The sequence below is a fragment of the Ranitomeya imitator genome, chromosome 4 (genome assembly GCF_032444005.1).
Source record: "Ranitomeya imitator isolate aRanImi1 chromosome 4, aRanImi1.pri, whole genome shotgun sequence".
Taxonomy (NCBI): domain Eukaryota; kingdom Metazoa; phylum Chordata; class Amphibia; order Anura; family Dendrobatidae; genus Ranitomeya; species Ranitomeya imitator.
In genome coordinates, this window is record NC_091285.1 from 225,290,434 (window position 1) to 225,788,273 (window position 497,840).

Sequence of the window (497,840 nt, forward strand, 5' to 3'; positions counted from 1 at the left end):
GACTCAATGTGCCTAAACCAAATTTAACGTCAATGTATTTGGCTGGATGCACGCTACAATAAATGTGCACTAAAATATATGGATGCAACAAACTATTGAGCTCTGCAATACAATGGACATTGTAATGTACAGGTACAACAATGGCAGATTTACAATGTTCACTCAGCAAAATAAATTACTGTTTGTTTCTGGAAACACCCATGTAGTCAAAATCATCACTACATCTGTAGAAAATTTCCAAAGGGTTGTAATTTCTAAAATGAGGTCAATTGAGGAGGTAATCTACTCTTCTGGCCCTTAGGGGCTCTGCAAAGTATTCTACAATAATGTGTTCTTCATGAGTCAAGTAGCCCTCCATCCTTCACGTTTTTTCATGTGGCTCAGCAGTACTGTACTGCCACGTATGAGTTATTGCTATGTTCAGCGGCAATTGTGTGACAAATTTTGGTGCCTTTTAAACTATTTTACTGTGTGAAAATGTAAAATCTGGGGCAAAAGCAACATTTTTGCGGTAAAAATGCAATTATATTTTCTTCACTGCCCAATAGTATAAAATTATGTGCACAACTGATTTTTCAATATGATCCTAGCACACTTATATGAATTTATTGAAAGGAGCACTGTCAATGTGACGTAACGTCCTCAAAACATTCCATTCCAGCAAAATCTGAACTCCAATATGGCAATACTTTCCTTCTGAGCTTTGTTGTCATGTGGCTTCCACAACAGAGCAGAGCCAGAAGACCACAGAGTCTGGTTAGTTCTACTCCACCGCAGAGAAGAAGCACTTCTCCAGTATATTAAACATGTTTGTTTCTTTCAGCAATACAGGGGTTAATCAGCCTTGCTGCAAATTCCTGTATTCAGCTGTGCTTGGTTAACCACTCCTCTTCCCTGTAAAAGCTGGGCTCGATTACCAAGTCCATGTCTAAGTTACCTTTAGCTACATAGATCTGAAGTGCGAGAAGCTGCTGTGGTGAAGGAGAACTGTTGCTTGGTTTGTATGCTTGGAAATTCCTTATCCTTTCCCGTTTCACTTTCTTCCCTCTCCATACACACTCTGGTGAATACCTCTGTTATATGTGAGTGTATATTTTGTGTGTGGAGTTTTTTTTTTACCCTTGTCTCTGTCCTTCTGTATGTCAGGTTGATGTATTGCGGTACACAGTAGCAACTCTCTTCCCTGGGTATGGGAAGGGGACAGACGTAGGTCTGTTGTAGGAGATAACGCAAGGGCGGAGGCCCCGGCATCTTCGCCATCTGAAATATCTCAGGGGACAGGGCGAGCTAGGGCACACCCCTAGTGTTAGTGTCATGAAAGGTACCCGCTAGTCCCAGGTCACTCGCAAGTTGGATCGTGACATTAACTCAGACATTGATCAATTTTTCTGATCCATGATGGATCCTATCTCTGCTGTGACAGGGCAGTTGCAGCAGCTCAGTTTGGAGGTGGCAGCTTTGAGAACGGTGGTTTCACAACACTCTGTTACATCTGGTGTGGTGATCTCCCCCTCCATTCAAATCATTGTGGAGCGCAAGGTCGCGTTGCTGGACAGGTTCTCTGAGGGGCGTGCCAAGTTTGTTGTATTCCCTGAGGCCTGTAAATTGTATTTCCAGTTGCGTCCGATATCCTCAAGTACAGAGGAGCAATGGGTGGGGATTGTAATCTCGCTCCATCAGGAGGAACCACAAACATTGTCATTTTCTCTCCCGTATGACTCACAGTCACTCCAGACAGTAGAGGAATTTTTTCAGGCTCTGGGCCTTGTGTATAATGACCCCAATCACGTCTCCCTGGCGTAGTCTTCTCTATGCCAACTTCAGCAAGGAGTTCAAGAAAAGCACATCCAGCCCATGAATGGCAGCGCTTCCCAGGACTCACATTCAAAGATGATATTTCATATTTTTTTATTTCATAACTTAAAATAGAAGAGATACAACGCGTTTCGGATACAGTATATATCCTTCTTCAGGTATCATAAAAACACCGTACAAATCCTACTAGTATAAAATTCAATTACACTTATATATAGTATCACACCTTTTATCCCAGTCTCAGAAACTTGATTTGGGGTGTGGACCAAGTTCAGGAAAACACCCACTGATTGATACAGCCTTGTTAACATTGATGCAAGAAAGAGAGAGAAAAAAAAATAATAAAAAAAAAAAAAAAAAAAAAATATATATATATATATATATATATTTTTTTTTTTTTCCCTTTGATATATTTTTTTATTTATTTTTATTATTTTTTTTTCTCTCTCTTTCTTGCATCAATGTTAACAAGGCTGTATCAATCAGTGGGTGTTTTCCTGAACTTGGTCCACACCCCAAATCAAGTTTCTGAGACTGGGATAAAAGGTGTGATACTATATATAAGTGTAATTGAATTTTATACTAGTAGGATTTGTACGGTGTTTTTATGATACCTGAAGAAGGATATATACTGTATCCGAAACGCGTTGTATCTCTTCTATTTTAAGTTATGAAATAAAAAAATATGAAATATCATCTTTGAATGTGAGTCCTGGGAAGCGCTGCCATTCATGGGCTGGATGTGCTTTTCTTGAACTACTCATCCTGTGTGAGTCTTACTCTGGCTCTATCACTTGGATCCACCCGAGGCAAGCTGCAAGCCCTGTATATTGAAAAGTATCTCAGAGGGAATTTGGAGGATACACGATCTAAAGCTATTTTAGTCTTTTATCAGGTGAGTGCATAAAATTGTGCACCCTTTAAAGACTATAATATTGTGTTTACGCACTTAGGGCGCCGCGATTTGTCTGTTCTTCTCTCCCAAACAGGGTTTTTTTGTAACTTCAGCAAGGAGACCACCTGGCATAGGAATATAGCTCAAAGTTCCAGCAGTGGGCTACAGACAATAGGTGGAATAACCCGGCCCTCCGTAGTCAGTTCTGTGAAGGCCTCTCAGTGAGAGTAAGAGATGCTTTATCTCTCTATAAGACTCCTGACTTCCTTGAGGCAGCCATGTCTCTGGTGATCTGGGTTGATCACCGCCTTCGCCGGAGACATAGAGAGTCACCTCTGGGGGGCGGGAGGTCAAGGGTTGAGAGTGGTCAGTACTGAGCCAGCTGTGGAACCCATGTAGGTGGGTGTGGCATCTCAACCTAGCAAAATGTCTGTAATCCGACGTAAGAGGTGTGTGTGTTTCTGCTGTGGCAAAAAGGATTATTTTGTGAGCACATGTCCTTCCCGACATCTATTTAAATAACCACCGGAAAAATAGAGGGCCCGGGTTGCGGGGAAGTTGGCAACCTGGGTATACTTATTATCTCGGTAAGACTCACTGTTTTCTACCAGCTACCTTACACGTTTGTGAAAATAAGGTGGACACTTCCATCTTCCTGGACAGTGGGGCGGTGTTTATCCCCTTTACCCCAAGGGTGGTTTGCACGTTAATGACCAGGCCAATTTTTACAATTCTGACCACTGTCCCTTTATGAGGTTATAAATCTGGAACGCTTCAATAGATCCTGGTGATTCTGACAATGTTTTCTCATGGCATATTGTACTTCATGATAGTGGTAAAATTTCTTTGATATTACCTGCGTTTATTTGTGCAAAAAAAAACGGAAATTTGGCGAAAATTTTGAAAATTTCACAATTTTCCAAATTTGAATTTTTATGCAATTAAATCACAGAGATATGTCACAAAATCCTTAATAAGTAACATTTCCCACATGTCTACTTTACATCAGCACAATTTTGGAACCAAATTTTTTTTTTTGTTAGGGAGTTATAAGAGTTAAAATTTGACCAGCAATTTCTAATTTTTACAACACCATTTTTTTTCGGGACCATATCTCATTTGAAGTCATTTTGAGGGGTCGATATGATAGAAAATAACCAAGTGTAACACCATTCTAAAAACTGAACCCCTCAAGGTGCTCAAAACCACATTCAAGAAGTTTATTAACCCTTCATGTGTTTCACAGGAATTTGTGGAATGTTTAAATAAAAATGAACATTTAATATATGTGGGGGTAAACCACTGTTTGGGCGCATGACAGAGCTCGGAAGCGAAGGAGCGCCATTTGACTTTTCAATGCAAAATTGACTGGAATTGAGATGGGATGCCATGTTGCGTTTGGAGAGCCCCTGATATGCCTAAACATTGAAACCCCCCACAAGTGACACCATTTTGGAAAGTAGACCCCCCAAGGAACTTATGTAGATGTGTGGTGAGCACTTTGACCCACTAAGTGCTTCACAGAAGTTTATAATGCAGAGCCGTTAAAAATAAAAAATCATATTTTTTCACAAAAATGATTTTTTTGCCCCCAATGTTTTATTTTCCCAAGGGTAAGAGAAGAAATTGGACCCCAAAAGTTGTTGTACAATTTGTCCTGAGTACGCTGATACCCTATATGTGGGGGTAAACCACTGTTTGGGCGCATGGCCGTGCTCGGAAGGGAAGGAGCGCCATTTGACTTTTCAATGCAAAACTGACTGGAATTGAGATGGGACGCTGTTATGATCTGGTGATTAGGCAGCGACATGCGTCTAGCTCTGAGCAGGTGGCAACTATACTGACCACAGTCCCTAAGCTCAACACAACACTAGAAGTAGCCGTGGAATGCTCCTAACTCGGCCTAGGCATCTCGTCACAGCCTAAGAGCTAACTACCCCTAAAGATAGAAGCAGGAAAACTATCTTGCCTCAGAGAAAATCCCTAAAGGATAGATTAGCCCCCCACAAACAATGACTGTGAGAGGAGATGGAAATGACATACGTAGTATGAAACAAGATTTAGCACAGGAGGCCACTTCTAGCTAAAGTAGAAATAGTACAGAACAGAACGCTGTGCGGTCAGTGAAAAAGTCCACCGCAGAGAAATGCAAAAATCTCCACACCTGACTAAAGGTGTGGAGGGCAAACTCTGCTGCCCAGAGCTTCCAGCTTAACTGAATAGATCCATACTGAAAAGCTGGACAAATGAACAAAAACAAAGAAAGTGCTGAACAACAAAGTCCACAACAAGAGAACCGCAAAAGGACAAGCAAGGACTTAGCTTTCATGAACTGTTCAGAGTGTCAGGAAAGTCCTAAGAGCAATGACTCCAGGCAGGAACAATTGACAACTGGCATTGAATGAGGGATAAGGCCAGACTAATATAGCCGAGCCAGAAAGACGATCAGTGAAAACAGCTGCTGAAGCTAAATCCAAGAAGCAGCCATACCACTCAAAACCACAGGAAGGAGCCAAAGAGCAGAACTCACAAAAATGCTACTTACAACCACCGGAGGAAGCCCAAGAGCGGAATTCACAACAGTACCCCACCATTAAGGAGGGGTCACCGAACCCTCACCAGTGCCCCCAGGCCGATCAGGATGAGCCAAATGAAAAGCACGAACCAAATCGGCGGCATGAACATCGGAGGCAACAACCCAAGAATTATCCTCCTGGCCATAACACTTCCGCTTGACAAGATACTGAAGCTTCCGCCTCTAAAAACGAGAATCCAAAATTTTCTCAACCACATATTCCAACTCCCCCCCAACCAACACCAGGGCAGGAGGATCAACAGATGGAACAACGGGCACCACATATCTCCGCAACAAAGATCTATGGAAAACAGTGTGGATGGCAAAAGAGGCTGGAAGGGCCAAACGAAAAGACACAGGATTGATAATCTCAGAAATCTTATAAGGACCAATAAACCGAGGCTTGAACTTAGGGGAAGAAACCTTCATAGGAACATGACGAGAGGACAACCAAACCAAATCCCCCACACGAAGCCGAGGACCAACACACCGACGGCGGTTAGCAAAACGCTGAGCCTTTTCCTGGGACAACGTCAAATTGTCTACCACATGAGCCCAAATCCGCTGTAACCTGTCCATCACAGAATCAACACCAGGACTATCAGAAGGCTCAACCTGCCCTGAAGAAAAACGAGGATGGAAACCAAAATTACAAAAGAAAGGCGAAACCAAAGTAGCCGAACTGGCCCGATTATTAAGGGCAAACTCGGCCAACGGCAAGAAAGTCACCCAATCATCCTGATCAGCAGACACAAAGCATCTCAAATAGGTTTCCAAGGTCTGATTAGTTCGCTCAGTTTGGCCATTGGTCTGAGGATGGAACGCCGAAGAAAAAGACAAATCAATACCCATCCTAGCACAAAAGGCCCGCCAAAACCTGGAAACAAACTGGGAACCTCTGTCAGACACAATATTCTCCGGAATGCCATGCAAACGAACCACATGCTGAAAAAACAATTGAACCAAATCAGAGGAGGAAGGCAATTTAGGCAAAGGTACCAAATGGACCATTTTAGAGAACCGGTCACAAACCACCCAGATAACAGACATCCTCTGGGACACAGGAAGATCTGAAATAAAATCCATGGAAATATGCGTCCAAGGCCTCTGCGGGACGGGCAAAGGCAAAAGCAACCCACTAGCGCGGGAACAGCAAGGCTTGGCTCGGGCGCAAGTCCCACAGGACTGCACAAAAGCACGGACATCACGAGACAAGGAAGGCCACCAAAAGGACCTAGCAACCAAATCTCTGGTACCAAAAATCCCAGGATGACCAGCCAACACTGAACAATGGACCTCAGAAATCACCTTAATCGTCCATCTATCAGCATCAAACAGCTTCCCCACAGGACAGCGGTCAGGCCTATCAGCCTGAAATTCCTGAAGCACCCACCGCAAATCAGGGGAGATGGCAGAAAGAATCACCCCTTCCTTAAGAATGCCAACCGGCTCAAGGACTCCAGGAGAATCCGGCAAAAAACTCCTAGAGAGGGCATCCGCTTTAACATTCTTAGATCCTCGAAGATATGAGACCACAAAATCAAAATGGGAGAAAAACAGGGACCACCGAGCCTGTCTAGGGTTCAGCCGCTTGGCCGACTCAAGGTAAATCAAATTCTTATGATCGGTCAAGACCACAATGCGGTGCTTGGCTCCCTCAAGCCAATGTCGCCACTCCTCAAATGCCCACTTCATAGCCAACAACTCCCGATTGCCAACATCATAATTGCATTCCGCAGGCGAAAACTTTCGGGAAAAGAAGGCACATGGCTTCATCAAGGAACCATCAGAATTCCTCTGTGACAAAACAGCCCCTGCCCCAATCTCAGAATCGTCAACCTCAACCTGAAAAGGAAGAGAATCATCCGGTTGACGCAACACAGGGGCAGAAGTAAATCGGTGTTTAAGCTCCTGAAAGGCCTCAACAGCCTCAGAGGACCAATTAGTCACATCAGCGCCTTTCTTCGTCAAATCGGTCAGGGGTTTAACCACACTAGAGAAGTTGGCAACGAAACGGCGATAAAAATTAGCAAAGCCCAAAAATTTCTGAAGGCTCTTCACAGATGTGGGTTGAATCCAGTCATGAATGGCTTGGACCTTAACAGGATCCATTTCTATAGACGAAGGAGAAAAAATAAACCCCAAAAAAGAGACCTTCTGAACTCCAAATAGGCACTTAGACCCCTTCACAAATAGAGCATTATCACGAAGGACTGCAGTCCCTAAGCTCAACACAACACTAGAAGTAGCCGTGGAATGCTCCTAACTCGGCCTAGGCATCTCGTCACAGCCTAAGAGCTAACTACCCCTAAAGATAGAAGCAGGAAAACTATCTTGCCTCAGAGAAAATACCCAAAGGATAGATTAGCCCCCCACAAATAATGACTGTGAGAGGAGAAGGAAATGACATACGTAGTATGAAACAAGATTTAGCACAGGAGGCCACTTCTAGCTAAATAGAAATAGTACAGAACAGAACGCTGTGCGGTCAGTAAAAAAAAACTAGAAAAAGTCCACCGCAGAGAAATGCAAAAATCTCCACACCTGACTAAAGGTGTGGAGGGCAAACTCTGCTGCCCAGAGCTTCCAGCTTAACTGAATAGATCCATACTGAAAAGCTGGACAAATGAACAAAACAAAGAAAGTGCTGAACAACAAAGTCCACAACAAGAGAACCGCAAAATGATGCTTTGATGAACTGGTCAGAGTGTCAGGAAAATCCTAAGAGCAATGATTCCAGGCAGGAACAATTGACAACTGGCATTGAATGAGGGGTAAGGCCAGACTAATACAGCCGAGCCAGAAAGACGATCTGTGAAAACAGCTGCTGAAGCTAAATCCAAGAAGCAGCCATACCACTCAAAACCACAGGAGGGAGCCAAAGAGCAGAACTCACAAAAATGCTACTTACAACCACCGGAGGGAGCCCAAGAGCGGAATTCACAACAGGACGCCATGTTGCATTTAGAGAGCCACTGATGTGCCTAAACATTGAAACCCCCCACAAGTGATACCATTTTGGAAAGTAGACCCCCTAAGGAACTCATATAGATGTGTTGTGAGAGCGTTGAACTCTCAAGTGTTTCACTACAGTTTATAACGCAGAGCTGTGAAAATAAAAATTATTTTTTCCCCACAAAAATTATTTTTTAGCCCCCAGTTTTGTAATTTCCCAAGGGTAACAGGAGAAATTGGACCCAAAAGTTGTTGTCCAATTTGTCCTGAGTAAGTGGATACCCCATATGTGGGGGGGAACCACCATTTGGGCGCATGGGAGGGCTCAGAAGGGAAGGAGCGCCATTTGGAATACACACTTAGATGGAATGGTCTGCAGGCGTCACCTTGCATTTGCAGAGCCCCTAATGTACCTAAACAGTAGAAACCCCCCACAAGTGACCCCGTATTGGAAACTAGACCCCACAAGGAACTTATCTAGATGTGTTGTGAGAATTTTGAACCCCCAAGTGTTTCACTACAGTTTATAACGCAGAGCCGTAAAAATAAAGAATCTTTTTTTTCCACAAAAATTATTTTGTAGCCCCCAGTTTTGTATAGTTTTTCCCAAGTGTAACAGGAGAAATTGGACCCAAAAGTTGTTGTCCAATGTGTCCTGAGTACACTGATACCCTATATGTTGGGGTAAACTCCTGTTTGGGCGCACGGGAGAGCTCGGAAGGGAAGGAGCAGTTTTTTACTTTTTCAACGCAGAATTGGCTGGAATTGAGATCAGACGCCATGTCAAGTTTGTAGAGCCCCTGATGTGCCTAAACAGTGGAAACCCCCCAATTATAACTGAAACCCTAATCCAAACACACCCCTAACCCTAATCCCAATGGTAACCCTAACCACACCCCTAACCCTGACACACCCCTAATGTAATCCAAACCTTAACCCTAACTTTAGCCCCAACCCTAACTCTAACTTTAGCACCAACCCTAACTGTAGCCTTAACCCTAGCCCCAACCCTAACCCTAACCATAGCCCTAACCCTAGCTCTAACCATAACCCTAGCCCTAACCCTTGCAGTAACCCTAACCCTAGCTCTAACCCTAATGGGAAAACGGAAATAAATACATTTTTTTATTTTTTCATTTTTCCCCTAACTAAGGGGGTGATGAAGGGGGGTTTGATTTACTTTTATGGTGGGGTTTTTAGCGAATATTTATGATTGGCAGCCGTCACACACTGAACACGCTTTTTTTTGCAAAAAATATTTTTTGCGTTACCACTAGGGTTGAGCGACTTTTCTTTTTATAGGATCGGGTCGGGTTTCACGAAACCCGACTTTTTCAAAAGTCGGGTCGAGTGAAATCGGCCGATCCTATAGAAAAGTCGGGGTCGGGGTCAGCCGAAACACGAAACCCAATGCAGTGCATTGGGTTTCTAATGGTTCCCAGGGTCTGAAGGAGAGGAAACTCTCCTTCAGGCCCTGGGATCCATATTTAAGTGTAAAATAAAGAATCAAAATAAAAAATATTGATATACTTACCCTCGGACGCGCCCTGGTTCTCACCGGCAGCCTTCCTTCCTAAGAATGAGCGCCTGAAGGACCTTCGATGATGTTGCGGCTTGTGATTGGTCGCGTGAGCGATCACATGGGCGTCACGCGACCAATCACAAGCCGCGACGTCATCTACGGTCCTTCAGGCGCTGATTCTTAGGAAGGAAGGCTGCGGGTTAGAACCAGGGCGCATCCGAGGGTGAGTATATACCTATTAGGAATATACTCACCCTCGGACGCGCCCTCGGATGCTTCCTTCCTAAGAATTTGCACCTGAAGGACCTTAGATGACGTCGCGGCTTGTGATTGGTCACGTGACGCCCATGTGACCGCTCACGCGACCAATCGCAAGCCGCGACGTCATCGAAGGCCCTTCAGGTGCTCATTCTTAGGTAGGAAGGCTGCAAGGCTGTCGGTGAGAACCAGCGCATGTCCGAGGGTGAGTATATCAATATTTTTTTTTTTTTATTCTTTATTTTACACTTAAATATGAATTCCGATACCGATTCCCGATATCTTAAACATATCGGAACTCGGTATCGGAATTCCGATTCCAGATCTGAAGATCGCCGACCTCATGGCCGACCCCACACAGGGGTCGGGTCGGGTTTCATGAAACCCGACTTTGCCAAAAGTCGGCGACTTCTGAATCTGGCCGACCTGTTTCGCTCAACCCTAGTTACCACATTTCGGGAGCTATAATTTTTCCATAGCGGTGCAGCGCTTTATGGGGTTCATTAACTACTATTGCCAGTTCATTCCGCATTTCTCAACTTTAATAGCTCCCTTGGTAGCCCTCACAAAAAGGGAGCAAATCCCAAATTGTGGTCGGAGGATGTCTCCAAGGCCTTCCTCTCAATTAAATCTCATTTTGCTAGCGCTCCCATTCTACATTGCCCTAATGTTGATAAGCCGTTTATAATGGAGGTGGATGCCTCATCCGTTGGTGCTGGAGCAGTCCTATTCCAAAAGGATGCTCAAGGTCAGAAGTATCCTTGCTACTTCTTTTCCAATACTTTCACACCAGCGGAGAGGAATTATTCCATCGGGGACAGGGAGTTGCTAGCCATGAAATTGGCTTTCTCTGAGTGGAGACATCTTCTGGAGGGGGCTCACTTTTCCTTCCAAGTTTTTACTGACCACAAAAATTTGGTATACTTACAGACAGCCCAGCGACTAAATTCTCACCAGGCCAGATGGTCCTTGTTCTTCTCCCAGTTCAATTTCACTCTCCATTTTCTCTCCAGGGAGAAGAACATTCGTGCCGACGCTCTCTCTCACTCTGTTGTGTCATCTGTGGAGGAGGAAGAGGAGCCTCGGCTTATTGTCCCCACTGAGAGCCTGAGAACTGTGGCCCAGGTCTCGCTAGAATCTGTGCTCCCGGACAAGACTTTTGTGCCATCACATTTGCGACCAGAGGTTCTCTCTTAAGCTCATTCGTCTAGGGTAGGTGGACATTTTGGGACCAAGAGGACGTCTGAACTGCTGGCAAGAACATACTGGTGGCCGCATATGGCTCGTGATGTCGGGGACTATATTCGGGCATGTGTTTCCATGTTTCCTGTGCTAAGAATAAGTCTCCTCAACAGCAGCCAGCAGGATTACTTTATCCCCTACCGGTGGCAGACAGGCCCTGGGAGATGGTCGGGATTGACTTTGTGGTGGGCTTACCCAAGTCTCGTGGCTGCACCATCATCAATCACCAACCATCTCTCTAAAATGGTGCACTTGGTGCCTCTTCCACGTCTACCTTCTGCACGGGCTTTGGCAGCATTGTTTGTAAAGCATGTTTTCCAAAAATTAGTAAAAACAGCAAAAAGAGGCAGATATGCTTACCTGCCTAGGCCTCAAACAAATGCACTATCAGGATGCAGTGGACCCATGTGGTTAAGATAGAAAAAACACAGGTGCAGCATAACCGATGAGGCAGCCACTCTCGACCTGCCAAACTAATGGAGGGGGTGGCTGCTTGGCACATTGCTGCACATAAAAGACTTCTATGCGGCGCTGTTCACACAATGGAGATGCACAGCATCCAGGCAAGCCTAGTAGTGATACCCTTCTATTAGATCAGGTGGGCTTGCCCAGCGCTAAACAAATGCACCCCATGTGAACAGACACCACAGTTTACAAGACAAAAATGGGCTCAACCTCCAAACTAATGGAGGGGGTGGCTGCTTTTTACTAATTTTTCGAGGATCTCTGAATCCTCTTTTTGTGCTCTTGCTATTTAGAATTAGGACTCAAAAGCATATTTTCCGCCTACACGGTATGCCAGACAAGATTGTCAGTGACCGGGGTCTCCAGTTTGGGTCACAGTTATGGAGAGAGCTTTGTCGACTTCTCATTATCGAGTTGAATCTCTCTTCTGCATATCATTCCGAGATGAATGGGTTGGTAGAGAGGGCAAACCAGACCTTGGTCACATATCTGCGACATTTTGTTTCAGCCAGGCTTGCTACCGCGGGTGGAGTTTGTGCTAAACAATGCCGTAGCCGACTGCTCTAGTCAGACCCCACTTCTCCTTAATTATGGTCAACATCTGCGGGTTCCTGTGCCCATAGACTAAGTGTGAACAGGTGCTGAACCCAGAGTAGAAAACTCATATACAGTCAAATAAATAAGGCTGCACACTGCGGCGCTAAAACATGCAAACATGAAACATGAAGATTGAACTGCATTACTGCACTAGAAATATGAAAAAATGAAAGCCTTTAACGCATAAATTGGCCAATTCATGTGTACCTGGTAGCCACATTAGGGCATCTCTCATATACCCGGTCCTAAACTTTTTTTTCCTCGCTGAGAATAAACGTCTTCATCTGAATGGGTACCAGATGCCCTAATGTGGCTACCAGGTACACATGAATTGGCCAATTTATGCGCTAAACGCTCTCATTTTTTCATATTTCTAGTGCAGTAATGTAGTTCAATTTTCATGTTTGCATGTTTTAGTGTCGCAGTGTGCTGCCTTATTTGACTGTATATGAGTTGGTGACTCTAGGTTCAGCAACTGTTCACACTTAGTCTATGTTTGGATGTGACGGTCAGTTTTTTAAATTTGTATACATTAGCCTTCTGACTGAGCACTCCACCTCTTAGCCACAGGTGTTTTAATCACAGCAGGTCCATTACCCCTCCACAGAGAGAGAGAAATTTAGTCTAAGAAGAGGTTTCACAGGTACCCATTCAGATGAAGACATTTATTCTCAGCGAGGAAAGGAAAGTTTAGGACCTGGTATACGAGAGATGCCCTAATGTGGCTACCAGGTGCACATGAATTGGCCAATTTTTTTTGTGCTAAACGCTCTCATTTTTTCATATTTCTAGTGCAGTAATGCAGTTCAATTTTCATGTTTGCATGTTTTAGCGCCGCAGTGTGCTGCCTTATTAATTTGACCGTACTCAGGATGCCATCCGGGCTTCCAAGGAGAGAATGAGGTTCTCCGCCAATGCACACCGGGGCCCCGCTCTGACCTTTGCTCCTGGAGATTTAGTGTGGCTCTCCACCCGTAACATCAGGCTTCGAGTTAAGTCCACTAAGTTTGCACCTCGCTACTTGGGTCCCTTCAAGGTCCTCGAACAGGTTAACCTGTAGTCTACTGTCTGGCACTTCCTCCACACCTAGGTATCACTGACACCTTTCATGTGTCCCTCTTAAAGCCCGTACACATGTCCTGATTTTCTGAGTCATCTGCCGGAACATCGGGTTCATCTACGGACGATTACGAGGTGAGCGCTATCTTAGGGTGCAAGGTGGTATGTGGCAAAAAGTTTTATTTGGTGGACTGGAAGGGTTATGGTCCAGAGGACTGGTCATGGAAGCTTGCTGAACACATTTGAGCTCTGCAGCTCATTGCTGCCTTCGAGCGTAGTGAGGCCCAAGGAGGGGGGCCCTAGGAAGGGGGTGCTGTTAGGTGTCGAAGCCATTTTTGGCTTGGCCGGGTATTAGATTTTTTTATGTTTTCAGTTTTTGTGAAAAATCACTTAATTCTCCTACTTCTACATCTAGAGGGATAAAACTTTGTTGGAAAGCATCCCAAAAGAGTTCCCAAAGAGGGGGTATAGTTTGTGCTTGATTTGTGGAAAAAAAATGGCCGGGTATTAGATTTTTTTACTTTTTCAGGTTTTGAGAAAAATCACTTAATTCTCCTACATCTAGAGGGTTAAAACTATGTTGGAAAGCATAACAAAAAAGTTGCCAAAGAGGGGGTATAGTGTGTGTTTGATTTGTGGAAAAACATTTTTTAACTGTAAATCAGCCATTTTTGGCTTGGCCGGGTATTAGATTTTTTGATGTTTTTGGGTTTTGTGAAAAATCATTTAATTTTACTTAATTTTCCTACTTCTACATCTAGAGGGTTAAATCTATGTTGGAAAGCATCCAAAAGAGTTCCCAAAGAGGGGGTATAGTTTGTGTTTGATTTGGGGAAAATAAATATTTCGCTGAAAATCAGCCATTTTTGGCTTGGCCGGGTATTAGATTTTTTGACATTTTCGGGTTTTGGGAAAAATCACTTAATTCTCCAACTTCTACATCTAGAGGGTTAAAACTATATTGGAAAGCATCCCAAAAGAGTTCCCAAAGAGGGGGTATAGTGTGTGTTTGATTTGTGGAAAAAAAAAATTTTGGCTGCAAATCATCCATCTTTGGCTTGGCCGGGTATTAGATTTTTTTATGTTTTCAGTTTTTGTGAAAAATCACTTAATTCTCCTACTTCTACATCTAGAGGGTTAAAACTATGTTGGAAAGCATCCCAAAAGAGTTGCCAAAGAGGAAGTATAGTGTGTGTTTGATTTGTGGAAAAACATTTTTGGCTGAAAATCAGCCATTTTTGGCTTGGCCGGGTATTAGATTTTTTGATGTTTTCAGGTTTTGTGAAAAAGCACTTAATTCTCCTACTTCTACATCTAGAGGGTTAAAACTATGTTGGAAAGCATAACAAAAGAGTTGCCAAAGAGGGGGTATAGTGTGTGTTTGATTTGTGGAAAAACGTTTTTTAACTGTAAATCAGCCATTTTTGGCTTGGCCGGGTATTAGATTTTTTGACGTTTTCGGGTTTTCTGAAAAATTACTTAATTTTACTTAATTTTCCTACGTCTACATCTAGAGGGTTATATCTATGTTGGAAAGCATCCCAAAAGAGTTCCCAAAAAGGGGGTATAGTTTGTGTTTGATTTGGGTAAAAAAAAATTTTGGCTGAAAATCAGCCATTTTTGGCTTAGCCGGGTATTAGATTTTTTTACATTTTCGGGTTTTGTGAAAAATCACTTAATTCTCCAACTTCTACATCTAGAGGGTTAAAACTTTGTTGGGAAGCATCCCAAAAGAGTTCCCAAAGAGGCGGTATAGTGTGTGTTTGATTTGTGGGAAAAAATTTTTGGCTGAAAATCAGCCATTTTTGGCTTGGCGGGTATTAGATTTTTTTTACCTTTTCGGGTTTTGTGAAAAATCACTTAATTCTCCTACCTTCACATCTAGAGGTTTAAAACTATATTGGAAAGCATCCCAAAAGCATTTCCAAAGAGGGGGTATAGTGTGTGTTTGATTTGTGGAAAAAAAAATTTTGGCTGAAAATCAGCTATTTTTGGCTTGGCCGGGTAGATTTTTTGACGTTTTCAGTTTTTGTGAAAAATCACTTCTACATCTAGATGGTTAGAACTTTGTTGGAAAGCATCCCAAAAGAGTTGCCAAAGAGGCGGTATAGTGTGTGTTTGATTTGTGGAAAAAAAAATTTTGGCTGAAAGTCAGCCATTTTTGGCTTGGCCGGTTATTAGATTTTTTGACGTTTTCAGGTTTTGTGAAAAATCACTTAATTCTCCTACTTCTACATCTAGAGGGTGTAAACCTATGGGAAACAAAAAACGCTGTGCACATGTCACTTTTTTCTGCGGATTCTGCAGCGGTTTTACAACTGCTCCTATAGAAAACCGCAGTTGTAAAACCGCAGTTAAATCCGCAGAAAAACCGTGGTAAATCCACAATAAATCTGCAGCAAAAACGCAGCGTTTGTGCCCTGCAGATTTATCAAATCCGCTGCGGAAAAATCCGCAGTTTACCATTATACATGTGAACATAGCCTAAAACTATTTTAATTTGGGAATGATTAAAAATCACAGTGCTAATAGCACCTCCATACAATGATCGTATAGTGGAAGTTATTAGCATATACAGTACAGGTAATTCCACAAACAACCCCAGATACCCACTGGTGATGTCTTTCAACAAACTTTGCATAAATCAAAGCACAGTTGAATAAAGAAAACTTTGAAGCATATCTAAACACAGAAATCTACTTTTTCTTCCACTTAGGATTCACTTCCACTGGACCTTAACAGATCAACTCCAACTTGTTCAACAAAAGACAAACTGTCAGCACAATGAGGTGCCAGGTTAAAAAGCATATCACACTCCATTGAGAGTAGGCACAGTGAGAAACAGAGGAGCATACTGATTTTTCAGACAAGTCTTTAAAAAGTATTTCAACTTTACACTAGATCTGGGCTAACATTAATACTGATTGTCATTTTTCATATTATCTTTCATGCTAATGCTGCTTTTGTCTGTTTGTTAAAAAAAGGAATAAATAGTGGGATTCCCTTTCTTTGTGCTTTGATGTGCTGCGTATTGTAGACATAGCAGCTGGTGTCTTCCCATGAGTTTGGAATCCATTGCAAAAATAGAGATAGAGCTTTCATATGGGAAAACTGGGGAGAATGCAGGATACAAGTTATAAAATGGTCAAAAATAGTTTTATTCCTCCAATACACACCGTACAGATTATTCTGAAAAGGCATTATAAAGTACAGTTCCCCTCTAAGCCATTGTAGGGATATATTTTGAAAGAGGAACAGAAGACACACACCTACCTAGTTCTTCATAGAAAAAATCTTGAAATTCTGTACCAGAGATCTGAAACTGAGGTCAAGGCAATGATTAAAAAATACACAAGTTATCAAAAAATGAAAGTCATGAATAGACCTGGTCAAAATGCTAAGGTTAAAACTCATTCATAAAGAAAAAATTAAACTGGTGTAAAACACAGCATGAAACTGCTATGATTGGCATCCTACTGGTGTCAGGGATAGAGTTATTAACAGGTTGCTTGAAATTGATTAACAGCTTTGCGTATTACATCAGCATAAAGCCCAAAGTGGAAAAATACTGAACTGGAGCTTGGAAAATGTATGACAAATTTTGATTATACGTAACAATTATGATACCTCAATGTTTTGTTCCCATGGAAAAGGTAGAAGAAGACATGTATACAGTAATAAAATTCATTAGTGTGCCATACTACTTCAACTGCTCAATGTTTGATTTTTTTTCATCTCTAATAATTCATATGACATACAAACAGAGGAATTTACAATAAAGTTAAATTCCATCCAAAATTTTGTATGAGACTCAAAATAGCACTGCATTTGTATATTTCAACCATTTCAACATGCAAGTGCTACTCACTTAATTAGAATTATCATCATAAAGTTAATTTATTTCAGATCTTCAATACAAAAAGTGAAAATCATATATTATATAGATTAGATTAGATTACAGAGTGTTCTATTTAATGTGTTTATTTCTGTTAATGATGATTATGGCTTACAGCCAATGACATCCCCAAAGTCATTATCTCAGCAAATTAGAATATTTTATAACACTAGCTTGAAAAAATGATTTTAAAATCTGAAATGTTGGCCTACTGAAACGTATGTTCAGTAAGTGCACTCAATACTTGGTCGGGGCTCCTTTGGCATCAATTACTGCATCAATGCGGCATAGCATGGAGGCGATCAGCCTGTGGCACTGCAGAGATGTTATGGAAGCCCAGGTTGATTTGATAGCAGCCTTCAGCTTGTCTGCATTGTTGGGTCTGGTGTCTCTCATCTTCCTCTTTACAATACCCCATAGATTATCTATGGGGTTAAAGTCAGGCGAATCTGCTAGCCAATCAAGCAAGGTGATACTTTTGTTTTTTAACCAAGTATTGGTATTTTGGCAGTGTGGACAGGTGCCAAGTCCTGCTGGAAAATGAAATTTCCATCTCCAAAAAGCATGTTGGCAGAGGGAAGCATGAAGTGCTCTAAAATTCCAGGTTTCCTGGTAGATGGCTGCGCTGACTTTGGTATTGAAAAAACACAGTGGACATACACCAGCAGATGACATGGCTCCCGAAACCACCACTGATTGTGGAAACGTCACATTGGACCTTGGAAATCAAGGTCCCAGAGTCTGGATGAAGAATGGAAAGGCAGACAATTCAAGCTGCTTGAGGTCTAGTGTGAAGGTTCTACAATCAGTGATGGTTTGAAGAGCTATGTAATCTGCTGTTATAGGTACACTGTGTTTTATGACTCATCATCACTCCGAATCATCCATTTCCAATCTTCTACTATCCTTTTTCATACTGTTTTGCAAACTGGATCGAATGCATTTTATGATGATTTTGAAGTAAAAACTTCTCCCCCTTTTAATCAGGCCACCATTCCAGATTGTGTAAAATGTGTTGCACGGTGCTTGCATGGACATCTGTGATCTCACTATTAGAAAGTATACAAGCCACCAACACTGCCATATTTGTCGCACTGGAACTGATAGCCCCTGTCGGCTCCAATATTTTGCCCGGACATCCACAACTTGGCTTTTGAATTAATCAAATACACTTCAATTTGTATTCTTCCAATTGTCATGACACTCATGTTATGTAATTTGGCAATTTTCTTGACATATAGTCATAAATAATTTATTATATTTATAGACATAAATAAAGTATATATATATATATATATATATATATATATATATATATATATATATTTGTATATTCTACTTAAGTGTAGGATGGAATGTTTCTCCCCTTTTACTTCCTGGGACAACACGGCCCCCAACCCCAGCTCCCAGGCATCCGTCTTGACCACGAATTCCTTACTGACATCAGATGCAATTAAGTCCGGCTGCATACGCAGGGCAAGCTTCAACTCCTGGAAAGCCAACTCTTCTTCAGAAACATTGGCCTTCAACGTCATTGTGCCCCTAAGAATATCAGTCAGTCCTTGGCACTTGGGGACAGGAGAATTTGACAGTACCCTTGAATTAGGTCCATGGTGGTGATATACCTGGCTGATCATAGCCTCTTAAAGAGCTCATCAACCTGGGGCATCAGTTATGCGTTGAACTTGGACACCTCATTTAGCTTTCTCTAGTCATTACAGAAACCTCACTTTACATTCGGATTTGGCACAAGGATAATGGGGCTGTACCAGCCAATCTTTGACTCATCGATGGCAACTCAGAAAACAGGTCTCACTTATGCTGAAGGAGTTCTCGGCACCGTTGCCTCTGGGCTGGTGACAGTGCCTCTGCCACTGTGACATCCTTGATCCTGGCTTTAGGATTTGGCCATAGGCACATTGCTTCCACTGATTCCATGGCTTGAGTAGGTTAATGTGGTACACCTGGTATTGCTTTCTTCACAATGGTTGGTGGATCTTGTAGTTGATATCACCCAACTTTTTGAACACCTCGTATAGCCCTTGCCACTTGGCCAGGAACTTACTTTCCACTGTGGGGATCAAAACCAACACCCGTTCTCCAGGGCTTAACTGTCTCAGTCTTGTCAGCCGATTGTAGACCCTTGCCTGGCCTTTTGTGCTTGAAGGAGGCACTCTCTCACAATCGGCATCACCCTCGTGATCATGTCCTGCATTTGAGCCACATGTTCAATGACACTTTGGTCGTAAGGTGTTACCTTGGCTTCCCAGGTTACCTTTGCAATGCCAAAAAGTCCCCCATGGCACCGTCCATATAGCAGTTTGAATGGTAAGTACCCCGTAGAGGCCTGTGGGACTCCTCTAAAGGAGAACAGTAGGTATGGCAGCAGGCAATCCCAGTCTCAGCCATCCTTCTCCATGACCTTCTTCAGCATAGATTTTAAGGTCTTGTGTAACCACTCTGCCAGGCCGTCCATCTGTGAATGGCACACCAAAGTCCAGATTGGGGTAATCTGGAGAGCTTTACACAACTTCCTCATCAGTTTTGACACAATATATGTGCCTTGGTCCATTAGAATCTCTTTTGGCAGGCCCATCCGGCAGAAAATATAGACTAGCTTTCGTGCTATACTCCTGACACAGGAGTTTGTCAATGGAACCACCTCCGGGTACTGTGTGGCATAGTCCAATACTACCAGGATGTATTGGTGGCCCCAGGCAGACTTAACTAAGGGCCCAATCAGGTCCATGGCAATCCGGTCAAATGAGGCTTCTATTATGGGCAATAGCACTAGGGAACTGTGGAAGTGGGATAAGGGAGCACTAAGCTGAGAGATAGGGCAGCATCGGCTGAAACTAACAATGTCCCAGAGACACCAAGGTCAGTAGAACCTCCAAAGAATCCGCTCTTGAGTTTTCTATACTCTTAGATGCCCACCAAAGACATGAAAATTGGCCAGATCTAATACCCTGCGCATATTTAAACCCAACACCAGCAACTGCTCTATCACTTACCGTCCTGGTTTTGTGACCCAATAAAGCAGCTCTTCATTTAAAGAAAAATATGGAAACCTAGTGACTGCCCCCGACTCTTGAGCTACCCCATTTAAAACAGTCAGATTATCAAAATCCAATTTCAATGTAAGATCTCGCACTTGAGCAGTCCCAAAATTCCCCCCCAGATACCCCCAACTCAGGAATGTCATCCTTGTTGGTTACTATTTCATCCTCATCACCAGCAAGTACACACAGGGGGAACTCATCCACCTCTGATTGCAATGGGGATTCTTCATGGGTGGACAGGCTCCTGTCTGAGTTAGTGGGCACCCTCGCCTTTTACCACAATTCCAACAACAGGCTAAAGTCCAGCCTAATTGTCACTGGGTGTAGCAAGTCTTTGTCTACCTCAACCTCATAGAACTCAGTGCCACGGTTCATTTTTATCATCACTCTGGCAATGGGGTAATCTTTGGAGTCTGCGTGGATATGTCGGATAGCCACATGTTTCCCTGGGATAAACTGATGGAGAGTGTAGCTCTTACCAGGGTCACCAACCTTCCTGAGTCCAACAGACCTGACACCAGCCAGCACCCCATTTATTTTCACTGGACAGGCCTGCAGACCCTCATCATGCTAATAGTACACACTGCACATAAAATAGGCATAGTATGAACATCGTCTCCCAAGGCTACACCTGTTTGGAGGACATAGGACCCCGGGTGCCTATGTGTTCCGGACCATGACATCTCCAGAAGATCAAGTGTTTACTTGCGACCCCTCAGCAACCCCTTGGGACCATGGACTCTCCTTAATGTTGGGTCTACTACCCCTCTTTTGATACTTTGGCTCCTTTTGGGTATCCCAGTATGGGGATGCAACATCACCCAGCTTCCTCAGGGTACTCTCTTCCACCAGTTACCTTTCTATTAGGCCAACCAGGTTGTCTGCATATCGAGGAAGCGCTCTGGGCAACCCAGGTATGCACCGGCCTAGCAAGGGAATAGCTAAACCTTCCATTACTACCCGCTCGAGCATCTGGGCTGGAGTGGAAGTCTCCAGCTGTGACCACTTCTGTACAAGATGCAATAAATCAAACATTTGTGAGCAAGGCGGGTTATCACCATAATACGCCCAGCGGTGAACCCTTTGTGCTCTGACCAACATAGTCACTCCAAGCATTTCAGTTTTTAATTTGGCATACTCTTGTGTATCCTGTAACGCCAAATCATAATAAGGCTTTGTGGAGCTTGCCAGTTAGATAGGGGCCAGCACCTCTACTCACTGCTCTGGTGGAAGTTTCCCACGCTCTGCTCCCCCCTCACAAATAGTCAAAAAAGCTTCCACATCACCTGAGGTAATTTTTTGCATTTTTCATCTTACTGCCTTCTGGACGTATGTGTCATGACCTGGACTTGGGGGAGGGTCTTCTTTCCACAAACCGCCTCTGCAAGCAACTCAATCTAATGCTGCTGTTGTTGCATCCGTTGTATTAGCAGCTTACTCATCTCTTGTTGAGCCAGCTGTTGCTACTGTAACTTTTGCTGCTGTAACTTCTGCTGGTGCTGGTTGTGCTGTTGCTGCTGCGCTTGTACCAGATGTTTAATCAGGTCCTCCATTTTGTCTGTTGCTGTTTGCTGGTTTGTGGCCACAATCACCCAGGTCATGCAGTTTATCTTGTAGCAGTGACACAGGTTCACTGGGAATGCTGCCCACATTATTAAAACCACCTGTGGTAGATGATCTCACTCTGCTGTGAATGGAGGTAGACACAGCAACACTGTCTCTTTAAGATCATCACTGGTTTATTATACAGTATATTCGGAATAAACAATAATGAAGTAAAATTAAGCACGGCCATTTGGGCAAAAAGGATTAATTTGGAAGTGCATTGAACAGCAAGGTGGATTGCTGCTGAGGGGAAAAAAATATTATTTAACTCTTCAGCTTAGTGAATGTGAACGAGCTGAGTGTGACCTGAGCGTAAGTGTGAATGGCGATAAGTGTGACTTGTGATTCAGTGACTTTGGATTCAGGGAGTTTCCAAGGGAGGAATTACTGAATAACTGTCTGTGTTTTATTGATACTTTGCATTTATTTTTTATTTAACGTTTCTGTCTGGTGCAATCTCCATTAGGAAATGTGCTCCACTCTTGTTAATGCCATCCAGTGCACATCTTGCCACATGTATGCAATCCTTGATCAGCCGGTTGAGAGTGCATATTGCTGTGCGAGATGTGAGCACGTTGTGCATTTGGAAAACCAGATTCTGAATCTAAATGTGCAGCTGGCAACACTGAGATCCATTGACAATATGGAAAGGAGTCTTCTGCTCACTGAGCAGATGCTCAATGGGATAGATGAGGCGGGGGATGGTAGGATGGAGCTGCAGGACAGTGAAGCAGCAAGCTGGGTGACAGTTAGAAGGCCGAGTAGAGGGAAGAGTTCCAGGGAGGCTAGTCCTGATCTGGCACACCCCAAAAAGTTTGCTAAGTTGGCAGATGAGGGGGGTGCAATACAAGGAATAGCACTGCTGCAGCAAGGCATGTCCTCTGAAAGCCAGAAGAGTGACTGCTCCAGTAAGGAGGGAAATAGGAGAGCAGGGCAGGCCAGACAGGTGCTGGTAGTGGGGGATTCAATTATTAGGGGAACAGATAGGGCAATCTGTCACAAAGACAGGGATCGTCGAACGGTGTGCTGCCTACCTGGCACTCAAGTCCGACACATTGCTGATCGGGTGGACAGATTGCTGGGAGGGGCTGGTGAGGACCCAGCGGTCATGGTGCACATTGGCACAAATGACAAAGTTAGAGGTAGGTGGAAGGTCCTTAAAAACGATTTCAGGGAATTAGGCTGCAAGCTGAAAGCAAGGACCTCCAACGTGGTATTTTCCGAAATACTGCCTGTACCACGTGCCACGCCAGAGAGGCAATGGGAGATTAGGGAGGTTAATAAGTGGCTCAAGAATTGGTGTAGGAAGGAGGGGTTTGGGTTCCTGCAGAACTGGGCCAACTTCTCAGTTGGCTACAGGTTCTACGCTAGGGACAGGCTGCACCTCAATTGGGAGGGGACAGCTGTGCTGGGGGAGAAAATGGCTAGAAGATTGGAGGAGTGTTTAAACTAGGGAATGGGGGAGGGTATTCAAATTATAGGAGGGGAAGATAGTGCAGATAGAGACCTGGGCACAAATAAGGAAGTTGGGGGTGGCGGTGGCATGGGGGGTGGGGTTAGAACAGTTAATAATTTAAGAAAGAATAGAGGTACAGAGAGATGCATAAAGTGCATGTATACTAATGCCAGAAGCCTCGCCAACAAAATGGACGAATTAGAACTAATGTTGTTGAAGCATAATTATGACATGGTGGGAATATCTGAAAAGTGGCTGGATGAGAGCCATGACTGGGCTGTTAACTTGCAGGGCTATAGCCTGTTCAGAAATGACCGAACGGATAAGCGAGGGGGAGGTGTGTGTCTATATGTAAAATCGTCCTTAAAACCCATCCTGCGTGATAATATAGGTGAATTTAATGAAAATGTAGAGTCCCTGTGGGTGGAGATAAGGGGAGGGGGAAAAAATAATAAATTACTGATAGGGGTTTGTTATAAGTCTCCAAAAATAATGGAAGCAACGGAGAATATCCTCGTAAAGCAAATAGATGAAGCTGCGACTCAAGGAGAAGTCATTATTATGGGGGACTTCAACTACCCTGAAATAGATTGGGGAACGGAAATCTGCAGTTCCAGCAAAGGTAATCGGTTTTTGACATCTATGAGAGACAATTACCTTTCACAACTGGTTCAGGACCCAACAAGAAGGGGGGCACTGCTAGACCTAATATTAACCAACAGGCCAGACCGCATATTAATATAAGGGTTGGGGGTCACTTGGGGAATAGTGATCACAAAATAATAAGTTTTCATGTATCCTTTAATAAGATGTGTAGTAGAGGGGTTATAAGGACATTATACTTCAGGAGCGCAAATTTCCAACGGATGAGAGATGATCTTAGTGCAATTAACTTGGACGATATCCTGAGACATAAAAATTCACAAAGAAAATGGGAGACGTTTATTAGCATCCTGGATAGGTCCTGTGCACAGTATATACCGTATGGGAATAAACATACTAGAAATAGGAGGAAATCAATATGGCTAAATAGAGCTGTAAGGGGCGCAATAAGGGACAAAAAGAAAGCATTTAGAGAATTAAAGGCAGTAGGTAGTGAAGAGGCATTAAATAAATACAGAAAATTAAATAAATTCTGTAAAAAGAAAATCAAGGCCGCTAAGATTGAGACAGAGAGACTCACTGCCAGAGAGAGTAAAAATAATCCCAAAATATTCTTTAACTACGTAACTAGTAAGAAACTAAAAAATGATAGTGTTGGCCCCCTTAAAAATAGTCTGGGTGAAATGGTGGATGAGGATGAGGAAAAAGCCAATATGCTAAATGACTTTTTTCATCAGTATTTACACAAGAAAATTCCATGGCAGACAATATGATCAGTGATAACAAAAATTCCACATTAAGTGTCACCTGCTTAACCCAGCAGGAAGTACGGCGGCGTCTAAAAATCACTAAAATTGACAAATCTCCGGGCCCGGATGGGATCCACCCCCAAGTACTGCAGGAATTAAGTACAGTCATTGATAGACCATTATTTTTAATCTTTAACCCCTTTACCCCCAAGGGTGGTTTGCACGTTAATGACCGGGCCAATTTTTACAATTCTGACCACTGTCCCTTTATGAGGTTATAACTCTGGAACGCTTCAACGGATCCCAGTGAATCTGACATTGTTTTCTCGTGACATATTTTACTTCATGACAATGGTAAAAATTCTTTGATAGTACCTGCGTTAATTTGTGAAAAAAACGGAAATTTGGCGAAAATTATGAAAATTTCGCAATTTTCCAAATTTGAATTTTTATGCAATTAAATCACAGAGATATGTCACACAAAATACTTAAAAAGTAACATTTCCCACATGTCTACTTTACATCAGCACAATTTTGGAACCAAAAATTTTTTTTTGTTACGGAGTTATAAGGGTGAAAATTTGACCAGCAATTTCTCATTTCTACAACACCATTTTTTTTTAGGGACCACATCTCATTTGAAGTCATTTTGAGGGGTCTATGTGATAGAAAATACCCAAGTGTGACACCATTCTAAAAACTACACCCCTCAAGGTGCTCAAAACCACATTCAAGAAGTTTATTAACCCTTCTGGTGCTTCACAGGAATTTTTTGAATGTTTAAATAAAAATGAACATTTAACTTTTTTCACAAAAAATTTAATTCAGCTCCAATTTGTTTTATTTTACCAAGGGTAACAGGAGAAAATGGACCCCAAACATTGTTGCACAATTTGTCCTGAGTACGCCAATACCCCACATGTGGAGGTAAACCACTGTTGGGCGCATGGCACAGCTCGGAAGCGAAGGAGCGCCATTTGACTTTTCAATGCAAAATTGACTGGAATTGAGATGGGACGCCATGTTTCGTTTGGAGAGCCCCTGATGTGCCTAAACATTGAAACCCCCCACAAGTAACACCATTTTGGAAAGTAGACCCCCTAAGGAACTTATCTAGAGGTGTGGTGAGCACTTTGACCCACCAAGTGCTTCACAGAAGTTTATAATGTAGAACCGTAAAAATAAAAAATCATATTTTTTCACAATAATTATCTTTTCGCCCCCAATTTTTTATTTTTCCAAGGGTAAGAGAAGAAATTGGACCCCAAAAGTTGTTGTACAATTTGTCCTGACTACGCTGATACCCCATATGTGGGGGTAAACCACTGCTTGGGCGGATGGGAGAGCTCGGAAAGGAAGGAGCGCCGTTTGACTTTTCAATGCAAAATTGACAGGAATTGAGATGAGACACCATGTTGCGTTTGCAGAGCCCCTAATGTACCTAAATAGTAGAAACCCCTCACAAGTGACACCATTTTGGAAAGTAGACGCCCTTAGGAACTTATCTAGATGTGTGGTGAGCGCTTTGACCCACCAAGGGCTTCACAGAAGTTTATAATGGAGAGCCGTAAAAATAAAACAAAAATTTTTTCCCACAAAAATTATTTTTTAGCCCCCAGTTTTGTATTTTCCCGAGGGTAACAGGAGAAATTGGACCCCAAAAGTTGTTGTCCAATTTGTCCTGAGTACGCTGATACCCCATATGTTGGGGGGAACCACCGTTTGGGCGCATGGGAGGGCTTGGAAGGGAAGGAGTGCCATTTGGAATGCAGACTTAGATGGAATGGTCTGCAGGCGTCACATTGCGTTTGCAGAACCCCTAATGTACCTAAACAGTAGAAACCCCCCACAAGTGACCCCATATTGGAAACTAGACCCCCCAGAGAACTTATCTAGATGTGTTGTGAGAACTTTGAACCCCCAAGTGTTTCACTACAGTTTATAACGCAGAGCCGTAAAAATAAAAAATCTTTTTTTTTTCCACAAAAATTATTTTTTAGCCGCCAGTTTTGTATTTTCCCAAGGGTAACAGGAGAAATTGGACCCCAACAGTTGTTGTTCTATTTGTCCTGAGTACGCTGATACCCCATATGTTGGGGTAAACCCCTGTTTGGGCACACGGGAGAGCTCGGAAGGGAAAAAGCACTGTTTTACTTTATCAACGCAGAATTGGCTGGAATTGAGATCGGACACCATGTCGCGTTTGGAGAGCCCCTGATGTGCCTAAACAGTGGAAACCCCCAAATTATAACTGAAACCCTAATCCAAACACACCCCTAACCCTAATTCCAACTGTAATCCTAACCACACCTCTAACCCTGACACACCCCTAACCCTAATCCCAACCCTATTCCCAACTGTAAATGTAATCTAAACCCTAACTGTAACTTTAGCCCCAACCCAAACTGTAGCCCTAGCCCTAACCCTAGCCCTAACCCTAACCCTAGCCCTAACCCTAGCCCTAACCCTAGCCCTAACCCTAACCCTAGCCCTAACCCTAATGGGAAAATGGAAATAAATACATTTTTTTTATTTTTTCCCTAACTAAGGGGGTGATGAACGGGGGTTTGATTTACTTTTATAGCGGGTTTTTTAGCGGATTTTTATGATTGGCAGCCGTCACACACTGAAAGACACTTTTTATTGCAAAAAATATTTTTTGCATTACCACATTTTGAGAGCTATAATTTTTCCATATTTTGGTCCACAGAGTCATGTGAGGTCTTGTTTTTTGCGGGACGAGTTGACGTTTTTATTGGTAACATTTTCGGGCACGTGACATTTTTTGATCGCTTTTTATTCCGATTTTTGTGAGGCAGAATGACCAAAAACCAGCTATTCATGAATTTCTTTTGGGGGAGGCGTTTATACTGTTCCGCGTTTGGTAAAATTGATAAAGCAGTTTTATTCTTCGGGTCAGTACGATTACAGCGACACCTCATTTATATCATTTTTTTTATGTTTTGGCGCTTTTATACGATAAAAACTATTTTATAGAAAAATTAATTATTTTTGCATCGCTTTATTCTCAGGACTATAACTTTTTTATTTTTTTGCTGATGATGCTGTATGGTGGCTCGTTTTTGCGGGACAAGATGATGCTTTCAGCGGTACCATGGTTATTTATATGTGTCTTTTTGATCGCGTGTTATTCCCATTTTTGTTCGGCGGTATGATAATAAAGCGTTGTTTTTTGCCTCGTTTTTTTTTTCTTACGGTGTTTACTGAAGGGGTTAACTAGTGGGCCAGTTTTATAGGTTGGGCTGTTATGGACGCGGCGATACTAAATATATGTACTTTTATTGTTTTTTTTTATTTATTTAGATAAAGAAATGTATTTATGGGAATAATATATTTTTTTTTCATTATTTAGGAATATTTTTTTTTTATTTTTTTTTACACATTTGGAAATTTTTTTTTTAACTTTTTTACTTTGTCCCAGGGGGGGACATCACAGATCGGTGATCTGACAGTTTGCACAGCACTCTGTCAGATCACCGATCTTACTTGCAGCACTGCAGGCTTCACAGTGCCTGCTCTGAGCAGGCTCTGTGAAGCCACCTCCCTCCCTGCAGGACCCGGATCCGTGGCCATCTTGGATCCAGGTCTGGAGCAGGGAGGGAGGTAAGACCCTCGCAGCAACGCGATCACATCGCGTTGCTGCGGGGGTCTCAGGGAAGCCCGCAGGGAGCCCCCTCCCTGCGCGATGCTTCCCTGCACCGCCGGCACATCGCGATCATCTTTGATCGCAGTGTGCCAGGGGTTAATGTGCCGGGGGCGGTCCGTGACCGCTCCTGGCACATAGTGCCGGATGTCAGCTGCGATAGGCAGCTGGCACCCGGCCGCGATCGGCTGCGCTCCCCCCGTGAGCGCCGCAGATCGCGCTGGACGTACTATCCCGTCCGTGGTCATAGGGGCCCACCCCACCTCGACGGGATAGTACGTCCGATGTCAGAAAGGGGTTAAAGACTCCATAATAACAGGGTCTGTACCACAGGACTGGCATATAGCAAATGTGGTGCCAATATTCAAAAAGGGGACAAAAACTGAACTCGGTAATAATAGGCCAGTAAGCTTAACCTCTACTGTGGGTAAAATCCTGGAGGGCATTCTAAGGGATGCTATACTGGAGTATCTGAAGTGGAATAACCTCATGACCCAGTATCAGCACGGGTTTACTAGGGACCGTTCATGTCAGACTAATCTCATGAATTTCTATGAGGAGGTAAGTTCCGGACTGGACCAAGGGAACCCAGTGGATGTAGTGTATATGGACTTTTCAAAAGCTTTTGATACGGTGCCACATAAAAGGTTGATACATAAAATAAGAATAATGGGGATAGGGGAAAATATGTGTAAGTGGGTTAAGAGCTGGCTCAGGGATAGGAAACAAAGGGTGGTTATTAATGGAGCACACTTGGACTTGGTCGCCGTTGGGTTAAATTCCTTTAATGTGCCTGCTGAATGTTTGCTAAATTCATTTGTTGTATTGCATTAAATACTTACTGCTGCACATCCATGCTGGGGTCACAGGAGATATTATCTTGTGCAAGGAGATGTTAGAGCATATGGTTGTAGCCAGGCTCAGTGCCATTGATCATGTAACCTCCCCTGGGGTGTTGGCCAATTGCTAATTTATCCCCAATCAGGTCCCACAATTCCTCTCACCTGATCCTTTACTCAGTCCTATAAATTTAGTATTTCAATTACATCAACATGCTAAATAATTCAAAAATACAGTAAGACAACCCAATGGTTTTGGTAGTTCCGAGATAAATATTTATTTAGCCAGTCAATGTGTACATACAAAGTGGGCATAAGTGTAAATAGCATGATTACAGGTTAGCAATTTCAAAGGAGCATAATTCTTTAAATCTTTGGCTCAGTTCACTTGCGAGTCTCATGGAAATTGCATTAACTATAAGGGAAAATAGGTCAAAAAGTTTCATTAGTTCATGCAGTCAGAGTCGCAGCTCACAGGAGTTCAGCTAAGGTGGGGGAGGGGGTGTGGAAACATCTGACTGGGTCCCTAACCAGGTGATCATGTTTAAACTACAGTGGTGCATGTTAATAGATGAACCTCAACAGATGATGGAGTTACTGTAAATAAACCTCTACACAATGACCAACACCGATATTACCACCATACAGTGACCGTAAACATAACATTCCAAATTGTTATGCTAATTGGATTTAATTGTCGGGAAGATTTCATTTTTTATCTTTCAAATAAATTTAAGGTTGGTATTGTGTCTTACTAGTTTTCCAAGAGAGCCCAATTAAAGGAAAACTACTTCAAAAGGATGTTCCACATTATTAACCCTATCATGCTTATTGGGGGCCTTTTAGGCCCCCATGCTTACTTTTTTGCTATTATTTGCAAAATTACTTAAAGGGAAGGTGCCATCAAAAATTTTTTTTTTTCAGAAATTGTAAAAATGTAAAGAATTGATGATTACATTCTCTTAAAAAATATTATCATTTGTTTATAATTTAGTAAAATATGAAAAATAATTTGAAAAGTTTTGGAATTTCCACTTTTCAACACTAGGGGGAGCAGCTGCTGAAATTTCAGAAAAACCTAGTGTAGAAATAGCTCACATTACAGCGCTGCAGTAATTATGGGCGGAGTCTGCTGAGTGTGTGATGTCTCCTCCCCTTCTGGGTGTTTGCTAAGGGATTAGAGAGGATGATATTCAGGAACCCAGTGAGCAACCATTTTGTTGGTGACTGCAGAGTATGGCTGCCGTCACACTATCAGTATTTGGTCAGTATTTTACCTCAGTATTTGTAAGCCAAAACCAGGAGTGGAACAATTAGAGGAAAAGTATAATAGAAACATATGCACCACTTCTGCATTTATCACCCACTCCTGGTTTTGGCTTACAAATACTGAGGTAAAATACTGACCAAATACTGATAGTGTGACGGCAGCCTTAGGCTACTTTCACACTAGCGTTGTTGGCTGAACGTTGCAATGAGTCATTCAGGAGAAAAAACGCATCCTGCAAAGTTGTCTGCAGGATGCGTTTTTTCCCCATATACTAACATTACCGACGCATTGCGACGTATTGCCACACGTCGTAACTGTCGTGCGACAGTTGCGTCATGTTTTGGTGGACCGCCGCCACAAAAAAAGTTACATGTAACGTTTGTGCGTCGAGTCCGCCATTTTCAACCGCGCATGCACGGCAGAAACTCCGCCCCATCCTCCCCAGACCTTACAATGGGGCAGCGGAAGCATCGTAAGACTGCTTCCGCTGCCCACGTCGGACATTTCTTTCACAGCATGCGTCAGAACGACGCACTGCGACGGGCCTGTACCGATGCTAGTGTGAAAGCAGCCTTATACTGACAAGTCTACGGTCACCGAGGATGGCAGGCAGCAAGGATTCTAGGAGATATGAGGTGGAGGGAGCAGGGTGACAGCAGCACAGAGTATTTCAGGAGAGCAGTGTGCTGGTCTATGGGGGCCCCCTGTTCGGTGTGCGGAGCAGCCAAGGATTGTACATAGAGCGCTGTCTTTTATACTCATGGATGGACCATCTGCTTGTCTGCTCCACAGAAATCCAGGAAACATTTCTGCGGATTGATGGCCTGTTCTGATCCAGACTTTGCATGCAGACCCCATTCCCCTCCTCAGATCCTGTCTTCCCCATCCTGTCCTGGCAATATGTGAAAGCGAGGCGACAGGCGCAGTCTGGGGTGACGCTGGGAAGGAAATGTAGCCATATAGTAACAATAAAAATGAGACCCCTCTCTTCAGCTACCTCACCAGCCTTCCCCTGACTGTACCTAACTGGAGGTCATGCTGCCCCCTCTATTACCCCAGACCCGCGTGCAGGTGCTCAGCCAGAACCACCATAGAATGGGTCCGCTTTCTGAAGATAATACTGCCATAGTGTTCTCACATAATACCGCCATATAGATCACACACAATACTATCAAATAGATCACACAATACTGTCATACAGTTCTCACATAATACCACCATATAGATCACACACAATACCGCCAGTGTTCTCACATACCGCCATATAGATCACACATAATACCGCCAGTGTTCTCACATACCGCCATATAGATCACACATAATACCGCCAGTGTTCTCACATACCACCATATAGATCACACATAATACCGCCAGTGTTCTCACATACCGCCATATAGATCACACATAATACTGCCATAGTGTTCTCACATAATACCACCATATAGATCACACATAATACCGCCAGTGTTCTCACATACCACCATGTAGATCACACATAATACTGCCATAGTGTTCTCACATAATACCGCCATATAGATCACACATAATACTGCCATAGTGTTCTCACATAATACCGCCATATAGATCACACATAATACTGCCATAGTGTTCACATAATACCGCCATATAGATCACACAATACTGCCATAGTGTTCTCACATACCGCCATATAGATCACACATAATACTGCCATATAGATCACACATAATGCTGCCAGTGTTCTCACATAATACCGCCATATAGATCACACACAATACCACCATATAATTCTCACAATACTGATCAACCATAATACCACCATACAGATCACATTATACCGTCATACAGATCTCACATAATGCCATAATACAGCATGACGCCCGCAGCTCCTGTTATCGCACGCATTGAGTTGTGTGTGCAATGGGGAAAGATATGCAGGGGGAGAGGAGTGCATAGAAGTGGATTAGATACACGGTTCACCAGACAGTATCACACAGGAGAGGATTAGATACACGGCTCAGCAGTCAGTATTTCACAGGATTAGGCTATGTGCACACGTCAGGATTTTTTCCTGACATAATCCTGAGAATTCTGCCAGAAATCCGCGTGCTTTTTTCGCGCGGATTTCTCGCGGAATTTGCGCGTTTTTTGCGTGGATTTTTTGCGGATTTTTTGCTTTTTTTTATTTTCCAGAATGTCCTTTTTGATAGGAAATCCGCAAAAAATCCGCAAAAAGATAGAGCATGTCCGGATTTTTTGCGGTATGCGTTTTTTTTGCGGAAAAAAACGCTAACATCTGCACAAAAAATGCGGAATGCATTCTAAATGATAGGATGCATAATGTTAGCGTTTTTTTAGCGGATTTATAGCGTTTTTATGGCGAAATTCCGCAAAAAAAAAAACGCTAAAAATCCGGACGTGTGCACATAGCCTTAGATACACAGGTCAGCATAGGATAGGATTAGATACACGGTTCACCAGACAGTATCACACAGGGGAGGATTAGATACACAGCTCAGACAGTATCACACAGGAGAGGATTAGATACACGGCTCAGCAGACAGTATTCCACAGGATTAGATACACAGGTCAGCACAGGATAGGATTAGATACACGGCTCAGCAGTCAGTATTCCACAGGATTAGATACACAGGTCAGCACAGGACAGGATTAGATACACGGCTCAGCAGACACTATCACACAGGAGAGGATTAGTTACACGGCTCAGCAGACAGTATGACACAGGAGAGGATTAGATACACGGCTCACCAGACAGTATCACACAGGAGAGGATTAGATACACGGCTCAGCAGTCAGTATTCCACAGGATTAGATACACAGGTCAGCACAGGATAGGATTAGATACATGGCTCAGCAGACACTATCACACAGGAGAGGATTAAATACACGGCTTAGCAGTCAGTATCACACAGGAGAGGATTAGATACACTGCTCACCAGACAGTATCACACAGGATAGGATTAGATACACGGCTCACCAGACACTATCACACAGGAGAGGATTAGATACACGACTCAGCACAGTATAGTAATAGATACATGGTCTGATGTCCTGTGAGGAGCTGCAGTGAGGTCGGAGCAGCACAGAGATTCTCCCCCATCCCCCTCTGTTACCTCTCTGCAGCTCCTGATAAGAGAACATCAGACCCCAGCACTTCAGACTCTAGCGATTCTAGAGATTCAGCCACACACCAGGCAGCAGAGGACAGGGAACGGCCGCTGACAGTGTGAGGGGAGACAGATGGAGCTGCCCCTCCAACAGCACAGCTCTCAGTCACAGTGGAGCTCACAGGTACACTCCACTGTAGGCTGAAGCAAGATGGCGCCGATCTCCTGCCTCTGCTGTGATGTGGAGACAGCCCAGGGGGCGTGGCCACATCAGAGCAGAGAGAAGCTTATAATGCATTGCTAGCTATGGGGTCGCCTCCCGACTACAGATGTTTATGTCCAGGGCTGCAGTATGTGAAGACTGTAAGTGTCGTGCAGCTACACTTAAAGTCCTGCAAATCAAAATGGCGGCGCCCAGTGGCAGAAAAAAAATGAATTAAAAAAAAAACAATAAATACTATGCACTTGAAAATAACTTATAAAAATAAGGAATTAAAGAGGTTTTTTATTTTTTTACAATATTAAAACGCGACACCTTCCCTTTAAGTTAGAATTTTGAAACTCCAGGTAATCCTCAAGTATATCGTTGTTGGTAATATCCAGTTGTTTTTTTATAGGCATTTCGGTGTTACAATGCTTTTTTGGTGAAAACCACATCTGTTCGGATTGGGGGCCTTTTAGGCCCCATGTATTTTTTATATCATGTTCTCAGTAGTGTTTGTGTCTCAAGTTACTTTATTTGTACTCAGTAATGCTGGTGGAGAGGCCAGGGTGTGGATAATAACATGTGAGGATGTCATGTGATTTTTGGAAGGAGAGATAAGGCCATGACCTCATCTCAGGTCCTTCTGAACACAGTAATGAGCTGTGTAGAGAGTAATGAGGACAGTATACATTGTGAGCTAATTGTGAAGTACCTGAGATAAGATAAGATGTTGAGAGGAAGTCTGATTCAGTTTCAGGTTCTCTGATTCTAAGAAGCCTGCAAAGGGTAAAGCTATTGAGCTACAAACATCCAGAGAATTGTACAACACCTAAAAGATGGTATAAAAGGTAAGAGGTGCTGAGGGTGAGAGGAGGGAGGTGACACTTTACATTTTTTCTTTTAGTTTGCTAACATCTGGTCAGCAATGGCATAGTCTTCCTCCAAGCATCTCAGTGACCAAGAGATTGAAGCAATTGTGTTTCAAAGTGATGATGATGAAAGTGAACTATCTTTGTCTGATGAAGAATATCTGTCACCAGAGAATCAAACATCCTCAAGTGATTCTTCTTCTGATGATGAAAAAGTGAATACAGTGGATCCTCAAGAAGTGTTAAGTAGAACATCCAAAACGAATGTTTTTGGGACAGTAATCCTACATTAGTCGGATGTACTGCAATCCATAATATTGTGAGACAGGCTCAAGGAGCTGTGGGAAGTCCCAGTTACTTTTCCCCTAAAGACGTTTTCTGTACTTTTTTTTCTGACAATATTGCAGAAGAGGTCCTTTTATGTTCAAACCTAGAAGGAAGACGTATCGCTTCTGCAAAAAATAAGTCCTGGAAAAATATCTCAAAAGAGGAACTTTACGCATACATTGGACTTTTACTGCTGGCAAGGAGTCAAAAATCATATGATGTTCCAATACGAGAATTATTTCTGGACCCACTTTCTGATCCACACTATAAGGCGACAATGTCAGTAAACAGATATGAGGAAATTAGGAGACACATTCGATTTGATGGTAAGCGAACACGTGCATTGAGGTTTGAAACAGACAAATTAGCCCCTATCAGTTATATCTGGAACGTATTTATCAAAAACTGCACCAAACTTTACAATCCTAATACTAATGTTACAGTAGATGAGCAACTTGTATCGTTCTGAGGATGCTGCAAGTTCATACAATACACGCCCAGCAAGCCAGCCAAATATGGAATCAAAAACTTCTGGATGTGTGATTCTACAAATTATTATGGCATAAATGGCGTAATCTACTGTGGCAAAGAGGTTGGTGCACCAGTACAGAAGGATCTGAGGTCAGAAATTGTCAAAACTTTTGCTGTTCCAATATTCAATTGAGGTAGAAACATTACCATGGACAATTTTTTCACCAATGTTGAACTAGGCAATTTTTTGCTTCAAAAAGCTATTACACTTGTTGGTACTATTAAGCCAAACCGACGAGAAATTCCAGAAGCACTGAAACACAATCATCAGCAAGCACTTTATGAGAGTGTCTTTGGATTCAATAACAAAGCGACTTTGGTATCTTACAAAGCGATGAAGGAGAAATCAGTGATTTTACTCAGTACCATGCATCACAATTGCAGTATTGACAGCAATGACAGAAAATTAAAACTAGAAATCATCCTGCATTACAATAAAACAAAAGGAGGTGTAGACAAAATGGATGAGATGGTGGGAGAATATTCATGCAAGAGGCAAACAAAACGATGGCCTGTAGTACTTTTTTCATATATGATTTGATGTAGCAGCCCTAAATTAATTAATCATTTATACAGAAACTCATGCAGAATTCCATGCACAGAGGAAGAACAGGATGTTAGGGTTGGCGGAACGCACCGAATATATATTTATTAGAAGAAGTTGGTGCGTTCCCAACCCGGGATCCACCGTGCAGGAAAGCACCTGCAGCTAGATATGGCGGTACAATATAGTAGTACAAACAGACTCTGTTACTTCACAGAGTCTGTTAGCAAAGATAACGCTGTGCCCTGTTTGGTTCACAGAGGCACACAGCTACTTAGTAGAGCAGATGGTGGTCCTGCAGTCAAATGCAAACATGAAACTCCTCGCCGGAGGTGCCAGCATTCTAGGGGCTTATTTCAGCCAGGTCCATTACTGCATACAAACATGACCACACTGGCGCTGAGCTCATACATAAATTGATACTAGCGCATGGCCGTGCACCTCTGCACCTCTTATAGCTGCAGCACATACAGGACCTTCCTAGAAGGACCAATGAGAGGCTGCCACAGACGTTGAACACCTTCAGGACCTTCCTAGAGGACCAATAGGATTTGCTGCAGTACCTGAGCATGTGACCCTTGATCTCCAATGAGAGATCTTACACTGGGCATGCTCAGAAGGGGAAAATAAGGACTTAGTCCCAAAGACATCTGCTTGCTGCTTACCAGTACTGGCTACAATGGCAGAAGCTGGAAGGACAGCAGTAACCCTTCGCCAGTGTCAGACTGAGCATGACACTGGGACCGATGCCTCCGCTGAGCAGGCTCCACTGTGGCAGGAGAAGAATGGGAGACCGCAGCGGAGAAGGCTCAAGATTCCCCCTGTGCAGAGGCAGGAACTCGACCCCTAACATTACCCCTCCTCCTAGGCCCCCCTCCTTGGACCTCGCCACGCTCGAAGGCAGCAATGAGCTGCGGAGCCCAAATATTCTCAGCAGGCTCCCAGGACCTGTCCTCAGGACCATAACCCTTCCAGTCCACCAAATAAAATTTTTTGCCACATACCACCTTGCACCCCAAAATAGCATTCACCTCATAATCGTCCATAGACGAACCAGATGACTCGGAAAACCGGGACATGTATATGGGCTTCAAGAGGGACACATGAAAGGTGTTGGTGATACCTAATGAGAGGGTGCCACAGACGTTGAACACCTTCAGGACCTTCCTAGAGGACCAATAGGATTTGCTGCAGTACCTGAGCATGTGACCCTTGATCTCCAATGAGAGATCTTACCCTGGGCATGCTCAGAAGGGGAAAATAAGGACTTAGTCCCAAAGTCGTCTGCTCGCTGCTGACTAGTACTGGCTACAATGGCAGAAGCTGGAAGGACAGCAGTAACCCTTCGTACAGTGTCAGACTGAGCATGATGCTGGAACCGATGCCTCCGCTCAGCAGGCTCCACTGCGGCAGGAGAAGAATGGGAGATCGCAGCGGAGATGGCTCGAGATTCCCTCTGTGCAGAGGAAGGAACTCGACCCCTAACACAGGAGACGCCCATTTTAGAGGGACCTTTGTCATGAACTTGTAATGCCTCACATGATACAGTGAAGCAACATGAAAGGCTTGCTAAAGCAAACTAAAGAAGCAATGAAATAGTGTGGCGTACAGCTTCAGATGATTCAAGGGCCAGGAGAAAGAATAAGAAAGCGCTGTTTCATATGTCCAAGAAACATAGAAAGGAAAACTGAGAGATTTTGTTCAATTTGTAAGGAAAATGTCTGCAGAGAACATTCATCCGAAAAAATAACTTGTCAAAATTGTTTGGAAGAATAATATAATAGAAAAGAAACATAATAGAAATGTTGCTGCAGCTAGTTTGGTATAGATTTCTTTCCTTTTTTTTGTGCGTTTTTTCATATGTTTGTGTGAAATTTTGAAAAAAAATTTGGGGGGGTGTTTTCGGTGAAAAAATATAAACAAAATTTTGTTTACTAATCATATTTTATTTAGCAGTTTTAAAATAAACTTGTAAAAGTTATATAAGTGGGTTTTTCCATATGATTTGCATGGGGGCCTAAAAGGCCCCCAATATGTTAATATGAAGATTTCTGATGTCACACATACTAGGGTTAAGCAGGTCACAGGTTTCAAGCAATATGGGAAAGAAAAAGGATGTTACCGCTCTCGAAAGGCGTCAAGTAGTGCAAAGCCTTGAACAAGATATGAAAACATTAGATATTTCTTGAAAAATTGTGTGTACTGTGAAGAGATTTGTGGCTAATACAGAGCATATATGGTTCGTGCAGATATAGGCATGGTAAGGAAGGTTTCTGTCAGACAAAATCATCAGAATAAGAGAGCAGCTAATAAAATACCATTACAAAGCAACAAATAGGTATTTGAAGATGCTGTTGCCTCTGGAGTTCCACAAACTTCAAGGTGTAGGATCCTCCAGACACTTGCAATTGTGTATATTCGGCCATTAACCAACAGGCCAGACTGCACATCAAATATAAGGGTTGGGGGTCACTTGGGGAATAGCGATCACAAAATAATAAGTTTTCACGTATCCTTTAATAAGATGTATAGTAGAGGGGTTACAAGGACACTAAACTTCAGGAGGGTAAATTTCCAACGGATGAGAGAGGATCTTGGTGCAATTAAATGGGACGATATCCTGAGATATAACAATACACAAAGAAAATGGGAGACATTTATTAGCATCCTGGATAGGACCTGTGCACAGTATATACCATATGGGAATAAACATACTAGAAATAGGAGGAAACCAATACGGCTAAATAGAGCTGTAAGGGGCGCAATAAGTGACCAAAACAAAGCATTTAGAGAATTAAAGGAAGTAGTTAGTGATGAGGCATTAAATAAATACGGAAAATTAAATAAATTCTGTAAAAAGCAAATCAAGGCAGCAAAGATTAACCAGAGAGACTCATTGCCAGAGAGAGTAAAAATAATCCCAAAATAGTCTTTAACTACGTAACTAGTAAGAAACTATAAAATGATAGTGTTGGCCCCCTTAAAAATAGTCATGAAAATACAGAAAAATCTTTAAATTAGAAGGTGAGTCCAAACTTTTGATCTGTACTGTACTTGAAGGCTCATTTTAAAACAGTCTTGTTTATTGATGACTGCCATGCAAGCCTAGATGGTCCAGATTAGAGTTGAGCGACTTTTACTTTTTTCGGATCGGATTTTGTCAAAAGTCGGGTCGGGTGAAATCGGCGATTATTGCGAAAAGTCGGGGGCCGGCTGAAACACGAAACCCAATGCAAATCAATGGGGAATCAAAGTCGGCAGTGAGTGGAGGCCAGGAAAACACCTACAGTGCCCATTTTAATGCCAAAAACATCAATTCTTATTACTTAAGCTTGTCAATCTTAATTTACTTTATAATAATAGTTAGGCATTGAAAACTGGGGGTTATTTGGCTAAAGTTGTGGGGGGGTAGGGCTGGCTCAAGATTTTTGTGGGCCCAGGAAACGCGGAATACATCATGGCGGTGGAGCTGGGAGAGGTAAGTATTTCAACTTTGTGAGTGCTGTGATCCTGAGCAACCAGGGGGGGCCCTCTCGTTGGCACTGGCACAGGGCCCCTCATAGTACGGCAGTGTGTTTGACGGCGGGTGGCGCCTCCCACTGCATATGGTAGAACTAGCGGTGGTGGTGGACATGGTGGATTGAGAGAGGGTTGCTGATGGTATTCTTGATGTTGGCCTACATACAGTGTTTCCTACCAATAACCTTGTGATTCCCTGACTGCTTTGGCCTTGCGACGATACCTCCATATTTGCTGCTGGTGGTGTCCTAACCGGTCACCTTACAGTGAGGGGAGCAATGTAGCGTTGCTGACTACCTTCATTCTGAGCAGGTGCACCAACGGTACAGGACGTTTGGTAGTTAGTCCAGGCTTGCAAGTGCATGCTGGTTAAATGTCTAAGCATGCACGTTGTATTTAAATTTTGAAGATTCTTCCCTCTGCTAAAGGTCTTTGAGGATTTCTTACAGATAACTTCTGACTGATCATTCGGATCTTGGTTAAAAAATTGCCACACTACACTCTTCCTACTATGGAATACCTTTTCAGGCATTGCACGCTGTGCTACTTTTACTGGATGGCCACGCTGTCCTAAAACTGTTTTTGTTTTTGACAAACGTTTTTGGCTTGATACGGGCCTGCCAGATGACAGCTGTTGCAATGTAGATGGCTGCTGCGGATCATCCTCCTCCGCTTCTGAGCTACTGGCAGTGGCACCCTCTTCCCCCAATGGCTGCCAATCTGGGTCAACAACTGGGTCATCTATCACCTCCTCTTCAATGTCATGTGCACCTTCCTCTGTGTCACCGTTTAAGGTGCTATAGCATTCGGGACGGGGCACCATAGTCTCATCAGGGTCAGATTCTGGCTCAGTACACTGCGAGGGCAATGTAGTGATCTGAGTCAATGGAACAACATAATAATCTAGCTGTGGCTTTGCATCAGTGCAATCCATATCCGATTCATCTTGTAATGGGCAGTTAACAATTTCCCTTTCTAACCCAGGCACGGTATGTGTAAAGAGCTCTATGGAGTAACCTGTGGTGTCGCCTGACACATCCTTCACTTTTGGTTTGGGTGAAGGACACAAGCAAACGTCTTGTTCCTGACCGGGAGCATCCACTGACGACTCGCTGCTTTTATATTTGGAACTTTCTGAAGAGGAGGCGAAAGAGCTAGAGGCTGAGTCAGCAAGGAAAGCCAAAACTTTTTCCTGCTGCTCCGGCATTAAAAGCTGTTTTCCTACTCCCAGATAAGGGAGCCTTTGAGGCCTTGTGTAGCCAGATGATGATGCTAGCTTAACACCTCCAGCCTTAGGTGCTATTGTGCTTATGCCACTAACACCAGATGCACCACCACCACCACCATCAGTACCAAAGACTGAACCAAAATTTAGGCCCAGTGTATATAACAACGCAATCAAAGTGGCAGAAAGTGGCTGGCTGACATACCACAAACTAACAGGACTGTAGTATATCCACTTTGTGAGAATTTGAATCTCACTTTTTTGGGGGGAGACTGAACCAAAACTCAGGCCCAGTGCATAAAACTACAGAATGTAAGTGGCAAAACGTGGCTGGAAGATATATGAAAAAATACAAGGACTGTAGTACAATTTCAATCTCCTTACAATGATCTCAGGAAAAGTATGGCAGCAATAAAAAGGACTGCTGCACACAAAAGTGTGGACAAATAAACAAGATAACTGTGCAGAAAGAAGCAACAGGATTTTTGCTTTTAAAAAAGCAGTTGGTTTGCACAGCAGCGTGCAAACAGCCAAGCAGCTATCAGGGGGCCATATAAGGCAGCCTAATAATCTACAGAGCTGATGCACAAAAATATAGCCTACACTGTCCCTGCAAAGAAATGGTGGTGTTGGACAGTGGAAATCGCTACAGCACAAGCGGTTTGGGGGTTAATCTTTCCTCCCTAACTATATCCCTTCTTCTGATGAAGCTGCAGCAACCTCTCTGTATGCTAAGATCGGCAGAAGTAAGATGGCGGCCGGCGTGCACATCCCTTTATAGCCCCTGTGACGCCGCAGAAAGCAAGCCAATCACTGTCATGCCCTTCTCTAATATGGTGGGGACCGAGACCTATGTCATCACGCTGCCCACATGCTGCATCCTCCTTCATTGGCTGAAAAATGGCACTGAAAGCATCATACGAAACGCGACTTTTGCGCGCAGATTGCCGACCTCATGGCCGATCCCACACTAGAATCAGGTCGAGTTTCATGAAACCCGACTTTTCCGAAAGTCGGCGATTTTTGAATTTGTCCAATCCGTTTCGCTCAACCCTAGTCCAGATGACTATAGTAGTGGATGATTGGTGGATGGCCACCATGTGCCAACAAGGCTGCAACGTCAGCAAGGAGATGTTGGTGTCATGTTTTTGGCTGTAATCATGAGGAAAGAGCTGATAGACATTTTTAGGTGTGAACATGATTCCGACAAAGTATATAAAAGTTTCTGACAGACCAATTTCTTCTATGGCACAAAAAGATGAACTGTGCCATCCATAGAAGTTTAGGACTATTATAAAGCTACTTAATATCACAGGCATGCAGTTTTGAAAAAAATCTGTAATACGTTTGCATATTCTAAATAAAGTTTGAGTTCACGAGTTATGCTTATAGTTTGCAAATATAACTTAATGTCAAATTGATCAGCAATTCACAGCTAATAGCCACAATATACTAACAAATAATTAGAATAACATAAGCAACACTGTGTAAAGCTACAGTGTCCTGAAGAGCCACACCGATCAAGTGAAAGGTCTTTACTACAGTCCTGCAGGTTGTCACATTATTCCTGATTCTAAAAATAGTAATTCTAATGTTTTAAAAAAAATTGGTAGCTATTGATGTATAGTGTCTTATTTCTCATAATCATCACATTATTTTTCAATTAAATAAAGGAATTTTAATTGACAAGAAAAGTGCCTGAAGGTCTGCCTCAGTTGTTATAAATCTGTTCCCAGCTAATATTAGAGAAAATGAAATAACACATTCAGTATATCACACAATTTGCGCACCACCTTTAAAAAAATACATGAACAATATAACTATTATGATAGAAACCCTTTCTATAACCACAAGAACCTGTGATATGCAACTGGAAATACAATTTCTAACATACTGATGCAAAATAAATAGCAGATACTATATGCTTGTTTTTGTTATCTGAATCTCGCTGTAATTGGAATCCAGGTGTTTGAGTACAGATCAAAGGAACACATCCATAACTTTTCGGTTTGATATTCTTTTTGCTATTCAAATTCTACTATCACAGGCTCAGCTTGAAATGGCTCATGTGCGGAAAATATAATAAATAAGAAAGTGTGCTGAGTTCATAGAATGATTGGTATATGATTGAAAGAAAGGTTTGAACTATATATATTACTAGAAACACCTAAATGTATCAACCAAATCAGACCATGAAGCATACATTAATAAATAACCAAGAAAACAACTTCACACTGGGCCAATAAAATTAACTATGAACTTTATTAGAAACAATAAAAACATATATTAAATAGTAGGCATATAACCACACGCACAGGTAAACATTGTGGGTAACCCAGGAAGAAACCCCAAATGAATGGTGTGTACATACATAACTAGAAGATATGCTAAAGTTACTCTAAACACAATAGTACTGTGTGACCATGTACAACCAAGCTCCAATAAAACAAATCAATAAATATCATAATAATAATACAAGTGTATATCAAAGTGAATAAACATATAATTACCAATGGAGCACTCCTGGGGACCCACCACACCCAACGCGCGTTTGACAAAGAAATGCTTCGTCCAGGGGTGGTTAGGTACTGGCCAATAATGGTATATATACAAATAAGGGCCAATAGGATGAAGGGACCTTAGATTATACTAATCGGACCCTCCTATGTACCGATAACCGGATTGGACACAATCAAAACCCGGCGTCACATTCACTCACACGCAGTCATCACTGGTAACCTGGAAGTCAAACAATCACCACCAGGGCATAACGCACTGCGCATAACAATCAAAGCCCACGTGGGACCAGAGTTGCCATACCAACAACTAATGTCTCGTACGGCAAAGTAAGTACTGGTCACCGCGGCAACCATCAGAAGCATCGGATGAGAACAGCAACCGTAAATCATATAGATAAAGCGCAAACATGCGCAATAGATTTAACCCACGTGGGACCAATGTTGCCGTGACAACGACAACACGCCGAAGTGCATGTATCGTCATATCCGGCAACACAATTACTGGTTACTATGACGGCCGCAGGGAAGATACGGTAAGTATAACAGAAGTGTATCCAGGTCCCAGGTCCGGCCAGACAGAACACAGAGAGGCGCTGTAAAGAAACCCACATAAGGGTAAAAGGCGCAACGCGATGTCGACGAAGCCGTTCTTGCAACGGCGATACGCGTTTGGCTTCCTCCCCACGCTCGCCCTGCCTTTGCGCCTTTTACCCTTATGTGGGTTTCTTTACAGCGCCTCTCTGTGTTCTGTCTAGCCGGACCTGGGACCTGGATACACTCTACTTATAGGTGGTAGCTATATTTCGGCACATGGGCATTGCTGTGGATGCTCATTTACTATTCTTATATTGTCCTATTTTTCTACCACCACATTATCTGGACCCAGTTGTCTAGGCGCCTCTTTTCTTATATGCCACATTGATCTATATGGGTTCTCTCCCTGTCTCTCAGTTGGCAGTATTTTTGCTTATTTGGTAGTGGTGCTAATTATACCCTTTATGTCATCAGGGCTTAGTCATACACATGTTGTGCCTCACGGGACACTGATGAGGTTGCTGTGTCATTTATGGCTATTTAGCAGTGTGATTATTGGCGCCTTTACCTGCTTGTATTGTATTGCTTTGGCGGGTGTAGGTGGGGATGTCGGTATAATACCATTTTAATTGTTTTTATTTGATGTGTCAATAAAAGTTTACCTTGTTATTTATCTGTATTGTGTGGTGTGCAATCCTATGAAGTGGTTCTCTTTTTTTCTTTTTTCTTTTCATTACTGAGGAGACGGCAGCGACGAATGTGAGGCACAAGCCAAAACAAGAATCAAAATGAGGGAAAAAGAATAGAGGTGCGCAGTGGACCCGAAAAACTTATAAAATATAAAAAATAATAAATAAAACTAAGGCCTGTGAAGAAATATGACATTAATACATATAAATTAGTGACACAATACGCAAAAAATAGAATATATATATATCAATACTTTTAGCACAATGTGCCAAAAGTAATTGTGAAGGCAATATAGCCCCATATATTGACCATATTATTAATACATACACATTGAACAAAGTATAAAAAATCAATAAACACACAGTCACCAATAAATATCTCTATAACATTAGCCAAAACCATTCATAATAGTAAAAATCCATTGGTATCCCCAGAATGATTCTTGAAATAAATAGGAATCCCTCTTAGGTCCAAAAGCCTGTATCCAATAAGGCCCAAAAGGACCAAAAGGTGAAAAACCTTAAAAAATTATAAAAGAAAAATTAAAAACAAGCCAGATAAAAACCAAGAACAAAAAACAGCAAACAAGAAAAACCAATTAGAGCAAGTATGACCCACTATAAGTGAAACCACCAAACATGCATATGTTGGAGAACTCAGTAGCACTGCAGATGTTTCGGGAGGCCACACATTTACCGCAGCTAGTACAGCCCCATTTGGGACCTTTGGACCCAAAGATAAATTTGGGACCAGGTCCTTTGTGGTAACTATGGACTAATTGATCCCTCAAATTATATGATCTCCTGAAGGTAATTGTGGGGATTTTACTAATACATTTAGTGATGGTATTATCCGTCATAAGCACCGACCAGTGCTTCATGATGGCCCTCTTGATCTCGTCACTCCTGGAATTGAAATCCTGATCCATTCCTTTATCCATTTTTTGCTTCTGCAGAAGAGTATTTCTATCACTTCGGTATGCTCTTTGGTAGGAGCGACAGATTCTTTTCTTCTCGTAGCCACGGTCTCTAAATCGTTTACAAAGATCTTAAGCCTGTTTCTCAAAAAGCTCCTCATTTGAGCATATCCTCTTTGCACGTAGAAACTGTCCCGTAGGGATATTTTTAATCAGATGATGTGGATGCTGTGAAGAAGCATGTAACAGAGAGTTAATGGACGTGCTCTTACGGAACAGATCTGTCTGTATGACACCATCTCCATCAACAATAATGGAGATATCCAGAAAGTAAATTTTTATACTACTATATTTATATGTCAGATTAATGTTCCTAGCGTTTGAATTAAAGGGAACCTGTCACCCCGTTTTTTCAGTACGAGATAAAAATACTGTTAAATAGGGCCTGACCTGTGCGTTACTATAGTTTATTTTATGTACCCTGATTCCCCACCTATGCTGCCGAAATAACTTACCAAAGTCGCCGTTTTTGCCTGTCAATCAGGCTGGTCAGGTCATATGGGCGTGGCGACATCACTGTTTCTTCCCCAAGATCTTGCATATCTTTCCGTTGGTGGCGTAGTGGTTTGCGCATGCCCATCTTCTGAAACCACTGGGCAGGAGAAGAAAAAACGCGTGATCGGCGCTATTTCCCTGGTGATCGGTGGGGGCGATCCCGCTCCCATAAACCTAAAAACAAATTTGCGATACCCTGTATTTGGAGAAAACATGAATCCTGAAACACAACAAAAAGTATGTGTGAGAACAAAATTAAGTGCCTTAATAAGAAAAGAACACAACTCTTGATCCAATCCACTATTTGTAAGATAGAAAGTGGTGGCTTCTAAGCTGTCCTGGTGCCGAATCGAGGTATATAATGACTCGACATCACAGGTCACCAAAACCATGTTATCTTCCAACCGGATGCCGTCTAATTTTCTTAGAGCATCAGTAGTATCCTTAAGGAATGACGGCAAAGCTTCGACCAGTGGTTTCAAATAAAAGTCAATAAGTTTGGAAATCAGATCAGATAAACTGCTCACCCTTGAAACTATAGGCCTACCTGGGGGTGTGGCCGGATCTTTATGAATCTTTGGTAACAGGAAAATGCTTGCCACCATAGGATCATCATTCCACAGACCATCCCTCTGTTTTGATGCCAAGACCCCCTTCAATATGGCCTCCTGCAGAAGGTCAAAGAGTTCGCTCCTAAATTTGGATAAAGGATTGAATGTCAATTTCTTATAACATAGGGGATTTCTGAGATGTCTCATCATCTCTTTTTCATAGGCTGTTATAGACCACACCACCACATTACCACCCTTATCAGATGGCTTAATAATTACCTCTTTAAGATTTCTCAATTCTTTAAAGGCATGTCTCTCATCATGTTTAAGATTATCCCTCTTAATAGTTTCCGGGATATCTTCAATTTCATTCATCACAAGTTGAACAAACAGATCTATGGCTGGAACAGTACTAATCTGGGGGAAGTTTTTGGATCTAGGAAGAAGATACTTTGGATACTGCCCAAAGCCCCCACCCTCATTGGCTAGATCTTCTAAAATCTGGAGTACTTCTGCTTCTGTTTCTGTAGAAGATACATCAGTATGTGATTGTTGATAAAATATTCTCTTGAAATACAGTTTACGTGCAAATAATTGTAAATCTTTCAAAATAGAAAATCGATCAGGGGCAGAGGCTGGTGAAAAGGTCAAGCCTTTGCTCAGTAATGATAATTGAGCACCTGATAACACTACATCTGAAAGATTAATTACCTTCATGAAGTTCTTTTGTGATTCATCATCTCCATCAGAATTAACATTAAGTCGCCATCTTGTGTTATACCTCCGGAAACGGTCATCCTTTCTCCGGTTTCCCACCGTGTTTACCTGTGCTTGTGGTTATATGCCTACTTTTTAATATATGTTTTTATTGTTTCTAATAAAGTTCATGGTCAATTTTATTGGTCCAGTGTGAAGTTGTTTTCTTGGTTATTTCAATATATATTACTAATTAAAATAAAAAGCATCTAAATGAGTAATACTGATGGATTCAGAGTTAGGACTGGTGGAACGCAACAAGTATAAGGTGAAATAATATTGGTGCATTCGCAGTCCGGGGTCCACCGTGAAGGTGAAAACCTGCTGCTTGTAAATGGCAGCGCTATATGGCGGTGGAAGTGAACCCTGTAAAGCCACAGGTCCTCAATACCGCACTAATTAGTGCAAGCAAGGAGTCAGTGAACTCAATCCCAAGACTCAGGGTTGAAGTACGTACAGACTACTTGCGCACAACACCGCAACTGGGTGTGTTAGGTAACTGTTAGATATAGTTAGAGCACCGAAGCGCGAACTGTGCCGTACTGGCAGACACCACTAAGCACCCGGACGTGGGTTAGGAAGCGCACTACTGGCGCGTGGCACCGCACTGGCGGTCACAGCAATAGACGCTGATTCTTGTGTAAACCGTTGAGAGGTTAGCCGGGCGCTAAATGGGTGCTTATATACAGTACTAGATGGTGGCCCGATTCTAACGCATCGGGTATTCTAGAATATGCATGTCCACGTAGTATATTGCACAACCCACATAGTATATTGCCCAGCCACGTAGTATATTGCACAGCCACGTAGTATGTTGCCCAACCACGGCAGCCATGACAGGCAGCTGGCGAGACCAATCAGCGAATGAATAACCGTGACAGAAAGAAGGACAGACAGACAGGCAGAAAGACGGAAGTGACCCTTAGACAATTATATAGTAGATAGTCGGCAAGCGACAAGCATTGGCTTGTATTCAGATGTAAGGCTCCAATCCCCACTCTGCATGTTTGGCGCCTGTTACACAGCCAAAGAGCATTGCCTGCTAGTCACTATAACACAGTAGCCATCTTGGGAGTGGCATTGCTGTGATTGGCTGGCCGCACTACCTCATCACAGGTTATAATAGGACAGGCGCTGACATGCTAGGCTCACTGACAATATTGCACAGCTCAGGGACAGTTCTGATTGGAGGGAGAGAGCAGTTATCCAGGCCTGTGTGTACACAGTATAAGTAATCAGGGTCCTTTAGTGTTGATACTGGGGCTGATAATGAACCATCAAACTAACAGTCCTTCTAAGGGCTAATCCTGTGCTTTGCTGTTTGTATCAGATACATTTTTGCATTTAGCCAAGGGATAGTTGCAGGAGAAGGAACAGTGGAACTTTTACAACCGTGGCACAGAAGGAACTTTTACTCAAAGTCGACAAAGGTTTGTCACAGTAAAGTAAATCATTGCGTTTCCACTAATGTTTTTATATTACTTTGGCTAGGATAGTGGCATTGTACACTGTGGGTGCCAGGCCTTTCAGCTCCACTTGCCTGTGTTGCCTCACACAGGTGGACCTCTGCAGAGCCTTCAGCTCTGCACACTTGCAAAATCAAACTGACACACCCAACCCTCTACTTCAGGGTTTTTTATCAGGAACCTGTGGCCATAGGCCACATGGAAAACCTGGCTGGGAAGAAAATGGACTGCCCCACTAGCATCTTGTAGTCCATTTAAAAAATAAAAGCCTAGAGAAAGTTACTTAAATCTGCCTTGGACAAATAGCTTGCCCAAGTCCAGCACTTACTTTTATTCTGCATTGCAATCATAGCTATACCTGTGACTGCAATGCACTCTCACGGCCTCAATACGCCTCTGTGCGCATCCTGGGTGGACACATAGCGACCCCTGCATGTGACACCAGCCACTGCCTCACACTGGTCATTTAAAAAGTGGACATATCATTTTGCTAATGCCATTTGCTCAGTGTCACAGTGCAGAGAGGTCTCTCCTGCACTAGTGCTGCTGCTGAAAGTGAACTTGTCCTGTGTGAAATTGATCTTCCAGCATCGAAGTAGATTGTGCAAATTCTGTGTGGCAGTATCTGAAAGCCTCATTTGCTACTCCAAACCATTTGTGCTAAAACTGTGTTTCAGTGGCAAATCAGAAACCCAGATTTCCACTTAAAAATTGTTACACCTAATATAGTGTTGCAGCTATGAGGACCAATTATCTACTCCAAATAGTTTGTGCTAAAACTGGGTGTCAGTGGCAAATCAGAAAGCCAGATTTCCACTTAAAAATCGCTAAGCCTAATATAGTGTTCCAGCCACAAGGCGCAATTAGCTACTTCAAATCATTTGTGCTAAAGCTGTGTTTCAGTGGCAAATCAGAAGGCCAGATTTCCACTTAAAAATCATTAGGCCTAATATAATGGTGCAGCCTCTATGCGCAATTAGCTACTCCAAATTGTTTGTGCTAAAACTATGAATCAGTGGCAAATCAGAAGACCAAATTTCCACTTAAAAATTCTTAGGCCTAATGTAGTGTTGCAACCACAAGGCACAGCGTTACACCTTGCAAATGAGGCTCAGAAAGTGCCTGGACTTGAGTGGATGGAAAGCGTTACATCAAGTGGACTCTCCTCCTCTTCCTCCATCTTAACATCACACACAGTACAATCCTCAGAGGTGGCACCCAATTACCATTGTTTCAAAAATTTCCAAGAGCACAACTGACTGTGGGGAACATCATATGGGCCATTCTGAAGAGCTGTTCACACATTCTATTCCATGGGCATCAGAGGTCTGCACCGAAGAATCAGAGATTCCAGAGGAGGAGAGCATCTGCACTGATGCCCCAAATTGTTTCATGCTGAATCTGGGGCCAGACAAAGTAGGGTCACACGCCCCCGGAAGAAGAGAAGAGAACCGGCGCCCGTCGGGTGGGAGGGAAGCACACCGGACGCAGTGTACTTTTGTGGTAAGCTCTCCCATACTTTCACCTACCGACTGGTACTTCTCTGGTTAACCATTCGGTCCATGATTATTGTATTTACCGTATTATACTGTCATTCCGATATTCCAAGTTGCAGCTTTTGCACATTGCCTGATGCAATGTTTTATCGTGGTACATTCGTTACACATCTGGCCATACCATAGGCATTTACTGCTAGCTTTTGGCTTGTTACTAGTGTTGAGCGATACCGTCCGATACTTGAAAGTATCGGTATCGGATAGTATCGGCCGATACCCGAAAAATATCGGATATCGCCGATACCGATATCCGATACCAATACAAGTCAATGGGACACCAAGTATCGGAAGGTATCCTGATGGTTCCCAGGGTCTGAAGGAGAGGATACTCTCCTTCAGGCCCTGGGATCCATATTAATGTGTAAAATAAAGAATTAAAATAAAAAATATTGATATATTCACCTCTCCGGCGGCCCCTGGACATCACGCTTGTAACCGGCAGGCTTCTTTGCTTAAAATGAGCGCGTTTAGGACCTGCGAATGACGTCGCGGCTTCTGATTGGTCGCGTGCCGCTCATGTGACCGCCACGCGACCAATCAGAAGCCGCGACGTCATTCGCAGGTCCTAAATTCCTAGAATTAGGAGTTTAGTGAATGAGAATGACGTCGCGGCTTCTGATTGGTCGCGTGGCGGTCACATGAGCGGCACGCGACCAATCAGAAGCCGCGACGTCATTCGCAGGTCCTAAACGCGCTCATTTTAAACAAAGAAGCCTGCCGGTTACCAGCGTGATGTCCAGGGGCCGCCGGAGAGGTGAATATATCAATATTTTTTATTTTAATTCTTTATTTTACACATCCCTATGGATCCGATACCGATACTCGATACCACAAAAGTATCGGATCTCGGTATCGGAATTCCGATACCGCAAGTATCGGCCGATACCCGATACTTGCGGTATCGGAATGCTCAACACTACTTGTTACCTGTTATATTGGATTGTCATTTCTTGAACCTGCAACTGCAGCTTTGGTACATTTTTCGGTAGTATACTATCATGGCCTGCCGGTGTCACATTATATATTGACACTGTGTATATATATATATGGTTACTATAGTTTGGTCCCTTTTTGTTAGGTTGGGGAGACTGAGCTTCCGCTTACTTGCATATCTGTTTATTTATCACTTGCAGCCAGATTTATTTTCTCTGTATCTTATTATTAGCATATATATTCATTCTGCTTTATACTGTAAGGAAATTTAACATCTTATTTGTTGCGTCTGTGATGCTGTTGGTCCTTCCCTATGGAGTTCTTTTTAGCCCTGTCACTGATCTGGTATTTTAACTATTTTTGTAATAAAGATATAACTTTTTAAATTTAACCTTTTGCCTTATCACTTATTGTCCATGGGCTATTATACCATCATGGACTTTGTTGTTTTGAAAGTAGGGTCAGGGCAGAATCCATACCCTTGTTACCAGACATTAACCACCAAAGTGAAGGGGATCCAGATGAGACTCAGATACCAGAGGCGCACACGGACAGTGCTGTGGCATCAGGGCAGGAAGAGGAGGGTGACTCCCAGGGTAAGGAGTGTGAGAACAGAAATTATGACAATGAGGTAGTAGATCCTGATTGATGTGAACCCAGAGGTATGCAGCATAGTAGCCCAGCAGAGGAGATGGAGGAGGAGGAAGATGAGGAGGTTACGTTGTAGCTTCCAACACAGACATGAAGTGACTCAACCATGACAAGCACGGCATCCTCAGCAGCAATTCTACCTGTGGCCAACACCGGTCGAGAGTGTGCAAAGGTTGCCTAGTATGAGCATTTTTTGAGTCCACAAAGGATGACTCATCACACATTATCTGTCAAATTTGCAAACAAAAACCTCAGTAGAGGCAAAAATTGCAATAATTTGACAACTACTTGAATGAAACAGGACATGTGCGATCAATATTCCTTAGCGTGGGAATCTCACTGCACAAAAATGTGGACTAGCGAGACTTGCCAACCACCAGATGTCCTTTCAACCCCATCTACTGCTTCTTCCTGCTCCATCACCTTTTTAAGTATTCACACACCTGTCTCCAGCCGCAGGAACTTCAATTATTTGTTGGCCACCAGCTGTAGACATGAACTGCTGCTTTTGTGTCACCTAGCACAACACATCTTTCTTAATCCACCATAACATCTCCACCTGCATGTCACACACAGTCCAGCAGTTCGTTCTGTTCTCCGTACTCCGCCCTCTCTCAGCACAGCAGCCAGTTGTCAGTCCCGCAATTGTGGTCATGTAAAAGAATGTTTCTGCCTTTACATGAGAAAGCTAAGAGCTTGAACTCCACCATCTCCAATCTGTTGGCCACAAAAATGCTGACTTTCTGCTTGGTGGATACAGATAATTTCCAGAAGTTGATGTCTGTCGCAGTCCTCCAGTACCAGTTGCATATTCGCCATTACTTCTCAAAGGAAGCTGTGCCTGTGCTACACCAGCATCTGTTCCCTGAAAAAAATCTATGTCTGCCAGGGTGCATTTCACCACTGATATCTGCATGAGCAAACAAGGACAGAGGCATTACATTTCGCTGACTAGGCATTGGGTGATTCTGGTGGCTGGCGAGACAGGCGGTCAAGTGGATGCTCCACAAATTTTTGAATCCCCAAGGCTTGCTGGACAAACCTCTGTATCTAACAGTTCCTCCACTCCTTCTTCCTCCACCACCTCCTCTTGGGCATCCACCGGTACCCTCATCCTCAGCCTTAATCAGACACGCGTTCCAATGATTCAGATAGAATCTCCCCCCACCTCCATACTCCATACTCTGCAGCCATGGCTCACCGCAAACAGGCAGTGTTTAATTTAATATGGCTTGGAGATTGCAGTCACACAGCTTAATAGCTGTGGACAGGTATCCGGGCTGAGTTAGAGTAATGGCTGTCTCCACAAAACCTGGTGCCAAAGAAGGCCGTGTACAATAATGGTGCAAATATGGTGGTAGCCCAGTGCCATGGCAACTTCACACACGTGCATTACAAGGCTCACATCCTCAACTTGGTAGTACAGCAATTTCTTCACCACAATCCCAGCCAGGATGCGCTGCTGCAGAAAGCACGGTCGCTGTGTGCTGACTTTTACTGATTGCACCCCACAGGTCATTGACTTGCATCGCTGAAGAGGTTTTTTGGCCTACCGTTAACCATTTGATTAGAGATGTTCTGACACAGTAGATTTCCACTCTGCACATGTTGCAGTGGCTGTGGCAGCAGCATCGAGCCATGGTGCTGTATGTTTTTGCATAGCCCGGGCCATCGCAGTCCGGATGTGGTGCAAAAAACGTGGGCACAGATGAAGGACTTCTGCATCTTTCTGTACAGTTTTGAAATGGCAACTAAGATGGTTAGCCCTGATGATGCTCTCATCAGCATCACTATTTCGGTCATCTACATGCTGTTGCATACTTTGAATCGTCTGCGTGAGGAGGTGATGATCCCAGTGGAAAAATTGGAAGCATAGGAGGATGAGGAAGAGATAACAATATCCTAAATTTCTGAACTGTCATCGCACAGGCGAGTGCCATGAGAGGGTGGTGTACAGTGATTAAGGGGAACTCATGGTACCAGACAAGCTGTTAATGAAGATGCAGGAGCCGAGGAACAAATTAAGGAGGATGAGGTGATAGACACGCAATATTCAGGAGATGAAAAGGATAATGCTCCCTGTTGTTCGTGGTTGGCTGGAGGGGACAGAGAAAGCAACCTTGAGTGTTACCTCGCCACTAACACAGCATGGACTTGTACCTCATGGAAGCGTCCGACACATGAGCGCATTTTTGCTGCTCTTCAACACGATGCCTGTATTCTCATCAAGGTGTCATTGCCAAAATATTAGAAGCAGCAGGGTAACATAGTAACATAGTAACATAGTTAGTAAGGCCGAAAAAAGACATTTGTCCATCCAGTTCAGCCTATATTCCATCATAATAAATCCCCAGATCTACGTCCTTCTACAGAACCTAATAATTGAATGATACAATATTGTTCTGCTCCAGGAAGACATCCAGGCCTCTCTTGAAACCCTCGACTGAGTTCGCCATCACCACCTCCTCAGGCAAGCAATTCCAGATTCTCACTGCCCTAACAGTAAAGAATCCTCTTCTATGTTGGTGGAAAAACCTTCTCTCCTCCAGACGCAAAGAATGCCCCCTTGTGCCCGTCACCTTCCTTGGTATAAACAGATCCTCAGCGAGATATTTGTATTGTCCCCTTATATACTTATACATGGTTATTAGATCGCCCCTCAGTCGTCTTTTTTCTAGACTAAATAATCCTAATTTCGCTAATCTATCTGGGTATTGTAGTTCTCCCATCCCCTTTATTAATTTTGTTGCCCTCCTTTGTACTCTCTCTAGTTCCATTATATCCTTCCTGAGCACCGGTGCCCAAAACTGCACACAGTACTCCATGTGCGGTCTAACTAGGGATTTGTACAGAGGCAGTATAATGCTCTCATCATGTGTATCCAGACCTCTTTTAATGCACCCCATGATCCTGTTTGCCTTGGCAGCTGCTGCCTGGCACTGGCTGCTCCAGGTAAGTTTATAATTAACTAGGATCCCCAAGTCCTTCTCCCTGTCAGATTTACCCAGTGGTTTCCCGTTCAGTGTGTAATGGTGATATTGATTCCTTCTTCCCATGTGTATAACCTTACATTTATCATTGTTAAACCTCATCTGCCACCTTTCAGCCCAAGTTTCCAACTTATGCAGATCCATCTGTAGCAGAATACTATCTTCTCTTGTATTAACTGCTTTACATAGTTTTGTATCATCTGCAAATATCGATATTTTACTGTGTAAACCTTCTACCAGATCATTAATGAATATGTTGAAGATAACAGGTCCCAATACCGACCCCTGCGGTACCCCACTGGTCACAGCGACCCAGTTAGAGACTATACCATTTATAACCACCCTCTGCTTTCTATCACTAAGCCAGTTACTAACCCATTTACACACATTTTCCAGCAGACCAAGCATTCTCATTTTGTGTACAAACCTCTTGTGCGGCATGGTATCAAATGCTTTGGAAAAATCGAGATATACCACGTCCAATGACTCACCGTGGTCCAGCCTATAGCTTACCTCTTCATAAAAACTGATTAGATTGGTTTGACAGGAGCGATTTCTCATAAACCCATGCTGATATGGAGTTAAACAGTTATTCTCACTGAGATAATCCAGAATAACATCCCTCAGAAACCCTTCAAATATTTTACCAACAATAGAGGTTAGACTTACTGGCCTATAATTTCCAGGTTCACTTTTAGAGCCCTTTTTGAATATTGGCACCACATTTGCTATGCACCAGTCCTGTGGAACAGATCCTGTCGCTATAGAGTCCCTAAAAATAAGAAATAATGGTTTATCTATTACATTACTTAGTTCTCTTAGTACTCGTGGGTGTATGCCATCCGGACCCGGAGATTTATCTATTTTAATCTTATTTAGCCGGTTTCGCACCTCTTCTTGGGTTAGATTGGTGACCCTCAATATAGGGTTTTCATTGTTTCTTGGGATTTCACCTAGCATTTCATTTTCCACCGTGAATACCGTGGAGAAGAAGGTGTTTAATATGTTAGCTTTTTCCTCGTCATCTATAACCATTCTTTCCTCACTATTTTTTAAGGGGCCTACATTTTCAGTTTTTATTTTTTTACTATTGATATAGTTGAAGAACAGTTTGGGATTAGTTTTACTCTCCTTAGCAATGTGCTTCTCTGTTTCCTTTTTGGCAGCTTTAATTAGTTTTTTAGATAAAGTATTTTTCTCCCTATAGTTTTTTAGAGCTTCAATGGTGCCATCCTGCTTTAGTAGTGCAAATGCTTTCTTTTTACTGTTAATTGCCTGTCTTACTTCTTTTTTTAGCCACATTGGGTTTTTCCTATTTCTAGTCCTTTTATTCCCACAAGGTATAAACCGCTTACAGTGCCTATTTAGGATGTTCTTAAAAATGTTCCATTTATTATCTGTATTCTTATTTCTGAGGATATTGTCCCAGTCTACCAGATTAAGGGCATCTGTAAGCTGGTCAAACTTTGCCTTCCTAAAGTTCAGTATTTTTGTGACTCCATGACAAGTCCCCCTAGTGAAAGACAGGTGAAACTCTACAATATTGTGGTCGTTATTTCCTAGATGCCCGACCACCTGCAGATTTGTTATTCTGTCAGGTCTATTAGATAGTATTAGGTCTAAAAGTGCTGCTCCTCTAGTTGGATTCTGTACCAATTGTGAAAGATAATTTTTCTTGGTTATTAGCAGAAACCTGTTGCCTTTATGGGTTTCACAGGTTTCTGTTTCCCAGTTAATATCCGGGTAGTTAAAGTGCCCCATAACCAGGACCTCATTATGGGTTGCAGCTTCATCTATCTGCTTTAGAAGTAGACTTTCCATGGTTTCTGTTATATTTGGGGGTTTGTAACAGACCCCAATGAGAATTTTGTTACCATTTTTCCCTCCATGAATTTCGACCCATATGGACTCGACATCCTCATTCCCTTCGCTAATATCCTCCCTTAAAGTGGACTTTAGACAAGACTTTACATAGAGACAAACCCCTCCTCCTCTCCGATTTTTACGATCCTTTCTAAACAGACTGTAACCCTGTAAGTTAACTGCCCAGTCATAGCTTTCATCTAACCATGTCTCGGTTATTCCCACTATGTCAAAGTTACCTGTAGATATCTCTGCTTCTAGTTCTTCCATCTTGTTTGTCAGGCTTCTGGCGTTTGCGAGCATGCAGTTTAGAGGATTTTGTTTTGTTCCAATTTCCTCGCTGTGGATTGTTTTGGAAATGTTCTTACCTCCCTTCTGAGTATGTTTTCCTGGGTCTCCTTTGTTCGAGTCTAATGTTTTTCTTCCCGTCCCCTCTTCTTCTAGTTTAACGCCCTCCTGATGAGTGTAGCGAGTGTTCTGGCGAATGTGTGTTTCCCAGGTTTGTTGAGGTGTAGTCCGTCTCTGGCGAGGAGTCCATCGTACAAGTAATTCACACCGTGGTCCAGGAATCCGAATCCTTGTTGTCTGCACCATCGTCTTAGCCAATTGTTCGCATCAAGGATCCTGTTCCATCTCCTGGTGCCATGCCCGTCTACTGGAAGGATAGAAGAAAAAACTACCTGTGCATCCAGTTCCTTTACTTTCTTCCCCAACTCTTCAAAGTCCTTGCAGATTGTCGGTAGGTCCTTCCTTGCCGTGTCATTGGTGCCAACATGTATCAGAAGAAATGGGTGGACGTCCTTGGAGCTGAAGAGCTTTGGTATCCTATCGGTCATATCCTTGATCATCGCACCTGGAAGGCAGCATACTTCTCTTGCGGTTATGTCCGGTCTGCAGATGGCTGCTTCTGTGCCTCTCAGTAGTGAGTCTCCCACCACCACCACTCTTCGTTGCTTCTTGGCTGTACTTTTTGCTGTCTTGGCTGTACTTTTTGCTGTCACTTGTTACTGTGTGCCCTTTTCTTTTTTGCTTGCTGGTATTGCTTCATCCTTAGGTGTGCCATCTTCATCCTTTACAAAGATTTGATATCGGTTCTTCAGTTGTGTGGTTGGTGATTTCTCCATGGTCTTCTTGCTTCCTTTGGTCACATGCTTCCACTCATCTGCTTTTGGAGGTTCTCTGACACTTTTTTTCACCTTCTGTGACCAGTAGAGATGCTTCTGTTCTGTCTAGGAAGTCTTCATTCTCTTTGATGAATTTCAAAGTTGCTATTCTTTCTTCCAGACCCCGCACCTTTTCTTCTAAAAGGGCCACTAGTCTATACTTCTGACAGGTGAAATTCGATTCCTCTTCTGGTCGATCTGTGAACATGTAGCACATGCTGCAGCTCACCATGTAGGTTGTCACATCTGCCATGTTGCTCCTAGATCCTGCTGACTTGCTGTGTGTTTTCCTTCTTGTGTAATCTACTCAGCCAAGCTTTCTTGCAATAATGTCCTACAGGCAAAAATTTGCACGCCGTAAGGCGCGCGGTTTGGTGATGCTTTCCAAGCAGCTGGTCCCGGCTGTACCCAACGATCTTCTAGCTGAGGGAGACTCTTCGCTTTTCCCAGAAGGCACCTGGAATATGCAAATTATCCTCCTCAAGCTTGAATCCCTGGTTTGGTGATGCTTTCCAAGCAGCTGGTCCCGGCTGTACCCAACGATCTTCTAGCTGAGGGAGACTCTTCGCTTTTCCCTGAAGGCACCTGGAATATGCAAATTATCCTCCTCAAGCTTGAATCCCTGGTTTGGTGATGCTTTCCAAGCAGCTGTCCCGGCTGTACCCAACGATCTTCTAGCTGAGGGAGACTCCTCGCTTTTCCCAGAAGGCACCTGGAATATGCAAATTATCCTCCTCAAGCTTGAATCCCTGGTTTGGTGATGCTTTCCAAGCAGCTGGTCCCGGCTGTACCCAACGATCTTCTAGCTCAGGGAGACTCTTCACTTTTCCCAGAAGGCACCTGGAATATGCAAATTATCCTCCTCAAGCTTGAATCCTTGGTTTGGTGATGCTTTCCAAGCAGCTGGTCCCGGCTGTACCCAACGATCTTCTAGCTGAGGGAGACTCTTCGCTTTTCCCAGAAGGCACCTGGAATATGCAAATTATCCTCCTCAAGCTTGAATCCCTGGTTTGGTGATGCTTTCCAAGCAGCTGGTCCCGGCTGTACCCAACGATCTTCTAGCTGAGGGAGACTCTTCGCTTTTCCCTGAAGGCACCTGGAATATGCAAATTATCCTCCTCAAGCTTGAATCCCTGGTTTGGTGATGCTTTCCAAGCAGCTGTCCCGGCTGTACCCAACGATCTTCTAGCTGAGGGAGACTCCTCGCTTTTCCCAGAAGGCACCTGGAATATGCAAATTATCCTCCTCAAGCTTGAATCCCTGGTTTGGTGATGCTTTCCAAGCAGCTGGTCCCGGCTGTACCCAACGATCTTCTAGCTCAGGGAGACTCTTCGCTTTTCCCAGAAGGCACCTGGAATATGCAAATTATCCTCCTCAAGCTTGAATCCTTGGTTTGGTGATGCTTTCCAAGCAGCTGGTCCCGGCTGTACCCAACGATCTTCTAGCTGAGGGAGACTCTTAGCTTTTCCCAGAAGGCACCTGGTATATGCAAATTATCCTCCTCAAGCTTGAATCCCTGGTTTGGTGATGGTTTCCAAGCAGCTGGTCCCGGCTGTACCCAATGATCTTCTAGCTGAGGGAGACTCTTAGCTTTTCCCAGAAGGCACCTGGAATATGCAAATTATCCTCCTCAAGCTTGAATCCCTGGTTTGGTGATGCTTTCCAAGCAGCTGGTCCCGGCTGTACCCAACGATCTTCTAGCTGAGGGAGACTCTTCGCTTTTCCCAGAAGGCACCTGGAATATGCAAATTACCCTCCTCAAGCTTGAATCCCTGGTTTGGTGATGCTTTCCAAGCAGCTGGTCCCGGCTGTACCGAACGATCTTCTAGCTGAGGGAGACTCTTAGCTTTTCCCAGAAGGCACCTGGAATATGCAAATTATCCTCCTCAAGCTTGAATCCCTGGTTAGGGTAAGTGACATAAACAATTTCTGTGAGTCATTTAACACATTTTTAAGACCAGCTTGTGCATCAGTAAAGCAGAGCACAAGTCTGACATGTTGTGAATGGCTACAGAGGAAGGTGGTTTAAAGCCATTTACATATTGGTCTTCAAACATGGAAGAGTGGCCTGAGTTGGCCTGTCATGCCTTGGAGGTTTTGTCACGCCCGGCAGCCAGTGTTCTCTCAGAACCAGTCTTCAGCGCTGCTGGTGGTGTCCTGACTGATAAGCGCATATGGCTGTCACCTCAAAGTATAGATCACCTAACTTCCATTAAAATGAACAAGTCATGGATCTCCAATGACTTTTGCAGCCCAGCAGCAGATTGGAAAGACTAGGAGATAGTGTTTTAGTGTCATGTATTGATCTCGCGTTATTGTAGTCTGTGCCATCTTTGTGGTGTCTTCTGTGCCTGCTGTTGCTACTAATGTTGATGTTACAAAAAATGTTTGAAATGTGGAGACTCCAAGTTAGGTCTCAATCTGGTGGATTGCCTGTGGTGGAAGGTTTTTCAGAGGACTATTACAATATTTTTACTCTGTGGAAATTGATGCCACTTTGGTGGCGTGTTACTATTCTTTTTTGAAATGTGTAAACTCTAAGTTGGGTCTCCATCTGGTGGGTTGCCTGTGGCGGAAAGTATGTCAGAGGCCTATTATAATAACTATAGTCTGTGGAAATTGATGCCACTTTAGTGGGGTGTGACAATTACTGTTTGAAATATGGAGACTCCAATTTGGGTCTCCTTCTGATGGGCTGCCTGTAGAAGCTGTGTCAGAGGTCTATTATACTCTTTGTACTCTGTGGAAACTGATGCCACTTTTGTGTTGTGTTACAATATTTTTTTAACCCCTTCACCCCCTGAGCTTTTTCTGCTTTTTCATTTTCGTTTTTTGCTCCCCTCCTTCCCAGAGCCATAACTTTTTTATTTTTCCGTCAATATGGCCATGTGAGGGCTTATTTTTTGCGGGACGAGATGTACTTTTGAACGATACCATTGGTTTTACCATGCCATGTAACAGAAAACGGGAAAAAAATTCCAAGTGTGATGAAATTGCAAAAAAAGTGCAATCTCACACTTGTTTTTTGTTTGGCTTTTTTGATAGGTTCACCAAATGCTAAAACTAACCAGCCATTATGATTCTCCAGGTCATTGCGAGTTCATAGACACCTAACATGTTTAGGTTATTTTTTATCTAAGTGGTGTAAAAAAATTCCAAAGTTTGCTTAAAAAATAATAATAAAAAAATTGCGCGATTTTCCGATGCCCGTAGCGTCTCTAATTTTCGTTATCTGGGATCAGGTGAGGGCTTATTTTTTGTGCGCCGAGCTGGCGTTTTTAATGATACCATTTTGGTGCAGATACGTTCTTTTGATCGCCCGTTATTGCATTTTAATGCAATGTCGCAGCGACCAAAAAAACGTAATTTTGGCATTTTGATTTTTTTTCTCGCTACGTCATTTAGCGGTCAGGTAAATCCTTTCTTTTTATTGATAGATCAGGCGATTCTGAACGCGGCGATACCAAATATGTGTATGTTTGATTTTTTTTTAATTGTTTTATTTTGATTGGGGCGAAAGGGGGGTGATTTGAACTTTTATATATTTTTTATTTTTTTTATATTTTTAAATCACTTTTTTTTTTAAATTTTGGCATGCTTCAATAGCCTCTATAGGAGGCTAGAAGCATGCACAACTCGATTGCCTCTGCTACATAGAGGTGATGCACAGATCACCTCTATGTAGCAGAAATGCAGGGTTGCTTTGAATGCCGACCACAGGGTGGCGCTCAAATCAATTGGCCATCAACAACCATAGAGGTCTCAAGGAGACCTCTGGTTGTTATGGCAATGCACTGCTGACCCCCGATCATGTGACGGGGGTCAGCAGTGCGAGTACCTCCGCTAGTTAAATGCCGCTTTCAGCGCTTGACGGCGGCATTTAACTAGTTAATGGGCGCGGGCGGATCGCGATTCCTCTCGCGCTCATTGCGCGCACATGTCAGCTGTACAAAACAGCTGACATGTCGCGGCTTTGAGGTGGGCTCACCGCCGGAGCCCACCTCAAAGCAGGGGATCTGCCAGCTGACGTACTATTCCGTCAGCTGGCAGAAAGGGGTTAAATGTGGAGACTCCAAGTCCTGTCTCCATCTGGTGGGTTGCCCGTATAAGTAAGTCTCCCAGACTGGCAGGCCTCAAATACTTTCAATCAACTGCCTGTGTTGCTTTCCTTAAATTTTTCATTACCAATATTACTGTATGAAACTGATGCTTGTGCCATTTGATTGTGGCTGGAATAAAAAAAATTGAAGGTGTTGCATCAGGTATGAGGTTTCCCAGCAAAGAGGCTTACATGGCTCCCTTAACCACCAGGTCCACACTGAAACTTCAATTCAAAGCTATAAATGCTGGTCCATACCAATATACATCATGCATGGCCCATGGCTGACTGCATGTGTGCCATTTTAAAAGATTCTGCTGTGGGTCAATTGATCAGTCAACTACCTGCGTTACAATTCTTAAATTTTTTTCCTATAGTAGTTTATGAAACTGATGTTTGTGCCATCTGAGTGTGGCTGCAATCAAAAAAAATGGAGGTGTGCATGTGGTATGCGGTCTCCAAGCTAAGAAAGCTTACACCACTCCTTTAACCACCAGGTCCTCATTGAAACTTCAATTCCAAGCTGTAAATGCTGGCCCAGGCCCTGGTACCTCATGCATAGCCCATGGCTGACTGCTGCTGTCCCATTTGCAAATTTCTAGTTTGGATCAATTGAGGCCACTTTTCCTGGTGTCTGCCCTTAATTTTAGCTATTTAGGGAGCTGTTTAAGGTGTTATGCATACATTTGGTTTGGTATCCCATTGAATCTAGTGGCGTTCGGGTGCGTTTGTCAAACCTTTCATCGAACACGTTCGGAGAACGTTTAATCATTATTACGGATCTGCAAGACACACAGAACACTAAGCAAGGCACCAAGCTAGAGCTCAAGCAGATTAACACTGTTGTCCAGCAAGGACTGGGAGGCAGGTGCTGGTTAATAAAGAGTGAAACAAACACCTGACCCAAGACAAACCCAGCACCAGAGGAAAAAGATCAGCAGCCAGAACTCAACAAGAAAATGGCGGATAGTAACAAACTAAACAGATTCTAACAGTACCTTCCCTTTAACGAGGATCCCCGGATCCTCTAGGCTTGGCCTTATTCGGAAATCTCCTGTGCAAAGACTTAATTAACCTTGAGGCTGAGACGTCCACAGCTTTCTCCCAGGAATTGTCCCCAGGACCGAAATCCTTCCAGGACACAAGATACTGTAACCCTCCTCTATGCCACCTGGAATCAAGAATGCGTGAAATCTCAAACTCGCAGTCCTCATCAATTGGAAGAGCATAGCCACCTTATCTGGCGTGTCAACCTTCTTCAGCAAAGATATATGAAAACCTGGATTAATTTTCCAGGACGAAGGAATGTCTATTCTCACAGCTGCCGAATTGACAATGTGAACCCCTTTGAAAGGTCCTACAAACTTTGGCCCCAACTTTTAGAAGGGATCTTCAAATGCAGATTCCTAGAGGGCAACCAAACCATGTCCCCAACAACAAACCTTGCCTCCCTTCTACTCTTGTCAAAAAATTTCTTAGACCTCCTATTAACCTGTTTAAGATTATGGCGCAACCCTTTCCAAATTTCCAGAAAAACTCTCCTCCTCAAACACCGTCGTCCAAATCCTAGAAAAAGGACCGAAAGATGGATTCTTCCCAGTACAACAAAAGAAAGGAGAACACCCAGCCAAAAAAGACGTATGATTATTGAGAGCAAACTAAGCTAATGGTAGATATTCCGACCACATCTCCTGATTGTCTGCTATAAAACATTTCAAAAACTGCTCATCGTCCTGGTTCTTCCTCTCAGTCTGTCCATTGGACTGTGGATGATAGCCCTGGCAAATGTCTTAGTGCAGGGTAATTTATTGAATGGGACCAGATGACACATCTTACTAAACCGCTCCACAATGACCCAGATAGCAGAAAAACCCTCAGACACCGGCAGGTCGGTGATAAAATCCATTTAAAGATGCATCCATGGAGAGCCTCTAATGGGCAAAGCAACCCTGCCGCCGGAGCATGAGAAGCCTTAGTCCTAGCGCACACGGTACACTGATGCACCCACTTGACAATTTCTCTTAGCCATCCCGGCCACCAGAAACTCTGACTGATCAACTTTCTTGTTTCGGCAATCCCTGGATAACATTCCTTAAATAAAGCTCTCCTCAGGGCTTTAGGCACAAATAAGTTCCCATACGGAGTGTTAGTTGGTGCCACATCCTGGGCTTTAAGAATGCTATTTTGCAACTCAGAACCTAATGCTGCCACGACCACCCCTCTTTGCAGAATAGATTCTTCCTTTCAGTATTAACCGCTGGAGAGAAACTTTGAGACAAAGCATCAGCTTTAACATTTTTTGTCCCAGGGATATATGTCACAGAGAAATGGAACCAGGCAAAAAACAATGCCCACCTAGCTTGACGGGCATTCAAACGTTTAGCAGCATCCAGGTAGATCAAGTTCCTATGATCATTAAAGACTTGTGCAGGATGTCTAGCGCCCTCCAATAAATGTTGCCAATGCTCAAGCGCAAGATTAATAGCCAACAATTCTTGGTTCCCAACATCGTAAATGAGCTCCGCTTCTGAAAATTTTTTAGAAAAGAAAACAAAGGGATCCACCCCATCCTCCCCCTCCTGGGACAGAATAGCTCCCACTCCAGCTGATGAGGCATCCACCTCTACCAGAAAGGGCTTAGTCTCATCTGTCTGGATCAAAACAGGAGCAGAGCTAAACCTCTCCTTGAGCCTTAACAGCCTCAAGGGACCATTGGACAGTATTGGAACCCTTCTTAGTAAAATCAGTAAGGGGTTTTGCGATAACAGAAAAATTATTTATGAATTTTCTATAATAATTAGCAAACCTCAAAAATCTCTGAATCAACTTCAAGCATTCAGGTCTAGGCCACTTCAATACTGCATGAATCTTCACCAGGTCCATCTCAAAACCATCACTGGAAAGAAAGTAGCTAAAAAAACTAATTTTCTGTACCGGAAACTCGCATTTCTCCAGTTTAGCAAAGAGTGTGTTTTCTCTCAGAATCTGCAGAACCTCACGGACTCTCTGCCAATGCGACTGCAGATCGAGCGAATAGATCAAAACATCATGCAAATAAGCAATCACACTCCTACCGATCAACGGCCTCAGGATGTCGTTAATGAAATTTTGAAAAAACGCCGCAGCATTTGTAAGGCCAAAAGGCATAACTAGACACTTAAAATGTCCTTCCGGGGTATTTAAGGCTGTCGTCCATTCATCGCCTTCTTTAACCCGCAGCAAATTATATGCCCCACGGAGATCGATCTTAGAGAACCACTTGGCTCCAACTAGTTGGTTAAACAAATCCGGAATTAGCGGCAAGGGGTAAGGATTGCACACAGTGATCTTATTAATCTCCTGAAAATCCACACACGGCCTAAGGCCCCCATCCTTCTTTTTGACAAAAAAGAATCCTACAGCCACAGGGGAGTTAGAGGGTGTTATATGACCTGCAGCAAGATTAGTCTGCAGGTATTCCTTTAAGGCCTCCCTCTCGCGAATTGTCAGATTAAATAAACGACTCTTAGGCAGAGTAGCACCTGGGACAAACTCAATAGCGCAATCGTAATCTCTATGAGGTGGGAGAGCTTGTGACTCCACTTCTGAAAAGACTTTCCAGAATTCCTGAATAGATTCAGGTAGCTCTTTTTTCACAACAGCAGCAATGTGTACATCACAACATTTCCCACAACACTCCTGACTAGGGTTGAGCGAAACGGATCGGTCATTTTCATAAGTCGCCGACTTTTGGCAAAGTCGGGTTTCATGAAACCCGATCCGATCCCTGTGTGGGGTCGGCCACGCGGTTGGTGACCTTTGCGCCAAAGTCGCATTTCTATGACGAGTTCAGCGCCATTTCTCAGCCAATGAAGGTGGACGCAGAGTGTGGGCAGCGTGATGACATAGGTCTCAGTCCCCACCATCTTAGAGAAGGGCATTACAGTGATTGGCTTGCTTTCTGCGGCGTCACAGGGGCCAAAAAGGGGCGTGCACGCCGACCGCTTTCTTACTGCTGCTGATCTGAGTATAGGGAGAGGTTGCTGCCGCTTCGTCAGAAGCAGGGATAGCGTTAGGCTGGGTACATTAACCCCCAAACCGCTTGTGCTGTAGCGATTTCCACTGTCCAACACTATCTTTTGTTTGCAGGGACAGTGGAGGCTAGATTTTTGTTCCTCAGCTCTGTAGCTCATTGGGCTGCCCTAGAAGGCTCCCTGATAGCTGCATTGCTGTTTGTACGCTGCTGTGCAAACCAACTGCTTTTTTCAAAGCACAAATCCTGTTGTTCCTTCCTTTCTGCACAGCTATCTTGTTTTTTGTCCACACTTTTGTGTGCAGCAGTCCTTTTTATTGCTGCCTGCCATACTTTTCTGAGATTACTGTAGGGAGATAGTAATTGTAGTACAGTCCCTTTTTTTTTGTTATATCTCTTCAAGCCACTTTCTGCCACAGAAAATATACTCTAATACAGTGGCCCAGATTTATTCACTAGTCTCCCTGAAAAAAAAAGGGGGCAGATTAAGATTGGCAAATCTGCATCAGTGCCAGTCCTGTCTGTGGCATCGGTCTTTCATTTTCTGCCACAGAAAATATACTGTATTACAGTGGGCCTGATTTCTTCACAATTCTCCCAGAAAAAATAAAACAAGTGGGAGATTAAGATTGGCAAATCTGCATCACTGCCAGTCCTGTCTGTGGCATCTGTCTTTCATTTTCTGCCACAGAAAATATACTGTATTACACTGGGCCTGATTTCTTCACAATTCTCCCAGAAAAAATAAAACAAGTGGGAGATTAAGATTGGCAAATCTGCATCACTGCCAGTCTTGTCTGTGGCATCTGTCTTTCATTTTCTTCCACAGAAAACCTACTGTATAACAGTGGGCCTGATTTATTCACAATTCTCCCAGAAAAAAATAAAACAAGTGGGAGATTAAGATTGGCAAATCTGCATCACTGCCCGTCCTGTCTGTGGCATCTGTCTTTCATTTTCTGCCACAGAAAATATACTGTATAACAGTGGGCCTGATTTCTTCACAATTCTCCCAGAAAAAATAAAACAAGTGGGAGATTAAGATTGGCAAATCTGCATCACTGCCAGTCCTGTCTGTGGCATCTGTCTTTAATTTTCTGCCACTGAAAACCTACTGTATAACAGTGGGCCAGATTTATTCACAATTCTCCCAGAAAAAAATAAAACAAGTGGGAGATTAAGATTGGCAAATCTGCATCACTGCCAGTCTTGTCTGTGGCATCTGTCTTTCATTTTCTGCCACAGAAAATATACTGTATAACAGTGGGCCTGATTTCTTCACAATTCTCCCAGAAAAAATAAAACAAGTGGGAGATTAAGATTGGCAAATCTGCATCACTGCCAGTCCTGTCTGTGGCATCTGTCTTTCATTTTCTGCCACTGAACACCTACTGTATAACAGTGGGCCTGATTTATTCACAATTCTCCCAGAAAAAATAAAACAAGTGGGAGATTAAGATTGGCAAATCTGCATCACTGCCAGTCCTTTCTGTGGCATCTGTCTTTCATTTTCTGCCACTGAAAACCTACTGTATAACAGTGGGCCTGATTTCTTCACAATTCTCCCAGAAAAAATAAAACAAGTGAGAGATTAAGATTGGCAAATCTGCATCACTGCCAGTCCTGTCTGTGGCATCTGTCTTTCATTTTCTACCACAGAAAATATACTGTATTACAGTGGGCCTGATTTCTTCAATATTCTCCCAGAAAAAATAAAAAGGGGGAGATTTTTATTGGTAGTGTGTGCATCTGCGTCAGTCCTGTTAGTGGCATATCTGTCTGCCACTTAAGCTGTGTACTGTTATACAGTGGGCCTGATTTTCCCTGCAATCTCACCCACCTATAAAGGGAGATATAAATTCACCACAAATTTGAGTACACCTTGTAACTGGTTTTACAGTAACAAATACCGTTTGTTTGGTTACGTTTTTCAAACAATGAGGAAGTCTGGTGGAAGAGGTCGTGGCCGTGGGCGGTCATTGCCAGCTGGTAACGATGGTAGTGGTGGTGGAGCATCAGGTAGTCGTGGGAAAAGCAATATAGCACCTAAGTCTCGAGTTGTTGAGCCAGCATGATCGTCTGGCTACACAAGGCCATGAACGCTCCCTTTTCTGGGAGTAGGAAAACCGCTTTTAAAGCCAGAGCAGCAGGAACAAGTTTTGGCTTTCCTTGCTGACTCTGCCCCTAGCTCTTTTGCTTCCTCTTCGGAAACTGCTAAATGTAAAAGCAGCGCGTCGTCAGTGGATGTTCACGGTCAGGGACAAGTCGCTTCCTTTACTTCTTCACCAAGAGCAACAGAGAAGGATGCGTCAGGCGACACAACGGGTTACTCCATGGAGCTCTTTACACATACCGTTCCTGGGTTAGAAAGGGAAATTGTTAAGAGGCCATGCCCATTACTACGGTTGAGTGAAACGGGTCGGCCATTTTCAGAAGTCGCCGACTTTTGGAAAAGTCGGGTTTCATGAAACCCGACCCGACCCCTGTGTGGGGTCGGCCATGAGGTCGGCGATCTTCTGAATCTGGTATCGGAATTCCGATACCGAGTTCCGATATGTTTGCAAACTCGGCTTTGGGAAAATGGCCGCCGCGATCTCTAATGCGCACGCGTGGCATCCCGCGGCCATTTTCCTGAAGCCCCGTGCAGCAGAGCACTCGATCTGCGCACGCGCGGCCCCAGGAAGATGGCCGCCCCCACCGACGAAAGGGATGACAGCACAGATCGCGCGCTGCTTGTTCACGTGCCCACAGTGGATTAGTCACCTCAACATGCGGACACCACTACGCCACCAACGTAAAGCTGAGGAAGAACCAGCGCTGTGAACACGCCCTCCCGACCTGACCAGCCTGATTGACAGGCGAAAACGGCGACTTTGGTAAGTTATTTCTCAGCATAGGTGGGGAATCGGGGTACACTACATACACTATAGTAACACACAGCGCAGGCCCTATTTAACAGTATTTATATCTCAATCTCAAAAAACGGGGTGGCAGGTTCCCTTTAAATATGGATCCCAGGGCCTGAAGGAGAGTTTCCTCTCCTTCAGACCCTGGGAACCATAGTATCCTATTGCACTGTATTGGGTTTCGTGTTTCGGCCGACCCCGACCCCGACTTTTCTATAGGATCGGCCGATTTCACTCGACCCGACTTTTGAGAAAGTCGGGTTTCGTGAAATCTGACCCGATCCTATAAAAGTAAAAGTCGCTCAACCCTACCCATTACAAGATGAATCGGACATGGAGTGCACAGATGCACAGCCACAGCCAGATTACTATGCTGTTCCTTTGACTCAGATCAGAACATTGCCCTCGCAGTGTACTGATCCAGAATCTGACCCTGATGAGACTATGGAGCCCCATCATGAACGCTATAGCACCGGCTTACATGGTGACACAGAGGAAGTTGCACACGACATAGAAGAGGAGGTCATAAATGACCCAGTTGTTGAACCCGATTGGCAGCCATTGGGGGAACAGGGTGCAGGCGGCAGTAGATCTGAAGCGGAGGAGGAGGAGGAGCTGCAGCAGGCATCAACATCGCAACAGGTTCCATCTGGCAGGCCCGTATCTGGCCAAAACATGTGGCAAAACCTAAACCAGTTGTAGGACAGCGTGGCCATCTGGTTAAAGAAACTTAGTGTGCAATGCCTGAAAAGGTATCCGAGAGTAGGAAGAGTGCAGTCTGGCATTTTTTTAAACAAGATCCAAATGATCAGCGCAAAGTCATCTGTAAAAAATGTTCAAGGACCTTCAGCAGAGGTGAGAATGTTAAAAGTCTAAATACAAGTTGCATGCGTAGACATTTAAACACCATGCACTTGCAAGCCTGGACTAACTACCAAACGTCCCTTAACGTTGTTGCACCCTCTCACAATGAAGCTAGTCAGCAACGCTACATTTCTTCCTTCACTGTAAGCCTACCATTTACCGCACCACCTGCACTAAATGTGGAGGTTTCATCGCAAGGCCAAAGCAGTCAGGGAATCACCAGGTTCGTGGTAGGAAACACTGTATGTAGGGCACCAGCAAGAATACCATCTCCAACCCTCTCTCAGTCTGCCATGTCCACCGCTAGTTCCACCATCTGCAGCTCTCCAGTCCAGCTCACCCTACATGAGACTCTCGTTAGGAAAAGGAAGTACTCATCCTTCGCATCCACGTACACAGGGTTTGAACGCCCACATAGCTAGACTAATCTCGTTAGAGATGATGCCCTACCGGTTAGTTGAAAGTGAGGCTTTCAAAGCCCTGATGGACTACGCTGTACCATGCTACGAGCTACCCAGTCGACACTTCTTTTCGAGAAAAGCCATCCCAGTCCTCCACCAGCATGTAAAAGACCGCATCGGCCATGCACTCAGGCAATCTGTGAGCACAAAGGTGGACCTGACAACAGATGCATGGACCAGTAGGCATGGCTAGGGCTGTTACGTCTCCATCACGGCACACTGGGTTAATGTGGTGGATGCAGGGTCCACAGGGGACAGCAATATTGGGACAGTTCTGCCTAGCCCACGGTCTAGGAAACAGTTGGCTGTAGGCATTCGCCCCCCCTCCTCCTCCTCCTTGTCCTCCAGCAGAAGCGAGAGCTCGTCCACAGACCGCAGTCGCACGACCACTCCATCTGCAGCTGCCACTGTTGCCAAAGGTGTCCCATTATGGAACAGCTAGTGGCAAGCGTCAGCAGGCTGTATTGGCAATGAAGTGTTTGGGCGACAACAGACACACAGCGGAAGTTCTGTCCGAGTTCTTGCAGAAAGAAACTCATTCATGGCTGGGCACTGTACATCTTGAGGCAGGCAAGGTAGTGAGTGATAACGGAAGGAATTTTATGGCTGCAATAGCCCTTTCACAACTGAAACACATTCCTTGCCTGGCTCACACCTTAAACCTGGTGGTGCAGTGCTTCCTGAAAAGTTATCTGGGGTTACCCGACCTGCTCCTCAAAGTGCGCAGACTTTGCTCGCATATCCGCCATTCGCCCGTACACTCCAGCCGTATGCAGAATCATCAGCGGTCTTTGAACTTTCCCCAGCATCGTCTAATCATCGACGTTGCAACAAGGTGGAACTCCACACTACACATGCTTTAGAGACTGTGCGAACAGAAGCATGCTGTTATGTATTTGTGGGAGGATACACATACACGGGCAGGCAGTTGAATGGCAGACATGGAGTTGTCAGGTGTGCAGTGGTCGAAGCTACAAGACCTGTGTCAAGTCCTTCAGTGTTTTGAGGAATGCACATGGCTGGTTAGTGCAGACAATGCCATAATAAGCAAGAGCATCCCCCTAATGCGTCTGCTGATGCAAAGTTTGACACACATAAAGGAGCAGGCGTCTGCATCCGATGAAGAGGGAAGCCTTGATGACAGTCAGCCATTGTCTGTTCAGGGCAGTCTACAGGATGAGGTGGCGGGCGAAGAGGAGGAGGACGAGGAGGATGATGGGGATGAGTATTGTTTGGATGAGGAAGCTTCTCAGGGGGCAATAGAAACTGGTGGCGTAGCAAGGCCGGGTTCACGGTTTTTGAGGGAGACAAGTGACGTTGATTTGCCAGAAACTTCCCCTCAACCCAGCACAAGCGCAAATTTGACAACTGGAACAATGGCCCACATGGCAGATTATGCCTTGCGTATCCTCAAAAGGGACCCACGCATTATAAAAATGATGACCGATGACGATTACTGGTTGGCCTGCCTCCTTGATCCTTGCTATAAAGGCAAATTGCAAAATATCATGCCACATGAGAACCTCGAAAAAATATTGGCAACCAAACAAGCAACTCTTGTTGACCGTTTGGTTCAGGCATTCCCAGCACAGCGCCGGTGATGGTTCTCACACGAGCTGCAGGGGGCAAAAGGGCAGAGGTGTTAGAGGTGCACAAATCAGAAGTGGCGTTGGACAGAGGGGTTTTCTGACCAGGTTGTGGAGTGATTTTGCAATGACCGCAGACAGGACAGGTACTGCAGCATCAATTCAAAGTGACAGGAGACAACATTTGTCCAGTATGGTTACTAACTATTTTTCATCCCTTATCGATGTTCTCCCTCAACCGTCATTCCCATTTGATTACTGGGCATCCAAAATAGACACCTGGCCTGAATTGGCAGAATAGGCATTGCAGGAGCTTGATTGGCCCAGCAGCTAGTGTGCTATCAGAAAGAGTATTCAGTGCTGCTGGTTCAATATTGACCGAAAAAAGGACTCGTCTGGCTACACAAAATGTTGATGATCTAACCTTCATTAAAATGAACCACTCATGGATTTCGAATTATTTTGCCCCACCTTTCCCGGCTGACACCTAGCTTTCCTATAAAAAGGTCTTGCTTGTGGACTGGTCTTACTGACTGTTCCAATCTCTTAATTTGCAGCTGCTGTTTGTCCAGCATACGACATGTTTACACCTCCCTAAATGGGCTAACTCCCCCCACGGGGCCGTGGTCTCGCCACTTGGCGAAAGCACCCGTGAGAGTGCCGTTTGTCTGAAGAGGTGGGTGTGCCCACTTTTGGTCGACGGCACTGCTACTGGTTCCCTCATAGTACAATGAAGTGTCTCTGGCGGTGGTGGCACGCACCCAACGTCAGACACACCGTTGTAACATGAGGGGCCCTGGGCCTGTACCGCCGGCCACAAGAGAGTGTCCCCCCCAGCTCAAACAGTGCTCTGCCACTTGCAAAATTATCTCTCACAGCTCCACCAATGTTTAGTCTATGCGCTGAAATCTTTCAATACCTGGAACTGACAATACCAATTTGTTGACATGTATGATGCTAGTTAAAATAGTCAGGAGCCGTGTCCTATATTTACACCAGTAAATACTTTGCGCCAAATTACTATGTCTGAAAGTCAGCAGAGGAGCCCACCCCTGTACCTAAGTATGCCACCCTTTTTTTTTTTGTTTTGTTGTTTTGCGAGACATTAACATCTATTTATTTTTTGGGAGTACTAACTGTGTCAGACACTCCTTCCATTTGTTCTCCGCTGACCACACCAATCCTGCCTGTGTACCCCTACCACATAATCGAAGCTGCATTGAGCCTAATTTATTTATTTTAGGCCTACTAAGTCTGTCTGTGGTCCTTCCTTCAAATTGTCCTCCGCTGACCACACCAATGCTGCCTGTGTACCCCTACCACATAATTGAAGCTGCATTGAGCCTAATTTATTTATTTTAGGCCTACTAAGTCTGTCTGCGGTCCCTTCTTCAAATTGTCCTCCGCTGACCACACCAATGCTGCCTGTGTACCCATGTAACCTTTTTTAAACCTGCAGCGAGGCCTACTAGCAGTGTCTGTCTGCTCAATACATCTGTCCTCCTCTTAAAAAAAAAAATGAGCTGCAATTGTCTGGTTTTCAGCCTGTCGGAATTTTAAAACTGCATTGTGGCCACAGGTTTCGTTGGGGTCTACAAAATGTGTCTGCAGCTCCAAAGTGTTCTCCAGGTTGCCTCTCCCTAGCTTCTATCTTCAAGCTCTTGTTAAGTAGTTGTTGAAACAACACTGCATTAGGCCTACAAGTTGGGTCTGGGTTGTAGAGACTGTGTCTGCCGCTCCAAGGTGTTCTCCAGGTTGCCTCTCCCTAGCTTCTATCTTTATGCTCTTGTTAAGTAATTGTTGAAACAACACTGCATTAGGCCTACAAGTTGGGTCTGGTTTGTAGAGACGGTGTCTGCCTCTCCAAGGTGTTCTCCAGGTTGCCTCTCCCTAGCTTCTATCTTCAAGCTCTCGTTAAGTAGTTGTTGAAACAATACTGCATTAGGCCTACAAGTTTGGTCTGGGTTCTACAAACGGTGTCTTCCGCTCCAAGGTGTTCTCCAGGTTGCCTCTCCCTAGCTTCTATCTTCATCCTCTTGTTAAGTAGTTGTCCAAACAACACTGCATTAGGCCTACAAGTTGGGTCTGTGTTGTAGAAATGGTGTCTGCCGCTCCAAGGTGTTCTCCAGGTTGCCACTCCCTAGCTTCTATCTTCAAGCTCTCATTAAGTAGTTGTTGAAACAACACTGCATTAGGCCTACAAGTTGGGTCTGGGTTGTAGAGACGGTGTCTGCCGCTCCAAGGTGTTCTCCAGGTTGCCTCTCCCGAGCTTCTATCTTCATGCTCTTGTTAAGTAGTTGTTGAAACAACACTGCATTAAACCTACAAGTTGGGTCTGGGTTGTAGAGACGGTGTCTGCCGATCCAAGGTGTTCTCCAGGTTGTCCCTCCCTAGCTTCTATCTTCAAGCTCTCGTTAAGTAGTTGTTGAAACAACACTGCATTAGGCCTACAAGTTGGGTCTGGGTTCTACAAAAGGTGTCTTCCACTCCAAGGTGTTCTCCAGGTTGCCTCTCCCTAGCTTCTATCTTCATGCTCTTGTTAAGTAGTTGTTGAAACAACACTGCATTAGGCCTACAAGTTGGGTCTGGGTTGTAGAGACGATGTCTGCCGCTCCAAGGTGTTCTCCAGGTTGCCTCTCCCTAGCTTCTATCTTCAATCTCTCGTTAAGTAGTTGTTGAAACAACACTGCATTAGGCCTACAAGTTGGGTCTGGGTTCTGCAAGCGGTGTCTTCCACTCCAAGGTGTTCTCCAGGTTGCCACTCCCTAGCTTCTATCTTCATGCTCTCGTTAAGTAGTTGTTGAAACAACACTGCATTAGGCCTACAAGTTGGGTCTGGGTTGTAGAGACGGTGTCTGCCGCTCCAAGGTGTTCTCCAGGTTGCCTCTCCCTAGCTTCTATCTTCATGCTCTTGTTAAGTAGTTGTTGAAACAACACTGCATTAAACCTACAAGTTGGGTCTGGGTTGTAGAGACGGTGTCTGCCGCTCCAAGGTGTTCTCCATGTTGTCTCTCCCTAGCTTCTATCTTCAAGCTCTCGTTAAGTAGTTGTTGAAACAACACTGCATTAGGCCTACAAGTTGGGTCTGGGTTCTACAAATGGTGTCTTCCACTCCAAGGTGTTCTCCATGTTGCCACTCCCTAGCTTCTATTTTAATGCTCTTGTTAAGTAGTTGTTGAAACAACACTGCATTAAACCTACAAGTTGGGTCTGGGTTGTAGAGACGGTGTCTGCCGATCCAAGGTGTTCTCCAGGTTGTCTCTCCCTAGCTTCTATCTTCAAGCTCTCGTTAAGTAGTTGTTGAAACAACACTGCATTAGGCCTAAGTTGGGTCTGGGTTGTAGAGACGGTGTCTGCCGCTCCAAGGTGTTCTCCAGGTTGCCTCTCCTTAGCTACTATCTTCATGCTCTTGTTAAGTAGCTGTTGAAACAACACTGCATTAGGCCTACAAGTTGGGTCTGGGTTGTAGAGACGATGTCTGCCGCTCCAAGGTGTTCTCCAGGTTGCCTCTCTCTAGCTTCTAACTTCAAGCTCTCGTTAAGTAGTTGTTGAAACAACACTGCATTAGGCCTCCAAGTTGGGTCTGGGTTGTAGAGACGGTGTCTGCCGCTCCAAGGTGTTCTCCAGGTTGCCTCTCCCTAGCTTCTATCTTCATGCTCTTGTTAAGTAGTTGTTGAAACAACACTGCATTAGGCCTACAAGTTGGGTCTGTGTTGTAGAGATGGTATCTGCCGCTCCAAGGTGTTCTCCAGGTTGCCACTCCCTAGCTTCTATCTTCAAGCTCTCGTTAAGTAGTTGTTGAAACAACACTGCATTAGGCCTACAAGTTGGGTCTGGGTTGTAGAGACGGTGTCTGCCGCTCCAAGGTGTTCTCCAGGTTGCCTCTCCTTAGCTACTATCTTCATGCTCTTGTTAAGTAGTTGTTGAAACAACACTGCATTAGGCCTACAAGTTGGGTCTGGGTTGTAGAGACGATGTCTGCCGCTCCAAGGTGTTCTCCAGGTTGCCTCTCTCTAGCTTCTATCTTCAAGCTCTCGTTAAGTAGTTGTTGAAACAACACTGCATTAGGCCTCCAAATTGGGTCTGGGTTGTAGAGACGATGTCTGCCGCTCCAAGGTGTTCTCCAGGTTGTCTCTCCCTAGCTTCTAGCTTCAAGCTCTCGTTAAGTAGTTGTTGAAACAACACTGCATCAGGCCTACAAGTTGCGTCTGGGTTCTACAAACGGTGTCTTCCACTCCAAGGTGTTCTCCAGGTCGCCTCTCCCTAGCTTCTATCTTCATGCTCTTGTTAAGTAGTTGTTGACACAACACTGCATTAGGCTTACAAGTTGGGTCTGTGTTGTAGAGACGGTGTCTGCCGCTCCAAGGTGTTCTCCAGGTTGCCTCTCCCTAGCTTCTATCTTCAAGCTCTCGTTAAGTAGTTGTTGAAACAACACTGCATCAGGCCTACAAGTTGCGTCTGGGTTCTACAAACGGTGTCTTCCACTCCAAGGTTTTCTCCAGGTTGCCTCTCCCTAGCTTCTATCTTCATTCTCTTGTTAAGTAGTTGTTGAATCAACACTGCATTAGGCCTACAAGTTGGGTCTGGTTTGTAGAGACGGTGTCTGCCGCTCCAAGGTGTTCTCCTGGTTGCCTGTCCCTAGCTTCTATCTTCATGCTCTTGTTAAGTCGTTGTTGAAACAACACTGCATTAGGCCTACAAATTCGGTCTGGGTTGTAGAGACGGTGTCTGCCGCTCCAAGGTTTTCTCCAGGTTGCCTCTCCCTAGCTTCTATCTTCAAGCTCTCGTTAAGTAGTTGTTGAAACAACACTGCATTATTCCTATAAGTTGGGTCTGGGTTCTACAAACAGTGTCTTCCGCTCCAAGGTGTTCTCCTGGTTGCCTTTCCCTAGCTTCTATCTTTAGGCTCTCGTTAAATTGGTTTTAATATAACACTGCATTTGGCCAACTTGTTTTGTTGGCCCTGCTAACGGTGTCTGCCGCTCTTTGCTGTTCTCCTCCACTGAACAAAGCTGTGCCGCCTTTTTACTACTGTTACCAATTATGAACTGCATTTAGCCCACTTACTAATTTGGGCCTACTCATTGTGTCAGCCTTTCATTACAGTTGTACTCCACTGAACAAAGCAATGCCCCCTGGTTATTCCTGTTACCAATTTTGAACTGCATTTAGCCCACTTTATTATTTGGGCCGATATCTGTGTTTCCTCCTCATCCTGCCAATTGCCCAGCCAGTGATAGATGAGTCTGCTGGTACATTGACCCAGAACGCTACATTCCCCGTGCACGCTACACAGCCAGAATGTGACCCTGCTGAAAGTTAGGTTCCCCTTCCCGCATACTTTACCACCTTACACAGGGACAAAGAGTAAGGTGCAGATGAAAGTGCAGGTTCCTTCATCAGGTGGGGGGGAATACTCGTTGGCGTCATCACTGTCACAGGGCCCCTCATAGTACGCAAAAGTGTCGCTGCCGGTGGGAGGCGCCCCGTCGTGCAAACACACCGCCGTACTTTGAGGGGCCCTGTGCCAGTGCCAATGCCAACGAGTGGGCCCCCCTGCTTGCTCAGGATCACAGCACTTGCAAAGTTGAAATACTTACCTCTCCCTGCTCCACTGCCGTGATGTGGTCCACATTTCCTGGGCCCACTAAATACTTGAACCAGCCCTACCCCCCAAAACTTTAGCCAAATGACCCCCAATTTCCAATGCCTAACTATTATTATAAGGTAAATTAAGATTGGCAAGCTTCAGTAACAAGAATGGATGTTTTTGCCATTAAAATGGGCACTGTAGGTGTTTTCCTGGTCCCCACTCACTGCCGATTATGCTTCCCCATTGACTTGCATTGGGTTTCGTGTTTCGGTTGATCCCCGACTTTTCGAGAAAATCGGCCGATTTCACTCGACTCGACATTTGAGATAGTCGGGTTTCGCAAAACCTGACTCGACCCAAAAAAAGGAAAAGTCGCTCAACCCTACTCCTGACCCCAGGATCTTATTATACTTGACGGCCAGTCCAGTACAGGATTGTGCATTTTTAACCAGGGTAACCCCAGGACACCTGGATAAGGCAATTTATCAAGTATAAACAAATCTAAAGATTCCTGGTGTACCATATTCACAGTGAGTGGAAACTCGGTGACCTTTCGAGAAATGCACCCATGCTCTAGAGGAGTGTTATCAATCGCCACTACAAGAAAAGGGCATGATAAAAGTACAGAATCAATCTTATACTTGTCTAGAAATTGTTGATCAATCAAATTAAGTACAGAACCACAGTCCAAAATCACTTGAAAATCAATCGAAAGACCTCGACAGGTAGAACTACCAGAAAAAAACTCCTGCTTACCGTAAAAATGCAATGCGAACGGGAGGGTTATTCTGAGTGACCATGTTTTTCTTTCTTCCTTGTCTATGCATCCTTCACATTACTTAATAGAATGGTCAGCCTTACCACAATAAAGACATAGCCCCTCTGAGAATCTTCTCTGCCTTACCTGGGAACGAGAGGACATCGCCCCAAGTTGCTTCAGCTCCCCACAGTCAATGGGGTTCTCCAGCAAAATTGAGACCTTCTCCTCATTCTGTCTACTTTTTAATATTCTATCCACCCGGATAGCTAATTGCATAGCAGCCTCAAGCGTAGCAGGTGCAGGATATGCAATGAGCAAATCTTTAACCCTGTCATTCAATCCTGCTAAAAACTGACTTTTGAGTGCTGGATGATTCCAGCTGACCTCTGCAGACCATCGTCCGAACTGGGTACAATATCTCTCAGCGTTGCCAGAACCCTGTTTCCGCTGCCTGAGTTCTGCCTCGGCTGTAGTGACCCAATCAGGATCATCATATAATACCCCCATAGCAAAAAAATGCTTCTACAGACATCAAACAAGGGTCATCCGGACGCAATGAAAATGCCCAAACTTGGGGCTCACCTCGCAATAACAAAATAATAATCACCACACGCTGTAATTCAGCCCCTGAAGACCTGGGTCTAAGCTGAAGATAAAGTAAACATGCATTTTTAAATGAAAAAAATTCCTGCTGTTTACCAGAAAAACATTCAGGCAAACCCACCTTAGGTTCTTCAGAGCGGATTCCAGGGCAATTACTCATGTGCTGCTGTAAGCTGGCAACTTCCAACATTAACCCTTGCAGACGCTGAGCAAGATCTTGAACGCTGTTCATGTTGCAGGAATCCGAGAGGGTTTTTTTTTTTTTTTAATGCTTCTTTCTAGCTGGACAAACTGTTATGGATCTGCAACACAGGACTAAGGTAGAAGGGGGAAAACTGATCCTGCACTATGACTAGGCTTAAACGCTACGATGGAGTGGGTGACCCATTCCTTGCGAATAGACCCACCGACGATCCTAGGTTAATCTCAAGTGAAGACCTATAGATAAGGGGAAGGGGTACCCTAAAAGAACCAAGGACTGGGTACAAAAGTGAGTCACCTCCCAGTAGAAAACATGGAGAAGGCTGCAGAAACCAACAGAAAACAGAAACCAATGCTATCAGAACCAGAGGTTCCAGTACTGCACAATTAACACACACAGAACACTAAGCAAAGCTCCAAGCTAGAGCTCAAGCACATTAGCACTGTTGTCCAGCAAGGAATGGGAGGCAGGTGCTGGTTAATAAAGAGTAAAACAAACACCTGACCCAAGACAAACCCAGCACCAGAGGGAAAAGATCAGCAGCCAGAACTCAACAAGAAAATAGCGGATGGTAACAAGCTAAACAGATTCTAACAATCATTCAGCAAATTGAACCGAACTGAACCCTGACTAGATGTCTGTAAAAGCTATTAATTTAACATAGCAGCATCAATTACTGTTATTTCATCAACCCTGCTGGGGAATATAGTGGAGCATTTTGGAGGAGACCAGGAAGTTACTGTACAAACTTTCCTGTCCTGGCTGTTAAGTCCTGTATGCAGTGTGAGAACTCCCTATGTGACGACCACCTGACACAAAAAGGCATTGGATCATATACTAATAGAACGTTGTGGCTCTTTTGGTTTCCAAAAATGTTCCTTCAACTAGAAGGAGGAGCCTCAGAAAAGCATTTTTCCCATTACTAATGAGTGTCTCTCTACCCTGGTAAAGCATATGCACTAAGTCCAAGGGATGCCACAAATTAGAAGGAGGTACTCCAATACCCCTTTGAAGAGATGTAGGGGAGGGCCTCAGAAAACATTTTTGTTGTTATTAAGGAGTGGGTATCCTAGACTGGTAACGTGCATGCACTAAAATTCTAAATGTAGGCATCACAAACTCTTTTAAAAATTTTATAGCAAGGGTAGCATGAGCACTCTATTGATATGGTGGTGGAGGAGGAGGGGGAGAAGGAAGACACAAAATAGACAAAATCCTGAATAGTATTCCCATGTTTGGGTGGAAAAAACATTTAGAATTGAGAGTCCTCAGTGGTTTATACCTTTTAGTGGCTAACGGAAAAGATGGTTACAAATTGCAAGCTTTCAAAACTATTGAGGTCCCTTCATCAGGCAGGGTCTATGCCTGATGAAGGGACCTCAGTAGTCTCGAAAGCTTGCAATTTATTACTATCTTTTCAGTTAGCCATTAAAAGGTATCAACCACTGAGGACTCTCAATTCTAAATATTTTTCTGTCTACTGGCTAACATGGTACCAAGATATATATCTTTCCTATATCATGTTTGGGTGGGAAGAAGTGCATGGGAATAGACCAGAAAAAAAACACTGGATTTGAGTTTGTGTTCCGCTGCTGTCATCAGGTGGTGTTGAGAAGTCTGAGCCAATCCAGCCCTGTCTGTATTCTTTTTATATATATTCACACCCATTGAGAGAGATAAATATATAGCGTTATAATCTGTCCTGTTACTTTTCTTTTCCACTTTAATACATCTTTTTTTTTATTTCACCATATACATTTAAAGGAAAAATAAATTTCCTTTTTTTCACTAAGTCATTTGTGGTAATTCTATTGCCTTTTTGGGGGGTATTAATAATTATATTAATCATACCTACCCTATTCTTTCACCTTCATTCGCTTTTTTCTAATCCAGTAAAATAATTTGATTATTTTCTATAACACTTGTACATGAAATTACCATGCATTATTTAGCTTTACATTTGCTCACTTTATCTTTTTATCCCCATTCTTGTTTTTTTATGCTACACAGCAATTAGTGCACGCTTATTATTCATTTCATCACCACTTAAACTTTTTTCTTCACTTAGCTCACACTCTTACCTAACTTCCCCTTCTGATATTTACACGCTTCATCTTTTCTTTTCATTATTTTCTTCCCTACACTTCAGCACTTTCCACAGCAAATTCTTTCCACCTCTGATGGTTGTGCGCATTCGCTGGACATGAGCTTGCTCCTGACATGGTGGTCTCAATGCGGGCGCATGCACTACCGACTGATTGCACATGCACTACCGACTGATTGGTGGAGTAAATCGCCGGCCTCCTGCATAACCGCGCTTCTATGTCTTCTTTTTTATTTGAAGCGCAGCTCAGCGATCACATGTGCCATTACACCTAGGGGTGTTACTCCATTTGACACGATCCTTCTCTCATTGGTTCTTATGAATATTTAAATCCTAACACCCTCTGCCCAAGACTCACCCCCCCTAGATGCTGGGCGAAACAAACGCGTCGGGGCAGAGGGACGAGACAGCTCCACCTTATCACACGCTATCTTTATTAAGGTAAAAACTTTGTGCCTTGTCTGGGCTGCTGGACTCTAATGATGATTATGCCCTCTGGCAACTAGTACTATATTATGAGTCACTGACAGACCTCCCTTTAGCTCAAAACCTTCATGCTTATTACGCTACATGAAGTCCACACTAAGCCCTAATGTATTGTCATTTGCATAGGCTGTATTGCATGTTGTTTTATTTTAATATGCTGATAGAGCAAAGCGATATTTCCCATGCACTTTAAATGCTTTTAAGCCTATTAAACAAACCACACTTGCTCTGATTCCAATCTGCTGTTCTATTTAAACCATTGTTTTGACACTCTTATATTTGATGAATTGTATTAATGAATTGCCTTTGTTTGTTTATTTTGTTGAAGTTATCTAAACTATAAATTTGTAGCAATATATGATTATATGCTTCTCATTATACTTTATTATTGGCACTAGGCAATATAATATTCTATGCCACACTGACATCTAATATACATATTATCTTTTTCATGTAATTCATTCATACAGCAGTTTTCAGACTTTTAATGTATGTTATATTATTTTTTAAGCCTTTTACTACTCAAGATGTGAAGTTTCTATCTTAACTAGCAATTAATATTGATTGAGTTCTCGTCCCTCTACTTTTTCATTCTTGTATCTTTGTTAATTTTAACTTTCCTTTAATTTTATCATGTTATTAGTAAAATAATTTTATTTTAAATCCACTTTTGTTTTAATAGAGCCACTCCCTTCCCCTATGGCTAAATCCACGCCTAGGGTATTTAATTATTTCATTTTGCTAAGAGTCAGCCTGTCATCATTTTCTATTGACAGCGTATGTACCTATCAGTTATAATACTCCCGGCAGCACTAAAAATGCTAGTGGCAGGGAAGGCCAGGATCTCCAAGGTGTAGAGAGGCACTTCATGCCAATTATCTAGCTTGGATATCCAATAGAGGTAAGGCACACAGGAATAATGGAGGAAGCTGGTACAGTCGTCTATGTACTCCTTGAGAGTTGGGTGCTTAAATCATGCTGGTGTTGGTTAGGATGTTAGTGGTCAGCATATACCAAACGTTTTCCCTCCTTGTCAGAGGACCCTGCGCCTCAGGGCCTGGGCGATGGGAAGGTCTGAGATGGTGTTCCACTGCCACTGCTGCATCTGGTGTGTGTCTTCCTCATCTCCATCTCTAGTCCTTGGTTGTCAAAAGAACTGTGAATTCTGCTGCCAGCGTTGTCAGATGGGAATTTTTTAAATAATTCTTCAACTAGGGCCTTCTGGTACTCCAACATTTTATTAGACTTCTCTGTTATAGGAAGGAGAAATGTAAAGTTCTTCTTGTTGCATGGGTCTAGAAGGGTGGCCAACGTGTAATTAATGTTGGCTAAAATGTATTCAACGCAAGGGTCACGAGAAAGGCACATAAACTCAGCCATATGTGCCAGACTGTCGACAGTCAAGACATCTCTATCATCACCAACAGGACGACTGTCCATATTCTCCTCCTTGTCCTCATCCTCATCCACCCTCTCCTCCTTGTCTTCAGACTATCCACTCTGAACAGATGGGATGAAGTTGGTGTGGTTAATACGGTCTGTAGTGCAGACAACCAGCTCCTGTTCCTCTTCCTCCTTTTCCTCAATATCACCAAATCCACGTTGAGAAAATAAGATAAAGCTGGGCTGTGTATGCTCACCCAGTATAGTTTCTTGCTCCATCTCAACTTGCTCCACCTGCAAAGCTTTGTCTTTCATTGTGAGCAGCGAGCATTTCAGTAGACAGAGAAGTTGGATAGTTACACTGATTATAGCATCATCGCCGCTCACTATTATGGTCAAGTCCTAAAACATTTAGAGAACTCTTATGTAGAGAGGCTGACCAGAAATACCCATGGGCATGTTGTAGCTGGTATTCCAACTACTGCCCTCTGCTGCTCAAAAAGACTTGCCAACATATGTAACAATGATTTCCAAAGCGTGGTGACATCACACACCAGTGGGTGAGCTGGAAGTTGCAAACGCTGCTGCAGCACTGCCGGGGTGATGGCAGCTGTAGAGCTGACTTGCGGAAATAAGTACACGCACAGCATACTTTCACAAGTAGTTCAGGAAGATCTGGGTAGGTTTTGACAAACTGCTGAATCACTAAGTTCAGCACATGGGCCATGCATGGTACGTGTTCGAGGTTACCATTGTCACACATGACCATGCTTGGTTGTAGGTTTTTGGGAGAAAGCCACAGATCAGTCTGGTCTGTTAGACCTTTCAACAACTCTGTGACAGTGTGCGGCTTGTCACCTAAGCAAATTAGCTTCAGCAGAGCCTGCTGCTGATTGGCAGAGGCAGTGCTGCAGTGCTTCCAGCTTGCAACTGATGTTGACATTTCGGAGATGGAGGATGAGGAGGAAGAGCAGGAACTGCTGTAGAAGGTGAAGGACACCTTGATTGAACCAGGGCCCGCAACCCTCCATCTCGGCAGCACGTGTTCTGTCCCAGGGTCTGACTGGGTCCCAGCTTCGTCATTGCTCATCCAGTGTGCCGTCAGGGAAATTTAGCATCTCTAGCTACAAGCACTTATCTACGTGTCTTTGGTTAAGTGGACCTTCCCAGTAACAACATTGGTGAGTGCACGGTTGACATTATGGTACACGTGCTTGCGTAAGGCAGGGAAAGCACACAGGGAGAAAAACTGGTGGTTGGGGACCAAGTACCGAAGGACGACCGCTGTCATGAATTTGCGGAAAGTTTCCATCTCCACAAGCCTAAAAGGCAACATTTCTAGGTTTGGTGGTTGTGTATTTACTAGTGATGATCAAATATATTCGGTTATATATTCGGATTCGGTAAAATCGGCAAAAGTAATTTATAATATCTGTGTATTCGTGCAGAACAACGAATCCAATGCAAGTCAAAGGGAAAGCTGAATATTTTTCTGGTGGACCCAACAAACAGGTCTGGGGGCATTAAAAAAATGCTGAAATAGATGGGAAAGAGCTAAAACTAAAAGGGAACAGCTTAGAGAAGATAACTGCATGCCTTTCTGACTCACATATGGTATCTGGGAATAAAGTTGTCAAAATATTGCGCCGGTTTTACAGAATTTAAAAACGACCTACCAAACTAAACATTTTTTTAAAGGGAAAAATGCTAAGAAACATTATTTCTTTCATAAGTACATATATATAATACAAAAAAAAAAATAAAAAAAAAAAAAATATATATATATATATATATATGTATATATATATATATATATATATATATATACCTCACCTTTAACATAGGGTCACATGGAGAGTTTTGGCATTATTTTTTACTTTAACATTTGCGAGGGCTTTCCCTCCTACATTTGTGAGGACCTTCCCTCATGCAAAATAGGTAGCAAGACAGTGGAATATATATTCCCCATCCCTTTACATTGCCATTTCAAACATGCCCATTTGAATTTTGGGCTTTGCCCGCCACCACCACCATATCCACCGCCACCTCATTAAGCAGCCCTCGCTGACAATTAGCAGAGTGCCAGCAGGTGCCGTGAAACCTGAGTCTGGTAAGCGCCCTGAGGTGGCCCTGTATTATACATTTGGGAGAGCTCTCACTCCTACACTTGGGAAGACCCTCCCTCATGACTAATAGTTAGCCAGATAGTGAAATACATATTCCTCATACCTTTACAATGCCATTTCAAACATGCCCATTTGAATTTTGGGCATCGCTTACCACCACCACCATATTCAACCGCCATGTCATTATGCGGCCACCAGGTGCTATCAAACCAGCATTTTGTAAGGTCCACAGTCATAGCATGTGAAGCCGCTGTAAGGTAAATATAATATATGAATTGGGTGGGCTGTATAATCAATGTCAGTAAATTGGATTATACCAAACACCAAAAGCATTATGATTAAATTTGAAATACAGAGTATGCAAGCAAGGGCCTATATTGTGGTCAGTCTGTCAGGCCTGAAACCGATGCCAAGAACATGTACAAGCCTCATTTTACTTGAAAGCCGCCTCCTCAAGCGTCTCCCTCCTGGACAGCAGAGGGGAAATGATGTAACACAGAGAAGGGCCAGTAGTTTCACCGTCAGAAGCGTATTTTGTACCCAGGCATGTCGCCCACATACTGGGGTGCTGCATATTTGAGCAGTGTATGGTGTATGCTAACAGAGGTATTATGTCAAATTTACCTTTAGAAAGGGATATGTGGGTAAGATTTATGAACTAGCAATATATATATAAAGCATGTTTCATTACTCATATTATTATTCTGTGTAAGGCTGAAACCTGAAGAATTGTGGGGACTGGAGCATATTTATGTTCAAAAATGTCCAAGTGTAGACCCAAAAAACAAGATTAGGCTACCAGATACATGATTAAAGAGACCGCGAGAAGGGCAACATTATAAAAAAAAGTATAATAAGCGAATATAAAGAGATTCAGAGTAGAAATTTGACCATTGCACAATGTACAAAGGTTTCCAAAAATTACCCCAAGGGGGCTGCAGCAAACACGCTGAAAGAGACTGTGATGGGACATCACAATACACTTAGCAGTTATTACAAGAGGTAGATACAGTGGGGCAAAAAAGTATTTAGTCAGTCAGCAATAGTGCAAGTTCCACCACTTAAAAAGATGAGAGGCGTCTGTAATTTACATCATAGGTAGACCTCAACTATGGGAGACAAACTGAGAAAAAAAAATCCAGAAAATCACATTGTCTGTTTTTTTAACATTTTATTTGCATATTATGGTGGAAAATAAGTATTTGGTCAGAAACAAAATTTCATCTCAATACTTTGCCAACAAAGGATATATTACAATGACAGAGGTCAAACGTTTTCTGTAAGTCTTCACAAGGTTGCCACACACTGTTGTTGGTATGTTGGCCCATTCCTCCATGCAGATCTCCTCTAGAGCAGTGATGTTTTTGGCTTTTCACTTGGCAACACGGACTTTCAACTCCCTCCAAAGGTTTTCTATAGGGTTGAGATCTGGAGACTGGCTAGGCCACTCCAGGACCTTGAAATGCTTCTTACGAAGCCACTCCTTCGTTGCCCTGGCGGTGTGCTTTGGATCATTGTCATGTTGAAAGACCCAGCCACGTTTCATCTTCAATGCCCTTGCTGATGGAAGGAGGTTTGCACTCAAAATCTCACGATACATGGCCCCATTCATTCTTTCATGTACCCGGATCAGTCATCCTGGCCCCTTTGCAGAGAAACAGCCCCAAAGCATGATGTTTCCACCACCATGGTTTACAGTAGGTATTGTGTTTGATGGATGCAACTCAGTATTCTTTTTCCTCCAAACACGACAAGTTGTGTTTCTACCAAACAGTTCCAGTTTGGTTTCATCAGACCATAGAACATTCTCCCAAAACTCCTCTGGATCATCCAAATGCTCTCTAGCAAACTTCAGACGGGCCCGGACATGTACTGGCTTAAGCAGTGGGACACGTCTGGCACTGCAGGATCTGAGTCCATGGTGGCGTAGTGTGTTACTTATGGTAGGCCTTGTTACATTGGTCCCAGCTCTCTGCAGTTCATTCACTAGGTCCCCCCGCATGGTTCTGGGATTTTTGCTCACCGTTCTTGTGATCATTCTGACCCCACAGGGTGGGATTTTGCGTGGAGCCCCAGATCGAGGGAGATTATCAGTGGTCTTGTATGTCTTCCATTTTCTAATTATTGCTCCCACTGTTGATTTCTTCACTCCAAGCTGGTTGGCTATTGCAGATTCAGTCTTCCCAGCCTGGTGAAGGGCTACAATTTTGTTTCTGGTGTCCTTTGACAGCTCTTTGGTCTTCACCATAGTGGAGTTTGGAGTCAGACTGTTTGAGGATGTGCACAGGTGTCTTTTTATACTGATAACAAGTTTAAACAGGTGCCATTACTACAGGTAATGAGTGGAGGAAAGAGGAGACTCTTAAAGAAGAAGTTACAGGTCTGTGAGAGCCAGAAATCTTGATTGTTTGTTTCTGACCAAATACTTATTTTCCACCATAATATGCAAAAAAATTGTTAAAAAAACAGACAATGTGATTTTCTGGATTTTTATTTCTCAGTTTGTCTCCCATAGTTGAGGTCTACCTATGATGTAAATTACAGACGCCTCTCATCTTTTTAAGTGGTGGAACTTGCACTATTGCTGACTGACTAAATACTTTTTTGCCCCACTGTATATAGAGTACAAGCTTCACCATTGCATAATGTGCAAAGGTTTAAAAAAATTAGCCAAGGGGTCTCTCTCAGACCAGCTGAAAGACGCCATGATGGAGACATCACAATACACTTAGCTGTTATTACAAGAGGTAGATATATAGCGTACAAGTTTCACCATTGCACAATGTGCAAAGGTTTAAAAAAAAAAAAGCAAATGGTTCTCTCTCAGACCAGCTTAAGGTCGCTGTGCTGGAGACATCACAATACACTTAGCAGTTATTACAAAAGGTAGACATATAGAGTACAAGTTTTATCATTGCACAATGAGCAAAGGTTTCAGGAACTAATCCAAGAGGTCTCTCTCAGACTAGCTGAAAGACACACTGCGATGGGAACATCGCAATACACTTAGCAGTTATTACTTGTCCACGTGTCTGTGGTTAGGTGGACATTCCCTGTGACTGCGTTGGCCAGAGCATGTCTGATATTGTGTAACACGTGCTTATGTAACTTGTTGATGCCACTCCGGGAAAAATAGTATCAAATGGAATTATAGTACTATGTGGCTGCCACTGCCAAGAGATCGCAGAAAGACTCAGTTCCCACAAGTCAAAATGACAAAATTTCCATGGCTAGCAATCTGGCAATGTTGGTGTTTAGCATTTGGGCCTGTAGGTGGGGTGCTGGATATTTCTACTTTCTAGTAAATGTCTGGGGCAGGGACAACTGAAAGTTGTGCTGTGACAACAAAGTGGACATGGTTGCTGACTGTTGTGTTTGTGCAACTGCTGGTTGTGGGCATGAGGCATCAGCAACTGATTCATGGTCAGCAGATTGGGAAGGCTGTAACACTGGGGAAGGGGCAGTGGTTTGACCCTCAGACACAGATTATGTACCAAGTCATTCCGCCCACCTACTGGGGTGCTTGGTTGCCATGTGTTTTTGCATGCTGGTGGTGCTTAGGTTGGAAGTGTTCTTGCCTCTTTTTAGCTTCGTTTGGAAGATGCTGCAAATTACAGATGTTTTATCTGAAGGACTTTCAGGAAAAAACTGCCATACAGGGGAGCAACGCACCCTTTCACTGTTATCTAGCTGAGTGGGGGGGGGGGGGCTGTGTGGATCAGGTGACTGAGTTCTACCTCTGCGAGAACCACTGCCTCTTCTTGCCTGTTTTCTTGCTACAAATCCATCCCTCTCTGCACTGATGTGCTTGCTAGGTGTGCCACCGTGCCTGGTTGTATCAGTGGCCTCATGATCAACCACGTCGGCTTCCAATCCCTCAATCTGTTACTCTTTCTGAGCTGTGATTTGAGGCTGATCTGATGCAACTGTGCCTTATGATTATCCTCCACCTCTTCAGACATCAATTGACCTTCCCCAACGTGCTTTTACCCTTGCTGTGGGTGCTCAACTGTTTGGGCATCACTGCACTCCATCTCCTCATGACCTTACATAGTAACATAGTTATTAAGGTTGAAGGAAGACTTTAAGTCCATCTAGTTCAACACGTAGCCTATCCTAACATGCCCTAACATATTGATCCAGAGGAAGGCAAAAAAAAAACCATGTGGCAAATAGTGAGCTCCACTTTGGGGAAAAAAATTCCTTTCCGACTCCACATACAGCAATCAGACTAGTTCACTGGATCAACACCCTATCAAGGAATCTAGTATATATACCCTGCAACATTATACTTTTCAAGAAAATTATGCAATCCCCTCTTAAATTTAAGTAATGAATCACTCATTACAACATCATACGGCAGAGAGTTCCATAGTCTCACTGCTCTTACAGTAAAGAACCCGCGTCTGTTATGCTTAAACCTTCTTTCCTCCATATGTAGAGGATGCCCCCTTGTCCCTTTCTCAGGTCTATGATTAAAAAGATCATCAGAAAGGTCTTTGTACTGTCCCTTCATATATTTATACATTAAAATAAGATCACCCCAAGTGCATGACCTTACATTTATCCCCATTAAAGCTCATTTGCCATTTATCAGCCCAAGCTTCTAGCTTACATAAATCATCCTGTAATATAAAATTGTCATCCTCTGTATTGATTACCCTGCAGAGTTTAGTGTCATCTGCAAATATTGAAATTCTGCTCTGAATGCCCCCTACAAGGTCATTAATAAATATGTTAAAAAGAAGAGGGCCCAATACTGACCCCTGTGGTATCCCACTGCTAACCGCGACCCAGTCCAAGTATGCTCCATTAATAACCACCCTTTGTTTCCTATCCCTGAGCCAGCTCTTAACCCACTTACACATATTTTCCCCTATCCCCATTATTCTCATTTTATGTATCAACCTTTTGTGTGGCACCATATCAAAAGCTTTTGAAAAGTCCATATACACTACGTCCACTGGGTTCCCTTGGTCCAGTCCGGAACTTACCTCTTCATAGAAGCTGATCAAATTAGTCTGACATGAACGGTCCCTAGTAAACCCATGCTGATATTGGGTCATGAGGTTGTTCCTCTTCAGATACTCCAGTATAGCATCCCTTAGAATTCCCTCCAGGATTTTACCCACAGTAGAGGTTAAGCTTACTGGCCTATAATTACCGAGTTCAGTTTCTGTCCCCTTTTTGAATATTGGCACCACATTTGCTATACGCCAGTCCTGTGGTACAGACCCTGTTATTATGGAGTCTTTAAAGATTAAAAATAATGGACCTTCTTTAATGGTGCACGTTGAGAAGCCTGACAAATTACAAGGGAACATAAACAGTTCCTCAGAGTGGCCAGCTTTGGGGTCATATGTCTCCTGGGACGCTTGATAGTTGGAGAAAGAAGGGTCAGGTTGAGGATTCAGAGGCCCAGCCTCTTGGCTACTGAGACTGCACCGTGTGGAAGATTTAGTGGTGCTGCTTGTCATTACACTGGAGCCTTTGTATGCCATCCAACCCACAACATCTTCACATTTGTTTGGTTTCGTTAGTGATGTAGCACGCTGACCAAATTTTGTCAGGAACCTTGATCTAGATACAGTCATCTTCGTATCTGTCACACAGTCTTGGTGGGCATCACCACATCCACAACCCTTAATGTCACCCTTTCCCATCTTGAATGCACTATGCTTATGAAAGCAAAATATACTGGCTTTATTTTTCATAAGTACCATTACAAAGATCTTATGTACAAATTCACTGTATCTAGCAATGTGTGGCTCTTTATTTTGGAGATTGCTTTGCTGACACACTCCAAATGCGGAGTAATGAAGCTTATTGCCCTTGCTAAATTGTCACATATGATTATCGCTGCCCAGATTGCACCAGTCGCACAACTACTACATACAGAAATTCAATTTTTTAAAACAATAATAAATTATGATTTTTTTAAATCTTGTTGCTGACACACTCCCCATGCAGAGTAATGAAGATTATTGCCCCTGCTAAATTGTCATGTACGATTAGCTCTACTCAGACTGCGCCAGTCGCACAACTGCTATACAAATATTAGGCATTTTAAATGGTAAATAGCAGAGAGCTGCAGAATGTACTTCCAATGATGAAAACACCCAGTCGCCTTCCTGCCTTTCACCCACCCTCCCTCCTATTAATTAAAAGCTTCTCCATCTGTCTGGCCAATCTTCAAAGCATGCATACATCGCACAAGATGCATACCTGGTAGCATTGTCCATGGAGCACATATTAAATGGGGATAAACAGTACAGCTTAAAGCAGAAAGCAATGGAAAACTAGTAAGAAAAACACCAAACTATGCTTTTAAGTTAAACTATGATATTGTGTTTAACCCCTTAGTGACAGAGCCAATTTGGTGCTTAATGACTGAGCCAATTTTTACAATTTTGACCACTGTCAATTTATGAGGTTATAACTCTGGAACGCTTTAACGGATCCCACTGATTCTGAGATTGTTTTTTCGTGACATATTGTACTTTATGTTAGTGGTAACATTTCTTCAATATTACTTGTGATTATTTATGAAAAAAGTAGAAATATGGCAAAAAAAATTAAAATTTTGCAATTTTCAAACTTTGTATTTTTATGCCCTTAAATCAGAGAGATATGTCACGAAAAATAGTTAATAAATAACATTTCCCACATGTCTACTTTACATCAGCACAATTTTGGAAACAACATTTTTTTTTTGTTAGTGAGTTATAAGGGTAAAAAGTTAACCAGCAATTTCTCATTTTTACAACACCATTTTTTTTAGGGACCACATCACATTTGAAGTCATTTTGAGGGGTCTATATGATAGAAAATAACCAACTGTGACACCATTCTAAAAACTACACCCCTCAAGGTTCTCAAAACCACATTCAAGAAGTTTATTAACCCTTTACGTGCTTCACAGGAACTGAAACAATGTGGAAGGAAAAAATGAACATTTAACTTTTTTTTGCAAACATTAATTCAGAACCATTTTTTTTTATTTTCACAAGTGTAAAAACAGAAATTAAACCATAAATTTTGTTGTGCAATTTCTCCTGAATATGATGATACCACATATGTGGGGTTAAACCACTGTTTGGGCGCACCACAGAGCTTGGGAAGTGAAAGAGCGCCGTTTGACTTTTTCAATGCAGAATTGGCTGGAATTGAGATCGGATGCCATGTTACGTTTAGAGAGCCCCTGATGTGCCTAAACAGTGGAAACCCCCCACAAGTGACACCATTTTGGAAACTAGACCCGACCCCTTAAGGAACTTATCTAGATGTGTGGTGAGCACTTGGAACCCCCAAGTGCTTCACAGAAGTTTATAACGTAGAGCTGTGAAAATAAAAAATCGCATTTGTTTACACAAAAATGATCTTTTCGCCCACAAATTCTTATTTTCAAAAGCGTAACAGGAAAAATTAGACCACAAAATTTGTTGTGCAATTTCTCCTGAGTACGTTGATACCCCATATGTGGGGGTAAACAACTGTTTGGGCGCACCGCAGAGCTTGGAAGAGAAGGAGTGTCGTTTTACTTTTTCAATGTAGAATTGGCTGGAATTGAGATCGGACGCTATGTCGTGTTTGGAGAGCCCCTGATGTGCCTAAACAGTGGAAAACTCACACAAGTGACACCATTTTGGAAACTAGACCCCTTAAGGAACTTATTTAGATGTGTGGTGAGCACTTTAAACCCCCAGTTGCTTCACAGAAGTTTATAACGTAGAGCTGTGAAAATAAAAAAATCACATTTTTTCTACAAAAATGATCTTTTTGCCCCCACATTTTTATTTTCACAAGGGTAACAGGAGAAATTAGACAACAAAAGTTTTGTTTATACAACAAAGAGTTTGGAAGAGAAGAAGTGCCATTTTACTTTTTCAATGTAGAATTGGCTGGAATTGAGATCGGACACCATGTTGTTCTTTTCTCAAAAATGATTTTTTAGCCCGCAATTTTTTATTTTCCCAAGAGTAACAGGAGAAATTTGCCCCCAAAAGTTGTTGTCCAGTTTCTGTTGAGTACGCTGATACCCCATATGTGGGGGTAAACCACTGTTTGGGCACATGCCGGGGCTCGGAAGTGAAGTAGTGACGTTTTGAAATGCAGACTTTGATGGAATGGTCTGCGGGCGTCATGTGGCGTTTGCAGAGCCCCTGATGTGGATAAACAGTAGAAAACCTCCACAAGTGATCCCATTTTGGAAACTAGACCCCACAAGGAACTTATCTAGATGTGTGGTGAGAACTTTGAATGTCCAAGTGCTTCACAGAAGTTTATAATGCAGAGTCGTGAAAATAAAAAATATTTTTTTTCCACAAAAAAGATTTTGCAGCCCCCAAGTTTTTATTTTTACAAGGGTAACAGGAGAAATTGGACCGCAAAAGTTGTTGTCCAATTTATTCCAAGTACGCTAATGCCCCATATGTGGGGATAAACCACTGTTTGGGCGCACGGCAGAGCTCAGAAGGGAGGGAGCACCATTTGACTTTTTGAGCGCAAAATTGGCTGTCGTGTTTGGAGACCCCCTGATGTACTTAAACAGTGGAAACCCCCCAATTCTAACTCAAACCCTAACCCCAACACACCCTTAACCCTAATCCCAACCCGATCCATAATCCTAATCACAAACCTAATGATAATCAAAACCCTAACCCCATAACAACCCTAATGTCAACCCTAGCCATAACTCTAATCAAAACCCTAAATCCAACACACCCATAATCCTAATCTCAACCCTAGCCTCCAACCTAACCCTAATCCCAATACATCCCTAATCCCAACCCTAACCTTAACCCTAATGCCAAACCTAACCCTAATCCCAAGCGTAACCCTAATGCCAACCCTTACCCTAATACCAACCCTAATCCAAACCCTCACCCTAATCCCAACTCTAACCCTAACTTTAGCCGCAACCCTAGCCCTAACTTTAGCCCCAACCCTAGCCCTAACCCTAAATTTAGCCCAAACCCTAACCCTAGCCCTAACTTTAGCCCCAACCCTAGCCCTAACCCTAAATTTAGCCCCAACCCTAACCCTAACTTTAGTCCTAACCCTAGCCCTAAGGCTACTTTCACACTTGCGTCATGTGGCATCCATCGCAATCCGTCATTTTGGACAAAAAACGGATCCTGCAAATGTGCCCGTGGGATGCGTTTTTTGCCCATGGACTTGTATTGCCAACGGATCGCAACGGATGGCCACACGTCGCGTCCATCGTGCACTGGATCAGTTGTGTTTTGGCAGACCGTCGGCACAAAAAATTTCAATGTAACTTTTTTTGTACGTCGCGTCCGCCATTTCCGACCACGCATGTGTGGCCATAAATCCACCCCCTTTTCCCCAAGACATAGACTGGGCAGCGGATGCATTGAAAAACTGCATCCGCTGCCCACGTTGTGCACAATTTTCACAACGTGTGTCGGTACGTCGGGCCGACGCATTGCGATGGCCCCATACCGACGCAAGTGTGAAAGAAGCCTAACCCTAAATTTAGCCCCAACCCTAACCCTATATTTAGCCCCAACCCTAACCCTAACCCTAGATTTAGCCCCAACCCTAACCCTAAATTTAGCCCCAACCCTAACCCTAAATTTAGCCCCAACCCTAACACTAACCTTAAATTTAGCCCCAAGCCTAACCCTAACCCTAAATTTAGCCCCAACTACTCCATCTGCTGGCAGTTAATTACTGGCGATCGCAAAACAGGGGTCGGTAAAAACCGACCCTGATCATGTTCTTTGGGGTCTCGGCTACCTCCGGCAGCCGAGACCCCAAAGATTTTCCGGGTGCCGGCCGGCGGGCGCACTGTGCATGCTTTTTGGCCGGAACAAGATGGTGGCGCCCATCAGGAGCCACGAGGAGCACCAGGGAGACAGGTGAGTATCGGGGGCTATTGGGGAACCCATTTCTCTGTCCTCTGATGTGCAATCACATCGAAGGACAGAGAAATTAAATGGGAAATTGCATTTTTTTTTTTTTGCGATCGCCGGTAAATGGTTAATTACCGGCGACCGCAACCCGGGGGTCGGAAAAAAAACCCCAATCATGTTCTCTGGGGTCTCGGCTACCCCTGGCAACCGAGACCCCGAGAAAATCCGACTCGTGGGGGGCGCTATTCACTTTTTCCAATTTTTTTAATTTTTTAATTAAAGGCCCTGTGGTTTAAGTACCCTTAACTGCCGCCATTAAAAGGCATATTGGCGGTCATTAAGGGGTTAACTATGCACTTATCTGCAGCCCTGCAGCCCCCTTCTGCTCAGCTTCCCTCTCTTAAAGTGTGTGAAATTTGTTGTTCTCCAACCAGCATGGTCCAAATATGAAGAGTGATATCTGGGTGAGCAAACAGGTCTACTAACCGTAACTCAACATCTTCATAGGCATATCTGTATGTGAATATGACCGGCACGTGAAAACAGTATTGCTTGTCACTTGTCACCCCTCAGTGTGTCTGGGATGCAGTTACTGACAGCTCAGCCACCCAATCTGGTTCAGGGGTGTGCTGACCTGTCAGTGTGTTGATTGACAGCCCGACTATACAATCTGAGACTGGGAGAAGTCAGCTGTCTCCAAGTGTTCATTATCCCTGGTGATTGCTATGCTACTTAACTGAGCTGTTTCTCCCAGACCTGTGCCAGTCGTACATACAGCTAGTGAGGTTTCGGCTTCCTGCACCTTGAGTTCTGTATGCTTGATCTTTTGTTGCCTGACCTTGGACTTTGTTCTGACCATTCGTCTACTTAACCTCATCTGCACTAATCCATTATCCTCCTGGTATTCTGACCACGAAATGTTCCTTGACCATGCATTTGCCTCTTCATTCTGCTTACATTGTATCCTCCTGGCTTCTGACCTTGGACCCACCACAATTCTGACTCACGGCTTGGCAGTGAGAAGTGACTAGCATCACATTACTAATATACTGTAGAGATCCAAGATATTTTTACTGTCTTAATGTTATATTTAGCTCATTCAGTATGTTTTTTATGTGTTACATAGCACATAGCAAACATTAATTCATGCATTTTTTATGTAATAGATAAATTCATATCCAGAAATCTTCTGCATATACTCAACCATTTAATAAAGGATTAAAGAGGAGAAAACATATACAGTCGGGTAAATGTCTGGTAATAGTTGCCTGGCAACACCATCACTACCAATTTCTCTTCACAGCGTAGTATGCATCCATGACTGGAATGTTATTTATCTTCATTATAACTAAGTAATTTATGTTGTCAACTCTCCCATGACTATTGGGGGTCTCTTAGCTATACGCTTCTAGTTTAAATAGAGATTTCTCTTCAATATTAGTAATCCTTCACATTAGAATCATGGAAAAAAGAGTGAATATATCCCAAAGAGAATTTACTAGAAATAAATAGCAGACAATGTTTTATACATTTTAAACATGTTGCATTTAATAAAACTAATATTAATAACAATCAAATAATTATTACTAAAGAATGAATGAATATTTAAGGCAAGTCTGGGCTTGGGATGACAATCTGTGAATACAGAAATCCCAGATGCATTCTAGATACCAGGGTGGTGACACGAGTTGTGACCAACCTTGCAAGGAAAAATCAACTCCAAAATACATGAGTAAATAGGCGAATAAGGAGTATCTGGGCTTACCAAGGATAGATGGATAACCAAAAGCCAAATGGCAGGACCCAATGCACGTTTCACATGTTCCAGACACCGCTTTCTCAAGGTGATGCGGTGAGCGTGTGCAGCAAGAACCTTATTGTAACCATTGTCATGGGTCACATGTTGGATCACATGGTGCGTGTGGACCAATTGAATTGGTGTATGCGCATGCTCACTGCACCAGACAGGTCCCGGCATCTTCAGTGCAAGACGTCAAGTGTCATTGTACATGTGTGGGGAGGGGGAAAGTCCCTGAGCATGTGCGGGAGGCATGAAGATGTCCGGCTGAGTGCAGGACGTGACGGGCAGCAATGCGCATGCGCGCAGCCACAGGGGAGGGGAAGCAGAACATAAACACTTAAGGGAAAACAAATCCAATATGTAGAAAGTATATGAGCCCAGCATACACCTGATGTCACATAAAGGAAGCCAGCACAACATCTATACAGTATATATAATTGCCTAAGGGGTACTTCCGTCTGTTTGTCTGTAACTTATATATTGGGGCGGGAGTTAAACTCCACTTCACTTTTTACTATTGATGCTGTCTATGCAGCATCAATAGTAAAAGCAAATAATGTTAAAAATAATAATTAAAAGAAAAACATTACATTCTCTCCTTCCGGCGCCTTTCCCGCTCCTTGCGACGCTCCGGTCTCAAGAATGCATTACAGCAATGAGTCGAGATCACGTAGCGGTCTCGCGAGATGATGACGTAGCGGACTTGTGAGACCGCTACATGATCACGGGTTATTGCCGAAAGGCATTACTTGGAAAGGAGTGACGCGAGGAGCATCGCTAAAGGCCTGCGCTGGATTCGGGGACCGCCTGAAGGTGAGTATATTACTACTTTTTATTTTAATTGTTTTTTTTTAACAGGGATATAGTGCCCACACTGCTATATACTACGTGGGCTGTGCAATATATTACGTGGGCTGTGTAATATACTACGTGGGCTGTGTTATATAGTACGTCGCTGTGCTATATACTACGTGGCCTGTGCTATATACTATGTGGGGTGTGTTATATACTACGTGGCCTGTGTTATATACTACATGGACTGTGTTATATACTACGTGGCCTGTGTTACATATTATATGGGCTGTGTTATATACCACGTCGCTGTGCTATATACTACGTGGCCTGTGTTATATACTACGTCGCTGTGCTATATACTATGTGGGGTGTGTTATATACTACATGGGCTGTGTTATATACTACGTGGCCTGTGTTACATACTATATGGGCTGCGTTATATACTACGTCACTGTGCTATATACTACGTGGCCTGTGTTATATACTACGTGGCCTGTGCTATATACCACGTGGGCTGTGTTATATACTGCATGGCTGTGTTATAAACTACGTGGGCTGTGTTATATACTACGTGGGCTGTGCTATATACTGCATGGGCTGTGTTATATACTACGTGGGCTGTGCTATATACTACATAAATATTCTAGAATACCCGATGCGTTACAATCAGGCCACCATCTAGTAGCTCATAAGCAGTTACATTTCACCGAGCTCATTTTACAAGATGTTGTGGAGGCAGATCGCCTGGTGTCGTCATGGCAAAAAGGGCAGGAAGGTCGCTGTAGACAGCAAGGGTCAGATGTGGCTCTAGACAATATAAATAACAGAAAGTGAAAAGAAATGAAAAGAAATATATAACAAGAAAATATAAAATGCAGCAGCTGGACTAGGGGGGCTAGAGAAGGGGCAAAGGCATTATGAACCAAATATAAAGATCACTCCAATAAAATTATTTAGGAATTTAAAGGAAAGAGGCAAAGCTAAGGGAGTCATTAAGACCCTTATGATAATTGCTACCTCTGATCCCCATGTGAATGATATCGATACCCCTAACCATTAGCAATTTGGCAACACAATTATAGTAGGTCCTAAAATGGTGGGGGATTGTTTTAAGAATAGATCAGAAGGGTTGGCCACTATCTTGGCTGCACAAATGCCCTGCACATGCTCCCGCACTTGCACCTTAAATTCTCTAGAAGTGAAGCCAACATATATCTTGGAGCAGCCACATGTCACATAGTAAATTACGTTAATACTACTGCAAGATATACGCTGTCTGATCTGAAACTGTCTTGAGCCACCTGAAGAGTGGAAACTAGAGCAGCGTAGGACATTTGCGCTGGCAAGACAGTGGCCGCATGGGATGAAACTTGTGATGGGGCCTCTTGTGCCAAACGGATTTGTACTGACAGGAATATAATGACTTTAAGCCAAAAGATCCTAAAGGTTTTTGGACTTCCTGGAGGTCATGGAGGGAAAGTTGTCCAAAACAGGCCCCAGAAAGGGTTCGGCACCTAGAACGGCCCAATATCTGGCAAGGATTTTACCTCATGCTATCCCACTTGTGATTGTAGATAGAGATGAACCTGATTTTTCCATTCCTATGAACATTGGTGTCATTCTTAGATGAATAGAGTAAGCTATTACTGGTGTTTCCCTTGCTCTATCATACCCTCACCTTATACACGTGCAGCTGTACCCACGGGTCTCAAATCTTGTCTTAAGATCCGAGGCCTGGGCCTCAAACCTGTCATCAAAGGAGCAAATCAGCCTTATTCTTAGGAACTGTCCGACCAGGATGGCCCTAATGGTGGCTTGGTTGTGTGCTTAATTGGCATGTATGAGAGTATTAACAGACGTTGGTTTCCTCTAGATATTTGTCTGTATGCGCTGGTCACCAATAATTTCCAGTGAAATGTCAAGGAAATCAATTTTATTGTAATCAAAGTTGTAAGTCAATCTGATATTCAATGAGTTTACGTTAAAGGGACTCTGTCACCTGAATTTGGAGGGAACAATCTTCAGCCATAGGGGTGGGGTTTTCGGGTGTTTGATTCACCCTTTCCTTACCCACTGGCTGCATGCTGGCTGCAAAATTGGATTGAAATTCATTCTCTGTCATCCATAGTACACGCCTGCGCAAGGCAAGATTGCCTTGTGCAGGCATGTACTACGGAGGACAGAGAATGAACTTCAATCCAATATTGCAGCCAGCATGCAGCATTGTTCCCTCCAAATTCAGGTAACAGAGTCCCTTTAAGATATGCCATATACTTCTCGAGCTGATGCACCATCCCATCCCACAGCAGCAGAATGTCATCAATATATCTGAGCTAGCACAGCACAAGGGAAATGGCCAGCATGCTCCCACAGCCAAAAAGGAATCTCTCCCATGCTCCAAGGAAGAGATTGGTGTATGAGGGTGCACAGGCAGCATCCATGGCCATGTCGCGCTTCTGCAAGTAAAAGATGCCCTTAAAGACAAAGAAGTTGTGGGTAAGGACAAAGTGCATCAGCTTGAGGATAAGCTCACACAAAGGGCCATCCAGGGTGGAGGTCCCCATGAATAGGGTATTCTTATCCACAAGGATGCAATCAACCTGCGCCAGGGCGTCCATCGTGTCGCGGACATACGATAGTATTGTCTTAACGAGGAGTTTGAGGTAGTAAGTAATCGATAAATCTGCAAATAGGATCACAGATGCGCACTATTGCCAAGATAATCGGGCATCCTGGGGGGTTGAGGGCATCCTTGAGATGACAATCTGCAGTCACTCTATGTAACTTCAGTCTTCTGAATCCTCCTGACTTCAGACTTCTAAATCTTGTGCGTGCACTTGACAATGTTTGGATATCAGAATTATTCGATATTACCAGCAAGATCAGATGGTCACACGACCACATGTATGCGATATGTATACTTCCAGCCATGTTCCGACTAGACATGGTCATCCTCTCTTACTGCACTTCTATTGAGCGAAGCGTAGCACGTCTAGTAAACATGTGACCACAAGTGTGCAAATCGCATACTTGCAGTCACTTCACTCTCTCACTGCAACAATAAAGATACACTTTCATATTTAATAGTTATGGTTGATTTATTTTTCTGTGTGGATTGGATGGGCTGTTACTAACATGTGGTGAGCATTTCATGTAAATTGCACCTTTAGAAATATATAAACTTAGAAAATTGGTGACATATTCAATACTTATTTTACCCACTGAATTACAGTGGAGAAAATAAATATTTGACACATTACCGATTTTGCAAGTTTTCCCACTGACAAAAAATTTAACACTTTGCAATTCATATTGTATACACACTAACTGCATTCAGTTCAGACTCCACACATAAGACCTCAGGAGTGGACATGGAAGTCAGACACATGTACCATCCTCAAAAACTTTGAGGACTGCACCAAGAGGGTGGACAGTGATGACGCCATAATTAGTATCACCATCCCGCTTCTCAAAATTCTGAAAACCTCTCTGCTCACAATTAAAGAGGATGCATTGCAGGTGGAGCACGAGGACACAGAGCAAGGAACCATACAGGATGATTACACTCAGCCCAGCCTCATGCCTTCTCAATGTGGATTGGTAGGCAATGAGGAGGAGGAGGAAGAACAGGAGCTACTTTCATGTGCTATAGATGGTACTACAAGTGCAGCTGTCACACCGTCTGTTGAGCAGGGATGGCCTGAGGACAGGGAGGAGGAGGATGTCGAAGAGGACGACAGCATGGTTAATCATCCTGTTGATGAGGACACAGAAGTCTTGCCTGTTAAAATACATCCCACATATTGAAACTGTCTGTTATCTCAGTCACATGTCTCATCTATCTGTGGTCTTCAAATCTTGGCTTTTCAGCCATAAATCCCAATTTTTGGTCTGCTACCCTTGATGCATACAGTACTTTGTGTTTTTTTAAATTTTAAAAAATGCATCCCTCATATTGAAACAGTGTTATCTCAGTCACATGTCTGGTCCATATGTGGTCTTCAAATCTTGGCTTTTCAGCCATACATTCCAGTTTTTGATCGATACCCTTGGTGTATACAGTGTCTTGTGGTTTGAAAGTTTTTAAAAATACAGGACAGATATTTAAACGGTCTGTAATCTCCATCTGGCGGCTGTTTTATGCGTGGTCTAAAAAACTTTTTTTTCATGCATACATTTTAATTTTTGGTCTGTCTAATATCCTAGGTCTATACACTATCTTGGTTAAAACTAAAAAAAATTTAGAGTGTGGTAGTTCTGTGACATGCCTCATCTATCTGTGATCTATAAAGTGTGCTTTTGAGGCTTCCATTCTCCATTTTTTAATGTGTGTTACCCTAGCTCTAAACAGTAAAAACTCTTTTGTGATGAATTTCTTTAAAAAAAAATTTAGTGTATGGACATTTCAAGTCTAGGAGACCCGCTCCTTTATATTGGGCCTACTTTTTAATGAGGCCTTCCTCCACAGCTTATCATCCACTGACACTAGATCACCAGGGTTAACGTGTAATGTGCTGCTACAGCCAGTCAATTTTTTTGCAAGGGTGTCTATGATCCCCATAAAAAATTGTTTAAAAAATGTACCACCCATGGGGAAATGTTTGTCAGCCCATACACTTAGTATATGGGCATTACGAGTCAAGGAGACCTGCTCCTTGGTAATGGGACAGTTTTTTTTTTTAGAAGGCCCTCCTCCATGTTTCTTCTAAGGGGTGATTGGGTGCATGCAAATTTGGGTTGAGGCGGCCCTTGCGTTCAATGTATAAGGAAACTGTATGGCAGGACCAACTGAAGACTGTGAACTGAATCTTCCTGTGGCCTTCCAGTATCTGGGTTCAAAGGCTTATTGGCGTGCACATTACTTGATAGAAGGGCAGGTCTTGCATTCAATGCAACATTTTTTCAGGAGGCCCTCCTGTACCTCTTGTGAAAGGTGGCATTGGGGTGCATTGTAATTCTTGGCAGCCCAGCCACTCACTTCATAGGCAATAACAGCATTGGAGACCTACTGTTTAATAATGGCCCCTTAAGAATATTAATGCCGTGAGGTGCCCCTATAAAAATAGGCTTTGTGACTTTAAGAGTCCCTCCTTCGTAACTGAAACAAGATGTGTCTCCTTATGTGTCACACACCAGCTAGGTTGCTAAATGTTACAATGACATTTCCCAGTGAATGCATTTTTAGTGGTTGAAAGCAATGCTAAAGTTGGAAAACAAATCAAAAATGCTGCATGTGAACATAGCCCAAATGGTGGAGGAACATTTTGGTTTGGGGTTAATTATTTTGCCTTATATGCAAGTCATTACCCTGGAAAGGATGTACCTTTACATATTTCTCAGCAAAATCCATTTTGGTTTCGTTTTTGTGTGTTTTTTGGTGCACCTGTAAAAATGGCGTGAAACTCTGACAACATTGCTTACAGCCAGCTGGGACCTAGGAGGCAGTAATGCTTCCAGGGGCAATCCCCATGATGTTCCTGTGTCATTTGAGCAGTGTTTCCATCATTTTCAGATGTTTTTAGACCATTAAAGGACCCCCAGTGGAATAGCTGTAAAAATGCTCAGGTTTCCCATAGACTTACATTTGGCTCGTTGCTCGGGTTGAGTATCCGTGTATTCCAATTTGCTCAACCAGAGCAACAAGCACCCGAGTATTTTAGTGCTCACCCATCACTAGTTATTGCACTTGGGGTTATTTATTTTGGAAAAGCAAAGGCTAAGGGGGTGATCCTATTTTAATGTATAAATATATGAGGGGACAGTACAAAGACCTAATGACCTTTTTAGTCATAGACCTGTGACGGGTACAAGGGGGCATCCTCTACGTCTGGAGGAAAGTAGGTTTAGGCATAATAACAGATGCGGATTCTTTACTGTAACAGCAGTGAGACTATGGAACTCTCTGCCATATGATGTTGTAATGAGTGAATCATTACTAAAATTTAAGAGGGAACTGCAAACCTTTCTTGAAAAGTATAAAGTTACAGGTTATATACAGTAGTTTCCTTGATATTGCATTGATCCAGGGAACTAATTGATTGCCGTATGTGGAGTCAGGAAGGAATTTTTTTCCCCAATGTGAAGCTTACTGTTTGCCACATGTTTTTTTTTTTTGCCTTCCTCTGGATCAACATATTAGGGCATGTTAGATTGGGCTATGAGTTGAACTAGATGGACTTAAAATATTCCTTCAACCTTAATAACTATTTTAATATGTTACTAAGTACAGCAATGCAGCTGGTCTTCAAGTGAATAGAAGCTGATGCGTAGTTCCAAGCAGAAGTTGCTGTTAGGGCTGGTGGAACTCACTGAATAAATATAAAGATAGTAATAAGGTGCGTTCGCAGCCCGGGATCCACCGTGCAGAGATGGAACCTACCGCTAGATAATGGTGGCACTATATGGCGGTACTATGCCTGAATGAACATGGGTTCCGTCACCCGATATGAACAGATGCAAACTCTGTTGCTTCACAGTGTTGCAGAGAACAAATGAACCGCTGTGCCCGGTTAGCAGTCACAGGGTGCAACAGATGGACACTAGTGGGATCCCTGAAATTCATCCCCACTACTCTGGTGATTGATGCCCTGAGTCAGATGCTGAGATCAAGCGGGAATTCCCACCCTACACTGACCAGTAGTGTGAATGTAGCTGAGAAGCCATTATTAGGCGCTGACTGCTCGCTCCACTCACCTTAATACACAGACAACAATCAAAGGGATGGAGATCATTTAGGAGCATTCACCAGTAACAATTTCTCAGCACACACATACATAGCCAGGTCTATACTAGCGCATGGCCGAGCGGCCATGCAAAACTTTTACAGTCGCAGCCTTCCGGGACCTTCCTGGGGGTCCAATCAAGGCCCAATGCACAGTATGAGCTTGAGACAGAAGCTGGCACCGATGTCTCTGCTGAGCAGACTCCACTGTGGCTGGGGAAGAATGGGAGACCGCAGAGGACATGGTTTGAGATTCCCCCTGTGCAGAGGTGGGCACTCAACACCTATCAGTTGCTACATATTGAACAGCAGAGATAATCAGTGCAGTTCTGTTCAATATTAACATCCAAACACTGCTGGAACCACTAGTAGATGATCAGTGATGGTGCAACCTGTCAGAACCACAACGATCTGCCATGATTGATTGATGAGCTACCATAAAGGCTCTCATACACATAAGAGAAAGGTGGGCTGGCAGTATAAAAAAGTATCTCAGACCATATAGTTAGTTTTTTTTTGGCTGATGATGCAGCCAGTGCTTTTCATCGACCCTAAAAAATCCAACATGCTTCATCATTGTTTGAATAATAGCAATCGTTTGACAGTTCAGCATTGGTAAAAATAAACAATTGTTCCTTAAGTCGAGAACATTAATAATCAATCATTAAAAAACTAATTTGGTCATTTCAGACAACATTCATTTTTATAATTATGGAGTCCTTAAAGATGGTTTATCAATCTCATTTACCAAGAGTAACCATTGAAGAACTTTTTTTTGGGACTGAGTAGAAGAAAGTAGGATGTCTGTGACTACAAACACAGATGCAATTATGGTACAATGACATTATCTGACTCATCAAAGTGGTTTGGGAGAAAGTAAGGACTGAATCTGCTGTTTCTTACCTGTTTCGTGGTGGGGTTTATCACATTGAAGCAGCTGATTCAGTATAATAAAGCACTTTATGCTGCTGCTCTAATTTGCGTATTTATCGTGAAATCCACACTAACAGCTGCCATGGAAAATTAATACTTCAACAAATGGTAGGTAAATGTCATATGACCATTTTGACACCATGTGGAGTCTAAGCTTCTGAATTAGTCAAAGTAATTAACACAGAGCTATAATCAAATGATCAGGTTGAATTTGATGATGGGACTAAACTATTTCACTGTAATAATATCAGAGGATAATGGTTTGGATGGTGCTTATATTTTTATATATTTTATCCAGTATAAGTGCTTTTGGTTATTTGTGGATATAATATGCAGCACAAGAAAAGCTTGCACCAGCATATTAAATCCTAACATACTGTATGTTCCCTTACCTACTATTTCAACTTTTTTGTAGTATTTGAATTTTGATTTTTTTTGCAACTCATTGTTAGGGTTGGCGGAAAGCACCGAACACATATATATATATATATATATATATACATACATCAGACAGTTGGTGCGTTCGCAACCAGGGGTCCACCGTGCAGGAGAGAAACCTGCTGCTAGTAATGGGCGGTACTATATGGCGATATAAGCAAACTCTGTTACTTCACAGATTCACTACGAAAAGAGAACGTCGTGCCCTGTTAACCTCAAAGGAGATCACAGCTACCTAATAGAGCCAACAGTGGTCATGCAGTCAGAATACCACACAAGCAACTCTTCTCCGGTGGAGCCAGAATTCTAATAGCTATATAGCTATACGCCAGCCCTGAAGCCACATACACAAAACTCCTCACCGGAGGTGCCGGTATTCTAGGGACTTATTTCAGCCAAACCCTGACCACATACAACCATGACCACACTGGCGCTGAGCCCATAACATAGGTTTGATACTAGCGCATGGCCATGTGGCCATGCAAACCTTTTATAGTTTTAGCACTCAAGGACCTTCCTAGTGGTTCAACAGGAACCGCTTCAGGACCTGCGCATGTGACCCCTGACCTCCAATGGGAGGTCGTCCCATGGGCATGCCCAGTATGGGAAAAGCAGGACTTAGTCCCAGAAAGATCTGCTCACTGCTGATCAGCGCTGGCTACAAAGGCAGAGCCTGGAAGAACAGTAGTAACCAGTCACCCAGTATCAGCCTGAGTCAGACGCTGGGACTAATGTCTCTGCTGAGCCAGCTCCACTGCAGCTAGAGAGGAGTGGGAGACTGCAGCGGAGATGGGTCAAGATTCCCCCTGTGCAGAGGTGGGAACTCGACACCTAACACCCATGCACTTATTTTTTACAGCAATATTTTGTATCTATAAATGTGCTTGCTTTCATGGCACTAATTACGGTAATAACAGTTTAACCCCTAGAGGTATATTTAAGTCATACACATGCCTGTTAATGAATCAGGTGAGTCTCAAAATGTTGGGCGTCACCATATGTGCCTCACCACAAATTTTACTCCAGTCAATGACTGGAGTAAGTTTTGTGGTGTAAGTTACAACACTACTCATAATTAAATTTATTGAATGGGAATCAGCGCCACAACCCTTTCCCACCCAAGCTCGATCAACGTTGGTGGAGCTTTGCAAAAATGGCAAAATGGCCTTGCGTTGTGCAAAAATTTTGCAACTGTTCAAAGCTTTTTACTCTACTTTTCTGTAGTAAAAGCTTTGCTCAATCAAGAACTATACAGTATGTGACCATGGTCCACTTAATAAGTGATAGCATATGTATGAAAGAGTGCAAACTTTTTTCATTGATTTATTATTGATGATTTTTTTTTATTATTTACTGATGGTTAACATTCATCTTGTTTTTTGGCAATTATGAGGGGCAGGAGCAATAAAGATGTTTCAAATAATTATATTTAAAAAGTACACTCATCAATATTTTACCACAGTGTTATAAAATAATTTTAAGTTATGCTAAAAGTTCTAATAATATGGAATTTTAAGTTTTTTTATATATTGTCAGATATTTATGTTTCACTACTTCCATGCTCTTCACCTTCTTTTTTACTTCTCCCACACTTTCTCCTTCATCATCCTCAGCAGCAGCATCTTTTTCATCAACTTCTTCTACACCTTATTCATCTTCTTCTTCTTCACCTTCTTCCTATTATTCTTTTTTTTACATTCTTCATATTCTTCTTATTCAACTATTATTTTTTTTCATATTCTACTTCTTCATCTTCTTCATATTCTTCTTCTTCATCATATTCTTATTTGTGATAGGCATTCCTGTAGTTGTCATCTATAAAAGTTTGAAGATTACACCTTTACACCTTCCGTTCTGCCTGTCACAAAAGATTTACAACAGGATTTGTCCGCGTTCAGTTTGGCCTGCAGCAGTAGGTTTTTTCCAGGGGCACCGCGAGGAGGAACGGACTCACCCCCATACACTGCTTAGTCTTCTTCTGCTTATAATTTAGATAATATATTTTGCTCTGATTTTTAGTCTTATGCTTAATGTACTTCTGCTTTTTGTTCTGCAGCTTCTTGTTCTTCTGCTTCTTGTCTTCTGTCTCTTGTTCTTCTGTATCTTGGTGGTTGTCTTCTTGATCTTTGTCCTTTTAGTCATCTTCTTCAGGGTAATCTTCTGGGTCTTCTTCGGGGTGGTCTTCAGGGATGTTGTCTCCGGGGTCGTCTTCTTCGGGGTGGTCTTCAGGGTCGTTGTCTTTAGGGTCGTCGTCAGGGAGATCCAGAGTGATTACCAAAAACCATTTCAAAAAGCTTGAACTTGGAAATATAGCAGAAGGTACAAGAAGGCTGAGGAACTGCCAAGAACCAGCTGACGGTAATGAAACCCGGATGGGTAGCAGAAGGTACAAGAGCCAATGGAACTACAGTGGACCAGCTGATGGCACTGGAACCCGGTTACTAAGCAGGAGGTACGCGTGCCGGAAAGCACTACCAATGACCACCAGACGTTGGTGGAACTCGGATACCGAGAAGGAGGCACCTAAGCCAAAGGTTCGGCCTGGAACCAGCTGACGGTACTAGAACCCAGAGGGACCTATTCAAGATTGATTTTTAAAGAACCAGGTAATGGTGCTGGAACTCAGATAGTCAGCAGAAGGTCCACATGAACAAAAAATTGCAAGGCCGTGGGCCGGCCGGAGTTACCAAAAACCCACAGTCCTATATTGGGAGCTTGTCCTATTGGCACTATGGAATAAGCCTTGATTGTCAGATCCCACAGCTCACATAGGAAGCACCAAAACTGCAGGCACCATAGAGTCAGCTAACCCGACCGTAACCCAACAGGACAATGTATTGGAGGCAAAGTGACCTTGACACTACCTGGAAACAGCTGGCGTGCTGGAACCAGGCTGGGCAGGAGGGAGTACCCGTGCAAAAGGCACTGCCGAGCAGCAGCTGGCGGTGTTGGAGCCCAGGGTCAATGCTAGAAACAGAGTGGCGGTAGAGGCCTAATTGGAGCAAGTTTAAAATCTGTTGTAGTGTGAATATGGAGGTAGCAGGAGAAATTACCGCACACACAGCTAGGGATCAGCTGACGTTACTGAACCCCAAAACACTGGAGCATGTGTTGACTATGCAGACGGCACTTCTGAGCAGCAACTGGCAGTGTTGGAGCCCAGGGTCAATGCTAGAAACAGAGTGTAGCCAGAGGCCTAATAGTAGCAAGTTTAATATCTGTTGTAGTGTGAGTGTGGACGGATCCAGAAAAATTGCCAAATACACAGCAGGGTATCAGCTGACGTTACTGAACCCCAATCACACGGCAGCAAGTGTTGTGTTGACTGTGGAGACGGCTTTTCTGAGTAGCAACTGGCAGTGTTGGAGCCCAGGGTCAATGCGAGAAACAGAGTGTAGCCAGAGGCCTAATAGGAGCAAGTTTAATATTGCATTGGATTATTTTTGGTCCTGACAGCGCCTCGTACTCCTGCACACCACGTGACACCCTACGTCACTCGAGGTCCTGCTAGCCGGACGCGGCAGCACATTCCTTGATTATGGAGCTCGGTCAATCTGTGCTGCATCTGTAAGGAGGCTAAGGGAACGTTTGCTACCGGCCGGGACAATGTTCTTGAAGAATTGTTGTTTTTTGGAGCTGCTGAAAAGTGAGTTTTGACACAACAACTACTGAGCGCATTAAAGGAGGATATGAAGCAACTTGTGGCGATCTTAAAGATACGGTAATAATTGACTCATAGTTGCCATTTGGAGTAATTGCATGAACTATTTATATCTAGTTTACCTAGTCTGTTTACAATCCTGCTCCCTAGAGGATTTATACATGTTCATATATTAGTTTTTTTTGTTTGTTTGTTTGTTTTTTTCCCTTACATTTTTTCCTCATTTTAGGGTATACATAAGGGCAAAATTGTTTTCTTTTTCTTTTTGTTTCATTTATGACAACGTTGTGGTGTTGTCCTGTTTTGCAGCCGTATACTCCCAATCACCTGCCCTGACATTTGCGCCTTCCTATACTTTATATATTTTTCAATTTTAATATCTGTCGTAGTGTGAGTGTTGATGGAGCCAGAAAAATTGCCAGATATATACAGCAGGGGATCAGCTGATGTTAGTGAGCCCCAATAACACGGCAGCAAGTGTTGACTGTGCAGACGGCACTTCTGAGCAGCAACTGGAGGTGTTGGAGCCCAGGGATTACAGTTCAGGTGGTAGAAACATGAACACAACAGGAGAACTGGATACTGTTGCCAACCAATTATTTAATCTGGAAGAGGACCAGCAAATTCCTGCGAGATCCAGGCCCTGTTCATTTTCAGAAAAGTAAGCCGGTCAACGTTATCGGAGGATAGTCGCATGCGACGGTCTGTTAGTACACCACCTGCGGCACTAAAGACGCTTTCCGATAATACACTAGCAGCAGGGCAAGCCAGCACTTCCAATGCATACTGGCTAAGCTCTGGCTATGCATCCAGCTTAGAGACCCAAAACTTGAAGGGGGAAGAGCAGTGTGGGAGAACACTGAGAGGGCAAGACATGTTGTCACCATCTGACAGAAACGTTGCATCCTGCTGAATGGAGCCATCTGTGATGGTGTAGACATTTGTGGCGGGGACACAAAACTTTGCTACATTTGGGCCTTACTGGTCTGGTCTTGCCTTGTGCTGAGGTGCTGCTTCTGCTCCCTCTTTGTGCAGAGCTTCCTCCACTGCCTTGATGCACTGAGCTGCTTTGTAAAGCACTAGCAGCACTGCTCTCATTTGGAATGGAGAACATGATGGAATGCACCAGTGTGTCTTGGTACTCCCGCATTTTACACTCCCGGTTCAACTGTGTTATGAGGCTTTGTAAGTTGTCCCGGTAGCGAGGATCTAGGAGGGTGTACACCAAATAATCAGCCGTGTTGAGAATGTGGACAATGCGGAGGTTGTTTCTCAGGCACTACAGCATGAAATCAACCATGTGCTGCAGAGTGCCAATTGGCCAAGAAACGCTGTCCCCTGCTTGAGGCATGATTTCTGCCTGCTCTGCATCACTCCACTCTCGCTCTACATACTGACTACTGGAGCATTATGTACCTCCCTCTTCTGGACAGATGTCTTCCTCCTCCATTGACTCCTTCTCATCCTCCTCACAAAGTGTCCCCTGCCTAGGCCTTTGTGAGGAACGATGTTGCGCAGACTGTCCAGAAGCAGATGGCATGTGTGACTCCTCATCCTCCACCTCTTCCACAACCTCCTCCCTTAGTGCTTGCAGTGTTTTTTCAAGCAGGCAGATAAGGGAGATAGTCATGCTGACTAATGCATCATCTGCACTCTCCATCCACGTGGAATCATCGAAGGCATGCAAAACGTGGCAGATGTCCTTCATAGAGGCCCACTCGGTGGTGGTGAAGTGTGAACGGCGCGCAGTGCGACTTGTTTGCGCCTGATGCAGCTGGTACTCCATTACTGCTGCCTGCTGCTCATACAACCGCTCCAACATATGTAAGGTTGAATTCCACCTGGTGGGTAGGTCACATATGATGCGATGTTCCAGAAGGCGGAATCGGCGCTGCAGAGCTGCAATGCGCGATCTTGCCATGCTGGAACGCCGCAAGTGAGCGCACTCTAGGCAGACCTTGTGTGCATCAATATCCGGATAGTCCCTCAAAAAACTCTGCATGACCAAGTTGAGCACATGTGCCAGACATGGGATGTGAGTGAGGTTGCCTAGGCCCAGAGCTTCCACCAGACTTCGGCCATTGTCACACACTACCATACCTGGCTGGAGATTCGCTGGCACAAACCACACGTCGCTCTCCTGCTTCATGGTATTCCAGAGCTCCTGCGCTGTGTGGCTTTGATTCCCCAAAGAAATTAATTAAAATACGGCCTGTTGACGTTTGGCCACGGCTGTGCTCATATCGGTCGTAACAGGTAAGCGTTCACGGGTCAAGGTGGAGTTAGACCTTGATGGCTCCAGCAGCGCTGATTCAGAGGACCTGGAGTATGAGGAGGAGTCAATGTGTACAGACTGGATTCAGCGCCACTCAAGATCTGTACCCGGCTCCACATCATTTACCCAAAGGGCAGTGAGGGAAAGGTATCGTCCCTGTCCATGCTTACTGGTCCACGCATCGGTGGTCAGGTGGACCTTGCTACTGACAGCATTTAGTAACGCATGTTTAATGTTTCCCTCCCCATGCCTTTGCAGGGCAGGGACGGATTGCCTGCTGAAACAAAAACGTCTGGGCACGTTGTATTGTGGGACTGCCGATGCCATGAAGTTACAGAAGGTGTCAGTCTCCACCAGCCTGAAAGAGAACATTTCAAGGGACAGTTTTTTTGCAATGCCAGCATTCAGAGCCTGTGCTCGGGGGTGGTTTGCTGAGTATGGGTCAAGGACCTCATCATCTACACTACCCTCTTCCAACGACTGCTTCTCCTGGGTAGTCTCGGCAGCACAGTATGCACCAGAAAGTGGCACCTGAGTCTCATTATCAGATGCCTACTGAGGTGTGCTGACCGTAGGCACTGGCCCACCCGCCTCTTCAGATTCAGAGAGACAAAGCAGTTGCGCATCACTGCATACTGCCTCTTCTTCAATTTCTCGAATGCTGCTTGGCTGGCCCCCTCTTTCCAAGCCAAGAGATTCAGAGAACAGAAGTAGAGATGGCTCCTGTCTAGGGCTCTCTGACTGCCTGGGCAATTTGGCAGGTGGTGAAGAGACAGATGGGTGCTCTTCAGTGCTCTGGACCTGAGAGGATGTGGCACTAATTGAAGTCGATGCGTTAGCTGCCATCCATCCGACAACGGTTTTAATTTGTTCGTTCCGCAGCAATGGGGTACGGCGAGCTGCTGCACAGCTGCGCATAAAGGACTGTTCCCTGGTAAAACTGGGGGATGCTGAGTCACTGGTCCCTACAGCAGGCACAGAATCCCCACGTCCTCTCCCTGCTGAAACTCCACACCCACGACCACGTGCCTTACTCCCTGCTTTCTTCATCTTGGTATACTGATAAAGATAGCCAGAAAAGTAATAAGGGCTTAGTGTGCTTATTCCTGAACAGCTGCTAACAGGTATAAGAAACACTAATTTTATGAAGTGTGGACTAGACTTTAATATGAGCTAATGTGGCCTACACAACTGTAAAGTGGAGTGTTTGGTGAACTTTATTAACTTTTTATTTTTTCACAAAAAGACACTGGATGTGCCCAAATTTGTTAAACCAATAGTATCACAAACTTTTTGTAGCTATTACAATGCAGGAAGGTAACCTACAATGCAATAGATGAGGCTCCAAAAAATAAGCTAACTCTAATCTGGCTAGGTCTGCAGGGCACAAGGCTGCAGAAAGGCTCCTCTATCTACTCCTATATAGAGTGTGCACGCAATCTAGTTGGATACGGATGGAAACACACTAGGAGAAATCAGGAAAAATGTGCAGCTGCACTAATGCAAAAAAGGACAATTGAACAGTATGAGGCAGTGACGCACGCTGAGCGGACTACAATCAGATGTGGCTGCAGAACAGACTACAGCGTGAGATGCACTCACACACAGAGACCTTGCAGACAGCCGTGAACAGCGCTGCAAGGCTGCAGAAAAGCTCCTGTATCTTCTCCTATATATTGTGTGCACATAATCTAACTGGATATGGATGGAAACACACTAGGAGAAATCAGGAAAAATGTGCAGCTGCACTAATGCAAAAAAGGACAATTGAACAGTATGTGGCAGAAACGCACGCTGAGCAGACTACAGCATGAGCTGCACTCACACACAGACACCTTGCAGACAGCTGTGAACAGCGCTGCAAGGCAAAAAAAAAGCTTCACACACAGCAGTTGCTAAAGTAGCCTGGGTAAAGCACAATGAAGCAAATCGCTATCTCAAACTGGCCCTCAGTCAAAACAGCAGCGTACTGTCCCTAGCTGAATTCACAGCAGAGTGAACCCAAAATGGTGGTGGCGGCTTTCATAGTGCATCATGACATCATTTCAGCAGCCAATCACAGCCATGCCATTACTTACATACCTAACATGCATAACAGGATGTGCCCACACTTCTTAGGATTCCTCATTGGCTGAATTAAATCAAACTGGCTCAATGCCCTATGGGAACTTCTGATTCTGGTATTTGATATTGCAAAAGTATCGGAACTCAGTATCGGAACTCCGATACCGCAAATATCGGCCGATACCCGATACTTGCAGTATTGGAATGCTCAACACTAGTTAACATGGTTCAATCCCTTAAATTAAATGTTTTCTATTAATCATTGCCATCATCTAAGGCCAAATCCACTTACTTATTTTCTTATATGCAAAAGGACTGATTTTCATCAGTGTGATAGATCACGTTATCATCCTTTTCTAGTCTATGTCTGACTACTTTTACAATCCATGTGTCATCTGTTTTTCACGTATGAGAAAAAATTTCTGATGCAAGTTTTCTAAGCTTCTCAGATGCATACTGTAGATGACATCTGTAAGCTTTCTTTTTTTTTGCAGAGCCATAACTCTGTGGGTGATATTGGTTTATGAATCAGACCAAACTCAGATGCCTCATGTGTGAAGAAAAATAGACAAAAATTGGTCTGTTATCTCTGAAAAATAAAACATGTACTGAATGTAATAGAACATTTATGTGAAATTCAGGCACGTAAAAGGGAAGATTGATATAAGCAGAAACATTTCTTCATGCACAAACCAGAAATCCCCCTTTTAAAACAATCCAAAGAGAAAAGATGCTGAACCCTGGCGCACTTCACACTTTTTCACACAGGCTTTTATTGATGTCTTAATAATAGTAGCTTTTGGGATAAAACTTGCACTCTTTCAGATGACGAGAAGAGGCAGCATGACAGCAAGGTGAGTATCTTATCTGCACGGTTATTGTGCCTGTCCCAGTTGTCATCAAAGATTTATTGTACTATATAGAGCACCTCTTCTTTTTTCTTATTTCTTACTTAGTACTCTTTGGAAAAAGACACAGCATCTGTTTTAGCCTTTAGGGTTGCCTTTTTATTGATAGTGGAATACTTCAATAGGAAAATCCTGTCCTGACATGGTCTGTATCTGAGAAACATCATCTACCTCCTTTGCATTTAACCACTCCAGGGTGGCCACTCTAAATTTACATCCACATGTGCTGGCTTTGTTCAGCACTAGTGTTGAGCGATACCGTCTGATATTTGAAAGTATCGGTATCGAATGGTATCGGCCGATATCCGAAAAATATCGGATATCGCCGATACCGATATCCGATACCAATACAAGTCAATGGGACACAAATATCGGAAGGTACCTCTATGGTTCCCAGGGTCTGAAGGAGAGGAAACTCTCCTTCAGGCCCTGGGATCCATATTCATGTGTAAAATAAAGAATAAAAAAAAAAAATATTGATATACTTACCCTCGGACGCGCCCTGGTTGTCACCGCTGCAACCGCCATGCTTCCCTTTCTAAGAATGAGCGCGTTAAGGACCTTCAATGACGTCGCGGCTTGTGATTGGTCGCTGAGCGGTCAGCGACCAATCACAAGCCGCAACGTCATCGAAGGGCCTTAACGCGCTCATTCTTAGAAAGGGAAGCATGGCGGTTGCAGCGGTGACAACCAGGGTGCGTCCGAGGGTAAGTATATCAATATTTTTTATTTTTATTCTTTATTTTACACATGAATCTTAATCCCGATACCGATTCCCGATATCACAAAAATATCGGAACTCGGTATCGGAATTCCCGATACTTGCAGTATCAGAATGCTCAACACTATTCAGCACTGATATTCATACTTCTGTGAGTTTTCCACAGAAGCGCCAACACCTGCATTGTGCTTTTATTAACTCTATTCTTTGTGACATCTTTGATAACTGGCTTTAAAAATCTTGGCGTTCACAGAAATCTTGAACCATTAACAAACCTATCTGGGTCCTTTATTTACTCTCTTCCCTTGTTAGGCCAGGGTCACACTTGCGAGTTCAATGTGAGAAACTCACGCATCAAGTCCTGGCACTGCCGCCAGCACTCGGGACTGGACTATGCGGCTGCATGAATTTCTGTACAGCTGAACGTTCCGGTCCCGAGTGCCGGCGGCAGTGCGGGGTATTGATGCGAGAGACTCGTGTGAGTTTCTCGCATTGAACTGGCAAGTGTGACCCCGACCTTAGAGTGCGTTCACATTAGTGTAATAAAAAAAACATTAGATTTTCATCCAAAAACAGAGAATTTTCATCTGTATTGTAATCTGTATGACATCCATGTGGCATCTGTTTTTATACATCAGAGGGTAGTAAAGTTTATAAGAACAAATACCGTTTCCTATGTAAAAGAATTGCAATGTATAAGTTAAAATTAGGTGCTATACAGTTGATCCGTATTGGATCCAATTTTTTTTTTGCACCCACAGACTTCAATAAGCAAGTTTCATCTTAAATACGGAAGAGACTAGACTAGGGCATGCTATGATTTTTTTCATTTTCAGGTCGATATTTAATCCTTGAAAAATAACGGTCATCTCAACAGCAAAATTAAATTGTATTGGTCCTATTGCTATCTCTGTGATGTCAGTTTTTTTTTTTTCACAGACAGAACTTGGTCTGAAAATGCAGTCAAATAATTTGCAATGTATACATAAAAAACATATGCTATACTGTGGCTCCATAAGACATCTGACTTTTTCTTTGCACCCATAGACTTGAATGGGCGAGTCTTCTGACTTTCTTCAGACACATGGAAGAAACTGGCGCATTATTTTCACACGAGGATTCAATCGGAGAAAATAATAGCTCATCTGCACTGCCCCATTGAATAATACTGATCTGTGTGGACAGAACTTGGATCAAAAATATGCTCGTGTGAACCTACCCTTAGGGCTCATGCATATGATTATATAAATCGGACAAATGAGGTCCGATTTTTAATCAGGCAGCACACTAACCCATGTTATTGAATAGTGATGTTCAAAGGAACTTTTTTTTTCTCAGTCCAGTTGTCCATGACAAACAGATAACATCATGCACTACTTTTTTCCGTGTCTCAGATGGGACTCACCTATTCAAGTCTATGGGTGCGTGAAAAAAATTGGATCCCACATGGAACATCTGAGTGTTATCTGATTTTTATGGATATATTTCTATAATAAAACTAGAAAACTGAGCTCACCAGAGTAGTAGGCGAAGGGGACACATATCTGTAGAAAAGAGGGAGGACCCTTAAATCATGGAGTTTTTATTATATTGATTGTATTAGGCTGGGTGTTTCCTCTTTTAGAAACAGGTGTCCGTTTGTGAGCCTTGTTTCTTAGTACTGTTGGGAAGGAGGAGTTTAGGAAAAATTTAATATAATATCAGAAAAATCTAACTTACTATTAGTGATGAGCAAACGTGCTGGGATAAAGTCTTATCCGTGCATGCTCGGGTGCTAACCGAATGTCTTTGGCGTGCTTGAATAATACTGTATGTTCGAGTCCCCGCAGCAGGATGTCTCACAGCCTATCGACAGCAGCAACACATGCAAGGATGGCCTAACAAAACGACAATCACTCCATGTGGTGCAACTGTCGAACAACCGCGAGACATCTAGCTGAGACGATTGAACATATTTTTCAAGCACGCCGAAGACAGCTCACGAGCATGCTCGGATAACATCTTATACGAGCACATTCGCATATCAATACTTACTGTGTCGTACTTACTCTTTCTCCTAGCAGAAGAGATGGCAGAAGCAAGTCTACAGTTTCAGGAAGTATAATATTGGGTTTATCACCTCACAAAACTGAGTAATTTTCACTTCTCACATCATATGCTAGTGTGGTATCATCTACGTCACATGCAGAGGAAAGTTTTACCTTAGACATTGTGTGCTCCTTCATTATCTACTTTGTGTCCCAGCCTCACTCACTGCCCCTGTATCCTCACTCCAGGCATGCCTAACATCTTATTTTGTGATGGTATTATATCCTACATGTGGTGTCTGCAACTTCTCATAGTCCTGATGTGATGGTGACTGTAGGGAGTGTGTGTGACAGGAGGAGCAGAACAAGGACAGTCATTCTACTCTGCTCAAGATGGCGTAGCAGGAATGTTGCATGTCTTACAGACACTGGTGGAAGAGAAGCAGCCTGAGGGCAGGGACATGTCATATAGACAGGGCCGGACTGGCCATTTGGCAATTCTGGCAAATGCCAGAAGGGCCTGTCTGGTTGTGGGCTGCCTTGTCTGCCACATGGTTAACAGAATCAGTGTTCTCAAGGCAGCCATACTGTTAAGAATTGTGATGGCGCACAAAATCGCTGACTCCATCAATTACAATAGCAGGCCACGGGTAACATTAGTATATTGGTCTTGTAGTAAATCTTACTTAACCTCCATCCATGGAAATATTAGTAGTATATTCCATCTGGTGCTTGGGGACGGGGACAGCATGGGCCTGTATGATTTCAAATGCCAGGGCTGAATTTCAGTCCCAGTCCGTACCTGCATATAGATGATGGACCAGTATGGAGAATATACTGTCCTCTCTATTCATCATGTCTAGCTTCCTGCATGCAGGTTATTAGTCTCCCTTCATGTATATATAGCCTAAATGCTGTATACTGATAATGTTGTATATACTGATCTATGATCTTTCTGTTATTAGTGCTGAATACAGATGCCACTGTGTGTAGGTTATTCCCCTCCATGTAAATATCCTACATGCTGTATACTGATAATGTTGTTTAGTGATCTTTCTGGTATCAGACCACCATAATATCAGTGTGGCGTGCAGGTCATTAGTTAGCTGTCTCTGTATGTGGAGACCAGGAATCTGTATGATATTATATGAAGTTTAATCTATGATTATTATCCTGACTGCTAAAGCCTTTAGAAGCTAGTAATGTCAGAAATCCCATAGTGTCTGGTGACATATATAAATGTATACTGTACATATATAACACTGCCTACCGTCCCCTGTTTGCCAGAACAATCCCACAAACAACTACAAATGGGATGATGATTTTTAATATAACCATATTTACAACGCTGACATTTTGGCTGTTCCAATGTTCTGTATTTATTAACCATTTATAAGTTAGTTTGAATACTTATTTGTGCATTGGAGAGCCATAGCTCAAATTTATTGCTGAGAGTTGCCAGTTTGCTGTATTACTTTCTCCACCTGCCCTATATGTAGTGCAACAATGCTACTCGGCAGCGATCTGAGGTATCACAGGAACCATTTCTATTTAAAGTACGACTGATTTATTTCAGTTCTCATAAACCACATCACAGGAAAACTTAAATACAGCCCTTGTCCTGCATAAAATAAAACATAAAGTAACAAGTCCATACAATAGTGCTGGTTAGCCTGCCTGGCTTAGAGTCTAGTTTCTTAGTCCTTTAGCAAATGCACTCAATCCAGGAGATCTGCAACTTCCACACACAGATCCTATGAGACAAACAACTCTCAATTTACAAAGTGACAAAGTGAACCACACCCAGGTGAGGAGATATGCCCAGTATAGATGAGCAAACTTGTTAAAAAACATTGGCCAATCTCAAATTCTGCATGAGCGTTGAGCATTCGGATTCGTGCTCGAATTCCCCAGCATTTTCGTCAAAATCTGCAATAGTAGGCCAGGTTCAGTAAATGGTCGAGTTTCCAGTTAGGACTTTGGCTAGGATAGTGAAGCTGTATGAGGAGCGAGGGCAGGTACGGACTGGGACTGAAATTCAGCCCTGGCATTTGAAATCACACAGGCCCATGGTGTCCCCGCCCCTGAGCACCGTATGCGCATATATTACTAATATTACCCTGGATGGAGGTAAGGAAGATTTACTACAAGACCAATATTTCTAATGATACCTGTGGCCTGCTAGGGTAAGTGACGAAGTCAGCGACCTTGTGCTTCGTCACAACTCTTAGCAGTATGGATGTCTTGAGAACATAGATTCTGCTAACAACATAGCAGACAAGGAGGCCCACAACCAGACAGGCCCTTCTGGCATTTGCCAGAATTGCCAGATGGTCAATCCAGCCCTGAGCGAGGAAGACATGTTTGTTGAGGGGAGGGGTTGGTGAGATGTCAGAGTGGTGGGGGACTGTATTTCTTTTTAATTTAGGGATTACGGACGCCAATCAGGGCACAGAAACCATTCACCATGTCCAGTCACAAGGGCATCTGTCATTTGCTGCTGAAGTCACATGTTGCTCTTCATATAAAAAGCAGACATGTTGCTTTTGCACCATTTTGTCAATTTAACAGGACAGAGAGGTTGCTCCTGCTGCTGCAAGTAGTCAGATAGTTCAGATAGGATCCTGTGTGAAATGAACATTTCAGCATCTAAATTGTTTGTGCTAATAGAGTGGGCAAGAGACAGGTCACATTTGAGAATCTGAATAATTTGTGTTAATAGTGTGGGCCAGATACCAGTCCACATTTCAGAATCTAAATTGTTTGTGCTAATAGTGTGGGCCAGACACCAGGCCATATTTCTGAATTTCAGGCCTCATAAACCACAGGAAAACTTAAATACAGTTCTTGTCCAACATAAAGCAAAGCATAAAGTAAAAAAGTCCTTACAATGGTGCTAGTAAGTCCACCTAGCTTGGAGTCTAGCTTCTTAGTCCTATAGCAAAGTCCTATAGCAAAGGCATTCAATCCAGCAGATCTGCACACCTCCATACACACGGCTCATGTAAGACAAACAGCTCTCGATTTACAAAGTGAACCACTCAGGGGAGGAGGTATGATAGCAGCCCTCTCACCCAACTCATCAACAATCAATCCATCATGGCCAATTAACCTCTCTCAGCCTTAAGCATTACTAAGCATAAAGGTACTGTCACACTGAACGATATCGCTAGCGATCCGTGACGTTGCAGCGTCCTGGCTAGCGATATCGTTCAGTTTGACACACAGCAGCGATCAGAATCCTGCTGTGATGTCGTTGGTCGCTGCAGAAAGTCCAGCACTTTATTTCGTCGCTGGACTTCCTGCTGACATCGCTGAATCGGCGTGTGTGACGCCGATTCAGCGATGTCTTCGCTGGTAACCAGGGTAAACATCGGGTTACTAAGTCACCGCTGTGCTTTCCGGCCGCTGTGCTTACACAGGGCAGAGAAGCAGAGCGCCGAGGGGCAGACAGCGGAAGGTAAGTATGTAGTGTATGTTTTTTTTTACTTTTACGCTGGTAACCAGGGTAAACATCGGGTTACTAAGCGCGGCCCTGCGCTTAGTAACCCGATGTTTACCCTGGTTACCGGCATAGTTGGTTGCTGGAGAGCTGTCTGTGTGACAGCTCTCCAGCGACCAAACAGCGACGCTGCAGCGATCCGGATCGTTGTCGGTATCGCTGCAGCGTCGCTTAGTGTGACGGTACCTTTACTCCTAGTTTATCTCTCAACCATTAGGTGTCCGATAGCCACCTTACAGTAGATATCTTTTGATTAGGTACCAGGGTCTCCTATGTCTCCATTTATCAGAGTTAGCTAATACAAGATCTGTGCAGGCTACATATTACTATGTAGTTAGCAGCCGAGAGCATTACCACTAGACTGGATCCTGACTCTGACAACGTCCTGCAACAGCCCCTATCACTGACTAAGATGGCCTATGTGATCAATAGAGTCATAGTTGTTATTTAAGCTCCATAGGTGCAAATTGTGTTTGGCTGAAAAAGCGATTAAATATTTCCCTGCACATCATTAGATGATCCCATGTATGACAGGTCCGGTCATTGCTGGTTGCTCACAGTAGCTCTGTCTTCCCCCCCATTTGTGTTATTATGGCTTGACCCTGGTGTTTTGGTTGCTGGAACCTTTTAGCCCCTATTCTATTGATAATATGATTTTTCACTTAATTATCTTAAGTTTATTGATGTTATATATTTCATATAATATAATGGTACAATTTCTGGTAGCTAGCATCAATTTAATATCCTTTACTAAGTATTTTGATTTGTTGGTACATGTCTGTGGCATTTTTTCCAGTGTGAAGGGATTCTGGTAAAATTTATTTTATGCTCCCCCTTCCTTTTATGGCATAGTTTCATGGCCATAATTCAAGGTGTCAAGTTCCCACTGCTGCACAGGGCGAATCTCGCAACATGTCCTCTGCGGTCTCCCATTCTTCCCCAGCCACAGTGGAGTCTGCTCAGCAGAGACGTCAGTCCCAGCATCTGGCTCAAGCTGATACTGTGCATTTAGTTACAGCTGCCGTCCCAGGTTTAGCCTTTGTAACAAGCATTGATCAGCAGCGAGCAGACATTCGTGTCAATCCCCCTGCTTAATGCAGGATTCACTAAACCATCTCAGACAGATGTCTGTCCAGCCTCTGTTTGAAGACTTCCATTGAAGGAGAACTCAACACCTCTCATGTTAGCCTGTCCCACTCATTGATCACCATCACTGTAAAAAAGTTTTTTATAATATCTAATCTGTATCTTTCCCTCTCAGTTTCATTCCATTGCTTCTCGTGTTTTCATGTTCAAATGGGAATAATGATAATCCCTCTGCACTGTGACATCCCTTCACATATTTGTAGACAGCTATTAAGTCTCCTCTTAACCTTCTTTTTTGCAAGCTGTTCCTCGTATGACATAGTTAGCAGTCTGCTCACCATCCTGGTAGATAGTTTCTGAATTTTCTCCAGTTTTTCAATCTCTTTTTTAAATTGTAGTGCCCAGAACTGGACACAGTATTTCAAATGAGATATGACCAAGGACAAGTAGAGGGCGATAATTGCTTCACATCATCTAGACTTCTTTTTTGCAAGCTAAACATTCCCAGATCCTTTAACTGTTCAGATGAGGTCTGACCAAAGAGGAGTAGAGGGGGATAATTACTTCACGTGATCTAGACTCTATGCTTCTTTTAATAAATCCTAGGATGGTGTTTGCCTTTTTTGCTGCAGCTTCCCACCATTGATTCATGTGCAGTCTGTGATCTATTATTATACCTAAGTCTTTTTCACACTTGCTGTTGCTTAGGTCTAGTCTCCCCACTCTATAGATGTAATTTTTGTTTTTCTTGACCAGATGTAGAATCTTGCTTTCATCTCTGTTAAATACCATTCTATTATTTGCTTCCCATTGTTCGAGGTTATCTAGATCCTTCTGAATACTTTCTCTGTCTTCTCTAGTGTTAAGGTACTGTCACACTAGACGATATCGCTAGCGATCCGTGACGTTGCAGCGTCCTCGCTAGCGATATCGTCCAGTGTGACAGGCAGCAGCGATCAGGCCCCTGCTGGGAGATCGCTGGTCGGGGAAGAAAGTCCAGAACTTTATTTCGTCGCTGGACTCCCCGCAGACATCGCTGAATCGGCGTGTGTGACACCGATTCAGCGATGTCTTCACTGGTAACCAGGGTAAACATCGGGTAACTAAGCGCAGGGCCGCGCTTAGTAACCCGATGTTTACCCTGGTTACCAGCGTAAAAAAACAAACAGTACATACTTACATTCAGCTGTCTGTCCCTTGCCGTCTGGTTCCTGCACTGACTGCTGGCCGTAAAGTGAAAGCAGAGCACAGCCACAGCGGTGAGTCACCGCTGTGTGACTCACCGCTGTGCTGTGCTTTCACTTTCACTTTACGGCCAGCAGTCAGTGCAGGAACCAGACGGCAAGGGACAGACAGCTGAATGTAAGTATGTACTGTTTGTTTTTTTATGCTGGTAACCAGGGTAAACATCGGGTTACTAAGCGCGGCCCTGCGCTTAGTTACCCGATGTTTACCCTGGTTACCGGGGACCTCGGGATCGTTGGTCGCTGGAGAGCTGTCTGTGTGACAGCTCTCCAGCGACCAAATAGCGACGCTGCAGCGATCCGGATCGTTGTCGGTATCGCTGCAGCGTCGCTAAGTGTGACGGTACCTTAAACTATAACTCCTAGCTTTGCATTGTCTCCACATTTGATTAGTTTACCTTCAGTTCCCTTATCTATATCATTTATAAAAATGTTGAACAACAGGGGGCCAGGACAGAGCCTTGTGGTACCCCCACTTGATACACTTTTCCAATTGGATGTGAAACCATTTATTACCACTCTTTTCGTACGATCACTGAGCCAGTTATGAATCCACCTTACCGTAGCCTTGTCAATCCCATATTTGGTCATTTTTTCAATAAGGATAGTATGAGGTACTTTGTCTAATGATTTGCTGATGAATTGGTGAATCTTCTACCATGGCAGGCCCTGTCCATTTTCACAATTTTCCTGCAGAACCTACAAATGGTGTGTAGCATACTCAGCTTTCTATTGCCCAAAACAACTTAATTTTGAGCTGTATTCTGGTGCTGTGGTACCGGTAATAGCCATACCATAGCCAAGAGAAATTGTGACAGATTTTGCAGTCTGTCTTTTTTTTAATTAATTATTAATGCAGCTAAGGCTACGTTCATATTTGCGCCCTTGGGCGCAGCATCGTTGACGCATACCGACGCATGCATCATGCGTCCCTATCTTTAACATCGGGGGGCGCATGGACATGCGCCGGTATGCGTTGTACTGCATTTTACGACGCATGCGTCATATAGACGCACAGACAGGGCACAGAGGACGCTACTTGTAGCGTTTTCCCTGCGCCGAAATTCCTGCTCTGTGCTTTCTTATGACAATGCATGCGTCGCAAAACGCAGCGTTGTGCACATTCTTTGTTGGTTGCGTTGCGTCGCGTCGCCGATTCTGCGCCTAACAATGCAAATGTGAGCGTAGCCTTATTATGTGGTAGCTTCTCTAAAGGGATAAACCTGAAACAAGACCTTCACTAAAATAATATATTAAAATAAATAAAAATTAGTCTTATTTTGTTTTTCCTTTTAATTTTCCTAATCAAGTGTGGCACCCCAGGAGTCCAGTTGCTACAGTGGGATTGCCTTCCTCAAGGGGGAGTGATGCCATGCCTGGAAGCAAAGAGGGGTCCCCTTACCAGCTGATGTCCACATACAACAGCTTTCCTGACTCCAGACCATAATGGGGAGCTTTAACCTGGTTTTCGGGGGGAACTTGCCTCTAAGTTCTGGTCTGACGGCGGGGTTAGTAAGTCAGAGAGTGAGAGTCTGGAAGTAGATAAGTGAGGGGAACCTGAGGGATTGGAGCTGCGATTCAGTTCATCCCAGGACTGAGCACCAAAGACCGGACACCGGAGTCCGTGGTTGTGTGGAAACTGCAGGCCCAGCAACTAAAACTGGAGGGCGGGAGATTGCATGTCTCCTGGCCCCTGCTGACACATGGAGGCACAGCAGCACAGGAGAGCCCTGAATCACCACGAGGGAGTGACACCTAGAACCGGGTCAAGCTGCCTGCCATGCGGGAAGTGTTCCATTTAGTGGACAGACAGAGAGAGGGACTTGAGGATAACTAAAAGCACCAAGCATCCAGAAAACAGCGCAGTAGGAAGGCCTCCATCCCCAACTGGCTAGGGGTTCTCTGTATTGCTCCCAGGCTGCCCAGATCCCCATCACCAGCTGTGACTTGTGCCCCGGACTGCACCTTCAACCTGGGATTAAAGGTAATGTAAACTGCAACCCTTGTGTCCTTTAGTTATTCCTGCACCATCAGTCCAGGACCCTCAGTCCTGCACCCCAACATCTACAAGTCCCTTACAAAACTGCACAGGTAATTCTGGGGCCCCGCTCCACCTGTGGGGAGCAGAACCATCCCAGCTGCATCACCATCAGCCCCAGCGGTCTTCTTAGGCAGCGTCTGCCATTTATGGCTGAACACCACAGGTGACGTCACGTACAATCCCTTATGAACTTCTCCTTTCTTATTTTTATTGTGCACCCAGGGCCACGGATCGGGTCACTGCTGTTGTGACTGCCCCTTTAAGAGCCATCCGATCCGGTTTCGAGTACCCCACGGCACAAGGCAGCGGGTGCTGCACAAGCATACATTCTGGGGCAGGTTCTTGGTGACAAGAAGGAGTTCATTTACTTAGCTGTTTCACTTACCAAACTGAATGGTTGATCAATTATTGTTTAGCTCCTCAAAGCGGTGGACCCTGGGGAGCGATGGCTCATGTTTTTGAGTGAATGGTTGTAAACAACTGTGGCTGGCTGGAGGTTTTAGAGGCTAGTGGTGGAGACTAACTCTGCATGTGTCTATGCACATGGGCATATCATCTCTAAAGGGCAGACCCTGGGGAGTGAAAGCTAATGTTTTTGCAGGAGTGTTGTACATTATTATATCTGGTTGGAGGTTTAAGAGGTAAGTTGTGGAGGATAACGTTGCACGTATGTGTGCATATGGACATATCTCCCCTAAGGGGCAGACCCAGAGGAGTGTTGGCTGAGGTATTTGTGGGTGCCATTGTACACCACTGTAGCTGTTCAAAGATTTTAGAGGGTAATTGTGGAGGCCAACGCTACACGTATCTGTGTATATGGACATATCTCCTCTAAGGGGCCGATCCTGGGGAGAGATTGCTGTTGTTTTTACTGGAGCCATTGTACACCACTGTAGTTGGTTGGAGGTTTTAGAGGGTAGTGGTAAAACCTAACACTGCACTTATTTGTGCACATGGGCATATCCTTGGAGATGTACATCGAATTTTGCAATTTTGGTAGTTTAGTAAAGGAGCCACAGTTGCCAAAGACCCGACCTATACAATAATTCGTACTAAAAATATATATATACACTGCTCAAAAAAAATAAAGGGAACACTTAAGAAACAGAATATAACTCCAAGTAAATCAAACGTCTGTGAAATCAAACCATCCACTTAGGAACAACAATGTTTGACAATCTATTTCACATACTGTTGTGCAAATGTAATAGACAACAGATGGAAATCATTGGCAATTATCAAGACACACTCAATAAAGGAGTGGTTTTGCAGGTGGGGACCACAGACCACATCTCAGTACCAATGCTTTCTGTCTGATGTTTTGGTCACTTTTGAATGTTGGTTGTGCTTTCACACTCGTGGCAGGATGAGACGGACTCTACAATCCACACAAGTGGCTCAGTTAGTGCAGCTCATCCAGGATGGCACATCAATAAGAGCTGTGGCAAGAAAGTTTGCTGTGTCTGTCAGCGTAGTGTACAGAGGCTGGAGGCACTACCAGGAGACAGGCCAGTACACCAGGAGTTGTGGAGGGGGCCGTAGGAGGGCAACAACCCAGCAGAAGGACCACTACCTTAGCCTTTGTGCAATGAGGAACAGGAGGATCACTGCCAGAGCCCTGCAAAATAACCTCCAGCAGGCCACAAATGTGCATGTGTGTGTACAAACGGTTAGAAACCGACTGCATGAAAATGGTCTGAGTGCCTAACGTCCACGGATGGGGGTTGTGCTCACAGCCCAATACCGTGCAGGATACTTGACATTTGCCACAGGACAACACCAGGATTGGCACATTTGCCACTGCGCTCTGTGCTCTTCACTGATGAAAGCAGGTTCACACTGAGCACATGTGACAGATGTGACAGAGTCTGGAGATGCTGTGGGGAGTGATCTGCTGCCTGCAACATCATTCAGCATGACCGGTTTGGCTGTGGATCAGTAATTGTGTGAGGTGGCATTTCTTTGGAGGGCCACACAGCACTCCATGTGCTCGCCAGAGGTAGCCTGACTGCCATTAGGTACGAGTCGAAATCCTCAGACCCCTTGTGAGACCATATGCTGGTGTGGTTGGTCCTGGGTTCTTCTTAATGCAGGACAATGCCAGACCTCATGTGGCTGGAGTGTGTCAGCAGTTCTTGCTTTTCTTTTCAATGTTCTTTTTATTGATTTTCATAAAAGAACAAATATACAAACAAACGTAAAATACAAGAAACAGTTAACAGAACGACAGTAGTGAACCTTCGAGTAAGAGCTCTTAGAACAAGCGTAGAGCTTTGAGGCTACTCAAAGTATATAAAAGTAGACTAGTGTAACATATGAATGACAAGCAGTAACCAATTGAAGGGCATAGAAGCCTGGTTTTATACTAAGCCATAGGTAATATATCCTGCAATCAATCATTATTTGAGATCAGTCTAAGGCCGGCGTCACACTTGCGAGTTTTACGGACGTAAGAGCGCAGAAACTACGTCCGTAAAACTCGCAAAACATACGGCACAATTATTCTCTATGCCCCTGCTCCTATCTGCCGTATTTTACTGATCCGTATTATACGGCTTTCTACGGCCGTAGAAAATCGCAGCATGCTGCGTTTGTCACCGTACTGCGCAAGAAATACGCCAATGAAAGTCTATGGAAGCCTGAAAAATATGGATCACACACGGACCAGCAGTGTGACTTTCAAGAAATACGCAGCGGTGTTAGCGAGAAAAGCCGGTAATTCATTGCGGTGTACAGTAAAATCACACTGACAGCTTCCAGTAGAATAGGTAGAATAAATGTGTACACATAGAATAGGTATATATATATATGTCAGTGAGACACATATATATATATATACTAGCTATTGAACCCGTTCTGCGCCCTGGTGCCGAGCATTTATATTGGTATATGGTCTCCATCCTGGTATGTGCTGCTCTATCCTGCGTCCCCATCCTGTCATGTGCTGCTCCCATCCTGCGTCCCCATCCTGTCATGTGCTGCTCCATCCTGCGCCCCCATTCTGTCATGTGCTGCTCCATCCTGCATCCCCATCCTGTCATGTGCTGCTCCCATCCTGCGCCCCCATTCTGTCATGTGCTGCTCCCATCCTGCGCCCCCATTCTGTCATGTGCTGCTCCCATCCTGCGCCCCCGTTCTGTCATGTGCTGCTCCCATCCTGCGCCTCCATTCTGTCATTTGCTGCTCCCATCCTGTCATGTGCTGCTCCCATCCTGCGCCCCCGTTCTGTCATGTGCTGCTCCCATCCTGCGCCCCCGTTCTGTCATGTGCTGCTCCCATCCTGCGCCCCCGTTCTGTCATGTGCTGCTCCCATTCTGCGCCCCCGCTCTGTCATGTGCTGCTCCCATCCTGCGCCCCCATTCTGTCATGTGCTGCTCCCATCCTGCGCCTCCATTCTGTCATTTGCTGCTCCCATCCTGTCATGTGCTGCTCCCATCCTGCGCCCCCGTTCTGTCATGTGCTGCTGCCATCCTGCACCCCCGTTCTGTCATGTGCTGCTCCCATCCTGCGCCCCCGTTCTGTCATGTGCTGCTCCCATCCTGCGGCCCCGTTCTGTCATGTGCTGCTCCCATTCTGCGCCCCCGTTCTGTCATTTGCTGCTCCCATCCTGTCATGTGCTGCTCCCATCCTGCGCCCCCGTTCTGTCATGTGCTGCTGCCATCCTGCACCCCCGTTCTGTCATGTGCTGCTCCCATCCTGCGCCCCCGTTCTGTCATGTGCTGCTCCCATCCTGCGCCCCCGTTCTTTAATTTGCTGCTCCCATCCATATGCCCCATACGCTGCTCCATAAGATGCTCCATAGTATATGCCCCGTATCAGGTGGCGTAAGTAACAAATAGCTGTGGCATGAAGTGCCACAGCCTCATGCCACAGCAATTTGTTACTTGCGCCACCTGATTCCTTTCCGCTGCCATTTTCTTGGTCCTCCTGCTGGCGGAATCGGCGCCTGCGCAGTCCGTGCTTTCCGGCGCCATTTTCTTGAAGACACACCTGCAGTGTGTCTTCAAGAAAATGGCGCCGGCAGTGTGTCTTCAAGAAAATGGCGCCGGAAAGCGCGGACTGCGCAGGTGCCGATTCCGGCAGCAGGACCAAGAAAATGGCGGCGGAAAGGAATCAGGTGGCGTAAATAACAAATTGCTGTGGCATGAAGTGTCACAGCTTCATGCCACAGCAATTTGTTACTTACGCCATTCCTTTCCGCCCATTTTCTTCGTCCTCCTGCTGCCGGAATCGGCGCCTGCGCAGTCTGCGCTTTCCGGCGCCATTTTCTTGAAGACACACTTGCAGTGGAGCCGGAGTGTGTCTTCAAGAAAATGGCGCCGGAAAGCGCGGACTGCGCAGGCGCCGATTCCGGCAGCAGGAATCGGTGCCTGCGCAGTCCGCGCTTTTCAGCGCCATTTTCTTGAAGACACACTCCGGCTCCTCTGCCTGTGACTGGTCAGAGGGCGGCGCCGGCACGCATTAAGCGCGTCATCGCGCCCTCTGAACTGTCACAGCAGAGGAGCCGGGAGACGGAGCCGCACGCAGCGCTGGAACGGGGAAAGGTGAATATACTTACCCTCCTGGCGGTCCCTGACTCTCCGGTGGAGATCGCGGTATGCGTTCAGTGCTTATGCATACCGCGATCTCCTGGGAGCGTTACTCTGTGGGTGCCAGACTGCGCCGGCGCTTGAGGCGGCGCAGTCTAGGAAGCTTCGGACAGAGTGACGCTCCCAGCGTTATATTATAGATATTAATATTTCTTCCAGCGCTAGACAGCTTTAAAGCCGGTAATTCAATTACCGGCTTTTGCTCTCTCCTTCCTAAACCCGACATGATTTGAGACATGGTTTACATACAGTAAACCATGTCTTCTCCCCCTTTTTTTTGCAAATTCCACACCACTAATGTTAGTAGTGTGTATATGCAAAATTTGGCCGTTCTATCTACTAAATTAAAGGGTTAAATGGCGGAAAAAATTGGCGTGGGCTCCCGCGCAATTTTCTCCGCCAGAGTAGTAAAGCCAGTGACTGAGGGCAGATATTAATAGCCTGGAGAGGGTCCACGGTTATTGCCCCCCCCCGGCTAAAAACACCTGCCCCCAGCCACCCCAGAAAAGGCACATCTGGAAGAATCGCCTATTCTGGCATTTGGCCACTCTCTTCCCATTCCCGTGTAGCGGTGGGATATGGGGTGATGAAGGGTTAATGCCACCTTGCTATTGTAAGGTGACATTAAGCCAAATTAATAATGGAGAGGCGTCAATTATGACACCTATCCATTATTAATCCAATACTAGGAAAGGGTTAAAAAAACACAAACACATTTTTAAAAATTATTTTAATGAAATAAAAACAAAGGTTTTTGTAATATTTTATTGAATGCCCAATCCAATCACTGAAGACCCTCGTTCTGTAACAAAAAAAACAAAAAAAAAACAATATCCTTACCTTCCGCAGATCTGTAAAGTCCAACGATGTAAATCCATCTGAAGGGGTTAAAATATTTTGCAGCCACGAGCTGTGCTAATGCATTGATGCTCGTGGCTGCAAAACCCCGGGGAATGAAGGTAAAGTAGGTCAATGACCTATATTTACCTTCATTTGCGGTGAGGCGCCCTCTGCTGGTTGTTCCTAGATCGTGGGAACTTTCCTAGAAAGCTCCCAGGCTCGAGTTCATAAGAGGCGCCCTCTGCTGGTTGTCCTCATATGAACTCGAGCCTGGGAGCTTTCTAGGAAAGTTCCCACGATCTAGGAACAACCAGCAGAGGGCGCCTCACCGCAAATGAAGGTAAATATAGGTCATTGACCTACTTTACCTTCATTCCCTGGGGTTTTGCAGCCACGAACAACATTGCATTAGCAAAGCTCGTGGCTGCAAAATATTTTAACCCCTTCAGATGGATTTACATCGTTGGACTTTACAGATCTGCGGAAGGTAAGGATATTGTTGGTTTATTATGTTTTTTTTGTTACAGAACGAGGGTCTTCAGTGATTGGAATGGGCCTTCAATAAAATATTACAACAACCTTTGTTTTTATTTCATTAAAATAATTTTTAATAATGTGTTTGTGTTTTTTTAACCCTTTCCTAGTATTGGATTAATAATGGATAGGTGTCATAATTGACGCCTCTCCATTATTAATTTGGCTTAATGTCACCTTACAATAGCAAGGTGGCATTAACCCTTCATCACCCCATATCCCACCGCTACACGGGAATGGGAAGAGAGTGGCCAAGTGCCAGAATAGGCGCATCTTCCAGATGTGCCTTTTCTGGGGTGGCTGGGGGCAGGTGTTTTTAGCCAGGGGGGGGGCAATAACCGTGGACCCTCTCCAGGCTATTAATATCTGCCCTCAGTCACTGGCTTTACTACTCTGGCGGAGAAAATTGCGCGGGAGCCCACGCCAATTTTTTCCGCCATTTAACCCTTTAATTTAGTAGATAGAACGGCCAAATTTTGCATATGCACACTACTAACATTAGTAGTGTGGAATATGCAAAAAAAATGGAGAGAAGACATGGTTTACTGTATGTAAACCATGTCTCATATCATGTCGGGTTTAGGAAGGAGAGAGCAAAAGCCGGTAATTGAATTACCGACTTTAAACCTATCTAGCACTGTTTGAAGTTAAAATACAGTGGGGCAAAAAAGTATTTAGTCAGTCAGCAATAGTGCAAGTTCCACCACTTAAAAAGATGAGAGGCGTCTGTAATTTACATCATAGGTAGACCTCAACTATGGGAGACAAACTGGGAAAAAAAAATGCAGAAAATCACATTGTCTGTTTTTTTAACAATTTATTTGCATATTATGGTGGAAAATAAGTATTTGGTCAGAAACAAACAATCAAGATTTCTGGCTCTCACAGACCTGTAACTTCTTCTTTAAGAGTCTCCTCTTTCCTCCACTCATTACCTGTAGTAATGGCACCTGTTTAAACTTGTTATCAGTATAAAAAGACATCTGTGCACATCCTCAAACAGTCTGACTCCAAACTCCACTATGGTGAAGACCAAAGAGCTGTCAAAGGACACCAGAAACAAAATTGTAGCCCTGCACCAGGCTGGGAAGACTGAATCTGCAATACCCAACCAGCTTTGAGTGAAGAAATCAACAGTGGGAGCAATAATTAGAAAATGGAAGACATACAAGACCACTGATAATCTCCCTCGATCTGGGGCTCCACGCAAAATCCCACCCCGTGGGGTCAGAATGATCACAAGAACGGTGAGCAAAAATCCCAGAACCATGCAGGGGGACCTAGTGAATGAACTGCAGAGAGCTGGGACCAATGTAACAAGGCCTACCATAAGTAACACACTACGCCACCATGGACTCAGATCCTGCAGTGCCAGACGTGTCCCACTGCTTAATCCAGTACATGTCCGGGCCCGTCTGAAGTTTGCTAGAGAGCATTTGGATGATCCAGAGGAGTTTTGGGAGAATGTCCTATGGTCTGATGAAACCAAACTGGAACTGTTTGGTAGAAACACAACTTGTCGTGTTTGGAGGAAAAAGAATACTAAGTTGCATCCATCAAACACCATACCTACTGTAAAGCATGGTGGTGGAAACATCATGCTTTGGGGCTGTTTCTCTGCAAAGGGGCCAGGACGACTGATCCGGGTACATGAAAGAATGAATGGGGCCATGTATCGTGAGATTTTGAGTGCAAACCTCCTTCCATCAGCAAGGGCATTGAAGATGAAACGTGGCTGGGTCTTTCAACATGACAATGATCCAAAGCACACCGCCAGGGCAACGAAGGAGTGGCTTCGTAAGAAGCATTTCAAGGTCCTGGAGTGGCCTAGCCAGTCTCCAGATCTCAACCCTATAGAAAACCTTTGGAGGGAGTTGAAAGTCTGTGTTGCCAAGCGAAAAGCCAAAAACATCACTGCTCTAGAGGAGATCTGCATGGAGGAATGGGCCAACATACCAACAACAGTGTGTGGCAACCTTGTGAAGACTTACAGAAAACGTTTGACCTCTGTCATTGCCAACAAAGGATATATTACAAAGTATTGAGATTAAATTTTGTTTCTGACCAAATACTTATTTTCCACCATAATATGCAAATAAATTGTTAAAAAAACAGACAATGTGATTTTCTGGATTTTTTTTTCTCAGTTTGTCTCCCATAGTTGAGATCTACCTATGATGTAAATTACAGACGCCTCTCATCTTTTTAAGTGGTGGAACTTGCACTATTGCTGACTGACTAAATACTTTTTTGCCCCACTGTATATATACATATGTGTCTAATGACATATATACAGTTAGGGCCAGAAATATTTGGACAGTGAAACAAGTTTTGTTATTTTAGCTGTTTACAAAAACATGTTCAGAAATACAATTATATATATAATATGTGCTGAAAGTGCACACTCCCAGCTGCAATATGATAGTTTCCACATCCAAATCGGAGAAAGGGTTTAGGAATCATAGCTCTGTAATGCATAGCGTCCTCTTTTTCAAGGGACCAAAAGTAATTGGACAATGGACTCTAAGGGCTGCAATTAACTCTGAAGGCATCTCCCTCGTTAACCTGTAATCAATGAAGTAGTTAAAAGGTCAGGGGTGGATTCCAGGTGTGTGGTTTTGCATTTGGAAGCTGTTGCTGTGAGCAGACAACATGCGGTCAAAGGAACTCTCAATTGAGGTGAAGCAGAACATCCTGAGGCTGAAAAAAAAGAAAAAATCCATCAGAGAGATAGCAGACATGCTTGGAGTAGCAAAATCAACAGTTGGGTACATTCTGAGAAAAAAGGAATTGACTGGTGAGCTTGGGAACTCAAAAAGGCCTGGGCGTCCACGGATGACAACAGTGGTGGATGATCGCCGCATACTTAATTTGGTGAAGAAGAACCCGTTCACAACATCAACTGAAGTCCAGAACACTCTCAGTGAAGTAGGTGTATCTGTCTCTAAGTCAACAGTAAAGAGAAGACTCCATGACAGTAAATACAAAGGGTTCACATCTAGATGCAAACCATTCATCAATACCAAAAATAGACAGGCCAGAGTTAAATTTGCAGAAAAACACCTCAAGAAGCCAGCTCAGTTCTGGAAAAGTATTCTATGGACAGATGAGACAAAGATCAACCTGTACCAGAATGATGGGAAGAAAAAAGTTTGGAGAAGAAAGGGAACGGCACATGATCCAAGGCACACCACATCCTCTGTAAAACATGGTGGAGGCAACGTGATGGCATGGGCATGCATGGCTTTCAATGGCACTGGGTCACTTGTGTTTATTGATGACATAAGAGCAGACAAGAGTAGCCGGATGAATTCTGAAGTGTACCGGGATATACTTTCAGCCCAGATTCAGCCAAACGCTGCAAAGTTGATTGGACGGCGCTTCATAGTACAGATGGACAATGACCCCAAGCATACATCCAAAGCTACCCGGGAGTTCATGAGTGCCAAAAAGTGGAACATTCTGCAATGGCCAAGTCAATCTCCAGATCTAAACCCAATTGAGCATGCATTTCACTTGCTCAAATCCAGACTTAAGACGGAAAGACCCACAAACAAGCAAGACCTGAAGGCTGCGGCTGTAAAGGCCTGGCAAAGCATTAAGAAGGAGGAAACCCAGCGTTTGGTGATGTCCATGGGTTCCAGACTTAAGGCAGTGATTGCCTCCAAAGGATTTGCAACAAAATTTTGAAAATAAAAATATTTTGTTTGGGTTATGTTTATTTGTCCAATTACTTTTGACCTCCTAAAATGTGGAGTGTTTGTAAAGAAATGTGTACAATTCCTACATTTTCTATCAGATATTTTTGTTCAACCCTTCAAATTAAACGTTACAATCTGCACTTGAATTCTGTTGTAGAGGTTTCATTTCAAATCCAATGTGGTGGCATGCAGAGCCCAACTCGCGAAAATTGTGTCAATGTCCAAATATTTCTGGCCCTAACTGTATATATATATATATATATATATAGACAGTATATAGATATATATATATATTTTTAACACATGGATCCCTTGTATTGCCGTATGTCGGATTTGCAAGCCTGCGAGAAAACCACGCAGTACGGATGCCATACGGATTACATACGGAGGATGCCATGCACAAAATACGCTGACACACCCTGCCTATGGAGGAGCTACGGACCACTATTTTGGGGACTTTTCAGCATATTACGGCCGTAATATACAGACCGTATTGTTTTACGCTGTGTGTGATGCCGGCCTAAGATTCCTGGTCGTCAGAGAAAAAAAAAACACAATTTAAAGTGATAGAGTTTAGAGAAGGAAAGAGGATAGAAAATGAGAGGTCAGGATTCAGGGATGTAGATAGGAAGTATGCACCTTGTTCTGCAGCTGATTTTTGTTTAAGGTAAATCTTCAAGTATCAAATGTTTGTTAGACCTATAGAGAACCCAAGGGTTCCATATTTCTTTGAACGGTGGGGTCGTATGGTTCACGGAGGCTGCTAATTCAGCCATTCTGTAAAGTTGGTCAATTTTAGATAATAGTTGTGAGTGTGTGGGGATTTTTGTTGATTTCCAAAGTGTCAGCACCAGTAGCTTAGCAGCCGCTATGATATTGTAGGCTAAGGTAGAGGAGCGGCGAGGTGATGCCACTGTACCTAATTTTGTATTGTGTTTAGCGGCTTGTGGTATTTGTAGAATGGCTAAAAGAAAGGTGATATGTCTTCAACCTGTCTACAGTCTTGTTAAGCTGAAATATATCTTAACACACTCTTTTGCTATTGGCAATACCCAGATGACACCATTGTAGCTAGGCTTGGTCGGTGGGTAATAGAGTATGGTGGTTTCAGACAAATTAGTTATCAAGAGTCTGGGTACATGTTAGGCTGCCGTCACACTAGCAGTATTTGGTCAGTATTTTACATCAGTATTTGTAAGCCAAAACCAGGAGTGGAACAGAGGAAAAGTATAATAGAAACATGTCACTAGGGTTGAGCGAAACGGGTCGTTCATTTTCAAAAGTCGCCGACTTTTGGCAAAGTCGGGTTTCATGAAACCCGATCCGACCCCTGTGCGGGGTCGGCCATGCGGTACGCGACTTTCGCGCCAAAGTCGCGTTTCAATGACGCGAAAAGCACCATTTCTCAGCCAATGAAGGTAAACGCAGAGTGTGGGCAGCGTGATGACATAGGTCCTGGTCCCCACCATCTTAGAGAAGGGCATTGCAGTGATTGGCTTGCTGTCTGCGTCGTCACAGGGGCTATAAAGGGGAGTTCCCGCCGACCGCCATGTTACTGCTGCTGATCTGAGCTTAGGGAGAGGTTGCTGCCGCTTCGTCAGAAGCAGGGATAGCGTTAGGCAGGGTCCCTTAACCACCAAACCGCTTGTGCTGTAGCGATTTCCACTGCCCAACACCACCTTCGGTGTGCAGGGACAGTGGAAGCTACATTTTTTTTTTTCCCCCTCAGCGCTGTAGCTCATTGGGCTGCCCTAGAAGGCTCCCTGATAGCTGCATTGCTGTGTGTACGCCGCTGTGCAAACCAACTGCTTTTTTCAAAGCACAAATCCTCTTGTTCCTTCCTTTCTGCACAGCTATCTTTTTTGTTTGTCCACACTTTTTATTTAATTTGTGCATCAGTCCACTCCTTATTGCTGCCTGCCATACCTGGCTGAGATTACTGCAGGGAGATAGTAATTGAAGGACACTCCCTGTTTTTTTGGGTTTTTTTTGTGGGAGATTAAGATTGACATTTCTGCTAGAGTGCCATCCCTGTCTGTGTCATCTCTCACTCAGTGGGCCATAGAAAGCCTATTTATTTTTTTGCTTGATTTGGGTTATAAAATCTACCTGAAAAAATCACTACATCAATCAGTGGGAGAAAAATATTGGCCTCAGGGCTTGTGTGCCACTCTTGACTCCTGTGTGTGCCATCTCTCACTCAGTGGGCCATAGAAAGCCTATTTATTTTTTTCCTTGATTTGGGTTCTAAAATCTACCTGAAAAAATCACTACATCAATCAGTGGGAGAAAAATATTGGCCTGAGGGCTTGTGTGCCACTCCTGACTCCTGTGTGCATCATCACTCACTCAGTGGGCCATAGAAAGCCCTTTTTTTTTTTTTTTTGCTTTATTTGGGTTCTAAATTCTACCTGAAAAAATCAATAAATCAATCAGTGGGAGATTAATATTGGCCTTTGGGCTTGTGTGCCAGTCCTAAGCGTGCCATCTCTCTCTCTCAGATAGTGGGCCATAGAAAGCCTATTTTTTTTTTTTTTATTGGGTTTATAAATTTTCCCTGGAACCAAAAAAAAAAAAGTGGGAGATTAATATTGGCCTCTGGGCTTGTGTGCCAGTCCTGAGCGTGCCATCTCTCTCACAAATAGTGGGCCATAGATAGCCTATTTATTTTTTTGCTTGATTTGGGTTCTAAAATGTACCTGAAAAAATCACTACATCAATCAGTGGGAGAAAAATATTGGCCTCAGGGCTTGTGTGCCACTCCTGACTCCTGTGTGCGTCATCACTCACTCAGTGGGCCATAGAAAGCCCTTTTTTTTTTTTTTTTGCTTTATTTGGGTTCTAAATTCTACCTGAAAAAATCAATAAATCAATCAGTGGGAGATTAATATTGGCCTTTGGGCTTGTGTGCCAGTCCTAAGCGTGCCATCTCTCTCTCTCAGATAGTGGGCCATAGAAAGCCTATTTATTTTATTTTTTTTTATTGGGTTTATAAATTTTCCCTGGAAAAAAAAAAAAAAGTGGGAGATTAATATTGGCCTCTGGGCTTGTGTGCTAGTCCTGAGCGTGCCATCTCTCTCACAAATAGTGGGCCATAGAAAGCCTATTTATTTTTTTTTTTTTGGTTTTATAAATTCTCCCTTAAAAAAAAAAAGGGAGATTAATATTGGCCTTTGGGCTTGTGTGCCAGTCCTAAGCGTGCCATCTCTCTCTGTCTCTCAGATAGTGGGCCATAGAAAGCCTATTTATTATTTTTTTTATTGGGTTTATAAATTTTCCCTGGAACAAAAAAAAAAAAGTGGGAGATAAATATTGGCCTCTGGGCTTGTGTGCCACTCCTGACTCCTGTGTGCGTCATCTCTCACTCAGTGGGCCATAGAAAGCCTTTTTTTGTTTTATTTGTTTTCTAAATTCTCCCTGAAAAAATCATTTTATTTTATTTGGTTTCTAAATTCTTCCTGAAAAAATCATTTTATTCTATTATTTTTTTTTCCTAAAGTCTCCCTGAAAAAAAAACAAAAAAAAACAAATCAGTGGGAGATTAATATTGCCCTTTCTGCTTGTGTGCCAGTCTTGACTCCTGGGTGTGCCATCTCTCTCTCTCTCTCCAATTGTGGGCCATAGAAAGCCTATTATTTTTTTAGCTTGATTTGGGTTCCTAAATCTACCTGAAAAAATCACTACATCAATCAGTGGGAGATAAATATTGGCCTCTGGGCATGTGTGCCACTCCTGACTCCTGTGTGCGTCATCTCTCACTCAGTGGGCCATAGAAAGCCTTTTTTTTGTTTTATTTGTTTTCTAAATTCTCCCTGAAAAAATCATTTTATTTTATTTGGTTTCTAAATTCTTCCTGAAAAAATCATTTTATTCTATTATTTTTTTTCCTAAAGTCTCCCTGAAAAAAAACAAAAAAAAAAACAAATCAGTGGGAGATTAATATTGCCCTTTCTGCTTGTGTGCCAGTCTTGACTCCTGGGTGTGCCATCTCTCTCTCTCTCCAATTGTGGGCCATAGAAAGCCTATTATTTTTTTAGCTTGATTTGGGTTCCAAAATCTACCTGAAAAAATCACTACATCAATCAGTGGGAGATAAATATTGGCCTCTGGGCATGTGTGCCACTCCTGACTCCTGTGTGCGTCATCTCTCACTCAGTGGGCCATAGAAAGCCTTTTTTTGTTTTATTTGTTTTCTAAATTCTCCCTGAAAAAATCATTTTATTTTATTTGGTTTCTAAATTCTTCCTGAAAAAATCATTTAATTCTATAATTTTTTTTTCCTAAAGTCTCCCTGAAAAAAAAAACAAAAAAAAACAAATCAGTGGGAGATTAATATTGCCCTTTCTGCTTGTGTGCCAGTCTTGACTCCTGGGTGTGCCATCTCTCTCTCTCTCTCCAATTGTGGGCCATAGAAAGCCTATTATTTTTTTAGCTTGATTTGGGTTCCAAAATCTACCTGAAAAAATCACTACATCAATCAGTGGGAGATAAATATTGGCCTCTGGGCTTGTGTGCCACTCCTGACTCCTGTGTGCGTCATCTCTCACTCAGTGGGCCATAGAAAGCCTTTTTTTGTTTTATTTGTTTTCTAAATTCTCCCTGAAAAAATCATTTTATTTTATTTGGTTTCTAAATTCTTCCTGAAAAAATCATTTTATTCTATTATTTTTTTTTCCTAAAGTCTCCCTGAAAAAAAAAAAAAAAAACAAATCAGTGGGAGATTAATATTGCCCTTTCTGCTTGTGTGCCAGTCTTGACTCCTGGGTGTGCCATCTCTCTCTCTCTCTCCAATTGTGGGCCATAGAAAGCCTATTATTTTTTTAGCTTGATTTGGGTTCCAAAATCTACCTGAAAAAATCACTACATCAATCAGTGGGAGATAAATATTGGCCTCTGGGCATGTGTGCTACTCCTGACTCCTGTGTGCATCATCTCTCACTCAGTGGGCCATAGAAAGCCTTTTTTTGTTTTATTTGTTTTCTAAATTCTCCCTGAAAAAAATCATTTTATTTTATTTGGTTTCTAAATTCTTCCTGAAAAAATCATTTTATTCTATTTTTTTTTTCCTAAAGTCTCCCTGAAAAAAAACAAAACAAAAACAAATCAGTGGGAGATTAATATTGCCCTTTCTGCTTGTGTGCCAGTCTTGACTCCTGGGTGTGCCATCTCTCTCTCTCTCTCCAATTGTGGGCCATAGAAAGCCTATTATTTTTTTAGCTTGATTTGGGTTCCAAAATCTACCTGAAAAAATCACTACATCAATCAGTGGGAGATGAATATTGGCCTCTGGGCTTGTGTGCCACTCCTGACTCCTGTGTGCGTCATCTCTCACTCAGTGGGCCATAGAAAGCCTTTTTTTGTTTTATTTGTTTTCTAAATTCTCCCTGAAAAAATCAATTTGTTTTATTTGGTTTCTAAATTCTTCCTGAAAAAATCATTTTATTCTATTATTTTTTTTTCCCTAAAGTCTCCCTGAAAAAAAAAAAAAAAACAAATCAGTGGGAGATTAATATTGCCCTTTCTGCTTGTGTGCCAGTCTTGACTCCTGGGTGTGCCATCTCTCTCTCTCTCTCTCCAATTGTGGGCCATAGAAAGCCTATTTTTTTTTTAGCTTGATTTGGGTTCCAAAATCTACCTGAAAAAATCACTACATCAATCAGTGGGAGATAAATATTGGCCTCTGTGCTTGTGTGCCACTCATGACTCCTGTGTGTGTCATCTCTCACTCAGTGGGCCATAGAAAGCCTTTTTTTGTTTTATTTGTTTTCTAAATTCTCCCTGAAAAAATCATTTTATTTTATTTGGTTTCTAAATTCTTCCTGAAAAAATCATTTTATTCTATTTTTTTTTTTCCTAAAGTCTCCCTGAAAAAAAAAAAAAAACAAATCAGTGGGAGATTAATATTGCCCTTTCTGCTTGTGTGCCAGTCTTGACTCCTGGGTGTGCCATCTCTCTCTCTCTCTCCAATTGTGGACCATAGAAAGCCTATTATTTTTTTAGCTTGATTTGGGTTCCAAAATCTACCTGAAAAAATCACTACATCAATCAGTGGGACATAAATATTGGCCTCTGGGCTTGTGTGCCACTCCTGACTCCTGTGTGCGTCATCTCTCACTCAGTGGGCCATAGAAAGCCTTTTTTTGTTTTATTTGTTTTCTAAATTCTCCCTGAAAAAATAATTTTATTTTATTTGGTTTCTAAATTCTTCCTGAAAAAATCATTTTATTCTATTATTTTTTTTTCCCTAAAGTCTCCCTGAAAAAAAAAAAAAAAAACAAATCAGTGGGAGATTAATATTGCCCTTTCTGCTTGTGTGCCAGTCTTGACTCCTGGGTGTGCCATCTCTCTCTCTCTCTCCAATTGTGGGCCATAGAAAGCCTATTTTTTTTAGCTTGATTTGGGTTCCAAAATCTACCTGAAAAAATCACTGCATCAATCAGTGGGAGATAAATATTGGCCTCTGTGCTTGTGTGCCACTCCTGACTCCTGTGTGCGTCATCTCTCACTCAGTGGGCCATAGAAAGCCTTTTTTTGTTTTATTTGTTTTCTAAATTCTCCCTGAAAAAATCATTTTATATTATTTGGTTTCTAAATTCTTCCTGAAAAAATCATTTTATTCTATAATTTTTTTTCCTAAAGTCTCCCTGAAAAAAAAAACAAAAACAAATCAGTGGGAGATTAATATTGCCCTTTCTGCTTGTGTGCCAGTCTTGACTCCTGGGTGTGCCATCTCTCTCTCTCTCTCTCCAATTGTGGGCCATAGAAAGCCTATTATTTTTTTAGCTTGATTTGGGTTCCAAAATCTACCTGAAAAAATCACTACATCAATCAGTGGGAGATAAATATTGGCCTCTGGGCTTGTGTGCCACTCCTGACTCCTGTGTGCGTCATCTCTCACTCAGTGGGCCATAGAAAGCCTTTTTTTGTTTTATTTGTTTTCTAAATTCTCCCTGAAAAAATCATTTTATTTTATTTGGTTTCTAAATTCTTCCTGAAAAAATCATTTTATTCTATTATTTTTTTTTCCTAAAGTCTCCCTGAAAAAAAAAAAAACAACAAATCAGTGGGAGATTAATATTGCCCTTTCTGCTTGTGTGCCAGTCTTGACTCCTGGGTGTGCCATCTCTCTCTCTCTCTCCAATTGTGGGCCATAGAAAGCCTATTATTTTTTTAGCTTGATTTGGGTTCCAAAATCTACCTGAAAAAATCACTACATCAATCAGTGGGAGATAAATATTGGCCTCTGGGCTTGTGTGCCACTCCTGACTCCTGTGTGCGTCATCTCTCACTCAGTGGGCCATAGAAAGCCTTTTTTTGTTTTATTTGTTTTCTAAATTCTCCCTGAAAAAATCATTTTATTTTATTTGGTTTCTAAATTCTTCCTGAAAAAATCATTTTATTCTATTATTTTTTTTTCCTAAAGTCTCCCTGAAAAAAAAAAAAAAAACAAATCAGTGGGAGATTAATATTGCCCTTTCTGCTTGTGTGCCAGTCTTGACTCCTGGGTGTGCCATCTCTCTCTCTCTCTCCAATTGTGGGCCATAGAAAGCCTATTATTTTTTTAGCTTGATTTGGGTTCCAAAATCTACCTGAAAAAATCACTACATCAATCAGTGGGAGATAAATATTGGCCTCTGGGCTTGTGTGCCACTCCTGACTCCTGTGTGCGTCATCTCTCACTCAGTGGGCCATAGAAAGCCTTTTTTTGTTTTATTTGTTTTCTAAATTCTCCCTGAAAAAATCATTTTATTTTATTTGGTTTCTAAATTCTTCCTGAAAAAATCATTTTATTCTATAATTTTTTTTCCTAAAGTCTCCCTGAAAAAAAAAAAAAAAAACAAATCAGTGGGAGATTAATATTGCCCTTTCTGCTTGTGTGCCAGTCTTGACTCCTGGGTGTGCCATCTCTCTCTCTCTCCAATTGTGGGCCATAGAAAGCCTATTATTTTTTTAGCTTGATTTGGGTTCCAAAATCTACCTGAAAAAATCACTACATCAATCAGTGGGAGATAAATATTGGCCTCTGGGCTTGTGTGCCACTCCTGACTCCTGTGTGCGTCATCTCTCACTCAGTGGGCCATAGAAAGCCTTTTTTTGTTTTATTTGTTTTCTAAATTCTCCCTGAAAAAATCATTTTATTTTATTTGGTTTCTAAATTCTTCCTGAAAAAATCATTTTATTCTATAATTTTTTTTTCCTAAAGTCTCCCTGAAAAAAAAAAAAAAATCAAATCAGTGGGAGATTAATATTTACATTTGTGCTTCAGTGACAGTCCTGCGTGTGTGGCATCTCTCTCATTTGTTGCCACCAACAACAGAGTGTGTAACATTGTGCCTGATTTTCGTTGTGGTCTCACTCACCTGTAAAGGGGTAGCTAAATCATACTGAAGTTATAGCTCACCGTGTAATTTGTGTGACAGCAACAAATACCGTTAGTTTGTTTACGTTTTTAAAACAATGAGGAAGTCTGGTGGAAGAGGTCGTGGCCGGGGGCGTTCATTGTCAGCTGGTAATGAGGGTAGTGGTAGTGGTGGAGCATCAGCTGGTTGTGGGAAAAAAAATATTGCACCTAAGTCTGGAGCTGTGGAGCCAGGTTCGTCGTCTGGCTACACAAGGCCTCGAACGCTCCCTTTTCTGGGAGTAGGAAAACCGCTTTTAAAGCCGGAGCAGCAAGAGCAAGTTTTGGCTTATCTTGCTGACTCAGCCTCTAGCTCTTTTGTCTCCTCTCGTGAAACTGGTAAATGTCAAAGCAGCGCGTCGTTAGTGGATGTTCACGGTCAGGGACAAGTCGCTTCCTTGTCCTCTTCAGCAAAAACAACAACAGAGAAGAATGCAGCAGGCGACACAACGGGTTACTCCATGGAGCTCTTTACACATACCGTCCCTGGCTTAGAAAGTGAAGCAGTTAACAGTCCATGCCCATTACAAGTTGAATCTGACATGGAGTGCACTGATGCACAGCCACAGCCAGACTACTATGCTGGTCCTTTGACTCAGACCACAACATTGCCCTCGCAGGGTAATGATCAAGAATCAGACCCTGATGATACTATGTTGCCCCATCACGAACGCTATACCACCGACCGACACGGTGACACAGACGAAGTTGCACACGAGCTACAAGAAGAGGTAATAGATGACCCAGTTCTTGACCCCGATTGGCAGCCATTGGGGGAACAGGGTGCAGGCGGCAGCAGTTCTGAAGCGGAAGAGGAGGGGCCGCAGCAGGCATCAACATCGCAACAGGTTCCATCTGCCGGGCCCGTATCTTGCCCAAAACGCGTGGCAAAGCCAAAACCTGTTGGAGGACAGCGTGGCCATCCGGTTAAAGCTCAGTCTGCAATGCCTGAAAAGGTATCCGATGCTAGAAAGAGTGCAGTCTGGCATTTTTTTAAACAACATCCAATTGATCAGCGCAAAGTCATCTGTCAAAAATGTTCAACTACCTTAAGCAGAGGACAGAATCTGAAAAGTCTCAATACAAGTTGCATGCATAGACATTTAACCACCATGCATTTGCAAGCCTGGACTAACTACCAAACGTCCCTTAAGGTTGTAGCACCCTCGGCCAATGAAGCTAGTCATCAACGCAACATCCCTTCCGGCAGTGTAGGGCCACCATTTTCCGCACCACCTGCAGTATCTGTGCAGGTTTCTTTGCCAGTCCAAAGCAGTCAGGGTCAGGGAATCACCAGTTTCGTAGTAGGAAACACTGCATCTAGGGCACCGGCGGCAACAATACCATCTCCCACCGTCTCTCAGTCTGCCATGTCCACCGGCACCCCCGCTAGTTCCACGATCTCCAGCTCTCCAGTCCAGCTCACCCTACATGAGACTATGGTTCGAAAAAGGAAGTACTTAGCCTCGCATCCGCGTACACAGGGTTTGAACGCCCACATAGCTAGACTAATCTCGTTAGAGATGATGCCCTACCGGTTGGTTGAAAGTGAAGCTTTCAAAGCCCTGATGGACTACGCTGTACCACGCTACGAGCTACCCAGTCGACACTTTTTTTCCAGAAAAGCCATCCCAGCCCTCCACCAGCATGTTAAAGAGCGCATCGTCCATGCACTCAGGCAATCTGTGAGCACAAAGGTGCACCTGACAACAGATGCATGGACCAGTAGGCATGGCCAGGGACGTTACGTGTCCATCACGGCACACTGGGTAAATGTGGTGGATGCAGGGTCCACAGGGGACAGCAAGTTTGGGACAGTTCTGCCTAGCCCACGGTCTAGGAAACAGTTGGCTGTAGCCGTTCGCACCCCCTCCTTCTCGTCCTCCTGCAGAAGCGAGACCTCGTCCACAGACCGCAGTCGCACAACCACTCCATCCGCAGCTGCCACTGTTGCACACCAGGTCTCCCATTATGGGGCAGCTACTGGCAAACGTCAGCAGGCTGTATTGCCTATGAAGTGTTTGGGCGACAACAGACACACCGCTGAAGTTCTGTCCGAGTTCTTGCAGAAAGAAACGCAGTCGTGGCTGGGCACTGTAGATCTTGAGGCAGGCAAGGTAGTGAGTGATAACGGAAGGAATTTCATGGCTGCAATCTCCCTTTCCCAACTGAAACACATTCCTTGCCTGGCTCACACCTTAAACCTGGTGGTGCAGTGCTTCCTGAAAAGTTATCCGGGGAAATCCGACCTGCTCCTCAAAGTGCGTGGACTTTGCTCACATATCCGCCGTTCGCCCGTACACTCCAGCCGTATGCAGACCTATCAGCGTTCTTTGAACCTTCCCCAGCATCGCCTAATCATAGACGTTGCAACAAGGTGGAACTCAACACTGCACATGCTTCAGAGACTGTGTGAACAGAGGCGGGCTGTTATGTTTTTGTGGGAGGATACACATACACGGGCAGGCAGTAGGATGGCAGACATGGAGTTGTCAGGTGTGCAGTGGTCGAAGATTCAAGACATGTGTCAAGTCCTTCAGTGTTTTGAGGAATGCACACGGCTGGTTAGTGCAGACAACGCCATAATAAGCATGAGCATCCCCCTAATGCGTCTGCTGATGCAAAGTTTGACGCACATAAAGGATCAGGCGTCTGCAGCTGAGGAAGAGGAAAGCCTTGATGACAGTCAGCCATTGTCTGGCCAGGGCAGTGTACAGGACGAGGTAGCGGGCAAACAGGAGGAGGAGGACGAGGAGGATGATGGGGATGATTATATTTTTAATGAGGAAGCTTTTCCTGGGCCAGTGGAAATTGTTGGCGCGGCAAGGCCGGGTTCTGGTTTTTGGAGGGACACAAGTGACGTGGATTTGCCTGAAACTGCCCCTCAACCAAGCACAACCACAGATTTGAGAACTGGAACTTTGGGCCACATGGCGGATTATGCCTTACGTATCCTCAAAAGGGACACACGCATAACAAAAATGATGAACGATGACGATTACTGGTTGGCCTGCCTCCTTGATCCTCGCTATAAAGGCAAATTGCAAAATATAATGCCACATGAGAACTTGGAACTAATATTAGCAACCAAACAATCAACTCTTATTGACCGTTTGCTTCTGGCATTCCCTGCACACAGTGCCCGTGATCGTTCTAACACGAGCTGCAGGGGCCAGCAGACCAGAGGTGTTAGAGGGGCAGAAATCAGAAGTGGCGTTGGCCAGAGGGGTTTTCTGACCAGGTTGTGGAGTGATTTTGCTATGACCGCAGACAGGACAGGTACTGCAGCATCAATTCAAAGTGACAGGAGACAACATTTGTCCAGTATGGTTACTAACTATTTTTCATCCCTTATCGACGTTCTCCCTCAACCGTCATTCCCATTTGATTACTGGGCATCAAAATTAGACACCTGGCCAGAATTGGCAGAATATGCATTGCAGGAGCTTGCTTGCCCGGCAGCTAGTGTCCTATCAGAAAGAGTATTCAGTGCTGCAGGTTCAATACTAACAGAAAAAAGGACTCGTCTGGCTACCCAAAATGTAGATGATCTAACCTTCATTAAAATGAACCACAACTGGATTTCGAAATCTTTTGCCCCACCTTGCCCGGCTGACACCTAGCTTTCCTATGTAAAGGTCTTGTCTGTGGACTATTCTGAACGACTTTTCCAATCTCGTAATTTGCAGCACCTGATTGTCCAGCATCCGACATGTTAACACCTCCCTAAATGGCCAAAGTCCCCACACGGGGCCGTGGTATCGCCTCTTGGCGCCAGCACCCGTGAGAGTACTGTTTGTCTGAAGAGGTGGGTGTGCCCGCTTTTGGTCGACGGCACTGCCACTAGGTCCCTCATAGTACAATAAAGTGTCTGGCGGTGGTGGTGCGCACCCAACGTCAGACACACCGTTGTAATATGAGGGGCCCTGGGCCTGTACCGCCGGCCACAAGACAGTCCCCCCCCAGGTCAAACAGTGCTCTACCACTTGCAAAATTTTCTCTCACAGCTCCACCAATGTATACTCTATGCGCTGACATCCTTCAATGCCTGGCACTGTCAATACCATTGTATTGACATTTTTCTTATGTTAGGCCTTCGAAGCCTGTCTGCGGTCACTCCTTCCACTAGGCCTCCACTGACCTGTCTACTGCTGCCCGTGTTCCCCTGGAACCAATTGTAAATTGCCTACATCCCAATTTTTGTTATGTTAGGCCTTCGAAGCCTGTCTGCGGCCCGTTCTTTCCACTACTACTACACTGACCAGGCCACTGCTGCCCGTGTTCCCCTGGAACCAATTTTAAATTGCCTACAGCCAGCCCAATTTATTATGTTAGGGCTTCGAAGCCTGTCTGCGGTCCCTCCTTCCACTTGGCCTCCACTGACCTGTCTACTGCCGCCCGTGTTCCCCTGGAACCAATTTTAAATTGCCTACAGCCAGCCCAATTTATTATGTTAGGGCTTCGAAGCCTGTCTGCGGTCCCTCCTTCCACTAGGCCTCCACTGACCTGTCTACTGCTGCCCGTGTTCCCCTGGAACCAATTTTAAATTGCCTACAGCCAGCCCAATTTATTATGTTAGGGCTTCGAAGCCTGTCTGCGGTCCCTCCTTCCACTAGGCCTCCACTGACCTGTCTACTGCCGCCCGTGTTCCCCTGGAACCAATTTTAAATTGCCTACAGCCAGCCCAATTTACTATGTTAGGGCTTCGAAGCCTGTCTGCGGTCCCTCCTTCCACTAGGCCTCCACTGACCTGTATACTGCTGCCCGTGTTCCCCTGGAACCAATTTTAAATTGCCTACAGCCAGCCCAATTTATTATGTTAGGGCTTCGAAGCCTGTCTGCGGTCCCTCCTTCCACTAGGCCTCCACTGACCTGTCTACTGCCGCCCGTGTTCCCCTGGAACCAATTTTAAATTGCCTACAGCCCAATTTTTGTTATGTTAGGCCTTCGAAGCCTGTCTGCGGCCCGTTCTTTCCACTACTACTACTACACTGACCTGGCTACTGCCGCCCGTGTTCCCCTGGAACCAATTTTTAATTGCCTACAGCCAGCCCAATTTATTATGTTAGGGCTTCGAAGCCTGTCTGCGGTCCCTCCTTCCACTAGGCCTCCACTGACCTGTCTACTGCTGCCCGTGTTCCCCTGGAACCAATTTTAAATTGCCTACAGCCAGCCCAATTTATTATGTTAGGGCTTCGAAGCCTGTCTGCGGTCCCTCCTTCCACTAGGCCTCCACTGACCTGTCTACTGCCGCCCGTGTTCCCCTGGAACCAATTTTAAATTGCCTACAGCCAGCCCAATTTATTATGTTAGGGCTTCGAAGCCTGTCTGCGGTCCCTCCTTCCACTAGGCCTCCACTGACCTGTCTACTGCTGCCCGTGTTCCCCTGGAACCAATTTTAAATTGCCTACAGCCAGCCCAATTTATTATGTTAGGGCTTCGAAGCCTGTCTGCGGTCCCTCCTTCCACTAGGCCTCCACTGACCTGTCTACTGCCGCCCGTGTTCCCCTGGAACCAATTTTAAATTGCCTACAGCCCAATTTTTGTTATGTTAGGCCTTCGAAGCCTGACTGCGGCCCGTTCTTTCCACTACTACTACACTGACCTGGCTACTGCCGCCCGTGTTCCCCTGGAACCAATTTTAAATTGCCTACAGCCAGCCCAATTTATTATGTTAGGGCTTCGAAGCCTGTCTGCGGTCCCTCCTTCCACTAGGCCTCCACTGACCTGTCTACTGCTGCCCGTGTTCCCCTGGAACCAATTTTAAATTGCCTACAGCCAGCCCAATTTATTATGTTAGGACTTCGAAGCCTGTCTGCGGTCCCTCCTTCCACTAGGCCTCCACTGACCTGTCTACTGCCGCCCGTGTTCCCCTGGAACCAATTTTAAATTGCCTACAGCCAGCCCAATTTATTATGTTAGGGCTTCGAAGCCTGTCTGCGGTCCCTCCTTCCACTAGGCCTCCACTGACCTGTCTACTGCTGCCCGTGTTCCCCTGGAACCAATTTTAAATTGCCTACAGCCAGCCCAATTTATTATGTTAGGGCTTCGAAGCCTGTCTGCGGTTCCTCCTTCCACTAGGCCTCCACTGACCTGTCTACTGCTGCCCGTGTTCCCCTGGAACCAATTTTAAATTGCCTACAGCCAGCCCAATTTATTATGTTAGGGCTTCGAAGCCTGTCTGCGGTCCCTCCTTCCACTAGGCCTCCACTGACCTGTCTACTGCTGCCCGTGTACCCCTTGAACCAACATCAGAAAATATAAAAATAAGTATTTTGCTTATAAAAAAGAAAATACTGGAGCGACATCAAATGCAGACATTTTAACATTAAAAACAAACACATACAACAAAAATCTGGTACAGTACTAAAAATGGCCACCAGCTACAATAACTTTCTCCTGCAAGTAGTTAACTGAAAGTTTTTTTCAATTTAAAACACAGATATGACATCCACCGAGTGTTGTCCTGTTGCGTCTTCTTTATATTATTGCCAAGAAGATGCAAAACAATGAAAATAATAAAATCATTATTTACCAAAAAAATAGAGTAAGTCAAAACCACATTGCAAATAAACATTCATTACAAATAAAGAAGCAGGGCGCGTCCGAGGGTGAGTATATACCTAATAAGAATATAATCACCCTCAGACGCGCCCTGCTTCTTTCCGACAGCCTTCCTTCCTAAGAATCAGCCCTTCCGTGGTGTAGAGAGAGGGTTTGTTACACTCCAAGGTGTTCCCCAGGTTGCCTTTCCTGAGCTTCGAGCTTCATGCTCTCGTTTAGTAGTTGTCGGAAAGTAGGCTGCATTAGGCCTACAAATTGGGTATGGGGTGGAGAGAAATGGTGTGTTACACTCCAAGGTGTTCCCCAGGTTTCCTTGCCATTGCTTCGGTCTTCCGACTCTCGTTTAGTAGTTGTAGAAAACTACACTGCATTAGGCCTACAAAATGGGTATCGGGTGGAGAGAGATGGTGTGTTACACTCCAAGGTGTTCCCCAGGTTGCCTTTCCTGAGCTTCGATCTTCCGGCTCTCGTTTAGTAGTTGTTGGAAACTACACTGCATTAGGCCTACAAATTGGGTATGGGGTGTAGAGAGATGGTGTGTTCCACTCCAAGGTGTTCTCCAGGTTGCCTTTCCTGAGCTTCGATCTTCCGGCTCTCGTTTAGTAGTTCTTGGAAACTCCACTGCATTAGGCCTACAAATTGGGTATGGGGTGTAGAGAGATGGTGTGTTCAACTCCAAGGTGTTCTCCAGGTTGCCTTTCCTGAGCTTCGATCTTCCGGCTCTCGTTTAGTAGTTGTTGGAAACTACACTGCATTAGGCCTACAAATTGGGTATGGGGTGTAGAGAGATGGTGTGTTCCACTCCAAGATGTTCTCCAGGTTGCCTTTCCTGAGCTTCGATCTTCCGGCTCTCGTTTAGTAGTTGTTGGAAACTACACTGCATTAGGCCTACAAATTGGGTATGGGGTGTAGAGAGATGGTGTGTTCCACTCCAAGGTGTTCCCCAGGTTTCCTCGCCAATGCTTCGATCTTCATGCTCTCGTTTAGTAGTTGTTGGAAACTACACTGCATTAGGCCTACAAATTGGGTATGGGGTGTAGAGAGATGGTGTGTTCCACTCCAAGGTGTTCTCCAGGTTGCCTTTCCTGAGCTTCGATCTTCCGGCTCTCGTTTAGTAGTTGTTGGAAACTACACTGCATTAGGCCTACAAATTGGGTATGGGGTGTAGAGAGATGGTGTGTTCCACTCCAAGGTGTTCTCCAGGTTGCCTTTCCTGAGCTTCGATCTTCCGGCTCTCGTTTAGTAGTTGTTGGAAACTACACTGCATTAGGCCTACAAATTGGGTATGGGGTGTAGAGAGATGGTGTGTTCCACTCCAAGGTGTTCTCCAGGTTGCCTTTCCTGAGCTTCGATCTTCCGGCTCTCGTTTAGTAGTTCTTGGAAACTACACTGCATTAGGCCTACAAATTGGGTATGGGGTGTAGAGAGATGGTGTGTTCCACTCCAAGGTGTTCCCCAGGTTTCCTCGCCAATGCTTCGATCTTCATGCTCTCGTTTAGTAGTTGTTGGAAACTACACTGCATTAGGCCTACAAATTGGGTATGGGGTGTAGAGAGATGGTGTGTTGCACTCCAAGGTGTTCTCCAGGTTGCCTTTCCTGAGCTTCGATCTTCCGGCTCTCGTTTAGTAATTGTTGGAAACTACACTGCATTAGGCCTACAAATTGGGTATGGGGTATAGAGAGATGGTGTGTTCCACTCCAAGGTGTTCTCCAGGTTGCCTTTCCTGAGCTTCGATCTTCCGGCTCTCGTTTAGTAGTTGTTGGAAACTACACTGCATTAGGCCTACAAATTGGGTATGGGGTGTAGAGAGATGGTGTGTTCCACTCCAAGGTGTTCTCCAGGTTGCCTTTCCTGAGCTTCGATCTTCCGGCTCTCGTTTAGTAGTTCTTGGAAACTACACTGCATTAGGCCTACAAATTGGGTATGGGGTGTAGAGAGATGGTGTGTTCCACTCCAAGGTGTTCTCCAGGTTGCCTTTCCTGAACTTCTATCTTCAGGCTCTCATTAAATTGTGGTTAAACGGAACAACTGCATTTGGCGTACTAGTTGGTTTGGGGCCTACTATCGGTGTCTGCCACTCCTTGCTGTTCTCCTGGTTTCCTGTCCTGAAATTCCATTTTCAGGCGCTCGTTAAGTAGTTGTTAATGTTAGACTGCATTTGGCCTACTAGTTGGGTTGGGGCCTACTATCGGTGTCTGCCACTCCTTGCTGTTCTCCTCCACTGAACAAAGCTGTGCCGCCTGTTTACTACGGTTGCCAATTTTGAACTGCATTTCGACTGCTTACTGATTTGGGCCTACTCTCTGTGTCAGCCTCTCATTCCAGTTGTCCTCCACTGCAATGCCCCCTGGTTATTCCTGTGTTACCAATTTTGAACTGCATTTAGCCAACTTTATTCTTTGGGCCTATATCTGTGTTTCCTCCTCATCCTGCACATTGCCCAGCCAGTGATAGATGAGTCTGCTGGTACATTGACCCATAACGCAACGTTCCCCGTGCACGCTACACAACAACATTGTGACCCTGCTGAAAGTCAGGTTGCTCTTCCCGCATACCATACCACCTTACACGGGGACAAAGAGGAAGGTGCAGATGAAAGTGCAGGTTCCTTCATCAGGTGGGGGGAGGAATACTAGTTGGCGACGTCACTGGCACAGGGCCTCTCATAGTACGCAAAAGTGTTGCTGCCGGTGGGAGGCGCCCCCGCCGTGCAAACACACCGCTGTACTTTGAGGGGCCCTGTGCCAGTGCCAATGCCAACGAGTGGGCCCCCCCTGCTTGCTCAGGTTCACAGCACTTGCAAAGTTGAAATACTTACCTCTCCCTGCTCCACTGCCGTGACGTGGTCCAGATTTCCTGGGCCCACTAATTACTTGAACCAGCCCTACCCACCACAACTTTAGCCAAATGACCCCCAATTTCAAATGCCTTCCAATTATTATAAGGTAAATTACGCTTGACAAGCTTCATTAAGAAGAATGGATGGTTTTGACATTAAAATGGGCACTCTAGGTGTTTTCCTGGCCCCCACTCACTGCCGACTATGCTGCCCCATTGACTTGCATTGGGTTTCGTGTTTCGGTCGATCCCGACTTTACGTCATAATCGGCCGATTTCACTCGACCCGACTTTTGAGATAGCCAGGTTTCGCGAAACCCGGCTCGACTCTAAAAAGGTCAAGGTCGCTCAACTCTAGAAAAGAGTATAAGGGCTAATTCATTTATAAATGTATTAGACAGGGAAAAGTGGCTAATTATTATAGTTAGTGGGGCACAGTGGTGGATTATCTATTTACGTTTGTAAAGATGGGGTGCATAATAGCTAATTATATATTTATGGTGGGCGCATGTCTGTACTCAGCGGCGCAGTGTGGAAGCATTTCTTTTTAGGATATATGTGACCTTTTATATTTTCAGTGGTGTGGTGATCAGTAGAGTTGAGTGACTTTTACTTTTTTAGGATCGAGTCGGGTTTCGCGAAACCCGACTTTGTCAAAAGTCGGGTCGGGTGAAATCGGCCGATTATTGTGAAAAGTCGGGGATCGGCCGAAACACGAAACCCAATGCAAGTCCATGGGGAATCACAGTCGGCAGTGAGTGGAGGACAGGAAAACATCTACAGTGCCCATTTTAATGCCAAAAACATCAATTCTTGTTACTTAAGCTTGTCAATCTTAATTTACCTTATAATAATAGTGAGTCATTGAAAATTGTGGGTCATTTGGCTAAAGTTGTGCGGGGGTAGGGCTGGTTCAAGTTTTTCGTGGGCCCAGGAAACGCGGAATACGTCACGGCGGTGCAGCAGGGAGAGGTAAGTATTTAAACTTTGCAAGTGCTGTGATCCTGAGCAAGCAGGGGGGGGCCCACTCGTTTGCATTGGCACTGGCACAGGGCCCCTCAAAATACGGCGGTGTGTTTGATGGCGGGGCACCTCCCACCGGCAGAGACACTTTTGTGTACTATGAGGGGCCCTGTGCCAGTGACGTCGCCAACGAATATGCCCCCCCACCTGATGAAGGAACCTGCACTTTCATTTGCACCTTCCTCTTTGTCCCCGTGTAAGGTGGTATAGTATGCGGGAAGGGGAACCTGACTTTCAGCAGGGTCAGATTCTGGCTGTGTAGAGTGCAAGGGGAATGTAGTGGTCTGGGTCAATGTACCAGCAGACTCATCTAGCAGTGGCTGGGCAATGGACAGGATGAGAAGGAAACACAGTTAGTAGGCCCAAATAATAAAGTAGGCTAAATGCAGTTCAAAAGTGGTAACAGGACTAAACAGGCGGCATTGCTTTGTTCAGTGGAGGACAACTGTAATGAGTGGCAGACACAGTTAGTAGGCCCATGTAATAAAGTGGGCCAAATGCAGTTCAAAATTGGTAAGAGGAGTAAACTGGCGGCACTGCTTTGTTCAGTGGAGGAGAACAACAAGCAGCGGCAGACACCGTTAGTAGGCCCAACCAAACAAGTAGGCCAAATGCAGTTTAATATCCGAAACAGGATGAAAATTGAGGCTCATCTTTGTTCAGTGGAGGAGAAATGCAAAGAGCGGCAGACACCGATAGTAGGCCCAACCAAACAAGTAGGCCAAATGCAGTTTAATATCCGAAACAGGATGAAAATTGAGGCTCAGCTTTGTTCACTGGAGGAGAAAAGCAAGGAGTGGCAGACACCGTTAGTAGGCCCAACCAAAGAAGTAGGCCAAATGCAGTTTAATATTTGAAACATGATGAAAATTGAGGATCAGCTTTGTTTAGAGGAGGAGAAAAGCAAGGAGCGGCAGACACCATTAGTAGGCCCAACCAAACAAGTAGGCCAAATGCAGTTTAATATCCGAAACAGGATGAAAATTGAGGCTCAGCTTTGTTCAGTGGAGGAGAACAACAAGCAGCGGCAGACACCGTTAGTAGGCCCAACCAAACAAGTAGGCCAAATGCAGTTTAATATCTGAAACAGGATGAAAATTGAGGCTCAGCTTTGTTCAGTGGAGGAGAAAAGCGAGGAGCGGCAGACACCATTAGCAGGCCCAACCAAACAAGTAGGCCAAATGCAGTTTAATATTTGAAACAGGAGTAAACTGGCGGCTCAGCTTTGTTCAGTGGAGGACAACTGTAATGGGAGGCAGACACAGTTAGTAGGCCTAAATAAGTAAGTAGGCTAAATGCAGTTCAAAATTGGTAACTGGAGTACCCAGGCGGCATAGCTTTGTTCAATGGAGGACAGCTGTAATGAGTGGCGCAGACAGACTTAGTAGGCCTAAAATAAAATAGTAGGCTAAATGCAGTTCAAAATTGGTAACAGGAGTACACAGGCGGCATAGCTTTGTTCAGCTGAGGACAACTGTAATGAGAGGCTGACACAGTTACTAGGCCCAAATAAGTAAGTAGGCTAAATGCAGTTCAAAATTGGTAACAGGAGTACACAGGCGGCATTGCTTTGTTCAGTGGAGGACAACTGTAATAAGTGGCTCAGACCGACTTAGTAGGCCTAAAATAAAATAGTAGGCTAAATGCAGTTCAAAATTGGTAACAGGAGTACACAGGCAGCATAGCTTTTTTCAGCGGAGGAGGACAACTGTTATGAGAGGCTCACACAGTTACTAGGCCCAAATAAATAAATAGGCTAAAAGCAGTTCAAAATTGGTAACAGGAGTACACAGGCGGCATTGCTTTGTTCAGTGGAGGACAACTGTAATAAGTGGCTCAGACCGACTTAGTAGGCCTAAAATAAAAGAGTAGGCTAAATGCAGTTCACAATTGGTAACAGGAGTACACAGGCGGCATTGCTTTGTTCAGTGGAGGACAACTGTAATAAGTGGCTCAGACCGACTTAGTAGGCCTAAAATAAAAGAGTAGGCTAAATGCAGTTCACAGTTGGTAACAGGAGTACACAGGCGGCATTGCTTTGTTCAGTGGAGGACAACTGTAATAAGTATATAGAAAAGGAAGAGCAGCATCCATACCAGGTGATGATTGTCCAAAAGTAGTCTTTATTCTGCCATGGTAAAAAACTGTAATAAATGGCTGACACAGTTAGTAAGCCAAAATAATAAAGTGGGCTAAATGTCAGCCAAAAAAATGTTCATAAATAAACAGGTGGCATAGCTAGGTACAGGGGTGGGCTCCTCTGCTGAGTAGCAGACAGTGGTAGTTGGCGCAAAGTATTAACTGGTCTAAATGGAGGCCAGGGCCCCTGTATATTTTTACTATCATCTATCATTTCATCAAATTTGCAGTGCCATTGAAGGATTTAACAGCACAGACTACACAGTAGTGGAGCAGGGAAAGGTAAGTTTTGCAAGTGGTAGAGCACTGTTCGAGCTGGGGGGAACACTCTCTCGTGGGTGGCGGTACTGGCACAGGGCCCCTCATATTACAACGGTGTGTCTGATGTTGGTTGTGCACCACCACCATCAGAGACACTTCATTGTACTATGAAGGACCCTGTGCCAGTGCCATCAGCCAAGAGTGGGCACACCCACCTGTCCAGGCAAACGGCACTCGCACGAGTGCTTGCGCCAAGTGGTGACCACGGCCCCGTGGGTAGAGTCAGCCCATTTAGGGAGGTATAAAAATGGCCTATCGTGGACATTCAGCAGCTGCAAATGGAGGAATTGGAGCAGTCAGTAAGAGGAGGCCAAAACAAGACATTTTTCAGGCAAGCTACGTGTCAGCAGGAGAAGGAGGGGCAAAATAATTAGAAATCCATGATTGGTTAATTTTAATGAAGGTTAGATCATCAACTTTTCGGGTAGCCAGACGTGTCCATTTGTTGTCCTTTTTTCTGTCAGTATTGAACAAGCAGCACTGAAGACTCTTTCTGATAGCACACTAGCAGCTGGGCAACCGAGCTCCTGTAATGCATACTCTGCCAATTCAGGCCAGGTGTCTATTTTAGATGCCCAGTAATCAAAGGGGAATGACCTGTGAGGGAGAACATCGATAAGGGAGGAAAAATAGTTGGTAACCATACTGGACAAATGCTGTCTCCTGTCACTTTGAATCAATGCAGCAGTACTTGTCATGTCTGCGGTCATTGCGAAATCACTCCACAACCTGGTCATAAAATCCCTCTGTCCAACGCCACTTCAGATTTGTGCACCTCTAACCTCTGCCATGTTGCCCAATACGGCTCATGTGAGAACCATCACCACCTCTGTGTGCTGCAAATGCCTGAACCAAACAGTCTACACGAGTTGCTTGTTCGGTAGCCAATATTTGCTCCAGGTTTACATGTGGCATGATATTATGTAATTTTCCTTTGTATCGTGGATCCAGGAGGCAGGCCAACCAGTAATCGTCATCGGTCATCATTTTGATAATGCGGTGGTCCCTTTTTAGGATACGCAAGGCATACTCTGCCATGTGGGCCAATGTTCCAGGTGTCAATTCACTGATTGTGCTGGGTTGAGGAGCACTTTCTTGCAAATCAACTTCGCTTTTGGCCCGCAAAAACCCTGTACCTGACCTTGCAATGCCGCCAGTTTCTATTGCCCCCTGAGAAGCATCCTCCTCCCATAAATATTCATCCCTATCATCCTCTTCCTCCTCTTCGTCCGCCATCTCGTCCAGGAGAGTTCCCTGACCAGACAATGGCTGTCTGTCATCAAGGCTTCCCTCCTCCTCTTCTGCAGATGCCTGCTCCTTGATGTGCGTCAAATTTTGCATCAGCAGATTCATTAGTGGGATGCTCATGCTTATGATGGCATTGTCTGCATTGACCATCTGTGTGCATTCCTAAAAACACTGAAGGACTTGACAGAGGTCTTGGAGCTTCGACCACTGCACACCAGACAACGCCATGTCTGCCATCCAACTGCCTGCCCGTGTATGTGTATCCTCCCACAAATAAATGACAGCACACCTCTGTTCGCACAGCCTCTGAAGCATGTGCAGTGTGGAGTTCCACATTGTTGCAATGAATTATTAGGCGGCGCTGGGGAAGATTCAGCGATCGCTGATGGTTCTGCATACGGCTGGAGTGTACGGCAACCGGCGGATGTGCGAGCAAAGTCTTTGCACCTTCAGGAGCAGGGCTGGTAACTCCGGATAATTTTTCAGGAAGCACTGCACCACCAGGTTCAAGGTATGAGCCAGGCAAGGAATGTGTTTCAGTTCTGAAAGGGCTATGGCAGCCATAAAATTCCTTCCATTATCACTGACTACCTTGCCTGCCTCAAGATGTACACTGCCCAGCCATGACTGAGTTTGTTGCTGCAAGTACTCGGCCAGTACTTCCGCGGTGTATCTGTTGTCGCCCAAACACTTCATTTGTAGCACAGCCTGCTGATGCTTACCACTAGCTGTTCCATAATGGGACACCTCGTGTGCAACACTGGCAGCTGCGGATGGAGTGGTCGTGCGACTGCACTCTGTGGACAAGCTTTCACTTCTGGAGGAGGAGGAGGAGGAGAAGGAGGAGGGGTGGCGAACGCCTACAGCCATCTGTTTCCTAGACCGTGGGCTAGGCAGAACTGTCCCACTATGGCTGTCTCTGTGGACCCTTCATCCACCACATTAACCCAGTGTGCCGTGATGGACACGTAACGTCCCTGGCCATGCCTACTGGTCCATGCATCTGTTGTGAGGTGCACCTTTCTACTGACTGATTGCCTCAGTGCATGGACAATGCGGTCTTTGACATGCTGGTGGAGGGCTGGGATGGCTTTTCTCGCAAAGAAGTGTCAACTGGGTAGGTCATAGTGTGGTACTGCGTAGACCATCAGGGCTTTGAAAGTTTTGCTTTCAACCAAATGGTAGGGCATCATCTCTAAAGAGATTAGTCTAGCAATGTGGGCATTCAAGCCCTGTGTACGCGGATGACAGGATGAGTACTTTCTTTTCCTAGTGAGATTCTCTTGTAGGGTGAGCTGGACTGGAGAGCTGCATATGGTGGAACTAGCACTGGGGGTGGTGGACATGGCAGACTGAGAAAGGGTTGGTGATGGTATTCTTGATGTTGGCCTACCTAGAGTGTTCCCTACCAAGAACCTTGTGATTCTCTGACTACTTTGGCCTTGCGACGATACCTCCACATTTGCTGCTGGTGGTGTCCTAACCAGTGGGCTTACTGTGAGGGAAGCAATGTAGCGTTGCTGACTACCTTCATTCTGAGCAGGTGCACCAATGGTACTGGACATTCGGTAGTTAGTCCAGGCTTGCAAGTGCATGCTGGTTAAATGTCTACGCATGCACTTTGTATTTAAACTTTGGAGATTCTTCCCTCTGCTAAAGGTCTTTGAGCACTTCTTACAGGTAACTTTGCACTGATCATTCAGATCTTGGTTAAAAAATGCCCACACTGCACTCTTCCTACTATGGATTACCTTTTCAGGCATTGCACGCTGTGCTACTTTCCCCGGATGACCACGGTGTCCTAAAACTGTTTTTGGATTTGACAAACATTTTTGGCCAGATACGGGCCTGCCAGATGAAAGCTGTTGCGATGTAGATGGCTGCTGCGGATCATCCTCCTCCGCTTCTGAGCTACTGGCAGTGGCACCCTCTTCCCCCAATGGCTGCCAATCTGGGTCAACAACTGGGTATATCACCTCCTCTTCAATGTCATGTGCACCTTCCTCTGTGTCACCGTGTAAGGTGCTGTAGCGTTCGTGACGGGGCACCATAGTCTCATCAGGGTCAAATTCTGGCTCAGTACACTGCGAGGGCAATGTAGTGATCTGAGTCAATGGAACAGTGTAATAATCTAGCTGTGGCTGTGCATCAGTGCACTCCATGTCTGATTCATCTTGTAATGGGCTGTTAACAATTTCCCTTTCTAGCCCAGGCACGGTATGTGTAAAGAGCTCCATGGAGTAAACTGTAGTGTCGCCTGCCGCATCCTTCACTTTTGGTTTGGGTGAAGGACACAAGGAAGCGACTTTTTCCTGACCGGGAGCATCCACTGACGACTCGCTGCTTTTATATTTCGAACTTTCTGAAGAGGAGGCGAAAGAGCTAGAGGCTGAGTCAGCAAGGAAAGCCAAAACTTTTTCCTGCTGCTCCGGCTTTAAAAGCTGTTTTCCTACTCCCAGATAAGGGAGCCTTTGAGGCCTTGTGTAGCCAGATGATGATGCTGGCTCAACAACTCGAGCCTTTGGTGCTCTTTTGCTTCTCCCACTACCACCAGATGCTCCACCACCACCATCAGTACCAGCTGGCAATGACTGCCCACGGCCTCTTCCACCAGACTTCCTCATTTTTGGGAAAATCTAACCAAAATGATAACCGTTATATGGTACTGTAAAACAAGGTAGAAGGTGTATATAAACTTGTTGACAATTTAAATCTCCTGTTTTTGGGGGGAGACTGAACCAAAACTCAGGCCCGGTGTATAACACTACACAATGTAAGTGGCAGAATGTGGCTGGCTGATATACGACAAACTAACAGAACTAACGTAGATCCACTTAGTGACAATTTAAATCTCCCTTTTTTGGGGGGGAGACTGCACCAAAACTCAGGCCCAGTGTATAACACTACACAATGTAAGTGGCAGAACGTGGCTGGAAGATATACGACAAACTAACAGAACTGACGTAGATCCACTTTGTGACAATTTAAATCTCCCTTTTTTGGGGGGGAGAATCCACCAAAACTCAGGCCCAGTGTATAACACTACACAATGTAAGTGGCAGAACGTGGCTGGAAGATATATGAAAAAATACAAGGACTGTAGTACAATTTCAATCTCCCTACAATGATCTCAGGACAAGTATGGCAGCAATAAAAAGGACTGCTGCACACAAAAGTGTGGACAAATAAACAAGATAACTGTGCAGAAAGGAGCAACAGGATTTTTGCTTTTAAAAAAGCAGTTGGTTTGCACAGCGGCGTACAAACAGCAATGCAGCTATCAGGGAGCCTTATAAGGCAGCCTAATAAGCTACAGAGCTGATGCACAAAAATATAAACTCCACTGTCCCTGTGAAGAAAAGGTGGTGTTGGACAGTGGAAATCTCTACAGCACAAGCAGTTTCGGGGCTTAATCTTCCCTCTCTAACTATATCCCTTCTTCTGATGCAGCTGCAGCAACCTCTCCCTATGCTACGATCGGCAGAAGTAAGATGGCGGTCGGTGTGCACGCCCCTTTATAGCCCTGTGATGCCGCAGAAAGCAAGCCAATCACTGTCATGCCCTTCTCTAAGATGGTGGGGACCGAGACTTATGTCATCACGCTGCCCACACTCCTCCTTCATTGGCTAAAGAATGGTGCTCAAATGTCAAACGAAACGCGACTTTGGCGTGAAGATCGCTGACCTCATGGCCGATCCCACACTAGGATCGGGTCAGGTTTTACGAAACCCGACTTTGCCGAAAGTTGGCAATTTTTTAATTTGTCCGATCCGTTTCGCTCAACCCTAATTACAGCGATAACCAATTTATATTTTTTTATGTTTTAGTGCTTTTACACAATAAAAAATATTTTAGAGAAAAAAAATAATGATTTTTGCATTGCATATTCTGAGAGCTAGAGCGTTTTATTTTTCTGCTGATGGAGCTGTATGATGGCTTGTTTTTTGTGGGACAAGATGACATTTTAAGTGGTACCATTTTTATTTACATTCGCCTTTATTATTGCGTTTTATTGCACTTTTTGTTCGGCAGTATGATGATAAAGCATTGTTTTTTGCCTCGTTTTTTAATTATTTTTTACTGTCTATACTGAAGGTGTTAACTAATGGGACAGTTTTATAGAGCAGGTCATAACGGACACGGCGATACCAAATATGTGCACATTTGTTGTTTATTTTTTATTTATACAAATAAATGTATTTATTGGAAAAGTATTTGATTCTTTTTTTCTTTATTTGAGGATTTTGTAAAAAATATTTTAACACTTTTTAATTTTTTTTACATTGTCCTATCCTGCACTGCAGTGTATCACATCAGCATCTGACAGGCAATCAAGGAGGCATATCAGCTCTTAGGCCGGCGTCACACTTGCGAGTTTTACGGACGTAAGAGCGCAGAATCTACGTCCGTAAAACTCGCAAAAAATACGGCACAATTATTCTCTATGCCCCTGCTCCTATTTGCCGTATTTTACTGATCAGTATTATACGGCTTTCTACGGCCGTACAAAATCGCAGCATGCTGCGTTTGTCACCGTACTGCGCAAGAAATACGCCAATGAAAGTCTATGGAAGCGTGAAAAATACGGATTACACACGGACAAGCAGTGTGACTTGCGAGAAATACGCAGCGCTGTTAGAGAGAAAAGCCGGCAATTCAGTGCGGTGTACAGTAAAATCACACTGACAGCTTACAGTCCAATAGGTAGAATAAATGTGTACACATAGAATAGGTATATATATATATATATATGTCAGTGAGACACATATATGTATATATATTAATATTTATTCCAGCGCTATACAGCTTGAAAGCCGGTAATTCCAATACCGGCTTTTTCTTTCTCCTTCCTAAAACCCGACATGATTTGAGACATGGTTTACATACAGTAAACCATGTCTTCTCTCCATTTTTTTTGCAGATTCCACACTACTAATGTCAGTAGTGTGTATCTGCAAAATTTGGCCGTTCTAGCTCTTAAAATAAAGGGTTAAATGGCGGAAAAAATTGGCGTGGGCTCCCGCGCAATTTTCTCCGCCAGAGTAGTAAAGCCAGTGACTGAGGGCAGATATTAATAGCCTGGAGAGGGTCCACGGTTATTGGCCCCCCCCTGGCTAAAAATATCTGCCCCCAGCCACCCCAGAAAAGGCACATCTGGAAGATGCGCCTATTCTGGCACTTGGCCACTCTCTTCCCATTCCCGTGTAGCGGTGGGTTATGGGGTAATGAAGGGTTAATGCCACCTTGCTATTGTAAGGTGACATTAAGCCTAATTAATAATGGAGAGGCGTCAATTATGACACCTATCCATAATTAATCCAATTGAATGAAAGGGTTAAATAAAACACAAACACATTATTTAAAATTATTTTAATGAAATAAAAACAATGGTTGTTGCAGTATTTTATTCAACGCCCAATCCAGTCCTCCAATCCAGAAGACCCTCGTTCTGTGAGTAAAAAAACATAATAAACCAACAATATACTTACCCTCCGCAGATCTGTAACGTCCAACGATGTAAATCCTTCTGAAGGGGTTAAAACATTTTGCAGCAAGGAGCTGTGCTAATGCAGGCTGCTCCTCGCTGCAAAACCCCAGGGAATGAGGCTAAAAATAGATCAAGGATCTATATTTAGCTTTATTTGCGGTGAGGCGCCCTCTGCTGGCTGTTCATAGATCGTGGGAAATTACCTAGAAAGCCAGGGAGCTTTCTAGGTAATTTCCCACGATCTATGAACAGCCAGCAGAGGGCGCCTCACCGCAAATAAAGCTAAATATAGATCCTTGATCTATTTTTAGCCTCATTCCCTGGGGTTTTGCAGCGAGGAGCAGCCTGCATTAGCACAGCTCCTTGCTGCAAAATGTTTTAACCCCTTCAGAAGGATTTACATCGTTGGACGTTACAGATCTGCGGAGGGTAAGTATATTGTTGGTTTATTATGTTTTTTTACTCACAGAACGAGGGTCTTCTGGATTGGAGGACTGGATTGGGCGTTGAATAAAATACTGCAACAACCATTGTTTTTATTTCATTAAAATAATTTTAAATAATGTGTTTGTGTTTTATTTAACCCTTTCATTCAATTGGATTAATAATGGATAGGTGTCATAATTGACGCCTCTCCATTATTAATTAGGCTTAATGTCACCTTACAATAGCAAGGTGGCATTAACCCTTCATTACCCCATAACCCACCGCTACACGGGAATGGGAAGAGAGTGGCCAAGTGCCAGAATAGGCGCATCTTCCAGATGTGCCTTTTCTGGGGTGGCTGGGGGCAGATATTTTTAGCCAGGGGGGGGCCAATAACCGTGGACCCTCTCCAGGCTATTAATATCTGCCCTCAGTCACTGGCTTTACTACTCTGGCGGAGAAAATTGCGCGGGAGCCCACGCCAATTTTTTCCGCCATTTAACCCTTTATTTTAAGAGCTAGAACGGCCAAATTTTGCAGATACACACTACTGACATTAGTAGTGTGGAATCTGCAAAAAAAATGGAGAGAAGACATGGTTTACTGTATGTAAACCATGTCTCAAATCATGTCGGGTTTTAGGAAGGAGAAAGAAAAAGCCGGTATTGGAATTACCGGCTTTCAAGCTGTATAGCGCTGGAATAAATATTAATATATATACATATATGTGTCTCACTGACATATATATATATATATACCTATTCTATGTGTACACATTTATTCTACCTATTCTACTGTAAGCTGTCAGTGTGATTTTACTGTACACCGCACTGAATTACCGGCTTTTCTCTCTAATATATGTGTCTACTGACACACACATATATATATATATATATATATATATATATAGACAGTATATATATATTTTCTTTTCTTTTTGGGACACATGGATCACTTCTATAGCGGTATGTTGGTTTTGCTAGCCTGCGAGAAAACCACGCAGTACGGATGCCATACGGATTACATACGGAGGATGCCATGCGCAAAAAACGCTGACACACCCTGCCTACGGAGGAGCTACGGACCACTTTTTTCGGGACTTTTCAGCGTATTACGGCCGTAATATACGGACCGTATTGTTTTACGCTGTGTGTGACGCCGGCCTTACTCTCAGCAGGCGCTCACAAGCCACCTTCCCTGCAGGACCCGGAAGGATCCTACAGCCATCTTGGGGCCAGGGGTCACCATGGAGACCATCAGGAAAAAGCGATCGCATCACGTTGTCCTGATGGAAGCGCACAAGGAACTCATTCCCTGCGCAATGCTCATTTATGCCACTGTCACAACTGACAGCGGCATCAAATGAGTTAAATGCCGCTAGCACACAGAGCTGACACCCGCACACGATCGCCATGGCCCTGAGCATGAGGCCTTGTGATCGTGCTGTCGTATATGGACTGCTCTTTGCGGGAATGCAGCTCCCACAGAGCAGTACATGAACGTTACATGTCGGAAAGGGGTTAAAAATAATACAATTTGATTTTCTAGTTTTTACTTTTAGATTCTGTCTCTCACTGTTGAAGTTTACCTACAATAAAAATTACAGACCTCTCCATTCTTTGTAGGTGGGAAAACTTGCAAAATCAGCCAGGTATCAAATACTTATTTTCCCCACTGTACTGTATGCCTTCTGGTATTTGTTGCCTTTTTTGCACCAAATTCTTCAAAACGGTGCACACGGTTTATGATTTTTGTACAAAGTCAAAAATAGTTATTTATGTCCTTAACCTCTTTTGTGATTTTTTAGATAAAAAGACACACTATTAGCAACATATGTTAATGTGGCCCTAAAATTTCTAATGTAAATAAAATCACTTCAAGAGGGGACTTGAACACAATTGTGCAAAATAAACGGCTACTTTTCGAAAAGTCGTAAATGCTGAATCAGGCAACGATATCTATAAAATTCAAACTCTGCCCACAATTGTAAAGAAAATCAAAAAATGAACAGACAAACACATATTTAATAGCCTTAAAAAAATCACAACTTAAAATAATGAGGCTCAAATGAAAAAACATGTGCAAAACCCCAAAAACCAGCCAAAAAATATGCAAAAGTAATGTTGAATCGGCCTCTACACTGTGTGCAGAATTATTAGGCAAGTTGTATTTTGATCACATGATACTTTTTATACATGTTGTCCTACTCCAAGCTGTTCAGGCTTGAGAGCTAACTACCAATTAAGTAAATCAGGTGATGTACATCTCTGTAATGAGGAGGGGTGTTGTCTAATAGAGAAAAAAAAAAGAATGTAGTCAGCTTACGGATCTTCAGAGGAATCCCCAGACCTGCCAATGCCCAGCGCGGATCGGGGTCTAATAACATCAAAACCCTATATAAGGTGTGTTTAATTATTAGGCAACTTCCTTTCCTTTGGCAAAATGGGTCAGAAGAGATATTTGACGGGCTCTGAAAAATACAAAATTGTGATATGTCTTGCAGAGGGATGCAGCAGTCTTGAAATTACCAAACTTTTGAAGCGTGATCACCGAACAATCAAGTGTTTCATGGCAAACAGCCAACAAGGTTGCAAGAAGCGTGTTGTGTGAAAAAGGCGCAAAATAACTGCCCATGAATTGAGGAAAATCAAGCCTGAAGCTGCCAAGATGCCATTTGCCACCAGTTTTGCCTTATTTCAGAGCTGCAACATTACTGGAGTAACAAAAAGCACAAGGTGTGCGATACTCAGGGACACGGCCAAGGTAAAGAAGGCTGAAAAACGACCACCTTTGAACAAGAAACATAAGATAAAACATCAAGACTGGGCCAAGAAACATCTTAAGACTGACTTTACAAACGTTTTATGGACTGATGAAATGAGAGTGACTCTTGATGGGCCAGATTGATGGACCAGAGACTGGATCAGTAAAGGGCAGAGAGCTCCACTCCGACTCAGGCACCAGCAAGGTGGAGGTGGGATACTGGTATGGGCTGGTATCATCAAAGATGAACTTGTGGGACCTTTTCGGGTTGAGGATGGAGTTAAACTCAACTCCCAAACCTACTGCCAGTTTCTGGAAGACAATTTCTTCAAGAAGTGGTACAGGAAAAAGTCGGTATCGTTCAACAAAAGCATGATTTTCATGCAGGACAATGCTCCATCACATGCCTCCAACTATTCCACAGCGTGGCTGGCCAGTAAAGGGCTCAAAGAAGAAAAAATAATGACATGGCCCCCGTGTTCACCTGATCTGAACCCCATAGAAAACCTGTGGTCCTTCATAAAATGTGAGATCTACAGGGAGGGAAAACAGTACACCTCTCGGAACAGTGTCTGGGAGGCTGTTGTGGCTGCTGCACACGATGTTGATCGTAAACAGATCAAGCAACTGACAGAATCTATGGATGGAAGGCTGTTGAATGTCATCATAAAGAAAGGTGGCTATATTGGTCACCAATTTTGGGGGGTTTTATTTTTGCATGTCAGAAATGTTTATTTCTAAATTTTGTGCAGTTATATTGGTTTACCTGGTGAAAATAAACGAGAGATGGGAATATATTTGTTTTTTATTAAGTTGCCTAATAATTCTGCACAGTAATAGTTACCTGCACAAACAGATATCCTCCTATGTTAGCCAAATCTAAAAAAAAAACCACTCCAACTTCCAAAAATATTAAGCTTTGATATTTATGTGTCTTTTGGGTTGATTGAGAGCATAGTTGTTGATCAATAATAAAAATAATCCTCTAAAATACAACTTGCCTAATAATTCTGCACACAGTGTATATCTTTTTCTAGAAATGGTAAAAAAAAAGAAAGACTTAATGTAAAGAAAAAAAGGAAAAAAAAACTCAGTGAAGTAATTATAATTTTCTTGATACATTACTGAAAATAGCACATTCTTGTATCTACATACTTAGAGGTGTCTTTATTAATATCAGTAACTCTATAAAGTGTCTTCAATTTTTATATTTTGCTTGGAAGTTCAATTCTCTCTTGAATATAAGTGGTAGATCTTCGTTCTGAATTATATACATGGCATAATATAAATTGTCTGACATTATATGGCTTGTCATAACAGTCATTGACAAGCCTATTTAAGGTAGCTGTTAATGGACTTACTATTAAGGTGCCGTGCCACCATTTAATGAAGCCTTAGTGCAGTTAGATGCTCTGGGTTTAGCAATTCATGGCAGCCAGAAGAACTAGAGGGAGGATGGCTTCTTTTCCTTTCAACTTTATCATCTTGATCTGTAATGCTGTGTGCACAATGTGCTGTTTTGTTCTTTTTTGGTGCGCTTTTTACTCACAGAGTTGGTGCAAAAACGCTATGGAATCCTTATGCCAGCAAAGTCATTGAGAATCCTGAAGTGCTGATCACATAAACAGAAATTTTTGCTATCCGTATTTGTGCTGCTTTTAAATCCGAAGCATGTCAATTCTTTGTGTGTTCTTGCAAAGTTCTCATGCAGCAGAGGTGCCGATAATGAGATCACCGGAGCTCATCAGAAGATGAGCTTCAGTGAACTTTCTCACCAAACACACTGCTGGAGTGATTACGCACTCCTGTGTTGGTGTGTTACTGGATATGGGGTAGAATAGTCACAACAGCTGGGTACCGTATATACTCGAGCATAAGCCGACCCCCCTAATTTTGCCACAAAAAAACTGGGAAAACTTATTGACTCGAGTATAAGCCTAGGGTGGAAATGCAGCATTTACCGGTGAATTTCAAAAATAAAAATAGATCATTCTTGCCCCATAGCTGTGCCATATAGTGCTCTGCACCGTTCATTATTGCCCCATAGCTGTGCCATATAGTGCTCTGCACCGTTCATATTTCCCCATAGCTGTGCCATATAGTGCTCTGCACCGTTCATATTGCCCCATAGCTGTGCCATATAGTGCTCTGCACCGTTCATATTTCCCCATAGCTGTGCCATATAGTGCTCTGCACCGTTCATATTGCCCCATAGCTCTGCCATATAGTGCTCTGCACCGTTCATATTGCCCCATAGCTGTGCCATATAGTGCTCTGCACCGTTCATATTTCCCCATAGCTGTGCCATATAGTGCTCTGCACCGTTCATATTTCCCCATAGCTGTGCCATATAGTGCTCTGCACCGTTCATATTGCCCCATAGCTGTGCCATATAGTGCTCTGCACCGTTCATATTGCCCCATAGCTCTGCCATATAGTGCTCTGCACCGTTCATATTTCCCCATAGCTGTGCCCCATATAGTGCTCTGCACCGTTCATATTTCCCCATAGATGCTCCACATATATCTGTGCCATTGCTGCTGCTGCAATAAAAAAAAAAAGCCATACTCACCTCTCTTACTTGCAGCTCCCAGCGTCCGGTCCCGGCGTCTATCCGCTCTGACTGATCAGGCAGAGGGTGCCGCGCACACTATATGCGTCATCGCGCCCTCTGACCTGCACAGTCAGTGCGCAGAGGCCGGGAAGATGGAGCGGCGCCGGGAAGATGGAGCGGCGCCCGGCGGCTGGAACGGGGACAGGTAAATATGCGATACTTACCTGCTCCCAGCGTCCGGCTCCTTCCCCCGTACAGCTGGTCTTCGGTGCCGCAGCTTCTTCCTCTATCAGCAGTCACCGGCACCGCTGATTAGAGAAATGAATAGGCGGCTCCACCCCTATGGGAGGTGGAGCCGCTTATTCATTTCTCTAATGAGCAGTCCCACGTAACCGCTGAAGAGGGGAAGAGCTGCAGCAACTGAAGACCGTGGGACGGCAGGGGGAGCGTCAGGATCGCTGGAAGCAGGTAAGTATGCCTCAGCGCCCTCACCCGCCGACCCTGCCACCCACCTTGACTCGAGTATAAGCCGTGAGGGGCACTTTCAGCCCAAAAATTTGGGCTGAAAATCTCGGCTTATACTCGAGTATATACGGTATTTGTTTTTTATAATATTACTATTGAGTTATTAATGGGGGCATCCTATAGGCACATCTCCATTACTAACCTCTGGCCCTAATGTCATCTGACAGTAGAAAGGTGACATCAAAACCCTCAACTATCACCCCACTTTCTGCCGCACTAGGGCAAGTGGTAAGAGTGACATTATGTGCCAGAAATGGTGCTTCTTATGCATGCGCCATTTCTGGGGCTGCTGAGAGCTGATGTTTTTAGTATGGGACAGGGCCAATATCCATGGCCCCCTCCCAGGCTATCAATATCTGCCCACAGCTGACTGCCTAGTCTTTGCTGGTCATTAAATATAGGGGGACCCTAAATAATATTTTTTGGGGTTCCCAATTTTAATATCCAGGAAAGGCTAAATATACAGCTGTGAGCTGATATTTACAGCCTGGGACGCTCCATGTGTATTATCATCTTCACAAGCTATAAACGTATGCCCCCAGCTGTCCGCTTTCCCTCTGTTGGATATGAAAATTACACAGGAGCCATTTTTTTTTTCGGAAAAAGAATCATTTATTAATTAAATCCATGTACAGTAAGAAACACAAGCGCCACACTAATTATATATGTGCCTGACATATTTATATCTGCCTATTCTATGTGTACATATCTATTCTATCTATTCTATCTATTCCATTCTGTTGGGTCGTGCTGAGATTTTACTGTATTCGGCAGATGAATTGCCGGCTTCTCAAATACATTGGTGTTTAAAAATTGGAAAGCAAGTCCGAGTGACTTGCAATTTTTTTCTTGCACCCACTGACTTGAATTGGCAAGCCTAGTCCAAGATACAAAGACTATCGCAGCATGCTACAATTTTTTTCTCAGTCCGAATTCAGCTGAGAAAAAAAATTGCAGATAAGCAGAGACTTATAGATTAACATTAGTCACAGTGCAATCCAATTGTTTTATTGGATTGCTCTCGTCCATTTTTCTCGCAGGTGAGTATAAGCTCTAATAACCCCATGTGCATCACCACCGCCAGGTATCGTGGTGCACGCCAAGTTCTGCCAGTTGCTGTTTGGTTACAGCCTAAGTAGGTTCATTCTGTAAATGATCCTACATAGACTGGAGACTATGTGGGACATCGCTTTAACCCTGGAATTAGTGTTGGACTTGGAGTGAGTATATTGGGTTAATTTAAATGATTAAAGAATGTGTCTGTTTTATTTCAAATAAAGTGTTTTATTCTCGGTGTGTATGTTTATTTATCTTTTTTACTTACAGGTTTAGTAATGATGGTGTCTGGCTGACACCACTTCATTACTAAACCTAGGGCTTCGTGTCAACCCATTACCCAGACTTGACTGCACTAGAGCATGGGGAAGAGCCTATGCTAATTGCTAGAATTGGCAATCAAATATGAAGTGTCATTTCTGGGGCAGCTTATGGCTGGTATTTTCAGCCTGGGATGGGGCAAATATGCATAAAAATGAAGGTGTTGAAGAAGGAAATTACATCACAAAACTTTTTTCCTTTTTTTCAAATATCTTTATTTAGCTCAAAAAAATATTCATTGCTGTACAAAAACACATGCAAATACGCTCGTTATTTCCATTGCATTTTTTGCTGCCAACAAATTCCTAGAGATGCAGAAATGTTTCAGAAAATTTTGCTATCAAATACTCAACGTGCGCACATACCCAAAATATCGCAGAGTTACAGATTGGTTCTTGTACAGTGGTACAGCATATAGCCTATACATAAGTGTGGCTGATGCTAAAGTACCTCACATATATTTATACGTGTTTTTTTTGCTCTTTATATTTTTCAGGGTGCAGTTGGGCCCAGATGGCTCTGTAGACTATGGCCTCTGTTCACACAGGATGCATTTAGCAAGCACTGGATAATAGGCTGTGAGCCAGATGCTCTGCATCTTCCGTGTGTGAACAATGCCACATACAGATTATATCTTTTGTGCACTGGTGTACCAAATGGCCAATCCCTGATTGTAGTCTGGCTGTCTCATCAGTGTTATTACACCTGTGTAGCCGCCATCTTTATTTGGGTCCACTGCACACCGATAGTGCATTTGTTTTGAGGCCTGGACAGGTAAGCATCTCTGCCTTTTTTCTGGTGATTTTCATAGATTTTTGGAGGATTTTCAAGTCCTCTTTTTGTAGTTTTGATGTTAGAGCAGGACTTGCAAAATGTGAGGACCCATGATGTGGGCTGCGAACTGCAGTATTTTGGCCAGAATATCAACTAATACCTTACATATATTGCTATGTGTTTTTTGTACTTTATATTTTTCAGGGATCAGTTGGGCCCAGATGGCTCTGTAACCTGTGGCCTCTGCTCACACAGGATGCATTTTAGTTAGCATTGGGCAGCCCGCCTGATCTAAGAGTGTGGGCATCATTAATAGGCTGTGAGCCAGATGCTTTGTGTCTCTTGTGTGTAAACATTGCCGCATACAGACTGTATCTTTTGGTGCACTGGTGTACCAAGCGGCCAATCCCTGATTGTAGGCTGGCTGTCTGATTGGTATTATTACACCTGTGTAGCTGCCATCTTTATTTGGGTCCACTGCACCTTGATAGTGCATTTGTTTTGAGGCCTAGGCAGGTAAGCATCTCTGCCTTTTTCCTGGTGTGTTTTTACTGATGATAAAGTGATCCGGGGTCTTGAGCTTTTGCCATGTTTTTGTATGCTTAAAGTATACAACAATGTAAAAAATGTACATGTTTGTACTGCAAAATTGCTAAAGCTTTTCAGTGCAAGTTTTGACAACAGTTGAAGCACATTTCAAACAACAGATTGCGAAAAATGCAATGCAAATCCATTGTAATTTGTGGTAAACACGTGTAGTTTTTAACATGGATTTTTTTATGCTCTTGAGCACACAATATGCAACATCTCCATAGAAATTTGATAAAATTCACCCAGTACTAACCTAGTCTTAAAAAGGGACAGAATGTATAATCACACATCACAGACTCTCCTGTCCCTGCAAAATTTCAGCTCCCCATCTACCTCTTCTTTCCTCTTTCTCTTTGCCTCATGGTAAAATACATTTTAAAACGATGTATGTCATAGCTTTAAAATAAGAAGAGAATCTCAGGTTTATCAAAAATCTAGGTGAGGCCTGGGCAACCTGTGCTGAATTTGTGCTTAGCGAATGAAAAAAAAATCACATTCTGGAGAATTTTGTAACATTTTTGTAGAATTTAGGGTAAATACTAGTGTTGAGCATTCCGATACCGCAAGTATCGGCTATCGGCCGATACTTGCGGTATCGGAATTCCGATACCGAGATCCGATATTTTTGTGGTATCGGGTATCGGTAACGGATCCATAGTGAGGTGTAAAATAAAGAATTAAAATAAAAAATATTGATATATTCACCTCTCCGGCGGCCCCGGGACATCACGCGGGTAACCGGCAGGCTTCTTTGTTTAAAATGAGCGCGTTTAGGACCTGAGGAATGACGTCGCGGCTTCTGATTGGTCGCGTGCCGCCCATGTGACCGCGACACGACCAATCAGAAGCCACGACGTCATTCTCAGGCACTAAACTCCTCATGCTAGGAATTTAGGGCCTGAGGAATGACGTCGCGGCTTCTGATTGGTCGCGTGCCGCCCATGTGACCGCGACACGACCAATCAGAAGCCGCGATGTCATTCTCAGGCACTAAACTCCTCATTCTAGGAATTTAGGGCCTGAGGAATGACGTCGCAGCTTCTGATTGGTCGCGTGCCGTCCATGTGACCGCGACACGACCAATCAGAAGCCGCGACGTCATTCTCAGGCACTAAACTCCTCATTCTAGGAATTTAGGGCCTGAGGAATGACGTCGCGGCTTCTGATTGGTCGCGTGCCGCCCATGTGACCGCGACACGACCAATCAGAAGCCGCGACGTCATTCTCAGGCACTAAACTCCTCATTCTAGGAATTTAGGGCCTGAGGAATGACGTCGTGGCTTCTGATTGGTCGCGTGCCGCCCATGTGACCGCGACACGACCAATCAGAAGCCGCGACGTCATTCTCAGGCACTAAACTCCTCATTCTAGGAATTTAGGGCCTGAGGAATGACGTCGCGGCTTCTGATTGGTCGCGTCGCGGTCACATGGGCGGCACGCGACCAATCAGAAGCCGCGACGTCATTCCTCAGGTCCTAAACGCGCTCATTTTAAACAAAGAAGCCTGCCGGTTACCCGCGTGATGTCCAGGGGCCGCCGGAGAGGTGAATATATCAATATTTTTTATTTTAATTCTTTATTTTACACATTAATATGGATCCCAGGGCCTGAAGGAGAGTTTTCTCTCCTTCAGACCCTGGGAACCATCAGAATACCTTCCGATACTTGGTGTCCCATTGACTTGTATTGGTATGGAATATCGGTATCGGCGATATCCGATACTTTTCGGGTATCGGCCGATACTATCCGATACCGATACTTTCAAGTATCGGACGGTATCGCTCAACACTAGTAAATACTATTATGCCCCAAAATTACAGAAGTATTCTTGGAGTGATACCTTTATTAGCTAACCAGAATAAATATATTTGCAAGCTTTCAGCTTCTAATGGCTGGTTAAAAAAACTTCCTGAAGAAGGAGCCTCTGCGCTCTGAAAGCATGCAAATACTGTATGTTTTCTGGTTAGCCAATAAAGGTATCACTCCGACATCTGTCATTTGTGGCATAAAAGTATTTACAACGATTTTCCCGGCTCAGATGGTAGAATAATATAATTTTTTATTGCACATCATGTAGAATTTAATAACACTCAAATTAATTTTCCCAACGCTAATTAAAATAATAACAACAATATGTTAATGTTAATATTGTGGAGAACTCATTTCAACCTATTGTTTTGACTCTTGACAACAGTCAATATGACTCTCAACAGTCAACTCTCATGGGTTCCCTTGGGAAAATAAATTGCTTTCCTATGATCTAGGCTAAGATAAAATCATTTAAAATCAGGTCAAAAAGAAAAAGCTGCAGTAACACAAGCAACTCTCACATTAACTCTTGATATATAAGACTGTTTGGAGGCTACAGTCATGATACATGTCTTGTTTTAAAGCTGTGATTCATAGCCAGAAATATGGCCTGTAGTAGCCTTTTATAGTGCTGATGTGTCTTTCTGCAAGAACTTATGAAATACGTCTTTGGAAGGGAAATAGTTAAAGGTGTACTTAACCAACACATAACAGCAATTGGACCGCTTGCAAATATGCTAAACTATTAGTAAACTCAAATCAAGACACAATTTTCTTACTATACTAGCTTTGTAACACTTTGTGATTAAAATATAGGACACTTTTTGTACTATTTTCATCCATTATAGTCCTAATAATAATTTTAAAAAGATAATAAAATATTTACTGCATTTGATTCCTTGTTTTATAATAAATCATTAAGGTTTCCATTTGGAAAAAGACATTGTAATTGTCAGTCACAAACACAACTGAGCATGAAAGTTCATTGCAAATATTAAGGTAGTGATCCTTGGCAAATAAATCTTGCTATATGGCTATTGTACATGAGATAACATTGTATCTGGTTGTGCACTGGAATGTAAAATAAGCTGAACAAGTGCAATTTTATACAATAAGATAAAATGAAGCAGCGCTATGCAGCGCTATGCAAACAGCAATTTAACTACATGTATGATAAAGTGAAAATGATTTACAGTATATTATTAATCTAAGAATACAAATAGTTCAATAGTTTTTGTGCAATACAAAATTGTTCAAAATTGTTCAAAATTGTTCAAAGCTTTTTCCAAGCAAGAGCACTACCTAGAACCAGCAGTAGCGTAAAACTCGCAGCTACTTGAATTTTTCTGTTTGTTAAGTGAATACTCTGCATCAACCATATCTGACTATTCCTGTTATAACTCTAAGATATTTGCCCCAGCCCAGGTGCAATTGTAGTTGGACAAAAGTGCCTGTGGCACCAATCCTTGCAGTTCATCCTTTTAAGCCACAGGCAACTTCCATTCTGTAGCCTATGAGAGGATGAATCTAATGCGAAGACAATAACATTACATTTTGCATGTCCGCCACTCAGTATTTGAAGGCAATATAAAGTAAACATGAGTAGTGATGGGTGAACCCCTTGATGTTCGGGATCGGCGAGTTCGCCCGAGTTTTTCTGTAAAGTTCGAGTTCGGGGCCGGAGATGACGCTAACTTGCATCCGAACCCCGAGCAGTGGGGGCTGTAAAAGAAAGCATAAAATTAATAATAAACATTATAATTATACTTACCTGTCCAGCGATGTGTCCTCCCATCCCGCTGTCTCGCGGCCGCATGTGCTTCACTGCACAGCACGGTCACTGCACAAACACTGCCGGAAAAGCCGAAGACTGCCGAGTGCAGTTAATACTGCTGTAAGGTAATGAGCGGCCCCGGGAGCAGATGCGGCTGGGAGACAGCAGGACGAGAGGACGCGTTGCTGGACAGGAAAGTATAATATTTATAATCTTTATTATTAATTTTATGCTTTCTTTTACAGGCCCTGGACCCGAACTGGACCCGAACCATAACACAGGTTTTCCACGGAAACCCATGTTCGGGACCTTGTGACCTTCACAGATCGGGTTTGCCCATCCCTAAACAAGAGTTCTTTTGAAATCCTGGGGAAATCTTTCTCAGGGTATTAACTATAATTCTTCATGGTAGAGGGGAAGTAACGGTTTACAGGCACATAGAGCTATAACACATTTCTGAGCTGAGGAAGACCACAGGGTTTTTTTTTCAAGCTTCTTTTCATCACACAAAATCACTTCTCTTCATGCAATGCTTCATCAGCATGTATGAATGTCTCTTTACAGATCACTTCTCCACAGATAACTTCTCTTCATACTCAGTGTCATAACCTAAGCAGAACTGTACTTTGCTTATACAGTGTGGTGGGGGAAGGGGAATTAGTGCGATCTGTAGCTCTCTCACTTCTATCTTGAAGTAATAAAGATTCTCCTGGTTGTCAAAAATTGAGCTTGATTTAAGTTGGTATACATGCAGCACATAAACGCATGTTCACTTTGGCCATAAAGCATACAAAACCCACAAGAAGCAAAATAAACATAAACCTTACTGTAACTAAATAAGTAAAAAGCAAAAATGCATTTAAATAACATAGCCTTTGACACAGTGGACCATTCCCTATTATTACAGACCTCTCATCCCTTGGCATCGCAGACTTGGCCCTATCCTGGATCTCATCATACCTAACAGACCGGACATTCAGCGTCTCCCACTCATACACCACCTCCTCACCTCGCCCACTATTTGTCGGAGTCCCACAAGGTTCAGTCCTCGGGCCCCTGCTCTTCTCCATTTACACCTTTGGCCTGGGACAGCTCATAGAATCTCATGGCTTTCAGTATGACCTCTATGCCGACGACACACAGATCTACATCTCTGGACCAGATATCACCTCCCTTCTAACCAGAATTCCTCAATGTCTGTCCACTATTTCATCCTTCTTCTCCACTAGATTTCTGAAACTTAACATGGACAAAACAGAATTCATCATCTTTCCCCCATCTCACGAGACCCCCCCAACGAACCTATCCATTACATTAAATGGCTGCCCACTCTCCCCAGTCCCACAAGCTCGCTGCCTCGGGGTAATCCTTGACGCTGATTTCTCCTTCAAACCACATATCCAAGCCCTTTCCACTTCCTGCCGACTTCAACTCAAAAATATTTCACGAATCCGTTCATTCCTCAACCATGAATCTGCAAAAACCCTAGTCCATGCCCTCATCATCTCTCGCCTTGACTACTGCAACCTCCTGCTCTGTGGCCTCCCCTCTAACACTCTCGCACCCCTCCAATCTATTCTAAACTCTGCTGCCCGACTAATCCACCTGCCCCCCCGCTATTCCCCGGCCTCTCCCCTCTGTCAATCCCTTCACTGGCTCCCCATTGCCCAGAGACTCCACTACAAAACCTTAACCATGACGTACAAAGCCATCCACAACCTGTCTCCTCCATACATCTGTGACCTCATCTCCCGGCACTTACCTACACGCAACCTCCGATCCTCACAAGATCTCCTACTCTACTCCCCTCTTATCTCCTCTTCCCACAATCGTATACAAGATTTCTCTCGCGCATCAACCCTACTCTGGAACCCTCTACCACAACACATCAGACTCTCGCCTACCATCGAAACCTTCAAAAAGAACCTGAAGACCCACCTCTTCCGACAAGCCTACAACCTGCAGTAACCACCGATCGACCAAACCGCTGCATGACCAGCTCTATCCTCACCTACTGTATTCTCACCCACCCCTTGTAGATTGTGAGCCTTCGCGGGCAGGGTCCTCACTCCTCCTGTACCAGTTATGACTTGTATTGTTTAAGATTATTGTACTTGTTTTTATTATGTATACCCCTCCTTACATGTAAAGCGCCATGGAATAAATGGCACTATAACAATAAATAATAATAATAGGATTCTTAGTAATACTGTTGTTGATCAAAAATAGCATAAAAGCCATCCCACTGTCGACAAGGTGACCCTGATTGGGGCAGACCTATGCTGTCTAATATAATATTAAAAACCTTGCCATGTGTCAGAGTTGACCTCAATGTGTGAATAATGGCAGACAAAAGGACCAGTTCACGACCTGTGGACACCAGTCTAGGGAAGCCTTTAAATGCTATTTCCAGCTCAGCAGAGAGAAAATGCATGTTCATTTTTGCCATAAAGCATACAAAACCTACAAGAAACAAAATGAAGAAAAAAAACACTAAAATTTAGCTTGATTTAAGTTGGTATACATGCAGCACATAATCTCTGCTTGTAGGTTTTGTCTGCTTCTATGATTGCAGCAATCACTTCTGAGGAAGAACTGGTCTATACAACTTGTCTGATTTCAGTCTGACAGGAGACTCTAGCACAACCCTTAAGGTACCTTCACACTGAGTGATATTGCAACGAGAACGACAACGATCTGTGACGTTGTAGCGTCCTGGATAGCGATATCGTTGTGTTTGACACGCAGCAGCGATCCGGATCCCACTGTGACATCGCTAGTCGTTGGTGAAAGTTCAGAACTTTATTTGGTCGTTAGATCAGCCTGAATCGTTGTGTTTGACATGAAAAGCAAAGACGCCAGCAACGAGGAAAGGGGCCGTCGCAGCGTATTGTTGTGGCCAGGTAGGCGTTATACATTACAAAAGGAGACGCCTTTAAATTTAGCAATGTCGCTCGTAGATAGATACGCAATTATGTTACATTTCGGAGACCCCATTATATTACATTCTATTAGAAAAGGAGACGCCATCTGTCATAATAGCCTGGGAGGTGGTGTGAACATTATTATAGTAATGTAATTATCACCATAATGCATTCCAAAGACAAAAGGTGACGCCTACATTACATTATTACATTAAAAAAGGCACCCCTTTACATTGCATTACAAAAGGTGACGCCAACTGTCACGACAGCCTAGGAGGTAGGTGTGAACTTTACATAAGGGCGTATTTACAATTCATCACTATTACAAAAGAAGACCCCTTTAAATCTCATTATTACATTACAAAAGGTGACGCCATAACGTTATAGATTTCAAATGGCTTTGTTGTTACGTCTCACTGAGAACGCTGATTGGTCACATCAGGGTCATCTGTACCTGCGTTCCGAAATATAAACCGCGACTTTACAACTTTTCAATCACTTGTGCGTACTCTGCCATCCACGAGCATCTCGTGTGCGTCTTGGTTCTAAATCCATCGTGTTCCTTCTCCATCTCATGGGCGTCTTGGTTGTAACTTTTGAGCGACCTGTTTGTAGATCTTCAACTCTGCAGCGTTCTCAATTAGTACATCTACGGTGAGTATATCCTTGTGCTGTATTCATTTGCCATGCAGCAATACTAATTTATGTGTATAGAAATAGATGTATACTACATCTCAGCAGTGATTTTTTTAGAGCTTTCAAGTTTATAACCAAATACCCTTTAGCGCTGTAGTATTTCCCTTTTAGTGGTAATTCTAACGATTTTGTAGTATGGTGTGTTTCACCAACATGAAATTGGCCATTGACAAAAAAGCAACCAATAGAATTTACAAATTTTTCAATGCTCAAAATGGATGAAAATAATAGGGTAAAGCACATGGCCCCCATCCCATCCCCAAATGGTGGCTATGGGGAAACACACAAACGGCCCCCATCCCATCCCCTAAATGGTGGAAATAGTCCCACGGACCATCCCATACAATAAATGACTGATAACAATAGGAACGGCATACGGCCCATCAAACGTTTTATTTTTGCTGTTTCTTAACTTTTATTTTTTTATTTTTTACAGATGTCTACAAATGAGCAGGACTGTGTTCGGGCACTCATAGAGATGTACCGCTCCCTGCCCTGTTTGTGGAAGATAAAATCTAAGGATTATAGCTCTCCGCACAGTTTTCAAAAAAGAGGTCAACAAAGTGGAAAATTCTAAGAAATCTGGGGCCGGAACTGACGAAGTCTATGTGCCCAGGTTGTGGTATTACGACCTGATGGCATTCACTAGAGACCAAGAAATCCCTCGCCCTTGCCAGACTGTGACAAGCCTTTGTGAGCCATCGCCCGAAGATATCCTGCCTGAGTCTCCTGACGAGCAAGTAAGTACCCCCAAGCTTCCCTTCTTGTAGCATGCCGTGTGTCTTGTATGTTTATGAGACTGCATGGTTTCCAGTAATACTGAGTCACGTTTTTCATGTTTAATCCCCCTGATGATAACAGCTGCCACTTCCTGTGTCCGTAATTAACATATTGTGTCTTCTGCACATTCGTACAGTATTGCCGGCCAATGTAGTTCAGCACAGCTCTTTAACCCCTTTGTTTTTTAACCCAGGTAACTGTTCCTCATAGGTTCCAATGGACGGGCATAGAGGTGTTTGGGGAGGTGTGGGCTCTCTAGGGCTGTGTGGCAGAGTCGTTGTATGATATTTATTTTAAATTTTTCTTTTTCATGTAATCGCAGGTGCCTCTGCAACAGCGGGAAACAACGGAAGCTAACAATGTCCAGTCCCCTCAGTCCTCCAGTAGCCCGTCTGTCGAGGAGCAGACATGTCCACTGCGCCCATCTAGAAAAAGAAAATCAACAGCAGCCACACCTGTGGATCTCCTGGCAGTGGCCAACAGCATCTTGTCCAAGCATGTCACAACCAAACTCTCCCCATTCGCATCCTTGGTTGAGGAACGTTTAAACAGACTGGATGATACCCAAAGATCTCACACGGAGAGAATAATGTTTGACGTTATGAACGCGGCAGCCGCAGGAAAACTATGTGACACATCTACGTTGAGCATTGACGTCCGTCAGCCCAGTGCCCATTTTTATTGGGGACACCAACAGGAGCCCATGCACAGCACTCCTCTCCGCAGACCTGGGCCACATAATTCTCTGTTCCGGACACCACCTGCACCCCCTTCTTTTGGTGACTTATCACAAGGACCTCCTATGGCCACGCACCACTACAGTGAGATGGACACGTACTACCAAAATTTGTAGTGTTGTTGTAGTTGAAATAAATGAGACTTGTGTTTTAGATGCTCCACAAGTAATCCCCTATGCCTTCTCCCCTGAAGGCATCCTCCTGGCACCCGGTCATTAATCCCCTATGACTCATCAACATTAAAAATGTATTGTAATAAATAATAATAACATTTTTTAATACAAATTATTAAATTTTTGGTTTATAAAATTTGTGTATGTACTACGTGTCTCTTTGGCTTGGCAATAAATGACGCCGCTGGGCAATATACTACGTTGCTGGGCAATATGCGACGGGGACATGCAAATGCTAGAATACCCAATGCATTCCCGTCACACATAACTATATCGTTAACGATATCGTTGCTTTTTGTGACGTAGCAACGATATCGTTAACTAAATTGTTGTGTGACAGTGTCCAGCGATCAGGCCCATGCTGGGAGATCGTTGGTCGCTGGGGAAAGTACAGCACTTTTTTTTGTCGCTGAATCTCCCGCTGACATCGCTGATTCGGCATGTGTAACGCCGATTCAGCGATGTCGTCAGAGGTAACAAGGGAAACATTGGGTTACTAAGTGCAGGGCCACTCTTAGTAACGTGATGTTTACCATGGTTACCGTTGTCAATGTTAAAATGTTAAAAAAACAAACAGTACATACATTCCCGCTGTATGGTCACGTCCCTCACCTTCGGCTTCCCGCACTGACTGGTGAGCGCCGGCCGGCAGTAAAGCACAGCGTTGACATCACCGTTGTACTTTACAGCCGGCGCTCAGTCAGTGCTGGAAGCTGAAGGCGAGGGACATGACCATACAGCGTGAATGTAAGTATGTAGTGTTATTTTTTTTTACATTTACAATGGTAACCAGGGTAAACATCGGGTTAATAATAGCGGCCCTGCACTTAGTAACCCGATGTTTACCCTGGTTACCCGTGGACTTCTGGATCGTTGCTCGCTGGAGAGCTGTCTGTGTGACAGCTCTCCAGCGACCAAACAGCGATCGACATCATTGTCGGTATCGCTGCAGCGTCGCTGAGTGTGAAGGTACCTTTAGAATATGGTGACCATCTACTAATTATATATATATATACTAGATTGTGGCCCGATTCTAACGCATCGGGTATTCTAGAATATGCATGTCCCCGTAGTCTATGGACAATGATGATTCCAGAATTCGCGGCAGACTGTGCCCGTCGCTGATTGGTCGAGGCAACCTTTATGACATCATCGTCGCCATGGCAACCATTATGACATCATCGTCGCTGTGCCCGTTGCTGATTGGTCGAGGCCTGGCGGCCTCGACCAATCAGACGCGGGATGTCTACGTCCTTTATGACATCATCGTCGCTGTGCCCGTTGCTGATTGGTCGAGGCCTGGTGGCCTCGACCAATCAGAGACGCGGGATTTCTACGTCGATGCTGTGCCGGTCTCTGATTGGTCGAGGCCTGGCGGCCTCGACCAATCAGAGAGCCGGGATTTCCAGGACAGACAGACAGACAGACAGACAGACGGAAAAACCCTTAAACAATTATATATATATATATACATATACATATACACACACATCAGGAAATCGCTAGTGCATAGGATGCTGCAGACTCACAGGTTTCATATGTTTGATACAGAAGTAGAGTATGTTCATAGATAGATATGTTTATTGGTATGTATGTAAAATAATAAGAAATAACAAATAGATATATCGTTATGTTCACATTTATTACAGAAAAAGGAATATCATGGGTCATCCAAAAATTGTTATACATGAGCACTTTTACACAAGAGCACTTGAACCCCCAAAAAATGTCATCCATAATACATGGTAAAAGTTATGCCAACAGTTACGTTACAGCTGTTGATACTGCCGTGGGACAGCCCCTGGCCCATTGAAAAAGTCACAGTACTTGTCCCTGCTATTCGTTGCATCATCACAGTTCCTTCCAGAACCCAGACTTTCCAAACCACAAACCCTGTGCGCGTCTAGACGCCATTCGTCCTGGGTTACATCTCCGTTACCCTGGTCCACAGAGTCTACATACTGTGGAGGGCTGTATGCAGTGGCATCACGGCGACGTAGAAAGTTGTGGAGGACACAACAAGCAAGCACCACACAGTCAATAGACGTTAGTTTCATGTTTAGTGCTGTGTGGAAAACCCGAAATTGGTTTGCCATTATTCCGAATGCATTCTCCACAACGCGGCGAGCTCTGGAAAGTCTGTAATTAAAGATTCGTCGTTCCGGTGTCAGAGTCTTCTGGGAGAAGGGCTTCAAAAGGTTGGGATGCAGTGGGAAAGTCTCATCTCCGACAAACACAAAGTTCATGTTTTCTGTTGTGTCGCTGTTGGGCGGCAAGGCAAGTTTATTATTTTTCAAGCGTTCCCCAAAATCTGTGTGCTCCAAAACTCCTCCATCGGATACTCTCCCGTTAATCCCAACAGACACACTTATGAAATCATAGTTAGCATTTACGAGGGCCATGAGAATAATGCTAAAATATCCCTTATAGTTATAATAAAAGGAGCCAGAGTGTGGTGGTTGGGTGATGCGTACATGTTTGCCATCCAAGGCCCCACCGCAATTAGGGAACTGCCATTGCTCCTCAAATCCCCTTGAAATCTCTTTCCAGTCATCCGGAGTCTGTGGGAAAGGCATGTAACTGCGGTGTAAAACTGAGACAATAGCTTTACATGTCTCAGGGATGATGACGCTGAGTAGGGATCGGGAAATTGCTGCGCAGTAATGCAAGTCTTGCATAGACCTGCCAGTCGCCAGGAAACGCAGCGTGACAGCCAGTCTCTCATCCACAGGGACAGCTGCTCTCATCTGTGTATTTTGCCGCCTGATATAAGGTTCTACAGCTGCAAGTAGGACATTAAATGAATCCTCCGACATTCTCAGGTAGTTACGAAAATCATGCGGGTTGTTATCCTGAAGTTCCCTTATAAGGCCCATATGGGACAATTGATTCCTCTTCTGCAGCCACTGTTTGGTCCACATGCGGCGCTGACGCTTTGCACGATTCTTTCGCGCTTGAGCCTCAAGCTGGTTGTGAGCTTCTAACAACAACGCAGCCGCTACAAGCACAGGAACATCTGATGTAGACATGTCAACCTGAAAAGGAGAAAAAAAAAAAAATTAGTACATATGATTAGCAAAATTGACACAAGACATCCAATACTGTAACATAGCGTTCACACATGTTTATTTTTTCCTACGATTTTATGGCTACATTCACATTTTCTATACATAAGGTACATTATGTTGACACAACAGCCATACTGATATAATACCCAAAAATTACTGTACAAGCCACAGAAAAACAAACCAGGACGAAGAACGCTGCGACTTGATAATGGGAACGCCAAAAAGAGAGTTCTGGAGCCAGAGTCACAACCGCGACGCTGTACAGAAACGGAGACGCTATAGCGATGCGGATCGCGCTGCAGCAAGGCAGAGTCAAGGACGTCTTCTGGACATGGTTAGTCGTTGCCGGGCGTCTCAGTTTCTCAAAATGGCAGCGAGACAGAGGTCTGCTCCTCTGGGGCAGACCGAGATTCGTTTCTTTGTGGGACATATGGATGCCCTTGATTATGAGGGTCGGGAGACTCGCCCTGCACACCCCAATCTCCATAAAAGCGAGGTTCTTCGCAAGATTGGGCGTATGATGGAGCGGCGATTTGGCCTACGCCGCAGTGTGCTCCAGCTCCGGAAGAAGTGGGCGGATCTACGTTATAAGCAGCCACTTCTTCTGGCACAGTTGCTGGCGGAGACAAGGCAAGGCAAGTACCAGTATGGGGTATTTGGGTGACGCACGGTACTGGGAGGGGGACATTGGGATAATCGTGCTCGTGGTTGCCAACTTGTCCTGGACATGCCACTTTGTTCTCATGTCCGTATTGTCTGAGAGCAAATGCGGTGTCCATGATAAAGTGCTCACGTCATGGGTTCCAGAATCTCCCCCCCAATATTTAATTTTTATGGATGTCCGCTATTGTTATGTACATTGTCCAGAAATCTTTACGAGGAGGTCGGCAACCCTGCTAGGAGGGGGGAATCAGGAGACGCACGCTGCCGTGCGGCGCTTCCGATATTTTATATATGTACCAACATTTGGCGAGGCAATATTTAATTACACTCCTTGCCGCCAATGGCCTAGGTTTGTTTTTTTTGGTCTGTAGCCCTGTAGTTTTGGTGTCTAAACCTTGCGTTTCTTTTTTTTGGGTGTAGAGAGACGCCATCGGGCATCGGCGGCAGCAACCAATGCGGCGACGAGCGGCAGCCCACAGCCCGGTCCATCCCGTAAGTTAACCATCATATATTGCAATTTTATAACAGCATACGGGACATTAGAGGGGAGCTGAAATATTGTATACATTACAAATGCAGGCCAATTTTCACGGGCACCTAACTTTTGCTGACAATGGCGCCATTTTTTTTTTTTTAAGTATAGAGATCTGTAGTTTTGGTGTCTAAACCTTGCGTTTCTTTTTTTTGGGTGTAGAGAGATGCCATCGCCATCGTACATCGGCGGCAGCAACAAGTGCGGCGACCAGCGGCAGCCCACAGCCCGGTCCATCCCGTAAGTTAACCATCATATATTGCAATTTTATAACAGCATACGGGACATTAGAGGGGAGCTGAAATATTGTATACATTACAGATGCTGTTACACCACCGATGCAGACAACCCCACCCTTCCGCCACCCATCTTCCTCCCCCGGGTCGGCGTCTTTCTCCCCTGCGTCGAGCAGTCGTAAGTGACCAAAACTGCGCGCGCTTCCCCACACCGAATTCATTTGTTAACCAGATATGTATTTGCTTCCTTTTAGCAGCGTTAACTGTGGCCCACGCGAGGGGATGGGTGGTCAGCGGCTCGAGTGAAGAGCAACAGGCGTCCCTTGTCCGTAAGTATACAGACAGAGGGAGGGGTTATCGGTGGGATGTCACATTTGACAACTACAAAAGCAACCCAAAAAATAGCACATAGAAAGCTCTCCAGCGACCAACGATGCCGAAGTTCCCCGGATAACCTGGGTAAACATCGGGTTACTAAGCGCAGGTCCGCGCTTAGTAACCCGATATTTACCCTGGTTACCATTGCAAAAAACGTTACATGTTAAAGTCCGCCATTTTCGGCAGCGCATGCGCGGTCTGGAACTCCCCGCACCTCACAATGGGGCAGCGGATGCGCAGGTAAAATGCATTCGCTGTCCCCGTTTTGCGGCGCACACAACGCTAGCATTGGTAACCTCGACCCAACGCACTGCGGCAGGCCAAGCCAGATGCTAGTGTGAAAGAAGCCTTAAGGTACCGTCCGTTCTCCAACTTTTCCTATCTTCTATCCACAGAACCAGACACCGTGAGAGAGTTGCTGGCCAAGCTACAACGGATGGAGAGAACTGTTGCTCTCCTCATGCAGCAAATACAGCAGCATAGCCGCACGCTGCGACACCTGTTGAGGCGCGGGAGGGTTGAAAATGTTTAAAAATTTTTTTTTGGTTTTTCTTATTTTGTTATAGTCTGTTATAGTTTGTAAACCCCACCCCCCATCCAAAAAAAAAAAAAAAAACAGTTTTCAAAAAACAATACAAAAAAATACAATAACCTATTGTTATTACCGTTAATATGTGTGGTGTTTTTATTTACTAGCGTAGCAGACCAGGGCCATCCAAGCCAAGGCAGACACAAAAGAGTTGGTTTACCTTTCCATATAGTGTGTGGCAAAAATGGCAGACAGCACAAAAGAGTTTGCAAACCGCATCGTAAAGTGCCTCCATCTTGTGCGTCCGCTTGCCAGATGCACAAGATGGCTGCCGGAGATGGTGTATACCTAATTATACCATGTATGTAGATAAGCATTGCTGCTTAGCCATAACTATACATACATACATACATACATACATACAACTATACATACCGTTGATAAGAAGAAAAGAAACAATGAAGACGCCGGCAGTATAGAGTACGGCGTTCCGGACAGAACGTTCACGGGTGAAGAGGATCGTAGCTGGCGAAGGATCGTTCCGGACAGGACGCTGGAAAGGCTGTAGAACGTGGACGCTGCTCTGAAACAATATGAATCAATCGCTGTAGCGTCGTGGTTTATATTCCGTGACGCCGGGACGTCATATCCTGGGTGTCTCCCAACTGGGAAACACACCTATCTGGCTGGGTTTGTTATCTATCACATCGTTCAAGCACTACTGTTTGACATGGAGCAACAACCAGCGAGAACGATATGTGAGTCGCTGTTACGTTATGGTATCGCTCCTGCATCGTTCGAAAGTTGGTGTGTTTGACATCTCTACAGCGACCTAAACAGCGACGCTCTAGCGATCGCGTTTTGGTCGGATCGTTGTCTATATCGCTGCAGCGTCGTTTAGTGTGAAGGTACCTTTACTCTTGGATGTCCAGCAAGCAATAACAACTTTCCCAGTATCCCCTGGGGCTGAGCTAATAGTCTGCTATAACCTAAATTATAGCAGACATATAGCAAAGTTCAGTGGGTATCATTATCATTACCATGGATTCCTAAATCAATGCCGGATTTATTTCCAGATGCAACCTGCTCCGTTTACCAGTAACAGGAAAAGGGTTCTCTTTATCAGTAATCTCCTGACTGATAAAGCTCTTGCATTGACCTCACCTTATGTGGAGAAGAATGCCAACCTCCTAAATTACTTAGTTTCTTTCATCACTGCTATGGACCAAGTGTTTGTTGACCCAAATCGTTGCGCTACAGCTGAAACCAAATTGCATAACCTATGTCAAGGGCGGTGCTCTGTAGCTGAATATATCTCCGAATTCTGCCGCTGGGTGGCAGACACCACATTGAATTTAGCTGCCCAGAGGAGTCAATTTCTTGAGCTTGCAAGGGTTGAGACCCCTGATAATTTGGAGGACTTTATTCAATTGTGCATTTGAATCGATCAAAGACTCACTGAACAAAGAAAGGAAAGGCTTTGAGTGTTTGGAAACACCCCTAACTACTCCTTTACTCAATCAGCATTAAAAAAACAACAGGAAATGTAAAGTTTTCCTTGAAAATATGCAAATTAATTTAATCTCTAAACCTCTATCTGCTGTAGAGAAGTAGAGGAGGCATACAGAGAATCTATGCCTCTATTTTGAGGGCACTAGACATTTTTCCATCAACTGTCATAATAAAAGGACCACAGCCTTCACAAATGCCAAGACTGAAAATGATTTAGACCTTTTTGAATGGCCAGATCTGATTATGCAGACCATGCCATCTGTAATGCAAGATAAAGGCAAAAAAGCAATCACCATCATCTCATATTGTTGTACCCATACAGGACATAATTGTTAGTCAGAAAATACAATGCTCAGCCATATTAGATTCTGGAGCAGGAGGAAATTTCATTGACTTCCAATTCACACTTGATATTAACTTTGCAAATAGGACTAAATGTATGCCAATCGACATCTGTTCCATGTGTTCTTGCTAAAGCCATTCAGTGAGAAACCATTTCCTGGAAGAAGTCAGGCACCTCCTCCACCAGAAAAAGTCCATGGTTAATATGAGTACATCGTGGATGAAATTCTGGACTCTAGAAAATTTAGATGGAGACCACAATATTTGGTCCAATGAAGGGGTTATGGACCAGAAGATAATTCATGGGAGCCAGAGGGCAACATCCATGCACCTAGGCTTACAAGAGATTTTCTTCTGAGAAATCTAGCAAAGCCAGCACCCGAGGTGTCCAGTGGCCATCCTGGAAGGAGAAGAGTACTGTCAGGATTCAAACCCAGCAGCTCCAGTGCACCAGACGGCAGCTTTTCCAGTTCCATGCTAATCCAAATACTTGTACCTATATTGTTGCCAATGGCATACACCCTGAGTTCTTGTTGGTCACCACACTGAGCTCCTGATTGACTTATCTTGATTGCACACCCTATTTAAACCTGGCCTTGCTCTCCTTCCTTGCATGATTATTGAGCTACCAGCCCCTAGTGAAGCTTCCTTCCACCTGTTACTTCTTCAAATGACAATGCTGCTCCTGATATCGACCTCTAGCTTCCCAAACTACGATTCCTGCTTATTCCTTCAAATAACATTGCCGCTCCTGGTAATGACCTCTGTCTTTCCTGACTACGATTCCTGCTTATTTCTTCAAACTACATTGCTGTCCCTGTGTACCGACTCCTTGGTTATCCCAGACAATGCTACCTGCTGATGCTGCCCCTAGTGGTTGAAATATCACTACTCCAAATCAGGTCAGTCCATAATAGAAGCACTATTATTAAAGGGGTCATCCCTTTTAAATTGATAAGTCTGCAGTCACTCTGTGTAACTGCCCACTTATAAATCTCCACAGGGTACGCACTGCGAAGGGCAGCAACCCCATTATAAATATACGCAGTAGTCGGTGGGCATGCACGCTGATGCTCCAACCTAATAGGGATAAAAGTCTGACCCTCACCTACAATAGGTTATTGTCATCTATCCTGTGGATAGGTGATAACTTATTTTCACCAGACTACAACTTTATTCATTGTCTAAGTGAAGGAAAATGGTCCCATTTGGTATAAATTTTTAATGCAGCCACAGTTGACTACAGAAAACATATAGCATGAAAAGAACAGAGAAAAGGACAGCCATTGCTATGCCTGCAAAGTTTCTGCTTTAGTGACTGAATCAGGCAGCATGTATGTCTATATCTCAGCATAGCTGCTCCTCAGCACCATTGTTGCTCTGGTTAATAGCAGTCAAGCGATAGCATTTAGTTCATAGTGATTTACTCTTTTCTGAACATGGATGTCCATGATAATGTCTCAGTGCAGAGTTAAATCTCGTATATAGAGTCTGTATCTGAGAATGTTCTTAAAAGTTATAGTGGAAATCTTTGCCCATAAAAAGTAAATCACAGTGTGAACTTGCAAACCTCCGACTGAGATCTGCCAGATTAACACGGCTTTGTACAATAGTGTACATTCAAGCTTCTTTAAACAAGTGTTAAAATTTATAATAAATTCACATACCATACTTTAATACTTTATATTTTCTTACATTGTTAATCCATAGGGAGATACGGGAAAGTACATCTAACTTCTTGTCACACATGTTTCCCTATAAAGGCCTGTAGCTTTGAAGTCACCCGGTCTTCCCCAGTTTACTGAGCAGATTATCATACCCTGTAAGATGGGGGACAAGTATCTTGGTTATCAGAGATCTCAGTGTAGTTGGATTCCATCTTCAGATTCAATGAGTAAGCAAGTTGATCATACAGATTACCGTATATTGAAATGAAGGGACCCTCACTCATAAATGGATTTTCTGAACAATTATAAACTTTCCAGTAGGCTTGAGCGAAACGGATCAGACAAATTCAAAAGTCGCCGACTTTTGGCAAAGTCGGGTTTCATAAAACCCGACCCGATCCTAGTGTGGGATCGGCCATGCGGTCGGCGATCTTCGCGCCAAAGTCGCGTTTCGTATGACGCGTTTGGTGCCATTTTTTCAGCCAATGAAAGAGCGTGGGCAGAGTGATGACATAGGTCTTAGGGGCGTGGACGCCTATCGCCATCTTGTCGCTTGTGCGCTGTAGCGATTTGCAATGTATAACACCAGCTTTTCTGTTCAGGGACGGTGGAGAGAGAGAGAGAGAAAGAGAAAAAAAAAGTTAGATTTCCCATTGACTTTCCATTGGGTTTCGTGTTTCGGTCGATCCCCGACTTTTCGCCATAATCGGCTGATTTCACTCGACTCGACTTTTGAGATAGTCGGGTTTCGCGAAACCCGACTTGACCCTAAAAAAGTAAAAGTCGCTCAACCCTACTTTCCAGTATTGAAATTTGCAACAAATTTACTCAGCGCAAATTGGATTTTTGGAGAAAATCTGGCATGGCTGGCGAACTACCGACTCAACTATAATGGCAAGCTGTGGATGTAGAAGGACTAATTAGCTGGTACTTTGATGACAGTGTGAATTTAATCAAATATAAGTTCTTCTGTGATCCACAACAAAAAAGCAAGATAAGTTGATGTTTTTTAGCATGACTTTGCAAAACTTTTGATTTTTTTTACCTGACCAACAGTTTGTGAAACATGAGACTATGTGCAAAAATTGAGGATATCCATTTTTGTAATATTTGTTTATTATTATACATCTTTTTTACATAAAATGTGTGGTGTTCATCAATATCCATTCTAAGGATTTACAAATAAATGGAAAAATTGCATAAAACACAATTTTGCAGGCATATTTATTGATTATTTATATTGGTAAAACTATCAGACCATTATTTGTACGTTTCCGGGAAAATTTCAGTTCAATTACATCAAGAAAGGGCTCTACGAGGTCAATACACCATATTTGGGAGGTGCACTACCGTTCAAAAGGTTAGGGTCACTTAGAAATTTCCTTATTTTTGAAAGAAAAGCACAGTTTTTTTTCCAAAGAAGCTAAAATTAAATGATTCAAAAATACACTTTATACATTGTTAATGTGGTAAATGACTATTCTAACTGCAAACATCTGGTTTGTAATGCAATATCTTCATGGGTGTATAGAGGCCCACTTCCAACAACCATCACTCCAGTGTTCTTATGGTACTTTGTGTTTGCTAACTGTGCAAGAAGGCTAATGGATGGTTAGAATACCCTGGAAAACCCTTGTGCAAGTATGTTAGCACAGCTGAAAACAGTTTGGCTGATTAGAGAACCTGTAAACCTGACCTTCCTTTGAGCTAGTTGAGAATCTGGAGCATTACATTTGTTGGTTCCATTAAACTCTCAAAATGGCCAGAAACTCATGTGGAACTCAACAGTCTATTCTGATTCTTAGAAATGAAGGCTATTCCATGTGAGAAATTGCCAAGAAACTGAAGATTTTCTTCAACAGTGTGTACTACTCCTTTCAGAGGAGAGCACAAACAGGCTCTAACCAGAGTAGAAAGAGAAGTGGGAGGCCCCGCTGCACAACTGAGCAACAAGACAAGTACATTAGAATCTGTAGTTTGAGAAATTGACCCTTCACAGGTCCTCAACTGGCAGTTTCATTAAATAGTACACGCAAAATGCCAGTGTCAACATCTACAGTGAAGATGTGACTCTGGAATGCTGGCCTTCAGGGCAGAGTGGCAAAGAAAAAGCCTTATCTGAAACTGGCTAATAAAAGGAAAAGATTAATATGGGCAAAAGAACACAGACATTGGACAGAGAAAGATTGGAATAAAGCGTTATGGACAGACAAATCCAAGTTTGAGGTGTGTGGATCACACAGAAGAACATTTGTGAGATGCAGAACAACTGAAAAGATGCTGGAAGAGTGCCTGACGCCATCTGTCAAGCATGGTGGAGGTAATGATGGTCTGGATTTGCTTTGATGCTGGTAAAGTGGAAGATTTATACAAGGTAAAAGGGATTTTGAATAAGGAAGGCTATCACTCCATTTTGCAATGCCATGCCATACCCTGTGGACAGCACTTGATTGGAGCCAATTTCATCCTATAACAGGACAATGGCCCAAAGCACACATCCAAATTATGCAATAACTATTTAGGGAAGAAGCAGGCAGCTGGTGTTCTATCTGTAATGAAGTGGCCAGCGCAATCACCAGATCTCAACCCCATTGAGCTGTTGTGGGAGCAGTTTGACCGTATGGAACGCAAAAGTCCCCATCAAGCCAAATCAACTTGTGGGAGGGGCTTCTGGAAGCATGGGGTGAAATTTCTCCAGATTACCTCAGTAAATTAACTGCTAGAATGCCAAAGGTCTGCAATGCTGTAATTGCTGAAAAGGGAGCATTCTTTGACGAAAGCAAAGCTTGAAGGAGAAAATTATTATTTGAAAAAAAAATCTTTTTTTCGAACCTTGTCAATGTCTGGACTAGATTTTCAATTCATTTGGCAACTCATTTGAGTAATAAAAGTATGAGTTTTCATGGAAAACAAAATTGTCTGGGTTACCCTAAACTTTTGAATGGTAGGCATGGTAGGCATTCAGATACACATGCAGGCAATCCCAGAGTAATGTGTTTTGCAGGTTTAGAAAGAGTTAACATACCCATGCAAGGAGGAGATCTCCATAGATGCTTACTGCAAAGAAAAGCTAGATGGATCATGTGTTCACGGGTATAGGTCCTAATTGGTTTTAATGACAAGTTTGATATGAGTGTATTCCTTTTTTAGGCCGGGGTCACTCTTGTGAGTTCAATACGAAAAACTCGCGCAAGTCTCTCACATCAACTCCCGGCCCTGATACCGGCACTCTGACCGGAGTGTGTGGCTGCATGTATTTCTATGTAGCCACACGCTCCGGTCCCGAATGCCGGCGGCAGTCCCGGGACTTGATACGAGAGACTCGTGCGAGTTTCTCACATTGGACTTCCAAGTGTGACCCCGGCCATACTGGGGCACATGCAAGATTTTTAAATTTGGGTATGTTTTGCATTGTGCTGTGTTGTTTGTTCATCCAGACAGGTGAAGAGGGTGGTACTATGTGGTTACTTCGGAACCAAACAGGTGGGTTGATCAGCTACTTAACCCCTTCAAGACCCAGCCTATTTTGACCTTAAAGACCTTGCCGTTTTTTGCAATTCTGACCAGTGTCCCTTTATGAGGTAATAACTCAGGAACGCTTCAACGGATCCTAGCGGTTCTGAGATTGTTTTTTCGTGACATATTGGGCTTCATGTTAGTGGTAAATTTAGGTCAATAAATTCTGCATTTATTTGTGATAAACACGGAAATTTGGCGAAAATTTTGAAAATTTCGCAATTTTCACATTTTGAATTTTTATTCTGTTAAACCAGAGAGATATGTGACACAAAATAGTTAATAAATAACATTTCCCACATGTTTACTTTACATCAGCACAATTTTGGAAACAAAATTTTTTTTTGTTAGGAAGTTATAAGGGTTAAAATTTGACCAGCGATTTGTCATTTTTACAACGAAATTTACAAAACCATTTTTTTTAGGGACCACCTCACATTTGAAGTCAGTTTGAGGGGTCTATATGGCTGAAAATACCCAAAAGTGACACCATTCTAAAAACTGCACCCCTCAAGGTACTCAAAACCACATTCAAGAAGTTTATTAACCCTTCAGGTGCTTCACAGCAGCAGAAGCAACATGGAAGGAAAAAATGAACATTTAACTTTTTAGTCACAAAAATTATCTTTTAGCAACAATTTTTTTATTTTCCCAATGGTAAAAGGAGAAACTGAACCACGAAAGTTGTTGTCCAATTTGTCCTGAGTACGCTGATACCTCATATGTGGGGGTAAACCACTGTTTGGGCGCACGGCAGGGCTTGGAAGGGAAGGAGCGCCATTTGACTTTTTGAATCAAAAATTGGCTCCACTCTTTAGCGGACACCATGTCACGTTTGGAGAGCCCCCGTGTGCCTAAAAATTGGAGCTCCCCCACAAATGACCCCATTTTGGAAACTAGACGCCCCAAGGAACTTATCTAGATGCATAGTGAGCACTTTGAACCCCCAGGTGCTTCACAAATTGATCCGTAAAAATGAAAAAGTACTTTTTTTTCACAAAAAAATTCTTTTAGCCTCAATTTTTTCATTTTCACATGGGCAACAGGATAAAATGGATCCTAAAATGTGTTGGGCAATTTCTCCTGAGTACACCAATACCTCACATGTGGGGGTAAACCACTGTTTGGGCACATGGTAAGGCTCGGAAGGGAAGGAGCGCCATTTGACTTTTTGAATGAAAAATTATTTCCATCGTTAGCGGACACCATGTCGCGTTTGGATAGCTCCTGTGTGCCTAAACATTGGCGCTCCCCCACAAGTGACCCCATTTTGGAAACTAGACCCCCCAAGGAACTTATTTAGATGCCTAGTGAGCACTTTAAACCCTCAGGTGCTTCACAAATTGATCTGTAAAAATGAAAAAGTACTTTTTTTTCACAAAAAAATTATTTTCGCCTCAATTTTTTCATTTTCACATGGGCAGTAGGATAAAATGGATCATAAAATTTGTTGGGCAATTTCTCCCGAGTACGCCGATACCTCATATGTGGGGGTAAACCACTGTTTGGGCACACGGCAGGGCTCGGAAGGGAAGGCGCGCCATTTGACTTTTTGAATGGAAAATTAGCTCCAATTGTTAGCGGACACCATGTCGCGTTTGGAGAGCCCCCTGTGTGCCTAAACATTGGAGCTCCCCCACAAGTGACCCCATTTTGGAAACTAGACCCCCCAAGGAACTTATCTAGATGCATATTGAGCACTTTAAACCCCCAGGTGCTTCACAGAAGTTTATAACGCAGAGCCATGAAAATAAAAAATAATTTTTCTTTCCTCAAAAATGATTTTTTAGCCTGGAATTTCCTATTTTGCCAAGGATAATGGGAGAAATTGGACCCCAAATATTGTTGTCCAGTTTGTCCTGAGTACGCTGATACCCCATATGTGGGGGTAAACCACTGTTTGGGCGCACGGCAGGGCTCGGAAGGGATGGCACGCCATTTGGCTTTTTAAATGGAAAATTAGCTCCAATCATTAGCGGACACCATGTCACGTTTGGAGAGCCCCTGTGTGCTTAAACATTGGAGATCCCCCAGAAATGACACCATTTTGGAAACTAGACCCCCAAAGGAACTAATCTAGATGTGTGGTGAGGACTTTGAACCCCCAAGTGCTTCACAGAAGTTTATAACGCAGCGCCATGAAAATAAAAAAAAAAATTATTTTCTCAAAAATGATCTTTTAGCCTGCAATTTTTTATTTTCCCAAGGGGTAACAGGAGAAATTTGACCCCAAAAGTTGTTGTCCAGTTTCTCCTGAGTACGCTGATACCCCATATGTGGGGGTAAATCACTGTTTGGGCACATGCCGGGGCTCGGAAGTGAAGTAGTGACGTTTTGAAATGCAGACTTTGATGGAATGCTCTGTGGGCGTCACGTTGCGTTTGCAGAGCCCCTGATGTGGCTTAACAGTAGAAACCCCCCACAAGTGACCCCATTTTGGAAACTAGACCCCCAAAGGAACTTATCTAGATGTGTGGTGAGCACTTTGAACCCCCAAGTGCTTCATAGCAGTTTATAATGCAGAGCCGTGAAAATAATAAATACGTTTTCTTTCCTCAAAAATAATTATTTAGCCCAGAATTTTTTAATTTTCCCAAGGGTAACAGGAGAAATTTGACCCCAAAAGTTGTTGTCCAGTTTCTCCTGAGTACGGTGATACCCCATATGTGGGGGTAAACTACTGTTTGGGCACATGCCGGGGCTTGGAATTGAAGTAGTGACGTTTTGAAATGCAGACTTTGATGGAATGCTCTGCGGGCGTCACGTTGCGTTTGCAGAGCCCCTGATGTGCCTAAACAGTAGAAACCCCCCACAAGTGACCCCATTTTGGAAACTAGACCCTGAAAGGAACTTATCTAGATGTGTGGTGAGCACTTTGAACCCCCAAGTGCTTCATAGAAGTTTATAATGCAGAGCCGTGAAAATAATAAATACGTTTTCTTTCCTCAAAAATAATTATTTAGCCCAGAATTTTTTATTTTCCCAAGGGTTACAGGAGAAATTGGACCCCAAAAGTTGTTGTCCAGTTTCTCCTGAGTACGCTGATACCCCATATGTGGGGGTAAACCACTGTTTGGGCACACGTCGGGGCTCAGAAGGGAAGTAGTGACTTTTGAAATGCAGACTTTGATGGAATGGTCTGCGGGTGTCACGTTGCGTTTGCAGAGCCCCTGGTGTGCCTAAACAGTAGAGACCCCCCACAAGTGACCCCATTTTAGAAACTAGACCCCCCAAGGAACTTATCTAGATATGTGGTGAGCACTTTGAACCCCCAAGTGCTTCACAGACGTTTACAACGCAGAGCCGTGAAAATAAAAAATCATTTTTCTTTCCTCAAAAATTATGTTTTAGCAAGCATTTTTTTAGATTCACAAGGGTAACAGGAGAAATTGGACCCCAGTAATTGTTGCGCAGTTTGTCCTGAGTATGCTGGTACCCCATATGTGGGGGTAAACCACTGTTTGGGCACACGTCAGGGCTCGGAAGTGAGGGAGCACCATTTGACTTTTTGAATACGAGATTGGCTGGAATCAATGGTGGCGCCATGTTGCGTTTGGAGACCCCTGATGTGCCTAAACAGTGGTAACCCCTCAATTCTAACTCCAACACTAACCCCAACACACCCCTAGCTCTAATCCCAACTGTAGCCATAATCCTAATCACAACCCTAACCCCAACACACCCCTAACCACAACACTAACCCCAACACACCCCTAACCCTAACCACAACCCTAATTCCAACCCTAACCCTAAGGCCATGTGCCCACGTTGCGGATTCGTGTGAGATATTTCCGCACCATTTTTGAAAAATCTGCGGGTAAAAGGCACTGTGTTTTACCTGCGGATTTTCCGCGGATTTCCAGTGTTTTTTGTGCGGATTTCACCTGCGGATTCCTATTGAGGAACAGGTGTAAAACGCTGCGGAATCCGCACAAAGAATTGACATGCTGCGGAAAATACAACGCAGCGTTCCCGCGCGGTATTTTCCGCACCATGGGCACAGCGGATTTGGTTTTTCATATGTTTACATGGTACTGTAAACCTGATTGAACACTGCTGCGGATCCGCAGCCAAATCCGCACCGTGTGCACATAGCCTAATTCTAAAGGTATGTGCACACGCTGCGGATCCGCAGCAGTTTCCCATGAGTGTACAGTTCAATGTAAACCTATGGGAAACAAAAATCGCTGTACACATGCTGCGGAAAAACTGCACGGAAACGCAGCGGTTTACATTCCGCAGCATGTCACTTCTTTGTGCGGATTCCGCAGCGGTTTTACAACTGCTCCAATAGAAAATCGCAATTGTAAAACCGCAGTGAAATGCGCAGAAAAAAATGCGGTAAATCCGCCATAAATCCGCAGCGGTTTAGCACTGCGGATTTATCAAATCCGCAGCGGAAAAATCCGCAGAGGACCAGAATACGTGTGCACATTCCTAACCCTAACCCTAGCCCTAACCCTACCCCTAACCCTAACCCTACCCCTAACCCTACCCCTACCCCTAACCCTACCCCTAACCCTAACCCTAACCCTAACCCTACCCCTAACCCTAACCCTAACCCTAACCCTACCCCTAACCCTAACCCTACCCCTAACCCTAACCCTATTCTAACATTAGTGGAAAAAAAAAAATTTCTTTATTTTTTTATTGTCCCTACCTATGGGGGTGACAAAGGGGGGGGGTCATTTATTATTTTTTTTATTTTGATCACTGAGATAGATTATATCTCAGTGATCAAAATGCACTTTGGAACGAATCTGCCGGCCGGCAGATTCGGCGGGCGCACTGCGCATGCGCCCGCCATTTTGGAAGATGGCGGCGCCCGGGAGAAGATGGACGGGACCACGGCTGGATCGGTAAGTATGATGGGGTGGGGGGGACCACGGGGGGGGGGATCGGAGCACGAGGGGGGGAATCGGAGCGCGGGAGGGGTGGAACGGAGCGCGGGGGGGCTGGAATGGAGCACGGGGGGGCTGGAATGGAGCACGGGGGGGTGGAACGGAGCACGGAGGGGGGTGGATCGGAGTGCAGGGGGGGTGATTGGAGCATGGGGGGGTGATTGGAGCACGGGGGGAGCGGACACGAGCACGGGGGGGAGCGGAGCACTGGACGGAGGGGAGCCGGAGCAGTGTACCGGCCAGATCGGGGGGGTGGGGGGGCGATCGGAGGGGTGGGGTGGGGGCACACTAGTATTTCCAGCCATGGCCGATGATATTTCAGCATCGGCCATGGCTGGATTGTAATATTTCACCCGTTATAATGGGTGAAATATTACAAATCGCTCTGATTGGCAGTTTCACTTTCAACAGCCAATCAGAGCGATCGTAGCCACGAGGGGGTGAAGCCACCCCCCCTGGGCTAAACTACCACTCCCCCTGTCCCTGCAGATCGGGTGAAATGGGAGTTAACCCTTTCACCCGATCTGCAGGGACGCGATCTTTCCATGACGCCGCATAGGCGTCATGGGTCGGAATGGCACCGACTTTCATGACGCCTACGTGGCGTCATGGGTCGGGAAGGGGTTAAAGAGGATCACTTCCCTCTTACCTTGGACCCGTGGAAGCGCTTGAAGCACGAAAAAGCCATACTCCTATTGTTGCCTCCACCTCTTCTCCCTGGCGCTATGTGGTAATCCACTTTTGAATAAAGAATCACGACCGGTGAGGCGAGTGCTGCCTTCTTTTTCTACTTGACATATTTATTGATTCGCATATGACCTATAATCTGATTGACCAAATAAAGGTTGTCTACATTGAATTTTTTACGGAACATTACGAAAAAGATGCAATTTCACCATCCGGCAACGGAAAATACCCTTATCACACATAAGTATAATAGACTAGGATCAAATTAATAGGGTAGTAAAATAAAGTCAGTAACATGTTTTGGAACATGCACAAAAATGCTTCCCTGTGTTCACACTTCTGTACTAAGAGATACATGAATGTCGATACAGATTTTGCATTAATCTTGTGCAGGCTGCATCCAAAATACATTTCAATATAAATTAGAATTAATACTTTATATTGTCAAAGTTCTACTTGTTTTAAACACTGACCAGTCAGTTGTAAGAAATCTGTGACATGGAAGCAGGTGAAGTGATTTTTACAGAATTGTCATTTTTCAAAGGAGCAGAATTGTCTGGGAATATTTTAGACAAAAAAAAATGAAGAAAATGCGATCTTATAGTAAACTGAATTAGGAACAAAATCATTTTGTTTAGAAATCTGTTATCTTTTAGTGGCAGTATCAGAGCTCTGTATCTTCTCATTTATTTCAGGGCTGGTCTTCTCCTCTTTCCAGATACTGTATGCAAGCAATGTAGCACTGATCCGCCTTTCAAATGGTGCTGCAAGCTTAGGGTTAAGATATTATTCCAGGTAACAAAAGCCAATGAGAGTACACCAAGATGATGTTTGTGACATCATCTCACAGAGTAGCTAGAACAGCTGAGGTGGCTTTCAGCTTCAGCACCATTGCTATTATGATGGATGTTTACATCTCTTCATTGAGAGCCAATTATCTCGCTTTTGTGTGAGGCCCAAAGATCACTCATGCTGCCCGTCTGGATACACCAGTCTTGGATCTAGCTGAACGAATAGCTTTTCTCTGTGCATGGTAAGAGAGGCTTTTCTTTTTGTCTTCTCTTAGATATTCTAGCTGATGTGTGTGTCGTGCAGAGGAAAATGCTGGCACAACCCTGTGCCTTAGTATTGGAAGACTTAACTACAGCATTTTCAAGCATTCTGCTGTTGATAGGTTTTATATGCAGGCAACAATATTGCTTACTTCATTTACTAATATTTCTAATAATCTCTATTTTGTAATGCTATTTATTGATTAAAAAAAAAACCCAGATCATTAATTTTGTAGAGTGATATAGTGTATTACGTGAGCCTTGGATGAGCTATGTTTCCCGCAGCGGAGATAATTTGACATTTACAGGGTAATAAGTTATTCGAGTTCTTAGACAAGTTGCGGTAGCCTTGTTCACCTTTCGAGGAATTTAAAGTAGATGAACAAAAGCAACAATGCAGAAACGCTTGCTGTAACGTGAGGGCAAAGAGCTGCATTTTAAAGGCTTGTCTATAGACGCTCTTGTATTATACATACGAATGTTATTTAATAATGCAGAATGCATATTGTTCCACTGATGCTTGGATCATGTGCAGCTTTGTTATAATATGTTTCTGGTGGCAATTTCCTGCCAGTGCTTCTTGCAGAGAGAGAGAAAAAAATAAGCAATTTCTAAAGGTTTCTGAGTTGATGTGGATTTAAGAGATTAACAGTGACATTGACACTGACAAATCAGATACAATACGAGATTTAATTGAGTGAGTACAGTCCATGCTGGTTGAAGAATTCGATAATCACTGGAACTGGAACAGAACTTGAGTCTAATGAATGAAACCTTTCTGACACCTCATAAAGGTGACTATATCATTAACAACACAGTAGAGACATAATTATTCCATATTTTGCATGATTTCTGTGTTTTGGAAGCAATTGTAATAATGAGAATGGCATCACTCTGTAAACAAAGTATTCACCTGTTAGCTGCAACAATGACATTGATGACGTATATAAAAAGCCAGCAGTGCTATCATCAACCATTGTAAATATTAGATTTTTCTGATTTTCTTCCAGCTATTCAATATCCTGGAATAATAACTCTTATTTATGTAAATGCCAATTGTAACTTGACAGTCTTATTATGTGTCAGGTATGCTGATGGCATTTTAACAATGCTTATTCTAGGAAGTGCTTTGCCGAATTGAAACTTGCTTTAACTACTCTGTGTGAACTGATTGCTTGACTTCCAAAGGCAATTCAATTATATTTTCTCAATAAATAGGAACAAGATAAATGGTGTACTTTCTATATTAAAACTATGCCATTCGTTTCTCTTTAGCGGAACCCTTAGAATGCACATTGCCGAACAGAATCAGTGCGACCAATATGATTTTTTAAAAAAATGTGCGCCACAATATCGTATGACATCTATATTTTTTCAATATTTTCCATTTTGGTATAGTTTACAGCTGAAATTCAATAGTCTTAAGTTTATGATTGATTCCAAATTTGGCACAGCACCACTTACAACCAAACCTGGCGTATCTTACACAGGAAGATTTATTGAGCTTCCCAAATTCTGAGTTAAAACTTAATTACATGCATCCAAACTAATGGACTATGGGATAATATCATGCATCACCCTTTCCAATGGTAATTACAGTCTATCCTGCTGACATATCTCTCTTTGCTGTGTCTATCCACTGTAATATACGGGATCTTGTGACCTGTGTGCTTGATAATAGAACATAACATATACCCCAAAGCTGTTTGCAACTTACAACCTGTTGAATGAACTTTATACTAATAATTGAGAATTCCAAAATTGTCTGTGTCCATGTAAATTTGCTAAAACTTTATATCAATAATGATGAAGAGATTGATTCAGCTCACCAACAGGCTTACCAAAGAAATGATGATGGCCAGGATGATGGAAGTGCATGGGGTACTTGAGTCCTGAAAATGTACTGATTGAAAATTGAGTTTGAAATATAAACTTCATATAAGAAATATTACCTAATGTTATGTCTGTCTGTGTATGTGTATCTGTACCTATACTGTACATTTTCATAAGAACCTAAAAGTCCCTTTTTAATTTGCTGGACATCTTGTGCCCCTGGGATGAGATTCGGGTTCTTTCTGGGACTCTAAAACTAAGTATTACACCGTATGCCTGTGACAGGATGTGTTAAATTGCCCTACACTTACCAATATCTACTATATGCAAAGAATTGGGATACGTTAAAATACTGCACAAATCTCAAAACTGTTCTTTGATGCAGAATTTAATATCAGTATTAAATCTCTTTGATGTCAAAACTCTATGGTAAGTGGTCAACTGTGATCTTAATATATATTTTCCCCTAGAATTATCATTAGTTTTGTAAAAAATATCATTTACAGTTGCTAAACATTTTTACTTTACGTATGCTATTAAAATGTATGCTATATTTTTGGTTTGTATTGTATATACTTAGTAAGAGTCATCAATAATTTACATAAACTTGCACTTGGTTGGTGGTGTGAAGGAAGTATTTTCAGTGCAAAGTGCTTTGTGGTAGAAATTGGATATTTTATAATATTGCTCAAAAAATTGTGTACAAGTCCTATGGGGATTTTTTGGAAAGAAACCCACACTTTGTATTTACCTATTCTCAGTGGGGGCGATGCCCAGAATGTTCCCCCAGAATCACGCACCTTCGATGCCACTGTCAGAGATTTAACGTTGCATTTAATGGCTTACCAGCTGTGATTAAATCCTCCAGTAGCTCTGATATCTGTTATTATAGGGGGAAAAAAAGACGGCTGCGTAACACAAGTGACACCTTCCAGGTATGGTGCAGGCTCAGCTTCTGAGCCTGATCCATATACCTGAGCACCATGCATGTAGGGTAGATGTATGGAAGGGGTTCAAATATGAAATAATATAATGTGTATAACTTAATATAACATTACATTTCTGTCATATTAGCCATTTTATTCAAAACTATTCAATTCAAAATGCATTAAAGGTCATATGAAAAGAAAAATCAGGTAATTTATTTGATGCTAGAGTACAACATGTGCATTATGTATTCACTAATAGTATAAAATTAGTAGTTGTGCATGTTTCTAAATTCTATAGAAAACATCCAGAAAGAAAGATTTAGCAAAATAACACAAAGTTCAATTAAGTTTACAGATTCTGGCTTAAACATACATATCTATATACTCCATTAGAGTATTTCATGTAATTTCCAAACAGAATATAACTGTGACCAAAACATAAATAAAATAAAATGATGTATAGACAAGCTTCGTATATACAGTGCAATATAAAACTCTAGGTCCTGGAAGAATTTGTGCAAAGTTATCGACCGTGTTTAAAGTGAAAAGCCGAAGTTTACCCATTAAAGTTACATCCTCAGTGCCCCCCCCCCAAGTTTCAACTACCCATAACACTTTACGTTTCACAAAAATTATCATTCTGTCCTCTCCTTGCAGGAAGTTACTATCATTAAACAATCATTCAATATTTTAGTTAACCCAGGGAGACATTTACCTTTCTGTATTTTTTCTTTATAAATTTGGAGCAAGAAAGAAAGAATCGAGAAATAGTTTAAAAACAGCCCTGCACTATCTCTAGGTCGGCAGGGCTCATTGGTAGCCTAGGTAGAGCACTGCATTCTATCTAGTTGCTTTCTTTAGGGGTTAGAAAGCATAGCACAGGCACACAGGCTGTCCACAAGAAGCCTTACGAAGCATGCTCTAGTGGCAAAATGTAGGTTACAAGTGCGTAGGGCAAGACTAACATTTTTCGGTTCTTAGACCATGGACTGTTAGCACTCCCTAAGTCCTTTCCACTACTGCATTAATGAACACTTTTTTAGCCAAGCAGATTTCTAATATTTTAAGGAAATACTGGCGTAGTTTGCCCTCTAACCCTTTAGTTATTTTTGGCATTTGCTAAAATTTTACACAAATCTAGCTTGACACTATCCCTAACCTTAATCCTATTTCTAACACTAACCATAGTTTTAACTTTAGACCTATCACTAACCCTAGTCCTGGCTCTATCGCTAGTTCAAACCCTATTCCTAATCCTAATCCATGACCAGGTTAGAAAAACAAGTATGTAAAAATATAAAGTTTATTAGCATGTTAATGTTTTTTCACATGGTACAATTTTGTATTTGGGACAGCTCCCCATCATGTCTCTCTTTCCTCTTACAATATTACAAGTGAGAAGAGTGGTGAGGAATTGTGGGAGAGCATAGTTTAGCCTGACATCTCAAGCACTGCCTATGCATAGCGTAGCAGTCATGATGATTTTTAATAGGCAGCAAATGAGATGACATAGCTCACTTTCACATACTGAGAACTTTCTCTTCTCAGTCATTGCCTATGCAGAACACAGCATTCGATGACAAACTCATCCTGACATCTGCACTGTGCATAGAAACACTGACTGAGATGCCATGCTTTATGCAAAAAAGACTGGATCTCCCTGCCTTGATTGTTGCTTGGACAAAAAATTGCTAATATACTTGTTAATCTAAAAAAAAGTGATTTAGGCTACTTTCACACTAGCGTCGGTATGCGGCCGTCGCGCTGCGTCTGCCCGACGTACCGACGTATACTGTGCAAGCGCTGCACAATGGGGGCAGCGGATTCATTTTTCCAGTGCATCCGCTGCCCCATTGTGAGTTGTGGGGAGGTGGGGGCGGAGTTCTGGCCACGCATGCATGGTCAGAAATGGCGGACACAACGCAGCAAAAAACCTTACATGTAACATTTTTTGCTGCCGACGGTCCGCCACAACATGACGTAACCGTCGCACGACGGTTGCGACGTGTGGCAATGCGTCGCAATGCATTGCTAATGTTAGTCAATGGAGAAAAAACGCATCCTGCAAGCAATTTTGCAGGATGCTTTTTTTCTCCAAAACGATGCATTTCGACGTGCAGTGCACGACGCTAGTGTGAAAGTAGCCTTAATCATCAACAATTGGTTGAAAATATGCAAAATATTATTCACTTTCTATTGGTTTTATAATCAATTTACATAACCAATTAACTTGCTTACAGGATTTAGAACAGCTTGTATTAAATGTTGCCATTCCAAGTTGCGTGCATATGCAGGAATAATGCATAGCAAGCAGTACCTTGGTGCACTAAAAGCTTTAACAACAGCCTTTTGATTTAATATGTAAAGTGATGCCAACTATATTGTAATGGAATATAGAGCACTTGGTCTAGTGTTCCCAAGAGCTGGAGCAAGTATTATTGAACAACCAATTATGTATTAAATATATTTAGAAGGTGTAATCTTAATAATGGCCTTTAAATGCAGTTGTTACTGCTTCCCCCTTTAACAGTATATATTTCTCTCTGACAATATATATCACACTTTCTTGAGATTTTAATATCTAAAATAAAATGAGGGTCAATTTTGCTGACCTAAAGCTTAAACCCCTTATACACCCACTGAACCATTACAAAACAGAACATTGGCCAACTGCATAATAAAGTAATGGATGAGAATCTCCAAGGCATAATGCAAGCAGCTTGTTGAATCCATGCAACAAAGGATACATGCTGTCCTAAGGGCAAAGAAGGTCGTAACCAGCACTAGATCATATATTTTGCAAAGCGGCTACTGAAAATGTTTGATAAATGGTATCTTTTTGACTAAATATAAAGCTAATGAATTTGTCACATCTAGTAATAGAAGCTATTTATACACTATAATTTCGTGTATAACCCCAATACAAGTCAAGTAGTTCTCTCATATACATAACCTGTATCCATATGCTCCATAAGGGTTAATAAATATTATATTAATTTGGGGGCTTTGCTGTTTGGTGAGCCTACAGGATTTAGTAAACGTATGTCTATCACAATTCCACTGACATCACTGGCGTAATTCAAGGTTTCACGATAGCATCTACATTCTGAAGAGGAAAAAACAGAAACAAATGGGTTAACCTGCGCTGCCGTCAAAAGATGATGAGAAGACAGGATTCCAAGTTATGCAGTTTATTTGTCAACGTATTTCAAAGTTTGAAACTTCTTCATCAGGACAAACCAGGATTGTTTCAAACTTCGAAACTTCTTGACGATCATTTCAAACTTCGAAACGCCTTGAAAAACCACATTACTTGGATTCCTGTCTTCTCGTCATCTTTCGACAACAGCACATGTTAACCCATTTGTTTCCATTCTTCTTTGATTTCTCCTTGTGGGTCTACAGCAGCCGTAAGCCTCTTCAATGGTTATGCACACACAACCCTATCAAGTATGCCCGATTGTGCAATTTTATTCATAAGATTTTACCAGATAAGACCCTATTGTGCTTTTTTGTCATTCTCTAGTTGTATAAATTACATTCTGAAGAGAACCGCTGTCAGCCCATGGTAACGTTATCTCTGCTGTAATTTATTTCTAACCCCTTGGACATGCAAACTTTTTAATTTGCTCCTTAGTTTTTTCCTCCTCGCTTTCCATGAATCTATACTTATATTTACTTTTTGTTGACATAGCCAAATGTGGGCTTGTTATTTTGTGAGAAGAGTTGTAGTTTTAAATGACACTATTAATGTTACCGTGAAAACTACTGAAAAAGGAGGCCATTAATGATAGCCTGTTTTCTATATGCCAAGCTGTAACTTTTAGAGGTGCAACTTGATTCGCAAAAAAAATCATTCTTTCCCAAATTGCATGAACCTTTATATACTCTGGTGTGTCTTCAGGCCCCAGAGTATAATAAATGTAAGATGCAGAAAATAAAGAAAAATGCTTATACTCCCCTTACCGCTCACCTCTCCAGCCTCTCCGCCCTTCACTGTTGACCATCTGGTCCGCATCTTATCACTGCCTATGAGTGCTGAAACCCTGCACTGCTTAATGCTAGTCTGGGACTTCCAGCTCTGATTAGACCTGGGATGTTTTCGATGTGCGCCACTGTGCCCGCATGTACAGAAATATTCCAGGCCTCATTAGAGCAAGAAGTTTCATCACTCCGGAGCAGTGATGAAAAGATGCAAAGAAGATTACATGGGGTAAATACAGAGTGGAGGGATCAGAGAGATGAAACATAAGGTGAGTATTCATTTTTTTACTTTCTTAACCTTTTGATGGCCTTTCATGCATTGGAAAAATGTCACCCAGCCAGCTGCCATTTTGCTGATTTTGCGCAGAGGCAAATGACAAAAAATCTCCATTTTGTTGAATTTTTGAAACAATTGAATAGAATAAAATTGTACTTGAATATATGTGCTTGTCTCTAGACCCCTATGACTGAAAGCTGAGGCTGGAAGAAGAATTAAAGTAAATTCCTGCCTGACTTCTGAGTTTTCAGTGCAGCGGCCACACGGCTTCAGCATGCTAATAACCTGCAGATTAACACCATATCTGCAGGTTAATAAAGATTTTTCCTATAACAGGTTCCCATTCAACTATTATGATTGGAGCTAAACCTGACTGAAGTAGTGACTGTCATCTGGTGTCATGCAACCAGCACTCTTTCTGCACGGAGCGGGCACAGCTTTTAAGCCTTTCTCTATATATGGATGCCTTGCTTTGGCTGTTCACATATTAGTTGAGTCGCAAAGGGTTAAATGCAAGCACAGGTTCATAAAAATGTAAATCTACAGTTAAAAGAGATAATTAACCAAATTTATGATTAAAAAGGTGTGATAAATACTACAGGCTGTGATGCAGATCTATGGAAAATATTGGCAAGCTGCATTTTAGCTTCTTTGATTTACTACAGTTCTGTACCTACATTGAGGTGAATGGTCAGACTAGTTGCTAGGGGTGCAATGCTTAGCAATGGCAATATTGTAATTGGGGATGCAAGGCAACACAGGAAGTCTTTTCTCAGATTTCCTAGTCATTAGGTCTTCAGTGACAGAGAAGTATTGACTTTCACTGATTAAAGAACAAAAAATAAAAACTTGGTAACTCTGCACCTGTCTAATTTCTATGTCTCGCATATCTACTGTTGCCTTTATGAAGTATGTCTGTGGGAAAATAAGTGATGAGTCACATTAGACTCATTTATGGAGTTTATTCATTTTTATCAGACAAACTGTAGCCAAAGTGTATCATTTTACACCAATCAAAAGATATACTGCATAAAACATGCTCCTGCTGCCGCGCTAACCATATTTTTGCAAATATCAAGTTTGGTGAAGAACCTGCATACTATTAATACAAAGTATGATTTAAATCAGAGGTCCCCAACTCCAGTCCTCAAGGCCCACCAACAGGTCATGTTTTCAGGATTTCCTTTGCATTGCACAGGTGATGCAATTATTACATGGGCAAGACTAAGGAAATCCTGAAAACATGACATGTTGGTGGGCCTTGAGGACTGGAGTTGGGGACCCCTGATTTAAATGATTCTTACATTCAACTGTAAAAGAAACCTGAAAACCCAGCTCTTCAAAGAAGAGCCTGTAATGACTACACGGCCACCTCAACACCATTGGAGCTACTGCAACCCTCGACCTCCTGTCTCCTCCCCCATAATCCTGTAGAATGTAAGCCCGCAAGGGCAGGGTCCTCTTCCCTCTGTATCAGTCCGTCATTGATAGTTTGCTTACTGTAAGCGATATTTGTATTTTGATGTAACTCCTTCTCATGTACAGCACCATGGAATTAATGGTGCTATACAAATAAATAAGAAGAAGAAGAACTGTTTGATTGATAATTTATTAGAATAAAATGTATACAAAAATATTGCTTTGATATATGTGTTAATATGCAGTGAAACTGGTATAAAGCATTCAAATTAACAGCACGTGACACAGCCAAAATTATTAAACATTGTATGCATACAAATAAGTCGTGTTCAGTACAAATCTAAGCACACTAAATATTTGCATTGTTATTTTCAAGATACAGAAGACATTATCTATAGATATCTATGTCACAATACTGCCACCTGCCAGCTCCTTGTGATAAAATGCATGAAAACAAAAAATCATGCTTCAGTTAACATGCACTGTACTTTGATTTCAATCATACGATGATAAATATGTTTTCTGTTCAACAGCTAAAAATACTGTAATAACACTAAACAGGTATAATCTGAGAATCATAATAATAAAAATAATAATAATAGTAATAAAATAATAATAATAATAATAATATCCTCTCATTATCCCTATTCTTATTAAGCAATTGCAGCTTACCTTGCAGATGGTTAAAACACAAATTCTTTAAATCAATCGACGCCCCGCTGAATTCATAATAAAATATTTAGTGCTTGAGGCACCAGGAGATAATGTGAGTTGCTCAAGGTTACAAGGAGAAGACCTAGCAATAAATCTATGCTCCTCAGTTTGAGACTTCCTTTCTTAGTGTTTCAATGGAACAAATCAAATTACATTCTGCATTAAATAGCCAAGACAGCATTTTGAAGATGCTCATAAAACCATATAACTGTGTATTTTCTTTCTTGGATTTTTTGCGTACTATTTCAAGTCTTTGCAAAGTATAATCTGGCCAAATAGCTTAATTATATGTGTATATATTTTTTAATACAGTATCATTGGATTATATCAATCCAAAATGAAAAACTGAGAAAGTGTGGAGACTTCAAATCTTGAAATTCTACGGCAATTGTCATCACTGGAGATGAGCAAAATGAGTTAAAATTAATTTCATTTATCTAGAATTTAAAGAAAGAAAAATTGAATTCCCACGAATCACATTTTTTTGCAATGTGTGAATCTAGCAAAAAGGCAGCCAGGACATATTCTTTGGTCGGAATCAAAAAGTATGAAAAGCAATTTTGGTGTTAATAAAATTGCTTTTCTTACTTTTTGATTCAGTTATGTGCATTTTGTAGGCATTGATCCTTTTTCTCTTTTTTCATGGTTCATTGTCCTCTCATGCATTATACATCACTCTACAGTTTGCTTCATCTATATTTGTACCTTGTGGTGCACCGTACCCTTTATTTGTATTCTTTGGTCTGGTCTAGTCCTCAGTGTCATCTTTAGTACATCCTCCTCCAGCGCTGAAATATGCCTGTTTATATCATGCTGAAGATACCATGTACCAAACATGCCAGCAATGCCACAGAAGGCTGGACTGAAGAAGGTGACTTAACAGGAGCAGGGCTGTATGGCAAGTGTGGCTTGGGTGAGTATAACTTTTTTCACTTTTATTTTGTACTCCAGTAGATTATACTGTATTGGATTTCTGGAGCATTATAATGAACATAATAATCCACATTCGATTATTATCAAATGAATCGATGTGAATCAAGCTTCCTTAGTATCTCAATTCAATCTTCTGAATTAGAATTTTGACAGATACGTACATCCTTACTTATGACTAGAGATGAGTGGATCAATCAAGTTAGAGTCAAATGTCATGAAATTCCTGGCTTTATGCAAATGTGAACAATTGCAATTCAATTTGAAAAGATAAGCAAAAAAATGCCCAGTGCCATTTCACAGACTGCTAAAGACTTAGAGAATTGGCTAATGGCACTAGACAATGACAGGCGGGCTTCCTCATAGTATTGGAAATATTTGCTAATATCTCTGCAACAGAGAGGCAAAACAAAAAATCAAAACATTTATTTTATTCCGCTCTGTTCCCACCATTACATCAAGGGTGCAGTTCAGCATGAAAAACTTGGTGACATAATAATTGCTCTTTAATAATAGCCTTTAATGTATTCTTGCCAAACTGCTAACAAGGAGGGCAGTATTAAACCCCTCAGTGCTAATTTTGCAACTAAGCAAATTCCTTAATCCAATCTTGTATGACAGAAAATGTGCTTCTTACATTGTGAGATGGGCAAGACTTTTTTTAATCTTCAAAAGATGGATTTCCATGATTCCATCATTTTAACCCCTTAATGACCGCCAATACGTCTTTTAACTGACCTGACATATAAGAGAATAGCCTCCCCATACAGATGACAATCCAGCAGCTGTCGGCTGTACACTATAGCTGACAACTTGCTGTATCAGCCACGATCAGTATTTGCACCTTCTAAATCTGTTTAACCCCTTAGATGCTGCTGTCAATAGTGACTATATCATTATAAAGGGTTAACAGAGTGTGGGGGCTTCTTCTTTATCCCAATTGGTGCCCTCAGATCATGATTTTGTTGTCCTGATGTTTGCGATGGCAATTCATGACCAAATAGCGGCCTTAGAGTCTGACGGCTGTTGTAATCTGTTTAGAAGTTAGCAACATTTAGGTGGTAAAAATACACATTTTCATTTCTGTCATGCCACTTTGCATTAATTCCTGTAAAGCACCTGAAGAGTTAATAAACTACCTGACAGCAGTTTTCAATATGTTTAGGGGTGCTGTTTTTAAAATGGTATCACGTTTGGGGTTTTCCCAATATATGGGACCCCTAAAGTCACTTCAAACATGGATAAGTCCCTAAAAAAATAAATGTGGTAAATTTCTTTGAAAAAATGAAAAATTGCTGCTACATTTTTAAACCTCCTAAAATGCTAACAAAATAAAATAACATTTTACAAATGGTGCTGATGTAAAGCCGACATGAGGGAAATGTTATTTATTAATGGTTTGCTGTTGTATGACTATCTGGATTAAAGGGATAATCATTCAAATTTAGAAAATTGCTAATTTTTTAACATTTTTCTCAAATTTTTTATATTTTTTATAAATAAACACAAAAAACATTGAACTAAATTTACCATTATCATAAAGTATAATGTGTCACGAAAAAACAATCTCAAAATCACTGGGATTTGTTGAAGCGTTGCAGAGTTATTACCACATAAAGTGACACTGGTCAGATTTCAAAAATTTGGCTCGGTCACTAAGGGGTTAAACACAACTGTTTACCTCACAAAGTGTGCATGTTGCAAAAAAATATATATATATATTTTTAAGACTTCGTTGTTACACATTTACACATAAAACTGTGGGTTACGCCTGGTTACCATCTGTTTTCCTCTAGCCTGATAGGTTGTAGTAGTGACATGTCTTTATTAAGGTTGTGTTTTCATTATGGAGCTCAAAACATGTTTAGTACACATCTTGGAAACCTCAGAGTATTATTCATGTACTTTCCAGGTAACCATAGGATTTTCAGCAGTGCAATTCATGGTGAATTTATACGCCACAAATTTAAATTTTGGGAAAAATTCAACATAGCTGGAGAATTCGAGCTTCAAACAAACCTCCCATCTTTAGTTATCACCACAGTAAGATAGTTTATAATTATTTTTTGTTGACCATGATTTTTTTTACACTTGATTAGAAAAGTATTTATTCCTCTGGCAAAAAATGCTAATTAAAATTGACAGATTATTATGATAGTTTAATATTATTTGTTATAAGCTTTATTTTGATAGCATTATTTTGATAATTATAATTTTTATCAACTTTTGCGTGAAAACTAAAACTCCACATCTGGCTCTGTTCAAATAAACAAAATGGCATCCTTTCTTACAGGGGTTGTACAGTCTTAAACTACAAGTCTCCAGACCCCATACATGACTGCAGACTTGTGAATATTCACATCATACATACTGCACACTATGAGATTTCTCTAATGCTAGTGCAGGGAGGGTGGACATGTGACTGAATTATGCAATATTCATACTCCTGGCCACATTCCAACTAGATAGCCGCAGCCTCTCTCAATGCAAGTGTATTTAGCAAGGCCAGAAACAGTCTACTTGACTGTGACTATTGGTCACATGACCCCCTACTCCCAACGCTGGCACCAGAGTATCCCCATATTATGCAGTTCATGCGACGTGAGGATGCACAAGTCTGCAGTTACAAAGAGTGACTGCAGACTTTTAGTTTAAGATCAGACAAACCTTTTAATATGGTGGTGTGAAGTTTTTGACAGATTTGTTTCTGATGGGGTCTGACATAATCTATTGACTGATGGTTGGGTTCCACAATCCACCAGACCTCAAGAATCATGGATCTCCCTTTTTTGGAAGGTAAAGCATGGTGCTGAAGAATATTTGATTCTCCTATCAAAAAGGAATGAAACCTTCACGGGTTAGAAACCAGCATAATTGTTAACAGAGGAAATTGTTTACTTGACATGGAACTAAAATAATCCAAGCATGCCTTACTTAAAAGCAGTTTTACTTATTATATTTTAAAAGAGTACAAAATGCAGCAAGTGTTTGTTTCAATTTTCTTGTCAATTAAACTACTACTTAACATAGAACAGGTTAATTGCCTGGCAACTAAGTTTAACATTTCAGCTCAGGATTTGTAGTACTGAAGACATTACTGAAGACATTGGTAGGTGATATGGTTGCCTTTGCTAATGGACTTAGTATGACTACTACTTCTAGTCTGACCCTGTCGTATGCATTATTCGGAAGGTGGGAAAGTCTGCAGTTGATCAGATATGGTCGGATATCTATCTATTTATTTAGCTCTGGATTTTTATCATGCTGAATGCTGACAGTCTAGTTATTTCTGGAGTTAAAATGTAATAATTTTTTGCAGAAAACCCATTACACATTATTAAAAAAGCTTTGCATTAACAGGGCTGCCACTAGAAATTTCGGGGCCTCATACTGGCAAAATTTTCGGGGCCCCCTTGAAACTCCGCCCTGGCTCCACCCCAGCCCCGCCTCCAGGCTCCACCCCACGAACTGTCCACAGTCCCACCGCTCTCTCTTGGAAAATCTCCACTTCTCACCTATCACACATTGACAGTTCCCATCACCAGATCACACATATAGCCGGCAGCTTTTGTTTTGGCCAAAAGATTTTTTAAGCCGCCACCATAACACGGTAGACACTTTTGGCCGGGCGCTACTCTACTGTAACCTACTAAATATTTGTTAAAATATGCAATACAATTTAGGTATATTTTTATTTATTTTTCAATTTTTAAAATGACCTATAATACTACATACAAGGAACAAATACCACCGCACTATGACCAGATGACATATTACCACCACAGTGATCGAATAATATCAAATACAAGGAACAAATACCACAACACCATGACCAGACCGCATATAACCACAAATGACTGAATACTACAATACTGATCAGTAATAAAAAAAACCCACAATACTATCACCATCAGTGCCATTATACACAGGAGATCTGTAATTAGTAAGCAGTGTCTGTGTACAGATAATACAGTGATCACCGGTGACATTATACACAGGAGCTCTGTATATAATGTATAGGTAATACAGTGATCACTGGTGACATTGTACACAGGACCTCTGTATATAGTATACAGTGTATAGTGTCAGTGTATAGGTAACACTGACTCACCAGTGATGTCTCTAGGTGAAGTCCTTCATCTTTCATCCAGCACAGACCGCCATCACTTCATCCAGCCAGGACTCGTCTCTGCAGGAAATAAAACAGTTATCTCGAGTTCCGCTTGTAGAACACATTACTTAATTTTCCCAACTTCTACATTACACCACATGAAGAAGGCAACATAGTATCACTCTACACAGTAACAGGACCTCCCCCCCATTTAAAACAGTATACTCAAAAAATAAAATAAATACATCACTGCAATAATAATATCCCTTAATTAGCCCCTATGGTAATATTCGCCATCCTAGCCCCCGTGTGTCTCATTCCAGGCTCCAGCCATATGTTCTCCCATCCTGCCCTCATGGGTATCCATTCTGCCCCATATGATCTCCCCATCCTGCCCCATCTGTCTCCATCGTATCCATCCTGCCCCATCTGTCTCCAATCTTGCCCCATCTGTCTGTCTCCATTCTGCCCCATCTGTTTCCAATCCTGCCCCATCTGTGTCCAATCCTGCCCCATCTGTGTCCAGCACTCTGCCCAGTCTGTGTGCAATCCTGCCCCATCTGTGTCCAGCACTCTGCCCCATCTGTTTCCAATCCTGCCCCATCTCTGTCCAGCACTCTGCCCCATCTCTGTCCAGTACTCTGCCCCATCTCTGTCCAGCACTCTGCCCCATCAGTGTCCAGCACTCTGCCCCATCAGTGTCCAGCACTCTGCCCCATCAGTGTCCAGCACTCTGCCCCATCAGTGTACAGCACTCTGCCCCATCAGTGTCCAGCACTCTGCCCCATCTCTGTCCAGCACTCTGCCCCATCTCTGTCCAGCACTCTGCCCCATCTCTGTTCAGCACTCTGCCCCATCTCTGTTCAGCACTCTGCCCCATCTCTGTTCAGCACTCTGCCCCATCTCTGTTCAGCACTCTGCCCCATCTCTGTCCAGCACTCTGCCCCATCTCTGTCCAGCACTCTGCCCCATCTCTGTCCAGCACTCTGCCCCATCTCTGTCCAGCACTCTGCCCCATCTCTGTTCAGCACTCTGCCCCATCTCTGTCCAGCACTCTGCCCCATCTCTGTCCAGCACTCTGCCCAGCACTCTGCCCCCCCATGTCCAGCTTTACTGCCCCCCGGCCCCCACCCTGTGTCCAGCTTCACTGCCCCCCGGCCCCCACCCTGTGTCCAGCTTTACTGCCCTGGGCCCCCACCCTGTGTCCAGCTTTACTGCCCCCCGGCCCCCACCCTGTGTCCAGCTTTACTGCCCCCCGACCCCCACCCTGTGTCCAGCTTTACTGCCCCCCGGCCCCCACCCTGTGTCCAGCTTTACTGCCCCCCGGCCCCCACCCTGTGTCCAGCTTTACTGCCCCCCGGCCCCCACCCTGTGTCCAGCTTTACTGCCCCCCGGCCCCCACCCTGTGTCCAGCTTTACTGCCCCCCGACCCCCACCGTGTCCAGCTTTACTGCCCCCCGGCCCCCACCCTGTGTCCAGCTTTACTGCCCCCCGGCCCCACCCTGTGTCCAGCTTTACTGCCCTGGGCCCCCCCCCCCCCCGCATCGCCGCTCTCAAAAAAACAAAAAAGTTCTACTTACCTGCCGCGCTCCTCTCTCCACGCAGCTGCACCGTGCACTCACCGGCGACTGACAATGACGTCAGACGCCGGCGACTTGCACGCTGCGGCTGGCGGCTGTTAACTATTGACGTGCGGGCGCGAGCCCGCACGTCAATAGCGTACAGCTGTAGCGCCGGCCGCCGCTAAGGGCCCGGTTCAGCCTGCGGCTGCCGGTAGGGGCCCGGTGAGCAGGTAACCGGGCCCCATACGCCAGTCACGGCTGTAGTGCCCTGATGGCGGCCCTGTGCATTAATATTGTAGAACAGTGTTCAAAGCTCCTCTTATTTTTGTATGACTTAAGACAGTAACTGCTTCAAGCTCCACTTTACTCTTCTCAGTGTGCTTATATTACATGCAGATTGTTTTGGCATATGACAGGGCATTTTCATCTACACAGGACTGACTTTAGCAGTTTATATTCTTGGACTAGTTTCTGTTAACCCTTCTCAGTATATGCGAATAGCCTCTATTTACTTTTAGGATTGCTACTTCCAATAGGGGCACTAGAGTTCATGACTTCTTTCTCTATGAAGAGGCTACTTGTACAGTATATGTAAACTCCCAAAGGAGCATTGTATGGCCTATAAGTCATGGAGTAATCTCCAAAAGGCAAAACTTTACCACTTAGATCCCTGTCAAAGGCTTCTCAACCAGATTAATCTGTAATCCTGGTTTGCAATGAAAAAGATCAGACGCCCAAAACGCATGTCTGCAAATGGAAAATCAATTTAAAGGGTCTATGTTGACTTTTAAAATTGTTACTTCAGAAAGGAGGCTGTTACAATTTCTGGAATTTCTCTTTCTGAGGGCTGTGTATTGACACTTCTAGAGGAGCTTTGTATCTTAATATATACTTAACTTGTAATGTCTTCACATCCTGTTCTGTCCAGATGTGTCCGGATCCCAGAATTCAAAGTGTCGGAAGTTCATCGACCGCCATATTGGGACACTCAAGTGACTGGTTTCTCAATATGGAAACTGCTGGTGGTACCAGACTCTTGCACGGTACCACCAGGGGAACACTGTCGTATCACACAAACACACACACACTGCACATGCTGTACGCACCACACACACAAACACACACTGTATATGCTGTACGCACCACACAAACACACACATCCTGTATACACTGTACACACCACACACACACACTGTATATGCCATACGCAGCCTCTTGCGGGGTACCACCAGCGGAGCACCATCGCGAACACATTGCCTCCGGGATCAGCCGAATGATTCACTGACCGCCGCCATCTTTGTACAGGAGGAGCGCATGCGCAGTTTTAATGTGACCGCCGCTATCTGCACAAAGATCACGGCGGTCTGATTTACTGAACCTGCATGAATTCCACGCAGGCGCAGTGAATCATTTGGCTGATCCCTGCGGCAGATGTGCAACGTGTCTACAGGCAGAAGAAGCCAGTCACATTAAAGGGGTTTTCCCACAAATGACAGTTCATTTTAAATATTATCTTTGTCTGACCATGTACGAGAGCACATGGGGTACACAGGTCAAAGAAGAGATGACATGAGAGGAGAAGACAGCAGATGGGGGAGAAAGTGTACAGGGGTGAGAGAGACAGAGCACAGGGGGAGACAGCTCAAATGGGACAGCAAATGAGGGGAGAACACAGCATAGGAAGGAGAGAGACAGCAGACAAGGGGGATAGCACATGGGGTAGACAGGTCAAAGAAGAGAGCACAGACAGGAGAAGTAAGCACATGGGGAAAGAGAGAGTGGATAGGTAGGTGATCTCATGTGGGGGAGAGATTCAAACGCTGCAAAGCCTGCCCCAATTGTGACATTATCGCCCTCCTGATGCGATGGCATTAGGCCCCCATGTAGTAACTTATAAATCTCTATACGCTGACCTGGTCCACTTCACAAGGAGAAACTATATCCCATAGACAGGCATATAGATGATACATACAATCATTAAATGATTGCTACAGTACTCTGAGACCCCCCCATATCCTGAGAAACAAAGTACCATCGCTTCATTGCTGTGTTCTCTTCCTTGTTATTCCTCTTTTGTGGTTTTGTGCAGCTCGATTCAAGTGTACTATGCTGTCTGCTGTTCCCTGTACAAGTGAGTGGGAGGGGGCACTGCAATGCTGACACCCTGAAGACCCTTTATTTTTAGGATCAGTGAGGAACCTAGCTGTTGAACCCCCAATGATCATTAAGAAATGGCACATCTAATGTATATGCCATCGCCTACTGAAAGTGGTTTTACACTTTTAATTATTTATCTTGGTAGATAGTTGATTTAAAATTGCATTTTGTAAGTAAATAAAAACCATATAATATAATATCCATGTAATATTGGAAATTGCACCTTAGAAACAGCAGCACAGTTATACTTATATAACAAATTGTAACATAGTTACATACAGTAACATGAAAAAAGCATGTCCACTGACTAAGCTTTGTCATATCCAGCTATTTGATTCAGGAGACAACAAAATAAAACCACTTGAGTCATTGAGTAATATGAAGTGATTCATCCAGAATCTGCAGGTATAGCATGACTCATTTAATTACAGAGCAAAACTAACCAAGCTAGTTTAGGTATTAAACACCGTTAATAATAGGGGCTTCTGTATGTATAACATGGTCTATAAATCAGAAATTAGATTTTTTTAAACTTTTTTGGCTGGAGATTAGAGATGATTGAATCTTTTGAAATTCAAATTGAACAGGTTTGTCAACCTTTTGAAAAGAAAATTGATCAGCAGCTAATCGATATATCGTACATCTCAATGCTGGAAAGTGTCCAATTGCCCTATAAAGATGCTAGTTACCCTCAGAAGTCTCCTAGGATGGTATTCATAGAAGCTTTTTAACACAAACACAGCTTTAGTGGTGTCAAAGTGACCTCACCTTAAAAATCGATACTAACCAGGAGTAAACAACAGCTTATTTAATAAGAGAGCAAGCAAACTGACAGACTTTTCAAGTTTTTAAAATTTAAGAACAAACAAAACAAGAATGATCCCTCTTAGTCATTTGTGATTAAGCAAATCATTCTTTGTAGAACACTGACTCAAACTGACAGTGTCACTGTCAGAGGTAACGTCATCCTCCTCTAAATGAGATGAGTGATATGCTATATATTGGATATTGTCCTCCACTTCCTATGCACCAATAAAATTGCCAGAGGCAAAAGTGGCCAATTGTGGCATGTATTTTGAATTATTGCAACCCGAATGGCTGGTGCCAGTGATGGTGGTGTTTTTGCTGGCGCTAGTGTCTTCCACATTATTTGCCATGGTATGGTTTTGTTTTACTCTGTCTTGCTTACTATAATTGTCACTTTTTTATCATACATTTTCTACAGTACTTAAACTTTTGACAATCTTTCCAATCACAATTGAAAAAAACCTTATAAAAAAGAATGCAGCAAAAAATGGACAAAAATAGACATGCACAGTTATGAAAAGCAAAATCTGTATTCGTAGTATCTTGCATTTGTTGTCATTTGCTTTATTCTGTTTGGAGGAAATAGTCAGTTTTTGTTTTTTTTATAGTGTATTATTGGAGGTGATAAAAGCTTCAATGTTTCACTGAGCAGGAAGGAACTATATCCCACCTGCCCATTACATTTTCTAGGTTTTTAGCCTGGGAGAGACATGTTTGACAAATATTAGATCTAAGATCCCATCAAAAAAAGATATGCCTTGTCGTGGCTGGTTGGTTCTCATGAACTAGTCAATGTATGCACTAAATATCTTTATGCTGCTGTTTTCATGTGTTTGTATGCTCAATTATATGTCTACATTTTTTAAAGATATTTTTTCAACTAAATTCAAATGACTTGATTAGAAGTGCTGGGCAGGTACACATCCAAAACGCTAGCACCTCCAGTGGGTGTTATATTGGTGTGGTGTGTACAAACGTATTTGACTATTAAGGCAGATGTGCAAAAATGATTGCTTAAGACTGGCACACTTTGTGTGGTAGACAGTCGTTGTTAAATGTCTGTATTCTTGGGAATTTTCCTTTGCAATTTTAAAATACGATTATTCCTCCTTTCGAAAAAGGATTGCACATACTCAGCACAGTCGCTTGTGACAAGCAAGCACACTATCTCTGACGGACACTGTCGGTTCCCTCATGGCAGTATGGAATTCTATCGCATTACAGAAAACACTTAAACTATGCTAACATTTCCGGTATATATCACAGATGAAGATGGATTTTTCCTTCATCCCTTTATCTTTAGAAAGCCATAAGAGGTCAGCTACAAGGAAATTGAAGTGATATTTTGTCTTTCTATTTTTATAAAAATCTGTCCACCCATGAGGCAAACACTTTTAGAGTTGCCTCTGCTGGAAGCTTTAGTATTAGCAGGATTCTTGCCTTTGGCACTACTTTTCCTGTCTTCCTTACTGAGATCTTGATTGTTTAATCCTATTTTAGCACTAGCTTTAAAAAGAAAATAATTTTTTTTATTAAAATGAGTTACTTAACTGGAAACTTAATCAAAATGTTTCTAGCGACATACAACACAGCTGCTACTATGCATTATTATTATGCATTGCTTATATAGGGCTATCTTATTCTGCAGTGCTTTATGCACATCATCATCGCTGTCCCCAATTAGGCTCACAATCTAGATTCCCTATCAGTATGTCTTTGGAGTGCGGAATGAATTCAGAGCACCTGGCGGAAACCCACGCAAACACGGGGAGAGCATACAAACTCCTTGCAGATGTTGTCCTTGGTGGGATTTGAACCCAGGACCCCAGTGCTGCAAATCTACAGTGCTAACCACTGAGCCATCATTAGCAGAATATACTGCTGTAATAGTGTCATGAGCTGTCTAATGCCTCATTCACATGTCCATGTTTGCTGTATATGTGGCATCCGTTTTTTCATGTATGATGAACCTATCCATTATAACCTATGGTGATCTTCACATGTCCATGTGTTCACAAGGACTATGCGTCCATGTGAATAACATGGAGACATGTCAATTTTTTTTTCAGCAGCACAGATAGCAAAGGTCAATACAAGTCTTTGTGACAGTGATAAACATGTACAGCACAGGGATGGCATCTGTGTGCTGTCCATGTACTGTACATGTCTCATATTGCAAAGTGTGGGAAAAGCTTAATATGTTTATTCTTTTTTTATCCATGTTGGAAAAACATGGATGATGCACTGATGACTCCCGTATGGCACAATGATAACTTCCTGATGGGCCACTGATCCAAAACACTGATGATACCGCCATTGTTTGTTCCGGTACCGGTTTTATATGGATGTGGGAAGAGTGCCTTAGCCTGTCTCATATGTCTGCTCAGAAACAGATGAAATAAGGAGATAAATATGGAAACTGAGTGCAGATATGTATTATTTTGTATTTTCATCCAAATTTACCGGTATCACTTAAAAAGGACCTTTCACCACATTTTTCACAATGAAGTGGACACACGATGTCATTGGAATAATCTTTTTTTAAATGTTACCTATTTATTGTAGACATTTCAGCAATCAAAGTATTTGGCACCTAACGCGTTTAATTTTTTTTTTAGCCAAAATAGGTATCTTTAGTTTTCAAAGGGGGTGTTTACTTTTCCCTGTATGATGCTGACCAATCATAAGCAGGCAGCAATACTCAAAGGAAAGAAGAACACATCCTCACTCAAGCTTAGAGAATGTTTCCTGCACCAACCTCCTGCAAGAGTCAGAATGGAGAGAGGGGCAGTACAGTTATTACATCTTGTGTTCAGAACAAGAAAGATTTGGTCAAAGGTCTTTAATTGTCCCATAGTGATAGCTTAATCTCTTAATAACATAGTCTATTTGGTGCTCTTAGTATGCAGCACTTTTTTTTCCCATTTATGCATTGACACATTTTGAAAGCTTTTTTAAGGAGTTATTTGAAAGCCTATTTATTTAGGTGGGAGTTGAATAAACAGATCAAATTTTTTTTCTTACATTTCATTTCTTACAATTCTACCTTGGTAGTATTCTGATTCTTTGTTGAGTTGAAACATAAGTCTTGCTAACACTTACAACATCTCTTTAACATCTTAAGGTACCTTCACACATAACGATTTCGTTAACAATATCGTTGCAACGTCACGCTTTTTGTGACGTCACCGCTGTGCTCTGCTTTACGGCCGGCGCTGACACAGTCAGTGCGGGAAGCTGATGTCGGGGGACGTGACAGACATCAGAATGTGAGTATGTCCTTTTTTTTTTTTACTTTTACAATGGTAACCAGGGTAAATATCGGGTTACTAAGTGCGGTCCTGCACTTAGTAACCCGATGTTTACCCTGGTTACCCAGGGACTTTGGCATAGTTGAAGACAGTTTCAACGATGCCGAAGTCGTTCCCCTGATCGTTGGTCACTGGAGAGAGCTGTCTGTGTGACAGCTCCCCAGCAACCACACAACGACTTACCAACGATCACGGCCAGGTCGTATCACTGGTAGTGTTGAGCATTCCGATACTGCAAGTATCGGGTATCGGCCGATACTTGCGGTATCGGAATTCCGATACCGAGATCCGATATTTTTGTGATATCGGGTATCGGTATCGAAAGTGTAAAATAAAGAATTAAAATAAAAAATATTGTTATATTCACCTCTCCGGCGGCCCCTGGACATCAGCGCGAGGAACCGGCATCCGGCACGGCTTCTTTGTTCAAAATGAGCGCCTTTAGGACCTGCGGAATGACGTCGCGGCTTCTGATTGGTCGCGTGCCGCCCATGTGACCGCCACGCGACCAATCAGAAGCCGCGACGTCATTCCTCAGATAAATTCCTAGAATGATCACCTTAAGGACCTGAGGAATGACGTCGCGGCTTCTGATTGGTCGCTTGGCGGTCACATGGGCGGCACGCGACCAATCAGAAGCCGTGACGTCATTCCGCAGGTCCTAAAGGCGCTCATTTTGAACAAAGAAGCCGTGCCGGACGCCGGTTCCTCGCGCTGATGTCCAGGGGCCGCCGGAGAGGTGAATATAACAATATTTTTTATTTTAATTCTTTATTTTACACTTTAATATGGATCCCAGGGCCTGAAGGAGAGTTTCCTCTCCTTCAGACCCTGGGAACCATGAGGATACCTTCTGATACTTGGTGTCCCATTGACTTGTATTGGTATCGGATATCGGTATCGGCGATATCCGATACTTTTCGGGTATCGGCCGATACTATCCGATACCGATACTTTCAAGTATCGGACGGTATCGCTCAACACTAATCACTGGTCGTGATCGTTGGTAAGTCGTTTAGTGTAACGGGACCTTTAATCCTTTCCTTGCTATTTCTATTTCCAGCTCCCTATGCTTTATGTGCAAATGTAAATAAGTACTATAAGATTAGACACTCGGGGTCTGTGTGCATGGACCAAACGGCGGTCATTTGAATACACAAGAAGACCAAGCTAATTGATTAAATAAGATGATGAACCGCGACAACTATAATTTTTTGTGCTGCACAAAATATTTCACTTGATGAATGTGGGCTGATCAGCAGCCTGTTTACACATCAAGATTATCATGAAACTCGTTTTTTTAACAAAGGTCATTCATGGTTCTGTTGCAAAGCAAATGCCACTTAAGATGGGATCAATGGGCGCCCTTGTCAAACAGCTAAGGTGTGGTTAATAACTTTTCAATTTCTTCTTTATTTGCCATAGGCTACTGTTTTTTTTTTACTATTAATTTTTCACTTGGTTTTGTTTTTTCCTGAAATCTATTGTTATTGACAATTTTTTTAAAGACACTTTGCTTGAAAATTGTTTCCATTTGTTTTGTTAATTTTCATAATTATTAGTTTCTTCAAATTTGGACATGTTTCATTATTCTGCTGATACTGCCAACTAAAATAAATACATGAGGCATGCCTTATGGAGTCTTTTATGGCTTTATACTTTGAGAAAACAATGTAATTAATATAATGACTGGGGCTTAAGGGAACAGATTTTTGCGATATTTCCAAAAACAACCAGCTCAATCTGCTTAGACTGTTGAACATAAAAATGTAACCAGAACACATGATATTATAAATAGTTGTGGTTCATTATGACATGTTAACATAGATTTAAATGTGATTAGGTCAATGTCATCATTGAAAATAAAAGTAAGAAAATATTTTAAGAGAAGAAACTTGATGTTAAGAAGATAAGTGAGAGAATGTGCTGTACGTAGACTGAATGTTCCGAAAAGCATGCAGGACAAACTAAATCAACTTTGTAAAAATAATCAAGACTTTTAAAATCTTAACTTCAGATATTCTCAATCAAGTCAAATGTAATAGTCTCTCCTATCTATTTTTACAAAATTTAGTTGCCAATCTCATAGAACTGGAAACAGATAATCACAATGTCCCATATACTTTCTGTATGAGCTCATCAATGTTTTTAAAAGGAACCTATTAGGTCGTTTTTGTGTACCCTATTAATAGTATTGTGAAATAGGTCTAGGATAGCCCTCCCAGGATATATAACTTTTATTTTTGTTCATTGTCCCATTGTGTTGCTGTAAGACCCAGAAAATTTATAGTTGCATTGGCTAGTCAAACATATGTTAAAGGGAACCTGTCACCTGAATTTGGCGGGACCAGTTTTTGGTCATATGGGCGGGGTTTTCGGGTGTTTGACTCACCCTTTCCTTACCCGCTGGCTGCATGCTGGCTGCAATATTGGATTGAAGTTCATTCTCTGTCCTCCGTAGTACACGCCTGCGCAAGGCAAGGAAAGGGTGAATCAAACACCCGAAATCTCCGCCCATATGACCAAAAACTGGTCCCGCCAAATTCAGGTGACAGGTTCCCTTTAATGCCAAATGAATATTCATCTCTTCCTCCACCCAAAATCCTGCTCAACGCTCTGCGCTGATGTCAGTGATTCAGTTAGACTGCCATGTACCTGAGGATCACATTGCAATCCTCAGACTGGCTGACTGCTCTCCTGAAATGAGAAGGCCAGCTGCATAGAAACACATTATGTCATGCTCAGGTCAGGAGAGCAGATGGCTAGTCCGAGGATTACTATGCGAGCCTTGGGCAAGTAATTTGGCAGTCTGACTGATGATGCCAGCACAGAGGGGTGGGCGGGATTATGGGTGGTGGAAGTGGTGAATATTTATTTTGTATGTACATGCTTGCCAGCTAGCCAAGCATGCATAGGCTGTTCTGTTCTACCTGAGCAAGAGAGGAGATCCTATCTCTAACAGGGGTATTAGTAAAAGTTACATATCCTGAAAGGGATGCCCAAGCCATATTTCAGGATACTATTAGTAGGGTACACAAAAATGGCCTGACAGATTCTCTTTAAAATCTGTGCTTCATCTAAAGTATATATTTGCAAAAAGGCAATTTTATAAAAGGGTTTTTTGGAATGTGACTGAGATCCACAGGGAAGAGGCAGGCAGGGTATTTGACATTGTCACATCCAGCAGGGGTTTGCAGTCAGGCAGTCTGATTTGGCAGTCTGGGGTGTCTCCCAGGTGGCTGCATTTTGTCACCCCCCAAGTGACAGTTCATAGAAGAAGTAGCATGCGGGCTGTCACCTGTCAATTGTACTCACATCTTTCAGGAAGCCTGTATCACTGCCCCTCCAGGACAGAGTGACGTCAGCAGTGTCATCAGATCATCTGATGATGCTGCTGATATTACCCTCCCATGCTGCATAGGTACATTGGTATGGTAAGCACTCTAATGGAGGTGAAGAAACTGATGATTTTTTGTAATGTGAAATTTTGTGAGGGGAGAGGTAAATGTGTGGGTAGACAGTATGAGCAAAGGGAAATGTGTTGGAAACAGTATGAGGAGCCTCAATGGAGGAGGATGTGTGAGGAAATAGCATAGGGAGTGGGGGAATATAGGAGGAGACAGTATGGAATTGGGATAGTGTGAAGAGATAGTACTAGGAGTTGGGGAAATGGAAAAGAAGACATTAATGAGGAGTGGGGAGAATATGTAAGGAGACAGCATTGGGAGCAGGAGGGAATGTGTGAAGAGACTGGATGAGGGATTCCCTGAATGAGGGATTTTAATAATAAAATGTTATAATGCACTGTTACATACTACTTTTAGTAAGAAATATGTCCTCCTTTAGCAGATAAGAGATTTTCAATGCGTTTTGGCATTGATTCTACCAAGTTTTTGCATAAATTCTTCCGTTCTTCATCATGGAACCACACTTGTATGGCACTGTTTATCATGCGTTCTTTGCTTGTACATTCCATTTTGCCAAGACGTCTCTTCACAATGCTCCACAAATTTTCTATAGGATTTAAGTCTGGTATATTGCCAGGCCAGTCCAGCACTTTTACTTTATTTTCTTCCAGGAATTTCTAAACACACTTGGAATTGTGGCATGGAGCCAAATCTTGCTGGAATGTCCCTTCAAATTTACACATGAATGGCACAATAAAACATTTTAAAACGTCTATGTATTTGGATGAATTCATCATAGCATCAACAGGAAATAAGCTCCCTGTACCATCAGCTGTGAAAAAGCCCCAAAATATCTGTTTTTGAGGGTGTTTTTTACAGTTTGCTGAATATGATCAGCTTGCAATGGTTCATTTTTGCTTCTTTTAACAACACTTGCTCTGTACCCTTGAACAAAAAGGTGGGTTTCATCACTGAAAATTACCTTTTTCCACTGGCTAGTTGACCAAGATTTATTATATATTAAAACTGGTTTGAATAACTGATTAGTAACCAACTTACGATTTTACTTAAAAAATGCTTTGTCCCAATTAATTTGCACAGCACTGTATTCATGTACTGATGATGGCTCTGGTGATGTATCTCCACTCTGTTCAGGTGACTTATAGTAAATACCTACCATACTGTCCTTTCTATTCTTTGTGTTAGCAGCATTAAAGGGGTTATCCAGGCTCATGATGAAAGTCTGCATGATGTCAGGATTTTCCAGTGCCAAAGGTGAGAGCAGGAGGTCATATAACCACAAGTTTTTGATTTACATACATGCAGTCACGTGCATAGATCACCAGAACCACCATCAGTACATGAATACATCACCAAACTTAATAAAGCAGTCAATTGTAAAGCGTTGCCTTGCTCAATTCACTCGTATTGAGCAAGGTCATGTATGTCTAGTTACAGTGTGGTGGAAATATGTAAGTCGCATACTTGTGGTCACATGACCACCTCCCCTTGCTGCCAGCATGGTAGAATCCTGACAGCATGCAGTGCACAAGCTGTGAGGATTCAGAAGTCTTCAGTCACATAGAGTAACCTGTCTCATCACATGCCTGGACAAACTCTTTAATTATAAAATAAAGCACATACGAGACTAAGTATGTAAATTGCACATGAGCGGTCACACGATGACTAAACAAACAGCTTAAGCTGTGTATCACAGAGGGCACAAACCAAAATTTTTATTCCGGGTTCAGGAATACCTAGATCCTCCTCTGGAGAACCAGTATCAGATGTAGTCTACAACTAAAGTAGTAATAATTTGGGAAAAAAGCAAATTTTTTTTCTATTCTGAAACAAGTCCTTTCATTGACTGTTGGTCACCCTTTTGACGAACCGTAAAAGGCCATCAAAAGGTTAAAAAGTAAAAAAACTTATGCACACTTTACTGTTCATCTCTCCAGCCCCTCTAATCCTCATTTTCATCTGTCTGGTACTCCTCGCATCTTGTTATCACTGCTGTGAGCTCTGAATCCTCGATCCTCTCCTGGTACTTCTGGCTCTGATAAGGCCAAATTCTACCTGATCTGCTTATCTTTATTGGTAAGCATGAGTCACCAGCAACTCATTTAAAGGGAATCTGTCAGCAGGTTTTTGCTATGTAATCTGAGGGTTTCATAATGTAGGAGAAGAGCCCCTGATTCAAGAAATGTGTTACTTACTTTCATTACCGTCATCAACTGTTACACAGGCTAAGATAGTCTCTACTAAATATAGCGCTATACCATGTGATATGATAGCTGTAAGACCTTATGGTGAATCCCAGGCCATCGTTCGTGAGGTTATCTTAGCCCTCTGTAGCTGATGTAATCTTCTGCAATGTGTAAAATGGTGGCAATATTCATTTGGTGACAGGCACATATCAATTCACAAATTTTTCAATTTGGATGGAATTTGTGAATTTAAAGGGGTTGTCCATTACTCAGATAGCCCTTTCTCAGTCTGACTGTTTGCCCCCATTAAAATAAAAACACTTTTACTCATCTCCCGTGCCAGTGACTTTCCAGAGGTGTCATCACTCGCTCTCCTGGTGCCGACGTGACATTGTTACCTCATGTGAACCCTATTCCCAATTAGCGCTGGCTTCATTGTTCACGACTTCGGACAAATTGAAGATCAAGAGGTAATCAGAGAACAGCAGATGTCTTGGCTTCCTGTTGTTGTTCGATTCATCCAAAAGAGGAGAGAGTGAAGCTGGCACTGTTGGGCACAGGGCTTATGTCACTTAACAGCATCACTTTAGCACCCGGAGAGTGATTGCTGACCCTGCTGGAAAGTTGCTGGAATGGAAGGTTGAGTATGTGTTTTTATTTTAACGGGGCAAACACTCAGATTGAGAAGAAGTCGGCCAAGTAGTAGACAACCCCTTCAATATAATTCAACACAAATTTGGTTTGCATGATATATAAATGTACAGGGCAACTAGCAGATAGTAGGCATTACAATCTATGGCTAGAGTTCCATTAGCTGTACTTGTGTCCTCATTTACTTATAGTAAGAGTGTTCATTTTAAATATAAGAAAGGAAAATCTCTAAATGTTTCAGGTCTGTACAGTACACTCCTTGAGAAGGGCATTTGGCTAATTATTCCTTTCCATCTCTGTATGCATGACATGATCCCCCAGACACAAAAACCACAAGTTCACATTTTCTTGACAGTGGCTTTGATAATCGCTGATAACATTCACTAGCTTGCTGAAGACAGTTCCCTGAGGATTAGACATAGTCAGTCAACAGACTGTGTTTGTCTAGTTTGACTTTGCTGATCCTAACAAGAATTAATTCTGTTTCACCCACGTGAATGCATAATAAGCCTCGCTCTACCTAGAGATATATAATCATTTTGAGGATCAGTCATTCAAAGAATTGTGTTTTAGTGGGCCCTGCTGTTGCTTTTGTTTCATTGTATATTTATGAAGTGTGACTATTTTAGCAGATAGGATGAGGAAAATGTATTAATGCTTAATGAATCAGAAGTTTTTTAAGGATATATTAACCACAACAGATTTGTTGTAAAAACCTCTGCTACACTTCTGTTCTTCTAAAGGGGGATTGCAGAAACAGCTCCATTCAAATATATAGAACACATGGGATTATAAAGGTTACACATTAACTCTAACCAATAACTTAATTAAATAATTAAAATAATAGCCATAAACCAAGTATTGGGAAAACTGGCCTCAATTTTTTATTAAGGGTTTTTATCAACAATTAGTAAATAAACCATGATAATGAATAATAGATAATCATTAATAAATTGAGGTGAGTGCGCACTAAAGTGTTCGGATGTTTGTAATTCCTAATGCTCAAATGCTCGTTTTGAACAATGAATATGATGGGAGTCAATAGGAAATCCAAGTATTTTTCTGGCTTACTCTAGAAAGAGGTCTGGGGGGCAGTAAAAATGTTGAAATTGATAGAAAAAGTGCTAAATTGAAGGAGAACAGGATGGGGAAGACCCCTGGAAACATCTCAGACTCCCAGATCGCTGCTGAGGACAATGGTGTCACACTAGGAAACTTGGTGATCATGAGCAGTGCATGATCACCAAGTCTCTCTGTGTCAGTGCAGCGCTGACAGCCTATATGGCATGCAGATGCTGCTTTCTTTTCATGCCATAGAAGTGATCAGCCTGTAAACAATGATTGTCCCATAGTTGGACAAAGTAAACATTTTAGAAAAAAAGTTTAAAAAACATTTCAATAATTTTAAAAATATTTTAAAAACAGTAAAAAATAATAATAGAAAAATCAATATGTATTCTATCTATCAATAAATATTTTAATTTAAAAAAAGCTAAACAATAAAAGTACACATATTTGGTATTGCAGCATCCGCAACGACCCTATCTATAAAACTTTACCACTAGCTAACCCCTTTAGTGAACACCATAAAAAAAGGCAAAACACAATGCTTTATCGTCATACTGCCGAACAAAAAGTTGAATAACATGCGATACCAAAGACAAATATACTACTGCTGAAAACGTCATCTTGTCCCGCAAAAAAACAAGCCCCCATACAGCTCCATCAGCGGAAAAATAAAAGTTATAGCTCTTAGAATAAAGGGAGGCAAAAATTTTTATTTTTTATATAAATAGTTTTTATTGTATAAAAGCGCCAAAACATAAAAAGATATAAATGAGGTATTGCTGTAATCATACTAACCCGAAGAATAAAACTGCCTTATTAATTTTACCACACACTGCATGGTAAAGATGCCCCCCCCAAAGAAATTCCTGAATTGCTGTTTTTTTGTTCATTCTGCCTCCCTCCCTAGCCAAAGATTTTACATTTTTACACAAGAAGTGGGTAAAAATGGATAGAAATGTGTCTCACAATTTCTACTGAACATCGCAATACCCCACATGTGGCTGAACAGTGCTAGTTAACCATGTGGAAAGTCTCGGGAGGAACGGAACGCTATTTGCCTATTCAAGTGAATGGGTCTGTGAACATTTCTGTGTGTTTCCACGGACCATGTGTCTGTGGGCAAAACACAGTGACATGTCTATGTTATAATGTCCGCACAGGCCATAAAACGTCCCGCACACGTGCATACACATAACAGACATGGATGTCATCCATGTGACACGCATCGGCACCTGGGAAGAAGCGTTACAGTAAGTGCTGTTCCCCGGTGCCGGGTGCTGAACACGGCTTTCCTCATTCTTCGCTGCTCTGCTGGCGATCTGCGTGAGCAGATGAGAATGATAGTTACATAGTTACATAGTTATTAAGGTTGAAGGAAGACTATATGTCCATCTAGTTCAACCCATAGCCTAACCTAACATGCCCTAACATGTTGATCCAGAGGAAGGCAAAAAAAACCCATGTGGCAAAGAGTAAGCTCCACATTGGGGAAAAAAAATTCCTTCCCGACTCCACATACGGCAATCAGACTAGTTCCCTGGATCAACGCCCTATCAAGGAATCTAGTGTATATACCCTGTAACATTATACTTTTCCAGAAAGGTATCCAGTCCCCTCTTAAATTTAAGTAATGAATCACTCATTACAACATCATACGGCAGAGAGTTCCATAGTCTCACTGCTCTTACAGTAAAGAATCCGCGTCTGTTATTATGCTTAAACCTTTTTTCCTCCAAACGCAGAGGATGCCCCCTTGTCCCTGTTTCAGGTCTATGATTAAAAAGATCATCAGAAAGGTCTTTGTACTGTCCCCTCATATATTTATACATTAAAATAAGATCACCCCTTAGTCTTCGTTTTTCCAAACTAAATAGCCCCAAGTGTAATAACCTATCTTGGTATTGCAGACCCCCCAGTCCTCTAATAACCTTGGTCGCTCTTCTCTGCACCCGCTCCAGTTCAGCTATGTCTTTCTTAAACACCGGAGACCAGAACTGTGCACAGTATTCTAAGTGTGGTCGAACTAGTGACTTGTATAAAGGTAAAATTATATTCTCCTCATGAGCATCTATGCCTCTTTTAATGCATCCCATTATTTTATTTGCCTTTGTAGCAGCTGCCTGACACTGGCCCCTGAATATGAGTTTGTCATCCACCCATACACCCAGGTCTTTTTCATTGACGGTTTTGACCAGAGTTTTAGAATTAAGCACATAATTATACATCTTATTACTTCTACCCAAGTGCATGACCTTACATTTATCCCCATTAAAGCTCATTTGCCATTTATCAGCCCAAGCTTCTAGTTTACATAAATCATCCTGTAATATAGAATTGTCCTCCTCTGTATTGATTACCCTGCAGAGTTTAGTGTCATCTGCAAATATTGAAATTCTACTCTGAATGCCCCCTACAAGGTCATTAATAAATATGTTAAAAAGAAGAGGGCCCAATACTGACCCCTGTGGTACCCCACTGCTAACCGCTACCCAGTCCGAGTGTGCTCCATTAATAACCACCCTTTGTTTCCTATCCCTGAGCCAGCTCTCAACCCACTTGCACATATTTTCCCCTATCCCCATTATTCTCATTTTATGTATCAACCTTTTGTGTGGCACCGTATCAAAAGCTTTTGAAAAGTCCATATACACTACATCCACTGGGTTCCCTTGGTCCAATCCGGAACTTACCTCTTCATAGAAACTGATCAAATTAGTCTGACATGAACGGTCCCTAGTAAACCCGTGCTGATACTGGGTCATGAGGTTATTCCTCCTCAGACACTCCAGTATAGCGTCCCTTAGAATGCCCTCCAGGATTTTACCCACAGTAGAGGTTAAGCTTACTGGCCTATAATTTCCGAGTTCAGTTTTTGTTCCCTTTTTGAATATTGGCACCACATTTGCTATACGCCAGTCCTGTGGCACAGACCAATGATGAGAGTTACATTTTAGTAATAAAAGAGACAACAGGCGGAGGCTGATGGGTCTATTATTCCCAACAGCCTACCCCTGCTGCTGCTAATAACAAAAACAGAAGGAGCGACCACCAATAAAAAACCAATAATATACCATACCTGTCCGTCGTTGTGTCCCACAGAGTAATCCATATCTGGGGGATATACAGTTTTCAAACTGGACAGTGCACAGATGAAAACTGGTGAATGAGCTGCTTGGGAACTGAGCTTCAGTGACCAGGGGTGACATCATAGAGGTGGTCCCTAAAAAAAAATGGTGTTGTAAATCACTCTTTAACTTTTAACCCTTATAACTTCCTAACAAAACACAAATTTGGTTCCAAAATTGTGCTGCTGCAAAGTAGACATGTGGGAAATTTTATTTATTTACTATTTTCTGTGCCATATTTCTCTGTTTTAATCCCTTCACGACATGCCCTGTACTAGTACGGCGCATGTCGTGTCTCCCCCTATGATGTGGGCTCCGGCGCTGAGCCCACATCAAAGTCGCGACATGTCAGCTGTTATCAACAGCTGACATGTGTGCCCAATAGCGGCAGGTAGAATCGCGATCCACCTGCCGCTATTAACCAGTTAAATGCCGCTGTCAAATGCTGACAGCGGCATTTAACTACCGCTTTCAGCCGCGCGGCCGGAAATGAGTGCATCGCTGACCCCGTCACATGATCGGGGGTCAGCGATGCATCAGGAGAGTAACCATAGAGGTCCTTAAGACCTCTATGGTTACTGATGCCGGCTAGTTGTGAGCTCTACCCTGTAGTCGGCACTCATAGCAAGCCTGCAATTCAGCTACATAGCAGTGATCTTATGATCGCTGCTTTGTATCAGAGCCGGTCCAGTTGTGCCAGCTTCTAGCCTCACATGGAGGCTATTGAAGCATGGCAAAAGTTAAAAAAATGTTTAAAAAATTATGAAAAAAATATAAAAGTTTAACCCCTCTGTGACCTTAGACGTACTATCCCGTCGAGGTGCCCTGGGCTTATCTGACCCTGGACGGGATAGTACGTCATAGCCGATCGGCCGCACTCACGGGGGGAGCGCGGCCGATCGCGGCCGGGTGTCAGTTGCTTATCGCAGCTGACATCCGGCACTATGTGCCAGGAGCGGTCACGGACCGCCCCCGGCACATTAACCCCTGGCACACCGCGATCAAACATGATCGCGATGTGCCGGCGGTGCAGGGAAGCACCGCGCAGGGAGGGGGCTCCCTGCGGGCTTCCCTGAGCCCCCCGCAGCAACGCGATGTGATCGCGTTGCTGCGAGGGTCTCACCTCCCTCCCTGCTCCCTCCAGCCCCGGATCCAAGATGGCCGCGGATCCGGGTCCTGCAGGGAGGGAGGTGGCTTCACAGAGCCTGCTCAGAGCAGGCACTGTGAAGGCTGCAGCGCTGCATGTCAGATCAGTGATCTGACAGAGTGCTGTGCAAACTGTCAGATCACTGATCTGTGATGTCCCCCCTGGGACAAAGTAAAAAAGTAAAAAAAAATTTTTCCAAATGTGTAAAAAAAAATAAAAAAAAATATTCCAAAATAATGAAAAAAAAAAAAAATATTATTCCCATAAATACATTTCTTCATCTAAATAAAAAAAAAAAAACCAATAAAAGTACACATATTTAGTATCGCCGCGTCCATAACGACCCGACCTATAAAACTGTCCCACTAGTTAACCCTTTCAGTAAACACCGTAAGAAAAAAAGAAAAAAAACGAGGCAAAAAACAACGCTTTATTATCATACCGCCGAACAAAAAGTGGAATAACACGCGATCAAAAGGACAGATATAAATAACCATCGTACCGCTGAAAGCGTCATATTGTCCCGCAAAAAACGAGCCACCATACAGCATCATCAGCAAAAAAATAAAAAAGTTATAGTCCTGAGAATAAAGCGATGCAAAAATAATTATTTTTTCTGTAAAATAGTTTTTATCGTATAAAAGCGCCAAACCATAAAAAAAGATATAAATGAGGTATCGCTGTAATCGTACTGACCCGAAGAATAAAACTGATTTATCAATTTTACCAAACGCGGAACGGTATAAACGCCTCCCCCAATAGAAATTCATGAATAGCTGGTTTTTGGTCATTCTTCCTCACAAAAATCGGAATAAAAAGCGATCAAAAAATGTCACGTGCCCAAAAATGTTTTCAGTAAAAACGTCAACTCGTCCCGCAAAAAACAAGACCTCACATGACTCTGTGGACCAAAATATGGAAAAATTATAGCTCTCAAAATGTGGTATTGCAAAAAATATTTTTTGCAATAAAAAGCGTCTTTCAGTGTGTGACGGCTGCCAATCATAAAAATCCGCTAAAAAACTCGCTATAAAAGTAAATCAAACCCCCCTTCATCACCCCCTTAGTTAGGGAAAAATAAAAAAAAATGTATTTATTTCCATTTTCCCATTAGGGCTAGGGTTAGGGCTAGGGTTAGGGCTAGGGTTAGGGCTAGGGTTAGGGTTAGGGTTAGGGCTAGGGTTAGGGTTAGGGCTAGGGTTAGGGCTAGGGTTAGGGCTAGGGTTAGAGCTAGGGCTAGGGTTAGGGCTAGGATTAGGGCTAGGGTTAGGGTTAGGGCTAGGGTTAGTGTTGGGGCTACAGTTAGGGTTGGGGCTAAAGTTAGGGTTAGGGTTTAGATTACATTTACAGTTGGGAATAGGGTTGGGATTAGGGTTAGGGGTGTGTCAGGGTTAGAGGTGTGGTTAGGGTTACCGTTGGAATTAGGGTTAGGGGTGTGTTTAGATTAGGGTTTCAGTTATAATTGGGGGGTTTCCACTGTTTCGGCACATCAGGGGCTCTCCAAACACGACATGGCGTCCGATCTCAATTCCAGCCAATTCTGCGTTGAAAAAGTAAAACAGTGCTCCTTCCCTTCCGAGCTCTCCCGTGTGCCCAAACAGGGGTTTACCCTCACATATGGGGTATCAGCGTACTCAGGACAAATTGGACAACAACTTTTGTGGACCAATTTCTCCTGTTACCCTTGGGAAAATACAAAACTGGGGGCTAAAAATAATTTTTGTGGGAAAACAAAAAGATTTTTTATTTTCACGGCTCTGCGTTATAAACTGTAGTGAAACACTTGGGGGTTCAAAGTTCTCACAACACATCTAGATAAGTTCATTGAGGGGTCTAGTTTCCAATATGGGGTCACTTGTGGGGGGTTTCTACTGTTTAGGTACATTAGGGGCTCTGCAAACGCAATGTGACGCCTGCAGACCAATCCATCTAAGTCTGCATTCCAAATGATGCTCCTTCCCTTCCGAGCCCTCTCATGCGCCCAAACGGTGGTTCCCCCCACATATCAGGTATCAGCGTACTCAGGACAAATTGGACAACAACAATTAGGGTCCAATTTCTCCTGCTAACCTTGGAAAAATACAAAACTGGGGGGCTAAAATATAATTTTTGTGGAAAAAAAAATATTTTTTATTTGCACGGCTCTGCGTTATAAACTGTAGTGAAATACTTGGGGGTTCAAAGCTCTCACAACACATCAAGATGAGATCCTTAGGGGGTCTATTTTCCAAAATGGTGTCACTTGTGGGGGGTTTCTACTGTTTAGGTACATTAGGGGCTCTGCAAACGCAATGTGACGCCTGCAGACCATTCCATCTAAGTCTGCATTCCAAATGGCGCTCCTTCCCTTCCGAGCCCTCCCATGCGCCCAAACGGTGGTTCCCCCTCACATATGGGGTATCAGCGTACTCAGGACAAATTGGACAACAACTTTTGGGGTCCAATTTCTCCTGTTACCCTAGGGAAAATACAAAACTGGGGGCTAAAAAATAATTTTTGTGGGAAAAAAATTTTGTTTTATTTTTATGGCTCTGCATTATAAACTTCTGTGAAGCCCTTGGTGGGTCAAAGTGCTCACCACACATCCAGATAAGTTCCTTAGGGGGTCTACTTTCCAAAATGGTGTCACTTGTGGGGGGTTTCAATGTTTAGGCACATCAGTGGCTCTCCAAACGCAACATGGCGTCCCATCTCAATTCCTGTCAATTTTGCATTGAAAAGTCAAACGGCGCTCCTTCCCTTCCGAGCTCTCCCATGCGCCCAAACAGTGGTTTACTGCCACATATGGGGTATCAGCGTACTCAGGACAAATTGGACAACAACTTTTGGGGTCCATTTTCTCCTGTTACCCTTGGTAAAATAAAACAAATTGGAGCTGAAGTAAATTTTTTGTGTAAAAAAGTTAAATGTTCATTTTTATTTAAACATTCAAAAAATTCCTATTAAACACCTGAAGGGTTAATAAACTTCTTGAATGTGGTTTTGAGCACCTTGAGGGGTGCAGTTTTTAGAATGGTGTCACACTTGGGCATTTTCTATCATATAGACCCCTCAAAATGACTTCAAATGAGACGTGGTCCCTAAAAAAAAATGGTGTTGTAAAAATGAGAAATTGCTGGTCAACTTTTAACCCTTATAACTCCCTAACAAAAAAAAAATTTGGTTCCAAAATTATGCTGATGTAAAGGAGACATGTGGGAAATGTTACTTATTAAGTATTTTGTGTGACATATCTCTGTGATTTAATTGCATAAAAATTCAAAGTTTGAAAATTGCGAAATTTTCAAAATTTTCGCCAAATTTCCGTTTTTTTCACAAATAAACGCAGGTACTATCAAATAAATTTTACCACTATCATGAAGTACAATATGTCACGAGAAAACAATGTCAGAATCACCAGGATCCGTTGAAGCGTTTCGGAGTTATAACCTCATAAATGGACAGTGGTCAGAATTGTAAAAATTGGCCTGGTCATTGGTGTGCAAACCACCCTTGGGGGTAAAGGGGTTAAATCACCCCCCTTTCGCTCCATTCAAAATAAAACAATAAAAAAAAAATACACATATTTGGTATCGCCGCTGTTAGGAGTCGAGTTTGCTCTGCTGCACAGGGGGAATCTCGATCCGTGTCTGCTGCGGTTTCCCATTCTGCTTCGGCCGCAGTGGGCTCTGCTCAGCGGAGGCGTCGCTCCCAGCGTCTTGCTGGGACTGATTCTGTGCAAAGGGTTACTGCTGCCTTTTCTGGCTCTCCTGTTGTACCCTGCACTGATATGCGGCGAGCGGGCTTCTCTGGGACTAAGTCCTTATTTGCACACACTGAGCATGCCCAGGGCAAGATCTCCCGTTGGAGATCGAGGGTCACATGCTCAGGTACTGCAGCACATCCCATTGGTCCTCTTGGCAGGTCCTGAAAGGGCAAAACTTCTGTAGCTGCTTCCTGTGCTGCAACTATATAAACTGCGCATGAACGCGCGGCCATGCGCTAGTATTGTCTTGATATAATGTGTGTGTGTAGATGGATGTATGTCGATGGATGAAAGCTCCTAAGTATCCCTCCCTAGTGTTGTTGACTGCTCGCGGATGATGGTAGCTATCTAGCGCCCGACTAGCCATCTGCACGTAACACACATCACAGCGTCCAGTTGCGCCGTGCGCTTCCTCTGCGCTTTCCTTACCCAAGCCTGGGTGGTTAGTGGCGTCCGTCAGAGCGGCACCGCATGCACTCTCGTGCCTTTATACACTATTTAAATAGTTTCCTTACCCCAGTTGCGGTGTTGTGCCAGCAAGTGGTCTAATCGGACTTCAATCCTGAGTTGGGGTTGTGTTCGGTGACTTCTTGCTCGCACTCTATGTGCGGTACCGCGGTCCTGTGACGCAACAGGATCGCTTCTTTCACGCAGGGTAAAGTTAACCCGTGCGTGTATACTTATAGTACCGCCATATAGTCCGTCTTACTAGCAGCAGGGTTTTTACCTGCACGGTGGACCTCGGACTGCGAACGCACCTTGTTTCATATCATCTATACTTGGTGCGTTCCGCCAGTCCTTAACATAATACTAGCGCCAAGGTCTGGCTAGTAATGACGGACGATCAGCATCTACAGCGGTACATCCAGCAGCTGGAGGGAAGGTTGGCGGCTCTAGAGCGTTCAACCTCAGCTGTGGACGTTACTGCTGTCGCTGTTCAGGCTGCAAGTGTGGCTGCAGCTACCTTGTCCACTGCCGCCCCTGTACCGACGCTATCTCGCCTTCCGCTACCAGAGAAATTTTCTGGTGACAGTAAGTTCTGTAGGGGTTTCGTGAGTCAGTGCTCAATACATCTCGAGCTTCTGGCCTCTTGTTTTCCTACAGAGCGGGCTAAGGTTGCTTTTATCATATCCTTATTGTCGGACAGGGCGTTGCAGTGGGCTACGCCGCTGTGGGAGCGTGGCGATCATGTGGTGCAGAGTGCTCCGTTATTCCTGAGCACTCTGAAAAAGGTTTTCTTAGGACCTCGTGTCACCCATGATACGGCGCTCCAACTGTTGGCATTGACTCAGGGCTCGTCCTTGGTCAGCCTTTTTGCCGTCCACTTCCGCACTCTAGCATCTGAGCTGGAGTGGTCGGATAAAGCCCTTATCCCTATATTTTGGAGGGGGCTGGCTGACCACGTTAAGGACGCCCTGGCCACTAGGGAGATTCCCGCCACACTGGAAGAATTAATAACAGTATCTACTCGTATTGACCTCCGTTTTCACGAGCGGAGGTTAGAGCGAGCCCAGTGTAGGCAGAGGTTTCGGCTGGCTCCCACCTTCGCCAAACCTCTGGAATCTCCAGTCCAGGCTCCTGAGTCCCATGAACCTAAGGTAGTGTCACGAGCGGGATCTAAGTCCCGGACTGCTCATGCACTCCAGGTTTGCCATGTATGCCAACAGTCAGGACATCTTGCCACCAGATGTCATCAGCGGTCAAGGAAACGTCAGCGTCTAGTGGTAGTAGGTGGAGGTGCACTAGACACTGCGACGTTTGCCTCCAAATTGTCCTTTAAGGGGACAATTACTTTTGGCTCATCCTCCCACTCGGTAGAGCTCTGCGTGGATTCTGGGGCGGAGGGCAATTTTATGTCTTCTGCCTTCGCCCAACGTCACGCAATACCCCTGGTAATGCTACCTCAACCAGTAACGGTATGAGTGGTGAATGGGTCGACACTCCCCGCACAGATAACACATCAGACCATTCCTTTTACTCTGTCCATGTCTCCATCCCATCAGGAGATTATATCTCTGCTCATCATTCCTGAGGGGATTGATGAGGTCCAGTTGGGGATTCCTTGGTTACGGTACCACTCTCCTCACATCGAGTGGTCCTCAGGCAGAATTCTGGGATGGGGTGAATCATGTGGGGGTAGGTGTCATGGAGAGTGCGTTCAGGTTGCTACTACTGAGGTACCCGCAGATCTATCCTCTCTCCCCAAGCAATATTGGTCTTTCGCAGATGTGTTCTCCAAAAAGGCGGCGGAGACCCTTCCGCCCCATCGCCCCTATGACTGTCCTATCGATCTCTTGCCTGGTGCGGAGCCTCCCCGGGGTCGAGTTTATCCATTATCTCTCCCGGAGATGGAGGCCATGTCTCAGTACATTCAAGAGAATCTGGCAAGAGGGTTTATCAGGAAGTCAGTGTCACCTGCTGGGGCAGGGTTCTTCTTCGTGCAGAAGAAGAATGGGGAACTACGTCCATGCATAGACTACAGGGGTCTTAACGCTATCACCGTTAAGAACAAGTATCCTTTGCCCTTGATATCCGAGCTCTTCGATAGGCTTCAGGGAGCTAGAGTGTTTACTAAATTAGATCTGCGGGGTGCTTATAACCTGATTCGCATCCGTGAGGGGGACGAATGGAAAACGGCATTTAACACCAGAGATGGGCACTATGAGTATCTGGTGATGCCCTTCGGGCTCTGTAATGCCCCAGCCGTTTTCCAAGACTTTGTCAACGACATCTTCCGGGATATGCTTTCCACCTCAGTTGTAGTCTATCTGGATGATATTCTCATCTTTTCTCCAGATATAGACTCCCACCGGAGAGATGTTGGCAGAGTCTTCGACCTCCTACGGGCAAACTCTCTTTATGCTAAGTTGGAGAAGTGTATGTTTGAGCAGGAGTCTTTACCGTTCCTGGGCTATATCATCTCCGCCCAGGGATTGGCTATGGATCCTGCCAAACTACAGGCTGTGATGGACTAGCAAGAGCCCCATTCTCTTAAAGCGGTGCAGCGCTTTATGGGGTTCATTAACTATTACCGCCAGTTCATTCCCCACTTCTCAACTCTGGTAGCTCCCTTGGTAGCCCTCACCAAGAAGGGAGCGAATCCCAAATTGTGGTCAGAAGAGGTCTCCAAGGCCTTCACTTCTATTAAGTCCCACTTTGCTAGCGCTCCCATCTTACATCGTACCGATGTGGATAAGCCATTCCTAATGGAGGTGGATGCCTCATCCGTTGGTGCTGGAGCCGTCCTCTATCAAAAGGATGCTCAAGGTCGGAAGCATCCATGCTTCTTCTTCTCTAAGACCTTCTCGCCAGCGGAGAGAAACTACTCCATCGGGGATAGGGAGTTGCTAGCAATGAAGTTGGCCTTTTCAGAGTGGAGACACCTTCTGGAAGGTGCGCGGTTTCCCTTCCAAGTTTACACGGACCACAAAAATTTGGTCTACTTGCAAACAGCCCAGCGGCTAAATTCTCGCCAAGCCAGATGGTCCTTGTTCTTTTTCCGGTTCCACTTTTCTCTTCATTTTCTCGCCGGGGAGAAGAATATTCGTGCCGACGCTCTCTCTCGCTCCCTTATGTCAACTGAAGAGGAGGAAGAGGAGCCTCGGCTTATTGTCCCTTCTGAGAGCCTGAGAACCGTAGCGCCGGTTTCGCTGGAGTCTGTGCCACCGGGCAAGACTTTTGTGCCCATTAATTTGCGACCGGAGGTTCTCTCTTGGGCTCATTCGTCCAGGGTGGGTGGACACTTTGGGACAAAGAGGACATCTGAGCTACTGGCGAGGACGTACTGGTGGCCGCATATGGTCCGGGATGTCAGGGATTATATTCTGGCATGTGTCTCCTGCGCCAAAAATAAATCTCCGCGTCAAAGGCCAGCTGGGTTGCTCTATCCCTTGCCAGTGGCAGATAGGCCCTGGGAGATGGTCGGGATGGACTTTGTCGTGGGTTTACCCAAATCTCACGGCTGTACCATCATTTGGGTCATCACCGATCATTTCTCAAAAATGGTGCATTTGGTGCCGCTACCACGGTTACCTTCTGCACGGGCCTTGGCAGCGTTGTTCATTAAGCACATCTTCCGCCTACATGGTATGCCTGACAAAATTGTCAGTGACCGGGGTCCCCAGTTTGCGTCTCGGTTCTGGAGAGAGCTGTGTCATCTTCTCAGTATTGAGTTGAATCTCTCTTCCGCTTATCATCCCGAGACGAATGGGTTGGTAGAGAGGGCCAACCAGACCTTGGTCACATACCTGCAACATTTTGTTTCAGCCAGGCAGGATGTCTGGGCATCCTTGCTATCATGGGCAGAGTTTGCGCTGAACAACGCCGTAGCCGACTCCACTGGACAAACCCCATTCCTCCTCAACTATGGTCAGCATCCATGGGTACCTGTGCCTATGCCCGTGTCTTCCGCAGACTCCAGGGTGGCAGACTGGGCTGTGGAGGCACGGGATATTTGGGACCGCACTCAGGATGCCATTCGGGCCTCTAAGGAGAGAATGAGGTCCTCCACCGATGCTCATCGGCGCCCTGCTCCGACCTTTGCTCCTGGCGACTTAGTGTGGCTCTCCGCCCGTAACATCAGGCTGCGTGTTGAGTCCACTAAGTTTGCTCCTCGCTACTTGGGTCCCTTCAAGGTCCTCGAACAGGTTAATCCTGTGGTCTACCGTCTGGCCCTTCCTCCACGCCTTGGTATCACCGACACCTTTCATGTGTCCCTTCTTAAGCCCGTATACATGTCCCGGTTTTCTGAGTCATCTGCCGAGACATCGGGTTCGTCTACGGACGATTTTGAGGTGAACGCTATCTTGGGGTGCAAGGTGGTATGTGGCAAAAAATTTTTTTGGGTGGACTGGAAGGGTTACGGTCCTGAGGATAGGTACTGGGAGCCTGCTGAGCACATTCGGGCTCCGCAGCTTATTGCTGGCTTCGAGCGTAGCGAGGCCCAAGGAGGGGGGGGCCCTAGGAGGGGGGGGTAATGTTAGGAGTCGAGTTTCCTCTGCTGCACAGGGGGAATCTCGATCCGTGTCTGCTGTGGTCTCCCATTCTGCTTCGGCCGCAGTGGGCTCTGCTCAGCGGAGGCGTCGCTCCCAGCGTCTTGCTGGGACTGATTCTGTGCAAAGGGTTACTGCTGCCTTTTCTGGCTCTCCTGTTGTACCCTGCACTGATCTGCGGCGAGCGGGCTTCTCTGGGACTAAGTCCTTATTTGCACACACTGAGCATGCCCAGGGCAAGATCTCCCGTTGGAGATCGAGGGTCACATGCTCAGGTACTGCAGCACATCCCATTGGTCCTCTTGGCAGGTCCTGAAAGGGCAAAACTTCTGTAGCTGCTTCCTGTGCTGCAACTATATAAACTGCGCATGACCGCATGGCCATGCGCTAGTATTGTCTTGATATAATGTGTGTGTGTAGATGGATGTACAGTTAGGTCCATATATATTTGGACAGAGACAACATTTTTCTAATTTTGGTTATAGACATTACCACAATGAATTTTAAACAAAACAATTCAGATGCAATTGAAGTTCAGACTTTCAGCTTTCATTTGATGGTATCCACATTAAAATTGAATGAAGGGTTTAGGAGTTTCAGCTCCTTAACATGTGCCACCCTGTTTTTAAAGGGACCAAAAGTAATTGGACATGTGACTCCAAGGCTATTTCATGGACAGGTGTGGGCAATCCCTTTGTTATGTCATTCTCAATTAAGCAGATAAAAGGCCTGGAGTTGATTTGAGGTGTGGTGCTGCATTTGGAAGGTTTTGCTGTGAAGTAAACATGCGGTAAAGGAGCTCTCCATGCAGGTGAAACAAGCCATCCTTAAGCTGTGAAAACAGAAAAAAAACCATCCGAGAAATTGCTACAATATTAGGAGTGGCAAAATCTACAGTTTGGTACATCCCGAGAAAGAAAGAAAGCACTGGTGAACTCATCAATGCAAAAAGACCTGGGAGCCCACGGAAGACAACAGTGGTGGATGATCGCAGAATAATCTCCATGGTGAAGAGAAACCCCTTCACAACAGCCGACCAAGGGAACAACACTCTCCAGGAGGTCGGCATATCAATATCCAAATCTACCATAAAGAGAAGACTGCATGAAAGTAACTACAGAGGGTTCACTGCACGATGCAGCCACTCATAAGCATCAAGAAGAAAAAGGCTAGACTGGACTTTGCTAAAAAACATCTAAAAAAGCCAGCACAGTTCTGGAAAAACATTCTTTGGACAGATGAAACCAAGATCAACCTCTACCAGAATGATGGAAAGAGAAAAGTATGGTGAAGGCGTGGTCCAGCTCATAATACAAAGCATACCACATCATCTGTAAAATACGGCGGAGGCAGTGTGATGGCTTGGGCATGCATGGCTGCCAGTGGCACTGGGTCACTAGTGTTTATTGATGATGTGACACAGGACAGAAGCAGCAGAATGAATTCTGAGGTATTCAGAGACATACTGTGTGCTCAGATCCAGCCAAACTGATTGGTCGTCGTTTCATACTACAGATGGACAATGACCCAAAACATAAAGCCAAAGCAACCCAGAGGTTTATTAAAGCAAAGAAGTGGAATACTCTTGAATGGCCAAGTCAGTCACCTGATCTCAACCCAATTGAGCAGCATTTCACTTGTTAAAGACTAAACTTCAGACAGAATGGCCCACAAACAAACAGCAACTGAAAACCACCGCAGTGAAGGCCTGGCCGAGCATCAAAAAGGAGGAAACACAGCGTCTGGTGATATCCATGAGGTCAAGACTTCAGGCAGTCATTGCCAACAAAGGGTTTTCAACCAAGTTCTAGAAATGAACATTTTATTTAAAATTATTGAATCTGTCCAATTACTTTTGGTCCCTTTAAAAACAGGGTGGCACATGTTAAGGAGCTGAAACTCCTAAACCCTTCATCCAATTTTAATGTGGATACCCTCAAATGAAAGCTTTAAGTCTGAATTTCAACTGCATCTGAATTGTTTTGTTTACAATTCATTGTGGTAATGTCTATAACCAAAATTAGAAAAATGTTGTCTGTCCAAATATATATGGACCTAACTTTATGTCGATGGATGAAAGCTCCTAAGTATCCCTCCCTAGTGTTGTTGACTGCTCGCGGATGATGGTAGCTATCTAGCGCCCGACTAGCCATCTGCTTGTAACACACATCACAGCGTCCAGTTGCTGTGTCCGCCAGTACGGCGCCGTGCGCTTCCTCTGCGCTTTCCTTACCCAAGCCTGGGTGGTTAGTGGCGTTCGTCAGTGCGGCACTGCATGCACTCTCGTGCCTTTATATACTATTTTAATAGTTTCCTTACACACCCAATTGCGGTGTTGTGCCAGCAAGTGGTCTAATCGGACTTCAATCCTGAGTTGGGGTTGTGTTCGCTGACTTCTTGCTCGCGCTCTATGTGCGGTACCGCGGTCCTGTGACGCAACAGGATCGCTTCTTTCACGCAGGGTGAAGTTAACCCGTGCGTGTATACTTACAGTACCGCCATATAGTCCGTCTTACTAGAAGCAGGGTTTTTACCTGCATGGTGGACCTCGGACTGCGAACGCACCTTGTTTCATATCATCTATACTTGGTGCGTTCCGCCAGTCCTTAACAGCCGCTTTTAGAATCACCCGATCTATCAAAAAAAGCATCAACCTGATCGCTAAACAGCGTAGCGAGAAAAAAATTTGAAATGCCAGAATTATGTTTTTTGGTCGCCGCGACATTGCATTAAAATGCAATAACGGGCGATCAAAAGATCGTATCTGCACAAAAGTGGTATCATTAAAAACATCAGTTCAGCATGCAAAAAAATAAGCCCTCACCCGACCCCAGATCACAAAAAATGCAGACGCTATGGGTATCGGAAAATGGAGCAATTTTTTTTTTAGCAAAGTTTTTCATTTTTTTCACCACTTAGATTAAAAATAACCTAGACATGTTAGGTGTCTGTGAACTCGTAATGATCTAGAGAATCAAAATGGCAGGTCAGTTTTTGCATTTAGTGAACCTAGCAAAAAAGTCAAACAAAAACAAGTGTGGGATTGCACTTTTTTGGCAATTTCACCACACTTGGAATTTTTTTCCCTTTTTCTAGTACAAGACATTTTAAATCCAATGGTGTCGTTCAAAAGTACAACTCATCCCGCAAAAAATAAGCCCTCACATGGCCATATTGATGGAACAAAAAAAAGTTATGGCTCTGGAAAGGAGAGGAGCGAAAAGCGAAAATGCAAAACCGAAAAAGGGCTGTGGCGTGAAGGAGTTAAGGGCATAAAAATTCAAAGTTTGAAAATTGCAAATTTTAGCCAAATTTCCATTTTTTACACAAATAAACACAAGTTATATAGAAGAAATTTTATAACTAACTTGAAGCACAATATGTCACGAAAAAAAAAATTTCAGAATCGCCAAGATCCATTGAAGCGTTCCATAGTTATTACCTCATAAAGGGACAATGGTCAGAATTGCAAAAATTGGCTTGGTCATTAACATGCAAACCACCCTCGGGGGTAAAGTGGTTAAAACATTCAAAATTGACAAGAAATTGGAGTTTTCATGAAAAAACATGTTAAGAAAAATTATTTCCTGTATAATGACTTATATTTAAGGCAAAATTTTAAAAGAATTAAAAAACCTAATAATTTAAGTAAACCAAAATTGAATTTTTAATTAAAAAATTGCAAATTCCAGTGTAATTTATGAAGGGAGCAAGAAGTGCTAAAAACTAGGGACTCAGAAACACCCTGTATTAGATATACAGTGGGGCAAAAAAGTATTTAGTCAGTCAGCAATAGTGCAAGTTCCACCACTTAAAAAGATGAGAGGCGTCTGTAATTTACATCATAGGTAGACCTCAACTATGGGAGACAAACTGAGAACAAAAAAATCCAGAAAATCACATTGTCTGTTTTTTTAACATTTTATTTGCATATTATGGTGGAAAATAAGTATTTGGTCAGAAACAAACAATCAAGATTTCTGGCTCTCACAGACCTGTAACTTCTTCTTTAAGAGTCTCCTCTTTCCTCCACTCATTACCTGTAGTAATGGCACCTGTTTAATCTTGTTATCAGTATAAAAAGACACCTGTGCACACCCTCAAACAGTCTGACTCCAAACTCCACTATGGTGAAGACCAAAGAGCTGTCAAAGGACACGAGAAACAAAATTGTAGCCCTGCACCAGGCTGGGAAGACTGAAACTGCAATAGCCAACCAGCTTGGAGTGAAGAAATCAACAGTGGGAGCAATAATTAGAAAATGGAAGACATACAAGACCACTGATAATCTCCCTCGATCTGGGGCTCCACACAAATTCCCACCCCGTGGGGTCAGAATGATCACAAGAACGGTGAGCAAAAATCCCAGAACCACGCGGGGGGACCTAGTGAATGAACTGCAGAGAGCTGGGACCAATGTAACAAGGCCTACCATAAGTAACACACTACGCCACCATGGACTCAGATCCTGCAGTGCCAGACGTGTCCCACTGCTTAAGCCAGTACATGTCCGGGCCCGTCTGAAGTTTGCTAGAGAGCATTTGGATGATCCAGAGGAGTTTTGGGAGAATGTCCTATGGTCTGATGAAACCAAACTGGAACTGTTTGGTAGAAACACAACTTGTCGTGTTTGGAGGAAAAAAAATACTGAGTTGCATCCATCAAACACCATACCTACTGTAAAGCATGGTGGTGGAAACATCATGCTTTGGGGCTGTTTCTCTGCAAAGGGGCCAGGACGACTGATCCGGGTACATGAAAGAATGAATGGGGCCATGTATCGTGAGACTTTGAGTGCAAACCTCCTTCCATCAGCAAGGGTATTGAAGATGAAACGTGGCTGGGTCTTTCAATATGACAATGATCCAAAGCACACCGCCAGGGCAACGAAGGAGTGGCTTCGTAAGAAGCATTTCAAGGTCCTGGAGTGGCCTAGCCAGTCTCCAGATCTCAACCCTATAGAAAACCTTCGGAGGGAGTTGAAAGTCCATGTTGCCAAGCGAAAATTCAAAAACATCACTGCTCTAGAGGAGATCTGCATGGAGGAATGGGCCAACATACCAACAACAGTGTGTGGCAACCTTGTGAAGACTTACAGAAAACGTTTGACCTCTGTCATTGCCAACAAAGGATGTATTACAAAGTATTGAGATGAAATTTTGTTTCTGACCAAATACTTATTTTCCACCATAATATGCAAATAAAATGTTAAAAAAACAGACAATGTGATTTTCTGGATTTTTTTTCTCAGTTTGTCTCCCATAGTTGAGGTCTACCTATGATGTAAATTACAGACGCCTTTCATCTTTTTAAGTGGTGGAACTTGCACTATTGCTGACTGACTAAATACTTTTTTGCCCCACTGTAAAGGAGGGCCTCATCCTCATTCTGTTCAAATTGTCATGTAGTGGTACTCCTCGACTTATAAAGCTATGCACTAAGTGCAAATCCTTTCCAAAATTGCAAGTAGGGTCATCCATGCACCCTTCAAGGCACCAACTGTAGTGCCTCATAACAAAAATAAGTAATTGTACTTGTGGTACTTCTACACTCATATTTTTTATTTATTAAAAAGTATAGTAAAATTCACACTCAAGGTAACCTTAGTTCATAACCTCCAGTTGTTCCAGCAGCTGGAGGCTCCAATAACCTTAAAATGTCCTACAAGTTTCCCTTGAGGTTTCCGGGCTTCACAACAGTCAGGATACCCAGTGGCTATGAACTCTCGTGACAGGTTACCTGAGTTCACAGTCAACAGATATCACGGTAGTATCAGACTGATGAGTACCAACATCAGTCTGGCACTAACACTTGCAAACCAAGAGAAACAGTTGCTATGAACTCAGGTGACGTTGCTGTAATTGTTAATAAAAAAAAAACAGCTTAGAGCCCTAGTAATTTTCATGACCAGTTGAGGGAAAGCCAATGTCTGAAGGCTGGTGCATATATTCTGGGAATAGGCCTATAGCCATAAATGGTTTTAGGCTATTAATATCAGCTCACAGCTGTTTACTTAGCCTTTACTGGTTATTATAGTACTATAAAGCATGTGATACTATTGGGTGAGTAATTGAATCCATAAAACATTTTAAACGCTTTTTGGAAGTGTTTTATAAGACCAAAATATACCTCAGAGCATGTAAAACTATGTGTTAGTAATTGAATGCAGAAAAATGTTTCTTTGCTTTTTGGGAATGGTATATTTCACAGAAATGTAGCTCGAATCATGTAATACTTTGTTGATGACAATATAGTCAATTTTTGCACCCCAAAAAAAGAAAATCTGGTCACTTGCAGCACCTATACTTCTCGCAAAGGACTGTGATGCCCTCAGCAATGCCTTGAGCCATTATTCTACCTCTCTATCATTTTTCTTATTTACATTATTTACATCAGGGTACACAATCATGACACAAAGAATAGTGCACATGGTGTACCCCAGCCGAGATTCTAGTTCTGCTGTCAAACTACACTACTTTCTAACATTCAATTTCTCTAACCCATAAAAACAATGGTTAAATGTCCTTGCACCTTTGTTTTCCTTAGTGTCATCACAAGGTTCAACATATAATAACTCCAACAATCACCCTGGTAAAACTATACATGAGTTTTTCTCCTCACCAAAATGTAAGCTTGTAAGGAGGGAACTCGGACGACATCTAATTCTGCACCCAATTGTGAGGCACCGAAACCTTTAAAACTCACGTCACGGTGAAGAAACCAGACAAGTTTGCAAAAATAAAGTCCTTTAGCTGACAATAAACTTTTGTGCAGAGGGTAGCAGGAATAAAGTTTGCTGTTTACTTCTGCGCAATACAGAGCATATTCTTATTGGTTATGGAAGGTGGCACATAATTTTTGAGAAACATTGCTGAGAAACAACATGACTAATTGGGCACCTCAGCTTCCTGGTACAGGGCCACATGGGTCAATGTGCTTCACTGTGACTACTGCACACTAACTTCACTATTGTGAATGCTGTAATGGAGCTCTCTCTAGCTAACACCTTACTGATGTGCTTCATCATGGCTGACCCCGTATTCCTTCACAGCTGAGCTCTAGTTTTGGCTAACACCACGGCGTCATTCAGCTTTCCTATTCCTTAAGTGCCCCAGCTTGTCTGCTATGAGTCAACTCCTGCCACTGTAGAATTCTTGCTGATACTTGCTACCTTTCTTTTTGTTTTGGTGGCCACACATTCCCAGTGATTACAGCCTTCCTCTGAGAGTGTCCTTTCTTGTCTTCTGCGCTCTTAGGGTACCGTCACACAGTGGCATTTTGATCTCTACGACGGCACGATTTGTGACGTTCCAGCGATATATCCGTGACGTTCCAGCGATCTCGCTGTGTCAGACACGCTCCTGCGATCAGGGACCCCGCTGAGAACCGAACGTCGTAGCAGATCATTTGAAACTCTCTTTCGTCGTCTAGTGTCCCGCTGTGGCGGCATGATCGCATGGTGTAACAAAGGTGTGCACGATATTATATACGATGTGCGCATAGTAACCAACGGCTTCTACATCGCACATACGTCATGAAATTATCGCTCCAGCATCGTACATTGCAAAGTGTGACAGCAGTCTACGACGCTGGAGCGATATTGTTACGATGCTGGAGCGTCACGGATCGTGCCGTCGTAGCGATCAAAATGCCACTGTGTGACGGTACCCTAACAGCTGACTATAAACCAGGAACTAAGACACAGTTCCCTAATACTCCTTCCCAACTATGGGCTGGCCTTACAGTTAACCCTGTCATAGTAATTAACAGTACCTGCAGGCTCCAGGAGGATAAAAATGGGTCTTCAGATGGGTGTTATGCCATCTTCTCCACCCTTACAAGCTTACCAATTTCTTCTGGGCTGGCTGTTATTGTGCCTCCTTAAAAGTTTTAAATTCAAATTATAAAGAAATCTTAAACAATTTTAAAACTGTAGAAGAAAAAGACCTAGAAAATATAAGGGAATCACTAAGATGTTTGCCGTGATGTAGCAGTGGTCTGCATACTGTATATTTTAATCATGATGTTAACTAAGAACCCTGTGTTGTTTTATACATTATTGCTAAGCCACAATAGATCAATGCATATGTTTTGAATGTGCTGTCCACATCTTTTATCTACAGTTAGAGCACTTTAAACATTTTAATATTACACATAATCAACGCACAATGCCGTATACACACAATATAAATAGCATTTTCCAACATTATGTTAATTAAATCTGTATACAAACAATAAGAAGAATCATCCATTCCACCCTTTGACATACACACACACGCATGCACATGCTTTTCTACAAGTTTGCCAGGAAAATGTATATATAAAGATTGGCTGTACATTAAGCACATGTAAAATCTAATATCTTTTAAATATATCTGCTATTTGCATTGCTGCATTATTTGTTTACATTGCGTTCTTTTGCAAACAGGAATTTTTTTCCTGTGTTTTGTTTGCTAGTTTTTTTTTCACAAAATGGAAAATAAGCGAAAACGTAAGAAAAAGAACCTGAAAATATACTGCAATTTTGTCTGTATAGACATGTTTCATCAATAATTAAGAAAAATAAGTAATACAATAAGATCGAACAAGTTTAAAACACATTAAAAAATATTTGTTGAATTAGGCACTCTTTACATATCCTTTCACAATGAAAACCAAAATTCAGCTCCAGATCCATTAAACAATGACAGACAGAAGAAAGTTTTATCAGAGGGTCCACATACTATATTAATTGTTTTGAAATCCATAGAGTATTTTTTCTAAATGATTCCGCAAACTGCATCTTATATCTCTGCTCTGTGAGTCCAATGGTGGTATAACACAATATGTTTGGCAAAAAAACAAGGGTACAATGTATTGAACACATATCATTATGAGAAATAAATGTGTAACTTGTTGATAAAAAGTCCCACAGATGCATATAACATGTTTGGCACCTTGACGGTGTGGCGCCATCACTCAGAGGCCAAATTAGTTGCCAACAATTTACGATTAGCAATGTCATAATTCCTCTCCCCAGATGAAAAGAAGCTGCACTGAGGAAGTTGACCTTGCGATAGCACCACTCCAATTCCAATCTATGACGTGTCAACCTCCACAATGAAAGGACACTCTAGATTGGGATGACCCGATACAGGGTCAGCAAAAAAATATTCTTTTAACTCAGCGAAGACATGGATTGATTCAGACAGTTAATTAACCTTAAAATGTAATAAATCACTTGGGCACTGAGTAGTATAGATTTCCAGAATAGTTGATAATTTATACTTTATTTATCCGACTGATAATTACATATACTGTATGAAATCAAAGGTTTCAATCTTTTGTTCTTTAACAAGGATATCTATAGATAAATAACAATAGGCAAAACAGAAAATCAACACAAAAATTGTGCATAAAACCTAGATAATTATTTACATATGCAAAGGCGCTTTTTAATATTCATTAACATATCATGTCATTAATGTATGTGTCAGGTATATAGTATATGTTTAGCACAAATATATGAACTAAGGAAAACAAAGTTGTATGCAATATTTATGCCAATAATTTAAGTGAGCATCAAATGTAGCTATCAGTAGTAATTAACCTCATCTGCCCATTCCTTCATAGCCAAATCAATCGGGGGTTTGGAAGTCTTGGAAAAATGTGTTAGTAAATATATGATTGTAACTTGCAAATCCAAGAAAATGCTGCAAAGACTTCCAGTACCCAAGGTACACAATGCTTAATAGCTTGGTCCTTGGGTCCATTCAGAAACCCTAGTGGCAAAAAGCATAATTCAGGAACTACAACTTTAGCAAATATGCAATTGTTTCTGAGCCATTAGAGTATTGTACATATATGTTGGATTTGTAACTTAATATCAGGTGAATAAGCTAAGATATCATCCAGATAGAAAACCGAATATTAACCAATTATACCTCTGAATATGAACATGGTACCAAGATATATTTCTTTCCTGTACCTCTGAATATGTCATTAACTAAATTTTGAAAGCATAACAAGATCATATTGACCCTCAGATGCATTTAATGCCATCTTCTTTTACTCTCAATCTCTTATAAAGATCAATCTACACCCTCCCCCCATGCCCCTCGAAATCAAGTTTGGTGATCCCAACAGCTGAATATGGAGATCAGGGATGAGTGGTAAAGGATGCTTTATTGCTCACAGTAATTTTGTTAAATTCCCAGTAGTCAATAAAGACCACCATCTCTTTTATCAACAAAAATGCACCTAATGGTGAATAGAAGATCTTATGAATCCTTTTTGCAGACTGTCTGCAATTAAATCCTTCATAGTCTGATAATCTGTAGAAGAAAGATTAAATATTTTACCTTTGAGGAGAAAGGAGTTTGGTACCAGATCAATGGGATAATCATAATCTCTTTGAAAGGTAATTTTTCAGATTCGGACACAGAAAATACATGGGCAAAATTTCAAAACATTTCAGGTACATTAATTGGTAAATCTTTTGACAAGTTCACAAAGACATAGTACATTTGTTCTTACATTCAGGACTCCAACGTACAGTATCACCCTGGTGCGATTCAATAACCACATTATGTTTGTGCAACCAAAGCATGCTCGCTCAAGACCACAGCTGCAAACACGCTTTCAAAGCCAAAAAATATTACATAAATTTAAAATGTAAAGCACCAGCAATCAACAGGAACACCTCCTTAGTAGTATACTTCTGGTCTCAGCCAATTCAGTCTCAATGGCTGGACAGAGCCTACACCACCCAGAGATTCTAGTCTCAAAATCTCTCTATCACCAGTGCTGCCAGCAAAATGAATACAAAGGTGACAGGAGCAAACATAGCAGGAGAAAGTCCAGGAGCAAATGTGACAGGAGCTTTGCAAGTACAAAAAATAATATAAAAACCAAGCTACTAATCCCTGTAGAAAGTCCCCAAATTATAGCTGCCTTAATTATTGTTTCTTTAACTCACCTTCAGCTTCCTGCAGCCATCTTTGTAGATTATTATTCATATCCTGAACTTCCTGTCAGCTATCCCTCTGTGCCTTTATACTACATTTCCCAAGAAGAAGAGCTGTAGCTCACACACAACTCACACAATCCTACCCAATATGCCCACCTACTCTACCTACAAAGCATCACTCTGAGACTCCAAACAATCTGAAGACAGTTACACATACTGTTTCCACTTCCAAAATTCCTCCCACTTTACCTAGTATGTGCTAAAATGAGACTCATGCAGTCAATAATATTTAAGGTGCTTATATTGGCTGCACACAGGCTTGGAGTACTGTTGGGGAGCACACAGGGGTAGACCTACCACATGTGCAGCCGATGTGGCTGAATCGGGGCCCAGAGATGGAGGGGGGTCCCTGCAGTGCAGCAAACACTGAGGGCAATCTGGCATGTTTCTCCAGCCCTGAGGCTCCTGGCCAAATTGGCTCATGTGCGGCAGGTAGGGAGCGATCCCTGCAGCTTTGCTACCTACAGGAAAAGATAGCAGCAGAGCGGAGCTGCAAGGATCTGTCCTCTGCTTCCTGCCTGCGCATCCTATCTGAGACAGCTGCGTGGCTGGGTGGCATCAGCAGTCAGTGCACAGCTGTGTCAGATAGAAAGCTTCCAGAGATGATGATATTGCTGCTGTGGAGGAACGTGCAGAGAGGTGAGTGGTAGTGTGTGTATGTATGTGTGTATGTGTGTGTGGTGAAAAGTGCAGAGAGGTGAGCCTTGGTGTTTGTGTGTGTGTACATGTGGAGAGGTGAGTGGTGGTGTGTATATCTAGGTGGTGGAAAGGGAAATGATGGAGGTGGTGGAGCAGAACAATGATGGAGGTGGTGGAAATGGTAATGATGGAGATGAGGGAGAACTATGATGGAGGTGGTGGGGGGGCAATGATGGAGGTGGTGGAGAGGGCAGTGATGGAGGTGGTGGGGAGATGGTAATTATGGAGGTGGTGGGGGAGAGGTCAATGATAGAGGTGGTGGGGGAGAACAATGATGGAGGTGATGGAGAGGGTAACAATGAAGGTGGTGGAGGAGAGGTCAATGATGGGGGTGGTGAGAGAGAGGGCAATGATGGAGGTGGTGGGGGATAGAGCAATGATGGAGGTGGTGGGAGAACAATGATGGAGGTGATGGAGAGGGTAACAATGGAGGTGGTGGGGGAGAGGTCAGTGATGGAGGTGGTGAGAGGGTAATGATGGAGGTGGTGGGGCAGATCAATGATGGAGGTGGTGGAAAGGGTAATGATGGAGATGAGGGAGAACAATGATGGAGGTGGTGGGGAGAGCAATGATGGAGATGGTGGAGAGGGCAATGATGGAGGTGGTGGGAAGACGGTAATGATGGAGGTGGTGGGGGAGAGGGCAATGATGGAGGTGGTGGGGGGCTACAATGATGGAGGTGGTGGAGAGGGTAATAATGGAGGTGGTGGGGGAGAGTTCAATGATGGAGGGGTGAGAGAGAGGGCAATAATGGAGGTGGTGGAGGAGAGCGCAATGATGGAGGTGGTCGGGGAGAACAATGATGGAGGTGGTGGAGAGGGTAACAATGGAGGTGGTGGGGGAGTGGTCAATGATGGAGGTGGTGAGAGGGTAATGATGGAGGTGTTGGAGCGGGCAATGATGGAGGTGGTGGAGAGGGCAATCTTGGATGTTGTGGAGAGTGCAAGATGGATGTGGTGAGGAGGGCAATGATGAATGGGGAGAACAATGATTGGGGTGGAGAGGGTAATTATGGAGGTGGGGGAGAGGGCAGTGATGAGGTGGTGGGGGAGAGCATTGATTGGATTGGTGGATTGGGCAATGATGGACGTGGTGGAGAGGGTAATGATGGGGTGATGGAGAGGGCGATAATGTGGGTGCTGGAGAAGGCAAAGATTGGAGTGGTGGAACGGACAATGACAGAGGTTGTGGAGAGGGCAATGTTGGAGGTGAGGGAGAAGGACGGAGGCAATGATGGAGTTGATGGGAAGACTAATGATTGGGGAGATGGAGGGGGCAATGATTGGGGCGGTGGAGAGGGCAATTATTGAAGTGGGGAGAAGGAAAAAATGGGTTAGTGGAGAGGGCAATGATGGGGTTGTGGAAAGGGCAATGATGAGGGTAGTGGAGAAGACAATGATGGAGGTGGGGAGAAGACAATGATGGGATGTGGGGGGGACAATGAGGGATGTGGGGGATTGGGATGGGAGGAATGGGGACCTTTAATGGTCTTACGAACAGAGGGAGGAGGATATTAAATACAGATGTAAAATGAATTGGGTGGTGGAAGGGGGTGCTAAGCTCATGAAAGTGTCATGCCCCATCTCACAATTCATGGTGATGCTATTGGGCTTAAAATTTATTGGGGAGTGGGAGAGGAGGCGATAAGGTGGACAGGACCCTTTATAACAAATTTAAAAGAGGGAGAAGACTCTGTCAGGGACTTGTAATAAATTGTGAGATGTTCAGTACCTGATAGCTTCTCCTCCTACTTCCAAATTCATTATGATGCTATCAAGTACTTAGAGAATGAATGAAGGGGACACAGGGAATCAGGATTTGGGGACACAGGGAATCAGGATTTGCAGGAGAAAAATCTGCTGCATATCCTAATGTGTTGGAAGGAAGAAAGTGGCCTAAAATCCATTTTTTTCTACATGTTTGTCATGTTTTTATTACATAGTTTCCCCCATTAGTAATACATTTTTTTCTACATTTTTGTCATGTTTTTATTACATAGTTTCCCCCATTAGTACGGGTTAAATACATAGCAAGAATTGACATTATGCAGATTTTAATCTGCTGCAAATCTGCAAGGAAAAAATAAGCAGTGTGGCTTCATAGTTAATAAGGGACATAGTGCTGCTTATCACTTTATATTTTTAATGGTGGTGGGGTACATATCTGTATTCGGGGGAAGACATGCATGTATACAATATATGTGACCTTGTTATTTTCAAGGCTGACAAAACAAGCCGTGGCTGGGAGATGGGGGAATGCCCCCATATGGAAGAAGCCCGATAGGCATAACGGCACTGTCGGGGTGGCAGCAAAGGGCGCACAGTGCAGCATATTCTTTAATGCAAGTCCTTCACTATTACATAGTGCTTCTTGCATTTTGGCAGTTTTTTCATTACCAACTTGGTTTCTATTTCAGCACATTTTGATTTATATTATTTGACTTCACCAAAATGTGATTTTATTTGCTAAGTTATAATCATTTTTCCCTCATAGGAATCTGCATACATATATCCTAGTCACTTGACTATAATATTACTCGTATATATTGTCAGACCCATATATTATTATTGCACTTTGCACTTTCTCTGCATTGTTTTGCAGATTTTTTCTTGATATTATATAGGACTATATCATCAACTTTTCAGGAGTGTGTATCTCCTCAATATATTTGCATTGCTGCTCATGTCCATAGAACGTACTCTGCCCCTTTTTGCTGTCTTCTTTAAGATGTTACACAATAAAATATTTGATATTTTAATTTTCTTCTGTTGATACCTCTTTATCCCTTGATACCATTTTGGGATGTTGTATTATTATTGGATTACACATATGTAGGATTTTGTTGTGTTACTGTATATTTCCCAGTAGTCCTTGTTTTTGTGCATCGGGAGTCCTTGGTTTCAGTTTTTGGGGAAGTAACCAGTCTTCAGTACAATGTTCAATAGTTTTGCTATCGCAGCCTGGATGTCTGGTGAGTTGTACGTTAGCATTTCTGGAAGGATCCTGTCACGATCCATGTTTGGATGTTTGGATCTGTGGCAGATCTGGTTTCCCTCAGATATAAACTTTTTTCTTTTCTGGTCATTGGGGGTTAATGCAGTTTACTCCCCCCGGTGGCCGCTGGTGTTATTGCATTGCAGCTTGGTCAGCTGATGTTTGTGACCACTCCCACCATCCTTTATAAGGTCACCTGGTGTTTCAGCTGACTGTTGGTTATACAGGTCCTTTGGATACCAACCTTGCTGGAAAAGGAGCTTGCTGAGTGCTGTTGTTCTTCAGCTAAATACTCATTCCTGGTGCCTTACTCTGCTGTGCGGTGCATTGCAGCAGAGAAAGCTAAGTGTGGTGTTATTGTTTCTTTTTCCCTTTGTAGTTTGTGCATTCACCTTTTGGTATCGTGTTCCCCTCAATATTGTTTATTTGCTTTGTGGTGCTGTTTTCTCTGTTCACCTCCTGGGGTGGGGGTTAGGGGTTTAGTTCAGGGTTTAACAGGAGACAGGGACAGGTCGGCGACTTGGGCCTCCCTACCTTCAAGGGTACCCCCAAGTTAAGGAAAGACAGGGCTTCCCCTAGCCTGAGGGGCAGTTCAGGGGCCCAGATTCCTCATCTCCTGTTTTCCTATTTCTGCATCGTGACAGATCCCATCTGGGCCACTGGCTTTTTTACCTTTTATCACTATGATCTTTTCTCTTACTTCTGGCAATGTAATTGGGATGTCCAGAGGGATTTGGAAGTCTTTGGTTTTTTTTCTCCATATCCTTCAGTTTGTTCATGAGTTTTTTTGTGCCAGGTTCAAGTCTTCACTCAAGATGTCTTTGTATAGTGCCTTCAAGTACTGGAACCAGATGTTGCTGCTCTGGGTGTGGAGTTTGTTGCTTTTATGGTTGAATCCTAGGTGGTTCCATAGTTCTCAAAAGCAGTTGTCTGGCTTTAAATGAACTGCTGTAGCAAGATGTAAATAGCTGAGATCACATGTTCAATTTTAACAGCAAGTAAACTATGAAGTTTCTTCAGTTTTGATGGGCTTTACCATGCTGTAATAATGCATGCTACTTCAGACAGACGTTTTGCTTATCACTGTCTGACAGATTTCACAAGAACCCTGGTTTACCTTATTTAAGTCCTACACAAGGATCTGGATTTATTATTGAGCTCATAAGTTGTACCCACAGAGTGGCTGCTGGCCTGAGAAGTGACCCTGAGGATAGGATGGTCAAACAAAGCCAAGTCAGATTCAGGAGGGACAATACTGGGACAGGATTGATAAACAAAACAGTGGAAAATCCAAGGTCAGATAAGAGAAAGTCAGACAAAATTAAGGTCAGATAGGCAAAGGTCAAAGATTGACGGAATAACAGAAAAGACAAGGTTAAGGTTTATGCCAAGTCAACATTAGGATACACACAAACAGCAGCACAGCTGGGACTTTAAGTAAGCATGTGATACTGCCTAAGTTAGGTAAATAATTCATCCAAACTGCTTGATAGCACCAACTGATTAGCCTGCCTGTCTAGAATGAGGGTGAGAAACCAAGAGCAATAGGTTTTATCCATTGGAGAAATTGGTCTAGATGAGAGGTATTGGAATTGCTAACCTTTTGGGGTTCTTTAACATACAACTGATGAATCAAGGTATGACAACTGCTGCAATACCATCAGGTAGGAGATCCCGCAGAGTAGAACAATTGATAGAAGGATAAGGGTACTAATCTGTGCTGCGGGGCTCGATTCAAGAAATCCGGAGCATGTAGTGAGAGATTAGATCATGCTATTTATTCTCAATACATTTCAAAGTTGAAACAACTTCTTCATCAGGAGAATCACATCATAGGACCACTATATTTCTACTCATTATCCTGCCTATGTGGTAACACAGGTCCTAACCACACGAATCCCTGGCTGAACAGAGTCTGTGCAACCCAGATATACTAACCATGATGTCTCCTCCATCACCAATAACAAATTTAGGGTAAATACGTTGGCACCTAGCGTCAGAGTAGACACTGTTATAGTAGGTCCTGGTACAGGACTAGTACAGTACTAGCTTTAAATTATACTAAGGATCATAAATGTTTTCATCTCACTAAAATAATCTAAATCACAAAATATACATATGAAAGTAAGTGAATGCCTGAGTTTTGCTTGAATAGCAATTCTCCGTGTTTTTCTTCTGGCTGTAAATCCACAGAAAAGTAGCACCCCTTGCATGTTGCCTCTAGTTTGATAACCAATAAGTCCAACCACCCACATCACTGCAGAGTCATTAAGTGCCATCAACAGTTTCAAATCAAAAAGCACTAATAATTTTGGGAAGATGCCGAATTTGTAATCAAGGAATAGTAATAGATTTGCCTTTGAAATGTATACATAATATGTAAGCAGTTTTATCAGATTTTCACTTTATCTTAATTTGCTCTTAATTAGAGTTGGTACAAATCAATTTTCCGAATGTAATTTATCTGTAGTCTCTGTATGGGAGCCCTGTGAACCACCTCTTTCCTGATGGCACCACATCACTTACATGTGTCTTACTGCAACTATGGCATTGCGCCAGACTCACAAATTAAATGGGCAGCAGCAGTTGAAATATGGTATAAGACAGTTTCTAGCCCTCTTGTCCAGCGCCCACAGACTAGTGACATGACCAATGGACTGTGTCCTGTGATTCAATTTGCTTAAGTCCTAGGCACAATCATTTCTGGCTACACTGTTTTCAAAATAATATGTTGTTTTCTAGCCACACTTTTGAGCCACACTAGAATCTTTGAGTTTGAAATATTATTACACTTAAATGGGTTGTTCCACTAATATGATATTGGTGACTTATGTGTAAGATCATTAATAGTGATGATCGCATACATTCGTTACTTGCACGAATAGTACAGTATTCGGGCTATTCTTTACTCGGCGAGTAATTATGTGTTCGCCTTGGTATATTCGAGTGACCTGGCCATTTTCTATGTGGTATTGCTGTAATTGGCTGGCTTTCCAGCATCATAGGGACCATTTAAAGGCTGCCAGCGCCATATTGCGCACCCTGCAGCCAAAAACAGCGTAGGAAGAGCGTAGTATCAGCGTAGGGAAAGTGAAAGGAGAGTAGGGACAGTGATAGAAAGTTATAGTGAGCATTATGTATTCCAAAAAGCTCTTTTAAGAGCTGAAGCCTGTCAAGATTACTTGCTTTTGTTTGGTAGGTTGTGATTTAGTAGGGAGATTTTTAATAGGAGAGAGGGTGGGTGAAAGGCAGGCATGCACCTAGATGTTATCATCATTGGTAGTACATGCTGCAGCTCTCTGCTGTTTTCCACTTAAAATACCTAATATTTGTCTAGCAGTTGTGTGACTGGTGCAATCTGGGTAGAGATAACCGTACATGACAATTTAGCAGGAGCAATAATCTTCATTTCTCTGCATTTGGAGTGTGTCAGCAAGACAATTGAAAAAAAATCATCATTTTCTATTGTTTTTAAAAAATGTGGGGAAAATAAGTATTTCATCTCTTGCTGACTTTGCAAGGTTGCCCACTTACTAAAACCTGAATAGTCTATAATTTTAAAGGTAGGTTAATTTTAACATTGAAAGATGGAATATAAAAAATAAAATCCAGAAAATCACATTGTATAAATTATATAAATTTGTTTGCATTTTGCATTGAGAAATAAGTATTTGATCCCCTACCAAATATTAATAGTTCTGTCTCCTACAGACCAGTTAGATGCTCCTAATCAACTTGTTACCTGCATTAAAGACAGCTGTCATGCATAGTCACCTTTATGAAAGACTCCTGTCCGTAGACTCAGTTCTTGCTTGATTTTGTGCTATGGACCAATCCCCATCTGCACTGTTACAGTGCCACCTGAGATCCCTTACCAAACTCAGGTTTCATAGAACCTGCTGGCACTTTGCTAATTGTCAGCGAGGGCCGCATATTGACGTGGCGGTGGATATGGTGGAGGCCGGCGATGTCCAAAATTCAAATGGGCTGTTTGAAATGGCATTGTAAAGTTATGGGGTATATGTATTCCACTATCTTGCTAACTATTTGGCATGAGGAAGGGTCCACCCAAACGTAGGAGTGAGAGCCCTCACAAATGTTAAAGGAAAAACTAAAGCCAAAATGCTCCATGTGTACATATGATAAAGGGAAGGTATATATTTTTTATTTTTTTTATTTAGCATTATATACATGCAATTATGAAAGAAAAAATGTTTCTTAGCATTTTTCCCATTAAAAAAATTTTGTTTTGGTTTGGTACGTCTTTTTTAAAATACATAAAAACCAGAGCAATAGTCTGACAACATTATGAGTCAGAAAGGCATGCAGGCATTTTCTCCATGCTGTTCCCATTTAGCTTTCCCATCAATTTCAGCTTCTTTCCCATGTCCCCAGATCTGTTTGTTGGGTCCAGCAGAAAAGTATTTGGCTTTCCCATTGACTTGCATTGCATTTGTTATTCGGTACGAATTCACGGATATTAGAAACTATTCATGCCTATTATTCCGAATATGAATATTTCACTATTCAATCATCCCTAATCATTAATATCCTGTCAGTGGGGACCAAACACCCCCACGATCAACAGTTGTTGTCAGAAACATGGTGTAAAGAGTTACAGAGCTGTTTACATCTAGCTGCTGCTGGGTACTTTAGATTCACTCATATGCATTCAAATTATTTTGGTCCTTGGTGTTGATCCCACCGACCTGATATTAATAATTTTAAGACCAGATCACCAATGCCAAAGTATTGGAATAAAGAGGATTAGAGATGGGTGAACCCGAACAGTAAAGGTTGGGGTCCATACCAAACACCTAGTGTTTGTTCACGGGCCCCGAACATGGACTTCTCCTCTCCTGGAAGTCCCTGTTACTGTTCTGGTTTGCCACCCCAAACATCTACTGTTTCCCACAGCTGTCATCTGAGTGACAATGTGAGAAACATTGGTGGCTCTGTTTGGCGGTAAGATCACAATTTCATGATGTGGACAGTTTTTACAGGATACACAGGCTTCAATGGATTAGTCGCAAAGGTGAATAAGGTTACAGAACCTGTGTTTTCCGCGCTGTCACTCAGATGACATTGTGGCATACAGCGCTTGTTCGGGCCCCTCATTCATCTGAATAGAGTCCGTGTTTGGGTACTGTTCTGGTACCCATACCAAACTTTTGAAGATGTTCAGCCGAACCTGCTGGACCTAAACATGCACGGGGTCGCCCATTACTAAAGATGATCTTATACCAGTTACACCAGTAAAACCGTACACATCATGAATTTGTGGCTATTATTTTTCAATTTCTCATCCATGATGTAGAGACATATTTTGCAAAGTCTGCATTTTATTATCCCCTTCGACCTAGGGTACGGTGGCATAAATTAATCTCTAGGGGCACTTTCCCCTATTTGACTTTGACCAATCATAAGCATTAGGTGTCATTCATAAAAAAAATAAAAAACACATCCTTAGAGAATCCAAGAGCTAACTGAGATATGTAGCGGGACACAGCCCTCCTCTTCTCTGTGATATCTGTACCTACTGTGTAGAATACAGCAAATCCCAGGGGTTTAGCTGTCCAAAGCAAAACAAGCGTCGAGTATAGTGGGTCCCTGGCCTCTTGCACTGCTGTTAATGCTAAATTACAATTAGATCTATTGTGTGTGTTTTTGTTATAATGTTTCATCATATTCATGTGTCCTTTCTTGGTCCAATACCTTCATATGGATGTAACATTTAACTGCATGAGTTAATTAGGACTCTTGTGTGATTTTGATCAAGTCTTATTAGTATATGGATCCAATATCATCTATATGTATTTATATCTCAAAAAATCCTAAATCAATATATCCCTCCGTCACATACAATATTCGGACTAACGAGTTCACATACAATGTGCCTGTCAGGCGCCTGCTGGAAAAATACCTATAATATCTAATGTTTGCAATTTCAGTGCTCTAAAAGTGATCAGTGACCTTCATAGGGATGTAATAAAAGAGACTACACATAATCAGTTGCAAAAAAAAACATTTACTTAACATAAAACTAATAACTATGAAATACAAACTTTTCAAAACTCCCGCCAAATAGTCCCCAGTTCGACTCTCTCAAAAAAATGTACAAAGAAAATTTTTGAACACAAACTTAATTTTAAGGTACCTTAAGTACTATTAAAAACATATTCAATCAGAAGTAGATGCTGAGGTTTCCTCAGAAAAGTCACACTTGCAGAGCAAATAGCAAGAATTACACACCATTTTTGCATGTGTCAGGCAAATTGCTCTATGACATTTGAGACATTCATAATTTGAAAGCCTTCTGGTTCCGCTTTCCGTTTGGCAGGTGGTGCATCTCCTTCTTTTGTGAGGTGGTGCAGATGGTGACTTTTCACCATCATCTTCTGGGCGGAACCTTTTGAGCTGAACTTGAAGGCGAGAGGGGATACCGATTGTTTTCACGCTTCTCCTGCGTAGCTCTCCAAGTACTAGTTCATGGGCCAATTTTTTCAGATACAATCGTCTACAGAGTGGTTCAAGCATGTTTTCAAGATACATTACTTGTGAATTTATACCACCCAAATTCAACATAGCAAAAAATATGACCATTGGCCAGCGTTTGATGTTTCCGCTGACGTTGAAAGTGGAGCACATCTGATCTGCTGTATCCACACCCCCTTTGGTGGCATTGTAAAATGTAATTATCTCCGGGTTTTTTTCTGCCCCAGTCCCAGGATCGATGGCAGCATCATCATGAAGTGTTGATAGAAGAAGTACGATTTTTTTGGCATGTGGTACATAGGAAACTAAAGCCTTTCCATTATGGAATGCAAACATACTGCTGTACTGTTGTCTCTCTTTCACACTTACAAACTGTGGCGGCAATTCCCTTTTGTTTTTTCTTACAGTTCCCACATATGACAGCTTCTGAATTTTCAGATAATCAATCAGATCACAACTTGTAAACCAATTGTCAGCTGTAATATTGCGACCCGATAAGGGTTCAGCCAGTCTTTTTACAACATCAATGGGTTTGTTGCTCACACAGTAAGGACCTTCTGGTTGTTTTCCTGCATAAACTTCCAGGTTGTAAGTGTAGGTCTTACTGGCATCAACAAGGGCATACATTTTTATTCCATATTTGTTTGGCTTTGATGGAATATATTGACGAAAGGCACATCTACCACGAAAACCAGGGAGCATTTCGTCAATAGTGAGATTCTCTCCAGGGTAATAACTTTGTTTACAGTTTACAACAAATCTTTGAAATATATCACGAATTGGAGCAAGTCGGTCATGTGTTTTGAGTTCGGTTCGGGTAGTTCTGTCGTCAAACCGAAGGCAACGAATTAGAATCTTGAATCTGTTTATGGACATAACAAGGCTAAATTTTTCAACTCCATCCCCATCTTTACCCCAAAGTTCCTCCAAACTTTGTCTATTTGCCCTATAAGCTCCTGCAAGGTACAGTAATCCAAAAAAAGCACGCAGTTCTATTTCATCTGTGGGCTTGTTGGTTCTGTTGCAGATGTACTTGTCCTTTATAATGTCTATATATTGGTTGGTATATGTGACAATAGAGTCCAGAATGTCATCTGTAAATATACTGTTCCAGCATTCAACTGCAGTTTTTGCATTACGTGCAGTTCCTATTACTGCAGGAAGGTGAGTAATAATGTTTAAAGGTTCCCTACATTTTTTCTGGAATGGCTTCTTGTTCCATTTAGTATTTTTATCTTTTCCAATATAATATGATCCAACTTCTTCATCCTCACCACTGTCACCATCTTGCTCTGTTTCAGAATCCAGGACACATTCTTCCACCTCATCATGAGAATCAATCTCACTTTCCTCTCCTAAATCCTCATTCAGTGTGAGGTCTCTATCATCTAACAGCATGTTTGTTACTTCCTCAACATCAAGTTGTTTGGATAAATTGTACATTTTCCTCTCCATTTCAGCAGATAATCTGAAGCAAGAGAAGGAATATGTTAGGGAACTACTGTATATGCCTGAGCAGCACACTTTCTTTTATAAAATCTCCCTTATTTCTATGAAATATCCTCACATTTTGTGCTATACATTCATAAAACAAGCTAAATAAACTATTGTGATGAATAAAAACATAAAATACCAACCTTACTGAATGTGACGTATTCACATACAATGAGCCTGAGAGATCTGTGCAGCTATATCCTCTCCCCTGAAGCTCTGAAATCCAATTGTGATATCAGGTTTCACAGACCTTCAAGAGACAGGAGACTACCTGGAGGGAGGGGGTTTTCTCACAATCTGGTGAGGAAGGAGAAATGAAAGTAAAAGAGAAGCGCCTGTCAGATCAGTTGTATGTAAAATCCTAAATCAACATATATTGTAACCTCCTACATAATTACTTGACAACATATCCCAAAACAACTGGTCAAAAGGGATAAAGCAGCATAAACAAAGACACTTAAAACATCAATATTTTATTCAAAAATAATTTAAAATTATTGATCAGAAATTTAAACAAAGGGTATTTCATTAAGATTGTGAGGGACAACCAGTAAGTGAGCTGGAGACTTTAGCAGCACTAACAGTGGTTTTAAAAGGAAGGGCACATAGACCAGGTCACTTAAATTATTATATGATTATATATATATATATATATACTAGATTGTGGCCCGATTCTAACGCATCGGGTATTCTAGAATATACATGTCCCCGTAGTATATGGCCAATGATGATTTGTGCATATTTGTGTATGGTTGTCTGTTGTGCGACCTTTATGACATCATCGTCGCCATGGCAACCATTATGACATCATCGTCGTTGTGCCCGTTGCTGATTGGTCGAGGCCTGGCGGCCTCGACCAATCAGACGCGGGATATCTATGTCCTTTATGACATCATCGTCGCTGTGCTCGTCGCTGATTGGTCGAGGCCTGGCGGCCTCGACCAATCAGAGACGCAGGATTTCTACGTCGATGCTGTGCCAGTCTCTGATTGGTCGAGGCCTGGCGGCCTCGACCAATCAGAGAGCCGGGATTTCCAGGACAGACAGACAGACAGACGGAAAAACCCTTAGACAATTATATATATAGATATATATATATTATATATATATATATATATATATATATATATATATATACATAGTGCATTAATATTACATGATTTTTTATGATTGGTAACCAAACAGATATAAACTTAACCTTAATATAATATTCAAGTCAAGTGACCATGGCCAAGGTAAAGAAAAATTCAGGAAAAATTCAGATATGGTAAAACACCACAAGCTGCCCAAACCAAAATTTAGAGCTGTCATTTGTCAAAGTGCCTAGTACTAGATGTAAGTATTAGATGTGTTCAAAATCCGCTTAAGGTGCAATAGAAAATTATAATTGAGAAAAATACCATTCTATTGAAGTAATTGAAGAAATTCATAAAGCACTAAAAAACAACTAGTGATTGAAAAGCTTGAAACATTTTTAATTTATTCAAAAAGACATTGACAAATGGGAAACTGACAATAGTCAGCTATAATTGAAAAAATATTTAAGAGATACCAAAGACTATAAGACCGATAAAGTGTTTAAATGGCAATTACCCAAAAAAAGATCACATTCCTCCTCCTGTGTTAAAAGATGGACCATCATATTCTGAAAGTAGTACATCAAGCAGTGAAACAGAGAGTTCCAATGACCGCTATATGCGAACCAGGATGGGAAATAGAAAATATCCAGACATTTTTAATAAAAAATCTACTAAACACAGTCAAGATCGCATGAAGGTAATTAACTCATCCAATTATAGTCTAACTGAATCCCAAATTAAATTACTAGAAAATGGTTTACCATTCTCCCCTTCTTCAAATTTAGACAAGTTCACGATGGTGAAGGATCTCCACCTCTTTGCCCGGAAAGTCATTTTACAGAAATTACACTATAAGACTGATTTGGATCTGCTCTTTCCCACTGAGGCTGAAAGAGAGGCAATTCAACATCTTGAATCTTCTTTCTGTAATTGTACCCCCTGTATAAATATATACACATGATTTGTAATCTATACTTTTAATGTTTTGTAATAAACATGTTTCACTTTGTAAGTGATGATATCTATTTGGTAAAACTGAACTGGCAATATGATTCTCCAGGTCAGTTTTTCTATTTAAATGGTGAAAAATTATACGGAAATTTGTAAATAAAAAAATTGTCTTTGTCACCATTTTTAGAGACCCAAAACGTTTTAATTTTTGGGGAATATGGGTCTGAGCGAGGGCTTACTTTTTTGTACCCTGAGCAGATGTTTTTGCTGATATCATTATGGGGTAGATTCAATGTCTTGATCACCTTTTATTGCATAACATTGCAATGTTGTGGCAGCCAAAAAAATCTAATGCTATTGTTTTATTTTTATTATACCATTTACCCATTGGATTAATTTACTTTGTATTTTGATAAATTGGACTTTTATGGACACAGCAATAACAAAAGTGTATTTTTTTAATTGTTTTATTTTTAATGAGGCAAAAGGGGGGTTATTTGAACTTGTGTTTTTTATTATTTTCATATTTTTAAGAACTTTTTTTTACGTTTTGCTGTATTGTATTTGATAGCCCCCTTAAGGGACTTGAAGCTGTGATCGTCTGATCATTTGTGCTATACATAGCAGTGCATAAGCAATGCTATGTATAGCTAAAATCATGATCTTCTATGAATGCCAGCCACAGGCTGGGTTTCACAGGAGGATCATAATGACAGGCAGTAAGATCAGTAGCAGACCCCAGCATTTCATGGCAATCCAGTGACACCATGAGATCATGTCACGGGCACGATGATGGGAACCTGGAATGACATGCTCCTTGTTGATGCATTAAATGCTGTTGTTAGAGATTGACAGCGGAATTTAACAGCTTAACAGCCTGCGGCTGTTAAACGCACATGATGGCTGATTAAATAAGCCATCATGTGCAGGGATGGCATGGGGCGCGAGCTCACATTAAAGTCAGAGATCTGGCATATGAATTTTAAAGTACATGGACATTAAAAGTCGTTAAGGGGTTGGAAAATATATGTATATTATATATTTATATACACTGCCTTGAAAAAGTATTCATACCCCATGTGTTAGATGTCAGGATTCTCCCGCTGCGCGGGTTAGATCACAAGCAGTATCTGCTTCGGCAGTCTCCCATTCAGGTCCGGCCACTGGGATTGCTGCTCAGCACAGACGTCGGTCATAGCATCTTGCTCAGAATCGCGGTATATGTTTTGGTTACTGCTGGTTCTCCAGCCAAGTCTACAGTAACAAGTGATATGCAGGTGCAGCCTTGCACTCTGGAGTCTAAGTCCAGAGATCACCTTACTGGGCATGTCCATGATGTGGCGTCTTCTCATTTGTGGTCGGACGTTAGCTGCTCTGTTGATGTGGCAGTCCCGAATTGGCCCGCGGGCGGTGTCTCGGCGGACTGGGCATGAGTGTTTGGGGTGCAGCTCAGCGTACAAAAAGCTCTCAATGGCGCACACAGGCACGCTAGTGTCATTTACGTTTGGTGTGTGTGTGTAGCTACTCTACCACTCTGTCTGCATGATCGTGTGTGTGTGTCTGTCCTCAGAGACAGTACACGTTGGCAGGCAGGTTGCACACTTATGCAGTTTCGTACCCTTGGCTCTGAGTCTCTAGTCTGCTATATGCTTAGGGTGTCGGTCAGGTACAGATACAGTAGTGTCAGAACTGGGGTTACTAGCCGCTTGGTTTAGCATCTGTTTCATTCATGTGCTCGATTTGCATAGTTTAGTTACAGAGCAAGCTCAACCCTTTTGCTATACTTCTCGGTGAAAGTGACAGGGTATTGTGCACAGCATCAAAGTGCTCCTTCTCTTGGCTCAGTATGTGCTTCATTCGTGTGTGCGGTTAGCACCGTTTAGAGGCAGAGCTAGCACAATCCACGTGCTATTATCCCTGTGACTTTAACAGGGTATATCACTTTTCATACTCGTGCCGTACCTCTCGGTGAAGTAACTGAGCTTGGTACTCAGTGTTCTGTTCACACCGAATGGCGTTAACTCAGTGTGTCCAAGGTAATGCTTGTTGCTTTGTTCCGTCATTGCTATCACTAGCAGCAGGCTTGATCTCTGCACTGTGGACCGCGGGTTGCGATTGCACTTAATATTATTATTACCCTAACACCGTGAATGTTTTTTTTATATTACACCCACAAACTTAAATGTATTTTACTGGGATTTTAAGGGATATACCAACACAAAATAGCAAGTAATTGTGAGGTGTAAAAGAAATGATGCATGGTTTTCTAAAACATGAATCTAAAAGTTGTTAGATGGATTTGTATTTAGCCCCTTAATCAATACTTTGTAGGACTGCCTATCACTGCAATTACTGCTGCTTGACTTTTGGGGTATGTCTCTACCAGCTTTGCACATCTAGAGGCTGACATTTTTGGCTATGAATCTTTGCAAACTAGCTGTAGGTAAGTGTTATTAGATGGAGATGTCTGAACACAAAAGAAAAATGGAATATGCACACAGTGGGATCAACTCAATGCAATAAATTTTATTATATATAACACCTCACCATAAACACAGGCAAATCAGGGAGGAACAAACATTTAAAACCATTTAAAAACTAGACGGACCTACCCACATCTCCCCCCATACAATTACAAGGATCCATACAATAATACATTACAAAAATATGCAAATCATGTAAGGGACATATAAGCAAATTGGCAGAATAACATAACGTAATTTTTAAACTCCTGTACTGCCTGCTGCAAAAGTCCCCATGAACAAGTGTCAATAAGGTCCTAAATATCATAAAGATCTCCTAATTACCTAGCGGGCCTGTGGCACATACACAATGCTTGTACTAGAAAAGATAATAAAGATAATATACAGGTGCATAGCCAGACAGATCACTAGTAAAGCCCGCTTACAACCTGCCCCAGTCCCGGCACCCCATACGATACTTTACCCAGCGCGGTGCAGCGTAACCTGCTACTAATCTGGTGATAGGTGTTTACAGTGCTTCTCAAAATAAATCATGTCTATAGTGCTGATTTTACCAAATACTAAAATGCTTTTTAATACTATAACAAATCCTCTCAGATTCAACAAATCCAGAGCGTCCCTCATATTTTCATGATCTACATCCAATTACAATAAAATGGATTGATATTAGATGGTTGATATAAATGAAGAAGAGTAGACACCTTTAATACTGTGCCTTTAAATGCTTAGCATGAGTCTGATAGCCTGTTCAATTTCTAATAATTATTCAAACTACATTTTATCTTCTGCATTGACATTTAAATGAGCTATTTCCAATATCAACTGTCTATGTGATGACAAAGGGACAAACACGCTCACACCTCAATGATTAGCATATATGAAAAATTTAATAAAGGAGATAACTGCATCTTCTACTCTGAAACTCTATCCTTGAATACAGATTTTAGGTCTCGCTCCTGAAGGCTGATTAGAATGTTCCCAGCAATGAATAACTGCATAAAATCAAAGATTAACTTTAAAATACTAAAGATGGTATCTCCCGTATAAAAATAAAGTTGCTGAAATTTAGCTGCAAGCTGTTTTAAAACTACAAATTAGGTATCTACAATATGGCACATACACAAAACACACAATATTGTTATTTAATGGCGTGGGGTTTTTTCCTTATATGTATTAGCAGATAGGTACGTTATTGATTTCTTTACATCAACGTAATTACATACTGTCTAAAATATGTTATATTGATTATTATTTAATGTTCTTGCAGAATGAATCCATCATTTTAATAGTTTATTCAGGACTGGCTATAACCTTTGATTCTGCCTATTACTTACTTTGCACTTACACACAGGACTTGAACCCTCAAGGAGTCTTGTAGATATTCTACTTGTCAATCAGTAAAGATTTAAAATTATCATATGACAATTGTTTGATAAAATACTACTAATGTTAAAGGTCAATATAATGCTTTATTTCCAATCTCCCCAATGTAGAGCTAGTAATGAACATTTGTAACAATAAAATATATTAATTACCAGTATTGAATTTTTTCATCCAATTAACATTATGCCAATAATGGAATTCAGGATGAAGGACATATTTCTCGTCAAGTTTGACTTAAAAAATGGGGTCAATTTATCAAACACTTTTTACAAGAAATCAGGCATTATAATAATAATTTTTATTTGTATAGCTCCATAAAATTATGCAGCACATTACATTTTAGAGCAGACTTTTACAGACAATACAGACATTACATAATAATACATAACTCAACAGATACCAAAATGAGTATCTGTAGGGTCTTACTCTCAAGCTTACAATCTATCAGGAAATAGGGAAGGCATGAAAGGTAAATGGTAAAAAAAGCTTGCCATGTATTGTCCAGCTGTCAAAAAAATAAACAGGGTTTTCACATAGTGCTGCATGAACTGGTCGCTAGCCAGTATGTGTACAAGTAAAGACACCGAAGCTATTAAGTGAAGGGAAGGTGTGTGATCAGATGCTTCTAGGATCCTGATTTTGAATAAAAGTTTGTATGTGCTAAACAGGCATAGTTGATAGAATCATAGGTTGAGCAATTGTTCCACATAGAAGAATTAGCTGCAAGAGTGAATCATACCACTGATAAGTTCTATAACACTTGGAATTCATGGATCCAATTCAGAACCCAAAATACTTTTTACTTTGCAATAGCACAATAAACCATTCAATCCTCAAGGTGTCATCCTAATCCACCCCCCCACCTCCTCCCCCCTATCTCTCTCTGTTCCCCCCTATACCTTCTCATCTCTCTAAATCTATAAAGTTACTCCCGTATTAACAATTTTGAACGAGTTGTTAGACTCATTTTCTTTAAAAGTATATGGACTTATTAGTGTCAGTTGGCCTGAGTTTATATTGCTAACTTGTCACATGTTCTTTTGCACTTTGATATGCTCATTCGTAGTTCTTGATGTTCTACTTGTCTGTAATTATTAAAACTTCAATAAAAAGAAAATTGAAAGTCATGAATCATAGGATCATAAACTGTTGTTGTTAGAAAGGACCTCCAGAGTCAACGTGTCCCACCCCTTGCTAAATGTAAGATTCTCAAAACCATCTCAGACAGATGTCCCGCTGCTGCTTGATGACTTCCATTGAAGGAGAACTCAACATTGGTGTTGAGCCACCTCCCTAGTGTTCGGGTTCAGTTCGGTTAGTTGAACTGGGACGTGTTCGACGAATGTTCGTCGAACGTTCGACGAACACCGTTGAACCCCATTGAAACCAATGGCAGGCAATCACAAACAAATACAAACAAATAGAAAACACATAGAAAACACTTTAAAAGGTGTCCAAAAGCTGACAAACTGCTCAGATGACACAACAAACACATGGAAAAGTCACAACTACATATAGTCATGCGAAAAGAAAAGAGGTGGAGGAGTAAAAGGAGGAGGAGACACAGATATAGGCATGCCATGCCCTTCTAAAATCAAGAAAGGCTGGAGTAAAAATCTAAAATCACTCTACCATTACCCAGACGTCTTGACAAAAAAAATAAAGAAAGAAATATCTTTAGGTAGAATGGCAGCGGGTCCATTCAGAACACTTTCCTTAGAAGACGTAGTGGTACCGCCCTTGGGAGTTATGCCAAAAAATGAACCCAATACATTCAGACTAATCCACCATTTGTCATATCCAAGGGGCAGGTCAGTAAGCGACAACATCAACACGGAACCAAGTACAGTACGATGTACTGTACCTCCTTTGACGAGGCAATCAGGCGGGTGAAGAAGTTGGGAAGTGGCACCCTAATGGCCAAAACAGACATTGAGGGGGCGTTCCGGTTACTACCTGTGCCTCCAAATAGCTTCCCCCCATTGGGCTGCTTCTGTGAAGGAGCATAATACATAGATCGCTGTTTGCCCATGGGGTGCTCCATATCCTGCTCACTATTTGAGGCGTTTAGTTGCTTCCTCGAATGTGTCGTCATGGACGTTTGTAAGGCGGCACATATTATCCATTAACTCGACGACTTCTTATGCCTGGGCCAAAAAGATTTGCCACAGTGTGAAAACACGCGGTAGTCCACCTGTGAGAAGGAGAGAGCTGGAGGGAGAGTGGACACCCCAGAGCCGAGGGGTTATATTGAGAAAGAAAGAAGGTGGTGCAGCTTGCTTCATGGGTGGGGAACTCTACTGAGTAGCAGAAATTGTTACTAGGCCCAAAAGGATTTCCTGGGACAGATGCCGTAAAAAAATACTACTTGGGTAAACAGGCAGTGTAGCTTGCTTCATGGGTGGGGTAAGCTTCTGAGTAGCACTAAATTCTACTAGGCCCAAAAGGATTTCCTGGGCTAGATGCCGTTACAAAATAGTAGTTAGGTAAACAGGCGGTGTAGCTTGCTTCATGGGTGGGGTACGCTGCTGATTAGCACTAAATTCTACTAGGCCCAAAAGGATTTCCTGGGCTAGATGCCATTACAAAATAGTATAGGTAAACAGGCGGTGTAGCTTGCTTCATGGGTGGGGTATGCTGCTGAGTAGCACTAAATTCTACTAGGCCCAAATGGATTTCCTGGGCTAGATGCCATTACAAAATAGTAGTTAGGTAAACTGGCGGTGTAGCTTGCTTCATGGGTGGGGTACGCTGCTGAGTAGCACTAAATTCTACTTGGCCCAAAAGGATTTCCTGGGCTAGATAAAGTTACAAAATAGTAGTTAGGTAAACAGGCGGTGTAGCTTGCTACATGGGTGGGGTACGCTGATGAGTAGCACCAAATTCTACTAGGCCCAAAATGATTTCCTGGGCTAGATGCCGTTACAAAATAGTACTTAGGTAAACAGGCTGTGTGGCTTGCTTCATGGGTGGAGTAAGCTGCTGAGTAGCACTAAATTCTACAAGGCCCAAAAGGATTTACTGGGCTAGATGCCGTTACAAAATAGTACTTAGGTAAACAGGCGGTGTAGCTTGGTTCATGGGTGGGGTACGCTGCTGATTAGCACCAAAATTTACTAGGCTCAAAAGGATTTCGTGGGCTAGATGCCGTTACAAAATAGTAGTTAGGTAAACAGGCGCTGTAGCTTGCTTCATGGGGTACGCTGCTGAGTAGCACAAAATTCTACTAGGCCCAAAAGGATTTCCTAAGCTAGATGCCATTACAAAATACTACTTAGGTAAAAAGGTGGTGTAGCTTGCTTTATGGGTGGGGTACGCTGCTGAGTAGCACCAAATTCTACTAGGCCCAAAAGGATTTCCTGGGCTAGATGCCGTTACAAAATAATAGTTGGGTAAACAGGCAGTGTAGCTTGCTTCATGGGTGGGGTACGCTGTTGAGTAGCACTAAATTCTATTAGGCCCAAAAGGATTTCTGGGGTTGGTGCCGTTACAAAATAGTACTTAGGTAAACAGGCAGTGTAGCTTGCTTCATGGGTGGGGTATGCTGCTGAGTAGCACTAAATTCTACTAGGCCCAAACGGATTTCCTGGGCTAGATGCCATTACAAAATAGTAGTTAGGTAAACAGGCAGTGTAGCTTGCTTCATGGGTGGGGTACGCTGCTGAGTAGCACTAAATTCTACTTGGCCCAAAAGGATTTCCTGGGCTAGATAAAGTTACAAAATAGTAGTTAGGTAAACAGGCGGTGTAGCTTGTTTCATGGGTGGGGTACGCTGCTGAGTAGCACCAAAATCTACTAGGCTCAAAAGGATTTCGTGGGCTAGATGCCGTTACAAAATAGTAGTTAGGTAAACAGGCGCTGTAGCTTGCTTCATGGGTGGGGTACGCTGCTGAGTAGCACCAAATTCTACTAGGCCCAAAAGGATTTCCTAAGCTAGATGCCGTTACAAAACACTACTTAGGTAAAAAGGCGGTGTAGCTTGCTTTATGGGTGGGGTACGCTGCTGAGTAGCATCAAATTCTATTAGGCCCAAATGGATTTCCTGGGCTAGATGCCATTACAAAATAATAGTTAGGTAAACAGGTGGTGTAGCTTGCTTCATGGGTGGAGTACGCTGCTGATTAGCACTAAATTCTACTAGGCCCAAAAGGATTTCCTGGGCTAGATGCTGTTACAAAATAGTAGTTAGGTAAACAGGCGGTGTAGCTTGCTGCATGGGTGGGGTACGCTGCTGAGTAGCACCAAACTCTACTAGGCTAAAAGGATTTCCTAAGCTAGATGCCATTACAAAATACTACTTGGGTAAAAAGGTGGTGTAGCTTGCTTTGTGGGTGGGGTACGCTGCTGAGTAGCACCAAATTCTACTAGGCCCAAAAGGATTTCCTGGGCTAGATGCCGTTACAAAATAATAGTTAGGTAAACAGGCAGTGTAGCTTGCTTCATGGGTGGGGTACGCTGTTGAGTAGCACTAAACTCTATTAGGCCCAAAAGGATTTCCTGGGCTAGATGCCGTTACAAAATAGTAGTTAGGTAAAAAGGCGGTGTAGCTTGCTTCATGGGTGGGGTACTCTGATGAGTAGCACCAAATTCTATTAGGCCCAAAGGGATTTCCTGGGCTAGATGCAGTTACTAGATGCAGTTACAATATAGTAGTTAGGTAAACATGTGGTGTAGCTTGCTTCATGGGTGGGGTACGCTGCTGAGTAGCACTAAATTCTACTAGGCCCAAAAGGATTTCCTGGGCTAGATACCGTTACAAAATAGCACTTAGGTAAACAGGCGATGTAGCTTGCTTCATGGGTAGGGTACGCTGCTGAGTAGCACTAAATTCAACTAGGCCCTAAAGGATTTTCTGGGCCAGATGCCGTTAAAAAATAGTACTTAGGAAAACAGATGGTGTAGCTTGCTTCATGGGTGGGGTACGCTGCTGAGTAGCACCAAATTCTACTAGGCCTAAAAGGATTTCCTGGGCTAGATGCCGTTACAAAATAGTAGTTAGGTAAACAGGCGGTGTAGCTTGCTTCTTGGGTGGGGTACGCTGCTGAGTAGCACCAAATTCTACTAGGCCCAAAAGGATTTCCTGGGCTAGTTGCTGTTACAAAATAGTAGTTAGGTAAACAGGCGATGTAGCTTGCTTCATGGGTGGGGAACGCTGCTGAGTAGCACCAAATTCTACTAGGCCCAAAAGGACTTCCTGGGCTAGATGCCGTTACAAAATAGTACTTAGGTAAACAGGTGGTGTAGCTTGCTTCATGGGTGGGGTACGCTGCTGAGTAGCACTAAATTCAACTAGGCCCTAAAGGATTTTCTGGGCTAGATGCCGTTACAAAATAGTACTTAGGTAAACAGGCGGTGTAGCTTGCTTCATGGATGGGGTACGCTGCTGAATAGCACTAAATTCAACTAGGCCCAAAAGGATTTCCTGGGCTAGATGCCGTTACAAAATAGTACTTAGGTAAAAAGGCGGTGTAGCTTGCTTCATGGGTGGGGTACGCTGCTGAGTAGCACTAAATTCTACTAGGCCCAAAAGGATTTCCTTGGCTAGATGCCGTTACAAAATAGTACTTAGGTAAACAGGCGGTGTAGCTTGCTTCATGGATGGGGTACGCTGCTGAATAGCACCAAATTCTACTAGACCCAAAAGGATTTCCTGGGCTAGATGCCGTTACAAAATAGTAGTTAGGTAAACAGGTGGTGTAGCTTGCTTCATGGGTGGGGTAAGCTGCTGAGTAGCACTAAATTCTACTAGGCCCAAAAGGATTTCCTGGGCTATATGCAGTTACAAAATAGAACTTAGGTAAACAGGCGGTGTAGCTTGCTTCATGGGTGGGGTATGCTGCTGAGTAGCACTAAATTCTACTAGGCCCAAAAGGATTTCCTGGGCTAGATGCCGTTACAAAATAGTAGTTAGGTAAACATGTGGTGTAGCTTGCTTTATGGGTGGGGTACGCTGCTGAGTAGCACCAAATTCTACTAGGCCCAAAAAGATTTCCTGGGCTAGATGTCATTACAAAATAGTAGTTAGGTAAACAGGTGGTGTAGCTTGCTTCATGTGTGGGGTACACTGCTGAGTAGCACCAAATTCTACTAGGCCCAAAAGGATTTCCTGGGCTAGATGCCGTTACAAAATAGTAGTTAGGTAAACAGGCGGTGTAGCTTGTTTCATGGGTGGGGTACACTGCTGAGTAGCACCAAATTCTACTAGGCCCAAAAGGATTTCCTGGGCTAGATGCCGTTACAAAATAGTACTTAGGTAAACAGGTGGTGTACCTTGCATCATGGGTGGGGTACGCTGCTGAGTACCACTAAATTCTACTAGGCACAAAAGGATTTCCTGGCCCAGATGCTGTTAAAAATAATACTTAGGTAAATAGGCGGTGGGTGGCTGGTCTACTCTGCTGACTAGCAGACACTGAAGCTTTGGAGCAGACCTCTGAATCCCAGGCCATAGTTTGAGGAAACAACTCTGCAGACTACCCCACCCACCTGGAATTGACGTTGGCAACATCATGTAAAACTCAGCAAGGGGACAAAATAAAGAGTCTCCGTTTTTTCCAAAAAATTCGGCCACAGACACCACTTAAGTGTCATCAATTTCGCCAGAGTTTTTTAAAACGGTTGGTGAGGTGATTTTCAAAAATCATCAAGCTTTTAGTCTCCCCAAGATGACACAGGGGTAGAAAAGTCCTTGAGGATCCAGGATTTGTTCATCTTGATGAACGTTAGTCTGTCTACATTGTCACTGGACAGCCGCGTGCACTTATCTGTCAGCACACGTTCAGAGAGAACGCCGGCTACGGGGCACGACAAGATCTCCAAGGCACGAGTGGCAAGCTGAGGCCATTTTTCAAGATTGGAAGCCCAAAATGAGCAAGGGTCCCGTTCCACAGTCATGGCATCGATGTTAACTTGGAGATACTCTTGTACCATCCTCTCTAGGCGTTTGCTGTGCGTCAGACTTCTTGTCTCCTGTGGCCTTGCAAAGGATGGTCTACAAAAATCTTGAAACGATTGGAAAAAATTGCTGTTACTGCCAGATACGATGTTACTGTTAAGGTACCTTCACACATAACGATATTGTTAACGATATCGTTGCTTTTTGTGACGTAGCAACGATATCGTTAATGAAATCGTTATGTGTGACAGCGACCAACGATCAGGCCCCTGCTGGGAGATCGTTGGTCGCTGAGGAAAGTCCAGAACTTTATTTCGTCGCTGGACTCCTGCTGACATCGCTGGATCAGGGTGTGACACCGATCCAGCGATGTCTTCACTGGTAACCAGGGTAAACATCGGGTAACTAAGCGCAGGGCCGCACTTAGTAACCCGATGTTTACCCTGGTTACCATCCTAAAAGTAAAAAAAAACAAACAGTACATACTTACCTAACGCTGTCTGTCCTCCAGCGCTGTGCTCTGCACTTCTCCTGTACTGGCTGTGAGCGTCGGTCAGCCGGAAAGCAGAGCGGTGACGTCACCGCTCTGCTTTCCGGCCGCTGTGCTCACACAGACAGTACAGGAGGAGTGCAGAGCACAGCGCTGGAGGACAGATGGCTGTAGGTAAGTATGTAGTGTTTGTTTTTTTTTACTTTTAGGATGGTAACCAGGGTAAACATCGGGTTACTAAGCGCGGCCCTGCGCTTAGTTACCCGATGTTTACCCTGGTTACCGACATCGTTGGTCGCTGGAGAGCGGTCTGTGTGACAGCTCTCCAGCGACCAAACAGCGACGCTGCAGCGATCCGGATCGTTGTCGGTATCGCTGCAGCGTCGCTTAATGTGAAGGTACCTTTACAGTTTGAGTGATGACTTGATAGTCCCAAGGTTGGCAAGTTAGAACTTAGAGATTCACTACGTGCGCCACTGGTGTTTTTTGGAAAAGCAGATGTTAGATTCTGTAACAGTCTCTGCTGATACTCCTGCATGCGTGAATCCCTTTCTATGTCAGGAATTATTTTGCTAAATTTACTTTTGTACTGGGGATCTAAGAGTGTGGCAACCAAGTAGTCGGCATTACTTCAGATTCTGACAATCCGAGGGTCATGTTGCAGGTAGTGCAGCAAGAAGGCACTTATGTGTCTTGCGCATCCAGGAGGACCAAGTCCTTGTTGTCTTGTGGTGGCGAGGTGAGAATCATGCTTCCTTCGTCTGCCCTCTCCCCCAAACCTCGCACAACAGAAATTTGAGTAAGGTCTCCCTCATCTGATGAGTCTTCTATGCCCAGCACCAGTTCGTCCTCCACTTCTTCCTCACCTCCTGCACCTTCCTCAACAGTTTGGCTGCTACCATGAGGCCTCGGTAATCCCTCTCCCCCAGCCTCCAATGCCAGCCGCCTTGTTGCTACCAACCTTCTTGACCTTGGAGATATTAACCCTTCCGCATACGACTCCTCCTGTTCCTCCTCCTCCTCTTGTTCCACCACCTGACTCCGAACACTGTTTAAGGTGTGCTCCAGCATGTAAATCACCGGAATAATCATGCTGATAATGGAATCGTCAGCACTAAACATCTTCGTTGCTATTTCAAAACTGTGCAGAAGGGTGCATAGGTCCCTGATCTGAGACCATTCCTGCAGCGTGATTTGCCCCACCTCTTGATCTCGTTGGCCCAGGCTATACGGCATAATGTATTGCACCAGGGCTCGTCGTTGCTGCCACAGTCACTGCAACATGTGCAGAGTTGAATTCCACCATGTGGGCACATCGCATTTCAGCCGGTGAATTGGCAGGCCCAACGACTTCTGTAGAGATGTAAGTCATTAAACTGCGGGATGTGAATGGTGGAAGTGATCATACAGCGACCATGCCCTCTGCAGAAGCCCATCTAGTCCGGGATAGTGAGATAAAAATTGCTGGACAACCAGGTTCAAAATGTGAGCCATACAAGGCACGTGTGTGACATTGCCCCGGCGAAGGGCCGCACCCATGTTTGTAGCATTGTCGCACACAGCCTTCCCTGGCTGCAGGTTGAGTGGAGAAAACCATTGATGGAACTCGGTCTCCAGAGCTGACCACAACTCCTCAGCTGTGTGACTCACATTTCCCAGACATTTCAATGTAAACACTGCCTGATGCCGTTGAACCCTGGTGACAGCATAGTGAGGATTCCTTCTGCGCATTTACAACGCGGGTGGCATTACCAAACAGGCTTTGGGTGCAGGTGGAGGATCGAGAGGAGGTTGAGGAGGCAGAAGCAGTGGAGGAATTTCTAGATACAGAGGATTGACGAGCAACTCATGGGGATGGCAAGACTTGGACAGCAGCCCCTTCTCCTGATGTCGCCGTAGTTACCCAGTGCCCAGTCACCGACATGTAATGCCCCTGTCCATGTCTATTAGTCCAAGTGTCTGTGGTGAAATGCACCCTGTCGCACACAGAGTTTCTCAAGGAAGCGGTGATGTTGTGTTCGACATGCTGGTGTAGTGCAGGCACTGCTTTCTTTGAGAAGTAGTGGCGACTGGGCATCTGGTACTGGGGCACTGCGACGGACATAATGTCATGGGGCTACCGCGACAGAGAGGTTCCAGAGAACCGCAGCGCTCTGGGCCTCGTTCACACACAGTGAACAGAAGCTCTTCACCTGTATTCAGACCTGGCTGCTTTGTGCCAGCAGTGCAGGAGTTAACCTTATTGCTGAGTTGCTGAGAGTTGAGTCTCAATCAGATGAAATGGATTTTGTAATATGATCCTCTATATAGACCCAGTCCTGACTTCAGCAATTGTCAGTGATCAGTTCTACTGCCTGGCTTGGAGGTTGAAGGAGCGTAGTGTTGTTGGTGAGGTTTATTTACAGAGATTGGTGTCTGCTGTTTTGGTTGCATGTTAAACCTGTTTTCCTTCCTAGTTTTCTCCTTCTCTTCCCTTCTATGTGTACCCTCTGTGGTTATGTGAGAATTTTGTGAGTTTTAGACTTTTAGTTACCTTGTCTGTATACCCTGTTATTTGTTGTATTATTACACTGGTGCACTCCACCTCCCTTGGGGGGAGGGGGGGCCACTGATAGGGCCTGCACAGGAGACAGGGATACGCTGGCGGCTCAGGTCTCCTAATCATCATAGGTACCCCTGAGATAAGGGAAAGCCAGGGCCCCATTATAGTGGTAGGGACAGGTGCGGGTCCCAGTATGCCATCCTGCCCCTATATCGCCGCTTACGGCGTGACACATAAGGTCTCGAAAATCCTGTGTCCACCAGGCGGAAAGGCAGCATTTCTATAGACAACAGCTTGCAGATGGAGAAATTCAACCTCTTAGCTTTGTCATAGCTAGGAGGAAATGGTCTTTTACTTGTCCACATCTGAGGGACTGAGGGCTGGCTGCCGTGCTTAGACGGAGTTGAGTAGGGTGTCCCCGGCAAACTGCTGGTCTGTGAGGAAGGTGCAGGCGGAGAGGTTATGTTGCCTCGATCAAAATGTGGTGTCGATGTTGGAGAGCGCTCAAAAACAGCAGGTGTTTCCACTTGCAAATGTCCTGACGACCTGCCAATCACACTGGCTGTTGCGGGTAAAAAGGTGTTAGGTCTGTGTCCAAAACCATGTGCGACTGCTGTCCCCACAGTCACAGAGGATGAATAGGACGTGGATGCACTTGATGGGGCAGACGGTGGTTGACCCGGCCCACTAGGCGGCATTGTAGTACAGTGAGCTTCCCACTGCAACTTATGCCTCATATCCATGTGACGGTTCATGCATGAAGTACTCAAGCTAGTGATTTTTTTTTCACCTCTACTATTATTACGATTATTATTATTACGATTATCTACGATTATTTGTCCTCAACTGAGATTTTGTTGACAAATCTTACAGACAACATGAGTTGGGTCATCCTTTGCGATGTCAAAAAATGCCCAGGCTATGCAAAGCTTAGAGCCCGTGCGACCTGAAGAGCCACCACGACTTCTGGTCTGAGGCACAGTTGGGGTTGAGGATGCAGTTGTTGACGTGCTTCTAGTACTCCGTCTCTGTCCAGGAAGGCGCACTGTTACCGCGTCGTCAGACTCGTCACTAGCATTTTCCTCCACCTCCTCTGCTGACCTCATGGACTGGCGGACTGGGGGTTGACAATAAGTGGGGTCTACAACCTCATCATCATCATCCTGTGTGTTCTCACACCCATCGTCCTCAGAGCCAACCTCTTCCTGCCCTGACCGAAAACACAAGTTTTCGTTCCAATCAGGTATCTCAGTCTCATCATCATTTTTCTTATTGTCTCCACCAACAGGAGTTACAGTTTGGGAACAAGGGTCTACATTATGCTCAGAACCTTCTTCATCTGGGCCTGGATCTGACTCACAAAGATTCTGGGCATCAGTGCAGATCATTTCCTCGTCTGGATTCACAAAAGCTCTGGAGCAGACCTCTGATTCCCAGGCTATAGTATGCGTAACAGCTCTACAGACTCAACCATGTGTGTTACCCCATGCTCAGACGGGCGGTTGTAGACTTGGGAGCTGTGAGGAAGCAAGTGCGATTGGGGTGACAACTCTGAGGACTGGAGTAGTTGTGATACTGAAGTTGACATGGAGGAGAGCCCACTTGAACGAGCACTTGATATCCGTTCAAGCACCTGCTGTTTTTGTGCCTCATATGGAATTTTTGGCGATGCTTATAGCGATGGTCGTAAGAAAGGGATCATATCAGATTTTCCACGAAAAGAAGTAGACATCTTAATTTGGCTGAAAAATGGTCTGTCTTCTGCAGATGTTACTGGTTCTTTACCACCTACCCCATGGACACAACCTTTTTTTCCCTTTCCAACTTGCCTATTCCCCTTTCCACCAGCAGCAGGCCTTTTGCCACTCATTTTAGTGCTTAACTAATTGGCAACTCTGTATCTGTAGTTGTTGGCACAACAACCGATGTATGAAAACCAAGCAGAACTGAGTGGCTAAACTGTGGTACTAGGCCCAAAACTATTAACTGGGTTAGATGCAGTAAAAATTTAGATACACAGGCGGTGTAGTTTCACAGGTGGGCTACTCTGCTGACGTGCAGACACTGCTCCAAGGCCCAAAACTATTAACTGGATTAGATGCAGTAAAAATAGAGATACACAGGTGGTATAGTTAGTTTCACAGGTGGGCTACTCTGCTGACGTGCAGACACTGCTCCTAGGCCCAAAACTATTAACTGGATTAGATGCAGTTAAAATTGAGATACACAGGCGGTATAGTTAGTTTCACAGGCGGGCTACTCTGCTGACGTGCAGACACTGCTCCTAGGCCCAAAACTATTAACTGGATTAGATGCAGTAAAAATAGAGATACACAGGCCGTATAGTTAGTTTCACAGGCAGGCTACTCTGCTGACATGCAGACACTGCTCCTAGGACCAAAAATATTAACTGGATTAGATGCAGTAAAAATTGAGATACACAGGCGGTGTAGTTAGCTTCACAGGCAGTCTACTCTGCTGACGTGCAGACACTGCTCCTAGGCCCAAAACTATTAACTGGATTAGATGCAGTAAAAATAGAGATACACAGGCGGTGTAGTTAGTTTCACAGGTGGGCTACTCTGCTGACATGCAGACACAGCTCCTAGGCCCAAAACTATTAACTGGGTTAGATGCAGTAAAAATTGAGATACACAGGCGGTGTAGCTAGCTTCACAGGCAGGCTACTCAGATGACTATCAGACAATGCTACTAGCCCAAAAGGATTGGCTGAGCTAAATTACACCAAATGCTGTGACAAACATTTGCACAGCACTGGCACAGACCTGCCTGGCAGACAGTGCTATGAACTGCTGTAACCTACCCTGAAAAGGGCTGATATTACAACTAGTTCCGACTCCTCCCGACTCCCTAAACCTAGGCCCAAAAATATTAACTGGATTAGATGCAGTAAAAATAGAGATACACAGGCGGTGTAGTTAGTTTCACAGGTGGGCTACTCTACTGACGTGCAGACACTGCTCCTAGGCCCAAAAATATTAACTGGATTAGATGCAGTAAAAATTGAGATACACAGGCGGTGTAGTTAGTTTCACCGGCAGGCTACTCTACTGACGTGAAAAGTATAATATTACAGGTTATATATATACTAGATTCCTTGATAGGGCGTTGATCCAGGTCACTAGTCTGATTGCCGTATGTGTAGTCGGGAGGAATTTTTTTCCCCAATGTGGAGCTTACTTTTTGCCACATGGTTTTTTTTGCCTTCCTCTGGATCAACATGTTAGGGCATGTCAGTTTAGGCTACGGGTTGAACTAGATGGACTTAAAGTCTTCCTTCAACCTTAAAAACTATGTTATGTAATTAGAATGGTGGGGCGTTGAGTATATACAATTTTGGATCCAAGGAAATCTGAAGGTCAGTAACTTTACAAATAAGAGACTTAACACTTTTCCAGAAACCTTGGAGATCTGAACATGACCAAAACAAGTGGGTTAAATCACCCATCAAGTTTTCACACTTATTTATTCTGTCTGTAAAGAAGCACTTTACGCTAGGTTTATGCCAGACAATTCTGCTCAAAGTCTGCAGTGTAGTATTACTGTTGCTGCCACAAGAAAACCAATGTCTACAGTTCTTTGTTACTTGCTTAATAGATTCTTCATTTAAGGTACCGTTACACTAAACGACTTACCAACAATCACGACCAGCGATACGACCTGGCCGTGATCGTTGGTAAGTCGCTGTGTGGTCGCTGGGGAGCAGTCACACAGACAGCTCTCTCCAGCGACCAACGATCAGGGGAACGACTTCGGCATCATTGAAACTGTCTTCAACGATGCCGAAGTCCCTGGTAACCAGGGTAAACATCGGGTTACTAAGTGCAGGGCCGCTCTTAGTAACCCGATATTTACCCTGGTTACCATTGTAAAAGTTAAAAAAACAGTACATACTCACATTCTGATGTCTGTCACATCCCCCGTCGTCAGCTTCCCTGCACTGACTGTCAGCGCCGGCCGTAAAGCAGAGCCAGAGCACAGCGGTGACGTCACCGCTGTGCTCTGCTTTACGGCCGGCGCTGACAGTCAGTGCAGGGAAGCTGACGCCGGGGGACGTGACAGACATCAGAATGTAAGTATGTACTGTTTTTTTTTAACTTTTACAATGGTAACCAGGGTAAATATCGGGTTACTAAGCGCGGCCCTGCACTTAGTAACCCGATATTTACCCTGGTTACAAGTGAACACACGCCGATCCAGCGATGACAGCGGGTGATCAGCAACCAAAAAAAGGTCCTGATCATTCCCCAGCTACCAACGATCTCCCAGCAGGGGCCTGATCGTTGGTCGCTGTCACACACAACGAGATCGTTAGCGGGATCGTTGCTACGTCACAAAAAGCGTGACGTTGCAACGATATCGTTAATGATATCGTTATGTGTGAAGGTACCTTTAGATTTAGTTTTCAGCTTATAAGCATGAAATTTAATGGCAAAGGCTGGCGTGACTATTGCCTTGTGTCACTATTATGCCAATGAGTTTCTGTCAAAATTGTCAACTTTCCTATCAAGCCAGCTGACACATTCTGCATTGATAAATTCACTCACATATTACTACACAAGATAGCATCCAGGCAGGATAGCTTCTTGATGTTGACACATATTAAATGGAAGAACTTCCAAGCCTTGAGTTCCCAATTTACAGTGTCCCAGAGATGCTCAATAGGATTAAGTTCTGGGCACTGTGTAGGCCAATAAATACTTGACGTGATGTTCCTGCAACACTTGTAGTGTAATGGCGCATTGTACTCCTGAAAAATTCCTTCTGACATAGGTTTAGCAGCTGTAATGAAGGGATGAACTCAGTCAGCCACAATTCTTAGGTAATCCCCACTGCCAAAACAACCATCCACATGTATTAGAAAACTCAGGGTGTGCCAAGATACATGTGGGTTCACCAGCCTGAACTGACAGGAATCATCAACACACACAACTAAACTCTCTTTCTTTCTTTTAGGGCGGCACGGTGGCGCAGTGGTTAGCACTGCAGCCTTGCAGCGCTGCAGTCCTGCGTTCAAACCCCACCAAGGACAACATCTGCAAAGAGTTTGTATGTTCTCTCCGTGTTTGCGTGGGTTTCCTCCGGGTACTCCGGTTTCCTCCCACATTCCAAAAACATACTGATAGGGAATTTAGGTTGTGAGCCCCATCGGGGACAGTGATGATAATGTGTGCAAAATGTAAAGCGCTGCGGAATATGTTAGCGCTGTATAAAAATAAAGATTATTATATTTCAAATCTCCCTTATCAAAATCAAATCAAACTTCCATTCAGGAATCTGGAATCAGGGAATTTATACCCCTTACTGCCTAAGATACAGCAGTTAAGGGAGCACAGGCAAACTTGGGTCCAGACAATAGATAATCAGATCAATAATCCCACTTCTCTTGTTTCTCTTTCAAAATAGTTCTTTTGAAGGCCCTTTTGTTTGTTCCTACTACACATTTTGATTGTTTGGGTGAAAGATTAACCTTTTCGCTATGAAATTGAAATGGAAGACATTTTTTTCAAATGCAACTGATCAACAACTTGGCATCTCATTGGAAGATCTTTCTGATGCGTAATTTTTGGGCTAATCTATTTGATCGAGGCAAAAGAGGCCTGGATAAGGTCCTTTTAATGATCTCAAACTAAGTAAGATGCCACATTCTGGAGAGATATCCAGTGTAGATATTTTTACATGGGAGGTAGGTAACCCAAAAGTTTTAAAAAAATATGCCCCCTAGAAATCAATTTACTAGTAACCTTACCTTCCAGCAGAAAATGGGTCATATATTATTTAAGAGTAATAGTGTCTATGTTATCATGGAATCAAATAAAGGTGGTAATATGGTGTTGCTCAGCATTAGCCCTATCAATTGATGTATTCTTCTATTCTTAATGATAGAGTTGTGAGCCAAAGTTTAAATACCGTGGCAGAATTTTTGCTTTCTTGGCCTTTTTTCAAAGAATATGAATGATAATACCAAAACGTTTTCTCCACTCATGGTTAGTGATTGGGTGAGGCCATTTATTGTCAAACTGCTGTGTTTTCTCTTTTTAAATCATAATGGCAACCCAAAACATCCAAGTGACCCTGATAAAAAGTTTACATACCCTGGTGATTTTGGCCTGATAAAATGCACAGAAGTTGACACAAAATGGTTTCAATGGCTACTAAAGGTAACATCCTCACCTGTGACCTGTTTGCTTGTAATCAGTGTGTGCATGAAAGCTGAGTGAGGTTTTGGAATCCAGACAAACTCTTGCAACTTTCATCCAGCCATTGACGTTTCTGGATTGTGAGTCATGGGGAAAGCAAAAGAATTGTCAACGGATCTACGGGAAAAAGGTAGTTGAACTGTATAAAACAGGAAAGGGATACAACAAGAAATCCAAGGAATTGATAATTCCAGTCAGCACCGTTCAAACTGTGATTAACAAATGGAAAATCAGGGGCTCTGTTAAAACAAATCCACGGTCATGAAGATCAACAAAAATATCATCCACAACTGCAGGAAAATTGTTCGGGATGAAAAGAAAAGCCCACAAATAACATCAGCTGAAATACTGGACTCTCTGAAAACTAGCGGTGTGGACGTTTCAAGGTGCACAATAAGGAGGCACTTGAAGAAAAATGGGCTGCATGCTTGAGTCGCCAAAAGAAAGCCATTACGGCACAAATGCCACAAAGTATCTTGCCTATAATATGCAAATCAGCACGGACATAAGCCTCAATACTTCTGGAACTAGGTAATTTGGAGAGATGAGATCAAAACTAAACTTTTTGGCCACAACCATAAACGTTACATTTAAAGAGAGGTCATCAAAGCCTATAATGAAAGGAACACTATTCCTACTGCACAGCATGGATGTGGGGATTGGGGATGTGTGAGCTACAAAGGCACAGGAAACTTGGTAAAAGTTGAAGGAAAGATGAATGCAGCAAGTTATCAGCAAACACTGAAGGCAAATTTTCAATCATCATCCTGGAAGCAGCACATGGGAAGTACTTGGACATTCCAACATGACAATGATCCAAAACACTAGGCCAAGCCGTCCTCTCATTGGCTACAGCAGAACAAAGTGAAGGTTTTGGAGTGGCAATCTCAGTCTCCTGACCTCATTATCATTGAGCCATTCAGGGGAGATCTCAAGCATGTAGCTCATGCAAGACAGCCCAGGAATTTAAAAGAACTGGAGGCTTTTTGCCAAGAAGAGTGGGCAGCTTTACATCTGAGAAAATAAAGAAACTCATCCACAACTACTACAAAAGACTTCAAGCTGTCATTGGTGTTAGAGGGGGCAATACACGGTATTAAGAAATGGGGAGTGTAATCTTTTGATCAGGGTTGTTTGGATGTTTTGGGTTGCCATTATGATTTAACCCTTAACCCCCAAGGGTGGTTTGCATCTTAATGATCGGGCCAACTTTTAAAATTCTGATCACTGTCCCTTTCTGAGGTTATAACTCTGGAACGCTTCCATGGATCCTGGTGATTCCGACAATGTTTTCTCATGACATATTGTACTTCATGTTAGTGGCAAAATGTCCTCTATACTACTTGCGATTATTTGTGAAAAAAAAATGGAAATTTCAAGAAAATTTTGAAAATTTCGCAATTTTCCAACTTTGAATTTTCATGCCCTTAAATCACAGAAATATGTCACTCAGCATACTTAATAAGTAATATTTCACACATGTCTACTTTACATCAGCACAATTTTGAATTTTGGAACAATTTTTTTTGTTAGGAAGTTATAAGGGTTAAAAGTTGATCAGTGATTTCTCATTTTTACAGCAACATTTTTTTTAGGGACCACATCACATTGAAGTCACTTTGAGGCGTCTATATGATAGAAAATACCCAAAAGTGACATCATACTAAAAACTGAACCCCTCAAGGTCTTCAAAACCACATTCAAGAAGTTTATTAACCCTTCATGTGCTTCACAGGAAATTTTGACATGTTTTTTTTAAAAATGAACATTTAACTTTTTCTCACAAAAAATTTACTTCAGATCCAATTTGTTTTATTTTACAAAGGGTAACAGGAGAAACTGGACCCCAAAAGTTGTACAATTTGTCCTCAGTATGCAGATGCCCCATATGTGGGGGGAACCACTGTTTGGGCGCATGGAAGAGATCGGAAGGGAAGGAGCGCTGTTTGACTTTTCAATATAAAATTGGCTGAAATTGAGATAGGATGCCATGTCGTGTTTGGAGAGCCCCTGATGTGCCTAAACAATTGACACCATTTTGGAAAATAGACTCCCTAAGGAACTTATTTAGTGTGTGGTGAGCACTTTGAACACCCAAGTGCTTCACAGAAGTTTATAATGTAGAGCTGTAAAAATGAAAACTCATATTTTTTCACAAAGATGATCTTTTCGCCCCCAATTTTTTATTTTTCCAAGGGTAACAGGAGAAATTGGACCCCAAAAGTTGTTGTGCAATTTGCTCTGAGTACGCTGATACCCCACACGTTGGGGTAAACGGCTGGTTGGGAACATGGCAGAGCTTGGAAGGGAAGGAGCGCCGTTTGTAATGCAAACGTAAAACATAAATCAGTTCAGGTTTACCATATATTTGGAAAGATGATTTCAAATTCCCTGGCTACATGTAGGCTTGATTTTTGCCACACCTGTTCTCAATCAAGGAATTACTTAAATAGTGACTTTATAAGGCACAGACTCCATCGAGCAGTAACAGAATTGTTGCCTATTCTTTAGGGTGCTGATCTCTCTAACTATGTAGGGTCTTCTATTAGGGATTTTTAGGGTGAGATGTTGTAGTATTGGTCACATTATTTATTATATATTTCCCTCTTCCACCATAATTGTTATTGAACAATTCAATTTTTGAGTATCTAATCTATATCATTGATTGCATTGGGTATATGTTTAAATAAACTGCCAGAATTTATTGAGAATATATTTTCACTGGTTTTAACGAAGTCTACTAAAATTATAGTTTTAATGGGGTATTTTCTTTTTCTGGTTTAATATATATATAGCCTCCTATGGGCATAGTTATTTTTGTCATCAATTGTTCTTGGTACTCCTAATTGTTCATAATCCATCCACATATATCAGAAAGCCCAAAATGTGCCACGAAAACATAACTCCACCATCACCAGCCTGAACTGCCAAGAAAGATTCATCAATTCAAGCTACTTGTGACATCATCAAAACACATATAAATTTTCTATCATTCTCTCAATCAAATCCTCACAAAGGTCAGTGTCATAAAAGAAACATGGTGGCTTAGTGGTAGCTCAAAGGCCTTTCCAGACTAAATGCATGAGTTTAAATCTGTCTCAGTACAACATTTGCAGTTTTTGTATTATCCCTATGTTTACTTTGAGTTCCTTTAAATAAAAAAAGAAAATAGATAAATGTGTGTTAGGAGTCGAGTTTCCTCTGCTGCACAGGGGGAATCTTGATCCGTCTCTGCTGCGGTCTCCCATTCTGCATTGGCCGCAGTGGAGCCTGCTCGGTGGAGACGTCGCTCCCAGCATCTCACTGAGACTGATACTGTGCAAAGGGTTACTACTGCCTCTCCAGGCTCTGCTATTGTACCCTGCACTGATCTGCGGTGAGCAGGCTTTTCTGGAACTAAGTCCTGCTTTGCACACACTGAGCATGCCCAGGGCAAGATCTCTCAGTGGAGATCTAGGGTCACATGCTCAGGTACTGCAGCAACTTCCATTGGTCCTTCTTGGAAGGTCCTTGTAGGTGCTAGGACTAAGTCCTGCTTTGCACTCTGAGCATGCCCAGGGCAAGATCTCTCAGTGGAGATTTAGGGTCACATGCTCAGGTACTGCAGCAACTCCATTGGTCCTTCTTTGAAGGCCCTGTACGTGCTACAACTATTTAAGGCTCGCATGGCCGCATGGCCATGCGCTAGTATCTTCCTAAGTTATGTGCTTTGCGCCAGTGTGGTCATGTGTTTGTATGTGTTCAGGGACCCGGCTGAAATAAACCCATAGAATGCTGGCACCTCCGGCGAGGAGATTGTGTTTGTGTGTATTTAGGGACCCGGCAGAAATAAGCCCCTAGAATGCTGGCAACTCCAGCAAGGAGTTTTGTGTGCGTGCATGACCACTGACTGCTCTCATTTGGGTAGTTAGCTTGTGCCTCTGTGAAAATCTAACAGGGCACAGAGCTAACAGAGCTAGTTCATACCGCCATATAGTGCCACCATTTACTTAGCAGCAGGTTCCTTCCTGCACGGTGGATCCCGGATTGCGAACGCACCAATCCCATCTAATAAATATATTCGGTGCGTTCCGCCAACCCTAACAATGTGTCCTTGTGTGTTTCAGATAATGAACTTTGATTATGACCCTAATAGGGGACAAGGATTGATGGAATCTCTCTAAGCCACTGTTAAAAACTTAAGTGCCACAAATAGTTAAATTAATTTACCCGTAAGAGTGTTTTTAGAGGAAACTAGAGTGTCTAGAAATTTGTGCAAACCTAGGAAGAGCAGAAATACATTTTTATGTAATCATATCCCTGGCTGCATCGAAGGCGCTTGATCAACAAAGCAAATTGACTGATATGTTTAAGTCAATTTAAGCCAAAAATAGAAATAAAAAAGGTTATGTCAAACTTACAATATGCAGTACCTCAAAGGAGAATATCTGAAAATTTTAATTCACATAGAAGGTGCCTGTGGTGCTTTTGTTTTATTCATCGCAATGTCCGCCTAAGGCATTTCAATTTATTTTCACTTCACTGAATGGAATTTCAATACAGCATTGAAAGGGCTATCCTAAATACTGTTAAGCTTAGCGATCAATAAAAGCAAACAATTTCATACCTCTGAGACATTCATTATTTATATTTGAACTGCAAATGGCGGTAGAGTGCTTTGCTCCAATCCATGTCAACTGTCTTAAGGCATGAATGCACAATATGTTCATTGATGTCAAATTAGTCCAAAAATTGATTTTTTTCCATCTTCATGTTTAGACATCTATGTACCTTTTTTCTTCGGACCATAGTTACTAGATTTAAATGACAAATCTTTTGCATAATATATTTAGGCTACACCCTTAACCACATCTCTAGCCTTACTTTTGTACTATCTATTATTCCCATGGCCACACAAAGAAAATGTTAGAAAATAATGAATTTTGAAAAAAATAACAAATACTGTAAAAACAAAACAACCCCCAAAAAAGCAGAAATGCATTTTTTTAGCATTCCATTTTACTTGGATTTTTTTTTTTACCTATTTTAAAGATACATTGTATGTATTTTGATTTCATTCAAAACTACAACTCATACCACAAGAAACATCTTCAATATGGCTATTCAACTGTGGCGCATGTGGATTTTTGGACCCACTGCCCCACCTTGCCAGGTCTGTCCAGGAAGAGGCATAGCTAAGCAGCTACCTGGTGTACTCTGGAGTTTCTGATGTTGGAGACAGACTGGGCTACAGGTAGCCGCCAGGAACCAATCCTAGGCAGATCCCGTTAATGCAACTTCTGACCCCAGGGATTAGGTACTCAGACACTTATTAGGGCTAGGACACCAATCAGACTAGCAAGTTCTGGCATCTCAACAGAATGGGTATGGACATGGATTCGAGCTCAGTTCATGCACGGCGGTCTAGGATACTGGATCAGGATTTTGCTGCAGATGGACCAGGGGGCAATGTTCAGGCATTGGCCGCACTGGGGCCAGGGAACTGCAGAAACAGAACTGGCTGCACCGTGACCAGGGGACTTCGACAACAGCACTGGCCACACTGTGGACATGGGACAATTTTACGGCACTGTCCGCTGTGGGACCAAGGGATGAGGTACAGGCATTGGCCACTCCAGAATCAGTGGACGAGGTTCAGACACTTGCCACTCCGGGACCAGGGGATGAAGTTCAGGCCCTGGCCACACCAGGAAAAGGGGAGTTGGATGCAGAATGGCCACACCGGGTTAAGGGGACTACAGATACAGGACTGGCCACACAGGGACCAGTGATACAGGTTCAAGACACTGGCCACAGTGGGTCCAGGGGACCTCACAACTCATTAGTAATACACCTTACTCACTAATGACTCTACATGTTGCTTGGTGACTCCGTAGGGGAGAGTGAGCCTTTTATACAATATGCCTCCTACATTATCCTAAATGCCTCTCAGCTACAAGCTGAGGACATTTACTATATATGCATGCTGCCCCTTTAAGAACAGGTGAGCATGTGCATATGAGCACTAGGCATGCCACCAGGAACTGCAATGTGCACACACAGACCAGAAAGTGTCAGGAAGCAAAAGCATGCTGGCGAGGGTCGTGGCAATTAGTAAGTCGGCGTCCATGCATGGAGGGAGAAGGGGACACCATGCATGGGTGCTGGACATAGCGCTACATTGTCATAGGAAAACAAAGTTATGAGAGGAGAAGATGAAAATGCAAACCATAAAACCAAAAAGTGATAGAAGCGATGGGTTAAAAAGTTTGTTCAGCCTTGAACCCAAAAATCTGCAGGCACTCTATGTGACTGCAGATTGTTGAATCATTGTCTTGAATCCCTGGTATTGTCTGTAAGAAATGTTTGAGTTCTGGTACCCAACCCTAACTTTATTTCAAAGTTCGGTTCAGGTACCAGAACTGTACCCAAACTTGAGCCAGAACCCACACCCCATTGAAAACAATAAGGACACAGACTTTTGAGCGGGAAAATTCTTTCTTTATCTCTCTCTCTTCCAGGACTATCCCCGGAACTCCAAACATTGCAGCAGTCTTCTGGTAGAAGTCCGTGTTTGGCATTAGAACTGGATACTAACTGTCTGTCTGGTACAGACACCGATGTTTTAAGTTCAGGTTCAGTTAATCAGACAGATTCTAGTCTCTACAACATAGGCAAGACCATAGAGCTTTCTAAGGATGTCAGTAACAAGATCATAGACCTGCACAACGCTGGAATGTGCTACAAAACCATAAGTAAGCCGCTGGGTGAGAAGGAGATAACTGTTGGTGTAATACTTAGAAAATGGAAAAAATGCAAAATGACTGTTAATCGACATCAATATGGGCACCATGCAAAATCTCACCTCGTGGGGTATCTTTGATCATGAGGAAGATGAGAGATCAGCCTAAAACTACATGAGGGGAACTTTTTAATAATATCAAGGCAGCTGGGACCACAGTCACCAAGAAAACCATTGGTAACACATTACGTCTTAAAGGTTTAAAATCTTGCAATGTCCATAAGGTCTCCCTGCTCAAGAAGGCACATGTGCAGACCCATCTGAAGTTTGCCAATGAACACCTGGATGATTCTGTGAGTAATTGGGAGATGGTGCTGTGGTAAGATGAGACAAAAATTGAGGTCTTTGGCTTTAAGTCAACTCGCCATGATTGGAGGCCTATGATACGAAGAATACAGTCCCCACTGTCACGCATGGAGGTGGAAACATTATGTTTTTGGGTGTTTCTCTGCTAAGAGCACAGGACTATTTCACTGAATCAATGGGAGAATGGATGGAGCCATGTACCGTAAAATCCTGAGTGACTACCGCCTTCCCTCTGCCAGGACATTAAAAATGGATTGTGGCTGGGTCTTCCAGCAAGACAATGACCCAAAACATACAGCCGAGGCAACAAAGGAAAGGTCATGAAGTGGCCTAGCCAGTCTCCAGACCTTAATCCCATAGAAAACTTACAGAGGGAGTTGAAGCTCCAAGTTGCCAAGAGACTGCCTCAAAATGTTAATGATTTAAAGATGATCTGCAAAGAGAAGTGGACCAAAATTACTCCTGACGTGTGCAAACCTCATTATGAAATACAAAAATACATCTGATTGTTGTGCTTGACAACAAGGGTTTTGCCATCAAGTATTAAGACTTGCTTGCAAGAGGGATCAAATACTTATTTCTCACTGCAAAATGCAAATAAATTTATATAATTTATACAATGTGATTTTCTGGATTTTATTTTTGATATTCTGTCTCTCAATGTTAAAATTAACCTACCCTTTAAATTATAGACTATTCATGTAAGTAAGTGGCAAACATACAGAATCAGAAAGGAATCAAATACAGTGGGGGAAATAAGTATTTGATCCCTTGCTGATTTTAAAAGTTTGCCCACTGACAAACATAGTAACATAGTAACATAGTTAGTAAGGCCGAAAAAAGACATTTGTCCATCCAGTTCAGCCTATATTCCATCATAATAAATCCCCAGATCTACATCCTTTTACAGAACCTAATAATTGTATGATACAATATTGTTCTGCTCCAGGAAGACATCCAGGCCTCTCTTGAACCCCTCGACTGAGTTCGCCATCACCACCTCCTCAGGCAAGCAATTCCAGATTCTCACTGCCCTAACAGTAAAGAATCCTCTTCTATGTTGGTGGAAAAACCTTCTCTCCTCCAGACGCAAAGAATGCCCCCTTGTGCCCGTCACCTTCCTTGGTATAAACAGATCCTCAGCGAGATATTTGTATTGTCCCCTTATATACTTATACATGGTTATTAGATCGCCCCTCAGTCGTCTTTTTTCTAGACTAAATAATCCTAATTTCGCTAATCTATCTGGGTATTGTAGTTCTCCCATCCCCTTTATTAATTTTGTTGCCCTCCTTTGTACTCTCTCTAGTTCCATTATATCCTTCCTGAGCACCGGTGCCCAAAACTGGACACAGTACTCCATGTGCGGTCTAACTAGGGATTTGTACAGAGGCAGTATAATGCTCTCATCATGTGTATCCAGACCTCTTTTAATGCACCCCATGATCCTGTTTGCCTTGGCAGCTGCTGCCTGGCACTGGCTGCTCCAGGTAAGTTTATCATTAACTAGGATCCCCAAGTCCTTCTCCCTGTCAGATTTACCCAGTGGTTTCCCGTTCAGTGTGTAATGGTGATATTGATTCCCTCTTCCCATGTGTATAACCTTACATTTATCATTGTTAAACCTCATCTGCCACCTTTCAGCCCAAGTTTCCAACTTATCCAGATCCATCTGTAGCAGAATACTATCTTCTCTTGTATTAACTGCTTTACATAGTTTTGTATCATCTGCAAATATCGATATTTTACTGTGTAAACCTTCTACCAGATCATTAATGAATATGTTGAAGAGAACAGGTCCCAATACTGACCCCTGCGGTACCCCACTGGTCACAGCGACCCAGTTAGAGACTATACCATTTATAACCACCCTCTGCTTTCTATCACTAAGCCAGTTACTAACCCATTTACACACATTTTCCCCCAGACCAAGCATTCTCATTTTGTGTACCAACCTCTTGTGCGGCACGGTATCAAACGCTTTGGAAAAATCGAGATATACCACGTCCAATGACTCACCGTGGTCCAGTCTATAGCTTACCTCTTCATAAAAACTGATTAGATTGGTTTGACAGGAGCGATTTCTCATAAACCCATGCTGATATGGAGTTAAACAGTTATTCTCATTGAGATAATCCAGAATAACATCCCTCAGAAACCCTTCAAATATTTTACCAACAATAGAGGTTAGACTTACTGGCCTATAATTTCCAGGTTCACTTTTAGAGCCCTTTTTGAATATTGGCACCACATTTGCTATGCGCCAGTCCTGCGGAACAGACCCTGTCGCTACAGAGTCACTAAAAATAAGAAATAATGGTTTATCTATTACATTACTTAGTTCTCTTAGTACTCGTGGGTGTATGCCATCCGGACCCGGAGATTTATCTATTTTAATCTTATTTAGCCGGTTTCGCACCTCTTCTTGGGTTAGATTGGTGACCCTTAATATAGGGTTTTCATTGTTTCTTGGGATTTCACCTAGCATTTTATTTTCCACCGTGAATACCGTGGAGAAGAAGGTGTTTAATATGTTAGCTTTTTCCTCGTCATCTACAACCATTCTTTCCTCACTATTTTTTAAGGGGCCTACATTTTCAGTTTTTATTCTTTTACTATTGATATAGTTGAAGAACAGTTTGGGATTAGTTTTACTCTCCTTAGCAATGTGCTTCTCTGTTTCCTTTTTGGCAGCTTTAATTAGTTTTTTAGATAAAGTATTTTTCTCCCTATAGTTTTTTAGAGCTTCAATGGTGCCATCCTGCTTTAGTAGTGCAAATGCTTTCTTTTTACTGTTAATTGCCTGTCTTACTTCTTTGTTTAGCCACATTGGGTTTTTCCTATTTCTAGTCCTTTTATTCCCACAAGGTATAAACCGCTTACACTGCCTATTTAGGATGTTCTTAAACATTTCCCATTTATTATCTGTATTCTCATTTCTGAGGATATTGTCCCAGTCTACCAGATTAAGGGCATCTCTAAGCTGTTCAAACTTTGCCTTCCTAAAGTTCAATGTTTTTGTGACTCCCTGACAAGTCCCCCTAGTGAAAGACAGGTGAAACTGCACAATATTGTGGTCGCTATTTCCTAGATGCCCAACCACCTGCAGATTTGTTATTCTGTCAGGTCTATTAGATAGTATTAGGTCTAAAAGTGCTGCTCCTCTGGTTGGATTCTGCACCAATTGTGAAAGATAATTTTTCTTGGTTATTAGCAGAAACCTGTTGCCTTTATGGGTTTCACAGGTTTCTGTTTCCCAGTTAATATCCGGGTAGTTAAAGTCCCCCATAACCAGGACCTCATTATGGGTTGCAGCTTCATCTATCTGCTTTAGAAGTAGACTTTCCATGCTTTCTGTTATATTTGGGGGTTTGTAACAGACCCCAATGAGAATTTTGTTACCATTTTTCCCTCCATGAATTTCAACCCATATGGACTCGACATCTTCATTCCCTTCGCTAATATCCTCCCTTAAAGTGGACTTTAGACAAGACTTTACATAGAGACAAACCCCTCCTCCTCTCCGATTTTTACGATCCTTTCTAAACAGACTGTAACCCTGTAAGTTAACTGCCCAGTCATAGCTTTCATCTAACCATGTCTCGGTTATTCCCACTATGTCAAAGTTACCTGTAGATATTTCTGCTTCTAGTTCTTCCATCTTTTTTGTCAGGCTTCTGGCATTTGCGAGCATGCAGTTTAGAGGATTTTGTTTTGTTCCAATCTCCTCACTGTGGATTGTTTTAGAAATGTTCTTACCTCCCTTCTGAGTATGTTTTCCTGGGTCGTCTTTGTTCGAGTCTAATGTTTTTCTTCCCGTCCCCTCTTCTTCTAGTTTAACGCCCTCCTGATGAGTGTAGCGAGTCTTCTGGCGAATGTGTGTTTCCCAGGTTTGTTGAGGTGTAGTCCATCTCTGGCGAGGAGTCCATCATACCAGTAATTCACACCGTGGTCCAGGAATCCAAATCCTTGTTGTCTGCACCATCGTCTTAGCCAGTTGTTTGCATCAAGGATCCTGTTCCATCTCCTGGTGCCATGCCCATCTACTGGAAGGATAGAAGAAAAAACTACCTGTGCATCCAGTTCCTTTACTTTCTTCCCCAACTCTTCAAAGTCCTTGCAGATTGTCGGTAGGTCCTTCCTTGCCGTGTCATTGGTGCCAACATGTATCAGAAGAAATGGGTGGACGTCCTTGGAGCTGAAGAGCTTTGGTATCCTATCGGTCACATCCTTGATCATCGCACCTGGAAGGCAGCATACTTCTCTTGCAGTTATGTCCGGTCTGCAGATGGCTGCTTCTGTGCCTCTCAGTAGTGAGTCTCCCACCACCACCACTCTTCGTTGCTTCTTGGCTGTACTTTTTGCTGTCACTTGTTGCTGTGTGCCCTTTTCTTTTTTGCTTGCTGGTATTGCTTCATTCTTAGGTGTGCCATCTTCATCCTCTACAAAGATTTGATATCGGTTCTTCAGTTGTGTGGTTGGTGATTTCTCCATGGTCTTCTTGCTTCTTTTGGTCACATGCTTCCACTCATCTGCTTTTGGAGGTTCTCTGACACTTTTTGCACCTTCTGTGACCAGTAGAGATGCTTCTGTTCTGTCTAGAAAGTCTTCATTCTCTTTGATGAGTTTCAAAGTTGCTATTCTTTCTTCCAGACCCCGCACCTTTTCTTCTAAAAGGGCCACTAGTCTACACTTCTGACAGGTGAAATTGGATTCTTCTTCTGGTCGATCTGTGAACATGTAGCACATGCTGCAGCTCACCATGTAGGTTGTCACATCTGCCATGTTGCTCCTAGATCCTGCTGACTTGCTGTGTGTTTTCCTTCTTGTGTAATCTACTCAGCCAAGCTCTCTTGCAATAATGTCCTACAGGCAAAAATTCGCGCGACGTAAGGCGCGCGGTTTGGTGATGCTTTCGAAGCAGCTGGTCCCGGCTGTACCCAACGATCTTCTAGCTTAGGGAGACTTCGCTTCTCCCAGAAGGCACCTGGAATATGCAAATTAGCCTCCTGAAGCTTGAATCCTTGGTTTGGTGATGCTTTCGAAGCAGCTGGTCCCGGCTGTACCCAACGATCTTCTAGCTTAGGGAGACAAAGACATGAACAGTCTATAATTTTTAAGGAAAATTTTCCAGACAAATCGCCAGACACTGGAAAATTCAGTATGAAAATAACCTAAGAGTTTCACTTGTCAGAGCTAATTTTTTTATGAATTCATGAGGAAACTAATTGATATAGCAAGCACTGCAGACAAATACAGCTATGTATCTGATAAGGCGATGCTAAAATATGTATCCTTTTGGGAGAGTAGTAATGAATGAGTTAATGCTGAAGTTAAGCAGACAGTGTTGTCACTTAGGAAGGACCAGAATAACTCAATGGTACAAAGAACAGGATCAAACCTGGAGAGCAACATAATTGAAACAGAACAGCCATAAAGAAATACCAAAATGAGCTCTGCTACCTACCCAGCACTGCAGGAGCTGGAGAGCTTGGAAGGAATGACAGACAATAAAATCATTATGGGCACATGTGCCACTGGACAGAGGATCAAAGGAGCCATTCATGCTCAACCATGGGAGCTGCTTGAGTTTGGCCACTATTTAAAGGAAACCTGTCACCTGAATTTTGCGGACCGGTTCTCGGTCATATGGGCAGAGTTTTCAGGTGTTTGATTCACCCTTTCCTTACCCGCTGGCTGTATGCTGGCCGCAATATTGGATTGAAGTTCATTCTCTGTCCTCCGTAGTACATGCCTCTGCGCAAGGCAAGTACTACGGAGGACAGAGAATGAACTTCAATCCAATATTGCGGCCAGCATACAGCCAGCGGGTAAGGAAAGGGTGAATCAAACACCTGAAAACTCCGCCCATATGACCCAAAACTGGTCCCGCCAAATTCAGGTGACAGGTTCCCTTTAAGTGGCACTTATACTTAGAGTGTCTTTATTGTGTCTACATTTTTGGCATTTTGGTTTCAGGGCACTTTGTGGGACAGTCTCAATTATAGATTGTGATTGTACACTTTCATAACTTGTCATCCATGCTCAGGATTTATTATTATTCCTCTATTTTTTGATAATTGCATGTTACAGTCCAGGGTCTAGGGGCCTCTTGTTTATTAATTTATTGCCTGTGATCATTATATCATGCATGGGGGGAACACTGCTTTGGTTTTAAGTATGTTTTAACTTACTGTTAATAAAGTTTTGCCTTTTTATAAATAGCACTGTGGCATGCATTCCCTACAGTGGTACTTTTTCCTGTGTTGTCCATTTTGCTTGCCACTGGCATTGCACCCACTTATTAATAGACCAACCTTCATTAATAGTGCACCTAGGCTCCACTATTGTTCTCTGCCCATATGATGATGTCATGTGTTCGGAAGCTTCTGATATATTTTCTGGCAACATCTGAGTTAACTAGAGACACACCTGTGGATTGATTGTAATGCACACCTTAAACACACTGTTTCATTGCGTAGCATCATGGGAAAGTCTCAAGATATCAGCAAAGATATCAGGAAGAGAATTGTGGACTCGCACAAGTCTGGCTCATTCTTGGGTACAATTTCAAGATACCTGAAGGGGCCTCATTCAGCTATACAAACAATTATAAGCATGTACAAACAAGATGAGAATGTCCAACCGTCATACCGCTCAGGAAGGAGACGTTTTCTGTGTCCCAGAGATGAACATGCTTTGGTCTGACATGTGCATGTCAACGAAAAGACAAAATCAAAAGACTTTGTGAAGAAGAAGGTGGAAGCTGTGTCAATATCCACAGTGAAACAAATACTGCCTCAACATGGGCTGAAAGACCAAGCTGCCAGGAAGAAGCTATTATTCCAAAAGAAACTTAAAAAAGCCAGGTTAATGTTTCCAATTGCACACAGAAACAAAGACCTTAATTTTTGGAGACTTGCCCTGTATATATATATATATACACACAGTGGGTGCGGAAAGTATTCTTACCCCTTTAAATTATTCACTGTGTGTCATTGCAGCCATTTTGTAAATTCAAACGGTTAAAAATTTTTCTCATTAATGTACACTAATCCCAAACTGTTCTTCAACTATATCAATAGTAAAAGAATAAAAACTGAAAATGTAGGCCCCTTAAAAAATAGTGAGGAAAGAATGGTTGTAGATGACGAGGAAAAAGCTAACATATTAAATACCTTCTTCTCCACGGTATTCAAGGTGGAAAATGAAATGCTAGGTGAAATCCCAAGAAACAATGAAAACCCTATATTAAGGGTCACCAATCTAACCCAAGAAGAGGTGCGAAACCGGCTAAATAAGATTAAAATAGATAAATCTCCGGGTCCGGATGGCATACACCCACGAGTACTAAGAGAACTAAGTAATCTATATATATAATTGCCTAAGGGTTTTTCCGTCTGTCTGTCTGTCTTTCTGTCTGTCTGTCCTGGAAATCCCACGTCTCTGATTGGTCGAGGCCGCCAGGCCTCGACCAATCAGCGATGAGCACAGTATCAACGTAGAAATCCCGCGTCTCTGATTGGTCAAGGCCGCCAGGCCTCGACCAATCAGCAACGGGCACAGCGACGATGATGTCATAAAGGACGTAGAAATCCCACGTTTCTGATTCAGCGACGGGCACAGTATCGACGTAGATGTCAAAATGGTTGCCATGGCGACGATGATGTCATAAAGGTTGCCTCGACCAATCAGCGACGGGCACAGTCTGCCGCGAATTCTGGAATCATCATTGTCCATATGCTACGGGGAAATGCATATTCTAGAATACCCGATGCGTTAGAATCGGGCCACAATCTAGTGTAATAGATAAACCATTATTTCTTATTTTTAGGGACTCTATAGCGACGGGGTCTGTTCCGCATGACGGGCGCATAGCAAATGTGGTGCCAATATTCAAAAAGGGCTCTAAAAGTGAACCTGGAAATTATAGGCCAGTAAGTCTAACCTCTATTGTTGGTAAAATATTTGAAGGGTTTCTGAAGGATGTTATTCTGGATTATCTCAATGAGAATAACTGTTTAACTCCATATCAGCATGGGTTTATGGAAAATCGCTCCTGTCAAACCAATCTAATCAGTTTTTATGAAGAGGTAAGCTATAGGCTGGACCACAAGAGGTTGGTACACAAAATGAGAATGCTTGGTCTGGGGGAAAATGTGTGTAAATGGGTTAGTAACTGGCTTAGTGATAGAAAGCAGAGGGTGGTTATAAATGGTATAGTCTCTAACTGGGTCACTGTGACCAGTGGGGTACCGCAGGGGTCGGTATTGGGACCTGTTCTCTTCAACATATTCATTAATGATCTGGTAGAAGGTTTACACAGTAAAATATCGATATTTGCAGATGATACAAAACTATGTAAAGCAGTTAATACAAGAGAAGATAGTATTCTGCTACAGATGGATCTGGATAAGTTGGAAACTTGGGCTGAAAGGTGGCAGATGAGGTTTAACAATGATAAATGTAAGGTTATACACATGGGAAGAAGGAATCAATATCACCATTACACACTGAACGGGAAACCACTGGGTAAATCTGACAGGGAGAAGGACTTGGGGATCCTAGTTAATGATAAACTTACCTGGAGCAGCCAGTGCCAGGCAGCAGCTGCCAAGGCAAACAGGATCATGGGGTGCATTAAAAGAGGTCTGGATACACATGATGAGAGCATTATACTGCCTCTGTACAAATCCCTAGTTAGACCGCACATGGAGTACTGTGTCCAGTTTTGGGCACCGGTGCTCAGGAAGGATATAATGGAACTAGAGAGAGTACAAAGGAGGGCAACAAAATTAATAAAGGGGATGGGAGAACTGCAATACCCAGATAGATTAGCGAAATTAGGATTATTTAGTCTAGAAAAAAGACGACTGAGGGGCGATCTAATAACCATGTATAAGTATATAAGGGGACAATACAAATATCTCGCTGAGGATCTGTTTATACCAAGGAAGGTGACGGGTACAAGAGGGCATTCTGTCTGGAGGAGAGAAGGTTTATCCACCAACATAGAAGAGGATTCTTTACTGTTAGGGCAGTGAGAATCTGGAATTGCTTGCCTGAGGAGGTGGTGATAACGAACTCAGTCGAGGGGTTCAAGAGAGGCCTGGATGTCTTCCTGGAGCAGAACAATATTGTATCATACAATTATTAGGTTCCGTAGAAGGACGTAGATCTGGGGATTTATTATGATGGAATATAGGCTGAACTGGATGGACAAATGTCTTTTTTTGGCCTTACTAACTATGTTACTATGTTACACTCTGCATCTCATCTTGACAGAAATGTAGAAATTTTAAAATATTTATTAAAAAGGAAAAACTGAAATATCACATGGTCATAAGTATTCATACCCTTTTCTCAGACACTCATATTTAAGTCACATATTGTCCATTTCCTTGTGATTCATTCATTGGAGTCCAGCTGTGTTTAATTAAACTGATAGGACTTGATTTGGAAAGGCACACACCTGTCTATATAAGACCTCACAGCTCACAGTGCATGTCAGAACAAATGAGAATCATGAGGTCAAAGGAACTGGCCAAGGAGCTCAGAGACAGAATTGTGGCAAGGCACAGATCTGGCCAAGCTTACAAAAGAATTTTTGCAGTACTCAAGGTTTCTAAGAGCACAGTGACCTCCATAATCCTTAAATGGAAGAAGTTTGGGACCACCAGAAGTCTTCCTAGACTTGGCCATCCAGCCAAACTGAGCAATTGAGGTAGAAGAGCCTTGGTGAGAGAGATAAAGGAGAACCCAAAGATCACTGTGGCTGAGCTCAATAGATTCAGTAGGGAGATGGGAGAAAGTTCCACAAAGACAACTATCACTGCAGCCCTCCACCAGTCGGGCCTTTATGGCAGAGTGGCCCGACGGAAGCCTCTCCTTGGTGCAAGACATATGAAAGCCCACATAGAGTTAAAAATCATATGAAGGACTCCCAGACTATGAGAAATAAGATTCTCTGGGCTGATGAGACAAAGAACTTTTTAATGATAATTATAAGCGGTATGTGTGGAGAAACCTAGTCTCTGCTCATCACCTGCTCAATACAATCCCAACAGTGAAACATGGTGGTGGTGGTATTATGCTATGGCGGTGTTTTTCAGCTGCATGGACAGGACGTTTGGTTGCCATTGAAGGAAACATGAATGCGAACAAGTACAGAGATATCCCAGATGAAAACCTCTTCCAGAGTGCTCTCTACCTTAGACTTGGCTGAAGTTTCACCTTCCAACAAGACAATTACCCTAAGCACACAGCTAAAATAACAAAGTAATGGCTTCAGAACAACTCTGTGACCATTCTTGACTGGCCCAACAAGAGCCCTGATCTAAGCCCAATTGAGCATCTCTGAAGAGACCTGAAAATGGCTGTCCACCAACGTTTACCATCCAGCCTGATGGAACTGGAGAGGATCTGCAAGGAAGAATGGCAGATGATACCCAAATCCAGGTGTGAAAAACTTGTTACATCATTCCCAAAAAGACTCATGGCTGTACTAGCTCAAAAATGCTGCTACTCAATACTGAGCAAAGGGTCTGAATACTTATGACCATGTGATATTTCAGCTTTTATTTTACAATAAATATGCAAAAATTTCTACATTTCTTTTTTTTCAGTCAAGATGGGGTGCAGAGTTTACATTAATGAGAAAAAAAATGTTTTTTGAATTTTCCCAATGGCTGCAATGAAACAAAGAGTGAAAAATTTAAAGTGGTCTGAATGCTTTCCGTACCCACTGTATACAGTAAAAAACTTGACCAGCACCTCCTTAGTGTGAACAGGTGCAGGCTGCAATGACTCCATGATATCTAAAAAGAAGACACAACAGCATTCTGCAAGGGCCAAAATATATGAAAACACTGGAAGCATTAAATCTAAGCTTTATTGTTAGTCAATAATATGTACTTACACAAAATAAAGGTTCTTAGCACATAAATTGGTCAATTCATGTGTGCCCATCAACCACGACAAGGTGACACTTTTCTGATGATTCCTATCCTACTGATCATGCCACTCTTGGGCTAAAACGACTACAAGTAAATGGATAAATATGTCTCTCCCGGGCTATGAAACTGCAATTTAAATTGCCAATGAGGGATTATTCAAATCACCTTTATGTTAATGGGAGGAATGCCAAGTAAGCTAGGAGGCAGTCAAAACCTCCAATAGTAAACTATAATAAAAAAAAGCTGACTAGCACTTCCTTAGTGTGAACAGGAACCCCACAATGATATGAATAAAAAGGACATCTCTAGATGCAAAAAATAAGCTATCATCCAGCTCCATGAATCTTAAGGGTATGTGCACACGTAGAAGTGGTCCACTGCGGATTTTTCCGCAGCGAATTTGATAAATCCGCAGTGCAAAAACATTGCGTTTTTACTGCGGATTTATCGTGGATTTTGTGTGGTTTCCACTGCGGTTTTACACCTGCGGTTTTCTATTATGGAGCAGGTGTAAAACCGCTGCGGAATCCGCACAAAGAATTGACATGCTGCGGAATGTAAACCGCTGCGTTTCCGCACGTTTTTTTCCACAGCATATGCACTGCGGATTGCGTTTCCCATAGGTTTACATTGTACTGTAAACGCATGGGAAACCGCTGCGGACCCGCAGCTGCGGAAACGCTGCGGATCCGCAGCAAAATCCGCAGCGTGTGCACATACCCTAAAATTAAAAGTTATCAGTCTCAGAAGATGGTGACAGAGAAAAAAATATATTTTTTACAATTTTCACCCCAAAATGTACAAGTTTGGCATTGCCGCAATTGTACTGACACGAAGAATCATGTTGCGTGATCACTTTTACCACACAATGAACACTGTAAAAACAAATGTAAAACAATAATGGAACTTGTTATTTATTTGCAATTTTATCACATTTGGAGATTTTTTTCAATTCTGTTTCCTGTACATTGTATCATAACATGAATAATTTTGTTCAAAACTACAACTCATACCATAAGAAACAAGCACTCATATGAATGAGTTGCTGAAAAAAATATAAAAGATATAACTTTTGGAGTAAGGAGAGCAGAAAACATAAGTGCATAAATAAAAATGGAACCTTGAAGGGAGTGACATCTGAATTTTAGGAAAGCCTTCAGGCTTTAGTCTTTTTAAAATTTACAGTCGCCTGATGAACGAACCTTAATTAACCATAAATCTACCTTTACTTCCCATTGCACATAGATTAAGGTGTAATTTGATTCGCTAAATTATTGTCATCATGCCAGTGTTCTGCAGGTTTTATCGGACAGATCTTTGCTTCTAGAAAAGATAGTATTTTACTTTTTAAAGCACAAAAGTGGCCACATCTTAAGAAAGGAGTTTGTAAGTTTGTATGAGGCACATTTCAAAAATGAAGCATGAAAAGACGGGAAGAGTTAAAAGAAGGATTGCCAAATAAGAGGTATACAAGATCACAATATTAAAGAGAAGTAGTTAAAACCTCTGCATTTATTACCTAGGCTTATATTAATGAACAATCAGCAGTTTGTGGAACTTTATGATGAGAGTTCACACTTTGAATCTTGGCCGGCAAACCATTCTGCAGTCTTTTAATATTTTGGCTTAATGTGTCATGTGGAATTCACATGCGAATTTGATTTTTCCTGAAATGCACATGTTTTACGCGAACTGAAACATTTTGAGACTCAGTTCATGGTTCACACACAAAAAATTAATGCCCGATGTCATGATTCCACCTCCCAGTGTGTCTGGCATTCAGTGACTGACAGCTCAGCTGTCCAATCTGATACGGAGGTGTGCTGAAGCTGTCAGTACTTTGATTGACAATTCCTTAGTCTAGTCTGGTGTAGGGGCATGCTGAGCTGTCATTGTGTTGATTGACAATATACCAAAAAAACTGGGCGAACAGTACCAACGCTCGGCCATATATATATAAATGCAAAACCAAAAAAGAACCACTAGGCCCAAGAGCAATATAAATGAAAATCAATTTTATTATACATAGATTTAAAAAAACAGCATAAAAATATTATTTAATGTGACGACATAATTTTTAGAAAAAGTAAGACAACAACCAAGTACCGCAAAAAGGAAACAGGATATGTACAAACATAATAACCACTGGAGGAATATACAGTAACCAAATAAATTAATACATATACAGCTCAATACATGTCTATAAAAATACAATATATATTGCTACCCAGTTGGTAAAGACTCAAATCATCCCATAAAAATATTTAAAGTGCTTAGTGCCAAAGTGCAATCAATCCAAAGTGCGCATAACCTATCAGTAACTGTGCAAACATATATGAGCAGTATTATATCCTAAGTGGAAACATGACCCAATGTAATAAGCTAATAGGAGTGCCTGATAGATAGATATATATGTATATATGTTGTATAATAATGCACCATAAGTAGTTAGAGTAAAGACACAGTGGAGTAAGGTTACCTAACATATTAGGCACTGTGTACAAGTAATAAAGCAAAAGGGATATAAGGAGTCATCCTGTACCTCAATGCGGGAGAAGAAAAACCCCAACTTACGTTTCGCACACTTGCTTCCTCGGGGGGCGTAGTGTGTGAGATGTAATGGCCAGTTTAAATACCCTGCACTGCATATGGAGCGGCTGGTGCGGCGTTTCCGATGGCGCAGCAGTGACCGGAAACCGAGGAGTCGGCGTCCAACGTCACAAGTCCCCGCCCATCACCGAAGCATCAGTGGGAGGGCCGGGAGTGCTACGCTGCTAGGACACGTGTCCAAAGCAACCAAGACATGCCAGCCACCAGGAGCGCACGCCACAGAGGTAAACAAAAGACACCTGAACAGGAGGGCCAGTAAGCAGGAAAGAACATGAACTACACATATTGAAAGAAGAGTGTGAGTGCTCATACCTGGGTAAGTGCAGAAAGGAGTGAACACGACCGTGACGCCGAGTGACAACACAAAAAAGTGAACAGGACTGTAACGCCAAGTGACTGAAATGAAAAGAAAAAGAGAAAAGCGTGTGTAAAAAACAATATAAAAGTGAAGGAAAGTGATGGAAGATAGATATAGAAAGTAAGAAATGGTGAATGCTAATAATTAGATACCTAAAAAGTAATAAAAGTAAATAAATACATATAAATATATGTACACAAGCCCATATATGATACCAGACTTAATATATTCACGCATGCACTGTGGACATAGAAATTTCTAAGCGCATACCAAACAATGAAAAAATAACAAAACATATATATATATATATATATAATGATGTGTGCAAAAAAGAACACACAGACACAGAACCATGGAGAGCCAATGAGCAAAATAAATATAAACCAAAGGGGGTAAGTGCATTAAATGTGCACAGATGATAAGTAAGGCCATAAATCGGCACTGGTGATAGACACATAGAAATAGAAGAAGATAATAGTTAATCAAAAAAGTGGGACAAGGCAGAGCAAAATAGCAATAAAAATAATAAATACTGATGACAAAAATATAATGGATGTAAAGAATACACATGAAAACAGAAGATATGTATCCAAAATATATATACAGGATCCAAATTGTGCAATATATTCTTCATGTGGAGACATATCAATCCCGGAGGTCCATCCAAGTGTCCTAGAATCTCAATATGAAGTAAAGGTAAAAGAGGTAATAATAAACCAGGCTGCATAGGGAAAGAAAGAAAACGTGAGAATAAATAAAAACATGAAACACAAATATAAAAACATAAAAGATCCCGAACACTACAAAATACAAATATTACAGAAATGGGACAAAACTAAGGACCTTATTAAGACCCATAGGGCGAACGCAATCAATGCGAATAATCTACTGTGTTTCCAATTGCGACAGTCTCTTTTTAATATCACCTCCACATCTGTCCGTCAAGACACGGTCGATGCCTCGTACCCGTAATAAAAACTTCATCAGCTGATGATTCCAAGGCGCTTTTAATATCGCGTACATGCTCTCTAACTCTCACACGAAGTTGTCGTGAGGTGAGACCAACATAATTAAGGCTGCACGGGCATGTTGCATAATATATCACGCCCTCAGTCATGCACGTGATATGTTGAGTAATACGAAATTCTTTGAGGCCATCGCTGGACATAAAATTGAAACAGTGTTCCAGATTAGCACAAGCAGCGCAGTTTTTGCAGGGAAAGAAGCCACATCTGGGACCTTTTGATCCAAAGGCACCTTTCAAATCACCGCCTTTATAATAGCTATGAGTTAACATATCCCGCAAGTTTTTATTGTGTCTATATGGGATGGAAGGAATCGCAGTGATACACTTTGCCAATATGGTGTCTTGCTTAATAATTGGCCAATATTTGTTCAATATGTCTCTAAACGCCCTAGAATTGCTGGAATAAGCGGATATTAGTCTCACCTGTTTAGAGGAATACAATTTTCTTTTTTTTTTAAAAGTTCCTTTCTCTCGATATGTGAGGCTTTCAACATGCATTTGTTCACAATTCTTTTTGAATAACCACAATCACAGAAACGGAAAATCTCATCAGCTTGTTTGTGGTGTGATGTATCCTCTGAACAGATCCGTTTTGCCCTCAGAAATTGACCATAGGGAATATTGTTCTTTAGATGCTTAGGAAGGGCCGAAGAGGCGTGGAGCAAACTATTTACCGCTGTCTCCTTCCTATGCAGATCACTTTGTAGGAATCCATCTTCACCTCTTCGAATACAAACATCCAGGAAGTCCACATAGTCATGACTGTAATGGCAAGTGAGTTTGATATTAATTTCATTATTGTTTAGTTGTTCAACAAATTTCAAAATATCTTTTTCAGTTCCCTGCCATATTGCGAAGACATCACCTATATATCATGTCCACATCAATACCTGGTATGATAGTGGAGTAGCATCTGTGGTAAAAACTTTCCTCTCCCACAGCCCCAGCAACAGACATGCATAGGACGGCATGAAGGCCGCCCCCATGGCTGTACCCTGGAACTACAGGTAGAGTACTTCCTTAAAAATAAAGAAATTATGGGATAAAGCGTATTCCAGAAGAGACAGCAGAAAACGGATGAAATGGTCATCCAAATCAGTCATGGCCAGAAAGAAATTAGCTGCCTCCAAACCATCAACATGGTTAATGGAGGTGTACAGAGATTCTACATCTAATGTGACTTGCCACATATCGGGTTCCAAACAAATGTTCATAATCTTGGAGAGAATATCACCAGTGTCTCTCAAAAACGATGGTAAGGTTTCCACAAGTGGTTTCAGATAAAAATCCAGCATCTTACCTATATTTTCAGTCAATCCACCATTTCCAGAGACGATGGGTTGTCCAGGTGGGCATAAGAGGTTTTTGTGAATTTTTGGCAACAAATATAAGCAGGGTGTCCGTGGTGCTGCAGGAATAAGGCCTTCTTTTAACTCTTTTGAGATCAATCCATCCAGAAGAGCTTCTTCTAGGATGTCGATAATTTCAACCTGGAAGTCAGAGGTGGGATTAAAACGTAATCTCTTATACTTATCCTCATCTCTCGGTTGCCGGTACGCTTCCTTCTCGTACAAATCAGTGGGCTATACCACCACATTGCCACCTTTATCAGCTGGTTTCACAAGTACACCATTCAGTCATTTAAGCTCAATCAGTACCTGTCTCTGTGCTCTTGTCAAGTTGTCATTACTGATGCACTGAGGAATTTTTTTAAGATCTTCCATTACCACTTTCACAAATAAATCGATCTCTGGAAATAAATTCAAAGGGGGAAAGCATTTAGGTTTGGGTAAAGAGAACTAAGGCTACTTTCACACTAGCGTTAACTGTAATCCGTCACAATGCGTCATTTTGCAGAAAAAACGCATCCTGCAAAAGTGCTTGCAGGATGCGTTTTTTCCCCATAGACTTGTATTGACGACGCATTGCGACGGATTGCCACACGTCGCATCCGTCGTGCGACGGATGCGTCGTGCTTTAGCGGACCGTCGGGAGCAAAAAACGCTACATGTAACTTTTTTGCTCCCGACGGACCGCTTTTTCCGGCCGCGCGCGGCCGGAACTCCGCCCCCGCCTCCCCGCACCTCACAATGGGGCAGCGGATGCGCCAGAGAAATGCATCCGCTGCCTCCGTTGTGCAGTGCGTTAAACGCTAGCGTCTGAATCTCTGCCCGACGCATTGCGACGGGGAGATTCCGACGCTAGTGTGAAAGTAGCCTTACCCTTAGGTGCCACATGTTCGGATTCACCACACAATTTGTTTAAGATTGCAATTGCCTCTTGTTCCTCAACGGTCCAGTGAGTGTCCACAGAATTCTTCTTTCGGTGCAATTTATGTAGAACTAACTTCCTCGCAAACAAATGGAGGTCTTTTTACTGCTGTGAAAAAATTGAATGATGAGGAGGGGGAGAAGGAGAGCCTGAGGCTTAACACTTCCTATTGTACATCAGTCAAAGCTATTGATGAAAGATTTACTACCTGTAACTTAGCTGGTCCAGAAGTACCCATATACAGTGGGGCAAAAAAGTATTTAGTCAGTCAGCAATAGTGCAAGTTCCACCACTTAAAAAGATGAGAGGCGTCTGTAATTTACATCATAGGTAGACCTCAACTATGGGAGACAAACTGAGAAAAAAAAATCCAGAAAATCACATTGTCTGTTTTTTTAACATTTTATTTGCATATTATGGTGGAAAATAAGTATTTGGTCAGAAACAAAATTTCATCTCAATACTTTGTAATATATCTTTTGTTGGCAATGACAGAGGTCAAACGTTTTCTGTAAGTCTTCACAAGGTTGCCACACACTGTTGTTGGTATGTTGGCCCATTCCTCCATGCAGATCTCCTCTAGAGCAGTGATGTTTTTGGCTTTTCGCTTGGCAACACGGACTTTCAACTCCCTCCAAAGGTTTTCTATAGGGTTGAGATCTGGAGACTGGCTAGGCCACTCCAGGACCTTGAAATGCTTCTTACGAAGCCACTCCTTCATTGCCCTGGCAGTGTGCTTTGGATCATTGTCATGTTGAAAGACCCAGCCACGTTTCATCTTCAATGCCCTTGCTGATGGAAGGAGGTTTGCACTCAAAATCTCACGATACATGGCCCCATTCATTCTTTCATGTACCCGGATTAGTCGTCCTGGCCCCTTTGCAGAGAAACAGCCCCAAAGCATGATGTTTCCACCACCATGCTTTACAGTAGGTATGGTGTTTGATGGATGCAACTCAGTATTCTTTTTCCTCCAAACACGACAAGTTGTGTTTCTACCAAACAGTTCCAGTTTGGTTTCATCAGACCATAGGACATTCTCCCAAAACTCCTCTGGATCATCCAAATGCTCTCTAGCAAACTTCAGACGGGCCCGGACATGTACTGGCTTAAGCAGTGGGACACGTCTGGCACTGCAGGATCTGAGTCCATGGTGGCGTAGTGTGTTACTTATGGTAGGCCTTGTTACATTGGTCCCAGCTCTCTGCAGTTCATTCACTAGGTCCCCCCGCGTGGTTCTGGGATTTTTGCTCACCGTTCTTGTGATCATTCTGACCCCACGGGGTGGGATTTTGCGTGGAGCCCCAGATCGAGGGAGATTATCAGTGGTCTTGTATGTCTTCCAATTTCTCTAATTATTGCTCCCACTGTTGATTTCTTCACTCCAAGCTGGTTGGCTATTGCAGATTTAGTCTTCCCAGCCTGGTGCAGGGCTACAATTTTGTTTCTGGTGTCCTTTGACAGCTCTTTGGTCTTCACCATAGTGGAGTTTGGAGTCAGACTGTTTGAGGGTGTGCACAGGTGTCTTTTTATACTGATAACAAGTTTAAACAGGTGCCATTACTACAGGTAATGAGTGGAGGAAAGAGGAGACTCTTAAAGAAGAAGTTACAGGTCTGTGAGAGCCAGAAATCTGGATTGTTTGTTTCTGACCAAATACTTATTTTCCACCATAATATGCAAATAAATTCGATCCCGAGGTCCCAGGTAACCAGGGTAAACATCGGGTTACTAAGCGCAGGGCCACGCTTAGTAACCCGATGTTTACCCTGGTTACCAGCGTAAAAGTAAAAAAAAAAAAACACTACATACTTACCTTCCGCTGTCTGTCCCTCGGCGCTCTGCTTCACTGCCCTGTGTAAGCACAGCGGCCGGAAAGCACAGCGGTGACGTAACCCGATGTTTACCCTGGTTACCAGCGAAGACATCGCTGAATCGGCGTCACACATGCCGATTCAGCGATGTCAGCAGGAAGTCCAGCGACGAAATAAAGTGCTGGACTTTCTGCAGCGACCAACGACATCACAGCAGGATTCTGATCGCTGCTGTGTGTCAAAATGAACGATATCGCTAGCCAGAACGCTGCAACATCACGGATCGGTAGCGATATCGTTTAGTGTGACGGTACCTTTACTCCCGGATCTCTGCCAGACATACATTCAGCTATTGTGTGGTTTGTCTAGCTGTGCTTTGTGTTCTGTTTGTTGACCTATCATTGGTTGACCTTGGACCACATTTTGACCATCCATCTGTTTAACCCCATCTGCGCTGATCTCCTTTCCTCCTGTAATTCTGACCTTGGATCAGCATCAGACTATATCATATAGCGAACAGAGAGGAATAAGTGCACCATTTATTTGGCCTTTGTGTATTGTATATGACCCCATGTTACTTTTACAACCCCTCACACAACTCTCTTCTGGGTAGTGCAATAACAAAGATATAACTAATACTTGTAAGAAGAAATGAAATGCCAGCACTCACCTGATCCGATGGTGAATCAGTCCATTTCTATTTTCTTTTCTTTCTGGAAATCAACATAAAGTGCAGTAGTGGCAATAGTGCAGGTGCAGGAGTTTCAAACAATGATAGCAGTAAACATGATGGACAATGACCGTTTTGCACTTTACTTGCGCTTCTACAGGGCCATACTAGTATCTGGTGAGTGCGGGCATTTCATTTCTCCTTACAAGCATTACATGACTATACCTTTGACACTAACTTCTATGTATGATGTACTCTCCTGGCTTTTGATCTCAGACTCCTTGACTATTACGTCTCACTGCTTGTCTGTGAGAAATGAATCAGCGTCACACCCAGCACTATTTCCCACACTGCTGAAGCATCAGACAGTGAGCTAACATCATTTTGTGCGCTCATACAGGCTTCCCCACAATGCCCTGCAGCTATGACATCTAGTGGATTATCATGCCTTGTACAGTGGTGGTCACTCAGTACCAGTGCTATTACACATCAGCAGTTCCCAGTGGGACACATTTTGTACTGCAGGATCACTTTCCATCTCCAGAGTCACTGAGTGAGTATCTCTGCTGTAAAGTGCGAGTACTTCTGGTCAGCAGAGTCATGCCTCTCTTTTGCCTGTAGTGTGTAGGCTCTTGAAGATAGCAAGGTCTTCTCACTTTATCTCCCTACTGTAGAAAGTAAGCCTCTACAATGTAAGATGTAAGCTCTAATGTTTACTGGGATCCTCTCTCTCACTCTCCTGTAGAGTGCAAGCTCTTATGGTCTGTGGGGTCATCTCACTTTCTCTCCTGTAGTGTGTAGGCTCTTGAAGTTAGCAAGGTCTTCTCACTTTCTCTCCCTACTGTAGAATGTAAGCCTCTATAATATAAGATGTAAGCTCTGTTTACTGGGATCCTCTCTCTCTCTCACTCTCCTGTAGAGTGCAAGCTCTTATGGTCTGTGGGGTCATCACACTTTCTCTCCTGTAGTGTGTAGGCTCTTGAAGTTAGCAAGGTCTTCTCACTTTCTCTCCCTACTGTAGAATGTAAGCCTCTATAATGTAATATGTAAGCTCTAATGTTTACTGGGATCCTCTCTCTCTCTCTCACTCTCCTGTAGAGTGCAAGCTCTTATGGTCTGTGAGGTCATCTCACTTTCTCACCTGTAGAGTGTAAGCTCTAATGGGCAATGGGGTTCTCTTTTTCTCATCCACATGTAGAGTGTACGTTCTTATTGTCAGCAGGGTCCTTTTTCTTTCTTGCTCCTCTACTCCATATGTATATTTCAAGCATTCCCAGGCTTTCAGTATTGAGATTAGTGAAAATGAAATTTTTAGGGAATTTGAATTTCAAAATTTTTGCTCATTTCTACATATAGAGTCTTTTAAGTACTACATATCTCCTTGGATGCACATTATTTTCACTTAAATTTGTCTCTTTTGTTTCTTCTAATAGATTCTGCTATAATCAACTGTGGGATGGGGAACCTTTCTAGCAGAAACAGCAAATATTCTCAATTCACCGTGAATACAGCTTTCTATATAGTTGCTATTTAACCTGAAATTTATTTTTTTTATGATTGTTAGGATGAATGCAGAAATATGAAGAAAGTCCACAGTTGATATTCAGTGAAACCGAAGCAAGAAGTGTTACAGGTAAGAAATGTTTCATATATAAATAGTAACACTGTGAAGGCTCGTGCACATGACCGTTGTGGTGCAGTAAAATGTGTAGTGCTGGACGGAAGATATATTTCTCCCAGCAGGATAAGTTTTGGCCTGTTATTTTCCTAAGGTTGAGGACCTGCAGTGATGTCACGATCACGTGATCAGCCCATGTGATGGATACCTCACCTGTGGGTGTGGCTATAGACTATGTAATGGAGTTTCTTTTGTTTGGCACATGTTATTCTGGGATTGGAGCTGGGCTGGAATGAGCCTGAACTGTTTTTCTCTGCCACATATGCCGCAAAGTGCGGTGACATGACTGTTAGTAACCCTGGGAATGGCACCTGGCAGAAGCCGCTGACTTGGCAGCCGCTTAGTTAAGCCCATCCCGTGTAAGGGTGAGTCTGAGACCAGTGGTTCTCCAAGCTGCAGTATGTTTAGTTTTTTCTCTTACTTTCTGTCATGGATTGTCTAAAGTGTCAATAAACCACTGAAGTTCGGATTGTAAGCCTGTGTGTTGCCTCATTATTGCGGCCCTACCTCTGCTCACCCAAGCCAATCCCTACACCGTTTAAAACGGATGAATGCTATCCATGGTTTTAATGGCAAGCACCGGTACCCATGACGTTCTGTGGGGTTGTGCACATGTCCAATTTTTTACTCGTAATTAGTGGAAGTGCATTTGAACAGCAAGGTTGATTGCTGTTGAGGGGAACTAGAAAAAAAAATCTATAAATCTTCAGCAGAGCGAGTGTGAGCGAGCTGAGTGTGGCCTGAGCGTAAGTGTGGACGGCGGTAAGTGTGACTTGTGATTCAGTGAAGAGGTATTTGGAAAGCCTTTAACAAATACCTGTGTGAATTGGTGTGAGTTGCTGAATTGGGGGTAGCTATATTCATAAGGGTTAACTTAGGGTGGGGGCTCATAGTTAAGGGTTTATAAGGGGCAGCTGTTTGGGGCTCAAGTCCTTTTTGGAAGTGCAGAGCGAGTGTGGCCTGAGTGTAAGTGTGGACGGCGGTAAGTGTGACTTGTGATTCAGTGACTTTGGAGTCAGGGAGTTTCCAAGGGAGGAATTACTGAATTGCTGTCTGATTTTTATCAATACTTTGTATTTATTTTTTATTTTTTTTATTGAACTGTTCTGTCTGGTGCAATCCCCATTAGGAAATGTGCTCCACGATTGTTAATGCCATCCAGTGCACATCTTGCCACATGTATGCAGTCCTTGAGCAGCCGATCGAGGGTGCATACTGCTGTGCGAGATGTGAGCACGTTGTGCATTTGGAAAACCAGATACTGACTCTAAATGTGCAGCTGGCAACACTGAGATCCATAGACAATATGGAGAGGAGTCTTCTGCTCACGGAGCAGACGCTCAATGGGACAGATGAAGGGGGGGATGGTGGGATGGAGCTGCAGGACAATGAAGTAGCAAGCTGGGTGACAGTTAGGAAGCGGGGTAGAGGGAAGAGTGCCAGGGAGGCTAGTCCTGATCTGGAACACCCCAATAAGTTTGCTAAGTTGGCAGATGAGGGGGGTGCCAGTACAGGGGTAGCACTGCTGCAGCCAGGCATGTCCTCTGAAAGCCGGAGGAGTGACTGCTCCAGTAAGGAGGGAAATAGGAGAGCAGGGCAGGCCAGACGGGTGCTGGTAGTGGGCGACTCAATTATTAGGGGAACAGATAGGGCAATCTGTCACAAAGACAGGGATCGTCGAACGGTGTGCTGCCTACCTGGCGCTCGAGTCCGACACATCGCTGATCGGGTGGACAGATTATTGGGAGGGGCTGGTGAGGACCCAGCGGTCATGGTGCACATTGGCACTAATGACAAAGTTAGAGGTAGCTGGAAGGTCCTTAAAGATGATTTCAGGGAATTAGGCTGCAAGCTGAAAGCAAGGACCTCCAACGTGGTATTTTCCGAAATACTGCCGGTACCACGTGCCACGCCAGAGAGGCAACGGGAGATTAGGGAGGTTAATAAGTGGCTCAAGAATTGGTGTAGGAAAGAGGGGTTTGGGTTCCTGCAGAACTGGGCCGACTTCTCAGTTGGCTACAGGCTCTACGCTAGGGATGGGCTGCACCTCAATGGGGAGGGTGCAGCTGTGCTGGGGGAGAGAATGGCTAGAAGGTTGGAGGAGTGTTTAAACTAGGAATTGGGGGGGAGGGTATTCATTTTATAGGAGGGGAAGATAGTGCAGACAGAGACCTGGGCACAAATAAGGAAGTTGGGGGTGGCGGTGGCATGGGGGGTGGGGTCAGAACAGTTAATAATTTAAGAAATAGAAGTACAGAGAGGAACATAAAGTGCATGTATACTAATGCCAGAAGCCTCGCCAACAAAATGGATGAATTAGAACTAATGTTGTTGGAGCATAATTATGACATGGTGGGGATATCTGAAACGTGGCTGGATGAGAGCCATGACTGGGCTGTTAACTTGCAGGGCTATAGCCTGTTCAAAAATGACCATACAGATAAGCGAGGGGGAGGGGTGTGTCTATATGTAAAATCATCCTTAAAACCCATCCTGCGCGATAATATAGGTGAATTTAATGAAAATGTAGAATCCCTGTGGGTGGAGATAAGGGGAGGGGGAGAAAATAATAAATTACTGATAGGGGTTTGTTATAAATCTCCAAAAATAATGGAAGCAATGGAGAATATCCTCGTAAAGCAAATAGATGAAGCTGCGACTCAAGGAGAAGTCATTATTATGGGGGACTTCAACTACCCTGAAATAGATTGGGGAACAGAAACCTGCAGTTCCAGCAAAGGTAATCGGTTTTTGACAATTATGAGAGACAATTACCTTTCACAACTGGTTCAGGACCCAACAAGAAGGGGGGCACTGCTAGACCTAATATTAACCAACAGGCCAGACCGCATATCAAATATAAGGGTTGGGGGTCACTTGGGAAATAGCGATCACAAAATAATAAGTTTTCATGTATCCTTTAAAAAGATGTGTAGTAGAGGGGTTACAAGGACACTAAACTTCAGGAGGGCAAATTTCCAACGGATGAGAGAGGATCTTGGTGCAATTAACTGGGACGATATCCTGAGACACAAAAATACACAAAGAAAATGGGAGACGTTTATTAGCATCCTGGATAGAACCTGTGCACAGTATATACCGTATGGGAATAAACATACTAGAAATAGGAGGAAACCAATATGGCTAAATAGAGCTGTAAGGGGCGCAATAAGTGACAAAAAGAAAGCATTTAGAGAATTAAAGGAAGTAGGTAGTGAGGAGGCATTAAATAAATACAGAAAATTAAATAAATTCTGTAAAAAGCAAATCAAGGCAGCAAAGATTGAGACAGAGAGACTCATTGCCAGAGAGAGTAAAAATAATCCTAAAATATTCTTTAACTACATAAATAGTAAGAAACTAAAAAATGATAGTGTTGGCCCCCTTAAAAATAGTCTGGGTGAGATGGTGGATGAGGAAAAAGCCAATATGCTAAATGACTTTTTTTCATCAGTATTTACACAAGAAAATCTCATGGCAGACAAAATGACTAGTGATAAAAATTCCCCATTAAATGTCACCTGCTTAACCCAGCAGGAAGTGCGGCGGCGTCTAAAAATCACTAAAATTGACAAATCTCCGGGCACGGATGGGATACACCCTCGAGTACTGCAGGAATTAAGTACAGTCATTGATAGACCATTATTTTTAATCTTTAAAGACTCCATAATAACAGGGTCTGTGCCACAGGACTGGCGTATAGCAAATGTGGTGCCAATATTCAAAAAGGGAACAAAAACTGAACTCGGAAATTATAGGCCAGTAAGCTTAACCTCTACTGTGGGTAAAATCCTGGAGGGCATTCTAAGGGACGCTATACTGGAGTATCTGAAGAGGAATAACCTCATGACCCAGTATCAGCACGGGTTTACTAGGGACCGTTCATGTCAAACTAATTTGATCAGTTTCTATGAAGAGGTAAGTTCCGGATTGGACCAAGGGAACCCAGTGGATGTAGTGTATATGGACTTTTCAAAAGCTTTTGATACGGTGCCACACAAAAGGTTGATACATAAAATGAGAATAATGGGGATAGGGGAAAATATGTGCAAGTGGGTTGAGAGCTGGCTCAGGGATAGGAAACAAAGGGTGGTTATTAATGGAGCACACTCGGACTGGGTAGCGGTTAGCAGTGGGGTACCACAGGGGTCAGTATTGGGCCCTCTTCTTTTTAACATATTTATTAATGACCTTGTAGGGGGCATTCAGAGTAGAATTTCAATATTTGCAGATGACACTAAACTCTGCAGGGTAATCAATACAGAGGAGGACAATTTTATATTACAGGATGATTTATGTAAACTAGAAGCTTGGGCTGATAAATGGCAAATGAGCTTTAATGGGGATAAATGTAAGGTCATGCACTTGGGTAGAAGTAATAAGATGTATAATTATGTGCTTAATTCTAAAACTCTGGGCAAAACCGTCAATGAAAAAGACCTGGGTGTATGGGTGGATGACAAACTTATATTCAGTGGCCAGTGTCAGGCAGCTGCTACAAAGGCAAATAAAATAATGGGATGCATTAAAAGAGGCATAGATGCTCATGAGGAGAATATAATTTTACCTCTATACAAGTCACTAGTTCGACCACACTTAGAATACTGTGCACAGTTCTGGTCTCCGGTGTTTAAGAAAGACATAGCTGAACTGGAGCGGGTGCAGAGAAGAGCGACCAAGGTTATTAGAGGACTGGGGGGTCTGCAATACCAAGATAGGTTATTACACTTGGGGCTATTTAGTTTGGAAAAACGAAGACTAAGGGGTGATCTTATTTTAATGTATAAATATATGAGGGGACAGTACAAAGACCTTTCTGATGATCTTTTTAATCATAGACCTGAAACAGGGACAAGGGGGCATCCTCTGCGGTTGGAGGAAAAAAGGTTTAAGCATAATAACAGACGCTGATTCTTCACTGTAAGAGCAGTGAGACTTTGGAACTCTCTGCCGTATGATGTTGTAATGAGTGATTCATTACTTAAATTTAAGAGGGGACTGGATACCTTTCTGGAAAAGTATAATGTTACAGGGTATATACACTAGATTCCTTGATAGGGCGTTGATCCAGGGAACTAGTCTGATTGCCGTATGTGGAGTCGGGAAGGAATTTTTTTCCCCAATGTGGAGCTTACTCTTTGCCACATGGGTTTTTTTTGCCTTCCTCTGGATCAACATGTTAGGGCATGTTAGGTTAGGCTATGGGTTGAACTAGATGGACATATAGTCTTCCTTCAACCTTAATAACTATGCAACTATGTAACTATGAGTGAATTTGTTTGGAAAACGATCGCCAAACATAAATTCGGCACAAATATGGCACAATCGGATTCATGATCGGAAACCTGAGCAAAATTTTATAAAATCGGTAAAAATTGGTGGAATTCGGTAAAAGTGCGGGAATATATTTGCATTGCCACAAAAATATTTTCAGCACTTTAGCAACGATAATGGTTATGTGTCATGAGTGTTTGGCACATGTTTGATGAGGGGAGGGGGTTTGCAGAGTTCAGAGGTGCCGCGTTCTTGGAAGCACAGGACAGCAGTTATTTTTTTTCTCCTAACTTTATGTGTGCACATTGCAGCTTGCCAATCAGGGCGCAGGTAACACTCACAATGTCCTGACACAACGGCTTGTGTCATTAGCTGCTGAAATCACATGTCCCCCTCCATATAAATAGAGGACATCTTGTTCTAGCAGCATTTTGACACCGTAACAGCGCAGAGAGGCTGCTCCTGATGCTGCCACTGTTAACAGCAAGATTTTAGCTAGTTATTTAGGTGGTTGTATATCTTCCGGAATTGATTTTTTTAAGAGGCATTACTGAGATCCACAGGCAAAGCCAGCAGGGCACAGGTCCTACAAGTGTGTGGTGCACTGCTTCTATTGTGCTCCATGCACAAGTATAGCATGCTAAATAATATTTTTGCACTAGCTAAATGTGAAAAAGCCTGCTGTATCTCACATTGTTGCTAGTTAGATAGGTGGTTGCATATCAGTCAGATATTGTAGGTAGCTAATGTCCAGTGTGGCTGTTAAATTTACCTTCCAGCACTTTTTTCTTTCTTGGCCATACTGAGCTGCATAAAGAAAGCCAGCAGGTTACGTGTTGTCACTGCTTCTATTGTGATCCATGCATGAGTAAAGCATTCTAATTCACATGTAGCTAGTGAACAAAAATATTAAAGGGAACCTGTCACCCCGTTTTTTGAGATTGAGCTATAAATACTGTGAAATAAGGCCTGCGCTGTGTGTTCCTATAGTGTATGTAGTGTACCCCGATTCCCCATGTATGCTGAGAAATAACTTACCAAAGTCGCCGTTTTCGCCTGTAAATCAGGCTGGTCAGGTCGGGAGGGCGTGGTGACATCGCTGGTTCTTCCTCAGCTTTACGTTGGTGGCGTAGTGGCGTAGTGGTGAACAAGCAGCGCGCGATCTGCGCTGTCATCCCTTTCGTCGGTGGGGGCGGCCATCTTCCTGGGGCCGCGCGTGCGCAGATCGAGTGCTCTGCTGCACGGGGCTTCAGGAAAATGGCCGCGGGATGCCGCGCGTGCGCATTAGAGATCGCGGCGGCCATTTTCCCAAAGCCGAGTTTCTCGGCTTTGGGAAAATGGCCGCCGCAATCTCTAATGCGCACGCGCGGCATCCCGCGGCCATTTTCCTGAAGCCCCGTGCAGCAGAGCACTCGATCTGCGCACGCGCGGCCCCAGGAAGATGGCCGCCCCCACCGACGAAAGGGATGACAGCGCAGATCGCGCGCTGCTTGTTCACCACTACGCCACTACGCCACCAACGTAAAGCTGAGGAAGAACCAGCGATGTCACCACGCCCTCCCGACCTGACCAGCCTGATTGACAGGCGAAAACGGCGACTTTGGTAAGTTATTTCTCAGCATACATGGGGAATCGGGGTACACTACATACACTATAGGAACACACAGCGCAGGCCCTATTTAACCCTGCTGTTCTGTTCGGTCTGGGGAGACCTATTTTGAACTTTGGTATTTTTTGGGGTGTTCAAGATGCGGTTCTGAAACTTGTGGTTGATTGACTTAAATGAGGATGGGTCGGTCGGCCACGGGTTTCAGAGCCGCATCTTGAATATTTTAAAGAATATTGAAGGTCAAAGTCGGTCATTTTTGACCAACAGAACAGCAGGGTTAACAGTATTTATAGCTCAATCTCAAAAAACGGGGGTGACAGGTTCCCTTTAAGCATCCTGCTGTTTCTCACCTTGTCATTTAGTGCTGTGGTGATATTAAACTGTCTGCAGACCTAAGGCACATTAGAAAAAAGTTATATTTTTTTTCTGTTGCTAAACGTGAAACAGCCTGCTGTATCCCAAACAGTCATTTTGTGGCGGTGATATGAACATGTCTGCAGACCTAAGGCACATTAAAAAAAATTATAATTTTTCAGTTGCAAAAAGTTAGACAACCCGCCATATCACACTTTGTCATTTGTTTTGGTTGAAATTAAGCTGTAGAGGCCTGATCCAGAGACCACCAAAAATTCTTCTGTTATAAACATCATACAGTAAGGGACCTGACTTTAAAATTGCTTGTAGCATGACTTCTTTGTCATACTGGCCTCATCCATTCTCAAACAATTTTTTTCTGTGACTAACAAGATACAGCATGCCATATTTCAACTTTTCTGTTTGCAGAGATGGTGCAGAGATTAAAATATAATTTTTGGTTGTTAATACTGTGCTTCCACCACACTATCTGAGCAATATGACTGGGAAAAAGCAAGGCCATGGTGGAATGGGAATTAGGCTCAGTGTTAAAGGTGTACGTGGGGTTGGTGGGGTAATGTTTGTGAAAGCACTAGTAAAGCAATGTCACGTCCTATGCAAAGACAACCAACAACTTCTGTTACTGGACAGGCTACACCACTACCTTTCTTTGGCAGACGCACAGCAGTACGTCTTGTCGATGATGCCCAGAGAGAGCATGTACTCTAGTGGATGACAAGTGCAGGTTCAAGTGGCATCTCCTCCTCTTCCTCCACCTCAACATCATGCCCAGTATAGTCCACAGAGGTGGCACCCAAATTCCCCTTGCTTCCTCCCACATCCCAACTATTCAACTGACTGTATGGAACCACAGATGGGTGAGTCAGAAGAGCTGTACACACATTCTATACCATGTTCATCAGAAGTGTACTCAAAAGCTTTGCAGAGTCAAGAGGAGGAAATCTGGGAAGAAGTACGGTCCGATCAGCATCCTGACCCTCATCATCAGACATTGACCCCTAGGGGGAGGTGATCCTGATGAGACTCAGATATCTGAGTACTGTACTGTGCTGTCAGGGCAAGAAGTAGAGTAGGGTGACTCCAATGGCAAGGAATGTGATAACACAGGATGATGATGAGGTGTTAGATCCCAGTTGGTGTGAACTTATAGGCACACAGCTGGGTAGGTCATCGCAGACACATAGTGATGAAGCCATAAAGAGCGATGCGTCCTCATCTACAATTGTGCCTCTGACCAGCAGCATCCACGGGTCTGCAGCTCGCAGGGAGGGCAAGGGTTGCCTAGCCTGGACCTTTTTTGACACTGCAAAGGATGAGCTAATGCACGTAATCTGCCAACTTTGCAAAAAACACTGAGTATAGGTAAAAGTGCAATAATTTGACTACTACATGTATGAACCTTTACATGTGCAATCAACATGCTTTACTGTGGAAATTCCCAGCGCAAAAATGCAGACCAGCAGACCTCAACAACCATCAGCTGCCCCATCAATCACATCTGCTGCTTCTTCCTCTTCCTCTGTTACCGTGCCAACCATTGAGATGCAGGTCTTTGGCCGCAGTACCTCGGGTTTTTTACCCGATCGAGTCACGCTGACCGAGAGGCCTCCTTCAGCTGTAATGGAAGTGGACATGCTTGCTGTTTTTGATTGATCTCAGAGAACGATCACACCACAAGTTTCTCAATCCACAGTACCATCTCTGTCTGCACCTCTCACGGTCCAGCAGTTTCCCCAGTTCACTGTACTCCGCCCTCCCACACCGCTGAATCCAGCCCATGGTACTGCAGTTGTGGTCACTTAAAAGATTGTTTTCTCCTACACATGACAAAACTAAGAAGTTGAACTCCACCATCTCCAATTTGTTGGCCACAGAAATGTTGCCATTATGTCTGGTGGATACAGATGGTTTCAAAAAGCTGATGGCTGTCGCAGTCCCCCAGTACCAATTACCCAGTTGCCATTACTTTTCTAAGAAAGCTGTGCCTGCGCTACACCAGTATGTTGCAGACAACATTACCCATTCCTTGACAAAATCGCTGTCTGAAAGGGTGCATTTTACCATAGACACTTGGATGAGTAAGCATGACCAAAGGTGTTACAACTAATTAACTGGGCACTGGGTGACTCTGGTGGCTGTGGGAACAGGCGCTTCTCCACAAGTCTTGGAATCCGCAAGGCTTTTAGGACAAGCCTCTACATTTAACACATTCTCCACTGCTTCTGCCTCCTCTATCCCCTCTAGGGCCTCTGTTATGAATAGGTAATTCAGAACCACAATGGACCTTGAAGTTCAGAGCACACAAAGTGACCTGACAATAAGCAAAAATCATAGGACGAGCTCTGAGACGTGGGAACTCTGCTGACCGCAATCCCTAATCCTATAACACCACACTAGAGATAGCCGTGGATTGCGCCTAACGCTCCCTATGCAACTCGGCACAGCCTGAGAAACTAGCTAGCCCTGAAGATAGAAAAATAAGCCTACCTTGCCTCAGAGAAATTTCCCAAAGGAAAAGGCAGCCCCCCACATATAATGACTGTGAGTTAAGATGAAAATACAAACACAGAGATGAAATAGATTTAGCAAAGCGAGGCCCGACTTACTGAATAGACCGAGGATAGGAAAGATAGCTTTGCGGTCAACACAAAAACCTACAAACAACCACGCAGAGGGGCAAAAAGACCCTCCGCACCGACTAACGGTACGGAGGTGCTCCCTCTGCGTCTCAGAGCTTCCAGAAAGCAAGAAAAACCAATATAGCAAGCTGGACAGAAAATAAAGCAAACAAAAATAACACAAGCAGAACTTAGCTTATGCTGAGCAGACAGGCCACAGGAACGATCCAGGAGGAAGCAAGACCAATACTAGAACATTGACTGGAGGCCAGGATCAAAGCACTAGGTGGAGTTAAATAGAGCAGCACCTAACGACTTAACCTCATCACCTGAGGAAGGAAACTCAGAAGCCGCAGTACCACTTGTAACCACAGGAGGGAGCTCGACCACAGAATTCACAACAGTACCCCCCCTTGAGGAGGGGTCACCGAACCCTCACCAGAGCCCCCAGGCCGACCAGGATGAGCCATATGAAAGGCACGAACAAGATCGGCAGCATGGACATCAGAGGCAAAGACCCAGGAATTATCTTCCTGACCATAACCCTTCCACTTAACCAGATACTGAAGTTTCCATCTCGAAACACGAGAATCCAAAATCTTCTCCACAATATACTCCAACTCCCCCTCCACCAAAACCGGGGCAGGAGGATCAACAGATGGAACCATAGGTGCCACGTATCTCCGCAACAATGACCTATGGAATACGTTATGGATGGAAAAAGGATCTGGAAGGGTCAAACAAAAAGACACAGGATTAAGAACCTCAGAAATCCTATACGGACCAATGAAACGAGGCTTAAACTTAGGAGAGGAAACCTTCATAGGAATATAACGAGATGACAACCAAACCAAATCCCCAACACGAAGTCGGGGACCCACACAGCGTCTGCGATTAGCGAAACGTTGAGCCTTCTCCTGGGACAAGGTCAAATTGTCCACTACATGAGTCCAAATCCGCTGCAACCTGTTCACCACAGTATCCACACCAGGACAGTCCGAAGACTCAACCTGCCCTGAAGAGAAATGAGGATGGAACCCATAATTGCAGAAAAACGGCGAAACCAAGGTAGCCGAGCTGGCCCGATTATTAAGGGCGAACTCAGCCAACGGCAAAAAGGACACCCAATCATCCTGATCAGCAGAAACAAAACATCTCAGATATGTTTCCAAGGTCTGATTGGTTCGTTCAGTTTGGCCATTTGTCTGAGGATGGAAAGCCGAGGAAAAAGACAAATCAATGCCCATCCTAGCACAAAAGGCTCGCCAAAACCTCGAAACAAACTGGGAACCTCTGTCAGAAACGATGTTCTCTGGAATGCCATGTAAACGAACCACATGCTGGAAGAACAACGGCACCAAATCAGAGGAGGAAGGCAATTTAGACAAGGGTACCAAATGGACCATCTTAGAGAAGCGATCACAAACTACCCAAATGACCGACATTTTTTGAGAGACGGGGAGATTTGAAATAAAATCCATAGAGATATGTGTCCAAGGCCTCTTCGGGACCGGCAAGGGCAAAAGCAACCCACTGGCACGAGAACAGCAGGGCTTAGCCCGAGCACAAATCCCACAGGACTGCACAAAAGAACGCACATCCCGTGACAGAGACGGCCACCAAAAGGATCTAGCCACTAAATCTCTGGTACCAAAGATTCCCGGATGACCAGCCAACACCGAACAATGAACCTCAGAGATAACTTTCTTCGTCCACCTATCAGGGACAAACAGTTTCTCCGCTGGGCAACGATCAGGTTTATTAGCCTGAAATTTTTGCAGCACCCGCCGCAAATCAGGGGAGATGGCAGACACAATTACTCCCTCTTTGAGAATACCCGCCGGCTCAGGCAAACCCGGAGAGTCGGGCACAAAACTCCTAGACAGGGCATCCGCCTTCACATTTTTAGAGCCCGGAAGGTACGAAACCACAAAGTCAAAACGGGAGAAAAACAGCGACCAACGAGCCTGTCTAGGATTCAACCGTTTGGCAGACTCGAGATAAGTCAAGTTCTTGTGATCAGTCAAGACCACCACGCGATGCTTAGCTCCTTCAAGCCAATGACGCTACTCCTCGAATGCCCACTTCATGGCCAGCAACTCTCGATTGCCAACATCATAATTTCGCTCAGCAGGCGAAAACTTCCTGGAAAAGAAGGCGCATGGCTTCATCACCGAACAATCAGAACCTCTTTGTGACAAAACAGCCCCTGCTCCAATTTCAGAAGCATCAACCTTGACCTGGAACGGAAGCGAAACATCTGGTTGACACAACACAGGGGCAGAAGAAAAACGACGCTTTAACTCTTGAAAAGCTTCCACAGCAGCAGAAGACCAATTGACCACATCAGCACCCTTCTTGGTCAAATCGGTCAATGGTTTAGCAATACTAGAGAAATTACAGATGAAGCGACGATAAAAATTAGCAAAGCCAAGGAACTTTTGCAGACTCTTCAGAGATGTCGGCTGAGTCCAATCATAAATGGCCTGGACCTTAACAGGGTCCATCTCGATAGTAGAAGGGGAAAAAATGAACCCCAAAAATAAAACCTTCTGAACACCAAAGAGACACTTTGATCCCTTCACAAACAAAGAATTAGCACGCAGGACCTGGAACACCATTCTGACCTGCTTCACATGAGACTCCCAATCATCCGAGAAGACCAAAATATCATCCAAGTATACAATCAGGAATTTATCCAGGTACTCTCGGAAGATGTCATGCATAAAGGACTGAAATACTGATGGAGCATTGGCAAGTCCGAATGGCATAACTAGGTACTCAAAATGGCCCTCGGGTGTATTAAATGCAGTTTTCCATTCATCGCCCCATTTAATACGCACAAGATTATATGCACCACGAAGATCTATCTTGGTGAACCAACTAGCCCTCTTAATCCGAGCAAACAAATCAGATAGCAGCGGCAAGGGGTACTGAAATTTGACCGTGATTTTATTTAGAAGGCGGTAATCAATACAAGGTCTCAGCGAACCATCCTTCTTGGCCACAAAAAAGAACCCTGCTCCCAATGGCGATGACGACGGGCGAATATGACCCTTCTCCAAAGATTCTTTTACGTAACTCCGCATAGCGGCGTGCTCAGGTACAGATAAATTAAACAGTCGACCCTTAGGAAACTTACTACCAGGAATCAACTCGATAGCACAATCACAATCCCTATGCGGAGGTAGGGCATTGGACTTGGGCTCATCGAATACATCCCGGTAATCAGACAAGAACTCTGGGACCTCAGAAGGGGTGGATGATGAGATAGACAGAAATGGAACATCACCATGTACCCCCTGACAACCCCAGCTGGACACAGACATTGATTTCCAATCTAATACTGGGTTATGGACTTGTAGCCATGGCAACCCCAACACGACCACATCATGCAGATTATGCAACACCAGAAAGCGAATATCCTCCTGGTGCGCAGGAGCCATGCCCATGGTCAGCTGGGTCCAATACTGAGGCTTATTCTTGGCCAAAGGCGTAGCATCAATTCCTCTCAATGGAATAAGACACTGCAAGCTCCAAGACAAACCCACAGCGTCTAGCAAACTCCAAGTCCATCAAATTTAGGGCAGCGCCTGAATCCACAAATGCCATGACAGAATAGGAAGACAAAGAGCAGATCAAAGTAACGGACAAAAGAAATTTCGACTGTACCGTACCAATGGTGGCAGACTTAGTGAACCGCTTAGTGCGCTTAGGACAATCGGAGATAGCATGAGTGGAATCACCACAGTAGAAACACAGCCCATTCTGACGTCTGTGTTCTTGCCTTTCAGCTCTGGTCAAAGTCCTATCGCACTGCATAGGCTCAGGTTTATGCTCAGATAATACCGCCAAATGGTGCACAGATTTACGCTCACGCAAGCGTCGACCGATATGAATGGCCAAAGACATAGACTCATTCAGACCAGCAGGCATAGGAAATCCCACCATGACATCCTTAAGGGCTTCAGAGAGACCCTTTCTGAAAATAGCTGCCAGCGCACATTCATTCCATTGAGTGAGCACGGACCACTTTCTAAACTTCTGACAATAAATCTCTATCTCATCCTGACCCTGACACAGAGCCAGCAAATTTTTCTCTGCCTGATCCACTGAATTAGGTTCATCGTACAGTAATCCGAGCGCCAGAAAAAACGCATCAATATTACATAATGCAGGATCTCCTGGCGCAAGGGAAAATGCCCAGTCTTGAGGGTCGCCACGTAATAAAGAAATAATGATCTTAACTTGTTGAACTGGGTCACCAGAGGAGCGAGGTTTCAATGCCAGAAACAGTTTGCTATTATTTATTATTTAGCTCTATCTCCAGAAAACAAATCAGGAATAGGAATTTTAGGTTCTAACATAGGATTCTGAACCACTAAATCTTTAATGTTCTGTACACTTATAGTGAGATTATCCATCAAAGAGGACAGACCCTGAATGTCCATGTCCACACCTGTGTCCTGAACCACCCAAATGTCTAGGGGAAAAAAAAGGCAAAACACAGTGCAAAGAAAAAAAAATGGTCTCAGAACTTCTCTTTTCCCTCTATTGAGAAGCATAAGTACTCTAGGCCTCCAGTACTGTTATGAATAGGTAATTCAGAACCACAATGGACCTTGAAGTTCAGAGCACACAAAGTGACCTGACAATAAGCAAAAATCATAGGACGAGCTCTGAGACGTGGGAACTCTGCTGACCGCAATCCCTAATCCTATAACACCACACTAGAGATAGCCGTGGATTGCGCCTAACGCTCCCTATGCAACTCGGCACAGCCTGAGAAACTAGCTAGCCCTGAATATAGAAAAATAAGCCTACCTTGCCTCAGAGAAATTTCCCAAAGGAAAAGGCAGCCCCCCACATATAATGACTGAGTTAAGATGAAAATACAAACACAGAGATGAAATAGATTTAGCAAAGCGAGGCCCGACTTACTGAATAGACCGAGGATAGGAAAGATAGCTTTGCGGTCAACACAAAAACCTACAAACAACCACGCAGAGGGGCAAAAAGACCCTCCGCACCGACTAACGGTACGGAGGTGCTCCCTCTGCGTCTCAGAGCTTCCAGCAAGCAAGAAAAACCAATATAGCAAGCTGGACAGAAAATAAAGCAAACAAAAATAACACAAGCAGAACTTAGCTTATGCTGAGCAGACAGGCCACAGGAACGATCCAGGAGGAAGCAAGACCAATACTAGAACATTGACTGGAGGCCAGGATCAAAGTACTAGGTGGAGTTAAATAGAGCAGCACCTAACGACTTAACCTCATCACCTGAGGAAGGAAACTCAGAAGCCGCAGTACCACTTGTGACCACAGGAGGGAGCTCGACCACAGAATTCACAACAGGCCTCCAACTGCACCCCATACCTCTGCCTTCATGAGACATGCATTCCAACAGTGCATAGCAAACCCCCACCACCTCTGTACTGTGCAGTCAGGGCTCACTGCATCAGGCAGTCTAAAAATGTATATGCCTTGGAGATTGCAGTCATATAGCGGAAGAGTTGTGGACATCTCTCCAGGCTGAATTTGATCAATGGTTGTCTTCGCTGAACCTGCATCCAGAGAAGGCTGGGTCTGATAACTGTGCACATCTGGTGGTGGTGCTACGGTGAGGCAAGCTCACACATGTGCCTTGCATGACTCAAGTCCTCAACCTGGTGTTACAGCATTTTATCAGCCACTATCCTGGCCTGGGTGAGCTGCTCCAGAAAGCAGGTAAGCTGTGTGCTCATTTCCACCATTCACACCCCTCTGCTCATTGACTTCCATCGATACAGCGGTCTTTGTCCATGCCAGTAAACAGGTTGATATGCGATGGACCGACACGGTGGAATTCCACTCTGCACATGTTGCAGCGACTGTGGCAGCAGCAACAACCCTGACACAGTATGTCATATAGCTTGGGCTAATGCAGTACAAGGTGCATATCAAATTTACAGAGTGGGCAAAGATTAAGGACCTCTGCAGCTTTCAAATTTCACCCACAGCCTCAAAGCATGATATGGCCACCCCCATGCTTCACAGTAGGTATGGTGTTCTTTGGATGCAACTCAGCATTTTTTCTTTTTTGTTTCTACCGAACAGTTCTACTTTGGTATCATCAGACCATATGGTATTCTCCCAATGGTATGGTATTCTCCCAATACTCTTCTGGATAATCCAAATGCTCTCTAGCAAAGTTCAGACAGGTCCGGACATGTACAAGCTTAGGCAGGGGGACAAGTCTGACACTGCAGAATCTGAGTCCCTGGTGGCGTAGTGTGTTACTAATGGTAGTCTTTGTTACAGTGGTCCCAGTGTAAAAATATTTGTTTTTATAATTTGCCCCTCATACCTGTAGTCTGTCCGTGGGGAATGTCTTTTCCCCTCCCGGACACAAAAGCCTCCCAGCCATCCCTCAGCCCCTCCGTGCACCGGGCGCCACCCCCTGTGCAGTCATTAACGTCTCCAGCGCCTGCGCTGTAAGTTCCTATCATGTGATGGGAGTTGAAGGGCAGGGCAAACTGCACATGCCCCCAAAAAAACTTACAGTGCAGGCGCCGGGAACATTAATGAGTGCAGAGGAGGTGGCGTCCGGTGCACGGAGGGGCTGAGAGATGGCTGGGAGGCGTTTGTGTCTGGGGGGAAAAGACATGCCCCCCGGACAGACTATAGTTATGAGGGGCAAACTATAAAAATGAATATTTTAGCGTTGGAAGGGACCCCAACTAAAAGAGCCACCTTTGACAGAATGCAGCATTAGTGCTGCACAAGATGGCTCTTTTAGATAAAAATGCCTGGAGGGGGTGACAGGTTTCCTTTAAACAACAATGGGAAGAAAGATTTCATCAACCAGGGAATAATTTTAATCAGTGTAATGGCACCAGCCTGACACTGTCTGTAGGTTTCTGTGCACAATCCTGCTGACTGGTTCCCTGTAAAGGTACCGTCACATTTAGCGACGCTCCAGCGATATAGACAACGATCCGATCTAAACTAGATTGCTGGAGCGTTGCTGTTAGGTCGCTGTAGAGATGTCAAACACAGCAACTCCATAACGATGCAGGAGCAATCCAGTGACGTAACGGCGACTCACTTATCGTTCTCGCTGGTTGTTAGCTCTGTAAAGAAACATTGCAGGCATCCTTGCTTTTGCTGTCAAACATGACGAATCACGCTGACCTGACAACCAAATAAAGTTCTGGACTTTCAGCTACGACCAGCGATGTCACAGCAGGATCCTGATCACTGCTGCGTGTCAAACACAACGAGATCGCTATCCAGGACGCTGCAACGTCACGGATCGTTGTCGTTCTTGTTGTAAAGTTGCTCAGTGTGAAGGTACCTTAAGTCTCCACTTGGCCTTCTTTTTTGCAACCTAAACATTCCCATATCTTTTAACCATTCCTTGTAGGACATACTTTGCAGTCCTCTCACCATCCTGGTAGCTCTTCTCTGAACTTGCTCCAGTTTCAATGTGTTTTTAAAAATGTAATGCCTAGAACTGGATACAGCATTCTTGATGAGGTTTGACCAAGGTGCAGTAGTGGGGGATAATTACTTCACAAGATCTGGACTCTATGCTTCTCTTAATACGTCCTAGAACTCTGTTTGCCTTTTTGCTGCTGCATCACACTGTTGACTCATATGCAGTGTGTGATATATTAGTATATCCAAGTCTTTTTCACATGTGCTTTTGCCTAGTTCTATTCCTCCCATTTTCTAGATGTAATTTTCGTTTTTCTTGCCCAGATGTAGAATCTTGCATTTCTCCCTGTTAAATACCATTCTATTAGTCGCTTCCCATTGTTCAAGCTTCTTTAGATTCTTCTAAATCCTTTCTCTGTTTTCTCTAGTGTTAGCTATCCATCCTAGCTTTGTATCTATGGCAAATTTGATTAGTTTACCTACAGTTCCCTTATCTAGATCACTTATAAAAATGTTGAACTATACTTAGGCCAGAACAGAGCCTTGTGGTACCCCACTTGAAACACATTTCCAACTGGATGTGCAACCATTTATTACCACTCTTTGAGTACGGCCACTGAGCCAGTCATGAATCCACCTAACCGTAGACTTGTCAATCCCATACTTGTCATTTTTTTCAAAAAGGATAGTATGAGGTACCTTTTCAAATGCTTTGCTGAAGTTGAGATATACTATATCTACCGCATTTGCATTATTCACCCATTTCCTCAAATAAAAAACATACAATCCCTAGTTATATCTAAGAATTCTTCAAAAAATCATACATAAATAAAATGTATTAAATGTAATCATTAATAACGATATATCTTATTTAATATTCATACTAAAAAGTTATCTAGTTGTCAAAGTATAAATTCACATTTCTTGATTAAGTAACGTTTTTCTGTAATCGCCACCTCAATTCCTATTACTTTGCATATGTCAACATTTCCTCCATGTTTTTCAGAAAAATGCTTGGTGACTGCAGAACAATTAAACATCAGTTGCACCCTTAGATCACAATACCTTATAAGTGACGTGTTCTCTGATTGGTGCTGCTCCTTTCCCTGTCTATTCATTTGATTCAGATACATAGATGACATTTCACAGCCATGTTTTAAACAAAAAAATAAAAGTGACATTATTAGCCCATACTGTGCCCTAAATAAGCCCTATGCTGTGCCCCTGAATAAGTAATTCTCTCTCATTATGCTCTGTATAGAAACAATGACCCCATACTGACCCTCTTATGACTTATGGCATCCACACTCTCATCTCCTATAGAAAATCGACTCCACACCATCTCCCTTATATTCTTTTACATCCCCACTGTCCCCCATTATATAGTATGAGCATTACTCCCTATTTTCTTTTGTACTGTGACTAACACAATGTCCTCTTTAAGAATTACAACTGCTATACCTCTCCTCTTTTGTAGTATGGAAGCCACTCTGCGCCTATATACATTATAGTAAATTATACCCACCACACCATCTTTTTTTATTAATTATACCCTTCGCACTGCTCTCCCTTATGAGCTATGGCCTCCACACTGTCTCCACTTCACGTTCTCCTTAGCGTTACGCTAGGGCTGGAGGAATGCATCAAAAAATATAAAGGAAGATATGTAGTTTGTTCGCCGCCCGGGCACTGCCATGCAGAGAATGCACCTGCTGCTCGGTAATGGCGGACTATATGGTGGAATAAAGTGAACACACACGGGTTAACTTCACCTGGTATGTAAGGAGGGAAACCCTGTTGCTTCACAGGGCTGCAATACCGCTGAGTGAATGCTAGTGTTAGATCTGCCCCAAGGACACAGGGTTAGAGTCCCTCTAGACCCACTAGCACTCGGCGCCGCAACTGCGGTGCCAGGGAAAAACTAAACCAATAGATTTAGTGCACTAGTTGCACGCGGCGCCGCTTTGGCGGATGCCACTAGCCACCCTAACTAGGGCCAGGAAAACGCACTAATTGAGCTTGGCGCCGTACTAATGAACGCTGCTATTTGACATAGTATTCTCGTGCCTAGTGCTGGATGGCACAATCTGGCGCTAGTCAGCTCAAACACCCAGCCACATGCAGCAACTCTAGGGAGGGGGATAATTAGGAGCTTTCACCAGATATCAAACACACATCCACACACACACGATTTTAGTTTTATACTAGCCATGTGAAACTTTTATTGCTGTGTCATTCCGTGACCTTCCCGGAGGTCCAATCAGGACCGCTTCAGGAGCTGAACATGTGACCCTCGACCTCCAATGAGAGGTCGTCCTACGGGCATGCTCAGTTGACCGAAAGCAGGACTTAGTCCCTGGAGCATCTGCTCGCCACTGATTACTGCGGGTTACAATAGCTGAACCTTGGAGGGCAGCAGTAACCAGACGCTCAGCATCAGCTTGAGCAAGATGCTCGGAGTGACATCACTGCTGATCAGGCTCTTATGCATGTGGAAGAAAGGGAGATTGCAGAGGACATGGTTCGAGATTCCCCTTGCAGCGGCGGGAACTCGGCAACTGACACATACTGTGATATCTCTTCACACTCTCCCTCTGCTGCCCCCTCTTCATATTACTCCCTCTTTTCACACTTTTCCCATGCAGCCATATCATCAGTTTGATGAGTTGACCTCATCAACTTTCAGCAAAGTAAACAATGAGATTACCTTACTACAGGACTGAACAGGGAGCAGACTCATGCGTTTATGACCAATGTAGTAACAATGGGTTTGTATGGTTTGTATGGTCAATTGTATTTGTGTCTTAAGTATGCAAATACAAATTAATGCAGCTGCCACTCTCTACTCTGCAAAGATGATGCTTTTATTATATGGCTTGGAGGAGGGGAGATAAGAAAAAAAAACTTCTTTGTGCTGGACTAGTAAAACAGGTTTGCAAAAATGTAAATCTGTCCTTTTGAAAACAAATTTTAAAACTGTCCCAAGTACCAGTACCTGCAACAGGCCACTGTATGTGGAATGCATGTCCAAGTGTAATATTGGACTTTTATAACAAATATGCAAAAAAACAATTAAAAGCTTCTTAAAACAATCACACTTTGTGAGGTAGATGTTTGCTTTTAAATTTGCAGAATGTTGAGGTTTTTTGTAATTGTATCAAAAATGAAAAAAACTGATGCTATTAAGGCGCTGTACTGCAGTATATCATAGAAAAATTAGTTGAGTCACAATCATCCCTATGCTATAAAACCCTAAAATGGCCACTGCTTTCTTTACCCTCATCTTTTAAAGTTGCTGTGATAGTCCCATCTGATTGACTGTGATTGCATCATTTGAGCCCTCTCTCTAGCTGGAGCAATCAGTTCTTTTAGCGATCCACGCAAATTGAATTGCATATTGTTCGAAATTGTAAGTCCTATTAAATTCACCTCAAAGTCGAATCATGCCATATCGATTCAATCATCTATTTAGCCTAGCACACTTCACTTTCTTAGGAACCATGTTTAAGGCACTTTCAGAAGCAGTACCTGGAAAAGAAAATTCATGTTTGCACTCATGCTACAGTACAAACAGGTAACTATTTTACATCTTTCCTATCTACCACTGTCAGCAGTTTTGCAGGGTCTAACCTGCTAAGAGACTACCTTGAAAGTTTAAATTCATATAAATTTACATTTCATATATATGTTTGATACAGCATGAAAGATTAAAAAATTAGATACTTTAAGATTCACTGTATGGTAGGCATGAAATCTAGCAATTTGGATGACAGGCCTAACAATCAGTTAGGCTTATCATCTGATTATTAGGTAGTAGCGCCAACCATGCTATTTTGTATGATTCTGACATTTCACTAGATGGTAGTGTCAGAAGAGAAAGGTGCTTGACAGCGGTTTTGCATTTTCCATTTCAACTTGAACTGTCAGTCACTGTATGTGCAAGCAGATATATCACAGACTGTCAATAATTGCAAGGGGGGATGGCTGAAGCACTTTTCTTATAAATTATGAATATTGTGGACATTTATATTTTTTGCACCATTTGGTACACTAAATGTGAAGGCCTCTTCCTTAAATGTAGCTATTACGATGACAGATTGATTTGCTTTGACGTGTTGTCTAAATTAGGTATTATGATATGAAGTTGCTCATGCTCACTAAAACTGTAATTGGACTACTTGAGAAAATTAATAAGATAAAGGATACATACATGCTAGCCACCTTAGGGAGAGACCCAAGTTGGGCTAAATGTAGCGGGACGAAAGAGACCGAAAAGCCCTCTACTTAAAGGAAATACATAGTGGATGCTTTCCTGAAACGGAAAGTACTTGCAAGCAGCATAATACAAAGAATAGCAGGTTTACCCAGAATCCTTTGCAGTAGGCGGAACTATGCAAATCATCTCTTTCCACCCCTGTCTAATCCACAGCGCTTGGAACCGCCAAGCGTGCAATGCTGCGGATTAGTTTCTAAATTTACACAGCCAACCAATTCCTACCTGTGGACACGTGTTTCGGGCTTTAGGCCCTCATCAGCACAGGGCTGGAATTGGTTGGCTGTATGGAGTGGGGCTCGGTGAGCAAGCGATACATACATGCTAGCCACCTTAGGGAGAGACCCAAGTTGGGCTAAATGTAGCGGGACGAAAGAGACCGAAAAGCCCTCTACTTAAAGGAAATACATAGTGGATGCTTTCCTGAAACGGAAAGTACTTGCAAGCAGCATAATACAAAGAATAGCAGGTTTACCCAGAATCCTTTGCAGTAGGCGGAACTATGCAAATCATCTCTTTCCACCCCTGTCTAATCCACAGCGCTTGGAACCGCCAAGCGTGCAATGCTGCGGATTAGTTTCTCACCGAGCCCCACTCCATACAGCCAACCAATTCCAGCCCTGTGCTGATGAGGGCCTAAAGCCCGAAACACGTGTCCACAGGTAGGAATTGGTTGGCTGTGTAAATTTAGAAACTAATCCGCAGCATTGCACGCTTGGCGGTTCCAAGCGCTGTGGATTAGACAGGGGTGGAAAGAGATGATTTGCATAGTTCCGCCTACTGCAAAGGATTCTGGGTAAACCTGCTATTCTTTGTATTATGCTGCTTGCAAGTACTTTCCGTTTCAGGAAAGCATCCACTAAGATAAAGGAGTGAGCTGCTGACTACAAAGCTATGATTCTCTTTATTTACAACATTAATCTTATACATTCTGCATATGTAAAGACAGTTATACAAAATTTATCAACCAATGTAACAGTACGCATTGTCTCAATATAGTAGTAAACTATATATATAATATCTTCTTAACAAATAAGTGCAATTTATCTCAATTTTAAAGAGATTGTATTAAGACAGATGCTAGATAGTAACTTATTGCCCTCAATTTGACTAAAATTCTAATTAAAACATATTTAGTGCTAAGCAAGTGATACTTGAACAACATATCAACCTCTTTTGTCCCTGTGGAAAATAACGTAATTACATCTGTCCAGCTCAGAATTCAGATGTTTTCTAATGAGAGTCTTAGTTTGTTTGCTGTAGGAAATAGCTCCATGTGGATTCTTTGCTTCACAGTTATCTTTAGAATAATGATTGCAAATCAAATAAATTTGAATTTCCATAGGAATGTGCACAAAATATTGCTCATAATATATACTTACGAGGTGACAGTTACTAATGTTAGCTGAAAAATGTTCGCTTACTTCAGTTTAAATTAAATCACTTGATATATAATGAATACTTTAAGCTTTGCAAGAAGCTTTCACTACAGAAACAATTTCTCCAAAGACTGAAACTTGCTTTGAAAAATAATTTAACTACTTTGGGGAGAACACAACAAATCTGGTAATGATTTTTAGAAAGTGGAGTCTGAGCACTGAACTGTTATAACAAAGCAACATGACAAGACTTGGTACTAGTCTATAGAGGTTACAGAGAAGTGTACCACTTGCAGCTCGCCATTTTATTCTTTCTGATTTCACGCACTGTTTGAACCTCTATCCTAGAATTTAAAAAAAATAAAGTATGAAATAAAATGTGTTTCCCTTTTTCAGGCATTATATTGCTCCAACGCTTATCTAAAAAAGAAGCATACTTACTAAGAGTGCAAAAAAACCCTATTATTTTAGCACACCATCTTATGTTTAAGGCCCTGTGTCAGAACTACTGTACTATAAATGTATAATGCAGTTGTTTTTGGCCCACCTGGTGAGGTGGATTTGTTTAGATATATTGTCTTGTAGTGACTAGGGACTGTGGGAGCCTACCCTATCCCTCAAACTAGGGGCGGCCTAGTCTATCCCTTGTCTATCCCTGTCCCTCAGATTACTCTTGAAGGTAGAGACACTGGGGTTATGTGCCTTGCTATTATCCTATATTTACCACTATCTTTTACCTCTCTCATCCAGAGAGGTGTGAGGCCAAAGTGTTTTGGATAACACTAAACAAGGTTAAATGAAAACTACAATCATACAAAATAAACTCACCAAACAACAAAGCGGAACACAGGGGAATTATAAGAAGGTGAAACCAAATAATAGAGGATGAGGATGAACACACAAACTCCATGCGACAGCCTCCTGAACAACTCTCGAAATACTTACATTAAACACGAACTTCACCTCCAGCTCCTAGCTAGACAATAAGAACTATCACTGGCAATTTGCAAGTGCCAGTAGCAAGCATATATAAATGTAGAAAGACCAAGCGCACGGCCAAATTTTGTGTAAAGAGTACAAAAGCTGGGGTGCAATTAGTAGAAAAGCAACAATGGAAAAAAAGAGAAAAAAGACACTACTGGAATATATGCACACCACCGCAATGTATCAAACATAGAAAAACATATCTGCTTTATTAGTACACAAAAACGATTAAAACACAATTAAAATAACCAATACACTTGTCCCCACTCTGAATATATAGCATAGTACCTCAATACATAACCCGGTATGCAATAATACATATATATATGCGTAAATACAGAATAAAGTATACATTACTCCCTCAATGGCTCATGGGGCACCTAAAAGAGCTCCTATCCATTTAACCATATCCAAAAAGGAATCAATCCAAATAACCAATTTCTGGATAAGCTTGATTAGTGCCCTATCCAGGGCAAAAAAATGCCCAAATATCCAGCTAAATAGCAGATGAACCCACCTCAAACTAATATAGCAAGAGGGTTCATGTTGGAAAAAAGAAGAGAGAGAAGAGGGTGGAATAATATACCCAAAATAATCTAGTCGCTTGAAAATTGATCCGGTTCAGAGGTCCCAGAGCGGAGGACAGGACATGGCCCCACGTGTATCGCCTCCAAGATGAGGCTTCGTCAGGTGTAGTGAGTGTCACAAGTAGTAGCAAGCATATATAGCAAAGAGTATCCAACAAAGAACAGCTGAGACAATCTAAGTTGGAGAGCTGAGTGCAGGAGTTTGTAAAGCCAAACACTGATATCTTCTCGTGCCTCTCTGTCGTGAAATCCCCATGACAGTACCCCCTCTCTTAATCTTCACTATCTGAAATTTCAGATCCATATTCCCATCAACAATGACTGGTGACAGTGGTGGTAAAGAAGGTTCAGAGGAAGCAATATATTTCTTGAGATGTGAGCGGTGAAACACATTATAAATCTTGAAAGTAGATGGTAAAGCAAGGGGAAACGCTACTGGATTAATAACGGCAACAATTTTAGAGAGGGTGATGAACCTGGGATCCAGTTTCCAAGAAGGAATCTTCAAATTAATATTCTTTAAGAACAGCCACATCAAATCACCAACACTCAGGTCCAGACAAACCAAGTATTTCTGATTAGCCATCCATACTCCTATATTTGGACCCCATCCTCCTTAAGTTATTAAGAATACCTTGCCACACCGACTAAATAAACAAAGCAAACCATTCCTCCTCAGGTACTCCTGAAGAATGATTCCTACTAAAAGAGCAGAATTGAGGAACAAAAACCGTATTCCCTGGAGAACGAGAACCTGCCAGTAGATTAATGACAAAGGTTATTCTCGACAAACTCAGCTAGGGTTAAATAAGAAACCCAATCCTCCTGATTCTCTGACACAAAGAACCTAAGAAATATATCAAGATTTTGGTTCACTCGCTCAGTTTGCCCATTAGTCTGTGAATGAAAAACTGATGAAAATGGAAGACGAATCCTAAAGCAAGCACAAATTTCTTTCACAAATTGGGAAATAAATTGTACACAACAGTCAGAAACAATATCAGATGGAATCCCTCGTAATCTCATGATTTATTTAATAAACATTTGCGCCAAAGTCTTAAATTTTGGCAAAGCATGCGGCACAATGAAATGAGCCAGCTGGCTGAACTTGGCTCCACCTACACCAATATTACAGTGCTACCCGCTGATGTGGTTGGATCGGTGATGAAAACTACAGATAAATGAGTCCATGGTATACAGGAAATAGAAATCACCAAAGATTGAAGAGCCCCAGATGGATGAGTATGTGGGGTCTTAGAATGTGTGCAAGTAATGCAGGCAGCTACATATTCCCGAACATCATGGTGCATGTTAGACCACCAAAAATGATGAGTAAGAAGATCTGTGGTGGCTTTACTATGAAAATACCCAACCAAGACCAAATTATGATGTTCACTCAAAACTTTAAGATGTAGGTTTACAGGGACCAACAGTTTACCTGAAGGACAGGCAGCTGGGGAGTACCTCTAAGCCTCTAGGACCTCCTTCTCCAGATCTGAACACACAGTACGATAACTACACTTTTCTGCATTATAAGACCCAGCTTGCAATTATTTCCTCCCCCAGAAAACAATGAGATATAGCATCCGCCTTAATGTTCTTATCCCCTCTTCTGTAAGTCACAACAACATTGAATCTGGTAAAGAGTAATGACCATCTTGCATGTCTAAGTGTCAGACCTTTGGCAGATTCCGAGTAAAAGAGATTTTTGTGATCGGTGATTACCATGACTGAATTATCTACCCCCTACAAAAATGACTCCATTCCTCAAAGGTCCACTTTATTGCCAAAAGTTCCCTATTACCAATGTCACAGTTTCTCTTTTGCCGTATGAGACTTTCTTGGATAAGTAGGCACATGAACATCATTTACCTGGGGATGAACCATGTGACAATACAGCTTCAGACCCCACCTCTGAAACGCCAACTTCTACAATGAAAGGCTGAGTGATGTCAGGCTGTATAAGAATCAGTGGAGGAGTAAAACATCTCTTTAAAGTATTGTATGCCTCACTGGCTGGACTGGACCATTTAGAAAAGTCTATCCCTTTCCTAGTCATATCTGTCAGTGGTTTTGCCACTAACAAAAATTCTTGATTAGCTTACGGTAATAATTGGTGATGCCTAAAAACCTTTGTAAAATGTGTGAAACATTTGCGTATTCATGATGCTCCCAATCCAGTAACGCCTAGACTTTCGTTGGATCCATGTAAAACCTGGTGGATGACAATAAATACCCCAGAAAATGGATCTCCTGAACTGAGAACATACATTTCTCTGGTTTGATATACAGTGGGGAAAAAAGTATTTAGTTAGCCACCATTTGTGCCAGTTCTCCCACTTAAAATGATGTGATAAGCCTGTAAAGGTAGACCACAGCAATGAGAGTCAAAATGATAAAACAAATCCAGAAAATCACCTTGTGTGATTTGACAACATTTATTTTGCAAATTATTGTGGAAAAAAAGTATTTGGTCACCTAAAACATGCAACATTTCTGGCACTCACAGGCCAGTAATTTCTTCTTTAAGAGGCTCCTATGTCCTCCACTCATTACCTGTAGTAATGGCACCTGTTTGAACTTGTTATCAGTATAAAAGACACCTGTCCACAACCTCAGACAGTCACACTCCAAACTCCACTATGGTGAAGACCAAAGAGCTGTTGAAAGACACAGAAACAAAATGGTAGCCCTGCACCAGGCTGGGAAGACTGAATCTACAATAGGCAAGCAGCATGGTGTGAATCAACTGTGGGAACAATAATAAGAAAATGGAAGACATTCAAGACCACTGATAATTTCCCTCGATCTGGGGCTCCACACAAGATCTCACCACATGGGGTCAAAATGATCACAAGAACGGTGAGCAAAAATCTCAGAACCACACAGGGGGATCTAGTGAATGACCTGCATAGAGCGGAGACCACTGTAACAAAAGCTACCATCAACAACAAACTACGCTGCCAGGGACTCAGATCCTACAGTGCCAGACATGTCCCCCGTGCTTAAGCCAGTACATGTCCGAGCCCATCTGAAGTTTGCTAGAGAGCATTTGGATTATCCAGAAGACCATTGGGAGAATGTCATATCGTCTGATGAAACCAAAGTAGAGCTGCTTGGTAGAAACATAACTCGTTGTGTTTGGAGGAGACAGAATGCTGAGTTACATCCAAAGAACACCATACCTACTGTGAAGCATGGGGGTGGCAACATCATGCTTTGGGGCTGTTTTTCTGCAAGAGGACCAGAACGACTGATCCGTGTACATGAAAGAATGAATGGGGTCATGTATCATGAGATTTTGAGTGCAAACCTTCTTTCATCAGCAAGGACATTGAAGATGAAATGTGGATGGATCTTTCAGAATGATAATGATCCCAAGCATACCACCAGGGCATCAAAGGAGTGGCTTCATAAGAATATGAAGGTCATAGATCGGCCTAGCTAGTCTCCAGATCTCAACCCAATAGAAAACATTTGGAGGGAGTTGAAAGTCCGTGATGCCCAGTGACAGGTCCAAAACATCACTGCTTTAGAGGAATCTGCATGGAGGAATGGGCCCACATACCACCAATAGTGTGTGCCAAATGGGGGCTGACTAAATACTTTTTCCCCACTGTATAATTTATTGTACTTAAGCATTTATAAAACCTGCCTAACAAGTATCTGATGTGACTCGAAATCTGGTGAATAAATCAATATGTCATCCAGGTAGACTACTACAAATCTACCTACCAGGTGATGGACAATGTGATTTACAAAGTGTTGAAAAATTGCTTATCAAGAATTTATGACTTATTAAAAGCTGTCTTACACTCATCCCCCTGCTTAATGCGGATGAGATTATAGGCCCCTCTAAGGTCCAGTTTGGAAAACAACAAAGCCCTGATAATCTGATTAAAGAGATCTGGAATAAGAGGGAGTGAATATGCCTCCTGAACAATTATCCAATTTAATTCCCTGAAATACAAGCAGAGGTTCAGGCCTCATCTTACTTCTTCACAAAGAATAATCGTGCTGCCACTGGAGATGAGGAGGGTCTGTTATGTCCTTTGCTAAGCTCTCCGGATGATAATTTTTCATGGAATGTCTCTCAGGACAAGAAATATTATATAACCTGCTCTTAGACAACTTAGCTTTACGAACCAAATTCACTAAGCAATCATAAGGACAGTAAGGTGGTAGGTCTTGACACCCTTGTTCCGAAAATACATCGGTACAGACCTGGAAGTTACCATGGATAAACAAATGCACATGCAGTTATTTTGACAATAATTGCCCCACTTCCTTATCTTCCATGCCTGTCAGTCCACAACAGGATTGTGTAACATCTGCCAAGGTAGGCTTAGAACCATTGGGGAGGGCAAGTCCTTTAACACATGAACTTTGATATATTCAGTGTGCATGGCCTCTACATGAAGACATACATACTGAATGACCTGAACAAAATGCCCCTGTCTCAAGTGTGGAGAATCTATTGCGATTATTGGAACAGGCCTTCATGACTCATGAGAAATAAGGCCCTGTGTCTGGAAGAAGTGGGTGTCAATCAAATTTTGCCCTGCCCACTGTCCAAAAAGGCAGAAATAGATACCTCTCTCCCACCCACAATGATTTTGGAGAAAAAAAAGAATTGCAACCTATCAACAGAGGAGATATATGCCCCAAGGTTGCTAACCTACTTGTAACCTGAGCTTCTTAGTTTTTTGGTGGTTGTATATGGTAACATACAGATGAGCAGGTGCCAACTAAATGACCCAACCTTCCACAAAAAAACAATCCCCCATTTTCCTAGCTGCTGAATGACTGCTGTAACTAGTTGCCCTCCAACTGCATTGGTTCTTCAATTACCTCAGGTCTAGGTACCTTAGACACATAATTCGATGAAAATTAAGGTGTCAACTTTTGTCTCTTTCTCTCAGTTAGCAGTCTACATAGATCGCTGAAGACATGATAGCCTCCAGGGAAATCAGGGTCTCATACAAGACAAAAGCATATTTTACCTTTTTCAGACATTCCCTGACAAAATTGAATTCATAGTGCAGGGTCATTCCACCCAGTGTCCGTGGACCACCTACAGAACTTGGAGCAAAACTGCTTCGCTGGTTGATCTCCCTGCTGAAGCTGATCTAATTTAGACTTATGTTCATTAACACCGTCTATTGAAAGTATGGGAACGATTAGTCTATCATAGTAACAGATATATACACACAAACCCAGGAAATCGATCCTAGGGAAGGAGAGACCTACTTGCTCGGTTTTTTTTTATTGAATTTTTAATTAAATCTTTATATTAAAAAAAGACTTATGAATCAAGCAGGAAAATTAAAAGTAGCCAAGTACACTTAGATAGAAATACAAGTACAACATGAAATGTATATTATAAGGAGACAGGACTAAATCCAAGTTAGTAAATCCAAATGAAATTGCAATAGCCAGGTCAAAGCCAATAATGTTCAGATTGATTAAATACAGTTAGGGACAGAAATATTTGGACAGTGACACAAGTTTTGTTATTTTAGCTGTTTACAAAAACATGTTCAGAAATACAATTATATATATAATATGGGCTGAAAGTGCACACTCCCAGCTGCAATATGATAGTTTCCACATCCAAATCGGAGAAAGGGTTTAGGAATCATAGCTCTGTAAAGCATAGCGTCCTCTTCTTCAAGGGACCAAAAGTAATTGGACAATGGACTCTAAGGGCTGCAATTAACTCTGAAGGCGTCTCCCTCGTTAACCTGTAATCAAGGAAGTAGTTAAAAGGTCAGGGGTGGATTCCAGGTGTGTGGTTTTGCATTTGGAAGCTGTTGCTGTGAGCAGACAACATGCGGTCAAAGGAACTCTCAATTGAGGTGAAGCAGAACATCCTGAGGCTGAAAAAAAAGAAAAAATCCATCAGAGAGATAGCAGACATGCTTGGAGTAGCAAAATCAACAGTTGGGTACATTCTGAGAAAAAAGGAATTGACTGGTGAGCTTGGGAACTCAAAAAGGCCTGGGCGTCCACGGATGACAACAGTGGTGGATGATCGCCGCATACTTAATTTGGTGAAGAAGAACCCATTCACAACATCAACTGAAGTCCAGAACACTCTCAGTGAAGTAGCTGTATCTGTCTCTAAGTCAACAGTAAAGAGAAGACTCCATGACAGTAAATACAAAGGGTTCACATCTAGATACAAACCATTCAATAACAAAAATAGACAGGCGAGAGTTAAATTTGCAGAAAAACACCTCAAGAAGCCAGCTCAGTTCTGGAAAAGTATTTTATGGACAGATGAGACAAAGATCAACCTGTACCAGAATGATGGGAAGAAATAAGTTTGGAGAAGAAAGGGAACGGCACATGATCCAAGGCACACCACATCCTCTGTAAAACATGGTGGAGGCAACGTGATGGCATGGGCATGCATGGCTTTCAATGGCACTGGGTCACTTGTGTTTATTGATGACATAAGAGCAGACAAGAGTAGCCGGATGAATTCTGAAGTGTACCGGGATATACTTTCAGCCCAGATTCAGCCAAATGCTGCAAAGTTGATTGGACGGCGCTTCATAGTACAGATGGACAATGACCCCAAGCATACAGCCAAAGCTACCCAGGAGTTCATGAGTGCCAAAAAGTGGAACATTCTGCAATGGCCAAGTCAATCTCCAGATCTAAACCCAATTGAGCATGCATTTCACTTGCTCAAATCCAGACTTAAGACGGAAAGACCCACAAACAAGCAAGACCTGAAGGCTGCGGCTGTAAAGGCCTGGCAAAGCATTAAGAAGGAGGAAACCCAGCGTTTGGTGATGTCCATGGGTTCCAGACTTAAGGCAGTGATTGCCTCCAAAGGATTAGCAACAAAATATTGAAAATAAAAATATTTTGTTTGGGTTATGTTTATTTGTCCAATTACTTTTGACCTCCTAAAATGTGGAGTGTTTGTAAAGAAATGTGTACAATGCCTACATTTTCTATCAGATATTTTTGTTCAACCCTTCAAATTAAACGTTACAATCTGCACTTGAATTCTGTTGTAGAGGTTTCATTTCAAATCCAATGTGGTGGCATGCAGAGCCCAACTCGCGAAAATTGTGTCACTGTCCAAATATTTCTGGCCCTAACTGTAATTGTAAAAAAGTATCTAAATGGATCTAAGGAAATGCATAATTGAAAAGGTATACAAAACACATGCTTGTGAATATCGGAAGTGAGTTTATATACATACAGTATACTTAGTTTTGAGCTGGGTATAAGAATACTACTTAGTTTTTATGAAAATACCAATACAAAACCAAATAGGAAAAAAGTCTGCAAGTCAAAATGATCTATGTAGTATGCAAGTACATTTTTATATCAAAGACCAAAAGACTTCACTTATTTCTTAATTAACAATCACTGTTAGTAAATCACACATTGCGTCACTCAAATCAAATATAAAGTCCCAAAGACAGTTTGAAAGTGTACTTACAAAGTGGCTAGGGCTTAGGTTGTGAGTGTAGCAGGCTACCACCCCGCTGCCCCCGTTTCACGTAAGCTTCTTTTAAGGGTTGTCGTCGGGGTGGTAGCCTGCTACACTCACAACTTAAGCGCTAGCTACTTTGTAATCAATCTGAATATTATTGGTTTTGACATGGCTATTGCAATCTCATTTGAATTTACGGTCTTGGATTTAGTCCTGTATTCTTATAGTATACATTTCTGTTTGTATTTGCATTTCTATCTAAGTGTACTCATCTACTTTTAATTTTCCTGATTTCATTACGAATTAAATTAAAGGAAAAAAAGCTAGCAAATAAGTTTCTCCTTCCTTAGGTTGATTTCCTAGGTTTATGTGTATACACGGTGGACCATTTATATGGATACACCTAAATAAAATGGAAATGGTTGGTGATATCAACTTCCTGTTTGTGGCACATTAGTATATGGGAGGGGGGAAACTTTTCAAGATGGGTGGTGACCATGGCAGCCATTTTGAAGGTGGCCATTTTGGATTCAACTTTATTTTTTCCATATATATGCTGCACATCTCATATCATAAGGCAAATGTCTATGCGGTGAAGATACGAGATGTGCAGCAGCTGAAACAACGGATACTGGAAGCCTGTGCTAGCATTTCTTATGCAGTGTTGCTATCAGTGTGTCAAGAGTGGGAGAAGAGTGTTGCATTAACAATCCAACACAATGGGCAGCACTTTGAACACATTTTATTGGTGGTCATAAACTTGTAAATAACTCCTGAAAGAATAAAGTTATGTTAAAACCAAGCACACCATTGTTTTTCTTGTGAAATTCTCAATAAGTTTGATGTGTCACATGACCCTCTTCCCATTGGAAAAAATAAAGATGGATCCAAATTGGCCAACTTCAAAATGGCCACCCATCTTTAAACGTTTTCCCCCTCCCATATACTAATGTACCACATACAGAAAGTTGATATCACCAACCATTGCCATTTTATTTAGGTGTATCCATATAAATGGCCCACCCTGTATACCTGTAATTTAGACTTAAGGCTAAGTCACATTTAATGTATGAAAAATCAGTCCAAGTCTCCCTGCCAAGACTTGCATAAGTGTTCTCCGTATGGTCACCCGTGTGTAATGCGTTGATGTGATTTTCTTGCACCTATGTGTCCGTATGACATCCGTATTACATGCGTATGGCTTTACATTTCTCACTGCTTTTCCCCATTGAATTTAATGGCTCAGTGGGCTGAAATGAGGAAAAAATATAGTTACCGATAATGGTATTTCTCTGAGCCCATGACGGCACTACGGAGAGAAGGGATCTGCCCACCAACGACAGGAAACCTACAGATAAAAAGGCGGTGCCTCTCTCCCGCATCAGTTGTTTACTGAGCATGATGGGAGCTTAAGTTAAAACAGAATCTAAATCAACGTTACTTGAAGACTTTAACCGAGATACCGCGTGGTTATTTACTTAGGTGCTTAGCATAGGTACATTCTATCAATGTGCGCACTCTTATGTGAAGGGAGGGAATATACGGGTGCTGTCATGGGCTCAGAGAAATACCGTTATCGGTAAGTAACTATATTTTTCTCTGTCCCCCATGACGGCACCACGGAGAGAATTGCAGAGACTGTACATTTAGGGAGTGACCACCACTTCCAGAACCCTTTTCCTGAAGGTAAGATCTGAGGAAGAGATAACGTCCAATCTATAGTGCTTATAGAATGTTGAGGGTGAAGACCAGGTAGCAGCTCTACATACAGTTAGGTCCATATATATTTGGACAGAGACAACATTTTTCTAATTTTGGTTATAGACATTACCACAATAAATTTCAAACAAAACAATTCAGATGCAGTTGAAGTTCAGACTTTCAGCTTTCATTTGAGGGTATCCACATTAAAATTGATGAAGGGTTTAGGAGTTTCAGCTCCTTAACATGGGCCACCCTGTTTTCAAAGGGGCCAAAAGTCATTGGACAATTGACTCCAAGGCTATTTCATGGACAGGTCTGGGCAATCCTTTCATTATGTTATTCTCAATTAAGCAGATGAAAGGCCTGGAGTTGATTTGAAGTGTGGTGCTTGCATTTGGAAGGTTTTACTGTGAGGCAAACATGCGGTCAAAGGAGCTCTCCATGCATTTGAGACAAGCCATTCGTAAGCTGCGAAAACAGAAAAAACCCATACGAGAAATTGCTACAATATTAGGAGTGGCAAAATCTACAGTTTGGTAAATCCTGAGAAAGAAAGAAAGCACTGGTGAACTCATCAATGCAAAAAGACCTGGGCGACCACGGAAGACAACAGTGGTGGATGATCGCAAAATAATCTCCATGGTGAATAGAAACCCCTTCACAACAGCCAACCAAGTGAACAACACTCTTGAGGAGGTAGGCGTATCAATATCCAAATCTACCATAAAGAGAAGACTGCATGAAAGTAAATACAGAGGGTTCACTGCACGGTGCAAGCCACTCATAAGCATCAAGAATAAAAAGGCTAGACTGGACTTTGCTAAAAAAATCTAAAAAAGCCAGCACAGTTCTGGAAGAACATTCTTTGGACAGATGAAACCAAGATCAACCTCTACCAGAATGATGGAAAGAGAAAAGTATGGTGAAGGCATGGTACAGCTCATGATCCAAAGCATACCACATCATCTGTAAAACACGGCTGAGGCAGTGCGATGGCTTGGGCATGCATGGCTGCCAGTGGCACTGGGTCACTAGTGTTTATTGATGATGTGACACAGGACAGAAGCAGCCGAATGAATTCTGAGGTATTCAGAGCCATACTGTGTGCTCAGATCCAGCCAAATGCAGCAAAGCTGATTGGTCGTCGTTTCATACTACAGATGGACAATGACCCAAAACATAAAGCCAAAGCAACCCAGGAGTTTATTAAAGCAAAGAAGTGGAAAATTCTTGAATGGCCAAGTCAGTTACCTGATCTCAACCCAATTAAGCATGCATTTCACTTGTTAAAGACTAAACTTCAGACAGAAAGGCCCACAAACAAATAGCAACTGAAAACCACCACAGTGAAGGCCTGGCAGAGCATCAAAAAGGTGGAAACACAGCGTCTGGTGATGTCCATGAGTTCAAGACTTCAGGCAGTCATTGCCAACAAAGGCAAGTACTAAAAATTAATATTTTATTTAAAATGATTGAATCTGTCCAATTACTTTTGGTCCCTTTAAAAACAGGGTGGGACATGTTAAGGAGCTGAAACTCCTAAACCCTTCATCCAATTTTAATGTGGATACCCTCAAATGAAAGCTGAAAGTCTGAACTTCAACTGCATCTGAATTGTTTTGTTTAAAGTTCATTGTGGTAATGTCTATAACCAAAATTAGAACAATGTTGTCTCTGTCCAACTATATATGGACCTAACTGTATCTGATCAATTGAAGCACTGGCCCTCTCCACCCAGGAGGTCGCTACGGCTCTCGTTGAGTGTGCTCTGATTTCTACTGGGATTGGCACCCCACTTGATGAGTACGATAGGCTGATGTCGTCTCTGATCCATCTTCCTAGGGTGCTTTTTGATGCTTTCTTCCCCTTTTGGGGACCCTGGAAACAGACAAAAAGAGATCCATCCTCCCTACACTCCCTAGTGGCTTCAATGTAGTGTATCAAGCATCTCCTAACGTCCAATGTGTGTATGGATTCTTCCTGCTCATTTTGGGGTTAGGGCAAAAGGAGGGAAGGGATATCTCCTGTGCTCTATGGAATCGAGAAGCTACTTTTGGGAGGTAGGCTGGATTAGTTTTGAGAACTACCCTGTCATCCAGGATTTGAGTGAAAGGGGGGTTGACAGATAAAGCTTGTATGTCACTGACACTGCGGGCTGAGGTGAGGGCGACCAATAGTGAAGTTTTAAGAGATAAGGTTTTTAATGGGACATCTGCTAAGAGTTCAAAGGGAGGTTTAGTCAGGGCCATAAGGACTAGATTTATATCCCACTGAGGGGTGCTGCGCGAGGCCTGAGGTCTTGACCTCCCTGCTGCTCTGACAAACCTGGAAACCCAACGATTCCCTGCCTAGTCGTAATTAAACAGCGCCCCTAAAGCTGCTATATGTACTTTTAGAGTGCTCATGGCCAGACCCATTTCTAACCCCTTTTGTTGGAACTCTAGAATGGCATTCAGGGGAATTTCTTCACCTATTGTGGCGCCTGAGGATGAAAGGAATTTTTTCCAGATTCTCCCGTATTGTTTAGTTGTTACAGGTTTTCTACTTTGTAGAAGGGTAGATACTAGCCCTGGTGAAAACCCTCTGTGTTCTAATAGCCCCTTTCAAATTCCAGGCTGTCAAGTGTAAACTTGCAACCTGTGAATGTTGTACTGGTCCCTGGAGGAGGAGATCCAGAATATCCGGAAGTACCCAGGGGATGGAGATGGACATCCTCCTCATCCAGGCAAACCATGTCCTTTTCGGCCAGAATGGTTCTATCAGGATTACACGACCTCTGTCTTCCCAAATTTTTCTCAGGACTGCTGGAATTAGAGCTAATGGGGAAAAGCATAAGCTAGCCGGTGGTTCCAGGGAATCAGGAATGCATCCAATGTTACTGGGTTCCCCAGTGATGTTATGGAGCAAAATGTGTCTACCTTTTTGTTCAGATTGTTCGCAAAGAGGGCTATATGAGGCACTCCCCACCTCTCCGAGATCTGGTTGAATACAGACGAATTTAGTTCCCATTCCCCTTGTTTCAGGCGGAACCGACTCAGAAAGTCAGCTCAGTGATTGTCTACTCCTTTTATGTGAAGGCCTGTCAAGGACTGAAGGTTTTTTTTTTTGCTATCTGGAAGATTGATTTTGCCACCTCCATTAGGGATCGGGAACGGGTACCCCCCTGGTGATTCAGATATGCTACCACCACTCTGTTGTCTGACATGACTCTGACGTGATGGGAGCGAAGGGGATTTATGAACTCTTAAAGTGTGAATTTGACTGCAGGAAGTTCCTTCAAATTGGAAGATGCCCACTTTAGGTTGTCTGGCCATACCCCCTGGGTTATGAGATCATCCAGATGGGCCCCCCACCCACTGGGACTTGCATCTGTGGTCACTATTTTTGAGACCGGGGTTACCCAGGGGACCCCACATGACAGATTGTCCCATCACATCCACCAATCTAGGGACAATATTGTGTTTGGAGACAAACTGAACCGACCTTCTAAATTTCCTTCTAGAGAAACTTCTTCTGACAAAATTTGCCATTGAAGATCCCTTGAATAGAGTTGAGCCCATTGGACTGCAGGGATGCAAGCCGTCATGGACCCCAGGAGGGACATTGCTTGACGCAGGCATATGGAGGGGAGATCCCTCATTCTGGAGACTAGGCTGATAATTTTTTGCACTTTCTCGTAAGGAAGGCGGCAATCCTGCCTGACGGAGTCCAATGTGACGCCCAGATATTCCTGGACTTCGACTTTGCCAAGTTCACAAGCCAGCCCAGGTTCTCTAGAGACTGCATAATCTTTTTTAACTGTCTCTCGCAATGTTGGGAAGAGTTGCCAATTACCAGGAGATTGTCGAGATATGGCATGATTAAGGTGTCCTGCTCCCTTAGGTGAGCCATCACTTCTGCTATCAACTTGGTAAAAACACGGGGAGCTATGGCTAGTCCGAATAGGAGGACCGCAAATTGGAAATGTCTTATCACCCCCCATGTGGACCGCAATTCTGAGGAATTTTTGGTGGTCTTTGTGAATAGGTACGTGGTAATATGTGTCCTTCAAGTCTAGAACTGCCATAAAACAAAGTGGGAACAACATTTTTATTGATGTTTTTACTGTTTCCATCTTGAAAGGCTGCACATTTAGGTACTTGTTTAGGTTTTTCAGATTTATAATGGTCCTGTAGGACCCATCTGTTTTTTTCCTCAGAAAGAGGGGGGAATAGAATCCTTTCCCTCTTTCTTGGGGGGGAACTTCCAGAAGAACAGCTTTGTCTGCTAGTGTCATTATTTCCTGCTCTAGCGCGAGTTGTTCCTCTGCCGACGATCTGAAAGATGTTGTCATGTAGGACGGATGAGGAATTTTGTGAAAACGTAGTTTCAGTCCTGATTTGATTATGTCCAATATCCATGGACTGCTGGTAATTTTCTCTCAGGTTGGGAAAAATAAGGACAGTCTTCTCCCAACCTGGGGCAAAAGTTCATTGAGCAGGATTTTTGTTATCAGTGGGGCTTTTGTTAAACATGAACCCCTTGTTTTTATTTTTCTTATCTTCCCACCTATCCTGGTTCTTCCTCTGCTTCCTATGGATAAACCTCTTGTTCCGAAAGAGCCTCCTGTAGGAGGGATAAGCGAGGGTGGGAAATGATTTCTTCTTATCCCCTGCCTTATCCAGGATGTCATCTAGAGTGGGCCCGGATAAAAATTCTCCTTCACAGGGGATGGTACACAGCTTGGACTTTGTCTGAAGGTCCCCTGGGCAACACTTTAGCCAGAGAGCCCGCCTAGCCGCGTTAGAGAAAACCGCTGATCTAGCCGCTAGTCTGATTGAGTCTGCAGACGCATCTGCTAGGAAAGCGGCGGCCCCCGCATTACTGGTAGGATATTTAGAATTGAGTCTCGAGATGATCTATTTTTAATGTCGCTTTCTAGTTGGTCAAGCCAGACCATTAGGGAACGGGATGTGCATGCAGCGGCCACTGCTGGTTTTAATCCTCCCCCAGCTGACTCCCATGAGCTTTTTAGGAATACATCTGCTTTTTTGTCCATGGGATCTTTCAGGACTCCCCATGTCCTTGAATGGCAGAACATACTTTTTTGAGGCTTTGGCAATAGCGACATCTAGCTTGGGAGCTTTTTTCCAGAAAGAGCAGGATTGGTCATCAAAGGGGTACTTCCTTTGGGTGTGAGTAGAGCTTTTCTTATGGGCTTTTTCCAATCTTTTTTAAGCAGGGCCAGGATTTTTTCGTTAAGTGGAAAGGCCCTTCTCTTCTTTTGCTCAAGACCCCCAAACGTGATGTCATGTACTGACTTTTTTGGATGAGGGTCGGTCAGCCCCATAGTGTTTCTGACTGCTTTAATAAGGCTATGAGATTCTTCTATGGGAAAGCAGCTATGACCTCCGGTGGAAGATGAAGAAGATGAGGTGGATGAAGAATTAGAAGTATCTGAGACCCCTTCTTCACTATCTGAGTCACTGGATTCAGGTGTAGGGGATCTGTGCCTGATCTTTCTCCGTTTTTTCCCCCCTGTAGGGATTTAAAGGTATCTTCCACCTGGTTTTTTATCAGGGTTCTGAGGTCTGTGGCGAACCCGGGAAGCCCTTTGCATACTCTCTGCTGAATGCATGAGCTACACAGTCTCTTCTCAAAGGTGGGGGAGATCTTCCCTACAGAGGGCACAATACTTTATGCTTGGATTTGCAAGAACTTTTCTTCCCCTAGGGAAAAGAGACCAATATATTCTCTTATTTATCACTAACATTCACAAAGATCGCTCACCACCTGGTGGACCCATAAGTACCGGCTGGGGATCTGGCGTTGGTTTATCCTTTGTACCAAACGTTGCGCTGGACTCCTTGCTGTGCATTGATCCTGAGTGTCCTTTACTGGTCGCTTCCTGATGTCCCTTTTGTGGCCTCTGTTTTTGCTGTTGCTGCTGCTGTGACGGCGGCTGAGGTGTAGATCTGGTTAGGGGTGATCCCTCCAGGTCACTCATGATGGCAGGGGAACACTGGTCGAGCTCCATAGGAAGCTTTTGACCTGGGGCTGCTTCCTCTATGTAGCGGCAGCTTGTTCCTGGCATCTGCGCTGTTTAAACGCCAGCACCTGCACGGTGTCTGGTTTCCCCAGACATGCATTGTGCCAAATCGTGCCCGAAATCTCGTGCATGCGCAGTGCTGCCGAGAACAGAATTCCGGCGGGACCACCTACAAGATAGTGGCGCGTGAGTGCTGGTTCCCGGAACTCCCGGGCGCCCCAGCCATGCAGACTAACGCTGGGGAGGCCACTCCAGCGTTACCTCCTCCTCCTCGGAGGGACCCCCCGGGATGCTGCTGCTGCTTTTTTCTTCTTACCCAGAGAGGCGGCTGCGCTCCTCCTTGCCGCTTCTCACCGCACACCCTAGAGGCCCCTGACACCAGCGGTGGTGCCTCGGGACACCACACCAGCCGAGACAAGGGGACCCTCGCTGCCTGAGTCAGACTAATTGGGCCCGGAATTCCCGCTATGAAGTATGTCTTCTGTAGATCTCCCATCAAGGACAAGAAACCGAACTGATGCGGGAGAGAGGTACCGCTTTTTTATCTGTAGGTTTTCTGTCCTTGGTGGGCGGATCCCCTCTCTCTGTGGTGCCGTCATGGGGGACATAGAAATGTGTGCGTATTTGTCGCCAGCAAGACAGATGGTACATGTGGTTTCTGAGTTTTTCTTGCACCCATAGGCTTGCATTGGTGAGTCTCAGATGATATACATCTACAATCGCAGCATGCTGCGATTTTACATGCACGTTGATTTTGCCTGAGCAAAAATACGGGGATGTGAGCTGTCCCACAGATTAACACTGGTCTGAGTGCTATGCAATGTTTTCTCACATAGCACTCGTTCGTATTCTACGATAGTGTGACCCCGACCTTAGCCAGAGAGACTCGGTCGGATTGTCATAGATTAGACCCAGAGCCGCAAAAAATTCCTCGTCCATCTGAAACGAATGGGAATCAGACTTGACAGCAAATTCCTAGGCTTGAGAGTCGCCATGGAGCAGTGAGATAAAAATCCCCATCGATTGCTCCTAGGAACCCGAGGAATGAGCACATGACCTAACATAAAGTTTCAGGCCTTCCTGAAGACTACAAACTTGTCCAGACCCCCAGAGAACATATCTGGCAAGCTGCCTGGGAGCCAGGGGGCCAAAAGCTTGGAATCAATGAGTGCTGCAAAGTCGCAGAGAGTAATTCTGCCACCTCAAGGATGAGTTGTTGTAGCTGCTCTGTCAGAGGTCTTACCCCACCCAGGCAGGTGAGATGCTGAAGTGTATAGGATAACACTAACAAGACAAACACGGAAAAAGGACAGGAAAAAAATGAAAACTACAGTCATACAAAATACACTCATGAAACAGCAGTGTGGAACACATTGGAGGTATACGAAGGTGAAGTCAAATAAGAGAGGATGAAGATGAACACACAAACTTCACGCAACAACCTCCGGTCACAGTCTTTCTTCCGCTCTGACCTACTGACAGGGAGTCTTTGCAGATGTTATACTTCCTAACTGCAGTAAGCTGACTCTCAAACAGCATGAGGTCTACTGTAGAGTGACACCCCAGCAACAGAACAGACTGGGAGAGGAAGAGCTGCTCTGTTGACCAGAGGTGAAATGATGCAGGAGAATTGCTGACTGAGCTGGATTAAATCATCTATGTGCAGAACAGGCAATTTAGCAACTACTCTGCTTGCTCTTATCCAAAAATAATGCAAGTCCTGAATAACCCCAATAAAAGGCAGGCGTGTTTATATCAATAAAGCTTTCTGGGATAGCACTATAACCCAATATAGATTAGCTCAGAAGATGCCAGCTGTAAGGAATATGAGGGATGACTCAGTGCTGGACAGACGAGTAACATTGGCATTTTCAAATGTATGCTATTTATAAAGTTGAACCATTTTGCTTGCAGATTCATTTAGGCTATCTGCACACGTTCAGGAATTCATGCAGAAAATTCCTGAGAATTCCGGACATTTTCTGCATGAAATCCGCAAGAAAACCGCATGCGTTTTTGCCGCGATTTTGCCGCGGTTTTGCCGCGTTTTTGACGCGTTTTTTCCGCGGTTTTTTCCGGACACTTCCCAATGCATTTTGGAGTGGGAAATCCGCAGAAAAACCGCAAAAAGATAGAGCATGTCCGGATTTTGTGCGGTATGCATTTTTTTTGCGGAAAAAAATGCATCATGTGCACAAAACATCCGGAATTCATTCTAAATGATGGGATGCTTATTGTATGCGTTTTTTTTGCGGTTTTATAGCGTTTTTATCGGGAAAAACCACGAAAAAAACGCGAAAAAAACGCAACGTGTGAACACAGCCTTACAGTTCTTTTGCTTTCCCCATGCTTCAATGCTTTCACTACAGTCAGGATAAAAATGTGCAAGGGTTTATCACGAAAGAAACACATTAGTTACTAATGCATACATATTATTGCACTAAATACCCACCAATGCTTTCTCAACATTTGAGTGTTAACTTGAGTGTGGATAAGCATTTAGTTTTGATCAGCACTATATCTGAAGAACAAAAATGAGTCGCAGATTAATATAAAAAAATCAAGGAGGGTCAATAATTTTTTCCAAAAGTGGTAGAAATATTTGCAAATTCTTAGGAGTAATGTAAACTTATAAGTAAAAGTGCACTTATGTAAGCTTTGTATATATGACTTAACTACAATGAGAGATATATACACTGGCAAAAAATAAATGCATATGATTTTCTGGATGCCACAGCTCAGTATGTTTGTAAATCTGTAAAAAAAAAAAAAATCACAACAAGGGGTTTAGCAAAGTAGTGCAAATACCAAAAGCCAAAAGTCGCTATTGGAGACATTTTTTATATACAGTATAGCACAAATAATAATAATAATTTTATTTATATAGCGCCAACATATTCCACAGCGCTTTACAAATTATAGATGGGATTTGTACAGACAAAAGACATTACAGCATAACAATAATCACAGTTCAAAATAGATACCAAGAGGAGTGAGTACCTGCTCGCAAGCTTACAAACTTTGAGGAAAAAGGGGAGACACGAAAGGTGGAAGTTAACAATTGTTTTCGTTGTTCAGACCAGCCATAGTGTAAGGATCGGGGTTCATGTAAAGTTGCATGAACCAGTCAACAGCCTAAAAATGTATCAGTACAGACACAGAGGGCTATTAACTGCATAAAGTGTATGAGAACATGATGTGAGGAACCTGGTTATGTTTGAGTTTTTTGAATGGGCCACACATGGATAGTTAGGTTAATGTGTTGAGGCGGTAGGCCAATCTGAACAAATGCGTTTAGGGCATGCTTAAAACTGTGGGGATTAGGGATTAATCATAATAACCTGGTTAGTGCATTCCAAAGAATTGGTGCAGCACGTGAAAAGTCTTGGAGACGGGAGTGGGAGGTTCTGATTATTGAGGATGCTAACCTCAGGTTACTAGCAGAATAGAGAGCACGGGTAGGGTGGTAGACTGAGACCAGGGAGGAGATGTAGGGTGGTGCTGAGTCATGAAGTGCTTTGTAGATGAGGGTAATAGTTTTGTACTGGATTCTGGAGTGGATGGGTAACCAGTGTAATGACTGGCACAAGGTAGAGGCATCGGTGTAATGGTTGGTGAGGAATATGATCCTGGCTGCAGCATTCAGGACAGATTGAAGAAGGGAGAGTTTGCTAAGAGGGAGGCCGATTAGTAGAGAGTTACAGTAGTCCAGACGAGAATGAATGAGTGAAACAGTAAGAGTTTTTGCAGAGTCAAAAGTAGGAAAAGGGCAAATTCTAGAAATGTTTTTGAGATGCAGATAAGAAGAGCGAGCCAATGATTGGATGTGGGGGTGAATGAAAGCTCGGAATCAAGTATGACCCCAAGGCAGCAGGCATGTTGGTTGGGAGTAATGGTGGAACCACACACGGAGATCGCAATGTCAGGCAAAGGTAGGTTAGTAGAGGGAGAGAACACGAGGAGTTCAGTTTTTGACAGGTTCAGTTTCAGATAGAGGGAAGACATGATGTTAGAGGCAGCTGTAAGACAATCACTGGTGTTTTCTAAAAAGGCAGGCATGATATCAGGAGAAGAAGTTTATAATTGGGTGTCATCAGCATAGGGATGGTACTGGAGATCAAATCTACTGATTGTTTGTCCAATAGGGGCAGTATACAAAGAGAAGAGGAGGGGGACTAAAACTGATGCTTGAGGAACCCCAACAGCAAGGGGAAGGTGAGAGGAGGAGGAATCAACAAAAGATACAGTGAAGGCGCGGTCAGAGAGATAGGAGGAGAACCAGGAGAGAACGGTGTCATTGAGGCCGATGGAGTGTAACATAGTGAGGAGGAGCTAATGATCCACAGTATCGAAAGCTGCAGAGAAATCCAAGAGAATTAGCATGAAGTAGTGACCATTAGATTTAGCTGTTAGTAGATCATTAGAGACTTTAGTGAGAGCAATTTCAGTAGAATGCAAAGAGCGGAAACCAGATTGAAGAGGATCGAGAAGAGAATTATGTTAGAGATAGTGGATAAGACGAGAGTGGACCAGGCATTCGAGGAGCTTAGAGATGAGGGGAAGATTAGAGACAGGTCTACAATTAGTGGCACAGTTTGATCGAGGGATGGTTTTTTAAGTAATGGATGTATGATGGCATGCTTAAATGAGGAGGGAAAGATCCCGGAAGAGAGAGAAGGGTTGAATATTTTTGTTATGTGAGAGGTGACAGTCGAGGAAAGGGACTGGAGGAGATGTGACGGAATGGGGTCACTGGTGCAAGTGGTCGGGCAAGAAGATGCAAGGAGCCAGATTACTTCTTCTGTAACTGGTTCAAAGTCAGAGAGTGAACTAGACGCAGAGGGGGAGGGAGGACAGTGCATGGTATGAAGGGATTGGGAGATAATTTCCTTTCGAATTTGGTCAATTTTTTGTTTGAAGTAATTGGCCAAATCGTCAGGGCAGAGATCTGTGGTTGGGACCTCCACTCTTAGGTTGAATAGGGAATGAAAAGTGTCAAAGAGACGTTTAGGGTTTTTGGACAGTGATGTGATGAGAGTGTTAAAATAGGTTTGTTTGGAGAGGTGAAGGACAGAGTTTTATGTTTAAAGCATGAACTTATAATGGATGAAATCTTTGGGTAGATTAGATTTTCTCCACAGACGTTCAGCGAACCAGGAGCACCGCTACAGGAAACATGTGGGCAGCATGTGTCACGGTTGTCGCTGTCTGTGTAGAGTTGTTCTTTGTATAGGAGGTGCAATTTCATCCAGGACACTTTTCAGGGTTTCATTGTAATGCTTCAGTGCATAATCAGGAAATGAGAGGGAGAAGATAGGGGCCAATGAGGACTGCAAGCTCTTCATAAGTTTCTGGGTGTTAATGGCCTGGATGTTTCTATAAGTGTGGAAAGTGGGGGTGACCCGAGCGGGATGGCAGTTCTTGATAAAGAATGAAAGAATGTTGTGGTCAGAGAGTGGGAGAGGGGAGTTTGTGAAATCATCCACTGAGCAAAGCCAGGAGAAGACCAAGTCAAGGTAGTTTCCTTCTTCATGCATGAGAGAGTTAGTATGCTGCGAGAGGCCGAAAGAGGAGGTTAGAGATAAAAGGTGAGAAGCAGATGAGGAGAGGGGAAGAATCAATGAGGATGTTGAAATCACCCATGATGAGGTTGGGGATGTCACAGGAGAGAAAGTGTTGAAGCCAGGTGGCAAAGTGATCAAGGAATTGATGAGAGGGGCCGGGAGGATGATGCACCACCGCCACTCGCATGGAGAAGGGGATGTAGAGTCTGACAGCATGGACTTCAAAGTAAGGGAAGACAAGTGAGGGTACTTATGGGACAACTTGGAAGGTACATTTGGTTGATAGGAGCAGACTAGAGATGAGCGGTGTTCGAGTCGAACTGTTCGCCAATCTCAAATTTGAGCTGTTTTGGGCAGTGTTCGAGTTGTTTGACGAACCCGAACAATTTGCTTAAAATTCGGCTGTTCGAGTTTCTGTTCGATAACTGTAAGTTCAGCAAAAGCCTCGCTTGATTTACACATTAAAACGGTTTATCATTGTTAATAGACTGTTCCAGTGTATAGTGGGTGGGGTGAGCGGGGGATAGATCTGTGCTGAAATAACACCGATCTCCATTTTTTTTTTCTTTCCGCATTTACAGTGGGGCGGTGCAGTCTCTCAGCCTATCAGCAGTGCACACACACACAGCAATGTGCATGTGATGCACACAAGCAAAGGCATGTGTCATTGGCTGTGTATGTCACATGTCCTTGCCCTATAAGAACCAGCCATTTGCCCCGTCGCCACTATTTCCTCACTGCTGCAGCTTAGTGTTAGACGGCACCGCTGCTGCTGTGGCCGCTATACAGACAAAGAGTGTTTTTTTGGAGCGAATTGTCAGAGAGATAGGTTTTGGGAGTCGGGAGGAGTCGGGACTAGTTGTAATATCAGCCCTTTTCAGGGTAGGTTACAGCAGTTCATAGCACTGTTTGCCAGGCAGGTCTGTGCCAGTGCTGTGCAAGTGTTTGACACAGCATTTGGTGCAATCTAGCTCAGCCAATCCTTTTGGGCTAGTAGCATTGTCTGATAGTCATCTGAGTAGCCCCCCTGTGAAACTAACTACACCGCCTGTGTATCTCTATTTTCACTGCATCTAATCCAGTTATTAGTTTAGGGCCTAGGAGCAGTGTCTGCACGTCAGCAGAGTAGCCAGCCTGTGAAACAAACTATACCGCCTGTGTATCTTTATTTTCACTGCATCTAATCCAGTTATTAGTTTAGGGCCTAGGAGCAGTGTCTGCATGTCAGCAGAGTAGCCCGCCTGTGAAACAAACTATACCGCCTGTGTATCTTTATTTTCACTGCATCTAATCCAGTTATTAGTTTAGGGCCTAGGAGCAGTGTCTGCATGTCAGCAGAGTAGCCCACCTGTGAAACAAACTATACCGCTTGTGTATCTCTAGTTTCATTGCATCTAATCCAGTTAATAGTTTAGGGCCTAGGAGCAGTGTCTACACGTCAGCAGAGTAGCCCGCCTGTGAAACAAACTATACCGCCTGTGTATCTCTAGTTTCACTGCATCTAATCCAGTTAATAGTTTAGGGCCTAAAAGCAGTGTCTGCACGTCAGCAGAGTAGCTCGCCTGTGAAACAAACTATACCGCCTGTGTATCTCTGTTTTCACTGCATCTAATCCAGTTATTAGTTTAGGGCCTTGGAGCAGTATCTGCACGTCAGCAGAGTAGCCCGCCTGTGAAACAAACTATACCGCCTGTGTATCTCTATTTTCACTGCATCTAATCCAGTTAATAGTTTAGGGCCTAGGAGCAGGGTCTGCACGCCAGCAGGGTAGCCCGCCTGTGAAACAAACTATACCGCCTGTGTATCTTTATTTTCACTGCATCTAATCCAGTTATTAGTTTAGGGCCTAGCAGCAGTGTCTGCACGTCAGCAGAGTAGCCCGCCTGTGAAACAAACTATACCGCCTGTGTATCTCAATTTTTACTGCATCTAATCCAGTTATTACTTTAGGGCCTAGGAGCAGTGTCTAAACGTCAGCAGAGTAGCCCGCCTGTGAAACAAACTATACCGCCTGTATATCTCAATTTTTACTGCATCTAATCCAGTTATTAGTTTTGGGCCTAGTACCACAGTTCAGACACTCAGTTCTGCTTGGTTTTCATCCATCGGTTGTTGTGCCAACAACTACGGATACAGAGTTGCCTATTAGTTAAGCACTAAAATGAGTGGCAAAAGGCCTGTTGCTGGTGGAAAGGGGAATAGGCGTGTTGGAAAGGGAAAAAAAAGGTTGTGTCCGTGGGGTAGGTGGTAAAGCAACAGTAACATCTGCAGAAGAAAGACCATCTTCCAGCCAAAGTAAGATGTCTACTTCTTTTCGTGGACAATCTGATATGATCCCTTTCTTATGACCATCGCTACAAGCATTGCCAAAAATTCCAGATGAGGCACAAAAACAGCAGGTGCTTGAATGGATATCAAGTGCTCGTTCAAGTGGGCTCTCCTCCATGTCAACTTCAACATCACAACTACTCCAGTCCTCAGAGTTGTCACCCCAATAGCACTTGCTTCCTCACAGCTCCCAAGTCTCCAGCTGCCCGTCTGAGCATGGGGTAACACACATGGTTGAGTCTGTAGAGCTGTTTACGCATACTATAGCCTGGGAATTAGAGGTCTGCTCCAGAGCTTCTGTGAATCCAGACAAGGAAATTATCTGCACTCATGCCCAGAATCTTTGTGAGTCAGATCCAGGTTCAGATGAAGAAGGTTCTGAGCATAATGTAGACCCTCGTTCCCAAACTGTAACTCCTGTTGGTGGAGACAAAGAGGAAGTTGATGATGAGACTGAGATACTTGATTGGAACGAAAACTTGACTTTTCGGTCGGGGCAGGAAGAGGTTGGCTCTGAGTACGACGGGTGTGAGAACACACAGGATGATGATCACGAGGTTGTAGACCCCACTTACTGTCAACCCCCAGTCCGCTAGTCTATGAGGTCAGCAGAGGAAGTGGAGGAGGATGCTAGTGATGAGTCTGACGATGAGGTAATGGTGCGCCTTCCTGGACAGAGACGGAGTACTGGAAGCACATCAACAACTGCATCCTCAACCCCAACTGTGCCTCAGACCAGAAGTCGTGGTGGTTCTTCAGGTCGCATGGGCACTAAGCCTTGCATAGCCTGGGCATTTTTTGACATTGCAAAGGATGACCCAACTCATGTTGTCTGTAAGATTTGTCAACAAAATCTGAGTAGAGGTGAAAAAAAAATCACTAGCTTGAGTACTTCATGCATGAACCGTCACATGGATATGAGGCATAAGTTGCAGTGGGAAACTCACTGTGCTACAATGCGGCCTAGTGGGCCGGGTCAACCACCGTCTGCCTCATCAAGTGCATCTGAGTCCTCTTCATCCTCTGTGACTGTGGGGACAGCAGTCGCACATGGTTTTGGATGCAGACCTTCCACCTCTTTACCCGCAACAGCCAGTGTGATTGGCAGGTCATCAGGACATTTGCTAGTGGAAACACCTGCTGGTGTTGAGCGCTCTCTCCGACATTGACACCACATTTTGATCAAGGTAACATAACATCTCCGCCTGCACCTTCCTCACAGACAACCAGTTTGCCGGGGACACCCTACTCAAATCCATCAAAGCACGGCAGCCAGCCCTCAGATGTCGACAAGTAAAAGACCATTTCCTCCTAGCCATGACAAAGGTAAGAGGTTGAATTTCTCCATCAGCAAGCTGTTGGCTACAGAGATGCTGCCTTTCCGCCTGCTGGACACAGAGGTTTTTCGAGACCTTATGTCCGTCGCAGTGCCCCAGTACCAGATGCCCAGTCGCCACTACTTCTCAAAGAAAGCTGTGCCTGCGCTGCACCAGCATGTCACACAAAACATCACTGCTTCCTTGAGAAACTCTGTGTGTGACAGGGTGCATTTCACCACAGACACTTGGATGAGTAGACATGGACAGGGGCGTTACATGCCGGTGACTGGGCACTGGGTAACTACGGCGACATCAGGAGAAGGGGCTGCTGTCCAAGTCTTGCCGTTGCCACGAGTTGCTCGTTGATCCTCTGTATCTAGAAGTTCCTCCACTGTTTCTGCCTCCTCAACCACCTCTCGGTCCTCCACCTGCACCTAAAGCCTGTCTGGAAATGCCACCCGCATTGTAACTGCGCAGAAGGAATCCTGCACACCTCCTCACTATGCTGTCACCAGGGCTCAACGGCATCAGGCAGTGTTTACATTGAAATGTCTGGGAAATGTGAGTCACACAGCTGAGGAGTTGTGGTCAGCTCTGGAGACCGAGTTCCATCAATGGTTGTCTCCACTTAACCTGCAGCCAGGGAAGGCTGTGTGCGACAATGCTGCAAACCTGGGTGCGGCCCTTTGCCGGGGCAATGTCACACACGTGCCTTGTATGGCTCACGTTTTGAACCTTGTTGTCCAGCAATTTTTATCCCACTATCCCGGACTAGATGGGCTTCTGCAGAGGGAACGGTTGCTGTGTGCTCACCTCCGCCATTCGCATCCCATAGCTCGATGACTTGCATCTCTACAGAAGTCGTTGGGCCTGCCAGTTCACCGACTGAAATGCGATGTGCCCACACGGTGGAATTCAACTCTGCACATGTTGCAGCGACTGTGGCAGCACCGATGAGCCCTGGTGCAATACGTTATGACGTACAGCCTGGGCCAACGAGATCAAGAGGTGGGGCAAATCACGCTGCAGGAGTGGTCTCATATCAGGGACCTATGCACCCTTCTGCACAGTTTTGAAATAGCAACAAAGATGTTTAGTGCTGACGATGCCATTATCAGCATGACCATTCCGGTGATTTACATGCTGGAGCACACCTTACACAGTATTCGGAGTCAGGTGGTGGAACAAGAGGAGGAGGAGGAGGAGGAACAGGAGGAGTCGTATGCAGAAGGGATCATATCTCCAAGGTTAAAAAGGTTGGCAGCACCAAGGCCGCTGGCATTGGAGGCTGGGGGAGAGGGGTTACCAAGGGCGCATGGTAGCAGCCAAACTGTTGAGGAAGGTGCAGGAGGCGCGGAAGAAGTGGATGATGAACTGGCGCTGGGCATGGAAGACTCATCAGATGAGGGAAACCTTGATAAAATTTCTGTTGTGCGAGGTTGGGGGGAGAGGGCAGATTCTCACCTCGCCACCACAAAGACAACAAGGACTTGGTCCTCCTGGATGCGCAAGACACATGAGTGCCTTCTTGCTGCACTACCTGCAACATGACCCTCGAATTGTCAGAATCGGAAGTAATGCCGACTACTGGGTTGCCACACTCTTAGATCCCCGGTACAAAAGCAAATTTGGTGAAATAATTCCTGCCATAGAAAGGGATTCACGCATGCAGGAGTATCAGAAGACTGTTACAGAATCTAACATCTGCTTTTCCACAAAACACCAGTGGTGCACGTAGCCAATCTCTGAGTTCTAACTTGCCAACCGTGGGACTATCGAGTCATCACTCAAACCGTAATAGCAACATCGTATCTGGTGGTAACAGCAATTTTTTCCAATTGTTTCAAGATTTTTTTAGACCATCCTTTGCAAGGCCACAGAAGACAAGAAGTCTGACACACAGCCAACGCCTAGAGAGGATGGTACAAGAGTATCTCCAAGTTAATATCGATGCCATGACTGTGGAACTGGACCCTTGCTCATTTTGGGCTTCCAATCTTGAAAAATGGCCTGAGCTCGCCACTCACGCCTTGGAGATCTTGTCGTGCCCCGCAGCCAGCGTTCTCTCTGAAAGTGTGTTCATGTTCAGCGCTGCTGGTGCTGTGCTAACAAATAAGCGCACACGGCTGTCCAGTGACAATGTAGACAGACTAACGTTCATCAAGATGAACAAATCCTGGATCCGCAAGGACTTTTCTACCCCTGTGTAATTTTGGGGAGACTAAAAGCTTGATGATTTTTGAAAATCACCTCACCAACCATATTAAAAAACTCTGGCAAAATTGATGCCACTTAAGTGGTGTCTGCGGCCGAATTTTTGGAAAAAATGGAGACTCTTTTATTTAGTCCCCTTGCTGAGTTTTACATGACATTGTCATCGTCAATTCCAGGTGGGTGGGGTCGTCTGCAGAGTTGTTTCCTCATACCATGGCCTGGGATTCAGAGGTCTGCTCCAAAGCTTCAGTGTCTGCTAGTCAGCAGAGTAGCCCAGCCACCCACCGCCTGTTTACCTAAGTACTCTTTTTAACGGCATCTAGTCTAGGAAATCGTTTTTGTTCCTAATAGTATTTTGTGCCACTCAGCAGAGTACCCCACCCATGAAGCAAGCTACACCGCCTGTTTACTTAAGTACTATTTTTTAACGGCATCTAGCCCAGGAAATCATTTTGGGCCTAGCAGAATTTGGTGCAACTCAGCAGCGTACCCCACCCATGAAGCAAGCTACACCGCCTGTTTGCCTATTATTTTGTAACCACATCTAGCCCAGGAAATCATTTTGGGCCTAGTAGAATTTAGTGATACTCAACAGCGTACCCCACCCATGAAGCAAGCTACACCACCTGTTTACCTAACTACTATTTTGTAACGGCATCTAGCCCAGGAAATACATTTGGGCCTAGTAGAATTTAGTGATAATCTGCAGCGTACCCCACCCATGAAGCAAACTTCACCGCCTGTTGATCTAATTACTAATTTTTAACTGCATCTAGCCCAGGAAATCGTATTGTTCCTAATAGCATTTTGTTCTACTCAGCAGCGTACCCCACCCATGAAGCAAGCTACACCGCCTGTTCACCTAAGTACTATTTTGTAATGGTATCTAGCCCAGAAATCCTTTTGGGCCTAATAGAATTTAGTGCTACTTAGCAGCATACCCCACTCATGAAGCAAGCTACACCGCCTGTTTACCTAACTACTATTTTGTAACGGCATCTAGACCAGTAAATCCATTTGGGCCTTGTAGAATTTAGTGATACTCAGCAGCGTACCCCACCCATGAAGCAAGCTAGACCGCTTGTTTACCTAAGTACTATTTTTTAACAGCATTTGGCCCAGGAAATCCTTTTGGGCCTAGTAGCAATTTCTGCTACTCAGCAGAGTACCCCACCCATGAAGCAAGCTACACCGCCTTCTTTCTTTCTCAATCTAACCACTCGACTCTGGGGTGTCCACTCTCCCTCCAGCTCTCTCCTTCTCACAGGTGGACTACCGCGTGTTTTCACACTGTGGCGAATCTTTTGGGCCCAGGCATAAGAAGTCACCGAGGTAATGGATAATATGTGCCACCTTACAAACGTCCATGACGACACATTCGAGGAAGCAAATAAACGCCTCAAATAGTGAGCAGGATATGGAGCACCCCATGGGCAAACAGCGATCTATGTAGTATGCTCCTTCACAGAAGCAGCCCAATGGGAGGACACTATTCGGAGGCACAGGTAGTAAACGGAATGCCCCTTCAATGTCTGTTTTGGCCATTAGGGTGCCCCTTACCAACTTCTTGACCCGCCTGATTGCTTTGTCAAAGGAGGTACAGTAAATAGTACTGTACTTGGTTCCACGTCAATGTTGTCGTTTACTGACCTGCCCCTTGGATATGACAAATGGTGAATTAGTCTGATTGTATTGGGTTCATTTTTTGGCACAACTCCTAACGGGGGTACCACTACATCTTCTAAGGAAAGTGTTCTGAATGGACCCGCGGCCATTCTACCTAAAGGTATTTACTTTTTTTGTCAAGACGTCTGGGTGTTGGTAGAGTGAGTTTAGATTTTTACTCCAGCCTTTCTTGATTTTAGAAGGGCATGACATGCCTATATCTGTGTCTCCTCCTCCTTTTACTCCTCCACCTCTTTTCTTTTCGCATGACTATATGTAGTTGTGACTTTTCCATGTTTGTTGTGTCTTCTGAGCAGTTTGTCAGCTTTTGGACACCTTTTAAGGTGTTTTCTATGTGTATTCTATGTGTTTGTATGTGTTTGTGTTTGCCTGCCATTGGTTTCAATGGGGTTCGACGGTGTTCGTCGAACGTTCGACGAATAGTTCGGCGAACATCTCCCTGTTCGATGAACCGAACAAAACCCAAACACTAGGGAGGTGGCTCAACACTAGAGCAGACCAACGCCTCCACCTGCTCTGTTGTCCAATCTTGGGGTTTGAGAAAAGTTTAGTCCACCATATAATAATAATAATAATTTTTATTTATATAGCGCCAACATATTCCGCAGCGCTTTACAAATTATAGAGGGGACTTGTACAGACAATAGACATTACAGCATAACAGAAATACAGTTCAAAACAGATACCAAGAGGAATGAGGGCCCTGCTCGCAAGCTTACAAACTATGAGGAAAAGGGGAGACACGAGAGGTGGATGGTAACAATTGCTTTAGTTATTCGGACCGGCCATAGTGTAAGGCCCAGGTGTTCATGTAAAGCTGCATGAACCAGTTAACTGCATAAGTATGTAGCAGTACAGACACAGAGTGTTAGGGCTAGCGGAACGCACCAAATAATGGGACAGATAGAGTATGGTGCGTTCGCAGCCCGGGGTCCACCGTGCAGAGATGGAACCTGCTGCCAAGTAATGACGGACTATATGGCGGTACTCATAAGTATACACACGTGGGTTAGACTTCACCCAGCGTGAAGGAAGCGATCCTGTTGCGTCACAGGATCGCGGTACCGCACATAGAGCGCGAACAAGTAGTCAGCGAACTCAACCCCAACTAGGATTGAAGTCCGATTAGACCCTTGCTGGCACAACACCGCAACTGGGTGTGTAAGGAAGCTAAATAACAATATTAGGGCACAAGAGTGCATGCGGTGCCGCACTGACGAACGCCACTAACCACCCAGGCTTGGGTAAGGAAAGCACAGAGGAAGTGCACGGCGCCGTACTGGCGGTCACAGCAACTGGACGCTGTAATGTGTGATTTGTGCTGTAGGATAAGTCGGGCACTAGATAGCAACCATACACCTTCCGCGAACAGTCATTCAATAGGGAAGGGGTATCCAAGGACGACTTGCACTCACAACAAACACACGTAAGCAAATGTACACTAGCGCATGGCCGTGCGGTCATGCGCAGTTTATATAGTTGCAGCACAGGAAGTGGCCACAGAAACTTTGCCCTTCCAAGACCTGCCAAGAGGACTAATGGAATGTGCTGCAGAGCCTGAGCACATGACCCTCGATCTCCAACGGGAGATCTTGCCCTGGGCATGCTCAGTGTGTGCAGACAAGGACTTAGTCCCAGAGAAGTCCGCTCGCTGCTGACCAGCACTGGCTTTAATGGCAGAAGCTGAAGAAGCAGCAGTAACTCTCTGTACAGAGTGAGACTGAGCAAGACGCTGGGACCGACGTCCCTGCTGAGCAGACTCCACTGCGGCTGGATAAGAATGGGAGACCACAGCGGAGATGGCTCGAGATTCCCCTTGTGCAGAAGCGGGAACTCGAGACCTAACATTACCCCCCTCCTAGGGCCCTCCCCCTCCTTGGGCCTCGCTATGCTCGAAGGCAGCAATGAGCTGTGGGGCCTGAATGTTTTCAGCAGGCTCCCAGGACCTGTCCTCTGGGCCATAACCCTTCCAATCCACCAGATAGAACTTTTTGCCGCGTACCACCTTGCACCCCAAAATAGCGTTCACCTCGTAATCGTCCGTAGACGAACCCGATGTCCCGGCAGATGACTCGGAAAACCGGGACATGTATACGGGTTTCAAGAGGGACACATGAAAGGTGTCGGTGATACCCAAGCGTGGAGGAAGAGCCAAACGGTAGACCACAGGATTAACCCGTTCGAGAACCTTGAAGGGACCCAAGTAGCGAGGAGCAAACTTAGTGGACTCAACTCGCAGCCTGATGTTACGGGCGGAGAGCCACACCAAGTCGCCAGGAGCAAAGGTCAGAGCGGGGCGCCGATGAACATCGGCGGAGGACCTCATTCTCTCCTTGGAGGCCCGAATGGCATCCTGCGTGCGGTCCCAAATGTCCCGTGCCTCCACAGCCCAGTCTGCCACCCTGGAGTCAGCAGAAGACACAGGAATGGGCACAGGAACACGCGGATGCTGGCCGTAATTTAGGAGGAATGGAGTCTGACCGGTGGAGTCGGCTACGGCATTAAGTGCAAATTCTGCCCACGGTAGCAAGGATGCCCAGTCATCCTGCCTGGCAGAAACAAAATGTCATAAATATGTGACCAAGGTCTGGTTGGCCCTCTCTACCAACCCATTCGTCTCGGGATGATATGCCGAAGAGAGATTCAACTCAATACTGAGCAGACGACAAAGCTCTCTCCAGAATCGAGACGCAAACTGGGGACCCCGGTCACTAACAATTTTGTCTGGCATACCGTGTAGGCGAAAGATATGCTTGACGAACAAGACAGCCAACGCCCGTGCAGAAGGTAGCCGTGGAAGAGGCACCAAGTGCACCATTTTGGAAAAATGGTCGGTGATCACCCAGATAATGGTGCAGTTACGAGACTTGGGTAAGCCCACCACAAAGTCCATCCCGACCATCTCCCAGGGCCTGTCCGCCACCGGCCACATTGCCGAGGAGTCTTGTTCTTGGCGCAAGAGACACACGCCCGAACATACTCTGCGACATCACGAACCATATGCGGCCACCAGTATGTCCTCGCAAGTAACTCAGATGTCCTTTTGGTACCAAAATGTCCACCCACCCTGGACGAGTGTGCCCAAGAGAGAACCTCCGGTCGCAAACTGGATGGAACAAAAGTCTTGCCCGGGGGCACAGACTCTAGCGAAACCGGGGCCACAGTTCTCAAGCTCTCGGTGGGGACAATAAGCCGAGACTCCTCCTCCTCCTCCGCAGATGACACAACGGAGCGAGAGAGAGCATCGGCCCGAATGTTCTTCTCCCCAGAAAGAAAATGGAGGGTGAAATGAAACCGGGAGAAGAATAAGGACCATCTGGCCTGGCGAGAATTCAACCGCTGGGCTGTCTGCAGGTACACCAAATTTTTATGGTCTGTGAAGACTTGGAAGGGAAAACGTGCTCCCTCCAAGAGATGTCTCCACTCCGAGAAAGCCAACTTCATGGCTAGCAACTCCCTGTCCCCGATGGAATAATTCCTCTCTGCTGGTGAGAAGGTCTTGGAGAAAAAGAAGCAAGGATGCTTCCGACCTTGAGCATCCTTTTGGAAGAGGACTGCTCCAGCACCAACAGAAGAGGCATCCACCTCCATGATAAATGGCTTATCTACATCGGGGCGATGTAGGATGGGAGCGCTAGCGAAGTGTGACTTTATAGAGTTAAAGGCCTTGGAGACCTCCTCAGACCACAATTTGGGATTCGCCCCCTTCTTGGTGAGGGCAACCAAGGGAGCTACCAAAGTTGAGAAGTGCGGAATGAACTGGCGATAATAATTAATGAACCCCATAAAGCGCTGCACCGCTTTGAGAGAATGGGGTTCCTGCCAGTCCATCACAGCCTGTAGTTTGGCAGGATCCATAGCCAATCCCTGGGCAGAGATGATGTAGCCTAGGAAATGTTAGGACTCCTGCTCAAACATACACTTCTCCAACTTGGCATAGAGGGAGTTTGCCCGTAGGAGGTCGAAGACTTTGCAAACATCTCTCCGGTGGGAGTCAATATCTGGAGAGTAGATGAGAATATCATCCAGATAGACTACGACCGAGGTGGAAAGCATATCCCGGAAGATATCGTTCACAAAGTCTTGGAAAACGGCTGGGGCATTACAGAGCCCGAAGGGCATCACCAGATATTCATAGTGCCCCTCCCTGGTGTTAAAAGCCGTCTTCCATTCGTCCCCCTCACGGATGCGAATCAGGTTGTAAGCACCCCGCAGATCTAGTTTAGTAAATACCCTTGCTCCCCGAAGCCTATCGAAGAGCTCGGATATCAAGGGCAAAGGATACTTATTTTTAACGGTGATGGCGTTAAGACCCCTGTAGTCTATGCATGGACGTAGTTCCCCATTCTTCTTCTGCACGAAGAAGAACCCTGCCCCAGCAGGGGACACTGACTTCCTAATGAATCCTCTTGCCAGATTTTCCTGGATGTACTGTGACATGGCCTCCGTCTCCGGGAGAGATAGCGGATAGACTCGACCCCAGGGAGGCTCAGCACCAGGCAAGAGATCAATAGGACAGTCATAGGAGCGATGGGGCGGAAGAATCTCCGCCGCCTTTTTGGAGAACATGTCTGCATAAGACCAATACTGCTTTGGGAGAGAGGAAAGATCTGCGGGTACCTCTGTAGTAGCAACCTGAACGCACTCCCTCTGACACCTACCCCCACAAGATTCGCCCCATCCCAGGATTCTGCCAGAGGACCACTCGATATGAGGAGAGTGGTACCGTAACCAAGGTATTCACAACAGGACCTCATCAATTCCCTCAGGAATGACGAGCAGAGATATAATCTCCTGATGAGATGGCAACATGGACAGAGTAAAAGGGATGGTCTGGTGTGTTATCTGTGAGGGCAGTGTCGACCCATTCACCACTCGTACCGTTACTGGTTGAGCTAGCATAACCAGGGGTATTGCATGACGTTGGGCGAAGGCAGAAGACATAAAATTGCCCTCCGCCCCAGAATCCACGCAGAGCTCTACCGAGTGGGAGAATGAGCCTATAGTAATTGTCCCCTTAAAGGACAATTTAGAGGCAAACATCGCCGTGTCTAGTGTACCTATACCTACTACCACTAGAAGCTGACGTTTCCTCGACCGCTGAGAACATCTGGTGGCTAGATGTCCAGACTGCTGGCAAACATGACAGACCTTGAGTGCACAAGCGGTCCGGGACTTAGATCCCGCTTGTGACACTTCCCTGGCCTCATGTGACTCAGGAACCAGGACCGGAGATTCCAGAGGTTTGGCGAAGGTAGGAGCCAGCCGAAACCTCTGCCTACACTGGGCTCGCTCTAACCTCCGCTCGTTAAAATGGAGGTCAATTCGAATGGAGACAGTTATTAACTCCTCCAGTGTGGCAGGAATCTCCCTAGTGGCCAGAGCGTCCTTAACGTGGTCAGCCAGGACCCTCCAAAATATGGGGATAAGCGCTTTATCCGACCAATCCAGCTCAGAAGCTAAAGTGCGGAATTGGATGGCAAAATGACTGACCAAGGACTCACCCTGAGTTAATGCCAGCAGTTGGAGCGCAGTATCATGGGTGACTTGAGGTCCTAAAAAGACCTGTTTCAGAGTGCTCAGAAACAGCGGAGCACTCTGCACCACATGATCGCCACGCTCCCACAGCGGCGTAGCCCATTCCAACGCCCTGTCCGACAAGAGAGACACTATAAATCCCACCTTAGCCCGCTCTGTGGGAAAACGTGCAGCCAGGAGCTCGAGGTGAATAGAGCACTGACTCACAAATCCCCTACAAAATTTGCTATCACCAGAAAATTTTTCTGGCAGCGGGAGGCGAGAAAATGTCGGAGCAGGGGTGGCAATGGACAGGGTTGCTGCAGCCACGCTAGCAGCCTGTACAGCAACTGCGGTAACATCCACAGCTGAGGTTGCGCTCTCAAGAGCCGCCAACCTACCCTCCAGCTGCTGGATATACCGCAAGGATTGCTGTTTGTCCGTCATTACTAGCCAGACCCTGGTGCTAGTGTAATGTTAGGGCTAGCGGAACGCACCAAATAATGAGACAGATAGAGTATGGTGCGTTCGCAGCCCGGGGTCCACCGTGCAGAGATGGAACCTGCTGCCAAGTAATGACGGACTATATGGAGGTACTCATAAGTATACACACGTGGGTTAAACTTAACCCAACGTGAAGGAAGCGATCCTGTTGCGTCACAGGATCGCGGTACCGCACATAGAGCGCGAACAAGTAGTCAGCGAACTCAACCCCAACTAGGATTGAAGTCCGATTAGACCCTTGCTGGCACAACACCGCAACTGGGTGTGTAAGGAAGCTAAATAACAATATTAGGACACAAGAGTGCATGCGGTGCCGCACTGACGAACGCCACTAACCACCCAGGCTTGGGTAAGGAAAGCACAGAGGAAGTGCACGGCGCCGTACTGGCGGTCACAGCAACTGGACGCTGTAATGTGTGATTTGTGCTGTAGGATAAGTCGGGCGCTAGATAGCAACCATACACCTTCCGCGAACAGTCATTCAATAGGGAAGGGGTATCCAAGGACGACTTGCACTCACAACAAACACACGTAAGCAAATGTACACTAGCGCATGGCCGTGCGGTCATGCGCAGTTTATATAGTTGCAGCACAGGAAGTGGCCACAGAAACTTTGCCCTTCCAAGACCTGCCAAGAGGACTAATGGAATGTGCTGCAGAGCCTGAGCACATGACCCTCGATCTCCAACGGGAGATCTTGCCCTGGGCATGCTCAGTGTGTGCAGACAAGGACTTAGTCCCAGAGAAGTCCGCTCGCTGCTGACCAGCACTGGCTTTAATGGCAGAAGCTGAAGAAGCAGCAGTAACTCTCTGTACAGAGTGAGACTGAGCAAGACGCTGGGACCGACGTCCCTGCTGAGCAGACTCCACTGCGGTTGCATAAGAATGGGAGACCGCAGCGGAGATTCCCCCTGTGCAGAAGCGGGAACTTGAGACCTAACACAGAGGGCTATTAACTGCATAAAGTGAATGAGAACATGATGCGAGGAACCTGATTTTTTTTTTTTAAATAGACCACACAGGGATCATATGAAAGAGCAGCAGCAACAGTGGTGTCTGACTGCTGGATCCAGGTTTCAGTAGGAGCCAGAAAAACAGGATACATGTAAATCTGTTCCATTCCTTGTTGAACATTGTTTAATTACTTTTCGGTTTAGCTAGTTGAGTTATGTTTCCCACAGGACTATCTCCATTATCAATGTAAAGCTCTGCAATCATGACCTTTGCTTTGAATGAGTTCTGTATAATCCTAACAAGCACTTTTCTCTGGAATACGTGAAAACTAAATACAGGGTGTCTCAACCAGACATGTTTTCTCTAATATTGTTTATTTGCATTGTAAATGCATTTTTTTCTATTAATGAGTATTAAAGTTTCCTTTTTTTTGCTGATGTTGAACGTTTCTTTTTCTATTTAAATTTGTCTTCATGGCTATACTTCTCACATATCCCAACTTGTGATTTTTGTTTTATTTTATGAAACTAGATTTGCTTTAGGCTTTTTAGATTAATAATTTTATTGCTTGAGATGCTATTTTCTGTGCTTTTGAAGTTATTTATTGAACCCTAGAGCTTTGAAAAACTATGTTTATCCCCCTCCCCAAATTCTTGCTTCCAATTGTGTGCACCATAGGGCATGTTTTGGTAGCGGGGGCGTTTGTTGACTTCTGAAGTAACTTTTTTATACAAACATTTTTAATGCATTTCCTGTACTGAAGCTAGAAAATATAACCTAGAAGTTGCTATTTAATGTCATTAGTCCTGATTAATACATAGAATTATGATGAAAATTTAGAGGTGTTTTAGCAACAGCAAACCTCAGGAGTACACAACTACCGATCCTACGGGCTTTCTGCTTGCCAGGGGATGTTGCACTCCTGATTGATTGACAATAGCGACTAGCGAATTCCACTGTCCCAAACTGTGGACTCTCTGATGTTGCAAATAGAATCAGAGCAATAAACCTGTCACACCTTCAGATCAGTGATTACAAGCTCTATAGCAAAGAACTATACTCAACTATACTGAACATTTCCAGATAGTTCTGAAGTGCCATTGTGAGTTAAGCCTTGATGTAGATATTATTAAATAAATACCTTGCCCCAATTCTAACCTGTACACCTACAACCCGTGAGTATGCTGCAATGCTAAATCCATCTATTAGGCTTTTTGCAGCAAGCAACAGGCCTATGACCCTTACGTATTAGTTGCCATCCTTGATTGCTGGTTTAGCCTATGCATATACTCTTCTGCCTGCCTGTATTTGATCTTGTCTTTGTTGCCTTTACTCTGACTTTTGTACAACTTCTTGGATTTACCCCTATCTGTTTGTTTCCCCATTTGATTGGTACTGTAGCTCTGATTTCTGACTGCTTTATGGATTTGTGCGGAATTGGATGGCAAAATGACTGACCAAGGACTCACCCTGAGTTAATGCCAGCAGTTGGAGCGCAGTATCATGGGTGACTTGAGGTCCTAAAAAGACCTGTTTCAGAGTGCTCAGAAACAGCGGAGCACTCTGCACCACATGATCGCCACGCTCCCACAGCGGCGTAGCCCATTCCAACGCCCTGTCCGACAAGAGAGACACTATAAATCCCACCTTAGCCCGCTCTGTGGGAAAACGTGCAGCCAGGAGCTCGAGGTGAATAGAGCACTGACTCACAAATCCCCTACAAAATTTGCTATCACCAGAAAATTTTTCTGGCAGCGGGAGGCGAGAAAATGTCGGAGCAGGGGTGGCAATGGACAGGGTTGCTGCAGCCACGCTAGCAGCCTGTACAGCAACTGCGGTAACATCCACAGCTGAGGTTGCGCTCTCAAGAGCCGCCAACCTACCCTCCAGCTGCTGGATATACCGCAAGGATTGCTGTTTGTCCGTCATTACTAGCCAGACCCTGGTGCTAGTGTAATGTTAGGGCTAGCGGAACGCACCAAATAATGAGACAGATAGAGTATGGTGCGTTCGCAGCCCGGGGTCCACCGTGCAGAGATGGAACCTGCTGCCAAGTAATGACGGACTATATGGAGGTACTCATAAGTATACACACGTGGGTTAAACTTAACCCAACGTGAAGGAAGCGATCCTGTTGCGTCACAGGATCGCGGTACCGCACATAGAGCGCGAACAAGTAGTCAGCGAACTCAACCCCAACTAGGATTGAAGTCCGATTAGACCCTTGCTGGCACAACACCGCAACTGGGTGTGTAAGGAAGCTAAATAACAATATTAGGACACAAGAGTGCATGCGGTGCCGCACTGACGAACGCCACTAACCACCCAGGCTTGGGTAAGGAAAGCACAGAGGAAGTGCACGGCGCCGTACTGGCGGTCACAGCAACTGGACGCTGTAATGTGTGATTTGTGCTGTAGGATAAGTCGGGCGCTAGATAGCAACCATACACCTTCCGCGAACAGTCATTCAATAGGGAAGGGGTATCCAAGGACGACTTGCACTCACAACAAACACACGTAAGCAAATGTACACTAGCGCATGGCCGTGCGGTCATGCGCAGTTTATATAGTTGCAGCACAGGAAGTGGCCACAGAAACTTTGCCCTTCCAAGACCTGCCAAGAGGACTAATGGAATGTGCTGCAGAGCCTGAGCACATGACCCTCGATCTCCAACGGGAGATCTTGCCCTGGGCATGCTCAGTGTGTGCAGACAAGGACTTAGTCCCAGAGAAGTCCGCTCGCTGCTGACCAGCACTGGCTTTAATGGCAGAAGCTGAAGAAGCAGCAGTAACTCTCTGTACAGAGTGAGACTGAGCAAGACGCTGGGACCGACGTCCCTGCTGAGCAGACTCCACTGCGGTTGCATAAGAATGGGAGACCGCAGCGGAGATTCCCCCTGTGCAGAAGCGGGAACTTGAGACCTAACACAGAGGGCTATTAACTGCATAAAGTGAATGAGAACATGATGCGAGGAACCTGATTTTTTTTTTTTAAATAGACCACACAGGGATCATATGAAAGAGCAGCAGCAACAGTGGTGTCTGACTGCTGGATCCAGGTTTCAGTAGGAGCCAGAAAAACAGGATACATGTAAATCTGTTCCATTCCTTGTTGAACATTGTTTAATTACTTTTCGGTTTAGCTAGTTGAGTTATGTTTCCCACAGGACTATCTCCATTATCAATGTAAAGCTCTGCAATCATGACCTTTGCTTTGAATGAGTTCTGTATAATCCTAACAAGCACTTTTCTCTGGAATACGTGAAAACTAAATACAGGGTGTCTCAACCAGACATGTTTTCTCTAATATTGTTTATTTGCATTGTAAATGCATTTTTTTCTATTAATGAGTATTAAAGTTTCCTTTTTTTTGCTGATGTTGAACGTTTCTTTTTCTATTTAAATTTGTCTTCATGGCTATACTTCTCACATATCCCAACTTGTGATTTTTGTTTTATTTTATGAAACTAGATTTGCTTTAGGCTTTTTAGATTAATAATTTTATTGCTTGAGATGCTATTTTCTGTGCTTTTGAAGTTATTTATTGAACCCTAGAGCTTTGAAAAACTATGTTTATCCCCCTCCCCAAATTCTTGCTTCCAATTGTGTGCACCATAGGGCATGTTTTGGTAGCGGGGGCGTTTGTTGACTTCTGAAGTAACTTTTTTATACAAACATTTTTAATGCATTTCCTGTACTGAAGCTAGAAAATATAACCTAGAAGTTGCTATTTAATGTCATTAGTCCTGATTAATACATAGAATTATGATGAAAATTTAGAGGTGTTTTAGCAACAGCAAACCTCAGGAGTACACAACTACCGATCCTACGGGCTTTCTGCTTGCCAGGGGATGTTGCACTCCTGATTGATTGACAATAGCGACTAGCGAATTCCACTGTCCCAAACTGTGGACTCTCTGATGTTGCAAATAGAATCAGAGCAATAAACCTGTCACACCTTCAGATCAGTGATTACAAGCTCTATAGCAAAGAACTATACTCAACTATACTGAACATTTCCAGATAGTTCTGAAGTGCCATTGTGAGTTAAGCCTTGATGTAGATATTATTAAATAAATACCTTGCCCCAATTCTAACCTGTACACCTACAACCCGTGAGTATGCTGCAATGCTAAATCCATCTATTAGGCTTTTTGCAGCAAGCAACAGGCCTATGACCCTTACGTATTAGTTGCCATCCTTGATTGCTGGTTTAGCCTATGCATATACTCTTCTGCCTGCCTGTATTTGATCTTGTCTTTGTTGCCTTTACTCTGACTTTTGTACAACTTCTTGGATTTACCCCTATCTGTTTGTTTCCCCATTTGATTGGTACTGTAGCTCTGATTTCTGACTGCTTTATGGATTTGTCTTTCTCTGATTTTTCCTCTCTGAAAACCCAAAGACCCTATCATCTTCTTGCTGTAGCTTTACTTGACAGTCTTTCCCAGGTTTTCTTTAAGGACTTGGATGCATATTCACAACTACCTCTTCACCTTAGGAATTGGTTCCTTTTTTGTTGACTAACAGCCTCTGCTGGATAATATATACTTCAGCTTCAGACTTATCCTGGAATCAAAAAGCATAGTACATAGCATTCTGAGAATGGATAGCTGAGTATATAAAAAATGAGTGGGCTTAATATAGTCTGATCAGAATGCTAAACTAAGAACCTCATGTTCAATTTTTTAAACTTCTGCCTAGTGGCGTTAGATCAATGTATGATTTTTCGAATGTGATGTCCATGTCTTTTTTCCACAGTCCTATCATATAAAAGATTATCTGGCAAGGCAAGATACACACTCTTAACTGTGTGACAATATCATTCTAGCTATTTGGGTGAACATTCACTTTATGGTGTGGGCTTTGAACAGGGAACATTATGCTCACTTTCAACATCTGGCTCTTTAATTAGCAAGTCCTTGACCCTAGAGAAAAGCAACTTTATTTGGGTGAATTCAATTTTCCTCAAATTTACGGAAATTCAAATTCTATGGAGCACAGATATTAATTGCAATTAGCTCCATACAAATTCTGCAAAACAGCAGCTAGCTGATACCATCATGAACCATAGAGGTGCATGAAAAAAATTATTATAAAAATACCTCAGTACTCACCTGTTCCATTGCCCCTACAGACCAGTCTTCTCCACCTGTTTTTTACTCCTTCGCCCATTATGCATTCTCCTTGGCTTCCTCGCCCCAGACATCTTATGTCTCTTCCATGCCTCTGATATCACTGCAATGGAGGGCCTACAGTAAAGAGGCTGAACACAATGGTGGATTTGATCATCTCTACTTGACATCTTCTGCCAATGTGAGCCTTACCACTTTGTTTACAGCTGAAAATAAAAATGGTCATCTATGCTTAAATTTTACTATTTGTTCTCCAAGACCGGGAAACTCTCTAGCCTAAGCATGAAAGGAGAAATCACTTAAAAGAAACTTGTCACATAAAAAGTGCTATTAACCTGCAGATATGGGGCTAATGTACAGGTTAATAGCATTCTAAACTTGCCCAGTTCCTGCACTTAACCCCTTAAGGGTGGTTTGCATGTTAATGAACTGGCCAATTTTTACAATTCTGACCACTGTCCCTTTATGAGGTAATAACTCTGGAATGTTTCCATAAATCCTGGTGATTCTGACATTGTTTTCTCGTGACATATTGTACTTCACGTTAGTGGTAACATTTATTTGATATAATTTGAGTTTATTTGTGGAAAAAAAATGGAAATTTGGCGAAAATTTTGAAAATGTTGCAATTATTCAACTTTGAATTTTCACGCCCTAAAATCACAGAGATATGTCACACAAAATACTTAATAAGTAACATTTCCCTCATGTCTAATTTACATCTGCACAATTTTGGAACCAAAATTTTTTTTGTGTTAGGAAGTTATAAGGGTTAAAAGTTGACCAGTGATTTCTCATTTTTACAACACCATTTTTTTTTTAAGGGACCACATCACATTTGAAGTCACTTTGATGAGTCTATATGATAGAAAATACCAAAAATTGACACCATTCTAAAAACTGCACCCCTGAAGGTGCTCAAAACGACATTCAAAAAGTTTATTAACCCTTCAGGTGTTTCACAGGAACTTTTGGAGTGTTTAAAAAAAATAAACATTTCACTTTTTTTCGCTAAAAATGTATTTGTTTTATTTTACCAAGGGTAACAGGAGAAATTGGACCCCAAAAGTTGTTGTACAATTTGTCCTGAGTACGATGATACCCCATATGTGGGGAGTAAACTGCTGTTCGGGCACATGGCAGAGCTCGTAAGGGAAGGAGCGCCGTTTGACTTTTCAATGCAAAACTGGCTGGAATTGAGATCGGATGCCACGTCGTGTTTGCAGAGCCCCTGATGTGCCTAAACAGTGAAAACCCCCACAACTGACACCATTTTGGAAAGTAGACCCCCTAAGGAACTTATTTAGATGTGTGGTGAGCACTTTAAATCCACAAGTGCTTCACAGAAGTTTACAATGTAGAGCCGTGAAAATAAAAAAATCATTTTTTTCACACAAAAATGATTTTTTTTAGCCCCCCCCAAATTTATTTAATTTTCCGGAGGGAAATGTAACGCCCGCCAGGGCTGTGGGGTACTCAGTACTGGGTCTGTTACTTAAGGGGACTTGTCATGGCAGCGGTGACCCAGTCTGTGGCCCTGGGCGCCCATGTTAAAGGGATAGTATTTAAAGGGATTTGTAAAACAATAAATGTTCGTGATGCCAATTGTGGTATTCGGTCAGGGATGACCAACAGTGCTTAAAGAGGTCCTCTGGGGCAATGTTATGGCAGCCAGATGGTATAACTTCCCACAGGTGAAGTAAGTCCCCAGGGCTCCCGGTGAATAGATGGAGGATGGTGCATGGTGCAGTAAAGAACGAAAAACACAGTTGTGCAGTCTTTTTACCTGGTTTACTGTTGGTAGCAGGTAGCCACAGTCCAGGGCACCAGATCACAGGAACAGACAGGGTCTGGCCAGCTAGGAAGCGAGTTCAGAGTCCAGCTTTATCAGGTGGAGTTAAAAGCCTTCCTTCTAGCGCTGTGTTGTTATTGTCCCTTACTGCCTATGGCTTTGTAGCAAGGTCCTCTCAGTTATCTCTGTCCTTTGTGTAAATGGGACACAAACCCGTATGACAGGTGACTTGAGCCTTTTTACAGGGTCTCTATCACGACCCGGGCTCTATGTGTCACTGTGTCTCCTGGGTGTTAGGGTGAACAGGTGATGTATAATCCAGCTGTCCTGCCAGTTTCTGCTATGTGTCTTAGAGTCCCACAAAAGCCTTGGTCTCTGGCTACTGGTGTCTGCGCTCATTTATCCCAGTCCCAGCTATTCTCTCCTGTTGCCACACTCCTGTGCTTTGCCCTCTGGAACATTAGCTAAAGGCTGTTCTTCCTTCTGTATCTCGCTATCTAGGAGCTCCAGCACCTCAGGATGTATGGCCCCTCACCCGTCCTTCTGCCTCAGACTGCTCCAGCCTGCTGTCTGGTACCAACTGACTAAATCTTCCCAACTGCCTAGCAACTTACTCCTCATCCTGACCAGAGAGAGCAGCTCCCCTGAAGTTGTAGAGCTCCCCCTTCTGGCCTGGAGTTAGAACGGTGTTGTATGTGCTAATTACCTGTTAAGAGGAATCTTCCATCGCTTCCAAGCGTGACATCACTCTCCCCATGTTGAAAGCAATGCCACTGTGACAACCAGGACCCTGGGATGTCACAGTAACAGGAGAAATTGGGTCGCAAAAGTTGTTTTCAAATTTGTCCTGAGTACGCTGATACCCCATAGGTGGGGGTAAACCACTGTTTGGGCACACGGCAGAGCTCGGAAAGGAAGGAGCACCATTTTTCCTTTTTCAATGCAGAATTGGCTGGAATTGAGAACGGACGCGATGTCGTGTTTGATGAGCCCCTGATGTGCCTAAACTGTGGAAACCCCCCAATTCTAACTCCAACCCTAACCCGAACACACCCTAACCCTAATCCCAACTATAACCATAACCTTAACCATACCCCTAACCCAAACATGCCCCTAACCCTAATCCCAACCCTAACCACACCACTAACCCCAACACACACCTAACCCCAACACATCCCTAACTGCAATCCCAACCCTAAACATAAGCCTAACCACACCCTTAACCATGACACACCCCGACCTGGACCCGTGGAAGCGCACAGGCTTGAAACGGCCGTTGTCCTCTCCTCACTCCCCGCACCGCTACCCTCTACCCGCCGCCTCTCCTTACCATGTCTGTTTCATTTTTTGGATGAATAAAGGACATTGATTTGCAGCAAAACCTGGGTGAGTGCCACATCTATTTCTTCTATTTTTGATATGTGCTTTTTACTGTGGAGCACCACCCGCATATTGCTGGATGTACACGTGCTATACGAGTCTTGACAAGGATCCAACGTCTACCAGTGAACCGTTTGCTGCGAGATCGCCTAGTGCCGTTCATACCTTCTACTTTGTCTACGTTGCATGACACACCCCTAACCCTAATCCCAACTCTAACTCCAATTGTAAATGTAATCCATACCCTAACCCTAACTTTAGCCCCAACCCTAACCCTAACTTAAGCCCCAACCCTAACCCTAACTTTAGCCCTAACCCTAATGGGAAAATGGAAATAAATAAATTTTTTTATTTTATTATTTTTCCCTAACTAAGGGGGTAATAAAGGGGGGCTTGAGATACTATTTATAGCGGGTTTTTATAGTGGGTTTTTAATGTTTGGCAGCTGTCACACACTAAGAGATGCTTTTTATTGCAAAAAATAGTTTTTGCATCACTACATTTTGAGAGCTACAATTTTTCCATATTTTGGCCCACCGAGTCATGTGAGGTCTTATTTTTTGTGTGACGAGTTGATGTTTTTATTGATACCATTTTTGGGCACATGACATTGTTTTGATTTCTTATTATTACGATTTTTGTGAGGCAGAATGAACAAAAAAAAGCAATTCATGAATTTCTTTTAGGTGGGGCGTTTATACCGTTCCGCTTGTGGTAAAATTGATAAAGCAGTTTTATTCCTCGGATCAGTATGATTACAGCGATTCCTCATTTATATAATTTTTTTATGTTTTGGCACTTTTATACAATAAAAACTATTTTATATTAAAAATAATTATTTTTGCATTGCTTTATTCTGAGGGCTATAACGTTTTTATTTTTTCACTAATGATGCTGTATGGTGGCTTGTTTTTTGTGAGACAAGATCATGTATTCAGTGGTACCATGTTAATTTGTATCCGTCTTTTTGATTGCGTGTTATTCCACTTTTTGTTCGGAGGTATGATGAAAAAGCATTGTTTTTTGCTTTGTTTTTTTTTTTTACGGTGTTCACTGAAGGGGTTAACTAGTGGGACAGTTTTATAGGTCGGGTCGTTACGGACTCGGCGATACTAAATATGTGTACTTTTATTGTTTTTTTTTTATTTACATAAATGTATTTATTAGAACAATATTTATTATTTTCTTTATTTAGGAATTTAAAAATAAATATTTGTACACATTATACTATTTTTTTATTACTTTTTTACATTATCCCAGGGTGGGACATCAATGTATAAAGTCAGATCGCTGATCTGACACTTTGCAGAGCACTGTGTCAGATCAGTGATCTGACAGGCAGTGAAAGGAGGCTTCTCAGGTCCCTGCACTCAGCAGGCACTGAGAAGCCACCTCCCTGCAGGATCCAGAAGGACCCCGAGACCCTCGGAGCAACGTAATCACATTGCATTGTTCTGAGGGTCTCAGGGAAGCACACAGAGAGCCCCCTCCCTGCGTGATGCTACTCTATGCCACCGCAACGCTGCAATCTTGTTTGATCGCAGGGTTCTAGGGGGTTAAAGTCCTGGGAGTGGTGTTGGCGCAGTTACAGTCACTGCTCTAAGTATGGAGAGTGGAGGCTGTAACAGTGGCCCCTGCACTGACAGCCGATCCTAATGATGAGTGAGCTGTCAGTCAGCAACAGGGTTGTCATTACAGACACTGTTCACTATACACAGAGTGGTGGCTGAAATTGTGACGGGCGGCACCACCTCGCCAAATGCTTCCAGGAGGAATAAAGTTAATTTCCCCCCGACAGCAGAGCTCTCAATGCGGGCACCAGGCCGGTTCAGAACGCTATAAGATTAACCACATATCTTCAGGTTAATAGCATTATTTCATGTGTCAGGTTTTCTTTAAGAATTGATGTACTTTTCTTCCAAGGGAAGGATTATTTTTCTTGTGTTCCACATTGCTTTAAAAATCACCTCTAGTGCTAAAGCTTTCAAAGACTCTGCAGCTGCCAAAAACTTATTGGAATATGATTTGGCCCCAAAGTTGCAGGCTAGCTAATCTAAAATCTGTGAAGATTAGTGTAATTTTATGTGTTCTCTAAAAAAAGATATCAATATTCTGCCCAGGCAAAAATGGACTAATGTTTACCTTATTTTATTACCAATGAGAAAGGTTATTTTAACATTTATGCCAGAAAACTTACAGCAGGTCTTCTATAGAAAGCCTTGTATTCAGCAGAACAGAATTGTAATTTGTGAGGAATATATAAAGATTTTTGAGGCCTTGCATAGATCATAGAAGTCTAAGCAATAAAGGCCCCCGTATTATTTAAAGTAATCTAAACCCACCAATAAAATCAGTGTGACTAATTTATATGGGGTCTACCAACACTTTCCTTAAGGCCAGAGTTACTCTAGCGAGGAATACGGACGAGTGCTACATGAAAAAAAATTGCATAGCACCCGTATTAATCTATGGGGCAGCTCACATCACCTTTTTTTTTTCTCAGCTGTATTACACGTGCTAGTGAAAAAAATCGTGAGTGCTGTCCGATTTTTACGTACCGGTGTCCTTTGAAAAGCCAGCAATTCATATGCGGCTGCTGTAAAAATCACACTGACATGTTAGAATAGAATAGATAGAATACATATATACACATAGAATAGGTGTGTGTGTATATATATATATATATATATATACAGTATATATATATATATATATATATATATATACAGTATATATATATATATATATATATACACACACTGCTCAAAATAATGAAGGGAATACTAAAATCCCACATCCTAGATATCATCCTAATCTTTATTCATTACATAGTGGAATATTTTGAGAACAATGAAACCTAAAAATTATCAATGTAAATCACAACTAATATCCCATAGAGGTCTGGAGTTGGAATGATGCTCCAAATCAGTGGAAAATTAAGTTACAGACTGATCCAACTTCAGTGGAAATGCCTCAAGACAAGGAAATCATGCTCAGTAATTTGTGTGGCCTCCACTTGCCTGTATGATCTCCCTACAATGCCTGGGCATGCTCCTGATGAGGTGACGGATGGTCTCCTGAGGGAACTACTCTCAAACCTGGACTAAAGCATCCGCCAACTCCAAGACAGTCTGTGGTGCAATATGATGTTGGTGAATGGTGCGAGACATGATGTGCCAGATGTTTTCAATCAGACTCAGGTCTGGGGAATGGATGGTATACTAGCTAGGAGGATACCCCTGTATTAAAACTTAGCTTTTAATAATAAACACATAAAACTATTAACTCAACCGATGCAAACCCAAAAACAAGTGTTCATGTGAACCAGTGCTCAAACAATAAAATTGGTTGGATCTCACCAATGGTAGCAAAGCAGAATACCTCTCCGATATTAGCAGACGTATGGTCACCATAGATAACCTCCCAGTATCTTTAACTGGAGGTCCATAGTCCAAGTATAGGGATAAGGGCTGGGTGTGGGGTAATATCTCTCTTCCCTGTAAAACCCGTTCAAGCTCCTGTCCTGACAAGGACAGGCCCCAAGTGGTCCCTATCTATGGACTTCACCAAAACATGGACTGTGGCGTATTTCTCCCAACGCGTTTCATAACTAGTAGTGGAGACTCATCAGGGGAGCAGATATGCCAGTAAAAAACTGGCCAATAATCAAATGAAGGTGCAATAACAGTCCTTCTCAAAGCTGGGACCTGCAGTGGCTAGGTACCCATGCTGACGTCTGTGTCCATGGTAGTATCCTTACCCCCACTCACTGGATACGCTCTTAAATAGCCGGTACATTAAGACCTGCCCCAATGTCTGTGAGTGATTGGTTAACCCCCTAACATATAACCATATAGGATACCACACATGGTAACACACATGGGAGGGGGTTGGTATAGAAATCAGTATACTCACAGATGGCGCCGATATTGGGTGTGCCCTCCCACGCATGTGTGAATGGCCAGCGCTCCATACCGAAACGCTCCCCAACTGGAAGTACCGCCGCCATCTTGCATGCGTACCTTCCGGTAGGGAGCGGTGTCACCATGCCGCTTCTGCTAGCGGCTTGCGTTCCAGACAGTGGAGCACTAGTCTACCGGAAGTGCGGCCACCATATTGTGGATGTCACTCCGCCCCTACTGTGCGCTCAAGGCGGACACCTGCCTGCCGGACAGTGTGAATCCTGGTACATGCATATTATTGTGCCGCCCCCATGCTAAGCCACATATTTAATAGGGATGCTGCAAAACAAAGGATAATAATGAGTACTATGTACTACACCGGTGGCGCTAGTACCCTGTTATAAAGAATATGAACACAAAAATATATACGCAGCTTATGAATATATAGCAAAGTGTGGAGTTGCATGAACTATGTTAAGAGGAAGACAGGTAGGTTCCCCCTAAATGTCACAATCAACTACATTTTGTTTCCTTTGGTGGCCTCCCGCTCTAGCAGTCCATACCCACCGAGAGAGGAAATACCCAAATTCAAGCAGCAAATAGAAAAAATGTGGGAGAGTGTCTTAGTAAGGGGTAAACTGACAAGAAGATTCGAATCCTGTGGATAAGCGAGGGGGTGAGTTTTTGTTTGAGGGCCACGGAGCCCAGTGGAGTCACAAAAAGCATGGAAAACTCAACTGGTCATTAAGACCCCGGGGATGACATGAGTCCAGGGTAAAGATCCATTTTGCCTCTCTTTGTAGGAGTAGCCTGTCAAGGTCCCCTCCTCTAGGAGGCATATTGATTTTATCTATTCCCATGAAGTGTATGACTTTTGTGTCACCCCCATGTACGCCATTGACATGTCGGGCAATGGGAGTATCCCTTTTGTTCCGTATGTCACCCACATGTTCTAATATCCATTTACGGAACTCCCTAATAGTCTTCAACACATATGTGACTCCGCATGTACAGATGGCCCTGTAGATTATAAACGTGGTTTTACAATTGATGAATTGTTTCACAGGGAACGTTTCCTGTGTGTTCTCATTGAGGAATTCCTTCCCCCTTGGATATAAACACATGCAGTACAGGTGCCACAGTTAAAGCACCCTACAGGTTTTTTGGGGAGCCAAGTCTCTTTTCTGGAAGTACTGAAATGGCTATGAACCAGTCTGTCACCCAAAGTTCTGCATCTTAGGTAAGTGACCTGTGGCTGTTCCCCCACTGCATCCTTGAGGTCCTCATCCATTTTCAAAATACCCCAGTGACGCCTCAGGATTTCCTTGACAGAGGATGCACCATTATTGTAGGTACATGTCAGTCTGACCTTATTGCCCGTCTCTCCCTCCATTATTGAGGGTGTAAGGAGAGATGCCCAACACTCTCTGTTTGCAAATTGAAAAGCTGTCCTCAGAACCCAGTCTGGGTACCCCTTACTCAAGAACCTCTGTCTGAGACCGTCCGCTTTACTTTTAAAATCCCCCTGACTAGAACAATTCCTTCTCAGTCTCAGGTACTGTCCCTTAGGAATGCCCTTCCTAAGGGGGTGTGGATGCTGGCTATCCCACCAGAGCAAGGAGTTGGTTGCTGTGGGCTTCCTGTAGATGGTAGTTTGTAGGCTCTCCCCATCATCAGACTTCCTGATAAGAATATCTAGAAAAGGTAATTCTACCTCTTGTATCTCGGAGGTGAATTTTAGGCCAACCTCATTCTGATTTAATGAGGCGATGAATGTCCCGAACGCCTCCTTGGTACCCTTCCACAGCATAAAGATGTCGTCTATATATCTGACTCAGAGGTCGACAGAAGTTATGAACTCCTCGTGGGTTTCCGAGAAGGCAATCTGGTCCTCCCACCAACCCAGGAACAGATTCGCATAGGGGCTGCCCATAGCAGTGCCCCTGAGCTGGTGGAGGACCCCGCCATCAAAGCAAAAATAGTTATTTCTAAGTATGAAGTCGTAGGATTAGACAAATCCACAGAACACCAAAGCACTATATGTATATACACGTGCCAAAATAAGCAATTACATTTCTATAAAACTCTATAGTAGTGACTAGTGCTCTGTGGAAAAAATGTGGAAAAAACCACTAACCAGGGAAGGGAGCAACCATAACCAGCGTATAGATAGAAACCAGATAGGACACCAAGCAGGAAGTAGATATAAAATGCCTTTATTATATACAATTGGCAAATATATGTATTTTTTAATAACTCATAGTTTGTGCGCACAAGGACAAGAATAAAGATTAAAAATATGAAGCAATATTTGTATCAATGTTAAAAATATATAAAAAGGAAGATGGTAAAGGCCGACCCAAAAAATATATTCATATACAAAGTTGGTGCTACCCCAAAAGATATATATGACCACGAAACAATATTTAAAATGTCTCCAAAAAGTACCAATATATCCCGAATGAAAAAATGAAGGTGACTAAAAAAACTAAAAAAATATATATTTATGAAAATATAAAAAGAAAAAAGAAAAAATAGTAAATATAAAGATAAGACGCCAAAGGAAATATATATGATAAACTGCACAATCAAAAGTGCAACGTGCCAGTCACTCAAAAAATATATGAGAAAAGTGCACAGTGAGAAGACAATATGATAAAGTATCAGTCATACAAAGTTGTATGAAATAAAGTGCCAAATGGGGTGTGCAAAATTGCAAAAGAACAAAAAAATGCACAAGATGGCGGTATATGTAGCCTGAGGTAGACAATTCAAAATGAACGTGTGAAATAAAGTGCTAAATGGAGTAGTGCAACGTTTTGCAAAAAGGTGCACGCTATGGCGGTATATATAACCTGGAAAGAGATAGTGCTGCCAAAGATTATGTGTAGGTGTCAGCAACAAATACTGCTGAGACACTACAAATGGCTGAGAAAAGGGTGCAACAAAGAAGTCGTAGTGCACTATGTGGTTAATGGGGGGAGCGCACTATACCTTTAATTCAATTAAACAGGGTCAGCCAAGTCCTCGTGGAAACGCACCCCGACGCGCGTTTCGGATTGTAGTCCTTCGTCAGGGGTGCGCTGTATCTGGAGGATCAGACGGCTTCAGGAGGAGGTAATTTGTGTCCTGCTTTTTTTTGGTACTCCATACGCTGCACTTTGCCTCTCCAGTGTCTGGCTTTGGCGGTGCCAGTTATATATGCTAATTACTCTGCACATATGCACACTGCACTTTATTCATTTTTATTCTGGTGATCATCTTTTATACTTACCTTACCTCCTTTTGTGTCCATTTTAACCATTGCAATTTTGCTTTATTATTTTTTTTTGTATAAATTCTCCTCCAGTTACAGGCACAATTTGTTGTTGCCAACTATTGCCCATATACATATGTATTCCTATATTTTTAATAAAGGCATTTTATTGGATTGTCATTGTTTGACTTCGTTTTTATTATTCTTTTATCATTCTATTTTATATATTTTTTTGGTCATTTTCTACTGTTATTCTATCCATATCCATCTATATATACATTGATCTCCATACGTAGGTTTTCTTGTTGTATTCAATAACTGAATGGTCTGCCATTCATCTATTTAGTAGGGACGGGTTTTTTTCATGTGTATTCTATCCGGCACTTGGGCACAAATGCACCATTTCTATCTATCTTATTTTTAATTTTGCCCATCTGATTTAATACTGTCCACTACTATTGTTCTTCTTTGTGCAGAAGGAGAACGGGGAACTACGTCCATGCATAGACTACAGGGGTCTTAACGCCATCACCATTAAGAATAAGTACCTACTGCCCCTGATATCTGAGCTCTTTGATTGGCTTCGGAGAGCAAGGGCATTTACTAAATTAGATCTGCGGGGTGCTTACAACCTGATTCACATCTGTGAGGGGGAGAATGGAAGATGGCTTTTAACACCAGGGATGGGCACTATGAATATCTAGTGATGCCCTTTGGGCTCTGTAATGCCCCAGCCGTTTTCCAAGACTTTGTTAATGATATCTTCCGGGATATGCTCTCCACCTCGGTCATAGTCTATTTGGATGATATTGTCATCTTCTCTCCAGATATTGACTCCCACCGGAGAGATGTTTGCAAAGTCTTTGACCTCTTACGGGCAAATTCCCTCTACGCCAAGTTGGAGAAATGTGTGTTTGAGCAGGAGTCATTACCTTTCCTTGGCTATATCATCTCCACTATGGATCCTGCCAAACTACAGGCACTGATGGACTGGCAAGAACCCCATTCTCTTAAAGCGGTGCAGCGCTTTATGGGGTTCATTAACTATTATCGCCAGTTCATTCCTCATTTCTCAACTTTGGGAGCTCCATTGGTAGCCCTCACCAAGAAGGGAGCAAATTCCAAATTGTGGTCTCCAAGGTCTTCACTTCTAATAAGTTTCATTTTGCTAGCGCTCCCATCCTACATCGCCCCGATGTAGGTAAGCTGTTTATAATGGAGGTGGATGCCTCATCCATTGGTGCTGGAGCAGTCCTCTTCCAAAAGGATGCTCAAGGTCAGAAGCATCCTTGCTTCTTCTTCTCCAAGACCTTCACACCAGAGGAGAGGAATTATTCTATCGGAGACAGGGAGTTGCTAGCCATCAAGTTGGCTTTCTCAGAGTGGAGACACCTCCAGGAGAGGGCTTATTGCCTATGCAGCATCAAGGTATATGGTTCCCAGGGCCTGAAGGAGAGTCTCCTCTCTTCCACCCTGGGTACCAACCGCACATGATCCACTTACTTCCCGCATGGTGGGCATAGCCCCATGTGGGAAATAAGCGGGTCAATGCATTCCTATGTGTGCGGAATCCAGGTGATTCCGCACAAAGAATGAACATGCTGCTTTTTTTTCTGGAATGCGATTCCGCCGTGGGAAAAAATGCAGCATGTGCACAAAAAATGCGGAATGCATTAAAAATGATGGGATGCTTATGTAAGCATTTTCTAAGCATTTTTTCGGCAGAAAACGGCAGAAAAAATGCTAAAAATCCTGAACGTGTGCATATAGCCTTGAAGTTGATTTCTCTTTTAATCCCATGGGTTTCAGTTTAAAAATTACTATATTTTTCAACACTAGAAATGCTTCATTTTGTTCGTTTCACATTAAAGTGCTTTGAATGTGTTGTTGATAAATGAATTATAGAGATAGGTTAACTAAACGTCATTGTGATTGTGCATTTAGACAATATATAGTAAAGCGGATTTCATCTTTAGCAGTCATATGAGCTCTATTCAGTGATCAACAATGTCCTCTGTGCATAGCTACGATATTGATCTCAGAATGTATTCTTGTTCTGTCATTTTTTATTACAATTTGCAAATAGGAAGGAGTGAATATTAGATTTTATTTTATAAAATCTTTACTGCAGGCATTTTCTCCTGATCTTTTGTGCCATTATAAAGCTTTTTCATTGCTAATTAATTCATTAGCCCTTGATAATAGGATTACAAGTGTATGACATGACATTTATAAGTGACATTTGAGTGGATTTTAGAAATCCATGGTGTTTTAATTTCCTTCTGTAGTTGTTGGTAACCTGAAAATATATCCTGCTTTCTATAATTCTCTTAAATCAATTATCTAATAATTACTGTACATATTTGTGAACATTAATGAAATAAAGTTTGTGATTTTATATAATTGGCATTATACTGAGATCTTAAATGTGAACCTGAAACACTTATATCACTTTTATCTTAAAGTGAACATAAAGAAGGTACAGTACCTACTTTATAGTCAGTCTTTGTAATGATTTAGGAATGAAACAGAAAAATATAAATTGTGTGCAATCACAATTTCGCATACCTGCAATTTACAATACAACCGGATCTGTGACAATTTCCCAAAACTACTTTGAAATACAAAAATAAAAAGTTGATGATTATTACAGAAAAACATACATGAATTAATATAATAGATACATACCTATAGCCAGACCTACGGAAAGGGTACGTGGTAGTGGAAAATATACGAACAAATTGCCAATAAGAGAACAAATGATTATCCAAAGTTTTCCTCCAATTGTATAAAACAAATCAATAAATATAGTAATAATAAAAAAAAATAGACATTATCCCAGGATGGATGTGAAATTAAAAATCCAAATTGGAGACAGTCACATACAGATGGTTTAAGGTTTGTGCAGATATATTGTGATTGTATTGACTGTGTATCCACAACTAGTTCGTATATACAGTGAGGAAAAAAGTATTTAGTCAGCCACCAATTGTGCAAGTTCTCCCACTTAAAAAGATGAGAGAGGTCTGTAATTGACATCAAAGGTAGACCACAACTATGAGAGTCAAAATTAAGAAAGCAAATCCAAAAAAATCACCTTGTCTGATTTGGCAAGATTTATTTTGCAAATTATGGTGGAAAATAAGTATTTGGTCACCTAAAAACATGCAAGATTTCTAGCTCTCACAGGTCTGTAACTTCTTCTTTAAGAGGCTCATCTGTCCTCCACTCATTATCTGTAGTAATGGCACCTGCTTGAACTTGTTATCAGTATAAAAGACACCTGTCCACAACCTCAAATATTCACACTCCAAACTACACTATGGTTAAGATCAAAGAGCTGTTGAAGGACCAAAAAAGCAAAATTGTAGTCCTGCACCAGGCTGGGAAGACAGAATCTGCAATAGGCAAGCAGCATGGTGTGATGAGTTCAACTGTGGGAGCAATAATAAGAAAATGGAACACATACAAGACCACTGATAATCTTCCTCAGTCTGGAGCCCCACGCAATACCTCACCCCATGGGGTCAAAATGATCACAAGAACGGTGAGCAAAAATCCCAGAACCACAAAGGGGACCTAATGAATGACATGCATAGAGCTGGGACCACCGTAACAAAGACTACCATCAGTAACACACTATGCCACCAGGGACTCAGATCCTGCAGTGCCAAACGTGTCCCCTGCTTTAGCCAGCCCATCTGAAGGTTGCTAGAGAGCATTTGGATTATTTAGAAGAGTATTGGGAGAATGTCATATGGTCTGATGAAACCAAAGGAGAACTGTTTGGTAGAAACAAAGCTTGTCGTGTTTGGAGGAGACAGAATGCTGAGTTGCATCCAAAGAACACCATACCTCCTGTTAAGCATGGGGTGGCAACATCATGCTTTGGTGCTGTTTCAAATTGACCGGGACGACTGATCCGTGTACATGAATGAATGAATAGGGCCATGTATTGTGAGATTTTGAATGTAAACCTCCTTCCATCAGCAAGGGCATTGAAGATGAAATGTGGATGGGTCTTTCAGCATGATAAAGATCCAGAGCACAATGCCAGAGCAACGAAGGAGTGGCTTCATAGGAAACATATGAAGGTTCTGGAGTGACCTAACCAGTCTCCAGATCTCAACCTCATAGAAAACCTTTGCGGATAGTTGAAAGTCCGTGTTGCCCAGTGACAAGCCCAAAACATCACTGCTCTTGAGGAGATGTGCATGGAGGAATGGGCCAATATACCACCAACAGTGTGTGCCAACCTTGTGAAGACTTACAGAAAACGTTTGGCCTCTGTCATTGCTAACAAAAGATATATAACAAAATATTGAGATTAACTTTTGTTAATGAACAAATACTAATTTTCCATCATAATTTGAAAAATAAATCTTGCCAAATCAGACAAGGTGATTTTTTTAGATGTTTTCTCAATTTTGACTCTCATAGTTGTGGTCTACCTATGATGTCAATTACAGGTCTTTCTCATCTTTTTAAGTGGAGAACTTATCCAATTGGTGGCTGACTAAATACTTTTTTCCCCACTGTATTTCAAACTGCCTAGACATTAATTGTTAAACGAAGCATAATTCTTGCTCCCGGCAGCCCAACATATTTCCCTAGCAAATCAGCATCCTCACGAGTATATCATGGTAATGGTGAAAATGGTGGTAACAGGGATTTTTATCAATTTAGAAAAACCCTCTTCAATCAATTATAAGCAATAGAAAGGAAGAAAGACGCAAGTCCATCTCATCCAGCATACAATCGTACACAATTATGTGATTCTCTCCTTGTGACATCACAAAGATCCTGCAGTCAACACTAAGTGGTAATAAACATGTATATAAAATTGTAAACAAAAAACATAGCTAGAGAAAAACAACTGCAATAATCCAAAAATGTAGATAAAAATGCAATTGTGTTTTATATTGTATATAATCGTATAGTTGCTCTAATAAAGCAATCTGGTTGAATGAGCATTTTTGATGATAGTATTAATAAGAAAACACAATCTAAAGACCACTGTACACATTAGATTAATGGCGGCCAAACTCACTGATCTAAACGAGTTTGCATAATATTTTAATTTGTGCGGGGTGCCTACCAACTGATTGTTGGGGGAAATGTCAAAATCATGTTTGATTTTGGACTGCTGTCCAAATTGTTTTCACTGAGATAAGCCATTGGCTGTCATGTCAGCTGATATCTTTCTCATAAAAATCACAGGACCACTTATCCAAATGAGTTCTCCTGTGTATGGAACAGTCATTTGAGATGGTTGTAGGGCAAATGATCAGTCAAATCATTGTTCAGTCGATAGCCATATAATGTGAATGGGGGAAAATAAGCATGCAGTCACCATAATAATAATCTTAACCCCTTCATTCTTTTTCGTTTTTGTGTTTTCGTATTTCGCTCCCCACCTTCCCAGAGCCATAACTTTTTAATTTTTCCATCAATATGGCCATGTGAGGGCTTGTTTTTTGCGGGACGAGTTGTATTTGTGAACGTCATAATTGGTTTTACCATGTCTTGTACTAGAAAATGGGAAAAAAATTCCAAGTGTGGTGAAATTGCAAAAAAAGTGCAATCCCACACTTGTTTTTTGTTTGGCTTTTTTGCTAGGTTCACTAAATGCTAAAACTGAACTGATATTATAATTCTCCAGGTCATTACGAGTTCATAGACACCTAACATGACTAGGTTATTTTTTATCTAAGTGGTGAAAAAAAATTCAAAACTTTGCTAAAAAGAAAAAAAAAAGTGCCATTTTCTGATACCCGTAGCGTCTCCATTTTTTGTGATCTGGGGTCGTGTGAGGGCAAATTTTTTTCTCGCTACGCTGTTTAGCAAACAGGTTAATGCTTTTTTTATTGATAGATCAGACGATTCTGAACGCGGCGATACCAAATATGTGTAGATTTGACTTTTTTTTATTGTTTTATTTTGGATGGGGCGAAAGGGGGGTGATTTAAACTTTCATATTTTTTTATTTTTTTCATATTTTTAAAAACATTTTTTTTACTTTTGCCATGCTTCAATAGCCTCCATAGGAGGCTAGAAGCTGGCACCACTCGATCGGCTCTGCTACATAGTAGCGATCTGATGTTCGCTGCTATGTAGCAGAAATGCAGGTGTGCTGTGAGCGCCGACCACAAGGGGGCGCTCACAGCAGGCCTGCATCAGTTACCATAGAGGTCTCAAGGACCTCTACGGTTATCATCCTGATGCATCGCCGACCCCCGATCATGTGACGGGGGTCGGCGATGAGGTCATTTCCGGCCGCCCGGCCGGAAGCGCCGGTTAAATGCCGCTGTCTGCGTTTGACAGCGGCATTTAACAGGTTAATAGCAGCGGGTGAATCGCGATTTCACCCGCCGCTATTGCGCGTAATAGTACGGTGCATGTCGTGAAAGGGTTAATAATAATAATCTTTCTTTTTATATAGATCTAACATATTCCACAGCACTTTACAGTTTGCACACATTATCATCGCTGTCCCCGATGGGGCTCACAATCTAAATTCCCTATCAGTATGTCTTTGGAATGTGGGAGGAATCCGGAGTACCCGGAGGAAACCCACGCAAACACAGAGAGAACATACAAACTCTTTGTAGATGTTGTCCTTGGTGGGGTTTGAACCCAGGACTCCAGCGCTGCAAGGCTGCTGTGCTGACCATTGCGCCACCATGCCGCCCATAAAATAATACTGAAGTATGGATATATCAGTGACTGTGAACGTGAGTGCGTACATGTGGGTATATTCTCACTAAAAATATTAATGTGGTATTAAACTGCATAACATAAAACATAAATAGAAAAATTATTAAAGCCAAAAAAGGTATGGAAAATAACTACATCAGCAAATAAGGCATACAATGGATTATGAAACATTTAGTGGTTTCTACCATTATATTACAAAATGGTTAATGGTAAGTACTTGAGATGAGCGAATTGTTTTGTGGGAGTCTGGTCCAGCATCTAGGTCAGAGGTCCACTAATCTCTTACTTTCCGGCATCCCTGGCGCAGCTTTTGTTTAACCCAGGCTAGCAAAATCATATCAAACTTTGAGGAAGCGGCACCGTGCAGCCGCGAAACGCGCGTCGGGGACAACCTCCCGGCTGTCTCCCCACCCTGCCCCCGCTTTTGGTAAGTTATGCTCCTATGTCAGCCACCACGATTAATGGTGTTACTATGGAGTCCTATTATGGACATTTCTGCTGAGCACATGGGTGCTTTCTTTTAGGCTAGGCACACTGTTGCCTCTGTCTGCCTATATAATATAGTGTCTGCCTATATATAGTGTCTGGTTGCATACGATCTTCCCCTCTTTTTTTCTGTGGGGGGGCAGGGGTTTCTTGTGTGCTCCACTATTGGTAGCAATACTTGGGGGGTTGTGGGGATGGGGGCTTTTTCTCAGCATGCTTCAGGCATTCATTTTTGCTCTTGTTACTAATTAATGATACTTGCTATTAAATTACATGTTTTTGTACTATTTATGGAATAAACTTTGTATAATGAAATGTTCATCGATGCTCTGTATTTTTCTCCTTGAATCATGGTATGTTTAGAGCGGATTTAGTGAGTCCGGGGGTGGTTGGCGGTATTCTCGCCAGACCTAGTTTTCTCACAATATGCAGTTGGGATTTTTGTTCTCAATTTATTAACTCTGCAGATCGATCCGTAGAGGATTGACTTTCCTGAAATTTGCTGTTCCATGTAAATTAGAATACTTTGCAACTCAATTCACAATAATTGCAAAAAAAAAATTGCCCTCCACAATTTTACAAATCGCTGAAGCTTTAAAGAGCAAGCTAATGACATTTTCCTTTTCCACATGGGATTTTCCATAATGCCTTGTAATTGAGATATCACTTTGTCTGCCCCAGCCTACCCAGTGGACTATCCAACTGTGTACAGCTGGAGACAGTACTTGTGATATTCCCTATTAGAAGAATATGCTGGATCTGGCGTCAAAGCATTCGGAATTGTTTATCCTTTTAATATTGCAATTAGCTGCAAATTATTTTGATGAAAATTGAGTTATCGGGGAAAAGATGAGCTAGAGATGAGCGTATCATTTGAAACTCGAATTCACGGATTTTGTCAAATTTTACCACTCTAATTACTCGAAAAATACATGCATAACACTGTTAGTTTTTGTAAAGTAGGAAATAGAGAGTGAGAGAAAGAGAGAGATAGAAAGAGAGACATAAAAAGATATATTTTATTTGAATCCATTTAACCTGTGATTATGGATGAGCGAGCACTAAAATGCTCAGATGCTTAAACTTTTACTCAAACTGAGCAATTCCTAATACTCAGGTGCTTGTTTCGATAAATGAGTATACTGGGAGTCAATGGGAAATCCAAGCATTTCTCTGGCAAACCCTACAAGGAGGTCTGGGGGGGGGGGGGCAGTGAAAATGTTGAAATCGAAAATGCTGAATGGAAGGAGAACAGCATGAAGAAGACTCCTGGAATCATCTCTGCTGAGAACAATGGTGTCATACTTTTGCTATTTTTTTAATGACTGACAATAAAACATTCAAAATCGATGAGAAATTGGGAGTTTACAGAAAAAAAATGTTAAGAAAAATGATTTCCTGTATAATGACCTGTATATAAGGCAAATTAATTGAATTCATGAAGGAAGCATGAACTGCCAAAACAATGACGAAAGAAGGACTCAGATCCACCCTGTATAAGAGATAAAGAAGGAACTCACACATTATGTTCAAATTGTCATGTATTTGTACTCCCAGACTTATAAAGGCTATGCACTAAGTGGAAATCCTGACAAAAATTACAAGGTCTTCCATACACCATTGAAGGCGCCAACTGTACAGTAGTACTTCATTCAAATATTATGATCAAAGTGTAGTTGTGGTATTTCTACAGTCATAAAAGCTCTGGAGACAGTGCAGCCTGCCAAAAATTGCAAGCAGGGTCATCCATACACCCTTGAAGGCCTCTGGCCTCCGATACAAAGCTTTACCAGCATGTGCAGTCTGGAGTTCCAGTGTGTGGTGACATCGCACTCTAGTCGGTGAGCTGGCACACTCATGCGCTGCTGCAGCTTTGCCAGAGCGCTAGCAGCTGTAGCTAACTTGAAGAAATGTGCACTGATGCAGTGTACTGTGACCAGAAGCTCTGGCAAATCTGGGTAGCTTTTCAGAAACCACTGAACTAAAAAGTTGAGCACGTGGGCGAAGCATGGTACATTCATAAGCTTGGCAAAGCTTCACAGCTGCCACCAGGCTACGCCCATTATGACACATAACTATGCCTGGTTGGAGGTTCAGCAGTGAGAGACACAGATCTGTTTGGTCTGTTATTCCTTTCAATAACTCTGCCATGATGTGAGGTTTGTCTACTAGAAAAAATACCTTCAGCAGAGCCTGTTGCCGCTTTGCTTAGGTAAAGCTTCCAGCTTCTAGATGATGTGAACAACGTAATCTGGGATTTATTGAAGATGTAATGACAGCCATCTCCATGGCCCTGGGCGCCCAATTAAAGGGGAAAGGTCTTTAAGGGGATTGGTGAATAAAGTTTGTGTTCATGACGCCACCTGTGGTATTCGGTCAGTGGAAACCGACGCTTCTTAAAGGAGTCCTCTGGGATGATGTTATGGCAGCTAGATGGTATAACTTCCCACAGGTGAAGTAGGTCCCGAGGGCTCCCATGTGAAGATGAAGATGATGCGTGGTGCAGTAAAGAACGGAGGACACAGGTGCGCACTCTCTTTACCTAGTTTACTGTAACTTCAGGCAACTGCAGACCAGGGCACCAGATCACAGGTACAGGCAGGGTCCAGCCAGCTTGGAAGCGAATCCAGAGTCCCCTTTACCAGGTGGAGAGGAAAGTCTTCCTCATAGCGCGGTGGTGTTATAGTCCCTTACTGCCTATGGCTTCTGATAAGGTCCTCACAGTTCTTCTCTGTCTCCCATATAGGTTAAGACACAAACCCATATGACAGAGGACTCTAGCCTTTTTATAGGGTCTCTATCATGACCTGGGCCCTATATGCTACTTTGCCTCCTGGGTATTAAGGCGGACAGCTGTCCTGCTGGTTTCTGCTGTGCCTCCTAGAGTCCAACACTGCCTCAGTCCTCCAGCTACCGGAATCTGCGCTCAGCCAGGGAGGTAGTCAAATCGCTGCTAGGCTTCCCTGGTATCCCTCTCCTGTGCTCTGCTCTCCTAAACATTTTCCACAAACTGTCCTTTCCTTCTCAGTTCTCTTTCTCCAGGAGCTGTGGCAACTCTGGCTACACGGCCCCTTCAGTCTTTCTGACACTCACTGTCCGACTGCTCTCGTCTCTGTCCTCTGACAGACTGCTCCAGTCTGCTGTCTGGCACTAACTGCTCACTAACCCCCTCCAGCCAGAATATATTAGGGAAGTTCCCCTTAATCTGTGTTCAGAGCTCCCCTTTCTGGCCTGGAGTATAAACATGTTGGGCGTATGTGATTACCTGATACTGGTAACCGGTGTAGGAGGTGGAGGAAACCCTGATAGAAATAGGGCCTGCAATCCTTGGCATCGGTAGCACATGTACCATGCCAGGGTGAGACTCGGCCCTGGCTAAAACAATGTTCACCTAGTATGCTGTCAAGGAAATGTAGCATCCCTGGCTCCAAGCACTTGTCCATGTCTTGGTCATAAAGTGGACAATCCCAGTAACACCATTGGTAAGGGCACGGGTGATGCTACTGGACAAGTGCTGGTACAAGTTGGGGGCTCCACAGTGTGAGAAATAATTGTGGCTGTGGACCAAGTACCGAGGAACCAAATTTGTATACCAGTATCAGGCCAATTTTTGTTTTTATTTCAAACCAATGAAATTTCAAAAAAGCAGGCTCTACAGTATGTATGATAATAGTCGATTTTTTAACAAACAAATTGGTATAGCTGTAGCAGGCCAAATTTGGATTTAATTTCAAACCAACAAAATTTCACACAAAGCAGATTATACAGTATATATGACAATATTCATTTTTTTAACAAACACATTTTCACACCTGTAGCAAGTCAATTTAAGATGTTATTTCAAATCAACAAATTTCACACAAAGCAGGTCCTACAGTAAATATGACAATAGTAAATTTTTTAAACAAAAATATTTTGCAAAATGTACCAGGCCAAGCGGTTTTCAAAAATTTTAACGCACCCTAATCTTACACAAAGCAGGTTTAACTGTATGTATGACTGATTGAATCCAGGAAACATTTTTGAACCATTTTTTGTAGTTTTATACACCACCATAATGTAACAATAGCAACATTAACATATATACAGTGGATGACTAATGCAATCCAGGAAAAAATTTTGACAGTTTTTGGGAGTTTTATATACAACCCTAATGTAACAATAGTTCCATTAAACTGTATGGATGACTAATTGATTCCAGAAAAAAAAATATGGAACTTTTTTTTAACTTTTATAATATTAATATTTAATATTTTTTATATATATATATATATTATTATACTGTAATGTAACAGTAACCACGTTAAACTGTATGGATGACAAATTGAATTAAAAAAAAATTGAACTTTTTTGGAGTTTTACATACCACCTGAAGTTTACAATAACCATGTTAAACTGAATGGATAAATAATTGAATTGAAAAATGTACTTTTTTTTGTAGTTTTAGACACCACTGTAATTTAACACAAAGCACATAATACTCAATGGATGGCAAATTCAACCCTGTCAAAATATAGAAAGCTTTTTTGGAGTGCTTTATACCACTGAAATGTAACAAAAGGCACACAATATTCTATGGATGACTAGTTAAATCCAGAAACATTTTTTAATGTAAATAATTTGAAAGTGTAGTTGATGTACTCCTACACTCATAAAGGCTTTCAACAAAGTTCAAAGCCAGGAAACAATTATAAGGCGGGTCATCCATAGACAATGAAAGCACCGACTGTATTACTTCATTCAAATATTGGAAACAAAGTGTAGTTGTGGTATTTCTACACTCATAAAAGCACTGCACACAGTGAAAATTAGAAGCCGGGTCATCCCTATGCCCTTCAAAGCATCAACTGCAGTGACTCATAACAAAATTACAAAAAATGTATTTGTGACGCTTCTACACTCATAACGGCTTTGCACAAAGCTTAAAGCCAGAATATAATTATAAGGATGGTCATCAGTCATCCATAGCCCCCTAAAAGGCAACAACTGGCTGGCTCCATTCAAATATTTTGAAAGAGTAGTTGATTTTCTCCAGTCTCTTACACTAAAAAAGGCTTTGCACTTTGTGCAAAGCCAGTAAAAAATATAAAGAAGGTGTGAGGCAGTGACAGGTGTCATATGCGAGGGTTGCTATGTGTCCCCCAGGATGCGCACAAGAGCATATTGCGGCTGCGGGAGTGCATTGCAATCACAGAAAAAAAGGAAATAATTCAGCTCACCCTTATGATGGTATTCTCACAGCCTATGAGAAGTTTGATCCGAGCACGGAAACGTCTCTGCTTGATGCCAGGTTCTTGTGCATGAAAATGAAGGTATCCAGCTCAGGAAATAAAATCAAAAGTCTTTATTTGGACAAATTTAAAAAGTAAGCTGCTTGACAAACCAGTGCATACAGGGGGAAGGAACGTCTTGAATAACTGGACGCGTTTCGAACACGTGTAGTGTTCTTAGTACTCAGTTTTACAATGAGCAGTCTTGCCACAAGTTAAAATACGCCCCAAACAGGTGGGGAACAGGGTGAAATGATTGCTCCACAGAATGAAATTAACACTTGAATAACATGACATGCAATGAAAAGTGCACATAGAGAAAGGAATAGTAGCAGGAATCTACACCACATAAGAGTGTCATTGAGTGCATGGTCAATATTCAGGACTGAATTTCAGGGGTTATGACAATAGTAATAGAGCATTTGGTGAATGCTCAGGCAGGGCAGAGCCCCGCATATAACAAAAAGGCCACAGTCCGCTTCTTTAAAGCAGGGGATCGGTTTTGGTGCCCACCACCAAAAGTAAGCTTATGGCCAAGTGGCAAGGGCCATATGAAGTTTGGGAAAAAGTGGGGGAAGTAGACTACCAAGTTTACCAGCCCAGGGAAAGGAAACCCAAACAGTTGTATCGCGTTAATCTGTTGAAAGCGTGGAAGGACCTGGAGTGTATGTTTTTGGATGAGACTCGAGACATGTCATCTGGGGACCCACCGATATTGGCCTGGATAGAGGCCGAAGGAGAGGTTAAGATGCGAGACACTCACTCGAAACAAGAGCGGTTAGGCTACGTTCACACTAGCGTTCGGCTAGTGTGCGTCGCGCTAGCGTCGGGCGACGCAGCGGCGACGCACGCGTCATGCGCCCCTATGTTTAACATGGGGGACGCATGCATTTTTGCTTGTTGCGTTTTCCGACACATGCGTCTTTTTTGACGCTAGCGTCGGACCAAGAAAACGCAACAAGTTGCATTTTTCTTGCGTCCGATTTTTGTCAAAAAACGACGCACGCGTCGAAAAACGCAGCGTTTTTGCGTGCGTTTGCACGCGTTTTTCGGTGCGTTGTACATCGCGTCGCCGACGCAGCGGCGCACAACGCTAGTGTGAACGTAGCCTTAGAGAGGTGGAAATTGGTACAATAGAATATTGATGTATTCTCGGGACTACCCAGTCGTACCCTTGTTATCCAGCGTGACATTTTGTCACCGAGCCTAACATAAGGGTACAAATGAAACCGTACTGTGTGCCCGAGGCCCAGAGACAAGCCATCGCGAGTGAGGTAAGACAAATACCCCAGCTGGGAGTAATTGAGGAATCCCAGAGTGACTGGGCTGACCCAATTGTGCTAATCCTGAAGCCGAACGGATCATTAAGGTTCTGTAATAACGTCTGTAAATTAAATGAGGGGTCAAAGTTCAATCTTTACCCAATGCCCCAGGTGGACGAGCTGATCAAGCAACTGTGTCAGGCCCAGTAGTTTACCACGCTCAATCTCACTAAGGGTTATTGGCAGGTTTCTCTTACGGAGTTGGCTAAGGAAAAGACTGCCATTATAACACCGGATGGTCTGTACCATTATGTCATCCTTCCCTTTTGTCTACATGGGGGCCCCAGTCACGTTCCAGAGGTTGATGGACATAGTGCTGGAACACCGTCATAAGTATGCATCAGTGTACTTGGATGACATCATCATCTTTAGTACTGACTGGCATACCCATTTGTCCTAGATGCAAGCGGTAGTAGATTCTCTCAGAGCCACAGGCTTGAAGGCGAATCCCAAGAAATGTGCGCTAGGAAGCCCAGTATTTGGGAAATGAGATTGTCCGTGGAGTCATCAAACCCCAAATAAATAAAATCAAGGCTATTCAGAACTGGCCCCAACCGGTTACCACCAAACAGGTGAGGACGTTTCTTGGAATCATCGGGTATTGCCGAAGGTTTATGCCTATTTTTTTGGGGGAGGACAACACCCCTTACGATCTCCTCAAGGAAAAGAAGTCGGTTATGGTTCAGTGGAACCCCCAAGTGGAGGAAGAATACCAATCCATGAAGGTGGTGCTGTGCGGACAGTCCTTAATCATTAGCACCAACTTCCAGAAACGCTTCATCGTACAGACAGATGTCTCTAATGTGGGCCTAGGAGCAGTGCTCTCGCAGGAGGTGAACGGGAAGGAATATCTGATCACATATCTAAGTAGGAAACTCACCACGGCCAAGAAAAACTATAGCGTAGTGGAGAAGGAGTGCCTTGCCATTAAGTGGGCCTTGGAGTCCCTACGCTATTATTTACTCGGTCGACCATTTTGCTTGGTAACTTTCTTTATTTCTTTTTTTTCTTTATTTTTTTTTATATAGCGCTAACATATTCCGCATCGCTTTACAGTTTGCACACATTATCATCGCTTTCCCCAATGGGGCTCACAATCTAAATTCCCTATCAGTATGTCTTTGGAATGTGGGAGGAAACCGGAGAACCCGGAGGAAATCCACGCAAACATGGAGAGAACACACAAACTCTTGCAGATGTTGTCCAGGGTGGGGCTTGAACCCAGGACTCCAGCGCTGCAAGGCTGCAGTGCTATCCACTGAGCCACCGTGCTAGTGACAGATCATTCTCCCTTGGTATGGATGATGAATGTTTAGGATAGGAATTCTGGGGTCACCAGATGGTTCCTGTCCCTTCAAAATGTTAATTTCACTGTTGACCATCGGGCGGGGAAGTCACAGAGAAATGTGGATGCCCTGACACGGGCCCCCTGTATGGTGCCAAATGTTCAACCACAAGTTTGAACAAAGAGGGGTATGTGAGGGAGTGACCAATGTCATATATGTGGGTCGCTGTGTGTCCCCCAGGATGCGCGCAAAAGCACATTGAGGCAGGAGTGCATTGCAGTAACAAGCATAGCTTTGATTGCAATGCAAAATAAAAGTAAGTGTTGGTCTTGGGCAAGCTATTTGTCCAAGGCAGAATTAGGCTAGGTTCACACTGCGTTAGTGCAATCCTTTAAAGCATACGTTAAACAGACTGCGCTGATGCAAGTGCGGACTTTGCACAGCGCTAGCGCAGAGGGAGCATCTGCTAGCTACTTCTGCGCTAGCGTTGACAGACCCGGAAACGCTGCAGCCCGCATCTCGGGTCCATCACTCAATGTTGAACGCATCGCTAGCGCACGCCCATTGTGGGCATGCGCTAGCGATGCATCCAACATTGCATTCAATGGCACCGTTAACGGACTACGTTACACTGCATTATGCCGCGCTGTAACGTAGTGCATTAAATGGAGACACTGAACGCAATGTGAACCTAGCCTTAGGAAAACCTGCCATGGGTTTTTATTTTTGGAACAGACTGCAGGATGGTAGTGTAATGGTCCATTTCCTCCCGGCCGGATCTTCCATGTGTGCCTATGGCCACAGGTTCCTTGTAAAAACCCTGCAGCAGAGGATCGGGTTTGTCAGTTTTAGTTTTGCAAGCATGTAGTGCAGGAGGCTCTGCAGAGCTCAACCTGTCTAGCAACACAGAGCCAAGCAGTGCCAAAAGGCCTGACACTCCTCAAGGTACGCGGAGGTGCAGTCGCCCATGGCAACCAGTCCTGGTTACGGACTATCTTGTTTCTCAGCTGCGATTTGGAGGATACCGTGTACTATTTATGTTGTGAGTTTTGGAAATTAAACTGCATTTAATTTGAGCTATCCTGGATCACTGCCTGTCTGTCACATTGCACCAACCCTGCTGAACTACAAAGGTGACACTGTAATCCCCTTCAGATGTGTTTCTTCTCCTTCAGAAAGATGGGAGGACTGCCTCGACATAATTCATGAAGTCAGATTCCGAGGTGCCTGGGCTATATGTGACCCGGCTCAGAGTAGTGCTGGAGCCCCTGACATGTAGAAATGGACAACAGCCCCCTGTGTCATCTGCACCATCGCCTGCTTCCGCATAGGATATGGGGAACTCCAAGTGCAGTCTGATCTCTTGGGGGGGGTAGCCCCATCTCAAGCTGCCTCGAGAAACCTCTCCCAGGACTGATCATTCTGGTTCATTCTGCTCCCTTACTTCTCAGATCACTCCCATCGCATACCAGCAATGTTGCTTCTCCATTTTGAGGAACAACATACAAAAGACATCATCGCTTGTTGCCTTTGAGGCAAGAGTTCCATCTCTACTACCCGATAGTTAAGCAATTTGCGATGACAAATTCTTTGATGGACCTTTATCTTTGCTTCTGATCGTACGGAACGACTTCCCACCAGGATGCAAACTTGCGGTTAGTGGGCCTGCTAACATGTCTCCAGTCCTGGCTGGCCATCTTCTCTCTTTCAACCAGGATCTGCAGTCTGCTCACTAGTGGTTGGATCCTGGCTCTCCACTCTGCAGTCTGAACCCCAGCAGTGAAGGCTGCTGCCTGGGTTTGGGCCTTGGTGGTTATAGGAAAGGGGCTGTTTCCGAACTACAGGCTCCTGTCACCTCCGCTGTTGCACCAGCTTGGTCTGGCTATGATATTCCTCCAGTTTCTCCCTCGGGAATCTCGCAGGTTTCTACCATCTTTGTTGTCCACTAAGCATATAATACTCTCTTGATTACTAACTGGTGATGAGCGAGTATACTCGATACTTGAGATTTCCCGAGCACGCTCGAGTGTCCTCCAAGTATTTTTTAGTGCTCGGAGATTTAGTTTTCATCGCTGCAGCTGAATGATTTACATCTCTTAGCCTGCATAAGTATTTGTGGGGTTGCCTGGTTGCTAGGGAATCCCCACATGTAATCAAGCTGGCTAACAGATGTAAATCATTCAGCTGCGGTGATGAAAACTAAATCTCTGAGCGCTAAAAAATACTCGGAGGACACCCGAGCGTACTCGGGAAATCTCGAGTAACGAGTATACTCACTCATCACTATTACTAACTGAATCCAGAAAAAAAGTCAACACTTTTTTGGAGTATTACATACTGTTAAGGCTAGCGGAACGCACCAAATAATAAAGAGGTAGATATGAGGTGCATTAGCAGCCCGGGGTCCACCGTGCAGAGATGGTACCTGATATTGAGTAATGGCGGATGGACACTTGCTCACACGTGGGTTAGACTTCACCCAGTGTAAATGGAAGCAAACTCTGTTGGTTCACAGAGTCGCCAAAATATGCTGTGCCCTGTTAGCAGTCACAGGGTGCAGCTGTAAGACACTAGTGGGATCCCTATGAATCACCCCACTAAACTGGTGATTGGACTTGCTCTGACCCTCGGTTGCTTTTGAGCCCGCGCCTAAGGAGGCCCTGAGTCAGATGCAGAGTCCAAGCGGGAATTCCCACCCTACACTGACAGGCTGTCAGGAAAGTGCACTGAATGCACATGGTGCTGTACAGATGGGCACTGCAAAAAGGCACTGTGCTATGTGTGCAGGTAGCACTGTCGGGTGCTAGATAGCTTCCACCATTCAAGAGCAGTCAACAACACAAAGAATGGCAATGATTAAGGAGCTTTCATCCATTGACAGTCATTCATCTACACACTCACATACGGCCATGCAAACCTTTTATAGCGCAAGCTCTCCGGGACCTTCCTAGTGATCCAATATAAGCTGCTACAGGACGTGAGCATGTGACCCCCGACCTCCAATGAGAGGTCGTCCCTTGGACATGCTCAGTAGAGAAAAAGCAGAACTTAGTCCCAGGAGCGTCTGCTCGCCGCTGATCAGTGCTGGTTACAATAGCTGGACCTGGAACGGCAGCATGAACCAAGCGCACAGTATCTGCCTGAGCCAGACGCTGGGACTGACATCTCTGCTGAGCAGGCTCCAATGCGGCTGGAGAAGAATGGGAGATTGCAGTGGACATGGTTCGAGATTCCCCCTGTGCAGTGGCGGGAACTTGACACCTAACACATACCACCAAAATTTACCAGAAAGCATGCAATACTCTATGGATGACTAATTTAATCCATAAAAAAATTTTAAGCCTTTTTTGGTGTGCTCTATACCTATGAAATGTAGTAACAGTAAGCACATAATACTCTATCGATGAGTAATTGACTTGAAAAAATTTTTACAATGCTTTTTTGAGTGTTATATAACACCAAAATGTACCACAAACCATGTAATACTCTAAGGGTGAGTAATTGGCTCCAGAACAAAATTACATTGCTTTTTGAGTGTTATGTAACAGCAAAATGTACTGCAAACCACATAATATTTAGTGATGAGCGACTACATTCGACACTGTTCGTTACTGGCACAAATAGTACACTATTCGAGCTATTTGTTACTCGGCAAGTAATTTGCTATTTGCCTCAGTATATATGAGTGACCCGTCCATCATGTTTGGCGCTTTATTTGCAGCCAATGAACATGCTGGGCTTGCTTGCCAATCACAGTAATGCCGGTGCCATCTTTGGTTTAGCATTACTGTGATTGACTAGCCCTATAGCGTGATAGGGGATGTTTAATCCCTGCCAGTGCCACCTTGAGCACATTGTATCCAGAAACAGCATAGTGAGAGCGTAGTGTGAGCGCAGGGAGAGTGAAAGCAGCATATAGGGAGAGTTTCTGATTCCAAAAAGCTCTTTTAGGGTATGTGCACACGTTCAGGTTTTCGCGATAAAAACGCATTAGAAACTGCAGACATATGCATCCTATCATTTAGAATGCATTCTGCAATTTTTGTGCACATGATGCGTTTTTTTTTGCAAAAAAACGCATTGCGGTAAAAAAAAGCAGCATGTTCATTAATTTTGCGTTTTTCCTGCTCTTCTATGCATTGGAAAAAACGCGTCAAAAACGCAAAAAAAAACGCGTGCGGATTTCTGGCAGAAATGTCCGGTTTTTGTCAGGAAATTATTGCTAGAAAATCCTGACGAGTGCACACACCCTAAGGAGCTACTCAGAGAGAAGATTAGATCTGTTAGGTTGATATAGTGGAGAGAAAGATTTAATAGGAGGGAGAGTGAAAGGCAGGTGGGGTGTTATCATTGTAAGTGCATGCTGCAGATCTCTGCTAGTTTGCATTGTGTATACTGTAGGAACAGACTGTGGGATTAGAGAGAGAGGCAGGGTTTCATATTTTGTACCATAATATACAAAACAGTACTAGCATATAACAAACACATTTTTTTTTAGCTACATAATATTCCTGAGTGCCAGTATATTCTAAACCGCTTTTTAACAGCTAAATAATATTTGTCAGTGCCAAAATATTCAAAACATCTTTTTTAATAGCTAATTGCTAACTAATATTCCTCGCCTATTGCTGAAATAGCTAATATTAATCAAGCAGGTGTGCTACTGGAGGAAAACCTGCTGAGATACAGAAACATCACTATTTACCAATAATTTCCCTGAGAATGCTGTTGGTGTGTGTCATAAAGGCTATATAAAAAAAAGATTCTAATGGTTAAATAGCGTGAATTTAGCTAGGTGTGCGACTGGCGCAAAGCCAGCATAGATATGCAAATGTCACTATTTACCACTGCCAATAATTTTCCTGAGTCTGCTGTTGCCGTAAGTCATAAAGGCAATGTTACAAAAAAATTACTCTGCTTTTGGTTCAATAAATAGCGTATGTTTATCAAATGTAGGAATGAGAGCTATTCCAAATGTTTGATACAGGGACACCTGCTGAAAATATCAAGCGAGGGCTGCATAATGACATGGCGGTGGACATAGTGTAGTGGAGGTGGCGGGCGAAGCCCGAATTTCAAATGGGTACGTTTTAGCTGGCATTGTAAAATGATGGGGAATATGTATTTCACTATCTTGCTAACAATTTTGAATGAGGGAGGGACCTCCCAAATGTAGGAGTGAGAGCACTCACAAATGTAAAAGGAAAAACTAAAGACATAACGCTCCATGTGAACATATGCTTAAGGGGAGTTATATATATATATATATATATATATATATATATATATATATATATATTTGCGTTATATACATGCAAATATGAAGAAAAAATGTTTCTTAGCATCTTTCCCTTAAAAAAAAAAAATTAGGTTTGGTTGGATAGGTCTTCATATAAATCCATAACTCTGGCACAATAGTCTCACATTATTCCCAGATGCCATTTGTGAGGCAGAAAGGCATGCAGGCATCTTTCCCATGCTGTTCCCTTTTAGTTTTACCCATTTTCCATCCATTTCAGCTTTTTTCTAAGGCCCCCAGACCTGTTTGTTGGGTCCAGCAGAAATATATTCGGTTTTCACATTGAATTGCATTGGATTCGTTATTTGGTACAAATACATGGATATTAGAAATTTTTTGTGCCGGTTTTCCCAAATCAGAATATTTCACTATTCACTAATCATTAGTAGTACTCTAGGGGTGAGTATTTGAATCTAGAATAAAATTTCAATGCTTTTTTGGAGTGTTATATACAAACAAAATGTAACAGAAAGCACCTAATATTGTGAGTGTGTATGAGTAATTGAATGCAGAAAAAATTTACAATGCGTTTTTGAGTGTTATATAACACCAAAATGTATCACAAACCACAAAATACTCCAGAAAATTATATACCACCAAAATGTAGCAAAAAGCATGTAATACTATATGGATGACTAATTGAAAGCAGAAATATTTTTCAACACTTTTTTGGAGTTTTATATACCATCAAAATGTAAAAGAAAGCAACTAATATTCTGTGGATGAGTAATTGAATGCAGAAAAATGTTACAATGATATTTTTGAGTGTTATATAACACCAAAATGTACCGCAAGCCACGTAGTACTCTATGAGTGAGAAATTGAATCCAGAAAAAAAATTCAACGCATTTTTGGAGTGTTATATACCACCGACATGTAACAGAAAGACTGTAATACGCTATGGGTGAGTAATTGATTACAGTAAAATTTTAATGCTTTATTTGGAGTGTTGTATACCACCAAAATGTAGCAGAAAGCGCATGATACTTTATGAATGACTAACTGGTAAATACATAAATATATTTCAACGCCTTTTTGGAGTGTTAACGTTAAAATGTTCTGCAAAAAACATAATACTCTATGGATGAGTAATTGAATCCCAAAAAAGTCTTCCATGCTTTTTTTGAGTATTATATAACACCGAATTGTACCGCAAACACGTAATACTCTATGAGTAATTGAACCCAGAAAATGTTTTCAACACTTTTTTGGAGTGTTATATAACACCGAAATGTTCCCCACAGCACTTAATACTCTATGGGTGAGTAATTGAATATAAAAACATTTTCAATGTTTTTTCAGGTCTTAAATAATACTGAGATGTACTGTAAAGCATGAAAAAATAGTCAATTTTTTCATGTACAAGAAAGAATGTGGTCAACTGCCACTGTTAATATATTTTGCAATGAACTTCAAAGCCCTAAGCCCTGCCTAGAGACTTTTTTCAGCCACTCTGCCTGCTCCTTCAACAGTCCCTCCCTAGCCTAAATGCAGAGTGTTACTTAAAGCATAAGATTAGTGCTTAGAAAGACTTAGTATGATGATTCATCATGAGCACCAGTATCAATACTAGAGGACTCTGATTCATTAACCTGCGCACACTCAGGCCTGGAAAATCACTCTCTCCCTCCAATAAGAACTGTCCCTGATCTGTGCACTGGTGCCAGTGACTCGAGCATGGTGGCAACGATACTTTTATAATCTCTGATGAGGTAATGCGCCCAACCAATCACAGTAATGCCACTACGAAGATTGCTATGGTATTAGAGTAACACAAAGGCAGTCCCTGCAACAGGCACCAAACATGCGACGGGGATTTGAGTTTTAAAATCGAGCACCGGCAAATGGTTGCTGAGTGACGATATCCAAGCACCTAGATACTCAAGTGATATCCGAGTATCGCTGTGCACGCTCGCTTATCCCTACCAGTGATCTCTATAATCCAGATACTTACCTCCACAGTACAAGGTATGAAAAGCCTGCTGTATAAACTTGAATAAACAATGTTATCCCATAGTTCCCAAGCATTATGGAAAGCTTGCGCAAGACGTCATTAGCCAACTTTCTGATGCTTCGGCAGTGTGGGAAATGTTTACTGGCAAGTTTTTTTTGCCATCCTCTGGAATCTCAAGGTGTTAGAGTTCATGTGAAACCTAGAATTTCATGAAATTCTACTCAAAGTCAATCATCTGCTGATCGATCCACTCATCTTTAAACCTATTGATTTTGATTTTCAAAAGTTCCACTTATCTCTAGCTATTACACATACCGCATATACTCGAGTATAAGCAGACCCGAGTATAAGCTGACCCCCCTAATTTTGTCACAAAAAACTGGGAAAACTTAATGACTCGAGCATAAGCCTAGGGTGGAAAATGCAGCAGCTACCGGTGAATTTCAAAAGTAAAAATAGATACCAATAAAAATAAATTGAGACATCAGTAGGTTAAGTATTTTTGAATATCCATATTGAATCAGGAGCCCCATATAATGCTCCATAAAGTTTGATGGGCCCCATTAGATGCTCCATATTAAAATATGCCCCATATAATCCTGCATAAAGGGTAATAAGGGCCCCATAAGATGCTCCATAGAGATATTTGCCCTATATAGTGCTGCACAAGCGTTATGGCCTCATAAGATGCTCCGTACAGTCACTTGCCCCATGTAGTGCTGCACAAGTGTTATGGCCCCATAAGATGCTCCGTACAGTCACTTGCCCCATATAGTGCTGCACAAGCGTTATGGCCCCATAAGATGCTCCGCACAGCCACTTGCCCCATATAGTGCTGCACAAATGTTATGGCCCCATAAGATGCTCCGCACAGCCACTTGCCCCTTATAGTGCTGCACAAGTGTTATGGCCCCATAAGATGCTCCGCACAGCCACTTGCCCCATATAGTGCTGCACAAGTGTTATGGCCCCATAAGATGCTCCGCACAGCCACTTGCCCCTTATAGTGCTGCACAAGTGTTATGGCCCCATAAGATGCTCCGCACAGCCACTTGCCCCATATAGTGCTGCACAAGTGTTATGGCCCTATACAGATGCTCAACACAGCCACTTGCCCCATTTGCTTTTGCTGCCTTAAAAAAAAAATCACATACTCACCTCTCCGTCGCTCAGGACCACGGCACTTTTACCTGCTCCTCGTGCGGCTCCATCTTCAGCACTGACGTTCAGCAGAGGGCGCGCACTGACTACGTCACCGCGCCCTCTGACATGTGCGTCACTGCCAGAGGACGCTGAAAACGGAGCCGCACTGGAAGAGGTAAATATCGTGCAGCGCTGCGCTCCCCCTCCCCGTATACTTACCTGCTCCTGGCGCTGCGTCCCTGCTTCTTCCACCGCTGCATCTTCTTCCTGTATTGAGCGGTCACCGTTACCACTCATTACAGTAATGAATATGTGGCTCCACCTCTATGGGAGGTGGAGCCGCATATTCATTTCTGTAATGAGCGGTACCATGTGACCGCACAGTACAGGAAGAAGCTGCAGTGCTGGAAAAAGCAGGGACGTCCAGGGACCGCGCAGGGAGCAGGTAAGTATAATTACACAGCCCCCGCTCCCCCGCCGACCCCTGCGTATGACTTGACTATAAGCCGAGAGGGGAAAAAATGGGCTGAAAATCTCGGCTTATACTCGAGTATATACGGTATATAAATATGGGCATATAAGTGAATATAGAAAGTGAATAAGATTGTAGATTGGTGAGAAATAAAGAAATCTGAACATCACCTGCTAGGAAATTCCACTGACAGAGAGTCTGGGTCATAAGAGGAAGATACTTCATGATACCAAGTGCCCTTTTCTTCCTCACTTGACTCAACTGAAAATGTTTCTGGTGCTTTTGGAAACGGTGTTTTTTCTGCATGTGGTACTAGATATACTGCAGATAGAATGTTTAGATACTGTAAAGTCCACTTCTTCCTTGAAACTCCTTTCCCAATGGATGGGACCATGCAGTAATAGCAATTAGTAGAGTGATTGGTTGTCTCTTTCCAGATCATTGGGACTGCAAAAGACATAGATTGCCTCTTCCCATGCACCCATTGGGTAAGATGTGATGCACATCTGTAGCAGCATATTTTTGAAGCCCAATTGTTGTCCTGATCTCCTGTTCTGCTGCCAAAATACAGGTTAAAGGCTTTCCCTATCAAGGTAGTCAACTGTTGCCTTTGGGATGCAAAAGTTACTTCTTCGCCTATGTAGCAAAAAACTATGTGCTTTGCTAATGCAGGAACATGGCATATCTAGAAAAAACTTATAGAAACATTTCAATGTGCTAAGGAACTAAGCTAAGAACTCCTATAACTGTATACCTTACACAGAGAGCATTTATAAAAGTAGGTGATGCAACTGTAAATAGGATTACGTCATCAGAGCTGAGTTGATGTTTTTTGATTGGTCACCCTAAGATGATAGAATATTTAAGGATCTATAGACTAAATAGATGATGTAATAGACTAGCTACTAACAATGCAAAAATGATGATGAAATAATAAAAATGTAATTTTTCTACAAGCCTGCATGAAAAGTGTCAAAGGTAATTACAACCTCCTCTGGATGTTGAAAATTAGACACAATCAGCAAATGTAAGTATCATATTCGTTTTCAGCATCACTAAATTAGTTAATTTCAACTATTTTAGCTTTTGATCCAATTTGGTAGTCGAACAGTGTAATAGCATATGAACTGATAAATCGTATTAGCCCAAATATTGACAAACAGCTTTACTAAGTGTAGCCGCAGAAACAAGACTGCATGGTTTCACCCTGCTTCTTCAGGGGTGAGCATCTGATTTGCAAAATGGAACTTGGTCCTTTTCTATGTCGTGATCAGAGAGTACACATGCCAGATCCACCCAAAAACAGATATCACAGTGATGTCTGTTTTAGGAACAGTGCTGTTATCTTCTTTCCCTGCTTGCTGCATTCTCACCTTTTCAATCCCCACTAACAGTGTACTCTCTTGCCGGCTCATCATTTCTCATTAGAGCCGACAAAGGAGTGTACTATCACTGCATACTGAAAAGGAATATTGCAAAGCGAGAAGGTAGTTCATACTAAGTATGCTTTTGAATGGCAAGCACTGAAACGGACGTTACTGATGACTCTTCGTTTCAGGTTGGAGAAGCAGTTGTGGCAGATACCACAGCAACTTTCCTCTTGATGCCATCCCATTTGAGTATCCTTGCATGCACAAAAAATCATCAAAAAGGAAAGTGTTAAAATAAGAAAGCAGAGTAAAGAGTGAACGGTAAGGTCTTTTTAATAGGAGTGTATTACAAAAGCGATGAGATTAATACATGAAAAAGTCATTTAGGATTAAAATCAACCTTAGTTTTGGACAACAATGTTGAGGCTAAAATTTGCTCTTTCACAAAGAGGTTAAAAAACTGCAAATAGATACTTTGAAAATAATTGATTTAGACAGAATATTGGATAAATGTATAGATATTAAAAAAAAGAAAAAACAATGTTCTGCATAAAATGCAACCTGATAAATTTACAATAGATTCATGTAAAATCAAGACTAGGACGGAAAACAAAAACACAAAGAATTACTGAATCTACAGTGAAAGACAATCCAACTAAAAAAAGAAATGCAGATACAGCCATATAAGTTCAGAGATTTTTCTTTCATTTAAAAAGTCGACATTTATATTTTATTTTTATTTTTTTTGCGATAATACATTTTACAGCTGCAGAAAATCTATTTGTGAAGCTTGAAGTTTCATGTATATCAAAACACACCTTTCTGAGCTTCTTCCAGTATAATTGATTATTTGCACAGAACCATGTATCTGTGAAGTTCAGAATACCCCCAGGGAAATAATGTAAAATAGATTAGGAGATTAAATGTGAGAAAATTGGTTTTTACTAGCCACATTATTAATCTCTTTCTAAAATGAGTTTTTCATCAAAGTTTGCCATTGAGCACTTCAGCTACAGTGTCTTGATCAATAAAGGAATTAATTCAAGAAAAAATAAATCACAAGGCAACGTGTAAAAACCCGCAGTATTTTTTCTGCAATGTACACAGTTTTAAACTGTCATTTCTAAGGTACAATAAGACAAGAAAGGCGATTAATTTTAAGTCATAAACGTAACATGTCTTTTATAAAACGGCTTGGATGGTTCACATTCCCCTCAGGATATCTTATAAATCCCTTATGCTCAGAATAATAAAATGTTGGTACAGTATGCTTCCCAATTTACAAATATACAGTCCATACTTCCAACATTACTGAAATATTATTTTAGATTTTGTAGACATAAATTGTAACAGCTTTTTAATTCCAGTTTTATTATCAGATTAGAATTTAATACTATTTTTCCTTGTCTCATATTGTGATATCTTTAATGAATATATTGGTATATAGAAATTGTATCTGCATAAAGTATCTCATGGATGCACAGTAACAGAAAAACAAATTTGAAAAAATTGAAAGCAATTTAATATCAGCATTAAAAGGCCATTTCTTAACCACCTCCCCATTTACTTATATAGACAGGGAAACCTCCTTAGAGATAGTCACCCAAAACAGCAAAGAACGATGGTCCTTTAGAGACATATTTTTGTAAAGCTAAAGCAATAGATCCAAGCAAAGAAGGGGGGCCCTAACAATTTACAGTTCAAGAAGCCTTGGAATTGTGTCGGCAAAAATGTAGACAATGCAGTCAGAAAATGTTCCAAATCTTTTATAATAAAGTCAACCAAAAGATTTGGTATATGTTTGGTTCATGTTAGACTCTAATTTCTATTCTATTCTACCTCTTGGGTGACATACTTTGGCCAGCATTTTGCACCTAAAAAACGTTACCCATCAGTAATACACTTGGTGCATTTTGTATGTCAAAAAAACCTATACCCCTGTGTATGAGACTTTAGAATATTGTAGTACAAACATTTGTCCTTTTTGATGTATTTAATTGATATATTTGTTTAAATTGATTTCCACCAAAATCTGTAACTGTTTTTTTTTTTTAAATCAAAGGGATCATCTCAAAGAGATGGTCTTTTATATAGGTTGGTTTTTTTTAGCAAAAAATAATTCAACATTTAAAATGATGTACAATAACAAATTGTGTTGTGGTACCGTGTTAGCCAGAAAATCGATGTGAATACTTTTCTGCCCAATGATGACAGAAGTATTCTAGGAGTGATACCTTTATTGGCTAACCAGAAAATAATGTTTGCAAGCTTTCAGAGCACAGTGGCTCCTTCTTCAGGCAAGATTACAAATAGATGAATAAGAAAAAAGCACAACATTTACAGAATACTACAGCAGGACATTTGTTCATAGGGGTGGGAAAGTTTGGTGCCTTCAAAAGATAAGCCAAGGTAAGAGAGAATTTGATTACCTTGGCTTATCTTTCTTTAGAAGGCACCAAACTTTCCTACCCCCTGAACAAATGTTCTTCTGTAGTATTCTGTAAAGGTACCGTCACATTTACTGACGCTGCAGCGATATAGACAACGATGCCGATCGCTGCAGCGTCGCTGTTTAAGTCGCTAGGAGACGTCAAACACCGGCAACGCAGAACGATGCAGGAGCGATCCAGTGACGTACTTATCGTTCTCGCTGGTTGTTCACTCCATGAAGAAACATTGCAGGCATCGTTGCTTTTGCTGTCAAACATGATGAATCACGCCGACCTGATGACCAAATAAAGTTCCAGACTTTCAGCAACGACCAGCGATGTCACAGCAGGATCCTGATCGCTGCTGTGTGTCAAACACAACAAGATCGCTATCCAGGACGCTGCAACGTCACGGATCGCTGTCCTTCTCGTTGTAAAGTTGCTCAGTGTGAAGGTACCTTTAATGTTGTGCTTCTCTCTTTTTAATCTATTTGTAATCTGGCCTGAAGAAGGAGCCACTGTGCTCTGAAAGCTTGCAAACATTATTTTCTGGTTACCCAATAAAGGTATCACTCCCAGAATACTTTTGTCATCATTGGGCAGAAAAGTCTTCACATCAACATTTAAAACAAATGTAATTCTCGAAATTATTATTTAGTAAGTGTTTCTGTCATCGCAGAGTGCAAAAGACATCCAAATACATCCTCCAGGACAGAGCAGCACCCTTGTCCATCCATCATTCACACAATGTTTTAATTGCAAGCTATGCCTAGATTTCTTTCACTCCCCTATCAGATGGGCCCTGGTTTGGCACATGGAGAGGTAAGGTATTAGTGGGAGGGTCCATCCATATCTAGGTGCACAATGATATGATTGGATGGCTTTTGTGCTCTTTAATCAAAAAATGCTAAGTACCAAACTTTTTAAAGTAACAGTCCTATGAAAGTTTTTATCCTCTTAATATATTGCAATGGTCATATTATATAGCACTTAGTAAGTGCTTAGTATGTGTAGCAATTGTACTTACCACTTTCTCATTTTGACTTTCTGCTCATCTAATTCTTCTATTTTCTCTGCTACATGTATAAAAGGAGGCCTCTTGTCCCTGCATTTATCATTCCCCCTTGAACTCCTGACTCATCTGCTTCCATCCCTTGGCAGTGACTATGGCAGTGACTTATGACTCATGCAGGTTATATAGACTTTCTGTTTCTACATAGAGCTTAGAAGGATTCAGCTAGCCAGTTTTGAATCACATGATGTTATAGAATGAATGGGAAACAGAAAAATTAGCTGGGTAGAAAGGCAAACTGAGCAATTGTAAGTACACAGAGCTATATAATATAATGATTACAATCAGGGGCGGATTATCAGAGGGTCAATATGGGCGGTAGCCCAGGGCCCAGTGGTCTGGGGGGGCCCTGGGCTACTGCACAGATTGACCCTCCGCTAATCGTCTGTGACTGCCCGCCGGGCGGCGTTTATGTGCCCCCCGGACCCGGTGGGCAGAGAGAGGGGGCCCGCATTGGGCCCCTTCTCATCTGCTCACCGGGCCCTTTCCGGCGCTGCGGCGGTTTCCTATTGATGTGCGGGCGCGCGCCCGCACATCAATAGTTAACAACAGCCACCAGCCAATCGGAGGCTGGCAGCTGAAGTCGGCCGCTGCGCACACGTTGCCGGCGTCTGACGTCATTGTCAGTCGCCGGCGAGTGTGCGCTGCTGCAGGGAGCTCGCCGCCTGGAGCTCGCCACCTGGAGCGCGGACAGGTGAGGAGACTGTTTGTTTTTTTTTGTTTGGTTTTTCTTTGATCAGTTATCAGTGGACACACTGGGGGGCAATGCTGGGGGACACACTGGGGGGAAATGCTGGAGGACACACTGGGGGCAATGCTGGAGGACACACTGGAGGGCAATGCTGGAGGACACACTGGGGGCAATGCTTGAGGACACACTGGGGGGCAATGCTGGAGGACACACTGGGGGCAATGCTGGAGGACACACTGGGGGGCAATGCTGGAGGACACACTGGGGGGAAATGCTGGAGGACACACTGGGGCAATGCTGGAGGACACACTGGGGGGCAATGCTGGAGGACACACTGGGGGCAATGCTGGAGGACACACTGGGGGGCAATGCTGGAGGACACACTGGGGGCAATGCTGTAGACAGTGGGGCAGATTGCTGGAGACAGTGGGGTAATGCTGGAGACAGTGGGGCAATGCTGGAGACACTGGGGCAGATTGCTGGAGGACACACTGGGGGGCAATGCTGGAGGACACACTGGGGGGCAATGCTGGAGGACACACTGGGGGGCAATGCTGGAGACACGGGCAGATTGGAGGATACACTGGGGGGCAATGCTGGAGACAGTGGGGGCAATGCTGGAGACAGTGGGGACAATGCTGGAGACAGTGGGGGCAATGCTGGAGACAGTGGGGCAGATTGCTGGAGACAGTGGGGCAGATTGCTGGAGACAGTGGGGCAATGCTGGAGACAGTGGGACAATGCTGGAGACAGTGGGGCAGATTTCTGGAGACAGTGGGGCAGAATTCTGGAGACAGTGGGGCAGATTTCTGGAGACAGTGGGGCAGATTTCTGGAGACACTGGGGCAGATTGCTGGACACACTGGGGGTAATATGCTGGACACACTGGGGCAGATGATTGCTGGACACACTGGGGCAATGCTGGAGACACTGGGCCAGATTGCTGGACACACTGGTGGTAATATGCTGGACACACTGGGCCAGATTGCTGGACACACTGGTGGTAATATGCTGGACATACTGGGGCAGATTGCTAGACACACTGGGGGCAATGCTGGAGGACACACTGGGGGCAATGCTGGAGGACACACTGGGGGGCAATGCTGGAGGACACACTGGGGGGCAATGCTGGAGGACACTAGGGGCACTGCTGGAGACAGTGGGGCAGATTGCTGGAGACAGTGGGGCAGATTGCTGGAGGACACACTGGGGGGCAATGCTGGAGGACACACTGGGGGCAATGCTGGAGACACTGGGGCAGATTGGAGGACACACTGGGGGGCAATGCTGGAGACACTGGGGCAGATTGGAGGACACACTGGGGGCAATGCTGGAGACAGTGGGGCAGATTGCTGGAGACAGTGGGGCAATGCTGGAGACAGTGGGGCAGATTGCTGGAGACAGTGGGGCAGATTGCTGGAGACACTGGGGCAATGCTGGAGACACTGGGGCAGCTTGCTGGACACACTGGGGGTAATATGCTGGACACACTGGGGCAGATGATTCTGGACACACTGGGGCAATGCTGGAAACACTGGGCCAGATTGCTGGACACACTGGTGGTAATATGCTGGACACACTGGGGCAGATTGCTGGACACACTGTCTGGGGGCAATATGCTGGACATACTGGGGCAGATTGCTGGACACACTGGGGGTAATATGCTGGACACACTGGGGCAGATTGCTGGACACACTGGGGGCAGGACTGGAGGCATGGGCAGAATGTAGACATGGGGCATGATTGGAGACATGGGGCAGGATTGGATCATGGGGCAGGATGGATACGATGGAGACAGATGGGGCAGGATCGGGAGATCATATGGTGTAGAATGGATACTCATGAGTGCAGGATGGGAGAACATATGGCTGGAGCCAGGAATGAGACACACGGGGCCAGGATGGGGAATATTATTACCATAGGGGCTAATTAAGGGATATTATTACTGCAGTGATGTATTTATTTTATTTTTTGAGTATACTGTTTTAAATGGGGGGGCGGTCCTGTTACTTTGAAGAGTGACACTATATCGCCTTTTTATCTTTATGTGGTGTAATGTAGAAGTTGTGAAAAATTAAGTAATGTGTTCTGCAAGCGGAGCTTGAGATAACTGTGTTATTTCCTGCAGAAATGAGTCCTGGCTGGAAGAAATGATGGCGGTCTGTGCTGGATGAAAGATGAAGGACTTCACCTAGAGACGTCACTGGTGAGTCAGTGTTACCTATACACTGACACTATACACTATATACAGCGGTCCTGTGTACAATGTCACAAGTGATCACTGTATTACCTATACATTATATACAGAGCTCATGTGGATAATACCACCAGTGATCTCTGTATTACCTCTACATAGACACTGCATACTAAGTACAGAGCTCCTGTGAATACTGGCACTTATGGTGATAGTATTGTTTTTTTTTTTTTTTAACTGATCAGTATTGTAGTATTCAGTCACTATGTGGTGGTAATATGTGGTCTGGAAATGGTGTTGTGGTATTTGTCCCTTGTATGTGCTATTTGGTCACCAAGTGGTAATATGTGGTCTTGACATGGTGCAGTGGTATTTGTCCCTTGTATGTTCTATTTGGTCACCAAGTGGTAATATGTGGTCTTGACATGGTGTTGTGGTATTTGTTCCTTGTATGTGATATTATTCGATCACTGTGGTTGTAATTTGTAGTCTGGTCATGGTGCGGTGGTATTTGTTCCTTGTATGTGATATTATTGGTCAAGATATACCTAAATTGTATTGCAGATTTTAACAAATATTTAATAGGTTACAGCAGAGTAGGGCCCGGCCATTTTTCTGGAATAATCTGGTTCAGGTATATCATGACCCCCGTCACATGACTCCCGTCATATGACCCCCGTCACATGACCGGGGGGGCCCACAGTGTATGAACAGCCCGGAGCCCTGGCTACCCTTAGTCCACCCCTGATTACAATATATTAAGAGGATAACATTTTTTAATGAGAGTGATCCTTTAACATATATAGCAATAGCAGAGTTCATGTATTCATTATTCGTAGAGTGCTGAGGCTTCAAGTATGAATATGTTTGTATATTGGCCACATTGCATATTTGTGCACCTTTACATTCATTTAATACTGTGCGAGACTTATTTTTTCTTTTTTTTTGCATGAAAGGAAAACTGACAGAACATAAACATTCACTGCAGTTTATGTTGCACATCACTATTTTTCTGTGATATGGCGTGTAATGGTGAGCTGGTAGAGCTTGTGTACCTTTGTACCATGGCTGATTTTAATTCCTAGATATTACACCACAGGATATATAAGGCAATGTTTTTTATTTGAAGCAATGATTCAAGGTACAGTGGCTGGTGAAAGTATTCACCCACTTGACATTTTTTGTGTTTTACTACCTCACAACATGGCATTTTGCTGTTTTTTGGAGGCAGATTTATTTCTGTTCGTGTAAAGAATGTGCCTATAACTGAGCATTTGGTTTTCATTTTTTTGTAAAGCAAACAACAAATAGGACAAAATAATTGAAAATTTCAGTGCGCATAACTATTCACTCCCCCAAATTCAGTACTCTGTAGAGCCTCTTTTTGCTGCAATCACAGCTGCAAGCCAATTTGTATACGTCTTTATGAGCATTCCACATCTTGCCAATGGGATTTTTGCCCATTCCTCAAGGTAAAACTGCTCCAACAAATCCAAATTAGATGGTTTTATCTGGTGAACAGCAATCTTCAAGACTGATCACAGCTTCTAAATTTGATTATAGTCTAGGTTTTTACTAAGCTACTTCAAAACATTTACACGTTCCCCTTAAACCATTCAAATGTTGCATTAGCAGTATGCTTTGTGTCATTGTCTTGTTGGAAGGTGAACCTCCATCCCAGTCTAAAATCACTGACAGACTGAAACAGCTTTTGCTATAGAATATCCCTTTATTTCACTTCATCCATCTTACCCTCGACTTGGACCATTTTCCCTGTCATTGCTGCCAAAAACATTCCCTCAGCATGATGCAGCCACCACGTTTCACTGTGGGAATGGTGTTCTTGTGGTGAAGAGTTGTGTTAGTTTGGAACCAGACATCATTTACCTTGGCAGCCAAAAAGTTCAATTTTGGTCTCATCTCACTGCAACACCTTCCTCCATGCATTTGGGCAGTCTTTTCCTTTTCTTTGCTTCCCCTCCCCCGCTTCCCCTTTTTTTGCACATGGAATTTTATTGTGATTAGCATGTTTGTCATGTTATTTGAAATCACTCTTTTATTGGTTACATTTTGTATAAAAGTTGTATAGGACCTGTTCATGTATAGTTTGATAAAGGACGCCTTGAGCGTTTGAAACGAATAACTATATCTTGCCATGTGAACTGTAAAACTGACATGGTTTTTTAAGAAGCATTTTCTAATAAGTTTTTGGATTCAAAGAAGCTAGAACACTTTTTCTCATACAGCTTATTGTGGTCATATGGACAGATGCTCCATTGTCTGCTTGGGAACTCTGCAACTCCTTCAGTGTTACTTTTGGTCTCTGTGCTGCCTCTCTGATTAATTCCCTCCTTGCCCAAGCTGAGGGTTTTGGTAGTCGACCCTCTCTTGGCAAGTTTGTTGTGGTACCATGTTCATTCCATTTGATGATAATGGATTTGATGGTGGGAATCATCAGAGATAGGAATTTTTATAACCCAACCCTGACTTGATTGGTGTTGTTTGGTTAGTGGTGCTTTTTGCTTAATGGTGTTGCAGCCTCTGCGGCATTTCAGAAAAGGTGTGTATATACTTGTGACATGTTGCACACAGGTTGGCTTCTTTTCACTAAGCATGTGACTTACGAAGGTAATTGCTTGCACCAGAATATTTTAGGGGCTTCATAGCAAAAGGGATGACAATATATGCACATGCCAAGTTTTAGGCATTTAATCCTATAAATTTAATTTACACCTATATTTTTCTCACTTCACTTCACCAACTTAGACTAGTTAGTGCTGACGCATCACACACAAATTGGTAAAAAGCCAAGGGGGTGAATATTTTTTTATTTTTACAGAATACTTAATAACACTGGTCTACAAAAAAAAAAATTCTAGCATGGACATTAAGAACAGTTTTAGACTAATTTGAGGGTGCTGAATTCAAATCTGATCTTATAATTTCTCTATCACATCACGTTTTTGCGCTATAGGTATATATCCCATTTTCATGAATTCTAAGATAAATATAAGTAGTGTATGAAAAGTGCCAATTTATACAGTTCAGTAAGGTAAATTTAGTTTTCATTTAGTCTCCCAATAAATGTGAGAATATCTTTGTTTTCTTTGAACATGCATAATTCCCATTTGTTATGATAACACCCTTGTTTTCTGTGCTACTGGGACAGTAGAGCTACAGCAGAGCATTGGGTGAAAACTGAATGGCCTCAGCGACAGATTTTGGCATCTGGCGATAAGAATGTCATCCATGATCCTCTAGTGGATAGGAAGGACATTGTCTTTCCTCCCTTACACAAAAAACTTGGATTGATGAAGCAGTTTGTCAAAGCTCTCAATCACAGTGGAGAATGCTTTAACTATATATGTTCAACTTTTCCTGGTCTTAGTGAAGAGAAGAAAAAGGCTGGAATATTTGATGGATCTCAAATAAGAACACTTATGAGAGACCCAAATTTTATCACATCAATGAATGAGACAGAAGAGCTTGGAACGCATTTTGTAATGTGGTGCAGAATTTTCTAGGAAATAAGAAAGCAGACAACTATGAAGAGATTGTGGAAGAGCTACTAATGAGTCTGCGAAATCTTGGATGTAGAATGAGTATCAAGATTCACTATTTACACAGCCATTTGGACTTTTTTCCAGAGAACCTTGGGGATGTGAGCGAGGAACAAGGGGAGCGTTTTTATCAGGACATTAAAACAAATGAAGAATGGTATCAAGGCCGGTGGGACTCATATATGATGGCTGACTATTGCTGGAGCTTGATGAGAGACAAACCAGAAGCTGTACATCACAGATCAGCCAAGAAAAGAAAGTTCAAATAACTGCCATTTGTCATTCATCTGTGTGCCATATATATGTGTTTTTATATTTGACTAGCTGAAGAGCCCGGCGTTGCCTGGGCATAGTAAATATCTGTGGTTAGTTATAGCACCTCACTTCTCTTATTTTCCCATCACACCTCTCATTTTCCCAATCACATCTTTCATTTTCCCCCTCACATCTCTCATTTTCTCCCTCACACCTCTCATTTTCTCCCTCACTCCTCTCATTCCCCCCTAACACTTGTCATTTCAACCTCACATCTGTCATTTTCCGATCACTCCATTATTTTCCCTCACTCCTCTCATTTTGCACTCACACCTTTTCATTTTCACCTCAGTATATCCATGTTTGTCATCTCCCTTATATATAGTATACACCTGTATGTCATCTCCTGTATATAGTATATACCTGTATGTAATCTCCCCTGTATATAGTATATACCTGCTGTGTGTCATCTCCCCTGTATATAGTATATACCTATATGTCATCTTCTATATATAGCATATACCTGTATGTCATCTCCTCCTGTATATAGTATATACCTGTAGGTTATCTGCTCCTGTATATAGTATATACCTGTGTCATCTCCTCCTGTATATAGTATATACCTGTATGTCATCTCCTCCTGTATATAGTATGTACCTGTATGTCATCTCCTCTATATAGTATATACTTGTGTGTCATATCCCCTGTATATAGTATATACCTGTGTGTCATCTCCTCCTGTATTAGACCTCGTTCACACGTTATTTGCTCAGTATTTTTACCTCAGTATTTGTAAGCTAAATTGGCAGCCTGATAAATCCCCAGCCAACAGGAAGCCCTCCCCCTGGCAGTATATATTAGCTCACACATACACATAATAGACAGGTCATGTGACTGACAGCTGCCGTATTTCCTATATGGTACATTTGTTGCTCTTGTAGTTTGTCTGCTTATTAATCAGATTTTTACTTTTGAAGGATAATACCACACTTGTGTGTGTTTTAGGGCGAGTTTCGTTTGTCAAGTTGTGTGTGTTGAGTTGCGTGTTGCGACATGCATGTAGCAACTTTTGTGAGATGAGTTTTGTGTGGCAACATGCGTGTAGCAACTTTTTGTGTGTCGAGTTGCATGTGACAGGTTAGTGTAGCAAGTTTTGTGCAGCAAGTTTTGCGCATGGCGAGTTTTGCGCGTGGCGAGTTTTATGTGTGGTGCACTTTGAGTATGTGCAAGTTTTGTGTGAGGCAACTTTTGCATGTGTTGCAACTTTTGTGCATGTGGCAATTTTTCCGCATGTGCAAGTTTTGCGTGTGGCGAGTATTCCATAAGGTGAGTTTTGCACTTGTGGCGAGTTTTGCAAGAGCCTAGTTTTTGCATGTGGCGAGTTCTGCGCGTGGCGAGTTTTGAGCGGCGACTTTTGTGTTTCGACTTTTATGTGGCGAGGTTGGTGTTTTTGTGGTGAAATGTGTGCTGAGGGTAATATGTGTTCAAGCACGTGGTAGTGTGTGGGGCATTTTGTGTGTGTGTTCATATCCCCGTGTGGTGAGTATCCCATGTCGGGGCCCCACCTTAGCAACTGTATGGTATATACTCTTTGGCGCCATCGCTCTCATTCTTTAAGTCCCCCTTGTCCCCCTGGCAGCTGTCAATTTGCCTCCTACACTTTTCCTTTCATTTTTTCCCATTATGTAGATAGGGGCAAAATTGTTTGGTGAATTGGAAAGCACGGGGTTAAAATTTCGCTTCCCAACATAGCCTATGACGCTCTCGGGGTCCAGACGTGTGACTGTGCAAAATTTTGTGGCTGTAGCTGCGACGGTGCAGATGCCAATCCCGGACATACATACATACACACACACATTCAGCTTTATATATTAGACTAGCTGAAGAGCCCGGCGTTGCCTGGGCATAGTAAATATCTGTGGTTAGTTATAGCACGTCACTTCTCTTATTTTCCCATCACGCCTCTCATTTTCCCAATCACATCTTTAACCCCTTAATCCCATATGACGTACTATCCCGTCCAGGTGACCTGGGACTTAATTCCCAGGGACGGGATAGTACGTCATATGCGATCGGCCGCGCTCACGGGGGGAGCGCGGCCGAATGTCAGCTGCCTATCGCAGGTGACATCCGGCACTATGTGCCAGGAGCGGTCACGGACCGCTCCCGGCACATTAACCCCCGGCACACCGCGATCAAAGATGATCGCGGTGTGCCGGCAGTGCAGGGAAGCATCGCGCAGGGAGGGGGCTCCCTGCGGGCTTCCCTGAGACGATCGGTACACGGTGATGTACTCACCGTGTACCGAGCGTCTTCTCCCTGCAGTCCCCGGATCCAAAATGGCCACGGGGCTGCATCCGGGTCCTGCAGGGAGCACTTCCGAGTCAGGAACAGGCTGCAGCTCTAATCCTGCCCGGCTGTATGTCAGATCACCGATCTAACAGAGTGCTGTGCACAGTCAGATCGGTGATCTGTGATGTCCCCCCCTGGGACAAAGTGAAAAAGTAAAAAAAAAAATTTCCACATGTGTAAAAAAAAAAAAAAAAAAAAATTCCTAAATAAAGCAGAAAAAAAAAATATTATTCCCATAAATACATTTCTTTACCAAAAAAAAAAAACAAAAAAACAATAAAAGTACACATATTTAGTATCGCCGCGTCCGTAACGACCCGACCTATAAAACTGGCCCACTAGTTAACCCCTTCAGTGAACACCGTAAGAAAAAAAAAAAAAAAAACGAGCCAAAAAACAACGCTTTATTATCATAACGCTGAACAAAAAGTGGAATAACACGCGATCAAAAAGACGGATATAAATAACCATGGTAACTCTGAAAGCGTCATCTTGTCCCGCAAAAAACGAGCCGCCATATAGCATCATAACCAAAAAAATAAAAAAGTTATAGTCCTCAAAGCGATGCCAAAATAATTATTTTTTCTATAAAATAGCTTTTATCGTATAAAAGTGCCAAAACATTAAAAAAATGATATAAATGAGGTATCGCTGTAATCGTACTGACCCGAAGAATAAAACTGCTTCATCAATTTTACCAAACGCGGAACGGTATAAACGCCTCCCCCAAAAGAAATTCATGAATAGCTGGTTTTTGGTCATTCTGCCTCACAAAAAATCGGAATAAAAAGCGATCAAAAACTGTCACGTGTCCGAAAATGTAACCGATAAAAACGTCAACTCATCCCGCAAAAAACAAGACCTCACATGACTCTGTGGACCCAAATATGGAAAAATTATAGGTCTCAAAATGTGGAGACGCAAAAACTTTTTTGCTATAAAAAGCGTCTTTTAGTGTGTGACGGCTGCCAATCATAAAAATCCGATATAAAAAACGCTATAAAAGTAAATCAAACCCCCCTTCATCACCCCCTTAGTTAGGCTAGGTTCACATTGCGTTAATGGGTTAACGCTAACGGACAGCGTTGCACGGCGAAAATGTCACAATTAACGCCGTGCAACGGGTCCGTTAGCACAACCATTGACAGCAATGTGATTTTCGGGTGTAGCGCATCGCTAGAGCGTGCCATTTTCGGATCGCGCTAGCAAGGTGCCATTCTTTTGTGGCGCGCCTCAGACGCTGCTTGCAGCGTCCGCGGCGCGCCCGAGGTCCGATCCCCGATCTTCCAGAGCGGGGACGTTAACGCGACCACTAAACACGACACCTAAAAAGACATTGCGTTAGCGCAATCCGCTAGCGCTAAACGGATTTCCCTAACGCAATGTGAACCTAGCCTTAGGGAAAAATAATAAAATAAAAAAAAATGTATTTATTTCCATTTTCCCATTAGGGTTAGGGCTAGGGTTAGGATTACATTTACGGTTGGGATTAGAATTAGGGGTGTGTCAGGGTTAGGTGTGTGGTTAGGGTTACAGTTGGGATTAGGGTTAGGGGTGCGTTTGGATTAGGGTTTCATTTATAATTGGGGGGTTTCCACTGTTTAGGCACATCAGGGGCTCTCCAAACGCGACATGGCGTCCGATCTCAATTCCAGCCAATTCTGCATTGAAAAAGTAAAACAGTGCTCCTTCACTTCCGAGCTCTCCCGTGCGCCCAAACAGGGGTTTACCCCAACATATGGGGTATCATCGTACTCGAGACAAATTGGACAACAACTTTTTGGGTCCAAGTTCTCTTGTTATCCTTGGGAAAATAAAAATTTAGGGGGCTAAAAATCATCTTTGTGGGAAAAAAAAGGTTTTTATTTTCACGGCTCTGCGTTGTAAACTGTAGTGAAACACTTGGGGGTTCAAAGTTTTCACAACACATCTAGATAAGTTCCGTGGGAGGTCTAGTTTCCAATATGAGGTCACTTGTGGGTGGTTTCTACTGTTTGGGTACATCAGGGGCTCTGCAAATGCAACGTGACGCCTGCAGACCAATCCATCTAAGTCTGCATTCCAAATGGCGCTCCTTCCCTTCCGAGCTCTGCCATGCGCCCAAACAGTGGTTCCCCCCCACATATGGGGTATCAGCGTACTCAGGACAAATTGGACAACAACTTTTGGGGTCCAATTTATTCTGTTACCCTTGTGAAAATACAAAACTGGGGGCTAAAAAATAATTTTTGCGAAAAAAAAAAAAATTATTTTAACGGCTCTGCGTTATAAACTGTAGTGAGACACTTGGGGGTTCAAAGCTCTCAAAACACATCTAGATAAGTTCCTTAGGGGGTCTAGTTTCCAAAATGGTGTCACTTGTGGGGGGTTTTAATGTTTAGGCACATCAGGGGCTCTCCAAACCAACATGGCGTCCCATCTTAATTCCAGTCAATTTTGCATTGAAAAGTCAAATGGCGCTCCTTCCCTTCCGAGCTCTGCTATGCACCCAAAAAGTGGTTTACCCCCACATATGGGGTATCGTCGCACTCAGGACAAATTGCACAACAACTTTTGTGGTCTAATTTCTTCTCTTACCCTTGGGAAAATAAAAAATTGGGGGCGAAAAGATCATTTTTGTGAAAAAATAAGATTTTTTATTTTTACGGCTCTGCATTATAAACTTCTGTGAAGCACTTGTTGGGTCAAAGTGCTCACCACACATCTAGATAAGTTCCTTGAGGGGTCTACTTTTCAAAATGGTGTCACTTGTGAGGGGTTCCAATGTTTAGGCACATCAGGGGCTCTCCAAACGCAACATGGCGTCCCATCTCAATTCCAGTCAATTTTGCATTGAAAAGTCAAATGGCGCTCCTTTCCTTCCGAGCTCTGCCATGCGCCCAAACAGTGGTTTACCCCCACATATGGGGTATCGTCGCACTCAGGACAAATTGCACAACAACTTTTGTGGTCTAATTTCTTCTCTTACCCTTGGGAAAATAAAAAATTGGTGGCGAAAAGATTATTTTTGTGAAAAAATATGATTTTTTATTTTTACGGCTCTGCATTATAAACTTCTGTGAAGCACGTGTTGGGTCAAAGTGCTCACCACACCTCTAGATAAGTTCCTTAAGGGGTCTACTTTCCAAAATGGTGTCACTTGTGGGGATTTCAATGTTTCGGCACATCAGGGGCTCTCCAAACGCAACATGGCATCATATCTCAATTCCAGTCAATTTTGCATTGAAAAGTAAAATGGCGCTCCTTCCCTTCCAAGCTCTGCCATACGCCCAAACAATGGTTTACACCCATATATGGGGTATCAGCATACTCAGGACAAATTGGCCAACAATTTTTGAGGTCCAATTGCATCTCTTACTCTTGGGAAAATAAAAAATTGGGGGCGAAAAGATCATTTTTGTGAAAAAATATGATTTTTTATTTTTACGGCTCTGCATTATAAACTTCTGTGAAGCAATTGGTGGGCCAAAGTGGTCACCACACATCTAGATAAGTTCCTTAGGGTGTCTACTTTCCAAAATGGTGTCACTTGTGGGGGGTTTCAATGTTTAGGCACATGAGGGGCTCTCCAAATGCAACATGGCGTACCATCTCAATTCCTGTCAATTTTGCATTGAAAAGTCAAATGGCGCTCCTTTCCTTCCAAACTCTGCCATGCGCCCAAACAGTGGTTTACCCCCACATATGGGGTATCAGCGTACTCAGTACAGATTGTACAACAATGTTTGGCATCCATTTTATCCTGTTACCCTTGGTAAAATAAAACAAATTGGAGCTGAAATAAATTTTGTGTGAAAAAAAGTTAAATATTCATTTTTATTTAAACATTCCAAAAATTCCTGTGAAACCCCTGAAGGGTTAATAAACTTCTTGAATGTGGTTTTGAGCACCTTGAGGGGTGCAGTTTTTAGAATGGTGTCACACTTGGGTATTTTCTATCATATAGACCCCTCAAAATGACATCAAATGAGATGTGGTCCCTAAAAAAAAATGGTGTTGTAAAAATGAGAAATTGCTGGTCAATTTTTAACCCTTATAACTCCCTAACAAAAAAAAATTTTGGTTCCAAAATTGTGCTGATGTAAAGTAGACATGTGGGAAAGGTTACTTATTAAGTATTTTGCGTGACATATCTCTGTGATTTAAGGGCATAAAAATTTAAAGTTGGAAAATTGCGAAATTTTCTAAATTTTCGCCAAATTTCCGTTTTTTCCACAAATAAACGCAAGTTATATCGAATAAATGTTACCACTAAAATGAAGTACAATATGTCACGAGAAAACAATGTCAGAATCGCCAAGATCCGTTGAAGCGTTCCAGAGTTATAACCTCATAAAGGGACAGTGGTCAGAATTGTAAAAATTGGCCCGGTCATTAACGTGCAAACCACCCTCGGGGCTTAAGGGGTTAATTTTCCCCCTCGCATCTCTCAATTTCTCCCTCACTCCTCTCATTCCCCCCTAACACTTGTCATTTCGACCTCACATCTGTCATTTTCCGATCACTACACTATTTTCCCTCACTTCTCTCATTTTGCACTCACACCTTTTCATTTTCACCTCACACCTCTCATTTTCACCTCAGTATATACATGTTTGTCATCTCCCTTATATATAGTATACACCTGTATGTCATCTCCTGTATATAGTATATATCTGTATGTCATCTCCCCTGTATATAGTATATACCTGCTGTGTCATCTCCCCTGTATATAGTATATACCTGTATGTCATCTCCTCCTATATATAGTATATACCTGTATGTCGTCTCCTCCTATATATAGTATATATGTGTATGTCATCTCCTCCTATATATAGTATATACCTGTATGTCACCTCCTTCTATATATAGTATATACCTGTATGTCATCTCCTCCTGTATATAGTATATACCTGTGTGTCATCTCCCCTGTATATAGTATATATCTGTGTGTCATCTCCTCCTGTATATAGTATATACCTGTATGTCATCTTCTATATATAGCATATACCTGTATGTCATCTCCTCCTGTATATAGTATATACCTGTATGTCATCTCCTCCTGTATATAGTATGTACCTGTAGGTCATCTCCTCCTCTATATAGTATATACCTGTGTGTCATCTCTCCTGTATATAGTATATATCTGTGTCATCTCCCCTGTATATAGTATATACCTGTGTGATCTCCTGTATTAGACCTCGTTAACACGTTATTTGCTCAGTATTTTTACCTCAGCTCAGACATACACATAATAGACAGGTCATGTGACTTGACAGCTGCTGTATTTCCTATATGGTACATTTGTTGCTTTTGTAGTTTGTCTGCTTATTAATCAGATTTTTTTTTTGAAGGCTAATACCAGACTTGTGTGTGTTTTAGGGCGAGTTTCATTTGTCAAGTTGTGTGTGTTGAGTTGTGTGTGGCGACATGCATGTAGCGACTTTTGTGAGATGAGTTTTGTGTGGCAACATGCGTGTAGCAACTTTTTGTGTGTCGAGTTGCATGTGACAGGTTAGTGTAGCAAGTTGTGTGCAGCAAGTTTGCGCATGGCGAGTTTTGCGCGTGGTGAGTTTTATGTCTGGTGCCTTTTGAGTATGTGCAAGTTTTGTGTGAGGCAACTTTTGCATGTGTTGCAAATTTTGTGCATGTGGCAATTTTTCCGCATGTGCAAGTTTTGCGTGTGGCGAGTTTTCTATGAGGTGAGTTTTGCACTTGTGGCGAGTTTTGCGTGAGCCTATTTTTTGCATGTGGCGAGTTTTGTGCGTGCTGAGTTTTGAGCGGCGACTTTTGTGTTTCGACTTTTATGTGGCGAGGTTGGTGTATGTGTGGTGAAATGTGTGCTGAGGGTGGTATATGTGTTCAAGCACGTGGTAGTGTGTGGCGCATTTTGTGTGTGTGTTCATATCCCCGTGTGTGGTGAGTATCCCATGTCGGGGTCCCACCTTAGCAACTGTACGGTATATACTCTTTGGCGCCATCGCTCTCACTCTTTAAGTCCCCCTTGTTCACATCTGGCAGCTGTCAATTTGCCTCCAACACTTTTCCTTTCACCTTTCCCCATTATGTAGATAGGGGAAAAATAGTTTGGTGAATTGGAAAGAGCGGAGTTAAAATTTCACCTCACAACATAGCCTATGACGCTCTCAGGGTCCAGACGTGTGACTGTGCAAAATTTTGTGGCTGTAGCTGCGACGCCTCCAACACTTTTCATTTCACTTTTTCCCCATTATGTAGATAGGGGCAAAATTGTTTGGTGAATTGGAAAGCGCGGGGTTAAAATTTCACCTCACAACGTAGCCTATGACGCTCTCAGGGTCCAGACGTGTGACTGTGCAAAATTTTGTTGCTGTAGCTGCGACGCTTCCAACACTTTTCCTTTCACTTTTTTCCCCATTATGTAGATAGGGGCAAAATTGTTTGCTGAATTGGAACGCGCGGGGTTAAAATTTCGCCTCACAATATAGCCTATGACACTCTCGGGGTCCAGACGTGTGACTGTGCCAAATTTTGTGGCTGTAGCTGCGACGGTGCAGATGCCAATCCCGGACATACACACACACATACACACATTCAGCTTTATATAGTAGATTTGCTGTACATAGACTTTGAAATCTTTGTTATTCCTTGATTAAAAATATACAAAATGTAGTACCGAAAATCACGTGTTTTTATCATAAAACATTAGGAATAATTTTCATCAAAAATTGAAAATATCTCGAAATCCTGATGTGATAGCCAAAAACGGAGTTCATATTCGTAATCAGCAGCCAAAATTGACTTAAAATGTTTTAAAACCTTTTGCCAGAAAAATTGCGTTGACCAGTGTAATCATTGTTTAATTCCGCCTGCACCTTGTTTACATTGTTATTCTTTTCCTGAAGCATAAGAAGATTCTTCACTACACCTCCTCTGGCAACAGAATACAGCTATGAACAATGCCGAAGTGGTCTGAAGCATTGGTGTTTCTCAGGCATTCTATTTAAACCATACACTTCCATCATCTTGAAATTAAGTATTTTGTAACATTGCAAGAAGCACAGTATTAGGTGTCAGGATTCTACCGCTGCGCAGGATAAATCCCATGCATTATCTGGTACTGTGGTCTCCCAATCAGGCCCAGCCGCTGCGATTGCTGCTCCACACAGACTCGGCCCTAGCGTTTTGCTAAGGCTCATAGTATACATTTGGTTACTGCTGGCTCTTCAGCCACGTCTATGGTAAACAGTGATATGCAGGTGCAGCCTTGCACTCTGGAGTCTAAGACCAGCAATCACCTTACTGAGCATTTCTGTGATGTAGTGTCTTCTTATTGGTAGTCGGACGTAAGCTGCTCTGGTGATGCGGCAGCTCCAGATTGGCCTGCAAGCGGTCTCGACTGACTAGGCATAAGTGTTTGGGGTGGAGCCTAGCATATAAAAGGCTCTCAGTGACACACCCGGGCATGCTAGTGTCAATTTGTTTTGGTGTGAGTGGGTGGTTACTCTACCAATCGGTCTGCACGTTTGTTGTGAGTCTGTCTATGCTCAAAGACTCTACACATTGGCAGGCAGGTAGCACACTCATGCGGTTTCGCACCTTTGGCTCAATGACTGAGTCTCTAGTTTGCTACATGCTTAGGGTGCCTGTTAGGCACAAGTTTTGCAGCGTCAGGACTGGGGTAACTAGCCGCTTGGCTTAGCATCTGTTTCATTCATGTGTGCGGTTAGCACAGTTTAGTTACAGAGCAAGCTCAACACTTATGCTTCCTCTCAGTGAAGTCGACAGGGTATTGTACCTAGCGTCATAAGAGTTTTCTCTTGGCACAGCTTCTGCCTCATTTGTATGTGCGGATAGCACCGTTTAGTTGAAGAGCAAGCTCAGTCCACGTGCTAACATCCCTGTGACTTTAACAGGGTATAGTATTTAGCATTCTTAGTACGGTACCTCTCAGTGAAGTAACTGAGCTTGGTACTCAGTATTCTGATGACTTTGTGTGGCATTAACACAGTGTGTTTAAGGTAACGCTTACTATTTTTTTCCACCATTGTTCACAGTAGCAGCAGATTCATCTCTGCATGGTGGACCCCAGGTTGTGATTGCACTTCATTTTATATTTTATTTAGTTCCATCCGCCAACCCTAACACACGGTTTATATTATCTATATGAATCTCTTTAAATTTAGAACATTTTTTGAAATATATGTGTCATGGTAAAATATCTGAAGATGCATGATTGGGCTCCATCCATTACTGCATTAGCAATGGGTTCCTCCAAAGTGATGGCCATAAATGACAATGCTTGCATTTGAATCTGTGTCCAATCTTGGAAGTTCGGCTGCCTAAATTATAAAGTACAAGTGAGACAAACAGAAGCTCAAATAATGGTTATATTTTAAAGAATATTGATGACTTTAGAATGTACCAGCTCAACGGCAATGACAATTCAGAATGAGCCAACCCTTTCCTATTTGCCAGCCGTTGCATGTCAGAGATCTGTAGGATTTCAAGACCTATATGAATACCAATAATATCTGTTTAGCATTTTACCTAATTTACCAAACTTACCAAATATTAGCATACATTTAATACAAGTTGTAATTATTTGCAAGAAAAACAAAAATGTAACAATACTATGAACAGTTTATAAGACATTGATATTGTTTGATATAATTTACAAACTCATATGAAATGAATGACTAATGCAAAGTAAGACATTTTGCAGTCGTAAACCATATTGCATTACAGTCTGATGCATGGGTCATAAGGTATTCTTGGATTATAAATTGCAGCAATAAAACACTTGGGGTCAATCAAGTACCTTGTGAAACTGTCAGCAGAATTTAGGTCACTGCTTACAGCAGACGGATTTCTGCCCATGGCAAAACAGGCAGGGGATGCTGTCAAACAATTTGTGTTTGCTTTAAAGCTGCAGTAAATCCACAGGGAATTTGAATTCCCTGCGGCCTGTGCTATTTTGTAAGATCACTCTTGTATATGAAGGGAACAGCTCTAGTGGTATAAGTTCATTAGACTATTGCTAAGTAGGCCATTTCTTAATATGATATTGTCTTGTTTTATGCCAATGCTTTTTAACAATAATAATAAGCTAGACAGAAAACAATAAGGGATTTGAAAGTACTAAATAATGGCCAATTTTATTTAGATTATACATTTCTCTTTAAACAATTAAGCCTAATTGATTGGATAATTCATTCATAAAATACATCTGCCCAAACTATTTGCCTTAAGGGTAAATACTAGGAAGGCCATAGAGAACCAATTACCCTATTGTTTATCAAGAATGCCTGGATAACTTTTGTCCCCATTCACAATGGAAAGATAGCCTGAACACTAGCTATTCAAATTATGTGCAGAACATAAAACGATTTCTCCATGTTGCTGCCGGTCTTCCTTTTTGGCCACAAATAAATATGTCAATGTGAAGAGCTGTAGGAAATACATGGTCTAAAATTGAAAATAGTATTTGAGAGCTTTTCAACACATCTCAGTACAAAAATGAACGCCATATCTTGGAATAAAGAGATTAAAACTAGAGCTCTGTGAATAGATTCTATGCACATTTAAATTCTAAACAAATATTTCAAGATTTGTCAAAACTGAATCATTATCAATTGGTTTCTGATGAATTGTCAAAAAAGGCTGCAGAAAGCTTAGGACAAAGAAGAAGGATCACATGAGCTTGGGCGTGGACAAACGTGCTTCCCCAAAATACCTTACAGTTACCTCACTCAATAGTGCAGCCAATGAGGAACCATTGGTCAGCAGTCACTAATGACTCAGCCACTATAAAAGCCCAAGCTGGGCAATTTGTTCAGGATGTGGATAGGAGAGACGACTAAGAATTCAGTCAGAAAAGCATAATACTTATTATGAGGATTAGTGCATTAGAAGAGAATAGATAGATTTAATTACAAGAAATATTGAGGGAGAGAGATCAGAAACACTAAGGACCCTGTTGGACAATGAGCTGCTGCTTTCAGCTCTACTCAGTGTTTGCACCTTTCTAATGACTGACTTTGCTACACTCAAACTACTAGTAATGAAACACCCCCACCATGTAGTTCAGTTTGTGATAATTTAGTGAAGCACATCATTCATTTATTACACCTGTGTAGTATTTGGTTTTCGTTCCCCAATATTGCAGTATTTTCCACACAAAACTACTAGAATTTAAACACTACATTACACTATGTACTAGTTCAATCATTGACAATTAGTGATGTACAGCACTCAATAACTGGCTCAGGCTCAGTGGTAACTTATTTATAAATGTCTGGTAAAAGAGAGAGCAGGAATGGAAATGGTAATGTACATAAACAGTAATACCACGTGTTCTGCCAGTAAAAATGTGAGAAGCTGTATAGTGGAAGACGCAGCAGTAGCACTGCTGACCCAGCCATCCAGTCAGTAGTAGCAGACATTGACTACATTTGTACATTGCCGCCAAAAGGCAAATTATTTTAAAAAATGTTATATATTTTTAAAATTAACATGTTATGCTTTAAAATAAAAATTAATATTAACTTAAAAGTTATATTTTTAATTCTAAAATACATAAAATGCTGTAGTGCAGTGGTTTAGTAAACAGGCTGCTTGTTACCACTAGTTATTCCCTTTGTTGATAGCCTTTATAGCCTTTGGTTGATGTCGCTTTGACACTACTAAGGCTATGTGCACACGTTCAGGTTTTTTCGCGTTTTTTTTTTCATTTTTTTGCGCTAAAAACGCTATAAAAACTCATTAACAATGCATACGTTATGCATTCTATCATTTAGAAGGCATTCTGCATGTTTTGTACACATGGATGCGTTTTTTTCCGCTAAAAAAACGCATCGCGGTAAAAAAAATGAGCATGTTCATTGTTTTTGCGGATTTTCTGCGTTTTTCCCGCAATTCTATGCATTTGGGAAAAAATGCACAAAAAAACCGCACAAAAACGCGTGAAAAATGCGGTAAAATCGCGGTAAAAACGCATGCAGATTTCTGGCAGAAATGTCCGGTTTTTGTCAGGAAAATTTCTGCAAGAAATCCTGATGTGTGCTCCTACCCTAAGGCTGTCTTTACACTAAAAACCTTCATAGAAGTTGGATACTGTCCAGAGGGCTTCAGAGTGTCTTAGGCTGTGTGCACACGTAGCAGATTTTTCGCGTTTTTTCGCTATAAAAACGCTATAAAACCACGAACAAAATGCTCACATTAAGCATCCTATTTAACAGAATGCAATCCGCATTTTTTGTGCACATGCTGCATTTTTTTCCTGAGTGGATTTGCATTCCAGAAAAAACGCAGCATGTTCATTAAATTTGCGGAATCGCGGGGATTCTGCACACCTAGGAATGCATTGATCTGCTTACTTCCCGCATGGGGCTATGCCCACCATGCGGGAAGTAAGCAGATCATGTGCGGTTGGTACCCAGGGTGAAGGAGACTCTCCTCCACGGACTGGGCACCATATAATTGTTAAAAAAAAAAGACTTAAAATAAAAAAATCTTGATATACTCACCTTCGATGGCCCCCGGAGTCTTCCTGCCTCTCAGCGCTGCACGCGGCCGCTTCCGTTCCTGTAGATGGTGTGTGAAGGACCTGCGATGACGTCGCGGTCATGTGACCGCGACGTCATCGAAGGTCCTGCACACACACCATCTATAGGAACGGAAGCCGCTGAGATCGGCTGCTTGCGGTAGGTGAGTATAACCATTTTTTATTTTTTTTAATTATTTTTAACATTCTATCTTTTACTATTGATGCGGCATAGGCTGCATCAATAGTAAAAAGTTGGTCACACTTGTCAAACACTGTTTGACAATTGTGTCCAACCTGTCAATCAGTTTTCCAAGCGATGCTACAGATCGCTTGGAAAACGCTAGCATTCTGCAAGCTAATTATGCTTGCAAAGCGCTAGTTTTCTGCGGGAATATGCATGCCAATTCCGCATGCGATATACCCGTGGTAGGAAGCGCAGAATTGCCGCAGAAATTTCCGCGGCAATTCTGCAACGACGTGTGCACTTAAGGTACCTTCACACTCAGCGACGCTGCAGCGATACCGACAACAATGTCGATCGCTGCAGCGTCGCTGTTTGGTCGCTGGAGAGCTGTCACACAGACAGCTCTCCAGCGACCAACGATCCCGCGGTCCCCGGGTAACCAGGGTAAACATCGGGTTACTAAGCGCTGGGCCGCGCTTAGTAACCCGATGTTTACCCTGGTTACCAGCGTAAAAGTAAAAAAAACAAACACTACATACTTACCTACCGCTGTCTGTCCCCGGCGCTCAGCTTCTCTGCACTCCTCCTGCGCTAACTGTGAGCACAGCGGCCGGAAAGCAGAGCGGTGATGTCACCGCTCTGCTTTCCGGCTTACCGACGCTCACAGCCAGTGCAGGAGGAGTGCAGAGAAGCTGAGCGCCGGGGACAGACAGCAGTAGGTAAGTATGTAGTGTTTGTTTTTTTACTTTTACGCTGGTAACCAGGGTAAACATCGGGTTACTAAGCGCGGCCCTGCGCTTAGTAACCCGATGTTTACCCTGGTTACCAGGGAAGACATCGCTGGATCGGTGTCACACACGCCGATCCAGCGATGTCAGCGGGAGATCCAGCGACGAAATAAAGTTCTGGACTTTCCTCAGCGACCAACGATCTCCCAGCAGGGGCCTGATCGTTGGTCGCTGTCACACAGAACGATTTCCTTAACGATATCGTTGCTACATCACAAAAAGCAACGATATTTAGCCTTACACATCTTTTCACAGCAATTTTGGGCTTTCTAGAACTCTCTATTCATGTTGAATAAATTCAGTCAGATTTATATTTTCCAGACCAATCCAAAATGATTTTTCTCATCTCTACTTAAAACTTTTTTTGTCCAAAGAAGCATTAATTATACCTCTCAGCTTGAAATCCAGCTGATCTGTAGTACCCATCAGCCACCTCTAAATAGTGTGACAGAGCAGTGTTGTCTCAGTGTGTACGCTGTTAACATCCGACCACTGCCACAGGTAGTAGCAGCTGAATAGTAAGGGATGTCAGGTGTCAGAACCCTATCATTCCACTATTGATGACCTATCACATAAATAGGTCATCAATAACATAGTAATTCATACCTCTTTAAGGCTGGGTTCACATTAGCGTATCTGTGCGCAGCGTATGATCCGCATAGATCTGCATGCATCATGCGTACATATATTTAACATGGTATACGCAGGGACATGCATTTACATGCATGCGTATGCATGCTTCGTTACTCGGTGTGCGGCGGTGTCAGGCGAATGCAACATGTTGCATTTTTTGAGGTGGCAAATATTGCGCAGTTGTCCACATGCGGACGATTGCGTAAAAAAACACATTACTGTCTATGGGAATGCATTGGTAAGCAAGGACATGCGTACGCATGCATTTGATACGCAATGCGTACTTCACACTAATCATGTCCAGGAAATGATGTCAATACCTACAAAATCACTGATATATAAAAGGTGTTCTGGAGACAGGTAATCCATTACTCTCAAGACTCTGGATGGAAGCACAAGACTCAGGACAAGACTCTGGATGTAAGTATAGAAGGTTTGAAAATGTCTGTTTGTTTTTGCAGTCTGTACTCTGTAGTAATTTTTTTCTGTTCCTTGCAGACTGTTTGCTGCTCCGGTCCTGTTGCTGCTGTCCTGTTTCTGCCATCCTAGTGCTGCCACCTTTTTTGGTGCTGCCATCCTAGTGGTGCTGGATCTAAGTATGGAAGCTTTCAAAATGTCTGTTTCTCTTTGCAGTCTGTACTCCGTACTATTTTTTTTTCAGGTCCCTTGAAGACTGTTTGCTGCTCCAGTCCTGTTGCTGCCCTCCTGTGTACTCTGCACTAATGTTTTTTCTTTTCCTTTGTAGACTGCTGCCGTCCTGGTGCTGCTGCCATCCTGTTGCTGCCATCCTAGTGCTGCTGCCAGTGCTGCTAGTGCTCTGCAGCCAGCCGCTATGGGGCCCCTAAGCAGGCGGGGGGCCCAAGTGCAAGCAGTGGGCCCCCTGCCTGTCATCGCAAGGTCAGCTGCACCAGCATTTAGCCGATACAGCTGACCGCAATGATGAGGGATGGAGCACTGTGCTGCACTCCTTCCATCATCTTCCTGTCAGCGTCTGACATCGGTGATGCTGACAGCGGACACGATGACATCACAGCCCGGCGCCCTCTGTCAGGAGATGAGCGGGCACTCAGAGCAGCGCAGGAACCAGGAAGAAGAGAGGTGAGTATTTAGTAATTTTTTTTATGGGGTGCTGCCTAATACTACAGGGTCTGCCTTGCCTATGGGGGTCTGCCTTATACTACAGGATCTGCCTATGGGGGTCTGCCTAATGCTACAGGGTCTGCCTATGGGGGGTCTGTCTTATCCTACAGGGTCTGCCTAATACTTCAGGGTCTGCCTATGGGGGGGGTCTGTCTTATACTACAGGGTCTGCCTAATACTACAGGATCTGCCTATGGGGGGTCTGCCTAATACTACAGGTTCTGCCTATGGGGGTCTGTCTTATCCTACAGGGTCTGCCTATGGGGGGTCTCCCTAATACTACAGGGTCTGCCTATGGGGGGGGGGTCTGTCTTATACTACAGGGTTTGCCTATGGGGAGGTCTGCCTTATACTACAGTCTGCCTATGGGGTGTGCTGTCTTATACTACAGGATCTGCCTATGGGGGTACTGTCTTATACTACAGGGTCTGCCTATATGGGGTCTACCTTATACTACAGGGTCTGCCAATGGGGGGTCTGCCTTATACTACAGGGTCTGCCTACGGGGTGCTGCCTTATAGTACAGGGTCTGCCTATAGCGGTGCTGCCTTATAGCACAGGGTCTGCCTATGGGGGTGCTGTCTTATTCTACAGGGTCTGCCTATAGGGGTGCTGCCTTATAGTACAGGGTCTGCCTATAGGGGTGCTGCCTTATAGTACAGGGTCTGCCTATGGGGGTGCAGCCTTATACTACAGGGTCTGCCTATGAGGATGCTGCCTTATACTACAGGGTCTGCCTATGGGGATGCTGCTTTATACTACAGGATCTGCCAATAGGGGTGCTGTCATACTACAGGGTCTGCCTATGGGGGTGTTGCCTATATGGGTGCTGCCTTATAGTACAGGGTCTGCCTATGGGGGTGTTGCCTTATACTACAGAGTCTGCCTACGGGTGCTCCCTTGTGCTAGAGTCTGCCTATGGGGGGTGCATTATACAATACAGAGTAGGCCCATGGGGAGTGCATTATACTATATTGAGGACTATCTGGTGCATTATACTATATTGAGGACTATCTGGTGCATTATACTATATTGAGGACTATTTGGTGCATTATACTATATGGAGGCTATCTAGAGGGGCATCAACAGTGTGGAGATTACAGTGAGAGGGCCATCATACAGTGTGGGGATTACAGTGAAAGGGCCATCATACAGTGTTGGAGTCATCAAACAGTTTGGAGGCTACTTAGAGGTCAGTATACTATGTGGGTGGTACTATACGGTGACGGGGTATTATACTGCGTATAAGAGAGCATCATGCTGCGTATAAGGGAGCTGTACAGGGGGAGACCCTGGACGTTATTAAATGTAAAGTGGGCACTTATTGTTATAGGGGAACTCAGGTTTCTGTGACTGTCAAAGGGGCACACATGGCAATTACTTACTAGGGGGCAAAATATGGACACTGTTTTCTAGGGCATTTGCACCTGGCATTACTATATTATAGAGGGGTGCTTTAGAATTTAGAGGGCACAGAGAACCACACAGCAGGTGTAGTAATAGGAACAAACACAGCAGCAACGGCTCAGTATTGGGGTATCAGTAGGATGAGGAGTTTGTGCAGGTTGGGAATAGATGTGATGGGGCTGGAATATGAGAAGTGAAGCATGTTTTTGTTGTATTTTCTGCAGCCAAGTAGTGACTGGGAGTAGTTGTCATGTCGGTCTGGGCCAGATGGAAAAGACGGGAAAAGTGAACAATTCCATCAGAAAGGACGTCAGCGGTAAGTCATTATCTGTAACTGTGCTGTGTTGTCTTATATGTTCTGTAGGGCTGGTATCTACCCCTAACCATATGGCGGTAATATCAATATTGGCCTTTATATAGAGATTATCTTCATTAAGAGCGTGGTCATCTGCTGAGGTTCTTCTCCACTATTAGGGTGCGTAATCGAGTTGTAATCAAGGTTACCTGGTTACGGGCCCACTCAGAAGCTTCGCCCCCCCGAACCAAAACCCTAGCTACGCCTCTGGCTGCCACCATCCTGGCGCTGCTGCCTTTCTGGTGCTGCCGTCCTGGTGCTGCTGGATTTAAGTATAGAAGCTTTGAAAATGTCTTTTTCTTTTTGCAGTCTGTACTCTGTACTATTTTTTTTCAGGTCCCTTGTAGACTGTTTGCTGCTCCGGTCCTGTTGCTGCCGTCCTGTGTACTCAGTCTACAAAGAAAAGAAAAAAAATTAGAACAGTTTGCTGCTGCCGTCCTTGTGCTGCTGCCATCCTGCTGCTGCTAACGTCTTGGTGCTGCTGTCACCCTGTGCTGCTGCCGTCCTGGTGCCGCCTGACTGCTGTGCTATTGGACTACTACCTGTAATTTAAGTATTGGTGTCCAATGTTTTTTTTTTGTGCTACATTGTGTTTGGCTCTTAACAAGTTAAATTTTTCTTATCTGTTCTTTTCTCTAGTGTTTCATTTGACTGCTGCCTGCTCTTCCAACATGTCCTCCATTAAAGCTTCCGAAAGTGGACATGACACTGAATATGTAATCACATTTGATTTGTTGATTGTTATGTATTGACTGTCAATACTACACGTGTTAAATCATATATTTTCTTTACAGGTACCTTCGAGAGCAAAAAAACAGGAGCAGTCGAGTGGAAATTATTCTTCCCAAGGCCGTCGGCCTTATATTTCATCTATAGGTTCCACAATGTGAGGAAGGACAACCGGATATCGATAATGACGTCCTTATTCAAGCTGGGCAAGAGCGAGCAGCGTTGTGAGACCCCCGTGATCGGAATCATTCCAACTCAGTATTTATCGGATGACTCTGGGAAGAAGTGGCCAGATCACTGTTGGATGATTGGGACCATGCAAGGCCACAAGTCAGAAAGAATTTTCGTAAGAATTGTGGTCTTTTACGTGTTGGTTTTGCTGTAAATGTTGGAGTCTTTTTCAATATTTTTTTTTCTTCCCCTTTCACAGTGAAGAGTAAAAGTTGGTTGGCGTTCAATGAAGAATCGCTTCAAAAAGGACATGAGAGAGGAGATTCGGGTTCGAAGTGGTGCTGCTCAAAAAGTCCAAAAATATAAGTACCATCAGCGGCTTTTTTTTCTGAGGCCTGCTCTTGCTTGCTCAGCGAACATGAGTATCTTTTCTGTTGTCTTACTATTATTTAAACTTTTAATTTTTTTACTAATGTTTTTCATTTCCCGACATCCCAGCTCTCCACCTCCAAAACCAACTTCTCCACCATTACAGAAGATCGACTCTCCACTCTACTCTCAAGATCACATCTCACCACCTGTGCACTTGACCCGATCCCATCCCACTTCATCCCAAACCTTACCAGTCTTCATCCCAACCTTAACCCATCTCTTCAACCTATCACTAACAACTGGTGTTTTCCCCTCAAGCTTTAAACATGCCTCCATCACACCTATCCTCAAAAAGCCCGCTCTTGACCCATCCTCTGTATCTAGCTATCGCCCTATATCACTTCTCCCCTATGCCTCCAAGCTACTGGAACAAAACTTTGTCACGATTCACACCGTGACCGTCACCCCTACGTCACGGACGGGGTGACTTTAGGCCAACAGACGGCTATCACATGTGCAGGGGGCTTATCTTAGTTATCCCTCCACTCCACAATGTGATGAAAAAACACACACAAGGTTATTGACCTCTTAGTTTACAGCAGGGGCTTATTTTAGGTATCCCACTGCTCTTCAATATACCACGAACTGCAGGGATTTATGTATATTCCGCTTACAGTTCCACTTAAAACTTGCAGCTCTCTGGCGCCCCCTTACTCTCAGGTCAGATGAGGTACTGCACCTGGGGTACTTAGTCGCCAGAAAGGCTGCCTGCTATGTACTGGCTATTGGACACGCTGCAGCGAGGCGATAAACTACTCCCGCTCAGGCAGGAACAATAATTATCAACGCCGCAGTCACTACAACAACACTTAACTACCCAGTACAAAACGTATGGTGCCACCAGCTTCGATTAAACGGGTCCGAAGCTAACCCAAAACAGCGTAATTCCCTTCAGAAGACAGGGTACGTTTTAGAACAGGAGAACGACTTTAGTATTAAATATTATACTCCGTCAAACGTTTCAGGCAGTGTTTATAAAAGGTCATATAAAGATGTTACAATATGAGAATTGAAAATATGTACAAGATAATTATAAAATAAACAGGGATTACATAAGAAAAGGTACAACTCACATGTTCTCAGTTCATATCAGTTCAGGCAAAAACCATGCTGGTGGGGGGTTTCCATCTGTCCCAGTGCATTAGAACAGCTCTTCAGATCAGCCTCACATGTTCTTCCAACAGCAGACTGACTGCTGGGATCTGGCCAACAAACTTATAGCTCAGCTTGGTGACATCACAGAAAGGGCTGAGTTAAGATCGCCCTCCTCTTTCTTCAGTCTTAGTAATTCAACCTTAAATTTGTCTAATTTCTATAACTCCGCTCCAGAACATGTCATGGTCATAACAAACCCAGCATTCATCTCGTATTAACATTGGCATTCTAATGAGATCAAATATGTCATATGGGTGATGCGTCATTACAGAGAAATCCCTACTTTTTTACCTGATGGAGTTAGAATCTCATGTTTAGAGTGGCGGATAGATCCGCCGAGGGACGTAAAGAATATATATTTTTCCTATTTCTAGCTTAAATCGTTTGCCTAATATCTTACAATAACAGAACAAAGACCTCAGGGATTCTGGTAATCCAGTTCTAGCTGGACAGAGTTTGAGCCTTCACTAGCGGTCGTAAATTCCTTTGCTCTCAGAGCTAGAGGTAATAAAATCTCTCTTCCCCCATACCTTGAAAAGGAGAGCTCTTGGCTGAGTGAAAGGGAAGGGGGAGGGGCTTTTTAGCCCACAGCATGGCTAACAAGAGAAACTAAACTTATATGATGTTTCATACAATATCGTGACACACATCTACCTTGAACTGTCCTCCCATCTCTCTTCTTGCTCCCTCTTTGACCGCTTACAATCTGGCTTCCGGTCACACCATTCCACTGAAACTGCCCTTACTACGGTCACCAATGACCTCTTAACCGCCAAGAGCAAGCAACACTACTCTGTCCTCCTCCTCCTGGACCTGTCAGCTGCCTTTGACACAGTGGACCATTCCCTATTATTACAGACCCTCTCATCCCTTGGCATCACTCACAGACTTGGCACTATCCTGGATCTCAGCATACCTAACAGACCGGACATTCAGCGTCTCCCACTCACACACCACCTCCTCACCTCGTCCCCTATCTGTCGGAGTCCCACAAGGTTCAGTCCTAGGGCCCCTGCTCTTCTCCATTTACACCTTTGGCCTGGGACAGCTCATATAATCTCATGGCTTTCAGTATCATCTCTATGCTGATGACACACAGATCTACATCTCTGGACCAGATATCACCTCCCTACTAAACAGAATCCCTCAATGTCTGTCCACTATTTCATCCTTCTTCTCCGCTAGATATCTGAAACCCAACATGGAGAAAACAGAATTCATCATCTTTCCCCATCTCATGTGACCCCCCCCCAACGAACCTATCCATTACAGTAAATGGCTGCCCACTCTCCCCAGTCCCACAAGCTCGCTGCCTCGGGGTAATCATTGATGCTGATCTCTCCTTCAAACCACATATCCAAGCCCTTTCCACTTCCTGTCGACTTCAACTCAAAAATATTTCACAAATCCGTTCAGTCCTCAACCAAGAATCTGCAAAAACCCTAGTCCATGCCCTCATTATCTCTCGCCTTGACTACTGCAACCTCCTGCTCTGTGGCCTCCCCTCGAACACTCTTGCACCCCTCCAATCTATTCTAAACTCTGCTGCCCGACTAATCCACCTGCCCCCCCGCTATTCCCCAGCTTCTCCCCTCTGTCAATCCCTTCACTGGTTCCCCATTGCCCAGAGACTCCAGTACAAAACCCTAACCATGACATACAAAGCCATCCACAACCTGTCTCCTCCATACATCTGTGACCTCGTCTCCCGGTACTTTCCTGCACGCAACCTCCGATCCTCACAAGATCTCCTTCTCTATTCCCCTCTTATCTCTTCTTCCCACAATCACATACATTTCTCTCGCGCATCACCCTTACTCTGGAACTCTCTACCACAACATATCAGACTCTCACCTACCATCGAAACCTTCAAAAAGAGCCTGAAGACCCACCTCTTCTGACAAGCCTACAACCTGCAGTAACCACCGATCGACCAAACCGCTGCATGACCAGTTCTACCCTTGCCTACTGTATTCTCACCCATCCCTTGTAGATTGTGAGCCTTTGCGGGCAGGGTCCTCTCTCCTCCTGTACCAGTTATGATTTGTATTTTTTAAGATTATTGTACTTGTTTTCATTATGTATACCCCTCCTCACATGTAAAGCGCCATGGAATAAATGGCGCTATAACAATAAATAATAATAATAATTTATTTTCCACACAGAACCTGGTGCAGCACCACAGAACCTGGATCGCCTCTGTTGGAGCGGCGCATCATCGACCAGCCAATGAACAGGCCCAGTCCCTATCATCCACCAGCGATGGGGCAACAAGCCAGGTTTCACAGGCTGGGGAACAGGAAGCCGGTCTATCTGGTTTTCCACTCTCCCAGCCCTCTGCCACTACTTTACTTGGGTCTGCTCGCCAGCGGCAGAGGGCCTGGGACAGGTCAGTCATGCCTGAGTTTATTTATTTAAGCTCGGTCTTCCAGGCTGGGATGAAGGCGGTGGTAGAAAGACTGGATAGTGAGTTCACTCAGGTGAACAAGCTTTTACAGGACATCCACAGACGCCTGGACCGCCTGAAAGCCGACCTTAATAGACCGACGCAACATTATTTTTCCTCTATAAAACGGGGCGTGATGGAAAACATTCGTCCTAATCTCCAGCTCTATATGATGAAGGCCTGTCAGGATGCTTACACTGAGGCCATGCAGTGGTCTCGATATCAGCAGCAGGCACAAAGTTTGTTCCCCACAGGACAAGAAGCTCCAGGACAGTATCAATGGCACTATACACCACCACCACAACCACTGCTGGACATTAGGACTGTTCCACCAGTACCAAGCTACACCTTGCAGCCGAGTGCAGCAGCCCAGCCTTCCACTTCTACCATGCAGCCGAGTGCAGCAGACCAGACTTCCACTCCCACCACGCAGCCACAGAAAGGAAAAGGCAGAGGAAAACCAAGTCCAGGAAACGTAAAACTGCCAAAAACATTGCCCACCTTTCCACCCTCAACTTCGAATGTGCCTTTTTTCAAGTCTGTCTACACCTTCCCTTGGTTCTTTCCCATCCAATATGTCAATCTGTTCCAACTTGTTTTCCACTCCTAATGTGTCCTCTTCCCCCAATGTGTCCTCTGCCAATGTTTTTGACCCGATCCTCCAATTTCTGCCACTTCCACTTCCCCAGCCACTCCAGCCTTACCAACACAGACCGACACCCCCCCTCTGAACGTACTCTAACCCTGTGTCTTGGGATAGAGTCCTGAGACTCCGTACTTGCGCTCTTGGTGAGGTACCGCGCCGCTGTGACGCAACAGGGTTTGCTTCCTTCACACAGGGTGAAGTTAACCCGTGTGTGGATCCACATTGTACCGCCATACAGTTTGTCATTATTCAGCAGCAGGTTCCATCTCTGCACGGTGGACCCCGGGCGGCGAACACACCTTATACCATTCTCTCTTATAATTTGGTGCGTTCCGCTAGCCCTAACACTGTCTCACTGTGTTTTCTTTAGCTCTTTATTTAAACATGTGTGTATTGTTGAGTGTATTGTTGAGTGAAGTATTTATCGCTTTATTTAAACATGTGTGTATTGTTGAGTGAAGTATGAAACGGTGTTACAGTTAAGGTGTTTATTATTAAAGTTACATTCAAGGTGTTAATATTACAGTCAGAAAAAAGTACAGGTTCATAACATTACAGGTACATTTTGAACCATTTGATCTTGCCATGGCACACATTTAATATCAGAGACAAAGAAGGCAGCCAATTTATCCCTCATTTGGGCAACTTCCACTGTAGTCCTCAGAGGGTGATCATGATAATCTGCCAATGTGGTATTAACAGGTTCCTCACGTTCGAAGTGGGGTTGCTTTTTTGCCAGGATGTAATTATGGAGAACAACACATGCTTTCACAACCTCAACAACTGTCTCTATTTTAAGATTGACTGGTGTTCCCAAAAATGCGCCATTTAGCTGCCAGCAAACCATAGGCACACTCCGCAGTTTTTTGTACCATTGTCAGTCTGTAGTTGGAAATCCTTTTGGTGTGCTTCAAGTCCCAACTTGAGTATGGTTTTATGAGGTTGGCACACATTTGAAACACCTCATCCCCAACAACAAATGGCATTTGTGGTCTTTCAGCGTTCGGAAGAAGTTGTGACGGTGGAAAATTAAAATTATTAGCATACAAACATTGTCCCATGTCAGAGTTTTTGAAAGTCTGTGAGTCATTTCTTCATCTAAATGAGCCAATGTCAGAAGCGACAAATCGACATTCAACATCCACAATCGCCATGAGACAATGGAAAAGTATTTTTTATAACTGAAGTACTCGGATCCACTTCCACCAGGTTTTAGAATCCGAATGTGTTTGCTGTCCAAAGCCCCACACAGTTTGGAAATTTACAAATTTCCTTGAATTTTTCTGCATTTTTCAGCCAGAGTTCAGTTGTGGGTTGGGGGAGGAATTCTGCAACCAGAACATCACACAATGCATGACAGGGGTCTCCAATAATCCCAGAAATGGTAGACAATCCAAAATTAAAAATGCAAAGATCTTAAGGTCTCTCCGGTAGCCAGGAATCTGTGGAAAAGAAATTGGGGGGAAAAATCTGTACATGGCTTTTATAACAAGAATATTGATGACAGGCGTTTCTTTTTCTAAATTACGTACCTTATGGTCACCAACAGACGTTCCTAGGAATTGCTCTATGTTGTTGCGTGTCCTGCCTGGTGATGGATCCTCGCACACGATGCAGCAATTCATCGAAGCTCTGTTCAGACATCCTTTTGTATTCAAAATTTTTTTTGTGGGTTTTCACGAATAACGGTGTACAATAAGTGGTAGGTTCCATGGCTCACTCAGACTTCAACAATGGGGTGTTGCCAATAGCGATGACGACGTCTTCTCCATCTTTCTCTTCTCCTTTCTGTCTCACAAGCCACAGCAAAAGCAAAAGCCAATTTCAATGATAAATCCATATTCAGACTGAAGCTCTCCACGCTAAGATCCATCTTGCAGCAGGATACAGCATCAAAAGAAGAGGATTTCATTTATGCAGGATCTATATATGGAAATCCCAGAAGCCATGCCCATTGGAAAAGACCATGCACATAAACAACACAAACGCATGCAAAAACGCATACAAACTAATTCTCACGCAGCGCTTTTTTGGCGGTCATGCATAAGATCATGCGGATAAAAAATATGGCGTAAACATGTGTTTGCATGTGTTGTGGCATGCGTCTGCACATGCAGATGATATGCTGCGCACATAAATGCTAATGTGAACTTAGCCTAAGAACGTAAAAATATAAGAGCAAGTATTTTATTGGACCTCATCCAAGAAACCTTCCTCTCTCTTCCAAAATTTTGCACCATCCCTTCTCATGCACCAGAGAACAAGTCTGGTTATTCCTGATAAGTTATAATTAGTGATTTTGGTTTTCCCGAGCATGCTCAGGTGGTCTCCAAGTATTGGTAAGTGGTTGGAGATTTAGTTTCTGTTGACGCAGGTGCATGATTTACAGCTGCTAGCCAACCTGAGTACATGTGGGGGTTGTCTGGTTGCTAGGGAATCCCCACATGTATTCAAGCTGTGGAGCAGCTGTAAATTATGCAGCTGAGATGACGAAAACTAAATCTCCGAGCAGTCACAAACACTTGGAGACCACCCGTGTGTGCTCGGGAAAACCTGAGCAACAAGTACACTCGCTCATCACTAGTTATAATCAAATACTGCAGATTTAAAACTAGGAAATATTAGGCTTATTTGATTTTCCCCTATTAGAAGAGTTTTTACCTAATGAATATTTATCACTTAAATAACTTAAATTAATTTGGTTTAACTTGATAATTGCGGACTGACGCTCACAAGAGATCGGCTAATCAAAAGTTGAGCCGTATGAGTAGTCCATTATATTCCAATTATCTGGACTGACAATTGAGCAGTGCAGCAACGGAAGAGGTGACGATGATGACCTCTTCAGTGTTTTTCTAGAGTGGAACTAGCGTGATTTTCAAACTATTTAGTAATTAGTTCTTGCTAACTGGCCATTAGCTGGGATATGTCAGCAGATTAGTGTAGGATTCAGTGGCCAATGAGGGCTTGAGAAGTCCTATTTAAACCTCCCAGTTGCACTTTATTATTTCATTATCTAATACTTATCATCAGGGACACTTTGTAGAGAACAATACCTTGCACTGCTGCTCTGATAAGGACAGAGTAGGTAAGTATCAAACAGTCCACAAGCCAGTGTTAATATTGAGGAGTCTACAGCACTTGTGCAATCGTCACAAAACCTTCACACAGCTGATTGGCTGAGAGTTGGACCCTCACCAATGAAATATTGATGGCCATTCCCAAGTATATGGCATCAATTTTAAAATGCTGAATAATAACTTTAATCAAAATGTTTAAAACATATCTGCTGGAAAATAATGATATGACTAGATATAGAGCAATACTTTATTTTAATAGCTTGAGTATTCTGCCATCTAGTGTTTCTAAAATATATTCCTCTTTCTATGTTGAATAGTATGCATGTTTAAATTCCTGAGATTAGGTCTAACAGGTTTTTTTGGGTACATAGGGTGAGATCTGTCAATTAACTGGATTGGAGAGGGAGAAAGCCAGCTAGGGTGCATCGGCAAAGTTAGATCTCTCCCTTTAAAGCCTGGTTGTTTTTTAAAACTAGATTTCCTACCAATAAAACATACCTGAATATAATCACACAGCCAAACTCTCATGGTACCAATGGTTTAATGATGAGGGCCTCCAGGTGTTCGTTTTTAGCAGGCAACGATCAGCTGTGAAATGTGCGTAGAGATGCTATATTTTTGCCGCATCCATGTCTGATGACAGGTATGTAATAGTAATGTTTAGACATAGAAATAATTTTTAACTATTCTTAGCCACAAAAATTGGCATGTTTTTTTGTAATTTAAGAGAAACTCTAAAAATTATGGGACATTCCTGGTAAATAGAAGTTATCACCAAAATGTACTAATTTTTATCCAGAATAAGACATTGTTGGCATTGATAAAGTAATTTATTAATTTATTCTGATGTCAAACTTATACTTAGGAAACAATTTTTCTATCAACTCCAAACAAGTTGCAACCAATTAATAAGGTTTTTATTTCTTATAGTCCTCTGTGTCTATATGGTTACATATTTAGGCAGTTAACTGGTTCATGCAGCTTTACATGAACACCGGATCCTTACACTATAGCTGGTCCGAACAACGAAAGCAATTGTTACCATCCACCTCTCGTGTCTCCCCTTTTCCTCATAGTTTGTAAGCTTGCGAGCAGGGCCCTCATTCCTCTTGGTCTCTGTTTTGATCTCTATTTATTGCTATGTTGTAATGTCTTTTGTAAGTCCCCTCTATAATGTAAAGTGCTGCAGAATATGTTGGCGCTATATAAATAAAATGTATTATTATTATTATTATTCTTACTTCGGATCACCTGCAGCATTATAGGTTGTGCTTTCTAGTGTATTATTTATTTGGTATGTTAGACCAGATTGTATGTTCGCATTTAAGAGTAATTATTATGGAGATTTAATTCTCAAAAGCAGTAAGAAGAAAAATAGAACCATGCTTGCCCTGATATCAACTTTTTAGCTCCTGAAAATGATGCCCATGTTGTTCCATATCAAACACTGGAAAACAAGCTAAAACAAAAATTGATCTAGACAGTGCACTGGGTATAAGGCTTTCAGGCCTTCCATGAAAGTAGTAAGTCACAACACCAACACTTGCCAGAACAAGAAGTGTTATCTTCAGCAGGCTGCACCGTGGGAATAAAAGATCCTTGGCAAATAGATCAAGGTTTTTATTAACAATCAACACAATTGTAATTTTGGGCATCTGGTGTTATTTTTATATTGAAAAAGGCATCAGTCCGGCACCAAAATGTGTTGGTTCTTATTTTAAAACTTGTTTAAAATGCCATTACTCCTTATTATCTGGAGCGCAGCCCCCTGACTGTGATACTGTCTACTCTGGGAAATACACATCGGGAGGTTTGCGTCTCTCCAGCCAAGGGGCAGCAGCAATGGTTTTCCATTCTTCTTTAAATATTGTGCCTTTATACCACCTCTCCACATGAGCGTTATCCCCATTTTACCCCTTTACCTACATTATTGCCCTGTTGTGCGTGCTTTTGTCCCTATCTAGATTTTTTCACAACACCAACACTGACATTTATGTGATGGAGTTAGCATTTACTGCATGATGGGATTGAAGGAGTGGTGAGTGGTGGGAGATATTAGTGTACATAAATAATGAAGTCATTGTCTGTTATTGTATTGTTATTATCTAGATAGCTGCTTTCCTGTAACTTCATAAGTGCAAAATGTATATACATAAGTGACCAATTTTGTATTCCCCATTATATGCAACATTTTGTGTATAACAATGGAAATATGGAACACGATACTGTATGTTTATTTTAACGTTATAAAATTGCAACACTCATCTTGAAAATTAAACTTGCCTCTGTGATTAATAGTTAGATATTTTACTAAGATAACAAGTGATAAAGCCAAACATCCCATGAATATGTGTTTTGTCTTCTGTTAGGAAATATATGTATTTATTCATACAACGACTGAATCTAAATATCTGGATAAAATGAGATGTTTTCGAAAACGATCAGCATTGCCAGTCCTTGGGGTACTAATCTTTTGCCTGCTGTTTATGAATTTATACATTGAAGATGAATATGTTATGGTAAGGAGTAATGCATTTTTTGCCAATTTGATCTTTGTGTTATTAGCTTGACATTGCTTGCAATTCACTTATAAAGATATCTAGTTATAATTTTAAGTAAAAAATAGCCTGTTTCAACTGTCTAAGAATTAGACAATAATAATAATACTGCCACATAATATCTACCTTAGTAATCAAATATATTTATTACAATGCATTTTAGATAAGATACTAAGTCGTTTTCCTAAGTCTTTATTTTGGAGGTTGGCTGCTTTGAATAATCTTTATTTGCAAGAAAAGTCCCATGACATTAAGCTGATTGCAAAGCATTCCCCTACTGGGCCTCACAGTGATTATCTATAATTTGTGAGTAAACCAAGTATCATTTATTATCTAGGATTTGCAGGACTGAACTTGGTAATAGTAGATTATTTATGGATAGCAGTCTTGAGAAGCTAATCAAATAATTAGGCACCTGGCAAGAGCTGAAGGAAGTGGGAAGTGTAAACTTAACTCTGATTTCAGAGTACACAACAACCTCATTACTCAAGTAGTTATCAGTCACCTGAGCTACTCTTAAGGTTCCGTCACACTCAGCAACTTTGCAACGAGAATGACAACAATCCGTGACGTTGCAGCGTCCTGTGTTGTGAATTCGGTTGTCGGGCTCCCTCATGTGGTCATGAATGGTACTTCGGCTGGTTCTGTCCATGGACATGAAAATGTAGGCCCCTTAAAAAATAGTGAGGAAAGAATGGTTGTAGATGACGAGGAAAAAGCTAACATATTAAACACCTTCTTCTCCACGGTATTCACGGTGGAAAATGAAATGCTAGGTGAAATCCCAAGAAACAATGAAAACCCTATATTAAGGGTCACCAATCTAACCCAAGAAGAGGTGCGAAACCGGCTAAATAAGATTAAAATAGATAAATCTCCGGGTCCGGATGGCATACACCCACGAGTACTAAGAGAACTAAGTAATGTAATAGATAAACCATTATTTCTTATTTTTAGGGACTCTATAGAGACAGGGTCTGTTCCGCAGGACTGGCGCATAGCAAATGTGGTGCCAATATTCAAAAAGGGCTCTAAAAGTGAACCTGGAAATTATAGGCCAGTAAGTCTAACCTCTATTGTTGGTAAAATATTTGAAGGGTTTCTGAGGGATGTTATTCTGGATTATCTCAATGAGAATAACTGTTTAACTCCATATCAGCATGGGTTTATGAGAAATCGCTCCTGTCAAACCAATCTAATCAGTTTTTATGAAGAGGTAAGCTATAGGCTGGACCACGGTGAGTCATTGGACGTGGTATATCTCGATTTTTCCAAAGCGTTTGATACCGTGCCGCACAAGAGGTTGGTACACAAAATGAGAATGCTTGGTCTGGGGGAAATTGTGTGTAAATGGGTTAGTAACTGGCTTAGTGATAGAAAGCAGAGGGTGGTTATAAATGGTATAGTCTCTAACTGGGTCGCTGTGACCAGTGGGGTACCGCAGGGGTCAGTATTGGGACCTGTTCTCTTCAACATATTCATTAATGATCTGGTAGAAGGTTTACACAGTAAAATATCGATATTTGCAGATGATACCAAACTATGTAAAGCAGTTAATACAAGAGAAGATAGTATTCTGCTACAGATGGATCTGGATAAGTTGGAAAATTGGGCTGAAAGGTGGCAGATGAGGTTTAACAATGATAAATGTAAGGTTATACACATGGGAAGAAGGAATCAATGTCACCATTACACACTGAATGGGAAACCACTGGGTAAATCTGACAGGGAGAAGGACTTGGGGATCCTAGTTAATGATAAACTTACCTGGAGCAGCCAGTGCCAGGCAGCAGCTGCCAAGGCAAACAGGATCATGGGGTGCATTAAAAGAGGTCTGGATACACATGATGAGAGCATTATACTGCCTCTGTACAAATCCCTAGTTAGACCGCACATGGAGTACTGTGTCCAGTTTTGGGCACCGGTGCTCAGGAAGGATATAATGGAACTAGAGAGAGTACAAAGGAGGGCAACAAAATTAATAAAGGGGATGGGAGAACTACAATACCCAGATAGATTAGCGAAATTAGGATTATTTAGTCTAGAAAAAAGACGACTGAGGGGCGATCTAATAACCATGTATAAGTATATAAGGGGACAATACAAATATCTCGCTGAGGATCTGTTTATACCAAGGAAGGTGACGGGCACAAGGGGGCATTCTTTGCGTCTGGAGGAGAGAAGGTTTTTCCACCAACATAGAAGAGGATTCTTTACTGTTAGGGCAGTGAGAATCTGGAATTGCTTGCCTGAGGAGGTGGTGATGGCGAACTCAGTCGAGGGGTTCAAGAGAGGCCTGGATGTCTTCCTGGAGCAGAACAATATTGTATCATACAATTAGGTTCTGTAGAATGACGTAGATCTGGGGATTTATTATGATGGAATATAGGCTGAACTGGATGGACAAATGTCTTTTTTCGGCCTTACTAACTATGTTACTATGTTACTTCCTCTGGTGGGTGTTTCTGAGTTTCACAGGTGACGAGGTTAATTCGTTAGCTGCTGCTCTATTTAACTCCACTTAGATCTTTACTCCATGCCACCTGTCAATGTTCCAGTATTGGTCTAGTTCACTCCTGGATCGTTCTTGTGACCTGTCTTCCCATCAGAAGCTAAGTTACAGCTTGTATTTCTTTGGTTTGCTATTTTTCTGTCCAGCTTGCTATTTATTTGTTGTCTTGCTTGCTGGAAGCTCTGGGACGCAAAGGGAGCGCCTCCGCATCGTGAGTCAGTGCGGAGGGTCTTTTTGCGCCCTCTGCGTGGTCTTTTTGTAGGTTTTTGTGCTGACCGCAAAGTAACCTTTCCTATCCTCGGTCTGTTCAGTAAGTCGGGCCTCACTTTGCTAAATCTATTTCATCTCTGTGTTTGTATTTTCATCTTTACTCACAGTCATTATATGTGGGGGGCTGCCTTTTCCTTTGGGGAATTTCTCTGAGGCAAGGTAGGCTTATTTTTCTATCTTCAGGGCTAGCTAGTTTCTTAGGCTGTGCCGAGTTGCATAGGGAGCGTTAGGCGCAATCCACGGCTATTTCTAGTGTGTTTGATAGGTTTAGGGATTGCGGTCAGCAGAGTTCCCACGTCCCAGAGCTCGTACTTATTATCAGTAACTATCAGGTCATTCCGTGTGCTCTTAACCACCAGTACCATTATTGTCCTGACCACCAGGTCATAACAGTACAGGTGGCCCAAAGTACTAATGCATCTCAATAGAGGGATAAGAGAAGTTCTGAGACCATTTTTTTTTCTTTGCAGTGTGTTTTGTCTCTATTTTCCCCTTTACCTCTGGGTGGTTCAGGACACTGGTGTAAACATGGACATTCAAGGTCTGTCCTCTTGGATGGATAATCTCACTACAAGGATACAAAACATTCAAGATTTTGTGGTTCAGAATCCGATGTCAGAGCCTAGGATTCCAATTCCTGATTTGTTTTTTGGTGATAGATCTAAGTTCTTTAATTTTAAAAATAATTGTAAATTGTTTCTTGCCTTGAAACCTCGCTCCTCAGGTGACCCTGTTCAACAAGTAAAGATCATTATTTCTTTGTTACGTGGTGACCCTCAAGACTGGGCATTTTCCCTTGCGCCAGGAGATCCGGCATTGCGTGATGTTGATGCGTTTTTCCTGGCGCTTGGATTGCTTTATGACGAACCTAATTCAGTGGATCAGGCAGAGAAAATCTTGCTGGCTCTGTGTCAGGGTCAGGATGAAGCGGAGATATATTGTCAGAAGTTTAGAAAGTGGTCGGTGCTCACTCAGTGGAATGAATGTGCCCTGGCAGCAATCTTCAGAAAGGGTCTCTCTGAAGCCCTTAAGGATGTCATGGTGGGGTTTCCCATGCCTGCTGGTCTGAATGAGTCTATGTCCTTGGCCATTCAGATCGATCGACGCTTGCGTGAGCGTAAAGCTGTGCACCATTTGGCGGTACTATCTGAGCATGGGCCTGAGCCTATGCAATGTGATAGGACTTTGACCAGAGCTGAACGGCAAGAACACAGACGTCGGAATGGGCTATGTTTTTACTGTGGTGATTCCACTCATGCTATCTCCGATTGTCCTTAAGCGCACTAAGCGGTTCACTAGGTCTGCCACCATTGGTACGGTACAGTCTAAATTTCTATTGTCTGTTACTCTGATTTGCTCTTTGTCATCCTATTCTGTTATGGCATTTGTGGATTCAGGCGCTGCCCTGAATATGATGGACTTGGAGTTTGCTAGGCGCTGTGGTTTTTTCTTGGAGCCCTTGCAGTATCCTATTCCATTGAGAGGAATTGATGCTACGCCTTTGGCCAAGAATAAGCCTCAGTATTGGACCCAATTGACCATGTGCATGGCTCCTGCACATCAGGAGGATATCCGCTTTCTGGTGTTGCATAATCTGCATGATGTGGTCGTTTTGGGGTTGCCATGGCTACAGGTTCATAATCCAGTATTGGACTGGAAATCTATGTCTGTGTCCAGCTGGGGTTGCCAGGGGTTACATGGTGATGTTCCATTATTGTCTATTTCGTCTTCCACTCCTTATGAAGTTCCAGAGTTTTTGTCGGATTATCGGGATGTATTTGATGAGCCCAAAGCCAGTGCCCTACCTCCTCATAGGGATTGCGATTGTGCAATTAATTTGATTCCTGGTAGTAAGTTTCCTAAGGGCCGATTGTTCAATTTATCTGTGCCAGAACACGCCGCTATGCGGAGTTATATAAAGGAATCCTTGGAGAAAGGCCATATTCGCCCGTCATCATCACCGTTAGGAGCAGGGTTCTTTTTTGTGGCCAAGAAGCATGGTTCTTTGAGACCTTGTATTGATTACCGCCTTCTTAATAAAATTACAGTCAAATTTCAGTATCCTTTGCCGTTGCTGTCTGATTTGTTTGCTCGTATTAAAGGGGCTAGTTGGTTCACCAAGATAGATCTTCGAGGGGCGTATAATCTTGTGCGTATTAAACAAGGCGATGAATGGAAAACAGCATTTAATACGCCCGAGGGCCATTTTGAGTACCTGGTTATGCCATTCGGGCTTTCCAATGCTCCATCAGTATTTCAGTCCTTTATGCATGACATCTTCCGAGAGTACCTGGATAAATTCCTGATTGTGTATTTGGATGATATTTTGGTCTTTTCGGATGATTGGGAGTCTCATGTGAAGCAGGTCAGAATGGTGTTCCAGGTCCTTCGTGCGAATTCCTTGTTTGTGAAGGGGTCAAAGTGTCTCTTTGGAGTTCAGAAGGTTTCATTTTTGGGGTTCATTTTTTCCCCTTCTACTATCGAGATGGACCCTGTTAAAGTCCAGGCCATTTACGATTGGACTCAGCCGACATCTGTGAAGAGCCTGCAAAAGTTCCTGGGCTTTGCTAATTTTTATCGGCGCTTCATCGCTAATTTTTCTACTGTTGCTAAACCGTTGACTGATTTGACCAAGAAGGGTGCTGATGTGGTCAATTGGTCTTCTGCGGCTGTAGAGGCTTTTCAGGAGTTGAAGCGTTGTTTTTCTTCTGCCCCTGTGTTGTGCCAGCCAGATGTTTCGCTTCCGTTTCAGGTTGAGGTTGATGCTTCTGAGATTGGAGCAGGGGCTGTTTTGTCGCAGAGAAGTCCTGATGGCTCGGTGATGAAGCCATGTGCTTTCTTTTCTAGAAAGTTTTCGCCTGCTGAGCGTAAATATGATGTTGGTAAGGGTGAATTGTTGGCCATGAAGTGGGCATTCGAGGAGTGGCGTCATTGGCTGGAAGGAGCCAAGCATCGCGTGGTGGTCTTGACAGATCACAAGCATTTGACTTATCTTGAGTCTGCCAAACGGTTGAATCCGAGACAGGCTCGATGGTCGTTATTTTTCTCAAGCTTTGATTTTGTGGTTTCATACCTTCCGGGCTCTAAGAATGTGAAGGCTGATGCCCTGTCAAGGAGTTTTGTGCCTGACTCTCCGGGTGTTCCTGAGCAGGCGGGTATTCTCAAACAGAGGGTGATTTTGTCTGCCATCTCCCCTGATTTGCGGCGGGTGCTGCAAAAATTTCAGGCTGATAGACCTGACCGTTGCCCAGCGGAAAAACTGTTTGTCCCTGATAGATGGACTAGTAGAGTTATCTCTGAGATTCATTGTTCAGTGTTGGCTGGGCATCCTGGAATCTTTGGTACCAGAGATTTGGTGGCTAGATCCTTCTGGTGGCCGTCTTTGTCGCGGGATGTGCGTTCTTTTGTGCAGTCCTGTGGGACTTGTGCTCGGGCTAAGCCCTGCTGTTCTCGTGCCAGTGGGTTGCTTTTGCCCTTGCCGGTCCCGAAGAGGCCCTGGACGCATATTTCTATGGATTTTATTTCGGATCTCCCCGTCTCTCAAAAGATGTCGGTCATTTGGGTGGTTTGTGATCGCTTTTCTAAGATGGTCCATTTGGTACCTTTGTCTAAATTGCCTTCCTCCTCTGATTTGGTGCCATTATTTTTCCAGCATGTGGTTCGTTTACATGGTATCCCGGAGAACATAGTTTCGGACAGAGGTTCCCAGTTTGTTTCAAGGTTTTGGGGATCCTTTTGTGCTAGGATGGGCATTGATTTGTCTTTTTCCTCGGCTTTCCATCCTCAGACAAATGGCCAAACCGAACGAACTAATCAAACTTTGGAAACATATCTGAGATGCTTTGTTTCTGCTGATCAGGATGATTGGGTGTCCTTTTTGCCGTTGGCTGAGTTCGCCCTTAATAATCGGGCCAGCTCGGCTACTTTGGTTTTGCCGTTTTTCTGCAATTCTGGTTTCCATCCTCGTTTCTCTTCAGGGCAGGTTGAGTCTTCAGACTGTCCTGGTGTAGATACTGTGGTGGATAGGTTGCAGCAGATTTGGACTCATGTGGTGGACAATTTGACATTGTCCCAGGAGAAGGCTCAACGTTTCGCTAACCGCCGGCGCTGTGTGGGTCCCCGACTTCGTGTTGGGGATTTGGTTTGGTTGTCGTCTCGTTATGTTCCTATGAAGGTTTCCTCTCCTAAGTTTAAGCCTCGTTTCATTTGTCCGTATAAGATTTCTGAGGTTATCAATCCTGTGTCATTTCGTTTGGCCCTTCCTGCTTCTTTTGCCATCCATTATGTGTTCCATAGGTCGTTATTGCGGAGATACGTGGCGCCTGTGGTTCCATCAGTTGATCCTCCTGCCCCGGTGTTAGTTGAGGGGGAGTTGGAGTATGTAGTGAAGATTTTGGATTCTCGTGTTTCGAGACGGAAACTCCAGTACCTGGTCAAGTGGAAGGGTTATGGTCAGGAAGATAATTCCTGGGTTTTTGCCTCTGATGTTCATGCTGCCGATCTGGTTCGTGCCTTTCATTTGGCTCATCCTGGTCGGCCTGGGGGCTCTGGTGAGGGTTCGGTGACCCCTCCTCAAGGGGGGGTACTGTTGAGAATTCGGTTGTCGGGCTCCCTCCTGTGGTCATATGAATGGTACTTCGGCTGGTTCTGTCCATGGACTTCCTCTGGTGGGTGTTTCTGAGTTTCACAGGTGACGAGGTTAATTCGTTAGCTGCTGCTCTATTTAACTCCACTTAGATCTTTGCTCCATGCCACCTGTCAATGTTCCAGTATTGGTCTAGTTCACTCCTGGATCGTTCTTGTGACCTGTCTTCCCATCAGAAGCTAAGTTCCAGCTTGTATTTCTTTGGTTTGCTATTTTTCTGTCCAGCTTGCTATTTATTTGTTGTCTTGCTTGCTGGAAGCTCTGGGACGCAGAGGGAGCGCCTCCGCACTGTGAGTCGGTGCGGAGGGTCTTTTTGCGCCCTCTGCGTGGTCTTTTTGTAGGTTTTTGTGCTGACCGCAAAGTAACCTTTCCTATCCTCGGTCTGCTCAGTAAGTCGGGCCTCACTTTGCTAAATCTATTTCATCTCTGTGTTTGTATTTTCATCTTTACTCACAGTCATATGTGGGGGGCTGCCTTTTCCTTTGGGGAATTTCTCTGAGGCAAGGTAGGCTTATTTTTCTATCTTCAGGGCTAGCTAGTTTCTTAGGCTGTGCCGAGTTGCATAGGGAGCGTTAGGCGCAATCCACGGCTATTTCTAGTGTGTTTGATAGGTTTAGGGATTGCGGTCAGCAGAGTTCCCACGTCCCAGAGCTCGTCCTTATTATCAGTAACTATCAGGTCATTCCGTGTGCTCTTAACCACCAGGTCCATTATTGTCCTGACCACCAGGTCATAACAGTCCTGGATAGCGATCTCATTGTGTTTGACACGCAGTAGCGATCTGGATCCTGCTGTGCCATCGCTGGTCGGAGCTAGAAGTCCAGAACTTTATTTCGTCGCCAGGTCGGCGTGTATCGTCATGTTTGACATCAAAAGCAACGACGCCAGCAACGTTTTACATGGAGCTAACAACCAGCGAGAACGATAAGTGAGTCGCCGTTACATCACTGGATCGCTCCTCCATCGTTCTGGAGTTGCTGTGTTTGACGTCTCTACAGCGACCTAAACAGCGACGCTCCAGCGATCTAGTTTAGGTCGCCTCGTTGTCTATATCGCTGCAGCGTCGCTGAGTGTGACGGTACCTTTAAAGGGAATTTGTCAGTAGGATCAATCCTCCTTAGCCATCTATATAGGCATGCTGGTCAGAGGAACACAGATCTATATCTCAGTCTGCCTCCAGGGCTTTTTTTATATATAAGACAGAGTTATCAGTGTGCTGTGTACTCTCTGTTCTCCGTATTTAACTATTTTACCAGTATTTTTGATATAGGAAAGATATATATCTTGGTACCATGTTAGCCAGTAGATAGAAAAATATTTAGAATTGAGATTCCTCAGTGGTTGATACCTTTTAATGGCTAACTGAAAAGATGGTAACAAATTGCAAGCTTTCGGGACTACTTAGGTCTCTTCATGAATCCCTGATGAAGGGACCTGAGTAGATCAGTATTTTTGTCAGTTATAATCACACACAGTTCTGCAGTGTCATATCACCCTGATAACCCATCTCTCTTTTAAGTTAAAATAAGCCCTGGAGGAAGATTCTCATGCATATTAACCACATCTGGCCGATGTAACACAGGAGCCCTAGCAAAATGGAACTTTAAGGAGACAGAGACCTCCTTGGACCATAGCTTAGGGTTAGCTCCCTTCTTGGTGAGAGCTACCAAGGGTGCCGCCAGAGTATAGAAGTGGGGAATGAACTGGCGATAGTAATTATTAAATCCCATAAAGCGTTGCACTGCTTTAAGGGAATGTGGCTCCTGCCTGTTCAACACCGATTCCACCTTGGCAGTATTCATAGCCAAACCCTTGGCTGAGATGATATAGCCAAGGAATGGTAGGGACTCCTGCTCAAAGACACCCTTCTCAAGTTTGGCGCATAGAGAGTTGGCACGCAAGAGTTCAAAGACTCTGGCAACATCTATATGATGAACATCCAGATCGGGAGAGAAAATAAGGATGTAATTCAAATAAATGACTAACGAAGTGGATAGCCTCAAAAGATGTCATTGACTGAGTCCTGGAAGATGGCCGGGGCATTACAGAGACCAAATGGCATTACAAAGTATTCATAATGCCCATCCCAGGTGTTAAACGCTGTCTTCCACTCATCACCCTCGCAAATGCGTGTTAGATTATATTAAAGATATACAGTATATCTTGGTACCGTGTTAGACAGTGGATAGTAAAATATTTAGAATTGACAGTTCTCAGTGGTTGATACCTTTTAATGGCTAACTGAAAAGATGGTAACAAATTACAAGCTTTTGAGACTACTCAGGTCCTTTCACGGCATTACCAAGTATTCATAATGCCCATCCCAAGTGTTAAACACCATCTTCCATTCATTACAGTCGCATATGCGTATTAGATAGGAAAGATATATATTTTGTTACCGTGTTAGACAGTGGATAGTAAAATATTTAGAATTGAGAGTCCTCAATGGTTGATACCTTTTAATGGCTAACTGAAAAGATGGTAACAAATTGCAAGCTTTCGAGAGTACTTAGATCCCTTCATGATTCCCTGATGAAGGGACCCGAGTAGACCAATATTTTTGTCAGTTTTAATCACACACAGTTCTGCAGTGAGATCAGGAGAGCTGAGAGGTGCCATGACATATTACACTGTTAACCCTTTTAACTTAAAATAAGCCCTGGAGGAAGATTCTTATGCAGACTAATGTCTGGCTCATAGTTCTTAGCAACTTTTTTACATATAAGAACTTGGAATTCTCCTGGAGTAAGACACCAGATTATAGATATAAAGGTATAATTTTATTCAGCCTCCTATAATATGCATACCCATATAGACCGCTTATAAGGGTTGATTCTACTGACAGAATCCCTTTAAAAAGGCCTTGGATGCAAACATCAGAGATTCTTGCTAGGCTATTATGATAACCCTGCATGGACTAGCACAGAGGAAAATAGAAGGAAGCAAAGCTCAGCACTGGAACTGGAAGAGGTGAGTAACACAATTGTATCCATTCCATGAAAATGTCTGGTGTTTTTTAAGGTTAGGTTCACATTGTGTTAAGGCTAGGTTCACATTGCGTAAAGTGCAGTTCGCTGACGGCATCCGTTACATAGCGGCACTTACGCTATGTAACGGATCCGTTAGCGCACCCATTGACTGCCATTATGTAGCGCATCGCTAACGCATGTCATAATCGGCATGCGTTAGTGATGTGCCGTCATTCTGTGACGGACCCTCGGACGCAGTCTGCAGCATTTTCGGGTCCATCACCGCTAGCACAGATAGAGCATCTGCGCTAGCGCAATCACATAAACGCGATCTTTTTCGGCACTTGCGTTAACGCAGTCCGTTAGCGTATGCTAACCTAACCTAGCCTTAGTTCTCCCTCAGAGATTTGATATAACGTGTTAAGTCCTAGTGGAAAGACAAAGCAATTTGTAGTGCATTATTAATGCACCAATGGTTGGCCAACACAATAACAAGAATCGCTCCATTATTTAGAAGAAAATTCAGAGTGTGAAACTGAGCTACAGAGCATGTGTGACCACTGCCAGTGAGTAAAATAAGTGGATGTTTTGAGAGGGAATCAAAAATGGTCTACTTTTTAATGCATTTAAAAGTAAAAACTAAATACTTCAGCAATACTTCATTATAATTATATTAATTCAATTATATAAATATGTGAATTTATTATTTACACTACCGTTCAAAAGTTTAGGGTCAATTAGAAGTGTCCTTATTTTTGAAAGAAAAGAACATTTTTTTCCAATAAAACTAACATTAAATGATTCAGAAATACACTCTATGCATTGTTAATGTGGTAAATTGCAATTCTAGCTGCAAACGTCTGGTTTGTAATGCAATATCTTCATAGGTGTATAGAGGCCCATTTCCAACAACCGTCACTCCAGCATTCTTATGGTACTTTGTGTTTGCTAACTGTGTAAGAATGCTAATAAATGGTTAGAATACCATGAAAATCCTTGTGCAAGTATGTTAGCACAGCTGAAAACAGTTTGGCTGATTAGAGAACCTATAAACCTGACCTTCCTTTGAGCTAGTTCAGAATCTGGAGCATTACATTTATTGGTTCCATTAAACTCAAAATGGCAAGAAAAAAATAACTTTCATGTGAAACTCGACAGTCTATTCTTGTTCTTAGAAATGAAGGCTATTCCATGTGAGACATTGCCAAGAAACTGAAGATTTCCTACAACGGTGTGTACTACTCCCTTTAGAGGAGAGCACAAACAGGCTCTAACTAGAGTAGAAAGAGAAGTGGGAGGCCCTGCTGCACAACTGAGCAACAACACAAGTACATTAGAGTCTGTAGTTTGAGAAATCGACGCCTCACAGGTCCTCAACTGGCAGCTTCATTAAATAGTACATGCAAAACACCAGTGTCAACATCTACAGTGAAGAGGCGACTCTGGGATGCTGGCCTTCAGGGCAGAGTGGCAAAGAAAAAGCCATATCTGAGACTAGCTAATGAAAGGAAAAGATTAATATGAGCAAAAGAACACAGACATTGGACAGAGGAAGATTGAAAAAAGTGTTATGGACAGCCGAATCCAAGTTTGAGGTGTTTGGATCACAAAGAAGAACATTTGTGAGATGCAGAACAACTGAAGAGATGCTGGAAGCGTACCTGACGCCGTCTGTCAAGCATGGTGGATGTAATGTGATCGTCTGGGGTTGCTTTGGTGCTGGTAAAGTGGGAGATTTGTAAAAGGGATTTTGAATAAGGAAGGCTATCACTCCATTTTGCAACTCCATGCTATACCCTGTGGACAGTGCTTGATTGGAGCCAATTTCATCCCACAACAGGACAATGACCCAAAGCACACACCCAAATTAGGCAAGAACTATTTAGGGACGAAGCAGGCAGCTGGTATTCTCTCTGTAATGGAGTGGCCAGTGCAGTCACCAGATCTCAACCCCGTTGAACTGTTGTGGGAGCAGCTTGACCGTATGATACGCAAAAAGTGCCCATCAAGCCAAACCAACTTGTGTGAGGGGCTTCTGGAAGCATGGGGTGAAATTTCTCCACATTACCTCAGCAAATTAACTGCTAGAATGCCAAAGGTCTGCAATGTTGTAATTGCTGCAAAGGGAGCATTCTTTGACGAATGCAAAATTTGAAGGAGAAAATTATTATTTCAAATAAAAATCTTTTTTCGAACCTTGTCAATGTCTGGACTAGATTTTAAATTCATTTGTCAACTCATTTGATCAATAAAAGTATCATGGATAACACAAAATTGTCTGGATGACCCTAAACTTTTGAACGGTAGTGTATAAATCAATTTATTTCAATTCTGTTTCTTTTAATATTTTATCTTTCTTATTTTTGTGTAGGAAGAAGATAAAAGACTTAGAGATGCTTCTACTCACCAATTAAACTCGGATTCATTTGGCAATACAGTCAGAGAGTTTTCTAATTTCTCCTCACCTATAAATGTTACATATCAGATATTAGCTGGAATACCAATATCACGAAAACGTATGTTATCACTTCGACCAAAATTCCAGTGTGTTTTATTTTCCTATAGTCAAAAAATCAGCTAATCAGTGAACTTCATATGGATGAAAACTAAATATTTTTTTCAAATGTAATAATTGCTTTCTTTTTAGCTTATTTTTTTTCTAAAGTACAAGTATCACAAAGGTGGTCAGAACAGTTATCAATACACATTTTTATGCATATATTTCAAACAACAAAAGAGTAGAGTAGTGCTTGACTTCAAGGGACAAATGTCTAATCAATCAAGTGATGTTTCAGCTCTAATCAGCAGCTTTTTCCAGTATGGTTTGAAGAAGGCGCTAGTTTGGGACGAACATTGTTTGGATTAATAAACATTTGTTACTTTCTTGTCAAGTACTGCCTTTCTCCTCTCAGTTATTGAGATAATATGGCTAGGACCATTCTGATGGGCACTAAGGTTAACTTTCTTTATAACTTTCTTTATTGGATCACTGTCATATTAATTTTTCATTTCAATTTATTAGCTAATTATCATGGAGCTCATTGTATTTAACATTCTAAAAATTTTGCATTGTGCCTGTATGAAAGCACTTTAAGTTCCTAATACTCCATGCTATGAATTCATGGGTACTACTTGTGCCACCATATGATACTATCATACAGAGTGGTACTAGGTAAATGTACTAAGGATGAGTGAATCTCTCAAAATTTAAATTTTGACAAATATTTTCAAATTTTCTGCTCATCAAAAGTACTGCATTCCAAAGCCTCCAATTGTCAACATGTAACATGTATAACACTTTAAGGCAGTGTTCCTCAACTCCGTTCCTCAAGAGCCAGCAACAGGTCATGTTTTGAGGATTTCCTTAGTATTGCACAAGTTATTGAATGCTTGCCTGTCCATGTGATGCAATTATCACCTGTGCAATACTAAGGAAATCCTGAAAACATGACCTGTTGGTGGCTCTTGAGGACTGGAGTTGGTGAACACTGCTTTAAGGTCTCCTCAGATTGTAGCCGAACCATTTCAAGCTCTTTTATGCAGCTAGAACCTTAGTAATGTCAAAGTGACCTTAATGCACATGGCTTTGATTAAACAGATGGTACAGTAATTTAAATTATCAAAGTATTTTTAATAACATAAAATAAAAATATAACGTGTTTGATCGAATAAAGAGTGTTTTTATAAAGATCTGGATGCTGGAACCATTCCAACCCTTTTAAATAGATTAAAAAGACAACAAGTAAGAAACATTTTTAGTTTATTTAATCTAGCCCAAAGTTCAGCAAATATACCAATGTAAAAAAGAAAAATCCTGCTCATATTTCTTTATAACTAATCAATATCAAGATTCAGTGGCTGCTAGATCTGATTGCACACTAGAAATTGGCCTCTCATGATAGTAAGCACTAGATTATTAAATTAGAGCCATGTATTATGAACCCTGAATAGATATCACTTTGAAGAGGTTTTGAAAGCCATCTCAACCATCTAGAGCAATTGCAAAACGAGTGAAGCACAGTGATTTACTTTGTTATATGTAAAAAATAAATGAAAAAGAACAGTGTGAGTACTCACCATCCCTTCTTTTTGTGTAGGATTTCTAACAATTGGTCTATCATCTGTGAAAAGGAAAAAAGGAAATTATTTGCTTGAAACTATCAAATCTGTGTTCGAACAGTCAAGCTATGAAGAGCTGAAGGAGATAACTGTTGTTGTTCATTTAGCTGATTTTGACCTAACCTTGTGTGAAAGCATTGTACAAGATATATCAAGAAAATTCTCTCACCATATTATTGCAGGAAGACTGGTAATAATCCATACTCCTGTACAGCATTATCCTGTATTAGAAGGCTTGAAAAGAAATTATAATGATCCTGATGCGCGGGTTAAGTTTAGATCTAAGCAAAATGTTGACTATGCCTTCTTACTCAATTTTTGTGCTAATCTCTCAGATTATTATTTAATGCTTGAAGATGATGTTAGATGTGCCAAGAATTTCTTGTCAACAATTAAAAAAGTGATAAATTCCAGGAAAGGATCCAACTGGGTGACCTTGGAGTTTTCAAAACTAGGATATATTGGTAAACTATATCATACTCATGATCTACCACGACTTGCCCATTTTCTACTTATGTTTTACCAGGAAATGCCTTGTGATTGGTTGCTGATTCATTTTAGATGCCTGTTAGCCCAAAAAGAAACAATTCGGTTTAAGCCATCTCTTTTTCAGCATATGGGATATTATTCATCATATAAAGGTGCAGAGAACAAATTAAAGGATGATGACTTTGAAGAGGACTTGCTTGATATTCCTGATAACCCCTCTGCAGTAATCAGCACCAATATGAATACATTTGAAAATTATGAGATTAATAGGGCTTATAGCAGTGCAGAAGAATACTTCTGGGCCAAACCTCCTTCTAGTGGTGATTTTTATCACATTGTTTTTGAGAAACCTATAAAAATAAGCAAAATCAAAGTCATCACAGGAACTGAAGATCGTCCAAATGATATACTGCACCATGGGACCCTGGAGGTTGGAGAAAGAGTGACTGGGTCTAAAAAGAACAGAAAGTGTACAACTTACCTTAGGTTAGGTGATTTTATAAATGGATACTTTGAAATAGACAATATAGATCGTAAAGTTCTATTTAACATTGACTGCATTCGAATTTTAGTGACTAAAAATCAAAATGAATGGCTAATTATTAAAAGCATAAGTGTTTGGACTACAGAGACTTTGAACCAATAAAAATAAATTGTTTGCTGCCTTCCTAATGGAAGAAAGACATTTCAGTTCAATGACAACTGGTCTACTTCACTTATGGACTACTTTTTTGCTAATGTGTGAAATGCAAATGGAAAATTTAATGTGAAAATGGTCTTTATATTTTACTATTTCTGTCAGGCAATATTGAAGTCTATTGGTGTTTTTGGATGTTCCCTATTTTATATTGAAGAGAACCATAATTTTCCCATAACAATTTTTGTAGCCTATTTATTTGAAGATTTTAAGTGTTAAATCTATGGGACTGTCACTAAGGATATACACAATCTGTCTTGCTTTTATGTTTGTTTTGTCTCTATGGTACAGTATTTTACTACCTCTATTTTCTTTTGTATATTGAACCCATTTTTTTTTTTACCGTAAACTTATAACTTTAATGCACAAGACAAACTTAATTAAACACTGTGATTGAACACTGTGGATATTTTTTATTTATTTTATGCTTTACTACCAGTTGTTACAGTTAAATTCATTAAACTTTGGTTGAAGTGCTAATCTGTGGTATTTTTGTAATATTTAAAAAAAAATTGTTTTAACTTTTAATACAGTTTATCTATTGACTATTGACAATATTTTTGGCCAGATATTACAGATGTGGCCTTAGAGGGGTTGTGTACTATTTAGAGAGCACCTTCTCAAATATTACCTTTTACAAAGTTAAATAAAAACACCATATAAGCTAAAACATAACTTTTAACGTGTGTAGTCTAAAAATCTGGATAAATCATAATAAACAAACCAAAGTGATAAAGTGCAAGTAGTAATTAAACTTACCAGTGCTCAGTAATACATGGTTTGGTCTCACCACTTCTGTAGTAATTCTCTGCAGGTCCCAGTAAAAAAATATGTGGTGAAAAAAAAATTCTAAAATGTCTTAAAAAAAAAAAAATTGCACCATGTTCCGATACCTGTAGCGTTTCTATTTTTCGGGATCTCGGGCTTATTTTTTGTGCGATGAGCTGTCTTTTTAATGATACAATTTTGGTGCAAATATGATTTTTTGATCGCCCTTTATTGCATTTTAATGCAATATTGCGGCGACCAAAAAAACTTAATTCACGTGTTTTTACTTTTTTTCTCGTTACGCTGTTTAGCAATCAGGTTAATTCTTTTTTTATATTGAAAAATAAATCCCAAAAAACTTATGAAGAAACATTTTGCTAACAGATGCATTGCAAACCTAATACTTTGACAAGAAAATTGCTCAATCTAACAATGTGCTTGCATTGTGAATGAGTTTCCTTTGTTGCCTTTTTATGTGAATAATCTAAAAAGACCAAAAATTCTTTTAGTATACTATCTGGTTTTTATGAAACATTAAATGCAATCCATAGATTGGAGCCCTTCAACGTAGTCTTTTGCACAATTTTTTTTTATAATTAAAATATTAATCAGAATATTCAGCTACTAATCAAGGAACTATTTTAATAAACATTATTTTCTACTTTCTACATTTATATTCATTAGTCAGATTCATTCATTTTTCTGTTTGTTATTTAGATTGCAATTTCACACAGAGTAAAATTAATGCTGCTTATCTTTGCTGAAAAATCTCTATTGATGTTATCCTCTGACAGCTTGTCTTTCATAGTTTCTTAAACAATTTATCGCATGCTGGCCAATATAGATGAGTGAATATTTCAATGTTCGGTTCTGATTACGATAGCTGAATTTGCAATATTCACCAATTTATTCGTTGAATATTTGCTGAACATAATTGAACGCCATTACAGTCAATGAGAGACAAAAACAAATGCATATACAAGTTTAAAACGGTTCCAAAAGCTGCCAAAACACATCAAATGAGGGGCAGACTCCAGGAAAGTAGTCTCAATTCATCCACAGTACAAATTGTAGCATGGTACTGCAGCAATCAGCCATGCATGAGGTATTGGGTCTGGGCCATTTACAGCTTTGAATTGAACATCAAAGGAAGATGTAGGCCTCCATTGCTCGGAGCCCTGATACCACATGTAACAGCTCAACCTGCTTTCATGCTCAGCCACACTCAGGTGGCACAAATATCAGTTTCGTAGACTACCATTGTCATAAAAATCTAAGGATAGTAACTGTTGTGAATTCTGCTGTTGGGCTCCCTCCGGTGGTTGTAAAGGGTAATGCAGTTGTGCCTGGACTGCAGGATTGGACAGGTGTATCTGCTAATTGCAAAGCTGACTGGGGTATTTAGCTTTGCAGGACTCATTAGTCCCTGCCAGTTGTCAATGTTCTATTGCCAGTAATGGTTCTCTGCCTGGCCTCTCCTGCCTGCTGCCATTTCAGCTAAAGATAAGTGTCTTATTCTTTTCCTTAGGCTCACAGGCTGTGTGTCTGTTTTTTCGTGCGGTTTATAGTTTCTATTTTGTTCCAGCTTTGACTGTCCTGTTGTTTTATCAGTCTGGTTGGATTCGCTGGAGTTGCAGATATACTCTCCACACCTCTAGTTAGGTGGTGGAGTTTTTGTATTTTTCTGCGGTGGATATTTTGTAGATTTTGTGCTGACCGCTCAGTATCCTGTACTATACTTCCCTATCTAGGTAGAAGTTGCCTCCTTTGCTAAATCTGTTTTCCGCCTGCGTGTGTCTTTTCCTCTCCTACTCACCGTCATTATTTGTGGGGGGCTGCCTATACTTTGGGGGTCTACTCTGAGGTAAGTCAGTTTTCCTATTTTCTATCTTTAGGGATAATTAGTCCTCTGGCTGTGTCGAGGTGTCTATGTCTGGATAGGTACCCCCCACGGCTACTTCTAGTGTCTGTGATAAGTTCAGGGTTAGCGGTCTGTATAGTTACCACTACTCCAGCGAAGGTTTTTTCATGTTGTTCCAAGGCCGCCTGATCATAACAAGTAACACAGGTAGTTGACTTAAAGGAAGTAGAGGCCTGACGGTCTTGGAGGGCCTACTAGTGCAGGAAAACACATGAAGGAGACCCAACCTGGAGTTTACATTTACAAAAAATAGTAGCAGACACCAACAAAGTGGGATCAATTGTAATAGAGTAGAACTAGTATAGCGGAGACTGACACTTCTTCCACTACAGCCAACCCAGCAGCTGACCCCATAGAGTGTGTACTCTGCTATTGCCCGAAGGAAGGATGAAGAATGCAGGTAGGCACTGTAGGGACTGGCTGAGGAACAGAAAAACACTGGCAGGTATGGACTGGATTGGGTGTTAGACAGATGATCACTAGCAGGTGCATTCTGGACCGGCTGATGGACAGAAGAGTTCAGATAGGTATGAGCAGACGGACACAGACAGGTAGGAGAAGACAGGTACTGGTTAGGCAAGCAGACAGGCAGACCTGGGGAACCGGACAACTAGCAAGCATGCAAGGCAAATTAGCAACAGCCACCTTCATATTGGAAGAGAAGCCTTAAATAGGTTTTGCCCAGCAATAGGCTGGGAATACCTTAAGTTGATGCAGGCAGTCCCTTTAAGAGGGAGGGAGCATGCGCGCGCCCTATAAATAGTGCCTGGTCCGACAACTGAACCTTGGGGACACTGACACAAAGGGGCGCTATGAGGAGGTAGTGTGTGAATGGGAGACACTGAATGTCCTGGTTTAGGTATGAGGAGATCCAACAAACGGCCAAGTCTGTAATGTCAACAGATCAGAAATAAGGCAGAAGCCAGGTCTAGGAGAAGGTGGAGGACAAACTTGCGTCACTTTCATTTGGGGTTAATAGGTAGTTTGTGACTTTATTCAGGGCAGTTTCAGTGGAATGATGCGGTCTGAAGACAGATTGCAAGCGGTCAAAGAGGGAACAAAAGAAGAGCTAGGAGGACAGCTCAAATTGAACGTGTTGTTCCAATGGATTGGAGGCATAGCGGAGAAATGATATGGGGTGAAAGCTAGACACAGAGAATGGGTCAAGGGTGGGCTTTTTGAGGATGGGTGTGATCGAGGTATGTTTAAATCAGGAGGGAAGACACCAGTTGTTAGTGACAGGTTAAAGAGGTGGGTTAGGCTTGGGATGAAGATCTGTTCATTCATTGTATGCCATGGGCATCAGAAGTATACCCCAAAGATTCACAGAGTCAAGAGGAGGAAATCATCTGCACAGATGGCCACATTTTTTCTCAGTTTGATCCAGGGCCGGATTAAGTTGGGTCCGAGCATAAAGCAAACCATCCTCAACAGATGTTAACCCTGTTGGGTGAAGGTGATCCATTCATGATGAGATTCAGATACTTGAGGCACCTGCGGACAGTACTGTGCTGTCAGGACAGGAAGAGGAGGAGGGTGACTCTAAGAGCAAGGAGTAGGAGGACAGAGAGGATGACTATGAGGTAGTAGATCAGACTCGGTGTCAACTCAGACGCGTGCAGCTGAGTAGCTCAGCAGGGGGAGGAGGAGGAAGACGAGGACGTTATATAGGCACAGAGTTATGCAACCATGGCAACCTATGCATTCTGAGCCCCAAATCTGGCAGAGGAAACAGCATTGGCAGTTCTGCAGTTGCCTAGACAAAGGGTAAGAGGTGAGTTACCTGGCAGGAGATTGAACTGAGACGGACAAAGCCCAGATCAGGGGAGTTACCATCTTTGTGTGTCTCAGAGATTGAAAGGTGTGAGAGGCTATAAGAGGTAGCGAGAGATAGGAGCTGGAATGCCGTTGGGGAGGTGGGGTAGTTGAAATCTCCCAGGATAAGGGTTTGGCAAATTTGAGGAGATGAAGAGTGGCAGCAACGCATAAAAGTGGTCAAGGAAATGGGTGGTTAAGCCTAGGGGGCAGTATATGACTGCTACTCTAAAGGAAAGGGGATGGAACACCCTGATGGCGTGAACCTCAATAGAATGGCGTGCTATCAGCCTGCATTTATTTGGTTTAAAACAGGATTGTTGTTGTTTTCAGCGAGGAGTGTAAGGTATTCGTGGAGTTAGCAGTGTTCGTGGGATATACACTTATTCCATATGCTCTAATCAGGAGGTGTATAAGCCATATGCTCACTATTACTTTTCAAAGAAGTTATTATTGTGAACAGCCTGCGGCCTCCTCAGATGAACGTCACCCAATCGTGTCATTGTCTGGATAGGGGCCAGCTGAAAGCTACTCATTACAAAGATCAGAGCGCTTTTTTCTGCATGACTCAAGGCCTGTGATCTCTGTGATTATTGCATGGCCATTCCAATCTGTTGGCCACGGAAATGCAGCCTTTCCGCCTTGTGGATACAGATGGCTTCCGAAAGCGGATGACCGTTGCAGTCCCCCAGTACCAGTTGCCCAGTCACCATTACTTCTCTAAGAAAGATGTGCCTGCGCTACAGCAGCAAGTCACAGACAACATCACCATTTCCCTGAAAAATTCTATGTCTGCCAGGGTGCATTTCAACACTGACACCTGGACACTGACTGATACACAAGTCTTTCAATCCCCAAGGATTGCAGGGCGCATAGGGATGGAGAAAGAAATTACTATGCACCATAACATGGATAACTAAACTACTAGACAACATGGTTGGAGAACTAAACTACTAAACAGCTATGATTGCAGAACTAAACAATTTAAAACCAGAACATGGAGAACTAAACTAATCGACAACAGGGGTTGGATAAGTAAACTACGAAACAGCAATGATTGCAGAAGGAAAGAAAAACACACCGAAACATTAGAGCTAAACTAACAGAAACAGGGGTTGGAGAACTAAACTACTAAACAGTTTCGGTTGTAGAACTAAACTAGTTCACACCAGGGGTTGGAGAACTAAAGCAGTTGATACCAAGGTGTTAGTAGACACCAAGTCTTGGAATTCCCAGGGCTTGGGGAATAAACTTCTGTATTTAACAGTTCCTCCAGTGCTTCTACCTTCTCCACCTCCGCTTGGGACTCCATCTGCACCCCCAACTTCTGCCTTTTTGAAGCACCCGTTCCAAAAAGTGGAGAAAGAATTCCCTCTCACCTCAGTACTGCGTAGCCAGGGCTTAACGCAATCCGGCAGTGTTTGCATTAATATGCATTGAAGATTGTAGTCATACGGATCAACAGTTGTGGACAGCTATCCATTCTGAGTTTGAGCAATGGCTGTCTATACTCAACCTGGAGCCAGGTAAGACAATGTGCGATAATGGTGCAAACCTGGTGGTGGCCCTACGCCAGGCCAACCTTACACACGTGACTTGCATGGCTCACATCGTCAACCTGATGGTACAGCAATTCCTCTGCCACTGTCCCAGCTTGGATGTGCTGCAGTAGAAACCACTGACATTGGGTGCTCACTTTCACTATTCCATTTAAGTTGGCATAGAGATCTTTTGGAATACCGATTAACCGGTTCATATGCGATGTGACCACACAGTGGAATTAACCCCTCTCTGCCAAACGTACTATTCCGTCCATGTGATCTGGGCTTTACTTCCCATGGACAGAATAGTATGTCATCGCGATCGGCCGTGCACACGGGTGGTGTGCGGACGATCGCGTCCGGGTGCCAGCTGATTCTCACAGCTGGCACCCGGCACGAAGTGCCAGGAGTGGTCACAGACCACTCCTGGCACTTCAACCCCCGAAATGCTGCAATCAAGCATGATTGCAGCATTCTGGGAGCAGGCGGAGGACTGACAGCTCTGCCTTTAGATCGGAGACCCCTTGGCATGATGCGAAGTCCCGATCGCTGCATGGAGACCCAATGTCGTCATGACGCCATCCGGGTCTCCAGAGCTGAGAAACTTACTGTCATCATGTCTGTAATGAACTGACCTATAAAACTGTCCCATTAGTTAACCCCTTTAAAAAAAAAAAAGCAAAAAAAAAAAAAAAGCAAAAAACAATGCTTTATCATCATACCGCCGAACAAAAAGTGAAATAACACGCAATCAAAAAGACGGATATAAATAAACGTGGTGTTAAGGGTCGAGTTCCCACCTCTGCACAGGGGGAATTTCGAACCATGTGCGCTGCGGTCTCCCATTCTTCTCCAGCCGCAGTGGAGACTGCTCAGTGGAGACGTCAGTCCCAGCATCTGACTCAGCCTGATACAGTGCGGATGGCTACTGCTGCCTTTCCAGGCTCAGCCACTGTAGCCAGTACTGGTCAGCCGTGAGCAGACGTCTCTGGTACTAATTCCTGCTTTTCCCCTTCTGAGCATGCCCAGGGTAAGACCTCTCATTGGAGGTCGGGGGTCACATGATCAGGTACTACAGCAGCTCCCATTGGTCCTCTAGGAAGGTCCTGAAGTTGCTCAGGTACTGTAGCAGCTCCCATTGGTCCTCAAGGTTGGCCCTGAAGTTGCTGCAGCTATAAAAGGTTTGCATGGCCGCACGCCCATGCGCTAGTATCAACAAACTTATGTGTTCAGCGCCAGTGTGGTCATATGTATGTGGTTCCCTGGGTTCGGCTGAAATAAGCCCCTAGAATACTGGCACCTTCGGTGAGGAGTTTTGTGTGAGTGGATTCAGGGCCCGGCTGTAATAAGCCCCTAGAATACCGGAACCTCCGGTGAGGAGTTTTGCGTGTGCTATTCTGACTGCATGACCACTGTTCGCTCTATTTGGTAGCTGTGTTTCTCTGTGAGGTTAACAGGGCACAGCGTTCTCTTGTCTTAAGTGACTCTGTGAAGTAACAGAGTTCATTTATACAGCCATGTAGTACCGTCAGTTCCTAGCAGCAGGTTTTACTCCTGCACGGTGGACCCAGGGTTGCGAACGCACCTATTACTCTATAAATATATATATTTGGTGCGTTTTGACAAACCCTAACAATACTAGCGCCAGCGTCTGGCTAGTAAATGGCGGAAAAACAGCAATCTTTGTGGTGCATCCAGCAGCTGGAGGGTAGGTTGGCGGCTCTCGAGCGCTCAACCTCAGCAGTGGATGTTAATGCAATTGCTGTTCAGGCTGCTAGCGTGGCTGCAGCAACCTTGTCCACTGCCACGCCTGTTCCGACTCTTTCTCGCCTCCCGTTGCCAGAGAAATTTTCTGGAGATAGTAAATCTTAGGGGTTTCATGAGCCAGTGCTCTATATTTCTCGAGCTTCTGACAGCACGTTTCCCCACAGATCGGGCAAAGGTGGGATTTATAGTGTCTCTCCTGTCGGATAGGGCATTGGAGTGGGCTACGCCGCTATGGGAGCATGGCGATCATGTGGTGCAGAGTGCTCCGCTGTTCCTGAGCACTCTGAAATAGGTCTTTTTAGGACCTCGAGTCACCCATGATACGGCGCTCCAATTGTTGGCATTGACTCAGGGCTCGTCCTTGGTCAGCCATTTTGCCGTCCACTTCCGTACCCTAGCATCTGAGCTGGAGTGGTCACATAAAGCCCTTATCCCTATATTTTGGAGGGGGCTGGCTGACCACATGATGGACACTCTGGCCACTAGGGAGGTTCCCGCCACACTGGAGGAGTTAATAACTGTGTCCACTCGTATTGACCTCCATTTTTACGAGCAGAGGTTAGAGCGATCCCAGGGTAGGCAGAGGTTTTGGCTGGCTCCCACCTTCGCCAAACCTTTGGAATCTCCGGTCCTGGTCCCTGAGTCACATGAGGCCATGGAAGTGTCACGAGCGGGATTTAAGTCCTGGATCGCTCGTGCACTCATGGTCTGTCATATTTGCCAGCAGTCAGAACATCTTGCCACCAGATATCCCCAGTGGTCGAGGAAACATCAGCGTCTAGTGGTAGTAGGTGGAGGTACACTAGACACTGCGACATTTGCCTCCAGATTGTCCTTTAAAGGGACAATTACTATAGGCTCATTCTCCCACTCGGTAGAGCTCTGCGTGGATTCTGGGGCGGAGGGCAATTTTATGTCTTCTGCCTTCGCCCAACATCATGCAATTCCCCTGGTAATACTAGCTCAACCAGTTACCGTACGAGTGGTGAATGGGTCAACACTGCCCTCTCAGATAACACACCAGACCATCCCTTTCACTCTGTCTATGTCGCCATCTCATCGGGAGATTATTTCTCTGCTCGTCATTCCTGAGGGAATTGATGAGGTCCTGTTAGGGATACCTTGGCTACGGTAGCACTCTCCTCATTGAGTGGTCCACAGGCAGAATTTTGGGATGGGGTGAATCTTGTGCGGGTAGATGTCAGAGGGATCGCATTCAGGTTGCTACTACCAAGGTACCCGCAGATCTATCCTCTCTCCCCAAGCAATATTGGCCCTATGCAGACGTGTTCTCCAAAAGGGCTGCGGAGACCCTTCCGCCTCACCGCCCCTATGACTGTCCTATAGACCTCTTGCCTGGTGCTGAGCCTCCCCGGGGTCGAGTCTATCCGTTATCTCTCCCGAAGACGGAGGCAATGTCACAGTATATCCAGGAAAATTTGGCAAGGGGATTCATTAGGAAGTCAGTGTCACCTGCAGGGGCTGGGTTCTTATTCGTGCACAAGAAGAATGGGGAACTACGTCCATGTAAAGACTACAGGGGTCTTAACGCCATCACCGTTAAGAATAAATATCCCCTGCCCCTGATATCTGAGCTCTTTTATAGGCTTCGGGGAGCAAGGGTATTTACTAAACTAGATCTGCAGGGTGCTTACAACCTGATTCGCATCCGTGAGAGGGACGAATGGAAGACGGCTTTTAACACCAGGGATGGGCACTATGAATATCTAGTGATGCCCTTTTGGCTCTGTAATGCCACAGCCATTTTCCAAGACTTTGTAAATGATATCTTCCGGGATATGCTCTCCACCTCGGTCGTAGTCTATCTGGATGATATCCTCATCTACTGTCCAGATATTGACTCCCACCAGAGAGATGTTTGCAAAGTCTTTGACCTCTTACGAGCTAATTCCCTCTATGCCAAGTTGGAGAAATGTGTGTTTGAGCAGGAGTCCTTACCTTTCCTGGGCTATTTCATCTTCTCCCAGGGATTGGCTATGGATCCTGCCAAACTACAGGCAGTGATGGACTGGCAAGAACCCCATTCTCTTAAAGCGGTGAAGCGCTTTATGGGGTTCATTAACTATTATCGCCAATTCATTCCTCATTTCTCAACTTTGGTAGCTCCCTTGGTAGCCCTCTCCAAGAAAGGGGAGCAAATCCCAAATTGTGGTCTGAGGAGGTCTCCAAGGCCTTCACTTCTAATAAGTCCCATTTTGCTAGCATTCCCATCCTACATAGCCCGGATGTAGATACGCTGTTTATAATGGAGGTGGATACCTCTTCCGTTGGTGCTGGAGCAGTCCTCTTTCAAAAGGATGCTCTAGGTCAGAAGCATCCTTGCTTCTTCTTTTTAAAGACCTTCACACCAGCGGACAGGAATTATTCCATCTGGGACAGGGAGTTGCTAGCAATAAAGTTGGCCTTCTCTGAGTGGAGACATCTTTTGGAGGGGGCTCGTTTTCCTTTTCAAGTATTTAGACCACAAGAATTTGGTTTACCTACAGACAACCCTGCGGTTAAATTCTCGCCAGGCCAGATGGTCCTTGTTCTTCTCCCGGCTCCATTTCAACCTCCATTTCCTTTCCGGGGAGAAGAACATTTGTGCCAACGTTCTCTCTCGCTCCGTTGTGTCATCTGAGAAGGAGGAAGAGGAGCCTCGGCTTATTGTCCCCACCGAGAGCCTGAGCACTGTGGCCCCAGTTTCGCTAGAGTCTGTGCCTCCGGGCAAGACTTTTGTACCATTCAGTCTGCATCTGGAGGTTCTCTCTTGGGCTCACTCGTCCAGGGTGGGTGGACATTTTGGGTCTAAAAGGACATCTAGGCAACTGGCGAGGACATACTGGTGGCCGCATATGGCCCGTGATGTCGCAGACTATGTTCGGGCGTGTGTCTCCTGCGCCAAGAACAAGTCTCCTCATCAACGGCCAGCTGGGTTGCTTTACCCCCTGCCAGTGGCGGACAGGCCCTGGGAGATGGTCGGGATAGATTTTGTGGTGGGCTTACAGAAGTCTCGTAGGTGCACCATTATTTGGGTGATCACCGACCATTTTTCCAAAATGGTGTACTTGGTGCCTCTTCCACGGCAACCTTCTGCTCGGGCGCTGGCGTTGTTTATCAAACATATCTTTCGCCTACACGGTATGCCGGAGAAAATTGTCAGTGACTGGGGTCCCTAGTTTGCGTCTCGATTCCGGAGACAGCTTTGTTGTCTACTCAGTATTGAGTTGAATCTCTCTTCGGCATATCATCCCGAGACGAATGGGTTGGTAGAGAGGGCCAACCAGACTCTGGTCACATATCTACGTCATTTTGTTTCTGCCATTCAGGATGACTGGGCATCCTTGCTACTGTGGGTGGAGTTTGCTCTTAACGCCGTAGCCGACTCCACCGGTCAGACTCCATTCCTCCTTAATTACGGCGAGCATCCGCGTGTCCCTGTGCCCATGCCCGTGTCTTCCGCCGACTCCAGGGTGGCAGACTAGGCTGTGGAGGCATGGGACATTTGGGACTGCATTCAGGATGCCATTCGGGCCTCCAAGGAGAGAATGAGGTCCTCCGCTGATGCTCATCGGCGCCCCACTCCGACGTTTGCTCCTGGCGACTTAGGCTACGTTCACACTAGCGTTCGGCTAGTGTGCGTCGCGCTAGCGTCGGGCGACGCAGCGGCGACGCACGCGTCATGCGCCCCTATGTTTAACATGGGGGACGCATGCGTTTTTGCTTGTTGCGTTTTCCGACACGTGCGTCTTTTTTGACGCTAGCGTCGGACCAAGAAAACGCAACAAGTTGCATTTTTCTTGTGTCCGATTTTCGTCAAAAAACGATGCACGCGTCGAAAAACGCGTTTTTGCGTGCGTTTGCATGCGGTTTTCGATGCGTCGCCGACGCACGCTAGTGTGAACGTAGCCTTAGTGTGGCTCTCCGCCCGTAACATCAGGCTGCCTGTTGAGTCCACTAAGTTTGCACCTCACTACTTGGGTCCCTTTAAGGTCCTCGAACAGAATAACCCTGTGGTCTACCGTCTAGCCCTTCATCCACGCCTAGGTATCACTGACACCTTTCATGTGTCTCTCTTGAAGACCAAATACATGTCTCTATTTTCCGAGTCATCTGCCGGGACTTCGGGTTCGTCTACGGTTAATTACGAGGTGAAAGCTATTTTGGGGTGCAAGGTGGTACGTGGCAAGAAATTTTATTTGGTGGACTGGAAGGGTTATGGCCCAGAGGACAGGTCTTGGGAACCTGCTGAGCACATTTGAGCTCCGCAGCTCATTGCGGCCTTCGAGTGTAGAGAGGTCCAAGGAGGGGGGCCCTAAGAGGGGATAATGTTAGGGGTTGAGATCCCGCCTCTGCACAGGGGGAATGTCGTACCATCTTCGCTGCGGTCTCCCATTCTTCTATAGCCGCAGTGGAGACTGCTCAGCGGATACGTCGGTCCCAGCGTCTGGCTCAGCCTGATATGGTGCTGATGGTTACTGCTGCCTTTCCAGGCTAAGCCATTGTAGCCAGTACTGGTCAGAGGCGAGCAGACGTCTCTGGGACTAAGTCCTGCTTTTCCCCTTCTGAGCATGCCGAGGGTAAGACCTCTCATTGGAGGTCGGGGGTCACATGATCAGGTACTACAGCAGCTCCCATTGGTCCTCTTGGAAGGTCCTGAAGTTGCTGCAGCTATAAAATGTTCGCATAGCCGCACAGCCACGCGCTAGTATCAACTAACTTATGTGTTCAGCGCCAGTGTGGTCATAAGTATGTAGTTTCAGGAAACAGCTGAAATAAGCCCCTAGAATACCGGCACCTCCGGTGAGGAGTTTTGCGTGTGCTATTCTGACTGCATGACCACTGTTTGCTCTATTTGGTAGCTGTGTTTCTCTGTGAGGTTAACAGGGCACAGCGTTCTCTTGTCTTAAGTGACTCTGTGAAGTAAAAGAGTTCACTTATACTGCCATGTAGTACCGTCAGTTACTAGCAGCGGGTTTTACTCCTGCAAGGTGGACCCCAGGTTGCGAACGCACCTATTACTCTATAAATATATATTTAGTGCGTTCTGCCCTACCCTAACATGGTACCGCTAAAATTGTCATCTTGTCCTGCAATAAAAAAGCCCCTATACAGCTCCATCACCAGAAAAATAAAAAAAGCTATAGCTCTCAGAATCAAGCAAAGCAAAAATTATCATTTTTTATATAAAAAAGTTTTTATTGTAAAAAAGCACCAAAACATAAAAAAAGATATAAGTGAGGTATTGCTGTAATCGTAGTGACCCGAAGAATAAAACTGCTTTATCAATTTTACCACACACGGAACGGTATAAATGCCCCCTAAAATAAATTCACAAACTGCTGGTTATTGTTCATTCTGCCTCCCAAAAATCAGAAAAAATGAACAAAACATGTCATGTGCCCGAAAAAAGTACCAATAAAAACGATAACTCATCCCGCATAAAACAAGACCACACATAACTCTCTGGGCCAAAATATGGAAAGTATGGAAGTATAGCTCTCAAAATATGTGATGCGAAAACTATTTTTGTAATAAAAGGCGTCTTTTAGTGTGTGACAGCAGCCAAACATGAAAACCCTCTATATCGCCTCTTTCTCACGTCCTGATATTTGCGATATTTGAGAAGAGAAAGGAGAGATAGAGAAAGAGAAGACCAAGGAGAGAAAGAGAAGAGAAAGGAGAGAAAGAGGAGAGAAAGAGAAGAGAAAGGAGAGAAAGAGACAGAGAAAGGAGAGAGAGAAGAGAAAGGAGAGAAAGAGAAGAGAAAGGAGAGAAAGAGACAGAGAAAGGAGAGAGAGAAGAGAAAGGAGAGAAAGAGAAGAGAAAGGAGAGAAAGAGAAGAGAAAGGAGAGAAAAAGAGAAAGGAGAGAAAGAGACAGAGAAAGGAGAGAGAGAAGAGAAAGAGAAGAGAAAGGAGAGAAAGAGAAGAGAAAGGAGAGAAAGAGAAGAGAAAGGAGAGAAAGAAGAGAAAGGAGAGAGAGAAGAGAAAGGAGAGAAAGAGACAGAGAAAGGAGAGAGAGAAGAGAAAGGAGAGAAAGAGAAGAGAAAGGAGAGAAAGAGAAGAGAAAGGAGAGAAAGAGAAGAGAAAGAAGAGAAAGGAGAGAAAGAGAAGAGAAAGGAGAGAAAGAGAAGAGAAAGGAGAGAAAGAGAAGAGAAAGGAGAGAAAGAGACAGAGAAAGGAGAGAGAGAAGAGAAAGGAGAGAAAGAGAAGAGAAAGGAGAGGAAGAAGAGAAAGGAGAGAGAGAAGAGAAAGGAGAGAAAGAAGAGAAAGAAGAGAAAGGAGAGAGAGAAGAGAAAGGAGAGAGAGAAGAGAAAGGAGAGAGAGAAGAGAAAGGAGAGAGAGAAGAGAAAGGAGAGAGAGAAGAGAAAGGAGAGAGAGAAGAGAAAGGAGAGAAAGGAGAGAAAGAAGAGAAAGGAGAGAAAGAGAAGAGAAAGGAGAGAGAGAGAGAAGAGAAAGGAGAGAAAGAGAAGAGAAAGGAGAGAGAGAAGAGAAAGGAGAGAAAGAGAAGAGAAAGGAGAGAAAGAGAAGAGAAAGGAGAGAAAGGAGAGAAAGAGAAGAGAAAGGAGAGAGAGAAGAGAAAGGAGAGAGAGAGAAGAGAAAGGAGAGAAAGAGAAGAGAAAGGAGAGAGAGAGAGAAGAGAAAGGAGAGAAAGAGAAGAGAAAGAGAAGAGAAAGGAGAGAAAGAGAAGAGAAAGGAGAGAAAGAGAAGAGAAAGGAGAGAGAGAGAGAGAAGAGAAAGGAGAGAAAGAGAAGAGAAAGGAGAGAAAGAGAAGAGAAAGGAGAGAGAAGAGAAAGGAGAGAAAGAGAAGAGAAAGGAGAGAGAGAGAGAAGAGAAAGGAGAGAAAGAGAAGAGAAAGGAGAGAAAGGAGAGAAAGAGAAGAGAAAGGAGAGGAAGAAGAGAAAGGAGAGAAAGAGAAGAGAAAGGAGAGAAAGAGAAGAGAAAGGAGAGAGAGAGAGAAGAGAAAGGAGAGAAAGAGAAGAGAAAGGAGAGAGAGAGAGAAGAGAAAGGAGAGAAAGGAGAGAAAGAGACAGAGAAAGGAGAGGAAGAAGAGAAAGGAGAGAAAGAGAAGAGAAAGGAGAGAAAGAGAAGAGAAAGGAGAGAAAGAGACAGAGAAAGGAGAGGAAGAAGAGAAAGGAGAGAGAGAGAAGAGAAAGGAGAGAAAGAGAAGAGAAAGGAGAGAGAGAGAGAAGAGAAAGGAGAGAAAGAGAAGAGAAAGGAGAGAATGAGACAGAGAAAGGAGAGGAAGAAGAGAAAGGAGAGAAAGAGAAGAGAAAGGAGAGAGAGAGAAGAGAAAGGAGAGAGAGAGAAGAGAAAGGAGAGAAAGAGAAGAGAAAGGAGAGAGAGAGAGAAGAGAAAGGAGAGAAAGAGAAGAGAAAGGAGAGAAAGAGACAGAGAAAGGAGAGGAAGAAGAGAAAGGAGAGAAAGAGAAGAGAAAGGAGAGAAAGAGAAGAGAAAGGAGAGAGAGAAGAGAAAGGAGAGAAAGAGAAGAGAAAGGAGAGAAAGAGAAGAGAAAGGAGAGAAAGAGAAGAGAAAGGAGAGAAAGAGAAGAGAAAGGAGAGGAAGAAGAGAAAGGAGAGAGAGAGAGAGAAGAGAAAGGAGAGAAAGAGAAGAGAAAGGAGAGAAAGAGACAGAGAAAGGAGAGAAAGAGAAGAGAAAGGAGAGAAAGAGAAGAGAAAGGAGAGAAAGAGAAGAGAAAGGAGAGAAAGAGAAGAGAAAGAGAAAAGAAAGAGAAGAGAAAGGAGAGAGAGAAGAGAAAGGAGAGAAAGAGAAGAGAAAGGAGAGGAACAAGAGAAAGGAGAGAAAGAGAAGAGAAAGGAGAGAAAGAGAAGAGAAAGGAGAGAGAGAGAGAAGAGAAAGGAGAGAGAGAGAAGAGAAAGGAGAGAAAGAGACAGAGAAAGGAGAGAAAGAGAAGAGAAAGGAGAGAAAGAGAAGAGAAAGGAGAGAAAGAGAAGAGAAAGGAGAGAAAGAGAAGAGAAAGAGAAGAGAAAGGAGAGAGAGAAGAGAAAGGAAAGAAAGAAGAGAAAGGAGAGAGAGAAGAGAAAGGAGAGAGAGAAGAGAAAGGAGAGAGAGAAGAGAAAGGAGAGAGAGAAGAGAAAGAGAAGAGAAAGAGAAGAGAAAGGAGAGAGAGAGAAGAGAAAGGAGAGAGAGAAGAGAAAGGAGAGAGAGAAGAGAAAGGAGAGAGAGAAGAGAAAGGAGAGAAAGAAGAGAAAGGAGAGAAAGAGAAGAGAAAGGAGAGAGAGAGAGAAGAGAAAGGAGAGAAAGAGAAGAGAAAGGAGAGAGAGAAGAGAAAGGAGAGAAAGAGAAGAGAAAGGAGAGAAAGAGAAGAGAAAGGAGAGAAAGGAGAGAAAGAGAAGAGAAAGGAGAGAGAGAGAGAAGAGAAAGGAGAGAAAGAGAAGAGAAAGGAGAGAATGAGACAGAGAAAGGAGAGGAAGAAGAGAAAGGAGAGAAAGAGAAGAGAAAGGAGAGAGAGAGAAGAGAAAGGAGAGAGAGAGAAGAGAAAGGAGAGAAAGAGAAGAGAAAGGAGACAGAGAGAAGAGAAAGGAGAGAAAGAGAAGAGAAAGGAGAGAAAGAGAAGAGAAAGGAGAGAGAGAGAGAAGAGAAAGGAGAGAGAGAGAAGAGAAAGGAGAGAAAGAGAAGAGAAAGGAGAGAGAGAGAAGAGAAAGGAGAGAAAGAGAAGAGAAAGGAGAGAAAGAGAAGAGAAAGGAGAGAAAGAGAAGAGAAAGGAGAGAAAGAGAGAAGAGAAAGGAGAGAAAGAGAAGAGAAAGGAGAGAAAGAGAAGAGAAAGGAGAGAGAGAGAGAAGAGAAAGGAGAGAAAGAGAAGAGAAAGGAGAGAAAGAGACAGAAAGGAGAGAGAGAAGAGAAAGGAGAGAAAGAAGAGAAAGGAGAGAAAGAGAAGAGAAAGGAGAGAGAGAGAGAAGAGAAAGGAGAGAAAGAGAAGAGAAAGGAGAGAGAGAAGAGAAAGGAGAGAAAGAGAAGAGAAAGGAGAGAAAGAGAAGAGAAAGGAGAGAAAGGAGAGAAAGAGAAGAGAAAGGAGAGAGAAAGAGAAGAGAAAGGAGAGAAAGGAGAGGAAGAAGAGAAAGGAGAGAAAGAGAAGAGAAAGGAGAGAAAGAGAAGAGAAAGGAGAGAGAGAAGAGAAAGGAGAGAAAGAGAAGAGAAAGGAGAGAAAGAGAAGAGAAAGGAGAGAAAGAGAAGAGAAAGGAGAGAAAGAGAAGAGAAAGGAGAGGAAGAAGAGAAAGGAGAGAGAGAAGAGAAAGGAGAGAGAGAGAGAGAAGAGAAAGAGAAGAGAAAGGAGAGAAAGAGAAGAGAAAGGAGAGAGAACAGAAAGGAGAGAAAGAGAAGAGAAAGGAGAGAGAGAGAGAAGAGAAAGGAGAGAAAGAGAAGAGAAAGGAGAGAGAGAGAGAAGAGAAAGGAGAGAAAGAGAAGAGAAAGGAGAGAGAGAGAGAGAAGAGAAAGGAGAGAAAGAGAAGAGAAAGGAGAGAAAGAGAAGAGAAAGAGAAGAGAAAGGAGAGAAAGAGAAGAGAAAGGAGAGAGAGAAGAGAAAGGAGAGAAAGAGAAGAGAAAGGAGAGAGAGAAGAGAAAGGGGAGAAAGAGAAGAGAAAGGAGAGAAAGAGAAGAGAAAGGAGAGAAAGGAGAGAAAGAGAAGAGAAAGGAGAGAGAGAAGAGAAAGGAGAGAGAGAGAAGAGAAAGGAGAGAAAGAGAAGAGAAAGGAGAGAGAGAGAGAAGAGAAAGGAGAGAAAGAGAAGAGAAAGGAGAGAAAGAGAAGAGAAAGGAGAGAGAAGAGAAAGGAGAGAAAGAGAAGAGAAAGGAGAGAGAGAGAGAAGAGAAAGGAGAGAAAGAGAAGAGAAAGGAGAGAAAGGAGAGAAAGAGAAGAGAAAGGAGAGGAAGAAGAGAAAGGAGAGAAAGAGAAGAGAAAGGAGAGAAAGAGAAGAGAAAGGAGAGAGAGAGAGAGAAGAGAAAGGAGAGAAAGAGAAGAGAAAGGAGAGAGAGAGAGAAGAGAAAGGAGAGAAAGGAGAGAAAGAGACAGAGAAAGGAGAGGAAGAAGAGAAAGGAGAGAAAGAGAAGAGAAAGGAGAGAAAGGAGAGAAAGAGAAGAGAAAGGAGAGGAAGAAGAGAAAGGAGAGAGAGAGAAGAGAAAGGAGAGAAAGAGAAGAGAAAGGAGAGAGAGAGAGAAGAGAAAGGAGAGAAAGAGAAGAGAAAGGAGAGAATGAGACAGAGAAAGGAGAGGAAGAAGAGAAAGGAGAGAAAGAGAAGAGAAAGGAGAGAGAGAGAAGAGAAAGGAGAGAGAGAGAAGAGAAAGGAGAGAAAGAGAAGAGAAAGGAGAGAGAGAGAGAAGAGAAAGGAGAGAAAGAGAAGAGAAAGGAGAGAAAGAGACAGAGAAAGGAGAGGAAGAAGAGAAAGGAGAGAAAGAGAAGAGAAAGGAGAGAAAGAGAAGAGAAAGGAGAGAGAGAAGAGAAAGGAGAGAAAGAGAAGAGAAAGGAGAGAAAGAGAAGAGAAAGGAGAGAAAGAGAAGAGAAAGGAGAGAAAGAGAAGAGAAAGGAGAGGAAGAAGAGAAAGGAGAGAGAGAGAGAGAAGAGAAAGGAGAGAAAGAGAAGAGAAAGGAGAGAAAGAGACAGAGAAAGGAGAGAAAGAGAAGAGAAAGGAGAGAAAGAGAAGAGAAAGGAGAGAAAGAGAAGAGAAAGGAGAGAAAGAGAAGAGAAAGAGAAGAGAAAGGAGAGAGAGAAGAGAAAGGAGAGAAAGAGAAGAGAAAGAGAAGAGAAAGGAGAGAGAGAAGAGAAAGGAGAGAAAGAGAAGAGAAAGGAGAGGAAGAAGAGAAAGGAGAGAAAGAGAAGAGAAAGGAGAGAAAGAGAAGAGAAAGGAGAGAGAGAGAGAAGAGAAAGGAGAGAGAGAGAAGAGAAAGGAGAGAAAGAGACAGAGAAAGGAGAGAAAGAGAAGAGAAAGGAGAGAAAGAGAAGAGAAAGGAGAGAAAGAGAAGAGAAAGGAGAGAAAGAGAAGAGAAAGAGAAGAGAAAGGAGAGAGAGAAGAGAAAGGAAAGAAAGAAGAGAAAGGAGAGAGAGAAGAGAAAGGAGAGAGAGAAGAGAAAGGAGAGAGAGAAGAGAAAGGAGAGAGAGAAGAGAAAGAGAAGAGAAAGGAGAGAGAGAGAAGAGAAAGGAGAGAGAGAAGAGAAAGGAGAGAGAGAAGAGAAGGAGAGAGAGAAGAGAAAGGAGAGAAAGAAGAGAAAGGAGAGAAAGAGAAGAGAAAGGAGAGAGAGAGAGAAGAGAAAGGAGAGAAAGAGAAGAGAAAGGAGAGAGAGAAGAGAAAGGAGAGAAAGAGAAGAGAAAGGAGAGAAAGAGAAGAGAAAGGAGAGAAAGGAGAGAAAGAGAAGAGAAAGGAGAGAGAGAGAGAAGAGAAAGGAGAGAAAGAGAAGAGAAAGGAGAGAATGAGACAGAGAAAGGAGAGGAAGAAGAGAAAGGAGAGAAAGAGAAGAGAAAGGAGAGAGAGAGAAGAGAAAGGAGAGAGAGAGAAGAGAAAGGAGAGAAAGAGAAGAGAAAGGAGAGAGAGAGAGAAGAGAAAGGAGAGAAAGAGAAGAGAAAGGAGAGAAAGAGAAGAGAAAGGAGAGAGAGAGAGAAGAGAAAAGAGAGAGAGAGAAGAGAAAGGAGAGAAAGAGAAGAGAAAGGAGAGAGAGAGAAGAGAAAGGAGAGAAAGAGAAGAGAAAGGAGAGAAAGAAGAGAAAGGAGAGAAAGAGAAGAGAAAGGAGAGAAAGAGAGAAGAGAAAGGAGAGAAAGAGAAGAGAAAGGAGAGAAAGAGAAGAGAAAGGAGAGAGAGAGAGAAGAGAAAGGAGAGAAAGAGAAGAGAAAGGAGAGAAAGAGACAGAAAGGAGAGGAAGAAGAGAAAGGAGAGAAAGAGAAGAGAAAGGAGAGAAAGAGAAGAGAAAGGAGAGAGAGAAGAGAAAGGAGAGAAAGAGAAGAGAAAGGAGAGAAAGAGAAGAGAAAGGAGAGAAAGAGAAGAGAAAGAGAAGAGAAAGGAGAGAAAGAGAAGAGAAAGGAGAGAAAGAGAAGAGAAAGGAGAGAAAGAGAAGAGAAAGGAGAGAGAGAAGAGAAAGGAGAGAGAGAGAGAAGAGAAAGGAGAGAAAGAGAAGAGAAAGGAGAGAAAGAGAAGAGAAAGAGAAGAGAAAGGAGAGAAAGAGAAGAGAAAGGAGAGAGAGAAGAGAAAGGAGAGAAAGAGAAGAGAAAGGAGAGAGAGAAGAGAAAGGGGAGAAAGAGAAGAGAAAGGAGAGAAAGAGAAGAGAAAGGAGAGAAAGGAGAGAAAGAGAAGAGAAAGGAGAGAGAGAAGAGAAAGGAGAGAGAGAGAAGAGAAAGGAGAGAAAGAGAAGAGAAAGGAGAGAGAGAAGAGAAAGGAGAGAGAGAGAAGAGAAAGGAGAGAAAGAGAAGAGAAAGGAGAGAGAGAGAGAAGAGAAAGGAGAGAAAGAGAAGAGAAAGGAGAGAAAGAGAAGAGAAAGGAGAGAAAGAGAAGAGAAAGGAGAGAAAGAGAAGAGAAAGGAGAGAGAGAGAAGAGAAAGGAGAGAAAGAGACAGAGAAAGGAGAGAGAGAAGAGAAAGGAGAGAAAGAGAAGAGAAAGGAGAGAAAGAGACAGAGAAAGGAGAGAGAGAAGAGAAAGGAGAGAAAGAGAAGAGAAAGGAGAGAAAGAGAAGAGAAAGGAGAGAGAGAAGAGAAAGGAGAGAAAGAGAAGGGAGAGAAAGGAGAGAAAGAGAAGAGAAGGAGAGAAAGAGAAGAGAAAGGAGAGAAAGAGAAGAGAAAGAAGAGAAAGAGAAGAGAAAGAAGAGAAAGAGAAGAGAAAGGAGAGGAAGAGAAGAGAAAGGAGAGAGAGAAGAGAAAGGAGAGAGAGAGAAGAGAAAGGAGAGAGAGAAGAGAAAGGAGAGAAAGAAGAGAAAGAAGAGAAAGGAGAGAAAGAGAAGAGAAAGTAGAGAAAGAGAAGAGAAAGAGAAGAGAAAGGAGAGAAAGAGAAGAGAAAGGAGAGAAAGAGACAGAGAAAGGAGAGAGAGAAGAGAAAGGAGAGAAAGAGAAGAGAAAGGAGAGAGAGAAGAGAAAGGAGAGAGAGAGAAGAGAAAGGAGAGAGAGAAGAGAAAGGAGAGAGAGAGAAGAGAAAGGAGAGAAAGAGAAGAGAAAGGAGAGAAAGAGAAGAGAAAGGAGAGAAAGAGACAGAGAAAGGAGAGAGAGAAGAGAAAGGAGAGAAAGAGAAGAGAAAGGAGAGAAAGAGAAGAGAAAGGAGAGAGAGAAGAGAAAGGAGAGAAAGAGAAGGGAGAGAAAGGAGAGAAAGAGAAGAGAAAGGAGAGAAAGAGAAGAGAAAGGAGAGAAAGAGAAGAGAAAGAAGAGAAAGAGAAGAGAAAGAAGAGAAAGAGAAGAGAAAGGAGAGGAAGAGAAGAGAAAGGAGAGAGAGAAGAGAAAGGAGAGAGAGAGAAGAGAAAGGAGAGAGAGAAGAGAAAGGAGAGAAAGAAGAGAAAGAAGAGAAAGGAGAGAAAGAGAAGAGAAAGTAGAGAAAGAGAAGAGAAAGAGAAGAGAAAGAGAAGAGAAAGGAGAGAAAGAGAAGAGAAAGGAGAGAAAGAGACAGAGAAAGGAGAGAGAGAAGAGAAAGGAGAGAAAGAGAAGAGAAAGGAGAGAGAGAAGAGAAAGGAGAGAGAGAGAAGAGAAAGGAGAGAGAGAAGAGAAAGGAGAGAGAGAGAAGAGAAAGGAGAGAAAGAGAAGAGAAAGGAGAGAAAGAGACAGAGAAAGGAGAGAGAGAAGAGAAAGGAGAGAAAGAGAAGAGAAAGGAGAGAAAGAGAAGAGAAAGGAGAGAAAGAGAAGAGAAAGGAGAGAAAGAGAAGAGAAAGGAGAGAAAGAGAAGAGAAAGGAGAGAAAGAGAAGAGAAAGGAGAGAAAGAGAAGAGAAAGGAGAGAAAGAGAAGAGAAAGGAGAGAAAGGAGAGAAAGAAGAGAAAGGAGAGAAAGAGAAGAGAAAGAAGAGAAAGAGAAGAGAAAGGAGAGAAAGAGAAGAGAAAGAAGAGAAAGAGAAGAGAAAGAAGAGAAAGAGAAGAGAAAGGAGAGGAAGAGAAGAGAAAGAAGAGAAAGAGAAGAGAAAGAAGAGAAAGAGAAGAGAAAGGAGAGGAAGAGAAGAGAAAGGAGAGAGAGAAGAGAAAGGAGAGAAAGAGAAGAGAAAGGAGAGAAAGAGAAGAGAAAGGAGAGAAAGAGAAGAGAAAGGAGAGAAAGGAGAGAAAGAGAAGAGAAAGGAGAGAAAGAGAAGAGAAAGAAGAGAAAGAGAAGAGAAAGGAGAGAAAGAGAAGAGAAAGAAGAGAAAGAGAAGAGAAAGAAGAGAAAGAGAAGAGAAAGGAGAGAAAGAGAAGAGAAAGAAGAGAAAGAGAAGAGAAAGGAGAGAGAGAAGAGAAAGGAGAGAGAGAAGAGAAAGGAGAGAGAGAAGAGAAAGGAGAGAAAGAAGAGAAAGGAGAGAAAGAGAAGAGAAAGGAGAGGAAGAGAAGAGAAAGGAGAGAGAGAAGAGAAAGGAGAGAGAGAGAAGAGAAAGGAGAGAGAGAAGAGAAAGGAGAGAAAGAAGAGAAAGGAGAGAAAGAGACAGAGAAAGGAGAGAGAGAAGAGAAAGGAGAGAAAGAGAAGAGAAAGGAGAGAAAGAAGAGAAAGGAGAGAGAGAAGAGAAAGGAGAGAGAGAGAGAAGAGAAAGGAGAGAAAGAGAAGAGAAAGTAGAGAAAGAGAAGAGAAAGAGAAGAGAAAGAGAAGAGAAAGGAGAGAAAGAGAAGAGAAAGGAGAGAAAGAGACAGAGAAAGGAGAGAGAGAAGAGAAAGGAGAGAAAGAGAAGAGAAAGGAGAGAGAGAAGAGAAAGGAGAGAGAGAAGAGAAAGGAGAGAAAGAAGAGAAAGGAGAGAAAGAGAAGAGAAAGGAGAGAGAGAGAGAAGAGAAAGGAGAGAAAGAGAAGAGAAAGGAGAGAAGAGAAAGGAGAGAGAGAAGAGAAAGGAGAGAGAGAAGAGAAAGGAGAGAGAGAAGAGAAAGGAGAGAAAGAAGAGAAAGGAGAGAAAGAGAAGAGAAAGGAGAGAGAGAGAGAAGAGAAAGAGAAGAGAAAGGAGAGAAAGAGAAGAGAAAGGAGAGAAAGAGAAGAGAAAGGAGAGAAAGAAGATAAAGGAGAGAAAAAGAGAAAGGAGAGAAAGAGAAGAGAAAGGAGAGAGAGAGAGAAGAGAAAGGAGAGAAAGAGAAGAGAAAGAAGAGAAAGAGAAGAGAAAGGAGAGAAAGAGAAGAGAAAGGAGAGAAAGAAGAGAAAGGAGAGAGAGAGAAGAGAAAGGAGGGAAAGGAGAGAGAGAAGAGAAAGGAGAGAAAGAAGAGAAAGGAGAGAGAGAAGAGAAAGAGAAGAGAAAGAGAAGAGAAAGGAGGGAAAGGAGAGAGAGAAGAGAAAGGAGAGAGAGAAGAGAAAGGAGAGAGAGAAGAGAAAGGAGAGAAAGAGAAGAGAAAGAAGAGAAAGAGAAGAGAAAGGAGAGAAAGAGAAGAGAAAGGAGAGAAAGAAGAGAAAGGAGAGAGAGAAGAGAAAGTAGAGAAAGAGAAGAGAAAGGAGAGAAAGAGAAGAGAAAGGAGAGGAAGAAGAGAAAGGAGAGAAAGAGAAGAGAAAGGAGAGAGAGAAGAGAAAGTAGAGAAAGAGAAGAGAAAGGAGAGGAAGAAGAGAAAGGAGAGAGAGAAGAGAAAGGAGAGAAAGAGACAGAGAAAGGAGAGGAAGAAGAGAAAGGAGAGAAAGAGAAGAGAAAGGAGAGAGAGAGAGAAGAGAAAGGAGAGAGAGAAGAGAGAAAGGAGAGAAAGAGAAGAGAAAGGAGAGAAAGAGAAGAGAAAGGAGAAAGGAGAGAAAGAGAAGAGAAAGGAGAGAGAGAAGAGAAAGGAGAGAGAGAGAAGAGAAAGGAGAGAAAGAAGAGAAAGAGACAGAAAGGAGAGAGAGAGAGAAGAGAAAGGAGAGAAAGAGAAGAGAAAGGAGAGAAAGAGAAGAGAAAGAGAAGAGAAAGGAGAGAGAGAAGAGAAAGGAGAGAGAGAAGAGAAAGGAGAGAAAGAGAAGAGAAAGGAGAGAAAGAGAAGAGAAAGGAGAGAAAGAGAAGAGAAAGGAGAGAAAGAGAAGAGAAAGAGAAGAGAAAGAGAAGAGAAAGAGAAGAGAAAGGAGAGAGAGAGAAGAGAAAGGAGAGAGAGAAGAGAAAGGAGAGAGAGAAGAGAAAGAAGAGAGAGAAGAGAAAGGAGAGAGAGAAGAGAAAGGAGAGAAAGAGAAGAGAAAGGAGAGAAAGAGAAGAGAAAGGAGAGAAAGGAGAGAAAGAGAAGAGAAAGGAGAGAGAGAAGAGAAAGGAGAGAAAGAGAAGAGAAAGGAGAGAAAGAGAAGAGAAAGGAGAGAAAGGAGAGAAAGAGAAGAGAAAGGAGAGAAAGAGAAGAGAAAGGAGAGAGAGAAGAGAAAGTAGAGAAAGAGAAGAGAAAGGAGAGGAAGAAGAGAAAGGAGAGAGAGAAGAGAAAGGAGAGAAAGAGAAGAGAAAGGAGAGGAAGAGAAGAGAAAGGAGAGAAAGAGAAGAGAAAGGAGAGGAAGAAGAGAAAGGAGAGAGAGAAGAGAAAGGAGAGAGAGAGAGAAGAGAAAGGAGAGAAAGAGAAGAGAAAGGAGAGAAAGAGAAGAGAAAGGAGAGAGAGAAGAGAAAGGAGAGAAAGAGAAGAGAAAGGAGAGAAAGAGAAGAGAAAGGAGAGAAAGAGAAGAGAAAGAGAAGAGAAAGAGAAGAGAAAGAGAAGAGAAAGGAGAGAAAGAAGAGAAAGGAGAGAAAGAAGAGAAAGGAGAGAGAGAGAGAGAAGAGAAAGGAGAGAAAGAGAAGAGAAAGGAGAGAAAGAGAAGAGAAAGGAGAGAAAGAAGAGAAAGGAGAGAAAGAAGAGAAAGGAGAGAAAGAGAAGAGAAAGGAGAGAAAGAGAAGAGAAAGAGAAGAGAAAGGAGAGAAAGAGAAGAGAAAGGAGAGAGAGAGAAGAGAAAGGAGAGAAAGAAGAGAAAGGAGAGAAAGAAGAGAAAGGAGAGAAAGAAGAGAAAGGAGAGAGAGAGAGAAGAGAAAGGAGAGAAAGAGAAGAGAAAGGAGAGAAGAGAAAGAAGAGAAAGAGAAGAGAAAGGAGAGGAAGAGAAGAGAAAGGAGAGAGAGAAGAGAAAGGAGAGAGAGAAGAGAAAGGAGAGAGAGAAGAGAAAGGAGAGAGAGAAGAGAAAGGAGAGAAAGAGAAGAGAAAGAGAAGAGAAAGGAGAGAAAGAGAAGAGAAAGGAGAGAAAGAGAAGAGAAAGAGAAGAGAAAGGAGAGAAAGAGACAGAGAAAGGAGAGAGAGAAGAGAAAGGAGGGAAAGGAGAGAGAGAAGAGAAAGGAGAGAAAGAGAAGAGAAAGAAGAGAAAGAGAAGAGAAAGGAGAGGAAGAGAAGAGAAAGGAGAGAGAGAAGAGAAAGGAGAGAGAGAAGAGAAAGGAGAGAGAGAAGAGAAAGGAGAGAGAGAAGAGAAAGGAGAGAAAGAGAAGAGAAAGAGAAGAGAAAGGAGAAAAAGAGAAGAGAAAGGAGAGAAAGAGAAGAGAAAGAGAAGAGAAAGAGAAGAGAAAGGAGAGAAAGAAGAGAAAGGAGAGAAAGAAGAGAAAGGAGAGAAAGAGAAGAGAAAGGAGAGAAAGAGAAGAGAAAGGAGAGAAAGAAGAGAAAGGAGAGAAAGAAGAGAAAGGAGAGAAAGAGAAGAGAAAGAGAAGAGAAAGGAGAGAAAGAGAAGAGAAAGGAGAGGAAGAAGAGAAAGGAGAGGAAGAAGAGAAAGGAGAGAAAGAGAAGAGAAAGGAGAGAAAGAGAAGAGAAAGAGAAGAGAAAGGAGAGAAAGAGAAGAGAAAGGAGAGAAAGAGAACAGAAAGGAGAGGAAGAAGAGAAAGGAGAGAGAGAAGAGAAAGGAGAGAAAGAGACAGAGAAAGGAGAGGAAGAAGAGAAAGGAGAGAGAGAAGAGAAAGGAGAGAAAGAGACAGAAAAAGGAGAGGAAGAAGAGAAAGGAGAGAGAGAAGAGAAAGGAGAGAAAGAGACAGAGAAAGGAGAGGAAGAAGAGAAAGGAGAGAAAGAGAAGAGAAAGAGAAGAGAAAGAGAAGAGAAAGGAGAGAGAGAGAAGAGAAAGAGAAGAGAAAGAGAAGAGAAAGGAGAGAAAGAGAAGAGAAAGAGAAGAGAAAGAGAAGAGAAAGGAGAGAGAGAGAAGAGAAGGAGAGAGAGAAGAGAAAGGAGAGAGAGAAGAGAAAGGAGAGAGAGAAGAGAAAGGAGAGAGAGAAGAGAAAGGAGAGAGAGAAGAGAAAGGAGAGAAAGAAGAGAAAGGAGAGAAAGAGAAGAGAAAGGAGAGAGAGAGAGAAGAGAAAGGAGAGAAAGAGAAGAGAAAGGAGAGAGAAGAGAAGGAGAGAAGAGAAGAGAAGGAGAGAAGAGAAGAGAAAGGAGAGGAAGAGA

The 497,840-nt window shown here is 43.1% G+C and overlaps 1 protein-coding gene across 1 annotated transcript; it reads left to right on the plus strand.

Moving 5' to 3' along the window:
• Positions 1 to 199,611: 199,611 nt before the first annotated feature.
• MGAT4C (MGAT4 family member C) lies at positions 199,612 to 471,989 on the plus strand. Its single transcript, XM_069764395.1, has 5 exons — positions 199,612 to 199,928; positions 315,413 to 315,481; positions 455,702 to 455,851; positions 468,658 to 468,802; positions 470,384 to 471,989. Exons 3-5 carry the CDS (start codon positions 455,753 to 455,755, stop codon positions 471,538 to 471,540), a joined length of 1,401 nt encoding a protein of 466 aa, XP_069620496.1. The 5' UTR covers positions 199,612 to 199,928; positions 315,413 to 315,481; positions 455,702 to 455,752; the 3' UTR covers positions 471,541 to 471,989.
• The last annotated feature ends 25,851 nt before the right edge of the window (positions 471,990 to 497,840 follow it).

Bases quoted from the DNA above. Each gene is read 5' to 3' on its own strand.
- MGAT4C (XM_069764395.1), top strand. From the start codon at position 455,753: ATGAGATGTTTTCGAAAACGATCAGCATTGCCAGTCCTTGGGGTACTA. The intron at 455,852-468,657 runs GTAAGGAGTAAT...ATTTTTGTGTAG, and splicing joins TTGAAGATGAATATGTTATG to GAAGAAGATAAAAGACTTAG. The intron at 468,803-470,383 runs GTATGTTATCAC...CTTTTTGTGTAG, and splicing joins AATACCAATATCACGAAAAC to GATTTCTAACAATTGGTCTA.